Genomic DNA, 532,099 nt, shown 5'->3' with positions numbered 1-532,099 from the left:
TTCGCACCCTCCGCACAATTTGCCCTTCCACCAATCTTGGTGTCATCAGCAAATTTCGTCACCATACACTCGGTTCCCTCCTCCAGATCATCTATATAAATGGTAAATAGCTGAGGCCCCAGCACCGACCCCTGAGGCACTCCACTAGTCACCAACCACCAATCCGAATAGCACCCATTGACCCCCATTCTCTGCCTCCTATTTGACAACCAGTCCTCTATCCACGCTAACACCCTACCCCCAACTCCATGTCCCCTGACCTTCTGCAATAACCTCTTGTGAGGTACCTTGTCAAACGCCTTCTGAAAATCAAGAAAGACCACATCCACCGGCTCTCCTCTATCCACTGCCCTAGACACATCCTCATAGAACTCAAGTAAATTTGTCAGACATGACTTCCCCTTAACGAAACCGTGCTGCGTCTGCTCTATCAAGCAATTCCCCTCAAGATGCCTCGCTATTTCCTCCTTGATGACGGATTCTAACATTTTACCTACAACAGACGTTAAACTAACCGGCCTATAATTCCCCGCCTTTTGCCTGGCACCCTTCTTAAACAACGGCGTAACATTAGCCGCTTCCCAATCTTCCGGCACTTCCCCGGAATCCAGCGACGTCTGGAAAATAACCACCAAGGCATCCACTATCACCTCCGCCATTTCTTTCAGAACTCTCGGATGCATTCCATCCGGTCCTGGGGACTTGTCCACAATCAGCCCCTCCAGTCTGTCGAGCTATTAAGATGTGGTAGTATTATCTAGTCTTTTATCCCTGCTCCAAAATGTGGTTTTGTAAAAAGTAGTCCTCATTTATCAAGTCTGCATGCAAATGTTTGAGATGAAATATTTTGCACTGGAGCGGAACACCACCAGATAATGTCACGCTGTTAAGAACTGGAATTTCTCCTAGTAATGAAACTGATGCTTTAGGAAATTTGACTGCCACTGCCCTGTTTCTGAATTAACCTTGGACCCATTTTTCTTGTCATCTTTCCTGGAAATGCTGACTCATGATCAGACATACTGCTGCCAGCTGCCCTTCCTTATTTCAAAGTGATCATTGTGCACGTATCAGTTGGTTATGAATCACACCAAAGTTCAATTTTGACTTCCAGATCCATATAATTTTTTAACAGGGGTCACAATTTAATGGTAAGAAACTCTAAGTAATATATGTATAATCTCTCACCCAGTGAGATTGAAGCCAGCTGTAGTACCTCCTTTTGCTACTCTCACATCCCAGATCAGGTGCTAGCCTCATGGATTTCATGTTCTGAAAGGTTAACACACCTTGTAATCTCATTGCAAAACAATTACTATAAGAATGCAATTGAAATAAATCATATTGGATATTATAAATTATCATATAAATAGTTTTGCAGCTTCATTGGAGACTGTCTTGGCGAACAGAACTAAAGCTAGATGAACAGATAATTGACATGAAAGACTGATATATTACATTTAAACCTTTAAGTGAAAATCTGATTAATCTAATCACTGAAATATCATTGACAAAACAGTCAAAGAAGTCAAAACAACTGAATGGATAATTAAGTGCATGGTTTCTTTGAGAGGTTGAAATGTGAGGACTGAGAGAGACAATTCCAGTCCAGCCAGAGTTCAAAAGCTGAATAAACAGTTCACCACTGTCTTACAGGAATTCAAAACACAGGCTAAACTATTATTTACCGTTGTCTTCACCAATTCTTGGTAATCCCTGAAAAGTCTTTCTGATTGCCTGAATGATACATGTCCTCAGTACACTAGGATACAGATATTCATCCCAGCAGATCTACTAGGTGAATGCAAACATACGAATTGGGAACAAGAGTAGACCACTCAGCCCATCGAGCCTGCCCCAGCCTTCATTAAGATTATGGCCAATCGAATGGTAATCTCAACTCCACATTCTCACCTATCCCCAATAACCTTTCACCCCCTTGTTAATCAAACTCTGCCTTAAAACTATTCAAAGATTCTGCTTCCACTGCCTTTTGAGGAAGAGAGTTCCAGAGGCTCACGACTCTCTGAGAGAAGAAAGTTCCCCTCATCTCATTCTTAAATGAGCAATCCCTTTTTTTAAACAGTGATGCCTTCGCTCCAACAAGAGGAAACCTCCTGTCCACATCCACCCTGTCAATACCCCTCAGAATTTTAAAGGCTTTAATCAAGTTGCCTCTAACTCTTCTAAACTCTTGTGGATACAATCCTAACCCTTCCAGCCTTTCCTGCAGTAGGTCATTTGGTGGGCAGGGGAGGATTTTGTTTTTGTTTTGTATGCATTCAAGGGATGTGGGCTTTAGTGGCTAGGCCAACAGTAATTGTCAATCCCTAATTGCCCTTGAGAAGGTGGCGGTGAGCTGCATTTGAACTGCTCAGTCCATGTGGTGTAGGTACACACACAGTGCTGTTAGGGAGAGAATTCCAGGATGAACCAGCAACAGTAAGAAACAATGGCATTGTTCCAAGCTGAGATGGTGAGTGACTTGGAGGGAAAGTTGCAGGTGGAGATGTTCCCAGGTACCTGCTGCCTTTGTCCTTCTAGATGATAGTGGTCAGGGTTTGGAAGGTGCCATCTAGGAGCCTTAGTATGATGATACTGTGCCTTTGGGAATGCATTTATATATGTTTCTTGTAAGGGGTATATTTAAAATTCAGCTTTGTTTAAAACGTGCCAATCTGTCAGGGCAACAAGAAGCTCAAATGTTGAGAATGCAGGATAACAACTGATTTTAACTAATGGTGTGTTTGTCTAAATATAGTTAATGTATTTGTGTTTACTTCGGTTCCCCTTGGGGTCAGAATAGGGTTTTAATTAGATTGATTGACAGACAAAGTCATGTATTAATGGGCAGAGCTAAGTTCACAGGACAGCCGGTGTTGAAAACAATCCATTTTTGGCTGGTTCTGAAAGAAGCAAGACATGTCTCTCTCTTTCCAGAAGTGCTCTGAGAACTCCAGGACTGACAGTCTGAGTACAAGCATGTAGGCCTTTGTTTTCTAACTGATTTTGAAGATGGTTTTTAAGTCTGTAAGAGGAATATTGGTTGAATTAGAACTCATAGGGATAAGTTAGAAGAATTGTATGTTGTTTTGTTTAAGTATTGTTCAATTGTTAAAAGTTAAGCTAATCCATGTGTTATAATTAAACAGTGTTGTTAAATGAAGTTTGTTTTGATAAAAGCTTTTTAGTGTGTCAGTAGAATTGCACATCAGATCCTCACGTTAATGCCAAATTAGCAAATAGTTGGGCTCCAGCCTGACTTCACAATATACCATTGTGTTTCTGATCCATATACTAACATTAGTGAGTTCCTGCAGTGCTTAATGGTGGAGATGTTGATTCCAACTCACCTTCAGTTCAGTACAAATGATCACAGGTCTTCATAGAATGTGTGAGGAGGAGATTACTTGACATTATCCATCTGCAACAGTGGAGGCAATGGTGTAGTGGGATTGTCACTGGACTAGTACTGTAGTTGTTCTAGCAGATGTTCAAATTTGAACTCAATAAAAAAATCTGGAATTTAAAGTCTATTGATGACCAAGTCAATTGAAAAACCTTGCCAGGAAGGTAATCCATTTTGTTCAGCATAAGATGCACTAAAATGTTAGACAGTTAATCTAAATGTAAATTTCTTAATAAGAATGATGTTCAAATGTATTCAATACTGCTATGACACCATCTGAGGGACGTACTAAATTTCTTGAACAGCTGACTACTGTGGAAGTAGTTCAGAAATGCAAAAAAAGTGGGAAAATTACAAGCAACATGATCTCTCAACCAAAGTATTACAAGGAATGGTTTCATATAAGTAACATACCCTTATTAACAATTTAAATATAATTCTCTTATACATCTGTTTCACAAAATACAAGTAATATGAATATTTATTGAGGAAGAAATGCCATATTATTTAGCTGCTTTGCACAAATTCATTCATCCACTTGGGTCAGAGTTATGTGGTCTTACATCACTCAATTAAATATTTAGCCCATTCAGCAGTTTTCAAATTATTTTCACTATGGATTAATATTGCACTTGAGTGAAGAAAAGGATCATTACTGTGTCTGTGTGGTCTGGGTGCTCTGGTTTCCTCCCACAGTCCAAAGACGTGCTGGTTAGGTGCCCTGGCTATGCTAAATTCTCCCTCATTTGTACCCGAACAGGTGCCAGAGTGTGGCGATTAGGGGATTTTCACAGTAACTTCATTACAATGTGAATGTAAGCCTACTTGTACCTAATAAATAAACTTTAACTGATGTTAACAACTGAAAGTGTGAGACTTGTTAGGTATGTTACTGCATGTTTGGTTAAGGTACTTCATGTGTATGCTCTCTACCTGAGCCTGAGTGGGACAGATCTAAATAGTCCTCTCCATTTCATAATGCTCTAAATTCACACACAGATAGAAGCTATTCAGTGCTTTGAGACTTTTTCTCTACTCAATCAAGTGATAGCTGATAATTGCAGTTACAGGGTGGAAGAAACACACAAGAGCCCACGAGGGGTACACTTAGAAGTTCATTTTATGCCTTTGAACCGAATACAGTTTTTGATGAAGTAATAGAAAAGATTGATGAGGGTAACATGATTGAAGTGGTAGTCGTGGACTTCCAAAAGGTATTCGATAAAGTGCCACATAACATCAGCAAAGTTGTAGCCTTGGAATAAAAGAGTCAGTTGCAACATTGATAGGATGTTCGCTGAGTGACTGGAACCAAGGAATAGTGAAAGAAAGGAAGGTACTTGGTGGCTTTCCTAATATATCCAGGATCAGTTTTGGCCCACTACTTATATTGTTCTATATTACTGAGCTGGACACAACTTCACGAGTTGCAGAGAACACAAACTTGCAAGTATTGTGAACTGCAAGGAGGATAGACTTCAGGCATACACAGACAGGCTGATGGAACAGGTTGGCAAATGGCCAATGAAATTAATGGTGATTATTTCAATTTTTGTAGGAAGGATGATGAAAGGCAATTTAAATAAAAGGATGTAATTCTAAAGGAGGTGCAGGACTAGAAAGACTTAAGGATACAAGTGCAAAATGATTGAAGGTGAGAAGGCAGATTGCAAAAGCATAATAAGGCATTTAGTATTCTGGCATGCTAAATAGAAGCAAGTATAAAAGTAAGGAGGTCATGGTGAACCTTTATGAAACATTGGTTCAACCTCAGCTGGAATACTGTGCCCAATTCTGGGTCCCACACTTTAGAAAGAGTGTGAGGTTATTGGAAAGGGTGAAATAGAGATTTACAAGAATGACTGCAGGGGTATGGGAATTCAGTTACGATGATAGATTGACAAGTCTGAGGCTGTTTTCCTTCAGAAAAAGGTTGAAAGGGGTTTTGAGGATCCGGACAAAGTCAAAAGGCAGTAACTGCTCCTATTGGTGGGCAGATCAAGAACCAGAGGATACAGAATTAGCGTGATGGGCAAAAGAACCAAAGGCAAAATGAGAATCTTTTGTTTATGCAGCAATATGTAGGATCTGGAATGCACTGCCTTGGAGTGTAGTGGAGGCAGATTCCATTGTGGCTTTTAAAAGGAGATTGGATACGCACCTTAAGAGAAACAAATTGCAAGATGATGGGAAAAGATAAAGGAGTGGAGCTGGCTGAGTTACTCCCACAAAGGGCAGAGTGGTCTCCTTGTGCCACAACCATTCTAGGACACCAACACATTTCAAGGGTAAAGTTTAGACAGCCTATGTCAAGATTGAGACACTGACAGAAGTGACTGGATGCCATGCAAAGCAGTCCTTTTGAGCCAGTTCATCACATGGTGGCGCAGTGGTTAGCACTGCTGCCTCACAGCGCCAGGGACCCAGATTCAATTCCTGGCTTAGATCACTACCTGTGCAGGCTTCCTCCGCGTGCTCCAGTTTCCTCCCACAGTCCAAAGAGGTGCAGGTTAGGTGGATTGGCTATGCTAAATTGCCCCACTGTGTCAGGGGGATTTAGCTAGAATAAATGCATGGGGTTATAGGGATAGGGCCTGGGTGGGATGGGCTGAATGGCCTCCTTCTACATTGCAGGAATCTATGATTCTAAGAGACTGTTGCCTGAAGAATTGCAAAGCATGAATGAATTTCTGACTTGCTGCCAAGCTGGTTTGTTTACAGATTAGCTAGCATTAGTTCAAGTCCTCATCCTATTTGTGACATTTACAGATGCTTAAAACAGATTGCCTCTTCACCATCTGCCTTGTCAATTGCTGGTCAAAATAATTAGAAAATAAAGTTTCATCAAAAGTCTTGTTGCAAATGGATCAGAGAAGTCCCAAGGTCGATCACTAGTATCTTTGAGTTTGAGGATCTCAGCTGAGCAGGCAATACAATTGCTACAATTACCGTCTGGTTAAATCAACAGGAAACCAAACAGTTCTTCCAGCTCCTGATCCCTTTACAATGGCCCCCATCTGGAAATGTATGTACGGATTTCAGAGGAGGCTACATTAAGGTTAACAAATAGTAATACCAGATACCACAGAAATTATTTTCAGCCAATACAATCAGGAGAGGTGGGGGAAGAAGAAAGTTTTCATTTTAGAATATGTCACTCAAAACATTGTCTTATTGGTACATTTTTAAAAACACTTTTGGGAGAATTCTGTCTTTCTCTGCAACAGATTGGGATTTAGTGGAGACTGCCGGAGTGGCATGAAGGCTGGAAGATCAGGTGGCAGTACCCACTTCTGATCCCCAGCATCTGGAAAATTGATCCCAATTTAGTAGGAGACGGGAAGGGTACACTCGCAGAATTTCAATAAGGTTCACTTATGAGTCACTTTAAGGTTAATTATCCCCAGGTCAACCAGAATTTGCACAGGACCTGCACGGATCTCCTGTGATTCTTGACGTTCCCCCGAAAGTGGGTGGTGTTCCTCCAGTTCGCAGGCACAGTGACTGATTAAGGGACCTTGCATTGGGAAGATAAGGGGGCCAGTGAAAGACACCCCACTCTTGCATTTATACTTGACTTCCTTGCAGTGACTCTCATCCTGTCCACTTATCTATCTCCAGGGACACAGGTTTGGATCAGATCTCCTGAATTTTGGGTGGGGGTGGTGGGAAAAAGGGACAAAATCCTCCACCCATTATCTACTTTATTCTCGTTTCAGAATCATTGAGCACAGAGGAGACTCTTTGGCCCATCAACTCTGCACCAACAAATCAGAAGCACCTGAATTCCCACCTAATCCCATCTGCTAACACTTGGCCCATAGCCTTGAATGTTATGGCATGCCAAGTGCTCATCCAGATACTTCTTAAAAGGGCATGAGGCAACCCACTCCACACTGTCACCACCCTCTGAGTAGAACAGTTTTTCCTCATCCCTCTCAAAACTCCTGCCCCTCACCTTGAAGCTATGTTCCCTTATGATTGACCCTTCGATTAAGCAGAATAGCTGCTTTTTATCCACTCCACATCACTCAATCTTGTATGCCTCAATCAGGTTGTCCCTCAGTCTTCTCTGTTTCAATGAAAACATCCCAAGCCAATGCAATCTCTCTTCATAACTTAAATGTTCCACTTCCGGCAGCATCCTGGTGAATCTCCTCTGCAGCCCCTCCAATGCAAGCACATTCTTCTGAGGTGATAACCAGAATGTTGACCATTTACCTTCCAAGATCATTGGAGCTTACAAAGCCATGTTCAATTAACTATTGTAATACTTCCTGTTCACTACTCTTGAGTCTCCCAATTGTCCTATAGTCTGATGGTATTCTGTTTCAAAACACTTTGCACTTGCCCATCTCCCAATTCCTATCGTTCCCCAGTGGTCAAAGCATTAAATTTAAAATTCTCACGCTGGCTCATCAATTTCTTCATGCACTTGTCCAGCTTATGCTTATAATCTCCTTCAACATTCTTCCTGAAGATTCTCTGCTCCTCTGATGAAGCTCTTCAATGCATTCCCTATTCTTTCACTCAGCTATTGTTAGACCCTTTAATTACATCAATTTTAATCCCTGGAGCTACTTTCCTAAACATTTTCACCTCTGAAATGCATTCTCAAAACGTGTCCCTTTAATCAAGCATTTCATCACTGTGTATCAGCATGCTTGCCTTCGGCTTCATTTTTCCCCCAAAAGGGCATTGGGGTGTTTCTCTACATTGACCCGCGCTATACAAAACACAAAGCGCTATTGTTACAAACTTCAGATAATACAGCATCATTTTCATTTATTTTCTATTGTAATATTGTAAGCCATAGCCAGGGTCTGATCTGTTGAGAGTGACAAACATTATAACCCTTATAAATATTACTGTAGGGAAACACAGTTTACACAATAACTACATTCAACAATATGATTACTACAAGGCAGAAATTGATTTAATTTGTAACAACAGTTTGTAACAAGTTTTCCAACATATACTGAAAAAGATGCACACTCAAAGCTGGCAAATAAATGAATATTTGGATAGCTTGACAGAAATTCAGCATTCTTATGATATCATAGTCATTCATCATTAGTCAATATTAATGGGATACAATATCTCCAAACAGACTACTCATGGATAGAGTGGTGATGCATGGAACATACTGTGCATTAGCTCATTATGTATAATTTGAGATAGTTACATGAACACACTGCTTTCACCTCTGGCATCTACGTTTGAGTTCAATGTAAATTACAGGATAAAGGTCTCTGTCCACTGGCCATTAATTTGGCAACTTTCAGCATTGATTCCTGGTGAGTAGATGTGTATATGAGGGTAAATGAACTGCATTGTCCCTTTGCTGGTTTATGACCAATTTAGTCCTGAATATCCACATTGATATCAATCTATCATGAAGCAATAACTCCCTTTGATGTTGTCTAAGCCAAACCCCTGTGGTTAATTACAGACTAGCTGGAGCTCACACATTCTCAAAACTAACATTACTGGTTAAACACAGAAATGATGCCACCTGCAGGTTAGTGGCAGAAATGTTCTGTTTACCTGGGCAGGTGAAGTGGACATAGCTGTTAAAGTCCAAATACCAGGATCCATTGCAACCATAATGACTGCATTGAAAACCGCAATGAAATATGGAGAGTAGGAGATTTGTTTCAGCAGACTGATTGAAGCTGCTCTGAAGTTAGGAGTTAAAGCTCATCGGTGTCAAGTTTAATTGTTGAAATGGCCATGCAACAACTTCAAAGATGCCTCACCAGGGACCCGAGTTCGATTCCCGGCTTGGATCACTGTCAATGTGGAGTTTGCACGTTCTCCCCGTGTTTGTGTGGGTTTTCTCTGGGTGCTCTGGTTTCCTCCTACATTCCGAAAGACATGCTGGTTAGGTGCATTGACCCGAGCAGGGGCAACTAAGGGAATTTCGTGGTAACTTTCATGGAAATTTCAATGCAGTCATTATGGTAATGTCAACCTGTGACTAATAAATAACTTTTACTTCAACTTTGTCAATGGCAAGTGTCCAGGTGGACGTTCCATTTCTTCAGCTTCCCCTCACATTGCTGGACAGAAGGGAAATGGATTTGGCTTAATAAAGACGTACAGGAAGTGCTGACAAATAAATTAGACAGGTAACAATTAGTTATGAGTGTGTGAGTGCGTACACGTTAGCTTCAAGGGAATTGCACCACCTCCCACCAATGCAATGGATTCAACGCATCACGATCCATCAACTGCAGTTTTGTGTGGGCTCCAGTTTAATGAAGCAATAAACAAGAATACTTCAAGTGCTTACATCATATTATGTACATGATAGGTGGAACAGATCATTTACTTCCTCCTTTGTTAATCCAACTGTTAATCATTATTGATATTATATAGAATGGCATTAGTTAGCCCACTCATTATTTTACAAAGAACAAGTCTTATCAAAAACAAAATTCTGGAAAAAGATACTGTAATGGAGAGTTTTAGGTAAGAATATTACACAAACATTTATGCTGACAAATAACCAACCTGCTGATTATCTTTTTGTTGCAAAAAGGAGAATAATCCATTCCAGATAAAAAAAACTTCACAATTTGATCATAGCTTGGTCCTAAATACTCCAGTGCCCTGCAGTAAGACGTTCAGTAACATGAAAAGGGTAGGTTAGTAATTACAGTGATCATACATGGAGTTATATCAGTTTGAGGGAAGAGTGACTGGTGTGGCATTGACGTGGACAGCCCCAGCTACTGCATCATCCACCGGTTTCCTCCGATGTTCAGCGGGTGGTCGTGGTGGGGGGTTTGAGGGTGGCTGATGAATACTCTTCCCAACGTGCCCTTTTTGAGACAGCTGCATCTGGATGGGTTTCCATTCCTCTTTTCGGAACGCAGCCTGAAATCGAGAAAAAGCAGCTCTCTCATCTTTCAGACAATGGCACTACCATAGGCATTAGATCACCCCTCAACCTCTAAACGGAAGGCGATATAAACTGTGTTTATGCAAACAAACAGTCTTCACAATTTAACCCCTTTAATGTCCCAATATAATTGTGCTGCACCGTATTCTTCCAAAGCCAATTGAGCAGTGCCCAATATTGAATACAGTACGCTAGACAGTGATCTAATTGAGGTATTTAAGAGCACTAAAAAGATTTGATTGCACAGATAACAGGGAAACATAGAATGATACCATTCAGCGACGCAATCAACCAATTTACTGCCCACAGATGCATTTGGCAAAGGATACAGGGATGAGTATCCCAAAAAAATTCGAAGTGTTGAATTTGCATAAAACCTGGAGTAAATCACACTTTTTTTTCAGCAAGTGTTTCAAAATGAATCTTCCACACTCTGTGCACTGCAGAATGCACTAGCGTGATTCACACTGAAATTCAGGGGGCCGATTCCTGCTGGAGAGGCCAATGGCATAGCACTGAGTGGGCCCGCTGATTACATTAGAATGAGAATGCTGCCAAAAATCCAGCTGCCACAGGCGCGCGGAGGCCGTGGCGCCCAGGAGGAGCACCGCGAAAACACCCAAAGCAGCGCAGCTGGCTGGGAGAATCATGCCCGACCTTTTCACAAGAGACATCAAAAGATGCAGCAGCTGAACTGAAATTAAAAAATAAACACTGCAGATGCTGAAATCTTGAAACAAGAAACAGAAAATGCTGGCAAATCTCAGCAGGTCTGATATTGTCTGTGGAGAGAGAATAGAGCCAACGTTTCAAATCAGGATGACTCTTCATCAGAGCTGAACTGAACTTGCACTGAGTGGAAAATTCCTTAGAGTACTAGGAGCTCTGTGGCTATCCTCTGAACCCACATTTTCTGAATCAATCAGGATTATAGATAAGTGCACATAACCAGTGTTGATATTTCAGTGCTTGGTCACTAAAACTGAGCAGAGTATTTGCTCGTTTCAGTTTGCCCTGCTAATGACTGGAACAAGATACAACTAAAGCTGAAGCTAACTAATTTTGTTATTGTGGATGCCTTTCGCTGACAGGTTAAGGCTCTGTTGACAGATACTTGTACCTGCTAAACTGCCAATTCTCCTTTATTGATAAATTTGTTTTTTGTTGTTTTCAGTGTTGAACTTAATTGTATTGTTGTGTAAATTTTGTTGCTATGGCATTAGCCTCCAGGCCAGGTTGTTACTGTAAATGAGAATTGGTTTTCAATTGACTCACATGGAATGCTCTTTTGTTGCAAGTGGCATCTTTTGTTCTGTGTTTATTGCCTTAGTGGGAGGAAGGTTTGGCAGCAGGATGCTCTGTTTAAAGGGGCCCCATGTTAGAGACAGACACGCACCTCTTAGTGGAATGGTGCTGCAACATCTGGCACCATATCTCAATATTATGGCTGCCTAACTCTTTACTCAATGGACGAGCTTGGGTACTTTTGGAAAGGTGACTCCTTATCTACAAAGCTGCTTCACCTGCCCCCTCTCCTCAACGGGCCTTGGCTGGTGTGAACTCATAGGATGGGGAGGGATTTGTGTGGGAACTGATAATAATGTATTCTGAAGAGTGCGAAATCTACCAAACTAGTCTTAAGTACATCTCCCAACAAGACCTCAAAAAAAAAGTTAGATTCCAAGGCACAGTAATCCACAAGAGAAACTGTGGATTGTTTAAGACCCAACACTCAGAGGCTCCCCTTAAGGTCATGGAATTGCTCTTGCACTTAAAACACACTAGAGCATTTGAATTCTTTGTTTTTCCTGAACTATGCGGAATACTGCCTAGGGAGGCATGAAGATTAATCAGACAGTAGTATGTATTTTCTGCGGCTTCCAGCAACAACTCCCAGTTACTAACCTCTGGCTGGTGTGTGCCATGTCCACCAAACATGAATCTCATAAGTAATCATGGAACAAAGCAACATGGGCAGAAATAATGCTGACCCCCATAAAAGAAACAGAAGCACGTCAACAGACATCCAAGACATTTCTAATTACAAAGGCAGAATCAGTTCTTACAATGACGTAACATTCAACTTCTAAAGAAGCCAACATGAAGGGAAGCCTTCATCAAGTACAGCTTTATCAGCACCATCATTAAAGCATAACTCCAGTCTGGACTCAGTCACTGCCTCCAACTGTGTAAACTTTTCTGCCAGAATCAGAAGGTTTTCACATGGATCTTTGGCCAAAGATTCCTATAAACCTCTTGAAGCTAGTGAAAATTGGTGCATTGTAATTCCCAGGGTGACTGGGAAGAGATTATCCTCCATTTCTGCTTGGCTGCTAGTATAATTATAGCCAGTAAACCAATGTCACAGATAGCAGAATCTTCAGTTGATGTTAAACATGTGCTTTACAGCTATTAAGATGATTAGGCCATCATGATATTAACAGCCTGTCTCACAATGACAAGTTGGCTTGATGCCACGATACAACTACAATGAATGCATGCAGTGACTAACTGATCATACTGTTCTAAACATACACAAGACCTCAGGCAGCACTGCACAGTACAATTTGTGGAGCAAGAAAAGCAATATTCTCCCAAAGCCTGGCTTATACAGGTACTTGGATCTGACAGACCTGCTGGGAGCACCTGTGAATGTTAGCTACAAGAACTGTAAATTCAGAGAATGCAATGCGTAGTAAATGAAAAGAACTTCTATTAAGTAGAAGTTGCTCACAAAAGAAAATAGTGTTTCTAGTAACTTAATAGAGTAAATACTCTGAAACAAATGTTTTGATGTACTATTCTTTTAACTATTAACTGAATGATTTTCTCTTTAAAAGGTATGTGCATGTGTAGAGCTGCTATGAGTTATAAGGAGAGGCTGGATAAACTGGGACTTTTTCTTCTCTGGAGGCTGAGGGGTGACCTTATAGAGGTCTACAAAATAACGTGGGGCATTGACAAGGGAGATAGTCAGTTTCTTTTCCCAAAAGGTAGGGGAGTCTAAAACTAGAGGGCATAGGTTTAAGGTGAGAGGGGAGAGATACAAAAGGATCCAGAGGGGCAATTTATTTATTTATTTTTTTTACACAGAGGATGGTGAGTGTCTGGAACAAGGTGCCAGAGGTAGTAGTAGAAGCAGGTACAATTTTGTCTTTAAAAAGCATTTAGATAGTTACATGGGTATGATGGATATAGAGGGATATAGGCCAAATGCGGGCAATTAGAATCAACTTAGGGGTTTAAAAAAAAGGTGGCATGGACAAGTTGGGCTGAAGGTCCTGTTTCCATGCTTATAAACCTCTATAACACTTTTTTCCCCCATATAATTTGTGCCTATTTTTAAAAACTAAGCTCCAGATGTTGACTTGAACTGAAGATAAACAGCATCTTTTCCTACCACCCCAAAATGGCACAATGGTCAGTTCTAATGCCTCAGAGCACCAGGGACCCAGCCTGGGTCATTGTCTGCATGGAGTTTGCACACTCTCCCTGCGTCAGTGCAGGTTTCCTCCCACAGTCCAAAGATATGCAAGTTAGGTGGATTGGCCATACTAAGTTGCCCCTTAGTGTCAGGGGGACCAACGAGGGTAAATGAATGGGGTAGTGGGGATAGAGCCCAGGTGGGATTGTGGTTGGTGCAGACTCAATGGGCTGAATGGCCTCCTTCTGCACTGTAGGATTCTAGGAAAACCTCCAAGCTAATATGCTGTAACGCTCTCTCCCAAGCATCTCTATCCAGCAATTAAATAACACACTTTCTTGTGTTTGCTTTGTAGTAATCATTACATATTTTCATTTTCTCACAATAGCTTCAGAACCTGTGTACAGCACAATGAGTTGCAAAGTAAAGTTCTCTCTACTCTTCCACCATCAATTTGACTCAAATTCAACCTTTAAAAAGGTGTTCACTGGTACATGAAGGTGACATTTTGTTTTGATTTGTTTGTCAAATTCCTATCACAATATATTGCTGAAAAAAGGCAATTCACAAGATGACCAAATTGTTCTGTTTATATATTGATAGTCTTGAGTTGTCCTGATGAATGCAAGACGAAAAGCTTCGACAATGTGTATTTTTCAGCAACTGTCAATTTTTGCACTACTAAATATATATACACATCAATATACAAGAGTCAAACGCATACTTTAATTCATGCATACATTGAAACATTCTTGAAACAGTTAAGCTTCCAGATTGGGAAAGAGTTTGAAAATAACATCGCCTCTGAACTATGAGCTTGCGTAGCAAACTGGAAGTCCCCTTGAAGCCCAAGCAGAGGTCAATCTCTTAAAAGTGTGAACAGCCAAGCAAAAAGAAAAATAGGGCTGCAAACTAAATCATCCATACACTCCAAAAATATACCAAAGAACACATTCATTGGAATTACTATAATTCCAGGAATCAGAAGAGCAAGGGAAATAGAACAATACCTAGGTCATAGTGTGATGGAGATATATAGCATAAGAAGAGGCCCTTCAACCCATCATGTCAACACCAGCCATCAAGCACCTATCAATTCTCATCCCATTTTGAAGCATTTAGTCCATTGCCTTGTGCGCGCTGGTGTTTCACATGCTCATTTAACTGATCCTTAAACGTAAGGGTTCCCACTGCTACCATCCTTTTAGGCAGTGAGTTCCAGATTCCCAGCACCCTCTGGGTGATAAGGGTTCTCCCCTATATCCCCTCAATCTCCTGCTCCCTGATTATTGATCCCTCCACTCAAGGGAAATGTTTCTTCCTATCTACCCTATGACCCTCAATCATCTTGTACACCATATGGACGGAGAGAAGCCCGGAAGATATTACAGTCATAAAAAGAGCCTGCAATAGATGCTGGGGATGGCAAACTGTGGCTAAGAGGAGAGATTAAGATTCTGTGCTATTTCTACTGAAGCAGAGAAGGTGAAGAGAACATTTAATTGTATTTTTTTTTAAATAATGAAGGGTTTTGATAGAGTGATTAGGGAAAGATTGTTGAGGAGCCAATAGTTTAAAGCTATCAGTAAAAGAAAGAACTTTATTCACAGAGGAATGGAACACTGAATACTTTGCGATTGGCAATGATTATATTTTGTAAGGGCTGTTAAATTTAAAAGCAGGAGCTAATAGAGAGCTTCGGCGACAGTCGGGCAGTGGGGTAGTTTTAGATAACTCTAGCACGGAGCTGGCACTCACATGATGACCAAATGCTGTAAATTGCCACAGTTTAGTGCCTTGGCATCAAGTCTGAAGGCAGATGCAATTCTGATTACATCTGTGGCTTGAAGGGAATCTAGCCAGCTGGTCCTCAGCGAGTCCAAGAAACGCATCAAAACATGCGATTGTTTAAATAAAAAAGGGGCTGAATTATGCAATTTTTAAAAAATAATTTACCCTAAATTATACTATGACAATCCTCAACTCGATAATAAGTACAAACAGCGAGAGGCAGTTCACTTTTCATTAGTAAAGTTTTGGCCCCATGATGTTTAACTAATAAGCTGAACTAAAACAACCAAGTATGGATAGATTGCTGTGACCTGACAGTTTTGTTTCTGTCCCAATTTAAGTGAAAAAGATTTCTCTGCACGTCTTGAAGGTTTGTTAAAGTTTAATTATCAGTGTCACAGGAAGGCTTACATTTTTGCAACAAATAGTGATGAAATTAAAGAAACCTTTGGCAGTTTATTTCCCACTAGAAAAAGGCTAGCATTAATGTAGATTCAAGATCTTCTACCATACTCAGTTTACTCAACTCATCTTAGCACACCCTGAAATTTAGATTGCAAAGCCAAGGTCCATCCTCAGCCACTGATAGTCCTGTTTAGAACAACTTTCATTGCCACTTATAACTGTAAGTAGTCTCATAACCCCAGGTTAAAGTCCAACAGGTTTATTTAGAATCATGAGCTTTCAGAGGGTTGCTCCTTCACCAGCTGAGTGGAAGGGTTTGGAACAACATTGTCACTCACCTGAGGACAGAGCAGAGCTTTGAAAGCTCATGCTTCCAAATAAACCAGTTGGACTTCAATCTGGTGCTGTGAGACTTCTTACTGTGTCCGTCCCAATCCAATCCAGCATCTCCACATCACTTATTGTACCAAGGATTGTACTCTGGGCATAACTTTATATCTGTTATTTCTGTTTGTTAGTGAGTTAAAACCAAACCAATATCTTGCATAATATTTTATTTTCCAATATTTTCTTCTCATCTCTCTCATGTTCACTCCAGGGGTACCTGAGGATCTGTGACGTCTAATTCAGGCATTAATATTCACACTTGACCCTTAACAGTAAGCATCATCAGGCTATCTGATTGTGTTCTCAACTGATGTTCACACAAACATCCTTTTGGCAAAGGCTTTCAACCATGGCAGATGTTCACTCTCTAAACTCAACACTGCAAAAGAAAACTGCAGCATACCTACTGCCATGCCAGCTGAAATCAGCCACCTCGGCAAAGACCAAGGATCAAATCAATTATTTTTCTGGTTGATACACTTGTTAATTCAATAAACTGGTGAACTCAGCAAAAGACTCACATTTATTGTAGACACCCGTAAGTATTTTACATACCTTAAGTATAGTTGCTGTTGTAACATGGGAAATACAGCAGCCAATTTGCATAAATTTGCAGTCTCGGACGACTGGGTGCAGTTTGCATTTCTCCCCGTGTCTGTGTGGGTTTCCTCTGGGTTCCTCCCACACTTTCAAGGGTTAGGTGGATTGGCCATTCTAAATTGCCCCTTAGTGTCCCAAGATGTGTAGACCGGGGGGATTAGCAAGGTCAATGTGTGAGAATACAGTGATAGGACAAGGTTGGGCAAGGGAAAGATGGTGTGTTGAAGAGTTGGTGCAGTCTTGACGGGCCAAATAGCTTCCTTGATAAAGGAAACAGTTGCGCAAAGAGCAATGTGATGATGGTAAGTTAATCTGTTTTTGGGATGTTGCTGGAGGGATAAATACTGGTTCAGGACACTAAGGGGAACTCCCCTGTGCTTTTCCAAAATAGTGTCATGGAATGTTTTACATCCAGCTTAGAGAGCAGACATGGCCTCTGTTTAACATCTCATCCAGAAGATCACAACCTGACAGTGCAGCACGCACTCAGTGTCACACTGGAGGGCAAGCTTAGTTTTTGTGCTCTACTCTCTGGATTTAGGCAGTATAATCACCAGTTGGAAGCTTCAGCAAGATATTAAATGATAGGAAGCGTTTGTTATTAATTCATACTAAAAATGTAACAATAACACCTTTATTTTGGTTGGGTGCATTGGCCATGCTAAATTCTCCCTCACCTACCCGAACAGGTGCCAGAGCATGATGGCTAGGGGATTTTCATGGTAACTTCATTTGCAATGTTACTGTAAGCCTATTTATGACACTAATAAACTTTAATGCACTCAAGTATATATCTGATTGTGTCTGGTTGCAGTTGCTTGATGAGAATTATTTTTAATTACTTGACAACCTCAAATCCAAAAATTGATTCCTTTCAGAGTCACATAAGCAAATCAAGTTGATCAGATAAAGCAAGTTCACATTTGTGATTTTATGGAGGAAAAACATAGTGCACTTATTTTCAAAATAAACTACATGTATTAAGTAATTATCCTAACAGTCATACAACAACCTCCACTGAAACGGTTGTAGCGATTAAGAAAAATTATATTCTACATATTATAATTCTATAAGATTAGGAAAATACACTTACAAGTAAATAGATGAGACTGGCAATGCCAAGGTTGACCGTGCCAAGAACTGTGGGTAATATGAAGCCGCCAGGCACTGCAAGGCTGGAGAGAATTAAATAAACAGCGGAATCAGTTAGCCTGTCACTGGGCTGCTGCAACATCACTCTGACATTGTGAATGAATATATACCCCTGGAGGTTGTGTAAAATAAAGATACCCTCTAGATTATCTGATATTTGGCACAAGGCAGATGAACAGACGGAACAATTAGCAGAAAAATGAATAAACTCTAAAGAACAAAGATGTAATAACAAATTCACCCAATATTCCCTTCTATAAAGGCAATTAGGAAATAGTTAACATCTAAAGTTAATGAAGTTAAAGTTAATGCTAAAACCAAGGGACTGAAAAATGCAATTGGGCTGAATTTTTCTTTGTCTGCCTCGCCACGGGAATCGTGGCAGGCAGGACATGGACCACGCAAAGGTCTGTTGACCTCAGGCTGGATTTTCCGATCTTGGGGTGAGTGCAGCCAGAAAATCTCATCCATTGAGTTTAGTTGGAAAAATACAGCAAGCCAAAGACTGGGAAGGCAGAGTGTATTTGCACTGTTTCACTGACGTGATATAGTGTATTATTTAACAGAGATATTCAACTTGAACAGAACCCTGGTTAGACTACACAGGGCAGCATGGTGGCACAGTGGTTAGCATTGCTGCCTCACAGCGCCAGGGACCGGGTTTGATTTCTGGCTTGGGTCACTGTCCGTGCGGAGTTTGCATGTTCTCCTGGTGTCAGCGTGGGTTTCCTCCGGATGCTCTGCTTTCCACCCACAGTCCAAAAGATGTGCTGGTTAGGTGCATCGGCCAGGCTAAATTCTCCCTCAGTGTACCGACTCGGGGATTTTCACAACAACTTCATTAGAGTGTTAATGTAAATCTATTTGTGCCACTAATAAATAAACTTTAAACACTTGGAGCACATGACAAAAGGGTATAGAAGCACCAGAAAAACAAAAAAAAAAATTCATAAGGGTTAAACAGGAATTGAGAGGGTGCAACCATCAGAAGGAGAGAATATTGACAGATGAGCTGATAGAGTTCTTCGATATTATTGAGTAGAGGCCATAAATGTAAGAAAGTGACTACTACATCGAATAAGGAATTCAGGATAAATTTCTTTATGCAGAGTGGGAGTGTGAAATATCCAGTTTTGGAGACAATTAGTAAAGATCTCTTCAAACGGAAGTACAAAAGAGAGAACTGAATAGAAAGGATATGCTCATAGAAGGAGATTAAAGAAAGTAGGAGGAATGTCACGTGGAACAAAGTACAAACAGACATGTTGGGCTGCTGTTCTACACAATCTATACAATTCTAAGCAAGAGTTGGTGGAGATAATATTCCTTTCTGATGGACAGTCTGTGGACTCGCAATGTTAACTCTTTTCCTCTCCTGAAATAATTGCAGACCTGCTGAATTTTTCCAGCATCCTCTGTTAGTGTTCCCTTCTAGTTGATTAAACAGTCTGTAAGTCATTTGATCCATTCATTTCCTCTCTAGATTAGAACTTCAAACCGTTCGTTTCCTCGGCAGATTAACGTCAGACCATTAAATTACTCCTTGTATCTATTCAAGTCTCACAAAGAACCTGTACCTGAAATGTTAACCACATTAACAGGTGCTGGGAAACCCGCTGGATCATACCAACATTTTCTCTGTCAAATTAATTCACCATTACAACTTCTCGACAATTTCATTTGCGGAGGACGGAATTTTAGGGGCCTGTCACAGCAGGGGCGGGGCTGGAAAATGCAACAAGCTGTTCATAACCCCACTGACTTTGGCAGGACTGGAAAATCCCGCCTGTTGAAGGGGCTGTAAAATTCCAACCATAGAATTAGATTATCCCTACCCAATGATGAACTTCAACCCCTACTTAATGCCTATTGATTTTTTTAATAATGAAGTGAATGGGAATGTGCAAAATTAAGAGTGATAGGTTTTTGCATTGACAATATTCAATTATTTGTCTTAAGCAACAGATTATTTCATTGAGACAAAGAATTTAAAAGGCAGAGTGAAATTCAAATCCAAATAGGGGGTAATTCTGATCTGACAAAGACTGAAAAATGATAGACGTGTGTGCCTGCACCAATCAGGGAATGACACATAAAATCAATGGCCCACATGAATTTCAAGTGGCATCTTGCACAATTTTAAAGGAGAAGTGTAAGTTTTTAAAAAATACACAATTTAATCCTACCATGCATGTAGAATAGCACGGATATAGTAATTCCGGGTTAAAGGTCCAAACAATTTCACAACAGCTGCTAGAAAACGCTGACCCCTAGATATAAAAAAGCATGAAATATATTAAAAACAAACATTTTCTATTGAATATATTTTCTTCTTTCAATAGTTTACGTTCCCCTTCCTTCTTTGCACCAATAGTATAATGCACTCAGAGGGAGCAAATCACTTAAGTCTGTGTTAACTTCTTTTTCATACTTAATTCTCTACTTTATAATTTACTTAAATATTCCTGAAAAAATACATTTTTGTCAAAGCTTTTCATCTTGCACTCATCAGGATAACTTGCAAGAATAACAAATGTACAAATAACAACAATTTATACTGTCCGAGAAAAGAGTGCTTGTTGGTTGCCTGACTGAGGTAGAGGCATTGCCATGGAGAACGACCAGTTGATGGCAATGGATGTTTAAACATTGTCTGAAATTATATCAGACAGCTTGACTCTAAATGGCCAAGGCATTGCCCTGAGGAATGAAACAGCAAATGGCTGTCACTTATTTTGTTTTGCCTAAACAGGCGTAATGTGTGTACATGTTCTTTACAGGACGCTGTACATTAATATATGTAGCTTACAGCACATGCAAACATGCTACACTATGAGCCTCACTGACAATCTTAAATTGGGTGGCACAGTGGTTAGCACTTGCCCCACAGCGCCAGAGACGTGGGTTCAATTCTGGCTTCGGGTCACTGTCTGTTTGCATGTTCTCCCGTGTCTGCGTGTGTTTCCTCCAGGTGCTCCAGTTTCCTCCCATAGTCCAAAAGATGCGCAGGTTAGGTTGATTGGCCATGCTAAATTGACAATTAGTGTCAGGGGGATTAGCAGGGTAAATACATGGGATTGTTGTCAGTGCAGGCTTAAGGGGCTGAATGGCCTCCTCCTGCACTATAGGGTTTCAATGTTTAGTTATTAGTGTGATTCTTAACACACAGAGGATTATTTAGCTTTGGCAAAAAAGATCCCCCTTTTCTGCAATATAATTTACTTACGGTCTCTCCATAGTGTTTCCCTTCATTCTCTTCCCTCTGGGATATTCCAATAACATTACAAAAACTCCTGCAGCACTGTGTACCTCAAGTTAAAGAAAAAAAAGAATTCAAAGCCACTATGATTCAGCTTTGGTAATCTTCTTGCAAAGACAGTCCTTCTTTCTCCAATGTCCTAACCTAGTTTCGTCAAAACATATCACCCTGGAAAGGTTACTTGCTCACCACTACAGTCTGAAAAGTTGCCAGATGTCCAGCACCAATGGCCAGTCACAACATTCCTCCTCAAATCTACTGTAATTTCAGATATAATTCTGTGATTTACTGGAAGAAAGGAAAAAACTTCCATCCCAACACAGATCTAAAGAAACTCGTGAGTTGATTCTTGTGATTAGGCTGGTGACAAGGAAGTTACAAGCTGCTTCACATTTTTTCCTTCTAATGTGTTCATCGCCGAACTCTAGTCTCCACTCCCTTCACAAAGCAGTGGAAGCGGATTAAACGTGGAACTAAATACCTGACTCCGAAGCCTCGCTGTAGTCTACAGTTTGAGAGTTTAACATTTAAATTTTCATTCTCATTAAGATGATTGTAATAAAACAGGTACAATTCAGCTATTAGGTGCAGGTCCTATAACACAGATAATAGTGTCCATTGAGTAAGGAGATGCTGACTATGGTCAAGAATTAGCAACAACGAATATGTTCACCCCACATCAAAACGGGTTGTGAAAATGTTCCTCTTCCTGAGCTTAGCCAAATCGGAAACCTTTAATTCCAAAGCCTAAGCAGAGGCTGTGTTGATGGTTTGGTGCAGCATCATCTCTTGAATTAAACATTAAACCTGAGGACTCACAGCTTGGTATGGCTCCTGCTCTGCCCAAGACCACAAGAAACTACGAAAGGTCATGAATGTAGCCCAGTCACACAAACCAGCTGCCCATATATTGACTTCCCGCTGCCTCAGCAAAGCAGCCAGCATAATTAAGGGCCCCCCTGCACATTCTTCTTCCATCAGCTAAAAAATACATAAGTCAGAGGTCACATACCAACTGACTGAAGAATAGCTTCTTTCCTGCTGGTATCAGACTTTTGAATGGACTTACCCTGCATTAAGTTGATCTTTCTCTACACCCGGCTATGACTGTAATATTACATTCTGCATGCTCTCGTTTCCTTCTCTATGAATGGTATGCTTTGCCTGTATAGCATGCAAGAAATAATACTTTTCACTGCATACTAATACACATGACAATAATAAATCAAATCAAAATGAACTTTTAAAAGAGCATGGGAATTAGTATTCTGCTCAGAATTTCTTCCTCAACTAATATCACTATGAACAATTATCAAGCCATTTGTCTTATTACCAATTGTGGGACTGTGACCACAAATTTGCATGCCGCACATCCTACATCACAACGATGTCTCCAAATATAGCTCAGTGGCTGGGTAGTACTTCAAGTCAACTTGAGGTTAGTGAGCGGGGGTTTATATGGATTGGAAACTGGTGCAGAGGCAAGAAAAAGAGGGCAGAGATAAAAGGGTGCAGACTTCAATTGGGATTTATAAGTGATGCTCCCGGATATCTGTAATGGAGCCTCAGCTTTATTACTTTATTTATCAATGACTTGAATGAAGGATTAGAGTTGTACATCCATGTTTGCAGAAAACACCAAGTTGGAAAAAGGTGCAAGTAGTAAAGGTAGGAGCAGGAAGTTACAACCGTGCATAGACAAATGTAGTGAGAGGACAAAACTGTGGAAGAGAGTGTCTAACAGAGAAATTTGAGGTCATCCACTTGCGATCCAAAAAAAAAGCACAACCTGAAGTGCTTTCTGAATGCTAGCAACTGTGGAGAAGCAGAAGATTGCTTAAAGTAAATGTGGAACCAGTCAAAGATAGTTCTACAGCCAGCTGTAGCGGGCAAGGGCCAGGCAGATGGCTGCAACTGGCAAGGGTGAGGTGGGCGAGGATGAGGCAGGCAAGTGCCAGACGGGCAGCTGTAGCGTGGCAAGTCAGTTACAGTAAGTGACAATAATGTGATCAGAAAACCTCAATGGGAATTCTTCATTTGGAAATCAAAAATTCCACTCACGAACCAGCTGAATTATATTGATATCAAAGATAACTGTAGCAATATAAAGCTATGAATTTTTTCAAAGGCTTTTGGAGTCGGACAGTTGGTGACCAACAGAATGCACCGCTGGTGCCCCTCAGTGGGGGAGGGGGGTGTAATCCAATTGTAGGGCCAGTCTTCACTAGCTTATACGTACTGAGCTGCTGACTGTCTCCACACAGCTCAGTGTGCATCAGCACGTGCCCCAACCAATATCTCAAACCCTCAGATCTCTGCACTTGTCCAATTCCAGCCCATTGTGCACTCCCAATTTCCACTGCTGATGACTATGATATCAGCTGCTTAAACCCTAAGTTGTGGAATTCCCTCCCTAAACTTCTCCACCTCTCTCACATCCTTTAAATCTTAAAAGGTGCTCCTTAAAATTTACAGCAAACTTTTGCTCATCTGTTGCAATATTTATATGTGGCTTGGTATTATGTTCGGTAATATTTGCATAAAGCAGCTTGGATTATTTCTCTACATTAAAAGGGCTATAGAAATGCACGCTGCTGTTGCAGACAATTAAAATGGCAATTTATGCATATTATAGGAGCCTCCTTTACATAGATTAGAATCAAAGAATCCCTAAAGTGCAGTAGGCCATTCTCCCATACAGACACAGGGAGCATGTGCAAACTCCACACAGTGACCCAAGGCTGGAATTGAATGCAGGTCCCTGGCGCTGTGAGGCAGCATTGCTAATCACTGTGCCACCGCACTACCCTATTTACTGACATCCCCACCTAATCCAGGTAAACAACCACCCTGTGGGTGACACCAGGGAAAGTACCAGCAGTGTGGAAAAGGGCAGTATGCCCAACACTTCCATTTTCACTGCCCTGCTATTCTGTTTCCACCAAACAGAAGGAAGTCAAGTGCTCGCTCCTTCCCATCCTCAAAGAGGAAAACATCACCATTGTACATTTTGAGGAAGGTTGCCATTTTTTCCCCATCTTCAGCATGCCAGAACGCATAAAAGTCAGCCAGGTATTAATCTATTGAGTACTCTAACAGGGTACCCATCGGGTAACTACAAGAGCAGGTCAGAAGCTGACAATTCTACAAGTAAACTCCTGAGTCCTCAAAGCCTGTTCACTGTTTACAGGTTACAAGTCATGATGTCGGTGTTGGACTGTGGTGGGCACAGTAAGAAGCCTCACAACACCAAGTTAAACCCACTCAACTGATGAAGGAGCAGCACTCCAAAAGCTCGTGATTCCAAATAAATCTGTTAGACTTTAACCTGGTGTTGTGAGACTTCTTACAGGGTACAAGTCAAGAGTGTGATGGAATACTCTCCACTTGCCTGGATGAGTGCAGCTCCAACAATACTCAAGAAACTCAACACCATTCAGGACAAAGCAATCTGCATCCCATCTAGGCTGGGGGATTTGCTGGTGGTATAATCACTGGACTAGTAATCCAGAGACCCCAGGTAATGTACTGGGTTCAAATCCTATGATGGCAAAAAGAATTTGAATTCAATAAATATCTGGAATTTAAAATCTGATGTTAACCATGGAACCACTGTCAATTCTTGTAAAAACTATCTGGTCACTAATATCCTTAAAAGGAAGGAAATCCAGCCTACATGTGACTCCAGACACACTGCAATATAGATGACTCTCAAATGCTCTCTGAAAATGGACCAGCAAGCCACTCAATTGCATCAGATTGTTCTGCACTGTGTCCATCTCCACATCCAACTACACCACAGACTGCAGCAGCTGATGTAGCTGACTCACCACCACCACCATCTCAAGGGACAATAAAATGTTAGCCTAGGCAGTGACAACTACAACCCATGAACAAATTTTTAAAAAATCTATCATTTCAGCATTCAGTCCCCTCCACCAAAATGCACAGTGACAGGCGTGTGTACATTCTAAAAGATACAGTACAACAACTCACCGAGGCACCTTCAACAGCATCTTCCAAAGCTGTAAGGCCAAGGTTAACAAATACATGGGAAGACAACTACCCAAAAAGGTTCCCCTCTGAGTCACACACCATCCTGACTTGGAAATATATCACTGTTCCTTCACTGTCATTGGGCCAAAATCCTGGAACTTCCTAACAGCACTGTGGATGTACCTACACCTCATTGACTGCAGCAGTTCAAGAAGCCAGCTCACCATTGCCTTCTCACGGGTAATTACGGATGGGCAATAAAAGCTGGCCTAATCAACCACACACATATCAAGTAAGCAACTTAAAAGAAATTCTCTGCATCTGGCTAACTGGGCTAATCTACCAGGAATCAAAATGCTGGCATCACTATCTGAAAGCATACCTGATCTCAGCAAAGAGTATTTTGAATGCCTTTAAATACATGCAAAATTTTATATCAAGTGACAATTTTTAGTACAGCAACTTGCTATTTATGTGAGAAAGCACAGAGGCGTGAAACATGCAAATATTGAGGGATTAAAAAGACAGATTGGAAGCGATGACCAAAGGTTTGATCATACAGTTTACAGCAGTAGAAAAAACTCAGACCCTTTGGCCTGAGTGGCCTTAGATGCTTCACACAATCCTCTTCCCACCCTAAAACTGGCTCACAAATATTTGCTAATGAGTTTTTCTTTTAAATATACATTATATTTTATAACACACTATTACTTAGGTTCTTTAAATAAACCAAGTGTAATAGTTTCGGGGCTCTCCACATTGTAAAAAGGATACATGCCATAAGCAGCAAATTCCCAGGATTTGAACTGTCCAGCCACTCCGACCACACCCCCGATAAGCAAAACTAAAAGGAGGAAATAAAAGTGATGAAATCGGAGACGAAAATACAACCAGATTTCCAAATGACCCAAACTGCCAGCCGGTTTCCAGTATATAGAAAGACACAACGTGACATTAATGTACCGGAATCTTTTGTAGCCTTGTTTTTGATTTTAAAAACCCAACAAATTGAGTTTTAGGAGCTGAAAAGACGAACCCCAATATTCCCTGTTGCTCTGAAGTAACACCAGCAGCGAGTCCAGCTGGTGTTTGTTAAAAGTTTCAGGCAGAAAGAAAAGTTACCCCCATCAATTCAGAGACAGAAAGTTAACCCCACCCCCGCGAGTGAAGTTTCTCCAAGAAGTTTCACTCTGTAGAGAGAAACACACTTTTTAGGGGACACGAAGAAGTTTGGGAAAGTTTAGGAGAGTTTGGGGGGGGCTACTCACTGAGTCCGGAAGCTAGTGCCTGTTCATTTGCCCACATAGCCCACTCGATCTGCCCCATGGTGCGTACACTTGTTGATTTCACACTCCACACTCACTCTCAACCTCAGCTCCTACACTCCTGTATATCTTTATTCTCTCTTCAGATTGTGGGCACAGTGACCTCACGTCACTTCCTCTCTTTTCTCTCTCGTTACGTGACCAATGGCACACAGCCTTTGGGTTTTGACACCGTCACTTTGATCTGCCGCACACTAAGAAGAAGTTTCAATCACAAAATGCTGCAAACGCTCAGTAGGGTAGGCGGTGTGTGTGTGTGTGAGGGGCAGAGAGTGAGGCAATGTCTGACATGGGTACAGCAGACTAAAAGCCATTGGGGAAGAGTAACACTGAGGATCTGTGGTGAGGTGGCTGAGAGGAGAGACTAAAAGACAAAAAGGATGGTGGTGTGAAGCAAAGGAGGATGAGGGGAGAGACAAGGAAAGGAATTTAAAAAACAGTCTAGAGGAGATGTATCGGGGTGGGGGGAAGTAGAATCAGAACCAATAGCTGCTATTGGGAAATAATGGGAATATTGGTTATGATTTGAGATTGTTAAACACAAATTGACCAAGTCCAGAAGGCTTTGAATTGTGCAATTGAAAGATTTGACTTATTATTGTCACATGTATTAGTAAACAGTGAAAAGTATTGTTTCTTGTGCACTATACAGACAAAGCATACTGTACATAGGGAAGGAAAGAGAGTGAGAATGTAGTGAATTAAAGCATTGTTAGAGAGTTTAAGAGAGTTTTAATAAAGTTTGAGAAGCATACAACCAGCATAAAGGATAGAATTAGAAGGTATGCTGGGCACTGCTTGCAAGAAGTCACTTCGCTCTGATGCCATCTTGATACTGTTCCTTGAGCTTATGTTCACCAAGATTTCCACTTTCTGGAGGGTCGCACCCCAGAGATAGAGCAGATGTGCTCAGGGACGCTGAAAGTTGGAAGTCCCCATACAAGCGCAACATACAAGGGAGTTGCCTGGGAAGTTTCAACTTCTGTTGGGCAAGTACCCTGAGCCACAAACACTCCCAAACACCAATTCAAGAGACATTGGCTGTGATTTTCTGGCTGCATTGTGCCTGGTGCAGAATGTGTTAGAGTGGAATGGGACCAGTGAATCACGGGCGACTGGTTTAGCAAATTCTGCGCCAGCACGAAATCTTGTTGGTATCCCCCCAGCCATCATTCCCATATGTAATTCCTTCACTGGGTGGAAAATAGAGGAGTCTATTTAAATGAGCATTTAAATACGCTTGATTCTGTTTGAGTCTGGATCTGCCCTGCTTCTGGCATTTTCTGACCCATGGGCACATTGGGAGCCCAGCAAGAATTACGACTGGTCTCCACAAATGGAGGGCAGGCATGATGGCCACACCAGGCCTGGGGGTGGGGTGGGGTGGTGGGGGAAGGCCTTGGAGGCCATTGAAGCCGCTGGTGGTTGGAACATGACTGGGTGTTGTCAATTTGGCAATGCTAGCCTGGGACTGCCAGGTGGCACCTCAGCATTACCAGGGTGGTGAGCAGTGCCAAAAGTGCTGGGGCCTGAGGAGGCTGGATCATGAGGAAGGAATGCCCTGATGTTGTTGATCTTTGTTGGGGAGGGGGTGTGGTAAATGTCCCTTCATTGAGGGGAGGTGGGGGGGGATCCCCAATGTCCATTGGGGGGAAGGAGGGGTTTCTCAATTTCAATTTAGAAATGGTGCCCAATCTCTGTGAAGTTAGGCTTACTGACGTGCTTAGACCTCGCTGCTGTCAGAATTGGTGCAAAACTCACCACTCTTCCAAAAAAATGAGTAAGTGTGCTGATACAAATCACACCAGTTTTCTTGCCTGAAATTACACTTAGGGAAGGACTTTTCTGGTCGTTCATGCCTGCGGGATTTTCCTGTTGCAGTGAATGGATATTTGGCTGATTGCCAAATTCTGCATCCTCATTTGCGGCAGCAGCGGAACGGGAATTCCAGCCTTAGTCATTTTTTTGGGAAAATTCTGCCTGTTGGATGGTTCTGGCTCTCTTAGCAGAATAGTGACTCAGGGAAAGTTAGAAGGATTAGAACCATTTCTAACTGCTGGGTAACTGTTGTGTTGACCTCTCTGACTTCCAAACGGACCTTACACCTGCCACCCCCTGACCAACTCCACATTTGGGAAAATCCTCAGTTGAGGAAAAAGGAAGTCACATTGGAAGCACTGGTCTGGGAGGTGGCATCATTGAAACAAATGCAACAGAGGTTTGAGAAGCTGGGAAAGTGGAATAGGGTGCAAACAGGAAGCAGGGTCAGGTGACACAGGCTAGAGAGGCCAAATGGCCTACTCCTATTCCTGAGTTGTTTCTAGGAAGTGTAGGCAAGATAGCTATGGGACTCAGTGGGCTTATAGTGCATATTAATCCATAAATGGTGGCAGAGAATTTGAGGAAGTAAAGGTAAGACACAGAGATGGACTATTTGAAGGAAGGGTGAAAATTGGAATCAAAGTTGACGACATTTTCCGGTTCAGGAAGAGAGCAGGAAATAATACCAAACGGTTATCAATGTACTGAAAAAAAGATGAGGGTGAGGACCTGAGAAGAATGGGATCAAATGCTGCATCTAAAAGGCAGACATAGCTAGGACCCAATGGACTTACATTTTTATTTGGAAGAAGTGATTGAAGTCAAAGGGGGAAGTTGCTCAACGTGAGAATAAATTTAGCTATAAGCAAAACTTTCCAGTTTTGCAACCAGACACAGACCACATCAATTCCAGAAACAACCCAACATTTTATTAAGTGAGCTTCTGTGTCATACATTTGGCCATGTCAGGAAGAACATTATGTATATAATTGCTTCCTTGTTCTGCCTCTCATACATCCATTTGTGGCTTATAAGAAAAAACATGCATCGCTTGCTTTGGCCATTATGGAAACAAAGTGGAATCTCCCAGATTGCAAAAGAAGATATAGGCTGGTTAGTTTAACGTCTGTTGTAGGTAAAATGTTAGAATCCGTGATCAAGGAGAAAATAGCGAGGCATCTTGAGGAGAATTGTTTGATAGAGCAGACGCAGCATGGTTTCGTTAAGGGGAAGTCGTGTCTGATGAATTTATTGGAGTTCTATGAGGATGTGTCTAGGGCGGTGGATAGAGGAGAGCCGGTGGATGTGGTGTCTCTTGATTTGCAGAAGGCGTTTGATAAGGTGCCTCAGAAGAGGTTATTACAGAAGGTCAGGGGGCATGGAGTTGGGGGTAGGGTGTTAGCGTGGATAGAGGATTGACTGTCAAATAGGAGGCAGAGAGTGGGGGTCAATGGGTGCTATTCGGATTGGCAGTTGGTGACTAGTGGAGTGCCCCAGGGGTCGGTGCTGGGGCCTCAGCTATTTACCATTTATATAGATGATGTGGAGGAGGGAACCGAGTGTATGGTGTCGAAATTTGCTGATGACACCAAGATTGGTGGAACGGCAAATTGTGCGGAGGGTGTGGAGAGTCTGCAGAAGGATCTAGATAGGCTGGGCGAATGGGCCAGGAACTGGCAAATGGAATTTAATGTTGGCAAATCATAGCGAGGGGGATTGAATATAAAAGTAGGGAGGTCTTGCTGCAGCTGTATAGGGCATTGGTGAGGCTGCAGCTGGAGTACTGTGTGCAGTTTTGGTCGCCGCACTTACGCAAGGATATTTTGGCCTTGGAGGGAGTGCAGAGGAGGTTTTCTAGGCTGATACCGGAGTTGAGGGGGTTGAGCTATGAGGAGAGGCTGAATAAACTAGGCTTGTACTCGTTAGAGTTTAGAAGAATGAGGGGAGATCTCATTGAGACGTAAAAGATGATGAATGGGATGGATAGGATAGAGGTGGAGAGGCTCTTCCCGCTCAGAAAGGACAGTAGGACTTGGGGCACAGCCTCAAGATAAAGGGGGGGCAGTTTAGAATGGAGTTGAGGAGGAACTTCTTCACTCAAAGGGTGGTGAATCTCTGAAATTCTCTGCCCGTTGAAGTGGTGGAGGCTGCCTCGCTAAATATTTTTAAGACGCGGGTTGATGGGTTTTTGATAAGCGAGGGGATTAAGGGTTATGGAGAGAGGGCGGGAATGTGGAACTGAGCCACGACAGATCAGCCATGATCTTATTGAATGATGGGGCAGGCTCGAAGGGCTAGATGGCCTACTCCTGCTCCTATTTCTTATGTTCTTATGTTCTTAAATGTGAGGTTGTCCACTTTGGTAGGAATAATGGTAGGAAGGACTATTACTTACATGGCGAAAAACTGCAGCATGCGACGGTGCAGAGGGACCTCGGGGTCCTTGTGCATGAGTTGCAAAAACCCAGCCTACAGGTGCAGCAGGTGGTCAGGAAGGCAAATGGGATGCTGGCCTTCATAGCGAGGGGGATTGAATATAAAAGTAGGAAGGTCTTGCTGCAGCTGTATAGGGCACTGGTGAGGCCGCAGCTGGAGTACTGTGTGCAGTTTTGGTCGCCGCACTTACGCAAGGATATTTTGGCCTTGGAGGGAGTGCAGAGGAGGTTTACTAGGCTGATACCGGAGTTGAGGGAGTTGAACTATGAGGAGAGGCTGAATAAACTAGACTTGTACTCGTTAGAGTTTAGAAGAATGAGGGGAGATCTCATTGAGACATATAAGATGATGAATGGGATGGATAGGATAGAGGTGGAGAGGCTCTTCCTGCTCAGAAAGGACAGTAGGACTAGAGGGCACAGCCTCAAGATAAAGGGGGGGCGGTTTAGAATGGAGTTGAGGAGGAACTTCTTCACTCAAAGGGTGGTGAATCTCTGGAATTCTCTGCCCGTTGAAGTGGTGGAGGCTGCCTTGCTAAATATTTTTAAGACGCGGGTTGATGGGTTTTTGATAAGCGAGGGGATTAAGGGTTATGGGGAGAGGGCGGGAATGTGGAACTGAGCCACGACAGATCAGCCATGATCTTATTGAATGGCGGGGCAGGCTCAAGGGGCTAGATGGCCTACTCCTGCTCCTATTTCTTATGTTCTTATGTAGATTGTGTGGTTTGATTTTCAGTTGGTTTCCAGGGCAATAAATCACCCAACATTTTCCTGTCCTGAGAGGCACCATGATAAAATTCCTGCTGCTCAATTATATTCTGTGTAATAGAAAAAGTTTAGCTCACTGAAATGAGTTATCCATTTGCAGGGGTCTCTCATTCTACAGAATGAGGCAATAGCAGTGTGGATACAAAATTAGCCAAGGGACAGAAAGCAAAAAGTTGATCTTCAGACTAGTGAGAAATAAACTGATGTTCTCATGGATCACAACACGATTTGATTTTTATTAATAAGCTGAAATTGGCATAAGTTCAAAATTTATAGATGGCACAAATCTCAGAAATGTAAGGGGGGATTTTATGAGTGGGAAACATGGTATAGGAGATGGGTGACTTAATAAGACAATGCAAAACCTTAACTTCCTAATGGTGGGCTGAGATGCAGGGATAAAATCAGCAGCACTTTTGTGGCGTCAAGCTGTGTCAGATTTATTAATGTTCATTCGCACAAAACATTTTTAAATTATGTTTTGCCTTCATGATAAAATCAGCAGCACCCAATTCACATTTGTTTATAGGTAGCTTATCATAGTTGTGCAGTTTTCCCTGTTGACCTCTATGGCACAAGAGAGGGGATTGGCAGCTCATTATGGAGACTCGGGACCTGGGAAGATGAGTCAGTTGTAAGGGGATGGAGGATGGTTGCTTGGAGTGGAGTCTAGAAGGGAGATCAAGGGGAGGACAGAGGGTGGGGAAGAGGATATGGAGGAGTGGAGTGGGAGGGCTCCTGGTGGGAATAGGCAGTCAAGATAAAAAGGGGCCTAAAGGGCACTATCAGTACTGTCCATAGCTGTTGTCATCTCAGGGCGTGGGCTGGCAGAGTGCTCCGAGGGTTTTTAGTTCACTTACAATATTTCAATTAGTCCTGCTGAGGGTGATATCAGACACTCACCTTTACAATGCTTGGAAAAAGGGCCCAGCTGAGACTGCAAATTCAACCATATCCCACAGAGCGGTGACTACAAAACTGGACACTAACATGAACATTCAATGAAGAGTGAGTGCTAAAGCACAACATTATTTCACCCACAAAAACATGTCCCTAACTGTCCTGTAAGCGTTAATGTATGAGGCATGTCAGTACTTAAACCTCTGACCAAGTTAGTCTGAACACAATGATGCAAACACAATAAACCAAACAAATGTGAAATATTTAAAAATGAAATTTAATTTTGAAAACACCATGTCACCTTGTGCTTTCAAGTATGGCCTTTAGAACAATGGAATTGGGCAGGAAAGCTGTGACCATGTTGTAGGTCCTCCCTCTGTAACCATAGGATTGTCAGCTGATGGCTGGATTTACTACTGAAAATCCCCTCCACTGTGTGATTGATGTGTACTATGTAATTGCATGGGAAACGGGAGAAAGCAGGAGGGGAGGGTGGCACACACTTCTGGTTACCTCATCAAGAAAGGCAAATTATTGATGAAATCCCTCTTCATAGTAATGTGCCCCATGCTCAAGGACATAGGGACCTCCTCCCCATTGACACTCCCCCCACCAATTGCTCACTAGCAAAGCTCTCTCCCTCCCACCCCAATCACCACCCCTTGTGCCGAGTACCCTTCCCTCCCTCCCCGATTGCCCCCATCCCTCCCCTGGCAGATTTCCCCCCTTCCCTCCCACCATGGCAATTACCCACTCCCTCCCACTCTGGCAGAGATCCCCCACCTTCCCACCCCTATGGAGCTCTCCTCCCCTCCTCCATCATAGCTCCACCCCCACTCAAGCCCCAGCCCCTTGGCACTGCCCTGGCACAGTTATGGGTGCCAGGTGGGCACTGCCCAGCCCTGGCTCTGAGCATCCAGGGGCTTCCATGGTCTCCGATACCCCCGTTGAGATCATTATGTTTGTTCTTTGCTGATAGAGATCAGCTGTGATTCTCGCCGGTGTGAAGCTTGACCAGCAAGGTGATTAAATGAGCCCAAACGATAGCACATGGAACTTGTTAATGACATGATAAGTCCCTGAAAACTGATCATTAACTGAAGTTGAAGCTCATGAAACTGAAGGCAAACTTTTGATCTAATTAGAACATTGGCTAGCAGCAACAGAGAGGAAGGTTCATGGGCAGACACACAATAGAAGGATGAGTGCTGTCCTGCAAGGATCTGTGTTAGGGCATCAACTGTTCACTATTTATTATTGATGGGAGTGAAGGCCAAGTTTTATGATGACACAAAGATAGGCGGCATTGTAAGCAGTGTGATAAAAAGCATAAAATGATGCAGACATGATAAATTAAGTAAATGGATAACATTGTGGTAAATGGATTTCAACGTAAGCCAATTCAGGTTATCCACTTTGCACCTAAAAGTATAGAACAGAAAACTTTCCTTAATATTAAAGATGTAGAAATAATGGTGGGCTAAAGAAATGTTATGATCCATGTACACAGATAAGGACATGAGAATTAGGGGCAGCAATTCAGCCCCTCGAGCCTGCACCACCATTCAATAGGATTATGGCTGATCTCACCTGAGCCTCAACTCCACTTTCTTGTCCATTCTCCATAAGCCTTCAACCCATTACGAATCAAAAATCTGGCTATCTCCTCAAATTTACTCAACGTTCTTTAATCCACTGCACTGCAGTGAATTTTTTGCTCCCGTGAGAGAAGTAGGGCAGAGATCCTTTGACAGAAGTCGTGTCAAACAGGCAAGAAAACAGGAGATTTTCTTGCCTGTTTTCTCAGCAGGGTAGGTAATAGTAATTTACTGCACTCTGTGTAATACAGAGGCCATTATGTGAAACATACCAGTAGTGGGGAGTCTCAGCTCACCTGAAAATCCAGCTGCTGAGCTATAGGGATACTATTACCCAGGCACTCCAATCTCCCAGTATATTGTGTACACTGTTTCCCCGGCAAACCAGTGCCGATAAGATCAGGGGAGGCAAAAAACTGACAAACCTAATTTTCGCCTCCTGCCTGATCTTACTACCTTGTCTCACCGAAAGTTGGGCAGGATGAGGTTGTAAGATTGCGCCCTCAATCTCTTAAGGAAAAGTTGGAGGAAATGGCGGGAGGGAGAGTTTACAAAGGAATAATTCTATGGGTTGTCTTCCCAGGATGAAACTCTAGCTGCACAACAAAACTTATAAAGCAGAATTCCTTTACTTTTGAAACTGAACATAAAACAACAAGGGTTCTAGATTGCTCTTTTCTTCATCATTTTCCTCACACCTTCGCCAAGTTCAACATAACATCTCCACAGTATGGCTACAACCAGAATGACAGTAAAATAAGTATTCAGATTATGCAACAGATAAATGTTGACTGGACATGAAGTCCTGCCCAGCTTAACCAATGAGCATTGTACATCACAAAGGAACATGAACATTCATTTGAACAAAACTGCTTTTGGAGTTAGAAGTAGGTGCAACATTACTGTCTAGCTTTAATTTGGTAGCTGCCCCTTCAGTCTTTTAAAGTATAAAAACAAACAATTATGAGGGGTGTAATTCACCTTTGGCACAATGGTGCAAAATGGGTATTAATGAATCAACAATCCGTCTTACATCCTTCCCTTTGATTTCAATGGAAACAAAAATTGGGTAGCATGTGAGGCAAACAACTGCCAGCAAGAAGACGACAAATTAGAATCCATAAAATATTACTGCATGCACGTGCATACAGAATGGTCTGAGTTCTACCACTGTGGCCATGTTTACTGCTACATGAACAATGGTCAAGCATATGTTAATTCACTCTGGCTGACATTCTTTGGCTTTCACTTGCTTTTACTGAAACCCTCAAGCTGTGCTGGTTCCATTTTAGAAAAACACTTCCATATCCACATTCTTTTTTGATACAGCATCTGTTGAGGAATTTGATCATATAGTGATGGTGGTAGACATACTGTAGGATTCTGAAGATATTTAAAGTTTATTCAATAGTGTCAAAAGTAGGCTTACATTAACACTGTAATTAAATTACTGTGAAAATCTCCTAGTCGCCACACGTTGGCCCCTGTTCAGGTACACTGAGGCAGAATTTAGTATGGCCATTGCACCTAACGAGCACATCTTTCAGACTGTGGGAGGAAACCAGAGCAGACACTGGGAGAATATGCAAACTCCGCACAGATAGTGACTCAAGCCAGGATTCGAACCTGGGTCTCTGGCGCTGTGAGGACACAGTGCTAACCACTGTGCCAGTATGTGAGAAAATTGAAAATCTGTGCGGTACAGACATATACTTAGGGTGATAGTAACATGAAGCCATTTAAAAAATAAATTTATGCTGGATTTATTATAAGTAAACAATTTATTTTCTGAACAAGCTCACAGAAAGCATTGTTTCAACACTTAGAGAATATTGGACGTACATCTTATGAAACACACTTCCCCAACAAAATTAATGAGTTGCATGAGATTAGAACATTGCCTTTATTGCGGTTGCCAAACTTTGAATCCATCCCAAACTGATGGAACAGCAATCTCCTCTTTCTGCTGCCTGTAAGACTATGTAAAATGAAATCACAACCTCATGCCTACTGACTGTGAGCATAAAACTGCCCATAAAACTGCCAAACAGATACCAAGTGTGAAGGAAGTGAAAAATGATATTCTTCCGAGGTTGGCATGAAAGTACATTTTCAACAATAAAGAAGCTTTTCTCTGCATCAAGGTTGTGCTACATTTGGCCTGGAAGTACCTGAAGTTAGAACTGGGTTTTGGAATTAGGATGTTCTTTGCTTAGTAACTGACAACACTCCCCTCACCTGATGTTTTACTTTGATTTCGGTATAGAAATACATCAGGAAAAATGTAAGTTGAATTAATTCTAAGAATAAATATAAACGAAAACCAGGCATAATCATAAATATATATCGATCAAGCACTGTGGTAATCTGGAAAAGATTATTCAATCAATGCTGCTACACAATGTCCGCAGCTTCTGTATTGTATCAAATAAATTGAAATTCTGTTTGGTTTATACAATTGAAGTTAGTAAAGCAGTGTTGGAATTAGGAGAAAATCAGAGAAACACTGGAGGAATCAATGCGAGGTGCCTCAGTGGCACCGTGTGCAATTAACGTGCACCAACTGAAGGTAGAACATAGATTCACTATCATAAATCCCCAGTTCTAAATCTGAAATGAGTCCAATATTAAGTCAAAAAGTGGAGGCAAGGGATTTACCGCAAATGGTACTGAAGGCACAGGGAATTCAGATGATGAATGAACCCAAATTCTCAAACCCCAACACTGCCCCCATTCCCTAACCACAAGCATACTCTCCCAAAAATAAGTGTCAAAGCTCTGAGATCAGGTTGATTGATACACAGTGATGGTTGGTTGGTGAGAGGAGGGTACTTGTAAAATACTCTAATTAGAAAAGAGGTAAGATAAAATGCAGATAAGCTTTAAATCACTAGTAACAGATGAAAAATGAGTAGAGATATATCTAAGTCCCAATTTAGTCACTAAAACATGCAAATGTACTCCAACACCACCCACCCTGCCCCCTCGCAAACTCCCCAACTGCAATGATGTGCTGACATCTAAGATACAGCTTTTCTTCCATTGGCATTATTAGATTTCATTCCGGACCAGTCACATCTCAATCTTTTCATATTCAGTTAGTTTTGAAAAGGGTTTCAAGTTCTTGGAGTTTCTGATGAGTTTAAGGCCCAGCTTTCTGTAGCTGTTGTGTCAAGCCACACGTTTCTGAGGTTGATTTGGTTTGCAATGAATCCCAAATTTGGGTAAATGTAGTGCATTGATTCAATAATTACAGCAGGTTTAAGGGACAATGGTCAAAAAATAATAGGTAGGATTTTACAGCTTTACTTGTCCCAAAACTGTAAAATCTCGAATGAGGTCAATGATGGTGGGGGTGGTGGGGACGCGCCGTTAAATTCCAGCCAATTTACATCTATGGCATTTATAATTCTAAGATGCAAATCTCACCTGGATTTAGCTTTCAGCATTTTTAAAATTCATTAGTGGAGCACGGGCTTTGCTGACTGGCCAGCATTTATTGCCCGTTCCTAGTCACCCTTGAACTGAGTGACTTGCTAGCCCATTTCAGAGGGCAGCTGAGAGTCAACCACATTGCTGTGGCTCTGGAGTCACATGTCGGCCAGACTAGGTAAGGACGGTGGATTTCCTTCCCTAAAAGGACATTTGTGAACCAGATGGGTTTCTCCTGACAATCAACAATGGTTTCATGGTCCTCAGCAGTTTTTAATTCCCGATATTTTTCAAATTCAACCCTCTGCCATGGCTGGATTCGAACCCACTATTGATAACAATGACATGAATTCAAATATACAATGAGGCTATGGAATATTTTACATACATTATTTCATTAAAACTGGCAAGAAAACATCTACACATACTGCTAACCAATTTTGTTAATCAGTGCTTTACATCTGAATGAAGCATTTGTCATCAATGTTATCTATTCGACATTCAAATCTGAATGGAAACTAAATGATCAGCTTTTGAAATGAAGATTTAAATGGATTTTATCAGAAATCAAATTACATTAAACTATATTGGATAAAAGATAACACTTCACAAACACAGTAACCTTTATTACTGCAGAGTCAGAGACAAAAAATGTACTATTAATTGAACCAAGATCCAGGTAATGGGAATTTTAAATCCTATTACTAGGCCAGGTACATTGGTATATAGGCAGAGTCCAAACCACACCTCAAATTTCTGCCAAAACCTGATTTTAGTACTTTACTCAGAAATCAGGCATCTCACGTGCCAAAAATTGTACAGAAGAACTGTTTGTACTTTGTTGATACAAACTGAAGCCAGAGATGATCTGCATGTGCAATATAATGCACAGAAGCAAATGCAATCAGTATAAAGATCTTACAGCTCTCCATTCAATTGCAGAAGAGCATCTTTCAGGCACTATTGCTTGGGAAGTCCATCCTCTCCAAGTAGGTGAAGGTTGGTGTCTTCTATCAACTGTGGACCTGGTCCTACCTTTGGAAAGAAAACCCAGAATGTCAAGACAAATGCTAAATTCAGAAAAGAGCAAAGCATGAAATGTTTTGCATAGAAACATTTGGCCATCAAGCTTTCTCCACCCAGCAAAGCAATTTTGATCGCATTTTCAAGGATTCATTCCAATTTATCTAACTGGGAGTAACAGAAGTGGGGTAAATAACCTCATGTCACCTATTCAAGAACAGAAACCAATGAATTCCTTCCAATTCAACAACAAAGTGGAACTAACTAACATTGTTCAACCTAATTGACTGCATTCTGTTCAAAGGATTCTTTTACCAAGAACAGGGATGAATGTATGTTAACAAAGAGACAGTTCATAGAATTGATAAAACATGTTTAACATCGGGGATGAAATGTTTTGAATGCAGTAGGTTAATGAGGAAGCAATAAAGGCATTAAACACAATTTTTCTGATGTGTAACAGGACCTGTGGAGGGTAACTGATGGTACACCACTCCTCAAAGTGGGGTTGGGGGAGGAAGCAGTATTGATCCATCAGCCTGACCACAAAGTAACTGAATACTTAGAAAACATAAACCAATTAGGGAAAGATGGTGCCGCAGAGGTAGTCCTGGAAAATGCGCACTCAACATCAGAATTATAACAAAGTAAAAGTCTGAGTTATAGGGAAAAAATAAAGCAACTGGATTTTGTGCCCTCTGCCAATGGCGTTTAAAGGCTGAGGGGGTGGGGGGGATGCTTGGTAAGTGCAGTGGCTAGTCTGCCCACTGCTTACATACCACCTTGCCACCAATGCAATTATACCAGTCATGAGAGTGGCACTGATCTACCTGCCAACTGGTGGGCCAAGTAATTCGCAATTAAGGGTCTCATGGAGATTTAACTGGCAGTGGGAGAAGCTTATGTCCAGTGGTCAGCCTGGCAGTTTTCCTTGTGTTGGTTGATGTTGAGCTGGGAGATGTCCCTTCTTAATAGGCTGTCTGAATGAGAGGGGAGACTTACTGTTCCTAAGGGGTGGAAATCTTGCCGCCAGCCTTTTATTGGTGGAGTGGCTGTTGAATGGCTGCAGGGCAGCTGGTGGCCAGTTTGGTGGGCTGCCCCCTCCCACCCACGACCTTTTAGCTGGGGGAGGAGTGGGGTATCCAAGCCTCACAAAATTCAGGCCTGTGTTGTAGCCTACTGAAAATTGTTCAAAGTGACAAAAGGAATAGACAAGACAAACATTCTGATCGGGAGGTATCAAAGACAAGAGGTCACAATATCTAGATAAACATTTGCTCCATGAAAGAAGGAGATTAGACAAAACCTTTCACGTAAAGAACGGCATCCTTAAACCAACCAGCAAAACAGCAATGAAGATATTGCATTAAGCATTTACCCGGGTGTTGATGACATATTGAATTCCAGCCTTAACTGGTTCCATCTGGATGCTGGACTTCAGTTGCTCTGGCACAGATACCGAATTTACTGGCAAGCCTTTAAGGAATCTAGAAAAAGATCAAACTCTTACAAAAGAGAAATAAAACACAATTCCTCAAAATGTCTCAGTTCCCTCTTTCACATTGATTCAGACTCCACCCGTCATCTGCACATTTTCATCAAAATCAGTCAGTCATTCAGCTAAAATGAAATATTTAAGAAAAGGAATCAAAAGGCTGGAAGTGTGGTCCAGGAACGCAATTTCACACTGACTGGCTAATTAATTATAAGAAAACAAACCAACTGAAAAGTCTACCTCTTTAACATGGGCCTGGTTTTATTGTGCAGTCTGTATCCCGTAACATTGCCTGGATTGTGCAATGTTTTGTATTTCCTCATAGTTTTTAATAAAGCTTTCTGCTGCAGTTTTTATTGTAAACCTCTGCTTTTCCTTTGAAATAGCAGCAATCAAACTCACTAACAGCCCCAGTGCCACTGCTGTTTTATTAGCTCCAGCATTGCTGGATTGCTTTTAATAAAATAATCTGTTTTGCAGTTTGTATCTTCCAGTAACTCCATTTGTTTTTCTTTCTTGGTTATTTTTAAGTCTCATTGTGCAATGACAAAGTCTCTTTGCATTTAAAACAATCCTCATTTCTTTGGTCATTATATTTTAGTACATTTTTTGTCACAATGCTATTTCCTCTTTTTTAGGGATTTTACTTTCCTTTTTGTTCAACTTGGGATTTCTTTTTCCGTGGCCCCTCCCTCCATCACCACCACCACCACATCATTGCACCATCTCCTATGGACCCACAAACCCAAACTCCAAGTATAGCCTTTTGTAAACTCTGGGGGTGAGGGAATTCATTTTCAGGCATGGGGTCCCATACCTGTTGAGGCCCCATTGGGACTGGCCGCACAACAAGCTTTTGTTGCAGGTCCAAGGGGCTAAATGGCCTGCTCCTGCTCCATATACAATCCCATGACAGCAGTTGCAAGCCCCCCTGTGATGCATGACCTGGAAGCCAATGTTTTCTTTCCCATTGCAATATCTGAGTGCTCCAGAGGAACTCAGCCTTTGATCCTGAGATCCATGCTTGCTGCCATACAGGCTCAGATTAGTGCCATCTGGACCTCAGAGCTCAAAAGGGCACACAGGGGTCTCACAGCTGGCCAACAATTTGTTTTCCATCAGATAATGAGAGCTGCTGAGACACTTCTCCAGGGAACGCCAGTGGATCCGTGGTGCACGAACCTGCCCTCACTGCTGCCAGTCTGCCAGCAACCTTACTAGTGCCCCTTAGCCAGCCGGCCTTTTAAAAAGCCCTGATTGCCCTTGAGAAAGTAGTGGTGAGCTGCCTTCTTGAGCCACTGTAGTCCCTGTAAGGTAAATACATCCAACTGCTGTTAGGGAGGGAGTTCCATGATTTTGATCCAGTGACAGAGACGGAACGCTGATGTATTTCCAAGATCAGGATGGTGAGTGGCTTGGAGGGAAACCTCCAGGTTGTGCAGTTCTCATGTGTCTGCTGTTGTGTCCTTCCAGATGGTAGTGGTTGTAGGTTTGCAAAGTGCTGCCTAAGGACCTTTGGTGAGTTGCTGCAATGCATCTTGTGCAGTGCTGCTACTGTGCGTTGGTGGTGGAGGCAGTGAATTGCTGTGGAAGGGGTAGCAGTTCAAATGGGCTGCTTTACCCTGGCTGGTATTGAGTGTTGTTGGAGCTGCACTCATCCACGCAAGTGAAGGGTATTCCATCACTCTTCTGAATTGTGCCTGCTGTGCATAAAGTTGTGAACCAGATGGGGTTTCGCGACAATCAATGACTTCATAGGCATCATTAGACTTCTAATTCCAGGTTTTTACTGAATTCAATTCTGCCATGATGAGATTTGAACCCAGGACGCACAGCATTACCCTGGCTCTCTGGATTACTAGTCTGCATCAACACCACTGTGCCACTGCTTCCCCCACAACACTTTTCTAATCACACTTTGTTGAATCGAAAGAACAGAATGCCTTATTCATTTATCATCTATTACACTATGTTTGCAACCCTGACATCCTTACTGGAATTTGACTGCTGAATGCCAAGAACCTTACGATTATTATATACTGTAATGTAATAAATACTTTGCAGATAAAGGGGACTGAGTCACGTAGAGCAGTACAGCTTCCCAATTGTTCATTTGAGAAAGGAATTTAGTATGCAAAGAGAGAAAACCACCTGGACTTTCAAAATCTGACAAGCAGTCATCGGCAGATGGATAAATAAAAGGGTTCTGTTTCCCGGCAAGTATCCAAACAAATCCCTTTATTTATATCAACATAGCTTGAAGTGAGGGGGAGAATTAAAAGACTGATACGCCCACTTAATAATTTCCATAAACCATCTGTTTGGGGAAGATATTTTTCAAGCTTCAGAATTGGAAATATGGATGTATTTCATTGATCAAAATTTACCTTGAGATGGTGCAGAGGGGGAAAACAGCACAGTTCTGGGGACAAGGCATTTTAGCTAGCGGTTAGGATGGAGAAGCTGAGGTTGTTTTCTCTGCAGCAAAGAAGACTGAGGAGAGAGTTGATGGGGGTGTAAAAGATTATGACAAGTTTAGATAAAATAGGTTAAGAAAATCTGTTCCCATTAACTGTTGGCACAAGGACTACAGGATATGGATGAAAGGTCGAAAGGGAGGGGATTCAAAGGGGCTATGAAGAAGAATTTCTTTAGGCAGCGAGTCATAATTACCTGAAACTTGCTGCCTACAAGGATGGTGAAAGCAAACAATCAATGATTTCAAAAGGAAATAGGATAGGTGCTTGAAGGAAATAAACTTGCTAGTCTATGGGGGATAGAGTAGGGATGGGGCTGAGTGGATTTCTCTGCAGAGAGCTGACATTGAGTCGATGGGCTGAATGTGCTGCCATCAATCTATAACCCATATAGTCACACGATTAGTGATTTACAACTGAGTTTTGGAGTTTCAAATATACATTGTGATGATACTGTGCCTTTCAGAAATGTATTTTAATCATGTTTCTCTGCAGGATGTTTTGAGCTGTCCCTGGCATTTTATTGGAGCTGTTCTATCCATAATTGGTATCCTCTATTGTTACTGAAGCAGTACAATTGGTACAATGTTTGTTTTAATTGGAACTAATGCAGTGTTCTATTGTATTAATGTTTCCCCGGGATTGCAGAGTAGAGCTTGATTGGGATGATTGACATGTCAGGTTATCTGACTGGAAGCTACTAAAGACTAGATTTACTTCTCTGTTTTGGTGCCTTGAGGATATATCCTTCTCTGAAAACTGTTTAGATTTCTGTCCATAGGTATTTAAAAACTGGAAATCTAGAATCATGTGAGCTGGCTAAATCTGAAGACGGGTGTATGTCTATGGGGGTAATGCTTTTAAATTGGAACAACAGAGATATCTGGCTGTTAAAAATTATACTGTGTCATGTTTAAGTCTTGTAATTGGTTAGAGTTATGCTAATTCTTTTAGTTATATTCTAACTGCATCCTTAAATAAACTCTGTTTGATAAAAGCTTCCAGTGGGTCACTGGAATCATACCTGGAGTGAAACACCTTATGCTCACCAATGCCAAAATCAAACGTAAAACTTAGGATCTAGGCTAACTTCACAAAACACCTTGAAGTCTTTGGCCTGGGCCTTAACTATATATAGACTGGGATTTTCCAGCTATACCCTGCTGCTGTTTTTCCAACAACGGAGGCAGTTCACTATTGGTAGAAGGTCCTACCTAAGTCAATGGCCACTTGCATTGCTCGCCACTGGGGAAGCCATCACAGGACGACTTCCTACTGGTGGGAAGGGCTGGAAAATCCCACCTGTAGAATGCTGTGTCACGTCAACTTCCTCCTGCGCCACAGCAATATTTGTATTTAATCACTCTGCAATTTTCTTAAAGCGGAAGGAGCTTGCGCAAACCTGAGCTAGTACTGTCAGCCACGTGCTCAAAACCAGTCATGACATTTGGTATTTGAGGTTGAGGAAATTTCAGGAACCAGACAGCTAGAAATTTGTAATGGAATGTTGAAGCTGTAGGCTCGAGAAACATTTTCTCCTCCTTCTATACGATTTTAACAACGGCTGCTAAAATCAAAGTTTCCCTCAACAGATACAGGAGACAAAAGAACAGATTTTCACCATGTGCAACAGTGCAGAACTTTACATTAAGAACACATAACTCACTGTTCTCCATTTTCTTCAGGAGGAAAATAATGTTTCACAACTTCCACAAACTCATCCACATGCTGCTTTCGTGTATAAATGACTGCATTGGGACCCGCATCAAATGTGTATGCTACCTAATGTAAACAAAAGCAGATGAAAAACAAACATGCTCCACATTTCATCACAAAGCAATGAAAAACCCATCTAAATAGAGGCAGTAGGGGGCGTGAGTGTGGTTGGTGGCGTTACGGCAAATAGGGTCCAGGTGAAGGCTGGGATGAAAGCGCTTTATCTGAATGCAAGAAGCATTCGGAATAAAGTGGATGAGCTGGTGGCACAGATCGACACAAATGGATACGATCTGGTGGCCATTACAGAGACGTGGCTGCAAGGTGACAGGGACTGGGAGCTGAATGTACAGGGCTATCAAGTGTTTAGGAAGGATAGGCAGGAGGGAAAAGGAGGGGGGCGTAGCTCTGCTGATTAAGGATAGCATCAAGGTGGTAGCAAGGGATGATATTGGAGCCAAGGAGCAGAAAGTGGAATTGTTGTGGGTGGAGATTAGGAACAGCAAAGGGAGGAAGACGCTGGTGGGTGTCGTCTATAGGCCCCCGAATAATGATCTGGAGGTGGGGCGGGCTGTTAACGCACAAATAAGTGCGGCGTGCAGGAATGGGACGGCCGTAGTTATGGGGGATTTCAATCTGCATATTGATTGGTCGACCCATGTTGGACGTGGTGGGCTCGAAGAGGAGTTCTTGGAATGCTGCCGGGATAGTTTCCTGGAACAGTGCGTGTTGGAGCCGACGAGGGAGAGAGCTATCTTGGATCTCGTGCTATGTAATGAGGCGGGTAGAATTAGGGGCCTTGCGGTGAAGGATTCTCTTGGGGAGAGTGATCATTGTATGGTGGAGTTTCTGGTGCAGATGGAGGAGGAGAAATTGGGTTCCCGGACACGCGTACTTTGTTTGAATAGAGGGGAGTACGGTAGGATGAGAGAAGAATTGGCGAATGTTGACTGGGGGAGCGCGTTGGAGGGAGGGTCTGCTGAGGAGCAGTGGAGGATCTTTAAGGAGATCTTTCTTGGTGCTCAGCGGAAATTTATTCCGATGGTCAAAAAGGACCGTAGGAGGAGAGGTTATAAGCCGTGGATAACGAAGGAGGTGAAGGAAAGTGTTAAATTAAAAGCGGAGGAATTAGAGTAGCTAAGAGTAGTGGGCGAGAAGAGAATTGGGAGAGGTTTAAATGTCAACAAAGATTGACAAAGAAGTTGATAAAGAAGGGTAGGAGAAACTATGAAGCTGGGCTAGCGCTTAATATAAAAAAGGATAGCAAGAGTTTTTATAAATATATAAAAAGGAAGAGGCTGGCTAGGGTGAACGTTGGTCCTTTAGAGGATGAGAAAGGGGACTTAGTGGTAGGGGATGGGGATATGGCTAAGGTATTGAATAACTTTTTTGTTTCTGTCTTCACGGAGGAGGACGTGAATAATTTGCCGGGTGTTAGCGATGGAAAGGTGGTAGGACTGGAGGGTCTTAATGACATTACTGTTACTAGAGAGGCGGTGCTCGACAGACTGGAGGGGCTGATTGTGGACAAGTCCCCAGGACCGGATGGAATGCATCCGAGGGTTCTGAAAGAAATGGCGGAGGTGATAGTGGATGCCTTGGTGGTTATTTTCCAGACGTCGCTGGATTCCGGGGAAGTGCCGGAAGATTGGAAAACGGCTAATGTTACGCCGTTGTTTAAGAAGGGTGCCAGGCAAAAGGCGGGGAATTATAGGCCGGTTAGTTTAACGTCTGTTGTAGGTAAAATGTTAGAATCCGTGATCAAGGAGAAAATAGCGAGGCATCTTGAGGAGAATTGTTTGGTAGAGCAGACGCAGCACGGTTTCGTTAAGGGGAAGTCGTGTCTGACAAATTTACTGGAGTTCTATGAGGATGTGTCTAGGGCGGTGGATAGAGGAGAGCCGGTGGATGTGGTCTTTCTGGATTTTCAGAAGGCGTTTGACAAAGTACCTCACAAGAGGTTATTGCAGAAGGTCGAGGGACATGGAGTTGGGGGTAGGGTGTTAGCGTGGATAGAGGATTGGTTGTCAAATAGGAGGCAGAGAGTGGGGGTCAACGGGTGCTATTTGGATTGGCGGATGGTGACTAGTGGAGTGCCCCAGGGGTCGGTGCTGGGGCCTCAGCTTTTTACCATTTATATAGATGATCTGGAGGAGGGAACCGAATGTAGGGTGTCGAAATTTGCTGATGACACCAAGATTGGGGGAATGGCAAATTGTGCAGAGGGTGTGGAGAGTCTGCAGAAGGATCTAGATAGGCTGGGCGAATGGGCCAGGAAATGGCAAATGGAATTTAATGTTGGCAAGTGTGAGGTGGTCCACTTTGGTAGGAAGAATGGTAGGAAGGACTATTACTTACGGGGCGAAAAACTGCAGCAGGCGACGGTGCAGAGGGACCTCGGGGTCCTTGTGCATGAGTCGCAAAAACCCAGCTTGCAGGTGCAGCAGGTGGTCAGGAAGGCGAATGGGATGCTGGCCTTCATAGCGAGGGGGATTGAATATAAAAGTAGGGAGGTCTTGCTGCAGCTGTATAAGGCATTGGTGAGGCCGCAGCTGGAGTACTGTGTGCAGTTTTGGGCGCCGCACCTGCGCAAAGATATTTTGGCCTTGGAGGGAGTGCAGAGGCTGATACCGGAGTTGAGGGGGTTGAGCTATGAGGAGAGGCTGAATAAACTAGGCTTGTACTCATTGGAGTTTAGAAGAATGAGGGGAGATCTCATTGAGACGTATAAGATGATGAATGGGATGGATAGGATAGAGGTGGAGAGACTCTTCCCGCTCAAAAAAGACAGTAGGACTAGGGGGCACAGCCTCAAGATAAAGGGGGGGCGGTTTAGAACGGAGTTGAGGAGGAACTTCTTCACTCAAAGGGTGGTGAATCTCTGGAATTCTCTGCCCGTTGAAGTGGTGGAGGCTGCCTTGCTAAATATTTTTAAGACGCGGGTTGATGGGTTTTTGATAAGAGAGGGGATTAAGGGTTATGGGGAGAGGGCGGGAAGGTGGAACTGAGCCACGACAGATCAGCCATGATCTTATTGAATGGCGGGGCAGGCTCGAAAGGCTAGATGGCCTACTCCTGCTCCTATTTCTTATGTTCTTATATTTTTGGGATATTATTAATTACTCCTTTTATGGCAAGGTTGCAGTTCATTCCTCAGTTTCTACTGCACACAGAAGTTTATTTCAATGTTCTTCATGAACTAGAGGGAGAAATAATTGTGTTTATAATTGGTGAGCAGTTACAGTGGATTGCATCATGTAAGTTGACCTTGTTTTTAAAATGACCCAATTATTTTGGCACTAAAATGCATGTTTGGGCCTATTGTTAGCATATAGTCAACTCCCCATTTTTCTGATAATTTAGGGCTATACTGTCTTTAGGAGTTGGTCTCAATATTTTAGCTGAGATACATGTTCAGGGTTATATTCACCTTTTAATTGATACACGGGATCAAGCAGGCAACACGGACTGTGCTGCCAAGAGGGTGAGCCGAATCTTCGGGGCTCACCAGCTGCAGGATCGGGGCTGCGCAGTAACACAGCAGATAGCACTGCTGCCTCACAGTGCCAAGGACTTGGGTTCAATCCCTGGGTTGGGTCACTATCTGTGTGGAGTTCGCACATACTCCGTGTCTGTGTGGGTTTTGTCCGGGTGGTCTGGTTTCCTCCCACGGTCCAAAGGTGTGTGGGTTATGTGGATTGGCCATGCTAAATTGCCCCTTTGTGTCAGGGGGACTAGCTAGAGTGAATGCATGGGATTATGGGGATAGGGCCTGGGTGGGATTGTGATCGGTGCAGACTCGATGGGCTGAATGGCCTCCTTCTGCACTGTAGGATTCTAGGATCAGAAAATCCTGCCCGATGTGTGGGAGATTAAGATACGTCCAGGCAGAGCAGACTATATATGGTGACCAATTAACAGAAATGGGTCCTTCTGAGGCACCACTGGCAGTTCACATCTTTTGCTCGCATGTAAGTTGACACCTTGTTTTTGGAAAGATTTTTGAAAACTTCAAACGTCAACTTCTATGTTATGATCGATGGTATTTTAATGTAAGAGAAAAATTGTTCCATTAGGTTCCAAATAGATTAATTAAATGCTCATAACCAGTTGAATTCCTATTATACTGAAATCCACGGACTATCAGCTGGATTACTGTCAGTGTATTTCTTAGCTGGCAGGACAGGCAATTCTTTCGAGTTATATAAAACTTGCATTTTAAAATATAAGCTTTTTGAAGGAGTTATTTGGTGCAATTTCTCCACCGTAAAGTAAGGTAATGTACAACTGAATCTACATGAGATAACATGAATTTGTAAATTACTTTGTATTTTAGGAACACTTAGCTCCAATAATCAGAGCCTATGAACGTAGGCCACAATGCACAGAGTACAGGTATAATTTATACTTGCGTAAACGATAAGCTGTTCACACCCTTTATTTTGTTGTTTCCTGCTGTGGCTAGGACATACTGTGTGTTTGTCCTCTGGTGAAATACTGTATGAAGTTCCTTCAGAACATCACAAGTTACAACTGACAAGTGCAATACGCCACCTAGAGTCAAGCACAATAAAATTCCAGCCACATAATTGCAAGCGAAGACAGGAATTGGGAGCTAAAAAGCCTTCTGTATTGTCACATTCTTTGACCCTCATCCTTGGTACAGAACAATGTGTTTTGACTCTACACCTTCTTAAAAGTTATCTCGCTGACAGCGTTTTGTTCTATACTGTTCCTACGAAGGTTCTATAAAGTTGTAGTTTAGAGAGGGGGTTGGAATGGAAAAGGAAACAAACCCCAGAAGTGTCTTGTATGTAATGTGTTTGGTGATTTTATACATATGAATCAACTCTTCCTTCTTGCTAACAAATAGGATATGAATGCTTAAAATGAATAGAAATTACAGAACATAAAAAATGCAGAACATTTATATTAATCAATACAATTTGGCACCAATTATTATTATTTGCTATTTCTATTCAGATTATCAGTTTTGACTTTAAGGATATGCTAATTTGAGCCACAGAGTAGTCACAAAGAAATTAAATTCTGTAAGTGCTACGGGCTGTTTTCCTTTGTCCAATTGAATATTCAGTCTTTTACAAAAAAGTTTTTTACATTATTTTTCAAGATCAAACAAATTGCCCAATGTCTGTGGAGTTTAGCACATGCTCAAAATAATCATTATTTTCAGAGCTGGTGTCAAGAAACATAGACATTGTCCCTGGGATTTAGCTAGGGAGAGGGATTTTTTTTAAAAGCCTTTGCTGAATGCATTCATGTCCATTAGGGTCTCACATTTTTCTTGGAGTCAGACAGGACTTTTATCCCTATTAGATTTCAATTCAGGCTCAAAATTGAAAGGATATTACAACACTTTGGAATAATGTGAAATGTCCTAGAAGCTAGCTGATTAGAACCAGTAAAAAGCTAGAAAAAGGCAGCTTTCTCAATTCTCCAACAAGTGTTCATGTATTACCCTGAGTTTGGGAAATGAGTGGAGTTTAGAATAGCTGCATATACAGGGTTTTAAGTTGGACACAGCTACTGGTATGGAAAACTGTCCATGTCTTACCCGTGTCTCTTCAAAGTGGGAGTTGTATCTATGTACCAGGTTAATGATGCGTTTGGAAATATCATTGAGATAGAAGATTGGAGGGAAGGTGTCAAGGCATGTTGCATGAAACTGATTACTGTCCTTCATTGTCAACTGTCCAAAGATTTCAAAATCTTGCCGTTTGATCGCTTCAATCATTTCATTCATTCGTTTTGGAACAATTTCAGTACGGTACTGAAAAACAAAAGGTGCAAAATCCCTTTCAGTAATGAACTGCTTTCCTCTACTTATCCTTCCAGACACTCACTCATGACCTTCCATCCTCCTCTTCCAATTGAGAAGCAAAACAATTCCAGACCTGATCCATAACCTGCGCCACCAATCATCTCTGAAAAGTCACAGATTATTTTCTTTACTTCGTTCAAGGGACATGGAAATCACTTGCTGGGCCAGCATTTATTACCCATCCCTAATTGGCCTTGAGAAGGTAATGGTGAGCTACATTCTTGAACCATTGCAATCCATGTGCTTGGTATAGGTACGCCTACAGTGCTGTTAGGGAGGGAATTCCAGGTTCTCAGACAGTGAGGCAATGACGATATATTTCCAAGTCAGGATGATGAGTGGCTTGGAAGGGAACTTCCAGGTGGTGGAGTTCCCAGATACCTGCTGCCCTTGTCCTTCGAGATCGTAGTGGTTGTCGTAGCATTTTTTTAAGGAACAAGTTTACTTGTGTCCTTACAGCATAATAAAATAATTAATTTCACAATGAGGAATCAATGGTTGACTCCAGACCAGAAAAAAGGCTTGAAAATCTCCCTCTGTAAGTATAAAGTCCTAAGTGGTGCAGGCCTAAGGGAGATTTCTTGAATTCAATTTCACAACATTCACATGGTGAAATCTGAACTCAGTTGCCGGTGCCGTAGCATAGCTGTGAGAATAACATAATTAACCATTATTGCCATAACCATTAGTCATTTTGGGCTCCTATTCAACTTCTTACCACCAATTCGTGTTATGTTTGGGGCCCTTTTTAAATAGCCCCTTCTTTTACTAGGCCATTTATACTGAATCCCTTTTCAATTTTCTTTTAATACAGAGGGCTGTGAGCATTTGGAATCCGTCCACATTTGAAGACTAAGTTAGATAAGTGGTTGAAAAAAAGGGAAATAAAAACAAATGGAATAGGGTGAGCGTGTGGGATTAAGACTACAGCTGAGGCGGAGGACTAGTATTGAAATGGAGTGACTGAGCAGAACAAGATTACTAATACTCCAGCTCAAATGAATGAATTTCCCACCTTCAACAATGGACTGGTCTTGACACTGGTTTGCATCCCAGCAGTACTACCTACAGGCTTTTTTTCCGCACTGACCTAGAAAAGAAGCAAAAAGGAGCTGAGCTTCCAGACACTTTCATTACCACAGGAGTTTGGTACACTTGAAAGCAGGCCATTTAGAACATGTTAGAATCAGAAGATTTTAGATGAATCTAGGTTGGCCAGAGCATGACAGCAGATGGTTATTTTCTTAAAACTGAGTTTAGTATAACTGTAGTCTCTAAAGTAAGATTGTAATGAAGGCAAAGAAAGCAAGTCCATGGAGAGAAAGAGCTACATAAATAATTTTCTAATGTATAGGTATAGGGTGATCTTTACATGGCAACATGTATTTGTCCACTGGAGGGCTATAACAACATTTATATTTCAACAACAAAACAACTAATGTACTGATGACACTAACAGTCACAAAGCTGAAATACATACCTACTGAGAGTAGTAGCTACTTAGGGCCAACATTAGGACTGTTGGGAGAGAGGGAAAAATGAGGCAAATTGTAAAGTGCAAAAATTCAGATAGGCTTTAGCACCTCAGATATAGATCTGTTGAGTTGATGTTTGAAATTGTTGCTTTTCATCTTTCTTTAAGACGATAAATAAACTACGATATATTAAAAAAATTACTTCAGATTGAATAATAATTGATTATTTAAAAGCCACCAAAATAAAAAATGCTGGAAAATCTCAGCAGGTCTGGCAGCATCTGTAAAGAGAGAAAAGAGCTGGTGTCCAGACGATCTTTTGTCAAAGCTAAAAGGCATAGAAAGTGGAAGATATTGATACTGCAGGATGGGGGAAATGAAAGATGAGTCACAGCCACAAAAACAAGCGGAAAGGCTGATAATGACAGCACATAGAGAGGACTGACTGATAACTGATTGTTGTATGCAACAGAGGTATATGATGTTTGAAAACTAGACTCAGTGAAGTTATTGATTGAATCACTTGTAAGCTGATTCACATTTTTTGGGTTGCTAGGATGAAATATCCAGTAACATTAAACAATTGTAATAAGGTATACTGGTCAATTCTCTAAAGAGTTGAGATGGCGGTGAAGCAATTTCTTTCATGCTTCAAGGAAATAGCAACTAGTTACCCTTGAGAATCTTGGCATAATACAAAGTTCTCTGTTAGTAATGTGCCATGTTTAAGGGTCCTTTATTAACAAACGAGTATACAGGTGCAGCCTTTGCTCCCTTCTCAAGATATGACCAGTCCTATTGTATCTCTTCTATCCTGTGATGAATATTTACAGCAAAATAACATTAAAAAAGCACTGATGCTTTCTTACACCAAACACTGAGACAAGCATTCTGCATATTACAACAACAAAATGTGGAAGGAATTCCATATTCTTCTATTAATTACAAAATTACCAAAGCAATCTGTTCATTCACTCACTTTCACACATGAATTACTGCATGCTAAGAAAATGGTGACTAGTGCAGTTTGTAATGCAATTGTTTCTCCCAGTCATCACTACTCACTGATCAGCAACCATTTGATAATCCACCCCTCCAGCTATATCTTTCATTTCTATGATTTGTATGAATATTGCTGCTTTTTTAAAAATCATCATTCCCTGCTCCTATTATCTAGTCATCCGTTTGCCACCTAAATCACAGACCATGACTTATTATATTCCAGTCACCTCTACCAGTGGGCGGCACATTGGTTAGCACTGTTGCTTCACAGTGCTAGGGACCTGGATTTAATTCTTGGCTTGGGACACTGTCTGTGGAGTGTGTACATTTTCCCTGTGTCTGCATGGGTTTTTTCCAGGTGCTCTGGGTTTCTTCCAACAGTCCAAAAGACATGCTCCTTAGGTGCACTGACCATGCTGAGTTCTCCCTCGGTGTACCTGTACAGGTGCCAGAGTATGGCAACTGGGGGATTTTCACAGTAACTTCATTTGTGGTGTTAATGTAAACCTACTTGTGACTAATAAATAAATAATAAACAAACAAACCCAGCTCTATTCCTCCTTCTACATTTTTGTTCATTGCTCAGGCCTGGCAAAAGTTTATATATCTGCAGTGTTAACTCTACCCTTTCTCCACACGTTGCCTGACCTGCTGAATCTCCCTAGCATTTTCTAATTCTTTTTCAGTGCCTTCTATGCTCATTTCAAACAGGGTGGCTAGAATGTTTTACATTTTCACAGAACACCCAATTTTCCACAACCTACTCGAAGCTATTAAAACATTCTCCAGCTAATCATGTGTTTGAAGTGAAAAAGAATGTAGGCAAGTGTAATTGTTAAAAGGACAGTCTCCTGTACGCATGCAAAACTAAGACACGTACCAACTCTATAGAATGACTTCGTTCAGGTTGCCACAGACTCACCACTAGTATAAGAATTCGGAGCTCTGGCCAGTGAGTTTCTGGTTCAATCTGCTGGGCAATGCTATCGCTCCCATCCTCTTTCACTCCCATTATCCACTGCACAAACCCTCCGTACATGCTTCTACAGGCACTGCCTGATCCCTGGCGAGCAATCTCTGACAGCTCTCCTTCCAAGCCATACAGCTTAGCAAGTGCGTAGACTGCAAAGGAGGAACATCAGTTGGTAAAATATCAAAACATAGGAAGAAAGGCTTACATTAATATAGCGCCTTTCATGACAATTTGATGTCCCAAAGTGCTTTACAGCTAACAAAGTACTTTTGTAATGTTGGAAATGGGGCGATCAATTTGCGCACTGGAAGTTCCCATGAACAGCAAAAGGATAATGCCAGATAATCCACTTTGTTCAAATAATGTACATTCAGGGATAAATATTAGCCAAGACACCATGATGATTCCCCTGTTCTTCTTCAAAATATTGCCATGGGTTCTTTTACATTCACCTAAGTAGGCAGAGGGGACACCTTGGTTTAATGTTTTATCACAAAGACAGCACCTCTGATAGTGCAGCTCAATACTGCACTGGTATCTCAGGCTTAATTTTTGTGCTCAAGTTCTGGAGTGCTAATACTTTAGTGCAGTACTAGGGGAGTGCTGCATTATTGGAGGTGCCTTAGCATCAATTTTGGAAAAGTATGTATCAAAGGATTAAAAGGAAAACAAAATTGAATCATATCAACTGTTTGAACTTAAATTGTTGTCAACTGCTTGTGAGGCTGTAAAGATGTAAACGAGGTCCAAAATCTAATTTCTGGACAGCCTGGGACCTCTCTATTCTGCTGCAGACTAATTCCCACCCCCATTTTACCTGGAATGCATGTTACAAAGGTCTATGTTTTGTCTCCCAACTTGCTTACCCAAACAAGCATAACCTGCTGCAGAGGATGCAAGACCTGCAGCTGTAGGAAAGTTATTTACAGAGCAGATATGAATTTTATGGTGGAGTGTTAATGTGTTAGAATTCCCATCACCACTGCTTCTTCTTTTTCTTGCCAGACGACGGACTGAGGGAAGGAACAAAGAAAATTCCAAATTCATGAATATTTGCAGATCCAAGTACTTCTGTAATTACAAATCACATTTTAATTATTTTAGAAATATGTCCAGAACCAACCCATGTTAAGTTACATATTCTGTAAACACTGCCAGAAACAGTTGTGATGCAAACAAAGAGCACCACATATTCAATATTACCACTGAATCGCTTCTGTTTAATTACCATTTTTGGGCTGAGGTTGTGTATTTTTCCCTTACATGTCTAAGAAAAAATATGATTGTTAGCAGCCTCAAAATATGTTACGGACATACGAACTGCTGAAAACGTATTTTTAAATGGATTTTTAACTGGTGTATGATTATAACCCAAGGATTGCCAATTGACTCCAGGGAAATTCTAAATTGATACAAGATCTCAATAGGGTCATCTATGCAACGGCGGAGGTCTAATAAAGTACAATAACACACCAGTTTCAGCACATTTTTTGAGCTATTGATTGTGATAAACTTGTAAATATTGCTTGAGACTCAATGAGTGGAATTCTCCCAACCCACCCACAGTGGGTTTCGTGGGGGCAGGAGCAGAGAATCCAGAAAAGTTGGAAAATTGCCAGTGTTAGAACATGGGCCGGAATTCTCTGACCCCACTTGTGGCTGAGATTCTCTGGTCCCACTGCAATGAACAGAGGTTTGACCAAGCGCCTGTTCTCACTGGCAGCCGTGGTGGGATATCCCACACCGCAGAATTCCGGTCAGGTTGCAAATGTCCCTGTGGCAGGTTGGTTTTCCCACTGTCTGTGGCATGAACGCTATTTGCATTCACTCTCATCTCATGATGCTCCTTAAAACAGCTGCTGGCCAGAATTTCCTCACACTTTCCAATTTGTGTCACACTAGCGGGAGCGAGAAATGATGTCAGCCTCAAACCCATTTGAAAAAGACTGGCATGCACAAGGTGAACCTCAGTTCACTTGAGACTTCGAGCTGAATCTAACATACATAACCTACTCGGCACAACACCTTGTTGCTCCTGTTGTGCTGAATGCCTCTCTGCTGCAGCAGACTGGTTTGTGCCATTCAGCTCCAGCCGAGCTGATCTTGAAGGACAGCATGGTGCTGCGGGTCTCATGGACCCTACCCTTAGATCAACAAAAGTTCGGTCGTGGGAATGATGCAAGGCGAGGGTGGGGCTAGCATGCACAAGGAGGGAAAATGGGGAAAGAGGGCTTTGCAGAAGTCACAAGGTGCAGAGATTCCTCCTGTGAAGTGGAAAGGAGTCGCAGATGACAGGCAGTCCAGGTGATATGTAGACCTCACAGACAGAAGCCAGAGAGAGACGGTGCAGAAGAACAACAGGAATGCAACAGGAGTAATCATTGGAAGCATGGTGTACCTCAGCTGCAGCAGGGGCAAAGGATGTGTGCTCCACAGGAAAAAAAACACAACTGGGTATGCAGGACCGTCCTAAAGTCAATGACCCTGGACTTGGCAGGATCTGTACTGAGCTGCAGAGGGAACTGTGATGGTCACTGGGGGTATCTGCAGCCTATAAGAGGGAACAGGTAGGCATTTTTGGGGGTGGGGGGGTGGAGTGGCGCAGGTGAACCTTTCATGGAGGTTTCAACTCAGTACCTTACTTTGCACACCGCCTCCAGTTGAGGCAGGTAGAGTCCACATGGGTCATGGGCGCTTTGCAGGTGATAGGCTTGGGGTATGGGGGAAAAAGTTTAAATGTGCATCGCTGGACCATGGGGTCCACAATTTATGGGGTAAGCTGGAAAATGGCTGGGTGGGGCGGGGGGGGTGTTCTATCTGCACATAGTGGAGCCTCCAGGTAAATGGTAAATCAGAGGCAGGTGGATAGTGAAGAAGGAAAGATCAAACTGGGTCCTGAAGTACAGGTGTAGCAACACAACTGTGAGGTCGAAAATAATTGCCCTGTGCAAAAACAAAAAGTAAGATCAGTTCATCTGGGAAGGATATGAGGCAGTGTGGAAGAGTCAGTACACCGAGATATGGAGCTCCTTCTTGAGATGCATACTCACATTTTGGTACCATTACAGTGGACAGGATCCAAGTCAGTTATAAAGAAAGGAACTGAAAGCCAATTATTTCAATTGGCGCTGTTAAAGGGATAGACAGAACTCACTAGCCTCACATCAAAGTCTCAACACTGACAGGTCATATGGTTGGAATGCAGCGTTGGAGAGTAAAAGCAATAGTGAACGGAGCAGAGGCACATCATATCAGCCACCCCATTAGTAAAGGACAGGTATGGATTAACTAACCAAATGGATTCCACTCATTGGCCACAAGCAACTGAAAGGTCATTGGTATGCCACTTCAAAGAATGGAGGAGTGCAGAGCTACTTTGGTTTAATCATTTCATTCACACATTATCACTCCTCAGAAAGCTTCAGATGTCACATCTCTGGAATGAAATATTGTGTGCTAATATCTCAGGAGTAAGGCTGTATCAGACACAAAGTCAAGGCTCCCAGGTTGTGCAGCCCCACATCTCCCACTGATCTCTCAGTCACTTTCTGCACCTTTTAACCATTGTTCTCATCAGTGTTTACTTTCAGAGAGAAGGCAAAAGCACTAATGGATCCAGGGCTCAATGCTACATTTTTCAGAGTCCTCATTAAAGGAAGACAATAAAGGTGCTGGTGCACTCAGCTCCAGCTGGAGGCACCTCTTGGGAGACATCGCCAAGGGGTACCTAGACATGAACAGGAGGCCAAGGAAGAGTGACCCAGCAAGTGGAGGCAACTCGCCACACTGAAGGTTTATCGTCAGGCAATCCTGCGATTATCCAGAGACCTTGTATATCACATATATCGTATTCTTTGTGAAGATCTGACGTCATGTGAGGTTGGAGGCTTCCCCCCCTCCTAGTGACCTTGAAGGCGACAGCAGCATTTAATTTCTTTGTGTTTGGATGTGTACAGGGATCAACAGGGGAACTGTGCGGCATCTCTGTCTGTTATCCATAACCCCCTTCCTCAAAAATCCCTTGTTTTGGCTTGCTATTTGTACCAACACATAGCTGACTTGTACTAAAGCAGAAAGTGTGCATTGACATATGGTTAACATAGAAAAATCAACACCTTATAGTACAGGTCAGGCATGAACAGAAGATTTTCTACTGCTATAGTGCGATTTTCAGAAACCTTGTTTTGATTGCACAATGGATACACACTTTCTCTTAAGCAAGACTGCAGCCTTGGGTGGTTGATGTTTTCCTCTTTTCCATTTAGCCATATTCTATCCTCATTAAAATCTCGACTTGCAGCAACTGAGGTTGTACTTTTTAACTAAAATCACAAAAAAAGGAAGAATAGGTGAAGTGAAATTAGGAAAATTTGTCACAAGGATGCCATTGGATTGCATAACCATTCACATAAGTTTATGTAATTTCATAGTCAACACTGGGAAAAATTTTAAATCATAAGTTTTGAATCAACTTTTCTTGAAATACTTGCAGCCCTGTTATAGTTGTACGCTTTACAAGGGATATTCATTAAAATACTGTACTTTGGTACTAGTGCCAAGGCTTAAACATATTTCAATCTAACAGGGTGTACATTAAATTTCTGATGGTATTCTTAATATCAATATATCTGACCAACCTTTGTAGGAAAGGTCATATTTGATAACTAACTAATCTACAAACTAGTATGTGCAAAGATCGAGTAATCAAAGCACATTAGTCAATTAACCCAATATGATAACTATAAAGCAACAGGTGTGAAGTCAGTCAAGATTGAGCAGAGACAAGTATGCATAGAATTAACAATTATCAGAGCAAGTCAGAGGCTGGGAATCCTGTCTCACCTCCTGACTTCTCAAAACCTGTGCCCATCTACAAGGCACAAGATAGAAGTGTAATAGAAAACTCTCCACTTCCTTGAATGAGTGCAGCCCCAACACTCAAGAAGGTCGAAACCATCCAGGACAAGGCTGCCCGCTTGAATCATACCCCATTCACTCCATCCACTGCCAATGCAGGTGGCAGCCATGTGTACCATCTACAAGATGCACTGCAGGAACACACCAAGATTCCTTAGACAACATCTTCTAAACCCACGACTACTTTCATCAAGAAGTACAAGTATAACAGGTGCATGGGGACACCACCACCTGCAAGTTTCCTCAAAACCATTCACCATCCTGACTTGGAAATATATCGTTGTTCCTTCGCTGTCACTGGGTCAGAATTATGGACTCTCTCCCTAACAGCATTGTGGGCGCATCTACACCAAATGACTGCAGCAGTTCAAGAAAGCAGCTCAGGGAAAGGTGGGGGGGGGGTGTGAAATCAGGATATTGAATTTGATGATCAGCCATGATTAAAATGATCTAGTCCTGCTTCATGTTTCTTACCACCACCTTCTCAAGGACAATTAGTAATGGGTAATGAATGCTGGCTGAGCCAGCAATGCCCACATGCCACGAATAAACAATAAAAAAAACACATTTTGTAAATAGACCAGTCTGCAGCTAGTCTCAAAGGATCCAGAACTGAAACTTACATCTGAATGCTGCTCTTATTCATTAAAAGCCCACTACAGCAAAGTAATACAACAAGTACTAATCCCAGGTACTAAGGACAGATTTTATTCCTTCACAAAAATATGGAATCTTCAAAGGAAGAGCATCACCATCACCAAAACATTTAACTTTATACATTCTCAGGTGAGGAACCTTCATTAAAGAAACCAAACTGAATTTCTTCAGAGATGAGTACCAGGTAAGCTACAGAACTACATTTGGTACCACTCCATTCAATGTCTTTTTTTGAAATCTAAAAAAATTTCTCCTCCTCAAGCACTGAGGCTTGCTGTAAAACTATCAATTTTTCAATCATGTGGCCATTCTGTTGGTGTAAGGTTAAAACTAGGAGCAAAGGTATGACTGCTACTGTCATGACTGAGTCCGGACCGGTCCTCACACACACCTACACGGTTCCCAGCAGGTGTCACTACGTAACTACCCGAAGGCAAACCCTGTTCAAACTTGTCTCTTGTCTTGCTCAGGGGCAGAGGCCAGTAACGTTCATTTGTTGCCCTGGATGTAGACAGTTAACCCAACAGAGGCCAAGGATCATTGTTCCTTCGTGAGATGGGGGCATGGCTGGCTAGGTCAGCATTTATTACTCACCCCTAACTGCCCTTGAGCTTTGTGTATGATTTAGAAACACTATAGAAGGCATCTTTGGCCATTAGGCCATTTGTGGATTTCAGTGGATCTCTTTAGCTGGAAGTTAAAGCAAAGCGCTGATGTTAAACAAGAACCGGGTTCAGATTTGAAACATAGAAAATAGGTGCAAGAGTGATTCAAGCCTGCACCAGCACTCAGTATGAATCATGGTTGATCATGCATTCAGTATCCAACTCCCGCTTTCTCTCCATACCCCTTGATTCCTTTAGCCACAAGGGCCATGTCCAGCTTCCTCTTGAACATATCTAACAAACTGGCTCCAACAGCTTTCTGTGGTAGAGAATTCCATGGGTTCACAACTCTGAGTGAAGAAGTTCTTCCTCAGCTCAATCCTGAATGGCTTACCCTTTATTCTCAGGCAGTGACCCCTAAAGCTGCACTTCCCCAACATTCTTCCTGCATCCAGCCTGTCCAGTTCCATCAGGATTTTAAATGTTTCTACGAGATCCCCATGCAAATGCTCTGGCACCCACCCAACTCTACCTTGATCTGTTAAAATCTTACAGTCTCAAACCTTACCTGATCTTGGTGTAGAGTTACACTTAGTGAGGAGTTAATTGGCAAAATCAGCTCTTCATCTCGTTTTCCCCCTATATGCAAGAAGTAAAATAGCTTTAGATTCTCAGCAGATCTTTCCTGGTATCTACTATAAATTTGTTTTTGCACCAATTTCTATTTATGTCCAATAGTCTGACTCTCTTGCTTTACTTTGAATGAAACAGATATAGATTATCATTATAAACTCACTGACACCCTGTGCAGGATCTTCCAACCTCGCTCACCCCAAGGCCGGAAAATCCCACCCGAGGTCAACAGGCCTTTGCACAATTCTGTCTGGCCACTACAATTCCCATGGTGGGCGGGATAGGAAAATTCCATTCCCTTTGTGCCTTTCTTGAAATCTTCTGAACCCATTGTGGCATTACTTATAGATAGAACCCCAAATGCTCCATTAATATTGGCCTCTGGGGGCTCACCTCATCAACATTCTTCAGGTCCCAATCACATCCCCTATAGCTGACCCTCCAGTGCTCTAACAGAAGGGCAGTAAACATCCCTCCAGAATGTCCATTTACTTGTGAGTGAGACCCATCCCATCTGCAACATTATTAGGGATGACTGCATTGCATTCTGAACTTGAGATGTTCAATTGTAACTCTAATCACTGTCACACATTAGCCTCTTCTCCCAACTTCTCTGCTAACTCTCCTGCTTTAACACTCTCACCGTCTTCCATACTTCCTCAAAATTCCTTTAAAGTCCTCATTTTCTACCACTACACCTCAGGTTTTCACTGACCCTTCTGCCATAACCTTTACACTTAGTGACCCTGTCCCATCTCCTCTGAATTAATTCACTTCTCTCCCTCCATAAATACTTTCTTACCATATTCACAGCCAGCCCTTTGATCATGCCATCTCACTGGATCTATCAATTCCCATGATCTTGATTGCAGAGAAGGCCATTTATAATCAATTCACTGTTTCCTTCACCACACACATCATCTCTCTTTCAAATCTGTTTCTTCCCATGTCTACTGGAAAAAATCTTTTCCTTGCCTCATGTACAACTGCACTTTCAAACTCCCATCCACTTATTCTTTCACAATCCAATCACCATGATACTGTGTCCATTCATCAGCTTCTCCACCCTTACCTGCACTGCTGATACCTGTCATGTCAAAATGTTTCCATTCTTGAACTATCTCATTCTTCACTTCCTCATGTACAAATGTGCAGCCTTAAACATATCTAGTGGACAACTGGCTCAACCACCCATCATCAGATCTGGTTGGTCCACAGAAAATGCCATCAAGCCTTATGAAACTAATTCAAAATCATCTTGAAAAGCAACAATAACCTACAGTTTCTTTTCTCCACTACCAGGTGTCTCCTTAAAACTTCTCACCATCCCTTTATCCTTGCAAAGTACCATTCCATCTTCAATCTCCCATTCCAGAGAATGATGACAATTCAATACAAACAATGAAAAAAAACAACTGATCAACAAATCACTTCTGATTCTAAACATCCCATCAAGATCATGTAGTCACCCTGTTTTGAGCATAAAAGAAACTGTCTGCAATCCACACCAGAAAGCCATCTGCATTGCTGAAGTAACAATTTGGTATTTGGCAAAGCCATGTCCTTGACATGTACTTGGAATGTGGGTGAAATTTTAAATATTAATTTGTGAGTCAATTGCCACCAACAATCTGTCCTGGTCCCTCCACATTGACCTAGAGTTAAGAAGGCTAAGGGAATTTGGCATGAGTGCAAGATGCTACAAAGGATTGTGGACATAGCCTAGTTCATCACGCAAACCAGCCTCCCATCCACTGAGTCCATCAACACTTCCCATTGCCTTGGAAAAGCAGCCAGCATAATCAAGGATCCCAAGCACCCCGGACATACTCTCTTCCACCTTCTTCCATCAGGAAAAAGATCAAAAGTCTGAGATCACATGTCAATCATCTCATGAGCAGCTCCTTCCCTGCTGCCACAGACCTTTTGAATGGACCTATTATATATTAAGCTGATCTTTCTCTTCACCCTTTCTGTAACCGTAACACTATAGTCTGCATTCTCTCTTTTCTTTCTCCTTTATGTATTCTTGGAATTTTTTGTCTGACTAGCACTCAAGAAACAATACTTTTCACTACATCCCCATACATATGGCAATAATAAATCAAATCAAATTAAGCAGATCCCACCAGGCAACCTGGCCGGGGGGGGGGGGGGGGGGCGGGCGCTGATATTTTGAAATGATGAACTTCATTTTACCCCAGTTCAAGTTAGGTTAGGTTACAGCCACTGTTTACCCTTTACAGCTACTGTTAACCCCTTACAGCTACTGTTAACGCAAAGCGACTGGACAGGTCCCACAGTGCAGAAAACCCAAATTCAGCAGTTAGGTCAGAGAGCACTGCACACTTTACAGTTTAGAAAAGACATAACTGCAGGCAAGCAGCAAATAAAGCATCATAGAAGTTTAAAGCACGGCTATTCGGCCCGCTGTGTCTGTGCCAGCTCTTTGGAAGAGATTGTCCAGTACTGAGGAGGGTAAGGACCCAAAAGCCGGGCTCAATGTGGAATACTCACAGTATTTAATGACAGCAATGTTGACAGGAGCTGCGCAACTCACCAGCACCATTCTCTTATCCTCAGCCATAAGAGATACAGCACCAACCACTACCAACACCTCTCCCGCCAGCCCCCCCACCCCACGCGCCTGCCCACTACCGCTCCACGCTGATTGGCTGAGGGGCTCGCGGCAGGTGAACGCTCCGCCAATCAGTGAAAGCGCTCGCCCTCGGCAGTCACCGAGGTAACCGGGATGGACCAATCAAAACCGTGGTGCCATTAGCACGTGGTGGTGTCGTCACCGGTAGGTTTTGGGGGCGGGGCGAGGCGGTGATGGGACCATGCCCGGACCTTTTTAATGTGGGCGAGGGGGGAAGCGAATCCATGTAACACAGTACAATAACAATATAGTGGCCAGCCGCCCGTCCGCCATGTTGGTCTAGGAGAAGATGGTCGCTGCTGGGTGGCCGCTGGAGTTCGCTGTTGGACAAGTTGTTTGTTGACTGTAACGTAAAGTTAAAAATTATTATAAGCAACTTTCTCTATAATTAAACTGTTCTGTGCCGCATCCACGGTGCGACATTTCGGCTGACTTTTTGATGGTTGCTCACCGTGGTTTCTGTTGTAGGATGGATGTGTGGAAGAACCTATTCTGAAGTGTTGATGCTCAGAATTTATTTCCCTACTTGTAAAGTTACAGAGGTTCAGCTTGGGTAACTCGGGTTTAATTTTAATCTTAAAGCCAAAGCAAAACTCTGCAGATCCTGAAATTGAAAAAAAAATAAAAATGCTGGAAATGGTCAGAAACGTGACGAAGGCTTAGTGGAGAGAATTCTCTCCAGGGTGTGGCACACTGGAGAGGGCTAAGATTGTTTTTTTAAGATGATGTTGGATGCCATGAGAGAAATGCGCTCTTCCCTAGAGGTGGAAGGAGTGCACACTCTGTGCAGAGGGAACCCATGTTCAAAATCATCTCATTCTGCCTCTTTTTCTCCTCTTTCACTGAAGATAAAGGCAAAATACTACAGACGCTGGAAAATTACAGCAGGTCTGACAAAATCTGTGGAGAGAGAGTAGAGCCAATGTTTTGAGTCTGGATGACCCTTTGTTGAGCTCTAATGAAAGGTCATCCTAACTCAATGTTGTCTGTATGCTCTCACAGATGCCATCAGACCTGTTGTGCTATTCCAGCATTTTCGGTTTTTGTTCCCTTCTTCCCCGATGAGCAATGTTTCAGGTGAGGCCCATGTCACAGAGAGCATAGCAGATCACTATAATGACTGAGATACATGAAGGCAGTGTGCATTAATGACTATCATACGGTGACTCTGACATCCATCATTATGAAGTGCTTCAGTAGGTTAGTCATGGCACAGATTAATTTCAGCCTTCTAGAATGCCTGGATCCACTACAGTTTGCCTACTACTGTAACAGGTCCTCAGCAGATGCCATCTCCCTGGCTCATACTCAACCCTGGAACACCTAGATAACAAAGACACCTATGTCAGACTCCTATTTATTGACTATGGCTCAGCCTTCAACACCATTATTTAAAACTCTGTGGCTTGGGCCTCACCTCTTCCCTTTGCAACTGGATCCTGAACTTCCAAACGCACAAACCAATCAGTAAGGACAGGTAGCAATATCTCCTCTGTGATCATCCTTAACATCGGTGCCCCACGAGCATGTGTCCTCAGCTCCCTACTATATTACTTATACACCAATGACTGTATGGTCAAATTCCCCATGAACTCGATTTTTTGATTTGCTGATGACACCACCATGATAGGTAGAATCTCAAACAATGACGAGACGGAGTACAGGAATGAGAGAGAATCTGGTGAATTCGTGCAATGACAATCATCTTTCCCTCAATGTCAACAAAACAAAGGAGATAGTCATTGACTTCAGAAAGCATAGTGGAGGACATTAATGGGGATGAAGTAGAAATGGTTGAGATCTTCAAGTTTTTAGGTGTCCAGATCACCAACAACCTGTCCTGGCCCCTCCTTACTGACACTATAGTTAAGAAAGCCTACCAATACCTCTACTTTCTCAGAAGACTAAAGAAATTTGGCATGTCAGCTACAACTCTCACCAACTTTTACAGATGCTCCATGGGAAACATTCTTTTTGGTTATATCACAGTTTGGTATGGCTCCTGTTATGCCCAAGACCGCAAGAAACTATTGACTCTGTCTACACTTCCTGCTGCCTTGGAAAAGCAGCCAACATAATTAAGGACTCCATGCATCCCCATGCATTTCCATTGGGAAGAAGATGCAAAAGTCTCAGATCACGTACCAACGACTCATGTACAGCTTATTCCTGCTGCCATCAGACTTCTGAGTGGATCTACCTTGCATTAAGTTGATCTTTCTCTACATCCAACTATGACTGTAACACTACATGCTACACTTTCTCGTTTCCTTCTGTATGAACAGCATGCAAGAAACAATACTTTTTCACTGTTTACTAATACGTAGAATCATTGAACCCTACAGTGCAGAAAGAGGCCCTTCGGCCCATCAAGTCTGCACTGAACACAATCCCACCCTGGCCCTACCCCCATATCCTTACAATATTATACCCACTAATCCCTCTAACCTCCACTACCCTGGACACTAAGGGGCAATTTCTCAGTGTGGCCAATCAACCTAACCTGCACATGTTTGGACTGTGGGAGTAAACCGGAGTACCCGGAAGAAATCCATGCAGACATGAGGAGAATGCGCAAACTCCATGCAGACTGTGACCCAAGCTGAGGATCGAACCCAGGACCCTGGAGCTGTGCAGAGTGCTAACCGTTGTGCTACCATGCTGCCCATATGACAATAATAAATCAAATCAGAGGATGTTTATTGGAAGGCACTACTTAACTGATCCAGGTAGCAGAATCACATCTTTTAAAGCCAAATGCCCTCCTCAATGTTTATCCTATTGAGAATATGATATTGGTTATATCACCTCTATACCCCTCTCAAACTCTTACAGAGGGCTGAGTAGCCATGTCTTCAAGGAATGTTCCTTGTATCCTAGGAATCCAACGACTTATTTTGGAGTTTGGAGTGAAGATCTTGGACATCTTGCACTGCCAGAATTAGGAGGAGTCATGAAAGTGACTAGAAAAGCGAGGTCACAGATAGAGGAAGGTCTTGTGATTATAAAACAATTGAAAAGTGGATTGGAAGCCCTTGTTGATAAATCTGAGTGGGCATTCTTTGGGTACATCGTCCTATGGGTGCAAACAAAGATACCCTGGACTTGGGGCAATCTGGTGAATGAAGGAAAGCCCAATGCCACTGACCCTATGATTCAGATCTGTTGTGAAATGAAGTGGATGACTTAACATTCAGGTGAACAAGGACATGAAATGCATTGATCCAGTGAACTTTTAGCTAGGCATCAAAGGCATAATCAGTACAATGACACTGTTTCACTCGCAATAACATTTTCCTCAGAACCCACCACACTAAGCAGTCAGCTTACAGGTATGTGCAACAAATGGCAATGTAGCGTGTAGCCAACTCCATCCATTGAATTGAGGAAATGTTTATGCAACTTAACATCTAACAGTATAAAAATGTGCCAAATCTAACAGAAAATTCAAATCTATGAATGCAAATAATGTCACCATGATGTCACCTGTTGTGCTTAAGGTGCTTTAAACTAATGTCTGCTGGCACTGTGTATTGGTTTCCACCCCCTGCCCAAATCTCTGGCTGTGGTATTGGATGCAGCCTGCTGACTTTGCTGTCATGATGTCTGTGATGATCTTGGCGGGGATCTTGCAACCAGTGCCTGAGTTGGCTTCAGGTGGGAAGGAGCATCCGGCCCCATTGCTGGGCACCCATGAGGTGTGCAGTTTTGTTGAACGCAGCGACCACTAGCAGAGGGATAGAAAAACTGTTGCTGTCATCTGGATTGCCCTGAGAGAAGTCCTCAGATGATAGATAGCTTGTCTGCCAGCGTGAGGTGTGTTCATACCTCTCCTGCTCACTGCTGATAGGCAGCTGGCAGGGAGACGAGTTGCCTCATCCATCTCTCTCATTGGTAGTAACCTCCAGTGATTACAGCTGGTCTGCTGGCTTGTAGGTCCAAGTGCGACCTCTGGACCATCTGAGGGTGTTCCTGAAGCAGCTTCTCCACAAAAGTCTCCATTCTTTAAACAGAAGAGGATGTGCATTCAGTGCTCAGGATCAATACAATGCTCGTGTTCAGCACAGACTCCTCAATGATGGAAGCCATGGCATATAGACCCTCAGGGAGTTTCACCAGATCTCTTCACTCATCTCACTGGACATAAAACATCTGTCTTTTGTACAGTGCCTCTGACTCAGCATGGTACTGCTCCCCTATTGGCACCCTGGGACCACTCTGCCTCTGCCACTTCTCATGTGAAGGCGATGTGGAGACACAGATAGGTTCAAGATAGGGTCAGGAATGAGGATCCCAAAATCGCCATTTCAGGGAGAGGGGTCTGAAGGACACCCTTCATGTTGAGGCACCCTTTGCTTTAAAGGGGCTGCAAAAGCAAACAGTGCTTCCCACATCAATCTTCCTGGGTTCCTGCCCATGTTGCAGCTAAGGGATTGCCCTTCTTTAGTAGGGGCTGGCAGTGGGGTCTGAGGGACACAGCACTGCCATTCTCACACTCCACAGGGCTGAGTTGCTGAGAGAACAAGGTGACACACTCAAGCTTGGTGGCATGAACAGATGGGGCGGAGACTCTGTGGGTGGACAAAGTGACATTTCTTCAAATTAAAATCTGACCCATCTAGACTAGTGCCTATTTTCACCTGTGCCCACAAAGTACCTATGGTTTTTTAATCTTCCTCACCCTCCCTCTACATCTAAATGTTTTCCCAGAATGTACAGCTGAGATTGCAGCTGCCTGCTGACCTTCCATGCCCTTTTGCTCGAGGTGACTTTAGTGGGTGTCCCTTGGTGATGGGACCCTGAGGATCCAGGCCTGCTTTCAGACAGCATGGATATTTGACTGTTGTCTTCCCCGGTGTCAGGAGCCGGAGGTGTGTCGCTCATAGGGCAGGCAATGTTCAGGGTCCCCTAGCTGGAGGGCTCAAGCTTGTACACCTGCCAAACCTCTTCCCTGTGCTACTCCCCTGGAATGGAAAGGCAGCAGGAGTGAGATCCAGAAGCTCTGCTGTCCTCTGGTACTGATACTCATGGATTTCCACCGGTGCCTGCACCATGCAGTTATAGCCTGCACTGTGGAGTTCGTGCCCGTGGTCATGAGGTGAACCATGGTGCGGACATCCCCAGCCAACCATAAGAACATAAGAAATAGGAGCAGGAGTAGGCCATCTAGCCCTTCGAGCCTGCCCCGCCATTCAATAAGATCATGGCTGATCTGTCACTGCTCAGTTCCACTTTCCCGCCCTCTCCCCATAACCCTTAATCCCCTCTCTTATCAAAAACCCATCAACCCGCGTCTTAAAAATAAAAAAATCCCATTCGCCTTCCTGACCACCTGCTGCACCTGCAAGCTGGGTTTTTGCGACTCATGCACAAGGACCCCGAGGTCCCTCTGCACCGTCGCCTGCTGCAGTTTTTCGCCCCGTAAGTAATAGTCCTTCCTACCATTCTTCCTACCAAAGTGGACCACCTCACACTTGCCAACATTAAATTCCATTTGCCATTTCCTGGCCCATTCGCCCAGCCTATCTAGATCCTTCTGTAGACTCTCCACACCCTCCGCACAATTTGCTGTTCCCCCAATCTTGGTGTCATCAGCAAATTTCGACACCCTACACTCGGTTCCCTCCTCCAGATCATCTATATAAATGGTAAAAAGCTGAGGCCCCAGCACCGACCCCCGGGGCACTCCACTAGTCACCATCCGCCAATCCAAATAGCACCCATTGACCCCCACTCTCTGCCTCCTATTTGACAACCAATCCTCTATCCACGCTAACACCCTACCCCTAACTCCATGTCCCTCGACCTTCTGCAATAACCTCTTGTGAGGTACTTTGTCAAACGCCTTCTGAAAATCTAGAAAGACCACATCCACCGGCTCTCCTCTATCCACCGCCCTAGACACATTCTCATAGAACTCCAGTAAATTTGTCAGACACGACCAAGGTCTCAACTGCAGACGCCAGTCTTGCAGTGTTGTGCTGCAGTGATGGTACCATCTCCTCGGATAGAAGATGATGGGACTCCTCCAGTCGGCCTTGCACTCTGAGGAGAGATGCTGTCATCACTTCCTGATACTCATGGGTTCTGTCTTTACAGCTTCAGCAGCTGTGAGACAACCAGGCTCAGGGACACATCATTGGGCCAAGGCTCAGCATAGTTCTAGGCTCTACAATCTGAGTGTTGGCTCCTTGTGATGTCTTTGCCTCAACCTGCTGTAGATCGTCACCAGTGAGTGACCCAGAAGCTTGCCTGCTTACTCACACCTTGGTGTGTCCAATATCTGTGCTGATGCCAGGTGTGGATGACAGCTGTGATGCATCTTCCACAGTGGGACCAGAGAAGTCTCCTTTTGAACCAGGGGAGTCCCTGGTTCCGGGGATGAGAGGATGTTCCAGTGATCGACTTGCAAGAGAAGGCAGATGGCATTGGTGCTTTAAACAGGATACAGAGGGAATATTGTTCACTCACTTGTGGCTTGAGGAATGACATCAAACGTGTTGAGAATTCTTATGTTTCTCTGCTGCCCCCACTTCACCAGCAGCACAGGCACAGTCCTCCTCCTCCCCAGCCAGCTTGATGGCTCACTCCTTGAAGCAAGTAAGCAGCTCACACATCATTCCAGCTGGCTGCACCTGCTGATGTCTGTTCTGCTCAAGTTTATTGTGCAATGACACAGGGGAGCTTTACAGTAACTTCTTTGTGGTGTAAATGTGAGCCTAATAAAGTATAACTTCTAACTTAACGTGGAGATGGAAGGGAGAGGGAATCTGGTGCCTGGTGTTGGCAAAGGCCAAGGCTGAGTGAGAGAAAGGGTAGGGTGTGCAAGGGGTTCCAGTGGGAGGCTGGTTAACTTACCCTGGCTGAGTGAAGAAAATCATTCAGCTTCTTTTGATACTGCTGTCCCATTCTCTTCTGCAGTACACTGGCAATTCGGCCTCTGACCTTCAGGTAAGTGTTCTCTAAGACAGCCTTCACGACACACGACAGTGCAGAGTCTCTGAGCAGAAACTGACAGCCAAGTTTCGCACACATGAGGACGGTCTCAACCGGGATCTTGGGTTCATGTCGACCATCTGTAACTCCCATGACTTGCCTCGGTTTGCAAAGCCTCACTTACTGTACTGTCTGGAGACACATCTCTTTAACCTACGCCTAATGCTCCTTCCACTCACATTGTCTGCATCTTTAAGACTTGAATAGTAGATTAGTTGTAAAGACTCGCATTCTAATCAGTAATCTGTAAACTGTGTGTGCTGTTATGTGCTCTGTCCGAGGCCAGAACTCTCCATTCACCTGACAAAGGGGCAAACCCCGAAAGCTTGTGAGTTTACTATCAAATAAATTGGTTGGACTTTAACTTGGTATTGTCAGACTTCTTACTGTGTACTCTGGCACAGCCAGAGCTGCCACTACATCCCAGGCAGGGGTGGTCACCCTGCTGGAATGGCTGTCACCTGGAGGGTGGATATAGGGTTTCTGCCTCTGCGCCACTCCATTGAGCAGGCTGGTGAGGGCCCCCTCTGTGAAACGTGATGCTGGCTTCTGTGTCGCCATCCCCTCCAATCATTATGGAACAAATTTCTTGGGAGCTGTTTTTATAGAGCTCCCCAACTGCTTGCAGCAGTAAGTCATTACATGGCAAGTGTATCAGAGGAAAGCACCACTGGAGCAGCTGTATAGGGCATTGGTGAGGCCGCAGCTGGAGTACTATGTGCAGTTTTGGGCGCCGCACCTGCGCAAGGATATTTTGGCCCTGGAGGGAGTGCAGAGGAGGTTTACTAGGCTGATACCGGAGTTGAGGGGATTGAGCTATGAGGAGAGGCTGAATAAACTAGGCTTGTACTCGTTAGAGTTTAGAAGAATGAGGGGAGATCTCATTGAGACGTATAAGATGATGAATGGGATGGATAGGATAGAGGTGGAGAGACTCTTCCCGCTCAAAAAAGACAGTAGGACTAGGGGGCACAGCCTCAAGATAAAGGGGAGGCGGTTTAGAACGGAGTTGAGGAGGAACTTCTTCACTCAAAGGGTGGTGAATCTCTGGAATTCTCTGCCCGTTGAAGTGGTGGAGGCTGCCTCGCTAAATATTTTTAAGAAGCGGGTTGATGGGTTCTTGATAAGAGAGGGGATTAAGGGTTATGGGGAGAGGGCGGGAAAGTGGAACTGAGCCACAACAGATCAGCCATGATCTTATTGAATGGCGGGGCAGGCTCGAAGGGCTAGATGGCCTACTCCTGCTCCTATTTCTTATGTTCTTTTGTTCTTATGTTCTTAGAATGGGAATAAAAATTAATACTCCTGAGTCTTACAATTCGGACCAAAAACACATTGATGCCATCAGCAACCAACACTCTGTTTTTCTTGGCAGAACCAACACTGCCATTTTTAACATTTTGCCTTACAAAATGAATGAGTGAATTATCAAAGATAAAACCTGGAGCTTTTTTGGTCAGCATAACCTATACGTGGGTACATTTAAACACTAAATCATATTGTCCCTAATTTGTATCCATTACACTTGAGGCAGTCCTTTGCTTTCCCCCACTCCTTTTCTGTCAGTGTTATTTTGGAACTTTACTGTCCTTTCTATGTAATCTGTGCAATCTAGAACCCTTTGTATTTTCACATGACATTGAGGCTCCTATACCAATAAGGTCATTCTGAGTAAATAAAACCCAAACTGATTGCTGTGCACATTCTCTCTCCTTGGACACTCATTGATTAGAAAGATTAGTTTAGGCATGAAAAATGTTTGTTGCAAACATTTGTCCCAAGATCCATCATGCTTTTAAGGAGAAACATCATCACAGCTGAACCCAGCTGGTAAATTATAATCTCCTTCACGTTTCATAAAACAAAATGCAGTATAAATTCTGTCATTTAAATTATACTGTATAGATTCACAGAAATGTGTGGCACAGAGAGACCATTCAGCCCATCACAGAGAAACTCTGAGAGCCCTTCTGGCCTATGAGTGGGCGGGATATGTTCCTCATTGTTTCTCCAGACGGCAGGATCATTGTCGTAACCTTTATTTTCACTAGAAAATTGGATTATGCAACTATGTGATATCCAGTACATGCTTGAAATAATGGGACACACCAAATTCTCTCTCATCGACTCAGTCAAAGCAATTATAATTAGCTGCTAGCAGCAAACAACAGAATAAAAGATTCTAACATATCTGCAAGTTAGTGAATAAATCAGCTTGTCGATCTCAAAGGATCAGCGAATATGGTGGCTTCAAACTTCTTGATGATTAACTATAGGAAATTGTGGCTTATCCAAGACAAGGGGGCCAATTTTAACCCTGTAAACAAATAAGTTTTGAGTGAGCTAAAATCTCACCCCAGAAATCAGGAAGCAATCTGACAACACAGAGGCAATGGAAGTGCTGAGTGAGATTGTGGAGAGCTAAGAGTAATGGGTTGCATGTGGAAGTGGATCCCTGTGTCTGGGTAGTAGAATATGGCAGGAAAGATTTAGGGAGGATAGGGTGAATGAGTTGAAGATTGTAAGCACTGAAGGATCACAGCTGTGCAACATGGAGGGACAAAAACAAGAGAAAATAGGAGAAATTTGGAATGTGACTTGACATGGTAGAAAACCTAAAGATTCCCTCTGGCATTCTCAAAAATCACAACATATGTATGGAGTTTTTATCACTGTACAATTATTGTGCCACTTTTGCCTCAATGCAAAGTGTTTTCAGCTACATATTCCAAACGATGCTGTGAAGATCACACTATTAACATTTTGCAGCAAGTTTTCTTGGAAGACTCATTGTAATGACTTTAATGAGGTCCTTAGTGTGGCCATCTTAGAATATAAGATCCCAGATTAAACCAGGTCTTGTCCAATTGGGGAGTCCTGCATCTGTACACAATGTGGAGTTGTCAGGGTTACTGGGACTCAGGGTTTATTCTCTGTACAAGGAAGTACCTGTCTGAGTGTTGCTTACTATGTAAATAAACCTAAATTTGGACAAAGAGACAAATTGTATGATTGCTAAATTTGCTGATGACACAAAGATGGGTAGAAAAGTAAGTCATCAAGAAGACATATGGGGGAGGGGTACAAAGTGGCATAGATTAAGTGAATAAGCAAAGATCTGGCAAATGGAATATAATGTGGGCAATCCGCTTTGGGGATCAAAGGTTACAGCGACAAGACAGGAGAATGGGGTTGAGAAACTTATCAACCATAATTGAGTGGCAGAGTAGACTTGAATGACCTAATTCTGCTCCTATATCTTATGCTGTTATAGATCCACAGTTCCTTGCCCTGTTCACACAGGTCCTAGATGTCCTGTAGAAGCAACATTGTTGCGTAAAAGCCCATTGAAAGTATGTGAGCGAGTGCAAGTCTAAAGAATGGCTCATGCTGCTTCTTGCTAATTACAATACGTAACGCAAAATTTTCCCGAATCCTGATTAATAGAAAATTTATAAAAAGCACCTTCTATTAAGCAAAGTGAGCTGTTAAGATCTCTGTGCCAAGCAGTTCAGGGACTTAAATAGTAAATGCTGTGCTGTTGGTGTTAGTGTTTTGCTTTGCAGTAAATGACCATAAGCAACTGGTTATCAATAAACAAGTTGCCCTAATCTAAAACTTGAGCAAATAAATCTATATCAAATTTAACAAGGAGCTAACTCAATATTTTTTTAATTAATTTATGAGATGTGGGCACCACTGGCTTGGCCAGCATTTGTTGCCCATCCATGGTTGTCCGTGAGAAGGTGGTGGTGAGCTGCCTCCTTAAATTGATTTACCCACATTCTATTAGGGAGGAAGTTCCAGGATTTTTACCCGTCAACAGTGGTAGTGGTCATGGGTTTGCGGTGTACCTTGTAGATGGTACACAAGGCTGCCACTTTTTGTCGGAAGGATTGAATGTTTGTGGAAGAGGTAGCAATCAAGAGGTTGCTTTATCCTGGATGGTGTCATAGAATTATAGAGTCTACAGTGCAGAAAGAGGCCATTGAGCCCTACCAAGTCTGCACCAAACCACAATCCCACCCAGACCGTATCTCCATAACCCCATACATTCACCCTACTTAATCCCTCTGACACTAAAGGGCAATTTAGCATGGCCAATCCACCTAACTTGCACACCTTTGTGGGAGGAAACCAGAGGGAGAATGTGCAAAATTTGTCAGGAAAGGCTCAAAGTCTGAAACCAGCAACCATTCTGGTTATAATTTGCTGAAGCATCCCACATGCTAACAAGCTACTTGCACGTATTTGAATTTTAGGGAATGCACAAAATTTAGCAGGAAATAACACAATGGCAGCAATTTCACTGGATGATAAGCACTGAAGGAACACAAGCTGTCTTCAAACAATGTCATAAATAAAAGATGAGTAATCTCCAGTAACGTCAAATGAAGCCAGTTCAACTTGATTTGCATACTTGAAGCTGTTTACCTCTCAGTGGTTCGATGGTCTCTGTGCACGAAAGGCATTGCGAAGACTCCACTTCTCAAGTCACCTCCATGCTCAGCTGTAAGGTTTTCAAACAATGGTTGCCAGGATGAAGAGCATTTTACCTTGCACTGGAAAGCTATAATTTCAAATTAAGTTTTGCACACAAACAGTATTAGAAAATATGTAAACACAATACTTCAGATACTAGAAATCTGAAGTAGTTCCACTCTGGCACACCTCCAGTAAAGGCCTTGCTAGTTAAGTTTAAAGCTTATCTTTCTAGGACCCAGAAAAAGAAGAGTTCTCACCTGGGCTCTGCCAAAAAGTGTGGGTCTCTGCCATTTCAGTTCCCCACAATCCATCAACCTGTGAAACTTAACTGTACTTGACTTAACTTGACTTCATGTACCAATTTTACTCTATTATGAAAAATATTACAACTTTCACACAGCTGAGAAGAACTGAAATTTATTTTATTTATTCTTTCAAGAATGTGAGCATTGCTGGATAGGCCTGCACCTATTGCCTTTGAAGGTGGTGGTGAGCTGGCATCTTGAACCACTGCAGTCCATGTGGTGTAAGTACACCAGCAGAGCTGCGAGGAAGTGATTGCCAGGACCTTGACCCAGCAACACTAAAGGAATGGCAATATAATTCCAAATCAGGAAGGTGTGTGGCTTCGAAGGGAACTTGCAGGTGCTGGTGTTCCCATGCATCTGCTGCACTTGTCCTTTAGGCTGTGGAGGTTGCAGGTTTGGAATGCATGAGTTGATAGTGACTGACTGTTAACTCCCAAGCATTGTTTGAAATTTAAACCAGATAGCTTGACTGTGATAGGTCAAGACATTGCCCTGTGGAATGAACCAGTGAATGGCTGTCACTTATTTTATTTAGTTGAAATTGGTGCAATGTGTATACACGTTCTTTCTCTCTGCAAGTAACAGGGCCCTGTATATTAATTTCTGTAGTCTCCAGTATATGCAAATATGCCACACTGTGACCCCTATTGGCAATCTTAACTTGGTTGTCAGTGCAATAATTAGAACACTAAGGAATATCTAGTAAATGTTGCCCAATTGCAGAAATGCATCTAATGTTGGACAATGTGTTTTGTGGTTTGCAAGAATGGACTTGTTGGGTACAGTCAGTACATCTGCCCTTTGCAAACAGTGGGAGGGATGTGCTGTTTGATACAATCTACATGTCTTTGGGACGTCTAGCCTATATGCCAAGCATCACAAATGCAATGATTACTTGTGTGATAGGCAGAATGGCTTGATGGCAGCATCCTATTAATGACAAATACTGCATAGTAGCAACACCTGTTGGTCAGATTTCTCCCAGGGTAATCCAAGGTAGACTGGGGACTTTTCAGGGCAGAGAGTGATGGCCTTAGGCCTGTTTCTGAGTTTGCATAATATACAGCATGAAATGATCTGATTAGGGTAGCAATTATGCTGCCGCATACCTTTGTTGCTCCCTATTCAACACCAACATCCCATGAATAAAAAGAGCACCACAATCCTGAAAGTGTGGAATCCCTTTATTTTTAGTTTAAATTTTCAAATCATGAAATGAATTTGACCATACAAGCTAAAGTAAAGATAAATGGACCTATGGAAAAATCTACGGCATAATATAGAAGTATCTTTTCAGTGCTGGTGTGGGTGTTTAGCTCTAATTTAGTACGTGGTTTGAAACTCTGTCACACCTCATTAACATTCCTGTTAGTTTCATTGAAGTAATGATAGCAACATTGATAGGCGGTGATCTCACAACCTGATTGCACTTGTTTTTCAGCAAGGTGAGGTCACAAAATTAGGAGTGAGTTGATGAACGGGAATGGTGCTCATTCCTAACTTACCAAAAAAAATCGGGCGCGATGTGGAGCTTGCCTAAAATGGGTGAGATGTCAATTTGCATGCTTTTGCATATATCTCAAAGTAATTAAGGCAGTTCACTCCCAATGGTGTGAACAACCTCTTTCATGGCCTTAACAACCTCTTTCGTGGCAGCTCAAACCGGCAGGTAAAACACCTGCTTTATAAAAGTCTGCTGCAGGTGCAGCAGTACCAAGGTTGAACGAGGAGGAAGATAGCTCTGACCACAGGGCTTTGTGCTGCCAGGGAGGGAGTGCAGGGGACACGGAGAGGGCCTGCTTGTGTGCGGGGGTCAGGGGGGGGGGGGGGGGGGGCGGGATGGTGGTGGGAAGGTGCCACTCTTGGGATCCGACATTGGGTCTTAGCGCTGTCCCAAGATCCAAGCGCTGCCACCAGCCAGCAATGGTGGGAGTGGGAATGTGGGGAAGCAGCACCATGGCGGCAGCTCAGGACCTCAAGGCAGCATTGACTAGGGCCAGTACTGTTGAGGTTCTGTGAGAGAGCTGGGGAGGTGGGTGGTTGGAGACTCTGAGTGATCTCTCTATTCCTTCCCCAACTCCGAACCCTCCAGGGTAGAGATGAACTTTGTCATGCAGCCAGTTGATGTAGCAGTCATTCTTGTGGCTACGGAAAAGGAGGAGGAGGAATTGCAAGGACTTCAAGGGCAGCCCTGACCACAGGCTGCAGCAGGAAGAGGGGGAGGTGTCTGCCAGAGGAAGGGCTAGGCGCATGAGGATACAGAGATCCCGGCAGGTCAGGACATGTCCTTTGAACAGCTTTCAGACAGCATATGCCGCCGCACACTCAAGTTCTGCAAGGAGACAGTGCAACACCTGCAGGACTTGGCACCTCGGGGCACAGGGGGACATGCAGTCCTGTTGGTAGTGAAGATCATGACGTCCCTCAATGTTTATGCCACCAGGTCCTTCCATTTGCGGGATTTTCCATCCACAAATGTGTCCGAGAGGGCCCTGTATGTCTGGACTAGTCAGTACATCAATTTTGACCTGGGCCAGACCCAGGCCCAGCAGGAAGCCCGGGCTTCAGGATTTGTCACCCTTGCAGGAATGCCTAATGTGTAGGGGGCAATTGACTGCACACACGTCACCCTGACCTCTCCTGACTGGAACTCCCAACGGTTTGTGAACAGGAAGATTTAATCATTGCTTATACGTTATGCATTTTATAAAGCATCCATTCCAGTTTAGTTACAAGAAGGTGAGAACTGAAAATCACAATGCTTTTTGTAAAGAATGTAGTTTCCCGTCATCCATGCTGAAATTACAATCTCAAACTCGGCTAACAATCCGAAGTTACGAATTATCAGAAAACAATCAATTTAAGAATTGCAACATGCTGCTCCCTCTGTTCTACAAATCAATCAGTAATGCTTAATCAACTGCTTCCTTATTCTGACTCTAATATAAAATCACCCTTTGTCAAACAAGTTTTCTTAAGGAAAGATATGAAAATTAGTTATTCAGACTGATGTTTAATTTACAATTAAGGTTTATAGTTACTCTGCATTTGATTTTTAAAAATTTATTTGCAAATTTCTCTCTTTTCCTCTTTTATGTATGATTGTAAAGAAAAAACAAGATTTTTAAAATAGTAAATCTGAGTGTACTGTGAGTACTGAGGCAAACTTTAAAACTGCTCTTATCATGTCCACAATGTCTATACCAAAAGCAGCCTAGGGTCATCAGAGAATCAGGTCACAGGGTAACTTCTTTGGAAATAGATCAGAGTAAGACATTATTTACCGCAACTTGTCAAAGGAAGTGTAACTGTGCTAAACATCTCAAAAATGAATGGGTTTTATTCTTAATCTTGTTTTATCTCCTGTTACTTTGCATATTTTTTCTCATTAATCTACAGAAAGTTCTCAATGAATCAATGAATAAAAAACATTTTTCGAATAAACTTTGAACTCCAACTTAGGCGATCTCTGGCAAAAAATGGTAACACACACTGGTGTAAAATGCAATAAAAACCTGTTTGTTTACAGTTAGATTTCCTCTTCTCATTTGTAATTTAGTTAGAGTTAAACACCCTGGGATAGTCCTGTGGAATATAGAATGATCCTTTGTGGCTGTAATTATAAGGGTCCTTTTCCCTGCCCTGCTCTGTCTCCACATCCCTGCCTTTGTCAAAATTAGCATAACCTCAGAACCTTTCAGTGTTTAGGCCTGAAAAGCTCCCAGCAGCAATGCATTGATGGTGCATAATGGGCACAAAATGGCTGGATTTCTGGATGAAATAAAACAGGTTGTACAAAAGAATCTCAATAGAAAGTGAATTGAAAAACATTGATGGGCGTCTTCCCTTCTTTAAAGTGGAAATGGGGCGAAGGTTATATTTTAGCCTTCAAAACCACAATGGCAAAAAATCTGGAACTTCATTTTCATTTTATTCTGATGCTGCTTTTCTCTGTATCATTTTTTTGCATGTGTTGAAACATTAAGACCATGAGCATCCCAACTAAGATACCAAAGTTCAGTCAATGCCTCAATTGGCATTTGCAATTGGCCATCCCCTAGAAGATAAAATATGTCAATCTGAGGCCATCCAAATACTGACAGAAAATGTTCATTGCAAACTGATTATTGCAGGGATGATGGGGTGGGGCAAAAGGAAAACTTAGTTGAGTGACAAAAAAGCAAAGTTGTAAATGTGACCTTCTCTCCCTAACTCAAATTAGAATGTTAGTACAGATAAAATAGGGACTAATATAATAGACTAAAATATGGCACAAATGGAAAACAAAAAATAATTCTGAATGATAGTCAGGTATCTTCAGACTAAACCTCATCTGATGTAGAGAAAAGGCTGGAGTTCAGATAAGAAAAGTGTCTGTAGTTGAGAGTAAAGTGATAATGTTGTGATTCTGATATATATAAATGAACATGAGCCATGCAGAGTGAAAACAATTTACGCTGAACTGCAATGCAAAAATATTCTGTTTAAATGAAGATTTCCAGTGCATCAGATTATTTAGCACATCATCAAATGTTTATATAGCACCATCACCCAAATTGGAACTTCTGGAGAAACACTGCTTGATAATCACTTAATCTGTAGATTACTCGTAATGGAACCAATATCATACCATGAAATGTGAAACTGGATAATGATCTCAGCATTTATAAGAATTGAAATATATAATCGATTGAACATTACAAGCTATTTTAACAACATCTTTAATTTTCACTGTGTGAACAACCTCTTTCATGGTAGCTCAAACCGGCAGGTAAAACACCTGCTTTTAAAAGACTGCTGCAGGCACAGCAGTACCAAGGGTGAGCAAGGAGGTAGATAGCCCTGACTACAGGGCTTTGTGCTGCTGGGGAGGGGGTGCAGGGGACAAGGAAGTGGCCATGTTCCGTTTCACGCTGGGGGGGGCTTGCGGGGGTCGGGGTTGTGATACCTACTTTTACTAAATCAGTATCTCTATTCAATAAGGCAATGGAAGATTCACACATAGAAAACATATTACTTTTGTAATTTCAGATGTCCTTGACATTGTATTCTGTTTTCCATTCTGCTGGATTACTTTGCTGCCATTTACAAATCTTCCTGTATTTGAGGTGCATGTGCTGGTACAATGCTATTTTCATGCAGTGTGCCTGGAATGCCTGTTCTGATAGGCCTTTCCTTTTCAAAGACATGGGGCATGTAATTCTGTTGTGGAACACCACTTTTGTGGGGTGTCCTGTGCCGGCTGCTTGCCAAGTATTCCGTACAGTAGTCGATGAGAAGAGCACATGTGGGGACATGATGCCAGGATAGCAAATTTGGACCATGCATCTTCCTAGATCACTCTGCAGACATGTGTTCTGCTGGAGGATGACCCTGCACTATTTAAAGGGCCAGGCACCCTGAAAGCAGGTAAGGTAATTTATAAGAAATGTTCATTATAAAGTATCTGGCAGTACTCTGGATTGTTTTCAGAGTATTAAGTGGTTGTTTGGTTATACTGAACTTGAATATTGCCTGGAAAAGATACATGCTATCAAAGCTTTTTGTTTTGTATTCATCAGAATAGATTCACAAGAATACCAAATCTAAAGGGAACAACAATTTATACTGGCAAGAAGGTACTGATTGGTAGAAATATTGCCATGGAGAATGCACCAGGGAACAGTTAATCACCAAACCCTTGTTTAAATTCACACAAGACGAGTCAACACTAATTGGGCATGGCATTGCAATGGGAAATGATCCAAGGAATGACATTGTGGATTTGCTTTGATAAGTGCCTTCTTTCAGCATCAAGCTTGCACAGTGAGCTCAGGGCTCAGGCCCTGTTTACAAGCCGAACAATAAACGCATGGAACTGTAGGAATCCCTGTGTGTATATTGGTCAGTGAAAGTGGGTTTCTGGTAGACAGTAGTGGAGAACCCTCTGGCAGATTTGTCAACCAGCACATCAAGGAAAGGAAGCTCACTTGACTGCTGCATTTTAAAGGTGAATTTGAGTGCAGGTTGGAGACCATTAAGGTGTGTAAGGAAATCATTACATACAGCTGCAGATTTAAATTTAGCAAATGTATCATCTACATATTGGAACCATGCAAGGGATAGGAAGTTAGGTATCACTCCATTGAAGATGCGTTTCTCATGGAAACCGACAGAGATGTTAGTGGGAGCTGGACCTATAGGATCTCATGGTAACACCATCTATTTGGGCATATATGGTGTCATTAAAACTGAACTCAACTCCATGAGTTACTGACTTCCAAAGTTCAAACAATACTGCTTCAGTCTATGGCATTCTTATGAATCTGTCCTGATGGGTGCAAAACAAAAAGCTTTGATAGCAAGTCTCTTTTTTCAGAACTCTTGGATTTGCCAGAGAGTGTTGCTGTATCCCTATAGATATGGTAAGGCAGTAGGTGACCTGTCCTTCCCTAAAAGAGACACATGGGGCTTAGCTCCCCTGCAGCAGCCAAGACACACACTCAGTGCACCCCATCCCCCCACCCCATGATTCCGCCCGATATTTCAGTGATATGTGTACCATAGCAGAATAGCTGGAGGTAAGCAGGAGATAGATGTGAGCCTGACAGCATTCAAAGGCGAGGGCAAGATAGAGTATCTGGATATTAGGCCTGAGTCCTGAGTGCATGGACTGCTGCTGAGCAAATGGTATAGTGCATTGAGCAATGTGAGAGGTTGATGGAGTGGTGGGTAGGAGGTGTCATGTGAAGATCCATTCCCTAACCTTAAGGACCCACATGAGATCATTAGACCTCTTGTGGCAGTGCTTCCTGTTCCTCACCTCCAGATTCCAGGCATTGATCTCTCAGGTGTCTGCTCTTATTCCCTAACTGAGGGCCTACTGGTGGAGCCATGTTGTCTCTCCTCCTGTCCACCTTCACCATTAACACCCATTAGCACCATATCCATCATCTTGTAACCCTCTCTGCCCTGGCATTCACTTTACCATAATTTAAATTGCAGCAATATTTTTCAGCATAGCTTTCCTTAAAGGAGAGACAGCTTGTCTTTGAGAAGAGTTGGTTGTGGTTTCTGAGCAACTCCATTGAGCTCCCCAACTGGCAGCATTAAGAAGGCGGTAGTGCCACACTCCATTGCTCAAATGCTGCAGTCAGATGAAGTGGGTGTAACAAATTTGTGTATTGTCCATTGTTATCTCAGCAAGTGCAAGTAGGTCACAAATTGTGACCCCTATACCCAAAAAAGAGATAATTAAATGGTTAATTTATATTTTTTATAAAGTCTAAGTATGCTTGCAGCTATTTTTTTGGAATGAGGAAGAGCATTGCAAGATTGTCTTTACTCAGTTTTACTGCACTTTAGGTTTCACATAATCTCATATTATTTTTCTATTTTATCTTAGATACACTTTATATGCTACGGAAGCATGATGGTTTCTCACCATTGCACTTGGTGTCATAATTGATAATTGATGTATCGTTTACTGCTCTTTATCCAACAATAGAACTGTACAAAACAATTAAAATATGTCAATGGACACAAATTCCAAAGTGGTGAAAGTATAATGAGGTTGTGTGGATAACTTGATAGTAAGGAAGTGTTCTTAATCAAAGGTTAGAAGCATTGGTGCTAAGAGAAACTGAACTGAGGCCATGATGCAGTATGGGACTCTTCCAAGGACAGATTTTTAGTGCAGTGTAGAAGGAGCTCTGTAATATTGTAGTTTTTCACTATCAAATTTTAACATTCATTCCCAGCACAATACTTGACAGTAATGTAATATGATGACACAGAATCATTAGACAGGTTGAGCCCTTATCCATTGGTGTTTAGAAGAATGAAAGGTTATCTTATTGATCTTAGGGGACTCCAGTATGGATGTTGAGGGGATGTTTCCCCTTGTGAGAGAGATCAAGATGCACAGTTTAAAAATAAGGGATCTCCTGTTTAAGATAGAAATGTTTTCCCTCGTTAGTATGTGGCATTCTCTTCCACGGAGAACAGTGTAGACTAGGACATGGGATATTTTCTGGCCTGGGTTAGGTAGATTCCTGGGGCTGCATTTTATGTGCCTCAGCCAGGCACATTTTTGCTGGGATGGACATAAAATAGGGTAGGAGCACAAAACAGGATGTGTGCACATAAAATAGGGTGGATGCCCAACCCAACACCTTCCCATCTACTCCAGAGTTTACCCCCATAATACAGGGTGGACGAGCACCAAAGTCAGCAGCCTGCCCATCATACTTAAATAGATAATCCCAGGTAATTTAGGCTTGTTACCCTAATAATATGCTGCTTATGTCATAAGAACATAAGAACATAAGAAATAGGAGCAGGAGTAGGCCAACTAGCCCTTCGAGCCTGCCCCGCCATTCAATAAGATCATGGCTGATCTGTCGTGGCTCAGTTCCACATTCCCGCCCTCTCCCCATAACCCTTAATCCCCTCTCTTATCAAAAACCCATCAACCCACGTCTTAAAAATATTTAGCGAGGTAGCCTCCACCACTTCAACGGGCAGAGAATTCCAGAGATTCACCACCCTTTGAGTGAAGAAGTTCCTCCTCAACTCCGTTCTAAACCGCCCCCCCTTTATCTTGAGGCTGTGCCCCCTAGTCCTACTATCCTTTCTGAGCGGGAAGAGTCTCTCCACCTCTATCCTATCCATCCCATTCATCATCTTATACGTCTCAATGAGATCTCCCCTCATTCTTCTAAACTCTAACGAGTACAAGCTTAACTTATTCAGCCTCTCCTCATAGCTCAACCCCCTCAACTTCGGCATCAGCCTAGTAAACCTCCTCTGCACTCCCTCCAAGGCCAAAATATCCTTGTGTAAGTACGGCGCCCAAAACTGCACACAGTACTCCAGCTGCGGCCTCACCAATGCCCTATACAGCTGCAGCAAGACCTCCCTACTTTTATATTCAATCCCCCTTGCGATGAAGGCCAGCATCCCATTTGCCTTCCTGACCACCTGCTGCACCTGCAAGCTGGGTTTTTGCGACTCATGCACAAGGACCCCGAGGTCCCTCTGCACCGTCGCCTGCTGCAGTTTTTCTCCACGTAAGTAATAATCCTTCCTACCATTATTCCTACCAAAGTGGACCACCTCGCACTTGCCAACATTAAATTCCATTTGCCATTTCCTGGCCCATTCGCCCAGCCTATCTAGATTCTTCTGTAGACTCTCACCACCCTCCGCACAATTTGCCTTTCCACCAATTTTTGTGTCATCAGCAAATTTCGACACCCTACACTCGGTTCCCTCCTCCAGATCATCTATATAAATGGTAAATAGCTGAGGCCGCAGCACCGACCCCTGGGGCACTCCACTAGTCACCATCCGCCAATCCGAATAGCACCCATTGACCCCCACTCTCTGCCTCTTATTTGACAACCAGTCCTCTATCCACGCTAACACCCTACCCCCAACTCCATGCCCCTTACCTTCTGCAATAACCTCTTGTGAGGTACCTTGTCAAACGCCTTCTGAAAATCAAGAAAGACCACATCCACCGGCTCTCCTCTATCCACCGCCCTAGACACATCCTCAAAGAACTCCAGTAAATTTGTCAGACACGACTTCCCTTTAACGAAACCGTGCTGCGTCTGCTCTATCAAGCAGTTCCCCTCAAGGTGCCTCGCTATTTCCTCCTTGATGACGGATTCTAACATTTTACCTACAACAGACGTTAAACTAACAGGCCTATAATTCCCCGCCTTTTGCCTGGCACCCTTCTTAAACAACGGCGTAACATTAGCCGTTTTCCAATCTTCCAGCACTTCCCCGGAATCCAGCGACGTCTGGAAAATAACCACCAAGGCATCCACTATCACCTCCACCATTTCTTTCAGGACCCTCGGATGCATTCCATCCGGTCCTGGGGACTTTTCCACAATCAGCCCCTCCAGTCTGCTGAGCACCACCTCTCTAGTAACAGTAATGTCATCGAGACCCTCCAGTCCTACCCAGTCTGGTGGTACTGGGCAGTCTGATTTTTAAACTGATCAATTTGAAGGGCAGAAAGTAAAGGAAGGTGGGTTCTATCTTTGGGGGCTGCCCTTCGCCAATCTGGGTGCAGCAGCCACCTTAAGATTCTATGTCCCCTTTCATTCTACCTGCCCAAAGTCTTAAACCCATAACTCCTCCGCCCCTCTCCCTGACTTGCCCAAATGCTCAATGCCCTAGACCCTGGAGATCTATGGGCCTTCTTCCTCCTCCTCTTGCAGTCCCGGCAGTGGCCATTAATCCAGCATCCACTCCAAGGGCATGACTTCCTCCCCACTGAGGGATTGAAGTCCCATTTGTCCCTTGTTTAGCTGGTCCACAGTGTGATATGGCTACTGGTAGGCAGGCAAGGAGCAGGTCAGCTCCACGCCAACTTTGTTTCCAGGGCAGATGGAGAGGGGACTGTGAACATTTGCCCCCCTCATAATATTTAGCCCTTGATTAACCAGGAAATTAAAAGGTGTAGGGGAAGACAGGAAAATGGAGTTGAGACTACAGTCAGATCAGTCACGGTCTCATCAAACGTTGGAGTAGGCTTGAGGAGCCAAATGACCTAATCCTATTCCTAATTTGCATGTTCATGTGTTCATATGTCAATAACACAAAAGTAATACAACTAAATATGTGAACTATTGACCAAACTTTTTAATTTCAAAATTCTGTCTTCATTTGAGATCACACTGTGGTGTCTTTCTTACAATCAATGGGGGTGAAATTGGTTTCACTGGATGTTGAAAAATGTTGGGTAATGTGCAAAAATGAGTGGCCAATTCACTGTCATCTTTTTGGGCTGCTGCCCAATTGAGGGATTTCACCAGCAATTTGTTGGCATTTTTACTTGGGAGTTTTTTTTTAATTTAACACTTGCATTATTAAGTAAGTGAACTGTTATGAATACAAATACATGCGCAATGGTATGGAACTTGACATTGCTTTTTCTTCAATATAATCATTAAAAAGTAAAATTTTTACAACATTATATCATACTTTGCAGAAATCAATACATTTTTTGAATTCAAATCTCAACGGCGTTCAATAACATTGGAAAAGAAAATTGAAAGAAAATTCATGACCACAAATATTTTAAGAATTGGTCACCATATCTTTACTTACAAAACTAATGAATGAAAAATTGTAGTTGTAACAATTTTAAGTATAATAGGGAATGCTGTATATATCTTGGTACAGGATATAATGAGAAAGTGAAGGTGTTAAAACATAAATGTAAAACAAGGAGATACCAATATAAAGCATCAGAGATTTAGAACAGAAAGCAGGAAGAATGTATCTTATGTCGATTTGTTTGTGGTTAAGAATTGGTGAATAAAATAGAGATCATGTAAACGTGGGTTGTTGAAGGGATCTAGGAACAGGTCAAACACATGTGGAATCAGGACTGCTGCTGAAGTAGAAGGTAAACAACAGCGTAGACTATTGGGCCAAATGACCTGTTTCTGTGTTGTAATTTCCATGTAATTCTGTGTTTGTAAGAGAATGAATGCGCGAAAGAAAGGTGGGAAAGAAGTGGCGTAGAAAGAAAGAAACAACATCATAGATAAAAGAAGAGGTTCAATGAGGTTTCAAAAAAGTGAGACAAATTATGAAGGGAGAATGTTTACATAGAGTTTCATAATAAATAAGATGACAAGCTGAGGAACGCTGTAAGAAATTCTGCACATGGGAACCAGCACTTTGATGAAAGGGGTGAGTACAAAGCTACATTCTTTCAAAATTGGGCTTTATTTAATAGTGCCCTTGAGTTTCCCTTAAAGACTTTAGCATATCAACAACTTTTACTTCATTAAGCATTACAGGACTATTGTGTAAGTGATGGGGAGTTGGGGACAGCCAATCATTTGCGTTGTACAGCTTAATTATCTGCAGTGAATAGGCTCTGAGAGACTGTAGGAACCTCCATTCTTTCCCATTCTACTCAGAGGGAGCCACAGCAGTGCAACCTTGGCCAAAGAACATAAACAAATAGCTGTTGCCATGGAAATGGTTCTCTTTAAAACTCTTTTTTGGTAGCTGTGTCTATACACACTGAAAACACATAATGCCATAGAGATAGAGGGGGATGTGAAAGCATCCACAGTCACAGCTATGGAGCACCTGCAAACAGGGACATTCTAAAGTTGTACTGTCTTTGGAGTGACTAAGGTGAGAAGGAATAATGTCAAAGACAAATTAAATCTGATTTGAAAAGAGTATAGACTTAGATAGATAACATAAAGCTTTGATCTAAAGCAAATTAATTTGAATATCCCATTTTTAAAACTATTCCATTTTAGAGTGCCCAAAAATCTAAAGAAGAGACATTTTTAAAAAATTACATTTGACAAAACCAGCATTTACTGCTCATCCCTAATTGCCATTAAGAAGATGATGACAAGCCAACTTCTTGAATCACTGCAGTCCATGATGTGTAGGTGCACAAACAGCACTGTTAGCAAAGGATCTCCAGGATTTGGACACAGTAATAACAAAGGAACAGCAATAAATTTCCAAATCGGGATGGTGTGGGACTTGGAGGGGAAATTTTAGGAATTGTAGTTCCCGTACATCTGTGGTAAATGTTCTTGTAGGTGATGAAGGTTTTGTGGGCTTGGAAGGTGTCATTGAGTGATCCTTGACAAATGACCACTGTGCATCTTGAAGATGGCACACGCTGCTGCCACTGTGTGTCTGTGATGGACAAAGTGAATGTTGATGGTGGTGCATGGAGTGCCAATCAAGCATACTGCTTTGTCTTGGATGCTGTCAAGCTTTCTGAGTGTTAGAACTGTACTCATCTAGGCAAGTAGTTTGTGGATTGGCTTTGGGGAGTCAGGCAATGAGTTACTTGCTGCAGAATGTCCAGCCTTTGACTGCTCTCATAGCCACAGTGTTTACATGACTGGTCCAATTCAGTTTCTAGTCAATGGTAACCCCCACCCCCGGGATGTTGATGGTGGGAATTCAAAGATAATAATACTGGTGAATAGCAAGGGGGGAATGATTAAAATCTCCATGGATGATTAAAATCTCCATGGCTCGTGGTGGTCGTTGGCTGGCACTTGTTATTTGCCACTTCTTAGCCTACCTGAACATTGTTCAGATCTTGCTGCATGCAGGCATGGGCTACTTCTGTATATTTGAAGAGTTCCGAATGATATTGAACATTGTAATCCTCAACAAACATCCCCACTTCTAATATTATATTTGAGGGAAGGTCATCCTCTGATGAAGCAGCAGAAAATGATTGGGTCTAGGACACTACCCTGCGACACTCTTGCTCTGTGTCTGTGATGAGTGACCTTCAATAACCGCAGCAACCTCCCTTTGTGTTAGATATGTGTCCAGCCAGTGAAGAGTTTTCCCGTGACTCCTATTGACTTCAATTTTGCTCAGATTCCTTGATGCCATACTTGATCAAATGCTGCGTTAATATCAAGGGCAGTCACTCTCACCTGATTCAGCTCTTTTGTACATATTTGAACCAATGTTGTAATGAGGTCAGGAACTGAGTGGCCCTGGTGGAACCCAAATTGAGCATCAATGAGCAGGTTATTGCTAAATGTCATTTGACATTTTTATCAGCAACATCTCCGTCACTTTACTGAAGATTGAAAGTAGACCCGTGGGGCAGTAAATGGACAGATTGGTTTTGTCCAATTTTTTTGTGGATGGTACATATCTAGGCAATTTTCCTCATTGTCAGGTAGATGCCAGTTTTGTATTAGGACTTAGCTAAGGTTGCAACTAGTACTAGAACACAACACAAGCCTTCAGTACAACAGTTGGGATGCTGTCAGGTCCCATTGTCTTTGCTGTTTTCCCCATTTTTGCTTCTGGGCAACAGGCCCAGTCTGACAGATATGTCTGTCAGGACACAGACAGCACAGTCAATAATGTGCTACCGAGACATTCTCAGTGATTTGATGTTGTAATCTTCCATCCAATGCCTTCAGCTGTTTCTTCATGTCATGTGGAGTGATTTAAATTCTGAAGATTAGCTACTCTGATGGTGGCAGCATCAGGAGGAAGCAGTGATAGGCCAAATACATGGCATTTCTGGCTAAGATGGTTGCAAGTTTTTTAGCCTTGTTTTTTGCACTGACATGCTGGGCTCCCTACCATTGAAGATGGGGACGTTTTTGGAGCTTCTCCCTCCTGTTAGTTGTTTAATTGTCCAACACCATTCACAGCTGGATGCAACAGTATGGTAACTTTCACCTGATTCATCGGAATCTCTTTGCTGTGTTTATAGCATATGTAGACCTGTGTCATAGTGCCACCAGGTTGGTACATCAATTTTACATAAGCCAGGTGCTGCTCTCCCACATTCCTCATTGAACCAGGGTTGATGGTAATGGTGGAGTGAAGGAAATGCCAGACCATGAGGTTTCAGATCATGGTTGATTATAATTTTGATGTTGCTAATGCCCCTCAACACTTCATAGATGCCCCATTTTGAATTGCAAGTCTGTTCTGAGATTATCCCACTTAGTATAGTGATAATGCCAGCTTTAAGATGGAACTTTATCTACATAAGGATTGTGTGGTGGACACTGTCATTGTCAGATGTATTTGTGACAGGTGGATTGGTGAGGACAAGGTCAAGTTGGGTTTTCCCCCTTTTTGCTTCTGGGCAACAGGCCCAGTCCGGCAGACATGTACGTCAGGACACAGACAGCACAGTCAATAATGTGCTACTGAGACGCTCTCGGTGTTGTAATCCCCATCCAGCGAAATGACGTTCATTGCAATTAGCTGAACTCTATTTTATTATTCTGGCTGCTCGTTCAAAGCATAGGTTATATTCCCTTGTTGGACGTTGCTGTGAAAATCCGATATTAGATTGAACTACTAAGCCCGGAATGCTGTATTTTGTGAAAAATTAAAACACTGACAAATGGGACGGGAGGGAGGACAGTGATCGGGGCCTGGAGGGGGAGTGTGGTCAGCTGTGGGGTTGGTGTGGTCTACAAGGGTGTCTGCACTGCAGACTAATTGTTGAATTCGTGGAAAAACTGGAGTAATTCATGCTGGATTTTCAGTGGGAGTTCACACTAGAATCTTTCACGTTCTGTGCAATGTAGAGGCCACCTGCATGATTCTCATTAGATTGTAGGGCAGGGCACATTCCCACCCAGGAGGCTGAAACCAGCGTGCCTCTGCAAATGTGCAGAGGCCCCGAACTGTCAGCCTCATGTTTGCTAGCCAGGTCAATTACCAGCCCAGGAACCCCACAATGCTGCCTCCCCAACACCCCCATGGCCTGATTGTGCTCCTTTGTGTCCTGGACTGCCCTGATCTCCAGCGCCGGCTCCCCCCCCCCGCAACCCCCACAGTACCAATCCCCCACATCACCCCCCACAGTGTGGATATCCTCCCAGCCTGCCCAGATCGCTGGCCTCCCTCCTGCTCCCAATGATCCCAATGGAGAGTGGCAGTAGCATTGCCCACCCCTACTGATCGCCCCCTTGGCACTGTCTTGGGCATGGGCAGTTTTCCCCTATGGCAGCGCCAGGGGGCCCATGCTTGCACTGCCGGAGTGCCTATGCTCAGGGGGGACTACCCCTGCTGCCTGTGGCAGGGGTGGTGCCGAAAGTGGGGAGCTACTCTAAACCCTGATGAAATGAACCACTCTGGAGGGGTAGGAGAGGTTAGAGGGCCCAGAGACTTCAGTCCTGGGCCCACTAATAGCATTTAAATGATATTTGAAATATAATTTAAATGCTAGCCCCGCCTCTCCACCAATTTCCAGCATGGAGAAGACGGTGCTGGAAATCCAGTGCTGGGAGATGCGTGTGATTCTCCCAGCCCGCTGAATTAAGAAATTAGCACCCATGTATGATATCCGACAGACAAGGGGGCAGGACAGAAACAATCTCGAGCATAATTCACCAGTAAAATCTTTGAATCTTTCTTTTTTAGTTCAATTTGTCTCTTTTCCAATTATCAGATTTTCTCCTTGTTGATTTCTATTCTGTGTATTCATGGGTCCAGATCATACCCGGCAGGTTTTAAAATAGGATCCAGATACCAAAATAGCAAGTGGATATCAGCAACTTGATGACACCAGCAAGCAGCTTTAATGGTTTAGCACTTACATTTAGGGCTGATGTTGCCTAATGAGACTATGAACGATGAGGGCTTTGCCCTACCCTTGCACACACACTTAAACACACATACAGACAGTATCTGATTCCTTTCTAACAAGTGCATACATACTCTTCATTCATGCCATGCCTGTCAGACCAAGCTGCAGTATTTTTATACACAAACACACACAATGGAAACTATTCAGCAAGTGTGAGTGGAAGGCGCAACCAAGCTCGTAAATAAATATATCCTAGCAGGTTTCACCAAGTTCTGGGTATTTATAACACCATATTCCTCCTGTCGAGATTGGGATCAGGTTTACCCATCTCAACATTACAATCAGACTTTCCAATCTGATGTTATAGGTTACATTTACCACTTTCAAAAAAACAAAATATCAGTTACTCTATTCTGAGGATGTCACAAAGTCTCACATCACATACGACTGGCAATGTCATCTGCTTTTTATATTTCATGAGTGTCAAGAATACAGCTTTTTGATGCCAAATATTTTCTTCTAAAAATGCAAGCTAAATTCTAACATGAACAGACATGACACACCTGTTTTGTTAACTCTGTCTTTCGCTCCATAAGCTGTCTCATCTGTTGGGAATTTCCAGCATTTTCTGTTTTTATTTCCAACATGGATAGTTATACTTTTCTCTATTTTGGCAAATTAACCATCAAGGAGCAATCCGGCAATTCAGAGTAAAAAAAGTTAGTGGGGAGAAGCAAAACTTCAGTGGGTGAGAATGGATCTGGCTGTTCTCTGAACTAGAATGGAATGTGGTTCAGGTAAAGTTCATGTATATTCTCATGAAGGGGAAAGAAATGACAAACAAAGCCAGAGCAGCTTGGATATAGAAAGAGATAGAGAGTAAGGAGAAACAGAAATAGGATGTCTATGGCAGATGCCAGACTAATGATACAAAGTGAGAGCCAAAATGAATATAGAAAGTTTGAGGGGAAGTGAAAAAGGAAATGAAAGAGACAAAGAGAGAGACTAAGAAGAGACTGGCAACGAAAAGGTTTCTAAAAATTTTAATATCAGTAATTAGTATTTTAATTCATACGTTTGATATTTGGCATTTATAATGTAGTGATTAAAACACCTTGTTGTTTCTGTTGGTTGCCCTAAGGTGCATGTACTGGTATTTGTGCTTAGTGCCGTCCCGAGATGGTTAGAATACATCAATAGAAATTGTGAAATGAGTTTCCACAGAAAGGGTTTGTTAGTTATTTTTGTAATGTAATCATTTCATTTAAAATCATTTTTAAGGGATGCTCTACATCTGTGGAAAGTTATTTATGATTTGTTTTCCTATTATTGGGATAGTTCTAGTTACAATCAAGTACGAGCAGTATAGACGTTTTTTTTAAGTTTATTTATTAGTCACAAATAAGGCTTACATTAACACTGCAATGAAGTTACTGTGAAAATCCCCTGGTTGCCATACTCCAGCACCTGTTCGAGTCAGTGCACCTAACCAGCATGTCTTTTGGGCTGTAGGAGGAAACCGGAGCACCCAGAGGAAATCCTCACAGACACAGGGAAAACATACAAACTCCACACAGTGATCCAAGCCGAGAATCGAACCTGGGTCCCTGGCACTGTGAGGCAGCAGTGCTAACCACTGTGCCACCATGCAGCCCACCACCAAGATTACTCAATAGATAAAAGTCTTTGTTCATTTTGGAATATGGCTTATAGTTTCTGAGTGGACTGGATTTTACAACATCCAGCAGTGTGGTTGAAATTGGGGTCATAAAAAATTCAGCACATGACCTGTTCGCTGCTTTCTGCTCACCTCCAACCTGTCTCCCATTTTGAGGTGGGGTGGTCGAGACATCAGGTAGCCTGGTACACCTTGGTCTATTGAGGCCCTTAAGTGGATAATTAATGGACACTTAAGTGTGTTTCACTCAGCACCCACTGCAATTTTACCCAGGAGGAGGCCCAAAGCAGATAGCCTGGCAGATTTTATTGGATGAATTTGTGTTGAGCAAGAAAGGAACCTAGTTTGGGGTTCCCCTCTGCCAATCAGAGGCATTCCACCTCCCCCCACAAAATCCTCATCAGGTCACAACCCTCTTTAACCCTATGGCTTCAAGTCTGGCCCCTATCCCTTCTTGCAGGAGCCTGCGAGATATTGATTGCTGATACCCTGGACTTAACTGGTCTGGTTTCCACAATTATTTCTTTGGGTTCTGGCCGTCTCTAATGTGGGCCGTCTCAATGTGGGGTGCAAGGTGAAACTTGCACCCCACATTGTGTGGAAGTCTGGCCTTCGACTGACTTCTTAGTTTCAAGGGTGGGGTTGGAGGAAGGTGGAGAACATGGAACCCTGTAAAATACAGTCAAAGATTTTGAGCATTGCAATTTGGCCACTTTTTTATCTGTTTGGTTACAAGTTTTATTGGTAATACCTTGAGACATTGTTGGGATTTATATTGGTTTCATGTGATTCAAACATTGAAGGTAAACAATTTTTACAATGTGTAAGATGACGTCTCATTTAATTTAGTATGGTTCTGTCACAGAATATCTGTGGGTCCTTTCATTTCAGCATGTAACATGGATATAAGCCAGAGACCATCAATAACAGGTTGTGAGAGTAAGGGCCAAGTACTTAGTTGCCTAGTGATATCTTATAACGATTAATTTGAAACAGTTCATTTTGCATCTTTTCTGGTCTGGTTTGACCTTATTTCTCCCAATTCTCTAACATACAACAAGTGGATAGTTATTTTCTTATAGCTGACTGTATGTATTAATAAAATTATGCCTTGCTAGAAATTGGTCACACACGCACTGGGACAAGGGTAAAGTTATATTTGCTCAATGGGGAATTCACTCCTAGGCCAGCATGCTTCTGGTAAAAGATAAATAGTCAGAGCTGGGTTTTATTCGCCTGAGGAAAGTATCAGTTGGAATGAAACTGATTTCTGAAGTTGGGCAAGTGTAACTTATAGAGCACAAGCATTTATATTGTTCACTGCTGGGTAATACATTTTTGTGCACACGAGGATGGTTGTTATAGTTTTCTCAAAGGATCTTCAAATTTTTGAATGTGGTTCTGCCTCAGACTAATATGTGAAATATATATACTTAAATATTCATTACCTCTACCACCAATACACAATAACAACAGTGTGTATCATCTACAAGATGCACTGCAGCGTTTCATCAAAGCTCCTTCAAAAGCAGTTTGCAAACACATGATCTCTACCACTTGGAAGGATAAGAGTAGCAGATACATGGGAACACTACCAGCTGCAAGTTCCTGGTCAAGCCGTACACCATCCTGAACTGAAACTATATTGTCATTCCTTCACTGTCACTGGGTCAAAATCCTGGAACTTCCTTCCTCACAGCACTGTGGGTGTACACGCACCACATGGACTGCAGTGGTTCAAGAAGGCAGCTCATCACCTTCTTAAGGGCAATTAAGAAGGGCAATGAATGCTGGCTTAACTTGTGAAGGAAAAAATCTATAAACCAATGGGTACACAGCCTCTCTACAGGACCATAAGAAAACTTCAAGGAGTCTGTCTATATGTCAGCAAAAGTAATACTTTTCTTGATTATGGTGATGTGGACCCTATAAAGAGGAGATCCTTTGAGGGCCATAGGAGCAGACCATACCCAATGGGGAGGCCATGTTGGAAGCCAAGCCAAGAAGGAGCAAGGGTGCATGTCCTGGGACAGGAGTAACCCCAATTGGAGCCACAGAGGAGAAGAGAATAGACCATTACAGTTCTGTCAGACTCTTATTTGTGTGTATATATGTTTTATGCATTGCAATCGGACACTTCTATTATCTGTTTGATTACAAGTTTTTTTAGTAATATTTCTGGACATTGTTGGGATTTATATTCGTTTTGTGTGCTTCGAACATTGTAAAAATTGTTTGCCTTCAGTGTCAATATGTAAGATGATGTCTTGTATAATTTGGTACGATTCTGTCACAGAACATCTAAGAAAACAAAAGGTGATACTACTCACAGATTGTGGCCTGCAAACTTACAGCCTAGTGAAGAGTCTAACATCACCTGATGCGCCAGACACAAAAGATGGAATTTTACTGGCATGCCCGCCCAAGACTCGTATGATCCCACCTGAGGCCGAATGGACAACATCGTTCTGTGAGCCTTGGGCAGGTAAAATTCCGGCCAAAGCCTTTTGAATAGATAGTTGAAATGGTCAAGGATCATTTTAACCCTGGCCCTCAATCATTATGCTGAGGTATAAATTTTATTCTGCAGTCTGGGAGCCAAGGGGGAATGTATCCGGATAAATGCAAAATACTGTAGGTGCTTGAATCTGAAACAAAAACAGAAAAATGCTGGAAAATCTCATTGGGTCTGACAGCATCTGTGGAGAGAGAACAGAGCTAACATTTCGAATCGAAACAAAATGTTGGCTCGACTCTCTCCACAGATGCTGTCAGTCCTTTTCAGAGAATGTATCCAATTTTGTGGCCCAATTGAGAGGGTTACTGAATTTGACCCAGCTTTAAGGAAGATGTTAAGAGACTGTCTGGCCTGTGGAATCAACTGCATCACAATAAAGAAAAAAAACTGCTGACTGAGACCATAAAGTGTTTAGAAAAAGCTATGGAGATGGCCCAAGTGACCGATTTCACTTAACAGGCTGTAAATGAACCACAAGACTTATCCAAAGAAATGAACCATTTGTGGTGTGAAACATGTGCTGCAAAGACAAGCTCGAGTTAGGGCACAGCAGAACCTGAGAAGGGTAGTACAGCACCAGGTATGGAAGCTTGTTTGTGATGTGGAGGAGAGCACTCCCAAGAAACTTGCCAGTGCAGAAATTGCATATGTTTCCATTGTGAAAGAAAGGATCATTCACAAGCTTGGTGCAGGATGAAGCAGGCAGGATGGAATGCACAAAATATAATAGTTTAAAAAATCTGGATGAGAAGCCCAACAGGGATCTGAATTGTGTACTTTAAAACAGGTCCAACTCAATAAGGTGCCTCCTCTAGAAATAGCACAAAGGGAGAAGTGCCAATGAGATGTTTGCAAAAGTAAAGCAAGCTTTACAGTTATCAGCACTACGTGTACATTTTAATCCAACCAAACTACTGATAGTCACCATATGGATTGAGATCTGTAATGTCCCACAAGATGTCCGATGGTGTGGAAAGGTCAATTGCATTTGTGTTAAGAACCTTATCAGATACTGAGTAAAAGTATTCTCAGATAGACAAAGGCAGCCTGGTGGTAATTATATGGTAAAGAAATTTCAACTCTATATGGTAGATATCTCACCGAAGTGTCAGATCACAAGCCATTGTTAGTTTATTCCAGGAGGATAAATCATGCCACCAATTGCCTTTGCGAGGGTGCAGAGATGGGCTGTATTACTAGCTGAGCACAGCTACCCTTTCAGCATAGGCCAGGGACGCAAATATTGAAAGCTGATGCACTCAGCCACTTCCCTCTGCCAGACAATACCATCACTACCTGTACAACAAGAAATAGTGTTGATGCTGCACTAGATAGAGACTTTGCCAGTCTCAGCTACTCATATAAAAACTTGGACCAAAAGGGACCCAATGTTGTCATACGTTAAGAGGATACAAGGATGGAAGTATGATAAGTCAGAACAAATTAAACCTTACAGCAGCGTAGGATGGAGATAACATGCTGAGGGCGGTATGGTATTGTGGGTGGGGAGGGGGTTCATGTTATAGTTCCACCCCAGGGATGGTGACTTTTATTGAAGGAATTGCATGATGCCCACCACAGATAAAGTAGGATGAAAGTTCTGGCCGGAATTTATGTTTATTGACTGGGCATCGACAAAGGAATCAAAAGAATGGTCAGCCAGCAACTGTCTTGTTAAATCCAGCAGCCATTGCTGCCACTGGCAGATACATATCCATGGGAGTGGCCGGCTCGGCCAAGGTCAAGACTGCAGACAGACTTTGCAGGACCGTTTATGGGACATATGTTCCTCATCTTGGTTGATGTGCATTTTAAATGGCTGGATGTCCGATTGATGAAGTCTACAATGACCACAGGGACCATTGACAAGTTGCAGCAGATATTTGCCATCCATGACATCCCAGCAATCTTAGTGTCAAACAAGGGCACAGCATTAACAGTGGAGGAATTTTGAATTTTTTAAAGTGAAACTGTATTCATCACATTCAGTCAGCCCTGTCCCACCCAGCTTCCAATGGCTTAGCAGAACAGGCTATACAAAGATTCCAATCACCATGAAAATGCAAGTTCACAGAACACTGCCTTTAGGTTTGGCAAGTTTCTTGTCATAAAATACCATGCCAAATTTGACCACAAGGGTTACGCCAGCTGAATCACTATTGGATTTGTATCTGAACCCATTTGGATTTGGTATTGCCAGATTTGAATGGAGGATGGATGCTAGCATCCCAGAAAGAAAACCATGACTCAAAAGTTTTCCAAGTTGATGATTTAATTCTGGTTAGAAACTTTGCAGCTGGATTGACTTGGTAAAATTGTGGAAGGAATGGGACCTGTCTCCTACGTTGTAGAAGTAAAAAAAGCATGTGGATCATTTGAGGAAGAAAGTTGGGCTTGATACAGAGGGCCAACATATGTGTCCAGTGGTGGACTTGGTGTTCATCAGTTGCTGATCCAGGGATAGCTGTTGTTAATGTGGAGCCGAGGTAACCAGTAGGTTCCGAAGCTGAGCAGGCAATAGTTACTGAAGAGGATGTTGATCCTGGATTGATGGGTTTACCTTTTTCATCTACCTGCCCTGATTCTTTACTCACTGACGGACCCATTACTGAGTTGAGATGTCCCTCCAGATTTGAAAGTTTCAGACTGACTGACTTTCTATTGAGTTTTTCCCTCAAGTCTCCCTGAATTGTTGTTGTGCCACACATGCCTTATTTTTACTGATGTTCCTTTTGTTACACTTGTAGATGGACTCAGGAGTTTGGGGGGAAGGAATGTGATAACATGGCTCCTTTAAAGAGGTAATCCTTGGAAGGCCACATGATTGGGCTGGACCCAATGGGGAGGCTGCCCGGAAAACCGAGCCAATCAGGAGCAAAGGAGAAGAGGATAAGTGTGTATTGCAGTTCTGTCAGAGATTTCTCATAATGAAATATGGTGATACTCTATCACCGAAGAAACCACCTGAAGGCATTGAGACCATCCTGACAACTCACCTAGACTCAATAAGGTTTGACTTACAGTTAAATCCAAGTTTCACTCTGGATAGGGGTTGAAGAGCATTGTGACGTTGAAAGTTAATTGGATGAGTTACACTCTGACCTTTCTCCTCACTCATCTCCAAACACCTTGTGGATCCTGCTTTTGCCTCACATTGACTCCTGTCTAGTCCCCGCAGTGTTCCGGTCACAAGGTCAGGAATTTCCAGTCAAAATTCCTGCCCAAAGTCAATGGACATTTGGCTGCCTCTCCAAATTTCCTGCAAAGGGTCCCAACATGAGCGGGAGCAGAAAAATAACCTTGGCTATTTGCAGGCAGCTGCTTTAATAACCTGAGAGGTCAGGCTGTGCTCTCTGTGAATTGCCTCACTAGAATTAAAAATTAATGTGGTAGAGTTTAGAATTTAACTCATCAAAAATTTTCCCTTTATAAGGAGGTACAAAATAAATGACTGCTTTTAGGCTACGCACATTGGAAAACAGTACCTCAGTTCACATCTGCAGAAAAGGATTACTTTTTATGCGTTGCTTATCCATGTGGGTATCTAATGATATGATTACCCATCTTATATTGGAGTATCATGTTTTACTCTCCATTCAGATGAGGGTTGGGTTTTTAACAAAATATATTTTGATTGCTTTAATGTCAGCAAGACTGGACTGGCATTTGTGCTGCCAGAAGAGGTGATGGAAGCAGGCAGATTAGCAACATTTAAGAGGCATCTGAATGGTTTCATGAAGAGTGGGGGAATAGAGGGATATGGACCGAGTAAGGGTGGAAGGTTGTTTTTTTTAGTTTAGTTCAGGCATCATGATTGGCACAGGCTTGGAGTGCTGAAAGGCCTTTTCCTGTGCTGTATTCTTCTTTGTTCTTTATTTATGCCTATCTTAATTAATGCTTGTTTATTACATGCTGAAAATGCAGAAATTAACATGTTCTTAGGTTAGGTAGTGCACTCTTACCTAACATGGTAGCTGGATAAAGCACTTGTGGCAAATGGGATTAAAGGTTATAGGGAAAAAGCAGAATTAGGCTATTGAGTTGGATGATCAGCCATGGTCATAATGAATGGTGGAGCAGTCTTGATGGGCCAAATGGCCTCTTCCTGCTCCTATTTTCTATGTAGACCAGAGTTGTTGAAGGAGAATGGTGTGGTCAACCATGCTAAAGGATGCAAAAATGTCAAGAAAGATGGAGAGGTTTAATGCACCATGGTCACAGTCAGAGACTAAGTCATTTTTAACTTTGAATAAAGGTAGATAGAAGTCTGCACCACCAATTTTACAGAGAGAGGAGTGTCAGCTTTTCAGGCACCAACTGGTTCCTGGTGTAATTCAATCAGTTCTCAAAGAGCTGAACAAGTAAAGAAGACAAATATCTTTCCACTGGTCTGTGCCAAATCATAAGCATCAAATGTATCATCAACCCCAGTGATATTAAGAAAGGGTCAATCTCCTGATGTTTCTGTACAGCCTTATTTATGAAGGCAACATTTTGATTGGAGCAAGCTCTTTAGATGGATTTATTCCCTTGGACTGGAGAGTGTTGAAATCTGCTGCTCTTCAACACAGGTGCTGTCCCTAGAATTCAGTTCATCCGGACAATCTGCTTTTGGAGCATTGGAAACATGTGTGGTTCCACTCAAGGCTCTCAGCATTTTATTCATAGATAAAGAAGCCTGCATTGGTTATGGTATAATTAGCAACTGTGGAACTATTTTCAAACCTTCGACTCTAATAACTGCAGGGTTACATTTCTCTCGATCCAAAAGCAGGTTATTTTTAGCAGCTAGTAAAGGCTATTCATTAAATACAGGCCTTAGTGTTGACTAAATACTGGCTGTGCCCCAGTATTTGCCACACAGCTGGTTACTACCCATTGCCAACCTGCAAACATCAGGGTCAAGAGATATTATTAATAGCATTTTTCCATAGTAAATTATATGTGAACTGTTTGTTGCACAGAAATTGCTATCTATTTTTGTTTAAATGTCATGAAAATGTGTTATTGCGGCAAGAATGCACAAGACATTTCACAAACTCAAAGTTCAGATTTAAATTGTAATTTGTTTTAAATAAACTGTGAATATTAGATTGTCAAAATTATAATCGACACAAATTATTGAAAAAAACTTTGATGCTATTGTTTCAAATACAATTATTATCCCGTGGCTTAAGAACATGAGAGGAAGTCAAAGAATAGGAAAGACTTTGACTGATATAGTGCTGATATGATGACCAGACGTAACAAAATGTTTTATAGCCAACTAAATACTTTTGAAGTTTTGTGACTGTTGCATTGCAGCACAAACAGCAATATGGTAATGACCAGGTAATATGTTTTTAAAGTTAAAGTTTTTATTTATTTATTTATTAGTCACAAGTAAGGCCTATATTAACACTACAATGAAGTTACTGTGAAATTCCCCTAGTTGTCACATTTTGGTACCTATTCGGGTTAATGCATTTAACCATTGAGGGATAAATATGGGCCAGGTCTCTAGGGATAAGCCCCCAGTTCTTCTTTGAAATAGTACCAAGGGATCTTTTACATCTGCCCAAGGAGGCTGATAGGGCCTCATGTAACATTTAATTCAAAAGACAGCACCACTGACAGCTCAGTGCTCACTGTATACTGCAAGCAAGCGTCAGCCTTAATTTTTGTGTTCAAGCCCTGGAGTAAGACTCGAACCCAGATCAACGTGACTGTGAGGTAAGAGAGCTACCAATTGAACTGCAGCTGACACAAAGATAGGAAAAGGCCTTTCAGTTCATTTCCTGACCCTTGTATTCTTAGTCACTCATCTTAGCATCCAAACATATTTTGCTATCTAGCTTTAACTTCATTAGCTTCCCTAGTAGATTATTAACAATCACCTTTGTAAGGTCTGTGTTACATTTATACCCTGATTACTTATGAACAAATGCTAATCAAAAGAAAAACAGGAAAAATATCAATCTAATATATGGAAGAAAGCTGGGACTGGACTGGCTCTTTCCAGTTGTCAGAAATTATAGAAGTGAGATTCTGTTTCATGGATTTTGTCTTGGTTTATATATTTGAACATGCTTTTTGTAAGGATATTGTGTGATATATAGCTTATAATGTTCATCCTATTGGAATCAACTCCATGGTTACGTAACCATCTTGCTCAACATTGTCAGCACAAGGCAACATTTGGCTTTAATACACTAGCAAAATACCGAGGATGTTGGGAATATAAAAACAAAAAAAAATACAGCACAGGAATAGGCCGTTCAGTCCTCTAAGCCTGTGCCGATCATCACGCCCTAACTGAAAAACCTCTTCTGCCCTTACTTGGTCCGTATCCCTCTATTTCCATACCTATTCATATACCCATCCAGATGCCTCTTCAATGTTGCTAATGTGCCTGGTTCTACCTCTGGTAGTGCATTCCAGGCACCTACCACTTTGTGTGAAAAACTTCCCCCGCACATCTCTCTTAAACTTTCCCCCTCTCACTTTGAACCTATGCCCTTTGTAATTGAAATTTCCACTCTGGACAAAAGCCTCTAAATAACCACTCTGTCTATACCTCATAATTTTGTAGACCTCTATCAGGTCTCCCCTCAGCCTCCAGCTTTCCAGTGAAAGCAATCCTAGTTTATTCAACTTCTCCTCATTGCCAACACCCTTGAGACCAGGCAACATCCTGGTGGAACTTCTTTGTGCACTCTCCAAAGCTTCCATGTCCTTCTAAACTGCATGCGGTACTCCAAATGCAGCCTACCTCAGGTTTTATATAGCTGCAACATGATTTCCCAACTCTTGTACTGAATGTTCAGCTGATGAATACCAGCATGCCATATGCCTTCTTAATCACCTTGTCTCCTGTGTTGCCACTTTAGGGAACTGTGGACCTGCACACCCAGATCCCTCTGTATGTTAATGTTCCTAAGGTTCTGCCATTTACAGTATAATTCACACCTCAATTTGATCCTCCAAAATGCATCATCTCTCATTTGTCCGGATTAAACTTAATCTGCCATTTTTGTGCCCAAGTCTCCATTCTACCTATAGCCTGACAATCCTCGGCACTATCAGCAACTCCACCAACATTCGTATCATCCACAAATTTACTAATCAGACCATCTACATTTTCCCCCAGATCATTTATATATACTACAAACAACGGAGGTCCCAGCACTGATCCCTGTGGAACACCACTAGCTACAGATCTCCATTCTAAAAAACACCTTCCACCGCTACTCTTTGTCTTCTATAACCAAGCCAGTTCTGCATCCACCTAGCCAGCCCAACCGGAATCCCATGTGATTTTAATTTTTGTACCAGTCTGCCATGTGGGATCTTGTCAATTGCCTTATTAAAGTCCATATAAACTATATCCACAGGCCTTCCCTCATCACTTTTCTTGGTCATGTCTTCAAAACACTCAATCAAGTTGGTGAGACATGACCTTCCCTGTACAAAATTATGCTGCCTGTTACTAATTTGTCCATTTTCCTCCAAACGTACAACAGAAAATTCTAAAGATACTCAGCAGGTAAGCATTGCACAGTTTCTCCGGCTACCCGACCTGCTGTGTATTTTCTGTTTTTATTGCAGCAATAAACTCAATGTTAATCTTGCAAACAGAATCCAGTGTGGTATCAGGTGCTGAACTCTGACATCAGAATGCAGCAGCAGCCAGGATCTTTATAACGTTATTAAGGTAAATCACCTACTCTGTTTTTATTCTGTAATTACTCTGACCATATCATAATTGCAGATGCTGTTGAACATGGATTGAAGCAATATCAACTTTGCATCTGTGTTAAAATGATAGTATAAATTTGGAGTCAGAGCTTCTAGTGCAACAGAGGCAGACTTCTTGGAGAGTGAAATAGTCCACACTATGGTTTTCACCTCATGGAGGATAAATCCATTCGCCACCTTGGGATATTTTGTGCATCTATGTGAAAATTTAAACATTTAGAGAGAGGAGATATTCTCCAATCACCGTCTCTCAACGTTTCCATTTATATATATTCAAAGAGAGATATGTCTATGTGTGTATCCAGGCACGTGCATGTGTGGATACAACTCCTAAACAGGACAATTAAGAGTTCTAGAAGGGAGCCAAGCCATGTAAATAAGGTCCCTCCTGGCTGGAACCTGAACTGTAAATAACATTTTCACAATGGAGCTATAATGTTAATTACAGACTAAATTTCAGAGTAAATTGCTCAACAACAATTTATATTTATTTAGCTCCTTTAACATAATGAAATGTCAGATGATCAAAAGTTTGTTGGAGGGTTTTTGAAGGAGTTTCAAAAGAAGAAAAGCAAGGCAGAGAGAAATACTCACTGAATATAATTCCCAGCTATATTACTGCTTAATTAACATCTTCACTGATTTTCACAGTTACAACACTGACTAATCCTTAATTTGGTTAATGTCTACATTGAATAATTAAAACTCATTACATTCAATAATTTACTTATAATCAGCGTTTGATCATTAATTCTAATGATCTAGACATTATTACTGTTGAGAATATATAGTTTATGGTTCGGGTTAATGGTTGAGATAGTTCTGGGAAGATGAAAGTTGTAATGGTAAGGTTGACTGGCAGAAAGCAGAGAGAGGGGATAAAGGGGTCATTCTCAGGATGGCAGCCAGTGACTAGTGTCGTGCCTCAGGGGTCAGTGCTGGGACCACAACTTTTCACAATATATGTTAACAATTTGGAGGAAGGAACTGAAGGCACTGTTGCTAAGTTTGCAGATGATACAAAGATATATAGAGGGACTGGTAGTATTGAGGAAGCAGGGAAGCTGCAGAAGAACTTAGGCAGGTTAGGAGAATGGGCAAAGAAATGGCAGATGGAATACAATGTGGAAAAGTGAGGTTGTGCACTTTGGAAGGAAGAATGGAGGCACAGATTATTTGCTAAATGGGAAAATACTTAGGAAATCAGAAACACAAAGGGATTTGGAAGTTATTGTTCAAGATTCTCTGAAGGTTAACGTGCAGGTTCAGTCGGCAGTTAGGAAGGCAAATACAATGTTAGCATTCATGACGAGAGGGCTAGAATACAACAGCAGGGATCTACTTCTGAGGTTGTATAAGGCTCTGATGGGACTCCATGTGGAGTATTGTGAACAGTTTTGGACCCCATATCCAAGGAATGATGTGCTTGCCTCGGAAAGGGTCCAGAGGAGGTTCACAAGAATGATCCCTGGAATGAAGAGCTTGTCATTATGAGGAACGGTTGAGGACTCTGGGTCTGCACTTGGAGTTTAGAAGGATGACAGGGGATCTTATTGAAACTTACAGGATACTGTGAAGCCTGCATAGATTGCATATGGAGAGAATGTTTTCATTAGTAGGATAAACTAGAACCAAAGGGCACAACCTCAGGCTAAAGGGACGATCCTTTAAAAGAGAGATGAGGAGGAATTTCTTCAGCCAGAGTGGTGAATCTTTGGAACTCTTTACCATAGAAGACTGTGGGGGCCAGGTTTTTAAAACAGACAGAGATAGATAAGTTCTTGATTGATAAGGGGATCAGGAATTAGAGGGAAAAGGCAGGAGAATGGGGAAGAGAAAAAAAAACAGCCATAATTGAATGGCAGAGCAGACTTAATGGGCCTAGTGGCCTAATTCTGCTCCTATGGCTTATGGTAACACCTCAAGAAATGACAGTTCAAAAGGTGACAGATGTTTATTTCATGAAGTCAGAATAGAAAAGATATGAAATTGCGAGTGGATTTACTTAGCTAAAGAGAGAGAGATGTGATGTCTGCAATGCTTGCAGGAAGTGCAGTCCAGAAAGCTGCTTTTGTTTTGCGAGTTACAGCTAAATTAATTCAAAAGCATTTGGTAAACCCTGAAAGTTTGCAAACCCCATTTACTTCATCTGACCTAAGAAAATATTGGAAATAAGGGATAATTCACCTAAGGACATCCACAAACTGACTGTGTCATAGAACAAGAACAGAGGATGCTGTAAAAATACTCAGCAAGTCTGGCAACAGCTGAAGGAAGAGAAAGCAGAATTAATATTTGGGGTCCATTTGAGTCTTCATTAGAACTAAAGAGAGGGAAAATATTTTGGATATTAAACTGTAGTTGGGTGAAATTGCAACCAGACATAGAGATAAAAGAAAGTTTTATCCTTAAGAATAGCTGGAACTGAGGAGAATTAAAGATAATCTCCAGAAGACTGTGGTACATTTATGTTTTTGGTTCTGATAGAAATAAATAACTTTGAGATTAATGTGTCTTATAAGAGAATTCTTGGGGTTACTAAGTAAACCTGATTTCATAGCATACATAATTATAAAGCATTTTAAGTTAATAGTGCCTGTTTGAGCATTGTTGAATAAAGACATTTTGTTGAAGCTTTTTATCTCATACTCATCATATCAAACAACATATCCTTCCACTGCTTGCAAAGGACAAGGTACCTGCTTGTAAAACTCAAACAGCTATTGAATTAATTTAGCTGTAACATTAGATGGGATTTTGCGATTGGACAGCATTTGCTAGAAAAAAAACTTATTGTACTAAAACCTATGCTGATAACCTATTTAAGATTGTCAGCTGGCCTTGCAATGAGGATATCTGCATGTACTGGAAGCTACATATATTAATACTAAGGATCCTGTTCTTTGCAGACAGTAAGAACAGATAAGCACAATGCGCCTGTTTCAGCTAAACAAAATGAATAATAGCCATTGACTGGTTTATTCCTGAGGGCAATGCCTTGGCCAGTCAAGCTGGCAGGTTTAAATTTTCAAACAATACTTTGTAGTCACAATTAATTGGTGCTTTCTCCATGGCAACACTCTACCAATCAGAGTCTACTTGCCAGCTAATCAGCATTCTCTTATACAATGTAAAGTTATTGGTTCCTGACATTGGTATTCTTGCAGTTGTCCTGCTGAGTGCAAGATGAAAAGCTTCAAATGTATCTTTACAGCAATATTTAATTCTGTATTACCAAAGGACTAGGTGTTTTGGTTTGTTTAAAGGCTTTTATACGCTGTCATGCCCAGTGTAGGCATGAAAATATTGCAATTTTTATTTAAAACAGACACAGCAGTTTTAAGATGGCTGGCAATATATCATGTGACTGACAATATTGACTCCAGACAGACCTGAAACTTGGTCAGATACCTAATTACATATGGACAATAACAGCCACTTGTGAAATACACACATCCCTTTTGCTAAGAATGAACTGTCAACAAACAAGACAATGATATACCAGTTGAGTCTGTCTTTCTACTTCACTCTGGGCTGTAGAGACATTGAAACTCTTTTTTCTAAAAATAATTCAAAGGAGTAGGTTCAATGGAACGGGCCATTCAATTGCAAAAAAAACACAGGCTGTCCCTAACCTTTTGCAATGTATCAACCCGACAGAGTATTTCTTTGCAAGAAAGACTTTGGACCGGTCACAGGTTACATGGTGAACCTGTTATGTTTGTTACCTGTTCTTTTAAAAAAAAACAGAAGCTATTCTGATCTGAAAGACAATGATAGATACCATCCAAGGAGCCACTGAATCAGCTGCCTGGCTATGTGGTTACCTCATTCATAAAGCTAACCAAGTTTTTAACCTCGAGATGTTTGAAACTGTTATATTTGAATATTTGTTTACAAATGATCAGGATTTACAAGATTTCAATAAATGTGCACTGATGAGAAGGCTATGCCTGAAATTTATAACTTTTTAAATATAATCATGAAAGAGTAAAAAAGTAGAAGTAATGGTTATCATATAAACAGTTCTGGCTTGTTATTTGGACATTTGTTACATAGATTGCAACAGTTCAAGGCAGCAGTCACTACTACCTTCTAAAGGGTAATTGAAGTTGGGCAATAAATGTTGGCCTTGCCAGTGATGCCCACATCTGTGAATGAATATTAAATAAAATGTACTTGTCTATCAAAGAACAAAGAAAAGTACAGCATGGAACAGGCCCTATGGCCCTCCAAGCCTGTGCCAATCATGATGCCCTAATTAAACTACAAAGAAAACCTGCTTTTAATCAGTCTGTATCCCTCTATTCCCTCCCTGTTCATGTGCCTCTTAAATGTTGCTAATGTGCCTGCTTTCACCATCTCCTCTGGCACTGCATTCCAGGCACCCACCAGTGAAAAGCTTCCTCTTAAACTTCCACACCTCGAACCTGTGACCCCTTATAATTGGCACTTCACCCTGGGAAAAAGCCTCTGATTATCCAACCTGTCTATGCCTCTCAAAACTTTGTAGATCTGTATCAGATCTCCCCTCAGCCTCCAACTTTCCAGTGAAACAATCCTAGTTTATTCAACCTCTCTTCATAGTCAACACCCTCAAGACCAGGCAACATCCTGGTGAACATTCTTTGCACTCTCTCCAAAGCTTCCACATCCTTCTGATAGTATGGCGGACAGAACTGCACACAATAGTCCAAACGTGGCCTAACCAAGGTTTTATACAGCTGAACTCTTTCCCAACTCTTGTACTCAATATCCCAGCTGATGAAGGCAAAAGTCCCAAGACTCATTATTTTTTGGGCTCTTTGATTATGCCCCTGAATTTGACAGTCAACTTTATTAATTGAATATTCAAAGTTTTACTTGATTCAGAAGAACAAGCCTAGGTTTGGAAGTCAGTGCAATAAGAATCTTTACAATGTAGATATATTATGTTAATAAACAACCATACTCCTGCTTAATCTTAAAGTCTTTTACACCAAATTTCTATTAATTTGTTGATGTTACAGGAGTCCCAGCCTTTGGCCACAATATTTTATCTTAACTACACAAACATCTTTCTTATGTCTCAAATGGATTGTATTTATTTATTACCCAGTAATATTATGTTATTTGGTGATTGACGTCCATTCATTAGTAAAATGAACATCTGGACAAAGTAATTGTGCAAGATGCAGATTGTAATCAGAGTGTGACATTGCTTGAGCAGTAGATAATGTATTTGAATAAGCTCCATAGTGAAACCAGAAATTGTATGTCATAGCTTATTGTTGCTGGATTTACTTATCTGATTTATTAAATTAAAATGTCTTGAACATATCTGGTGCATTTCTTAATTTGCAATACCAGTGAAGCATACCATACCACAGCCCTTTCAATGGCCAAAGATTGACACTATCTTATCCACAATGCTTTCACAATATTAGTGCTGGTGAATTTTCCTGCAGTCAGTAGAGACACAAATACTGGTGTTAATCAACTTCAGCAACAGCTTTCAGTAAACAAGTTGTATTTAATTAAATGATGCTACAGATTTCACACATTTAGTCTTTTAAAAAGACCAGGTTTAACTTTTTTTTCCCCATTTTAAGTTTCTGTCCTCCTGACCTCACTTAGCCAGAAGTGATGTTTTTGGTTCTATAATCACTTAATACTTAAGGTGCCAATTGGGTAAAATAACTGGGTACCTGGTTCCTGTAGCATTCTACATGACAAACGAAATAAATTACTTTACAGAACAGAATTGTAGTGAGAAAAATCTACGTTTTTCTCTTATTCAGGATTTTGCTCTTCTCTGTCTTCTACATGACATGTTATATGTATAAAATTACTTCCCCCCCCCCCCCCCCCCCACCCCACCCCACACACAAACATTTTGGGGCTGTATTACTAAACCAGCAACTTCCTGCTGTAACCCCAGCAGTAGTCTGTAGAAAGAGCCTGGATCTAAGCCAGGACCTGGATGTGCCAGTTCTCTTCCTTTACAGAGAGATCCCCCTTGGCCTTGTGTTCACCTCTAACAAACTAAGTAACAAAAGGGAGCAGAGCCAGGGACTCCCTGTACTGGGAATCCTGCTTTCCTCAGCTTAATGAAACCTGGCCTAATTTGAAACCTAGCACATCTAGTGAGATAAGATACATCAGCTTCCAGAAGGGGCTCCAGCAGACGAGAGGGCATCACAGCCAAGGCAGTAAGCCTGCAACTCAAATAGCAGAGCTATCTTACTTTAATGGTCTGAGGGAACCATAGACACAAAAGTCATTCCTCCAGGGTAAAGGGAAGGGCTTGGATCATTGACATTTGGCTGCCAACCTGCTAGCCCATGGAAATAATATTCCCTCTCTCTGCCCTCACTAATGCCAACAGGGTCAGAAGCAGGAGCACTCAGGAGGCATAATTCCAGCATTATTGCTACGATCACAGCCAAGAATTTTCAGGCCCTCCAGCACTGAACCCAACAGAATACAAATATTTAGTAGGAAGGCAACTCATCTGCATGGACAAATGGATATCTGACGCAGGATAAAAAGAGGAATAATGCCTTTGAACTCAGCATATCTAAATTCAGCAGGCTTACCACCTCCAACCTTACATCAGCTGCCATTGAGGCTAGGCAATGAGAAAATCCCATATATGTCACACAAAGGCAACTGAAAACGCACATTGAGAGACAGGATGCAGTGTATCTGGCTGCTTGCATACTGACTGTGCCAACAGGACAGCCATATTAATTCAGTCCCCTTTTGTGCAGGTTCACAAAGGTAAGCCAGTTATGGTCATGTTAAAAAGAGGTATTCAAGACTCCTCCAGTTCAAGCAGGCATCTTACTAACTCACTATCATGCTGATGTTTCCAGGTTATTAGCATATATTAAAAATACATTATAGGTTAACCAGGAAAATGTAATAATTCAAATCTGACAACTACAGTACGTAAGAAAAAAAATCACAGCACCAATCACATTACATTGTACAATATTTGCATTTTTTAAAAAACTCATTAATGAAGCTCAAAACATTTACAATTTTCATAAACCTGAAGTTATGGTTTCTGAAACACAACAGGCTTCATTTCTCCCCCCCCCCTTTCTGTTCTCTTAGAAATTGTGGTGGTTGTAGGATTAATTTAGATTTGTAGTAAAAATGAAAAAAAGGTTCCTCAACTGGTTTCCAGTACAGACTGCAAAGCTGGAACTGATACCATTTCATGAGCTATAAGTAACCAAGTCCATCATTGGTCTTTTGATACCAATCGTAGTTTTCGCTCCTTCTCTCCAAAGCTTGCGGAATGATGCTGTTATATAAAACTGAAGACCAGAAATCACTTTCTCTCAGGAAAGATTTATTGCTTGTGGCATTGGGGCTGGACAATGGAACCCCTCTCCCTGGTTGTGCTGAGGCTATTGTTTAAAATAAATCTTTGAATGTGGATCTTCAAGTGATTAAAGGGTGAATTAAACCGTAGATTGCAATCCCACAACTGCAGTGCAGCATGAACAATTTATGCTAACACAAAATCATTGTATACTGAGTTATAAACAGTTGAGTGCAGAGACAAAAAAAAGTATTGAAAGCAAATTTGATAACCGCTCCATGCAAGTTGAACAAAAATCTAATAATCAAACATTGAATCTGCCTGCTAGTTTCCACCAAATTTCCACCCTGAATAAACAGCTACATTTCATTTTTTATGGAGAAATCCTCAAATCAGTGGCACAGCTATCTGAATTTGGGTGGGAGTAAAGAATCTCCTGTTTTATTTGTGGGCAGCCATGAGAGGAAGTTTGCTTCGGGACACCCCTATGTTTGAGTGTGTAATACCCTTCACCCTCCAGTCTGGGCCACATGTTGCTTTTTGTAGTATTCCATTTCTAACTGATCGCACTCGCTTTAATTTCAGGTATATCAGAGATCAAATCTGCCTTCTCAGTTTTGCAAAGCAGCACAAGAATCTTTTATTGAAAGTGGGGAAAATCAGGTCCTAATTTGCACATGTATTTTAATATTGTTTTCCTGTGGACATTTCAGAGTTTATATTCTAGCTGGTTGACAATCGATGTTTTGTCACAGATAAGTTAGTCCAAATTGATACAACCTTACTAGTGCAAGATGCCAACTGCAAATCTTCATTGTCATAAAAATACTTGAGACTGGATATAAGTAAGAAATGCACACCCATTTTCATGCTTGCAACACTAAAAAGGCCACCGCATTGTGGTCACACCTTCAGCTGGTTACAAAATGGTAGTCTTTTTGATCAAGTGTTTGAAAATGTGTGTCAAGACATAGGGCAGCAGCTGGCCTCCTCGTGTTTGGAAAGAAGGGACATTCTGGAGAAGGTCTTTGAGCAGCTCTTGCACTGATATCGCTTCACATCCGAGTGTGTCTGCAGGTGTGCCCGAAGGTTTGAGCGATCTGCAAAAGCCCTGCTACAGTGAGGACAGGCAAAAGGTTTCTCCCCTGCAAACAGTAAGAATACAAAATCAGCTACGAAGGCACCGCAATCTTCCACAGCAAGCAGGATGCACGATTTTTTATTTTAAATAAGAGCAGGCAGGATAAATGAGAAATTAACTTTTTAACTTAATCTGTATTATATATGATACTGATTTTCCCTGATTCCCAAAGAGAAATGAAAGAAAAGCAACTTCCATCCAGATCTCTGCCAATTCCAGTTCACAACCAGCCTTCAGGAAGAAGTGTGGCCTTCTTAAATTTCCTTCCTCTTTGCTACCACTGCTTACCTCCCAGCTTCAAATTTAAAATAGGGAAATATTTGTACCCTTTTATAGAGTCATAGAGGTTTACAGCATGGAAACAAGCCCTTTGGCCCAACTTGTCCATGCCACCCTTTTTTTAAAACCCCTAAACTAATCCCAATTGCCCACATTTGGCCCATATCCATCATACCCATGTAACTATCTAAATGCTTTTTAAAAGCTAAAATTGTACTGGCTCCACTACTACCTCTAGCAGCTTGTTCCAAACACTCACACCCTGTGTGTGAAAACATTGCCCCTCTGACACTTTTGTATATCCCCCCTCTCATCTTAAACCTATGCCCTCTAGTTTTAGACTCCCCTACCTTCAGGAAAAGATATTGACTATCTACCTTGTTTATGACCCTCATTATTTTATAGACCTCTATAGAGATCATCCCTCAGCCTCCTACGCTCCAGAGAAAAAAGTCCCAGTCTATCCGGCCTCTCCTTATAACTCAATCCATCAAGTCTCGGTAGCATCCTATTAAATCTTTTCTGCACTCTTTCTAGTTTAGTAATATCCTTTCTATAATAGGGTGACCAGAATTGCACACAGTATTCCAAGTGTGGTCTTATCAATGTCTTGTACAACTTCAACAAGACATCCCAATTCCTGTATTCAACTCTTCCTGTGACACACTTCGTTAGTACATCGCAAACCTGGCATAATGAATCATTTAAAGCACATGAACGGGAATAAAACTGAGAAAGTAATTCACTGCCAGACAGTTTAACTATGTTTATATAGTTCACTTTTTAAACAATTTGCTATTTATAGATATATTAGCATGCCATTTTGTTCATTTCATGCAGTGCATTTTGGGGTTCACATACACAGAAGAAATTTTCACTTGGTGCTTAATTGTAACCTTGAGAATTAATGTTTAAAAGGTCACTAATGATGGAGGACTTCTCTGTCTTTAGGGTTTAGCCAATTGCTGAGTGCAAATAAATTATTTTAATGAGCACAGGAACTGGGCCGTTTTTTAATTTCATAGAATCCCTACAGTGCAAGGGAGGCCATTTGGCCCATCAAGTCTGCACCAACCACAATTCCACCCAGGCCCTATTCCCATAACCCCACATAAACCCCTGACACTAAGGGGCAACTTAGCATGGCCAATCAAGCTTACCTGCACACCTTTGGACTGTGGGAGGAACCCAGAGCACCCCAGAGGAAACCCACGCAGACATGGGGAAAATGTGCAAACTCTGCACAGACAGTGCCCCATGCTGGGATTTGAACCCGGATCCTTGGCGCTGTGAGGCAGCAGTGCTAACCACTCTGGCACTGGGCAATTTGTGTTGACGTGCTAGACAGTTCTTTTACTGTCACTTTTGTGATGCTAACAGAGATACTGCTTGTGGATTAAGCAATATTTACTCTGGTTACTTAAGGAACTGCCAGATTCCCAGACAAGCCCTAAACTAGGATGTTTGAGCTTTTCCTTGGAACATCTAAATATAGTAAACAATATAGGGATCTGGGTGAGGGCTAGAACACCACCTGGGTGAAATTCATGGCAAGACCAATTTTCATCAGAATTGCTACTGGACACGTTGCTATACAACAATACCAAATTATTAAAGAAAGATCCACACTCTCTCCCATATACAATATCAGCAAAATCCACAGGTTGTAGTTCTAAAAATTGATAAAGACAAACATAGCCATGCTGCCTGTTGCTTTATCCCTGGAATATTTTGCAACAATAATGAAATGACTTCTTGGGTTTCTCAGGGAAATCAACCATTGTATGTCAGCCAGAGGCTACATTCTGCTTCATCTCACACTGGGAAATGCAACAGACAGATCAATACACCTTCCTTTTGAGGTGCAAAGTCTACACTCCAACTATATTCATCTGGTAACACATCTAAAATGAGGAAATTTGTTTACATTACTGTAAAATTCTTCAAGTACCAAAAGTTTGAAGGCAGTAACAATCATGGTAGAACTTTCACTTTGTCATATTAGGAAAAATATACAAATGTTTTAGGACCAGCATAATTTCTCCCTATTGTGTATCATCCACCTTCAATCCCTGCCAAATTGGCACTTCTACGTTGTGAAAAGAATTCCAGCATCCGCAGTAATTTGCTTCTATTTTACATAGAACTGCCTGTCATTCAGTGTGATAGGGAGGGGAGAAAAAAAGAGCAACATCATCGCAGAGTCCAATCCCATTCTCACTAACATACATGAACTCTCCATAAGAGGATGCTGAATTGGAAGCTGATTTTCTCTGCCCCCTCCAAATAAAACAGGAGTGTTTTATTTGTACTTACCTGTATGTGTTCTGATGTGCCCCTGTAAGAGCCATGGTCTGGAGAAGGCTTTGCCACAGATTTTGCAGACACAGGGCAGTGTGTGTGTCCTTATGTGCATTTTCAATGCACCCAAGCTCACGTATTCCTTGTCACAATACTTGCAGTTAAAGTATTTTCTAGTCTGTGATTCACAGTGAAGCTGTCTGTGTTTAGAGAGCCCAGACAGAGTGTTGTATGCCTTATGACACTGAAAGCACTCAAACTTCTCTTGGGTTGCTTCAGCAGTGCTTTCGACCTCGAGGATTGTTTCCTCAGCGTTGCTGTCTCCTTTAGACGTGCCATTGTTTGTGTCTCTTCTTTTGGCTTTTTTGGAAAGGGACAGGTTAAGGTCATTCACTGTATCTCTTAGTGGGGTGCTGCTGCCTCTGACAGCCGCACATTCCTTAACACTGATCTCCAGGGTTGGTTGGCTGCTGAATGGTGTTTCTGTTCCAATGTCAGCATCCGGAGGAGGGGGCAGACACACTCTGAGACTGATAGGAGCCCTGTCCCACAGTCTTGGCGGGTCACAAATGATTGGAGTGAGCACTTCAGGCTGTGGAAATGTCAAACCCTTATATAAATAGGGTGAAACGGCTGTTGCTGAAAAGAAAGCAAAAAATATCAATCATGCGAGTTATTTCTTAAATCTATTTAGTGAAGATTCACATCCACATTACCTTGTTTCATTTGCATGACTAACAATAACAAAGACAATATTCCAACTTTGCAGCACACAATCAAATTCAAGCTATATAAAAGCAACAGATTGTTCAAATTTCAGAAAAATAAGACTTCACATCCAGTCCCACAAGTCAATCTTTATGTTAATTGTGTTAAAATTAAATTTACTATTATTTTTGATAGAAACATGTTTTTATTTTAACTCACTCAGGTTAATGCAAATGTTTTTTTTTTGCTGAGATTACGCGTCAATAGTTCAGATTGCACACAGCCACCTGTTGTGTGACATCTCTAATTTCAACAATTCAGCAAGGCACATTGTTAAACGCAAACACGGCACAAGGTACTTTACATTAGAGATGATCTGTTGTTGCTTTTGTGGCTAAGCAAGATGAGTTTTGAAATAAAAAGAAAAACAACTTTGGGGGAAAAAGAGGTTATGTCATTAATAGGAACTGACACCTGCTAAAGGTGCATCTCAGATTACAGTGATTCACAAGTCACAGCACAAAAAGGGAGTCTTTTTTGAATTATGTAAGGCCACACAAGTCTCATAACAAACTGATACAGGGCAATAATGGATATTGTACACAGGTCTGCATTCTGCAAATCTAAGAGGTGAAGTTATTATGGTGACATCCAAATTCACCAGCCAACAGTCTACATTTTCTAAGGAAAAATTAGTACTAAAATGGAGAGAAAATGAAATACTTGGGAGTATGCTCTTTGTAAAAGAGTCCTTAGAAAAATAAATTATCACAATGTGCAAAAGAAAATTTGGGATAATTAGTTTATTTATTAGCATCACATTAACACTGCAATGAAGTTATTGTGAAAATCCCCTAGTCACCACACTCCAGCACCTGTTCGGGAACACAGGAGAGAATTTAGCATGGCTCATGCACCTAACCAGCATGTCCTTTGGTTTCCTCCAGGTTCTCCGGTTTCCAACGCAGGCACAGAGAACGTGCCAACTCCGCACAGTGACCTGAGTCAGGAATCAAACCCAGATCCCTGGTGCTGTGAGGCAGCAATGCTAACCATTGTGCCACAATTGGGGAACAGTGAATATAACCAAACCAAAAAACCTATTGATAGCAAATTATTCCATCCTTCAAAAATCAAAAGATATTTGTTCTTTTAAGTGCAAATTTTTATAAAACAAAACTAAATGATAGATTTAAATGATAAATGTCATAGTGAAAAATCAAAGTTAGAGAATACAGAAGCAAAATAATTTACTTTATTCCTCAAGTAAAAAGTTACAGTTTATAAATTGTTAAGGAAGTGCATTATCATAAAACTTCCGAATTAAATGCTGCACTAATCCTGAATTTCATTCATGCAAAGGAACGGATCTGTAGATTACAAGCCCAGGTCACCTTCCTACAAAATACACTTGAGTATATTAATAATGCATATCGCACAACCAATTTATTTCTATGCCACTCACATTTTCTCCCTCAATTGCACTTAAAAGTTACCTAAATACATTTTGAAGAAACGCCTCCCTGGCAACGAGAAGTGACCCAGTTAGCAACGTTTTACAGCAGGTTATTCGCTTACAATAACTTGCACTCAGTGATCAATGCCACTCCTGGTGGTTTCCCCACAAGTTAAAAGGGAAGTCTGGTATACAGCATGAAACAAGCATTTTAAAAATAAACTACAGAGGGGATTTCTGAAGAAACTGCAGTTTGATTTAAAAAAAAATCATCCCAGCGCAACAGTGAGGAGGACAACCGAACACTGGACACAGCCCAAACAAACTCGTTGCCTATTTAAGACAATACAAGTCCTGAGCTGGGAGAGCGAGCATGTGAATAAGAATACGAACCCTCGTGTGAGGCTATGCACCTGCTGAGATTCTTTTTATTTTACAAGGCGCGGTGCTACAAACTCTTACTTGTTGAACAGTTTCACTCAACACAAACCCTTTTCTCAGTTTTAACTGGGGAAAGAGAGAAAAAAAGTACAAACTTGTCATTCTCATGGTCACACCGTGCCGGTTTATACAAATACTAGGCAGTGCAAATGTTAACTTTTGTTTTAAAAATAAAAGCAGTTACGAAACGAAATTACAACAGTTTTCAAAACAAGTAACCGCAGTCAATGAATTACAAGTAAATTACACGTTTTAAAAAAAAACTTTTTAAAAGTGTATTTAAATAACTAAAAAAAAGTTTCAAAAGTTTTATTACCATTCTGTATTTCCAGTTGGCTGTAGTTGGGTTTCTTGGTGCTGCAGTGTTTCTTAATGAGGAAAGAACGGGGCATGACTGCTGCTTCTCTTACCCCCACACTGTGAGCATTCAGTCTCCAGTCTCTTCAAATCTGCAACCCGTTAGCTGAGACCCCCAGATGGGGGAGGGGGGGGGGGGGTGTAGGAGAAGAGTGACTTGGAATGATGACCAAGGGAAGAACAAGTGCAATGGTGGAATCCAACCCCAGCCTATTCCTCATTTGTGGAAAAATATCTGAGCGTCAGGTGCGGGGGCGGGGCGGGGAGAGTGAGACTTCATTAGCATAGACCTCCATGCAAGCCAATCTTACAGAGGCTGTGTAGAGAGGGGGAGCCTGGCGCTGTCTATTCTGCTGCCCACTAGAACAGGTGCATCCCAGAACTGGAGGCTGAGCTCCACAGACCAAGCGCAGGCTTTCACACCGCAGGGATCAGAGCGTGTTATTGACCCCTTCAATCACATTTTGGTTTGACGTTTTAAGGTTCCCTTATGACTTTTTTTTTCCCTGTTTCGGGTGGTTCCCGAAGGGGCTGCCCATTTTACTTTGTGCCTCAGTGCGTTTCATTTAGTTTTAATTGCTTTGCCTAAAAGGCTTCACAATGCACTGACACAAGATTGTCATTACAATACAGTTTTAACGCCTTTAAATCTGTGATTAAGTTCCTCTCCAAAGAAAATGCAGGCCAGTGACTGTTGTCAATTGTTCTTTCAATGCTATTAAAATATATTTTAAAATTCCCACAGATCTTTAGTTTCTTTTTTGGTGTAGTATCATCTTGTAAATAATTTTTCAACGAAAAGAACGAAATCGAACAGAGCTGCAGTCACATAAAGTACCAGAGGGTGGCACAATGGTTAGCAATGCTGTCTCACAGCACCAGGGATCCGGATTTGATTCCTGGCTTGGGTCACTGTCTGTGTGGGGTTTGCACATTTTTCCCATGTCTGCATGGGTTTCCTCCACAGTCCAAAGATGTGGAGGTTAGGTTGATTGGTTATGCTAAATTGCCCCTTAGTGTCAAGAGGATAGCAGGGTAAATAAGTCAACTTATGGGGATAGGGTCTGGGTGGGATTGTGGTTGGTGCAGACTCGATGGACCAAATGGCCTCCTTCTGCACTGAGGGATTCTATGATTCATAGGATCCCATTGGAAATGACAATTTTACAGTTGCAGCAGTATGTTGTGGAGATATTTGCAACTGAATTTTCCACTTCTGTATGTTTGTTGCAAGTATTATTGTTAGAAAAAAAATCACAAGCTGTGTGCAAAATTTCCTCATAGTACTTTCAGTATGTCAGGACTGTTGAAGTGGAACATTGTCACTCACAATTACAATGTGGGCTTGTTCTAATAGTCATTTTGTACTCACTGCCAACAAGGCAGTTTCCAGAGTCAGATCTAGATGAATTTGAACACCTCACACAGAGAAAATGTGTTAATATGCTGCAGGATTAACAAGTTGTGGTGAAAGGCAGAAAAGCACAATAATGATCGACCATATAGAAACTATGTCGAATTCATTTGCATGATGGAAATTTACGCAGAACCAAATTCAATCAAAGAAGGAGCAACTTGTAATATTTAACCTACTGCTGCTTTCAATGATTTTCCAGACTCAGAATAATGGACACGCACCAACTTTCTGAAATTGACTGGATAATTGAATGGATGTGACAGGGAAGTATAGCTCCATGAAATTCTGTCCCCATTTTCCATAGCAAGGTGGCACAGTGGTTAGCACTGCTGCCTCACAGCACCAGGGACCCAGGTTGGGTTCCTGGCTTGGGTCACTGTCTGGGCGGAGTCTGCACATTCTGTGTCTGCGTGAGTTTCCTCCGCAGGTATGGGGAGAACATGTAAACTCCATCCAGTCACAGTCACCTAAAGCCGGAATTGAACTGGGATGCCTGGTGCTGCAAGGTAGCTATGCTAACCACTGGTCTGCCCCCCAATGTGGCTAATGTTGTACTGGCAGCAGCCACCACCTCTTGGTGTCAGTAGCTCTCAACAGGAGGGTCGTCTGCCCCCAGGGTCCTTGAATGACACTTAATATGGTAGACTTTCCTTAAAAGAGGCGACGTAAGGCTTTCACTTTCTCTTCAGCCAATGGGCAAGGATCCTGTTGCCGCTATTAAGTACCACCCATTAGTTTTGCTTTTCTCTCCACAGATGCTACCTGACTCGCTGAGTATTTCCAGACTTTTGGGTTTTCATATGATCATATTTGTTTTCAAATCCCCCATGCCCTTGGCCAAGCAAATGTCAGATAAGAATAGAACCAGATGGACTGACCAGCATTGCTCTCAGCTCCAAATGAAGTATCCCTTGCCCAGCTAACCTTGCAAAGTCCTGCTCACTGACATCTGGGGAAGAGCTGTCCATTGACTAGTAAAACATCAGTCTGACATAGTCATACTCAGTGAATCACACAATAAAATCCAATGTCCCAGACTTCTCCATCACTGTAGAAGATGCTAGCCAGCAGTGATACAGTCAAGAGGAACGGGTTCTGTGATCCTCAACATGGACTCTGGACACCAAGAAGTCTCATGGCACCAGGTCAAACATGGGGTAAGAAACTTTCTTAAACAAAAGGCAAAATACTGCAGATGCTGGAATCTGAAATAAAAACAGAAAATGCTGGAATATCTCAGCAGATCTGATAGCACCTGTGCAGAGAGAATAGAGCCAACATTTCCAGTCTGGTTAACCCTTCATCAGAGCTCTTCCTTGCTGATTACTACCTACTATCATCTCTCAGCTAAAAACTTTTCCAACACACTCCAAGCTGGTCTCCCATATTCTACATTTAATGTCGTCCAAAATTCTGCTGCCTGTGATTTAACTTGCAGCAAGACCCTTCCCCTATCACCCCTGTGCTTGCTGCCCTACACTGGCCCTTGATCAAGCAAAGTCTTGACTATAAAATTCTCATCGTTGTTTTCAAATCCCTCCATCGCTTTGCCCCTCATCTCTGTAATCTTCTCCAGCCCCACAATGTTCCAAGATATCTGTGCTCCTCTAAATCTGGTTTCTGCTGCATCCTCAATTTCAATTGCTCCAATAGTGGTGGCTGTACCTTCTGTTGCCTAGACCTCAAGCTCTGGAATATCCCTCCAACACATCTCCAACTTACTCTCCTTCTTTATGACAGTCCATTAAATCTACCTCTGATTAAGCTCCAGGTCATATATCCCAATGAGGCTGTCATATTTTGTTTTATAATATTCCCGTGAAGCTCATTGGGATGTTTCATTACATTAAATGTGTTAAATAAATAGAAGCTGCTGTCGAATCAGTGTTCCTCCTTGTTGAATACTGCTTGGAAGATGGACTGAAGCTAACAAGGGCAAGGTATGTACTCCAGGGATTGCAATATCGAATAAAGTCAATGTCAATTGTAATTAGAATAAAAACATCAGCAAATACTTTGAAAGAAACCAGAATCAGCAGATCAAATAAAAAAAGACTAAGTCCATTCTGTGTGGAATTACTCATTGTTTTCTGTCATTGAACGACACAAAATAGACTTAAAATCTTACCATTCGAGATCAGTCAGGGGTGGTAAGAACATAAGAAATAGGAGCAGGAGTAGGCCATCTGGCCCTTCGAGCCTGCCCCGCCATTCAATAAGATCATGGCTGATCTGTCATGGCTCAGTTCCACTTTCCGGCCCTCTCCCCATAACCCTTAATCTCCTCTCTTATCAAAAACCCATCAACCCGCTTCTTGAAAATATTTAGCGAGGCAGCCTCCACCACTTCAACGGGTAGAAAATTCCAGAGATTCACCACCCTTTGCGTGAAGAAGTTCCTCCTCAACTCCGTTCTAAAACGCCCCCCCTTTATCTTGAGGCTGTGCCCCCTAGTCCTACTGTCTTTTTTGAGCGGGAAGAGTCTCTCCACCTCTATCCTATCCATCCCATTCATCATCTTATACGTCTCAATGAGATTTCCCCTCATTCTTCTAAACTCCAACGAGTACAAGCCTAGTTTATTCAGCCTCTCCTCATAGCTCAACCCCCTCAACTCCGGTATCAGCCTAGTAAACCTCCTCTGCACTCCCTCCAAGGCCAAAATATCTTTGCGCAGGTGCGGCGCCCAAAACTGCACACAGTACTCCAGCTGCGGCCTCACCAATGCCCTATGCAGCTGCAGCAAGACCTCCCTACTTTTATATTCAATCCCCTTCGCTATGAAGGCCAGCATCCCATTCGCCTTCCTGACCACCTGCTGCACCTGCAAGCTGGGTTTTTGCGACTCATGCACAAGGACCCCGAGGTCCCTCTGCATCATCGCCTGCTGCAGTTTTTCGCCACGTAAGTAATAGTCCTTCCTACTATTCTTCCTACCAAAGTGGACCACCTCACACTAGCCAACATTAAATTCCATTTGCCATTTCCTGGCCCATTCACCCAGCCTATCTAGATCCTTCTGCAGACTCTCCACACCCTCCGCACAATTTGCCGTTCCCCCAATCTTGGTGTCATCCGCAAATTTCGACACCCTACACTCGGTTCCCTCCTCCAGATCATCTATATAAATGGTAAAAAGCTGAGGCCCCAGCACCGACCCCTGGGGCACTCCACTAGTCACCATCCGCCAATCTGAATAGCACCCGTTGACCCCCACTCTCTGCCTCCTATTTGACAACCAATCCTCTGTCCACGCTAACACCTTACCCCCAACTCCAAGTCCCCTGACCTTCTGCAATAACCTCTTATGAGGTACTTTGTCAAACGCTTTAATTCAGTTACTTTGTAACTGAATTAAAAGATGCAATTGCGGCTGTGCAAACTTGCACTCACATCCTCAGTCAAGTAAAGGGAGTGGCAGTCTTTAGAGCCACATCTTTTACTTCAGATTTGGAACTTATACAGATATATCACAGATATATTTCAGTATGTTTGGCTTTAAAAGGTAAATACAAATGTCAGGATTTCTTTCTCGAATTGGTTATCCAATGCTGATGACTAGAATGTCATCTTTTGGATTATACATACCACCTTGAACAGCAATGTCTTTTCCTCCCCCTTCTATACTGTTACCTCTGGAGTCCCTTTCCTTGGTCCATGTATTTTTAATTGACGATTTCATTCAGAAGGTTCCACTCATCCAAAGCCCGTATCATTTAACTTGCACTAAATCCTGTTCATCCATGAATTCCTGTGCTCAATGACCTACGTTGGCTCCCTGTTGATTTTAAAATGTCATTCAGCTTTTCAAATCCCTCTGTGGTCTCACTCCTTCTTACCTCTGCAACTCTGCGGGTTCTAGATCCCTCTGAGATATCTGGCCTTCATTTCATCGTTTGAGGTGCCTTCAACTGCAGAGTCCCTAGACTCTGGAACTCCATTCCTAAACCTCTCTCAGAATCACAGAGGTTTACAGCATGGAAATAGGCCCTTCAGCCCAACTTGTCCATGCTGCCCTTTTTTTTTTTAAAAACCCCTAAGCCAGCAGTCTCAAAACTCCGATCCGGATGCGGCCCGGATGTGGCCCATGGGTCATAGTTTGGAGACCCCTGCCCTAAGCTAATCCCAATTGACTGCATTTGGCCCATATCCCTCTATAACCATCGTACCCATGTAACCGTCTACTCTCTAAAACATACCTCTTTGATCAAACCTTTGGCAATCTTCTCCAATACTTCCCTGTGTGTTTCAGTATCAAATGTTGTTTGATACCACTCCTATGAAGCACTTTGTGATGTGCTAAATAAATGCACGCCGTTGCTAAATATACTCAGAACATTTTTGACTTAATTAGTCCCCTCATTGGAGGATACAATGCTAATTAATAAGTGACAATGGATTCAAAATATCTGAGATTCTCCATTAGTGAAACGCTTACTTAACTGTGACACACATTGTGGTCAAATGATCTTGGAATTAAGAAATATGAAACAAATAGCTTCTGGTTGCTGAACAAGCAAGATTTTATTTACAAAATATCCAAATGTACACACTAACTTCACACAGCAACAAACAATTTCTAAAAAACTAGTTTGAAAATGTGCACTGTAGTACATTAAAAATATTAGAAAATTAGACAAGGTTTGTATTATAGCATAAGTTTTCTATAGTCATTTTTTTTTGCAGCTTGATGGAAGAATGTGGAATCTGTATCTCTCGCCTCTGTGGCCGCAGGGTTGTAACTGAACTGGAATGACAAGTGAAGAAATCACACCAAAACTAGCTCAGTGGCCTTGCCGCAATGAAATCCGGCAAATTTGATTTCATCATTGGCTAATCCCACTTGACGTTTTTAATGTTCATGTAGCATAACTGTTAGATGCAAAGGTATTATAAATTTAAAATAATGTATCAATAGAAGCCAATTTAAAATTCAGAATTGCATGTCTAATTGCATGACTGTAACAATGGGAAAGTTGTTTTACCTACATTACGATTCCTATGCAGATACAATATCATACAGTGTTCAAAATAAAGACTAGCAGCTAGCAAAGTTACTGGTAACTAATATTCTATATTTTGTTTTGCTAATGAGCTAAAAGCATAAAAAGTAATTTTGCGAGAAAATTAAATAAGAATTTACATTTAAGTAAAATAATAAATTAAGAGATTTAGAAGAAAAATAACTTATCTTGTATGCCTTTATATTTGCAAATATAAATTGCAAGTCACCAGAAAATTCTACTAGTTGTCCAAACAATTTCAAACACTGATCTCACACATTTATTAATTAAATCTCGTTCACACAGTTATATCATGTTTGCTACATCAAAATCACTTTTATAAAATAATGAAGTGGAAGTTTTCTCTCTGTGCTCAGTAAGGTGGAGGATGTAATATCGAAGGAGAATTTAATGGCTTTCTTTCTAACCCAATGGCAGTACAACTGATGTTACATTTTTCCTTCTGTCATTCTATTGCAAACCAAAATCCAACTTTTCAATTAAAATTTGGATATTAAATGCTTAAGGACATAAATAGAATTTTGGCTTCTACTATCCAAGTGCATACTTCGTGTTTATGGAGATTGATGGAAACGGCCAAGTATTATTTAACCTCTTCCTAAAATGTACTGCCCTAAAACACTGTAAAAAAAAATCTTTCCGAGATTTGTAGCAACTGGAGTTTCCATTCTGTTCGTTTTCCACCCAGGCCTATCCAAAGTCGAGCTCTTTGTCACATTTTTTGTTAGCCCCTCTTCATGTTGATGTGCTGAAAGTGACTGACCTCAGCTGATTAGCGGCTAACTATAACCGTCAAAGGATGGACCTTCGCTTCCTTTCAGTCATTTCTATCTGTACCTCTGAGATAAAGTGGAGTGAAAATGTCTGAAATTAAAGCAAATCACACTCAATGGTTTTTGTCATGTGTTTTAGCTGCGCTTCCAGTTACTACCCTGTACAAATAGCTCGACAAGTGTGTTGCTTTAAAAAGGTATTAATTCAGCACACAAGCTTCAGTTTTTTTTGGTTCAGCCAGTTGCTAAAGTGAAGGATCTACCTTTATGATTTATCTGACTCATGTTTATCTAAGTAACCATTTGTGCTCCCTCTTGAACATATGAGAATCGTATTATTTCAAGACAGTTTGGAGGTATGCACAGATCACTACACAGCATGGGTTACAAGGAATGGCTCAGGATGATATCACACATTTACAAAATGTAAAATAAACGTACAAGGAAATACAAAATAGAGTCATGTTTTCAGAGCTCGAGTTTAATTTCATGAGGTACTCTTGTCAGCCTGTTTTTGTCTGATTAGTGGTGAAGAGTTGGGATCCAAACTATGTAAATGCAGAATATGAAATTTCCAGCATCGTGATTGAGCATGCAAAATATAAAACACAGGACAGGAGTAAGCCATTCATCCCTTCGAGCCTGTTCAGCCAATTAGATCATGCATCGTAACCCCATTTATCCACTTAGTAATTTTAAAGAGTATGAAATCAACCTGTGCAATGAATGTACCAAGTCTCAATAAAGCAACTGCCCACATCATAATTACTTTCTGCTACATTTAGAATAGAGCTTGAGACGTGTTAACTCTCCTGGATTTTCTATGAATGACAAGGACTTAAGGTGAATCTCAACTTCACACTAACTTCACAGAAACGTTTTTCTGCACTCTGGTGGTTATAAACAGTTACTGCGTTTGGGGCAGGTTAAAGGTAGTTTCCAGAGTGAAGGACTCCCAAGAATGTATGCTGCATTTATACTTATAATGCTGAGGAGAGTGATGAATCACAGCTCAATAGCAAGGCTGTGAAGTGGGAAGAAATTCACATGCTTAAAAAAAAGGAGCATAATATAGCAAACATAAAGCAATGCCTTATCCAGATATGTTAGACTTGATAGGTCCTATCAGATAGGACACAGGCAATAAAAAACAGTGGATTACAATTGAAGGAGATATTGGCTTATGAAATTGAAGGTACATATCAAAGGTACATATTAACAGTGACTCATTCATTCCACAAAGAGGCAGAATGTCATCAAGAAGTCTTTAAAGAATGCAGGGATTTTACTAGTACAAGACCAAATTTAACAAAGAATGGACATGACCATTTATTTCTGATGTCCCTGAAATCCCATGATGTTTGGTTCAATGTTTGTGCATAGGCATTAAAAACTGTTCGTCAGGAAGCTGCTAATTCATGTTCAGTTGCAAGCTGAAGCAGCTGTTATCCAACCAGATGTTCCTCTGTCGATAATACAAAGCTGTAATATACTCAAACTATCTGAAACTGTTACAAAAATTGTTTTATTACCTCCTTCTTCTGAATCCATGTGAAAAGAACCTAACTTATAAATTTACAATCAGTAAATAGAAAATTTAAGAGAACTGGAAGTTACCAATGTTCCTTTTGCCCTAACTCATCAACTGCTCACTCATCAAATCAACATTTACTCTTCACGAATAGCAACAGGACATGTAGATAACTGAAACGGCGAGCGTCAGCGCGCACCGTGAAAGGGCGAGCGTCAGCGCGCACCGTGAAAGGGCGAGCGTCAGCGCGCACCGTGAAAGGGCGAGCGTCAGCGCGCACCGTGAAAGGGCGAGCGTCAGCGCGCACCGTGAAAGGGCGAGCGTCAGCGCGCACCGTGAAAGGGCGAGCGTCAGCGCGCACCGTGAAAGGGCGAGCGTCAGCGCGCACCGTGAAAGGGCGAGCGTCAGCGCGCACCGTGAAAGGGCGAGCGTCAGCGCGCACCGTGAAAGGGCGAGCGTCAGCGCGCACCGTGAAAGGGCGAGCGTCAGCGCGCACCGTGAAAGGGCGAGCGTCAGCGCGCACCGTGAAACGGCGAGCGTCAGCGCGCACCGTGAAACGGCGAGCGTCAGCGCGCACTGAAAAAACTACAAGCGTCAGCGCGCACTGATAAAACTACAAGCGTCAACGCGCACTGAAAAACTACAAGCGTCAACGTGCACTGAAAAACTACAAGCGTCAACGTGCACTGAAAAACTACAACCAATGTGCACTGTAAAACATGCATCAATGTGTGCTGTGGAACTACAACATTGATGGGCACTGTAAAACTACAAGCAATGACTCCTGTAAAATTACAAGCATCAATATGCACTGTAAAGTTATTAATAGTAATGACCACTGTAAAACGACAAGCATCAATGTGCAGTATGCAACGACAAGCATCAATGTGCAGTATGCAACGACAAGCATCAATGTGCAGTACGCAACGACAAGCATCAATGTGCAGTACGCAACGACAAGCATCAATGTGCAGTACGCAACGACAAGCATCAATGTGCAGTACGCAACGACAAGCATCAATGTGCAGTACGCAACGACAAGCATCAATGTGCAGTACGCAACGACAAGCATCAATGTGCAGTACGCAACGACAAGCATCAATGTGCAGTATGCAACGACAAGCATCAATGTGCAGTATGCAACGACAAGCATCAATGTGCAGTATGCAACGACAAGCATCAATGTGCAGTATGCAACGACAAGCATCAATGTGCAGTATGCAACGACAAGCAATGTGCACTGTAAAACTACAAGCATCAATGTGCACTGTGAAACTACAAGCATCAATGTGCACTGTGAAACTACAAGCATCAATGTGCACTGTAAAACTACAAGCATCAATGTGCACTGTAAAACTACAAGCAATGTGCGCTGTACAACTACAAGCATCAATGTGTGCTGTAAAACTACAAGCATCAATGTGCACTGTAAAACTACAAGCAATGTGCACTGTAAAACTACAAGCAATGTGCGCTGTACAACTACAAGCATCAATGTGTGCTGTAAAACTACAAGCAATGTGCGCTGTAAAACTACAAGCATCAATGTGCACTGTAAAACTACAAGCATCAATGTGCGCTGTAAAACTACAAGCAATGTGCACTGTAAAACTACAAGCATCAACGTGCACTGTAAAACTACAAGCATCAACGTGCACTGTAAAACTACAAGCATCAACGTGCACTGTAAAACTACAAGCATCAACGTGCACTGTAAAACTACAAGCATCAACGTGCACTGTAAAACTACAAGCATCAACGTGCACTGTAAAACTACAAGCATCAACGTGCACTGTAAAACTACAAGCATCAACGTGCACTGTAAAACTACAAGCATCAACGTGCACTGTAAAACTACAAGCATCAACGTGCAGCTGTAAAACTACAAGCATCAACGTGCAGCTGTAAAACTACAAGCATCAACGTGCAGCTGTAAAACTACAAGCAATGTGCAGCTGTAAAACTACAAGCAATGTACAGTATGAAACTACAAGCATTGTTGTGCACTGTAAAACACAAGCATTAATGATGCACAGTAAAACTACAAGCATTAATGTGCACTGTAAAACTACAAGCAATGTGCACTATAAAACTACAAGCAATGTGCACTATAAAACTACAAGCAATGTGCACTATAAAACTACAAGCATTAATGTGTACTGTAAAACTAAAAGCATCATGCCGCACTGTAAAACTACAACCATTAATGATGCACTGCAAAACTACAAGCATCACTGTGCACTGTAAAACTACAAGTATTAATGTATATTCTAAAGCTACAAGCATTAACGTGCACTGTAAAAGTGCAAGCATCAATCTACACTGTAAAATTACAAATATCAATGTGCAGTGTTAAACCTTAAACATCAATGTGCACTACAAAACTACATATATTAATATGAACTGTAAAGCTACCAGCAGTAATGTGCACTGTAAAGCTACAAGCATCAATGTGCAGTGTAAAACGACAAGCAATGTGCATCTGTAAAACTACAAGCATCAATGTGCATCTGTAAAACTACAAGCATCAATGTGCATCTGTAAAACTACAGGTATTAATGACCATTATAAAGCTACAAACATTAATGTGCTGTGTAAAACTACATGCATAAATGTCCACTGTAAAACTACAGGCATCAACGTGCACTGATAAAACTTTTGACATGAAAATGGAACCTTGTTCACTTGCAATTGATGGGCTCAATACTAGAGAATTAATGAATAGAAATTAATTGTGAATTTTCACTTCTGATGGAAGACTCAATGTGATCAACTCGGCTTTTGGACACTTGCAATTCTGTAGCATTACCAGCTGGTCCCTCAGTCAGGAAAATGGTTAAAATCGTTCATCAGGACAGCACAGGCTGGGATAATATCTCTGTAAATTTTAATAGCAAAACTCAATCTTGATGAGGCTAACAAAATAACCAGCTGTTTTCTTTTGGCTGTTCATATTACAATGAAGTTGGTGATATGTGTTCTGGTGCAATGGATTTTGATGTTGAAGCTGTTTGTGATGGTATATAATACTAGTTGAACAATTCAACCAAGAGTAAGCAGGGATAAAACAAAAAATGTTGGATAAACTCAGCAGATCTGGCAACACCTGTGGAGAGAAACTGACTTAACCATAACCTTTCAAATCTAAATGATCCTTCTATAGAAGAGTAAGCAGGGGCTTTGGAAGAATAAGAACATTTCAGACAGACTTATGTGCAGATGTATCAAACGTGTACACATTGCTGGCTCACTCTGGAAACTGCAGTGACCATAATTTTGCAGATAATCTCAAAAGCTAATCCCTCAGTGACAATGATGGCAATACAAATTCCTTTTCCAACAGTCCAAGATGCAATGACTGATGAGAGCCTAGTGATCTATCAAGCAGTGTTACTACAGTTTATGAATATGAGCAAGTTGATGTAGCTGGGGAAGCCATTAATCTTAGGCAGAATGCTGTCTAGCTTAGGCTGATAAGTGGCAAGTAACATTCAGGCCATAAAAATGATGCAATGACCATATCCGACAATTGAGAAACTAACCAGCTCCCCTAAATATTCAATGGGATTGTCATTGCTGAATCCCCAACCATCAACATCCAAGGAGAGGTTACCATTGACCAGAAACTGAACTGGACCAGCCATACAAATACTGCAGCTACAAAAACAGATCAGAGGATAGGAATTCTGCAGCGAGTAACTCATCCTGATTCCCCAAACTCTGCCCACCATCTACATGGCACAAGTCAGGAGTGTGATAGCATACTCTCCACCTTCCTCAGTGAGTGCACCTTCAACAATGCTCAAGAAGCTCAATACCCTCCAGGAAGAGGAAGCCTGCTTGAGTGAGGCCTCATCCATCGCCTTAAGCATTCACTGCCTCCAGCACTGGTGCACAGTGGCAGGATCATTTATCATCTACAAGATGCACTGCAGTAACTTACTAAGCCTCCTGTGACAGGCAACCTGCAATCTCTCACACCTAGGACAAGAACAGCAGGCGCAAGAAACACCGTACCGGCAAGTTCCACTACAGACATACCATCCTGACTTGGAAATGTATCATTGTGCTTTCACCGTTGCTGGGTCAAAATCCTAGAACTCTCTTTCTAACAGCATTGTCACTGTACTTACACCACATGGACTCAAGAAGGCAGCTCACCACCAACTTCTCAAGGGCTATTTCAGATGGGCGACAAATCTTTCCAGTGATGCCCACACCCCATGAGATTTTTTTTAATCCTCAGGTGGACATGATGCCATGCATGATTTCTTAAGGAACCTCTACTGCTGGGTCCTAAATGCCATGGCAGTAACCACAAGCACGAGATGGCCAATAAATTAAAAAAAATTACAGTTTTATCTTAGAAGAAAAGCCTTTTTTTGCACCTGCAAGTGCTTAAGAACTAAGACAGTTTGCCACCCAGGATTCCATTAGGCTGTGCCCCATGTCACCACTGCAGCCTACATGAAGAGGGAATGATCAAAATGTTATGAATCTGCTACATATATTACTAGAAGCATAAATTCTCAACCGCTGGGAATTGACTTGAAAAGTATTCTATTAGAAATCACTAATGACAGACAAAAGAGACTAGAATAGATAGAAAGGCAACTTTCAAAGCCAGAAGAAATAAAAGTTCTCAATGTTCAGCTTGCAGTATGAACAAATAATTCCATAACATAAATGATCAAATGGTAAAGAATTTGCACATTCCAGTGAGTTGATGTAGTGAAAGCTATGCTTCTGAATCTAATCAAATGTTGTCCATGCAGATATCACATCGAAGATGATGGAAGCACAGATATTGCTGTTAACAAGATGCTTATGATTAAGCTGAGAAATGCAACATCAGCAGTGCATATAGTGTCTGGTTGAATTATTAATTGATCTGCCTGTAATGAGCAAGCTATTACACATGCTATCAAAGATTTTTACACTAGGTAAGCTGGACATGATGAAAATGGCGATAGTCATTTCAGATAGTGCCTCTGTCGTGCTAGGGAAAAACAATGGTGTTGCCACACACTCAAGCATACATGCCACATTTAATAGAACAACATTGCGTGCCTCATCTGAGGTTAATTGGAACCAAGTACAGTGATGTGGGAACTAGAGAAACCTCTGAAGATCAGGTATAGTCTTCTGCAGTGCTTCATCTGAAGAGGAAATTTGAAAAGCAAATATCACAGGAATTGAGACTGCTGCATGAAGTATGGCCACTATCTAGACATTGTGCTTTTGGTGTTTTGATGCACAATTCTGAGATGCTTCTTAGATATTTTGGGCACAAAATCACAGAAAGTAATGATTTAATAGCAAATTACTGCCCAAAGAAGCCCTCTGACACTGACTACCATAGCACTAACTGCATTAAATGTCTTACAGCAGAAATGACCAATTACTTTCAGAAGAGCTCGTTAACAAGTTAGCAAGGACCATAATCCTCAAGGTGAGAGAACAGTATCTCAGTGGAATAGTTCCCTGGAGTAACAATGTGAAAAATCTAATTGCATTAAGCAAAGAGATGAACTACTTACCAGCGAATCTAAGTTTCATATCCCTATTGCGTGGCTGTCTGATTAAAGCTTTCCAGAAAAGGAACTAAACGAACAGGCTTTTGATTTTGCTTCACTTTGATCATGGCAAATCAGTTACAAAATGGTATGAAAACCTTTAGCAAGCTAGCTGACAAATACAGAAAAAGTTAGTCGAGTGAACTCATCTGTTCAAAATAGCAAGGACAGAGAGTTCACTGTATTGTTTCATAATGATTACACATACAAAATTGCAGAGAATGACGAAGCAAAATTGGTGACAAATTTCCAGGAAATGGTGACTTTCAGTCTACAAAAATGCAGAAAAAGACTTTGTAGGTTCACAATTGGTGGGTATATGTGCAGCCTTTCAAGCTTCTAATACCGATTGTGGGTGAGGCACCAGGCTTATGAATAATATCAAAACTAAGCCATGAAAGGGAGTGAAAGAAAATTGCCTCGGCATGCTAATGAAGGTCAAATTTTATACTCTTCATGGTGAAGAAGTAAACCTTGACATAGCTTATAATCACTGGAAGAGTAAACGCAGAAGAGGAAAGATTTGAGGCTAGAGACAAGCATCTGCCCCATCTATCCTGGAAACACTGGCTTGCGCTCTCACTCCAGTGACAGTGATTAATGGTCCCCTAGATCAAGAAAATAAATTCTTACTTCCATATGTCAAAACAAAAGAATGATTATTTAATTTTATGTGCCACAACAAAAGGGAATGTATATACATATATATTTTGCATACTTAAGACGAGATAAAAAAAAATTTCCCTTGTCGAGAGATATAATCTTTAATTTGAATCATAAAGAAAGTAGAATTTATTTTATTTCATGCATCAATACCAATCATAAAATACTGTTTCCCATGTCAAGAAAATAGTTTAGTTGGAAGTCTCAGAGGAACAATTTTGCTGTGTTACATTTATTTTTAGTTGATTTTAAATAAACATCTTAAATACTGCAACTTGTTTATTATTACTTCTTTTAAATATTCTTTCTTTCATAGCTATGGAAATTTTTAAAAAATATAAATTAAATACTTTTGCTTTGTTTCTACCGGTGATACATTTCTGCACATTACTTGGTATTGTTTTCATTTCGCATGCGGATAATAAAAATTCAGAGGGAACGGTTGAATACCGATGAGGGGATATTTGCAACATCTCCCAGTTTGCCATTCATTGTTGCATAGGAGAAGTGAGCAGAATTTCAAGACAGGTGATTACATTCATTCTTCTATTGCCAGAGAGTAGCAGGCAAAGTAAGCTTTGTGAGAATTGCAGGCTTTGCCATGGTATAGGGTGCCATTCACTGCACACATGTGGTGGCTGAGAAGCTTACATGTCAATTCTGAGATGGACTGTAACTGAAAGTACACACCTTCAATGCTCAGCTGGTGTGTATCCGTATGCAACATATCATCCGGGTCAATCCCTGGTATCCTGATGCAGTCATGATGTCTTCATTCTGCAGCAGTCCACTCTGCCCATTTGTATGTGAGCTATCACAACCAAAGGGTGGAAAGACAAGAGTTATCCATTGTCGACATGGCTCAGGATTTCAATGCACAACCCAAGCACGTAGGAGCCCCATGCATACAATAAAGCCACAATGCTGGATGAAATATCATACAGCATACCATTGTTGTGCTGAAACAATGAGTTGGGATTTTCCCCACGGGCTTTGGGACCCTGATGTTAAGACCACTTGGGGGCAACAGCCTGCACATACTGGAAAAGAACCGATGACACATTCTTCTTGGAGTAGTCTCCTAAATGGCCACACCTCCGTGCTTGCCATCATATTAGGGACAGTGGGTGCAGTCCTAATCTGCCTGATGCCTGTTGGTTAGATATGGTTTTGATTATGTGCCACCTAGTCCTGCAGGAGAGAAGGAAGTGCGTCAGTGAGTGTTGTGCAATGGTTTTAGGGGCTGTTGTTATTATGGTCGAATAGCTGGAAGGTATGAAAGCTATGAGATTTGGACGTGAAGCTTGCAACAATGCTAAGTGTGGGGGGATGAGGGGAAGCTACGAGACTCCTGACTGATAGAGATTATTGGTAGGTCTGACGGTAGTGTCATGGATTGAGCAGTATGTGAAGTACTGCAGCTGGTGGGATTCTTCAGTGTGATAGCTTTTGAAGGTATCCAAAGGGCAAAGTAATTGCATTTTTTTCGCACAGATCCTTGGGTTTGGTCCCTGGCATTTACCTCCACAGCTATCTGGTCCCACTGCCTTTGCAAAGTTTGTCTGTAGGGTTTTTCAGCCCCACCACCACCCCCCACCACCCCACAGGAAAGATCACATCTCCTCTTCTCAATCATGGTCACCCATGCAGCAACTGAGTGTCTTTGAATCTGCATTCTGCAATATTGTGCCATTATTGAGTGTTCCCCACATAAAAAGCACTTTTCAAATGACTTCCAGTACCTGGTCCAGCCACAGTGCACCTCACCTCAAAGGAGTGTAGGCTGCCTTTAAGTACAGTAGGTTAGTTTTAACTCATGCACGATCTTGCATCCTCTGCTTAGACATGTAGCTATGCAACAGTGCGTGTAGCATTGACTGCACTCTGCAATTATTTAACTTAGCAGGCAGCACGGAGTTGAGTGCAGCCTACATCAGAAGTAACAGGCACAAGGTAACCTGACATTGGAATCCCCGTGTCCATTTTTAGGCACTGCCCAATATTGCCCTGACATCTTCTCATTGATATTGCCAGTCTACAAAATTAAGATCCTTTGGTATTGAGAGGTTCCAGACGTGTTGAAGGTCTTAACAATGTGTGCAGTGCATGCAGCGTTTTTTTGAAGTGTACAACACAGTTGACTTACTCTAAATTTGCTAATCAGCCATACTGTGATATCTAGTAGAACAGCTCATGTAATCATGTATGCATCTTTGGTGTGTGACTTCAAAGAGCCCAAGAGTTTTACACCAAAAATTTTCTCAGAATTGGCAACATGTCTATGAACAGGAGCAATTATCCTTAAATATCACAGCAAGGCTACAATGGACTCCGATAGTCAGTAGACCTGCACCATCCCAAGGCGACCGAATGAAAAGATATGTTATTTATCGTGCATTTTTAATTTATTTGTTCAAGGGATGTAGGTGTTGCCAGCAAGACCAGCAGTTATTACCCAACCTGAATGTATCCAGCACTTACATGATTGCCAGTACCTGGGCAGTCCCATTTTAAAGGGAATTTTATTAGAATACACAGCCTGCATTCTCTCTGTCAGGATGAGCAATTAAAGTATTGGAATGTGCAGATTTCTTCAGAGTAAGATAATTAATGGTAATGATGTGTTACCGCAAAGAATCAGATGAACCTTTTAAGAAATGAACAATTTGTTCGAGCAGAAAAGCTCAAGGTCTAGTTCCTTGCACATCACACGCAAGACAATAAAGATGAGAGTTAAGCGATCAATTTCTGTCTCACCCCACCCCCCAATTATTCACCAGGATTTTCAATGGGATTACATTTGGCAGGCTAAATGCAAAACTGAAAATGCATTAGCCTCTGCAGATAGCTAATATAGCCAGATGCACATGCATGAACATACACATTGGCCCAGCTGGCAAGGAAATGACAGCACTTGCTGTGGATTTCAAAGGAAGCTGCCCACACGATCTATCAATCTACGTGGTATACACCTCACCTTTCCTGATATTACTTACCTTCTGTTGTCAGCCCAAAGATATCTCTGACCTTCAGAAACGGTGATCCCACCAAGCAAGCTATCACACTGAAGAATTCTCATAGACAGCAAACCAGAAAGTAGCAACTATTGACTGATCTTCACTTTTCAATCATTTTACCAACAATTAAATAAAGACTGGGATTTACATATAGGATCAAGATGGAAGCTGAAATATAACCACACTTTAAAAAGTAACTCTTATTTTAAATATTTGAAATTTTTCAAAATGGAATAATTTGACAATCCACAAATACAAGTTTAGTTTTTTGCTGGCCAGAGAGGTTGTTCAGCAATAACTAAGTATGCTATTAAACACCTAGTTACACCTCATTCAACAAGGTATATCATTACCAAGGCTTTTCACAGCAAGACCAATAGCACAAAAGTGGAAGTTCACATCAACTCGAGTGAGTCCTAAAGATTCCTCTCTGTGGTGACTTTAAAGCGTACCTTGTGGCAGACCTGGGAACCATTAACAGTAACTCCTTGATTTTTGTGTTTTATTGTACACATGCTAGTATCAATACTTGCTGCCAGTTTCACAGTTATGACAGTGAATATTGACAGCTTTGCTGTCATTGCAACCGCAAAATCCAAACCACCACATCACCTCTTTGTTGACAATGTATTTCACTAAATTTTCCATCTGCCAACGGTTAAATTCGAGCTCTGATTAGCAACATGATAAATGATACATAGTACTGATGAAAGGTTTCTTACTCAATTCAAGTTTTCTATTCTTTCCTGTACCATTTTTAAAAGTGTGCTTTCATTTCTTTGAAGGCAAAAAACCCTAAACGTCAAAACACAAACTTTAAACCAAACATCCCTCTCACACAAGCTTCACCACAAAAATACAACAATTTGTAATGTAGAAAAATGTAGGAACAAATTTAAAACCAAATAGGTGTAGGCACGCACTAGTGATTTAAAAACAAACTTGTTACAAAATCGGTTACTTGACTGGCTGAGCTACCAGAACTCTACAGAATGCTGGGAAGTATGTATGATCTGTGCCCAAGTGTGAGAAGTTAACTTATATAGAGATTGATAGCACCCTATTGAATACTAAGAAGTGAGCACTATCTATCCCCAGGTGGGAGAAGGTGGTCTGTGCAAAAAAATGACAGTATCTATCAGAATGCTAAGAAATTGGCACTCTCTTTGCACAGGTGAGAAAAATGATCTGTTCAAGAGATGACAGCACCTTACTGAATGCTGGGACAAAGACACTGATTTTGCCCAGATGAGAGAAGGTGACTTGTGCAGAGAATGATAGTACCCTACAGAATGCTGGGAAATTGGCACTCTCTTTGCCCAGGTGAGAGAAGGTGACCTGTGCAAAGGATATCTGCTTCGACCTCTGTGCAGGCAGTTGCTTCATTTCTCTGTGAGTGAAAGTGCTATTGCTGCATGTAACGCCGCATCTTCATCAATATTGTAATCCTGAAATCAAAAATAGAACATTTTAAAAATGCAGATTATTCCAGCCCTGTAAGGTGTAAGCTTTCCTGAATAATAAAATATTTCCAAATCATGTGCTTGCATGCTTAGGTTAACTCTTAGCTGCCTTTATATGTTGGAAATTGTTGCATTTTAAAGCTAGGTACCATAGATCGACTTTCGACACCAGAATTCTGTGTCGTGTTCACAACTCCCAATGTTTGATCTCATCAACGTTAAGTGAAAAATTGAATTATACCAAAATAAAATATTGCAAGAATAAGATCAATAAATGACCATTGCTTCATTTTCAAAACATGGGAGTCCATAGAATCATTTTGTACTGGTGGCATTGTTATGTTTGCATTTACTTTGTTCTGAAGAAAAGTCGCACGTGGTGGGGGGGAAAGTCATGTCAGAATGGATAGTTGGGTGGTAAGGAGTTGTCGAGTCAGAGAACAAAAATAAGCCCTTCAGCCCATTGTATCTGCAACAAACACCAAGCCCTTTCTATTTTAATGCCATTTTCCAGCACTTGGTCTGTAGCCACGTTTGCTATAGCTTCATAAATGTTATTAGGGTTCCTGCCTCCACCACCCTTTTAGGCAGAAGTTCCAGATTTCCACCACCCTCTGGATGAAAGAAAGTTCCCTCAAATCTCCTCTACATCTCCTGCCTATTACCTTGAAGCTAAGGCCCCTGATTACTGACCCCTCTACTAAGGGGAAATAGATCATTCAGCATTTTATGAAGAGAGAAATGAAGTTAACATTTCAGTGAAAGTAACGTTTATTTATTAGTCACAAGTAGACTTACATTAACATGGCAATGAAATTATTGTGAAAAGCCTCTAGTCACCACACACTGGCACCTGTTCAGGTACACTGAGGGAGAATTTAGCATGGCCAATCCATCTAACCTGCACATCTTTCGATGTGGAAGGAATGGAGCACCCGGAAGAAACCCACGCAGACTCCACACAGATAGCGACCAAGCTGGGAACTGAACCTGATCCCTGGTGCTGAGACGCAGCAGTGCTAACCACTGGTTAATTCAGGTTAATGCCTTTGAATTTAAAGCTTGATTTAAGGTCATTGACTTGAAATGTTTATTTGCTTCTCTCTGCACCAATGAATATAAGAAATCAAGCCTTCAAGCCTATTCTGCTATTCAACAAGATCATGGCTGACCGATCTTAACTCCACCTTCCCACATTATAACTATAATTCCCCGAGTACCCAAAAATCTGTCCATCCCTATTTACGCCTCCTGACATAAGAATATAAGAACATAAGAAATAGGAGCAGGAGTAGGCCATCTAATCCTTCAAGCCTGCCCCGCCATTCAATAAGATCATGGCTGATCTGAAGTGGAACAGTTCCACTTTCCCGCTTTCTCCCCATAACCCTTAATTCCCTTGTCTGTCAAAAACCTATCTACCTGTGACTTAAATATATTTAGCGAGGTAGCCTCCACCACTTCAACTGGCAGAGAATTCCAGAGATTCACCACCCTTTGAGTGAAGAAGTTCCTCCTCAACTCCGTTCTAAACCGCCCCCCCCTTTATCTTGAGGCTGTGCCCTCTGGTCCTATTGTCCTTTGAGCTGGAAGAATCTCTTTACCTCTACCCTATCCATCCCTATCATTATCTTGTACGTCTCTATAAGATCCCCCCTCATCCTTCTAAACTCCAACGAGTACGGATCCAGTCTATTTAGTCTCTCTTCATAGTCCAACCCCCTCATCTCCAGTATCAGTCTAGTGAACCTCCTCTGCACTCCCTTCAAGGCCAAAATATCCTTGCGCAAGTGCGGTGACCAAAACTGCACACAGTACTCTAGCTGAGGCCTCACCAGTACCCTGTACAGTTGCAGCAAGGCCTCCCTGCTTTTATATTCTATCCCCCTCGCTATAAAGGCCAGCATCCCATTCGCCTTCTTGATCACCTGCTGCACCTGCAGACTGGGTTTTTGCGACTCATGCACAAGGACTGCCAGGTCCCTCTGCACCATAGCATGCTGCAGCTTTTCTCCCTTTAAATAGTAATTCCTCCTACTATTATTTCTGCCAAAGTGGATAACCTCACACTTACTAACATTGTACTCCATCTGCCAGATCCCTCTGCAGACTTTCCACACCCTCCACACAATTTGCTTTTCCACTCATCTTTGTGTCATCAGCAAATTTTGTCACCCTACACTCAGCCCCCTCCTCCAGATCATCTATATAAATGGTAAGTAGCTGAGGGCCCAGCACTGATCCCTGCGGCACTCCACTACTCACCAACCACCAATCAGAATAGCACCCACTGATACCAACTCTCTGCCTCTTATTAGACATTACCATTACTTGGGCAGCACAACAGCACAGTGGTTAGCACTGCTGCCTCACAACACCAGGGATCTGGGTTTAATTCCCCGCTTGGGTCACTGTCTGTGTGGAGCTTGCACATACTCCCTGTGTCTGCGTGGGTTTCTTCTGGGTGCTCTGGTTTCCTTCCACAGTCTGAGAGTCATGCTGGTTAGGTGCATTAGCCATGCTAAATTCTCCTTCAGTGTGCCTGAACAGGCGCCGGAGTGTGGCGACTAGGGGATTTTCACAGTAACTTCATTGCAGTGTAAATGTAAGCCTACATGTGACACCAATAAATAAACTAAAAAACTTTAAAATCATCTCCATCATGTGCCACTCTGAAAAGTCTGATTTACTTCATTGCAAATACCATTGAGCAGTCAAATTCAGATTAATTGCAAATACTTACCCTGAAGATTTCAGCTGTTTTATTACAATGAAAAAAGAATTGTTGTTTGCACATTTACAATTTTTTCTACATTGTAAATCCTAAACCACAGAAATTTTCCTCTATTTTCATTATATACAGCTAATGGCAATGTTTGACCATTCTACAAATGCAAATATATTGAACTATTCATCATGACCAATGTTTCCAAAGCGTGTTTTATAATAGGTCACTTGCACTATATTATAATTCAAGGTGTTACACTGCGTTATTCTGTGTATTGCACTGGTAGTTGCATATTATTGAGCTTATTTTTTTGTTTAATTGTATTAGCCAAGCAGAGTACAAGTGAGACTTTTCTTCAGAACAAAATAAACTCAGTCAGAACAATGCTACCAGTACAAAATGACATTTATTCTCTGGACCCTGACCACCTCTAATACTTATCCCCTTGCTGAAACCTCGTGGTAGAAAATGAGTAACAGAAACCAAACATGCTGGAAATACTCAGCAGGTCTGGCAACCATATTCAATGAAGTTTAAAAGAACGAGAGGTGATCTAACTAAAATTTTAGGGGCTTGACAGGTGGCTGTTGAGAAAATGTTTCCCTGGCTGGAGAATTTAGAACATGGGGTCAGAGTCTCAGAATAAGAGGTTGGTCATTTAGGACAGAGAAGTTTCTTCACTCAATGCGTTGTGAATCTTTGTAATTGTCTGCCTCAGAGACTTATGGCTATTCCATTGTTGAGTAGATGCAAAACGGGACTGGGCAGGCTTTTGGATATTTAGGGGATCAAGAGTTATAATGTGGGAAGGTGGAGTTAAGGTAGATCACCCATGATCTTGTTGAACAGCAGAACAGGCTTGAAGGGGCAGCCACCATTTCTTATATTCATTGATGCATAGAGAAGCAAATAAACACTTCAAGTCAATGATCTTTTATCAAGTTTTAAGCTCGAGGGCACTAACCTGAAATGTTAACTCAGTTTCTCTCTCCACAAAATGCTGGATGATCTATTTCCAGCATATTCAGTTTTTATTTCAGACTTGCAGCATTTGCAGTATTTTGCTTCATATTCAAATATGAATATTATACAAGTATGATTTGCTCTCCCACAACAGAAGCAAAGGAATCACCCTATCACACTAATTAGATATATAAATTTTAAGTGAATGTGCATACGAGGAGAGGGAGAGCTGTAGAAAATCACCCTGTTGTATTGAGGAAGGTACCATCAGAGCAGCATGTGTAGCAAAGTTACAAATCTTTTCATAAAGGTCACATTTACTACTTTTGTTGCAATGCATTCAGAGGAATTGTGCCTCCCATCTCAAATTAGGAGCATGATTCACAAAATCTCTCAAAAAAGTGAACAGAAGATTGAAAGCAGGAATCACAGAAATTCACAAAAAACACCCGTGTATAGGTTCAAACTGTACCATACCTTTAAAGGTTAAAACCAGCAGAAAAATAACCAAAACATAACCACAGTTGAAACATTTTGATCAGTAGTAAATGACAACACAACCAAAGAAATGCTTAGACAATTTGCCTTGTTCATATATCATGACATAACAGATGTACAGTTCATAGCCTGGTCTTTATTTCACAGGCTACTCATAGAACTAATGGAATAAGCAAGTCATCATTTAATTAAGTAAACAGACAAATAAATGTCCTTTTGCCTCCCACTTTGCAGTTGTGTTTAATAACTAAACCTCCGACTGAATCAGGTCGCTGGACGTTTCTCCATCCCGTAGATGGCCTTGATCCTACATTTTCCTTCTGCTGTTTTGGTTTTGGTCCAGCATGCCACTTCTTTAGCAGCTACTTGATTCAATTCGAAGGAAGCAGGTTAAAACCAGTCGGCCAAATCCATATTAGTGGCAGACTGTGAAATGTTACATTTTAAAAATAGCTGACAGAAATGTATAACCTACATGACCCGAAACACTGAGCATTCTGAAGGTGTGAGATGGGAAGTCACAGCTAAATCCAATCCGGTCTTCCTAACCTGACATTTACACACCTGTGCACTTTCCAGAAATTAATCAGGAGTAGGGCAGCTAAATTTTCATATTGCAACTTCTATTTTCTTTCCTATTGCCTACCCCAGTCCAACGCTGGCAACTCCACATCATAACTTCAATCTTGGCATCAATCAACTAACTGGGCAGGGACTGTGAATCAAACATGTTGCATTCTGATCTCTCTGGTTCGATGAATTTACATATATAGTGCCATTATAAACTGAGCCATTGCAGTGTTCCAAATGATATTTTTCCATGTTAAAGAACTCATACTCACCACAAATGTATCATAGGAGAACTTGTGCCTGTGAAGCAAGTGCTGAAGGAAGTTGGCACTCTTGTAGCTTGGATCTCCCCATGGCATTGCCACACAAATTGGACATACCTACTCACATAAGTGATCAAAAACAAAATCAAGGAGTTAGATGATAAAAGAATAAGTACCATTCTATTCTTCTTGCTGTTTCTAGTAGTTTGTTAGTCTTTTACGCTGGGTTTGCTGACTAGACAGAGACATGCCCAAAGCACTATCAGTGCAAGATGCATTCTCTCAACCAACTTACCCTGCTTTCAGTAACAGGCCATGAACAGATACATCATCCCCTCTCACTCTCCTCTTCATAACTTCCCTTTTGAAATAGGGGAAGTTTTTGCAAATATTACCCAAATAAACTAAGATGTGTATGAGATGGTTTAGCTTTTGGTTCACTTTTTATTTATAATGTTTTATAAAATTTGTGGCCATTTTTCTGATATAAATTCATGACAGAGGAAGCTAACTTTGTAGAATTAGTCTCCAGATACTGTGGCATCATCTAAAGTCAGTTAATGAATATATATCTTTTTAATATACAAGACAGCAACCGAGTTAAGAAACTGTAGAAATCGATTCCACAGAGCCATCTAGGGTTCAGTACTTGTAACCAAATCATAGAGCAAAATTAAATGGAAATAATGACCTAGTAGCTAGTAACAGTGAGTTAGCATAACTAAAATTGCAACACAAGATGTAAGGCTTGAAAAGTACATGCCTTGCCCTGCACAGGATTTTTAATTGTAGATGCATCATAAAACTTCAACTTTTAATTATCCTGGTTTGGGTATGAAATGAGAAACTAAGAACTTACCACTTTGTTGGGATCACTGCGATGATTTTCCATGCAATGTTTGACTAATTCCTGCTGGTCAAGGTTTCGTGCCCCACAATATGGGCAGACGAACGTGGAACGGTTTGGAATATTACTGGAGGAGAACAAAATTTGCTTTAGTAAACAAACCTTTACTAAAGTGACCCAACAAGCTAGGTCAAGAATAATGATTGGCTCTGTCTTGTACTTGACAGGAAAGGAGGAAAATAAAAGATCTCTAGTGGGGAATAGCTAACTGTGTTCTGTTTCAAGCACATCTGATTTCACTGATCCCAAAACAGGCACAATATAAACATATGGCAACATCTATCCCATTGCAAATGAATTGCTGTATTAAAAATACTGTTATGTTTTCTAGCAGATCTCTGGCATGCTCCCTTTATATTTCTTCCATTTGATATTGCGCACCTGACCCATTAAAGGTTTCTCAAAATTTACCACCACCTTTATTTTCAATTACTTTTCCTAGAAGTTTTCTCATCATTATTTAAAGCTAGTTGTCATGTCTGCTAGGTTCTTTGGGACATTTTGCTATGTTAAAGATGCTATAAAAAACGCACTTTTTATAGATAGTAACAATTTTCGGGTAAGATTAAACCATCAGTCCACCTACTCTACCTATTCAATTTCTCACAACATTATCTTGATAGATTTCTAAACCCAATTATCTTGAATTCTACTTGTTGAGATTAACTTATCAAGTACAGCTTAGTTTTCTTTTTCACCACACTTGCTAGTTATGTGATATATACGTTTATCATCCAATTACTGAAAAATGTCCAAATTTCTTAATTTTGAACTACTTACTTTGTTTTTGAATATACAACCGAAAATCTGGCTTGAGTCTGCATTCTCCACTCCCTTCATTATCTTAAATACATCTCTCAAAGTGACATATTACTTTGGGAGAACAGGAACATTATATCACATAACACACAGCATATCATTTGAAGATGGACCTAAAACACAAACTCAAAAGGTCATTCAGAACTTCACTCTTGCTTGGGAAACATCTGGAATTCAGTGGAGAGTTTTATGTTGCAGTTAGAACACAGCATTTTAAGATTGTTTTGTTTCTGTTAAAAGTTTGGCATCAGCAATCAAAAATCATAGTGTATGTGTCACAAATGTGGTAATTGATATTACAGATTTTTTAAGAACAGCGTTTTTCAAGGTACATTTCTGTTTACAAACCTTTACATTGAGCTTAAAAGCCTTGTACAGAATGGAAGTATGGACAGGCAACGTGGCACCTTTCTGCATTTGTTAAAACTTGGTCAGCTTTGTACCTCTACAGCTGGCTATGAAGAATCGTTAAATTGCAATGATCCCGCCAGGGATGTCCACTGAATCTTCTATAGGTGCAAAAAGTCCTTTTGCCACTGAGGGAACAGGAGACTGGAAGCGACTTCAGAGGACAACAACATAATTAACTTCTTTGAACAATGACTCTTTGAAAATTAGCACAGCAACCATGTATAGAAGAGGCTAAGAAGCCATTTTGAGTAACAGGACGCAGAACCCCAAGATAAACTCAGAGACAACATCAGAGAGGATTCTTGGCCAAGGGAGGACAAAGAAGAAATCAATTGCTGCTCTGCTGAAAGCATCCAGACAATCTGCAAGTGCTGCAACTGCAGAATTAGTGAGGAATAGGAAAAACACTCTCTCCCAAAAACCTGCTGAGTCCACCTGAAAATCTCCGAATACTCCACTCAGAAACCATGACAGCTGCTAAAAGCAAACCTCAGGGTTGCTCTTTGGAAAGAAGGCATTCATGTAACAGACCAACAACCATGTCACAGTGACTAATCTGAAATCACATGGTTTTTCCCCATTATCTGCATTTTTAATGAGTTAAATTACAGCACTTTTTTTTTGTAATAAACTAAAGTTTATCATGCTTAAGGGTAAAAGTTTTGTTGTTTTTTTTAATTGCATCATCACCTAATTAAATGGGACACAGACATGAACATGGACACATGCGCACGCACACAGATACACGCGCATGCACATGGACACACCCACCCCCACAGATCATTTATGTGGTCATGACAGTATATCAGCCACACATACAAACTTGGATAGATTACTCTTGCCTTGAAATTGCTTTTGCAAATCCAGGAATATATGCTTTATCAGAGATTCATTGTGAAATAAGACAGTTATTTGCTTTTCTTAAGATTTTCTTAAGAATACTCATATTTACATTGCGCTGCATGCAAGCATCTCATAGGTTATTTTTAATCATCTCTGAAGATCCAACAGCTTTTAAAAATGTTTTCCAAAAAGTGAATTGTGCACACGAGAATAGTTTAGTAGACTTCTGAAAAACACTAAAGTAATGTTGCGACTGAAAATTAATGCACCTATAGTGTAAATGAGTTTCAGTGATCATTTAAATACAGTGATTTTAAATTGATCTGGGGTATCATGACAGTTTGCAAACTCTAAGAGCGGCTTATCTTCAAAGATTTTCTTGCAGAACTTACATTGCAGGTTCCTTACCTGGGAATGGGCTGCGTGGTAGGAACAACAGGTACAAACTTTGGACAGTTGTCCATCTGCTCCTGAACTTTATTGCAGGAGGAAATATGTGTCCGCATTTTCACCAGGGTCACCTAGTGCAACAAACATTGGATTTTATATATCTGACAGACATTTTGAATAATCCAGTATTTCTTCAGAAATTCATAAGTGACATGAAATGTACAGTGGCTCATAACTGAAATCAAAATCAGGCATAGTATGTCCCTCCATTATAAAACTTGTTGGTTAATTTAAATTACTGGAAAGTCTGAATTATCAATGGGTAAAATGGATCCCAGTTAAGAACATAAAACATAAGAACATAAGAAATAGGAGCAGGAGTAGGCCATCTAGCCCTTCGAGCCTGCCCCGCCATTCAACAAGATCATGGCTGATCTGTTGTGGCTCAGTTCCACTTTCCCGCCCTCTCCCCATAACCCTTAATCCCCTCTCTTATCAAGAACCCATCAACCCGCTTCTTAAAAATATTTAGCGAGGCAGCCTCCACCACTTCAACGGGCAGAGAATTCCAGAGATTCACCACCCTTTGAGTGAAGAAGTTCCTCCTCAACTCCGTTCTAAACCGCCTCCCCTTTATCTTGAGGCTGTGCCCCCTAGTCCTACTGTCTTTTTTGAGCGGGAAGAGTCTCTCCACCTCTATCCTATCCATCCCATTCATCATCTTATACGTCTCAATGAGATCTCCCCTCATTCTTCTAAACTCTAACGAGTACAAGCCTAGTTTATTCAGCCTCTCCTCATAGCTCAATCCCCTCAACTCCGGTATCAGCCTAGTAAACCTCCTCTGCACTCCCTCCAGGGCCAAAATATCCTTGCGCAGGTGCGGCGCCCAAAACTGCACACAGTACTCCAGCTGCGGCCTCACCAATGCCCTATACAGCTGCAGCAAGACCTCCCTACTTTTATATTCAATCCCCCCTCGCTATGAAGGCCATCTGCTGCTTCGTAGAAATTGAACCTCTTGATGAACGCCAGGAACCTCAGGTGGAGATGGTGCTCCATCTCCACCTAAGTGTAGGCAGCAAAAGCAGTTTCAAAACATGAGTGAGCAGAAGTACAAGATTCCTGCAAAATCCTTGGAAATTTAACAAAAACCATGAAACAGCCGATGAAAGAATCTAGAAGTTTTGTAAATAATTGTCTCGCCTTTCAGTTATCTAAAAAATTAATGAGTGAATCCCTATGCATTATTGTCTGGTGTATTTTTTAAAGCAAGTTATGAATATTAATTGTTATCTGAGATAGTTTCTTCTAAGTGTTATAGTTAACCATTATCCACTTCTACATCCACTTCCAATACACAAAGTTAATGGCACAGGTTTTATGAAGTTTGAAGTAAGATACAGCAAACACATGCAGCGGTGTATAGGCAAATTGGTTTTTACAACAATCAACAATGGTTTCATGGTCATTGCTAGACTGCTAATTCCAGATTTTTTTTGATTTAAAAAAATTCTACCATGGTGGGATTTGAACCTGGGTCCCCAAAGCATTAACCTGGATCTCTGGATTGTTAATCAAGCAACAATACTTGTTGGCCCTGAACACCCTGTGCCTCTGCTTTAACGTGATGTCTACAATTACCTGGGCTCATCTCTGTCTCTGTCCCATTCTCCTCCTCAGATGAAGATCTTCCTGCTGAGTAGGCTATACTCATCTGCAGTGATGCAAATGGGGCTGACCCGTGCACGAAGGGTGCCAGAGGGATGCAAATCTCCAATGTGATTTCAGACTGTGGGGGCGATTCTCCCAGAAAAACTCTGAGTGACGAATTGGCATAAAAACTGGAGTAAATCACGCTTTTTCCCTCAGAAGTTTCAAAACGAATCTCCCACACACTGTACATAACAGTGAGTCTCAGCGTGAATCATGCTGAAAATCAGTGGGTGGGATCTACTCCAGCTGGAAGCACAGTGCAAAGCAGGCCATTGCACATGCACCACTCTGTCAGCGCCGAGATTGGAGGATGTGCACTGCAGGCATCCTGATCGCTGGCCAGCTCCATGACCCCTGCATCACTGGCAGGTGGGGACTCCCCCCACATTCTGATCGCAGGCCCCCCAAACATGCCTGGGCTAGCCTCAACAACACCCCCCTCCCAACCCCAGCTGCCCCGATCCATCGCCCCTAAACCAGCAGTCCTGACCCCCCAATCCCCTCACCCCCCCCAACCTCAATGGCCAGTCCCAATCTCTGGCCATCCTCACTCTGTCATTCAGCTCGAGTGCAGATCGGCAGCTGAACTCCCCACCTCCACCAATCACCCTCCAGAGGCCCCACTCCCCATGGCACTGCCTTATATTGGTGGGCAGTGCCAAGGTGGCCCCTGGGCATTGACACTTTGCCCCATGCGCAATGGGGGCCGAGGTGGACTGTGCCAGTGGTCCAGGCTGGCACTGCCAAGGTGGCAATGCCCATGGGGCACTTTCCCAGCACTCCTCAGTGGGGCCTCGATGGCCCCCCCACCTTCATTCCAGTTGTGCTGCCAGCTTCCCGCAAGTGGGGAGCCATACTAAACCCTGCTGAAGTGAAACACTCCTGTGTGGGGGCGGGGGAAGAGAGAGAGAGAGAGAGAGAGAGAGAGAGAGAGAGACTTCAATCCTGGGCCAGCTAAAAGTGATGTAAATTATTATTACCATTTCTGATGTGGAGCTGAATGCAGAGAATTGTAGAGGTTGTGGTACCCAGCGGGGAGCCCGTGAAACGGCCTCCACTTGAGTCTCCTGGCCCCCTGTGCTACAAAAGCAGTGCAGGGGGATGGTAGAATTGCCCCTCCCTCCCCACATATGCTGAACCTTCAAAGAATACAGAGAAAATGCTCAAAATGCTCCAAACAACACTCATTGAACCATCTAAAACTCCTAACTTTCGGTTAAAAGTTTATTTATTAGTGTCTCAAGTAGGCTTACAATAACATTGCAATGAGGCTACTGTGAAAATTCTCCCTTTACCCCACCCTTGGATGTGAAAACTGCAAAAGCGAATTGGCTGCCTGCTTGTGTGCCGACATAAGAATCACACAGGCAACATAATATTCCTGTTAACTGCAGAATTAATCCTAAGTGGCTCCCTAATTGTTGATGGGTGTGCTACTGATCCATGTCTGTGCTCGCCAACCAAAATAATCAAGAGCACATGATGGTGTTGGGACATGCATCTGATGTCATCATGAGCTTCCAGGTCAGGTGCACAGCCACCAGGGCCGAGTAAAATTTCACCCCAAATTGCAAAAACACAGTTGAGGGCAGTTGTTTCAAGTTTCCCTTCTGGGACTTGAACAGCTTGGCATTTACCATCAGCCATGTCCTTAACAGCTGTTAGTATGACTCCTCAACACCCAAGTCATTAAACTGTTGTCCTGGCAATGCGAGGGCTTCAATTTCCCAGCCCCTGCCTGCAAAGTAAGATTTAATCTAAGTTTCTGAACTGCAGGATTTACAGGAGCTACAGCAAAGAGTTTGTAAGTAGCTAGAAATCACAACTAAAAACTGAATGGAGAATCTAATGAAGGGTAAATGCCCAACATTAAAATCTTTGAGTAGCAAAAGGTTTATAATATCACAAAGTCATGCAATAAAATGCAACATTAGACTAGGGCAGACACCATTTATTCCACTAGTTGTACAAAACAAAGCAACAAAATCACATTGTCTGCCTGTCTCCAACATTTCTTCTTCAGAAACATAGGAGATAGGAACAGGGGGAGGCCATTTGACCCTTTGAGCCTGCTCTGCCATTCATTATGATCATGGCTGATTCTTCAACTTAATAGCCTAATTTTGCTTTCTCCCCATAACCTTTGATCCCATTCGCCTCAAATGCTATGTCCAGCCACCCCTTGAATACATTCAACGTTTTGGCATCAATTATTTCCTTGGGTGAAGAAATGTCTCCTCTCCTCTGTCCTAAATGGTCTACCCTGAATCCTCAGAGTGTGACCAATGGTAAAGAAGGAATGGAAGGAAGAAGGAATGTAGGAGAAGGAATAACCAGTCGTGGTTATCGAAGGAAATAAAGGAGACTATTAAAAGCTGACGTGTTTAGAGTGGCTAAAAGTAGTGCGCGAGTAGAAGATTGGGAGAGGTTTAAAAATCAACAAAGAACGACTAAGAAGTTGATAAAGAAAGGAAGGATAGACTATGAAGCTAAACTAGCACTAAATATAAAAAAGGACAGTAAGAGTTTTTACAAATATATAAAGAAGAGGCTGGCTGGCTAGAGTGGACCCTTAGAGGACGAGAGGGGGGATTTAGTGGTGGGAGATGAGGAAATGGCGGAGGCCTTAAATAAGTTTTTTGCCTCGGTCTTCACGGACGAGGACGCGAATAGTTTGCCGGATATTAAAGATAGAAGGATGGTAGGAGTTGAGAGCCTGAATGCGATTACTGTCACCAGAGAGGTAGTGCTTGATAGACTAATGGGACTGATGGTGGACAAGTCCCCAGGACTGGATGGAATGCATCCCAGGGTTCTGAAGGAAATGGCAGAGGTGATAGTAGATGCCTTAGTGATTATTTACCAAACTTCGCTGGATTCCGGGGAAGTGCTGGAAGATTGGAAAATGGCTAATGTTACGCTGCTGTTTAAAAAAGGTAGCAGGCAAAAGGCAGGGAATTATAGGCCAGTTAGTTTAACGTCTGTTGTTGGAAAAATGCTTGAATCCGTCATCAAAGAAGAAATAGCGAGGCACCTAGAAAAGAATTGTTTGACAGAGCAGACGCAGCACAGATTCGTTAAGCGGAAGTCGTGTTTGACGAATTTATTGGATTTCTATGAGGATGTGACTAGTGAAGTAGACAAAGGGGAACTGGTGGATGTGGTGTTTCTCGATTTTCAAAAGGTGTTTGATAAGGTGCCCGCACAAAAGTTTGCTTCAGAAGGTTAGGGGGCATGGAGTTGGGGGTAAGATGCTAGTGTGGATAGAGGATTGGTTGTCTAATAGGAGGCAGAGAGTTGGTATCAATGGGTGCTATTCCGATTGGCGGTTGGTGACTAGTGGAGTGCCGCAGGGATCGGTGCTGGGGCCTCAGCTATTTACCATTTATACAGATGATCTAGAGGAGGGGGCTGAGTGTAGGGTGACAAAATTTGCTGATGACACAAAGATGAGTGGAAATGCAAATTGTGCGGAGGGTGTGGAAAGTCTGCAGAGGGATCTGGATAGGCTGAGCGAGTGGGCGAGGACCTGGCAGATGGAGTACGATGTTAGCAAGTGTGAGATTATCCACTTTGGTAGAAATAATAGGAGGGATTACTATTTAAAGGGAGAAAAGCTGCAGCATGCTATGGTGCAGAGGGACCTGGGGGTCCTTGTGCATGAGTCGCAAAAACCAGTCTGCAGGTGCAGCAGGTGATCAAGGCGGCGAATGGGATGCTGGCCTTTATAGTGAGGAGGATAGAATATAAAAGCAGGGAGGTCTTGCTGCAATGTACAGGGCACTGGTGAGGCCGCAGCTGGAGTACTGTGTGCAGTTTTGGTCGCCGCACTTGTGCAAGGATATTTTGGCCTTGGAGGGAGTGCAGAGGAGGTTCACTAGGCTGATACGGGAGATGAGGGGGTTAGGCTATGAAGAGAGATTAAATAGACTGAGTCTGTACTCGTTGGAGTTTAGAAGGATGAGGGGGGATCTTATAGAGACGCATAAGATAATGAAAGGGATGGATAGGGTAGAGGTAGAAAGATTCTTCCCGCTCAGAAAGGACAGCAGGACTAGAGGGCACAGCCTCAAGGTAAGGGGGGGGCGGGGTGCAGCTACCTCGCTAAATATATTTAAGTCACGGGTAGATAGATTTTTGACAGACAAAGGAATTAAGGGTTATGGGGAGAAAGCGGGAAAGTGGAACTGATCCACTTCAGATCAGCCATGATCTTATTGAATGGCGGGGCAGGCTCGAAGGGCTAGATGGCCTACTCCTTCTCCTATTTCTTGTGTTCTTATGGTTCTGGACTCTCCCACCATTGGGAATGTCCTCCCTGCATCTACCCTGTTTAGTCCTGTTAGAATTTTATAAATCTCTATGAGATTCCCCCCCTCATTCGTCTGAAAATATCAAGTAATTTTGTTATCAACATTTTGCTAAAGACATGGGAAATAGCGGATGATTCCAAACCCATAAGTAGATCACTGACTGCAGCACAGGATAACAAACTATTTTAGAATTTCAACCTTAATTGCATAAATATGGATATAATTTTAGAAATCAATTTTTTAAATAAAGAAATGTAATTCCAAAATATACTAAATTAATTAGTTTGCTTTTGCTTACCTTTTTATTGCATCCTCGGCAGGGAGCCTTATAAGAAGAAAGTTGCTTCTCCACATTAGAGGCCTTTTCCACCTTTTTTGGGTCAAATGGCATACGACAAAGTGGACACAGGGGTGACACAACTTGGAGGCAGGGTTGCAAACATTCCCCGCAAAACCTGAGAGACAGTGGATCATTGTTAGCAAGTAGTTTGCAGGGTAATCTTTCTCAAAAAATACTCTCCTGACTCATGAAGAATTAAGTTACCAAAATCTATGAAGAACTTAATTATCAAGCCAATAAATTATCATTAATGAATGAACTTGTAATTTAAGAGTCATACAGGTTTATAGCATGAAAACAGCTCCTTCAGTCTAACTTGTCCTTGCCGCCCCTTTGTTTTTAACACTAAGCTAGTCCCAATTGCCCACATTTGACCTATATCTCTCTATAGCCACCTTACCTATAGAACTGTTTAAATGCTGTTTAAAAGACAAAATTGTACCCGCCTCTAGTACTATCTCAGGTTGCTTGTTCCAGGCACTCACCACCCTGTGTGTGAAAAAATTACCCCACTGGAGCCTTCTGTATTTCTCCCCTCTCACCATAAACCTATGCCCTCTGGTTTTATTAAACCTAGGCCCTCTATTCTCCAGCTCTCAATAAGCCCTTAAAAGCATGCCATTCTTATTCATTCATCACGTTTGCTTCATTGGGAAAGTCAGTATCTATTGCCCATCTCTATTTGCCCTCGAGAAGGATCAAGTATGGCCAAGTGGCATGCTAGACAGGCCCTTTTCAGAGCACAGTTAAGTATCAACCACATTTCTCTGGGTCTGGATTCATATATAGGTCAGGTTGGGTAAACAGGGCAGATCTGCTTCCCTATAGGACATTTGTGAACCAGATCAGGTTTTACAACAATTCAGTATTTTCATGGTCACTGTCACGAAGACTATTTTTTTAGTTCAGATGTATTTAATTAATTGAATTTAAATTTCCCATCTTCTCAATGGATCATCCTTGTTTACAAGTAAATGCCAATAACTTAAAATAAGATAGTTATACATAATCTACTTAATTATGTGAAATTGTATAAATAAAAGAACTTGCATCTATATAGCACTTCCCATGATCAAAAAACTTTCCAATGTGCTTTATAATTAATGAAGTACTTTTGAATTGTAATCCCTGTTGTAATGTAGGAATGTAGCAACCAATTTTCATACAGAAAACACCCACAAACAGCAATGAGGTATTGACAGATCATCTGCCTAGTAATCTAGGTTCAGGGATAAACATCGAACAGGGTACCAGGGAGAACTCCCCAGTTTTTCTTTGAAATAGTGTCATGGGATCTTTTATGCTCAGTTGAGAGCAGACAGAGTCAGACAGTTCACCTGAAAGATGGCACCGCTGACAGTGCAGTGCTCCTACAGGATTGCACTGATGTGTCAACATAGACTTTTGTGCTCAAGTATCTGAGTGGATCTTAAACCCAAATTTTTTTTGAGTCAAAGGTGATAGAGCTAAGGTCATTTCTGTACATTGAATATGGTCATGATTCAGTCAGGAGAAGATTCTGATGTTAAGGTAAATGTATTTCAATGTAGTTACTTCATTTCCTTTAGTTCTTGCATGCTGTAATTTTAGGTTAGTTTGTTTTTAAGGGGATTGGGAGTGGGCAAGAGAAACAGGCTGTACAGCAGGTGGTCTGTGCCTCAGTCACTTGGATTCTCACATCCATATCTGCGGACAGATGGCCAAGACCACGAATTTCCAAATAATTAATGCATGCAGAAGCTCCCATTCTTGAGGGAGACCATCATAGCAGACCCAAAAACCACCATCAAGATAAGCTGGATGCCTTGTTAAATGTAATGCTGGATGTGACCTCAGGAACAAGCCTATCATAGCATATAATGCTTCCAGCAGCACTACATGACAAAAGACACTGCAGAACAATCAACAGCAAGTGTATCCTCATCAGCATTAGTTGTTAAGACATCACAAAGTATTGTTAAATTACCAGGCAATGACTGTGTTCACAGGGACAATCAAAAACAAATGAACTGTACTATCCATTGCATGGACATCTTCAATTACTATCCAAAATAAAGTTGGCACAACACATCAAAGATCAACTGAAGCCTGAAACTTGTATTCATATGCAAATTTCCAGCTATGAGTAAGGTCCTATATAATAGCGGAGAAGGTTACTCTCCTTGCAACCATTTTTGCATCTAGGCATTCACAAAAGCTACTAACATGAATACAAAACACTGCAGATGCTGAAAATCTGAGAAGGGAAAGGGCAAATGTTGGAAATACTCAGCGTGTCATGCTGCATCTACAGAGAGAGAAACAGAATTAATGTTTTAGGTCAATGACTTTTCATTGGAATTTCTGATGAAAGGCCCTTGACCTGAAATATTAACTCTGTTTCTCTCTCCACAGATGCTGCCAGGCTTCGAGTATTTCCAGCATTTTCTGTTTTCATATTGATATGAAGGCACGCCTTGAAAAAAACATAAACTCAAAGTCTGATCCCATTCATCCAGTTGAGCCGGCAGTTAGCGTTCACTGGCAGGAGGATAGAAACATATTGCTGATGTGAGTTTTCTCTGGGCTTTAGACAACAGAAGCTTATTGCATCCCAAACTTACAGGACTCAGCTGTACAAAAGCAAAAATGATTAGTCATTGAAGTCAATAACTGCAATGTAGTAGTTTCCAGAACAATGCTTCTGAAACAACAGGGCAAAGTCACAGCTCTCTTTCAGAGAACTTAAAAACACAAAACAATAATAAATTCAACAAAATGTCAATAATAATTTGCATTTATACAACAGCTTTAATGTAGGAAAAAAAATCTCAAGGTACATCACATAAAGAAAAGAGCAGACACCAAACCTTTGTGGGAGAGCAAAAGAGGTGGTCAAAAGCTTAGTCAGATATATATGGGTTTTGGAAAGACTTCTAAAAGGCAAAGATGGTAAGTTTGATTCCTAGTCTCCAATGAATCAGCCAACCCTCCTGTTCCTCACAGCTATTCAGTGATCCCTGCTGAAAAAGCATTTATGGATATCCGGTCAGGATAGAACACAGCTTAGTCTGGAGGTTAACCCCAATCAAATATTCTTTCAACACTCACGTTAAAAAGAAATATTAGTAAGGCTGAAAGACACATTCTTAATGTCCCCCACAGCATGATGCCCAAAGCATTATACATCCAGGGTACTTTTTAAGTGTAGTCACGCGGTAATATAGGAAATATGGCAGAAAATTTGAACACAACATGGTCCCATAATCAACAATGCATTAATGTGTAGATAATCTGTTTTAATGACATTGGTTAAACGATAAATATTGACCAAGGCACCATGTGAATGCCTCTGCTTTTCATTAAACAGTGCCATGGATCTTTTATGTCCGAGGACAAAAATGGTTTTGGTTTACATAAGAACATAAGAAATAGGAGCAGGAGTAGGCCATCTAGCCCTTCGAGCCTGCCCCGCTATTCAATAAGATCATGGCTGATCTGTCGTGGCTCAGTTCCACTTTCCCGCCCTCTCCCCATAACCCTTAATCCCCTCTCTTATCAAGAACCCATCAACCCGCTTCTTAAAAATATTTAGCGAGGCAGCCTCCACCACTTCAACGGGCAGAGAATTCCAGAGATTCACCACCCTTTGAGTGAAGAAGTTCCTCCTCAACTCCGTTCTAAACCGCCTCCCCCTTATCTTGAGGCTGTGCCCCCTAGTCCTACTGTCTTTTTTGAGCGGGAAGAGTCTCTCCACCTCTATCCTATCCATCCCATTCATCATCTTATACGTCTCAATGAGATCTCCCCTCATTCTTCTAAACTCTAACGAGTACAAGCCTAGTTTATTCAGCCTCTCCTCATAGCTCAATCCCCTCAACTCCAGTATCAGCCTAGTAAACCTCCTCTGCACTCCCTCCAGGGCCAAAATATCCTTGCGCAGGTGATGGCACCGTGGACAGCACAGTGCTGCCTAGTACTGCACTTGAGTATTAGCCGGGATTTTTTGTTTAACTCTTGGAAGCACAGCTTTTTAACTTAGAAGCAAGAGTGCTATCAATTGAGTCACATTTGACATAAAAGTTTTGCTTACAGCACATTATCAAACTGGTACAGGTAGCATCTTCTATTGTGATGCTATAGAAGATGTGCATCAACTGTTAAGTACTTCACCAAGTCAGATATTGCTGCACTTATTATCTTTCCCCTCACCAGCTCCTGTTCTCTCTGACACACTGATTCCTTATCAGAGTAGACAGTGCCCCGCAGTACTTTGCTAAAATAACCATTTTTCACGTTTCAGCCTTGACTGTAAGTTATTCAGCTACAGGGAATGTCACAAAAATGCCATCCTATTCTCATCTGGCGCCCACAGTCGTAAATTGCATTTAACATAAGAAAATTACCCATAGAGCTTCACAGGAGCAGAATCAGACAAGCTTGACACTGATAAATGAATGGTCTCTGTGACAAAGCTATCTGTGAGCTCCTTGCACTTATTGGAGATGAGGGTGGAATGGGCAAGGGGTTGAAGAAGCGATTTAAGGACATGGTTGGTAGTGGAATAAAGCATGGATTTTTTTTTGCATTGCAGAATGATTCTGGCATAGGACCTCTTTTGGAAGAGGGAAACAGGGTCTGATGATGATTGGTATGGTCCAATGAGATCAGGCAACAAGTGATTAAACTAGCTGTGCAACACAAACCTTCAGGCTGTGCGTCTTAGACAAGAAGCTGCACCAGAGAGTGTAACCAGATGGAAGAGAGCAAGAGCTTTATTGGGGTCAACAGCATTAAAGGTAGAGGTGTAGAAGTGATTGAACAGATTCACAGCTGAATTATTGTGGTGAACAGGGGGCTAAAGGTTAGACAGCTGGGAGTTTGAAAAAGCCACTAAGTTCCTTCAAGGATTGTTATTAGTGGAACAAAACAAGGGGCCCCATTTTATCATTTTGATTTCAAGTGCTGGGTGGACTTGAAACTGGGAGTGTTTTAGATTCGACTTTCAGACCCGTTCTGAGGCACACTCTGCCTGAAAAAATATCAGCGATTCTGAATCACGCTGCACAAGCCTGAGGGCAGGGCTTAACATGCCCAAAACCCTGCAGCTCCTATCAGCACCTCCAACTATACACACACACAGAGAAAACAAAATGATAGAATGCTCCCCTGCCACATTCCTCCCGGGCAGGATAATGTCTCCCCCTGGCCCCCACAGACATTGCCCCAGCCCCACAACATTAGTGACCCTCTTATCCCCCCACCCAGACCAATCGCAAGCCCTTCCTCCACCAACAAACCGATCTCAGGCAGTGGCCACGAAGGCCCTTTCCCTCCACTGATCTCAGGAAGAGTGGCAGTGGGCCCCCTTTCCCTCCACTGATCTCATGCAGAGTAGCAACAGAGCTCCCTTCCCCTCCAATGATCGCAGGCAGAGTGACAGCAGACCTTCTTTCCCTCCACTGATCTCAGGAACAGTGGCAGCAGACCCCCTTTCCCTCCACTGATCACAGGCAGAGTAGCAGCAGATCCCCTTTCCCTCCACTGATCTCACGAAGAGTGGCAGTGGACCCCCTTTCTCTCCACTGATTTCAGGCAAAGCGGCAGCGGACCCCCCCCAACCGATCTCAAGCAGAGTGGCAGCAGACCCATCTTCCCCCCCACCAATCTCAAGCAGAGAGCCATCGGATGCTAGGCACCTACCTCCTCACTAACTGGAGCCCTGAATCGGACGTCTGCACCAATTCTGGATGGGCAAACACAGTGGTAAAGGGGGAAGTGCCAGTAAAGTTGGGTGTGCAGCCCATTAAGTCATGCCCATTACGGGTATGATTCCGAATGTGGCCATTTTTGGGCCTTAGTAAAGGGGGAACCGGCGCGGATTGTGCTACTCGCCTGAAATGATCCCAAGCAATGGTAAAATCGGGCCCAAGATGTTTAGAAGAGGTGCCGGAGGACTTGGGGTGAGACCAAGGTAAGATTTGCTGACATACGCCTCACCACTATCATTTTTTAAAAGTGCTTTTATTCATTAGTGTCATATGGTGGCTTACATCAAAACTGCAATGAAGTTACTGTGAAAATATCCTAGTTGCCACACTCCAGCGCCTGTTCAGGTACATTGAAGGAGAACTTAGCATGGTTGATGCACCTAACCAGCAAGTCTTTCAGACTGTGGGAGGAAACCGGAGCACTCGGAGGAAATGCTCGTAGACATGGGGAGAATGTGCAGACTCAGCACAGGCAGTGATGCAAACTGGGAATCGAACCTGAGTCCCTGGCGCTGTGAGGCAACAGTGCTAACCACTGTGCCACCCCATGGCAGTATGATTCAGTTTAATGATGAATTGATAGACAGAAGTGAAAGTTTCAGTAAGAAACAAGCTGTCATTGCTGTGATCAAAAGTTTCCATGAATGCCATAATGCCTGTCCACAAAATGGATGACTAGGGTCTTGCTTGCAATGGAACTGAAATTCTGGAAGGAGATGCATTGAAGGGTGGAGATTCTGGCTCCTCTAGCAGAATTCCATATCTGTGGTGGGAGAGATGAGGAAGACAAGGAGGTTGACAAGAGTAGCCTGCATTGAGTAAGCTGGGTGGAAACATCAGCACGAGATGATGGACAAGTGGGCTGTTGTCTGTCAAGAGGCCATTCCTCTTCACAGAATTACAAAAGAGATAGAGGCAAACTATTGGCTTACTTAAGAGAAAATCAGGTATAGAATAAAGTGGCCAAATATCAGAGAAGGAAGGAATGAAAAGATATATAAATGTGTAGCAGGAAGGGGAACAGACAGGGTATGATAGCCTGAAAATACTAAGGAGAATGGCAAGAGAAAGGGAAGCGGGATTAATGGGTTGGGTCTGGAACAGCAACTAAAATACACATGCAAATTGAGACGGAGGAAATTCAGGTTACACAGACTTGGTAATGATAAGAATAGCTACAAAAACATAAGATGTTGGAAAATCTCAGCAGGTCTGACAGCATCTGTGGAGAGAGAGGAGATCAGAACGTTGGTTCTGTTCTCTCTCCACAGATGCTGTCGGCCCTGCTGAGCTTTTCCAGCATCTTCTGTTTTTGTTTCAGATTCCAGCAGCCACAGTAAATTGCTTTTCTTAGAACAGATACATTCTTGTTGTAAAAAAAAGATAGCATACGTAGAATAAGAATTGCAGTCTTGAACAGCACTGATGTAATGTCCCTGAGCTACTACAAGACATCTGGATGAGAGAGAAAACAGGATCAGAAACTCAGGTGTGGAGGAAACTGAACAGCAATGGTTCGATCTGGGTCTTGGCTAACTGAGTACATGGAAAAAATGAAACCCATCTACCCTAAGTTGCTCATCACTGACTTGGGCATGCAAGGCATGTCAATATTTTAATATATTCTTCCAAGAACAAAACCTGATTGCATTCTCTTAGTACTGATAAAATTAAATCCCTGATGGGCTACCTGTTATTTGATTTTCACAGACACAAACTAAAATTGAACTTTAAGTGAAAGGTGACATTTTAATCTTAGCAAGAACTTATTAAAAAGGATTGAAAACCTTTTAAGCCTAGCTGAATTTTCCAGCTCAAAAACCTAAAGCTTCAATAATACCAGGGTTAAGGCATCTTTGAAGTAAGATATGTTGCCTGGGGCCTTTACAGCTGGATTTGGTGAAAGAGAGAGAGAGAGAGAGAGAGAGAGAGTGTAGGGGCACTGCAGCAGCTCATCAAGGCTCCTTTGACAGAACCTCCCAAGTCTGCAAGATTTAGAAGGCCAGGGGCATCAGATGCATCAGACAAGTTTCCATCCAAGCCACACACCATCTTGATTACGAAATATAATCGCCATTCCTTCACTGTCGCTGGATCAAAATCCTAGAACTGCCTTCCTAACAGCACGGTGGGTGTACCTACAAGACATGGCTGGAGGGGTTCAAGAAGATGGCTCATGACTGGCCACCTTCTTGAACGCAATTAGGGATGGACAATAATTGCTAGCCTTCCACTGACACCCAAATCCTGTGAAAGAATGTTTTTAAAAATTGAGGAGAACAGGAGTACAAAGAAGGCAGCAGCAACAGCCATGACTGCAAACTAAGCTCAGGAGGTTTAGATACCTTCTAATCAAGTGCAAGGCTGTGAAGCCTAGGCATAATCAAACCAGCATGCCATAAATGGAACTGTAAATTGGTGCATCAGTCCAAATGCCATTTCCTTTCCCCCTAGGAAAGAATGATAATCCAGAATGTGTGCCTAGGTGAGGAGGATCATGGTGGCTTTATCATGGAGATTTTTAAAACTGTTTTAATGTAAGTGAAGAGATCTTAAAATTATTTCTGAAGCAATGAGATTGTTAAGAGATTCTCTGATTGCCAAACAGTCAATCTGAAAGAAAATGACTAAATGACAAACCAGAGACAAGCACATTTAGAGGAAAAAGGAAATTAACCAATTGTTCTACAGTCACCGCACATGCATTGACAAATTAAATTTTATTAGAAATAGAAGAAAGCAAAATCAGAACACACATGCACTGAACACAGACATATCACAATTACATTTTGAGTGATAATAGCTGATTACAGAGAGTTCAGTTGATGGACTTTCAACAGCCTGATATTAACTACCAGCACCACCACATTTCATAGCTTTGGTCTTCCCAATGGTTCAAGTAAGAGCAATGAACTAAGAAATTGTTTTCCCACATAAAATATTACCAAAATGCAAAAACGTTTGGGCTGACGTACAACATGAACAACCCACACATAAATCTTCCTGGTATGCAGTCCCTTTGACTCAAGAATTCCACTGTTGGGCTTCTATCCATGCCTGGCTTCTGAACAGGTCAGGCTGTTGTGGAATACAGCTAGATATGTATTGAAGTAAATTCCATTTGCATGGAAGTGGGTGGAAGACAGTCTGTGGTAAGCATTAAAATTTAACCCTTGCAGAATATCTTATAAAATTAGAAACAAAAGGGAGAAAAGTTGTGTATTCTAACTAAATTATAATTTTCATCAAATGAAAAAGATTTAAAAACAACAGTTTTCACTAATTTCTACCATAATTTAGTCTGCTCCAATTGCTTAAAGAATTTATCCAGTACATATTAGGTAGCTGAATCATATAGAGATATTTGGTGACAGGCAGGGCAAAAGTACACGCAAAACAGTCAAGCTGCAACTGAACTCTCTGACCCTGGATTAGGAACTAAAAATTGTTCAGGGTTCAGGATTCATGATTGCTATTCAGCACCCCATGCCTGGGGCCTCAGAACTATACCTCAAATGAAAAAAATGATCAACTAATTATGCAAATGTGGCTTTTATTCACATTTGGATTTATTTTTATACAAATAGGTTTTTCTAAAAAACAGCCCAAAGCTTTCTAAATTTATTATTTCCTGAAAGATTGACACCAGGCACAAACCTGATGAATGAACCAATAGGAAATTTAATTGAAAATGTGCAGCAAGTGGTCATTACTATTAACGCAAATATCTGGTGTCCTGAAAAGCCAAATCTACTCCAGTGCCAGCAGGAGTTTCAACATTATGCTACGGTTTGCGGCAGTCATCTCCAGCTTGGGCAATGTTAAAGCAACATAGCCAATGTAAGCAGGGCTATGCTGCAATTTGCTGGTAGATTGAAGTGAATATATCAACATAAAATGACCATCCTGGCCACATCCATCACAAAATTAGACAACAAAATGACAGTAACAATTAAACATTGATTCCATTTTCACCCAAATACAGATGCTGTGGAGTCAAATTTAGTCATGCTCTCCAGATCATGATGCAAGACTGGGAAACTGCCCCATTTAGAAGGAAGGAGGGCTGCACTCGTGGAAGGGGATACAGGGATAAGGAGGACAAGGCCACAGAGGCATTTGGAAATGAGGATAAGAATTTTGACTTGGAGACACTGTACATTGGGTGCTAATGTAGTATAGCCAAAACGGGACAATTGGTGGGTGGCATCTGATGTAGGATAAGGTACAGCAGAAGACTACTATGGGAGTTGCATTTTACAGTGGATGAAGAATGGGAAGCTAGCCAGATGAGCATCAAAATAGTTGAGCGTTAAGATTACAGAGACATGGGTGAGGAATTCAGTGGCAGATTAGCTGACACGGGTTGAAGCAAGCGATGTAACAGATGGTCTTTTGGGTAGAGATGGGGTCTGTAGCTCATTTCAATGTCAAACATTCTGACTGCGAACCATCCAGTTCAGCATGAAACAACAATTGGGTAGGATAATGAAATCAGTCACAAGGGCTAAAGGTGACAGTTTCAGTATTCCAATTATTTAATTATAGGAACTTACAGTGCATCAGAAATTGGATACAAGACAAGCTGACAATAGAGGCAACGGACAGGCTGACAACAGGGGCAACGGACAGACTGAGCTGTAGAGCTGAGTTATTGTGTAAGCTCACCCTATGACTGCTGGTCATATCACTAAGGGGAAATGGGAAGAGGAAGGGACCAAGAACAAAACCTTGGGGAACTCTGAAAATAATGGTGTGAGGGCGGGATGACCAGTACCAAGGCAGGATGAAAAACTAATGTTGAACTGAGATAATTCCCTTGCTGGACAATGGGACAATGGTGCATCAAGAGAAGGGTGCAAAAGGCTGCAGAGAAGTTGAAGAAGGATAATGCATCATGGTTCCAGTCAGGGAGGATGTGATTTATTTAGGGCCATTTTAATAGCATGGCAGGGATGGAAATCTCCTGGAGAGACGCAAACACTGCGGATGGAGGTAATGAAAGGTGATGCAAGTGATAGATAATACTTGAAAATACTTGGAATTATTTAGAATATTAGCCAGTTTAGGAGTCAGGAATGGGAATTGTATGGTCAGTGGTTAATGGGAATTGGGTGAAGCGATCGGTAAATGGATCTTATACACGAGATGGGATCAGCTGGGGGGAAAGAGGTAGAAGTGAAGCGGAGAAAGAGAGGAGCTGAAGTTCGATATGGATACAGGAATCGGAAAAAGATAAGCTGGAGGTAGGTTTGGTTTAGTGGATAAGGCAAAATGGAGGAAGCAGCAGAGGCAGGCAAACAGATGGTCTCAATCTTATTGATGAAAATATTTTGGAGGTGAGTTGAGGGGTGGGAGAAGGGTTTAAATGGAGATAGTGGAGAAAAAAGGCAGGGTCATCCTTGGTCTCCAGGATGACCTTGAAGTAGTTGGTAGTTTTGGCAGAGAACACAGTGGTTCAATAGTGGTTGATGCAATCCACTTAGATCTGCTGATGAATGGGGAACACAGATGTACACCAGATATGCTCAAGTCTGCACTTTTTGGCTGGAGGGAGTGAAGATGGGAACTATGCTGGGGGAATTGATCAGAAAGGGTGAGTAAAGATTTGTCAGATATAAGAACGTTAAAGGTGGACTTGGAGTGCAGGTTAATGGTTACAAAAGTACTGTGGCTTATGGAGGGGTCAATAGTTCAATATTTGAGATTTATGAATTTGCAAATAATGAAGGCACAGATAATAATTTCATTTTTACAGTTTCCAACACATGACTGGAATTTTACCGCCTTGCTCGGCACAGGAATCGGAGCAAATGAGGGGCGAACAATGGGAAAGTCCTTGGGTGGGAATTTCAGGGCGAGCAAGGCCGTAAAATCCCGCCTATAGTTCTCTCCAGTCCATCATTAATATATTACCAATGTTCTCAATCATTAAACAAAATGAAACCATGAAGGTTGCATCACAGTTGTCATTTAACTCAATTATAAGTATAATGACTGGAGAGTACACATAACAACAGATGGATAACAGTTTGTCATAGTTAATCATTAGACTTCACTGAAAATGAAATAGATTAATATTATGCACTGAAGCTAAAACGCAAGAGGCCAGATTTTCTGATCCCGCTGCATGAGGAGATTTGGCTGAGTGACAATTTCTCCGTTCTCGCTGGCAGTGGCGGGAGTGTGACCAGCCAAGCTATCTACGTCAATCAGTTGAACATGTTCATATCAAAGTATCAGGGCTGCTTTAAAGTGATGGGCCATAACTTTTTGGCTCCCCAGTGTTGCATTTGGGGGGTACTCCAAAGATGTACTTGGAAATTCCTCTTGGCTAATTTACCTGCACAACTGTGCTGGGCTTAGAATAATACACCAAAGTGATTTAAATTACCAACTTCAGAAGGTTCTGTCAGTTTTACACCCATAGCTACTCTAAAAGAGTTATAAGGAAAAAAACACCAGTCTGAGCCCTGCACATTATACCCCCATACCCCAGGGGATCTCCCCCATGGTATTCCCTGCACAGGATTTCACATCCCCCTCTCCCAAAGATCTGATCACTACCGACACATCTGACAGCGCACTGGCTTGACTCTCCCCGACCTGAACAACACCACCCCATGACCTGGCACCTCCCTAACCTTCAATATCCAAATCCCCATCTTGCCAATGTCCAGACATGTCCACCCATCAATGCCTTGATGTCGCTCCTTCACAATGTCGATTCCCCCCACCGATGACTGCTCCCTGACTCCACATCCCATTCACTTACCATTGAAATCTACCTTCTCCCTTTCAATGAGACCTTTAAGCTCATGTGCCTTCTGACAGCATTACTATAAAAAGGGGGCATGGCCTGCTTCAGTCTGCTCCTTTCACACTCCATCACTGGAGTTGGAGACTGCTTCACTCCTGGAGTCTCACTCAGCTTCAGTCAGGAAAGTTGGGTGAGACAGGTGTTTTCCATTTCAAACGCAGTCTCTATGGAGTGGCAATCCACTGCTGAGGAAGTTATGGAGTGATATTGATCTCAGTTAAAATTTTCTGCTTAAAAAGTTTCCGTGATTTACGCCATCGTTAACTTGAAACTTCACTTATCATAATAAGTGTCTGAAGGCAACTCAAATACTATAAAATCATGCGGATAGCAACTTCAAAAGATAGGACTGAAGTTTTGAGTTGCATTACCATAGAAGTAAAATAATGCAACATCTACGGAGCGGGATTTTCCAGCCACACTCGCCACAAGACTGGAAAATCCTGCCTGAGATCAATGGACCTTTACACAGTTTGCCTCCGCCCGCTACGATTCTCTTTGCATGCAGGACAGGGAAATTCAGCTCAAGATCTCTCAAGCCGTCTTTGCCATTTAGTAAGATCATGACTGCTTTTTGACCATAACCTCACTTTTCTGCCCCATTCTAATTTTCCTTACCTATCTCAGTCTTCAGGAGTTTTTTTATTCATTCATGGAATGTGGGCCAGGCCTGCATTTCTTACCTAATTGCCCTTGAACTGAGTGGGTTGTTACAGCATTTTCAGAGTCAACCACATTGTTCTGGGTCTGGAGGCCAGAGTGGGCAAGGACAGGAGATTTCTTTCCTAGAGGGGATTACTGAACCAGAAGAGATTTTTTACAACAATCGATAATAGTTTCTTGGTTATCATTAGACTTTTAATTCCATATTTTTCCATATTCAAATTTCACCATCTGCCATGGCGAGTTTCAAACCCAGCTCCCCACAGAATTACTCTGGGTCTCTGATTATTTGTCCAGTGATAGTATCACTGTGCCACTACCTCCCCATAACTTTCAATACATAGAATCATAGAATTGCTACAGTGCAGAAAAGTTTCAAGTTTATTTATTAGTGTCACAAGTTGGTTTACATTAACACTGCAATGAAATTACTGTTAAAATCCCCTAGTTGCCACACTCTGGTGCCTGTTCGGGTATACTGAGGGAGAAATTAGCATGGCCAATGCACCTAATCCGCACATCTTTCGGACTGTGGGCAGAAACTGGAGCACCCAGAGGAAACTCACGCAAACATGGGGAGAACGTGCAGAAACAGTGTAGACAGTAACCCAAGCTGGGAATTAAACCCAGGTCCTTGGTGCTGTGAGACAGCAGTGCTAAACACTGCCACCATGCCACCCCAAGACCTCCATGAAGGAGGCCATTTGGCCCATCGTGCCTGCACCGACAATACACCCAGACCCTCTCCCTATCACCCCACATATTTGCTCTGCGAATCTGCCTGACACTAAGGGGCAATTTTAGCATGGCCAACCCACCTAACCCGTACAATACAAGTATACAATAATATGACAAGCAGTAACAACATTTTAAGTCATGAAAACAAACAGGCCAGAGCTTTATTTTGTTCTTATTAACTTCACAATAACAGGAAATAGCAAAAAAAAAGCTCAATGACAAATTTACAAAATCTGTATTGTAACACATATCCTATGTTGTGTAATATACATCGCAGAAAGGTTTGTGACATTCAGGAAACCAAGCAAAATGATGAAATGAACTAAATTTTAATCATATTCCATTGTAATCATCTGAATGGAAGCACTGGATGACCAGGCAGACTACTTCAAAAAGGAACCTACTTTCACTTCTCACTGATCCTGACAACAGCAAGAACACCATATTGCTACTCTTGCATACCTTTTTGCAGTTATTGACTACACTCTGATCGCATTGTTTTCCTATCATTCCCATCACCAAGCAGATGGTGGATAGTGGTGTGTCATTGGCCCAAGCCAATACCCTGGGGACATGGGTTAAAATCTCACCACAGCAGCTGGTAGAGTTTGGATTCAATTAATAACAAAATAAAAATCTGGAAATGAAAGCTAGTCTCATGGCATGAAACTATTATTGATGGTTGTAAAAACTCATCTTATTTACTTTATGGAAAGAAATTTGCCATTCTTATCTGATCTACATGCGACTCCGAACCCAAAATAAGGTGGCTGACTCTTAAAATGCCCTCTGAAATAGCCCAGCAAGCCATGCAGTTCCAGGAGAATTAGGGATGGGAAACAAATGTTGACCTAATGATTCCTAAATCCCATGAAAGAAAAAATATCCCCACAAAGGCCTCGAATGAATTACCTTAATTGCAGTAAAGTTCACTTTTAAATGTCACATATTGATGTCCATCTTTGCTAAAAACTAAAGCGCAACAGAATCATCACAAAATATTACTTCAATGTGTACAATGTTACCTCCATTATGTCTATCATATATTTCCTATTAAATTGTAAAACAATTCTAAAGTCCTCGATGCTAACATTCATAGACTGATTTTAAACTTAACCACTAAAATTTCTCCGGTATTGAGAAAAGACTCAAATACTCAATGATTCTGAGCCCACAGCACCCCTGGGCTTGAGAATTTTCAAAAAGTCACAACTCTGAGTGAAGAAACGTCTCAACTCTGTCCAAAATGGCTGTTCTCTATTTCTGAGACTATGGGCCCTATTTTACCATTTTGCTTCTAAGTGCTGGGCGGACTTGAAAGTGGGAGTGTTTCAGATCCGACTTTTAGGTCCATTCTGAGGCACCCCTATATGCACTCTGCCTGCAAAAACATCAGCGATTCTGAATCGTGCTGCAGAAGTTGTGGGGTGGGGGCGCACTTAATATGCTCGAAACCCTGCAGCTCCGATCAGCGCCTCCAATTGCACATGTACAGAAAAAAAATAATAGAATGCTGCTCCCCTGCCACATCCCTCTCGGGCTGGATAATGCCTCCCCCGACTCCCATAGTCATTGCCCCATCCCCACAACATTATTAACTCCTTATCCCACCACCCAGATTGATTGCGGGGCCTTTCCTCCTCTTTCCCCCCCACTGATCTCAGGCAGAGTGGCGGTGACCCACTTCCCTCCACCCCCCCCCAACATTCTCAAGCAGAGAGCAGTCAGACGCTAGGCACCTACTAACTGGACTTCTACAGAGCATGTCCACTTCGTGTTGATTCTCGATGGGTGAACGCAGTGGTAAAGAGGTAAGTGCCAGTAAAGTTGGGTGTGCAGTCCGTTACGTTGATTTAAATGTATGCAAATACATTTAAATGGCCACCACGCCCATTTTGGTCGTGGTCAAGATCGCGGCCATTTTCAGGCCTTGGCAAAGGAGAACCAGCACAGAGACAGGCACAGATCACACTATTCGCCTCACACTCCACTTTACCAAGTTTTTGCACCCAAAAACGGTGCAACGCGATGGTAAAATCGGGCCCTATGCTTTCTATCTCAGGATTCTCGGGGTAGAGGAAACTGCCTCCACATGTCTACCCTGTCAAGCCTTCTCAGAAATATTTCATTTAGATCAACATTTGTTCTTCCAAACGCCACAGGATACATACCCCTTCTATACTCAATCTCTCCTCATATGAAGTGCTTTCATTCCAGGATTCAATCTAATGAACTTCTGTTGCACTGCCTCTAAGGCTAGTATATCCTCCATTAGACATAGAAACCAAAACTGTACACAGCACTCGACTTGCAGTCTCGTCAAAGCCCTGCACAATGGCAGCAAGACTTTCATACTCTTGTACTCCACCTTCCTTGCAATAAAGGTCAAAATACATTTGCCTTCTGAAAATGTTAATTTTCTGTGATTCGAATGCTACAATATCCAATCCTTCTGAATGCCAAAACTTTATATAAAAAACAAAGTGCACAAAATACTCAGTAGGTCTGCAACTATCTGCAGAGAAAGAAACCAAGTTATTGTTATGCGTCGAATACGACTCTTCAACAGAACATATTCAGTCATATTTTTCCAAGCAGAGTGAATAATCTCATATTTTCCTATGCTATATTCCATTTGTTATTCCTAATCCTTTGTACTCTCTTTGTGCCCTCCTCGCAGCTCAGTAGCCCACCTAACCTCGTAACATCAGCAAACTTAGATATATTACTCTCCACTCCATCATCTATTTTAAGACAGATTGTAAATGCTGAGGCTCGAGCACTGATACTTGCCGCATCCCACTAGTAAAGAGCAATCAACTCCGATTTGTCCTTTCACCAATCCTCTGTCCATGCTGTTATATTACCTCATGAGCCCTTATCTTGTGCAACCATCTTCTGTGCTGTATCTTACTGAATGCCTTTTGAAAATCCAAATATTCAACATCCATTAGTTCCCCTTTATCAAACCTGATAGTTTCAAAGATTTGTCATACGCGATTTCTCTTAAAAAAAAATGTTGATTCTGCCCAAATGTATTGCTACTGTCTAAATGTCCCTGGCCACTCCTTTAATAATGGACTCCAGCACTTTTTCAATGACTAATGACAGGCTAACTGGCCTGAGGTTCTGCTTTCTTTCTCCCTCCATTTTTGAAAGCAATGTTAAATTTGCTACCTTCCAGAATCTAGGGAATTTTGGAAATCAATACCATTGCAGGTACTATCAGCTATATGTGCAATTCCCTCTTTCAAAACTCTACAATCTAGGCCACCTGATCCAGGGGATGTCAGTTTTTAGTCCTACTAATTTCTCCAGTCCTTTTCCTTTATTAATATTATTTAAAGTTCAAGTTCCTCACTCATGAAATCATTGGTTCCTCATTTTTTCTGGCATGCTGTGTGTATTCTATTGTGAAAAAATATTTGTTTAACATCACTGTCAATTCCTTATTTCCAACTACAATGTCTTATGTTTGGGCCTTTAAGGGATCAATGTTTACTTTGATTACTCTTTTGTTACACATACTGGTTCAAGTTCTTAAAATTCTGTTTTTATATTTCTTGCTTGTTTATTCTCTGTATCAAATTTTTTGTCATTCTTTTCTGGTTTCTAATACTGCTAAGCCTCAGGCTTGCTACTCTCTTTGGCAATAAACCGCTCATTTTAATCTAATATTATCCTTAACCATTTTAGTTAATTAGGGAAGGATCATTTTTCCCACAGAGTTTTTAAATTTCTCAAGGGAATGTATGTTTATTGACAATTATGATTAGTTCTTTAAATATTCACCAATGCTTATCTACAATCATACCTTTTTAATCCATTTTCCCCAATCAACCTTTGTATGTAAATTTAATGCTCTAGTTTCAGACTGACGTACGCTATTCTCAAACTCAGTGTGAAATTCTATCATATTATGATCACATTTCCTCAGAGGATCCCTTATGAGATTACGAATTAACCTTGTGTCATTACACAAGTGAAGATCTTCCTTCGTTTGTTCTAGGACACTGTCACAAATGCATTCTATAAACTCAGCCTCCAAACTACTTTTGCTGATTTGACTTGTCCAGTCTCACGATTATTACATTGTTTTTGCTATACGTTCCTCTTAGTCCTTAATTAATAATCTAACACTGTAACTATTAATAAGAGGCCTATTAACCATTTTCACCTGTATTTCCTGACCCTTGCTATTTCTTATCACCACTCAAACTGATTGTACTTTGTACAATAGCAAAATTCTACAGATGCTGGAATGTGAAATGAAAACAGAGAAAGCTGGGAAAACTCAGCAGGCCGGGCAGCATCTTAGAGAGAGAAAATCTTTGGGATTCTACTTTTGATTCTACTTCTTGTTCCTCAGAGCCAAGATCTTTCCTCACGTTTGTCCTTGTATCATCCTTTATTCTCAGGATTCCCCCAAACCATTCCCATTTTATTTGTCTTTTCAAACTGTCAAGAAATCTGGAATATTTGTTTCCTAAACTTGGTCACCATGAAGCTGCGACTCTACAGGCGAATAGATCAAACGCAACTATCTCTAATTGTGTCATTAATCCACCTGTCTTGTAAATGTTTCACGCAGTCAGATAAAGTGCCAATAACTTTGATTTTCACTGTAAAAAACTTTTACTATTTCCTGCTGATTTGACCTCATTCCCTGATATATTAGTACTGTTAAATTCTTTGTCCCTTCATGTCAGTGTTCATCTTTATCCAAATTATTACACTACTCTACAGCCTTGGCTTTTCTCTTCAGATTTATACTTTTTTCTCAACTGAGCCTATCCTCTTGCCTTTTTTTTGGTTTTAAGCCCCATTAACAATCCTAGTTATTTGAGGGCACTCGTCCTAGACCAACTTAAGTGGAGCCACAGAACTGCTCCCTCTCTCCCTCAAAGCGATGTCAATAACCAAGAATCAAAAACCCCTGTCTCCCATGCCACTCTTTGAACCACATATTTGACTGACTGATCTGTTTGACCGTATACCAATGTGCATGCGGCTCAAGTAGAAATCCAGAAATTATGACCTTCAAGGTTCCGTTTATTAATCTGAAGCCTAGCCCCTCAAAACTTCTACAGCAGAAACACAATCCTCATTCAACCCATGCAGTTTGTTCCAAAATGGACTACACCAATAGAAGCCAACCTTTCCCATCCCAAGTTTTTTCCCAGCACAAGATGCCCTTAACCCTAGTTCTGTACAAGCAACAGAGTCTTCAGAGGTCCTGGTCATGGCTGAAGTAAGCAGTATCTATTCCTCTGTCAGTACTGTCACCTACCACTCCATACTCCTTTCCACTCAAAGAACAAAGAGCAAAGAAGAAAGAAGAACAAAATCAGCCCGGGAAACAGGCCCTTCGGCCCAACGAGCCCGCACCGCTACCTCAACACCACCAGTCCACCTCTCTACCCACGACCCCTGTCTAATGTTTTATGGCCATCCAGATTGAGGGAAACTGATTTAGGGACAATTTTTTTCCTGCCAATCAGCCTAACAGCACATCTTTGGGGTGTGGGAGGAAACCGGAGCACCCGGAGAAAACCCACGCAAGCACAGGGAGAATGTGCAAACTCCCACAGACACTGGCCCAAATCCAAGCGTCTGCACAGCAATCAGCAATAGTCACTGAGCTGTCATCTTGCCGAGTATCTTGTCCAGTTTAGGCACACACTAATGACATGAAGCACTAGGCCAATCTCAAACAACCAAGAGCAGCCCCAGTACGACCCATCGTGTGTATGTCCCTCGTTGGACACGAGGTGGACCGACTTAAAACCTGTGAATGAAAAGAGAAAAAACATCATCATACTATACCCATTTACATTACCAGGGACGCCCCAATGCTAATGACCCTTATTTAAAAGGATCTCCTATATCCACCCATCTCCAACTCAGTCATGTGTCTAAGTTACTCTTAAAGGACTCTAGCGTGTTTGCCTCCACCACCTTACATGGCAGAGCATTCCATACCCCCACTACCCTCTGTGTGAAAAACATCCCTCTAATATCTGTGTTGTACCTCTCCCCCCTCACCTTAAGTCCATGGCCCCTTGTCCTACATGTCTCTATCATAGGAAATAGCTTACCTCTGTTTACTCTATCTATACCCTTCATAATCTTATATACCTCTATTAGATCCCCCCTCAGTCAGCGTCTTTCAAGAGAAAAGAGCCCCAATTTCTTCAATCTCTTCATACCCCAGTCCTTCCATACCAGGCAACATCGTGGTTGAATGGCCTCCTATACTACAGCAACAAGAATCCTGTACCGGTTGGAAAAAAGAGGCCAAAGCTGCTCTTAAAATGCACACACTCTACTTGCTTGACTTGTGGTTACACTCTCCAGCCCGTGACTGCTAACCACAGCTATACAACTTCCCTAATCCAATGGGTCTGATTGCCTCCTGGATCAAACTTCTTCCATATCAACAACATTCCCCCACCTCCACATTTCACAATGCCTGCATCTCGGACACTAGCTCAATAACTCTAAGCTGACATTTCTCACAATACAGATGCTGACTGCTTTTGATGTCTGGGATTGCTATAATCGCCACAAACACTCAACTTATTGCATTTGCAGCACACCACTTATCCTGCAATCCCTTTACATCCTTGTCTATATTTTCCACTGCCTCGGCAAAGCAGCCAGCATAATTAAAGACACCATGCACCCTGGACATTCTCTCTTCTAACTTCTTCTGTCGGGAAAAAGATACAAAAGTCTGAGGTCATGTACCAACTGACTCAAGAACAGCTTCTTCCCCGCTGCCGTAAGGTTTTTGAATTAAGTTGATCTTTCTCTACACCCTAGCTATGACTGCTACACTACATTCTGCACTCTCTCATTTCCTTCTCTATGAACAGTATGCTTTGTCTGTATAGCACCTAAGAAGCAATACTTTTCACTGTATGCTAATACATAGGATAACAATAAATGAAATAAAAATCATCTAATTAAAAACAAATTACTTGGTCTAATTTAAGTAATATATAACATATATTAAGTTAAATTAAATATTTAACATGTAGCACTATTTCAACTCTCACCAAATTGACAACTTTTACCATTGATTCATGGTGGCCATTTTATGAGGCCACTCAGATTTCTCAACTCCATTGAAGCAATTATTTAACATGATTCTGAAATGTATTAGAGAGTGTCAACCTTGGTTTTGAATCAGAGAATCATGGGTTCATATTTCACTTCAAACATTTTACACATAATCTGGGCTGACAATTCAATGCAGTACTCAAAGAGTTTTGTACTGTTGGATGTGTAATTTTTTGACTGAGATATTAGACCACTGTCCAATCTGCCATCATAAATTACAAGGCACAATTCAAAGAAGAACTAGAGAGTTCTCCCAGTGTCCTGGTCAATATTTATCCCTCAATTAACCTACCAGGAAAGTTTAATTGGCCATTCATATCACTGCTCTGAAGGACACTGCTTAATTCTAGTTGCTGCACCTCCTGAACAAGTTTAGGTGTCCTGAGTCCTGTGTAAATACCAATTCTTTTCATATGCACTAAATTTGCTAATATAAGGTAAAACTCTGCAATGTCAGCACACTTTTCAAAATGGGCCCAACACATGTTGTTCGAACACAGCAAAGAAAGCCTTTACTGCAGCAGGCCTGTAGCTTGAATTAGGAACATATTCCAATCCTCGGAAACTCTGGCCCTTGAGCAGAAATACTTAGTGGAGTAAGTTAACATAGTCTTTATTTACTTCAAGAACACGTTCTGTTGTTTAGGTAATGACAATCATGTACATGATATTCAAGTTTGATTACAATACTTTGCAGAAAGATACCATTTTGTTGCAAATCCTGTTACACAAGTTCCTGTTGCTAAAAAATGAATCACATCAATTAATGTATCTGTAAATTTGACAGGATTCTGGATCTGCAACTCTGAAATAATAATATTTCAAATGGGCTAATAACAGATTCTACCTACATTTTTCAATAACATGTCCCTAATAGCATGCTTCCTGAAGTATAAGGGGAGGGAATGACTGAGTGGTGTTATCGCTAGACTATTAATCCAGAAACTCAGCTAATATTCTGGGGATGCAGGGTTGAATCCTGCCACTGAGGATGCTGGAATTTGAATTAAATTTGGAATTAAGAATCTACTGATGAAGCATAGAAAAACTACAGCACAAACAGGCCCTTCGGCCCACAAGTTGCACCGAACGCGTCCCTACCTACTAGGCTTACCTATAACCCTCTATTGTCATACCATTGTCGACCGTCGGAAAAACCCATTTGGTTCACTAATGTCCCTTTAGGGAAGGAAATCTGCCTAAGATGGAGATGTTGAGATATTTCTTCTCTCAAAGACACATTAATCTTTGACATTCACTTCTCCAGAAAGCAGTGAAGGCAGGGTCATTAAATATATCAGTTCTGAGCTAGACATATTTTTGATTGACAAAGGAATCCAAAGTTAGAGAGGCTGGCAGGAAAATGGAGTCGTGGCCACTGTCAGATCAGCCATGATCTTATTGAGTGCCAGAGCAGGCTAAGAGGCTGAAAAGCCTACTCCTGCTCCTATTTGTCATGTTTTTATGTTCAATCTATGCACTCTTATTATCTAATATCAACAATAATTTAGTGGTAATAAATTAATCAGTGCAAACAAGATCCAGGTCCTTATGTGGTCTGGCCTATATGTGACTCCAAAGCCACAGCAATGTGGTTGACTCTCACCTGTCTTCTAAGGGCAACTAGGGATAGGCAATAAATGCTGGTCAGCCAGCGATGCCCATGTCCCATGAATGAATAAAATATACTTGCATTCCTGCTTTCCTGGTTAGCTTAACAACTGAAAAAACTTAAGGAAGATTATTTGAAAAAAAAGGACCCACTTGACTTGCGACTGCGCAAGTATTAAAAAAAGTAACGGAGAAACTACTACAAGGTTGACAAGTCATCGGAATCTGGTGGCCTGCATCCAATGGTCTTAAAAAAAATAGCTGCAGGGATAATGGATGCATTCAAAAATTCTAAATGTTAGAAGGGTCCCAGTGGATTTGAAAACTATAAATGTAAAACCTCTATTCATGAAAAGAGGGAGAAAGAAAGCAGTAAACTATAAGCCAGTAAGCTTAATATCTGTCTTTGGGCAAATGCTAGAGTCCATTATTAAAGAGATAGCAAGGCATTTAGAAAATACAATACTGTGAGTAAACACAATTTTGTGAAAGGTAAATAGTGTTTGACAAATTTATTAGAGTTCTTCGAAAATATAACAGGCATTATGGATAAAATGAATGGGCAAAAGTTTGGCAGAAGTGTAATGTGGGAAAATGTGAGGTTGTCCACTTTGGTAGGAATAATTGAAAAGCAGATCATCTAAATGGAGACGACATAATGCAGAAGTATGGAGGAATCTGGGTGGGCATATACAAATCACAAAAAAGTCAGCATGCAGTCCAGTGAGTAATTAGGAAGGCAAATTGAATGCAGGCCTTTATTTCAGGGGGTGTAGTATAAAAGTAGGGAAGTCTTTTTACAAAGACTTTTTACAGAGGGCATTGGTAAGACTACAGCTAGAGTATTGTGTACAGTTTTGGTCTCCTGACTTAAGGAATACAACACTTGCACTGGCAGCAGTTAGTGAAGGTTCACTAGGCCGATTCCTGGGATGAGGGATTTGTCTTATGAGGAAAGGTTGAGCAGGTTAGGCCTATATTCACTGGAGTTTAGCCGAATAAGAGATGGTCTCACTGAAACTGACAAGATTCTGAGGGAGCGTGACAAAGTGGATGCAGAGAGAATGCTTCCTTCCACAAGGGATTCTTGAAGCAAGAGGCACAATTTAAACAATAAGGTCTTCCATCTAAGATGGAGATGAGGAGGTATTCTCTCAAAGGCACATTAGTCTTTGACTTATCCAGAAAGCAATGAAGGCAGAGTCATTAAATATATCAGCTCTGAGCTACACATTTTTGATTGACAAGGGAATCAGAGGTTAGGGAGGCTGGCAGGAAAATTGAGTTACGGCTACTGTCAGATCAGCCATGATCTTATTGAGTGTCAGAGCAGGCTAAGAGGCCGAATAGCCTACTCCTGCTCCTGTTTGTCATGTTTTTATGTTCAATCTATGCACTTTTATTCAATATCAATAGTAGCTTAGTGGTAATAAATTAATCACTGCAAACAAGATTGATAAGTAATCAATATTCTTGAGTCGTATCAGTGAGGTTATATTTTGCACTGCATTGATTGAGACATGATGATAGCATCAATTCTCTGAGATTTCTAAAGCTTACTAATAGATAAACTTTGCTCCCATGTTACAGTTGACGGTGAAAATATTACAGTTTCTATAATATTTACAAACATGCAAATTAGGAGCAGAAGGAGGCAATGTAGTTCTTTGGAGCCTGCTCTGCCATTTAGTAAGATCATGGTTGATCAGATTGTAACCTCAACTCCATGTTCCCACCAATCCATATAACTGTGCACCCTTTTTAAAACAGTAACCTCTAGTTCTCGATTCTCGCACAACCGGAAACATGCTCTTCACATCGTCCCTGCAAAGGCCCCTCAGGATCTTGTATGTTTCAATCAAGTCACCTCTTCCTCTTCTAAACTCCAATGGATACAAGTCTAACCTGTCTAAGCTTTCCTGTTAAGATAACCTGCCCATTCCAGATATTAGTCTGGTAAACCATATCTGAACTGGTTCCAATGCATTTACATCCTTTCTTAAATAAGGAGATATGATACATAGAACTCCAGATGTGGTCTCGCATCTGGAGTTCAGTTATACACAAATTTGTTGTGTGTAACTGAAGCATAACATCCCTACTTTCGTATTCCATTCCTCTCATGATAAATGATAACAATCTTTTAGCTTTCCTAATAACTTGCTGTACCTGCATACTAACCTTTTGTGATTCATGCACAAAGCCAATCAGATCTCAGAGCTCAGCAATCTATCACCATGTGGATAATATGTTAATTTTTAAAATTATTCTTGCCAAAATGGATAATTTCACATTTTCCCACATTACACTCCATTAGCAAGACCTTTCTCCAGTAACTTTACATATCCAAATCTCTTTGTAGCCTCTTTACGTCCACCTCACATCTTGCAACTCTATCTTTTGTGTTTTCAGCAAATTTAGCAACCATGCCTTCAGTCCCTTCATTCAAGTCTTTTATACAAATAACAAAAGGTTGAGGTCCCAGCACTGATCCCTGTGGCACACCATTCATTACATCTTGCCACCAGAAAAGGATCCATTTATGGCTTTCCTCTGGCTAGCTAACAGGAAACAATCTTATTTCCATGCCAATATATTACCCTTTACATCATGGGCCTTCATATTGCACAAAAACCTTTGATGTGGCACCTTATCGAATACCTTCTGGAAATCTAAGTATGGTACACCTACCAGTTCCCCATTATCCACAACACCTGTTACTTCTTCAAATAACTCCAATAATTTGATTAAATATGATCTCCTTTTCACAAAATAAAGCCTGACTTTCCAAGTGCCCTGCCATAATGTCTTTAACAATAAGTTCTAAAATTTTCCCTATTTCCTGACCTTCAGTTTGCTGCTTTCTGTCTCCCACCCTTTTTGAATAAAGGAGTTACAATTTGCTAGCTTCTAATCTAATGAACCATCTCTGAATCTAGAGAATTTTGTCAAATTAAAACCACTTCTTTTAAGACCCCAGAATGAAACCCACCAGGACCCAGGGGATTGTAACTTTCTTGAGTTCCGTTCTGCTTCCCTTCTATTTCCTGATTTAAAACTGTTTCTGAAATCTTACTAGTGTCCTCTGTGGTGAACACTGCCGCAAAATGCTTGTTCAATTCATCTGCCATCTCCTTATTTTCTATTATTAATTCCACAGACTCACTTTGTAAAGGACAAACACTCACTTTGTTAACTCTTTTCTTTTTCACTTATCTACAGAAATTCTCATTTTATATTTTTCTTTACATCTCTAGCTAGCTTTCTCTCAAATTCAATTTCCTTCCTAACTAATTTTTAGTCATTCTTTGCTTTTTAAAAAAATATTCTGTCCAATCCTCTGACTTGCCATTCATCTTTGTGTAATTCTATGCTTTTTCTTTAAGTCTGATACTATCTTTAACTTTTTTAGTTATTAACCACGGATGGTGGGTCCACCCGCTTGGAATTTCTCATTGGAATGTATGTATTCAGTGTATTCTGAAATATCCCCTTAAATGTCTGCCACTGCATCTCTATAGGTGTATTCCTGATGTAATTTGCCAATTCATTTTAGTTAGCTCTGCTTTCATGCCCTCATTGTTGCCCTTATGTTTAAAATACTAGTTTTAGGTCTACTCTTCTCTCCCTCAAACTGAATATAAAACTCAATCACATTATAATCGCTGCTACCTTTGTGGGGGACTTCGTAATGAGGTCATTAATTAAACCTACCTTGTTGTACAATATCAGGTCAAGTATAGCCTTGCTTTCTGATTGACTCCAATACATGCTATTCTAAGGAAATTCCTCATCTGGACCAATTTTACCCAGCTGATTTTTTCAGTCTATCACTGTGCCTTCCTGACAAGCTCCCATTATTTAATAAATAGCATTGTTGGACAGAAAATAATGCTGCAAGTATTTGTAAAAACAACTGAGACAGCTCTCTGAAATAGCTAAATGTAACCATAGACAGCATCAATCCATACTGTACCTTTAATGTAGAAAAAGATCATAGTAGTCTAATTGGACAAAATGGTGCCCAAGTCAAAGAAGAAAATGTTAGGAAAAGGTGGATGTGGTTTGACCATGGAAACTACTGACACTCTAACACTATTCTCCTATGATAACATACAGAAACAAATTTCCAACATAGATTATAAAATCAGATTTTACCTAAACCCAATAATCGATGCCAACTATAATACTTCATTTCCTAGCCTGAAATCAAATAACTTAGCAGAGGCTTGGAATTTCCTAATCCATACTGTCATCACTTCGCCATGGGTATCCACAAAGCCATCATTATATAAAACAAATGCATAAGATAATGCTTTTGCAGTCAGATGTATAATTTTACAGAATAAATATAGAAAACATATAAACACATTCCCATCCAGAAATGTACACACATCACTGGAAAGTATAAGATCAATCCCAGCTTCAACTAGGAGAAACAACCCTATTTTTTTATTATTCCAAGTATGGAGATATGTTTGCTCCAATTCTCAACATCTTATGTCATGCTTGGCTTCTCTGCATGAAGAATCTAATGGTAGCCAAATCATCAGATAACGGAAAAGATCCTTTTCTTGATATTATTTTATTGACATGTGACATATGAGTATATTAAAATATGGCCTTACAATACATGGTGAAGTAGCAACCAATGAATATTTCTGCATAAAATACTGTAAACAACTGGAGTTCATGTAATTGGGAACAGAAATTCAATCTTGATCAGTTTTAGCTTAATAATGCAAAGCATATTTAAACCACAACCACGATTAATCAGGTCTCTTCTGGTAAGGTTCTTTAAAATATTTAAGAAATAATGGGCAAATTACAACCTACAGATTTCTAAATTATCTTGTTTGTCTCCATTCAGGTATAAAAATACACAATTACAGCTTCACACAATGGTTTTCAAGTTTAATTCTTTTTTTTAAATATAAAAACTTTTCTCCATATCCTCAAGGTACATTTTTAATATATTAAATTTTTAATATATTAAATGATAATTTCAATTTTTTCCACTCTCAACTTATGTTTTTACATGTCCTATCTTTAATGAAGTGAATTTGAAAATACTGCATACTTTCTAATTTACAGTACTCTCAGCCATAGGCACAGGAAAATGTGCAAATTAACTCTTTGCTCCACATATGCAGAAATGTACATTTCCCTATTCAGCCTCATGTTCTTCTGCTTTTCATCATCTTAGAAAACAAAATAGCCAAGTGAAGTCTGGACTAGGAAAGATAGATGATTGTTTTGAAGATTTTGACGATATCTCCGTGGGTGAAACAATGTTAAGAATTTCACCTGAGAACATGTCATTAATGTTCACTAGGTCTTCACGTTCTAAAACATCACAAAGTAATGAAGAATTGCTGATAATTTTATGGTCAATTTTTCTGCCCACTTTCAGTTAGCATTCAAAATGCCACTAGTGATATGCAAGAACAATCTAGTTTGACCTGTCCGTCCTTTGTACATGATATGACAAACATTTCATTTTCCAGTCCAACTCAGGCTCCCTCATGCCATGCCCTGAATTGGAAAACTTCAACTTTGCTTCCAATTTCCACTCTTCTCCTGCCTTCACATCATAGATTCCTACAGTACAGGAGTCCATTTGGCCCATCAAGTCTGTACCAACCATAATCCCACCCAGGCCCAATCCCCACAACTCCATGCATTTACCCTAGCTAGTCCTCCGGATACTAAGGGGCAATTTAACATGGCCAATCTACCTAACCCGCACACCTTTGGACTCGTCTGACTCTTCCATTCCCTCCCTCTGGCTATAAGCTATCAACTAATATTCATTATAAGCCCACTGACCCCTACTTCCTTGCATCATACACCCTGTAAGGATTCTATTCCATTCTCCCAATTCCTTTGTCTCCATCACATCTCTTCTGGCAATTCAACCATCCACAACAGTACTTCTGAGATGTCTTTTTTTCCTCAACTGAGGATTCTCCCATCTTGACTGTGGTTGAACACGTCCACCACATTTCCCATGCTTCTATTCTCATCCCCTCCCCTTCTTCTCAGAATCATGATAGGGTTCTCCTTGTCCTCACCCTACCATAGAGTCATAGAGGTTTACAGCATGGAAACAGGCCCTTCAGCCCAACTTGTCCATGCCGCACTTTTTTTTAAACCCCTAAGCTAATCCCAATTGCCTGCGTTTGGCCCATATCCCTCTTTACCCATCATACCCACGTAACTAAATGCTTTTTAAAAGACCAAATTGTACCTGCTTCTACTACTACCTCTGGCAGTTTGTTCCAGACACTCACCATCTTGTGTGTGAAAAAAATTGCCCCTCTGGACACTTTTGTATTTCTCCCCTCTCACCTTAAACCTATGCCCTCTAGTTTTAGACTCCCCCACTTTTGGGAAAAGATATTGATTATCCAGCTGATCTGTGCCCCTCACTATTTTGTAGACCTCTATAAGATCACCCCTCAACCTCCTTCGCTCCAGGGAAAAAAATCTGTCTATCCAGTCTCTTCTAACTCAAACCAAGTCCCGGTAGCATCCTAGTAAATCTTTTCTGCACTCTTTCTAGTTTAACAATATCCTTTCTATAATAGGGTGACCCGAACTGCACACAGTATCCCAAGTGTGGCCTTATCAATGTCTTGTACAACTTCAACAAGATGTCCCAACTCCTGTATTCAATGTTCTGACCAATGAAACCAAGCATGCTAAATGCCTTCTTCACCACTCTACCAACCTGTGACTCCATTTTCAAGCAGCTATGAACATGTACCCCTCGACTTCGTTCTGTAACTCTCCCCAATACCCTATCGTTAACTGAGTAAGTCCTGCCCTGGTTCAATCTACCAAAATGCATCACCTCGCATTTGTCTAAATTAAACTCCATCTGCCATTCGTCAGCCCACAGGCCCAATTAATCAAGATCCTGTTACAATTGGAGGTGACTTTCTTCACTGTCCACTATGCCACCAATCTTAATGTCATCTGCAAACTTACTAACCATGCCTCCTATATTCTCATCCAAATCATTAATATAAATGACAAATAACATGGACCCTGAGGCACACTGCTGGTCACAGCCTCCAGTTTGAAAACAACTCTCTACAACCATCCTCTGACTTCTGTCAAGAAACCAATTTTGTATCCATTTAGATACCGCACCCTGGATACCATGAGATTTAACCTTATGTAACAACCTACCATGTGGTTGATACCTTGTCAAAGGCCTTCCTAAAGTCCATATAAACAACATCAACTGCACTGCCCTCACCAACCTTCTTGGTTACCCCTTCAAAAAACTCAAATTTGTGAGACATGATCTTCTGTTCACAAAGCCATGCTGACTGTCCCAAATCAGTCCTTGTGTTTCTAAATGTCTGTAGGTCCTGTCTTTCAAAATACCTTCCAACAATTTACCCACCACAGACGTGAGGCTCACTGGCCTGTAGTTCCCAGGCTTTGCCCTGCAGCCCTTTTTAACAAAGGCACAACATTTGCCTCTCTCCAATCTTCAGGCACCTCACCCGTGACTATCAATGATTCAAATATCTCAGCTAGGGGACCCGCAATTTCCTCCCTAGCCTCCCACAATGTCCTGGGATACACTTCATCAGGTCCCAGGGATTTAACTACCTTGATACACTTTAACATTTCCAGCACCTCCTTCTCTGTAATATGTACTCCGCAAGACATCACTATTTATTTTCCCAGGTTCCCTAACATCCATGTTTAAGAACATAAGAACATAAGAAATAGGAGCAGGAGTAGGCCATCTGGCCCTTCGAGCCTGCCCCGCCATTCAATAAGATCATGGCTGATCTGTCGTGGCTCAGTTCCACTTTCCGGCCCTCTCCCCATAACCCTTAATCCCCTCTCTTATCAAAAACCCATCAACCCGCTTCTTGAAAATATTTAGCGAGGCAGCCTCCACCACTTCAACGGGCAGAGAATTCCAGAGATTCACCACCCTTTGAGTGAAGAAGTTCCTCCTCAACTCCGTTCTAAAACGCCCCCCCTTTATCTTGAGGCTGTGCCCCCTAGTCCTACTGTCTTTTTTGAGTGGGAAGAGTCTCTCCACCTCTATCCTATCCATCCCATTCATCATCTTATACGTCTCAATGAGATCTCCCCTCATTCTTCTAAACTCCAACGAGTACAAGCCTAGTTTATTCAGCCTCTCCTCATAGCTCAACCCCCTCAACTCCGGTATCAGCCTAGTAAACCTCCTCTGCACTCCCTCCAAGGCCAAAATATCTTTGCGCAGGTGCGGCGCCCAAAACTGCACACAGTACTCCAGCTGCGGCCTCACCAATGCCCTATACAGCGGCAGCAAGACCTCCCTACTTTTATATTCAATCCCCTTCGCTATGAAGGCCAGCATCCCATTCGCCTTCCTGACCACCTGCTGCACCTGCAAGCTGGGTTTTTGCGACTCATGCACAAGGACCCCGAGGTCCCTCTGCACCGTCGCCTGCTGCAGTTTTTCGCCACGTAAGTAAGAGTCCTTCCTACCAAAGTGGACCACCTCACACTTGCCAACATTAAATTCCATTTGCCATTTCCTGGCCCATTCGCCCAGCCTATCTAGATCCTTCTGCAGACTCTCCACACCCTCCGCACAATTTGCCGTTCCCCCAATCTTGGTGTCATCCGCAAATTTCGACACCCTACACTCGGTTCCCTCCTCCAGATCATCTATATAAATGGTAAAAAGCTGAGGCCCCAGCACCGACCCCTGGGGCACTCCACTAGTCACCATCCGCCAATCCGAATAGCACCCGTTGACCCCCACTCTCTGCCTCCTATTTGACAACCAATCCTCTATCCACGCTAACACCCTACCCCCAACTCCAAGTCCCCTGACCTTCTGCAATAACCTCTTATGAGGTGCTTTGTCAAACGCCTTCTGAAAATCCAGAAAGACCACATCCACCGGCTCTCCTCTATCCACCGCCCTAGACACATCCTCATAGACCTCCAGTAAATTTGTCAGACACGACTTCCCTTTAATGAAACCGTGCTGCGTCTGCTCTATCAAGCAATTCCCTTCAAGATGCCTCGCAATTTCCTCCTTAATGACGGATTCTAACATTTTACCTACCACAGATGTTAAACTAACCGGCCTATAATTCCCTGCCTTTTGCCTGGCACCCTGAATAGCAAATACTGATGAGAAATATTCACTTAGGATCTCACCCATCTCTTATGAATCCACACACAGATGACCTTGTTGATCCTTAAGAGGCCCTACTCTCTCCCTTGTTACTCTTTCGCCCATTATGTAGAAGCTCTTTGGATTCTCCTTTGCCTTATCTGCCAAACAATCTCGTGTCTCCTTTTTGCCCTCCTGATTTCTCTCTTAACTCTACTCCTACACCCCCTATATTCTTCAAGGGAATCACTTGATCCCAGCTGCTTATGCATGTCATATGCCTCTTTCTTCTTGACCAGGCTCATCCGAGTCATCCAGGGTTCCCTAGTTCTGCCAGCCATGCCCTTCACTCTAAGAGGAATGGGTTTATCCTGAACCCTGGTCAACACACTTCTGAAAGCGTGCCACTTACCAGGTGTCCCTTTGTCTTCCCACAGACTCCCCCAATTAGCTTTTGAAAGTTCCTGCTGGACACCATCAAAATTGGACTTGCCACAATTTAGAATTTTAACTTTTGGACCAGATCTATCATTCTCCATAGCTATCTTAAAACTAATGGAATTATGGTCACTGGTGCCAAAGTGATCCCTCACTAACACTGCTGTCACCTGCCCTTCCTTATTTCCCAAGAGGAGGTCAAGTTTTGCCCCTTCTCTGGTCAGGCTATCCAAATTCCTCCTGAATACATCAAAAAATTTCTCTCCATCCAACCCTCTAATATGCAATCTCCATACTCAATGGATCATTCTCTGCTATTTGTGCCATCCCCAGCATGATGCCACCAGCAAACACATCTTCCCCTTTTAATATTCCAAAGGGAATCCTCACTTCTTGATACCCTGGTCCACTCTTCATTCACCCAGAACAACCAGTCCCCTCCCACATCACCTTTCTATTCAAATACTGGAGATGTAATATGTAACAGGAGATGCAATATTATCTCCTCTCTCCTTAGTGTGCAAGATTCTAAACACTTCTTCTAGGTGAAGTAGTGACTTACAAGGACTTCTTTCAATCTCATGTATGCATTTGCGGCACTTGTTAATTTCCTCCTACTTCCATCATTTATAACTTTTCTTTACTCAGTTTACAAAAATGCACTTGTTCACAAATGAGCATCAGAATACAATGAAGCAAAGGGGAATGTTTTAATTTTATTACTTGTTTCATAAATGTGGACATTAGATGACAGGCAGTATCTCTAGAGTGGAGAGATCTTATTAATGTAACAGAGAACAAAGCAGGTAACATTTGAGCAAAGCAAAACTACAGCATCATGGAGGGAAACAGGTCTGCACTGGGGAGACCAAATGCAGATGCTTTGCAGAACGCCTATGTTCAGTCAGCAAGGATGATCTCTAGCTTCTGGAAGCCTGTCAACTCCCTACCTTGCTCTCACACGTTCCTCAACCTATTGGACTGTTCCAGTGAAACTCAATGTAAGCTTGAGGATAGCACCCCATCTTTCAAATAGGCACTTTTCAACTTTCCAAACACACCACCGAGTTCAACAATTTCATAACACAGTTGATGTTCCATGCTGTTTCCTTTCCTTATCCTCTGTTAGGCGGCAGCAGCAGCACACATACCCTAGGCACATCCTCTGTTTCTTCGTCTCTTTGTTTGCCCTATCACCATTCTCTTTGACCCCGGACGACTTCCACAATTGAAACTTTCTTGATTTCCACTCTACCATGGAACTTTCTTTAGTCCTTATCCCACCCATCCTCATTCAAAACCTATTACATCTCTAACTGTTCCCAGTTCTGATAAAAGATTGCAGACCTGAATCATTAACTTTGTTTCTTTCCACAGGTTCTGCCATAACTTGCTTGGTATTTCCAACATTTTCTGCTTTTACTTCAGATTTCCTGCATCTGCAGTATTCCACTTTGACCTGCCCTGTGATCTTCCTTTGCCTAAATATTATTCACTTTGCTCCTGTTATCTGATTAAAATCCTCCTCTAGATATACTGCCAATCGTTGTATGCCCTGATTTATGAAAGAGAATAAAATTGAAACATCCTCTTTACTTCATTGTATTCTAATATCCATTTGAGAACAAGTGCATTTTTGTGAACTGAATAAAGAAGGTGATAAATGATTAAGTTGGAGGAACTTAACAAGTGTACATGTTTAAGAGAAGTGATTTAGTAACTACGTGTATAAAATCACTGAAGAAAACCAGCATTTTAAGAATGTTTATTAGCTTGGCAAGAACAGAAGAAAGGAAACTTAGGTATGAATCCCCACAATGCAGAAGGAGACTATTTGGCCCATCGAGTCTGCAACGATTCTTCAGAAGAGCACCCAGGCCCACCTCCCTCACCCCATGTATTTACCCCACTCATCCCCCTGGCCTACACATCTTTGGACACTAAGGGCAATTTAGTATGGCCAATCCAATCCATTTAACCTGCATATCTTGTCACTGTGGGAGGAAACTGGAGTACATGGAGAAAACCTATGCAGACATGGGGAGAATGTGCAAACTCCACACAGACATGCACCTGAGGCTAGAAATAAACCCGGGTCCCTGGCACTGAGTGGCAGTAGTGCTAACCACTGAGCCACCTGATAATCTGATTTGAAGTTACTCTCTTGCAAAGAACAATGATGGGGCCACGAAGAAATACTTTACGCAATTTTTTTTAAACGTTGCAGAAACTTCGTTAGGGAGATTAAATACATTGGGTAAACTTATGGGTAAATATTGTAAATATTCATTGTGCCAGCATTTTGGGGTACGGTTCTGTTTGGAAATACATGCTTTGTGACTCAATAGGTCTACAGAATCTTCTCTATAACCAAACCTGACAATCAAAACACCTGGAAATTCTTCGCCAGTGGGTACACATTCTCTTCCCATGTACATTGAAAAAAAAACACAGCCAAATTGTTTCAGAAATGATTAGTGAATTCAGTTTACCACCAGGATACAAAAACAAACACAACTTTAAAGCAATGTCAGTATGAAAGCTCTCAGCTCTGGGGATTTTTTTAAACAATGGTCTTGAGCCAAAGGGGATACAATATATTATTTCAAATGTGTTTCAATAAACATTTTCCCTCACAATGATACATAAAAGTAAACATAAAAATTCCTCCCCTTTCCCCATTCACAGAAATAGATACATAGAAACAAGGTAGTAGGGCATTCGGCCCTGCTCCACCAATCATTTTGATCATTGCATTAATATCCTGATTTCCACCTGTTCCCCACATCTCTTGATCCTTTTAGCCCCAAGAGATACATCTAATTTCTTCTTGAAATCAGACATTTTTGACTCAACATCTGGAGTACTGTGGGCAGTTTAGAACATAGAACACTACAGCACAAACAGGCCCTTCGGCCCACAAGTTGCGCCGATCACATCAATACCTACCAATCCATAGGCCTATCTATAACCCCCAATCCCATATACTCATCCAGAAGTCTTTTAAAAGACCCCAGCGAGTTCGCCTCCACCACCACTGACGGCAGCCGATTCCATTCACTCACCACCCTCTGAGTGAAAAACTTACCCCTAACATCACCTCTGTACTTGCTTCCCTGCACCTTAAATCTGTGTCCTCTCGTAGTGACCATTTCAACCCGGGGAAATAGCCTCTGAGAATCCACCCTATCTATTCCTCTCAACATTTCACAAACCTCTATCAGGTCACCTCTCAACCTTCGTCTCTCCAGGGAGAAGAGTCCCAGCTCCCTCAACCTATCTTCATAAGGCATGCCTCCCAATCCAGGCAACATCCTTGTAAATCTCCTCTGTACCCTTTCAATAGCTTCTACGTCCTTCCTATAGTGAGGCGACCAGAACTGTGCACAGTACTCCAAGTGGGGCCTGACAAGGGACTTTTAAAGTTGCAGCATTATCTCCCGACTCCTAAACTCAATCCTTCGATTAATGAAGGCCAGTACACCATACGCCTTCTTGACCACATCCTCCACCTGCGAGGCCGATTTAAGAGTCCTGTGGACCTGGACCCCAAGATCCCTTGTTAAGGAGATATCTTATTTAATTGATAGCAGTTCAGAGAAGGTTCACTAGGATGATCCCCAATATGGAGGGATTGTCATAAAAGGAAAGATTAAACAGATTGGGACTCTACTCATAGAAACACAGAAAACAGAAGCAGGAGTAGGCCATTTGGCTCTTTGAGCCTGCACTGCCATTCATTTTGATCATGGTTGATCATCAAATTCATTATCCTAATCCTGCCTTCCCCCTGTATCCCTTGATCTCTTTAGTCCCTACAGCAATATTTAACACCTTCTTTAAATCACAAAACGTTTTGGCCTCAACTACTTTCTCTGGTAATGAATTCCACATATTCATCACCCACTGAATAAGGAGATTGCTCCTTACCTCAGTTCTAAAAGGTTTACCCCTTATCCTCAAACTATGAACTAACAGAATAGAGGATGATTTGACAAAAGGCTTGGCCAAATATACAGGAACTAAGCATGTTACTGAAAACAAAAATCAACAGAACTTCATTAAGTCAGGAGACACAACACCTGATGATGAACTAGCCAATGGAGTGCAGAAATGACCAAAACTTGATTCAACAAAAAAATAGTGATTTTGTTCTGATTTGATCAAATACCAACAAATGATGATTTTGGAATTAAGAATATTATACTCTCTAGTGCCACAGTTCTGGTCGAGTATTTGCTTTATCTTGCTGGTACACAACATTCCTAAAGGACTGATGGTAACTTATTTTGCGAACTTAACCCTCTGACTCCTAGAGTTCACCAACGGGTCAATCTGTATACGTCTGCCCTAGCAAGCGGGGAAAACGATGACAGTTCGTTGGAATATATCATAAACATATATGTTGTTCCTTCTGATGGTACAGACCCGAGAATGCACAAAAAGTCTGATTAAACTGAGAAACTTTAATACAAATTAAATCTGCTGAGTTTGCAGCATAGCTAAAAATAGAAAACAAGCGAGCATACAAGACTGTATTAATATGTGGAGTTCACAAATCCGATTTTGTCGATCATTTGTTCCGAATCAATCGCATAGATTTTGCAGTAACTTATATTAACATCGTGCGTATTCTATTTATAATCACCGTTCTGTCCACTACGAAGTCAGTTAAGTTGACATTTCAGCTTTAGAATTGCGAGATATTGTTTACCTTGGTGTATTTAATTGTGTCAAAGTTTGTCGATTGGGCAGAATGTATTCGAGGGCGGAGGAAAGGGGTTTTTAAAAATAAAAGCATACTCGTTTAAAGGTACATATGAAAAAAACAACCATGCACTTGGAAATCTTTCGTCACACTGGTCGGTTTTGGGGCTGATCAGTCACAGTCAAAATTGTTTTGTTTTGAAGTGGGGAGACATTTGAATCCAAACGGAAGGAACCTCCAAATCTTCCGTGTCAGCATTATTTCTCCCCCTCCCAAAAAAAACATAAACACGACCAGCCTAACAGCTACTGGTGGCATCTCGGTGTTGACCCAACAAAGTCAGCCGTGGAGAAGAGGCCATGGAAGGAGCTTTGGAAGAACTTCACAACAGCCTGTGTCTGCAGAGCGCGCTTTAAACCACCTCCTCCCCCCACCCCCCCACCCCCCGCTCCAAAACAGCCTCAAGTTTCTGCTCCAGGCCGATCCTCCCCTCACTCTCCCCTGGTCAGCTTTCCCCAGCGCAGCTTCTTCCCCTGAACTTGCTCTTTGGGCTGCCGCACAGCCATTGTGTGGGACTCTCTAATCCCCGGAGGCAGCAGACACTCCATCCATCCATCCATCCATCAAATCATTCAGCTCCCCCCACAACCCCAACTCACGCGTGTCCGCAGTTGGTTATGGACACCGGCTTGTGATAGACCTCCAGGCAGATGGGGCAGCTGTACGAATCCGCCAGGTTCTCCCCCGGCGCCGAGGGCGCTTGTTTCGCCTGAGCGCCGGAGACCAAACTCCGAAACATCGCCATGATCTTACCCCCCCACCCCTCCCCCACTAAACCTAAACAGCCGTCATCTCCCCGCGACCGCCAGCGGGACGGGGGAAGGGAGGTAGGTGGAGCCCGGTTGGCATCATCATTCCCGCGACTGCCGGCTGACGTCAGCGGCAGCTGGTTCCCAGGGAAACGCCGCCATTTGCCCTCTTGTCTGCAGAGCCGCGGGTGCCTGTGAAACAAAGGCCGCGCTTTCCTGAAGGCGGGGGATGGTGCTGAGGAGCGAAAAATAAACAAAAACACATAGCGGAGTGGGGGAGGGAAAAAAAAATCTGACAAACAGCACCAGCGCTGTCGGTTAAAAAAAAACAAGAGGGAACTGTATTCAGTCGGATTTTGCGGGTCGATGTTGGTCGAGCCAGGGAACAGGTGCCGCGTGTGAGCCGGGATCACCGGCGCACGTTGGCAGCCGCCTGTCGCACACAGTCCGCCCACACCCCCCTCACTGAATCGAGAGCGGAGCCCGGAGAGCGGCAATGTGCGAGGCCGAGGAGGATTACAGCCAACAGCCGCTGCACAGGGCGGCGGCCGCCGCAAGGTTAGACAGCAAACCCATTCATTTTTATAGAAACGCTTTGTTGTCGGGAGAGGTACCTGGTATACATATATACATCATATATATGTAATATGTTGTACCTGCGTGTTATACACGCTATATTCTGTGCCTATATGTTACACATGCCATATGCTATGTTTTATACATGCACATGTCATTTATATATACACGATCGTGTGTGTATAATATGATTTGATTTATTATTGTTACATGTATTGGGATACAGTGAAAAATATTGTTTCTTGCGCGCTATATATATACATAAATAAAACTTGTCGTTCATAGAGTAAGTACATAGGGGAGAAGAAATGCGTGTGGTGTTGGGAACCTGGCCACTACTGCAGCATGACATTCCTAGCTGCGGACAACTGCTGAAACGCGTCTTGGAAACACCACGAATTAGTAGTCCCCCTCCCTCACTTTTCTGAAGGGGGTCCCTCATGTAAATAGGATTGAAAGATTGAATTTTTTGCCCTCCCGCCCCACGGCAAGAAGAACGCGCAATTTTTTTTTGCCAAGGCAATAGAGAAGGGACTGCAATGAGAGTAGATCGACAGAAGGAACGCTCATGAAAGAAGGGGTCGCTTTCGTGACATTGTAAACAAAAGCTATCTTGCTGCTCGATTTGTGGCCCTTACTACTCCAAGTGACTGTAGTATGCCAGTTATCCAGCTCAAAAGATTCAAATTTACTACCGGTATTTGGTTAGTAACCAGAACTGTCTTGCTAATGTGACACTTTTAGTTCTTGATATTTCTTCACGTTATTCATTTTTGTTTGGTGAAAAAGCAGCTTTGTGTTATAGGACAAAAGGGTGGGGTTGCATGTTATTGTCAAACACCTTAAAATGGGGAAGGAAAGGATGAGAGCTTTATGGGAAAATAAGACACTAACTGGACACTTTATTCCCAACCTGACAGAAATGTATTTCCAATAGTTTACATAATAGGTTTGGATGAAGACATTACTTTGATCTTTTTGATGAATAGGCAGCTAGGACTTCAGCTTTACTTGAAGGATACAGATTCTGACATTGCAGCATTTCCTTGGTATTACATTAGATTACTAGCCTGGATCATACATCTTAATGTGGAGATGCCAGCGTTGGACTGAGGTAACCACAGTAAAAAGTCTCTCAACACCAGGTTGGACTTTAACATGGTGTTGAGACTTCTTACTGTGTCATACACCTTAATCTATAGGGGCCAAAACTCTTAACAGAGGGGTCTGTTCTGCATTCAACAAAATCGTGGCTGATCAGTATCTGTTCCATTTATCCACTATTACTTAGTTACATATTCTTAAATGACCTAACAAAAAAAAATCTGTCTTGAAGATTTCAATTGATCCAGCATCCACAAACTTTTTTAAACTTCTTTGTGTGGAAAACCCACTGTTTAGTAATTATTCCGGAGACACATTTGATTTTGTTTGTGTAGAAATAATTGTAATTAAGGTTTTTTAAATCAAATATGTGGTTACTTTTTTCAGTTGTAAAGTGTTTAGTATATGAAGTCCATTTCTTCAGTTACCAATCATTCTGCCTGTGTCGCGCTAACTGCTTGCGGTGTTAATATTAATGGTTCATCCAGATTTGAATGGGTTCAGAAAAAGCTGAAGGAATCTCTGTAAATGCTTAAGTTTATATTAAAAAAATTACAATGTGAATTCTTTTTAGTATTGCACAGAAATGTATGAAATGCAAGGACAATTCTGCCGTGTTGGTCATTCGAGTTGGAGATGCGTTTTGTAAGTAAGTACCAAAGTATTCAATTACAAATTTCTATAAATAAAATTTATAGAATTTTAAAACAAGGATTTTTCCACACATTGGTGAATAGGCCATTCATCCCATGTGGCCTTTTGCAACATTTAATTATATCATGGCTAATATATGCCTTAAATTTAGATTAAATACATTACAACTGAGGGTAAAGGGGTGTTGTCAAAAGTATAAATAAAGATTGGAATGAAAATAATTTAAATTAAGGAAGACGAGGGAGGTAAATCAGGGAATTGTAATAGTTAATCTCGCATTCATTGTTGGGAAATTACTAGAGTCTATAATTTAGGGTGATTGAAGACTTTAAATTTTCTGCTATCAGAGAGTGTGCAGATTTTGAAAGGGTAGTCATGTTTGGGAAAGCTGATTGAATTTTGTGAAGAGTTGATGGAAGAAGTCGACAGAGCAATGCCCATATGTGTTATTGATAAAGGCTTTCAGAAAGCATTTGATAAGGTTCTTTAGAAGAAGCTGTTAGCTAAAGTTAAAGCTCATGGAATTGAAGGCAAATTTTTGACCCAGATCGGAAATTGGAAGGAGATGGATGAGAATAAGAGAAGTGTGATATGACTGGTGGTACTTCAACAAAAATCCATGTTGGGGCCTCAACTAGTTACAGTTTTCATTAACAGTATTGGGATAGACAGCTGCATTTCCAAATTTCTCCAATGATCCAAAGATAGGCAGCATTGCATACAGTGTGGAAGGAAGCATAAAGTTACAAAGTGATATTGATTAAGTGAGTGGGCAAAACTGTGGCAATTGAGGGGTTATCTACTTCAGACCTAAAAAGCATAGAACTAGATACTTTGCAAATGGTGAAAAGCTAGAAACTCAGGAAGTCTAAAGAAACTTGGTCATCCAGGTAAATAGATTATTAAAATAGTGCAGAAAATGCAGGCCTTTACGTTTAGCAAAATAGTGTGCAAGATTACACAAGTTGTTTTAGCAATGAGCACACCTGGATGGAATACGGTGAGCGGCCCTGGGCACCACACTGTAGGAAGATTATTTTGACCTTAGAGAATACAGTGTAGACTTATTAGGACAATCCTTGGATTCCCAGGGTTAATTTATGAGGAGAGATTAGACAGTCTAACTACTTGGAATTTTGGTGGTTAAGTAGTGATTTGAATGAGACTTTCAGGAGATTAAGGGAATCCAGACATCGGAGCCCTGACAAAAGGAAGTTCAAGGATTTTGACTGAATGACTGTGAAGGAATAGTGATATAGTTCCAAGTCAGATTGGTGTGTGACTTGACGGGGACTGTGAAGGTGGTGGTGTTCCCATGGTTCTGCTGCCCATATCCTTCTCGGGGTAGTAGAGGTGGCAGGTTTGGAAGGCGCTATCAAAGGAGCATTAGTGTGTTCCTGCAATGTATTTTGTATAATGTTTGTCATTGCTGCCACTGGGGGTCAGTGGTAGAGAGAATGAATGTTTAATATGATTGTAGCTAAACTTTTATATCACTCCACTATCCCTTCATTTCCATAGCACCAAAAATCTACCAATTTCAGAACAGAATTGCAAGTGTTTCTACAATCATTGGACTGCAGCAGTTCAAGAAGGTGGTTCGCCTCACCTTTTCATAGGCGATTAGGGATGAGCACAAATGCTAGTAATCCATGAAAGAATAAAAAAATTGGCAAAGCAGGGTTGCAGGGACATCATAGAAGCTACTCTTAGACCGTAAGAAATAGGAACAGAAGTAGGCTGTTCAGCCTTTTGAGTCTGTTCCATCATTCAGTAGGATCATGGCCGATCTGACAGTCCTTGTGTCCACTTTTCTGCCTTTTCTTGTAACCCTTGATTGCTTTTTTTCCTGTTTCTCGTATTCTTATGAATATGGGTTTTAGACATAGCATTGAATTCAAAAAAATAAGGAAATTATGTTGAGTTTGTATAGAATTATGGTTAGATCACAATTTGAGTTCATTGCACTGTTCTAGATAATAATACTGAATTATAAGGACACTGGAATAAAAAAAAAGCCATGAAAATTAACAAGAATTAAACCAAGATTTCGGAAGAAAGGTTTGAAAATTGTGACTTTTCCTGAAACTGAAAATTAGGACTATCAGACTTATAGTTTTAAGAGGATACCTACTGTAAATTTTCATTGTTAAACCCCTTGTTTTTGATTAGCAAAGTGTGGGTGTGACTAAGTAGGGTAGCATACTGGTTATGATAATGGCCTAGCAATTCAGAGTCTGGACTAATTATTTGGGGACTTGAGTTTAAATCACACCATAGCAGCTGGTGAACTTAAAATTAGAAATGTCTTTAGCTGCCTCAGCTCACCACCTCTTCTCAATAACAACTAGGGATGGGGTAGAATAAATGCTGGCCTTACCAAAACACTCTCATTGTATGAATGGATACAAATATGGATTTTACATCTTTATATTACTTCATTTAGACTAATTGTAATTGTTGATTAATGGCATCAACAATGTACGTGAAAATTGAAAATGCTTCAAATTTCCACCAGTAATATTTATGTATTTTCTTATTCAGATCCTGCTTCAAAGAATACTTTGTACACAAATTCCGTGCCATGCTAGGGAAGACCCGCTTAATTTTTCCTGGTGAACAGGTAATGCAGAGACATTTTTGTATCAGAAAATATCCTAGTTCTGGATTTAAAATCAACTTTATTACACAGTCTCGGTTGAGGACTTGATAAGTTGTTACATATGGAACAGTTATTGCTCCTCAGTTGCAGTTACTGGATTGTAATAAAAAATAGTGGAAATATTCAGGTTTGGCAGCATCTGTGGAGAGAGAAACAGAGTTAATGTTTCAGATTTGTGACCTTTTATCAGAACTGAGACAAGTTGGAAAAGTAATAGCTTACTGGATTGGTATTGAGAACTGAGTCTCTTTTTTCTCCAGCAAAGGAGTACTAGGGAGGATTGTAATATCCCTGCTGTGACCTTTGCTAAAGTCAAGTAGCTTGGATTAGACTAGGGATTGAACCTGAGACTCACTTGGTCTATAACAGGCTGAATAGGCAGTGAATTTCCACACTAACCTATCAGGGGAGCTCCATTAGTGAACTTTGATGTCACCAATGCATTTTTATTTATTTGGCAAAAATAAGGACAAAGGAAGTGGGCTGAATGGTACCTTTGTGTCATGAATGCCTGTGGTTTTATCTGAAATTGCTTTTAGATTTCTCAGAAATCCAGTTTTATCAAAAAGTATCTACGATCCTGAAATTGTTAAGCTAAGGCTAATTTAATTTGCCTGTAGCTATTCTGCATTTGCTAAACTGCTAATTGGCAGAACTTGTAAGTATAACTGGAAATCTGTGTTTTTTTTCCCTTCATCTTTTTTGCTATTTTCTGTACAGGTTTTGCTGGCATTATCAGGTGGTCCCACATCTAGTGCAATGCTCTGCCAGGTTCAAGAGGTACTGTATTACAATTAATATCAAGCTTAGCCTCCTTTCTCAACAGTGCTCCCAATGTGCAAAATAAACTCTTAACAATCATAATGTCTAGGGTACTGCATTTCTTTGGTGAGATGCATGAATATGAATTACATTATTTTGTAAGTGTTATTTGTTGATTTTAATCCCAACAAAAACAAACATTTTACATTTTTCTGCCAGTTTAGTAGTACTTTGTTACTCTTGCAATATCATTGGTTACAGCTAGAATATGGCTATTTGGTTTGTTGAATCCATGCCTTCTCTCTACAAGAGCAATTTAGCAAGTCCCACTCCCCTGCCTTTTCTCTGAAACCCTGTAATTTCATTCCTTTCAGCTGCTTATCCAGTTATCTTTTGAAAGCCACAATTGAATCTACCTCCAACACCCCCTCAAACAGTGCTCTTCAGATTACAACCACTGACTATGTAAAAGAGTTTTTTCTCATGTTACTGTTTGGTATTATTTGCCAGTCACCTTAACATTAAGTGCTTTGGTTCTGAACTGAACTGCCAATGGAAACCATTTCCTCCATGCACTATTTATAGACATGATTTTTGAACACCTCTATCAAATGTCCTGTCAAACCTGTCATTTCTAAGTCCCTCATTTTTGCAACCATTCTCATAAATTTTTTTACAGCTTCTCTGAAACCTTGCCTAGTGTGGTGCTAAGAATGGGACACAGTTATCCAGTTGACGCCTAGCCAGTGTTTTATACTGGTTCACCAGAACATCCTTGCTTTAGGATTCAGGATCCTGTATGTTTTTTTAACCACTTTCTCAACCTACCCAACTGCCTTGGAAACTTTTGTACACACACAGCCCCTCCATTGCTTTGATCTTGAACTCCCTTTAGAATTGATTTATGTTGTATGACTGTCATTCATATTTGTCTGCATTAAATTTCATCTGCATTAAATTTCATCTGCATTTCACCCCTTTTCCATCAGCTTATCTATCCTTTTGAAGCCTATCACTACTCTCCCCACAATCCATAATACCACATTTTCTGCCATCTTCAAATTTTGAAATTGTGCCCTGTACACTGTAATCTAAACCATAGCTTTATTGAGAAAGGGAACAGAGTTATTACCGACCCTTGGGATCACCACTCTTTATGGTCCTCCAGGTTGAAAAACAATCATTTGCCATCACTCTGTTTCCTGTTAGTGCTTTTAAGATTGGTTTGTGCATTGGAAGGCAGCATTTTGAATATAGTTGGTTAATTTAGAAATTAGAGCTGGTGGCATCGTCCGATGATTGGCAGCAAGCAAGAGGCTACAGGAGAAAAAGGGAGGAGGACTGAGGTTGTATGAGACATTTAACAGAATGCATGATGGAGAAAATATTTCTGAATTTTAGACTTTTGAGATCTTAGGTATTGGAACTAAAGAAATAAGTGAGCAGAGCTACACTAGAATTAAAACTAAAATAATTCAGAGAAATACTTTAAAGTGTCAGAGTATTTTTGAGCAGGAAATAAAATTACTTAATCTTATTTAATTACATTGCTAAAGGAACATTTTGCTGAAATATTTCAAAGTAAAAATTCATGATGTGGAATATTTCTTATTGTGAAGTTTTGAAAAAAATTGTATTTTGATTTTTAAGTGGCACAGTGGTTAGCACTGCTGCTGCACAGTGCCAGGGATCTGGGTTTGATTCCCAGCTTGGGTCACTGTGGAGTTTGCACATTCTCCCCATGTGTGTGTGGGTTTCATTCAGGTGCTCCAGTTTCCTCCCACACTGTAAAGATGTATGGGTTAGATGGATTGGCTATGTTAAATTGCTCCTTAGTGTCAGGGATCTAGCTAGGTAAATACATGGGGATGGGATTGTGGTCAGTGCAGACTCAATGGGCCGAATTGCCACCTCCTGCACTGAGAATTCTGTGATTTTCAGAGGAAAATGCCACCTAAGGCAATATATATGTTCAACAGACCCTGGTGGGTACATTTAAATGTAAAAGTGAGGAAATGGGGGATTATCAGTCAATTAGAATGGCAATAAATGAAGAAGCTGACCCCCAGCATCATCCACAGGGAGAAAACACTGACACTTTTACACCTACATGTGAGCCGCCACCACCACAAAGAGAGGAGACAAGTGAAACTGCATTGCTGGTTAATCAAACTGAGACTTGATTAGCAAATCTGGCTTGAGGCGTGGCATGATGAGAATAGGGAGCGCAGTGAGATTGATTAGCTGCATGGGAATTTCTATAAGATTAGTTCAGGCTTTTATTCCAATATTAAGTTTTATTTTCATGATATCCATGAAATTAAGTGTTTTGGAGTATAGATGGGAAGGGGCCCACATGACTGTACCTGTAAGAAATTGAAGTTACTTTTACCTCTGGTGATATGTATTAATGATTTGAATATAAATGTACATCAAGAAGATTGCAGTCAACACAAAAATTGGTCACGTGGTTGATAGGAGGACTTCTGTAGTCTGCAGGAAGATGTCAGATGGGCAGAAAAGTGGCAAATGGAATTTAACCCCGAGAAATGTCAAATGATGTATTTGGAGAGGTCAAACAAGGGAATAGACAATAAATGGAAGGTTACTGAGTGGTGAAGAGGAAGTGAGGGACAGAGCGAGTGTCCACAGATCCCTGAAGGTAGCAGGACAGGGTAATCAGTTGATTAAGAAGGCATACAGAATTGTTTCATTTATTAGCCAAGACTTAGAACATAAGAGCAGGGACATTGTGCTGGAATTATATAAAGCATTAGTCCACAAATTGAGTCCTGTGTGCAGTTACGATTATCTCATTACAGAAAGGACCTAATTGCTTGGGGTGGGCACAGAGGAGATTTGAGGGTGGTGCCAGGGCTGAAAAATTGAAGCTTTGAGGAAAGATTGGATAGGTGCACTTGTTCTTCTTAGAATGCAGGATGCTGGAATGTGAAACAAAACAGAAGATGCTGGAAAATCTTAGCAGGCTTGACAGTATCTATGGAGAGAAAATAGCTAACGTTTCAAACTTTGTCAGAGCTCCTCTTAAAATACAAAAGAGAACATACGGCATCAGAGGAATCACAGATGTAGGTGGGAAAGAACTGGACAAGACGAGAGAGACTGGAGTCAAGATAGGGAGAAATGAGTTCAGTGGGGCAAGAACAGGCTGACGTGATAGGTCTACTAGGACAGTCCTGTTTGTGGATTTTGTGAAGGAGGTAGAAGCTGTCTGGGGTTGGGAGACTGAAGTTGGAAGCTTTGGAGGGAAGGTCACCAAAGGCGGTGAGGTCAGTGACTGTCCTGGAAACAATGGCTTGATACTTGGTGGTGGGGTCATGGTCCAAGGAGAGGTAGGAGGAAGCATCTGAGTGTTCAGCCTCTGTGAGATCATGGTCAGTATGCCAGATGATAATAGCACACCCTTGTTAGCAGGTTTGATAACAAAGTCACGGTTGAACCTGAGAAATGAGTGTAGCAGTTTGGAAGGACATAGGCTAGAGTGGGTGAAAGGAGCAAAGAAATTGAGACGTTGATATCTTGTTGATAGTTCTCAATGAAAAGATTAGGAGGAATTTGAAGGGAGAGGTCCAGTTGAAGGGAGAATGATGGAGGGAGGTGAAAGGATCCATTGAATAGGAGGAGGATTCCTGCCCAAAGAACTGAGCATGGAAACGAAGAAGGCAGAAAAGACTTCAGCATTGAGGTGGAGGCATAAGGGTATGAAGCAGTGTTCGTTGCTGAGTGCAGCACGTTCAGCCTCGGAGAGGGGAACGTCAGAGGATGTGGTGAATACGTGGCAAGGGCTGTGGTTAGGAGGGATAAAGTTTGAAGGATGGGAAGGGGAGGAAGATTCTGGGTGGACATTGGTATTGTTGAGTTGTTCGAGCATCTCTTCCTTAACACCTGAAAGGATGAGAGGTTTATTGCTAAGGCATCAGGTGAGATGAAGAATGAAATGAAACTGGAGGTAAAGACAACTTTGAGATTGGGTGAGTTGGTGTTGTTGGAGAGATTGTGTGCATATGGCAACACATGGCACTGAGTGTGGACCTTAAGATGTGGTGAGAACAGCAATCTGAGGAGCATTGCATGTCCTGCAGATACCTGTAATCCTGGGTAGGTTTGAAATTTGAGGAATGGAACTTCATGCAGAATCCAATGGGATAAGTTGAAGATGGAGGCAATTGCGGAGGAAGGAAATGTGGCTGTGAAAGCAAATTGTGGTAAGCATGCATGGTAGCACAGTGGTTAGCACTGCTGATTCACAGCGCCAGGGACCTGGGGTTCGATTCCTGGCTTGGGTCAATGTCTGTGTGGAGTTTGCATGTTCTCCCTATGTCTGTGTGGGTTTCCTCTGGGTGCTCCGGTTTCCTCCCACATTCTGAAAGATGTGCTGGTTAGATGTATTGACCTGAACAGGTGCTGGACTGTGGCGACTAGGGGAGTTTCACAGTAACTTCATTGCAGTGTTAATGTAAATCTTTCTTGTGACTAATAAATAAACTTTACTTTAACCTTACCCTATTGAACACCAGATGGGAAATGGAAAGCAATGAAGGTGGATAGGGTGAACGAGACAAACAGAAATCCTGTCAGAGCGAAGAGCTGTACTTCTTCAGGGTAACCGTGATATGGAGATAAGTGTCGGACTGGGGTAAATACAGCAAGAAGTCTCACAACACCAGATTAAAGTCCAACAGGTTTATTTGATAGTAAATGCCACTAGCTTTCGTCAGGTGAGTGGAGAGTTCTGACTGCAAATAGGGCATATAAGGGCACACAGAGTTTACAGAATACTGATTAGAATGCGAGTCTTTGCAGCTAATCTGCTAATCAAGCCTTAAAGGTGCAGACAATCTGAGTGGAGATAGCATTAAGCATAGGTTAAAGAGATGTGTATTGTCTCCAGACAGGACAGGAAGATGTTGCAAGTTCAGGCAAGTCATGGGGATAACAGAGTGTGACATGAACCCAAGATCCTGGTTGAGGCCGTCCTTGTGTGTGGAACTTGGCTATCAGTTTCCGCTCAGCGACTGCACTGTCGTATGTCATGAAGGTCGCCTTGGAGAACATTTACCCAAAGATCAGAGGCCGAATGCCCATGACTGCTGAAGTGTTCAACAACAGGAAGGGAACAGTCTTGCCTGGTGATTGTCAAGTGGTGTTCATTCATACATTATCGTAGCGTCTGCATGGTCTCCCCAATGTACCATGCCTCAGGACATCCTTTCCTGCAGCGTATCAGGTAGACAGCGTTGACCGAGTTGCAAGAGTATATGCCGTGTACCTGGTGGATGGTGTTCTCACGTGAGATGATGGCATCCGTGTTGATGATCCGGCATCTCTTGCAGGGGTTGCTCTTGCAGAGTTGTGTAGTGTTGTGGTCACTGTTCTCTTGAAGGCTGGGTAGTTTGCTACGGACAATGATCTGTTTATGGTTGTGCAGTTGTTTGAAGGCAAGAAGTGGGGGTGTGGGGATGGCCCTGGCTAGATGTTCGTCTTCATCAATGACATGTTGAAGACTCCGGAGAAGATATCATAGCTTCTCCGCTCCAGGGAAGTACTGGACAACAAAGGGTACTTTGGTCATCGTGTCCTATGTTTGTCTTCTGAGGACATGCCTATCAACTCAACATTCTGATCAAGACCTTTGATCCGGACCTTCAGAGCACCTTCCGTGCTCTCATCACACATACTCCCGGCATTGGAGATCTCTACTGCTTCCCAAAGATACACAAGGTAAACGCACCCAGCCGTCCCATTGTATTGGGCAGTGGGATCCTGTGCAATAACGTCTCTGACTACATCGAGGGCATCCTGAAACCCATTGTACAAAGAACACCCAGCTTTTGTCGTGACACTACGGACTTCCTTACAGAAACTCAGCAAACGGAGCAGTTGAACCAGGGGCACTCCTCATCACGATGGATGTCTCGGCGCTCTACACCAGCATCCCCCACAACGATGGCATTGCTGCAACTGCCTCAGTACTCAACGCCAACAACTGCCAGTTTCCAGATGCATTTTACAACTCATCTGCTTCTTCCTGGACCTCAATGCCTTCACCTTCAACAACCAGTTTTTCATCCAGACACACGGAACAGCCATAAGGACCAAACTTGCACCTCAATATGCCAGCATCTTCATGCACAGGCTCGAACAAGACTTCTTCACTGCACAAGACCTTCAACCGACGCTATACATTAGATACATCGATGACATTTTCATCCTTTGGACTCATGGTGAACAATCACTGAAACAACTATATGATGACATCAAGTTCCATCTCAATATCAGACTCACCATGGACTATTCTCCAGAATCGGTTACATTTTTGGACACACACATCTCTGTTTAAGGACGGTCACCTCAGCACCTCACTGTACTGCAAGCCCACAGATAATCTCATGATGTTCCACTTCTCCAGCTTCCACCCTAAACACATTAAAGGAGTCATCCCCTTGAGACAAGTCCTCTGTATGCACAGGACCTGCTCAGATGAGAAGGATCGCAACATACACCTCCAGAAAGATGCCCTCATAAGAACAGGATATGGCGCTCAACTCATCGATTGACAGTTCTGACGCGCCACAGCAAAAAACTGCACGGACCTCCTCAGAAGACAAACACGGGGCACATTGGACAGAGTACCCTTTTGTTGTCCAATACTTTCCCCAGAGCAGAGAAGCTACGACATCTTCTCCGGAGTCTTCAACATGTCATTGAAGACAAACATCTTGCCAGGGCCATCCCCACACTGCCACTTCTTGTCTTCAAACAACTGCACAACCTCAAACAGACCATTATCTGCAGCAAACTACCCAGCCACACAAGGATACCCAGAAACACACCACAGCAAGACATGCCGGATCATGGACATGGATGCCATCATCTCACGCGAGAGTGCCATCCACCAGGTACACGGCATGTACTCTTGCAACTTGGCCAACGTTGTCGATGTGATACACTGCAAGAAAGGTTGTCCCGAGGCGTGGTACATTGGGAGACCATGCAGCCGCTACGACAACAGACGAATGAACACTGCTCGACAATCACCAGGCAAGACTGTTCTCTTTCTGCTGGCGAACACTTCAGCAGTCACAGGCATTTGGCCTCTGATCTTCGGGTAAACGTTCTCCAAAGCGGCCTTTGCAACATACGACAGTGCAGAGCCGCTGAGCAGAAACTGAGAGCCAAGTTCCACACACGTGAGGACAGCCTCAACTAGGATCTTGTGTTCATACTACACTATCTGTAACCTCCATGACTTGCCTGAACTTGCAGCATCTCTCTTACTGTCCTGTCTGGTGACAATACACATCTCTTTAACCTATGCTTAATGCTGTCTCCACTCGCATTGTCTGCACCTTTTAAGACTTGAATAGCAGGTCAGCTGCAAAGACTCGCATCTAATCAGTATTCTGTGAACTGTGTGTGACTTTATATGCCCTATTTGCGATCAGAACTCTCTACTCACTTGACGAAGGAACAGCGTTCTGAAAGCTAGTGACGTTTACTACCAAATAAACCTGTTGGACTTTAACCTGGTGTTATGAGACTTCTTACTACCTTCTTCAGGGTAGGCATTCCTGGAAAAGAAGTGGCAGTGAATTAAAGAGGAAGATGAAAGCAAATTTAGGATGCTGGAAACCGAAACAAAAACAGAAAAAGTTGGAAAATCTCAACAGGTCTGATGGTATCTGTGGAGAGAACAGAGCTAATGTTTTGAGTAGGGATGACTCTATCAGTTGTGAGGGGTTTGGATGGAGTGGATGGGGAGGGCCTCTACTTCAGCAGTGAGGTCAGTTACTAGAGACCATATTTAAACTGGTAGAAGGGAGATGAGGGTTGGTTGTAGGGGGCCTAGAACTCTGAAAGAATAGTAGAGGCAGAAACCTTCAGTTTGTTTAAAAGGTGACTGGCTATGAACCTGAAATGCCAGAATCTGTAGGGCTACAGACCAAATGCTGGAAAGTGAATTTGGGCTGTATGGCTTGTTTTTCGGCAGTGCAGACACAACGGGCTAAGTGCCAAGTCCTGTGCTGTAGCTGCTTTATGATAGTATCCTTGTCAGAAACACTCATCTGGTTTACTAATGCCCTTTAGGGAAGAAATCTGCTGTCCTTACCTGGACTGGTCTATATGTGACTCTAGAGCCACAGCAATGTGGTTGATTCTCAACTGCCCTCCAAAAGCAATAGGGATGGGCAATTAATGCTGGCCAGCCAGCAACGCCCATGTCCCATAAATAAAAAGAATAAAAAATTCTTTAATTACTTTGAAACCTTGGTTGAATAAAGATGAAATTACCATTAATTGGTACAATTATTTTTAAACTGAAGCAGAAATTGTTTTGAAGAAATATATTTTTTCCTGTTAAGCAAATCGTTTTGAATTAGCAAAGTATAATAAATTGTTTCTCTCTTAGGGTTTGTGTAGAGAAGCTCCAAAGAAGTTGCGTTTTTCTCCTGGGATAGTCCATATAGATGGTATAGTATTAAATATTTTCTAATTTTTGAAGTAATTGGACATGTGGGTAGTTTTAGTTTCTTTCCATGTTTTCAATTGAAATTGATGTATACTGCATTTTAAGAAAAATTGCTGATTATTGATAAAATCTTTGAATGCTTCTGTGTGAAGCATCTGATTTTGCAGGGATAAGAAAGGGACAATGACAGGTGGTTGTTGGCCCCTTGGATTGTGTTATGTGTATTAGAACAGTTAATATAATAAAACATTGAAGAACCACAGCAGAATCTCTGGTGAGAAAAACATTCAAATTTTATTAAAAGACACGAACAAAAGTGAACTTTCAAGGGGGTTTGAAGGACTAGGGAGAGGTGGCAATACAGTAGAGAGTTGGAGGGAGCATTTCAGAATGTAGAGTTTGGCTGGATGAAGCTGCACTGATGAAAGTGGAGAGACAGAAGATGAATATAAAATCAAGACCAACAGGGCTGACTCATAGGCCTGGATTTAACACCCCAGTGGTGGCCAACTCAGTAGCTGGAATGTTGGGTTTGCCATTCACCTTGGCCAGCTCTGGAGACCTGACACTATTTTGCTTGCTGCAGGCAATGAGTTGACTGCGGGCATAACTTCTGCTGCGTTGACCCCATCAAGGTAGGATGTCCACTCCCAAAACCTGCCTCCCAGTCAGACAGCTGACAGTTCTTCAACAGCAGCAGTGTCACAAGAGCCAGTGGCCATTGCTAGAATTGCAACCATTCTCAGACCCTGGATCTCTGTTGTCTCCTCCTTAATTTCAGAGTGTGCTGATGTAATCCATCTGGTTTTATCTTTAAGTTTCATTAATTAATCAATTATCTCTTTATCTTCTACGTCCTTATATCTTTTTGGATGTTTTCAAATTGTTGGTCTCCCTGGTAAATACTGAGATAGTAACTTTGATATTTTCACCATTTTATTATTGAGTTTATTTAGTGTATTGTCTGGCAACCTTTTCTTCATTCCTTATTTATGTGTTTGTAGAATACTTTATTTTAAACTCCTTGATTGAAATTTGTCTTTGTGGTATTTTTTAACTTAGCCTTTTTATATTTCCTTTTGTCATCCTCTCTCGTCTACATTGTGCTTTGAGAATACTTGAATCTAGTGAATTGAGGCAAGCATTATTGCAGAACTGAAAATAGACAAGGGAAAACTGTTTGTAATTGTGTATACATCAAAACCTCCTTTGCGTTAAAGGGAAATTGTTAATGGCTTTTTATTGCTTCTATAGAGGGAGCTGTATGTGGACGGAGTCTGGAAGAAAGACAGGCAACTTTATTACAGCTGGAAGGCATGTTCCAAGCTTCAGGATTCCCATACCATATAGTTTATTTAGAAGAGGTAATTTTTAAAAACATCTTCCTGTGCAAGTTTTAAGAATGGAGCCTGTTAGGTTTTTATCTTATTTTAATCATAAGTGAAATTGATGTCTTTTACTTAGAAGTTTTCATTCAACCTTGAGTGCTTTTGTTTTATAGGTGTTCAAATTACCTAATTCCATGCTGCAGAGCGTTTCCTCCAGTCCAGCAAGTCATCACGGTGAGAATTACAAAGAGGCAGTGGATGGTTTTCTACAGAAGCAGCGAGAGACACTTACTCATGCTGAACAAAGACCTATAGCTGTGGAACAGTTGAATGTCACACATTCAGAAGAACAGGTTCAAACAAAACTTGCTCAACTCAATATCTGTGATCTTTTTAGTAAAGAGAATACTGGGAGCACCTCAGAAATTTCCACCTGTGGAAAATGGCCGTTTAACTTGACACAAACAGAGGCAGTAAAGGAACTGTTTAGTTCAATAAAGACACTGACTGCTAAAGAGGAATTGCTGCAAACATTACGGTAAAAAGTAATCTCTGTTCCTTCATCGTAGATCTTAATATTGTGCCTTTAAAATGAGGTCATAATTTACCTCAATAATCCCCAAACTGAGATTTGTATTTGCATTGAACTTTCAGATCCTATTTTATTTACCTTACCAAAAATGAATATTTTTTTTTCTGTATTCAAAGTCTTAGTTAGCAATAATGTTCAGTACCTTAACGGTTAGGAACAGTAAAATGTGTGTCATTAATTCAGTTAGAATAAGTAGCAGTCTCTATTTACTAGCAATCTTTTATTTTCTCTTTGTGTCTGATTTTCATAGAACTGTAGAAATTGACAGCATATAAAGTGGATATTTAGCCTATCATACTGCGTTGGCTCTTTAAAAGAGATGTCATGCTTACTTCCTGATTTTTGACTATCATTTTGGAAATTGCACAACCTCGGGAACCTGTCCAACTCCTTTTTAAAATTATTTATGTAATCAGCCTTCCAGATCCTGACAACCAAGTGAAAAAAGATCTCATTTTCCCGCTAGATCTTTGCCTGTGATTTTAAATTTGATCTCTGGTTATTGACTTATTTGCCAGATGGGCTTGTTTCTCTGCTTATACCAGGTCACCTGTTAACCCAAGCAGAACTTTTTCAACCTATACTTATAAGTCATCCAAGGAAACATGCTGGTAAATCTCCTGTGCACCCATAAGAGGCTTTCTCTTCCCTCTTATTGTCTCTCCTAAAACTGCTGACATTTGGATAGGGGTTGTTGCATGGATGTAGATTGCCTTCTGATACGCTGCTAAAGAGGCCAATGTTTTTATGTCTGGACAGTTGAGAATTGTTAAGCTGATCATCCATGGGGGCATTACAGCTGAGCCAAATCTATTCCTAATTCAGTGTTCATTCCCAGGTGCTTTCAGACAGGATTGTTAGACAGTGATAATCCAATTTAAGGGTCAAATTGCTTGTTCAAGTATCTTGTTGAACTATTCCTAGAAGACAACCCAAAATAGAAAAAGATCTTGCATTGATATGGTGCCTTTCACATCATTACGACATGATGTGAAAGGCACAAAAACAATTCACAATCTGTGAAGTGCTTTTATAAGTGGTAGCCATTTCTGTAGTGTCAGAAAATAGTAATATCAAGCCTTTGTAATGTAGATAGGAATCATCTGTTTCATTCTGGTTTTACATTTTTAAATATCTGGATAGCTAAGAAACCAACATGTAATATTATATACCCTGACTGCATTGAAGCCAAAGTCTAACGTGACTAAAGCATTGCAAACTTTGTTCAAATATTTTATTTTTATCCAGTTCGTTTTGACCAAGCTCTTAAAATTTCTCAACAGACATCATCTGTTATTGTATACTGCGAGGATGAAAGGTTACACAAAAATAATGATGGGAGACAGCTGTACCCGACTGGCAGTAAAACTTCTGACTAATATTTCATTGGGACGTGGAGCCTCACTTGCTATTGATACAGTAAGGAGTGAAGTAAACTATCTGGGTAAAGTTTAAAAAGTAATTCGACAGTGATAAATCTGTGCTGTGATAATTGCAAAATTTGTCTTAAAATTACATTTGAAGATAGGTTGTTCAGCTATTTAATCAATACCACCATTTCCTGTTTCCTAAAAAAAGACATTGAAAAATCTGTTGTGTAGTGTGAAGGTGTGGTCATAACTATGACCTTGGTTACATTTTTATTTGTGTGGGACATTCCTGAGCGATGTGACAGAGAGTATTATTTGAGCTGTAAGCTTGTTTAGAACAAACCATGTTTGATGCCCCAAAATAATCTAATGCATATCTTGAAGAAAAACAGTGTACGGGTTACTTTTGTTTCCTGGCATGTCCGTTAGAGAATTTCTGGGTGCACTGCTGTCACTATCTTGTTCAATTGTAGCAACTGTTAAAGAGGTGGCTAGAAGAAAAAGCTAATGAATGAATATAGGTAATCATTCAAAAGTGTTTATTGACCTGAGGAGATCATGAAAAATCCTAACATTTGTCTCTAGATGACAAAATATCACCTAATAATAATATAAATGAGTGCCACACATGTATCCCAGTAGAATTTAAAGGTTACATTTCTTTTGCAAGCTGCATTTCTGTAATTAAAAGAAGCTCCCGACAACTGGATGTTGTACATATTGATGGGGTTGTATGTCTGCAGAATATTATGTACTTCATTTAGCATGTGGACATCAAATTTTAACCATGATGTTGGAGATTGTTTCCAGATATTATTTTCTCTCTGAACACAGGGATTCTCAGATAATCGTTATGGAGATATCATGATAGTTCGCCCAATGAGGGAATATTCATCTAAAGAAATTGCTTTCTACAATAAACTTTTTGATGTTCCTAATATTTTCACTCCAGCGTTAGATACAAAGGTAAGGAAACTGATTACACTTATTGCTACAATGCTCAGCCTGTTAGATTTGTTTAAAGTTTAGTCTAGCAAAGCGCATGTAGGAAATAAGAGCTGCACAGTAATATATTCTCCTCCCCCCATATTCTTGATGGTAATCCATTATTTCAAATTGATTGCCACTTCTAGTAAAGCAGCAGAGCAATGTGGTTTGTGTCCATGCTAGCTCTCTCTAGAACAAGCAACTCGGTCACATTTGCCAGCTCTTTCTGCAGCTGTGTAAGTTTATTTCCTTCGAGTGCAGTCCAATTTCCTTTTGAAATTATTGGCTGTTTGCTTCCACGACTCTCTTGTGGTTCAGGGTCATTACCATCTATTGCTTTAAAAAAAAATTCTTCCTCACAACACCATCCATCTCCTTCCAAAATCCTATTCCTTGTAGCTGTTGGGAACTGTGGTCCTCTATCATCGTTTTATACACCTCTATAAATCTCTCTATGGTGTACTTTGCTCTGAGGTGAATAATCCCAGATTCCTAAACCTAACCTTGCAGTTAAAATCCCTCATCTCTGGAACCATTCTGATAAATCTCCACCCACTCAAGACTTTCATATTCTTCCTCAAGTGAGTTGACGAGAACAGGGTGCAATATTCTAGATGTGGCCTAACCAAAGCTATTAAGGTTCAGCATAACGTCCCTGCTTTTGTACTCATCAACTGTTTCTGAAACCCAAAATCCCACATGCTTTGCTAATTGCTCTCTCAATATGTCGCCTCTCTTATCAAAGATCAGGACACGTGAACTCCAAGGTCCCTCTGTCCCTGCACAGTTTTCAGAATTCTGCGATTAAGCCTGAATTATTATAAAGAATTGCACCCCGCTAGTAAGAAAATAAGAATTTGAACAAAAGATTACTTCTCTAATCCACGTTATAAAATCTGTTATTCTCTTGCCCAGGCCACTGATAAAGCTAGCATCCATCGACTGACTGAGAGCTTTGTGAACAAATTGCAGACTGATTTCCCATCTACTGTAAGCACCGTTTACAGGTAAGAATCATTTGTTTTCTGATTTGGATAAATGTATCCATAATAAATGTCTTCGGAAACATTGAGTATGTTCACTAAATTGTGGGAAGTGGAACAAAAGGCAATAGTGTGCTTTTTGACATGTTTCTGAACAATCTAAACTTTTTTGCAATAGGCTGCCATTTTTCTCGCCCCAAAATCTTCTCTCCTTGTTACTTTTCAAAAGTTGTGCACCCCCTGCATCAAAACAAGAGAGGTAGCCAGCTCCCACATCACTTTTTTTTTCATGGGATGTGGGTGTCATTGACAAAATAACATTTAGTGCCCATCCGTAATTACCCTTTAAGGTGATGCAGTTCATTTGCTTTGGATCCACCCACGGTACTGTTAGACTTTCCATCAAATGATGATAAAGGAATAGTGATATACTTTCAAGTCATGACAGTGTGTGGCTTGGGAGGGGAATGTGCAGGTGGTGGGATTGCTTTGCACTTGCTGCCCTTGTTTGTCTAGGTGGTGGAGATAACAGGTTTGGAAGGTATTGTTGAAGAAGTTGTTGCAGTGCATTCTGTAGATGATGAATACCACAGCCATTGTGCTTAAGAAGGTAGATTGGATGCCAGTCAAGTAGGCTGCTTTATCCTGGATAGTGTCAAGCTTTTTGAATGGTGGTGGAACTATACTGATTCAGGTAGTTGGAGAATGTTGCATCACGCCATTGACTTGTGCCTTGTAGATTGAGGATTTGTTTTGTTGAGGGTCAGGAGGTGAGTACTTGCTGCAGAAAACCTAGCCTTTGACCTGGTCTTATACCATGGTATTCATATGGTGCAGTTAAGTTTCTGATTAGTGGGAATTTCCAGGAGGATGATTGGGAATTCATGGACAGTAATGTTGAACATCAAGAGGAGCTGGTTCAATTCTCTATTGTTGGAGGTGATTATTGCTGGCTACTTGAGTGGCATGAATGTCACTTATCAGCCCAAACACGAATTTTGTTCAGGTCTTGCTGCATGCATTATGTAATGCTGAGAAGTTACAAATGGAGCTGAACATTGTACAGTCATTGGGGAACATCCCCAATTCTGACCTGAGGAAAAGTCATTGAAACAGCCAAAGATGCTTGGACGCTACCCTGAGGAATTCCTGCACTGCTGTCCTGGTGTTGAAATGATTGGCCTCCAGCAACTACAGCAGCCTTCCATTGTGCTATGTATGGTCCCAGTCAGTGTAGAGTTTTCCCTCTGATTCCCATTTCAGAACAAACTGAGCATTGGAGTAGGTTATTGATGAGTAATTACCACTTGAAAGCACAGTCAATTACACTTTTTAATCACTTTGTTAATGATTAAAATTAGGCTAATAGGATGGTAATTGGCTGGATTGGATTTGTCCTGCTTTTTGTGGACATGATCCTGGTTATCCTGGTTAATGCCTTCTGTCTCTGCACTGCAGGGACTGGGGTGTATTATTGACCCCTTAAATCACATTTTAATTTGACATTTTAAGTCTCCTTTCCGCTTTCTTTTGTTTTGGGCGGTTCCCCTTCTTTTGGGAGCTGCCCCTTTTGACTTGTCCCTTCATTAATGTGGTTTAGTTTATTTGGTTGAGCAAAAAGATTGATATACTCTTGGTTAATTTTCCATAATGTTGGTTAAGTGCCAGTGTTATACTGGAGTAGTTTGGCTAAGTATGTTCTAGTTTTGGAGCTGCCAGTTCTAATGTCAACTGAATGCCAGTCATGCACAAGAGCAGTCCACTGGAGATACCCCAACCAATTCTTCTCAGATGACTTCAGCCTTCATTTTCACCCAAGATTTAGTACCATGGTTGAGATCAGGAATATGATGTAATAAGTGGGAGCTCCAATGTAATTCATCACACTGTTAAAGCATGTGTACCTCATTTATATTTCTTTACCAAGTTAGTATCAGATTATAGACCACAGAAATATGAATATGCTAAAAAATTAAATATGTATGATGTATGCAAATGTAATTGGATTGATATGAACAAGGTTTCTGTGAAAAGGTAGGTGAGTAGGACTAGGTAGAATGCTCTTTGAGAGCCAGTGTAGACTTGATGGGCCAAATGGTTTCCTTCTGCACTGTAAAGATTCTGTGAATGTATAACACAATAATTTACTGTAATCTCAGTTGTAAGTTTTTCTTGTAGGACCAGTGAGAAGCTAAATACAGCTTGCTCTGACTTGAATTGTGGTGCAGAACAAATGGAGAAATGTCTGCTGTGTCTCTGTGCTATGGACACTAAAGTAGGTATGTCATAAATATTAAAGACTATCTTTATGATTCTAATAATTTCTAACATTTCTATATTCAATTCATTTCTCTTTCATTATTTAGTTGTTTAAAATGTAAACCGGTACTGACCTAGAAAGAGGTTTTATGGACAGACATAGACTACTGACTTAGCAGCAGGTAGAAATTAGTTCATAATTAAGGAATGCAGGAGCTGGATTAATTGTTGAAATTACCTATGTGGGTTGTGAAATGTCATGTGAGACACTAAATTTTAAAATTGGATCTTTAAAAATAATTGAATTTATTTTCTCAAGAGGAAGCCTCGGCATTCCATGCTACCCTAATATCAGAAAAACTATCACTGAAGCAGTCTCCTGACCAGGTGCCAGTCAAAGAGGTTATTGAGCAATCCTGTTGTGGTGGTGATGGTGGTGAAAAAGAGAAAGGGAAATGCTGTGGCGCACACTCAGAAACGTGCCATTCATCAGACAGGTAGGTTCTTACAAACAGTGAAGTGCCTTTAGAAAGAAAGGTTGCAGAGGATTCTATCATTCTTGTCTGATTCTCATCCTCCTATTAACAAAGTGGAAAAAGTGAGATCAGTGTGAAAGCCTAAAGCTGCTTGTTTTATTTATTTAAGTGCTGTTTCCATCTAAAGATAATGGCTAATGTGAATGTGATACAGTTCAGCTGTAGTTATAATTTAAGAGATTTAAGATTTCTGTGTATCAAAAACCTGCAAATCCTGAAAAAAGAAATGGCAAATAAAACAACAGTGAGCAGAAATTTCCTCCAATTAATTGTCTTTGGTCTTTGCCACAAACTGAGTTCCCTTTCCACTAATTCCAGCTGCTCCCCTGCCTCAGTCTTGGACTAATCTAGACTGCTTGCAACCTCAATGTCTTATTTGATCTGAGCTTCAGTCCTAAATCCTTTTCATCACCGAGACCACCTCCATAATATTGCATTCCTAAACCCACCTGCTGCTGAAACTCTAATCCGTGTCTTTGCTATCTCCAGACTCAACCATCCCAGTACACTGCTGACTGGTGTCCTTCCTAACATGCCATAAACTTGACCTCATTTGAAGCTTTTATTCAGACATAAGTCCTGGTCAACACGGTAAGAAGTCTCACAACACCAGGTTAAACCCACTAATTTACTATCAAATAAACTTGTTTGACTTTAACCTGGTGTTGAGAGACTTCTTACTGTGTTTACCCCAGTCCAACACCAACATCTCCACATCATAAGTCCTGGCCAACCAAGGCCACTGTACTTATCTATATTAGCTGTTGGTCCATCAACGCCTCAAAATTAAAATTCTTTCTAGTGTTCAGTTCCATCCATGGCCTCAACTATCATTATCTCTAACATCTACCATGTTCAACCCTTCGAAAACTGTGTGTTCCTCCATTTCAGCTCTCTTGCATGAGTCAGATATCTTTGCTGATGGTTGCCCTGTTTTTCACTGGGGTTGAATCTTCAAATTTCATCGAACTTTTGCATGCCTATCCTATTATCTTCTCCTTTGGTTTGATAACATTTTCTGACTTACTTTTCAAAAAACACTTTGGGACATTTTACGCCATAACAACATCTTATGAATCAAGATATTCTTGCAAACAAGTTTATCCTGCAGCAATACAGGAGATCCACAAGTCTACTGTAAGTTGGTGCATAGAATTTTCTAAAACGATGTAAACCATTAACATTGTAGCAGAGTTTAACCAGGTACAAATACTCATAAAATTTGTACTGAACCAAATTACTCAAAGTATTTTACATAGGAACTGATCTGATTGAATTCTCCAGCCTTTTCTGCACTTTTCTGATGCGTAATCTTCATCTCAATTATTACAACAATCTTTTTTGTTAATATTTCACTCCTTCCTTAGATGAGGTTACTACATCTTGATCAAAATGGGGGTCAAGCATTTTCTAAAAGGATTCTGCCAGCACTGCTCAGATGTGGGCAGTGGCCTTAAAATTGCCTTTGTTACTGGCCTGCATTCTGATTTTCAAAACATTGACATGACCCAAAATTTGGAATTCATTTGAGGGAGCCATAAACCCAAACTGCATCGTATCTGTTACACTGCAATCTCATGCATGTACAGTTTATAGATACTGATGACAAAAATTAGAATACTACTTGTTTACTTCAATAAGCTGCCAAGAAAGGATTAGAGTATCTTGAATTGCAGGACACACTCTTTCTTATGAAGTAAATTTTTGATATGTTACTGGTGTCAAAAGTGAATTTCATGAAGTGTATGCTCTCCCAATGTTACTTACAATTAAATTTTGTTTGCTGTTTCAGTAGTAATAGAACCACAGATCTTCTCTCACTGCTATGCTACAGCTGTAGACTGACTGTCAAAGATATGGTGAGTCAAATTGTAAAATACAAATTTTATTCTCATTTCTGCATTGGTTATAAGGACCCCTTTCATAATGTTCCTTAAGATTGGAAAACTTGAGACAAATTACATTTAAATTTTTTTAGTGCTGCATATCCAATCAAAAATTTCCAATAAACAGTTTATTGCATCCTTTACTGGGTTAAATGGTTGCAATGCAAAATTTGTTTTTTGAAAGCTACATATGGCATTGTCCTAATTAATTTATTATATCCGTCAACATATGTAGCACACATCAATTGTACATTGTGCATGCAAAGTATCTGCTGCACCTTTACATTCTCTCTCACTACCCACAATATTACCTAATTAGGTGAGACCAGAGATGTAAAACCTCCAAACAGCAAGCAGTAGTAACTGCAAACCAGTTACATTTACTAACTGATATGAATGTGAAAACTAGCCACTTGAATAGCTTGAGATTGTGTTTATTTTCAGCTACAAGCTGGAACACTAACTCTACAAAATCTACTGTTATAGAAACAAAAAAATTAATCTTGGAGGGGTAAAGTATCACCATACCTCACTGTACTGTTAGTTATTGTATCTCAGAAATGCCAAGGACTAGATCTCATCTATCCTTTTTGTCTCCTGGAAATACTCATAAATGTCAGTCTTACACTGAACCGTGCATGTGCTAAATAAAACTTCAATTTTGTTTTGTTAATTTTGAAGGTGTCGCTGGACCTGCTACCACAATATGTTCTGTCTGAAGCTGAACGCAGAAAGCGCAGGTGAATTTACACAGACTAAATTCAGATGCTGAAGGATACACTTAATTGATTTCCAGATGGGTTTATCAATAATCAGTTATGTAATTAGATTTTCATAGAGTTTTAATTCAGTAGAGATTTCAAACTTTTGTATGCGAATTAGAATTTAGGTAGTTTTAGTGCAAAGTATCTTTGTTGGTATTAATATATATCTGGCCCCTCAGAAATAGTCTTGTAATCTTGGGCAGCACAGTGGTTGGCATTGCTGCCTCAGTGCCAGGGACTCCCTGGGTTCAGTTCCTGGCTTGGGTCATTGTCTGTGTGGAGTTTGCTTGTCTGTGTGGGTTTTCTCCAAATGCTCTGGTTTCTTCCTATGGTTTGAAAGACATGCTAGTTTGGTGCATTGGCCATGCTAAATTCTCCCTCAGCATATCCAAACAGGTACCAGAGCATGGCCACTAGGGGATTTTCACAGTAACTTCATTGCAGTGTTAATGAAAGTCTACTTGAAACACTAATAAATTTTTAATCTTATTCTAGTTAACATTCAATATGCTTGCTTTATACACATGCTGTGTGTCTATTCTGCAAGAATCTGAACATGATCATAATTTCTGCTGGGTTGCACAGGGATGAGAAAGTTCTACCATCTGGGAAAATTCTAACTTGGACAATGGAATTCCATCCTTAATATTGTTTTCTGTTTTCGGCCTCCTCTTATGCAGCCAAAGACAGGAGGAGAGAGAACCAGAAAGCTTAGAAAACCTATACTGTAACTGATGCTTGGAATAGGCTTGGTGGAGCTGTCACTCATCCAGCTGGAAAGGCATACACTGCTACTGGCAAGTGGGTGGAGCAGTTGGGGTTTGGCAGGCCCAGCGAGGGGGAGCAGCAGAACCCAAGTCTCTACAGGTTTTGGCAGGGCATGTTGTAGGGAGCAGCAAGATTTGTGTCTAAGGCTTTTGGCTGGCTGGGAGGGGAGGGGAAGCGGTAGTGCCTGAGTCTCCATGATTGCAGGAGAGGAGGAGGGAGATATGGAGCGAGAGTTTTGGGAAGGTTTAGCAGGATGGAGTGGAGGAGCAGCAGAGCCTGAGTTGATGCAGGAGGAGGAAAAAGGGATGGTGAGTGAGTGGAAGAGGAGCATGTGCAGTGGGAAAGGAGCTGATTACAATGTGTATGATTTCTATGCAAATCCACAGTATTGACAGTAAAAGAAAGAAAGTAAACTTCTATCCAATTGAAGCCTAATAATTCCATCAATATGAAATGGCCTAGAAACTATAATTACAGTTAATCAAAAAAAATTTCAGGCCTTTTTATCTTTGACCAGTCATGGAATAACCAGGATAAGGTCTCACAAACAGTTGCTGAAAGATGTGAGCTTGTACCCTTCCATAACTTCAATTACATTGAAACTTTTCAGTAACACTGAAATTGTTCCGCTGGAAGCTGCAAGACCTCTGTCCCAGCAGAGCTACATCTGTGAAAAGAAATTAATATTTTCCCAAGTGCAGCCTCAAAGTTTAGATGAGCTCTTCATAAGTAAGCCTTTGCTCCCTCCAAACCAATATATAATGTAGCATTGCCCAGGAGCAAACCATGTTACCTGAAACTGCTCACTGTAAAAGAGACAAGCTGTCTCACCCTTCTAGTTCATCAGATAACAAGAATATTACTTTCAAACAATGACCATCAGTCTACAAATCAGATTAATTAAAAGTATAAATAAAGAAGCATTAGCAGAGCAGGTTTCACTTGTTAACTCAATAATATGAGCTCACTTCCAATGACATGAAAACCAGATTAGCACAATAACAGAATTTTAACCTGAGGTGTTGGCTACCCTGGATCATCCACATGTTCATTTCAGTGGAAGAAATGAAAAACAGGCTGCTGCGTATGTTTCTCTGCCTAGGCATAAGGTAGTAAATCAACCTTGCTGTGTGATTTGGATTACTTTAGTTGATGCCAAGTATGACAACAAAGGTTGTTACATGGGGATGAATTTTGGTGGTCAATTCAACATCTTTACAGTTGGAGGTTGTACCCTGCCTGCCGCCTTAGATGAGAATTCAGAATTTAATGTGACAAATTACATAATTTGGATTTAATGATTTGGCATTCTCAATCTTGTGCACCATATGAGAGATATCAATTACTGTTTCCATGAAATGTGATTTATTTTAGAGCCCAAGTGAGGGAACAAATCCAGGAGTTCCTGTTGGCCCCTGAGGAAGGAACAAATCATACTAGCTCCTGACCAGTCTGCCTGAATTCAACAACAAAGTTCATAAAGACATCTTGCAGTCTTTCCGATTTATACATACAATTATGCATTTAGCTTGGAAATGAATAAGCTATGAACTTATCACAAATTGTAACTCACCCAGTTGTCATTCTGGCACAAGGTGAAGTTCAGATCATCATAAACCTATGGCTTCCTTGTTGTTTAATTGCTCGTGGTAGCAGTTCCCAGCAGCCATTCCAATGCAGATTTACCCTTGTATATTCAAGTTGTTATGGTGACAGTTTAGGCCGATTTATAATTGTTGTTTTGTATTATTTACCTGGTGCTGCTCTTAAAAGTTCGACTTAACTTTAAATGTAATGTCTGTAAATATCAATTGAAATATTGAATTCAAAATTGTTCACAAATTTGTTTTGACATGAGGCTTTCTGATGCATTTCTGAGGACGGATAATGCATAGAGGCATCCCAGATGAGAAATGTGAAGCAGATTGAGAGAACAGATCCTTTTAGTTTACCCTAGAAGTATGCTTTAACCCTAATCTCAGAGGAGCACTCCGGTGTTCCACATTTTGCCCAACTAAATTCTCTCAATTGTCAAATCTAGATAAATGATCTTACAAATATTGCTGTTACATTTGCTATTCAAAGTCACAGGAAAAGGAAACTGACAATTTCAGAAGTTGTATTTATAGTGCTCCTACATGACCTAAATTAACGTCATTTTTGTGAAGCTTGAATAAACTCAAATCTACAAACACAATCTATCGTTCTATAGCCAAACTACCACTTGTAAGTATTTCTATTTGTATAATGGGGGAGGGGTGGATGTGGCTATTGTATGTACAAGAGTCTTTGAGAAGAACTGAATTTGTAGCATCCTTAAAAATCACTGAAAATCTGATCCAGAGGGGCTGAACTTACTTCTGCTTATCAATTATTGTATCAATTAAATAAATTCACAGTCCTAATATGTGTACTATGACAACAGGGTAATTTTTAAAAAGCTTCTGAAATTCAGTGTTTAAACTTTAATTCAGTAGGTGAAGTAAATCTTAGTTGGGTCTGTAATAGTTATCTATACTACTGCAAGCATGATAGTCTAAAGCTGGAGTGAATGATTAGGAATCGGAATGCAGGTTTGTACGCACAGCAAATTCTTGATGTTATTTGAGAGAATGGTAAATGATTTATCTGCTTCCTAACAAAATACAAGCCACTATGCTGTTCTTGTATTCCAAGCGGCTGGATATGAGCTGTATGCCAGCATTAAATAAATTACAATATGCACTTCAGCCAACATCTGGATCATTTAAATTGCATGCCTAATTCAATTGACCAATCATAAATATTTTGAAGAAAATGCTTGCAAAAAGCTACTGAATAGTATAATTCCTTGAAATGAGTGAAGTTGCTGAAAAATTGAATGTTGATGTTACAGTAGTTGTAGCAGCCTCTTGGGGGCAGCATTGAGTTGTGAAACATATCAATTCTGCAATAAAATTTGACCACTAGCAGTAATGCCATTTAACAGGACGTGGATATATTTCTTTTCATCAGTTCATAATATTGGCTTGCAACATTTCCTACAGCACTTCTTTGAAAAAGGCAAGAGCTTTTTAAATTGTGTGCCTACTTACATGGTGTTGACCTATGATAGGCATGCCTTATTTTTCCAGTGGATTGCACAGATGATGTAGTTAAATTTACACATCAATTCACCTTGGATGGAAGTGCAAAGTGAGCAATAACCAATGGGCAGCACATTTTAACATCCTTATGATTTTGTCTGCAATGAAAAAAATAATGTGAACCCACCTGATGATTCACACTCACCCATTTTGTGTACCTGTGCTGGACATTTTTACCCATTATATCTTGGGAGACAGGAGTAACTTGACTTCCTTGGCATGTGTTCTGGTTTAGGGAAAACGTGCAAAATTTAAATACAACGGTTGTTCTACTGCAAACACTTTTTTTTATAGATCCTCATGAATAAAGCTATTTCTGCTGAAAAAAATCAAATGTGAAAATATTGGTTGATTATATAAATGCTTTTCATATAAATAAATTAAATGTTTTTATTTGCGTGCCATCTGTATTTTTTTAAAAAAACTTTAATGCTGACAATGAACACATACTTGTGACTGAAATGCTGAGTTGCTTTTAACAAGATCTGCAAAGAACATATGACTAAGAGTAACAGTTTATAAATTCACAAATAGCAATCCATCTTGTTAACTGTAGATTACATTCCAACCATTTCTCAGTGTATCACTTTTATTGCAGTTATTTGACGTTAAGTGTTCCTCCTTAACATCCATTAAATTGTAACATTTTCATGAGTTACAGATTTTAGAGTTACATGATCTATTTTGCAATGTGTTGTTTTGGGGAAAATGTGCTAAATATCTTAAATAAAACTTTAACAGAATTCCATAGAACTCCAAACATTTTTCTGTAATTCCTAATGCAAGTAGTAGATTCCTTCCTACTGAATATAATTTATCTAATGTCGGAGGCATAGTTAGAATTCCATGATTATTCTGTTTTGTAATATTTGATTGCACAGTCAGGAGTTTGGCTCTGTGTCCTGTAGGCATAAGATACTGTTGAAATCAGTTAAGATAATGGTCAACTACAACATGTAGAAGAGAGATTCTCTTTGCATGAGGGAAGTTTTCAGGCCGGCAAAGGTCCTGGAACATGGCCATCTTGGAAAACATCACTGATACGGTAATGAAGCAAACCTGCATTAAGACACTAACTGCAGCAGTGAATGTGAAGTTCCTTTTTTAAATTTTTGTATTTAGTTTTGAAATTGCAAAATATATAGCTGCAGCTATGCACATAAGAAATGCACTTGTTAATTGAGTACAGAATTGTGCATTGAATTTATAAAACAAGTTAGATATCTTGCAAGACTGTTTTCAAGGGGCAAAGCTTCTTGCATAAATTTAAGACATTATATGTTCAGTTCATCCCATGAAAGTCATCAACTACTGTGTCCACATGCTATCTGTGAACATTTGAGTCGAAGTAGGATTTATAGTGAAGACCTTCAAGTGGCACACATCAATTTAAAGCATCAGATTCATATTTTAAAAAGGAGTACCAACACGTTGATCTTGTAGTGGTCGAACTGTGTTTGTGTATAGAAAAATACTGCATTAGTAATCAGTCCTTCATGCTTACCTAACAACATTTGATTCCCATGAAATTCTAGCCTTCAGGTGCTGCACAAAGCAGCATAGAGAACATCTTTTGTAGAGCCTATGCAAAAGCTCTAGAAAATTCAGACAGAACAGCATTATATATGCAGTAGTTTCCTTGATTTTTGTGCACCCTCACTAAAACATTTGTCCCAATTTGAAAACATCCAGCCAAATTAATGTGTGAGATATGGTCTTGAATTGGGCTTACATTAAATATTTATAGACTTGCATGCATTTGGCAGGATTTTATATGGATACAGTTAGTACAAGAGTAAAATAATTGTGTTCATTTGTCACTGACTAATGAAACACATTGAAATCATACTGCTTTGGTTTTGTGTTTCTAATGATTTTGCATTCTTAAATTCGTATTGCTATATGGTAATTTCTTGCAAAGTCAAAACAAATATTTCAGGTTTATATTGCACGAGTCTCCTTTAATGGAAAGTTAGAGCAATTAAACATGCTTTCAAACGAAAATGGAAGAATGTTCCAAAACCCTATTTAGTACCTGTGGACGGGAAATATAGGTTGTCTTTTTGGGTGTGGGTCTTCAATCACATGTATTTTATCAAATATTTGAGAAGTTAATTCTATACTTTATGATAAGCTATATAAAACATTGGTTAACCCATATTTGGAGTATTGCAGGCAGTTCTGGTTGCTATACTAACAAAAAGAATGTGGAAGCTTTGGAGAGAGTGGAACGAAGGTTCACCAGTACGTTGCCTGGTCTCAAGAGTGTTGACTGAGGAGAGGTTAAATAAACTAGGTTTGCTTTTGCTGGAAAGACAGTGGCTGAGGGGAGACCTGATGAGAGGTCTACAACATTGAGAGGCGTAGACAGGATGGATAGTTAAAGGCTTTTTCCCAGGGTGGAAGTGTCAACCACAAGGGGACATAGATTCAAAAGGAAAGTTTAAGGGAGATGTGCAGGGGAAGTTTTCATGTAGAGAATGATGGGTGCCTGGATCATGCTGCCAGAGGAAGTAGTGGAAGCAGGCACAATGGCAACATGTACCCATCTAGATGCCTCTTACGAGTGGGAAGGGAATAGCGAGATATGGAATGTTTTTTAGTTAGGGCATCATGATCAGAACAGGCTTGGAGGGCTGAAGGGCCTGTTCCTACGCTGTACTTTTTTAAAATTCTTTTCATCATTGTAAGTTTTCCAGTTTTTTTTCAATACAGGAAAAGTCTAAGATGGGAGCACCAGATTATATTCTTTAACTAAATAATTATAGGTTGAATCAGAATCAAATTAGATCTTGCATTTTGTAGCATTGACTATCAGGAAAAACAACAGCCATCAACACGGTCAGGTGATTTTCACTGCAATTCAGTTTCAATTCTATTTTTTAAAAAAAGCTTGTTCATTTGCACTCTGTTCCATTTTGATGCATCTTTCTTTAATCTGGACTTGGCAAATTAATGCAGCCTCATTGCCAACATGCCTATATACTTACTTTAAAACATAAGCAATTGTACAAAGACACCATGTTTTAGATATTAAAACTGGTATTGAGAATTTGTTTCCTGTTACCTGTATGCAATCCAATTTCCAATTCCTCAAAAATCAGTGAGAATCTTTATAAAAATCTGAATAGTAATTTACTGATTCAGAAAATAAAGCATTGAATGGATCTTTGGATTTAAGTACAGGTCTCAAACTTTTGTATATACGTTCTGCCCTTGTGGATGACCAGGTTCTGTTTTACTTCCACTAACACACAGTATAATATATGAACTAGGAACTGGAGTAGGCCATCTGGTTCCCTTGAGCCTGCTCTGCCATTCAGTAAGATGATATTTTTGTGGACTCAGCTCCACTTACCTGCTCACTCACCATAACCATTAATTCCTTTACTGTTCAAAAATTTATCTATCCTTGCCTTAAAAACATTCAATGAGGTAGCCTCAACTGCTATACTGGGCAGGGAATTCCACAGGTCCACAACTCTTTGGGTGAAGAAGTTCCTCCTCAACTCAGTCCTAAATCTGCATCCCCTTAATTTGAGGCCACGTCCCCTGGTTCTAGTTTCATCTGCCAATGGAAGCAATCTCCCTGCTTCTATCTTATCTATTCCCTTCATAATATCTTTAAGATCTCCCCTCATTCTTCTGAAGTCCAATAAGTATAGCCCCAATCTACTTAGTCTCACCTCATAAGCCAACCCTCTCAACTCTGGAATCAACCTAGTGAATCTCCTCAGTACCCCCTCCAGTGCCAATATATCCTTTCTCAAGTAAGGAGACCAAAACTGTACATAGTACTCCACTTGTGGCCTCACTAGCAGTCTATGCAGCTGTAACATAACCTCGCAGTTTTTAAACTCCATCCCTCTAGCAATGAAGGACAAAATTTCATTTGCTGCCTTAATTATCTGCTGCATTTGCAGACCAACTTTGTGATTCAGTAATTGAATCAGGTAGTGCAAAATCCTTTCATGATCTTTATGCAATCACAGTTAAACACCTGTATGGTAAAATAAGATAATATCTCTATCACTTGATATAATGGGATATTTGTACTGTATGCAAAATGGAATCAGGTCTAGCTGACTATATCCAAGTAGCACAGAGGTTTAAGAACAGGAGAGTAGATTTCTGGGTATTAATAACTTTGGGTTTTATTCAGAATCTTTAGTAACCAGGTCATCCAAGGGAGCAATGAACTAGTAACAATTAGGCCATGTATTGTATAAGTAGGGATAAATTATAGCACTGTGAGCAGACTCTTGAACCTACTGCATTTTCAACTTGACCATGTTCCCTTTGACACATTTGGGATTATAAATGAGGGTCTTAAATGTATTTTCAATTTCAAACCACTTGCAGGTGGTGTGCAGAAAGGAGTTAAAACTCAGTAACTGAACTGAAAATCACTGCACAATATAATTCTGAACAAGATTTGATTAAAAGACATTAAAAATGGCGTATAATTTAACTTTTTTAAACAGAACAGTACAGGTCCTTCAGCCCTCAACGTTGTGCCAAGCAATTCCGAACCCAAGATCAAGCTTATCCCGCTCCCTATCATTCTGGTGTGTTCCACGTGCCTATCCAATAACTGCTTGAAAGTTCCTAAAGTGTCTGACTCCACTATTACAGCAAGCAGCGTACTCCACACCTCAACCACTCTCTGAGAAGTTGTCACAAATTCTTTACTCAGCGTGCTAGTTTAGTACAATACGTGCTAGTTTAGTACAACACATCCCATTTCTGTACTGTTTGAAATGAACTGGAAAGGGCAGAACTTCTTAAAACAGATTGGAAGCAACTTGTTTTTAAAGTTGCTATTCCATCCAGTCACAAACAAAATACTTTGCTCAAGTGTACAAGAAATGTACAACATTAGATCAGAGTTGAGGAGGAACTTCTTCAAAGGGTGGTAAATCTCTGGAATTCTCTGCCCGTTGAAGTGGTGGATGCTACCTCGCTAAAAATATTTAAGTCACGGGTAGATAGGTTTTTGATAGACAGGGGAATTAAGGGTTATGGGGAGAAAGCAGGAAAGTGGAACTGATCCACTTCAGATCAGCCATGATCTTATTGAATGGCAGAGCAGGCTCGAAGGGCTAGTTGGCTTACTCCTGCTCCTATTTCTTATGTTCTTATTTCCTAACAATTGTTAGCTCAAGCACCAAAAGCTTGTTTTTAAATTGCTTCCCAGCCTAGGAAGCAGATTTTATTATCACAATGAAGAAAACATATACAATATTGCCATTCAAAGGACATTCTTAACTTAGAAAAAAAATAAGCGTCAGACTTTACCATTTCCATTCACCCTTATCAATATTTTTTGTACACATTTAAAAAAAATCAGATTAGTGCACCTTGATATTCTATAATTACAATCAACTGCAATGTGATATTTAGCAGAAAGTAGTTGACTGACTTGTTGCACAAAAGCCCCATTATCAAGTGCAGTGAAAGATAGTCATTACAAAATAGTAATTTTCCATTTACTACAGTCAGATTGCTGAAGGAATCAGAGGCACTTACAAAATGATATTAGGCTGCAAATTCACCAAAGTTCTGAAACTGTAAACTAAACATATAAAAGAAAATAGCAAATATATACTCCTCTGATGTTGCAGTGTCCATATTGCTAATGTAACATTATTGAATCAATCCTGCTCGTGATGGGACAACTTTTCTTCATAGCATTGGAAAAGGTTTTTGTAAGAGTTCCCACAGGATTCTGTATCCAAGCAAGTGTTGCAAACAATGTTTCTGAATAAATGGCCTCCTGGCAAACATTCTTTTCCCAAAATAGAAATAGTCAACATCTTCTTTAAAAATATAAAAATGTGTTAATAGTGTTTTCAGTTCTCAAGTTCATTATACTTCCATTGCAGAACTATGAACAGTTTGGCATTCCGTTGGACAGGAAGCAGTAGAGTATTGTCAATCCTCCTCGAGTTTCCCCAAGTCCGATAACTGCAGACAATAGGTTTAGCTTTAGTTGTGGTGGGTGAATAGTCTGTACTGTAGCTCCAATTCATGACTAGTCAAAGTGAGTTTTTAGGAAAAAAACATGAACCTTGGTAGAAGCAGATAGTGGAAACAAAAGACAGGCTTGGCTTCTCCCCTGTTTGATGTGCAGTCTTCAGCAATGTGACATTGCCAAAAATTCATTTCAGGTTCTTTAAGTCAAACTCATCAAGTAGTGTTTGTGTTTTAAGACATTAAGTCCATTTCATTAAGACCCATGTAGGCAAGTAACTCCCACATGAACAAGAGGAGATAAAGCAGGTAAGTAGACCGTTGACAAGCTGAGGTAATTCTTCTATCAATCAGAATGTGCATATTCAACTTGGCTCAGCCAAGAGAAAAAGGGAGAAACAGATACAGAGAGGGAGAAAGACCACAAAAAAGATGGACAGAAAGAAACAATTGAAGAGATAGAGAGAAAAGGAGAAGCAGACGTGTTAGTCCTTCTCTCTAGTCCATTTAATCATTGTTTCAGGTGACCGATATAGGAATATTAGTTTGGCATATAGCTCTTCCTCCACCTCCAACTCTCCATTCTCTCTCACGAGAAAGATATCATGGCACAGCTTCAAGATACGGTCCACACACGGCAGCTCCTCAAACATGATAGAGTATGAGATTTCACTGAAGAAGCCTCGCACAAACTTCCCAACCACCAACACAATTGAGACGTAAAGACCCATTATTCTGAAAAATAAGAAAATCAAGGTTAAGAAAAGGCCAAATAGCTTGTCAATCCTGCACCATCCTTGGACCATGCATCATTAATCCTATGATAGACTCTCCTCCATCCACCCTTATTTCAAAAGAAAATTGATTCTTTCCCCCAATCTCCCCTGAGAACATCAAAGCAACAATGTTGTTATTTCCCTTGCCCTCAATCACACTTTAGAGCAAATATCTGTTTAAGTCAGAAGGTTATGGGTTCCAGCCCCAATTCAGAGATGAGCCCACAATCCAGGGTGATATTCCAGTGTTATTCCCAGAGTGCTGCAAGATATTTTCCTACATCACAACAATGACTAAGCTTCAAATAGGCTGTGAAGTGCTTTGGGACGTACAGTGACAAAAAGACTCTGGGTTGGATTAGTGGGGAAGCAAAGGCCTTGATGAAAACTGTCTACAAAGCTCCCTGTAGCATATTTTCATTTTCCTAATATCAGTTTAAATCTGTCAGCAAGGCAAGGGGATCTCCAGATTTCCAGGAGCAATGTTCTCATCAAGCAGGTTAAGGTTTTCTTTAAATTGGTTGATTGGTTAAAAATTGGGTGGGATGCTGGGTGGCACAGTGGTTAGCATTGTTGCCTCACAATGCCAAGAACCCAGGTTTGATTCCCATCTTGGGTCACTGTCTGTGTGGAGTCTGCATGTTTTCCCTGTGTCTGCGTGGGTTTCCCCCGCTTTCCTCCCACAGTCTGAAAGACTTACTGGTTAGGTGCATTGGGCCATGCTAAATTGTCCCTCAGTGTACCTGAACAGGCACCAGGGTGTGGCAACTAGGGGACTTTCACCGTAATTTCATTGCCTTCATTGTTAATGTAACCCTACTTGTGACACGAATAAATAAACTTAAAATGATAACACTGGTTACAGCAAAGACAAAAGATCTGGACAATAACTTGACTGAAGTGTTAATGATATGCTCCCGTTCCGTTCCCACTCATGGGTCAAACTGTTCCAGTATAGTCACAACATCAGCATCACCTGGACAAAGTGAAAATAGTTCACAAAATACAGGATGTATCCAATCCAGCCAATTTTTTATTATTCTTAGATGGGACGTGAGCATCGCTGGCAAGAATGGCATCTGTTGCCCATCCCTAACTGACCTTGAACTGAGGGGCTTGATAGGCTTCTCAGAGGACACTAGAGTCAACCTCATTTTTATGGGTCTGGAGTCCCATGTAGACCAGACCACATATGGATGACACATTTATTTCCCTAAAGTATAATTGTAAATCAGATGGGTTTTTATAAAAATCAATGGTAGTTTCATAATCATGGTTATTAAATTTATGTTTCACCAACTGGCTTAGTGGGATTCAAACCCATGCCCCCAGAGTATCAACCTGAGTTTCTGGATTAGTAGTCTCACCAATACACTATCATCTCCCCATTACCATCATCAGTGTACTGCCAATGATCAGCTTAAAGTGAAGGAAGGAGTCACCAATAATGCTATCAAGCAGCACTAATTCACAATAACCTGGACACCAATATTCAGTTTGGGTTCTACAGGATCATTCAACTCAAGACCTCATTCCAACCATGATCCACACATGGAAAGAAGTCCTGAATTTCAGAGATGAAATGAGAATGAAAGATCTTGACATTATTAGGGGAAATGAATAGATATAATAAAACCTGACCTACAGTAAAATCACATGTTAACCAAATGCTTATAGCTCAGGTTAGAAGGACAGATATTGAGTCAGGAGCAGACAGTCAAGCTCTGGGTGAAGGTTTAATAATATACCTATGTAGACAAGATTGGATGTTCTGTGCACTGATTAACAGTGTATCTGTGATTTGGTGTGAGTGCTGTATTCAGAGAGGCCTACATTAGAGGAGAGTGCTGCTTCAGAGGTTTACCTGGGGTGGCATTCTCCATGCTAGATCATGAATAAATGTACCTGTACCCAAGTCCCTTGTGGTTATTGAGTACAAGTACACCACAGCAACATCAAGACGGTATATGATCAAATATGGGGGCATCAAATAGCCATAGGAAGTCAGTGGGAATTATGGGAAAACTCTGCAATGGTTTGAGTCATACCTAGTTCAAAGGAAGTTGGTTGAAGATCAATCATTTTAGCTCAAGGATACAACCATCTAATACCTGGGCTTATGACAGGTGTCAGGTAGAGAATACAAGTGAGAGCCAAGAGGAATACCAAGAGGTTCAGAGGGGAGATAAAATAACATATTAGAGAAATGAAGAGGGACTATGAGAAAATCCAGCCATTTTCTTTCCATTAGCACCACTGGAGACTCTAAAGAAGTTATTGATCTCCACCGGGATTATAATAAATATAACACTTTAATCTCTGGAATTCTCTGCCCGTTGAAGTGGTGGAGGCTGCCTCGCTAAATATATTTAAGACGCGGGTGGATAGGTTTTTGATAGGCAAGGGGATTAAGGGTTATGGGGAGAGGGCGGGAAAGTGGAACTGAGCCACGACAGATCAGCCATGATCTTATTGAATGGCAGGGCAAGCTCGAAGGGCCAGATGGCCTACTCCTGCTCCTATTTCTTATGTTCTTATGAAAGGACTCAGAGGCAGCTTCAGTTGTGTCAGGGTCCTGTTGACACTATAGGAACCTGATTTACACAGACTTATGAGGCTCCCACTGAGTCAGGCAGATGCCTTCACTATACAAAAAAGTGACATTAAATGGCCATGGAATGAGTAAACAACAGCAAGTCCATTGCTTGGATTAGTTTCTGCTGATTTGATTAAAAATTTTGTGAAATATATTAAAATCAACTTAAAGACATTTTAATATTTAATTATTTCTAGTTCCAACTGCTGAATTCAATAAGATGCAGAATATTTTATTTAAGCTTTGTTACGTAAAGAAAACAATGGCCACCGTTACATGTTTGAAAGAAACATACCCATGTCCAGCAAGGAAGCCCAGGCTTGGCGGGCTGACCTTGTCACTGAAGATGATCATCTGCAGTTCTTTGCATTCATTGTGCTTACATTCGTCAGTCCTGGCCTGTATCACCCACCATTCCAAGATACTGTCGGAATCATTTACATCCTTTCCAGTGTGCCTTTGTAGTTCCATTGTCACATTCAGGTAGCTATCTTCTTGCTCTGTCAATCAATGGTGAAAAGTTTTTAATGCAATAGTCTAGAAGAAGTAAATCTGATTACTGGACAATGTTGATTTGTACCAATGTGTTTGCTTAATGAACAACATCCCAATCAATACACGTGTTACAAGGCCATTCACAATAGCTTTGTCATAATTCTGTCGGTTATTGTGCTGCAATCATCTCCAGTGATGCTACAGTGCGTGACCCACGCATCCAACCTATTTACAACAAAAGTAATATTGCCACACAGAATATGATACGCAGACCACTGGCTGAACACAATGATTCCATTGTATGGACAATCTTGCAAAGGCCAACAGCCTCAGGATTCATGGTGCTCTACTACATATTGTACAACCTCAACATGATCAGTGGACAATCATGACTACCAGTTACAGAAAAGTAGTTTAGGAGCAGCCGGAGCATGAGGAGAAGGATAAGGAATGGAAGGGGAAATCCAGGCCTCTTTTGACTGGCTTTCCATGAGGAACTCATTAGAGTATGATTCCAGTAATCACAACTCCAATTCTCCATTCACCAGAAGTCCTGCATTGCAGGATAAGGTCTGGGTAAGATGCTCTGTCAGAGAGTCGGTGCAGACTCAATGGCCTCCTTCACACTGTAGGGACCACCATGTAACCTTTCCTGTCATTGACAATTGCGGTGCCTGTTTGGCCAAAATACATAACTAAAAGGCACCATAAAATAAAACATCCTCTAACAAATTGATAAATAAAATCATGCCATCTTGAATATAAATGTATAATCATCCTTGTACATTCCCTTAGTGCCTGCCTTCCACGTGCCTTTTTCTGTCCTAGTGCTCCTGTTTGCTATCATAGTGGCTGCAGCATGGATGAAGGAAGGCTGCAGACTTTGAGTGAAGGAGATTACAGATGGTCTTGGAGGACAATGCTGATCAGCTCTGGGTTTCAAAGGCCCAGTTTCGGACTGAACCACTTCAACATAGCCACAATCTCTCAGATAGGAAACAGCAAGGGCACAGGCAAAGTGGCAGGGGTGGAACGATGAATACTATCATCCTGAAGGAGAACAGCAGGTTTGTTCTCCATAAAATCTCAACTGCTTCCCCAGGTGACAGAGTGCTGGGCTGCTGTGACACCCTGCAAGCTCCTTTGCACACTAATCCACAGCCATAAGGGCAGCAGTACGAGTTTTCATTGCAGCATGCAGACATTTGGGTGGTTGCTGCCTGTGCTACAAGAAAAGCTGAGAGATCAGCTGTCATACGCCACGTCATGGTTGGTTCCACAATTGCGTGAACAAAGTTAGCTACCATTCTCATGCTGGAAAGGATGGGCTCCAAGCTCTGTGCAAAGCCTTCTTCCTTAACATGGCTTTTTGACAGGCTTGCCAATGCACTGAGCATTTTCTCCTGCTTCCTTATGAACCTTCCTCTATGGGCTTCCCCAGTAAGGTTCTCCATCTACACTACACCTCATGTAGTGCCTTACCAACCCCCCAGCGAGCTGGCACTAATGATCTCCTTTCCCTTGCCTTTGCTGCAGACCACTCATTCACAATGTCCCTCCATGTGCAACTCTACATTATCCTCTAGGTTGTGCCGGTTGTCAGTATCTAGGCTGGTAGCTGAGAGTGAAAGTGAGTGATGGTGCACCTTCACTGTCTTTCTACTGCTCCTCCTACTGCTCAGACTGGGTATCTCAAATAAGAAAGGCGCATGAGGGAAAATTGAATTGCAGGGAGCAAGGGAAAATAACAGACGCATACTTGCACCATTTGTAGTTGTAAATCAAAAGAGATTGACCCTGGTGTCAGGACGATTAACAGGATAACTATATGGGGTTACAGGAATAGGGCCTGTGTGGGATTATGGTCAGTGGGCTGAATAGCCTCCTTCTGTACTGTAGAGATTCTATAACTCTATGATTTAGTTGTTGAACATGGAGGAAGTAGGGATAGAGGAGGAGGATTAGTGATGTCTTCAACCCCACTGCTAGCTCAGGTTTCAGCAAAAACTCTTCAATAATGGCAACAATGTGTTCTCCATGGGGATCAGGGTTATGGTATGCAAATGTGCCTGTCCCCCTTTGGTTAGCCAGTTGGAGGCCACCTAACACTGCAACAGAAAGTGTGAGGCACCAGTGCTCACCACTGTATCACTGTGCTGCTAAGTGCCATTAGTAAGTGTTATATAATTGGTTTGGCTGAAGTAGTTGCCATTGTTGAATTGGTAGTGTGTGCAAACAGTGTAGCTGAAGCAGTGCTAAATGTGCGAGTATATGAATGTCGGGTATGAACCCTATTTGATAGAGATTGTCGCTAGATGAGCGAGTGACTGTGGTGGATGGACCACTATCTGAAGCTATGGTGCAGTTGGTAGTCTATATCATTTGAAGATGCAGTCAATGACCTTGATCAAACATATGATCAAACAAGGGGCAGCATGGTGGCACAGTGTTTAGCACAGCTGCCTCACAGTGTCAGGGACCTGGGTTCAATTCCCGGCTTGGATCACTGTCTATGTGGAGTTTGCACGTTCTCCCAGTGTCTGTGTGGATTTCCTCCGGGTGCTCCGGTTTCCTCGCACAGTCTGAAAGACGTGCTGGCTAGGTGCATTTACCCGAGTAGGCGCTGGAGCGTGGTGACTAGGGGAATTTCACTGTAACTTCATTACAATGTTAAACAAGCCTTACTTTTGACTAATGAGTAATAAACAAATAAATGAAGTCATTCAACTTCCTGCGGCACTGCATCTAGGCCCTCAGGGCTTGATTCCAACAATTGGCTTCCACAGTTATCTGTTCCCATTGCCTTCTAAGTGTGGAGCTGAGAGACCTCAAGGTCCCCTGTAGATGCAAGATGTCTCTCCTCCTTCCCAACTTTTCCAGCAAGGCTTCCAGTTTACCATTACAAAATCTTGGAGCCCACTCACTCCTGTATTTTGCCATTATTCAATGTTCCACAGGTTCAATTCACTTGCCGAACTGCCGTTCAGATCTCGGACAAAATTTTGAAGCTGCCCAGTAGCAGGGTTAAAAAATAAATTAAAGAGTTAGGGATTGAATAAATGTGCTCAACCTTTTGTTCTGTAATGGCAACAACTTCCCATAAGATTTTGTTTAATCTTTCAAGGGATCAAAACTATTGAAAATTAATACAGCAACTGCAGAGGATAAGACAAGATTATCAAGGCTGCGTTATAACAAAGAGAAACTGAGATTTTTCCAAAGAAAAAAATCTAAATACTCCAAGGCGTCTTTCCTCATAAAATCCTTATTGTCAGTAAATACTGTGGTTTATCACTTTAAATAAAGGTAAGGTTTCCCACTAGGTCAATAAGCAATTTTACCTGGATACATCTGTTCGACCGGTTTAGCATCCAGCCCATTCGGAGCTCGAATGTACTTTGGCAACATGTGTGAAATCAATCTGTAAATAAAAGTCACAAAAAATATAAAATCAACACATTCTGTTTGACATACAGGGACAATTCTGCAATCCCATATTTTTAGTGAGGAGTAGTACAAATAGTGAGCATCTCTTGGAAAATCCTGGGTTTGCACACTATAATTTCCTACCCACTAAACTCATGAATGGAAAGTCACATAACGTACATCCACAATGCACACTCCCTGTGAGTACATCGAACAAATAGTAATGCCAGAACTCATAACCATATTTCCAGCATTTTCTATTGCCAAAATCACTACTATATGTTAAGGTTTAATATCCAATGCTAATTCTAGCGGCAAAGAATGTTTAGTCACACCCCTTCAATTCTTTTAGTGTGGTTTTCAAGCTCCACGCCCAATTCAACGTTCTCTATTTTGCCAATTGTAGGACACAAGTTCAGTGATATTATTAGTAAAAGGATTGCAACATAGAGCACTGAATTTGTTTTTATTTGCCATATGCCAGTGTCTTGAGTGATTTATTATTTTGAAGACCTGGGTACAAATTGTGGAATGAAATAAAAATAACTTCATTTTATGTGAACTTTGTGTCCCTGTAAAAGATTTTTAAAAAGTCATGATCTCTGCAGCTCTCACAATCAGTGTTTCTCAGCTCATATCTAAGGTGGGAGGAGAAAAAAAACTGTGTGTCGTTTATGTTACAAGATTGTTTTCAGTTTTGTTTTGGCTGCAATGTTAGAAGCATAGCTGAAAGAAGCTTCTCACTTCATTTCTGTTTTGAAAGTTTTACTAATTAGCTGAAAGCACATCTTAATTGACATCTTGCAGTGAAGAATCTGTATTTTGGGGAGCTGATGACTACAAGCTGTTCTGAGTTTTCAAGATCATTTGAAATCAACTCAGGGAACAGGATTCCAGTATTACGTGAGCTTTAGCCTGTGCAGTGATAAATCTGTTGAAAGGGTTTTGTTTATTGGATGTTGGTTTTTAATTGGAACATCTGATGTATATATAGGTTAAGGGTTATACATTATTGTGATTGTTTTGTTCTCTCTTGTAATTGATAGAAGTTCTTGCTAATTTTCTATATATTTTGACTATATTCTTAAATAAACTTTGTTTGATAAAAGCTCCCTGGTGGGTCACTTAAATCACACCTGAAGTGAAACATCTCATGTTTATCCTAGTCAAATTCAAGATGCAAAACTTGTGGTTCAGGCAGGCTTCATAAAACACTTTGGAGTTTCTAACCTAAACTATAACATATATACCTGAGTCCAAAGATACTACAAAATAGTGATGGTGCATTGATCTATATAACCCTAATCTATACTACTGCAATGCTTTGTACCAAAATAATAGTTTGGTAGTACAGAAGTTGACTACTGCTGAAAAAAGAGACATGCTGTCAAAGCTTTTCATCTTGCACTCATCAGGACAGAATTTGTAAGAATTGTAAAGGGCAACAATATCTCCCACATGAAAAGAGAGTGCTGATTGGCTGGCAAGTGAATTCTGATTGGCAAAGGCATTGCCATAAAGAATGCACCAGGGAGCAGGTCTTGCCTTTGTTTAAATTCAAACCAGGTAGGTTGGTCAAGGAATCGTCTAGGGAATGAACTAGGTAGGGAATGGCTGCTCTCAAAGCACTTCTTAAGTTGAAAAGGGCACAACGCATGGACATGTCTGCAAAGGACAGGTATTAGTGCAAAGGTTTGTATTAGTGATATTATTACTCCAACTATCAGTGAGCTGGATTTCACACTTGCACTTGTGCAACATTGGTTCCTTTTAACAATATTTTCAACTATATCGTAGCTTTCACTTTGAACGAGATGATGGCTGTCCAGTTGGTTGGTGAATGCTTGAAATATTTCATTTGAAGGAGTTTGGATGATCATATTTGAGATTCAGTCAATGTTTTCTCAGATTATTTATGTACAACTTACACTTGATCAGTTTCAGTTGCAAAGCAGGCGAGATCTTTTGGATCATTTCAAATGAGACACGTTAGGCCACACATGTAAAAACCTTAGTAAATGTATGAAACTGTTCCTTCATAGATTTAGAAATCTTCTTCAAAGGACCTTTCTGTGTGAGAAGCCAATATTTCTTTCACGTCGACGAGCACTAAGACCAATTTAATTCTGAGGTAACAATGGCATTACCGGTACTCATCATCAAAATAAACAAAAACATACACTGGCTCCTTTCGAGTCCCCAGAAGAAGATCTGCTAATTGTTTCCGCACAGGGTTATTTGGTTCCAAATCGATGGTGTGCTTCTCTGATGCATGTTCGTGCACTCCACCGAGACTTAGATCCCTGCAGACAAAGTTATTAAATGTTATCCGAATTGAATAATGAAAATATACAGGATGAATCACAGGAATCCATCCATTCATTTATTATTAATATTAATCTCCAATCTGAATTGAACAACCTCCAAAACAAGACAAAAATACAAACATTTTAACTTGTTTTATACAGAATCATACAGCATAAAACAAGGCCATTTGGCCCATCGAGTCGCACCGGCCACAATCCCACCTAGGCCCTATCCCCACAATCCCATGTATTTACCCTAGCTAGTCCCCCTGTCACTAAGTGTCAATTTAGCATGGCCAATCCACCTAACGTGCACATCTTTGGACCGTGGGAAGAAACCAGAGGAAACCCACACACACACAGGGAGAATGTGCAAACTCCACACAGATAGTGCCCCAAGCCGGGATTTGAACACGAGTCCGTGGAGCTGTGAGACAGCAGTGCTAACCACTGTGCTATCCGATAGGGTAATAATTGTTGGGAACTTCAACTGCCCTAATATCAATTGGGATATGAATGGTGTGAATGACACAAAATTCTTGAACTATATTCAACAGAGCTTTTTTAGCCAGCATGTAATGAGCTCATCGTGACGGGATAAGAACATAAGAACATAAGAAATAGGAGCAGGAGTAGGCCATCTGGCCCTTCGAGCCTGCCCCGCCATTCAATAAGATCATGGCTGATCTGTCGTGGCTCAGTTCCACATTCCCACCCTCTCCCCATAACCCTTAATCCCCTCTCTTATCAAAAACCCATCAACCCGCTTCTTAAAAATATTTAGCGAGGCAGCCTCCACCACTTCAACGGGCAGAGAATTCCAGATATTCACCACCCTTTGAGTGAAGAAGTTCCTCCTCAACTCCGTTCTAAACCGCCCCCCCTTTATCTTGAGGCTGTGCCCCCTAGTCCTACTGTCTTTTTTGAGTGGGAAGAGTCTCTCCACCTCTATCCTATCCATCCCATTCATCATCTTATACGTCTCAATGAGATCTCCCCTCATTCTTCTAAACTCTAACGAGTACAAGCCTAGTTTATTCAGCCTCTCCTCATAGCTCAACCCCCTCAACTCCGGTATCAGCCTAGTAAACCTCCTCTGCACTCCCTCCAAGGCCAAAATATCCTTGCGCAGGTGCGGCACCCAAAACTGCACACAGTACTCCAGCTGCGGCCTCACCAATGCCCTATACAGCTGCAGCAAGACCTCCCTACTTTTATATTCAATCCCCCTCGCTATGAAGGCCAGCATCCCATTCGCCTTCCTGACCACCTGCTGCACCTGCAGGCTGGGTTTTTGCGACTCATGCACAAGGACCCCGAGGTCCCTCTGCACCGTCGCCTGCTGCAGTTTTTCGCCACGTAAGTAATAGTCCTTCCTACCATTCTTCCTACCAAAGTGGACCACCTCACACTTGCCAACATTAAATTCCATTTGCCATTTCCTGGCCCATTCGCCCAGCCTATCTAGATCCTTCTGCAGACTCTCCACACCCTCCGCACAATTTGCCTTTCCCCCAATCTTGGTGTCATCAGCAAATTTCGACACCCTACACTCGGTTCCCTCCTCCAGATCATCTATATGAATGGTAAATAGCTGAGGCCCCAGCACCGACCCCTGGGGCACCCCACTAGTCACCAACCGCCAATCCGAATAGCACCCACTGACCCCCACTCTCTGCCTCCTATTTGACAACCAATCCTCTATCCACGCTAACACCCTACCCCCAACTCCATGTCCTCTGACCTTCTGCAGTAACCTTTTGTGAGGTACCTTATCAAACGCCTTCTGAAAATCCAGAAAGACCACATCCACCGGCTCTCCTCTATCCACTGCCCTAGACACATCCTCATAGAACTCCAGTAAATTTGTCAGACACGACTTCCCTTTAATGAAACCGTGTTGCGTCTGCCCTATCAAGCAATTCCCTTCAAGATGCCTCGCAATTTCCTCCTTAATGACGGATTCTAACATTTTACCTACCACAGACGTTAAACTAACCGGCCTATAATTCCCCGCCTTTTGCCTGGCACCCTTCTTAAACAACGGCGTAACATTAGCCGTTTTCCAATCTTCCGGCACTTCCCCGGAATCCAGCGACGTCTGGAAAATAACCACCAAGGCATCCACTGTAACCTCCGCCATTTCTTTCAGAACCCTCGGATGCATTCCATCCGGTCCTGGGGACTTGTCCACAATCAGCCCCTCCAGTCTGTCGCGCACCACCTCTCTAGTAACAGTAATGTCATTAAGACCCTCCAGTCCTACCACCTTTCCATCGCTAACACCCGGCAAATTATTCACGTCCTCCTCCGTGAAGACAGAAACAAAAAAGTTATTCAAGACCTTAGCCATATCCCCATCCCCTACCACTAGGTCCCCTTTCTCATCCTCTAAGGGACCAACGTTCACCCTAGCCAGCCTCTTCCTTTTTATATATTTATAAAAACTCTTGCTATCCTTTTTTATATTAAGCGCTAGCCCAGCTTCATAGCTTCTATGCAATTCTAGATTTAGTTTGAGGGAATTAAACTGGGCAAGTGAATGAAATAGCAGCGGGGGGACCAATTTGGAGATGGTGACCATAATATAGTTAGATTTAACATCATAATGGAAAAGGGCAAAATCAAACCAGGAGCAGAAGCTTTAAACTGGGGGGAGGCAAATGTCACGAAGCTGAGAGATGAGCTGGCAAGAGTGGATTGGATACAACTATTAGAAGGAGGCATTCAAAGGCAAAACTCTATGAGCGCAGAGTAGACATATCTTGTCAACGTTTAGAATTAAATGGGTTTATTGATATTTTTAATTTTGCAATTTTTCTGTCACTTTGTTTTCTGTATCAAGTTGAAGTTTCAATGAAAATGCAAAAAAAAACTAACTGAATGTAATGCATGTTTACTTTAAAAATTATATTTTCAGGCTTAACATTTCCTCTTTGCACTACATGTAGCAAAATAATAAACGCATTCTTCTCAACTTTTATGATTTCACAGAAAATCTCCATTGTTCATCTTAAAAGTGTAGAATTTTGTTCCAACTATTTGATACCAGTGATAGATATTGAGTACATTTCTTACCTTTGAAACGTCCATATAAGGCGAAGTGTCATCACGGAGTTATGGCTATTTAATTCAGTAATCATTGCCTGGCGGCTAGGTGGGCTGACACTCCATAGTGATCCTGAGCTTCCCTCTATATGCGCAGTCATGATATCCTCATAACCATAGAGTGAGATAAACTGCATAGCAGCCTTCAAGAGAGAACAGGAACCATTTCAGAGGTTAAAGTTTAACGTTTACTTATTAGCATCACAAGTATGCTCACATTAACACTGCAATGAAGTTACTGTGAAAATCTCCTATTTGCCACACTCTGGCACCCGTTCGGGTGCACTGAGGGAGAATTTAGCATAGCCGATGCACCTAACCAACATGTTTTTTGGACTGTGGGAGGAAACTGGAGCACCTGGAGGAAACTCACGCAGACACAGGAAGAACATGCAAACTCCACACAGACAGTGACTCTAGCCAGGAATTGAACCCGGGTCCCTGACACTATGAGACAGCAGTGCTAACCACTGTGCCAACATGCAGCTGCTGATTACAACAAAGCAGCGATCTCATTGAAAATATACCAGTCAAAGGACTTTGAAAGCACGCACAAATGAGAAAATTAGTGATTGCTAATTAGCACCTTTAACAAAGCTAACACAAACTGGTTGGGTAAATAGCCTGTTTCCATTTCATAATTTCCGTATAAAATAACAGACATGTCAAAAAAATCCTTAATATTTCCTTCTGCTATGTAGTTACACTTGAAGAGGCAATAAGGCATGAATTTGTCATAAACTGCAAGCATACTCAACATTCCATCGCTTACTCAAGAGAAAGATTTCTGCAGCATGTCTCCATGAGTCTGAAGTTTTAACTATCCAAGTAAAAACAGGCTACAGGAATAGATAATTAATCTCAAACCATTAATTATTCAGCATCTCACAAACAGGCAGATCTTTACAAACTCAAGAAAAGAAGAAGCACATTCAATCCCTCGGGCCAATTCTGACATTCAATAAGATCATGGCTGATCCGTATCTTAATTCCATCTGATTGCTTTGGCTCTTTATGTCCACCTCGTGCAAAAGCGTATGGATCTTAGGTTGACAGGGATAGGGCCCAGGTAGGATTGTTGTCGGTGCAGCTTCGATGGGCCAAATGGCCTCCTTCTACACAGTAGAGATTCTGTGATTCTAAACAAGACACTAAAACCTCCTCATATATCCAATGACACTGTCTGACCTCATTCAAACAAATAATCTTAACTTGCTAATGAGTAGGACCAGATTGAGTCAAGCATCTCTCCTAATAAGGGAAACAACGTAAAAATGTCCTACTTGGGGAGAGACCAGGCCAGCCAAGAGGGCTAAAGAGTAGACCAGATTCAGTCAAGTATATCTCCTAATAAGGGAAACAATGTAAAAATGTCTTACTTGGGGAGAGACCAGGCCAGCCAAGAGGGCCACAGTCAATTAAGAAATCATATTTATATTCCAATTTCTTTTTCTCATTTGCTTTTGTACTTGATTGGCGGGTGGTTAATGGAGTTTATTGAATGTTATTTTCCTGATGTTAACATCAGGATTGCAGAAAAATTATTAATTGAGCTTTTTTGCAGCATTGAGGTTCACATTTTTATCATCTTTTATGCGAAGGAATGTTTCCTAGCTTCTCTCCTGAATATCCTGGCTTTGATTTTAAGATCATGTCCTTTTGTTTTAGACTTCCCTATCAAGGGAAAACATTCCTCTCCAGCTACCCTATCAATTCCTTGATCAAACCACCCATTATCCTTCTAGATTCTACAGAATTCAGTCTAATTTATGTACTGATTTCATATTAAAATGTATACACAGGCCAAATTACAAGTTGTTTCCGCCCATTTGTTTTCCTCTCCCACCCACAAGTTGTTGGGTTCCTCTCTGAGACGTGGCTTTGTGGATGTGACTGCTCATGAAAGTCAAATGATTACAATGTTTTCAAATCTCTGAGGGTAAATAATTGGTAATTGCCTCTAAACAATGGTGGCACAGTGATTAGCACTGCTGCCTTACACTACCAGGGACCCAGGTTCAATTCCAGCCTTGGGTGACTGTGTGGAATTTGCACATTCTCCTTGTGTCTGTGTGGGTTTCCTTTGGGTGTTCTGGTTTCCTCCCACAGTCCAAAGATGAACAGGTTAGACAAATTGGCCAAGGTAAATTACCCTTTAGTGTCAGAAGGATTAGAAAGGTAAATATGAGGGGTTACTGGGTGGGATTGTTGTTGGTGCAGGGTTGAATGGCCTCCTTCTACACTGTAGGGATTCTATGATTCTAATCAGGATGCTAAAACCTATTGTTATATCCAATTTAAAGTTTATTTATTAGTGTCACAAGTAGGCCTACATTAACACTGCAATGAAGTTATTGCAAAAATCTCCTTGTCATCACAATGCAGCGTCCATTTGGATACATAGAACATAGAGCCCTACAGTGCAGAAACAGGCCCTTCGGCCCATCGAGTCTGCACCGAACACAATCCCACCCAGGCCCTATCCCCATGTCCCTACACATTTACCTGCTAATCCCTCTAACCTACACACCCCAGGACACTAAGGGGCAATTTTAGCATGGCCAATCAACCTAACCTGCACATCTTTGGACTGTGGGAGGAAACCCACGCAGACATGGGGAGAACCTGCAGACTCCACACAGATAGTGATCCAAGCCGAGAACCAAACCCAGGTCCCTGGTACTGTGAGGCAGCAGTGCTAACCACTCTGCCACCGTGCTACCCTTTTGGAGACACTGTTTGCCCTCATTCAAACCAACAATCTTAACATTCTAAAAAGTAGGACTAGATTCAGTTGAGCATCTCTCCTAATAAGGAAACAATGTTAAAATTTCCTATTTTGGGAGAGACCAGGTCAGCCAACAGGGCCACAATCAAGTAAGCAATCACATTTTATGTCCCAATTTATTTTTCTGGTTTGTTTTTGTATTTGATTTGCTGGTGGTTTATGGAGCTTACTGAATGTTATTTTCATGTTATTAACACTAAGTGCACTGTGTCAGAGAACTTACAAATACAACAGCACAGAGGAAATAAAACACCACGGATTTTTCTTTAACTAACTTACTGGATTGCGTTCAAATGTTGAACAAAGGTCATCATAATCCTTTTGACTGAATGGTTTCAGAGAATGTTGCTGTGCACTCATTGTAAACAGGGGCTGCAAAGAAAATTAATGAAACATTTATTATAATTAATTACATTTCACGGAAGACACAGTTTTAAGACCATGCATTGTTACCGTATTAACGATCATAATCTATACAATCTGAAGCAATGATTTATTCAAAACAATCGGGATTGAATCTCACAGTAACAGGGTAATGCCTGGAATAGCAATTAGCCCTTAGGCAACAGTAGTGGTGCGCATCTTTCCTCCGTTGTGGATTACCAAAGGAAACACATCGTGCCCTGGACTTAAACCAAAAGAGAAAATGCTGGAAAATCCAGCAGGTCTGACAGCATCTGTAGAGAGAGAAAAGAGTCAAAGGATCATCTGGACTGGAAACGTCAGCTCTTTTCTCTCCTTACTGATGCTGTTAGATCTGCTGAGATTTTCCAGCATTTTGGTTTTCAGATTCCAGCATCTGCAGTAGTTTGCTTTTATGCCCTGGACTTAAACCTTTTGGAATGCGCTGATAAATTTCTGAGGCTCAGCCAACTCAGAATAATCTTTTATTATCACCGACGGACTCATAAAATGCCTTGCAGCTGCTACTTGCAATTAGCTTTTGGGGGGGAGGCAGGGAAGGAGAGAGCAGAAAGGGAAGAGAAATCTGTTGTGGATAGAGCTTTTGTATGGCTGCAGCAGTGCAAAAGGTCGTGGCAGCCATTTTGTGTCGAAAAGAATCTCTACAAAGTGTAAGTCTTGTGGTCGTTCAGGGCACCGTATACTACTGGCCTAAAACACCCAAAGCAACTATTAGATGCTTCACCCTCTTCTTCCTGAGCAAGTGTTACTTTCCTCACAGCATGTAAGGAAGCAGTGAAAAGAAAGATATCTAATTGCTTGATTCCTATACCTGCTATCACTCTATAAGGGAATGCTTTGGTTGTATTTCACATGATTGCAAAAAAAGAATAATCTTACATTTTATTGTTTTATTCACTCGGGATGTGGGTGTTGCTGGCTGGGCCAGTATTTATTGCCCCTCCCTAGTTGCCCTTGAATCAAACGACGTGGTAGGCCATTTTCAGAGGGTACTTAAGAGTCAACCACATTGCAGTGAGTCTGGAGTCACATGTAGACCAGACCAGGTAAGGGTGGCAGATTTGATTCCCTAAAGGACACTGCTGGCCCTGATGGGTTTTTAACCAAAATTGACAAAGGTTTCGTGGTCACCATTTGACTTTTAATTCCAGATTTTTATTGAATTTGAAGTTCGTCATCTGCCATGGTGGGATTTGAACCTGAGTCCCCAGAACATTAGCCTGAGTCTCTAATCCAGTGACAATACCATTCTGCCACTGCCTCCCCTTAAAAGGGGAAAGGTGGCCAATTAGCAATATAAATGAACTACCTTCTCAGCTCTTTAAAGGAAGCCCTGAACAAACTGGAAGTAAATGTTGCCAATTAATTCAGTAGGAAAGCACACAACTTCTTTCACACGGAATGATTTGGAACGAGGTGAAGGATTATCCATGATAAACAGTAGCAAAATGTTTTCCAACTGGGAGACTTGGGGCTGGATTTTCAAAATTGGGCTGACCCTGGGGGTTCTTAAAAATAGAGGGATGGGCCTGGATGTGGAATTCCCAACCTGTTTTTCCAGTAGGGAAAAGAGGCAGACTGTGAATCACACAAGCAGGAAACCAAGATCAGCAGGGCCAATTGGAATTAACGCTGAGTTCAAACAGATCCCATTTCCGCTATTCCAAATGTATAAATACTTGTGAACAGTGCATAAGATCTGATTAAATGTCATGATCTGAAATTATTTAAATCTCTAGCCTTTTAAAAATGAAAAATAAAAGATTATAACTGATAAGAGTGAAAAAAAAGCACATAGCCACTGCTGGAGTGTATTGACAGTGTAGTTTAGAGAAAAAAAACGTGAGCCATTTATTCCTGCAGTTTCAATAGACTTCATTGTTGACATTTTCCAAGGGCTATTATCACAGCTGAGTCCATTATGAATGTTTGTCTGAGTTTCAAAAGTTAAAATGAAATCTCAGCAGTGGGGCTGAGTTCACATTTTTATTGACAGTTTTAGGAGGTATTAAACGATTAACTATCTTTGACGTGGTTATTAAGTAGCAGCTTGTTTATTTTACAACAGATTGACCACTTGAGGGGATTTAAAATATTTGAATGACTTTCAATATCAAGTATGTCTCAATAAAAGCTCTTTTTGATTGTTAGAAGTTTATTTTTCCATCTTCACATGGCTCCTGATGTCTGCCCATAGTGGATACTGGGTGAGTAGCTGTGAAGGTGGCATGGGGATGGGCTGGAGCTATGAGATGGCATGGTGGTATGAGGGGGCTAGGTAGTATGAGAGAGCTGTCTTACATCTTAATGGCCATAATGGCACCAGTAATGAATTAGCAATAGATTTACAGCGTGTACTATCAGCTGGAAGATATAAGAATATTTGCAAACATAACTTTATTGGGAGTCATGCTTATTTCTGTTTTGAGTTCTTTTTCTATTTCCAGCCTAACTAACAGTGTCAACATCATTGTCAGTGCTGAGTTTTTTAAAATTGGCTTATGGAGAATATATTATCTCTGACAGCACTGGCTCATAATGCTGATTCACTTTACTACTATCTCTGCTTAATGCAGATGTGAAGGTTTACCAGGCTGCCTCTTGAGACGGCAGGTCTGTCATATGAGGAGAGACTAAGTCTGTCAGGATTATATTCACTGGAGTTTAGAAGAATGAGAGTGTATCTCAGAAACTTATAAAACGTTAACATGATTAGGCAGGGGTAGATTAGAAAGAATGTGCCCAATGGGGGAGGAGTCCAGAACAAGGTGTCATAGTTTGAAGATGAGGTGAATCTTCAGGACTGAGGTGAGGAGAAATTTCTTCACGTAGAGAGGGGTGAATGTGTGGAATTCACTACCACAGAAAGTAGTTGGGGCCAAGATGTGAGATTTCAAGAAGAAATTAGATACAGCTCTTGTGGCTAAAGGGATCAAAGGATATGGGGGGATAGGAGGGATCAAGATTGAATTTGATGGTCGGCCATGATCAAAATGAATGGTGCAGCAGGCTCGAAGGGCTGAATGGCCTACTCCTGCTCCTATTTTCTATTTCTATGATGAGGTTCATAGTGTTATCTGCACTGTGACTGAACAGCCCTGACTGAAGGGCCTTCTCAGTTTAAACCTCAGGATTCATCTCCACTATCATCAGGGGAAATAATAAAATATCATAATAAAAGTATCAGTGGATGTGTTGCTAACATGGAAAATGTAACCCATCTGAACATACTATTGAAAACTTAGAATTGACTTTTCTTACATGCTGAGTCCAGATATGAAGCGCTCTCACAGCTTCCAGCGGTAAACAATTACCTGATAGCCACCAAGTTTGACCGTGACCGTCACATCAATTGGATGATTCACCACGCCGACTACTGATCTGACCAATGACATGAAAAGAAGGGGGAACCAGATGATGCAGATGAGGAAGAGGATGATGAGGCCTCCCATTCCATACTTCACTATCTTCTTTTTCTTCTGACCCTTAGGCTGTGGATATCTCTACAAAAACACAATCACAACTGCCCATCAGGAATACTCCGCAGGGTTCGGAGTGGTAAAACACAGCAGCAGAATCCCTTCCCACCTTGAACCGATATTTTAGGCCTTTCATGAAGCAAAAATAATGCCCAAAACGTGCTGTTGAATTAGCACTGAGTTTATTTGCAATCAACATTGTTTAGGCACAAACAGTGAACAAACGGGGAAGTTAAATATTGCCGCTGGGGAATCTCCAGCCCTCCACCTTCAGGAAAATAACTTCTCCTGTAGCCCCCCCAGACCAATGTATTGAGCTGTGTGAAGTCTCTGTTCTGGCACTGCAGATACAAAGTACGCCTGCCGCAGAAAGTTGAGTCACATCATCTCAAAAGCGACAACTTGTTTTATATAGTACCTTTACTCTGGTGAAAAATTTCAACATGCTTCAATGGAGTATCAGCAAACAAAATATTCAAGCTCGAATAGCCTTGTAACAATACAGTGTGAGTCTTTACAAATTATTCAAAGGTGTAGGCACAAGTTATTCTACAGGAATAGATTTTGAGATTGGAATCCATGGGAAATGATTTTACTGAGAGGATTAAACTTGGGTGTCAGCGCATTGGAGCAGTCTGACACCAAAGGCAGAATTTTCCCATCCCGCCCACCACAGGAATCGTAGCTGGTGGGACACGGATAATGCAAAGGTTTGATTCGGGCATAATTTCCCTGTCATGGGAAGAGGCGGCTGGAAAATCCCACTCAAAGCCTTCAACACACTCGGTCTGGACTGGACCATCACTGCAGAGAAGGGTGAGACCTGCATTTCAGGAGTAGGTGAGGACGTCAACAGTTGTACTACCCCTGGGCTGTTCATATATGTATCTTAAAGGAAGGTTACTGAACTCTACTGTCAGAATAAAATATTTGGCCACCAGCAGCGGACTGAAAGAAAGACTTGAGTTTATTTAATGTCTTTCATGACTACTGGATGTCAAAAGTACTTTACGGCCAATGAAGTACTTTCCGTTTTAGCAGTGTGATCACAATTGTAGCTGATTTGGACAAGCTCCCACAAACAGCAAGGTTAACCCCGCTTCTGCATTGATGGATAAATACAGGTCAAGATACCAGGGATAACCTCCCTGTTGGTCATCTAGGTCGCATCAAGCAATCTGAAAGTTTATTTATTTGTGTCACTGATAGGCTTACATTAACACTGCAATGAAGTTACTGTGAAAAGCCCCTAGTTGTCACACTCTAGCACTTGTTTGGGCACACTGAGGGAGAATTATAGCATGGCCAGTACACCAAACCAGCAGGTCTTTCAGGCCATGGGAGGAAAATAGAGCACCCAGAGGAAACCCACGCAGACACGGGGACAACATGCAGACTCCATACAGACAGTGACCCAAGCCAGAAATTGAACCTGGGTCTCTGGCGCTGTGAGGGCAGCAGTGTTAACCATTGTGCCACCATGCCACCCCACCCTGAGATGTCTAATGAAATAACATTACAGTCGCTTGTTAAAATATCAACATTATTCTAAGGACTTGCTGCAGCTGTATCGGGCATTGGTGAGGCCGCAGCTGGAGTACTGTGTGCAGTTTTGGGCGCCGCACCTGCGCAAGGATATTTTGGCCTTGGAGGGAGTGCAGAGGAGGTTTACTAGGCTGATACCGGAGTTGAGGGGGTTGAGCTATGAGGAGAGGCTGAATAAACTAGGCTTGTACTCGTTAGAGTTTAGAAGAATGAGGGGAGATCTCATTGAGACTTATAAGATGATGAATGGGATGGATAGGATAGAGGTGGAAAGACTCTTCCCGCTCAAAAAAGACAGTAGGACTAGGGGGCACAGCCTCAAGATAAAGGGGGGGCGGTTCAGAACGGAGTTGAGGAGGAACTTCTTCACTCAAAGGGTGGTGAATCTCTGGAATTCTCTGCCCGTTGAAGTGGTGGAGGCTGCCTCGCTAAATATTTTTAAGAAGCGGGTTGATGGGTTTTTGATAAGAGAAGGGATTAAGGGTTATGGGGAGAGGGCGGGAAAGTGGAACTGAGCCACGACAGATCAGCCATGATCTTATTGAATGGCGGGGCAGGCTCGAGGGGCCAGATGGCCTACTTCTGCTCCCATTTCTTATGTTCTTATGTTCTTATGACTCAGGGCATTGATTCAATATCTTTTTGGAAAGACAGCACCTCTGACAGTGTAGCTCTCCCTCAGTATTTAAAAATACCTTCTGCTCATTTCAGGATATTGCATAGCCAGGCAGAATAAGGTCTCGGGCTGAAATTAAACAGTATTTTGCTTCCCATACGACTGACTTTCCTGATACTGAGCAAATATCATCAGAGCAAATACCTTTTCCGTCTCACGGCTGCACTTGATGATAAATATGTTGGCGTAGATATCTTCGACACACATCCAGCTTGAGAGCGAAAGGGTGGTGTCAGTGCAAACCCAGTCCATCACAGCACGAAGCTCCACCAAAAATGGTACAAGGCGGAAACTAAAATATAAAAACAAGGAGCTGTCCTGAGAGATAACATAGCCTGAACAAACACATGGCTCATGAAATAACATTACAGTTAAAATATCAACATTATTCCTAGGAATTGCTTGTTGCCTTAATCGACAATGGTTCCTCCGACACACCCCAATGGACCTGGAAAGGTTGGAATATATCAAAAGTAATACAAAAAAATGTACAATAATTTGCAGGGTTCTCAAACTGTGTAGCACAATTCGATGAGATTTTGGGGTCCTGAGCTCCGAGGCAGCGATGGTGGCTGTGTAGCTCAGACTGAGATTTGATACTTGGGGGGCAAATTTCCCCTCCTGTCCAGCATGGAAATCATAGTGGGCAGGGGCGGACCATGCAAAGATCTGTTGACCTTATGTGGGATTTTCAAGTTTTGGGGAGAGTGCGGCTGGAAAATCCTGCCCTTGAAGTTTTTTTAAATGCTAATTTTTTTCATTGTTGATGGGTGCAATGACCTCAACAAGGTCCATGAGGTTGGCCTCTTGGAGTATGAGCTCCCTGATTGAGGTAATGGTGCCTGCCCTATCAGAGACTCTTATATATATTGAGGAGTATCAGGGCCACTGGTGCTCCTGATTCTAACTTTGTAGCTGAAGCACTCTTAGGAATGGAATCTGGTGAAGGGACACCCGTTACTCCAGCAGGCATTGCTTAATTATCTGTTCTCTGAGGCCCTATTGGATTGTGTTGTGTGGCACTACCACCGTGTTCAATGAGATAGACTTCAAACAGATCCAACAGTTTAAAACTGAGCATCTATGAGGAGCTGTGGGCCATCATTAGCAGCAGAATGAAACTCAGCCACAATCTGTAACCTCTTGGCTCGGCATATACCTCAGTCTACCATTCCCACTACGTCAAGGGATCAACCCTGAATAGCGCAGGACTGCATATCAGGAGCAACACCAGGCATCCCTAAAAATGAGGTGTCAACCTGGTGAAGGTACAAGACAGGATTATTTGTGTGCCAAACATCATAAAAAGGAAGTAATAGAGCTAAGTGATCCAATCAACAAAACAAACCTAAGTTCTGCTGTCCTCCCACATCCAGTCATGAATTGTGGTGGACAATTAATCAACTCGCTAGAGAAAGCGGCACACCAAAATTCCCTATCCTCAATGATGGAGGAGCCCAGCGCATCAATGCAAAAGATAAATCTGAAGCATTTGCAATAATCTTCAACCAGAAGTGCTGAGTGGGTGATCCATCTTGGCCTTCTCTAAAGTTCCCCACAAAAGTCAGTCTTCAGCCAATTCAATTCACTCCATGTAATATCAAGAAATGGCTGAAGGCACTGGATAGAAGGCTATCTTTGACAATAGGCTAGCAAATAGGACTGAAAACTTGTGCTGCAGAATTTGCCATGCCCCTAGGCAAGCTGTTCCAATACAGTTCCAACACTGGCATCTACCCGGCAACGTGGAAAATTGCCCAGGTATGTCCTGTACAAAAAAATCAGGACAAATCTACTCGATCAATTACTGCCCCATCTGTCTACTCTCGATCATCAGTAAAGAGATTGAAGGGGAATGCTATTATGCAGCACTTACTCATCAATAATCTGCTCATAGACTCTCAGTTTGAGTTCTGCCAGGGTCACTCAGTCCTGATCTCATTGCAGCCTTGGTTTAAACAAGGACAAAAGAGCTGAACTCCAGAGGTGTGAGTGACTGCCCCTGACATTAAGGCAGCATTTGACCGAATATGGCATGTCACCTGAGCCTGGGATTGAACCCAGATCCCGGCATTGTGCGACTGCAGTGCTAACCACTGTGCCATTGTGCCACCCATGCCAAAAGAGGCGCTGCAGGAACTCACCAAGGTTCCTTAGGCAGCGCCTTCCAAACCCATAACCATTACTATCTAGGAGAACAAGAACAGCAAATACATGGGAACACCCCTACCTGGAGGTTCCCCTCCAAGTCACTCAGTTGGAAACACATCGCTGTTCCTTCATTGTTGCTGGAATTCCCTCCATAACAGAACGCCAGATTATCCCATAGCTCAGGGACTGCAGCTGTACAAGAAAGCAGCTCACCACCACCTTCTTAAAAGCAACCTGGGATGGGCAAAAACTGTTGGCTTATCCCGCAAAAAAATGAATTAGAAAAAAATGACCGTTACAGCCACAATCTGTAAAAAGATGCATCTTCCCTTTTATCAGGGCAAGCCCAGTGGCTTGAAACTCTTCCACTCCATGACCCCCACTCAACAACTCTTAAAAACCAGACCCCCAGCATCAATTATCAATCTGAGGTCACACAAAGCCTGAAGCATTAAAATAAAAAGTTCCATTGGGAAAAGGTTTGGAAAATGCTGATTTACAGGCTGGAAAACTAGTTATTCCTACTTACCCCTGGAAGAGAAAAAGATTGAGATGATTGTACTTCTTTGTGAGGAAATTGCCAAGGATGCGAGTTGGGTAGCCACAGCGGATCTGGTACGCAGATAGAGCAAAGTAGATGCATTTCACAAAATACCAGAGCTGTGCCACTGTGTTCTGGTTAAACATTCTGTTTAAAAAAACACAATGAACATGAAAGTTGGTGCACGACCACAGCACTTAATAACTAACTGAACAAATAATACAGCTACAGATTGTGACATTACAGCTTTTTCTCACAGTGTGTCAGCAACACAGATCGTGTGGAATTTAACCACTTTGATAAAATACTTCAGCAATTATTTGGTATCATAAAATACTCACCAACATAACCATCATGCCCACCGATCTATTCCTCTGATTCTTTAATATTTTCAAATAATTGCCTCTTATTTCCAAATCACCGATTGGTTGCAGCACAGACCTGGTTTGACCCATTGAGTGGGATTTTCAGCCTTGCTCTGTCACAGAACTGCAAAATCCCACCCGAGGTCACCCCTTGCCCACTCCAATGCCCGTTGTGGATGGGACAGTAAAATTCAAGCCATTGTGTCTGAGCTGGCTCTCTGAAGGGGCAATTCACCTACAGCCACTCTCTCTGCCTTCTCCCTGCACATTTTTCCTTTTGGATAATAGAACATAAGAATATAAGAAATAGGAGCAGGAGTAGGCCAACTAGCCCTTCGAGCCTGCCCCGCCATTCAATAAGATCATGGCTGATCTGTCGTGGCTCAGTTCCACATTCCCGCCCTCTCCCCATAACCCTTAATCCCCTCTCTTATCAAAAACCCATCAACCCGCGTCTTAAAAATATTTAGCGAGGCAGCCTCCACCACTTCAACGGGCAGAGAATTCCAGAGATTCACCACCCTTTGAGTGAAGAAGTTCCTCCTCAACTCCGTTCTAAACCGCCCCCCCTTTATCTTGAGGCTGTGCCCCCTAGTCCTACTATCCTTTCTGAGTGGGAAGAGTCTCTCCACCTCTATCCTATCCATCCCATTCATCATCTTATACGTCTCAATGAGATCTCCCCTCATTCTTCTAAACTCTAATGAGTACAAGCCTAATCTATTCAGCCTCTCCTCATAGCTCAACCCCCTCAACTCCGGCATCAGCCTAGTAAACCTCCTCTGCACTCCCTCCAAGGCTAAAATATCCTTGCGTAAGTACGGCGCCCAAAACTGCACACAGTACTCCAGCTGTGGCCTCACCAACGCCCTATACAGCCGCAGCAAGACCTCCCTACTTTTATATTCAATCCCCCTCGCGATGAAGGCCAGCATCCCATTCGCCTTCCTGACCACCTGCTGCACCTGCAAGCTGGGTTTTTGCGACTCATGCACAAGGACCCCGAGGTCCCTCTGCACCGTCGCATGCTGCAGTTTTTCTCCACGTAAGTAATAATCCTTCCTACCATTATTCCTACCAAAGTGGACCACCTCGCACTTGCCAACATTAAATTCCATTTGCCATTTCCTGGCCCATTCGCCCAGCCTATCTAGATCCTTCTGCAGACTCTCCACACCCTCCGCACAATTTGCCTTTCCACCAATTTTGGTGTCATCAGCAAATTTCGACACCCTGCACTCGGTTCCCTCCTCCAGATCATCTATACAAATGGTAAATAGCTGAGGCCCCAGCACTGACCCCTGGGGCACTCCACTAGTCACCATCCGCCAATCCGAATAGCACCCATTGACCCCCACTCTCTGCCTCCTATTTGACAACCAGTCCTCTATCCACGCTAACACCCTACCCCCAACTCCATGCCCCCTGACCTTCTGTAATAACCTCTTGTGAGGTACCTTGTCAAACGCCTTCTGAAAATCCAGAAAGACCACATCCACCGGCTCTCCTCTATCGACCGCCCTAGACACATCCTCATAGAACTCCAGTAAATTTGTCAGACACGACTTCCCTTTAATGAAACCGTGCTGCGTCTGCTCTATCAAGCAGTTCCCCTCAAGATGCCTCGCTATTTCCTCCTTGATGACGGATTCTAACATCTTACCTACAACAGACGTTAAACTAACAGGCCTATAATTCCCTGCCTTTTGCCTGGCACCCTTCTTAAACAACGGCGTAACATCAGCCGTTTTCCAATCTTCCGGCACTTCCCCGGAATCCAGCGATGTCTGGAAAATAACCACCAAGGCATCCACTATCACCTCCGCCATTTCTTTCAGGACCCTCGGATGCATTCCATCCGGTCCTGGGGACTTGTCCACAATCAGCCCCTCCAGTCTGTCGAGCACCACCTCTCTAGTAACAGTAATGTCATCGAGACCCTCCAGTCCTACCATCTTTCCATCTCTAACATGCGGCAAATTATTCACGTCCTCCTCCGTGAAGACCGAAACAAAAAATAGTCCCATTCTCTTTTGAATGCCTCCATTCACCTGCCCTCCACCACACTCTCAGGCAGTATTCCAGGCCCTAATCACTTGCTGTGTGAAAATACTTTCCCTCGGGTCACCATTGCTTTTTTTGCCAATGCTGTTGCGAAATACAGTAATTTTACATTACAATTATATTGTACAAAAACAGCAAGCAAACATGTTTCAATCTTGTGAAGGAAAATGATCCATTTTTTTTCATGCAGCTTACTAAGTGTAGCCCTAAATATTTGATTCTTTGGTTAGAAAGTACCATTCACTCTAACAAGCCTGATGCATCAAACTCATGCACCATAGATTGTGTCCAATATCCATACTGCATGATGTCTCGAGCACTCACAACAAGGAACCTTCTTAATGCTACATTGTGTAGATAGCACAGTTAGATATAATTCTGACCAACAGGACGAGAGAGGTGGTATCATCATGGAGTTAGCAATTCTGAGACCAGGGTTAGGCTGTAAGGCCCCCGGGCTCAAAACCTACCTGGGCAGGTGTTGAAACTTGAATTCAATAAAAATAAAATCTGGAACTGAAGGGAAAGTGGACATCATGAAACCATTGGTGTGTGTCGCAAGAACCCATCTGGTTCACTAATGTCCTTCAAGGAAGGAAATCTTCATTACCTGGTCTGACCTATATGCGACTTCAGATCCATAACAAAGTGGTTGACATTGCAGTGGCCTTAGGGCAATAAATGCTGGCCCAGCCACTGATGCCCACATCCCATAAATTAATTTTAAAAATAATGAATTTGTGTTAAACTATCAGAATTTTCCATGCACTGTTTGGGTTGTGAGATTATCCTAAATAATAATGAATATTTGTTGCCGCATAATGATGGTGGTAATTTGGATTAATGCTGTTCCCGCACATAAATGTGTCAAAATAAAAATAAATAATCCACAGCGTTGGTCTTAATTTTGCTCATTTTAATTCCTTTATAGCCCTCTCAATCGCGAATAAATATTTTAGTTACCGTTCTGTGACTGCAGGTAATATGAAGAACATCCAGAAATGTATTCCAAAGACAAGGATTATCTGGAAAATGAGCTTTCCCAGGACAGTTTTGCGCAGATACAGTGCCCGGTCTATCACCATAGTGGAGAATTGAATCAGCACCATCACCAGAAACGCCTCAGGAACCTGATCATCAGACAGAGTCGACGCAATGTCAGCAGCCGCTGAATGTTTCTATTAGAGAAAAGAAGAAACATCAGTGTATATAAAAATCAGAACATGACTGTTAAAGATAATGAGCAGGATTCTCTGGCTCCACGTGCCCCAAGCCTGAAAATTCCCACCCAAGCTCAACTGACCTTTGAACGTCTGCCAAATTTTCGATCTAGCCTGCAACAATTCCCGCAGCAGTTGAGATGGAAGAATTTTGGCCAATGTCTAATTATTATGAGAAGTGTTTGAGGATTGTGGCTCTGTACTGAATGGAGTTTACAAGGATGAGGAGGTATCTCATCGAAACTGACGGAATAGCGAAAGGCCTGGATAAAGTGGACGTGGGGAGAGCTGTTTCCGTTAGTGGGAGAGACTAGGGTCCGAGGACACAGCCTCAGAATAAAGAGATAACCCTTTAGAATTGAGATGAGGAGGAATTTCTTCGGCTAAAAGGCGGTGAATCTTGGAATTCAATACAGAAGGCTGTGGAGTTCTGGTCATTGTGGATTTAAGGCAGAGTTAGATAGGTTCTTGATTGGTAAGGGGATCAAAGGTTACGGAAAAAGGCAGGAGAATGGGGTTGAGAAAATTATCAGTCATGATTGAATGGCGGAGCAAACACGATGGGCCGAATGGCCTAATTCTGCTCCTATATCTTATGGTCTTGTTATGTTAGCAAACTAAAAACTAAAGTGGACAGTTCAAACAACACAGAATCCTAAAAATTGATCCAATATCTAGTCCTTCTATTTGAAGAGCACATGCTGCTTAGTGTTATAAAGTCAATGGAGACAAAAACAAAAACATCAATTTTAAAACTCTTTGATATAGCCAACCCTCATTCCCACAATCTTTCAGCTAGGACCTGCCCGTAAGAAATGAAAGTAACACAATATCTTCATGTAAATATGCCTTGAATGAAAACTAGTTCATATTAGGAAAATGACACGAGTGAAATTGTAAAAATTTATAAACTTCTATTTCAAAAGTTATTTTCTTGGTAACAAAAATCATAATCAAGCTGAAACTTGGTCTTATGTCACTGACACTATTTTAACATTTTGCAGCTCAGTGAATTTAATGAGCAACTTGCTGAACCCAGTTTCAATGCTCAGTTTGCTGACAATTTGTGGGGATTCAGAAGAGAGCCACAATTGGACAGGACAAAATAAGAAGGAATTTTTTAAAAAACTCAGGTTTCCTGATTCCAATCTAAAAAAAAACACACTGCAAACACAAGTCTTGACATTGTTAGATTAGAGCTATCTACAATACCTCCATTACTCAAGTATTCCAATGACACTCTGATTTTATAATGGTCCACACACACAAACAATGACCACTAGGATGAGTTACAGATAGAAGTCAATGGGAAAAAAACTATCAATTAGCATATTAACAACTAAAAGGTCAGATACTTACTCCAAATGCCCAGAATCCAAAGATGATAATCACAAAATCTATTACGTCTGCTAGAAACATGAGAGCGTAGACATCAGTTGCTGCGTGATATTTGGTGTTGACAATGTCATCGAAATACTTGTGCAGAGGCCGGTAGATGCTCTGAACCCTGAGAACATCAAAATGAAGCATTAAGTCACAACAGTAAGAAGGTAACAACATCGTAAAGGATTCTATTTAGACAAGTAAAAGGCATTCCATTACAGAAATCATATAGGATCGTAGAATGGTTACAACACAGAAGGCTGCCATTCAGCCCATCATGTCTGCTGGCCCTTTGCAGGAGTAACTCAGCTAGTCCCACAGCCTTTTCCCTGTGGATCTGTAAATGTTTTCTCTTCTGATAATTATTCAGGTTAAGAAATGGGGAACTACAAGCTCCCCAAGCACCTGGGCAATTCAAAAAAAGGCCAAAATGGTTCTGCGTTACCAAGTGACTATTTGACAAATGTTTCCCTTCCCTCCTCTCCATACAAGCCATTCCAGACACTCACGTCACTCTGTTTTCTCTCTTGGTGAGAGGCAGAGACATGGGGCTGAGTATGGAGAGGGTGACACACACTCTGTGAAGGAGCAGTTTCTGACCTGGCCATGGCTGGAGCTCTTCACTTTCATTGATCAAAGGCTTCACAGCCTGTCAATTGCACTGAAGATGTTCTCCCCCCGTTGTGAACTCATCTTGGTAATCCTGGCAATTTGCTGACAGGTCAAGAAGCAGGTGTGATGGTTGTTCAATCCAGAATTGTGGGTTAAAACAGCACTTGATGAGCTATTTGACTACTTCAATCACTTATCTGGCAGTTGCATGCTTGGGGGTTCGCTGCTTGCTTCCAGTCTTGCCCCAGTGAAACTTTTAGGAGATTTAACTCCCTGTGCGCACCCTCTTGCATGTGAAAATTCCACCCCTACCTAGCTCCACAATGTCTGTGGCTGTATGCACATATCTGCATGAAGAATGTCCCTGGGCACTACAAATATTTGGGGCTTAGCCACACCCACTGAAACCCCCACCGCCCCTTCCATAACTGCATTAAAGCACAAGTATGAATTATAATGTGTAAAGAAAGTTTGCAGACTGCATTGACAATATTGGTTGTACGTATTAGAACTTTTACCAGAGAGCTCCACCCTTGCCCAGAGTCCTGGCACTTGGGTCCCTCAAGCTGCAGCATACACAAGGACAGGATCTTGCTCAAGTTGAATAAATTTATGTTACGAGTAATAGTTAAACTAGCGATTAACCATCCATCCTGCAACAGCTCCTATTGCAACTATCCTTGTTTGATGCTCAAACTTAAACTCTAACTTAAACCAATCTTAAATAGTGCAGATTCCATTAGTCAAATTTAAATGAGAAAACACGTTGATGGTTTAATTACAGCTTGATTCATTTAAAATTAATTTAATGTTTGGCACCCTAAATTTAAAAATCGCCTTTTTGAATATCCCTGGTATCAGAAACAGTGTGTACTTACTTCTTCAAGAGAAAACTCTTTACTTTCATCCAAAATTCTTTCAGTTTCTTGCCCGCCTTTTCCTTCTTGTTGCGTTTCTTTTTGGGCTTCGAAGAAGAATTTTCCTTCCCTGCAAGGATATTTTCCAACAAGCATTTTTTATCTTTTCCCACAATTTACAAAAATCTTCAGTTAGCACACATACCTTAATTGGGAATTATTGAGCAGGCTGGAAAGTGTTATTTTTCATTACAGAGGGTTTAGTTTTATTTCTGTGACAAGTTTCCCTGTTTCTTTATGTAGTCTGCAGGTGCTAAATCTGAATAAACCAGCGCTGACCTGATGTGCTGTGTGGCTTATAGCAAAACAAAAATAATGCCCTCCCCCAGTTTCCTGAGAAATCATTATAAGCTGCTTAAAAGAGCTTGTTATGCCCATTACTCCAGTGGGCAGTGGTGTGATACATTTTTTAGTACTAAAAAATAACATTATAAAGGAAGAAAGACTTATATCTGGGGAGAATATTTCTTTAAGGACATCCCAATGCACTTTGCAGTCACGGAAACAATTTATCTGTGACTACAATAGTGGATGTGACCTTATGATTGTGCAATCTTCCACTCTTTTCTTGCAAGATCTCTCAATTAAACTGATAATGTTTTCATCCCCCATTTTTCCTCCTCTCAGTCATTTTCCAAAATCCAAAATATCTGTTTAATAAAACTTTAAAAATTACAGGCACAAAAACAGAAAAAGCTGGAAAATCTCAGCAGGTCTGACAGCATCTGTGGGGAGAGAATAGAGCTGACATTTCGAGTTTAGATGACCCTTCATCAGGTTCCACATGACACTTACTCACTGAGTGGCCTTGTGCATGGATCAGAAAGTTAACACACTAGGTACAGCAAGCGATTAGGTAGGCAAATGATCTGGTAGCTTTTGTTACAAAGTATTTGAAATGTAAAGGCGGCTACAGAGCCACACCAGGAATACTATACGAAGCTTTGCACTTCATACCCTAGGACGGATGTACTTGATCTGGGGAGAGAGGCTGGGGGGAGTGGGGGAGTGCAAAGATGCAATGAAGTTCGCTAGATTGTTCTGGGCTGAGGGGCTTGTCCGACAAGATGAGGATTAGTGGACTAGCCTTACATTCTCTGGAGTTTAGAAGAAGTGGAAACCCAATTAAAATATGTAGAAATTCTTAAGAAACTTGACAAGTTTGATGCTGAGAATCTGATTGTCCTGACTGGAGAATCTACAACACAGGATCACAGCTCAGGATAAAGGACATTTAGGACTGAGACAAATACATTTCTTCACTCCGAGGATTGAGAATCTTGCAGTTCTCTATCCCAGAGAATTGTGGATACTCAGTTGCTGAGTGTATTCGAGACTGAAGTCAGGTGTGTGGTTACTCCAGGAATTAGGAGAGAATGGGGCAATTGTAGGGAAGTGGATTAACCCCAGTAATCTTGTTGAATTGTGGAGCAGGCTCATGGGACCAAATATCCTGTCCGGCTCCTGCTTCTTATGTTCTTAAATTGGCTGAGAATTTGTTAATGCCTTCATTTCACTAAAATGCCAAACTTCCTCACAAGCATCTTGATTTGCCCCGTAATTAGAAGGTTCACATTTTCCTCCAGCTGAGAAAGAGAGGCTTGAGTTTTCCAGTCCCGCCCAGAGCAGATCCCCCAGCGGTGCCCTCTTGACCCTGTGGGTGTAGAGCCTCATCCTGTCAGCAGAATCAAGAGCTCACACTTCTGCCCTCAATTAGGAGCCCACCTCTGGGAAGATAGTGCTGCAGTGTAAGTTGCCAGTAAGTTAGGGCTTTGAGGACCCCTTTGATTCTCATACCAGGTTCCCAAAACTGGCAGTAAAATGCAATCCGTTAACCCTACCTTCCTCTCGTCACAGAGGTTGCTGTCATTTTCTGTATTCATTTCAGAATTCTAGTAACTGCAGTACCTTGTTTTTGGCATTTTCTAAGTGGCTGCTCCTAGTTACTTGGGATCCAATTGTGTTGGTACGACCTGCACCCTGTGTTAGGGGCAGCGGGTGAGTAAGTGCTTCCCTGTTTACAATTTACTACAGAGCGAAGACAGTGCCACCTGCTGGTTAGCAGCTGGAATGTGTGGACCATCTCTCTGCTGGTTACAAATACAATCACTGTCATGATTGATCTTCAAAACACAAGCAAGATTATTTATTCTTCCTCCATAGCTTTGCACCATCCTCTGCTCCAAGTAGTTGTCCACTTTTTTCCTTAAAACAGGTCTGTGGAGACTTGCTGGGCGTAAGTTGCCTACTCCAACTACACTGCAGAAGTATTTCTGTAGAAGCGATCTTACCTGCCATGCACGCCACACTCCCGCTGCAGTGGGATTGGAGAATTTGGTGGCCAGCCAAATCACCGTTCACTGCAGTGGGAAGGGAAAATCCTACCAGCGTGAATGGTGATAAAATTCCGGCCTCTGCCTTAGGAATATCATAAAGACTTGCAAGGCTTTGTATTTCCACCTGTATGAACTATCCTGCAGGTACAGCAGATAGTAAAGACAGGGAATGGAATATTGGCATTTGTAGCTAAAGGAATAGAAGATGAAGGTAAGGAAGTATTGTTGCAACTATACAAGGCATTGGTGAGACCGCACCTGGAGTATTGTACACAGTTCTGGTCCCCTTATTTGAGGAAAGATGTTCAGAGGAGGTTCACTAGATTGATTCCAGAGCTGAGGGGCTTATCGTATGAAGAGAAATTGAATAGTTTAGGCCTGTACTCTCTAGGATTTCGAAGAATGAGATCAAATTGAGGTAAAAGAGATGATAAAAGATATGGATAAAGTAGACACAGAGCAGATGCTTCCTCTTGTGGAACATTCAGGATGAGAGGTTATTGTCTTAGGATAAAGAGCAGCAAATTTCAAACACAGTTGAGGAGAAACGACTTCTCTCAAAGGGTTGTGAATCTGTGGAATTTGCTACCCCAAAGTGTGGTGATGCTGGGACAGTGAGTAAATTTAAGGAGGAGTTAGACAGATTTTTAATTGGTAATGGGTTGAAGGGTTATGGGGAGAAGGCAAGAAAATGGAGCATTTCAGCCATGATTGAATGGCGGAGCAGATTTGATGGGCTGAATGGCCTAATTCAGCTCCTACGTTTTATGAACTTATAAGTTATCTGCATGTGTTTTCCATTTCTATTCTTATATTTTGAAATTTAATATTTTTAACTATTTTTTATGCCTCTTCTTTGCTGCCACATGCCTCATAGCCTCAAATAGTGGATCGTTCTAGACACTGCTCCATCATGCTCTCATTAAGTAGCAGTGACGTACGTACAAGTTTCTTTACACAGCGAGAGATTCAGATCTAGAATATCCTTCATGAGTGTGTGGTCGAGGCAATTTCAATCGAGCTTTGCAAAAGAGAATCGGATCATTATCTCCAGAGAGAAATTTACGGAGCTCTGGGGAAAAGGCAGGGAAGTGAGACAAACTCAGTCACTCTTACAGAGAACAGGCACAGGCACTGTAAGCCACATGGCCACCTCCTGTACTGTACTCATTCCATCGTTCTGTGATTCTGAATGATGATGAAGAATTTTCTAAATTAGATTGCTGGGAAAATAACAAATAAAAATGAGAAGGCAGGTACTGGAAGCAAGGAGAATGCTTGGGTTCTTCAATGCAGTCCGTCACACAGAGTCGACACACAAACACAGGCCATTTGACCCAAGCTGTCAACGCTGATGTTAATGTTCCACACAAGCCTCCTGTAACCCCACCAACATATTCTCTTCTTTACCACATGTCCTCATCTAACTTCCTCTTAAGTGTGTCAACACTATTCACGTCCTGGCACAGTGGTTAGCACTGCTGCCTCGCAGCACCAGGGATTAGGGTTCAATTCCTGGCTTGGGTCACTGGCTGTATGGAGTCTGCACATTCTCCCCGTGTCTGTGTGGGTTTCCTCCGGGTGGTCTGGTTTTCTCCCACATTCTGAAAGGCGTGCTGGTTAGGTGCGTTGACCCGGCCAGGCGCCGGAGTGTGGCGGCTAGGGGAATTTCACAGTAACTTCATTCCAGTGTTAATGCAAGCCTTACTTGTGACTAATAAATAAACTTTAAAACCATTCATCACAGATGCTCCTCATGGTAGCAAATTCTGCATTCTAGCCATTCTTTGGGTAAAGATGTTTTTCCTGCTCTTTGCCCACTCCAGCTCTGCCTGCTAATTGATTTTTACGCCATGCTTGGACATCCTCTTTCACTTTTATCCCCACTTCCCTTTTCTTGCAATCTCAAGCCTCCAACCATCTGCATCCTTTCAGCCTGCTTCCATCCAGCGGCGAGGTTTCCTGTTTGAGACAGTGCTGTTGCGTTTCCAGCTGCATCCTTCCAGCCTGCAGACCAGCCCAATTTAACGGAAATATTCTTCTTCCTCCTGTGCTTTACCGAAAACAGTCATGATGTGGGTATGCCGGCGTTGGACTGGCGTAAACACAGTAAAAAGTCTGACAACACCAGGTTTTAGTCCAACCTATTTGTCCTGAGCCAGAACTCTCCATTCACCTGACGAAGAGGGTGTCCCTCGAAAGCTTGTGAGTATATTATCAAATAAATAGGTTGGACTAAAACCTGGTGTTGTCAGACTTTTTACTGTCTTTACCGAAAACAACAGCACTCGATTCTCTCCAATTCCCATACACTGTCTTCCTTTCCCTCTGCTGCTATCAATGATAAAACATCCTTCACTTTGTCGTTCCCAGTTTTCAGTAAAGCTTATTTTTGAAAGCTTCCCATTTTGACTTTGACTCTGGCCCGATCTAACCATTCTCCTTGCTTCCGGTATCAGCTTTTTATTTTTACCTCAGGCAAGATATTCCAGATCCTAATCCCTCGCTGTGTAAAGAAACTTTTACTCACGTCGCTGTTGCTTCTTTTGCCAAGCACGTAAAATTGGTTTCTTCTGGTTCTTGACTCTTTGGTCAATGGGAAAACTTTCTCCCTATGGGCCGAATGGCCTTTTCTACGCCATATGACAACCTACTCCGTCCATAACCCTCCATCAAATCTCCTTTTAATCTTCTCTTCACTGAGGAAAACAGTCCCAATTTCACCAATCTATCCTCACAAATTAAGTCACATATCCCCTGAAACACCCTAATAAATCAATACTGTACTCTATTCAATGCCTTCACAACCTCCCTAAAGTGTGGGCTTTAAAGAATTGCACACAACACTCGGATGGAATTCCTCCCATTCTGCACACCAACAGTTATTACCTCCCCGTCCCACCACACCCTGGCACCTACCTCCTTTGCCCCCACCCCACACGCGGTGACACCTACCCCCCACCCCACATCCTGACACCTACCCCCTCATCCCAGGGAAATCTCGGGTACGCTCTCAGATTGCAGTGCTGCAGACCAACACCCCCCTCCAGAACAGTGTTGCAGCCAGAGATAGAAAGATTTCTTGTCAAGAAGTATTGTATCTTTGAACCATCAATTGTTGCAGAGGTTTTGAAACTAACAACATGAGATCTGGTCATTGTTTGAAAAAAAGGACAGAAGGGAAAAGATTGGACCAAATTCATCCAAAGGTTTAAGAAGCCAAAAAATAATGAAAGTTTAATGAAAGTTCAGAGAACCAATATGTCATAAACTATTGTAGCGAAATTCACTCTTTTGACCTGGGGGTTAAACTGTTCCAACCTAAGTATCTGGTTTAAAGGCTGGAATTTTACTGCCCTGCCCACCATGGGAATTGGAGCGGGCGAAGGGCGGACAATGGGAAGATCCGTTGACCTTGGGTGGGATTTTACGGTTTTGAAATGAGCGAGGCTGTAAAATCCCACCCAACGTGTTTACCAGATTTGAGTGGCTGCAAAAGCTCACTAAACACAGGATTAAATTTGTAGTAAATATCGTTAACGTGTCTTATAGCATTCGTAACAGACTCTAACCTTTGGTTTGCTTTCTCCTCCTGAAGTGGAATCTGCTCTTTTTTACTTCCTGCGCTGGTTCTAAGACCGAGATATCTTCATCCGTGGCTGTGTCTGCCATCGCATCCTGTGATTTTTTTACATCCTCTTTTTCTTTCATAAGATCCTTTTTCTTTTGACTTTCCTGATCCTCCCAGAGTCCATACCGCTGGAAATTGTAGAACGGGGAGAATTACATCCTTGACAAGTGGGGGAAAGAACTCAGCGCTGTCATTGTGTTCCTATTTATTTAGGCAGTAGTAATGTAAAGCAATCCACAAGCACTTCTGAGTGAACTTTTACTGCATCCCAATGAACTGCAATAAAAATCAGTTTGTGTTGACCTGTGGGCATTGGGCCAAAGGCACACTAGATACCAAGCCTGAGGCTTCGTATACATGAGGTTGGTGAGGTGTAAACACCTGCCAGGCACCCCCCAGGTGCAGAAGGAGACCATTCAGCCCATCAAGTCTACACCGACCATAATCCCACCCAGGCCCTATCCCCATATATATACACATATACCCTAACTAGTCCCCCTGACACTAAGGGGCAATTTAGCATGGCCAATCCACCTAATCCGCACATTTTTGGACTGTGGGAGGAAACCGGAACATCCGGGGGAAACCCGCACAGACAAGGGGAGTATGTGCAGACTCCACACAGACAGTGGTCCAAGCCAGGAATCGAACCTGGGTCCTTGGCGCTGTGAGGCAGCAGTGTTAACCACTGTGCTGTGAGGGCTGTGGACAAGTCAGCATTTGTTTCCTATCTCTAACTGCCCTTGAAAAGGTGCTTGGCTTTTGTGAATGGTTGCAGTCTGCGTGGCAAGGGGCACCCCCCGTGATTTTAGTTGGGGATTTTCAACTTTGAGCGGCTGTATCACCAGCAGCGACATTTGTACAAGTCCTGGGACAGCTGGGGCAGTTTGGAGGGGGGTAACTGGGAGTGGCGATCTGGAGGGAGTAGATGGTTAAGTTGGGAATGGGGTGAGGAGGTGATGTTGGGGAAATAGTGGTGGGTGTGATTGAAAGAGCCACCTTGCGAATTCAGCAAAGGAAACCCAAACTCTAATTTTGCTTTTGGTCAGTTCTGAGCAATGTAGGTCTTACAGAGAGGCTTCTGGGGAATCCCTGTTCACTCCGCACACCCAATAAGCTCTCCAAGTGACAACTAGGGCTCCTGCAGTTTCTATTCCAATGACAACTCAAATTCGACCCACCAGCTTCTGTGTTCAGCTTATTGTAAACAGCCTCAAATCACTCGTTTGCTGTTGACAAACACAACTTCTTAGCTCTCACTTTCCACCACAAACAAGGACCAGTAAGCCAGAATAACATATTTTCAAAGCATATCTATGTACAACATTACTTATTGTTACTGTCCAACCTTTAGCAATGACTGGTGGAACAGAAGTGCCAGGAGTTGAATCAGATCATATTTAACGTAACCATCTGTCTTCTCCAATCCCAGAATTCGTGGTGGGAAGAACGGCTTATCTTCGTTAAGTGAAGTGATGTAGTAGCTGTTCCAAGGGAAGAATCCAAATTGGAATAAGTACTTAACGACCACCATCACCTGTAAAGTCAAATGAATGCAGGTCACAACTGAACAAAAATATTCACAGTTGCATGAGTGGGTGAATACTGGAGATGATGTAGGAAAGGAGTGAAATATCACAGGGGTTATGATCACTAAAACCCACAGTGATCTTCATGGGAAGTGTGTTCCACAATGATAAACAGGGAAACGCAACACTAGAGCACAAATAGCTCAGGAATTTGAAATAAAACGCAAGCGCACTTTACGGCCCACTAATTACCTCGGAATTCTGGTCACTGTTGCAATTGTAGGAAATTGTAGTGTCAATTTGCACACAGCAAGACCCTACAAATAACAACGATATAAACATTGGGGGGGTGGTCTCTGGCCTCCCACTGGTGTGTTTCATGTGGCAGAAGGTAGTGTGCTGTTCGCAAGCGGCAGGATCTCCTGGTCAATGAGGTTTTCCATCCACTGGAAAACTTGCTGCCGTCGACAGCACCTGAAGATCTCGCCATTCTGAACAACCGAAAAATTACAGCCATTATCTATTTTTCAGAGCCAGCTGAGGGAGAAATGTTGGCCAGAATACCAGGCAAACACCCTGCTCTTCTTCAGATGGTGTCACTGGATCTTCAATAGCCACCAGAGAGAACAGTTGGAGCTGTGGTTGGAAGCATCATCTTAAAGGTGGCATCTCCGGCAGTTCAGCACTCCCTCTGTACTGTTCTGAAATGTCAATATAGGCTATCTACTCAAGGGAATGGAACTTGAATTTACAACTTCCTAACTCAGGTGCGTGCTGCCAGAGACAAAACTAGCCCCTATTATCCGTCCATCCATCCATTGCCACTGTCTACGCTTCCCACTGCCTTGGAAAAGGAGCCAGCATAATCAAGGCCCCCAAACACTGCCTTCTTCCAACGGGAAAAAGTTACAAAAGTCTGTGGTCACGTACCAACTGACTCAGGAAAAGCTTCTTCCCTGCTGCTGTCAACACTTGAATGGACCTACCTTATATTAAGTAGATCTTTCTCTACACCTTAGCTATGACTGTAACACTGTATTCTGTATCCTCTCGTTTCCTTCTCTATGTACGGTATGCTTTTTCTGTATGGCGCGCAAGAAACAACACTTTTCACTGTATACTAATACATGTGACAATTTTAAATCAGATCAAAATAGTACGTGAATTACAGTATTAGGATGAAGGTTTTTATCAAAATACGGTCCCATTTTGCATAACTCCATACATCACACATGCAAGTATTACTTATTTTAACACACAGGGAAACACTCAAATCATTTTGATGCACAATAATTTTTCCACTACCCAACAGTCAGTGTAAAGCTTCACAACAGCTACATTAGTAACATGAACAATATACAATGTTCCTCCAGCTCACCTCAGTGTAGATGATTGCCGTCATCCAAAATCGTTTGCTGGGCCTTGGAATTGAAAGCATAGCCCAGAGGAACATAAGAATGGGGAGGAAGAGGGTGATTACAGAGGCAGAGATCATATTGTTCAAGATAATGATGAAGTAGCAAGTCAGCTCAGAGTAAGCAGCAATGACGTTGTACACAGCAAACATCAGTTTCAAAAACCGGTTCTGGGATTGGTAAAACCTCTTCGATTCTTCCAACTCTTCGATGGAAAACCGGCTGATAAAAAAAAATACTAGTGTTAAATGTGACACTCGATGAGTGATACTTTTTAGTCTTCTCAAGGGAAATTAGGGAGGGGCAATGAATACTGGTCTAGCATGCGACACCTATGTCCTGTGAAAGATTAAGGGAGAATCCATGCGTCATATACATCCATTGAACTGATTGGGCAAGCTGCCACAACCTGTTTCTAGTCCCAGTACAATGTCATAGAAGCATAGAAACCCTACGGTGCAGAAAGAGGCCATTTGGCCCATCGAGTCTGCATTGACTACAATCCCACCCAGGCCCTACACCCATATCCCTGCATATCTACCTGCTAATCCCTCTAACCTACCCATCGCAGGACTCTGAGGGGCAATTTTTAGCATGGCTAATCAACCTAAACCACACATCTTTGGACTGTGGGAGGAAACCGGAGCACCCGGAGGAAACCCACGCAGACATGAGGACAATGTGCAAACTCCACATTGACAGTGACCCAAGCCGGGAAGCGAACCCAGGTCCCTGCAGCTGTGAAGCAGCAGTGCTAACCACTGTGGTACCATGCTGCCCATTCTGTACTGTACTGTGTCATGTTCTGTTAGTGTTATACAGTAATCTTTGAATGCCATTCTGTGGAGCACTATATCAATTGTTACACATATAGAAATAGAACTATCCCATTTTGAGCTAAATATTCTTCATATGAGCATTCCTTTTCTATTGCATTGTGCTGAACATTGAAGACAATTCTTGATAATAACACGTGATTGGGAAAAGAACCCAAAACTCATTTTCACTGAATTCCTATGACCAGAACAAAAACAACATCAACAACCACATCTTGCGCTTAAAGAGACGAGAATCGTTTAGCTTCCAATCTGTAATTTATTTAAGAGCACAGTAAGAAGTCTCAGAACAGCAGGTTAAAGTCCAACAGGTTTATTTGGAATCATGAGCTTTCACAGCACTGCTCCTTCACTGAGTGGAGTGCTCCAAAAGCTTGTGATTCCAAGTAAACCTGTTGGACTTTAACCTGGTGTTATAAGACTTCTTACTGTGCCCACGCCAGTCCAACGCTGGCTTCTCCACATCTTATTTAACTGCAACTTTCATTTCAAGTATTGGTTAAGGTAGAGCAAAATATGCAAGCCATTTGGACTTCAGTTAAGTTGCATTACTGAGAGGGAAATTTGTCAATCTCTGAGTCAGGGTAGTGGTCCGAGCTGAAGTAAGGCATCCGACAACTTATTGAACTTGGCTCTGTTTTGGCCACATGTACACGTGGGTGGAATTTTTATAATTGGCTCCTATTCAGTTCCATACCTGCTTGCAAGCAGCTCACTGGCTGTTCTGGTGCGGGTAATAGGCTGATCTGCTGTCTCCTCTGAGGCTGGTTCCGGTGAATCCACAACCAAGTTTTCTTCCTCGATGTTGGAAGTTGTACTGCAGACAGTAGCTGGCTCCGGAAGATCTCCATCCTCATGAATCGTCAAGAATACTTCCTGCTCTTCAGAACTGCTGAAATTCAAAACAAAAATGATGTCATGAAATGGTACTGTGAAATCCTTCTCTACACCTGATTTGATTTATTGTCGCATGTATCGGGAGACAGTGAAAAGTATTGTTTCTTGTGCTCTGCAGACAAAGCATACTGTACATAGAGAAGGAAAGGAGACAGTGGAGAATGTAATGTTACAGTCACACCTAGGATGTAGAGAAAGATCAACTTAAAGGTAAGTCCATTTAAAAGTCTGATGGCAGCAGAGAAGCTGTTCTTGATCCACAGCACCAGTTTGAATTCTCTCCTTTTCAGCAGGTATCCAGGCCCTTCACCTCCCCCCACCTCCCTCAACCCACTGGGGATAGGGTGACCGCTTCTTGAGTAAAGGTCAAACTTATCACCATCCGCCATCCTCCTCCTCTGCCCGAACTTTGTTCTAATGTTGAACAATGTCTACCCTGATTCCACTCACTTCCATCAAACAAATGGTGTTGCTTTGGGAACCCACGGGCCCTGCCTATGCCAGCCTTTTCTGTGGGAGATGTGCGCCGTTCTTTGTCCCAGACGCTGGAAGGTTGAAGTAGAGACAGTAAATGTGGAAGTGGTGAGCAGGTCTGGCAGCAAGCGTGGAGGGAGAAATGGAGACAATTCCGTTCATATAAGCAATATCTTTAAAAGGACAACTGGTGGCCAGGCCAAAAATGGTCCCAAGAATTTTGTAACATTCACAGGAGTGGAACTGCTTCCCTTTGCTCCACAAAATTAGGCAGTGGTCGCTACCGGCTCTCGCTCCATCCTTCATAGAAATCCACCCCACTCCCCACCCCTTCTTTACCTCTGGGCTGACTGGCATCAGAAATAGCCTGAAATTCTCACGCCCAAAGCCCCCAAGCGACATCAAGCTGCCATTTAGTGCCAGTTATATTTAGAAGAGGCACAGGTTTTTAAAAGAGCTCTGACCTCTTCACTGTAGAAGCAGGAGGGCAGCCATCATGCTTTGCGGCTCCATCGTGCAAAATTGAAGATCAACCGGTCAAGGTTCAAAGTGTACCTAACACTTTGAAGAGGTGGTACAGATTTGATGGGCCAAATGGCCTCTTTCTGCACTGTTGGGATTCAATGAAGAGATTCAAAATGGTGGGCTTTTTTGTTTGCTCCTTGTGAATCAAGAGAAGCAGGAAATCCTCAAAGACTTACCTCAGGGCTAACCTCCCACCGTCCATTCCTGTCTGCAGGTCATACAGTCTTCTCCCTTGAATTTTGGGCAGGAGGCTTGCCCCGATTCAAGTAGATGAAACCAGGGAGAAAAAATCTCCCAGGCTACACACTGCCAGGGGCTGGAAGTGTTTCCATTTGCCTGAGACCCCGGCCAGACCAATCCCACTTGTTAAAGTTATCCCATTCATCACCTGAGTAGAAACAAGATGCCAAAATCCATGCCTATGAATATGTATTTATGCACCTGCCTTGAAGTGCTGATGAGCTGGGAACTTTCCCCATTTGCTGATTCTTCAGGCTCACTGTTTTGCATCTGTGTTTGATTACTGCTGTCTGGGGTCGAGTAAAGGTTATCCAGAGCTCCTTGTACTTCCTCACCCTGGGAAGATGATAGAAACTGACAGTCAATTAAGAAGCATTGTGTGTTAAGAAAGTTTGAAACTTTGCAAACAGTCTGAAATGTATATAATTTATGTATAGGAAGGAAGAAAGTCTTGGACAAGTGCAAAAAGAAATCAACATTTACCAAGCTATCAAATAGTTAGTAGGTTATTCAGTTAAGTAAATGTTCATCACTTTAAGAATAGGACAGATTAAGGGGATTTGAAGATGATCATTTCAGTTACTTACACGTGAAAGTTTCTGAGTCAACAGGTAGCGTTCCACCCACAGAACAGTAGATGTATCAAAATACTGGCGAGCAAGGGTGTTCAACCATTGTGTCAGCCCATCCACCATGGCTAAGAATAGGACCCAGAGAAACCTCAGGATATCCATTATACGCTGGACGACGTTGCTTTTAGCTGAAAGACAACGGCGCAAATTGTCATTAGACTCAATGAGCCACCTCTGCATGCCTTCCAGAATGAATCATAAAACGATCAAAGGTAAAGTCGCCACAGTCCCAGGTGACCAAAGGCTGCTCTCCCCTTTGACTGGTACTGATTTAACCTGAGGGGCAAGGTTGAGAAAGTGGGGCCTTCATGGATAACCTCACCTGATATGGGAACTGAACCCACGCTATTGGCCTCATTCTGCATCATGTACCAGCCATCCGACCAACTGAGCTAACCAACCCCCTATAGAATGGGAATTATAGAATGATAGAGCACAGAATTCTGCCATTTAGCCCTTTTGATTGATCTATCCGATTACTCCCCACTGCACTGTTCATTCTCCAGAGCCTAACAATTTTTTTAAAGTGTTTGTCTAACTCCCCTTTGAAAAGGTTGCTGCTGAATCTTGCACCATCTTACAAGGCAGCGCATTTTAGATTATAACAATATGCTACATAATGTTTCCTCACATCCCATTTGATTCTTTTATCAATTATCATAAATCTGTGCCCTCTGATCACCGATCTTTCTGCAACTGGAAACACATTCTCCATATTTACTTGATTAAAACTGTTCTTGATTTTAAGCCCCTCCATCACATTTCCTCAATCTTTTTTCCTCCAAAGAGAATCACTCCAGCTTCTCCATCTAACTGAAATCCCTCACCCTGGCACCATTCTAATTCATCTCTTCTGTACCCTCCATCACCGTGACATCCCTCGGAAAGGGTAGCGTCTAGTATTGAATACGTAGAATCCCTATAGTGTAATAAGGCCCATCAAACCTGCACCGACTCTCCACAACAGCATCCCAACTAGGCCCACTCATCCCTTCACTCCCATCCCTGTAACTCCATGCCACGACCAATCCACCCAACCCACGCATCTTTGGAGTGTGGGAGGAAACCACCGGAGAGACAAGGAGAATGTGCAAACTCCATACACAGTCACCCAAGGCTGGAATTGAACATGGGTCCCTGGCACTGTGAGACAGCGGTGCTAACCACTGTGCCACAGTGCTGCCCATAAAGCTCACAAAGAGGTCTAATTAGAGTTTTATTTGAGTTACATAACTTCCTTGCCTCAGTACTTTGCTCCTCTATTAGTAAAGCCAAGGATCCCCAGATGCTTTATTTTAATAGCCTGCATATTTGACAATATAGAGAATCATGCCACATGGAGCTTCTGGACACATTGTACCCAGAGTATTGAATTCTGATCCAAATTCTTTGATACTGTATAAACCTTTGTGAAGTTTCTGCTTACAGGGCATTTCTTCTTCTTCCTCCTCCTTGGCATCTTCTGGAAAAGATGCTTCTGGTCCTTCCGTTACTCCTGAAAGGTGCGAGTGAACATTGACATAATTAATGGATTTTTTCCAACTGAGACACATGCAGCATTGTCTAGTTACTGCTAATAACACTCATCAAAGGTTATGCAATGTTGATGAAGTTATCGAGTGTAATAACAGAACCTATTGACCTTCTTATCTCAACTTGGAGATATTTTGTCAGGATTATATCCCAGCATCAAAAGTAGTAAAATTTATAATAATACAATTTGCATTTGGCAACATTCTCATTACAATGAAGCTTCCTGTGCCCTCGCCTCACTAACACTGGTCGACAATTCCCCTTCTCTTTGTATCTGGGAGGGTTTTATACATTGAATGGGGGAACCAAGTTCGATTGGGAACTTTCGGAAACACCAAGCTAAACATTATTTTGTGAAAATAAATGGAGAATCCCGGGATAGCACAGTTCTGAAGAGATGTGTTCCCATGAGTTCATAGACCCATTGTGTAGTTTATTCCTAACTATTTATTTAATTGTGCCACAAATAAGGCTGTATTAAATTAACACTGTAATGAAGTTACTGTGAAAATCCCCTAGTCACCACTCTCCAGCACCTGTTCGAGGGAGGGAGAATTTAGCATGGCCAATGCACCTAACCAGCACCTCTTTTGAACTTTGGGATGAAACTGGAGCACCCACAAAGGGGAAAGATTTGGCAGTCAGATTTGGCAGCAAGGGAAAAGCAAAAATGTATATCTAAAAATATCCAGTGTTTTGGGGGTATTTCACCCATTTATCATTAGGAAATACACAGCCCAATTTTATTCTAAATATTTGCACACTGATTATCCTGATTGCAATAAGTTGTATTGTGAATATTTACTCAAATATAACAATGCTTACATAAACCAATAAAATAAATAAAAGCCTAGCACACGTCTATCCTTTGGAAAATATAAATTTAGGTACACAAACAGTTCAATGCTCACAGCTTATTTGAGACAGCTTTTCTGAAGTTTTATAGAGAAAAAATACAGATTTATACTGAATAAACAGATCACCTCAATAAACCGAAGGACTCGATGGCCACAATACATTGTAAATCAGAAATCATGGTAGCTTTAATGGTTATATTATTACGAACAGATGGCCAAAATTCTCAGGTGAACAAATACAGAGCTAATCATTGACAAACTATTGGTCTTGGTGTAAATAATGCAATCTGTCAGCCTGGAACCTTTATAACCGGGTGGCAGAGTGGTTGGCACTACCTCACAGTGCCAGGGACCTGGGTTTGATTCCTGGCTTGGGTCAGTGTGTGGAGGCTGCATGTTCTCCCCATGGGTTTCCTCCAGGTGCTCTGGTTTCCTCCCACAGTCTGAAAGATGTGCTGTTTGGGTGCATTGGCCATGCTAAATTCTCCCTTAGTGTATCCAAACAGGCGCCGGAGTGTGGTGACTAAGGGATTATCACAGTATCTTCATTGCAGTGTTAATGTAAGCTTACTTGTGACACTAATAAACTTTTTGAAAAACTTTAAAACAGTGTCAGAGCGTGAGGGGTGATGGTAGGTTGCTTCATCTGAATGGCACTGGCTGGGCACCCGTGCTATGTTGCACAATTCTCAGCTGCCTCCTACATCATGGGAGCCTGGAGAAGCGGCACTGACCAGCTAGCCGTTCTCATTTCCGGGTCACCATCTTCAAAACACAGTTCCAATGAGCTCATCTGCCCAGGTGCACATACGATAACCTACGGTTTGAAGTCAATTTTTAATAATTTAGCTAAAGGCATCAGCTGGGAGGAAAGTTTACTTTCATTTACCCACTGGATCAATCACCCAGTGGATCCTAGGCAGGGATCCAGACAGCTCCAAGTGTATGGGACACCTGCCCTGACTATATCCCATGTATAAGCTTTTTTGGATAGAATAAAGTTTTGTCTGAAGCACGGCCTTGAGGAAACTGGCGATGAGGGCAGGAATCCTGTGTATTCAGGGGCCAGTACATTCAGCTCTTAAGGTGGAATTTTCCTCTCCTGCCACAGGAATTGTAGCAGGCAGGAGTGGACTATGCAAAGGTCCATTGATCTCGGGCAGGATTTTCTGGTCTTGTGGCGAGTACTACCGGAAAATCCTGCGCTTAGTCTATTTCCAGGACATTATTTCATCCTCCCATGGTTGGGAAGGTATGGGAAAACATATGGAAACCTGAGACCCATAAACTGGACAATCAACATATGGGGCAGGGTTTTACTGGCTCGCTCGGGCAAGACCAGAAATTCCCGCCCAAAGTTAACCGAAATTTCCGTTGTCGCACCCTCGCTCGCTCTGATTCTGTGGCGGGCGAGGTGGTGGAGTTTCAGTCATGATGTTCACACATCTAAATTGAAATTAAGCTCTTCATTTTTGATAGTAGGAGGAAGAATGCCACAAATTAATTTTTAGACAGCAAGATTTTGGTCTGGTGTTAAAGGATCGTTCATTTCCATATATTTTACAAATACATTTCTGCTTTTGGCCTGATATAGTATCTGAGCTCAGAAACTGCTCTGTACACAGCCTCTTTTTTAAAATCTACTTGGACAACTGAGATTGTAATATGGTGAAGATGAAGCACATGCATATTTCCAGCTAAACGTCTGCCAAATGTTGTATGGGATAAAGACAAAAAGTGTCCCCTTAGTGATGCCTGTAACAGTTGTTGTGCCCTTTTGTAAATGTTCCTCATGTCTGTTTGAGGTCCCCAATTCAAAATGAATCTGCTCTGACGCAGTGTTGACAGCTCTCAGGAAAACCAAAGCAATAAGTCACCTGAGAAGCCCAAGTAGGAAGAAAGGTAATTTCACTGAGTAAGCGTGCTCCTCTCCTGGGGCACATTGTGGCTGCTCACCGACCCTCACGGTTCCTCACTTCCAGACGTGACTCCCAATCTCCTGGCCTCCAATTACCAATTCCAATATCCCTCTCTCCCACTTGATCCCGGACACATCTCACAAACTCTTACTTACTGAAAAGTTGCTGTAATACTAACAATGGCCTGATTTGGCATTACCGTTCACCAGTGCGATCTGATCCACCATGGAAACTCCACCAAGACCCAAGGGCAAACTCAGCTTTCTGATGTACAGAATGAATGTTGGAAATGTCCCCACCAACCAAAAGGTGAGCATATCTGAATTTCTGAGCTATGGTCTGTTACACCGAGGGTAAATACTAAAATTATTTCTACACAACTAACATTGTTAAATATAACTACTAGCGCAAACAGGACTCAGAATGTGTTACGTTACCTGCTTCCTGCTGTCCCTTACACATCTCACGACTCTGCTGAAACTTCTGAAGTTGCCTTTTCTTTACAGCCAGTTTTGCGTTTGTTACCCAGGCTTGGTATGCCAACTAAACAAATCACAAAGACATAACGAACACAGTCATTATTGTTGTTGCTCACTCGATATTGCAGAGTGCAGATGGAAAGCCTGCATTTATGTAGCACCATTCACGTAGAAAGCTCCCCACAGTGGTTCACAGAGCAGAAGAAACTAAAGAAGTAAACAAGCTGAGATGGGAGACTTATCCGAGGAGACCTAAATCATGAATAAACTGAAGGTCTTTTACAAAGGGTTTTAATCAGGGCGAAGTGGGAATTTCAGAGGGAGTTATCAAGAATGCAATCATGATAATTCATGGCTCCTTTTCAATAGTGAGGGAAAGAGAAGGGGGAACCACCAGAAGCATGGAAGATGATAGAACAGTCAAGGAGACTGCAGGAATAGGGTGGTTGAGGCCATGAAGCATTTGAAGATGAGAATGAAGATTTTAAATTGAGGTACACAATAGATTCACAAAGAGAATGGTGGTAACAACAGAGGTGCAGTAAAAAACCCAGGACTGGGATTTTCCAGCCCCTGGGATCTTCCAGTTTCCCAGAAACTCAATGGGCTGTTGCCTGGCCTACAGCAACCACTGTAGCAGATCCCACCATGGCGGGATCGATAAGTCCCAGCCCATGTGAGTGAGTTTTGAACAGTTTGATGTTTATGGACCATGGAAGGTGTGAAGTCAGGTAGGTGATTTAAGCTGATTTTAAAAGAGAAAAAAAAAACTGTCTTGTCAACGTCTGCTATGTGCAGAGAGTTGTGCACACACTCTCCCAGGTATTATTTGCATGCACCTTATTTGCAGGTGCACTATCTTCGTTGAACTCACTGTCGTACTCTGCTTGCCTCGACACTCTGTCTGGGTTCAGACATAAAGGGGGCGATCTTACAGTCGATGGGCAGGGTGAGCCAGTAAGATGGCGAAAAATTGGGTTTGCGTTGATCGTCTGGGCCAGGCTGGGCTGGGGGTGGTGATGGTGAGGGGGAGAGAAACAACCAAAACAACTAGGATGGAATGGGGGGGGTGCGGAGTGGAGCAATTGGCTAACCCATGCTGGGGGTGATTGGTTGGGCTGGAGATGGGGAGCAGAGGGGAGAGTGGCAGAGGGTAGAGGTAGCTTTTGCATGGTGGGGGCAGGTGGACCAGCTTTAACAGGGGGGTGGGGGAAGGCCAGTGATATCCAGTCAGCCAATTATGCCTGACAGATCTTTCTCTGTGCTGTTGCACAGAACAGAGAGATCTGCGCATGTGCAATGGTGCCCTCTGGTGTAAGCTGCTGGCTTTTATGTGATCTTAGGCCCCGATCCTTCCCCCTGCTGGCAGGAAACAAATCATGCTTCATTTTTTGCTCAGAGTGAGATAAGGTTGGATATTTAACTCACCAAATAATTCAGTGCGATCCTTTCCCGTTTTCACGCTCATTCAGCACTTAGAATCCCTCAGGTTAGTGATGTCTTTACTCACAGATGGTCATAGCTCATAGATCATAGAACTCTACAGTGCAGAAGGAGGCCCTTCGGCCCATTGAGTCTGCACCGATCACAATCCCACCCAAGCTCTACCCCCATATCCCTATATATTTTACCCGCTAATCCCTCTAACCTAAGCATCCCAGGACACTAAGATGCAAGTTTTAGCATGGCCAATCAACCTAACCTGCACATCTTTGGACTGTAGGAGGAAACCGGAGCACCCGGAGGAAACCCACGCAGACACGAGGAGAATGTGCAGACTCCACACAGGCAGTGACCCGAGCCCAGAATTGAACCCGGGTCCCTGGAGCTGTGAAGCAGCAGTGCTAACCACTGTGCTACCGTGCCGGCAAACATTGGTCACCAATGTTTTTATTCAGACTATAAGGGGATGTGGAGAGTGACTCAAGTTCAATCCAAGGTTTTCCTTCTCTCTCTGTGAAGCAGCTCCTTACTATTCATTTAGTAACTCCTCAAAACAAACAATCCATGATCCAAACATTGCCAATGTGACTTTTACCCTGGCTCCTCCCATCCAACGGCAACCAAAACCCTGTGCAATTATCTTTTTGAAAATTTGTATTCGCTATTAGTTCGCCAGTACCTGGAATGCACTCTGCTTAGGGGGTTGTTCTTCTTCCTGCACACTTTCTTCATCTTCTTCACTGTCCGACTCAAACAAGTAATAATCTCCTGACTGAAGCACTGCTCAAATACATGACAGAGAAAGTCACATCATTAGCTTCCAAGGCAAGCGCTAAAAATACAGCAAATACTGAATTAAGTTATTGAAGAAACCAGAATTGAAAATGGCAATGACAATAAATCAGTTATCATACAAAATAACAATCATTATAACATCGGGCTTTTCATGGGAACAGAAGATTTAGAAGCAAGATTAGGCCATTCAGCCCTTTGAACCTGCTTGAACATTGATGTATCAATTATAGAATGTCTTCTCTTTCATCTTGCCCCTTTTAAATATTAGTGGCACATTGCAAACTGATATCCATGCATAAAACTCAGGATATCTTAGCGATCAATATCGCAAAGGCCGCTTGATGCACTCCTTATTAACTGGTTAATTCAGCCAGGTATTTCACACCTTTGCAGAGTAAATTACACACAGGCACTGTAAGACCATAGGTGTCTTTATTCTGATGGCATTGGTGATAGGCCATCATCTTGAAACGTTGGGCAGGACTTTGGAAGGCCTAGGAAAGCGGCTCTGTAGGTGGTGGTGTGGGGCGGGGGGGCCAGGAGATGGTTGAGAATTCTCATTGGATCAGCTCATGACCACATTAGTATCTGCAACAATTCTGCAGGATACAGGGTAACAGTGGGATTGGTTACCCAACTCTTTGCAATGGGCAGGCTATTAAGCCTCTTGACAGTCAAAGTAAGGGCAGTCTCCCAATCCCATTTGGATCTTCCAGTCAAGATAAGAGATACCCATTGGATCAGGGGGTCTCCTATAAAACACTGGTGGCCTCTCAGTGGCAGGCCACATTGCCATTGGAGGCACAGGCTCCTATTCAACAGGGAAAGCCATTATTGCCAGTGTCAGATACTGTGAGGGCTTTCTCCATTCTGGCCAATGATCCTAACCCCCTTTGGTCCTTATTTTCCCCATTTGTTGCTGTCAACTGGGGATGGCGATGCTGCCATCTGCTCCAGCATTGTCAGCCTATGATGGTGGGACTGCTGGCCTTTCAGTGCTGGAGGATATCCTATCAGTCCTTTAGTCTCAGGAGCCCCTCAACTCCCTTCCTTTGATTGAACAGGACTCCCAGAGGAAGCCTCTCAATTGGCCTGATGCCTTAAAAATCCTTCCAGGGTCCTAGCTCCGAGTTCCTCATTAGCTTGCTTCATCTCTCCTCAGATTCTGCCTTCTGTTGAGCACTGCCATCTTTCTGAAATCTTATTTCAAATTTGTGCCATTTTGTATTGATGAGTGACAATGCCGAGACATGCACTGAAGCTGCACTTCATGCTGGAGGACATGAATTGGACAACCTTCGCCTGTAGATTGGTGTTGATCAATAATAGGCTGGATGTGTGCATGATTCTGTCAAACTGCTCAAAATACTCTGAAAAATAGATTATCACTGCTCATGTCAACACGTCATGTGTTTAGATACAGGCATCATGAGTTCCAGAGGAAAACTGAACAACTGCTATTTGTGGAAAGAGTATATCAGTCAATACAAGTAGGAGTGTGGTTCCAAATAGTCTACATACAACAAGGGCTTAAAACAGTAGCTAAGTGAGAAGAATTCAACTTGTAGCCAGGCTGTTATGTTTGGTTATAAGAGATAATGCACACTGACACACACATATATGTGTATATAATATTTACACACATACATATATTATATACATGTATATAGTAGATAAACATATATATATATAAGTATAACACACACACATACATATATATCGTGTCTGTATATAGTAGATACACACGTCTACATATAAGTACAACACACACACACAAACATATATATGTAGTGCATATATATAGTACATGTATATATGGTAGACACACATATGCAAGAGAAGCAGTGGTGCACTGATAAAAGTAACTAAATGGTCCATAATGGCCTACATTCACAAAATTTGTTTAAAGTATACAATCTGATCTCAGTTTAAAAATAATATGTTTTATTCGGTGGTTCTTGTGGTCCTTTTTCCACATCACAGAAGATTGGGCTGGTTGTCTGGCTGATATCAGTGACACGATGGCTTCAATTAGGTCAGATTTGCTACATTATTGTTCATGGTTATAGATCCATTTGTTCACATCAGTGAGCTCGAATAGAGAGAAAGTGCACCACAGAAAGATAGACAGAGTAGGAAAACGATGGAGATCATCAGAAAGAAAACGCGGAAGGAATATGAAGCAGCAGACAAAATGAAAAGGAAATATCTCTAACAACTGGCCCATGTGGTTAGATCAAATACAGCAGAATTGCTAAATATCTTAAATGACCCAAGAGGGGAACAAATGGGGAAAATAATCCATTCAGTAAAAACCATATACAAGGTATGAATGTAAAATACACTTCCAAACATTACACAAGGTCAAGAGTTCCAATGACTAAATTTAAAGCAATTATGCTGCCATGTGCTCATCAAATGTGCCACAATATATTCCTGGTTTAAAAGAAACACAGCTGTTGAGGATTTGAGGCAAAGGACAAAGCAAAATGTTCTAGACCAAAAAAAAGGACACAAAACAGTGGACACTCATTAAATACCTGTGGCATGGTTTACCCAGGGACTCCACCATTTCTTTCTGTCTTGTGACTTCTCTTTCGTTGCACCTTGCTCTGTCACGTGCAGGAGACAAGCATGTTGGTTCCACATCAGGATCTCCATAAAATTACAGCTTTCAATATTACTTACTCGGGTGGATTTGCTGTGCCAATTCCACCACAGCAACATTGCAAAAAGGAGCGACAAGATAAGCAAATTTACTACTAGTGCAGACACGGGAAGATTCTGTTGCGGCAGCATAAATCCCAACTGAAGGTGATTCATGTAGTTTCAAGTAGTTGACAGAAGCACTGCATGAAGTATTTAATGCCATCAATGCACTTTGTCAATTTTAGTTGCAGTTATCAGGGATCTCAGCACGTAGACATCCATGCATGCAACGCCAATAAAAATTGTACAAACAGATCTAATCTATACTACATCATCAGCCTTTGGTTTTAATATATTCAGCAGCTATACAATGCCAAACAACACAGCTCACACCAGAAGGTTAGCAATTGGCAACAAACACACGATAATTTATGATCAAAATTGTCACTCTTTCCACACAGCAGAAATACCAAGCACGACACAAAGCAACACATTCTCCTCCTTGCACAAGGAGGGATGCATCTGGAACTATTGTCACCGGCTAGATGTTAGCACTGACATTTAGGACATTATTATGTTCATTGTTGTGAGTAACATAAATGTCAGAACTGTTACTCTTAATGACTGTTACCTGGCAAATTCTCCACACCTCTTACCTCTCTCCATGTTTATCATAGAATCCCTATGGTGCACAAGGAGGTCATTCAGCCCATCGAGTCTGCACAGCCCACAATCCTACCCTGGCCTTATTCCCGTAAACCTCGTTTACCCTGCTAATCCCCCTGACACTGGGGTCAATACAGTATGGCCAATCAACCTAACCAGCACATCATTGGGCTGTGGGAGGAAACTGGAGCACCCAGAGGAAAACCCACACAGACATGGGAAGAAAGTGCAAACTCCACACTGACAGTGATCCAAAGTCGGAATTGAACCCGGATCCCTGGTGCTGTGAGGCAGCAGTGCTAATCATTGTGCCACCATGCCGGAATATAAATTGTGTATTGTTACCACGTAACAATGAAAGCTGGGCATTAATCTGCAACAAGCCTTTTATCTACATTGTTCTGAATGGGTGGTTTTCTTCATTTTCTTCGGAGAAGTGGGTCACTTCCTCATCCACCGGACAGCTCAACTAAGATTCAAAGTTCAGCTGGTGGGAAGGAATTTTAAACTTCGGGGTGTTGGATGGGATTTTGTGCTTCTGCCCTCCCCATTCTGTGATATATGAGTGGAGATAAGGCATTGTCTCGAAGTGACAGAGTGTGTGAGCTTACACAAGGAACGCTGTGTGGTTCTGGGCTCCATGTTACAAAAGGGCTAGTGAAGCATTGGATAAATTATATATTTCTAAGGAAAAAAAAACAAGGATTTTACCAGAATTGAGAGCATGCAACGATCAGGAAAGTTGGGTAGGCTGGGGCTCTTTTCATTGAGAATGAGCTGCAACTGTAAAGAAACTTATTCTTGGTCTAAAATGACGGATTTTGCAGAGTGCGGGGTGAGGGGATTGTTCCAGCTTGTGGGCTAGTCCAGAACAAAGAAGCATATAATCAAAACAGCAACCAAAGGGTCAACTAATAAACTTGGGAAGAATTTCTTTACAGAAAATAGAACTTTCTGCCACATGGAATGGTTGAAGCAAATAGCATTAAAGGAAGAGGCCTGTTGCATACACAGGGATAAAGAACTATTGAGATCTGGGACCTGGGTGCAAAGAGGTGAATAGAGTGAGGAGGAAGTTCATGCAGAAACAAAACACTGACATAGACCAATTGGACTTATAGTAAAAGAACTTTTACTATAAGTTCTTCGTAAGTAATTCTGTGCAAGTGGATCTCTACAGAGAACAAATTATTTTATATTTCTCAAGCATGACAATAACTAGGAGTTCCATTCATTTTGCAGTTTACATAAATACGTTTAAGTTATTTAAGTTTATTTATTAGTGTCACAAATAAGCTTATATTAACACTGCAATGAAGCTACTGTGAAAATCTCCTAGTCGCCACACTCTGGCACCTGTCTGGGTACAGCGAGGGAGAATCTAGCATGGTCTATGCACCTAACCAGCATGTCTTTCGGACTGTGGGAGGAAATCAGAGCACCCAGAGGAAACCCATGCAGATATCAGGAGAACGTGCAAACTCTGCACAGACAGTGGCCCAAGTCAGGAATTGAACTCGGGTTCCTGGCGCTGTGAGGCAGCAGTGCTAACTACTGTGCCACCGTGCCACCCTGGACTTTCCACCAGTGACTTTCAGTTCAGTTTGGTGTAGTTTACGAAGCTGGTATATATTAAGAAGAATCCCTATTTTCACTGCTCAGATTCACGTATTAAAAATAGCAACTTGAGTCAGGTGCCAGAGAGCCACAGGCATCTATGTAACCATCACCCTCAAGACAGAAGAGGATTAAAACAAGAGAAAATTAGGGGCAGGAAAATCTGTTCATTGTCTGCTCTCTTTTGTATGCCTATGGCTCTGACACTTCTGTACAAACAATGGCAGAGTTAAAAGGAAAATAGAAGCAGTGTATAAAAATGCAAGGGAACAGAAACAAAACTATTAAGGAACAGAAAAGGTACAAAAGAATAGAAGCTGAGGTTGCACATGAGGATAGATTGAAGAGGTTGGAATGTTTCTTCACGGATAGAAGAAGACTAAGAGGAAATTTGATAGACATGTTCAAAATCACGAGGGGTTTGAATAGAAATGGAGAAATTCTTCCCGCTCATAAAAGGGCCAAGAACAAGGAAGCACAGATTGAAAGTTATTTGCAAAAATGTGATGTGAGAAAACTTTTTCACACAGTGGTTTGGGTCTGCAATGTTCTTCCTGGAAGTGTGGCAGAGGCAGGTTCAATTGAGGCACTCAAGAGGCATTAGATGATTACTTGATTAGAAACAGTGTGCAGGGTATGGGGAAAAGGCAGGGGAATGGCACTAAGTCATGATGCTCATTTGGAGAGCTGATGCAGACAAGATGGGCAGAATGGCCTCCTTCTGCACTGTAACAATTGTGTGTAGGCATCGTGGACTGATGACAGATTCGATTCCATTCTTAGTCTCAATAAAGTTAACAATCAGTGATGGTTGCTCTCTCATGGGTCTCTGTGCAGCCAATACTACGCAAAGGACTGGGGACATTCTACCCACCTTCTCTGCCACAGCTAAAGAATTCAAGTATTAATTGGAAAGAATATACAATCTATATTTCCTGTAGTTTAGCAAGTCACTAACAGAAGGCCTGAGTTCACAAACAATGAGAAAGCTCAAATTAAAATGGGTCACACTCAGGAAAAAAAGGTTTTGTTTATCTGTGCTCCTAATAAAGAATACAGAATTCAGGTGAAAAGTGCATCAGGTACTGTACTTATTCAAAATGCGATGAAATAACGTAACTATCTCTGCAGGGACGGCCCTTGTAAAACATTCTGTGTTCCAATAATCTCCCCCTTCATCTTTCCGATGGTCACCATGAGCTAAAGACCGCCCTGTACCACCTGCATTAATAACTATATTAATAAATATTAATGTCATCATCGTGTTAGCTCAAATTAAAAGGCACAGTTCAAGCATTATCAGATCACACAAAGGTACAAACAAGCAGAACAGAAGCCAATAGATTTGACTGGAAACATGTAAAAAATATTGGGATTATGGAAACTATAATAGTTACACCACTGTGAAAAAAAGAAGAAATGAATAGGTGAACAAATCAAGTTCAACAAACTAACAGCCGATTTTTACCTGTTAACATGTCCAGAAAATAATGAAACGCCAAAGCAATGGTATGTGTTTTAGATTATTTTGCAAGGAGAATAATTTAGACAATTAAACTGCAAAACGGCCTGACAAAATAGGTTATTTCGATGCAAAATGCATTCGCAGCCCTCTGGTAAACTGTGAGACTTCAGGGACTGTTCTTGTTTTGCTACCCATGACCTGATTATTGGTTTGCTTAGGAACTACACTCAATACCAACCAGTATTTACACAGTATTTTCATTTTAAAACAGAGTGTTTTATAAGTAGACAAACAGAAGATGGTGCCAAATCAGAAATGGAGAGATAGGAAGAGACAATACAAAACCTATCTCTCATAAATTGTTCAGATAACATCTTGCTCAAATCAGCTACTTTGTCTCAACCTTGAAATAACTTATTACTCTTTACTCAATGTTACAGACAACCAATATCAACTAAAAACACTGAGAAAGATTAAATCATCTGACAGTGTAAATTTACAATACAGTTCAAAGTACAGTATACAAATCCTCCACCTTGCATGTGAAAAAACATTGAAGGTTAATTTTGAAACCATTCCTAGATAATTGTGAGAAAGATATGGCTATGGGGACAAGTTGAACTGCTCGATTACCTTCCTGTCCTGAGCAGTTACCTCATAACTCCTGCCTTGCCACTTTGCTGGAAGGATACTGTGAAAGATACATAGAAATGTAGAAAATAGGAGCAGGAGGTGGCCATTTGGCCCTTTGAGTCTACATGGCCATCCATTATAATCATGGTTGATCAGCCAACTCAGTATTCTGATCCTGCTTTCCCCCAATATCCTTTGATCCCTTTCATCTCCAGTGCTCTGTCTAATTGCTTGTTGAAATAATGTTTTGATCTCAACTACTTTCTGAATTCCATAGGTGAACCACTCTCTGGGTAAAGAAATTTCTCCTCATCTCTGTCCTAAACGGTCTGCCTGTATCATCAGACTCTAACCCCTGGTCCTGAATACCCCCACCATTGGGAACATCCTTCTGACATTTATCCTATTTAATTCTGTTAGAATTTTATATGTTTCTATGAGATCTCCCTCATTCTTCTGAACTCCAGCAAGTACAATCCTAACTGACTCAATCTCTCCTCATACAGCAATCCTGCCATCCCAGAAATCAGTCTGGTAAACCTTCTCTGCACTCCTCCTAGAGAAAGTACATCCATCCTCAGATAAGGAGACCAAAACTGCTCATAATATTCACCAAGGCCTGTATAATTGCAGCAAGACATCCCTGCTCCTGTACTCAAATCCTCTTGCTATGAAAGCTACTTGCAATCATGTAAATCTAAATCAGGAACATCATTGCTCTGTTTTTATGTAAAGAGATTGATGAGACTTGGCACCAGATGCCTCAAGAACTAGGGGCACCATTCTACTGGGCCATGTATCGGTGATCCTTCACATTCCAAGTTCTGAACACGTCCAAGTGTCTTTTATACACCTTTTATCAGCAGATTCAGATGGGTACAGCAGAAAGGGCAAAAGGGCACTCACCTAATCCCCTACACCTCAGGTATTTCATGATATTCTGCAGTTTGGGAATAGAACAAGTATTTCTCCTATTTAGTTACAATTGATGGAAATAGAATTTAAAATATTTTAAATGGCCCTGATGTTAAATACTGAAGTTATAAGTAAAAAAGAACAGCTAAATCTGAACCATTTTTTATTTTAATCTAAATACTCTCTTCATAATTACAAGACATCCATTAAGTTGGTTCAAAATGTTTCTGTTGCCCAATGATTTTAAATTCATGACACGCCTCCATTTCTACTTTAAAAAACAAGAGTCCACAAAGTTCCTATTGTAGCTCACACAGTCAGGCGGTGTCCAATTAGACTGCTGTGGGTTGAATTTTGGAGATAATAAAAACAGGCTTTTGGCCTGACAGATTAAGCAGACATCAGCTTCATAAATATCCAAAATATAGCCTGGAAATTTGGCAAGTCATCCTTCTACTGTTTCACATCTCAAATATGCATAAAGCAATTGTGTAAAGTATGACGATGGAGATTGCTGTTGGCAACAACTAGAGTAAAATTTGCAAAATGATAGGAATGTCAATGCTACAGTGGAACTTCTATTACTGACTGGGTCAGTATCTGCATAAGAATACAACACATCTTAATTCATTTTTGTTTTAATTTGTTCTCGGATATGGGCAATATTGGCATAGCCATATTTTCATTGCAAGTCTTGAGAAGGCTGTGGGAATGGGTGGTGGTGGGTGGGGGTAGGGGCTTCTCTTTGAATCACTGCAGGTCTTGTGATGATATAGTTTCCAGCATATTATTGGGTAGGGACTTTCCAGGATTTTGATGCAATAATAATGAAGGAATGGTGATATAATTCCAAGTCAGGATGATGTGCGGTTAACATAGTTTCTGCACTATTCAGTATCAGGTGACACATCTTTATGCAGAGGAGGATATTAATGCCAACTTTTAGATTGGGACCTACGTACAGCACATGGACAACTTTGTCTTATCACAAATTACTACTGAAAAGTTCCCTTAATTGTCATGGTCAATTTAAGAGACTTTGGAATGACTATGGAAGCAAAAAAAAATTCTTTACAATATCAAGCACAACATCAGTAAATTGATGATCTGCTAATATTCATCAAGGTTGAACAATATCTGCACAAGAGGTTAACAACTAATTGGACCACAGACACATTCAGTTAGAAAGGTATTTTTTTCTTCAGCATGATGCCAATATTCAACAAAGATGGGCACATTTCCAGGGTCTCTTGTTTCAATATTACATTACAGACATGAGATGACCCTGATTAGTAAATTTCATTCAATTCAACTGCACTTTATTGTCTATGCAACAATGTATTGACTTTATTGTTCGTTCATAAAAAGTGCACATATAACTGAATGATAATGATAAATGAAAGATAACTACCCATCATAGGGATCTCATTTTAATTGTGTCCTAAAGACTGTTCCAATACATTAAAATAGTCACTCAGTCCTAATTGCATAGCCCCATCCATTTATCAAACTCCTGTTACAAGGTTCTTATTAAAGTAGTGCACAAATGAGTTCAGTAACATATTTGCCCTGCAGCTGAGAGAATGCAGACATTTCCCTGAACTTATCTGATCACAATACTGAAAGGGGCAATTGTTTATGATGCTGTACTTTTATCAAGATTCATCAAGAAAAATCTGCTTATCAGATCCCCTTCCTGTTTTTTTTCAATGATCTCTGTACCCTTAAAGAGACTGCTTTCCTGAGACAATAATACTATGCAGGATGTTTAAAAAAGATAATATTCTCCACTACAGTCACATTACAGGAGTTTCATGATTATAGTATCTTATAATTATCTATGACCCCTGACTACCACATCTATGCATTGCTCCTTCCAATTCAACTTATCTTCTTTGACACCAAGATATTTGTAGTTAGGAACTATTTCAACATTCACATCATGAATCTCCATAGTAACAACATTATCATTTTTCCCTAAAATCAACATAATTTGTTATTGTGTCTTGTTTCATTCAGTTTAAAAGACTTGTCATCACACCATTTTATAAACTTCACTAAGTTTGCACTCCAAGTCTTCAAGCACAAACTGCAACTTTTTAGTCATAATCACCATCAACATATTTAGCGAAGAGAGCCTTCACTCTTACCACTGAATATATGTGCTGAGAACAGTCTTCAATGCACTCAAAGTACAATGCAAGATACCAGTAGTGGATTATGCAACATGGAACACATTATACCCACCATCCAGTTATGTCAGAATAGCATAAAAGATAGTTGGACCTAGATCTATAGATATTGCTGATACAGGAAATTTTTCCTCTGCCCTATTTAATGAGTAAACTTTCATTGAATCATTGAATGGTTACAGGGCAGGAGGTAGCCATTTGGCCCATCATGTCTAAGCCAGCTCTCTATATTCCTATCCCCTTAGCCCTGCAAATGTTTTCTCTTCAGACAATTATCTGATTTTCTTTTCAAAACTAAAATTCAATCTGCCTCCACTGCACTCTTGGGCAGTCCATTCCAGGTCCTAACAACAAAATGAGTAATGATGCTTTTCCTCATGTTGCCATTGGTTCTTTAGCCATTCTCCTTAAATTGGTTTACGGTCTTCCCACTAATGGGAACAGTTTCTCCCGATCTAATGCATACAGGCCTCTCATCATTTCTTTAACCTTTTGGTGCACGTTTATTTTGTTTAACATTCTACATCTTATATCATACCTGTGTCTTCTACCTCCTTTTCACTGGGGTCTTTGGGATTCCTTCCACTCCTATGCTTCTCCTGTTTTGCCCGAATTCTCTCCATCCTGCCAGACAGAAATGTTTGCAGCAACTTTGAAGCAGTCAGGAGAACACAACGTCCCTTGTTAAAATGTGCAAAAGCACAACAAACTTCAGAACATATGAATTGTCCAAAATCTATTGTGTAAGATATGGAAATTTCCATTCTGTTTAAAGCTGTGGTCACACTGCAAGTGTTGGTCTCAAAGACTTTATGCTGGACAAAAAATGCTTGTGCTCTTAACAGCTAAGTCTTTAAGTTTATTTACTAGTGTCACAAGTAGGCTTATATTAACACTGCACTGAAGTTACTGTGAAAATCCCCCAGTTGCCACACTTCAGCTTCTGTTTGGGTACACTGGGGGAGAATTTAGCATGGCCAATGCACCTAACCTGCACATCATTCGGATTGTGGGAGGAAACCAGAGCAGCCAGAGGAAACCCACGTAGACACAGGAAGAATGTGCAGACTTAGCACAGACAGTGACCCAAGTTGGGAATCGAACCCAGGTCCCTGGCACCGTGAGGCAACAGTGCTAACCAGTATGCCACCATTCTGCCATATACTATAGATGAAATACCTTCACTCATGAAACTAACTTACTGTCTTTTTAACTGTGCTATCGACTTCCTTTCAGTCTCCCGGTGGAAATTCATGTTCTTGATGATGCTCGCGTTGAACAGCTGGAAGCCTCTGTCAAAAAACAAAACCATTCATCCAAATGATTCTTAGCATTTTAATATTCTTGTTAGGCAAAGGAAACTCTGACAGTAAGGCAGTGGAAGGAAGAGCCAAAGTTTGTAGAAAATTATCTCAACATTGCAATTATCCCCTAAATAACAATATTTCATCACAGATTAAAGATAAAAAAACTTGCATTTATATAGCATCTTTCACGATCTCAAAGTGTTTCACACCCAACTCAGTCACTTGGGGAACAGCGGTAGCCAATTTGCACACAGGAAGTAGCCAAAAACTGCCTGTTATAACCACCAGATAATCTGTTTTTTTTGACAATGTTGATTGAGGGCGATGTATTGGTCAGGACTCCTGGGATAATTCTCTTGCTTTTCTACAAAACAGTGTCAAGGGATTATTTTTGCATCCACCTTAGAAAGCAGACCAAGCCTTGGTTTATCACCTTATCCACAATGTGGCATCTCCAACAATGCAGCACTCTCAGGACAGCATTGGTGTGTCAGCCTAGACTTTGTGCTCAAGTCCTGAAGCAAGACACTATTTCAATCAAAGCAGAAAGGATATAACACATCCTAAATTGAGTTAATGGGTGGGATTATCCACCCCATGGCATGTTTTGTGGTGGCTGAGATGGCCTGCCATTGGCTGGCGATGGGATTTTCTGACTCCACCCCTGGCAATGGGGTTTCCCACTCAATGCAAATCCTACCACTGGGAAATCTGTGGTGCGGGTTCGCCTTCAACGGGACCATAAGATCCCACATGCCAGCCAGAATGTCCTTAAACTAGACTGCTAATTAATACCCATCTCACCATCAGCCATCCAAGAGTTACATTTTTACTAATTATACCTAGTAATTGGTTGAACATGCAAGTACAGGATTGTCTGGATTTATTGTACAATGAATGTTGTCTAAAGTTAAAGTTTATTTATTAGTCACAAGTAAGGCTTATACTAACACTGCAATGAAGTTACTGTGAAATTCCTCTAGTCGCCACATTCTGGTCAATGCACCTAACCAACTTGTCTTTCAGAGTGTAGGAGGAAACCAGAGCACCCGAAGGGAACCCACACAGACACTGGGAGAATGTGCAAACTCCACATAGACAGAGACCCAAGCCTGGAATCGAACCTGAGTCCCTGGCACTGTGAGGCAGCAGCGCTAATCACTGAGCCACCGTGCTGCCTGGTGGTCTAATTGATGTAGGGTAATTGATGTTTAATAATTAGTTTTGCTTTAGGTTACACACAAAGTATATTAATTGATTAACTTAATAGAATATTGTTGGGTTTGGACTGTAACTATTGGTGGACTTTTGGTATTTTAATATCATGTGACGACTTTGCTTCACTTGACAGCAAAGAGCACCATGGGGTTTTGGACAGAATAACAGTGACACATTAATAAGTTAGTCTGACAACAACTGCCCAAGAGGTCCCTGTTGTATTTATTTCTATTCCGCAGAGCCACATTACAAGTAGCCTTCAAGGTTGTTAGGGCAAGCTTACATCCTGTCACATCATTAAATCCTTATTAAAGTCTGGCGCTATCAGCAAAGGAAAGTTAGAAAGAATGTATTGTGTGGGAAGGAGGAAAGGATAACAGCTGCGTTCAACATTAAGTTCAGTTTAATTTTAGTGTTTCAGAAGAAAAGCAATCACATTTGGCTTAATGCATTACTTGTATTTGTTAACTTTGTATCAGTGCATGATTAGTTTTGTACCATATAGTTCTTTCAAACTTTTCTCACTCAAGACTATGGGAGTGATTTTACCATCGCGTTGCAGTGGTAAAGTTGGACATAAAGCGCTTAGCGTGATTGCAGCCAGTTCACACGACTGGTGCCATTTTACGAGCACCGGATTTCCAGCACGGTCAGCCTCTCGCTGGAAGTGGGTGACAGGCAGGTTAATGTACAGAAATTTATTATAATGCTGATTTACATCTGCTTAGGGAGCCTGGTGCTCAATCATCTGGGCCCATCTCCCTTTATAACCTTACCAGGAAAGGCTCTCGCTAGTGAGGAATAGACGTGCTCCCCACGAATGGGGAGCAGTCGACCTGGCCTTGCCAGTGTGATGGGGAGATAACAGAGACTGAATGTTGCCTCACACCCTAAGCTGAACCAGGTACTATAGCATGCCAGAGAAATTGCTGCCCTGCTTTGTTAAGTATTACTTTATAACTTAAGTTTCCTGAGTTACTTCACCAGGCTTCTGTTGCCTGTATGGTTAAAGACTGAGATTCTCTGATCTCATTCTCCCTGCCACCACTGCCAGCGAGAACGGAGAATTTGGCATTCAGCCAAATCTCCATTCACTGCAGCGGGACTGGAGAATTTGCTGCTCAGCCAAATCTCCATTCACTGCAGTGGGACCAGAGAATTTGGCACTCAGCCAAGTCTCTACTCACTACAGCGAAACCAGAAAATTTGGCACTTAGCCAAATCTCCACTGACTGCAGCAGGACTGGAGAATCCCAGTCGCAAGTGAGATGGGAGAATTCCGGCCAAAATCTCAAATGGACAAATAGATAGAGCAATTTAAGTTCAGATAGGACCTAAATGTTACATGCACACATTTTGGCCTAATGTCTCAAAATTTTTACTGCAGGCTTCCTGAAAAGAACAACATTCCCCTGCTACTCAGTCATGCCATTAGCTGTGCTAGAAACCCTGTTAAAATTAATGTTGATATTGCTATAATATGTCAACGAGGGGTGCTAGACTTATCCCCAACTGAACAATGCTGATTCTGTTATGATCTTTGAAATTATAAAAGTAGTTAATTTATTAGTCACAAGTAGGCTTACATTAACACTGCAATGAAGTTACTATGAAATTCCCCTAGTTACCACACTCCTGTTTGAGCCAATGCACCTAACCAGCATGTCTTTCAGAATGTGGGAGGAAACCGGAGTACCCAGAGGAAACCCACGCAGACACGGGGAGAATGTGCAGACTCTGCACAAACAGTGACCCAAGGCAGGAATTGAACCTGGGTCCCTGGTGCTGTGAGGCAGCCATGCTAACCACTGTGCAGCCCATTTAAGGAAGTGACCATGTTACTGATAGGGTGGCATATTCATTCTCTTTGCAATGAAGCAAAAGCTTTTCATACTGAAAAATTAAGAATGCATTAACTCTTCAATCACAGCTGTGTGGCTACTTGCCTTCGAATTTAAGGTAGGTCACTGATGTAGAAAGATAGAAAAGAAAATGGCTACTATAAGACTGGCAGACTCTACTAAGGTTTTTGTTTAATCAACTCAGATGCAGAATTCATTTTACCAATGGGCAGCAAGTTTGCTAGTAATTGCAATGAGGTGTTTTAAATACTTTGTAGTTTTAAAGGTACATGTAATACCTTTAATTAGTCCATACATATAAATATATCTTCTATGCATTTTAGAAATTAAACAAAGAAATGTTGATGCAGAGTTACAGAGTGCCCCTTTGATACCAAACACATGTTAGATACATTCCTTTAAAGCACCCAACTGTTGGAATCACAAGGTCATAAAGGAGACTGAATTGCCTCATCAGACACCTTATCAGAAACAACTGATACAAGAGTGAGCTTAATGAAGCCGCCCTCACAGTTTCGAATCAAAACAGAGTCAGAAAGATATTAATGACTTAGCCAACGAAAGAGTTATGGTAGGGGACTCAGTGGGAACTGACAAGAATTAATGGTAACATAATGATACCCCTGGAAACTGTAGGTAGTGATAAAAAGCTCAGTCATTGCATTGATAAGCAACATATACATGTGCTTCATTATGTTGGCAATAAACAAAACTTATCAGGGCTATAATTGGGAAATATCCTGAAGGCAAGATGAGTTGACCACATCCCTTAGAGATTTAGTTAACTTCACTGACAAGGCCATAAAATACTAATGGCTTTTGTAGGCCCCCTTTATCAATTAAAGGATGCCCATGTGAGACTGTTTTCGTGAAGGTGCTTTGTGAGGCTGCTATCGAAAATAGAAACATGATGTCTAAGAGACTAGAGGACTGGGATGGTATATTGGGGTATCCCACAAGATATTGTAATCTCATAGATCATTGTGGTTCAGTATTTTTTCTATTGGATCAATACGTAAAGTATGTCATTTGTAACACTTTTGATTGGATTGGGTCCACTGACTGTGAGCTGCAGAATAATATAAACCAGGATGATTTTCTTAGTCGTTGGAGTGGTATCTCTGATACATTGTGTCAAGAGACTACCCCCCACTTGCTAGCAAGTAAAATAAAGACATCTGTCGGTTAAGTATCTTGTGTTAATATGTGTTTGTGTTCATTTTGACTTCTGAGTTTGACACTGAGAGTAACAGACCATGCTTCCAGCTTTTAACAGCACCAGGTCAAAGACCAACAGGTTTATTTGGTAGCAAACGCCACCAGCTTTTGGAGTGTTGCTCCTTATGTAGCAATAAACAAAACTTATCAGGGCTATAATGGGGAAATATCCTGAAGGCAAGATGAGTTAACCACATCCCTTAGAGATTCAGTTAACTTCACTGACAAGGCCATAAAATACTAATAGCATTTGTTTCGAAGCAGCTAGTGGCGTTTGCTACAAATAAACCTGTTGGACTTTAACCTGGTGTTGTGAGACTTCTTACTGTATTTACCCCAGTCCAATGCTGGCATCTCCACATCCAGCTTTTAACAACAAGGAAACAGACGATGACATAACAGAATAACATGTTTAAATCTTAAACAGTCTAGGTGATTCTTTAAAAAAGAAATATTCATAGGATGTGGGTGTCACTGGTAAGTTCCCTTACATACAAGAAAAATGTTGTCACTTGGTCCACAGATATTCTGGTATGATTAGAGTATAGGGATAGGGATATCTTACTGCAATTGTATAGGGCGTTGGTGAGGCTATACCCAGAGCATTGTGTGCTGTTTTCATATTCTTATCTAAGGAAGGATGTCCCTGCTATAGAAGGAGTATAGGGAAGCTTTACCAGGCTGATTCCTGGGATGGCAGGTCTGTCAAATGAGGAAAGACTAAGGATCATAGTCACTGGAGTTTAGAAGAGCGTGAGGGGATCTCATAGAAACTTATAAAATTCTAACAGGATCAGACAGGGTAGATTCAAAAAGAATGTGCCTGATGGTGGGGGAGTCCAGGACGAGGGGTCATAGTTTGAGGATAAGGGGTAAACCCTTCAGAACTGAGGTGAGGAGAAATTTCTTCACCCAGAAGGTGGTGAATGTATGGAATTCACTACCACAGAATGTAGCTGAGGCCAAAATATTGTCTGATTTCAAGATGAAATTAGATATAGCTCTTGGAGCTAAAGGGATCAAGGGATTGGGGGGGGGGGGGGGAGAGGAATCAGGATATTGAAATTGGCGATCAGCCTTGATCATAATGAATGGTGCAGCAGGTTCAAAGGGCTGAATGGCCTACTTCTGCTTCTAGTTTTAATGATGCAAATTGTTTATGACTATTGGAATCGCGGTTACAAATATGTTCCTTGAATGGATCTGATTTCCTGCCTTGAATTGAGGGATTAAGATGTGCATTTGTCAATCTACTCTCCTAAATTTCTCTCTGCGGATCTGGCTGTTGGTGAACTTAGGCCCCAGTACCTTATTCAAATATGTTTTTCTAATGTGTGATATTTGAGGATAAGGGCAGGATTATTCCACTACAGCAGTTTTATGGCAGTTTCAGACTGCTACCTGTCTCTCAAGAAGACACTAAATCGGAACTGGAAAGAAGGCCGAGAGGAAAGGTTGTTACAAAGCAGCCTTCTTTCTGTTACAGAACCCAGCTTCAGTATGACTGCTTCCTGGTGGGAAGAGAACTCCTAGAATCCTTGCTGTGCAGGAGGCTGATCGGCCCATCGAATCTGCACCAACTCTCTGAAAGAGCATCTTACCCAGGCTTAGCTCTTGTCCCACCCCATTTAGCATGGCTAATCCATCTAGACTGCACATCTTTGGAGTGTGAGAGGAAGCCGGAGCACCTGGACGAAACCCATGCAGACATGGGGAGAACGTGCAACTCCACACAAACAATCATCTCAGGCCGGAATTATACCCGGATCCCTGGCACTATGATGCAGCAGTGCTAACCACCGTGCCAGTTATCTTACTATATGCCCAAGGAAGCAGCAGTCGTTAGAGGAGATGGGAAATAAGTTCGGAAGGGAGTTAAGGCCCACCATCTTTTCCATAAGGAGAACATACAGCCAAGCAGGAGTAGTGGTAGGTACAGAGAAAGGGAAATTCTGGTTGGAGTGGTGAAACTCCGGTAGGTCTTGTTTCCATCATTCTGCAGCTTGGGTTTAAGGTGGGATTGCAAAGAAAAGATCTGGCTCTGCATTCAGGATATTCCAGCACAGTGTTAGGGGAAGAGTTTGGATTATATCTGAGCCTCCCTCTGTTCTTCCCCATTGTTTACATACACTTTCCCACAGGATTAGGAAGCTGACCAAATTTGTTTCCTCTCCAGCTCTGAAGCACTGAAAGCAATTTCTTCTCCAGACCCTGTAACCTCATCAAAGTTCACAATATGAACTAGACCAGGAAATACTTGCTCTTATTCAACAACTGGCCATGACATCAAAACTTTTAAAAGATGCTTCACTCTGTAAATGACTTGATTTGTGAATAGAGTACAGAGGGATCTTTAATCAGGAATCTGTTCATACCAGATTAAGGAAGCCCCCTCTATGTGATGTTACAATACCTGGAAGCTTGTAGTTTGGAGGCTCTCATATCAGTTGTGATATGGATGAAATAATAACTGAGGAAGACTCTGCGCTGCAGCAAAAGGAAAAAGAAGCAAATGCTATCCCAGATTATGCCAGCTTCTCCAATCGGCAAAATACATTCTGGATCCTTCAGCTCATTTTCTGAAAAAGAATTTGAGAAGGTACAATAAAGGTATCAACAATTATCTGAAATAATAAGAATTTGCTCTATAACTGAAAATATGAACATTATCTTCAATGCAATATCCACAACTAACTTCTTTTATTCATTCATGGGACATGGGCATCGCTGGCTGGCCAGAATTTATTGCCCATCCGTAGATGCCTTTACGGGGCAGTTGAGAGTCAACCACATTGCTGTGGCTCTGGAGTCACGTGTAGGCCAGACAAGGTAAGAGCGGCAGATTTCCTGTCCCAATGGACATTAGTGAACCAGATGGAATTTTTTCAACAATCAACAGTGGTTTCACGGTCATCAGTAGATTTTTAATTCCAGATTTTTTGTTCTTGAATTCAAATTCCACTACCTGCCGAGGTGGGATTCAAACCCAGGTCCCCAGAACGTTATCCGAGTTTCTGGATTAATGGTCTGGCAATAATGTCACTAGGCCATCGCCTCCCCCAAACTAACTAATATAACTTACTTAGCTTGATTATTAATCTTATTTCCCCATCTCATCTGCCTCAATATTTTTTGTTATTTAAAGAGGGCAACAATCTGGAATATGAAATTCTCCAACTGCAGTCATTCCTGGTCTGCAACCACCTGACCGGACTGTTGCCATTAGCTTGAACTTCCCCTTTGGAATTGCTCGGGCCCAGTGAAGCTCACCTACCAACAACTGGCCCCAAACAGTGTGCAATCTAAAATATTCAAGACGGAGATATGGAGAAGCTACTTCTCACAGAGATCTATGGACCTCACTGGCCCAGAGTGCAGTAGATGCAGAATCAATCAATGGATTCAAGAAAGAGATAGATAAGTATTTGATCAAAAGTGGGATCAAGGGCTGTGGGGGAAAAGGCAGGGAAGTGGAGTTAGGATAAGGTGGAGATCAGCCATGATCATATAGGATGGCAGAGTGGGCTCAAAGGCTTGAATTGCCTACTCTCACTCCTAATTTCCTATGTTCCTATTTAAACAAAAAATGCCCTCCATCTTGACCCACTAGTCCCTTTGGTTTGCCCCAATACAATCCCACCCCTCCCCCACAGGGCCACCTGTCACTTGTTCTTCAGTTGTGCTTTCACTGAGCACTGACCTTTGTTCTCCCTTTGACACATTCTGATATCTTACCTCATGCCACTATTAGCACTTCTCCAGTCCTTACTGCCACCATTAACACTCGCTTTGTCTGAAGCCCATGACATCTATATCAATCTCTCCTCAGCTCTGACCTATCCGCCTCTTCAGCCCATATAACTAATTACTTTTCTTCCTTCTTCAGTTCTGGAGAAGTCATATGGACACAAAACATTAACTCTGTCTCTCCCTCTCTCCACAGATGCTGCCAGACCTGCTGAGTTTATCCAGCATTTTCTGTTTATATCTCAGATTTCCAGCATCCACACTATTTTGCTTTTATTAATGTGAATTCTAACATTTATTTTCACTACATGTACCAGGTGAAAGCCAAAAGAAGTACAATTATATTCCGACGTCAGCTAAATGAATGCTGCCAAATCGGCATCTTGTTACACATCCCATCTGAGTTTCTTTCGATTGGAAAAGAAAGTCGAGCAAATTGCAAAGCGTACAGTCAATCGCTAGTTTTGTACTAAGGCAAATTTATACCCCACTACCACTGTTTAATCCACAAACAAATTGACAATAATGTACAAGAGAAACAAGCTCTTACCATCATAGTAACCTTTGATTGTACAGTGCAAGCTGAATAATTGAATCATCCAGCAGAAATTACTTTGGAGTTGCTTCAAGAAAACACAAGCCAGGAGCTGGAGAGAGAAGCAATGCAAGCGTGGTTAAATTCATTTCTCAATATAGAATACCTTCTTTGGTAGAACCCGCGTTTATAATTTCCTCAGGAACTGCACCCCATGTAACAATTATAACAAATGTAGAGATGCCGGCGTTGGACTGGGACAAACACGGTAAAAAGTCTCACAACACCAGGTTAAAGACCAACCAGTTTATTTGATATTAATGTGGGATTACTGTCAAATAAAATGGTTGGATTTTAACCTGGTGTTGTGAGACTTCTTACAATTATAACAATCCATATACAACATACAGTTATAATGTAATAATTTACGAAAATAATCCACTTACTCATGTTAAATAATCCACTTACTCATTTAAAAAAAAACTACACCCAGACTACAATTTTAGAGCTATCCATAGGTCCTTATTTGTAAGAAAGCCAAAACATTTTAATAGAATTGGACATTCTAATAGAATCTGTCACAAGAGTCATAGAGATTTACAGCATGGAAACAGGCCCTTTGGCCCAACTGGTCCATGTCACCCAGTTTTTAACCACTAAGCCAATCCCAACTGCCTGCATTTGGCCCATATTCCTCTATACCCATTTTACCCATGTAACTGTCTAAATGTTTTATAGAGCAAGTTAACTGAGTAAAGAAATTACATTTTGGTTTCAAAACATTTATATACTTGTCCAGAAAATATATGCAAATACCAAGCTCAACACACATTTCTATACATTGGCAAAAAGATTGTGGCAGTATCATTCGTGAAAGTAAAAACTTGCAGAAGTTACTGAGTTTGTTTTTGGGCTTTGAGGAAAGGGCAAAGAATGAAGAATGAGGTATACGGTTGTGTTTTTCAATTGATTTGAACTATCCTTCATTCCATACTGAAGTAGAAAGAACAAAGAAAAGTACAGCATAGGAACAGGCCCTCTGAGCCCGTGCCAGTCATGATGCCCTAACTAAACTACAAAATAAAACCTCTCCCCTTGCTCTGTCCATATCCCTCTATTCACTCCCTATCCACGTATCCATCCGGATGCCTCTTAAATGTTGCTATCTTATGTACATGTTGAGCCTTTCAATTTTAAAGAATCTTTTGATAGATGGAGTCAAATTGTTGCACTAAAACAGCACTGGTTTCAGCTTAAACTGGGACAAATGGAGCTCTGAAGGTTGCCAGTTTATCCAGCAGGGAAATTATCCATGATGTATAGGAGGCTTTCTCGATCTGGTAGGAATGGATAGCTGAACAGCGATTAAACTTTCCTTCTGTTCGTAATGACAATCTTGGGCAAACGTTCACCTTCACCACCTAATCTGAGACACCAGGTCAGCCACCTATTTTAGAATTAAACCAATAACATTTAAAAAGAAAAGCCTACTGTTATTGAAAATGTAAAACAAAATCAGTTGGAAACACCAAGTGTGTCAGGCAGCAAGTTAATGGCCTGGAGTTTGTGGCCAGTGGTGAATTAAGAGAGCTGGCTGCTGACCTTGAGGTAAGTCATGTTGAGAAATCTAGTAATTACTCACAGTGGCACAGTGGTTAATATTGCTGCCTCAGAGTGCCCAGGTTCACTTCTGGCCTTGGGTGACTGTATGGAGTTTGCACATTTTCCCAATGTCTATGAGGGTTTCCTCCCACAGTCCAAAGATGTGCAAGTTAGGTGATTGGCCATGTTAAATTGTTCCTTAGTGTCTGAGATGTATAGGTCAGGGGAATTGGCAGAGTAAATGCGCAGGGTTACGGGGATAGGGCAAGTGGTAGGCCTCTGTTGGAGAGTCAGTGCACACTGGATGGGCTGGTTGGAGGAAGGAAATGAAGAAATATTCTTAGAACCACTATTCATTTCCAAATCTATTTTTAAAGTCTAGGTTTCCGGACAAAAGTGTCAGCAGCGAGCAACCTAAATCAAGAAACTCACTAGTAAAATTTTTAAAAGCTGCTAATCCTACACTGCTCTTTATTTACTGGAACTTTTGCTCCCTGCATATTTTTAATGTTGTGATACCGGAGAGACTCACTGAGAGCATATTCTTTGCAATAACGACCGTGACATTGTACATAATTAGGCAATCCCAAAAGTTCAGCCGACTCGTTGCAGGCTTCAGTAAGAGTCTTCTGCCAAACAGGAGTAAGTAGAACGAGGCAAGCAGGTAACCAAGGCCAAACACACTTATCCGACTGGAGCCGGTGGCAAAAATAACAGCCGCCACCAGCCAGAAGAGGTACTGAAAGACTGCGACTTTTATCATGTCCAGGTAACATCTGCAGGACAGAAAGAATTCTATGTTAGTTGGTCTCTGCGCATTAGACAATTACTGACTGCACTACCCGCAGCACTGACAATACTAATAACATTTTTAATCTTGTTTCCAATCAATCTGGAAGAGAAGTATTTTGATATTATTGGTGCATTGGCCATAGTAAATTCTCCCTCAGTGTACCCAAACAGGTGCCAGAGTGTGGCAACTTGGGGATTTTCACAGGAACTTCATTGCAGCGTTAATGTAAGCCTATTTATGATTTAAAAACGTAACACGTATTGTTGCAAATTGGCCAGTGATCATTTTGTTCTATAAGGATATTCTTGATAACGGGCTGTATGGTGGCACAGTGCCAGGGACCCGGGTTCAATTCTGTCCTTGGGTCACTGTCTGTGTAGAGTTGGCACGTTCTCCCCATGTCTGTGTGTGTTTCCTCCGGGTGCTGTGGTTTCCTCCCACAACCCAAAGATGTGCGGGTTAGGTTGATTGGCCATGCTAATTTGAATCTAGTGTCAGGGGATTAGTGGGGTAAACATGTAGGGTTTATGGGAGTGATGCCTGGGTGAAATTGTGGTCAGTGCAGACTTGATACACTGTTGGGATTCTATGTATTTTATAACATTCCATAGCCCCTCAAAAGAACAAAAATTCTTTCTAAAATCATAAGAGTTGTTCTGTCTTTAGTTTATATCTTCCTTCTTAAAGGTCAACATTTTTCTACGTGCTAATCAGAGTAAGTGACTAGAAACAAAACACACATTGGAAATATCTCCGTGTGAAAGTTCCCATCAGCATTATTTCACCATTGTAAAAAACTCAATGGCGGCATCAATTTCTTATATCTATAAAACCCATGATCACACCGTGACATCCCTTTCAAATGCCAAGCAACCTCTTTCAGGCTTACCTACAGTATACATAGTTTGGCACAGGATTGAAGTCCTTGCCAACCACGGGATCAGGGTCATCTGTGTTTGCTCCACCGATGGAACTAACCTCCTCCTTTTTCTCATCAGTAAATACCTGCCACTGGTGGGATACACACATCAGTAATAGGAAGTCATCTGTAATAAAAAAACACCATTGGAACAGTCTCAATTTGGCCTAATGGGCAGAAAGAAACAATGACTCTTTATTAGGTACATCGTTTAAACAGATGATAAGATATTGCCAATATAAAAGCCCTGCTTTTAGCCTATTCTGCCACACATCGAGTTACTTCAAATAGGCAACCACCAGGTGCTGTTTTCTTCTGTCTTGCCACAAGAAATTTTTAGGCACCTCCCAATCAAACGTCGTCACCCAAGTCTGAAGTTCACAGGTTCAGGACTCACTTTGGAACTTGAACACATCTAGGCTGATGCATAAGTGCCGAGGTAATATTCCACTAGTGAAAGTTCAGTTGGTTAAATTAAACATTAAGCTCAATGCCTCATTAAAAATCCTTCAGTACAATTTCAAAGTTTCAGAAATCCTTCTGGGTGCTAGCCAGTGTTCCTTCTTTAACCAACAGAATCAAGTGAGAATTACAGCTTGTTCATTTCATCGCAGTTTGTGAAATCTCGCTGTGCACAAAATGGCTGCTATGTTTTCATCCACAATAATGTATTACCGTTAATACTATTGATTTCTTCAACCAAATCAACATGTTATATGGATCAATAATAGAGTTATGTACAGAATAGGGCTGTCCTATGATGTCAGCAGGACTAAGGTAGGAAAGGTCCTCTGATCGGAACACCTGAAGATGTCACAGAAATGGGTGGCACGGTGGCACAGTGGTTAGCACTGCTGCCTCACAGCTCCAGGGACCTGGGTTCGATTCCCAGCTTAGGTAAGTGCATGTGTGGAGTTTGCACATTCTCCCCGTGTCTGCATGGGTTTCTTCCAGGTGTTCTGGTTTCATCCCACAGTCCAAAGATGTGGCGGTTAGGTGCATTGGCCATGCTAAATTGTCCTTAGTGTCCTGGGATGTGCAGGTTAGAGAATTAGCAAATATATGCAGTGACAGGGATAAGGCCTGGGGGGGATTCTTACTGGTGCAGACTCAGTGGGCCGAATAGCCTCCTTCTGCACTGTAGAGTTTCTATGATTCTATGAACAGCGACTATGCTTCAAAGCAATTCATGAGGCACTTTGACAAACTATAAACTTCCCTCGCCAATGGCTAACCTGCAACTGATCTGAGGACATGTCTGTTTATTATTGGAGCTTGGTAATATGCTGGTAATATACTGGTGAAGTTACACACAGCTGCAAAATAATCCATAGTACAATATTTCTGCCACAAACAAGAACATATCATCCAAATAGCATAAAAGGGAATCCATTGGTTTTCTATAGGAACATTCATACTAAACAATGAGGTTGCTGCTAGGATATAGGATGAACTATCAATCAAAAGAGGAGGTATTGGAAAGACTGGCAGGGGATGTGACCCGTTAAGGGTGAGGTGCATGCTAGGTTGCTGAAGGAAGTAAAGATAGGAATCGCTGAGGTGCTGGTGACCATCTCAACAATCGTCCTTAGATACAGGGCTAATGCACCTAGAGGGTTGCAAACGTTACACTATTGTTCAAATAGGAATGGAGGCAGGAAAAGATGGCAACTACAGTGAAGGGCAAATCATCTTTGACTAATCTGATTCAGTTCCTTGATGAGGTAACAGATATTAATTGTATATTAATTGGGTGTTTGATTGAGGATTACTTCCTTAATAATGGATTCTAACAATTTCCAATAACCGGTTGGTAAATCAACCAATCTATAGTTTCTTACTTTCTGTCTCCCTTTTTGTGTAAGGCATGGCATTTGCATTTTTCCAATCCACTGGAACCTTTCCCACATCCAGGAATTATGGAACATTATAGCCAGTGAATCCACTATCTCTGCTCCTGCTTCCTTTAATACCCTAGAATTTAGGCCATCAGTCCCTGGGGACTTCTCTGCCTCCAATCCCAATAGATCGTTGAGTACTATTTCCCTATTAACCATGGTTGTTCTAAGTTCCTCCCTTCCTACTTCCTGTGTATTATCTGTCACTATGGTACTGGTACTATTGGGATGGTACTGGTGTCCTCCACTGTAAGAACTGAGGCAAATTATTGATTGAGCATCTCTGCCATTTCTATGCTCTCGATTATTAATACCCTGGCCTTGTTCTCCAAGGGTCTTGCAGTCACTTTAACTACATTCTTCCCTTTTGTATACTTGTAGAAGTTTTGCTAGCCTTTTTATATTTTGTGCTAGTTTCCTTTCATGATTGACCTTTGCTCTTTTTATTACTTTTTCCATAACCAAACAAAAATAAGTTTCCCAATCTTCCAGCCTGCTCCTGTCCTTTGCAATAATGATATGCTTTAGTTCTGGTCTTTATGTTATCTTGAACTTCCTTGCTTAGCCATGGATGTTGTTTCCCCTCTTACAACCCTTCTTCCTGTCTGGGATATATTTTAGCTGGGAGAAATTGATTACCTCCTAAAACACTGCCACTGCTCAACAACTATCCTGCCTTTTTAGTCTTCCTGCCCAGTCCACTAGGACCAAGTCTGTCCTCTATTCTACATAATTATCTTTGTTTAACTCCAGAAGGCGAGTGTGGGACTCCAGTTTCTCACTTTTGAATTCTGTCATATTATGATCATTCTTCCCTGGAGGATCCTAACAGTGAGGTCATTACCAAATCCAGAATAGCCTGCTCTCTGATTGGTTCAACAACGCATTACTCCAAGAGACAATCTCTAATACATTCAACAAACTCTCCCCCGAGGCTACCCTTGCCTGTCAAGGAGACACGTGGTCCTCCACATCATAACAACAGTAAGCCTGTTGTGGCACAATGATTGTGGGCACAGCAGGAGTGGCATAAGTTGTCACACTTGCTCCTTGCCAACATCTTAAGTAGCACCTAGCATGGTTCCGGAAAATTGACTCAGCTCAAACAGACCGACGGCGGCTAAAGTTCAGCAATCTGTAGCTGGACCCTGTCAGACTCCAGCAGCAGCCGGCCACAGTAAACTTAAAGATTCCCATAAGAATAACAGCACCAGCTCTGCTGAAACAAGTGGCCGAGCACCTCAGAAGGGGAATAAAATGCGGGACTGTGAAATAATGCATGATGAGTTGAGCACTTGGTTATCATAAATTTTATTTCAATCCTCCCTTTGTAAATAAACTCTCACATTTTTATATTTGAAAGTTTGGTAAAAGGCCCCTTTTCATCCTAACTCGTTTATCATCATTGTAAGGATTTCACCGGTTGGTTGGCTGAATGGTTGGACTGTACTTTTTGTGCAGAACGTAAGGGGTGGTGAACAGAATAACAAAGACCATTAATAGTGAAGAACTTCCATCAGAGTTCCAGCCAAATTGTACATGGAGGGGAGTGTTGGAGGTCAAGGGGATGTCAGTGGTCAGATGGGGTGGGGGGGGAGGGCGGGGGAGTGTCAGTGCTGCAGTTACCCAGATGTAGAAGTGGTTTTAATTCTTCTAACTTCTTCTGGGTGACTTTTGCTGTAACAGTCGGGACCATCTGAAGCTTACGATTGAAGTCACATTTCCAGGTGGTTCCTAGTACAGACCAATTGCCCATCGGATGGTTCAAACTGCCCAGCAATTGCCATGCAAACCTTACCAGGGAACTTCCAGAGGTGGTTCCCCAACATGCCTTTGGGATATACACCACACCCCTCCCTCCCCAGAAAGACTACCCTGGAACACGGAGTTTACAGCCTATTATCAATGTATATCTTTGGTTGACATCGGATCTGGGTTCGATTCCTAGCTTGGGTCACTGCCTGTGTGGAGTTTGCATGTCTGAGTGGGTTTCCTCCAGGTGCTCCGCTTTCATCCCACAGTCCAAAGATGTGGTGGTTTATTGGCCATGCTAAGTTGTCCCTCAGTGTCCTGGGATGCATAGGTTAGAGGGATTAGTGGGGTAAATATACAGGGTGACGGGAATAGGATGGGATTGTTGTTGGTGCAGATTCGATGGGCCGAATGGCCTCCTTCTGCATTGTCGGGTTTCTATGAATCTCTGACATTTAATTTCAAAACCAGGATAAGAAATCCTTGCAAAACGTGAAGGAAAGTTTCCTCGTTTATGTGTTTAAGAACTGATTTAGTTTCTGGGCAATGCTGCGAAAGTGAGTACACAGCCACAAGGGGACACAGGCGTCTCAGCGGTTTAACACTCGCATGCGACAGATCCCAGACTTCCTTCATTAGAAGGAACAATATGATTTCGGGAGGCGAACACTGCGGGATTAGAAACAATGAAACAGTCAGACTTTAGAGAGAAGGGAAGAGAAAAATATAAAATGTTGGCAAACTAAGCCTATCCTGAGTCACTCTCACAAATTCCAGTGCACTGGCTCGGTGCCAGGGCCTGGCAAAGACTGGAAATCAATCACCTGCCCCCTCACCCGGGCAAAGCTGTGTGGAACTGAGAGCGGAGAAGAGGGGGAACTGGAAAAAACTGAGGAAAATACTTTTTAAATTGACTTTCCCCACACCCAAGTCACTAAAATATGACTTGTTGGCTAATCTAATATTACTCACTGGTCTCCCTAAACATCTTAAAGGCAAATTTATGAGATAAATATGAAATTGGTTATGTGCTCTTAAACAGCTCCTCGAGCTGCTTTTAATGAGGGAGATCTGGCTTCCATCAGATCTACAAAACATTAAACAAGGTCTGAGGGAGTACTGAGCAGCTGAATGATAATGTTTACTATCAAAGGAAGATCTAAAAGCCGAATGTTATGGTGAATTGACACGGAGAAAATATCACAGCCAATTGGCTGTCTGCAGCCAATTCTTAGCATTAAGACACAATAGTAAGCAGACTTAACCAGCCATGAACTAAGGTGTACGCTGCCTGCCCAGCATTAACTCTGGAAATTAGATTGAACAGAAATGTTTAGAGATAACAGTTTGAAAAATTACCAGGGGCTTTGTTGGAGTTAAAGCAGAGAAACTGCTTGCGCTGGAAGAAGGGTCAGTAACTAGAGATATAACGATGCTATAGTTAAGAAAGCCCACCAACGCCTCTACTTTCTCAAGAGATTAAGGAAATTCAGCATGTCTGCTATGACTCTCACCTTTTACAGATGCACCATAGAAAGCATTCTTTCTGGTTGTATCACAGCCTGGTATGGCTCCTGCTCTGTCCAAGAGCGCAAGAACCTACAAATGGTCATGAGCGAAGCCCAGTCCATCACTCAAACCAGCCTCCGATCCACTGATACTGTCTATACTTCCTGCTGCCTCGGAAAAGCAGCTAGTGTAATCAAGGACCCCACGCATCCCAGGCATATTCTCTTCCACTCTCTTGCGTTGGGAAAATAATACATAAGTCTGAGAACATGTACCAGCCGACTCAAGAACAGCTTTCTTCCCTTCTTCCCATCGAGCTTACATCAACAACAATCCCCATCCAGACCGTAACCCCCATCCTGCACCAACCACAATCCCTATTCCTGTAACTTGTGAATGGACTGACCTTATGTTAAGTTGAACTTTCTCTATATCCTAGCTATGACTGTAACACTACATTCTGTACCCGCTTCTTTCCTTCTCTATGAACAGTATGCTTTATCTGTACAGCATGCAAGAAATAATACTATTCACTGTATACTAATATATGTGACAAAAATAAAACAAATCAAAAAAAAAAGAAACAACTTTAGGAACACTGGCAAAGTAACCAGAGTTAATAAGAGGCATTATTTTACACTGCAATTTATGATGATCTGGAATGCGGGTGGTGGAAAGGGACACCTTTAGTGGACTTTTGCGAAGAATTGCAAAACCACGGGTCTGATTTTACCATTGCATCACGCCTGTTTTCGGGCGCAAAGATGTGGTAAAGTCGCACACAAGGCCATTAACACAATCCATGCCCACGTCTGCACAGACGCCCACTTTACTGAGGCCTGGGAATGGCCACGATCCAATTCGCACCTGAAATAGGCGCAACAGCGATTTAAACATATTTGCATACATTTAAATTGAATTAATGAACTGCCCGCCCAACTTTATCAGCATTTCCCCCTTTACCGCCACGTTCACCTGTCCAGATTCGGCACGAAACAGACCTGCTCGGTAAAGGTGTGTTTCGGGCACTCCAGCTCCTGAAGAGGTAAGTTCAGAGCTTCCAACGGCTCTCTGATCAGGTCGGTGGTGGAGGGGGGAGGGGGGAGGGAGGCAGGCCTCATCATTCTCTGGTCAGGGGGCAGGGGGGGATGGTTTTCTGATATGGGGCGGCAGTGGTAGGGAGGCCCGATCATTTTCTGGTATGGGGGAGGGGAGTGAGATATTTCTTTGGTGGATTGGGGGAGGGAGGAGGGAGGCCAGATCACTCTGTGGATGGGGGGGTGTGGGGAGGGGGGTGAGAACAGAGTTGTCTAGTGGGAGGGGAGCCAGATCATTTTCTGATGGGATGAGGAGGCAGGTCAGATGTATCCCTGGTGGACTGGGGGGAGGGAGGACGGAGGCCTGATCATTGTCTGGTGATGGTGGTGATGGGGGGGCGGGGGGAGTGTGGCCCGACCTTTCTCTGTTTGGGGGGGGGGGGAGGAGGAGGGAGGAGGCGGGGAGGGAGGCTAGGTGGATCTCTGATGGGGAAGGGCGCAGGGGCATGGGGGACCGCGATCAGTGGAGGGGAAAGGGGTCAGGGGGTCATGATCGGTCTGGGTAGCAGTGTGGATGGATAAGGGGGAAAGTTATGTTGTAGGGGTGGGGGGATCATCGCTTCTAGGCCGCTTTATCCGCTTTCTGCAGCCCGGGAGCGATGTGACAGGGACGCAATTTTCAATTTTTTCTCTAACTGTGCATGCACAGTTCAGAGCTCTGATCATTTCAGGCGTGATAAGTCTCGCCCACAGCATGATTCAGACTTGCGATTTTTATTCGGGCTGAGTGCGTATGGTGGCGCCTGAAAGCAGATTTGCAAGTCAGATCTGAATTGCACCCTGATTCAGCACTTAGAATGAAAATGGTAAAATCGGGCCCCATGTGGAAAGAATAGGGGAGCAGAACCAATTGGCTATCTCACTCAAAGAGTTGGCCTATGCACACCGGGCTGAACGGCCTCCTCTATGCTGTGGCGTTATGTGAATTCAGGGAAAGTCAGATTTATTTATAAATTTGATAGTAGACAGGAACTGTAAACTGCAGCGGGATAGGTACGGATGGCATATAAGCTGAAAGCAGTACAAAGACAGAATCAGCCTACACGGGATCAATGCTGGGAATACACAGTGGACGGGATCTTCCGACCACACTCACCCCAAAACCGCAAAGTCCTGTCCGAGGTCGACGGACCTTTGCATAGCCCACCCACCCATTACGATTCCTGTGAAGGGCGAGATGGGAAAACTCCCCGCAGTGTGTCAGTTGGCATCGACAGAGTGTGCAGGGAAGATAGTTCTTCCAGATGTCGATTTTCTTCAGAATGGTCAGCTCTAACCTCCAGACCTTATGTTAGTTGCTAAATAAAGTTGGAGCTAAAACTTTTCTTTAAAAGCATTGAGCAATCAATGCATGACCAATGCTTACATTGAACGTTTTGGAATTGTATATCGGCAGTTACTTACAGATAAGGTGGGTGGCATTGGGTAGAGCCACAAAATCAGGCAGGTAAAACCACTTAATGAGATTCGAGTGAATGGTGATGGGTGATGCCCACCTCCACGGGTAATCTGTGAAGTAATAAAGTAGAAAAAAATCTGTTTATTTCAATAGAAGTAATTTAGTGCACAGATCTGCCAAATACACAACCACAGAAACCAGGAACAGGAATGTCAGCATTCCAGGCAGGTGGTTCAGATTGATTTGGGGGATGGGGAAAGCAGGAGAATGCTCACCCCATGGTCCCCATGTGATCCCAGGCCTCAGCATCACAACCTGTCTCAGAACAGGCAGCCAGGGACAGGGGGGCTTACTCCACACAGAAAGGTCAGTCAATCAGATTGTTGCTACTAAGATGATATTTTCACTCTGCCACAGGAGGATGACTTCAGACCGCTCTATCATGCACGTTCAATCATAGAATCCCTACAGCGCTGAAGGAGGCCATTCAGCTCATCAAATCTGCACTGACTGTCCGAACAAACATCTTACCCAGGCCCACACCACCCCACCCTATCCCTGTAACCTCATGCATTTATTGTGGCTAATCCCCCTACCCTGTACATCTTCGAACACTAAGCAGCAATTTAGCATGGCCAATCCACCTAGCCTGCACATCTTTGGACTGTGGGAGGAAACCAGAAAGAACACCCAGAGGAAACCCACACAGACACAGGGAGAATGTTACCCAAGGCTGAAATGAACTAGGCCCCTGCGCTGTGAGGTAGCAGTGCTAAGTCCTGTGCCACTGTCGATCTGAAGAGGCCAGAACAAGCTTTAAGAAGAAAACTTTCACATGTAATCTGTGATGAATCATAAAATTCCTACAGTGCAGAAGGAGGCCATTTGGCCCATCGAACCTACACCAACAACAATTCGCATCCCCATAACCCCATGTATTTACCTTACTAATCTCCCTGACGCTAAGAGTCAATTTAGCATGGCCGATTCACCTAATCTACACATCTTTCGGTCGGTGGGAAGAAACCGGAGCACCCAGAGGAAACCCATGCAGACACGGGAAGGACATGCGAACAGACAGTCACCCTAGGCCGGAATTTAACCCCGAGTCCCTGGCATTGCGAGGCAGCAATGTAAACCACCATGCCACCGTGTGGGCCAGGAGGAGAAAGACTGCTCCCCCAAGACACCGCAAAGAGTTCTTGGGTCTTTCAAATCCTCGAGTTGTCTCTTCCTACCAGTGCTTGGAACCTTAAACCAGGGACAATCAGGCAAGACACTCATAATGTGTATTAGTCGCTTGCTGATGGAGTAAAATCAACAAGAAAAAGGAAGAGCATTTTCCTCTATATACAAAACACACACAAATTTAAAAGCAACTAAGACCAGATCCGTTTACAGTGCCTCATGAAGATGAAATTCGGAATACCTAGACACAGAACTGGTGGAATTCCCACACACAGCAGGTACTGGTACAGCAGGAAGAGAGACTGGAAGAGGCAGTACTTAGGCCAAAGTTTGGCAATGGCCTGTCTTTTTCGTCTGGTCACGATAACAACCAACCAGCAGCTGTGAATTATCACAAGGAAGTTCATCCGCTGGCCAATCACGTTGACTGTCATCAGGAGGCAAACCTACAAAATGAAGGGGACACAAAAAACAGAACAATTGAGAGCAGGAGCTGCAAGGGTACAGCGAGCTGATATTCATAGAATCATAGACACTCCATAATGCAGAAGGAGCTATTCGGCCCATCAATTTTGCACCGGCAGCAATCCCACCTAGGCCCTATCCCCTCTTAGTTACCCTGCTATTCCCTCTCATCTATCAAATCCCGGGACACTAAGGAACAATTTAGCAGGCCAATGCACCTGACCTGCACATCTTTGGACTGTGGGAAGAAACTGGAGCACCCGAAGGAAAGCCATGCAGGCACGGGGAGAATGTGCAAACTCCGCACAGTGACCCCAAGGCTAGAATCAAACCCAGACCTCTGGTGCTGTGAGGTAGCAGTGCTAATCACTGAGCCACTCTGCTGCGCCTGCAATGAAAAAATATCCAGAGCAAGTGTAGGCAAGCCCTTTTGTCTTTATAAGCAAGGGCTATAGGTACATATAATGACTACTTAAAGATCCCAGATAATCTTTAAATCCATATTTCCATTAACTTAGGTTGAGCTCAGTTTACATATATGAGCAGATTCTGATATGCTCAGGTCTTCTCTTGTCCATATTCTATTTAGACCAGTTAACAATAACATTGCCTCTGGTAAGACTGAACCCTCGCTTTGACTTTGAGGCTTACACTTTGCTATATTGTGGTGTAAATACACTGCTGGGTCAGTACTCATCAAAAGTGACAGTTAAGTAAAGTGCAGAGTTACTAAATACAGCAGGGATCTTTTTAAAGAGAAAATTAACAAGAATAATGTTACAGCGTCTAGCCTTAAACAAAAAAAAACACGGCATTTATGTAACTGCGGTATCTGAGAAATCTATCTTATTTCTTTGTCTCACCAAATTACCACATGCGTGCAGTTGTTAATGTAACTTTTGACCAAAGAGACCTGTAGTCCGGTGTTTTACCACCTTGCCCGCCCCAGAATTGGGTGGACGAGGCTCGCAGAATGGCATCCTCTGTTAGCCTCGAGTGGGATCTTACAGGCCTTGGGCAGGCCAGGCGGTAAGATTCTGGCAGTATATTTATTTGCTCCCAGTAGGTGAAGGGCGCACTATTTACTTGTGGTCTTGGCCTGCAGCATTTCACCTACCTCCAATCCAAACTTGTAGAAGAAGTAATTGGCGAAATACTTTGCACAACCGATGACGTTTTGGTCCAGGTGTTGCCGAGTGATTTCCTGAAAGATTGTACCAGTGCTCGGTGGAGACAGTTGGTTGTACTTGCGGAAATGCTCTTGGTGCCGGTACACGGTTACTTCAAACACCAGTAACATTAGCAGAAGAAGATGATTCTACATTGAGTGCATAAATAAAGTATGTGTGAATTAGTTTAAAAAACTCAGTCTGTCTCTGGGTGATGAGGAAAATAAAATGCTAAAAACCTTGAATGCTCAAAAGGCTGCTTTGTCTTCTCGGCATTTATCTGACATTACAAAATTACGAGTCACATCATTACAGAACATCCACGGAGCTTGCTGTTGACATACTAGTCCCAAGGATTTTCAATTGTTTTATCAATTACCTCAAGGCTAAAATGTGGCTGTACATTGATGATTGGGCAGTGTTCAGCCCCATTTGGCACAGAGGAAGTGATGGCCTAGTGGTATTATCATGAGACTATTGATCCAGGAACTTCGCTAATGTTTTAGGGTCCTGGGTTCGAATCCCGCCATGACAGATGGTGGCATTCGAAATCAATAAAAAAGAAATCAGGAATTAAGAATCTACTGATGACCATGATTGTGGAGGAAAAAGACCCTCTGGTTCACTAATGTCCTTTAGGGAAGGAAATCTGCCATCCTTACCTAAACTGGCCTACTCTCAGCTGCTGTCCAAGGGCAACTAGGGATGAGCAATAAATGCTGGCCAGCCACTGATGGCCATGTTCCACAAATGATTAATAAAAAAAATTCAGAAATCCTCTGTTAATGCAGCAGTCCCTGCCCACATACAGTAACACTGAGACATCATCAGACTTGGGCACATAGGTGGCAAATAACATTTGTGTCACACAAGTACCAGGCAATGAACATCTACAACAAAGAGGAGCCTAACCATCTCCCTTTTGGTATTCAATCACATTACCGTTGCTGAATTTCCTACCATTAACAGCTTAGACAAATTAGTTAGATGAATTTTTAATGGGTTGTAGAGTACTGGGGAGAAGGCAGGAAAATGGAAATGAGAGGCATATCAGCCATGATCAAATGGTGGAGCAGACCCAATAGGCCAAGTGGCCTAAGTCTGCTCCTATATCTTATGAACTAGACATCACCATTCACCAGCCACATTAATCTTATGGCTACTGGAACATTCAGAGGCTGGCCATACTGCAGCCAGTGGCTCATCTTCAGAATGACGAAGCCTTCCTCATTTGCAGGGCACAAATCAGAATGTGAAGGAATATTCTCAGCTTACCTGAATGGGTCTCATTACAGCAACACTCAGGAACAATGACACCACTCAGGTTAAAGCAGTCTGTTTGAAGAACAACTAATTTAATAACCTTTCATCAACCTTTTCCACCATTGCGCTATGCCTGAAGTGTGCATTACTTAGCAGGGCGCAATGCAGCAACTCACCAAGGCTATTCACAGAATCATGGAATCCCTACAGTGCAGAAGGAGACCATTCAGCCCATTGTGTCTGCATCTTGGGGACACTAAGGGGCAATGCAGCATGGCCAATCCATCTAACCTGCACATCTGTGGGAGGAAACTGGAACACCCAAAGTAAACCCATGCAGACACAGAGAGAATGTGCAAATTCTACAGTCACCAGAGGCCGGAATTGAACCCGGGTCCCTGGTGATGTGAGGCAGCAATGCTAACCACTGTGCTACCATGTTGCCCTATCAACAGCAAACTCAAGCGCTCTCCCCACTGTGAAGAAGAGTTGCAGGTGCTTGAGAATGCCATAACCTCAAGACTTGCAGCCCCAGCTCCACCCACTGCCAAGTCAGAGACTATCTTTGATTTCGTAGCATCCTGATAGTGCAAAAGAAGGCCATTCATCCCATCGAGTCTGTACTGACAACAATCCCACCCAGACCAAATACGCGTGACACCACATATTTACCCCACTAATCCCTCTAACCTATGCAATTGCCCCTAAGGGGCAATTTAGCATGGCCAATCAACCTAACCTGCACACCTATGGGCGAAAACCGAAGCACTTGGATAAAACCCAAGCAGACACAGGGAGAACGTGCAAACTCCACATAGTCAGTGATCCAAGGCTGGAACTGAAGCCAGGTCCCTGGCGCTGTGAAGCAGCAGTGCTAACCACTGTGCCACCGTGCCGCCCATTTGTATATATTTATATATATTTTGCTGTTCTTTCCATCACTGCAGGGTCAAAATCCTGGAGCATCCACATTGTAGGATCACCTTCATCGTCCAGGCTAAAGGGGACCCACGATCTCCTTCTCAAGGGAGGGCAATAAATGCAGCTTATGTCAGCAAGGCCCATGTGCTGAGAATCAATACAAGAAAATGGAAAGGAACATCCAACAGGCTTTATAACCGGTAGCTCAGGTACTACCATTGAAAGTTAATGTTCCCCCAGGCATGTTACTTGGTGTACAAAATAAATACAAAATAAACTGTGCTACGATTCAGGTTCAAATCTTTGATCACTCACCTGGATATAAGCAAGAATGAGAGATTCCTTTCTGAATCCAAACCAGTTGGCTGGGTCCACGGGTTCCCTGTATAGTGTGGATTGTAGGATCTCATCTGGTTTGAGGTTAGTCTCATTTGGAGAATGCTGCAGAGAAAATATTTCAATCAATCAATCTATAAACACCGTGTACAATCAAAAAATCAGGTCCTTAATAGCAATGCCTTGTACTTTTAGAGCAACAAAACATCTCAACAACCTTTAGGAAAGGCAAGCAAGTCAAGAGGGAATTAAAGAAGCTGCCAAGGCAAAGAGGTGGATTTTGAGGAGGCCTTTGAAGATGTGAAGAAATTATAAAATCCCTATAGTGCAGGAGGCCATTTGGCCAATTGAGTCTGCACCCACTCTCTGACAGAGCATCTTATCCAGGTTGTATCTCCATAACCCCATGCTTTATCCCACTAATCCCCCCACACATATTGGGACACTAAGGGGCAATTTACCACAGCCAATCAACCTATCCCACACATCTTTGGACTGTGGGAGGAAACCAGAACACCTGGAAGAAACCCAGGCAGGCACAGGGAGAATGTACAAACTCCACACAGAGTGATCCAAAGCCGGAATCGAACCAGGGTCCTTGGCGCTGTGAAGCAGCAGTGTTAGCCACTCTGCCACTATGGAATACAGCAAGGCAGAGGGATATTGTCAGACCAAGCCATGCAGCCATTACTGATATGCCTGTAATTGGAAGCCATTATTCCATCACCCTGCCCGATCTACAATGTGCCGCAAGTACATTTTCAACCAGCCTCATTCAAAACAATTGGTCAGCCCGCCTGTAATCCACCGTGAGCCTAAGTTCTTTCTTTTAACAACGCGATTATAGACTAACACAGCCATTTCCGTTTCTTGTGCCGATTCACAAAGAGAATTGTTACTCTTCCTCTGTGACTCAGAATAAGTGTCGCCATCAATACAGATCAAACATATCGCAGGAGATATTTCGTACCACCGTGCAGTTGCTGGAGTATTCTGCCGGATTTACAATCTTCAGCTGATACAGCATTTTACAGACGATGATGATGCAAACCCACAGAGTGGAAATGCAGGAAGCCATTGGACGGAACTTGGTGTACGGCATAGCAAACGCCCAGAGGACAATAAGGAGAAAATTCATGACAGACGGCTGGAAAACAAATTTGGAAAAAAATAAGGAACATATAGATTCTTTTCTGAGGTTTCAGAACAATATATTTGCTGAGGAAAAACAACTTTAATAAACTGCTGAACTTACTGTTGAACGACAAGATTATGAGGGGCATGGCCAGCATGGATAAGGGGCAACTGTTCCCATTAGGTTAAGGGTCAGTCACAAAGGGACACAAGTTCAAGGTGAGGGGCAAAGGTTTTAGGCAGGAAAAAACCTCTTCACCCAGAGGGTGGTGACGGTTTGGAATGTGTTGTCTGGGAGGGAGGTTGAGGCAGGTTGCCTCCCATCCTTTAAAAAGTATCTGAATGAGCATCTGGCCCATCTTAACATTCAAGGCCATGGGCCACGTGCTAGTAAATGGGATTAGGTGGAAGCTTGGGGCCAGTATTTTACTACCTCGCTCGGGCGAGGCTCATAAAATCCTGCCCGAGGCCAATTGAGAATTCCATTCTGCGAGCTGCGCCCACCCTGGTAAAATTCCGGCCCAGGTGTTTCCCGCGTGCCGGTGCAAACCCGATGGGCTGAATGGCCTCTTCCACACTCTATGATTCTATGACTCATCTTTATTTATCAATATCACAGCACAGAAAATATGTCAAAGCACTTTGTTTAGAATACAGTTTTATGAGGTCAAATTTATTACAAGATCATCAAATTTATCACCATTTCCCTGCCATTCTGATCAGGTGCCTAAAGTATTTTGAAGCACAACATTTTTTTCTTTCAGTTTACATACTTTAAATCAGCAATTTTGGACTTAACTGCAAGAACAAGATGCAAGAGAAGGTTCCCTGCTTAGTAACTTAAATCACCAGTGTACAAAATCTTTCGAGTGGATAACATTGCTTAGGGGTTCATACCTCTTTCACTGCCACCCACACACTGAACAGAGCCACTAGCTTCATTACATGCAGTTCGAGGAGCCTCCAGATAATCACTTGAATGCAATTGAGGATCTTGGAGAATTTCAAGCAAAGCACAAGAAGGCGGTCGACCACTAAACCCCACTTACTGCAAGCAACTGAAACCAGAAAAAGGACATTAGAGACTGACTGGCAGGCTTTCTCCTTCTGAATAGTGTAAATAAGGAAGGTGACGGTAATCTCGCTGGACTGATAATCCCAAGGCTCAGGCCAACACATTTGGAGACATGGGTTCAAATCCCTCTGTGGCTAGAGGAATTTAAATTGAATTAATCTGGCGTTGAAAGTCAGGCTCAGTAAATGGAGACCATGAGACTATAGGCGACTTGTCATTAAAACCCCATCAGATCCACAAATGTTCTTTCAGGAGGGAAATCTGCCGCCTTTACCTGGTCTGACCAAACGTGAGTCCAGAGCCACAGCAATGTGGGATTGACTCACCTTGAAAAATGGCCCAGCAAGCCATTCAGTCGCAAGGGTAATTAGGGATGGACAACAAGTTCTGGCCACATCAACATCCCATAAAATCATAATTAAACAATGAAGCAGAAATAATCTTAACAGATTCATCATGTAACACCCAAATAAACAATTTATTCTCAATTAATATTGTACGTTTAAAAAGGAACAGAAGTCAGGACACTAAATCTTGCAGCCCATAACATTTAAAAGCTTTATATTCACACTAATTGTTACTTAAAAGCAATAGTGCAAATTGCAGGAATTGGGGCCTGATATTTAATACAGAGGTAATCGGTAGGGATGCAAATGATTTGCCTTATTGAATTGAAACATAGGAACAAGAAGGAGGAGTAGGCCATTCAGCCCTTCGAGCCTGTTCCACCATTCAGTATCATCATGGCTGATCATCAAATTCAATATCCTGATACCCCCTCCCCCCCATATCCCTTGATCCCTTCAGCCCCAAGAGCTATATCTCATTTCCTTTCAAAATCACACAGCATTTGGGCCTCAGCTACATTCTGAGACAGTGAATTCCACACATTCACCACCGTCTGGGTGTAGAAATTTCTCCTCACCTCAGTTCTAAAAGATTTACCCTTTATCCTCAACCCCTAGTTCTGGATTCGCCCACCATCAGGAACATTCTTTCTGAGCGTATCCTGTCTGACCCTGTTAGAATTTTATGAGTTTTCATGAGATTCCCTCTCACTTTCTAAACTCCAGTGAATATAATCCTGACTGATTTAGAAGGTGCATCTCCTTACTTGCTGGCCAGTGGCCAGTTTGAGAGGCAGGGAGCCTCGTGGACAGGAAAGCACATGGTGAAAGGTCATACCATTACCATCGCTGACAGCCTCCAGCAATCAGAAAGGCACAGAGCGTGGTTGAGGGAAGGGGGTTTGGTGTGGTTAGAGTGTAGCAATGAGGAGGAAGAGAGAGAAACACAGAAAGGCAATGAAGGGGGAGAGTGAGGGAATAAAGAAGAAGCACCAAGTTCAAACAGAATAACAAGAGTACTGGTCTTCTTTGAACAAGATCTGAATACCAGTCCAGAAGGCAGCATGTCCAACAGTGCCGCCATCAGCAAGGAGGACTGAGGGGGTGCAGAGGATAGGATAAGTGATATACCGTTGTGTTATTTAACAATGTGGATTCTTTACTCTGCCAGCCTCTGTGACTTCATTCACTATTTAATTCATTACACATGACGAACTCAAGACAATTTCTCAGAGACATGACTAGACACAATCCAGACTTAAGTCTTTATTTAAGTCTTCAGTTTGCTGATGATTCAAAGCTGTGAGGTGGACATACAGAGGCTGCAGAGATATAGACAGGTTAAGTCAGTGGGCAACAAGATAGCAGATGGGGGGAAGTGTGAAGTTACTCATTTTAAGCGTAAGAAGAGAAAAGCAGAATGTTTTTCAAAATGTGTGAAACCTCAAGTGCTGATGTTCAAAGAGACCCAGGTATGCTCATGGAAGAGACACACATGGGGCATGGTGGCACAGCGGTTAGCGCTGCTGCCTCACAGTGCCAGGGATCTGGGTTCCATTCTGGCCTTGGGTGACTGTTGCTGTGGAGTCTTCACATTCTCCCCGTGACTGCGTGGGTTTCCTCCGGGTGCTCCGGTTTCCTCCCACATTCTGAAAGATGTACTGGTCAGGAGCATTGGCCATAGTAAATTCTCCCTCAGTGTACCCGAACAGGCGCCAGAGTGTGACAACTAAGGGATTTTTACAGCAACTTCATCGCAGTGTTAACGTAAGCTTATTTGTGACACTAATAAAATTTTAAACTTTAAACAAAGTCATCATGCAGCCGCAACAAGCAATCAAGAAGGCAAATTGATTGTTGGTCTTTATTACAAAGGGGTTTGGAATACAGGATTAAAGGTGCCTTGCTGCAGTTGTTCAGGGTTTTGCTGAGATTACATCTGGGATAGTGTGTGCAGTTTTGCTTTCCACATTTAAGAAAAAAATGTACTCACCTTGGAGGAAGCACAATGAAGCTTCACTAAGCTGGTCATTAGATTGAGCAGTGATGAGAAGCTGAGTAAATTTCGTTCACATTCTCTGGAGTTTAGAAGAATAGGACGCAATCTCATCGAAACTTACAAAACTTTGAAGGGGCTGGTTAGGGTAGATGTTGAAAGATTATTTGCACTGGCTGGGGAATCTAAAACACTGTCTCAAGATAAGGGATCAATCATTTAGGACTGAGATGATGAAAAATTTCTTGACTCAAAGGGTTGTTAAACTTTGGAATTCTCTCTTGGTATGGCTCCTGCTCTGCCCAAGACCGCAAGAAACTACAAAAGATCATGAATGTAGCCCAATCCATCATGCAAACCAACCTCTCATCCATTGACTCTGTCTACACTTCCCACTGTCTTGTCAAAGAAGCCAGCATAATTAAGGACCCTATGAACCCAGACATTCTCTCTTCCACCTTCTTCCGTCAGGAAAAAGATACAAAAGTCTGAGGTCACGTACCAACCGACTCAAGAACAGCTTCTTCCCTGCTGCTGTCAGGGAATGGACTTACCTTGCATTAAGTTGATCTTTCTCTACACCCTAGCTATGACTGTAACACTACATTCTGCACTCTCTTGTTTCTTTCTCTATGAACAGCATGCTTTGTACAGTGCGCAGGAAATAATGCTTTTCATTGTATGTTAATATATGTGACAATAATAAATCAAATCAAATTGGAAGGTTGTGGATTCTCCATCACTGAATATATTTAAGGAGGGATACAGAAATTTTTGGTCTCTGAGGGAATTTAGGGAGATAGGGAGCAGGCAGGAAAATGGAGTTGGAGCCTGAGATCTATCATGATCATATTGAATAGCAGAACAGGCTGGTCAGGCTGTATGGTCTACTCCTGCACCTATTTCTTGTGTTTTCTTTTAGAAAACAAACATTCTTCCTTAAATGACACTGAAAATATTTAATCTTCAACTACTGATTCCCTCATCCTGTCACAGAGATTATCAAATATTATCAGGGATTCAAAAGGAGAAGAACAGTCTGTGCAAATAGAAAAACATACTTTCCCCTTCTGATCTGCTGTCCTCTGGCGCAGGCTGGTCAGTTTCCTCACACACCAGATCCTCAGCAGCCCCATTCTGGAGGGGCGCAGTGATCAGTCTTCTGTTATTGTGGAAACAGAGTGAGAAGGTAAGTCAGGTTTTATATAATGAAACTGATCGCTCAGTCAGCTCAGCTAAACAGTTCCTTACCTCCATCAGAAAACTTATTAAACAGCAAATCAACCTCTGAACCTGTCCTTTTGTTTCAGGCATCCTGCACATGTGGATATGTGACCTTAACACAGCCCCAGAACAGCAACACGGGGTACAACATCTGTGTTGCTTACCAACATACAATTCATTTGCTTCACTTTCTGTGCCCATCAACATTAATACAGTGTATATCAGTTATATACAGCTCATATCAAACGGGAAGGAGCAATAGACATCTAACATGACCTAAATTAGACTTAGTCTCAGTGGAAACACAAATTAAAATAGATCAAATCCAACAGTAATACTCTCTGTAGGTTGTTACTGTTATACGATCTCATTAGTACCTGGTTACTACAGATAACAGAGAACACTCTATGCATCCGAACGACTAAAGTTTAAAGTTTATTTACTAGTCTCACAAGTCAGCTTACATTAACACTGCAATGAAGTTATGGTGAAAATCCTCTCTCTTTCTTCATTGTTAAATCAAGCCCCACAGTTAATACCTGATCATTGGCTGGTCAGAAGTTTTTTTTCCAGGGAGGAAGAGTCAATTACTAAGGGGCATAGGTTTAAGGTGCAAGCAACAATGTTTAAAGGAGATGTACGAGGCAAGTTTTTTATACACAGAAGGTGGTAGGTGCCTGGAATTTGATGTTGGGGGAGGTAATGAAAGCAGATACAATAGTCACTTTTGAGGGATGTCTGGACAAATACATGAATAGGATGGGAATAGAGGGATATGATTCCCGGAAGAGCAGGGGGTTTTAGTTCAGATGGGTAGCATGGTCAGCGCAGCCTTGGATGGCCAAAGGGCCAGTTACTGTGCTGTAATTTTGTTTGTTCTTTGTATCTCTTCAAAGATATTATCATCATTTTATTGCACTACATTTAATTTGATAACAATTATTGTTCTATTCTACGTGATTTCTTCACTCAGCCATGAGGAGATCCTGTAAAGGTTCAATAGCTTCACACAATGAGCAGCGGCTCTATACATTTTAGAAAAGCCTTGGATTTATTTCCTCATCTGCACCAAATTTACTCCTCTCCATATGGGCTGTGGCATTTGACCTCAGCGCTCTGGGTTATGTAAATGGAAAATCAGACAGGACACTTGCTTAAAAATGCTTTCCTGCAACTCTGCTGGAAATACTCAACTGTAGAGATTGGCTGAGGACAGAACAGGGCTCAACTGCAGTGCTCAGTACTCTACAATAGCCAAACATTATCAAGGATCAAGCATAAATGTTTGAGGAAGACCAGTGTCTCTGGAACTGCACCACAGCCAGATCGTCAGGAAAAATGGAAAAACTTATACGGAGAGTGAAAGAAAGAATTCTAGAGCACCAGAAACGGTTTATTCCTCCTCACATGTTATTTCCAACTTTCTACTTGCTCCGACGCCTCCAATGGCTCACATGATGGTATTGTTCACGAGGGCCAGAGGCCTCTGTGTCTCTGAAGCTATTCTTCAGTGATATATCTGGATAACGAATGTCATTGGTCAACATGGGTAAGCTTAGTCATAGCTGATCATTCTCTATCATATGCTGTGGCAGTCAAAGTGTTCTATCAGAGAGTTGGTACAGATTCGAGGGCCAAATGGCCTCCTTCTACACTATAGGGGTTCTATAATAATCTATGTTACAGTTAGTGTCATTGAAAATGCTCAATGCTAATCCTTTGTGTTACGAAATATAAAATTGTACTGTGTCTCAGTGGAAACAGAAATTAAAATAGTTAAAATCTAACCTCTATTTCTATAAGAATATGAATTGATGAGAATAATAGCGAAGCGATACTCTCAGTAGGTTGTTGCTGTTATTCGACCTGGTTACCACTGATAACAGAGAATACCTATGCACCTGAGCCACTAACATTACATGGTATGTCTCCATGACAGAGATGGTTTTGTGAGATATACAAAAGCATTACAATGAAGAGGTTTTACTTAATTGATTTTCTAGTGAGAGACACATAGAGGTTATAGTGCATTCCAGTATTACACAGTATCTATTTCGTAAGGGTTGCCATTTACAAGTCAACAAGCATAACAGAAGGTTAGTTCACAAGACACCAAATATCCTCCTCCTAATAGCTTTCTGGCAGTGGCTACTCAAAACTAGGATTCTCTGGAAGAATTTGCAATGCAACAAATCCATTTTCATGTCATGGTTGCCTTTTATCCAAATTTACTTAAACCAACTCTGACATTCAGTACACGGACATTTGAGTGGACCAATTTAAAAATGTTGTTAGAGGGTGGCAGTGGTGCAGGTATTTTGCGGTGAGGTACGGATGAGGCCCCCCTGGGTCATGAAGCTCAGCTGTATTGCAATGAAATGTTGCCACATTGAGGTTTGGGAGCAGGAGGAAGAATGATGGGCTTGGATCAACTCACAGAATTTGTGTCATCCCATGAAAGTTGAAAATAAGATAGTAGGAAGAGAACAACATGAAAAAGCAGAGGATGGGGCACACACACTGTGGGGTGTTAATTGTCAAGTTAAAACATAACACTAATGAAAAAAGAGCATGCCAAATTTGATGTGTAAATAATAACACCTACTCCTCAGAACGCTCTGCTAAACTTTCTTTCAGCCTGTTAATGGAAAGAAAGCAAAAATAACATTACTTAAACAATGAAACTTGAAGGCAATTAAAAAGAAACCAAGTACATTTGAATACATATACAAAAGGGACATAATTTAATCCTAAATGCCCTGACGATCAGGAATTAGCAAAGTAATACATGTTCAAATTACCGCCTTTTCTGAAATTGCGATACTATTACCAGCACGCAGGCAACCTTTGCGCTCTGTGTAACCCAGCCGCACGCATAGCTGATCTACTTATCAATGCAACAATCCTGAAAGCACAGTCAAACGAGTGAGAGAACCGTAAACCCACCTTTCCTGTTCAAACCATGCAGGAGGATTAAAAATCACCATTTATCCACATTTAAGTTTCTGATATCACCATGCAACATTTAAAATCTGATTTTCCATCCAGGCCAACTGTAAGTGACAGGATATCACACAGCCTCTGAGGCTGTCTGTTGACAGCAGGTAATGGCTGACGGGCTGTGCTGTGTGGTTCTGGAGGTCAGTCAAGCATACGTAGTTCTATGCTATGTTTCAGCTCCAACACTAGCACAATTTGTAAAGTCCACAACACCAGTGACTATATAACAGGACTAAAGATGCTTCACCCTAAAAATAATATCATACATAATAATAATTAGGGGCTACAAAGTGGTTAACACTGCTGCCTCTCTGTGCCAGGGACACGGGCTCAAGTCCCGTCCTCAGGTCACTATCTGTGTGGAGTTTTCACATTCTCCCTGTATCTGTGTGGGTTTCCTCCAGGATCTCCGGTTTCTCCCTACAGTCCAAAGATGTACATGTTAGATGGATCGGCCATGCTAAATTGCCCCTTAGCGTCGGGGAGGCTAGCTAGGATAAATGATGGGGTTACGGGGATAGGGCCTGGATGGAATTGTGATCAGTGCAGACTCAATGGGCTGAATAGTCTCCTTCTGCACTATAGGATTCTATGATTCTATCTTACGTTTTTAACAGTCACAACTGATTATTTGTCTGATATGAAATGCTTGGAAATCATTTGTTCTTTGCGGCTGGCAGTTGTTCTATCTTTAAGTTTCCAAATCAAGACTTCAATATTACCACAAGACTGGAAAGAACTACAACAGGTCACGAATGTAGCCCAATCCATCATGCAAACCAGCCTCCCAACAACTGACTCTGTCTATATTTCCTGCTGCATCGGAAAAGCAGCCGGCATAATCAAGGATCCCACGCACCCCGGACATTCTCTTGTCCACCTTCTTCCGTCAGGGAAAAGTTGCAAAAGTCTGAGGTCATGTACCAACTGACTCAAGAACCACTTCTTCCCTGCTGCTGTCAGACTTTTGAATGGACCTACTTTAAATTAAGTTGATCTTTCTCTACAACCTAGCTATGATTGTAACATTACATTCTGCACTCCCTCATTTCTTTCTCTATGAACGGTATGTTTTGTCTGTAGAGCGCGCATGAAACAATACTTTTCACTGTACGTTAATATATGTGACAATAATAAATCAAATCAAATCACATGCAAGTTTCATGCACATTGTCAGAGTCAGTTAATGTAAAATGTGTACCCAGTACATTCAGCCAAACCTACAATAATTATACACTAAAGATTAAGATCTACACTTCACCTGAACGCAGCAGAATTGCTGCTGATGTACTCCTCTGACCTGGCACAGGCTAGAAAAGTGATGAATACGCCTTTGAAAATGTACACTCTTTACTTTAGAAGTTTAATTTGGAATCAATGATGGGAAAATGGGGTAGCAGTCCAACACCAACATGACTGATCCAAATCAAATTCATTCCAACATTAGTCTCCTACATTTATAGCGTGTTTCTATTGCTAAGGTGCAGCTGTCAGATTTTCAGTGAACTTAATCAAGCAGCTATGGATGAAGCTTAATTTGACTTTTCCAAGCCCTGACGTTTGTTGGTCCCAGATTGCTCCATAAAGTGAAATGTGGATATGTTATATGGTGCAGTAACGACCCACCATCCCTGGTGTAGCCGTTATTACATCTGTTCTGAATATGGGAAACTTGGGAATCAAGATCAATGTAGCATAGCATTAAGGCTCTCCTGGACTGCAAGATCCATGCATATCCTTCATTTATAACATACATGTGGAGTGGGAGAGGATAGGAATTCCACTGTCAACTACAAGGTTCAGCTACATGCCTCTCTAGAGTAAACAGTGTAAATCTAACTACACAATAACCTTCAAGAGCCTTGTTAAAATTGTTCTTAAAAACAGAGTTAATAAAAAAAAACATATTTGCAGAGATTATGGAACGGTTACATTGAAATCAATATCCAAATAAAACATCTAAATTTATCATTCAACTTCACTTTTTTTCTCTCTATTCATTCATGGGATGTGGGCATCACTGACATTTAAAATTTATTTATTAGTCACAATTAAGGCTTACATTAACACTGCAACGAAGTTAGTGTGAAATTCCCCTAGTTGCCACAGTCCGGTGCCTGTTCGGTTCAATGCATCTAACCAGCATGGCTTTCAGAATGTGAGAGGAAACCACAGCATGCAGGGGAAACCCACACAGACACAGGGAGAATGTGCAAACTCCACACAGACAGTGATCCAAGCAGGGAATTAAACCCAGGTCCCCGGCACTATGAAGCAGCAGTGCTAACCACTATGCTACATCTATTGTCCCATTTATTGTCCATCCCATCCTAGTGTCTTCTTGAATTGCTGCAGTCCACATGCTGTGGGTTGACCCACAATGCCGGTAGGAAGGGAATTCCAGGATTTTGACCCAGCGACTGTGAAGAAACGGCGATGTATTTCCAAGTTGGAATGGTTATCATCAGAAGTTCTAGGGACAAAGCATTTCAGTCACGTGGATAGATTGGAAATTCTGGGGCTCCTCTCCTTGGAGAGAAGAAGATTAAGAGGAGATTTGGTAGAAGGTCTCAGAAGGCATTTACGAGCCAACCATATCCATCTCTCCTCCCTTTCTCCTGGTAATCAGCCCCTTCTACTGCCTCCCTCCTTCTGCCTCCAATCTTTGGTCCTTTCTCTCCCTTCCCACTTCCAATCACTGTCCCCACCCCCACAGTCTGAGCCAGCCCAACTCTCCATATCCCCCAGAGCAGCCATCACCAGCTTCCCCAGATCCTCTGTCTGTATCTGGCCACTACCAAATGAATCCCCCTACTCCCCATAAGACTTCCACTGAAGCCTGCCCCTTGGCACAGGTTGGCACTGCCAGACTGGCACCATGTCAACCTGGCAGTGCCAACCTGAGACAAGGAGCAGTGCTAGGGGGCATTGCGAGGCCACTATTCCTTCTCCCTTGGGGGCTATATTTACCTTTGTGCCCCTGGGGAGAAGCCCACGACAGGTTCATGTCTGTGTGAACCTATTGTAAATATGTCGGTGCAGTATCAATATACTGCAGCAGGGTCAATGTCGGGTGAGGGGGAAGGTTAATAATAGCTAAACACATTCAAATTAATGCAAAGCAATTTCATGCTCATTATGGGCTCCAGATCGCCCCTCCCAAAGGCTTGGAGGCTGTGAAGATTAGAGGAAACTATTCTCTGAGTCTGGCAGTGGGGTGGGGTGATACTGGGAGGGGGTGTGGGGGCGGAGGTGGGGGCAAGAGCTGGGGTATAGGAGGCCCAAAAGGTTCCTCACATTCCCGCTTTTCCATGACCACAAATATCTTTTCCAAGTGTAAACATGCACTATTTCTTCGGGTTTCCTCCGGCTGCCAGTATTGGTTTAGAAAAATTTCCTCAGGTTTTTCCACATTAAAACTGAGGTTAGCCACAACCACTGGAAACTCGATAATAGGGCACAAGAAGTCGGAGTTCAGTGGAAATAAAAAATATCAACAGTTTCTACAGTGGGCGGCAAAACTTCAAACCTAGGTTTAAACCCAGGTTGCAAGTTAAAAATCTACCTCACTGTCTGAGTAAGTTTGGGGATTCTCCATATTCCCCAACTGCAATCAATTGCCAGAGAACTCTCTCCATTGTGGTCACAATCAAGGTTAGCCTATCTATAACAGGGTACACTGGGAGAAAAATAATCTTGGGCTTTGACTTTCCTTTCAGCTGGAGCTAACAGGGCAAAATCCAACCCTAGTAATTTAGTGTCTGTTGATTTCTTTTGTTACAAACTTTATTGGGATAGCTTGTGTTTTTATTCATTCGTGGGACATGGGCATTGCTGGCTGGCCAGCATTTATTGCCCATCTCTACTTGCCCTTGCGAAGGTGGTAGTGAGCTGCCTTCTTGATTTGCTGCAGTCTACATGCTGTGGGTTGACACACAATGCCATTAGGGAGGGAGTTCCAGGATTTTGACCCAGCGACTGTGAAGGAACGGCAATATATTTCCAAGTCAGGATGGTTACCATCAAATGTTCCAAGGACAAAGCATTTCAGTCATGTGGATAGATTGGAGAAGCTGGGGCTCTTCTCCTTGGAAAGAAGATTAAGAGGAGATTTGGTAGAGGGACTCACATCCATGAGAGTTCTGGACAAAGTGGATCAGGAGAAAATGTTCCCTTGGGGAAAAGACCCAGAACCAGAGCTCACCGATTCAAGATGATTGGGAGACAAAGTAACGGCAACATGAGGGAAAAGACTTTTACGCAGGGGGTGGTTCAGATCTGGATTGCAGAGTGTGGTGGAGGCAAATTCAATTAACTTCTTCATAAGAGAATTTGATAATTAAGTGAAGAGAAAGAAATTGCAAATCTAAAGGAGAAAAGCAGTGATGTGGGTCTAGTTGTTCTTGCAGCCAGTATAAACAGAATGGGCAGAGTGGCCTGGCTGTAACCATTCTATGATTCTATTAAACTTCCATCCATATTAGAAGCCAGAAAAGTCTTACCGGTGTAATGGTCCTTTTCCCTTTGTCGGAACGTGCTCCAGGTCAGTGATCTGCATGAAGCAGCGGTGGAAGTAGTGTAGTTGTAGGATACAGGCCAGCAGGAAAAAGGCAGGGATCAGAATACTGGAGAAGAGCTCACCGACACTGAACTGCTCCAGTCCCATGTCAGCTAACCTGCGTTATCAAAAAGAACAACACTGAACTGTGAAGGAGATTGACAAAAACCTTAATAACGAGGACATCATTTTTGATTTGGTCAGCTTGGCATTTATTATGTATGGGAACCCTTTGACCTTTCCACTCCCCTGGCAGGAACATAGCCCACATACCCAAGCCCCAATCACTACAGTCCTCCTCAAAGATCATCAACTTGTTCGAGAATTGACTTGAGGATTTTCAGGCGCTGACAAGACTCACCCACTATCTTCAACAAAAAGTAAAATTAGGTTGACTGATCAATCATCACAACCGCATTGGAAGTGCTTATCTTATTATACTTCACTGAGTCTGCCGTTCAGTTCCATTGCAATCATCTTGCCCAGAACTCTAACCTACCCACCAAGGAAACTAGTTTTGTTTTACTCACTGACAGGATGTGGGCATCACTTTCTGGGTCAGCATTTACTGCCCATCGCTAATTACCAAGTGGTTTACTCGGCCATTTCAGAGGGAAGAATCAACCATATTACTGTAGCTGTGGAGTCATGTGTAAGCCAGACTAGGTAAGGACGGAAGATTTCCTTTGCTAAGGGACATTAGTGAACCAGATGGGTCACCATTATACTTTTAATTCCAGATTTTCATTGAATTCAAATTCCACCATCTGCCGTTGTGGGATTTAAACCCAGGTCCCCAGGGCATTACCCCCATGGGATTACTGGTCCAGTGGTAAAACCACTCCACCATCGCCCTTACACTGGCCATGTCCTATGAAGAATCATTTCATTTAACTTTATTTATGAATTTTGCTCAATAGAGCACACAGATTTGAAGAAGATTTTGTATGAGTCAAATTTCCTCAATATTCATTGTTAAAATGTAACCGGTGATAACACTGGATTTGTTGTAATGTGACCATTGGTAACAAGCTGTAAGGGTCAGCTGACCCAGTAAACCCTTAACCAATGACAGAATGATGTGATAATCAGCTGACTCAATATAAATTAGAATGTTGGGAATTGTGGGGAACTTGGAATGGCTCTGGATAAAGCCTCAAGTTTGGCAAAATAAAATTTTTTTATTAAACCTTTTCTTTGATTGATAAGTTGGAGTAAGTTTTGTTACATTTTTATTGTCTGCGCTGGAAGAGTTCTTTCTGGATCAACATTCATGCATAATTACTACACCAGATACAAAACTAAGTTTGCAAATAATTCAATATAACTTGACACTTGTTATGACAATTATCTGACTACTGCACAATGAAGCCAAGACACGGAAAAGAAACACATTTATCAGAAGGTAAAAAGTACACATACTGTTCATCTGTTAATCCTGTAAAGTTCTTCCAGTACTGTGGGAATTCATCAAATTGAAACGTGTAAACCGAAATGAGGACCAGCATAGTGTAAGCAACGACCAACCACCAGAATACTTTCAGCAGCTTGCGCCATAGAAAATAACAGACCTGATAAAAGGAACGGCAAGAGTAAGACATTAGCAAAGGCAGAAGGAATTCAACACTCCCCTTACACAATGTATTTGGAACAGGGTGTTGTTACAAATGACCAGACCATAGAAAGATCCCATTTATATAGAATCCCTACACTGAAGAAGGAGGTCATTTGCCCATCGAGTCTGCACCAACCACAATCCCATCCACGCCCTATTCCCATAACCCCTCATATTTAGCCTGGTCGCCCCCCCCGATGCTAGGAGCACTTTAGCATGGCCAATCAACATAACCCACACATCTTTGTACTGTAGGAGGAGCCGGAGCACCCAGAGGAAACGCACACACACACAGGGAGAATACTCAAACTCCATACAGACAGTGACCCGAGGCCTGAACTGAACCCGGGCTCCTGGTGCTGTGAGGGAGCAGTGCTAACCACTGTGCCACCATGCCTCCCCATGTCCCTTTACACATCCTAATTCCAGTCAAAGTTGAGCGTATCCAGTTGCTTCACAATCTTTGTTTCTATTTTGACACGTCAGGCAATACATGTTTTTTTTAATTCATTTGTCAGACATGGGTGGCATTTATTGCCCATCCCTTGCTGCCCGAGAGCAGCTGAGAGTCGATCACATTGCTGTGCCTTTGGAGTCACACGTATGCTAGACCAGGAAGGATGGCAGATTTCCTTCCTTAAAGGACATTAACGAACAAGATGGGTTTTTCCAACAATCGACAATGATTTCATGGTCATCAGCAGATTCTTAATTCCAGATTTTTTTCACTGAATTCAAATTCCACCATCTGCTGTGGCGGGATTCAGACCTGGGCCCCCAGAACATTAGCTGAGTTTCTGGATTAATTGTCTGGCAAGGAAAACAATAGGCCATTTCCTCTCCCAAATAGTATTGCACAGCTATGTACTTCCTTCACTGTCTCCCCTTCTCTACTAAACATGGTAACTATTACTGAATTAAATCTTTTCCTTTACTACTGACCAGTGTTTGACCGCTGGCTTCTCACCTGGTAGAATGAGAGGCAAAGGAGGAACAGGAACATATAAACTATTTTATATACAACAATTCTTCCAGTAAAACTGACAATGAAGAACATCCCTCCACAAACGTAGATCCAGTATTTGGCATAGAAACTCATCACAAGCTCTCCAAATGCTTTCAATACTTCATTCTTCTCTTGACCTGTAACATTAACAAAAGTGAACAATAAAATGTGAAAATTGCAAAATTCAATGATTAAATATCAAACATTCTGCAAGTCAGGGTTCAAAGGGCAGCACAGTGATTAGCACTACTGCCTCACAGCGCCAAGGACCTGGGTTCAATTCTGGCCTTGGGTCACTGTCTGTGAGGAGTCTGCACATTCTCCCCATGTCTGCGTGGGTTTCCTCTGGGTGCTCTAGTTTTCTCCCACAGTCCGAACGACATGCTGGTTAGGGGCATTGACCATGCTAAATTGCTCTTGAGTGTCGGGGGGGCTAGCAGGGTAAATACATGGGATTACAGGGATAGGGCCTGGGTGTCGGTGCAGGCTCGATGGGCCAAATGGCTTCTTCTGTGCTGTGGGGATTCTGTGAAACTGAAAGCAGTTCAAAAGACAAAATGTAGTTGTAAGATTAGATCAATCAACACTTGGGCTGGCCCCATCAAACAATGGCTGATCTTCTTGTATATATCACCCGATTCCCAAAGTATCCAAACACCTTTTAAGCTCAGACTTGAATATACTCAACAACTGTGCAACTACAGCTGAGGTAGATCATTCCAAAGGTTTACAAACCTAATTTAAAGGTTCCTACGGGCTGGGGTGGAATATTGTCAATGTTAATCCTGACGGCTGAATTTTCTACTGATTTGCCACTCTCTAAAACAGGGAAGTACTTCCTGGAATTTTGTGAATCACTTCCCACATAGGGGATAGTGAGAAGGCAGGACCAGGCGCTGGAAAGAACAGTGACCATTACTGGCTTGGCGATTTCATGTGCTTCACTCCAGCGGGATTTAGTATTGCTCCCCACTTATGGGTAGCAATGGCCCAGCCATGCTGGAGTGAAGGAAGGCCCCATCAAGGCCCCCCCGCCCCCCAGAGGATCGGGGACCAGGGGGCACCCTCTGGGCATTAGCAGTACCAACCTGGCCCTCCAACACTGCCCAAGGGGCAAAATGCCAATGCCCAGGGGGCACCTTGGCATTGCCCACTAGGCAGTGCCCAGAGGGCAGGGGGATCCCGCTGCCACTCTGCACTTGGGATCGTGAGTAGAGGGAGGGAGGCCAGTGATCGGGGCTGTGCATCGGGGTTGGGGGAGTGAGGTTAGCCTGCCGGTGGGGAGGGGAGGGTTATTGAGGCAGACCAGGAGAGAAGTTGAGACTGGCTCAGATATATTCAGGGGCTAGTGATCAGGCCATGGAGGGTAGGAGGAGTTGCCAGCGATCAGGGGGCTAGGAGTGCGGGGCCACGGAGCATGAACTGATCTGTCAACACTGAAATCAGAGCAAGAGTGAGTGGGCCACTTGAACTATGCTGCTGGCCTCTCCAGCGGGGAAAAAATCTGTTCACCCATATTCATGATTTGTTCATTGGTAGAAGATAACTACACACGTAAACATTTAAAAATCAACAGGCTGTTTGTTTTGTCTCAGGATCAGGAGCCAAAAATTGTGTTATTGTGAGAGTGCACAGCTCTCCAGCACAGTCAGGTAAAGGCTGGGAATTGGACCCTTGATCTTTTGAGAACAGATTGAAGCATATTAGAATCGTAGAATCCTGCTGATACAGGAGGAGGCCATTTGGCCCACTGTGCCTGCACTGACAACAATCTCACCCAGCTTCTATCCCTGTAACCCCATACATTTACCCAGCTAGTTTCCCTGACCCTCAGGGGCAATTAAGCATGGCCAATCAACCTAACCCGCACATCTTTGGAGTGTGGGAATACATTGGAGTACCCAGAGGAAACTCAGGGAGAATCTGCAAACGTGCAGACATGGGCAGAATGTGCAAACTCCACTGGCGCTGTGAGGCAGCGGTGCTAACCACTGTGCCACCCTCAATGTTAACATTTTATTACTTTATCAAAGAAACCCATTGAACCCACAAATTGGAAGCAGCCAGATTGCAAACGATCACGACTGCCTCACAGCAACGCGCCTCAGAACTTCAGAAACTTGTTCCAAATTTTATCCGGTAGACAGTAGCTTCTCTGGAGCCAGATTTGTGGTTGTTTCTAATTACAACACCTCTTCCGCTGCCAGGTTTTTTTTCCCCTGAAGCCTTTGCCTTTTGCCAGTTGAACAGTGTTCTCATTTTTGTGGCTGCGCAGAGCAGCTTGAGCAAACTCAGGAAGGGGAGGCAGTTCCCAATTTCAGCTGTAAAGAGCAGAGAAAACAAGTGCCAAACAGCCTCGCTTGGTCATAAATAGTCATTTTCACAATTCGGCTGTAGGGCTGGAAGAAATCTAGCTGAATAGTTGAAATAAATTCGTAGAAATGAATCAGTTACAATCACATAGCTACTGCCAATGGAAACCAAAGAATTATTCACATAACTTCCTAATATTTGTAACATACTACTGCACCCAAATCTGAAACTTCTGACAATCAAAGTCTGAACAAATGCACATCTACATCTACGGTGATGAAGAGGGGTTGGTTGAAAGCTTCAGGTTTCTAGGTGTCCAGATCACCGACGACCTGTCCTGGTCCCTCCATGCTAACACTATAGTTAAGAAAGCCCACCAAAGCCTCTACGTTCTCAGAAGACTAAGGAAATTTTCATGTCCATTATGACTCTCACCAGTTTTTTACAGATACACCATAGAAAACATCCTTTGAGGATGGTATGGCTCCTGCTCTTCCCAAGACCACAGGAAACCACAAAGGATCGTGAATGTAGCCCAATCCATCATGCAAACCAGTCTCCCATCCATTGATTCGGTATACACTTCCCACTGCCTCGGGAAACAGCCAGCATAATTAAGGACACCACACACTCCAGACATACTCTCTTCCACCTTCTTCCATTGGGAAAAACACATACCATGAGACTAAAAAACAGCTTCTTCCCTGCTATCAGCAGGTTTTTGAATGGACCTATCATATCATAGAATCCCTACAGTTCAAAAAGAGGCCATTTGGCCCATCAAGCCTTCACCGACAACAATCCCACCCAGGCCCTAGCCATGTAATCCCATGTAATTACCCTGCTCATCCCCCTTAGACGAAGGGGCATTTAACATGGACAATCAACCTAACTTGCACATCTCTGGAGTGTGGGAGGAAACTGGAGCATCCGGAGGAATCCCACGCAGATATGGGGAGAACATGCCAATTCCACACAGTCACCCGAGGCCGGAATTGAACCCAAGTCCCTGGCGTTATGAGGCAGCAGTGCTAACAACTGGGCCACCGTGCTGCCCTATATATTAATCTGATCTTTCTCTACACCCTACCTGAACTGCAACACTGCACTCTATCCTTTCCTTCTATGCTACATACTCTATGAACGATATGTTCTGACTATATAGCATGCAAGAAACAATATTTTTTACTGTATCCCAATACAGGTGAAAATAACAAATCAAATCCAAAAATGTGTAAATTTACATTTCTTTTTCCACCCTTCCCCACTTAACAGTTGATCGCAATACTTGAATTAATAGTTTTGCTCATCTGAGAAGATAGCTCAAAATGATTCTGATAAGAATTGTGATCACATAGCTAAATAAGTAGCTTTTGGTTGATGAAATGTCCATCACTTACCTGCCTCGGCCACAGTCACTTCTTTCAGTGGGACATCTTTCTGTTTCATGCGTTTCTCTTTTACAAATTGGCGCAATAAAAGCCAAAAGGTGAGTGTGTACAGCAACTGGTGGTAAAAAAAAAGATGGAAAATGATGGAGTGTTTTACAGGAGATGACCATTCTTAGAACAAATTGAACTATTTTTGCACAAGCTAATCAAAGCTCACAGTTTTAGAAATTACTAGAGTTTTGTTCACTGATTATGTCCAAATTCTGCCCATTTGCTGCGCAGATTATCCTGAAGAAGATATTGCATTTTGTACAATTCAAATTGAAATGTTTAAGGATATCGCCAAGTAGAATTTTCAAGTTTTAAATAGTCTACATCTCGCAAAAACACACTAGAAAGCCCAAGTCAGCAAATGCAGCCTGTTTTCCCAGGAAGGACCAACAAGGTTTAGGGAGGGGAGAGGAGAGAGAATGAGGACCAGATGGATAAAAACACATCACTGGCTGTGGGGTGGGCAGAAAGGGCTGGAGGACATACAAACACCCAGACTCAAGAATGAAATTCTGGGAGAAAGGGGCTGTCAGCTTGGAGGATGTTGTAGAGATAGGGAGGGTGAGATCATAAAGAAATTTAAACAGAGATATGAGATTTTAGATATGAGGCATTGAAGGCTGGAAAGGATGGCAGGGGTGGGCAAGGATGGCGGGGGTGGGCGAGTATGATTTGATGCAAAGTGGGACAGAGGCAGCAGAGTTTTGAACGAGTTGAACTTTACGAAGGGTTGAGTTTGAAATACTGGCCAGGAAAGCAGGGCAAAGTCTGGAGAAGGCAAAACTGGTCTTGAAGGTTTCATTAGCAGATGAGTAGAGAAGGTTTAAAGGCAGGAAACAGTAGGTACTCACTGGAGATGATATGGAGCCTAAAGCTCAGCCCATGGGCGAATGGAGGCTGAGGTTGTGAATGGGCTGGTTCAGCCTAAGACACTGGATAATGAGGAGGTTAGAATCAGTGACAAAGTCATGGAGGTTGTGGTGGTGACCAAACATGACAGCAGCCTTGGTCTAAGCTAAAGGAAGTTGCAGCTTATCACATACTGGGTGTTGTTCAATGATTGAGAAGGCTGAAGCAATGGAACAAAGGGAGTGAGTGGCAAGTTCCAGTTGGGTATTGTTGACATACTGTTGGAAACTGGTCCCAACTCTGAGTAGTATGTCATCAAGAAACAGCACATTGTGAAGGAGGATGAGGACGAGAAGGGGAAAGATAGATCCTGAGGGAACACCAGAGGCCATGACTCAGAGGCTATTTTAACTGTAGGAGTTGTTAAGATAGAGGGTGACTGAGACGATGGGTGACACATCTTATTAGGAGAGGAGAGTTAAATGGGAGAAGAGATTTACTTTGATTTGATTTCTTGTTGTCACATTATTTGTATGCAATGAAACATATTGTTTCTTGCATGCTGTACAGACAGATCATACCATTCATAGAGAAGAGGTTTAAGGAGAACAGGAGGGCAATGATTTCAGTGCAGAGGGGACAGGGGGAGCTGAAATGGAAACACATCACCGAGGATGAGTGGGCACTCAGTGATGCAGCTAAAGGAGGAAGACGCCTGGGAGAAACTCGGTGAGATTTGTCCGAATCGCTAATAGAGAGTTACTGATCAGCTAAATTTCAGTCAGGGTATCAATATCATCGACTGGAATGACTGATTAATGAACTGAGAGGGAAACATGAAGAGTTGTTGATTGGTATGCTGACAGAGTCCAGGGGCTGGTGTTAGGCAGTGAAAAGAAGATGAGGTCCCTGCAGATGTTCTGAATGGAACAATGGGCAAAACAGGAGGATTAGAGCAGTTGCAGTTGCTGTCTATAAAGATGCAGCAATGGGTACCTTGATGCCAAGAGAGATTCAAGGGGATTCAGATATAGATTGGTAAGTGTTCCTTCTGCATGCATATCATCACTACATTCACTAAAATAAAATGGATTGCATTTGAAACTGACCGCGACACCCAGCCGGAGACAGTGATTCTCCATGCGAGCCAAACCAAGCTGCTTCAGAGCCATAAACCCAATCTTGGTGGGCAGTTCCTCCGTCAGGTCCATTCCCCACACATACTGCAAGCTGCACAGCAAGATCCCATACAGCAGAATGAATGGAGAGCATAACATGGCCAGGTGCCGGCGGCTCCGTACGATCCAGATAAGGCAGGCCCAGATCAGGAGGACAAAGGTTAACCAGCTGTGGAATGTAATACTCCAAACCTGCAAGGGGAAGATATTCAAAATTAAAAGAAGAACAACTCAAATACCGCAATAAAATTAGGAATCCTAATTCAAAACTACTTTTAGAATAGTCTCAAAAATTAATTTGCCTCATTTATACCTTGGGCTGGATTTTATGCTCTCCCCGGGTGAGTTTGAAGCAGGGGGGGCTTATAACGTCCAGTAGGCTGCCCATTGTCCGCCTGATCAAAACACAACTGCCAAAATTTTACTGCCTCGCCTGCATGAGGCACATAAGACCCCGCCCGAGGCCAACGGAGAATGCCGTTCTGCGAGCCTTGCCTGCCCCAATTCTGAGGCGAGCGAGGTGATAAAATTCCTGCCAACCTCTCTGAAATTTTCTGAAGGGAAGGGAAGGGCGGGTGGGCGACCCACCCGCCCTGGGCCTATTGAGGATCTCAAATGGCCGATTAATGGACACTAAAGGGCCTCATTCTGCCCCTACTGGTATTGGTGGGTCTAACTGCATGGGCTGTTGATGGGCAAGACAGAGCGGGGAGGGGAGGTAGTGGGCGTCAGCATCTTTTGAAGACTCCCTGACCCACCGAATAGATACCACCCCCCCCAACCCCAGCTTGTCTCTTGAATGTGACCCTCCGCCCTGCTCACTGAGATCCCCTCTCCCACACCCCGACACTGGATGTACCCGGGATCCTCAGTGTGCTGAGACCACCTGTAATCCCAGCCGTGACCACCAACCACATGTGGCACTACAGAGTTGCTGACCATCTGATTGGCTGGCAGCTCTGTAGGTGGGGCTTCCCCCCCACCCAAAAGATCAGAGTGAAATCTCACCTTAAAGTTATTAACACTGCTCCCAGCATCAGATTGCAATTATAGCTAGTGGAGCAGTGAGGATTCTGCTTCAGCCCACATTTCCTCCTCTTAAAAAACACAACTAAGATTCATCATCTTAGAAATTCAATAGGCATTAGGGGGACCCTGCAAACACGTGTTAGTGTTTTCACAGGCAGCAGATAACATTCATGCTGGCTGCTCAAACTGTGTCGATAGGATCACCCACCTCATTCATTACCTACATGCCTCTTTTAAGATATTGGGCACAGTTGGTGCCTCTTACAGGCAACCAATGTCTCTGAAAAGGAGACAGAAATGTACAAAGAAGTGGCTGCAGCAACTACAGAGACGTCACTAAGATTCTGGTGCTGGCGGAGGATAGGAGGAGGGTGACCCTCTGCCCACCCTTGGGGTAAAAAGCCCTTCAGATAACACCTCTGCAGTCAATGGGAAAACAATACAGAAGAGGTCAATGCCATCTGAGCTCCCAGTACATGGCTGCAATGCTGAACAAAGTTCAATGATTTCACCAGGGTTGACAAGGTAAGACCATAGCTGATTTACTCTCAGTTCACTTCGCTATCCAGCTTCACGACTCTCCAGCCAGCATAATTAAGGACCGCATGCACCCGGACGTTCTCTCTTCCACCTTCTTCCATCGGGAAAAAGATGCAAAAGTCTGAGGTCATGAGCCAACCAACTCAAGAACAGCTTCTTCCCTGCTGCCATCAGACTTTTGAATGGACCTACCTCACATTAAGTTGAACTTTCTCTACACCCTAGCTATGATTGTAACAGATTGTAACAATACATTCTGCACTCTCTTGTTTCCTTCTCTATGTACAGTATGCTTTGTCTGTAGAGCGTGCAAGAAGCAATAATTTTTTTACTGTTTACTATTACATGTGACAGTAATAAATCAAATCAAATCAAAAAATTGCCCAAAATGACACCCTTCCTTCACCACACCTCACATCTGTCAAACCATTCCACCATTACAGGCCCATTCCCTGAACACCTCACAAGCCAAGTTCAACCATGACCTTACAGAATGGGAAAGCAGGCTCTATGGGCTGAATGGTCTACTGCTGCTCCTATTTCCGATGATCTTAAGACTGTCACTAACACACTCCCCTCTTTGCTGCTGGAGAAGGTCTTCACAACTGATAACATGATAGCTCAGGAGGAAGGTGAGCTTTCCTACACGCCACCTTGATGGCAGAGGCACCATCATCGCCATAGTGACTGACAATGATGGAGGGGACACAGTGCAGGGTTTCTTCAAACTTTTCCTCATTTTCCCTCATTAAATCTGCCTCACACACCCCACTTTAAACAATAGACGCTATAATCAGGCTTTAGGCTTTGCCTTTACACGGAAAACTAACCTGTATCCTTACCTTTCATTTCAGGTGCTGAGTGTATGGACATATCTCTATCATTTGAAAAAAAGAAAGTCAGCTTTCCTGTTGGCTCAGCGTTATCACGAACTCTCACCAGCGACAGCTTAGATACAAGTGTCACATACGGACCTCGTGAATAAGTTCCTTCTACATGACATCCGCCATATTGGAGACTCTGGCAGCTTTCACTGCAGCTCACACTGCTGCCATGGGAACTCAGACTACCTCGACCCTGGAGGCCAATATTGTCAGGGAATTCCAGACGGGTGTGTTAGCAGCTAAAGCTTGGTTCCGTAATCCATTCAATCCCTACTATGCAGAAGGAGGCCATTTGGCCCATCATGTCTGCACTGACTCTCCAACAGAGCATTCTATCCCACACATTTACCCCCTAATCACCTTAATCAACATATCTTGGGAGAATTTAGCATGATCAATCCACTTAACCTGCACATCTTTGGATTGTGGGAGGAAACCAGAGCACCCAGAGGAAACCCACATAGATATGGGAAGAATGTGCAAACTCCACACAATCACCCAAGGCCGGAATTGAACCCGGGTCTCTGTCGCTGTGAGGCAGCAGTGCTAACCACTGTGCCACCATGCCACCCTTAATGTCTTCGTAGTGACCCATATGTGCAGGTGAGAGGGAATGGGGAGGGGTGGGGGTGGGGGTGATAAAGGGATAATCTAAAAGTGCCCAAGAGGGGAGACATGAGAAACCACATGCCAGTGTGACAGGAAGAGGAATTTGACAATATTACGCTCAGGATAGCAGAAAGGACCATGCTGCGCTTACCATCATGACAATGAGTGCACAGATATAGCTTTGTTGCATAACCAAATGTCCCAGGTCATGTAGCGGTGATTGAGATTTTTTCGGTTTAGATGCGTAGCTGTGATTTACTGTAGGGGAAACAAAAGAAACAATTCAGTGAGTTTCCAGTTTTTTTTAAAATTAGAATTGAATTAAACCATTTCACCACAGACAAATTCAGACAAATTATTGTTAAAAATGGTGGAAATGAATTTCAAACCAAAAGTCAGTCCCCATTTCTAAACATATGGAGAACAATTCTACGGTCTCACTTGTCCTGAAACCATATGGGTATGCTGATTAACATGCAAATGGGCTTGATACATTGGCAGGCCTGCCAGAGACCTGTTGTCATCATCCAGGAGCAGAGAATCATGGAATCATAGTCCTTTGGGCTAATGATGTCTGTTCTGGTTGTCAGTGAGAGCAACTAGGCCAGTGCCGCTCCAGCGCCCTTCCTGCAAATCTTTTCTCTTCAGGTGTCATAGAAGAATCATAGAACCCTACAGCGCAGAAAGAGGCCCTTCGGCCCATCAAGTCTGCACTGAACACAATCCCACCCAGGCCCTACCCCCATATCCCTACATATTATACCCACTAATCCCTCTAACCTACGCATCCCTGGACACTAAGGGGCATTTTCGTAGCATGACCAATCAACCTAACCCGCACATCTTTGGACAGTGGGAGGAAACCAGAGTATCCGGAGGAAACCCACGAGGAGAATGTGCAAACTCCATACAGACAGTGACCCGAGCTGGGAATCGAACCCGGAGCTGTGAAGCAGCAGTGCTAACCACCCTAAGTGCTTATCGACTTGCCTTTGGAAAGCCACAACTGTATCTGCCTCCACCACACTGGCAGGCAGTGCACTCCAGCTTCTAATCACTTACTAGATGGACATTTTTTCCTCATATCGCCATTTGTCCTTTTGCTGATCACTAAGACCATATCAACTGCACCCTTAGTTATTTACACCACATTCAAGGGGCAGAAGAATCACCTAATTTCCTTCTTCCGTGTAGTAGTGAATACTTATATCTAAAATCAAAAAGTACAACCAAAATATGTTTGTATGGCTGAAAACAAAGCACCCATGACTGTTGCTAAATATTTTGCTATGAAAATGCTAACTGGCCACAACTGTCGTGTCACCATTTTATGTTGTTGTTTTATATAAATTCTAACTTACATGATTCAACTGCGTCTGGTTGGGCTGATCCACTAATTATGTGTAACGTGTAATCATCTCCTTCGTCATGTTCACCATTGGCAGGTTGCAGCATTGGCTAGAAAAAACACCACATGTTGGGCAGGTTGAGAATCAATGGAGTCTGGTAGCATTGTACTGTGGCAAGCCAGAGTATGCACATAATATAGCAAGATCTAACAAAATGTACACCAGTGACCATGTTCCTCAAGTATGAAGCTCTGGGCTTCAGTCATGGAGTCAGAGGAGGTGTTAAATACAGATGTGCCACATTTCCTCACAGTGCAGGAAAAATAAAACTAAATAAATCAGAGATAATAAACAGAAAATGTTGGACGTGTGGAGAGAAACATTGGCCAGAATTTTACCACCCCGCCCACCATGGGAATTGGAGCAGGCGAGGGGTGGACAATGGAAATGTCCATTGATCTCAGGTGGGATTTTACGGTTTCTGGACAAAGCGAGCCCATAAATCGCACCCATAGATAGTGTTTCAGGTCCATGGCTTTTCATTAGTTTTAAAGTTTATTTATTAATGTCACAACTAGGCTTACATTAACACTGCAATGAAGTTACTGTGAAAATCCCCGACTTGCCCCACTCTGGCACCTGTTCGGGTACACTGAGGGAGAATTGACATTGGGCAATGTATCTAACCACACGTCTTTCAGAATGTGGGAGGAAACCAGAGCATCCAGAGGAAAATGAAGCAGACACGGGGAGAACGTGTAGACTCTGCACAGTGACCCAAGCCAGGTCCCTGACATTGAGAGGCAGCAGTGCTGACCGCTGTGCCACTGAACATCTGCCGTGTTTTGATTTAACAAAAATAGATCAGACGATGCTCCCAGCTACCTTCAAGTGACCAAAATGGGGCATCAGTAGCATCTGGAAGCAAGGCGTTTACCCACATCTCAACTGTGCCTGTGTTACCAAGAGTTAAAGCAGAGCTGATTTCAAAATCCAGCTCTCGTGGGCAGGGGATCACGTGGTGTGAACACAAGATTAGTTGTGTTTTCATGAGCTCTGACGTGACTCATTTTTAATCCCTTCATTTATCCTGCTGTCTACAGGTACCCAACCCTGGAGTGAAAACTCTGTACTCCATCCCTGGAAGATTCCTGGTTAAACTTCCCTGATGGAAAGTCGAGTAAAGTCAGGAAACTGCTCGGGTAAAAGAAGCAGTTGGAGGTAGCTGGGGTGGGGCTGAGGTCTCCTTCCACCGGGGCACAGCGAAGCCAGTGGAATGCAGTATGCCCTACATTCCAATTCAGGCTCTGCATCAGTGCACTCACTCCTTCAAAGTTCTCCATAAGTTCTGAAGCTCAGTCTCTGTTATCCTACGAGTGATGGTGTGCACCACTGAGCCATATAGTTTGATTTGATTGGATTTATTATTGTCACATTCGCTGGGATACAGAGAAAAGTATTGTTTCTTGTGTGCTTTGCAGGCAAAACATACCATTCATAGAGCACATAGGGGAGTAGGAAAGGAGAGGATGCAGAATGTAATGTTACAGTCATAGCTAGGGTGTAATGAAAGATCAACTTAACGTATGGTAGGTGTATTCAAAAGTCTGATGGCAGCAGGGAGGAAGCTGTTCTTGAGTCAGTTGGTATGTGACCTCAAACCTTTGCATCTTTGTCCCAACAGAAAAAGGTAGAAGAGAGTATCCAGGTTTCATGGGGTCCTTGATTTTGCTGGCTGCTTTTCCGAGTCGGCAGGAAGAGTAAACAGAACCAATGGATGGGAGGTTGGTGATGGACTGGGCTATGTTCACAACCCTTTGTAGTTTCTTGTGGTCTTAGAGCAGAAGCCATACCAAGCTATGATACGTCCAGGAAGAATGCTTTCTATATGGCTTTATTCCTGTGATCCTGGGTATCCCCTTCTCTCTGAAATATCCATTCATTATCTGTGTAGTGGGAGGCGCTGTTTACAATGTCCAGTGAATAATTTGAACCAATTGTTTTGACGTTTTCCTGTCTTTTTCTGTATATGTGCTGTTTGTTGGGTTGCTTGTTAAAATGAAAAATCTTCAATAAAAATATATTAAATTTTAAAAATCCAACTCTTGAAAGATATTATTGATGATTCTAATTTATTTTGTCACAATAAATATTTCTACTTTTGGTTAAAATGCAGGCATCAGATTTTCATTGAACAGGCCATGGTCAATGCAGCAACTACAGGATCTTGTATTCAGCTAAAGCTTCAAAAGTCCTAAATCATTTTGTAGAAGTGAATGGATTGGGCCTCCTCAAATTACAACAACTGAGTCACTCCACTGGCTACAGACCCAGAACAGGTCAGCAAAATAAAAATCAGAAAATTCGAATGAACGACCTTTCACCTTCTAGGAGTGGCCATCAACATCTGAAGGTAGCCACTGGCTGGCATTGTAAGCAATCTAATCTATTTGTGATGGTCATTTGATGATATTTTAATCAGGTATTTGCTTAGTATTACTCACTTTAGCTTCATCTTCACATTCATCCTGCTTCGGTGACCAAGATTCCAGGTTGGTCAGTTCAACTTCTTCCCCATTTGTCAGTGCTCCATCCTTCTGAAAAGGTGAAAAGTACAGACGCTGATATAAACAGATAATCGCCATATTATTTATCAGACTCCATGCTGAAGGTAGACTACTGGCTGAGTGTGGGAGGCTAATGTGTAGAAAATGCCTCCATTTTCATTCAATGGAGTTTACATGGCTGATTTTAATTGGCTGGTACAGTGTAGGCAGGTGGTTAAGGTACCTGGGGTTATGGGCAGTTTAGAGGGGAAGCAATAACAAGCCTCTCCTCCCTCATTTTTGCTTGCCTGAATTCAGGCACAGAAAGGATGACCAGCACCGAGGAGCAGGGCCTAATTTATTTGATAGTGTTGTGACCGGGCAGTGGAGTTAGCTATTTCCACTTTTAACCACAGACATCTGGGTCCTTGCAACATTTCCTGTCCTTCCACGCTTCCTGTTCAGATTAGAGATACAAGGTGGCCTTTGAACTGGAAGGAATTTTTCTCTAAATGACCCTCTTTTCCTCCCCCCAGACAAAACCTCCCATCACTCAGACGAGATCACACATCCCCCCCAGACTCCCTGCCTCCCCAGACAAGATCTCCCCACCCCCCAGAGACAAGATCTCCCCACCCCCCCAGAGTCAAGATCTCCCCACCCCCCCAGAGACAAGATCTCCCCACCCCCCCAGAGACAAGATCTCCCCACCCCCCAGATAAGATCACCTTGCCACCTCCCCCAGACAAGATCACCTCGCCACCTCCCCCAGACAAGATCATCTCGCCCCCCCCACCACCACCGAGATCTCCCCGCCCCTCCAGACAAGATCTCCCTGCCTCCCCCCGCAGACAAGATCTCCCGCCCCCCCCCTCCCCCCAGACAAGATCTCCCCACCCCCTGCAGACAAGATGTCTCATCCCCCAGGGGCAGCATGGTGGCACAGTTGTTAGTACTGCTGCCTCACGGCGCCAGGGACCCGGGTTCAATTCCAGCCTCGGGTCACTGGCTGTGTGGAGTTTGCGTGGGTTTCCTCCAGGTGCTCTGGTTTCCTCCCACAGTCCAAAGATTGCGAGTTAGATGGATTGGCCATGCTATAGCAGAGCAAATATATGGAGTTATAGAGATAGGGTCTGTTCGGGACTGCTGTTGGTGCAGGCTCAATGGGCCGAATGGCTTCCTTCTGCACTGTAGGGATTCCATGATTTTATGATTTTCATTGGGACCTCCGATCCTCCAGACAAGATCATCCATCCCCAAAAAAGATCAGCCATCCCCTAGACAGGGTCCCCCGGGCAAGATCCCCCGTCCCCCGGGTAAGATCCCCCGTCCCCCGGGCAAGTTCTTTATATCAGCATTACTGACCTGTCCTTCAGTTACTCTTCCCTTCCTCCCTTCATTCACTTGCTCAAAATTTATCACATTTATAACTTTTCCCAGTTCTGACTGGGCTTAGAGCCCCTACAGTGCAGAAGCAGGCCATTTGACTCACCAAGTTTGCACTGACTCTCTAAAGGAGCATCTAACCAAACCCAACCACCCCTCTCCCCACCGACCTATCTCCGTAAACCTGCACATAATCCATCTAACCTTAATTATTGGCACAAGTCGACTTACGTTAACACTGCAATGAAGTTAATGTGAAAATTCCTTAGTTGCCACACTCTGCCACCTCTTCAGGTACACTGAGGGAGAACTGAGCATGGCCAATGCACCTAACCAGCACTTCACTTGGACTGTACGAGGAAACCGGAGCACCCAGAGGAAACCCACACTGATATGGGGAGGATGTGCAGACTCTGCACAGACAGTGACCCAAGCCGGGAATCAAACTCAGGTCCCTGGTGCTGTGAGGCAGCAGTGTGAACCACTGTGCCCCGTGCTGCCTAACATACAGTGACAAAAGGTCACAGCTCTGAAACGTTAACTGTTTCTCTCTGCACAGACGCTGCCTGCCTCGTGGAACATTTCCAGCATTCTCTGCTTTTATTTCAGATTTCCAGCGTTCAAACTATTTTGCTTCTGTTTAAACTGAGCGTGCATCTCTAACCTTTGAACCGATCTTTGACATCAGACTTAAAAATATCATACTGAACTCTATTTGACCCAAGATTTGACTGAACGGAAGCCAGACACAATGGAATCTAAAGAACACAGTGGGAGGAACAAAGAAACAGCAGCCACACTACTATTGTCTGTGTGGGTCCAGCAATGACATGATGAACGCTTTGAGATTCTTATCCAACATTCCTTCACCCTTTCCTCTTTGAATAGGAATGCATTGCCCTGCATCACAGAATGATAGGTGAAAGAAATTGCTCTTTTTATCTTTAAGAACAATAAGGTTGTTGGTTCGAACGACCTTATCTTGTCCTTGGCATATCTTTTCATGAAACTTGTGAGAATAATCTTTTTTACAGGTTACGGAGAGCTGGGTGGGGGGAAAGGGCAGCAGTTCAAAGGAGAATTTTCTTTGGATATTTTGTGCCTCTCCCAATCCACTCACTGCTGTGCGTTCAAAAAAAAAAGGTCCACAGCTTTTTCTACAAGAACAAATTGTCACAAGAAAAGGGCAGCACGGTAGCACAATGGTTAGCACTACTGATTCACAATTCCAGGGACCTGGGTTCGATCCCTGGCTAGGGTCACTGTCTGTGTGGAGTTTGCACATTCTCCCCGTGTCTGTGTGGGATTCCTCCAAGTGCTCCAGTTTCCTCCCACAATCCAAAGATGTGCAGGCTAAGGTGATTGGCCATGCTAAATTGCCCCTTAGTGTCCTGAGATGCATAGGTTAGGGGGATTAGTGGGTAAATGTATGGGAGTAGGGCCTGGATGGGATTGTGGTTGATGGGCCAAATGGTCTTGTTCTGCACTGTAGGGTTATTTATTTTATAACTGATTGGCCAACACCCACAAACAAAATCTGCTTCTTCAGGATGTGGTTCAGCAATATAAAGAGACCATTAAAAAAGACCATAGATCCCATCCACGTGAGAGGAAAATGAAGGAGGAAAGAGTGAGGCATTCCAGTATTATTAGTCACTAGAAACAAAATGTCCATGCCCTCAATACATTGCAGCACAAGAGGCAGGAATATTGTCATCAATGAGTGTTGCTTCCAGACAAACAGAGAGGAACTTCAGAGCCAGTCCATCATGCACACCAGCCTCCCATCCATTGACTCTGTCTACTCTTCCTGTTGCTTTGGCAAAGCAGCCAGCATATGGACATTCTCTCTTCCACCTTCTTCCATCAGGAAAAAGGTACAAAAGCCTGAGATCACTTAGCAACCAACTCAAGAACACCTTCTTCCCTGCTGCTGTCAAAATAGACATACCTTGCATTAAGCTGATCTTTCTCTACACCCTAGCTTTGACTGCAACACTACATTCTGCACTGTCTCATTTCCTTCTCTGTGAATGGTATGCTTGTCTGTATAGCATGCAAGAAACAATACTTTTCACTGTATGTTAATACCTGTGACTATAATAAATCAAATCAAATCAAAAAGGTGGGTTACTCAGGGCTCTTGGAGCACAGTTACGGAGGAAAAAAAATAAAAGTTTGCCTGCAAATCTGCCAATGACTTTGTTTCCTCATCACTGACCTGCAACCTTTCCTCACTAATAAAAGCAACACTGTAAACAGAGGCTCAAGTCCAGGGCCTGTGTATAGCACTGCCAGCAATGAAGCATTACTTTTCAGTCTTATATGGGATTGATTTCACTGGCAAGGCTGGCATCCTTAATTGCCCTCAAGAAGATAGAGTTCAACCACCTCCTTCAACCATGAAGGGCAGCATGGCAGCACAGTGGTTCGCACTGCTGCCTCACTGCACCAGGGACCTGTGTTTGATTCCTGGCTTGGGTCAGTGTCTGTGTGGAGTTTGCATATTCTTCCCGTCTGTGTGAGTTTTCTCCGGATGTTCCAATTTCCTCCCACAGTCCAAAGATATGCGGGTTAGGCTAACTTGCCCCTTAGTGTCAGGGGGACAAATACATGGGGTAATTGGGATAGGACCCCAGGTGGGTCTGTGGTCAGTGCAGACTCAATGGACCGAATGGCCTCCTTCTGCCCTGTAGGATTCTATGATCTACAAAGTCCATAAAGTAGAGGCACAGCCACAGCGCTTTTAAGGAGGGAGTTTTAGGATTTTCACCCAGCCGACAGGGAGGGAATAGCATTATGTTTCCATGCCAGGATGGTGGGTAGCTTGGAGGGGGATTTGCAGCCAGTGTTGTTCCCATGTATCTGCTGCTCCTGTCCTTCTGGGAGGTAGAAGCCGTGGGTTTGAAAGGAATAGAGTTGCTGCAGTGCATCTTGTATATAACACACTGTTGCTAGCCTGTGCTGGTGCTGGAGGGAGTGACTATTTAAGATGATGGATGGGATGCTGATCAAGCTGACAGCTTTGTCTTGGACATTGTTGAGCTTCCTGAACGTTGTTGGAGCTGCACTCATTCAGGCAGGTGACTCCTGACCTGAGGCTTTGGGGTGCCAGGCAGTGGGTTCATTGCCGCAGGATTCCCAGCCTCTGACCTGTTCATAAGCTCACAGTATTTATGTGGCTAATGGTGGGGAATGATAAACCCAGGATGGTGATAATTAAGGATTCAGCAATGGTAATGCCACTGAATGTCAAGGGGAGATGATTGGATTCTCTCTTGTTAGAGATGGTAATTGCCCGGCACTTGTGTGGAATGAATTTTACTTTCCACTTATCAGTGTGATTGTCAGATCTTGCTGCATGGGATCATGGTCTGTATCCGAGGAGTCGCGAATGATTCTGCAACCAGCAGTGAACATCTCCACTTCTGACCTTATGCTGGAAGGTCGGTCATTGATGAAGCAGCTGAGGATGGGCAGGACTTGGACACTCCCCTGAGGAACTCCTGCTGTCCTGGGACTGAGCTTCTTTTGTGCTAGGTATGATCATAACCAATGGAGAGTTTGCCAGCCAATTCTCATCGAGTTGAATTTTGTCAGAGCTCCTTGATGCCACACTCAAATACTGCCATGATATTAAAGGCAATCACTCTCACTTCCCCTCTTGAGTTGAGGTTTCTTCTCCATATTGTGACCATGGCTACATTGAGGTCAGGAGCCTCAATGGAACCCAAACTGAGCGTCAATGGAGCAGGATATTGTGGTGTAAGTGCTGTTTGATAGAGACTGTCAAATATACTTTCCATCGCTTTGCTGATAAGGTGCTCCTCCCAATAACAGCACAGCAGGAGTATGGCTGTTTCTGACTAGTGTACACAAGGTGTAAGATTACTGCGTCAAAATGTCTCTCCAGGAATGCCAGCTCCATTAAATTTCATCCAACTCTGCTGCCTGCTCAGCATAACTTCATATCCCCTAGAGAGCTGCAGTTCACTGTGAACTATCACTACCCCACCCCTGCAATACAAACACCCAACCCACTATTCCACAGTCACCAACCCAACCCCACAATGCAACCCTCTCCGCAAGCCCCCACTATCCCACAGTCACTACCCCACCCTGCAATATAACCCCTCCCACTCCCCCACTATCCCACAGTCACTACCCCACCCTGCAATATAACCCCTCCCACTCCCCCACTATCCCACAGTCACTACCCCACCCTGCAATATAACCCCTCCCACTCCCCCACTATCCCACAGTCACTACCCCACTTGTGCAACACAACCACCCTTGCCACCCCTTCCACTATCCCACAGTCACTATCCCTCCCCTGCAACACCACCACCGCCCCCCTACGCTGACCCACAGTCACTACCCACCCCCGCAACACAACCCTCCTCACACAACCCTCCCCACACTAACTCACAGTCACGACCCACACCCGCAACACAACCACCCCCACCCCCTGCCACTGTCCCTCACTCACTCCCTCACCCCTGCAACACACCTCCCCACCTCCTGCCTCTATCCCACAATCACTACACCAACACAACACAACATAACCACCCCCTACTATTCCACAGCACCCTGCTAACTCAGCACAGATAGGCAAACACGTGGAATCTTCCTGTCTGCTCCTCAAGAAACTGTTGCCTTTCAAGACACCAATCACACTCAGTCGTTCCACAAATAAAAAGTGAGAAGTTAGGCACTGAAACCTCGAAAAGCAGCAATTCTCCTGTGTTTATCAGAGTGAACTGCTCCCCGTATCAGGGCTGTTATAAACCATAAATCCCTACAGTGCAGAAATACGACCCATTGAGTTTGCACTGACTGTCAAACAGAGCATCTGACCCAGGCCCACCCACCGCACCTCTCCCATTTACCATGGCTAATCCCCCTAACCTACACATTCCTAGCCACTAAGAGGCAATTTAGCGTGGCTAATCCACCTAACTTGCACACCTTTGGAGTGTGGGAGGAAACCGGAGCACCGGGAGAAAACCCATGCAGACACGGGGAGAATGTGCAAACTCCATACAGACAGCAACCCAAGGCCGGAACTGAACCCAGGTCCCTGGCAGTGTGGAGCAGCAATGCCAACCACTGTGCCACCGTGCTGAATTACTGAAAATCCTGCAAGAGCAGCTTCAAACTAGCAAAGGGTGGAGAATGTTCAGATTCAGCTGTTATTATTTAACTGCCAACGCATGACACTAATGCACCACCAATCAAGTTACACTCACCGTCTGTCCAGGTGCTTTCTTCTTCAGCTTCAGGAGTGACACTATCATGTAATAAAGCAGTAATAGGATTGCAGGGTTTGCATAGGCAGGCCAATCATGGTTCACATTGAGAACAAGCTCAAGAGGATTGCTACAGTTTGAATGAATAATATCCTTCAGGCCAAATAATCTGAAAGCAAAAGGATATGAATGAGAATGTAACATAACTGTTCAGGTTCCAGAAATTAAAAAGCAGACAATCTGGAGATACATTTCATTGCAAAGAATGTATTTGCAAAAGCTTAAAAGACATCTCAACCTCATAATAACTTGTATTTATATAGTATCTTTAATATGATAAAATGTCCCAAGCATTAACAGGAGCATTATAATGTAAAATTATACACTGTGTCATACTAGGTGATGTTAGGACAGTTACCATTGTGGAGCATCCTGGAGGAGGAAAAGGAGGTGGTGAGGTTTAGGGAGTTGAAGGCCTCGATAGCTGAAGGCATGGGCACCATTGACTGGCAGAACCTGGCAGCGCCAGCAGTGCATTAGTCACATCTAAAGGTGACAAAGGCATGGGTGAGATTTGCAGCTGCAGGTGTGCTGAGACAAAGGGTGAAGATAGGTGATCTTACAGAAGTGGATGTAAGTGGTCTTGGGGATGGGGGGAGGGGTGCATTTGCAGTTGGAAGCTCATCTCAAAGTCAAATATAACAGTGAGGTTGCAACAGGCTGGTTCATCCTAAAACTTGTCAGGGAGAGAGGTGAAGTCAACGGTTCGGGAAAAGATTTTATGAAAAGGACTGCATTAGTGGCTTCAGTCGGCAGTAATTTGCCCTTGTGTTTGTATGTATTAAATACCAGAATCTGAGAGAATGAATAACAAACTTAGACATGTTAAATAACTACAGAAGTAAAAATGTTGTACCCTGCCACTCCATACAACAGTGTGCTTCAACTGAGCAAAATACTTCAAAAGATTACGATGACCCATGTATTCTTGGAGAATACAACTTATATTTTATCCTGGGGTAATGGTCTCTTTAAGAACTGGGTTTCTCTTGAATCTGATTTCCGATAAAAGTAGCTGGCTTCCACTAGCTGATCAAGTGACCAGGTTGCCTGGGAGATAAAGGGGCGAATTTTCCAGTCTCGCCCGCCATCATAATGGGTGGGCAAGCGAGGGGGGTGGGTGCGAATCATGCAAAAGCCCGTTGACCGCGGGCAGGATTTTCCTGATTTGGGGCGAGTGCGGCCAAAAAGTCCCACCCAAACAATACAGAAAACAAAGTTAAGAGATAGTGGGAGAGGAAGAGAGTGTACATTTTGACCCAAGGTGTCTAAGCTTAAGAGATATTGGTGTTGAATGGGGAGTCAGTAACCACAGCACATCTGAAAGGGGTACCTGGCCAGAAATAAACAGAAGACTTAAGAAATCTCAGCCCGTAAATGAATCTTTGAAACAGTATTCAGAATAAGTTTCTGATTTGAGTCTATTGGAGTACAAGTCTAATTGGTGCAGAAGGAAATGTGATTAAGGAATTTGGTTTAGGTTATAAATAAATGAGTTAACTGTCCTTTTAATACCTTGAATGCAACTGGCTATTTCAGACAGGGCGTTGTTACAGATATTCATTTTCTTTGGTTCTGACACAGTACAATTCTTTTCATTTAAACCATGAACCGTAAAGATTCATTGTTTCAGTAAATACCTGGGTTTTCAGATTCTAGACTAAATTAAAAACACTGCTTCGCTCTCCTGAGGCCATTTCAACTGGGGGCTCATCCAGAATTGCAAATTCATAGACAGTGGCAGATGCTCTGGAATATTGGCTGAGGTTTAGGCTAAAAGGAATCCACAGTGAATTTCACTGGACAAAGTGCAGGATTTCTGTGCAAGTTGCAAAGACTTTTCTCAAGAGGAAAGGCTCATCCCTGATTCATTTGCAACAATTAGGCAAGGTTAGGTTAATAGAATTAGCAGGAGAGTTGCAGTTAGGGTAAAAATAGGGGCCAAAAAAGTAGTGACACTGAATCCAACAGTAAAGCATTTGGAATTCTAAGAACCACCTCAAGCTAACCCCAACCCAATGCAGATTGAGTTGGCCAGGATTCAGCTGCAATTGATGGAGCTTGAAATATGAAAAGACAACTGGGCAAATTCACACAACAAAGAGCAAAAAATGAAAGAGAAATGAAATAAAAATTAATACGTGAAAGAGCACTGCAAATGGAACTTAAAACACTTAAATTAGAGACGCCTTGCTAGCTCACCTCTGATCCCACGCAATTTCACTTTCTGCACCAGTCTGCCATGAGGGATCTTGTCAAAGGCCTTACTGAAGTCCATGTAGACAACATCCACTGCCCTACCCTCATCAATAATCTTTGATCTTCCTTGAAAAACTCAATCAGGTTAGTGAGACACGATCTCCCCTAACTTGCCCCTTGCAACCAGAGATGGGCAATAAATGCTGGACAACCAGCAATGCCCCAATCCCATGAATAAATTAAAAATCGGGACACTTAGTAGTTTGTTTTGAGTTAAAGAGACGTGTATTTAGACTTCCTATTCCCTGATCATTTAAAAAAAAATTTACTTTTTAGTCTGTCTGATAAAATGGATCTGTTTGAAATAATCAGGGAACACTCAATGCACAAAAAGCAAAAAAAAAGGCAGCATGTAAAGGTTCACACATCAGAACCCTGTTCCCAGACCAGTTTACAATCAAGGAGAGATAATTAGAAGTGCAAGATTGCTAAATGAAAATGACAATCAGGTCAATCTAGTTTGTCTTTAGCATCAGTGGTTGGATGATGTAATGATAATGGAGATGTTTTGAATAACGGCAATCAAAGAACAAAGAACAGTACAGCACAGGAAGAGGCCCTTCAAGCCTGCGCCGGCACATGACACCTTCCTAAAGACCTTCTGCCTGTATGCGGTCCGTATCCCACTTTTTCCTGCCTATTTCTATCATTCTGTATCAATTCACCCACAACAGTCCCAGGCATAAGGTGAGGAAACTTTCTGTAATGGAAAGCTTTGAGAACTATAAACCCAAAGTTATGTGCTTCTCCCCAATCAGGCTACACTCCCTATTTGAAATGGATAGTCTGCATCTATTGTAAACATGTCACTTCTAATGGTTTACTTATCCATTTCCCTGTTTAATAACTAATTTTGGTAGTTTTAGCCTAAATCGTATTCCAATGAAAAGCTTTTCAGGCTGCTTCCTAATGTCAAACAAGTTGATAAAGAGGTTTCACAATTTAAGCAGTACATAAAATGAATTAAAATTGGTTTCTCATTTATACCCAGGCTCATGACAAATTACCTAAACATTGTTCAGGAACACAGTCTTATCACAGGGAGTGAGGGCCTGTTTTAGTAAAGCATTTTATGAATTGGGTGTGGATCTATGAAGTTTTGCAGCATTGTGCACAACTGAAATTTTTTCAAAGCAAGCCTGTGTCACAATTTCAATTTGTTTAGCGCATTGTAAGAAGATGAAAGTGTAAACGTACAGAAAAATCACTGGCATTTTCTAAAACAGGAATAGTCGTTTTACAGACCTCATAATATATAATTTGCTAATTAGTACCTATTGACCACCATTCACCAACTTCCCACAATATTTAATTACAGTGTGGAACGTGCATCAGTTATGGAGAATGTACTAACCATGGATATTTATGTAACATGAACCCCGACATACACAAAAACAAAACTAAAATGGGATAAGCCCCCCCTTTAAACTCCTCTCTTAATACATATAATATATAATAAATTCAGCTATAAGAACATAAGAAATAGGAGCAGGAGTAGGCCATCCAGCCCTTCGAGCCTGCCCCGCCATTCAGTAAGATCATGGCTGATCTGTCGTGGCTCAGTTCCACTTTCCCGCCCTCTCCCTATAACCCTTAATCCCCTCTCCTATCAAAAACCCATCAACCCGCGTCTTAAAAATATTTAGCGAGGCAGCCTCCACCACTTCAACGGGCAGAGAATTCCAGAGATTCACCACCCTTTGAGTGAAGAAGTTCCTCCTCAACTCCGTTCTAAACCGCCCCCCTTTTATCTTGAGGCTGTGCCCCCTAGTCCTACTGTATTTTTTGAGCGGGAAGAGTCTCTCCACCTCTATCCTATCCATCCCATTCATCATCTTATACGTCTCAATGAGATCTCCCCTCATTCTTCTAAACTCTGAGTACAAGCCCAGTTTATTTAGCCTCTCCTCGTAGCTCAATAGCTCTCAATAGCCTCTCCTCATAGCTATATCTATACATAAGACTACGAGGCAATAAAGGACACAAGGATATTAAATCAAGACTATAATATCTTTCATAAAATACATCACAATTATAAATTTCTTAAGATTCACTCATGATCTAAATGCTTCTAATACTTTACGCTATTATAACTTACACCATTTAGCAATTTTTCTATACAAAGTTGTTCTGAAGAAAAGGGCAAGCAAAGTGGATCTGGATCCAAATATTTTAAGTAAAAAGTCTGACAACACCAGGTTTTAGTCCAACCTATTTATTTGATAATATTCTCACAAGCTTTCGAGGGGTTACCCTCTTCGTCAGGTGAATGGAGAGTTCTGGCCTCAGACAGAGCATATAAAGCACAGACAGATTAGAGATTACTAATCTCTAAACTGTCTGTGCTTTATATGCTCTGTCTGAGGCCAGAACTCTCCATTCACCTGACGAAGAGGGTAACCCCTCGAAAGCTTGTGAGAATATTATCAAATAAATAGGTTGGACTAAAACCTGGTGTTGTCAGACTTTTTACTGTGTTTACGCCAGTCCAACGCCGGCATACCCACATCCAAATATTTTCACAGGGAGTTAATGATGTAGTGGTAATGTCATTGATTAGTAATCCAGAAGCCCAAACTAATGTTCTGGGAGCATAGCCTCAAATCCCAACATGGCAGCTGGAGAATTTAAATTTGATTAATAAATCTGGAATGTAAAGCTAATCTCATTTAAGGTGAGAGGGGAGAGATACAAAAGTGTCTAGAGGGGCAATTTTTTCACACAGAGGGTGGTGAGCATCTGGAACAACCTGCCAGAGGTAGTAGTAGAGGTGGGTACAATCTTGTCTCTTAAAAAGTATTTAGTATAGGGCATTGGTGAGGCCGCAGCTGGAGTACTGTGTGCAGTTTTGGGCGCCGCACCTGCGCAAGGATATTTTGGCCCTGGAGGGAGTGCAGAGGAGGTTTACTAGGCTGATACCAGAGTTGAGGGGATTGAGCTATGAGGAGAGGCTGAATAAACTAGGCTTGTACTCGTTAGAGTTTAGAAGAATGAGGGGAGATCTCATTGAGATGTATAAGATGATGAATGGGATGGATAGGATAGAGGTGGAGAGACTCTTCCCGCTCAAAAAAGACAGTAGGACTAGGGGGCACAGCCTCAAGATAAAAGGGGGGGCGGTTTAGAACGGAGTTGAGGAGGAACTTCTTCACTCAAAGGGTGGTGAATCTCTGGAATTCTCTGCCCGTTGAAGTGGTGGAGGCTGCCTCGCTAAATATTTTTAAGAAGCGGATTGATGGGTTCTTGATAAGAGAGGGGATTAAGGGTTATGGGGAGAGGGCGGGAAAGTGGAACTGAGCCACGACAGATCAGCCATGATCTTATTGAATTGCGGGGCAGGCTCGAAGGGCTAGATGGCCTACTCCTGCTCCTATTTCTTATGTTCTTATGTTCTTATAATTACATGGATAAAAGGGTATAGAGGGATACGGGCCAAATGAGGGCAATTGGGATTAGCTTAGGGGTTTAAAAAAATTTGGGCCGAAGGGCCTGTTGCCATGCTGTAAACCTCTATGACTCTATTAATGGTGACCATATAACTATCATCAATTGTTGTAAAGACCCATCTATTTCACTAATGTTCTTTTGGGGTCTGACCTATATGTAAAAAGTTAAAGTTTATTAGTCACAAGTAAGGTTTACATTAATACGGCAATAAAGTTACTGTGAAATTCCCCTAGTTGCCACAGTCTGACGCCTGTTCGGGTCAATGCACGTAACCAATACATCTTTCAGAACGTGGGAGGAAACCAGAGCACCTAGAGGAAACCCATGCAGACATGGGAAGAACATGCAGATTCCACACAGGCAGTGACCCAAGCCGGGAATCAAAACTGGGACCCTGGTGCTACGAAGCAGCAGTGCTAACCACTGTGCCACCATACTGCCCCAGTCTCTAGCAATGTGATTCACTCTAGACTGCCCTCAGTTGAAGGGCAATTAAGGATGGACAACAAATGCAAGCTTTGTCAGTGACACCCATATTCGACAGAAGAATAAAGGAAAAGAAGATATCAGCGATTACGTTAAGAGTGAGGCACTAGATGGCACTATCAAAAAGCAAACATTCCTTTTGAAAGTTAGACAACTATGTTTTGTCCGCACATCCATTTTGATCATAGATACATAGAAATATGCACAATTTAGCATATAAAGTCAATGCATCCTTGTCCTAGATGTCAGCCAGCTAAGTCCACACATCCTTATGGACATCACTAAATCACAGGAAATCTTATGTTCACAGAACCATACAACTTATGGCATTGTGGGTTCACGCTGTCCAAGTTTTAACTTTGAATAAAGCATGCTGCAGACAGCAGGAAGCTGACATGTTGCATCAAGCATGAAAATGAACCAAAAACAACTTCTTCCCCATTGATCAAAAGATCTTTTAATTAAGAAATTGGAGGGAAAAGTAACTGTCTCACCAGTGAAGAAAATACTTGTCCATTTTAAAGAGAGTAAGGAGTCTCACAACTCCAGGTCAAAGTCCAACAGGTTTATTTGGAATCACAAACTTTCAGAGCAAAGTTGGACTTTAACCTGGTGTTGTGAGACTTCTTACTGTGCCCACCTCAGTCCAAAGTCAGCATTTCCACTTCATTTTAAGAGAATGACAGGAGATCATTATCAGAGTTTGTGTGCAAACAAAGCTTCTAGAATTCTCTGCAGGAGCTCAGTTGCGAAGTTATAAAATGCTGTTTTATAACTTGCAAACAAGGCAGTTTCGCCTCCCCCTCCAAGCCACACATTATCCTGATTTGGAAATATATTGCCGTTCCTTCACTGTCGCTGGGTCAAAATCCTGGAACTTTCTCCTTAACAGCATTGTGGGTGTACCTACGCCATGTGGAACACAGTGCTTCGGGAAGGCAATTCACCACCGCCTGCTCAAGGGCAATTAGGGGTGAGCAATAAGTGCTGGTTTAGCCAGTGACACGCACACACTGTGAAAGTAACTGCTCAAATGATGGTGTCTAACTCACTGAACGACGTTGTTCCTTCAACAAAATGATGGCAGCGACAACGTAACATTTGCAGATGTTGAAGATGCAAGATAGAAGGGTGCCTCAAAGTGCTAACAGATATTGTGCACTCCTCAATAAACTTACTCCAATGGGGCAATAGAAAAATCAAAAGCAATGAATGACATTCAGGAATCCAATGCAGCGACTGACAGGGGCCAATGAATCAGCATTTATAGAACGATGGTTAGTGAGTACTCTTTCCATATGGAATTGGTAAAACACTCCCAAAGCACGTCCTATGCAGCAATTGGCAGCCAGAAAGACAAAACAGGCGCTTTGTTCCCATGATCTGTTCATACCACTCCATAACTAGGCCCGGGAGGTGCTTAAGAGCAGCCAAGAGTGACTCACTCTTTAATTATGTCTCTCCCTGCATGGAAACACTTCACCTCAACTAGGTGCCAACTGCCCAGCTGAAATTAAAGATTTCCATCTGAGGAACTGTGGATGCAAAAAGTAGGTACTAATCCTTCACAGAAATGCACTAAGTTACACATTCAAATAATCCAGACTTAACTTTTCTTGTGGGCTCTGAACCCATCTTAGCTGGACAGCTGTTGAGATGCTACTATTGGACTCAGTGCTTCTGTGTTAAGAAATGTTGAGAATCAAAGACAGAAGCTTTGATTTTTACAGTACTGAGGCGATGGTAGGGCATCATTTAAACAAAACTTCCCACAATGTCACCAGACATCCAGCCTGATTCGCTAACACTGTACTAACCCCTGGACTACCTCCTTGTTGGCCTCTAATTAAACCATCTCAAATACACTGACCAGCACTCCAGCAACTGAACTCAAAGTGTTTTCCTCAGCTACAAAGCTAGCTCCTCCCATTTCTAGTATTAGATGTGTGATAATACTGTGCCTTTAAGAAATATATTTTAGTTATGTTTCTTGTGCAGGATCTGTTCTCTGCACTCAGAGCCATTCTTTGTGTATAACCAGCATCCTCTATTGTCAGTGCAACAACATGATTGATCTTAATTGCTGCAATGTTGGTTTTAATTGAACTCATGCAGGGTTTTGTCATTTTGTGTTTTCCCCTGGGATATTGCAGAGTAGGGTTAGAATTAGGTTGATTGACAGGTAAAATCAGGTGCCTGGGTAGGACTAGGCTTTCACAGAGAACTCAAGGCAGAATGCTTTTAGGGCTCTTTAGGAAGAGGTCGCTTTCTCTGTACCTCTTGGTCTCTCTGAGGTCTAGAGTCTGAAATCTGTTGGGGAATAAATCTCTTTCTCTGAGATTCTACTGTTTGGGGGTGGTGCTTTCACTGGAAGTTGCTGTATGAGAATTAAAAGACAAGTGTCTATCTGGATCACTCTGCAGAAGTGTCAAAAGGCTAGACATCTGGCACCATTTAAACATATTTGGTTTTCTAAGCTAACTGGTTCTAAACAAAGGATATATACCAATGTGGGGATACTACTAAACTGGAACAATAAAGATAGTTAGCTGTTAAGAATTATACTTTGTCATGTTTAAGTGTTTTAATTGGTAAACGTTATGCCAGTTCTTTTGTTATATTCTAACTGTGTACATAAAGTTTGTTTTGAAAAAGGCTTCCTAGTGGGTCACTTGAATCATACTTGGAGTGAAACAGATTATGTTTACCCTAATGCCAAAATCAAATGTAAAAGTTAGACTTTAGGCTAACTTCATAAACTACCTTGGAGTTTCTGATCTGGTCCTCAACGCACGACTTTATAACCCTAAATATCTAATTTATCTTCCATTATTTCAATCAAGGAAACACCCCAAAAGATTTTTTTCTTTGGCAAACAAAAGCTCATTAAGCTTTCTGCTAAATAAACACTTACATGGCTAAAATGAATGATTATCCTGCTTTCCAGCATCTGCTGTATTTCCTCCCAGACAAATTGACTGCTTGTAATAAAACACTGAATCTTAAAGTGGCAAAGGGATCTGGAGTTGGGGCAGAAGCTAACTCCTTTATTGCTTTGACTTGTCGCTGTTCAAGCCAATTTCCAAGTGAGTAGATATGGGCATCATGAACATAAAATATATTAATAGCACAGTATCATTGCAGCCAAAATGAAGAGGAATTTCTTCACTCAGAGGGTGGTCCACCTTTAGAAAGCCTACCCCAGAGGACTGTGGGGGGGCTCACTGAGTATATTCATGGCAGAGATTAATAGATTTCTAGATATTAAAGATGTCAAGGTAAATAATGCCATCCCTGAGGTAGAAGATCAGCCATGATCTTGATGAATGGCAGAGGAGAACAATGGGGCTAAATGGACTATTCCTGCTCCAATCTCCTATCTTCTTGTAAGAATGGAAATTGTCAACTCCTAGCTTTCCCATTGGCTGGAGTCACCAATGCAGTGTCGGGGAAGGGTAGAAAATTCTGCAACTTCTGGCTTTCCCCGCTGCCCTGCACACGCGGACTCCAGAATTGTGGCAGCTTCAATAGAGTAATGAAGGTAAAAGCTAACAGTTTCACTCTTGCTACCATTTCAAAACCCAGGCCAGTGCTTACTGGAGAGAAAACGGTCAGGGGTAAAAAAAAACCTGGCAAATGCCAGCAAGTATTTATTCGAAGACCAAAGTTCAAATGGCTCACTGTGTAACACTGAACTTACTGAAATGTTGTGCGCTTCAGTAGTAAGATGCTTAAGGCGTCAAATTTCTGCTTGAGTGTGAGTTTCTTTTGCAGATAGTTCACATTCCAGTGGCAGCTTATAAACATCATTTACTTGGGGTGTAATTCGATGAATGGGTTTTCAGCCAGTTGCTTCTGTACATCAACAGCATTCCCACTCAACAAAGAAAGGTTGGAAAATCTACCACAACAATAAGCCTCTCATTTATACGATTGCATGATAATAAAACTGGTGAAAACGTCAAGGATAGAATTGTTCAGGGATGGACAATAATATTTCCATCATGTAGCTGTGCAAAAAAAACTTCAACTGTATACACTTGTTGAAATTTTATATCTATTCAAAATGTGTTGTTTTTCCAGAAAATGCTTTCTACTTAACTTATACCTCAATTACAATTAAACTCAGGAAAAATGTTTTACACATATTCTGCTGTTGCTACCTTCCACAACTGTGCTTCAGACATTGAATCATCGAATCCCTACAATGCAGAAGGAGGCCTATCGAGTCTGCACCGACCACAATCCCATGCAGGCCTTATTCCTGTAACTCCACACATTTACCCTGCTAATCCCCTGAAACTAATAGGCAATTTAGCATGGCCAATCAACCTAACCCGCACATCTTTGGACTGTGGGAGGAAACTGGAGCATCCAGTGGAAACCCACGCAGACATGGGGAGAATGTGCAAACTCCACACAGACAGTGACCTGAGGCTGGAATTGAACCTGGGTCCCTGGCGCGGTGAGGCAGCAATGCTAAGCTCTGTACCACTGTGCCACCACTTTTCCTTATCTTGTCTTTCCTTGCGTTACCATGACTTCCCTTTTCTTTATCCCAGGATATCCCACCCACCCCCCACCATGATTATTGACAGAACCTTCAACTGTGGCTGACACATTACCCACAATTCTGCCCTCATCCCCATCTCTTCTTCCCTGAACCATAACACTGTCCACCCCCACCACACCAACCTCCCCCCCCAAAAAGGTCTAAGGTCACGTACCTACCAACTCAAGAACAGCTTTGTCCCTGCTGCCATCAGGCAAAATTCCATTCATTGCAGCGTGACTGGAGAATCTCAGTCCCTGCGAGCTTGGGGAATTTTTCCAAAAAATGCTTTTGAATGGACCTACCTCACATTAAGTTGATCTTTCTCTACATCCTAGCAATGACTGTAACACTACATTCTGCACTCTCTCCTTTCCTTCTCTATGTATAGAACGCTTTATCAGTATAGTGCACAAGAAACAATACTTTTCACTGTATACTAATACAACTGACAATAATAAATCAAATCAAAAAATTCACAGTGTTGACTTTTATTCTGTGATTCACACTTACTCTAGACCAAAACTTTAATCTTTAACCCTATCATTCCCATTCCTTTTGTCACGTGTTCCATGATATCTTTATCATTTAATTTTGCCTGCCTTCTAACTTATCCCTGACTTCTATTTTGCTCCAGCTGCCTCTCCCTCTTTGTATAAAACCCATCACACTTCCACCTCTCTTCAGTTCCAAACTGAAGATTGGAGATTATGAGATTTGAGATGGTTAACTTTGCTTCTCTCTTCACAGATGCCGTTTAGCTTTTGCAGCATTTTCTTGCCGGAATTCTCCAAGCTCGCCGGTGGCTGAGTTTCTCCAGTTCCTGCTGCAGTGAACAGAGTTTTGCTTGAGCGCCAAATTCTCCGTTCTTCCTGGTGGCAGCAGCGGGCCGAGAAGGGAATCAGAGAAGCTCGGCCTTTGTCCTTATTTCAGATTTCCAACAACTGCAGTACTTTGCTTTGAAATGTTTTACATTCGAATTTAAAGCAGGTGAAATATTAACAAATCAAAGTTGCACTGTGGCTTGACTGTGTTCATTTTGAATGCATTGACTTTTGACAGAACGTGCCAGGCAGTAACAGCCGTTCCTTAATATGTGCAGTTCCCTGTTATTTCATCGATCTACTTTGCCCCTTGTGGTGCCCCAAGGTTTTACCGATCATCCTATTTTCTCCTTCAGTTATTCAAGTAAATTGGTCTCTGTGACAGTTATCACAATAGTGATGTATTTATAGATTCATATTTATAGATTCAGCACCTGGGTTTTTATCAGCTGTGGCTGTTCATGAGAACTGTATCGTTCTGCATTCACACAGTTAAGCTGAGAGATGGTCACTGTGGTACAGCTTGCTACTGGTAAAACTGTCCTTGTGCTCTAAAAACTGTTTAGCGTGTTTCAAGAAGTTACCTAAGCTTAACTAGTTCAATCATCTCTGGTTTGGTACAGCAAATCTGAAGTTGACTTTACCGTCCTGCGCTTCCTCACTATCTTCGCCAAAAGAAAATAAATAATCCACGAGCGTATCTGTGGCGTCAAGCAATGAAATTACATTTGCGGCAAAGGGATCAGGATTTGGAGCAGAAGCTAGCTCCTTTATTGCTTTGACTTGCCACTGGTTGAGCCAATTTCCAAGTGAGTAGATATGGGCACTTCTTCCACCCTCCTCAGATGCCACTGGACATAAGACATAGGAGCAGAATTAGGCCACTCGACCCATCGGGTCTGCTCCATCATTCAATCATGGCTGATATAATACATATTTTGGGACCATTCTGATCAATACCAGTAAACTGCAAAAACAGGTGCTGTTCTAGGCTGTATCTGCGACAAATACAAACAGCAATTGATCTCAATTTAAAAGTTTATTTATTAGTGTCGCGTATTATATTAACACTGCAATGAAGTTACTGTGAAAATCCCCTAGTCACCACACTCCTGCACTTGTTCGGGTACACTGAGGGAGAATTTAGCATGGGGCAACGCATCTAATCAGCACGTCTTTCAGACTGTGGGAGGAAACCGGAGCATTCGGAGGAAACCTACACAGGCCAGGGGAGAACATACAAACTCCACACAGACAGTGATCCAAGCCAGGGATTGAATCCGGGTCCCTGGCACTGTGAGGCAGGAGTGCTAACCACTGAGCCTCTCAGGAACCAGCTGCTGTTGGAATATGTGGCACATTATAACGGCGGCAAAGCTTTGAAAAATGAATGTGCCTCATGCACCTTCAGTCTGACTGGCTTGTTGGTCACCCTCTAGTGAGACCAGGATTCTGTGTAGCCTGCCAGGTAAGTACCTATTTTGTTTCCCTATCAACTGCAATTACACATTCCCATTGTAGCACTGGGCTGTCCAAAGGACCGGGAAACAGTTATAAGGAGGCCAGATGTCAGGTGGTAGTTCCCCAATGGGACTGTCAAAATGTTTCCTCCAGTCCCTACTTGTGCTCTAAGTACAGTCGTCCCAAATAATTTTCAGCAAGTTAAAATCTCACATTCAAACTGGAATGCCTTCAATGAGGTTAGCGTATTGGAATATGAACTCCTTGATTCAGGAGTCAATTGATGCATTGAACCGGGCGTGTCAGTTCCTTTGGCACTCCCGAAGGTAGGCTGCTGAATGACGACACTCTGTGTACTGCTATTGGAATTGTAAATGAAGGGATTTTATTGAAGGACTTCTGCCTCTGAAGGCTTATTACACAAACACGTATTCTGCACAGTTCAGAATCTCTAGTGTCATTCCAACTTGGTAATCTTGAACAGATATTCATAATTAGCTTCACTTGTTATTCATTATCCCAATCCATTACACTGCAAATGTCATCTGCATTAAATTTAGGTTGAATTATTTCCTGCAGCTTCATAACTTTTCTTGTATAAAATACAGGAGTACTTGAATACCCTCTCTATTCTTTCCTATTTCTGACAGTCATTTTCACATTCTGAAAACACTTGGCAGGTTAACAATGCAGCTCAGTGACCCTTCATAGATGACGGGTCAAAGTCATGGAGCAGAAACCTGACCTTCCTCTCTTCACAAATGCTGCCTGACCTGGCGCAGGCATTTTCTGTTGCTGTTTTTCCTGTAATGTTGTCCCAAAGCACAAAATGCAGAGGTGGCTGATGAGGGCGGGTCTGCTGCCTTTTCTCCGCTCTTTCACCATCTGAATAACTCACATGCTCTCCTTCCTCTTTTAATGCCTTTTCATTGTGTGGTGATTGTCCCTTTTCAGGGCAACACAGCAGATGAGGGCCATCTGGCTTGAGGGACCAACTGGGATTGAGAGTGGGTAATCACCCCAGGGGATGGAGTCCTCTCTTGGGCAGGCGATAGTCTGAAGACACGTAGGGCCTGGAGCAGCCAGTGAGCCAGGGTCTGCCGGTCTCTATACGGTTTTCCTTGTAAATACATACCATGTGTGTTCCTGACAGTGTGTGAGTGGCATCAGAACACTTCACCCTCCGCACAGTAATCTTTCACACATTCAATGATTCCTACTTTCTTTTTAAACAATTCAAATGTGATTTATAAATGACTGGACTATCTGTTGGTCCCTGTCACCATCACCTTCCTTCAGAGTGACAGACAGAGAGGTTTAATTATTTTTCAGCTTTTAATTCTGAAGGATCATGCACCAAAAATATGACCTCTTTTCTCAGCGTAGATGAAGACTACTCTGGTGTATCGTTGCAGAACTTTGGTTTTTATCATAGAACCATAGAATCCCTACAGTGCAGAAGGAGGCCATTTGGCCCAGCGAGTCTGCACCAACTCTCTGAAGATCATCTTACCCAGGCCCACCACTCAGCTCCTAGACCTATCCCTCATAACCATGTGCATTTAGAATGGCCAATCCACCTAATCTGCACTCCTTTGGAGTGTGGGAGGAAACAGGAGCATGCAGAGGAAACCCACCCAGACACGGGGAGAACGTGCAGACTCTGCACAGTGACCTGAGGCCACAATCAAACCCGGGTCACAGGCACTGTGAGGCAGTAATTCTAAACACTGTGTCGCCCAGTTTTCATTTCAGATTTCCACCTTTTGCACACAACACTCTAGATGTGGCCTCACTAAGGCCCTGCATAACTCCAACAACACATCCCTGCTCCTGTACTCGAAACCTCTCGCTATGAAGGCTAACATGCCATTTGCTTTCTTTACTGCCTGCTGTACCTGCATGCTTACACAACCATGTCTCTTGTCCAGTGATGGGGACAGTGGGTCTGCCACTAACTATGATGGACCTGCCCATTTACCTTTTTACACTGGAGCTTTGGCACCTTTGAGTGCTGGTTCTCGCTCCCACTTACCCTCCAACGTGCTCTCTCTCCCCCTCACCCTTCAGAGTGTAGTGCTCACCTCCACCCCCTCACCCTTCACAGTGCTGACCCCACCACCCCCTCACCCTCCACGGTGCTCACCCAGACCCCCCCCTCCTCACCGTCCACAGTGCTCAGTCCACCACCCCCTCACCCTCCACGGTGCTCACCCAGACCCCCCCCTCCTCACCGTCCACAGTGCTCAGTCCACCACCCCCTCACCATCCACAGTGCTCACCCTGACCCCTCTCACTCTCCACAGTGCTCATTCTTGGAAGTGCTCGCCTTCCCTCACCCTGTTTAGTGCTCATCTTCCCTCATCCTTGCCAGTGCTCACCCTGCACTCCCAGACAATGCTGACTCTTTCAACCTTCTGCAAGGTTATTCACGAAGGGGGAGTTCACTATCAAGAAGGTCGAGGGATGAGACTGAGCCAGGAAGTGGGGGTGGAAATTGCAAGGAGCCAGGATGTTGGAGGAGAGCGAACATTATCAGGACATGTTGCTGTGGTTGGGGAGGGGGTGGGGGATCATTACCAGGATGGGGGAGGAGGCATTGACTGATTATTACTGGGATTGGAGGCTGGGGTGTGGCTATATTCACATTGTCATGATGGAGGGAAGGAGTAAAGGTTGCTGGGATGGGAGGGGATGGGATGAACATTGCTGGAGATGGAGAGACTGTTGTGGAGTGGTGGGGGGGTGGGGGGGGGGGGCGGTGGTGGTGAAGGATGAGCCATGGTGGGGCTAAAATTGCCAGGTCCGGGGTAAATACTGCCAGATCATGTTGAGAAGTGTTGGGATGGGGGTGAACATTGTTCTTAGTGCTACTCCGCAGACTTTACACCTTGTGAAAAGCTTTAATTAAATCCTTATAAACATAAACATAGAAGATAGGAGGCTATTTGTCCCTTCGAGCCTGCTCTGCCATTCATCGCGATCATGGCAGATCATCCAACTCAATAGCCTGATGTGTTTGACAAAGTCCCGCACAAGAGATTATTGTGCAAGATTAAAGCACTTGGGATTGGGGGAAGTGTATTGAGATGGATAGGAAACTGCTTGGCAGAGAGGAAAAAAAGAGTAGGAATTAATGGCTGCTTTTCAAATTAGCAGGCAGTGGGGTGTCACAGGGATCGGCGCTGGGACACTAGCGATTCACAATATATATTAATGATTTGGATGAGGGTACAAAATGTACCATCTCAAAGTTTGCAGATGATACCAAGTTGGGTGGGAGGGTCCACTGTGACAAAGATGCAGAGATCCTTCAGAATGATCTGGACAGGTTGGGTGAATGAGCATATCAATGGCAGATGGAGTATAATTTGAATAAGTGTGAGGTTATTCACTTTGGCAGAAAAGAAGGCAGATCACTACCTGAATGGCTGTAAATCGGGAGAGGGGAATGTGCAGCTGGACTTGGGTGTCCTTGTGCACCAGTCACTGAAGGTAAGCATGCAGGTGTAGCAGTAAAGAGGGCAAATGGCATGTTGGCCTTCACAGCAAGAGGTTTCGAGTACAGCAGCAGAGATGTGCTGTTGCAATTATACAGGGCCTTGGTGAGACCACACCTAAAGTATTGTGTGTTGTAAGGAGTACAGCAAAGGTTTAACAGGCTGATTCCAGGGATGCGGGACTGATGTACAAGAAGAGACTGATTAGGTTCGGAGTCCAGAACCACGAGTCACAGTCTGAGCATTCACCTCAAGTGCTATACCCAGCCAACTCTTGAATACCATTTAGGACAGAGGTGAGGAGACATTTCTTCACCCAAAGAGTGGTGAGTCTGTGGAAGTCAGTACCACAGGAAGCAGTTGATGCCAAAACATTAATGTATTCAAGAGACAGCTGGATACAGCATTGGGGTGAATGGGATCAAACTTATGGGGAGAAAGCAGGATTGGGCTATTGAGTTGGAGAACCAGCTATGATCGTAATGGATGGCGGAGCAGGATCGAAGGGCTAAATAGTATCCCCCTGCTCCTATCTCCTTTGCTTCTATATTTCTAATCCTGCTTTCTCCCCATAACCTTTGATCCCATTCGCCCCAAGTGCTATATTTAGTCGCCTCTTGAATACAATCCAAGTCTGTGGGCCCCTGCTCAACTCATCGTACTATCATTAGGAATCGCACAGCAATGCAGGCAAAGTGAAACCAGTTTAAATTTCCTGTGTGAATACTACGGATTGAAATCACTGGGACTTCCTCAGGGCCACGAGAGGCACCAGCAACTTGAGTCATTCACCCATCCCATTTTTATTCTGTTGCTTTTTTGTTGACGTGCATTTTGCAACTAAAATTTCATATAAGAAATGATGGACTTCTGTAGCCAAAGGCCAAAAGGCCATTATATTTCAAACAACTAACAACACGCAAAAAATCCTCTGTCAATTATCGCTGGTATGTAAATGAATTATTTAAAAAGCACAGTATTCACTTAACCCTCACATCAGAGCAATAATGTTGTTACTCAAGTAATGAATATTATCATTTTACTAATGCTAGTGAAGATGTTGATTGTATCTGAGACCAAAACAAATTATTCAGAGCAGCATGGTAATAAGAACACTGCTCTCCCCACAAAACATATCCCACCAACAGCAAACTGGAGCAATGAGATACCATGGGCCATAACACCGATTGAAAATTCTTACCAAAAATCCAGCCAGGGGGTGTGGTGGTGGTCTAGGGTCAAGTTAGGCTGGGTCTTGTTGGTCATGCCCTGAAGTGGGGTAGGGTCTGGTAGGGTTGAGCCTTAGGGTTCCAGGAAAGTGTTGGACTGGGTGCCAGGCCTTGGAGAAGGGGGTGATTGGATCAGGTTAAGCCTGGGGGAGAAGGCTGAGTTTAGGGGAAGACCCATTGCGGAGGGGGTAGTGCACAGGGCTTCCCATGGTAGGGGGTGTGGGGAATGCCATGCCGGTTTGGGAATATAGAATTGGGAGGGTTGGTGTGGTTCAGCACAATAGTTACACAGAAGCAAGAAGTGATTTAAATTCTAACTTTGTCTGGGTGGCTACTGCTATAAGACAGTTGGCACCAATGGGAGTTTGCGACTGAAATCAAAAGTTTAAATGGGTTCCCAGTGCAGGGTCATTAATGCTCAGGGGAAGTTTAAACTACCTGGGCAATCCTTATCTGGGAACCTCTGGGGAGGGAGATTCCCCAGTCCATTTTCAGGGTACCCCTCGCAGAGACAATGCCTCAGAGCTCGGAGGTTACAGCCCTGTGAGTGTTAAAGAGTAATTGACTTTCATAACCCCAAACAATGCTGAGTTGAAAATATTAACCACGCCACCACGAGGAAATACTGCACTCTGGTCAGATCCTGCTCACGAAAGAAGGAAACGGGTGGAGAAAATCACAGGGGTGCTATCAGAGACTTCCTAAAGACACACTCAAATCAATGTTTACAGAGGTACAAAGAACCCACACCTCAGAAGATGGGAAGTTTGCTAACTCCTGTCATGATGAATTAAGTTATTCATTTCAATATTGAATCACTAAAACATAAATTTTAAGGAATTAATTACTGAGCAACTTTGACTAATTTGTAATGAACACACTGTTAATAACATATGGTCACAAATGACTGGGAGAAAATCTCAATGATTCCTCAATAAAATTTAAGTATTAAAACTTGATATCTTTCCTTCATTAAGATGCTTTTACATATTTAAAAAAGTCAGCAGAAGCAGTTAGGTTGTGGTCTGGAACTCTTTCTCTACATCCTAGCTATGACTGTAACACTACGTTCTGCCATCTCTCCTTTCCTTCTCTATATATGGTACGCTTTGGTTGTATAGTGCACAAGGAACAATACTTTTTACTGTCTTCTAACACGTGACAATGATAAATCAAATCTTGCTCATTCTATTGGATTAGAAATAATTCAAACATTCAGGGAGAGTAATGTGAACTATACTAATTAAAACAGTTACGAATGGGTTTCACATTTCCTGAAAGTGTTGATGTATGGTTAGTTACAATTCCTCCTGTACCCAGTTGATAGTTCCCGCAGGTTTGAGCCTATACTGTGAGTGTTAGCAGGTTATTTGGTTACTGGGACTTGCCACAGCCAAGTCCAACATTATCCTCAACTCAACACAGACATCCAAGCCTGAACAGTAAACAAAGATAATGATAACAACCTGCTTTTTCTTTCCTTGTCTGAGCACCAAGAGCAACTGTAGAATTCTTATCCCCCGACACATGAGCAGGTTGATTTTTTACAACCCCCAATCAGCCTTCTGACGATACGTGCCAACCAGCTGCCTGATCCATTACAAGGGCATGGCCTTGTTACCATGCCACAAGCAAGCTGTTGGTGCCAAGGCTCTGGGCCGCTGCAATATCAAATGGCCCAGACAGACTTTGCCAGCAGGAAGGTCTGTTCGGGAAGGAGAAGCAGCCCAAAAGCTGCAGGAACACACATTACTCAAGCGAAGCCCAGAAGGGCTCCCATGGGTCCTGCCAAAAATGTTAACACTTGCTCTTTCAAATTCATCTGCTGTTTCACCATTATATCATCACTGAGCGTGGAGTCTGTTCCGTTCCTGTAACCTCTACCGTAAATATGCACAGTTAGATAACTAATTAATACAAGAGTCTGAATTTGGCTTCATTGTGCCTGGAGCAAGGTCCTTTACAGTCACAGTAAAAGCATTCTTCAATTATCAAATGTTAATGGCTTTTCCTTTTGCTCTTCTCTACAACTGAAAAACTTTGGCTATCCAAATTTTAAAGACCTCCATCTGGTCTATTTGTATATTTGTACTCCATTTGGATCTTGTTTTCCAAATAAGTGTTTAGTTTAGTTTAGTTTATTGATTAGTTTATTGATTAAGTGGTCTCCTTATTTTTCATACCTTGAATTTATTGGTGTTGAAATTCTACAAACTGTGTCTTTTTTTTTACACTCCTCTCCAGTATTGACAACACCCCAATCGGTGTCATTCACAAATCTGGACACTTGGGGGCAATTCTCCCTGCCTTAATTTTTTAGTGCAGTGGGCTGGGAGAATCCTCTGGCAGGCGATCCGCGAGGTTTATGCACGTGCTCGCACCCCTTTAGCTTCTCCCTGCGCCGGAATTCCGGTGACATCTGCTCCTCACTGGAAATCGATGGGGAGGTGCACCATTTAAATGGTCATTTGAATATAATTTAGATCAACAGGCCTGGGACTGAAGTCTCTGGGTCCACTAGCACCTCCATTCCCCCCAGCCCATCAGAGTGGTTTATTCCAGCGCAATTTAGAGTAGCTCCCCACTAATGGGGAACTAATGGCCTGACTCCGCTGGAGGGACAGATGGCAGGGGAGGTATTCTTTGGGCTTTGGCACCCTAGCAGTGCCAGCCCGTGCCCTCTGGCTTTGCCCAAGTGTCAAAGTGCCAGCGGCCAGGGAGCATCTTGACAGTGCCCATCGGGCATAAGGCAGTGCCAAGGGATGTGGCATATGGGGGCGAGGCTAAGGGGGCAGGGCCTAAAGAGCAATTGGCGGGTGTGAGGGGGGTTCTCGCTGTCATTTTGCAGTCAGGATCGGTGGGGGAAGGAGGGAGGCCAGTGATTGGGGGAATGGGGGATCGGCTTGCTGGAGGATGGGCACTATGGAGGGATGGGAAAATCATTGGGGGTGGTGGAGACCACGGTGAGCTGGGAGTGGTCGGGTGGGAGAGGGGTTCGGGGCTGGGGTAGGGAATGGTTGGAAGTGCCAGCGATTGGGCCATGGAGGGTAGAAAGCTGGTGTTGTGGGGCGGAGGGGCTGGCCAGTGATTGAACTGACCAGCGATAGGGAGGCTGGCAGTGGGGGGGCACTGCGAATGCGCCATCTTGGCACTGACGGAGTATGCACAGTGACCCGCTCAGTATGCTGATTTCAGCTTCTCCAGTGGGAATAGGTTCTGCCTCCTAAAATTTAATGATATTCACGCTGGTGGCCTCCGCAATACACAAGAATTTGGGAGATTCTCCTCTGAATTCCCACTAAAATGTAACCATTGACAAGTTTGTATTGGATGTAATATGACCAATGGGATCAAGATGCAAGGTTCAGCTGACCCAGTAAACCATATAACCAATCACAGAGTGATGTAATAGCAGCTGACCAGCTGATTCTCTAGCAGCTGACCAGCTGATTCTCTATAAATAGGGAACTATGTAGAAGGGTGGGGAGTGGCTCAGGGTGAGGCCCCAAGTTTGGAGTAATGATGTTTCTTTATAAACCCTTCCTTTGATTTATAATTTGGAATAAGTTCTGCTATATTTTTATTAGCTGCATTTTGAAGACCTCCTTCTGAAGAAACATGAATTACTCCAGTTTTCACGCAAATTCGACACTTCAAATTTTTTTGGGGGAATTCTGCCTTTTAATTCGTATTCTAAAGTCCAAATCATTGATATAAATTGTGAGCAATTATATTCCCAGCACTGATCCTTATGGGACCTCACTTTCTTCCATTCTGAATAATAATCCTTTCCCCTTATGCTCTGTTTTCTGTCTGACATCAGCTCACTATCCATTCTGCTACTTATCCCCCCAGTCTGCATGATCAGGCCTTATTCAAGAGGCATTTTAATAAAGGCGCTTTTGGAAATGAAGTTAAATTACATCAACTGCATACATTACTTTTGTTTATTCTCCCTGTTACCACTTCAAAAAATTCATTGCAGTTGGTCAAGCAAGACTTTCCCTTTTGAAATTCATGCTGATCATTCATTATATTTTTGGTTTCTAGATTTTTTTTTGAAAAAATTCTCCTTTAATCGTGGTTCTGTTGTTTTTACCACCATAGATGTGAAGCTGCCAAGTCTCGTTTTACCTGGACATTGTACCAATTTCAAGCTTTTGCCACTTCCCTATTTATCCTTCCTGCTAGGACATTGATCTCATTCTGTTCTGGGTGAAGACCAACACACTGGTACACTTCCTTCCTAATGTCATTATCCTGTGGAAAGAAACTCCTCTTTCTCGCACCAATCCTTTCGCCACATATTAACTTACTTGACCTCTGGTTTCATTACAATCTGCACTTGCTTTGGCAGTAATACTGGGGTTATTTCCCTGGAGGCCCTGTCTTTTGTTAAATTCAGCTCCTATCTCCTGATACAGTCACAGCCAGATATCCTCCCTGTTCCCACCAAAATTGTTTGTTCTGACGTGGACTATGATAATTGAGTTTTCACCCTTTCTTTTCAAATTCCACTCTAGCTGCCTTGTTCTTTCTTGTCACCTTTAATGAAAGCTGCATCATCATATTGTGCTATTAAAACTGGAGCATGCTCCACACACTTTTGACTTGAAAATTGCCATACCAGCCTGATTTGCATATATAACCGCCAGATTCTCACTGACAGGAACACCAGCAAATCATCAGGCAGGTTCTGGCCATCCAAGAGATGCTTTATCATAATGTTCAATTGACAGATGCAATGTAAACATGCTGTTAAAAATTATCCATAATAATGATGGGTATTGAATTATATTCCCTAGAATACAATTAGATGATAATGGACACCACTGGAGCAGAGCAGTGAAGGAGCAGAGAGAGAGAGATAAGAATTTACCTGTTAAAAACCTGTTTAAATTTAAGTTTAAAGCACTTTGTTCCTTGTAGAACTGTTTAAATCATTTAAAAGCATTTTTGCGGGCTTTTTGTATTTACCTCTTTAAGAATTCTGAGGGAGTGGTTAAAAGGGAGTTGTGGGGGAGCAAGCTTTAAATCAGCGCCAGGTTTAAAAAGAGGCCTGGTGTAGACAGCGGGCAGCGTCGGAGCGGGCAGCGGAGTGAGTGGGAAGCAGAGTGAGCTATTAGGGCTTAGGAGCAAAGGGCTGGGGAGAAAGAGGGCCAGGTAAGTTAGTGTTGAAATTTTCAATACTACTACAGTGAATAATGGAGGGGCATGTGATGTGTTGTTTCTGTATGATGTGGGAACTGGTGGACCCCAGGGTCCTTCCCAGTGACCATGTTTGCAGTAAGTGCTGGTTGCTGGAGGAGCTCCAGCTCAGGGTAAATGAGCTGACCTCTGAGCTACAGACACTGAGGCTCATCAGGGGGAGAGAGGGTGCCATTGTCAATGGGGTGCAAGTGACATCCACCCCCCCTAGACTGGCTAACTCTAAGGGTCATGAACAAGAGGGGGGCGGGGAGAGGAGGAAGGGGGGGGCGGGGAGAGGAGGAAGGGGGGGGCGGGGAGAGGAGGAAGGGGGGGGCGGGGAGAGGAGGAAGGGGGGGGCGGGGAGAGGAGGAAGGGGGGGGCGGGGAGAGGAGGAAGGGGGGGGCGGGGAGAGGAGGAAGGGGGGGGCGGGGAGAGGAGGAAGGGGGGGGCGGGGAGAGGAGGAAGGGGGGGGCGGGGAGAGGAGGAAGGGGGGGGCGGGGAGAGGAGGAAGGGGGGGGCGGGGAGAGGAGGAAGGGGGGGGCGGGGAGAGGAGGAAGGGGGGGGCGGGGAGAGGAGGAAGGGGGGGGCGGGGAGAGGAGGAAGGGGGGGGCGGGGAGAGGAGGAAGGGGGGGGCGGGGAGAGGAGGAAGGGGGGGGCGGGGAGAGGAGGAAGGGGGGGGCGGGGAGAGGAGGAAGGGGGGGGCGGGGAGAGGAGGAAGGGGGGGGCGGGGAGAGGAGGAAGGGGGGGGCGGGGAGAGGAGGAAGGGGGGGGCGGGGAGAGGAGGAAGGGGGGGGCGGGGAGAGGAGGAAGGGGGGGGCGGGGAGAGGAGGAAGGGGGGGGGCGGGGAGAGGAGGAAGGGGGGGGGCGGGGAGAGGAGGAAGGGGGGGGGCGGGGAGAGGAGGAAGGGGGGGGCGGGGAGAGGAGGAAGGGGGGGGGCGGGGAGAGGAGGAAGGGGGGGGCGGGGAGAGGAGGAAGGGGGGGGCGGGGAGAGGAGGAAGGGGGGGGCGGGGAGAGGAGGAAGGGGGGGGCGGGGAGAGGAGGAAGGGGGGGGCGGGGAGAGGAGGAAGGGGGGGGCGGGGAGAGGAGGAAGGGGGGGGCGGGGAGAGGAGGAAGGGGGGGGCGGGGAGAGGAGGAAGGGGGGGGCGGGGAGAGGAGGAAGGGGGGGGCGGGGAGAGGAGGAAGGGGGGGGCGGGGAGAGGAGGAAGGGGGGGGCGGGGAGAGGAGGAAGGGGGGGGCGGGGAGAGGAGGAAGGGGGGGGCGGGGAGAGGAGGAAGGGGGGGGCGGGGAGAGGAGGAAGGGGGGGGCGGGGAGAGGAGGAAGGGGGGGGCGGGGAGAGGAGGAAGGGGGGGGCGGGGAGAGGAGGAAGGGGGGGGCGGGGAGAGGAGGAAGGGGGGGGCGGGGAGAGGAGGAAGGGGGGGGCGGGGAGAGGAGGAAGGGGGGGGCGGGGAGAGGAGGAAGGGGGGGGCGGGGAGAGGAGGAAGGGGGGGGCGGGGAGAGGAGGAAGGGGGTGGCGGGGAGAGGAGGAAGGGGGGGGCGGGGAGAGGAGGAAGGGGGGGGCGGGGAGAGGAGGAAGGGGGGGGCGGGGAGAGGAGGAAGGGGGGGGCGGGGAGAGGAGGAAGGGGGGGGCGGGGAGAGGAGGAAGGGGGGGGCGGGGAGAGGAGGAAGGGGGGGGCGGGGAGAGGAGGAAGGGGGGGGCGGGGAGAGGAGGAAGGGGGGGGCGGGGAGAGGAGGAAGGGGGGGGCGGGGAGAGGAGGAAGGGGGGGGCGGGGAGAGGAGGAAGGGGGGGGCGGGGAGAGGAGGAAGGGGGGGGCGGGGAGAGGAGGAAGGGGGGGGCGGGGAGAGGAGGAAGGGGGGGGCGGGGAGAGGAGGAAGGGGGGGGCGGGGAGAGGAGGAAGGGGGGGCGGGGAGAGGAGGAAGGGGGGGGCGGGGAGAGGAGGAAGGGGGGGCGGGGAGAGGAGGAAGGGGGGGCGGGGAGAGGAGGAAGGGGGGGCGGGGAGAGGAGGAAGGGGGGGCGGGGAGAGGAGGAAGGGGGGGCGGGGAGAGGAGGAAGGGGGGCGGGGAGAGGAGGAAGGGGGGGGGGAGAGGAGGAAGGGGGGCGGGGAGAGGAGGAAGGGGGGCGGGGAGAGGAGGAAGGAGGGTGGGGAGAGGAGGCCTCAGCCTCTCAATCTGCATAACAGGTTTGAGGCTCTTGCTTCCAGTCTGGACGAGGACGAGGGAGGTGAGGTTGGTGAGCAAACTGCACACGGTACAGTGATGCAGCAGGACATAGGCAAAGAGAAGGGGAAAAGGAACGTAGTAGTTATTGGGGATAGTGGGGTGAAGGGTATTGACACTGTCCTTTGTCACAATGACAAAGTGCACAGAAGGGTGTGTTGTCTGCCTGGTGCTCGGGTACAGGATGTCACATCTGGGCTGCAGAGGAACCTGGAGTGGGAGGGTGAGAATCCGGTCGTTCTGGTACATGTGGGTGCCGGCGACGTAGGCAAAATGGGAACTGAGGATCTGGGGAGGGAGTATGAGAAGCTGGGAATGGAATTAAAGAGTAGAACCGACAAGGTGGTCATCTCTGGGCTACTGCCTGAACCGAGTGCAGACGGGCGTAGGGTAGATAGGATTAAGGAAGTGAATGGGTGGCTCAGGGATTGGTGTGGGAGGAATGAGTTTGAATTTATGGGGCATTGGCACCAGTATTGGGGTAGGTGGGACCTGTCTGGGTGGGATGGGGTTGGTCTGAACTGTGCTGGGACCAGAGTCCTGGCAAATAGAGTAAAGAGGACTGTAGACAGGGCTTTAAACTAATTGGGGGGGCGGGGGGGGAGGGTGCGAGGGTAGGTGACGTTACGGGGGCTAAAGTTGAGGAGAGGGTACAGGTAAGGGAAGAGGCCGAGGATGTCCCAATAATAAAGGGAGTAGGGGGCGTGAGTATGGTTGGTGGCGTTCCAGCAAATAGGGTCCAGGTGAAGGCTGGAATGAAGGCACTTTACCTGAATGCACGAAGCATTCGGAATAAAGTGGATGAGCTGGTGGCGCAGATCAGCACAAATGGATATGATCTGGTGGCCATTACAGAGACGTGGCTGCAAGGTGACAGGGACTGGGAGCTGAATGTCCAGGGGTATCAAGTGTTTAGGAAGGATAGGCAGGAGGAAAGAGGGGGGGGGGGGGGGCGTAGCTCTGCTGATTAAGGACAGCATCAGGGTGGTAGCAAGGGATGATATTGGAGCCAAGGAGCAGAATGTGGAATCGTTGTGGGTGGAGATTAGGAACAGCAAAGGGAGGAAGACGCTGGTGGGTGTCGTCTATAGGCCCCCGAATAATGATCTGGAGTAGCCAAGAAAACAATGTATGACAAGGAAGGAAAGCCAAGGTAGAAAAGAGAAACCAAGCTCCCTGAAGACTTGGAGAATGTTGAAGAGGGATAGTGCATTTAGAAACACAAAGCTCAGAAAACAGGACCAGGAGGAGGCTTTTTGGCCCTTTCAGCCTGCTTTGCCATTCATTATGATCATGACTGATCACACAAACAATATTCTGATCCCACCTTCTTCCATATCCTCTGATCCCCTTTGTCTCAAGTGCCAAATTCTTGAAAACATTCAATGATTTGACCTCAACTATTTTCTGCGGTGGTGAATTCCACTGGCTCACCACTCTCTGGGTGAAGAAATTTCTCCTAATCTCTGTCATAAACAGTCTACCCTGTATCTTCAATCTTTCATCTCTGGTTCTGGGCACCCCCACCATCAGAACATCCTTCTCACATCTATCCTGTCTGGTCCTGTTACAATTTTCAATCAATGTCACTGAGGATGTCAACACAACTTTGGTTCAGGCCATGATTTGGAAAGGTAGCAAGCTGAATGGGCAGATTCAGAATGGATAGGCATGGATCTGGGAGATCAAAGAACTTTAAGGGCACAAAGAAGTTGATACTCGTGTGGGTGTTTGCTCAGACAAAGTGATTGAGGGTGGGCTTTTCAAGGAGGCAAGGGATGATAAAAAGAGAGGGAGCAATTTACAATCTCAGCTGGCATGAAGAAAATAAGTTAGGTGGTTAACAGGCTAACGGGGTGAAGGGAGTGAGAAGTGACTTGTGAATGAGTTGAGATTGGAGAGGGGATGGGCTGAGATAGGTTCAAGACGAAGTCATTGGAGGCTTGAGTGACTTAATCTTGGTGAAGCTGCTGACTAATTAATCTTGGAGGCACCAAAATAAATAAGTGTTTGACATTGATTGCTGGTTGCAGCTGTGGAAGTGGCTGGGATGAGGGGTTTTATGGTTTTTTTTGGTCCAACCAAGTCCATATCCTCCCTGTGGACAAATAGCCCAAATCATACTAATTTGCCTCGTTCACACACCCCTCATTTTAATTGGTGCCATAATTTCTGCATCAACCCCAGAACTTGAAAGTGAATTCCACAGCTACACTCACATGAACCCAGCATAAGAATGAGCCATAGAAAAGTCTGATCTCTTCATGTAACATAAGAACATAACATAAGAACATAAGAAATAGGAGCAGGAGTAGGCCATCTAGCCCTTCAAGCCTGCCCCGCCATTCAATAACCCTTTGGACTGTGGGAGGAAACCTATGCAGACACGGGAGGCATGTGGAAACTCCACACAGACAGAACCCGGGTCCTTGGCATTGTGAGGCAGCAGTGCTAACCGCTGTGCCACCCTTCCTCCGTAAGTTGGTCGCATTTTTCCAGCACAAGAAACCCTGCCAACAGGAACATCCAAGAACTATACCAAAGGCATGGCTTGAAAAACAAAATCGTTGTCTTAGAACAGAAGACGGTGGAGTTCAGGTGTATTTTTTTGTAAATAGCCCATCCACATAAATAGGTCTTAAAAGAGATTTGCATTGATTTTTTTGCCCACATGGTACATGTAGTGAACTTATACGTATATCATTCAATAAATACATTTCCCTACCTGGACCAAAGCTCACTGGGAGGAAATAGCTCCTGGATAAATGCTGTCTGATAGATGTATAGGCAGATAACATGGCCTGCAGTATAAAACGCCACCATAACGCAGATTGTATTAAATCCAACATGGCTCATTGGGAAGTGACAGGCCCACCATGTGCTAATTCCAATGAAAAGCAGATAATAAACCCCTGAAAAAGCAGATGGAACTGTAATTCCTGCAAGAGGAAAACAATATGGTCAGTAATACATTAACCAATATAAATATGCAGCAACATATTTGTACACATTTATACCTTTAACACATTTCTTAAGTTTTATTGCCTTGTTCCCATTGAGTAGCTAACAATCACTACACCATTTTCCTTTAGCTGATGGAACAAGCATGTATATTTCAAAGATCTTAACAGTTTAAAACATCTACACTTATAGATCAGTGGAGTTTGCAGGACAAAAACGCAGAGTGGCATGGTGGCACAGAAGTTAGTACTGCTGCCTCATAGCACTAGGGACGCGTGGGTTCAATTCCGGCTTCAGGTCACTGCCTGTGTGGAGTTTGCATGTTCTTCCAATGTCTGCATAGGTTTCCTCCGGGTGCTCTGATTTCCTCCCACAGTCTAAAAGATGTGCAGGTTAGGTGGATTGGCCATGCTAAATGTGCAGGGTTATGGGGGGATGTTGGGCCTCTTCAGAGAGTCAGTGTTGACTTGATGGGCCAAATGGCCTGTTTCTGCACTGTAGGATTTTATGGCTTTATTAATTAGCTTCTGTCATGACACGCTCAACATTTGAACAGGACCAAAATTTCTGGAACCAATTATGCAAATTGGAAAATAGATTGAAATGTTGTAACTGATTCTGTGCAAATGTTTCTCACAGAACAATTTCAAAATGAATATTTGCTCATGAGATGTGGTTGTTACTGTAATTTACTGCTGACCCCTAACTACTCTTGAGAATATACGAACCTAAGAACTAGGAGCAGGAGTAGGCCATCTGGTCCCTCGAGCCTGCTCCACCATTCAATAAGACCATGGCTGATCTTTGTGTGGACTCAGCTGCGCTGACCCGCCCACTCACCATGACCCATAATTCCATTATTGTTCAAAAATTGATCTCTCCTTGCCTTAAAAACATTCAATGAGGTAGCCTCAACTGCTTCACTGAGTAGGAAATTCCAGATTCACAACCCTTTGTGTGAAGAAGTTCCTCCTCAACTCAGTCCTAAATCTGCTTTCCCTTATTTTGAGACCTAGTTCTAGTTCTAGTTTCACCCGCCAGTGGAAACAAGTTCCCTGCTTCTGTCTTAAAAAATTCCCTTAATAATCTTACATGTTTCTACAATATCTCTCCTCATTCTTCTGAATTCCAATGAGTATAGCCCCAGTCTGCTCAGCTCCGGAATCAACCTAATGAATCTTCTCTGCACCCCCTCCAATGCCAGTATATCCTTTCTCAAGTAAGGAGACCAAAACTATACACAGTACTCCAGGTGTGGCTTCATAGTTGTTTTTAAACTCCATCCATCTAGCAATGAAGGACAAAATTCCATTTGCCTTCTTAATTACCTGCTGCACCTGCAAACCAACTCCTTGGGATTCCTGCACAAGGACACCCAGGTCCCTCTGCAGAGATGCATGCTGCAATTTTTACCATTTAAATAATAGTCTATTTCGCTGTTATTCCTACCAAAATGGATGATGTCACATTTACCAACATGGTACTTCATCAGCTAGACTCTCCCACTCACTTAGACTATCTATACCCCTTTACAAACTTCCAGAGTCCTTTGCATACTTTGCTCTGCCACTCATCTTAGTGTCATCTGCAAATTTTGACATGCTACACTTGGCCCCCAACTCCAAATCGTCTATGTAAATCATAAATAATTACAGTCCCAACACTGATCCCGGAGGCACACCGCTAATCACTGATCGCCAACCAGAAGAATACTCATTTACCCCAACTCTTTGCTTCCTGTTAGTTAACTATTCCTCTATCCATGCTAATGCGTTACCTGTAACACCATTCACCTTTATCTTATGTAGCAATCTTTGGTGCGGCACCTTGTCAAATGCCTTCTGAAAATTCAGATACACCGCATCCACAGGTTCCCCATTGTTCACTGCACATGTAATATTCTCAAAGAATTCCACCAAATTAGACAAACATGACCTTCCCTTCATGAACCTATGCTGTGTCTTACCAATGGGACAATACAAGTTAAACTAATCAGAATAGTTACCAGCCTTTTGTCTACCCCCTTTTTTAAACACTGGCATACATTTGGAATATGAGAAGATGGCAATGAGCAGCCTTCTTGAACCGCTGGACCCTGTTGGTGGTAGGAATGCCACAGTGCTGGTAAGATAGAGCATTCCAGGATATTGACCCAGCTACAGTGAATATAGTTCCAAGTTAAGATATTGTGTGTGACTTGGAGGGAAACTTGTGACTGGTCGTGTTGCCAAACATCTGCTGCTTTTCTAAGTAGTGGAGGTTGTATGTTTGGAAGGTGCTGTTGACGGAACCCTGAAGTTTTGCTGTGGTGCACCTTATAAATGGTACACACTGCTGCCACTGTGCTTTGGTGGTGGAGGGAATTAACGTTTAAAGTGGTGGATGACAACCAAATGGCTGCTTTGTTCTGGGTGATATAAGTTTCTTATGTGTTGTCAGAGCTCCACTCGTTCAGGCAAGTGGTGTGCATTCCATTATATTGTTAACTTGCGCCAGTTGTCGTAATATCTTGCTGTTTGCTGACAACGTTTGTTCTATAATGGGTTTTTTATATGTGTCAATGAGAAGTTCTTGAAATCTGTGCATTTAAATATGAACTATTTATTGTTAGTCGTTAATTATTCACAGATCTCAGATATTGTCAAGCATAGCGCTGTCTCCAGGCTGCTTACTCACAGAGAATTGCTCTAGGCTGTTCTCTCTCAGAGCCGCTTACCATGTGACTCTCTACATCATGCCATGGAAGGTGCTATCTGCCAGTCCCACATTAACCCTTGCTCTGCCAAGCCTCTTCAAATTACAATGGCATGCAGAAAACATCACAGCGCTATGTGCCTTGTGGCTGTGAAAATGCTTTGTGGAGTCTGAAGGTGAGTGATAAATACAAATACTGTGTAGCCACAGCACTTAAATAGCTGGTCCAGTTACATTTATGGATAATGGTGACAACCCCCACCCCTGACACACACTCAAATATTAACAGTGGGAGAATTCAATAATGTGAATCCTATTAAATGTCATGGGGAGACGCACATCCTTAGGATGATGGTCATTGGCTCACACTTGCATGATGCAAAAACTGTTGTCAAGACCAATACAGTAATTCTTAAAAACTTACCAGCTAAAGCCAAAAACAGAATGGCCACAGCTTTCCCCGTAGCTTCAAGAAGTCTCTGTGCTGTCGCTCGCAGCCGAAGAAGCGCAGCTGTACGGACTTTCCTCCGTCTTTCTTGTTCAGCTGTGTCTTCTTCATCCTCTGTTGCATCTTCCGCCTCCAGACCTTCCTCATCTTCATCCTGTTAACATGCAAGCACACAGGCTCAACTGGGATAGAAGAATTCAATGTAATTTCTGACAAGCCAATGGCCAGCTCAGCAAAGTCTATCACGTATCACAAGACAAAATGCACCAAATAATTATTGCTGTCATTATTAACTTTGACGCTATTGAGAAGGTGGTATAACAATAATATTCATATACATTAGAGAGATTTCTCACTGAATGCCCACAATAAATTAGATAAGGTTGTTTGACGATGTCAGGAGATGTTCATTGTATAATGTGCAACAAATTATTTTGTGGTTAAAATGGAACTTTGTAAATTTAATTCCAGAAAGTTTATTTGCTGTCAGAGTTTACAGTTTTAAACCAGTTTATAGCTTGTTTAATATTATTCCTACGAATTTCTTTTCCTTCCTTCTCAGATATAAGGATAATATACAAATTATGGAATTATACAAGTTTTTAATTGTTTTCAAAAGGCTTTCAAAAAGAAATCTTAAGCTACAATATATGATTGATAGAATGCCCCATATGTATAGGGTGGCAATTTCTTAGTAAGTCAATCTGTTGTCGATCATAAGAAAACATGTTCCCGGGAGTTAGGCACCAACACACACTGAAAGTTATAGCCAACTACATGTTTGACCCTCTTCAGAAGAAAACAATGATTCTGAAAAGCCTGCTAACTATCTTAAACACCAAAAATCCAACTGGTTAGAAAGATACAACCACCTTGTTGTACCTGTTTTTTTCCATCTTTCCTACATTATGTACTTTACCCTTGGTTTGTTATGACACTAAAAGTTCAAGATGATACCCTCCACACACACATATACTTTCTCTTGAATGTTAGAATCCTCACAGTGAAGCAGGAGATCATTTGACCCACTGAGTCTGCACCAACTCTCCGAAAGAGCACCTTACCCAGACCTACTTCATCGCCCTATCCCCGTAACCCCAAGCATTTAACATGGCTAATCCACCTAACCTACACATCTTTGAAATTTGGGAGGAAACCGAAGGAAACCCCTGCAGATACAGGGAAAATCTACAAAATCCACACAGTTACCCAAGGCCAGAATCGAACCTGAGTCCCTGGTACTATGAAGTAACAGTGCTCACCACCCCTTATATCCTTATAATCTTCCAGTGAGATGCAATGCCATTGGCATATATTTTATTTCCACACCATACTGATGAATGATATTGAAAAAGTTAAAAAAGCAGTGGATACTCTTGTACTAGTTCCAAAGAATAAATTAATTTTATATTCCCTATTAACAACTGCAGCTAGCAAATGAAAATTTCCATTCGATTATTACATTTATGTCAATAAATCTCTGCAAATAACATGGGGAACAACACTTCCATCTTTACTGTTCATCTGTTTATCATATTTGTTTTACAGAGACATCAAGAAATACTTAAAAATTAAGTAATTTATCTCTTTAATGCATTAATATCTTTTCAACAGCACTTATTGTTACCAAAATACTTCGCTTAAAGAAACAATGAAATTCAATTTCATTCAGAATCTTCCTTCAAACGTCAGTGATGTGGCTATCTTTCTGGAAATGTGCTATTCATGCAAACAAACACTATATATGCATTTACATATATGTATGTGTGTTTGTAATTGCAAATAACTGCAGCCTGTTGTGAGTTTTACACAGCTACCAATATTGTAAAATTCGCACAGCTAGATCACAACATGGCTTTTGAAAAACAATCTCCTCAGCTTTCTAGCACTGAATTTTTTCCTATTAATCTATCATATGTTCTGCTACTTTGTGTTAGCCGCAGATGTATTGGCCATGAGTCAACAATCCTCTCTCTCATTTGTTATTTATATCAAATCCATGTTTTCTATTTTATCGTCAATGCGGAAATCCACACGGGTGGATTTTACCCAATGGCTCCTGATCCATCACTGACTCGCTATAGGCCAGTTGCATGGATGCACTTTTATGAGCAATTAGAAATACATTTAATGCTCACAAAACTGCAATGCAATCAGATACCAAGCTTATGTGACAGCTTTGGGAATGCAACTTGTTGGGCAGTGGTTGCATATTCCATGAGTAAGGCCCTAGAAAGAAATGGTTTTAGTTGTTTTTTTGAATGCATTCTATAGATGTTTACTGTTGCAAAATACCAAAATTGTAAAAAAAACCACATAAGAAATAACTCAGCTGATTTGACCTTTTTTTAGGCCACTTGCTGTACACATCTGGTGTCATATGACAGATCAATGCTCACTCTCTCAAGCAATCTAACACATGATTTGATTAAGTCATTGACAGAAGTTAAATACAATTGTTTCTTTGCCTTCTGTCTTCATTATATCTGTTTCCCAGTTAAACTACAGTTTCATCAACTTCATAAGCTGTCAACTGAACTCAAGGAGCCACTTATTTCTTCCACCAGATAAATCCTGCACACAAAGAAATTATTTTCCTTTTGGTCAAAGGTTTGTTTTTGTTTTGACACACTTCAGTAAATCTTTTTCTGTGGCTGGGTCAAAATCCTGAAATCCTTCCCAAACAACGGGGGGTCCACCATTGCAGCACTTCAAGATGGCAGCTCACCATCACCTTTTCAACTGTGAGGAAGGATGGGCAATAAACATCAGTCTGGCAGATTTACATCCACATTCTGTGAATGAATAAAAAAGTCAGAGTCACAGGAATTGTGCACTAATATCAGCTCAGTGTACAACTGATCCATACAAACTGGAAGTCCTCAGTCAATCCGTAGTTTGTGTTGACCTATTTGATCTTAACTGGCATAGTAGCTGGCCTCAGTATCCCTGGAGTAAGGACTCACTCCCAATCTACTCGAGCAGCACAGCAGGCCAGGAAAATCGCGCCCAATACTTTTCATTCTATCCCAGTACACGTTACAATAATAAATTAAATCAAAATTTTAATTCAGCCCCATAATGTGTCTCAAATTGTGGCTACCATATAAAGGTTTGCTCTCTCTCTTCCCAACAGAGCCATTTTAGGAAGTTCTGGCATCCATGGATTACCTCACCTTTGTGTGAAATTTGTTTTGGAAGAACAATGGCCTTAAGACCTGCACCATATCAACTTCCCAAGGAGGAAGTATCAGTTAAGACTCATTTCTCCTTCGGAGCACACGTTGCATTGTTTGATGGGGGAACAGTGATGGCAGCAATGGAGATGGCCAATATATTCCACCAAGAGCTGCAGCATAGCAGAGAGGGTAACGGTAATGAAAGGGGATTAAAGTGGTGAATAAATGCATGGATAGTGAGAAAAGGACAGAAAGTACAATTGAATTCCTGGGTGGTTAACTTTTACTGATTAAATGTTGGCAAGTTTACATTGGCGGCCATTCATGTGCACCAGGCAATTTTTCAGAAAGATCTCACTTTGAGGTTCACCACCTTGAGTGAATCCAGTGAGGTTGTGGAGCCTATAGTGGAACAACTGGACCACACAGAGCAGAATCTACAGCGAGCGAGAAAGGGAAATCTAACAGTCACCCTTTTGGAAGAGAAACTTCTTTCCTGTAAACATGGCTATTTAATAAACAAGCTAATAGTTTTTCAGTTTTCCTTGGTGCCTTTGCTTCAAGGAAAATTCTTTTCTAAACTAGACAAGGGACCTTTGACTTTCTTTGAAAAACAACTTATTTTTAGCAACGTAACTTTTCCATTTGCATTTTTTCATCCAACTTGCCCAAAGGCAGTCATTCATTTCTCATAGATTTTTTGTAAATCTAAAGTTTTGTTAATAATTAGTTTATTATTGTTAATTATTAAGTTCTTTAACTTGAGCGCGGCAATAGTTACACTGAGTTAAATGTTACATGAACGGGCCCACATAAATCAACTGCTCAAAGCTCACCAAGGGCTCCCAAGGCTCTCTCCTTGGGTTATGGGAACAGACAGAAAAATACAGTTGAGATCACACCTGAGGTCAAGGTAATCCATGATCTTATCAAATGGCGGAGCAGTCTTGAAGGACCAATGACCTATACTATATACGAAATCAAGATCTATTTTTCTCTCCACAGATGCTGTCAGGCATTCAGTTTATTCAGCTTTGTCTGTATTTATTTCAGATTTGCAGCATCTGCAGTATTTCACTTTTATGTGGGCCAACAGCATGCCCATTACAGAAGCATCTTCCCACTCCTCTTCATCTACATATTCTTCTATTCCTTTCCTCTCTGTGAATTTATCTAGTTTCCCCTTAACTCCATCTGTACAATTTGCCTCAACTTGCCAACTTGTAATTGCAAGTTCCATATTTTGACCAGTCTCTCGGTAAAAGGATTTCTCTAGAATTCCCCATCAGATTAACTGGTGACCATCTTATCTTTGTGGTTCTTCAAGTGAAACATCTCTACAGCTACCTTAACAAATCCTTTCATAATCTTAAAACATTGATTAGTCTTGTCTTTCCTAGAGAACAGAGGCCCAGACTGATCAAGCTTTCCTAAGAGGAATAACAGCTCAGATCTGCTCTGATTCTAGTAAATCTTTCTCCACATTCCCTGTCCTTCTGTGTCCCTTTTGATAATATGGTGAGTAGAACGGTTCACACTCCAAGTGTGGCCTAAACAAGATTCTACACAAGTTTATTATAATTTCAACTCTATCCAACTAAAAGTGAACCCTAATTCTTTGTTTGCTGTTTTAATGACATATTATTAACCTGCTTTGCTTCTTTCAGTGAGTTGTGTATCTGTATTCAGAAATTCGTCTACCCCAATTGGATACTTATTTTCCAAGGAATACGTGATCCCATTTTTCCTACCATAACATACCTCCTTACATTGATCCCTATTCAAGTTTATTCTGCAAGTTTAAGATTCCAAAATCAGAATAATATATAATTATAATGATGGGGAATCAAACTTTGGCTAACTGAAATACATCAGCTATGCACATGTTGCTGACTCTTGCAGTAAAATTGCATCTGCAACCATACCTCAGATATACAAGTCTTAGGTTCATCAGATTTATTATTTACAATAAAAGTTGGTTGATAGTACAGTATTGCTGTAAAAAAGAGACATGCTGTCAAAGTTTTTTGTTTTGTACTCATCATCACAGATTTGTTAGAATACCAAATCTCAGAGGGAACAACAACTTATCCTGCATGAGAAGAGAGTGCTGATTGGTTGGCAAGTTGGCTCTAATTGGTAAAGATTGCAATGGAGAATGCACCAAGACCAACCTTTTTGTTTAAATTCAAACCAAGCAAGTTAACTCTGATTGGTCAAGGCATTGGCATGGTGAATGAATCAGGAAATGGCAGCCCCACAACCATTCTTGAGGAGACAGCACGTCTCCTTTATCAGCAATATTTACGATAAACTCCTTTTCATCATTTGAGTAGCGACCTATTCAGGTAATTGCAGAGAAAGTGGGATCTCAGGTTATTTATGCCAACATACAAAATATGACTTTAACACCATCAGCTTAGTAAAACACTAATCATATCTGCAATCTGAATTTATACATTGCCTTGACCCTGTTTTCTTATTTGAATCAAATTTACACGCAAGCTTGATTTCTTATTGTACTCACAAAAATGACGTGAATAAATTAAGAGTTGATTATTTTGTTTATAAAGAATTTCAAATGCAAATTGTCTTTAAAATAGGAATTGAATTATATCTATGTTGCCTATTGAACAATCTGAGATTTGCTTCCATTGAGTGCTGTAACAGAAAACTATTCTTCTTTTAGTAATAAACACTCTAATCGAAACTTAGACATTAAGATACTGGTTACAGAGGAATGGGATTTCAGTTGCAGTATTCATTAAAACAAACCTCTGGTTGTTTACTCGTATCTATAGATATATTTCAAAGACTGAATAGAATCAACAGTTTCCTTAGACTCTAGTTTCAACTTACTGGGCCACTTCTGCTCCAGTGTAATCAGCAAAATTTGATATGAATTATAGAGTCATAGAATTTTACAGCATTATTCAACCAGAGAATTATTCAGTCAATATATATGAGGCTGAGCAATAAAAAAATCAAATCAAGGCAACATCAACTGGAAACTGCAGTTTCTTCATCTAGAGATTAAAGTGAAAACCAGGGCAGCATGGTGGTACAGTGGTTAGCACTGCTGCCTCACAGCGCCAGGGACCCGGGTTCAATTCTAGCCCCGGGTCACTGTCTGTGTGGAGTTTGCACATTCTTCCGTTTGTGTGGGTTTCCTCCGGGTGCTCTGGTTTCCTCCCAAAGTCCAAAAATGTGCAGGTTAGGTAAATTGACCTTAGTGTCAGGGGTTAGTAGTATAAATACGTGGGACTACAGGAATAGGGCCTGAGTGGGATTGTGGTCGGTGCAGACTCAATGGATCGAATGGCCTCCTTCTGCAAGGTAGGGATTCTATGATTCAAAAGTGGTCAGTCACTGTAAGGAAAGCATAGACGAAAGCACCCTGAGGCAATGAGAGAATGAGAGTTGTATTACACATGCCAAAGGTTATATAATTTCATAACATGAGCTGGGAATACTGCCTGAAAGTTGCACGCCTAACATGTTGAAGGCACCAGCTGGATTCACATAAATAATCCATAAAAATTCTATATATTGAGGTGTTGCCCTGTTAATTTGAAAGGGTCAAATTGTTTATATTAGGCAAATCTCATTCTATAAGCACATTAAGTGTAGTCACAACAGTGCAGTTAAGATTTTGACTTGTGCAACAATTCTCAACTAAAAATATCTGAGTTACAGGGGGGACACCTCTTCATGTTTTTTGGAAAAAAGGTTCCTGTAGTTGCTGCCTAAGATCTTTTAATTCAACGTGCAATTGCTAAACGAGAAAGTGCTAAATGTTTCGTGATCGAATGTCAAGTGGTATTTTGAAAATGAAGTAGCTTGTGGAATTATAAGGTATATAAATAGAATTGGAGCGAACTGTGAAAACAGTTTTTTTAATTTAACCATCACTTGATCTCAATGCCAAGAGCTACCTTTAGGTGAAACAAGGATAAGGTGCACGGAACAAGGATAGGGTGCAGGGCGGTACTGTGGCACAGTGGTTAACACCGTTTCCCTCTCAGTGCCAGGGACCCAATTCGGGTTCGGATCACTGTCTGTGTGGAATTTGCATGTTCTCCCCATGTCTGCATGGGTTTTCTCCAGGTACTTCAGTTTCTTTCCACAGTCCAAAGATGTGTGGGTTAGGTTGATTCAGCTGTGCAAAACTGACCCTGGTGTCAGGGGGGTTAGCAGGGTAAATACGTGGGACTAAGGCTTGGGTGGGATTGTGGTTGGTGCAGACTCGATGGGCTGAATAACCTCCTTCTGCATTGTAGGGATTCTATGTTTCTAAATGGACAACACTATACAGACATAATCTAGTCCATTTGTTAAAGTCCCACTTTCTATTCATAACGCTTTGATTTCATAATGTTTCATATACTTAACTAAATAGCTAAACTTATCACTATCACCTTCTCAAGAACAATTGGGCATGGGCAATAAACGCTAGCCTAGATAGTGACACGCTCATCTTACGAAAGAATAAAAATGGAAAATAAGAATAAAAACAGGAAATGAGCAGAACAGTACGCAGTTTCTCTGTAGAATGGACAAAAGAACTGGAAGCCACAAAGCATTGTAAAACAAAGTCCAACAGATAGTTAAATCATACTGTGAATGACTGTTTTCACTATACATGTGGATATACAATTTATAATGAGAAAAATTGACACAAAAGGGTGTTAATTGTACATCAATTGGATGGTAATTGTATTCAGGTCATGGGTATTAATTGGAGATTCATATATACATATAGCATGCCAAGAAGGTACGAAGAAAAATATATGTCCAAATCATCCTGACTACTTTACAAAATTATTTATTTATATATATATATTTATTATATAGGTATGTTTATATATGGACAAATGCTTTACACAGATAAAACCATGACTGGCCATGGCTCACACAAAAGGAATTTCAAGCTTTCAGTAAACCACAGCATCCTCATTATGTCCAAAGATTCACCAATGCCCCCAGTTACTGCAGAAATCAACTTCCAAGGAAATGCACAGAGGCCCTTTCACATTTCTGAGGCCAGCCCTGGACAACAAAGACAATCTGTCTGCAAGAACAAAAGGACCCTGAAACATCTGGTAAACTTATTAATGGATGAAACATTAACCATCTCAAAAATCTGGACCAAGAATGTACATCCTTTGTCCAAATCAAGAGGAAGAGGTAAGAGGTAAGAGTTATGTCACATGGATCCCCTTCCACAAGATGCTGGAACCAGTAACATTGCCTTGTGAAGCTTACAGAATCAGTCTGACATATTCCATCGGCAAAACCAGAGTCCCTCAAACGGGGTGTTGTGAACCTTTTATTGTTTGTGTGTAAAATAAATTAAACCTCTGATTTTAGCCCATCTCGGGTTTGCTGTGGGGTTATTATTGGAGGCTTGAGTCGCTCCAAAACTGAAGGGTTGGAGAAAATATGCTACCACTTATAAAGGGGAAAATCAAAATTAAAAAATAAAAAACACCTTTCTGCTTACAGACAGGTGGTGAGAGGAGAATTCAGGGCTCTTTTAAATTAAACTCCCTGCTCTCTGTAACATATGTACGATCAGTCTGAAAGAGGCATTAATGTTTGTATGTCTGTCAGACTGTGTTTCCAGTAATAAAATCCTGTAAATATATAAAGACACCTTCCATCTTTCACTGCCTGGATACCCAAATTCTAACAAGAGGAAGGAAACTCAGTCCCTGAAAAGCCTGAGTAGGTTTTATTGGGGTATTTGGAGGGGAGGTGAGATTAAAGTGTTCCAGACTGAATCCCGATCTCAGTCTGCCACCTTCCGGTTTTAATGGAGGTGGGATGAGAGAGGATGGCTGATCAGCCCACTTAAAGGAGGTGGGGTGGCACATTAAACATTATAATGAAGCTGTGAGCTGCCTTTGTTTTCACCATTGGAAAATTAACTCTGATAATCCAGTTTCTCAGGTCTCAGGAAACTTGCAGAAAAACTGAGATAAAAGGCCGCAGGAACAAGAGGTAAGTGACTTTCCACTACCCTGCCCGATTCATGGTATATATCTAACTGTGACTGGACACACTGACCTCTCCCATGAGGACTGCCCTGTGAGGTTATGGAAGGTTTAATAAGATAGATGTAGACAGGATGTTTCCAATTGCCGTGAGACTAGAATTAGGGCCATGTATGTAAGAGAGCCACAAATAAATCCAACATGGAATTCAAGAAAAAAATCCTTTCCAATAGAGTGATTAGATGTGGAAATGCATCTCAAGAAACTGATAGCATAAATGTACTTGCTTCAAGTAACAGAGAGATATACTTGCTTCAAGTAATGAATAATTTGAATTGAGGGGGAACAAGACAAACATGAGGGCAAAAGAAAGAGTTGAATAAATTGGCGAGGTTTGAGGAACAGTGCGGAAGACGCTCACACGGAGCATGAACTCAGCAGGAGTCTAACGGGCCGAATGGCCTTTTTCTGTGTTTTACATGACATGCAATACTTTTTTAGACAGTTTTATCCGGTTTGCAGAAGGAGAAACTGTATCAACAAGTTAATCACAATTGTTGCTATGCGACACAATCACTAACTAAACATCAGAGTAGTTTGCGAAGAATAATATTGGTAATTTAAACTGGCAGCATGATTTGAGCAAGTATGGGTGCAGGGGTGATATTAATACCAGGCCTTATCTGGGTGTCACAGGTCAGCTGCCCACAGCCAGCAGCACCAGCTGGCATAAATGGAAGTTCAAAGAGAAAAAGGACACTGGCCAGTAACAAAAGATTCATTGGTTTAAAAAAGTAATTTGTGGGGAGGGGAAGGTTCCTGTTCTCTTGAACTTACGAGGAAAATAAAAAAACTTTAAATTCCTCTTCAGGTCCTTGGCTCCCATTTTACTGGCTTCACCCTGCAATAACTTTCTAGCATATGGCAGGTTTAAAACTGCAGTTAGAGCTAATATAATCACATTTCAATATTCATACTTCAAGAACCATCCCGTCAGCTTCAGACGGATGCTTTTGCCACAAGCTCAGAAAAACGTGTTAAGACAGAAGATGGCATATTCCAGGTTGCTAAGTTACCCTGTCAACATTTTTACTGCACGTTAATATCGTTTCTGTGGGCAGGATGTTACAACCTCACTCAGGCGAGATCGTAAAATCCCGCCCGAGGCCAACAGAGATTTCCGTTCTGGGAACGTCACCTGCCTTGATTCCGGGGAGGGCAAGGTGGCAGAGTTTCAGCCGATGTTTTAAACACACAGCATTCTGGTCAGGAATGAAGCATATCATCACTCCAGTACTCAGAGCCAACTTACAGGTAGTTATCAAACAAGCAATAGATACTTCCCACAGACAAAGTTGGGTATTCCTTATGATTTTGTCCATGAGTTTGCCTTTGGTACAATTAAGTAAAGAAATTGCTAGCTCTTAAATGTTTAGTTGTGTACATATTCAAGATAAAAGTTACAGCAAAACCTGGTCAGATGATACAGCCATATTCAAATATACCGAATCAGGGATTTGAATATTCCACATTTAAAACAAACATTTCCCGATTGCAGTTGGGTCCATCTAACCTGGTACTAAATGAAAGTGAGATACTTAGAGTCATAGAGGTTTACAGCATGGAAACAGGCCCTTCGGCCCAACTTGTCCATGCTGCCCTTTTTTCTCTACCCCTAAACTAATCCCAACTGTCTGCATTTGGCCCATATCCCTCTAAACCCATTTTACCCAAGTAACTGTCTAAATGCTTTTTAAAAGACAAAATTGTAGCTGCCTCTACTATTATCTCCGGCAGCTTGTTCCAGACAATTAGAACATAGAACATAATTCTCACCAATGAGAGTCACAAAACCAGATAGAAAGTTGGCTCTCCTGTTAACCTTACTTTTGTCTTCTAGTAGTCGGTTCAGAGCATGATAGAGCATTTAAGAACCGGTTATATATTTGCCCCTTCTTTGCTCGGAGTGAAGAGAAAAATACTTTGTTAATAGAAGACGAGGGGATAAAAATGCACATAAGGTACAAAACGTATAAATTGAAAGGAGTTCTGATAAGATTGCCTTTAATATTAAGTACTGACATTAATATGAAATACAAGACCAGGAACGATGTTCTACAAAAACATACTTTGCCAATTCTAAAGCATTGGTTCTCACCTCCTCATTAGCGTCGGTGCTCTCTGTTTCTTTGTTTGGTGTTGTCTTCTTCTTTGTCAAGCGATTACAAAAGACTAATGTAAAGCAGCTAATGAGAAATATTCCCAAATCTGGAGCAACTAGTCGAATGCAATTTGGAATATCATTCAGATCAAGCCTAGAACAGAAAGAGAAATAAAAGATGCATGATGACCAATCATGTAGATTGTTTTAGCAATCATTTAAATTGTAAGTTGGCAGAGAAAACTGGGTGGCAAGCTGGATTTGACCTGTGTGGGGGGGGGGGGGGGGGCACAGTGGTTTGCACTGCTGCCTCACAGTATCAGGAATCCAGGTTTGATTCCTGGCTTGGGCAACTGTCTGTTCGGAGTCTGCACATTATCCCCGTGTCCGTGAGGGTTTTCTCCGGGTGCTCCAGTTTCCTCCCAGAGGCTAGTTAGGTGCACTGGCCATGCTAAATTTTCCCTCAGTGTAACCCAAAAAAGTGCCAGCACATGGCAATTAGGGGATTTTCACAATAACTTCACTGCAGTGTTAATGTAAGCCTACCTGTGGCAATAATAAATAAACTTTAAACAAATAACTTGAATCCAATCCAAGATTGTGGAATCAAATTTCTTCATCAAAAGACTCCTTCATGAAAGGGGTCTGGGGAGTCACTGATAGTCAGCATTAAACCAGCCACAAGTCTCACCTCTGGGATGCAGAATGGATGTGCAAAATGGAAATGTTATCACTGATGTCCCACATCAATGTCTCTAACATTTCTTGAAATTTAATTAGCACCATGATTGGTCAAGGATTTCAGAAATGAGGGGGCTTTTGAAACATTGACAGATTTTTGGGGTGAACTGATTCAATTATCGCCGAGGTATTTGGTGTATTCAGCAGGAAAGTTCCAAACAGTAAAATAGTGTGTGGTAGAGCTGACAGTCCTTGCAGCAACAAGAAATTTACGTTCCACATTCATCTGCAATGGTGTTATAAAAGAAGTGAGTTGTGGGGAATGTCAAGCTGCTCAGAATGCAGTAACATAAAAATATATGCCAATAAAAATGTAAATAATAAGAAACGTGTATAGCTAGTTCAGCAAATCTGCAGGGAATGGCTGGAAACCAGTCACTGGCAGTGTGAACAGTGTTAGCAACTTTTAGCAAATGGCTAAAGTATTCCAAATATCAACACTCAGTAGATCTGTTAATGTATTAATGTATGAGTCCATGATTCTTCTTTCTTAAAGGTGGAATTTTACAGCCTCACACGAGTGAGACTGGAAAATCCCACCCAAGGTCAATGTACATTTCTGTTCCGTGCTTGCTCCAACTCTGTGGCGGGCAGGGCAGTAGAATTCCGGCGTATATCAATGGCCATAAAATATCCAATTTTACATGAAGGTTAGCCATTGTCTATTGTAAATTAATCCAAAAAATACTGTTTTCTTATGAGACAACAGGTTTCTCTCTCCACAAAAGCTGCCAGACCTGCTTAGTTTTTCCAGCATTTTCTGTTTTTATTTTAAAATTCGTTTGACAGTATGCTATGACCAGGTGAGGAGGAGTGAAGTGGCTTCCTTATTATACCACTCCAAACTGCAAGAGGGTTTTTACTGACTTTAGAGAAAATATGCTTCGCCGATTCTGTAAGAATCCCACTATTAATGCTTTGAGATTATTCAGACAATTTTTTTTTGGTTAAATAAAGTGCACATTTATTGAAACTATTTCTGGAACTAAAAAAAATACAAAGTAAATCGCAACCAGCATTCCACATGGCCACTTGCATTTGTCTGGACCTACATTCACACACTGGTATAGATGGACAGAGTAAGAGGATAGGCTTATAGGATTATTTACAGTTCAGGAAAAATTTTAAAAAGAGGATATGGTTCCATGTTCCTTGGATGGTCTCCTTGCGGTTGTGTCATGCTGCAGTCCTTTGGTTCAGTTGTCTTCTTGGGTATAGTTGTATCAAACAGACTTCCATTTACTTTTTCAGAAAAGGTCTTTGTTCACAATTAGTTTCTCTTCTCAGGATTGTTATTTTGTAAATTGAGCACAGCACTTTTGACAGAGGGAGACAGAGAGACAGAGACAGAGACAGAATATGAGAGAGAGAGAGAAAGGGAGACAGACAGAGAGAGGTACACAGCTTTGACAGCCTGTGTTCAGTATATATTGTCTTCTGTTCTCTCTCCTGTTTAGTCCTTGAAGCTGGGGGCATACTCCAGATAAATTCTATTAGTGCATGTCTGCTGCAGTTATTGTTTCAGAGCAAGCAATTGCATTTTACTGTCTCATCTCAGAAACACATGCTTCTCAGGGGGTTGAATCTTCATCCTTTGATGATACTGTGTGTTTAAGAAATGTATTTCTTAAAGACACACATTTCTTGTGCAGGATTTTTTTTTAGGAGTCAGTTCTATTTACTGGTGATGAGAGATAGACCTTTCACTGGATACTGCTGTTGGGGAGTCAGAAGACAGATGTCTTTCTGTATCACTGTCCAGAGGGGTTAAAAGGCAGGAAGCCTAGCTCCTATATAGGCCTGTTTTTTGTGCTAACTGATTCTGAAGAAGGACGTATGTCTGTGGATATATTGCCTAAATTGGAACTATAGAGATAGTTAGCTGTTAAAAATTATATCTAATCATGTTTAAGTATTTAACTTGATAAAAGTTGTGCTCATTCTTTTTGTTATATTTTAACTGTATTATGAAATAAAATTTGTTTTAATAAAAGCTTCCTAGTGGGTCAATTGAATCACACCTGGAGTGAAACACCTTATCCTCACATTAATGCCAAAATCAAAATAGCTGAGGTCTCAGCTAATTTCATAATGTACCTTGAAGTTTTGGATCCGGTCCTTAACAATCCCACATGGTGGAATGCAAAATTGTGTGTCCTGCCACAGTCTGGGAAGTTTTCCCACTGTGTGTAGAGGGATCCCAGTTTTTTTTTTAAATCCAGCCAGGAAAAGAAAAATTAGAAATTCTAACCTTGAAAAGCACATCCTCGTAACATCCTACCACTGCATTTTATCTTTCAGTTGTCAAGCAAAAAAGTACCATGGGGAGCTGGTTTGTAACCTTGCCTGTTTCAACAAATAATACTTTCTCCACTGGCGTGCAGGAGTTCAATATTTAAAATCAAAAATGGTAAAACGTCATTCATCGCAATAACACTGCAGTTGAAACGAAACCCTCAGAATGTTTGAACACACTTTTCTGCTACAGATCCATGCATCCAACTGTACTCTCAGTTTTGGGTATACTAATTGCAATTTAATAGTGGTGTTTCTGATGATATGATGTTGCAGAAATGGAAAATGTATATTAGTCAGCTGGAAATGAGCCATAAGTTATGAATAATGACAATACAATATGGAGCACTGACTGACTGCAAAATGTCTATCTACCCTGGTCAGTTTCCTCTCCTCAGACCTATGTGCAATGTCAACCCCTACTATTATCAAAGAAGGCGATGGCTTAGTGTATTATTGCTAAGCTATTAATGCAGAAACTCAGCTAATGTTCTGGGGACTCGGGTTCGAATCCCACCATGGCAGCTGGTGGAATTTGAATTCAATAAAGAAATATCTGACCATGAAACTATTATTGATTGTTGGAAAAACCCATTTGGTTCACTAATGTCCTTTTGGGAAGGAAATCTGCCGTCCTTACCCAGTCTGGCCTACATGTGGCAATGTGGTTGATTCTCAACTGCTCTCAGGGATGGGCAATAAATGCTGGCCAGCCAGTGACGCCCATGTCCCATGAATAAATGTTAAAAAACACCGCTTCTGGTCTAACAGATCGAATAAATGGTAAAAATATTGAATTTTTTTCTTACCTGATGGAAAACAATTTGATAAATACAAATCTACAGACAACATTGGTAAATAAACCTTTATATGTTCCTATGGCTTTCTGATCTCCTGATGCAGGCATTTGCCTGATCCCGCTGCAGTGAATGGAGATTTGACCAAGTGCTAAATTCTCTGTCCTCACTTGCAGCAGCGGTGGGGTATGAATGGCCGGAGAATTCCAGCCATTAGGTTAGATGACCACAGGTTTGGTCACAGAAGTGGCAGCTTCACCCCCAATATTTCATCCCCACTTCAACATTCATCTCCCACTCACACCTAAACCTTCCTCTCTTAGTAACACCTAAATCTTCTTCCATACCCCCTTTGCCTTATCCTGATCAGCCTTTGGTGAACACCCTGAAGTCGGTTTGAGACATCAGTGAACACCATGGAAGTTGCCATGAACCCACAGTCAGCCATTAATTCCCATTTAAGGGCCTCATCCTGTTGTTGTGTGGGAATTAACCAGCAAGTGTCAATTCCATGCCAAGTGGCCAGCCTGGCAGCTTTCCCTGCACAGGGTGGTGGCAGACAAGAGGCTCCCTCTTTACTGTGCCCTTTGAACCCATTGGAGGACCTCCAGAGATTTGACCCCCCCTCTGTCGCCATTCATCTCTCAAACCCCATTCTTGCCCTCTTCATTGTAGCCTGCTGGCTGGGCATCCAGAAAGACCGCCACCATTTACTCATCCAAATCCCAATTCTATGTTGTCCCAGAGTTCTGGAGAGCTGCCTGCCCCCAATTGGCTGACACCTCTCTGAGGCAGGATTGGCCGTTCCTCAGGGTGGAAATCCCACCTCCAGCCAATAGCTGCAGGGCAGCCAGTGTTCCCTTCAGTGGGCTCAGCATCCTTCTTCTTCCCCCACTGGCCCACACACCTCACCACCACCAACCCACCTTTAGCTGGGAGGAGACACAGGGAATGTACCATCTCGTGAAATTCTGCTCCATGTGTTGTCCCAGTCACAGAATTTGTACAGTACAGGAGGCCGCTCTTTGGCCCATCGAGTCTGTACTGATCACAATCCCACCCAGACCATATACCTGTAACCAAACACACTTACTCTGCTAATTCTCCTGACACTAGGGTCAACTTAGCACAGCCAATCTACCTAATCTGCACATCCTTGGACTGTGGGAGGAAAGCGGAGCACTGGACGGAAACACACGCAGGCACGGGGAGAATGTGCAAACTCCCCCAAGACAGTTACCCGAGGCCGGAATTGAACCTAGGTCCCTGGCTGCTCTGCTAACCACTGTATTCTAACCACCGTGCCACCCTAATAGTGTTGTTAGAGCCACTGTAATGTGCTCAATTGCATTGGCCTGCTCGGTGCACAATGCCAGATATGGCCAAAAGTCCACGCAGACAGTGAGCCGATGCTGGAATTGAGCCCGAGTCCCTGGCACTCTGAGACAGCAGTGCTAACCACTGTGCCATCTTTTTAAATTCCAGCTGCTATGCAGGGATTTGAACCTGTATCCCCAGAGTCTTCGCCTGGGCTGCCAGATTACCTCTCCGGTGATATTGCCGCGTGCCACCATCTCCCCCTTAAACCCTGAAAATATCAACGCCATTGTTCCCATACTGAAGCATAAAGCTCCACCATTTCAATGAGCGAATCCTTCCAAATAAGCAGACCTGTTTAGCCAAACGGTACTGATGAAGCAGTCAACCACAAATCCCATCATTCAAACGAGTTGGATGACTGCTGAGAAACTGTGGCTGAAGCATCCGATTTACTGGGCAATAGGCAGCAGCTGTGTCTTGTCACTAAAGCTGCTCTTTGGCACAATCATGCAGGGGGAAAAGATGATTGAACACCACACGCTGCTGCCCACACACTGTGGAAATATGACTGTGCCTGCAGACAATTAAACAAAGCACAGTCCCCCTGTACAAAGTGAACTTAATCCCAATAAAACTTTACGCCAGTGTTGAACACTGCCCAGTTCTGGATTTAACTCCAATAAAATATAACACTTAGGGATTTATCTTCTCCTTAACCCAGATTTTCCAATAAACCATTAGAATTATGGACAAACTGCAAAGCTGGATCTCACTTCTGGCCTGGCGTAAGCATGAGAAACGCACCATTCTTCTGCTTGTTTTTCCACATTCTGTTAAATCAACAGCGTTTTGCACAAGCTAGATTGGATCCTCACTACATTTCTTCATGCAGCGAGGTATGGAGCCTTAATGTGCTATAAACAACAACGTGAATCTAAATGGCATCATTAAAATAGTAAACTATTCTGAGATATTTTACAGCAATGTTATCACATCTAAGTTGAAAGCAACTGGTAGAGGTGAAAGATTTTTTTATGAGCGTCTTAAAGGAGGAGTAGGAGGTAAAGAGTCAATGAGTTTACAAAAGGAATTCCAGAGCTTAAGAGCTCAAGTGGCTGAAGGCACTGTTGCCAATTGTAGAGCAGTGAAAATCAGGAGTATGCAGGAGGTGCGCAGAGACCTTACAGGGTTGCAAGTCTGGAAGAGGAAACCAAGATAAGGGGTGGGATTTTCTGGCTGTGCTCGCCCCTTAACCGGAAAATCCCACCTGAGGTCAACGGACCTTTGCATGGTGTGCCCCCCCCCACCCCGCCTGCTACCATTCTCGTGGCAGGTGGGAGAGGAAAATTCCCCCCCTCCAAGGGGCATGGGGGCAATGGCAAGGTTAAGGTGCGATTTGAAAACAGCAGTTGAAAGCGTTGAGATTATATCATTGCCAGGCTGGGAGCCAACTCAGTGGGCATGCGTGAAATGTGAATGGGACTTGGTGCAAGGTAGGATACACCCAATTGAGTTCTGGGTGAGCTTAAGCATAGGACACAAACATTACAGCTATGGCTTTAAGCCTTTGGGTACCTGCTATAAAAATATATTAAAACAATAGTAACCCGCCTGCTACAGTTATTCAGAATTTTAAAAAAATTTGTACCCTTTAAGAAAATGCATAACATCAAAATATCACAGTTATAGATCAAATGTAGTCGGTCTCTTTTCTAATTAATTGATTATCAAAAAACCTACACATTTTTTGTGAATGATTGAATATATTACATTACATTTAATATATAGGTTGGGTGGATTGGTCATGCTAAATTGCCCCTTACTGTCCCAAGATGTATAGGTTCGAGGGAATAGTGAGGTGAATACTTGGGGTTATGGGGAATAGGTTTGGGTGGGATTGCCCCTTAGTGTCAAGGGGGATTATGTGGGGTGGGGCCTGAATGGGATTATTGTCGGTCAGACTCGATGGGATGAATGGCCTCCTTCTATACTGTAGGGATTCTATGATTCTGTGATGTACAGATCTATATGGTCATAGAGCACCAGACAAAGAATTGCTGTTTACTTTGAGATTCATTCGTAACAATATCTACATTGAAAACTGTAAAAGTATAATGAAATATATTTTAAATTATCTTGTTATTTCTTATACAGATTGTTGTACCTGGTAACTCCAATGTGCCTGGATAGGGTTTCCCATGTGCTGCCTGCAACAGAAAAGGTAAGGTTGTTACAATCAGAAGCCTAGCACATCCATCATTTTAGACCATATCTACAGGATATATTCACAATGATATCATCATTGACCTTTGTGCCACTTCTGGAGACTTCTTAGAGGCAGATGTTCATTTGCTCAATGACAAATAGATAGGGCAGGATTTCTAGCCCTATCTGTTTGCCTGTGATGTGTTTTCTGGTGGTGGTGTGGAAGTTATAATGCTCAGATTGAAGTTTCATAGTTTGGAAGCTAAAGTGTTCACATTAAAATTTTATGCCTTTGCTGCCCAGTTTTTAAAATGCTTATCAGCTTGCAGACATTCAAAGGAATCAGTGTCTGCTATTCAGCACGAACAAACTAATCTTCAGCTGCGTAGGCCCCATAACATTCTGCTTTTTGGCCTTCACTGGAGGGTGGGCAAGGCCAGATTTTTCCATAATAAATACCAAAGGCAAGATATGGGGATATGCTAGGCAAATGAAAGATTTGCAGAAGTCAGTTTTTCTCAAAATAAGGAAGGGCGAAAAGCCAGGATTTAACTGGCAAACATGTATGCAAATAAAGGATAAAAAAACTGCTTGTTTCTGATTTACTGTAATTGACTCTAATTGCTAAGTTGTTTTTCTGCAACTGACACTTGTGGGAAGCTGCAGGGCAGTTCTCCTTGTGCACAAATCATTAAGGGCCTCAGATCAGATTTTGCATGATACCACGCATGTACTCAAGTCGACTAAGAGTGCCTCAAGTTGCTGGTACCTAGGATCTCTGATAATGGAAGTAACCCGCCATTGGCCACCAGTGGGATCTTCCTGATCCCCCGATATTTACAGCATTTTGTGTGGCTTTCCTGTCCTGCCGCTGGGGAATCCACCATGGTAGGGTGCGGGGGGGGGAGTGGTCACCTTCAATGGGACCGATAAATCCCAGTGGCCGGAAGAGCTGGAAAATCCCACTTTAGTTTCTTTGTTAAATTTGCATTCTTGTTGGCATTAGCTCACTGTTTCAGTGTTCAGTAAGGACAGGAGCTTTGGTTATTTAATAGGCTGGATGTTACTCTCTGTACTTGATGCTTTTGTTAGGTAGAAAACTCCAGCACTAAGTTATCTACAAATTGGTTCTGCTTTCTGTTAACTTATAAATGAATACGTGTCTGGGAAGCTGTTACAGATACTCACGCCATTTATTATACACAGCCAAGAGTGGACTGTGAAATCCTGGTAAACATCTTCCAAGTTAGTGAGAGTTTTCTAAACATTGTCATTATATAAATTGAGAGCATAAATGGCAATGCACATTTTACATTTCCTCTGCCTACCTAAATATTTTTGAATAATTGCTGTAATAATCTAATTAACAATTTATAAAAGAATATCAGCTCTTTTCAGATAACCAAGGATTCAAATACCCGAATAAAACAATTCATCCCTTACTCATTTGAACTTGGAAACAGACGTATAATTTCTATTCCAGTCTTCACTAATTCAAATGATGCTTTCAGGCTTGACTCATTTTCAGTTGCTGTTATATCGTACTTCAGATTTAGGTTCCAGAAGCTAGTGTTTATGAAGTTAATTCAATTTTCTATAACTCCGTGACAAAATGTTGGCCATTTCCCTCTCATTGTCTAGCCTTATTCGTGAAGAACAGTCACTTGGACCAAGTGTCAGATTGGTGATATTGTCCATCTTGTCTCATCCCAGCCATGCCTAGGAATGTTCATTCTTTCAGGGATGTGAGTATCACTGGCTGGGCCAGCACTTATTGTCCATCTCTAACTGGCCTTGAACTGAAAGCCTTGCAAGGCCGTTTCAAAGAGCATTTGAGAGTCATTGCTGTGGGTTTGGAGCCAGCTAAGGAAAGCAGGGCATTAGTAAATCAAGTTGGTTTTTACGACAATTGACTGTTAATTCCAGATATTATTTTTATTGAATTCATATTTCACCATCTGCCGTGGTGGGATTTGAACCCGGATCACCAGCGGATCACACTGGCTCTCTGGATTACCGGTCCTGTGACAACACCACTACACCACCGCTTTGTCCTAAGATGAGCTCAGGGAGGACAGAAACCTCCCGTGGAGCCAAAGAGCAAAAGCTCGCTTGGTCCTGATTTCCAGCAAACAACAGAGTGTGAAAGCAGAAAATCATCATCTTTCTGACCTTTAAGCAGGCATCAGAAAAGTTACCACAGGAACTTAAGGATAGAAGAAAAGGTGAAGAGAGAAAATAAGGTAAAGGAGCAAACAGGATCACCGCAATAATGAGATGGGGGTCAGTTGGATAAAGCGAGCACAGACTGAATGTCTAAATTCCGGATAAATTCTACCACGTAATTACAGCAGTGCATCTTGGGAACTCGTGTTTACACAAAATGACACTTCATATTTTGGAAGTTTGGTGCACAAATGTGTACACGTACCGTGTACAAATGAGGCAACATTACTCAAAGCAGCTTCATTTACCTGATGCTGCTTCTCCCAAGATAATTTCTGCTCTCTTTCTCTTGAAGGCATCAATATTTTGCTCATTAACAGCTATATGTGCCCTGGTGGCCCTTATTTGTATATGAACTGAACGATTTCACCATGTGTAATACCTGCATTCATATGCAGACCTGCAATGCAAGTCATTGAGTAGTGATTAAGTGCAGGAACCGTGAACATTCAACCCTATTTCAAACACAGAGTTGTCAGGTTCAGTTGTAGTAACGTGATTGCCCTCCCCGCTCAGATCGACTGACTCAGCACACACACCAAGGTGACAAAAACAGGTGATGACACAACTTGAAGCACAGCGCCGAAAAAAACATTCAAAAGTGAGAAATCCTTCAATGTAGCAATTCTAAATAGCTGCAGAAAAATCAGGCTGGAAAGATGTGGACTGCCTCAAAATAAAAAGACACGTGCAAAACAACATTGATCCGCAGAGAGATTTCCAAAAAGAAATAGGCTACAGATGAGGTAATTGAGGTGAGCTACAGGGCATGCGAGCGATGGAAACTTGTTGACTTTAAACTGTGACTTGCAATAAAGATTTAGTATTATTCTGATCCCAGCACATTTTGTTTCTTGCCATATATTAAACTTGACTTTCTTTTCATCTATCTTGGTGTTAGATTTCATAAACAGGGAACTGGGGTGGCCGGGGAGGCAGTACGTGGGGAGGGGTGGTAAAATTGCATAATTTTCGAAAGCAGCTGCAGCGCTGTGTACATAAACACCCTACAATGTTAATGATAAAACCTTGTTACAATGATGGTGGGATCGCTCCTGTCTGTCAGTCTGTCAAACGGGCGGCCTGCCAAATAGGTGGCAAATAGACAGCAGGATGGGGGGAGAAGGGTCAGGGTGGGGAAGATAAACTACTGGTAGCAGAAACTGCATCTAGGAACTCAAGTGGATTGTCCCCAGCATTAGAAAGGGAGCATCAGATCCAGCCTTACATCCAGGAAGAGCAGGGCTGGAGCTCAGAGCTGGAGGTAGATGAGTGACTGGAGGGGAATGGGTTTGGGGGGAGGTGAATTGGGTTTGGGGGAGGGGAAGAGGAGAGGAGAGGGAGGAACGATTGGAGCTGGGGAGGGATATTTTCACAATTGCAGGAAGGGGTTAGTCAGATCCATGGGAGGCCTAAAGCTTCCTTTGGAATCCTGGAGACCATTTCTGCCCCACAAGAAAACCTGAGAAATATTGTTTAGCGTTTACCTGCTGGGCCTCTTTCTGGTCCAGGATCCAGCTCCTGGGAAGCCAACTATGACCTCCCCAGCTCAACCTGTCCCCTACCCTCACCCACATCCCATCCTCGCCCTCATTCACATCCAGACCCTCACCCACATGACCCTTCTGGTTGATATTGCAGATCCTGACACCATCAGAGCCAATCAGCATTTTTAAAATTGGGACTCAGCTTCCTTCCTGTTGGTGGTCAAATGAGCAACTTAACGAGGCACCTATACAAAATGGCTCAATATTAAAGACAAAGAAGGACATCCTAATCATCGCAAGTTACTGGTAGTTATAGTCTGTTGACAGTGATTTATTGCAGGTGGATTAAGTCCTGACGCTGACTTTGTCAAATCAAATCCCTTGTGATCACTCAATGACTATCCTGATTTTGTGAATATCGTTTCTATTCAGCGAAATGGAAACTACAACACAAAATAACTTACGGTTCAGCAGTTTCAATGACACTTGGCCAAATGTGCTGAGAACTGAACCGTCATCTGGTGGATCAAAACATGTTTTATTCATGAGAAAACATTGCAAGAGTATATTCAGGGGAATTGGTCACTGCTGTTATCCCACACTAGAACTCACCACCTCAGGCTTAACATTTTCTTCTGCATCTGACTCAGCGTCCAATCACTTTTTCCAACATTTGCAACAAACAAGACATTTTCCTTCTCTCAATCAACAGTCTAATTTCTAGACCAAGGAAAATATTGAATTGGCTTTAGATTGAGTGAAGTCCACACCTAGGAATATGCTGTCACTATCAAACTCTGTGTGCTTAGAGACAGGAATGAAAACATCCTGAAATGAAGGTGACATGAGTAAGAAAACAAGACTGATTGATTCTGGAATTAGTTTTTTTATTCATTCATGGAACATGGGTATTGGTGGCTGGCCAGCATTTATTGGTCATCCCTAGTTGCCCAGACCAGGCAAGGACAGCAGATTTCCTTTCCTTAAGGACATTAGTAAACCAGGTGGATTTACCTGACAATGGTTTCATGGTCATCAGTAGATTCCCAATTCCAGATACCTTTTGTAATTGCATTTAAATTCCACCATCTGCCAAGGCAGGATTCGAACTCAGGTCCCCAGAACATTAGCTGAGCTTCTGGATTAATAGTCCACGGATAAGACCACTAGGCCATTGCTTCCCCATTAGTGCTGTGCAATATCTGGGTCTCCATAAGACAAAAATACATAGGAGCAGAATTAGGCCACTCAGTCCATTGAGTCTGCTCCGCCATTCAATCATGACTAATATTTTTCTCATTCCCCATTCTCCTGCCTTTTCCCCATAACCCCTAATCCCCTTATTAATCAAGAATCTATCTCTGTCTTCAAGACACTCAATGACCTGGCCTCCACAGCCTTCTGTGGCAAAGAGTTCCACAGATCCACCACTCTTTGGCTGAAGAAATTCTTCCTCATCTCTGTTTTAATGGATTGTCCCTTTAGCCTGAGGTTGTGCCCTCTGGTTCTAGTTTTACCTAATAGTGGAAACATCCTCTCCATGTCCACTTTATCCAGGCCTCACAGTATCCTGCAAGTTTCAATAAGATCCCCCTCTCGTCCTTCTAAACTCCAACGAGCACAGACCCAGAGTCCTCAACCTCATACGACAAGCTCTTCATTCCAGGGATCATTCTTGTGAACTTCCTCTGGACCCTTTCCAAGGCCAGCACATCCTTCCTTAGATTTGGGGCCAAAACTGCTCACAATATACCAAATGTGGTCTTACAGAGCCTCAGAAGTACATTTCTGTCTTCACTGTTTCTGAGTAAGAAATTGGCCTAAATTAGCAGTTATCTCTTCACCCAATTTATATGAAAAAGGAAACTTGTGTAACATGGATTCTGTGAAGAAAAAGATTGTAGAAGAACACGTTATTGAAAACTTACCTTAAAGTCAAAATCTAATTTTAGCAAATCTTATATTTGTGCATGTGACTTATTTTAGTCTTTATGTACTTGGGAGTATGACAGAAAATCAACAAATTTCAAATCATTACTTTTAACTTAATCACCTTCATTTCCGCTTCCAATTTGGTCGTATTTTTCGATTCCTTGTTCTCCTCTCCTGAAAGTGGTGACTCTCCTGGATACAGTGAAAAGATTCTGAAGCTCTTTGGATTTTACCCAAGTAATTACCCCAAAGTTCAACCTTGGGTCACTGCATATTGATTGCATTTGGCCTCTCATTGGCTAAAAGACACTGAGACTAAAGTTGGACCTGATTGGATGCGTTCCATAATCATAAAACAGACTCATTAAGGACTAATTCCAAGGACCAATAACCCACACAAGGAAGCAGGTTTCCGGCTCCCTTCATGAGTAAACGAATGGACTGACTCCTGTTTTAGAACCACGACGGGTGACTACGCCATCTTCGAGTCGGCATTGGGTGTGTTGTACTCAGCTTTTCTCAGCGCCGGCCCATTGCAGCTACATATAGCTAAGTTTAATTTAAAAGCTTGACGTGCAATCAGCTCCACAGCACCCCCAAAGGCCATTCCCATACCACGATCGTTCTGTTTCAGTTCTCAAATTCCCAAACATTGAGCCATACCATTGCTTCTGAAAAGGCAAACAGTCGCATATCCATCTGGGCTCAGTGGTTAGCATTGCTGCCTCACAGCACCAGGGACCCAGGTTCGATTCCCAGCTTGGGACACTGTCTGTGTGGAGTTTGCACGTTCTACCTGTGTCTGTGTGGGTTTCCTCCAGGTGCTCCGCTTTTCTCCCACAGTCTGAAAGATGCGCTGGTTAGCTGCATTGGCCAAGCTAACTTCTCCCTAGGGGTGTGCAGTGGTGGGGGGTGGGGGGTGGGGCTTCCTACATACCCATTTCAGTTCCAAAAACATGCTTAAAGGAATTTCCCCTCATTGAGGGCAGTTGTGTATGTTGACAAGATTAGATAAGTAGTAATTCAGCAAATGGTTACATTCTTTCTATCAATGTTTCTGTTTGTCACTCCTGTAATTCCCAGAATTCTCTAGGGTTCTGCCACTCATGATCCGCGAGATTTTTGGATGCTAAAATTCCCAGCTGTAGCAGTGTCCCCACTCACTTCATGGAGCCACCGCAGAGAGGTAACAAGGTAAATGTCACGCCATTCTGTTTCAGATGGTACTAATTTGGATAAGTGTTGGCTAAGACATTTGGAAAGCCTTCCCCGCCTTGCTTCAAATAGTGCCATGGGATACTTTGCATTCACCTGAGTGAGGGGAGGGGGGGTGTTTAGTTTAATGCTTCATCAGAATAACTGCACCTCTGCATCTTATTTCACTATTAGTCAACCTGGCTTACATGCTCAAGTCTCTGAGATGAGGCTTGGATCCCTGATCTTTTGCCTCAGAAGTGAAAGTATCACTTAGCTGAAATGAATATATTTGAAGGCAAGAGGCCTTAAGTATCAAGCATCAATTGACAGCACTTTTGGCCATATCTGGCATTTTACATCTGTGCACCGAGCAGGCCTATGCAATTCAGAACAGTACAGTGGCTCTATGAACACTGCAAAGGCAGTATGGTGGTTAGAGTACAGTGGTTAGCACTGCTGCCAGCGACCCAATTCCACTTCCTGTTCAATTCCGGCCTGGAGTAACTGTGTGGAGTTTGCACGTTCTCCCTGTGGCTGCATTCCACTGGATGCTCCGGTTTCCACCCACACTCCAAAGATGTGCAGGTTAGATTAATTGGCCATACTAAATTGCCCCTTAGTGTCAGGGGAATTAGCAGGGTAATTGAGTAGGGTTAGAGGGGATAGGGCTTGGGTGGGAATGTTGACGGTGCTGGCTCGATGGGCTGAACGGCCTCTGTCTGCATCGGGATTTTATGATTCTATTCCATGTGAAAAATGTGCTCATGTCAAATGGTTATGCACATATATAGTAACACCAGCACAATTTCAAGAAAAATAGATTGACTAAGAATGCAATGATCACTGCTTTTCACCATCTTTTGTCTTCAGCAGTTAGGAGGGAGTGGCAGCCTAAGATGTTGTCTTCCCTCCTATAAATGTCAATGATATCCTATAATGTTTGATGATGTTATGTTTTGACAGTGGGAGTCACATTTGAGTTTCAGAAATTCAGAAAGTTTCAGAAATTCTCACCGTAGCCTCTCCTGCAACTATTGAGAAATTGTTCATGAAAGGATGGCAACTGAATTGGACAATAATGGTGGTTTTTAATTCTAATAATACAACACTCACCCTTGTATGGCCTCTTATTCAAAAGCTTAGCATTTCTTTCTGTTTTATAAACAATGTGCTGGCTCATCCCCTTGTGTTATCTTTCTACTCTTTAGATGTGTTTCTTTTTGGAGAAAATATATAACATGAAAGCCCTGACAACACGCAAATCCTTGTTTGGAACATCTGAAACCGCTTCACACATTGAATACTTTTGAAATGTACTGACCTTTGTATATTCATCACATTTATGGTTGTGATTTGAACGAAGGATTTGGGTATTGTCAGGGCATTTTGTGTTATATATTGTTTCCGAAAAGAAACATATCTAAAGATTAGAAAGCTAACACGATGGGATGGCCCAGCAAATTCATTGTAAAACAGAAAGAAAGGCTAAGCTTTTGGATGTTACTCTTTGTGAGAACTGGAGGGGAGAATGTGATACTTCGTGAGAACTTCAAGGCTATATTGATGGACTGTCCTGTTAGCACGGCAGTGTTTGATCATTCTTTCCAAAAGGAACAGAATTGTCAATGTTGCTTGGAGACATTCCTGCGTGTTTACTGACCAGATGGCATCTTTGGTGAACTGTATGCTGTGTACAAGTTTGCTGCTTCCTCCTCATTGCAATAAGACTACTTTCAAAAGTACTCCATTGTTTGCTAAACACTCTGGGACATTCTGAGGTCAGGAAAGATGCTAATATAAATGCAAACTCACCTTTATTTCCTCTTTCACCATCTCTTATGTTCATGGGGAATACGGAGGAGGAACTAAGTATCATCATTAGAGAAGTAGTATTAGACCAACTAATGGGGCTAAAGGCAGAAAAGTCCCCTAGCTCTGATGGCTTACATTCTAGGATCATAAAAGAAGTAGCTACAGAGATAGTGGATGCATTGGTTGTAATTTTCCCAAAAATCCTTGGATTCTCGAGAAATACTGGAGGATTGGAAAACTGCCAATGTCACACCCCTATTTAAAAAGAGGCGGGGGGGGGTGGTTCGGCAAAAAGCGGATAATTATAAGCCAATTATTTTCCAACATATTGTTGGAAAAATGTTGGAATCAATTGTTAAGGAAGTGATAGCAACACATTTGGAAAATCATAATCTAATCAGAATCAGCCTAGTTTCATGAAAGGCAAATTGTGTCTGACTAATTTATTAGAGTTTTTCGAGGAAGTCTCAACCAGAGTGGATAGAGGGGAACTTGTAGATGTAGTGTATTTGGATTTCCAGAAAGTATTTGATAAGGTACCTCATACAGTTTATAAAGCAATATGGATAGGTTAAGTAAATGGGCAAAAAGTTGGCAAATGGAGTATAAAGTGGACAGATGTGAAGTTATTCTTTTTGGAAGGAGAACAAAAGAACAGAATAATTAAAAGGAGAAAAACTGCAGAAAATTGTAACACAAAGGGACTTAGGGATACGTGCGCACAAAAGACAGAAAGCGCGTACAGAGATGCAGCAGGTAATCAGGAAGGCTAATGGGATGTTGGCCTTTATTTCAAGGGGGTTGGAGTATAAGAATAGGGAAGTCTTGCTGCAACTGTGCAAGGTATTAGTGAGATCACATCTGGAGTACTGTGAGCAGTTTGGGTCCCCCTTTTTAAAGAAAGATATTATTCAATTGGAAGCAGTTTAGAGAAGGTTTACTAGAATGATCCTCGATACGGAGGGATCAGGGTCTTATGAAGAAAGATTAAACAGGTTGGGACTCTACTCATAGAAACATAGAAAACAGAAGCAGGAGTAGGCCATTTGGCCCTTTGAGCCTGCTCTGCCATTCATTTTGATCATGGTTGATCATCAAATTCAATATCCTGATCCTGCCTTCCCCCCATATCCCTTGATCCCTTAGCCCCTACAAGCAGATCTAACACCTTCTTAAAATCACAAAACATTTTGGCCTCAACTACTTGCTGTGGTAGTGAATTCCATGCATTCACCATCCCTTGGGTGAAGAAATTTCTCCTCACATCAGTTCTAAAAGGTTTAACCCTTATCCTCAAACCATGACCCCCAGTTCTGGACTCCCCCCACCATTGGGGACATTCTTTCTGAATCTACTCTGTCTAATCCTGTTAGAATTTTATAAGTTTCTAAGATATCCCCTCTCATTCTTCTCAATTCCAGTGGATATAATCCTCATCTGACAGACCTGCCTTTCCGGGAATCAGCCTGGTAAACCTTCACTGTACCCCCTCTATAGCAAGAACATCCTTTCTCAGATAAGGACACCAGAAATACACTCAATACATTCAAGCTTCACCTTTCACATGCACTCTCTCAGATTTCAGCCAGGCTAAGCAGCACACCACTGCTCCAAAAGCCCACAGTAAGCAGTCACCAGACTTCAGCTGTCCCCTCGAATCCTCTGGCTTCTCGAGCCCATTTTGTTTTAAGTCTGCTTCCTGCAGCTCTGTCTCTTTGATTCAGAGTCCTTTCTTCTGATCCTTACTTTTAGCTCATTTAACAGGAGCTGTAACAGAGTCCTGTCCTCGATTCTTGCCCAGACTGTCTTCCTGGGGCCATCTCCTGGGACCGCTTTCCATCCCACTCTTTGGTTTTGGAACTTCCTAGCTTTCTTTGAGATCTGCTCCCTGCAGCTCCCTTCCCGCTACTTCTGGCGCTTGCTGCAGAATGGCATTCTGCTGTGGGCATGCAGAAGATCACGGGACTTTCTATCCGGGTTGTTTTCCTTTCTTTCTTGTTTTACTTTTGCTGCTCTTTCTGTGCAGGTATAGAGCTGGCTCCCAACCTGAGAAAAGATCAGAAAATAAACTATGCACGTGCGCAGCCCTGTTTCCCAAGCTGAAGACCAGAACATGCCCTAATCGTGGACACGTGGCCATTCTCCAGCCAGCACACACGCAGAGCCGGAGGGAAAAGGAACCAACTGTGGAGGTGGATAATTATTTGATAGATCAAAGAATAAAGGGCAATGGGGAAAAAAGCTGAGGCCAGCATAGACTGTTGGCAGCATAGTGGCACAGTGGTTAACACTGCTGCCTTACAGCACCAGGATCTGGGTTTGATACCCGGCTTGGGTCACTGTTTGTGCGAAGTTTGCACATTCTCCCCATGTCGACATGGGTTTCCTTCGGTTGCTCCGGCTTCCTCAGACAGTCTGAAGATGTGCAGGTTAGGTTGATTGGCCATGCTAAATTGTCCCTGAGAGTCAGGGAGATTAGCAGGGTAAATACGTGGGGTTACAGGGATAGGGATAGGGGTGGAACCGTTGTTGGTGCTGACTTGATAGGTGAAATAGCCTCCACCTGTGTTGTAGGGATTCTATGTAAAGATCGGCCATGATCATGTTCAATGGTGGGGTAGGCTTGAAGGGCCCAGTGGCCAATCCATGCTTTTATTTCTTGTGTTCTTGTTAACTGTGCATGGCCATTCTAAGACAGGTGTGTGCGCAGAGACCCCCAGGATCTTTCGGGAACTATAGTCCTTGAACTCCAAGGGCCCAATCTCCAACTTACCTTTTAAGACTTGATGTCCCTTTTTTCACGCCACCATTGAGAAAAAATAAGTAAAGAAGTCAACAATTCCATCACCACAACTCAAATAAAAACATCCTCTTTCTATATTAACCTGAATTTTCCACTCAGTAAAGGGTGAATACTGAAAGCAAAATTGTTTCCTTAAGTTTCAGTCGTGAATCAGCTTGAACGAACACCATCTTCACAGGGGTTGTTTGATAAATCTTTGCTTACTAGCTTACAGGCATACAATGAAAAATTATTACCCATTGTTCTATCACTCACACATTAGGATCACAAATAAACAAATGTAACTACATTTTTGTATACACTATGCAGTGCTAATCATGAAACTTGGACATGGTTGGAATTGTGGTAAAATTCATATCTAACTTCAATGGAAATTGAGGCTTTCATTGGATGACAAATTAGCGGTGTTTTCTGAGTTCTCAAAATGGGGAAAATAAGTTCCAAATTAAATCCCAGCTGGGATTTGGCCTCAGTCAGTATCATGGCATCCATTCAGAATCTGATTACTCAAACATGTTTTTACTGGATTCTATGAATGACAAAGAAAATATTGTTTCATAAGCTAAACAGCTGATTGGAGAATAAATTATGGATAAAGAAAGGAATTCTGAAATTAAGGCAAAGGTGACAACAATCAGATCAAAGTTTTCAGCCTCTGGAGCATGACTACTTTTAGATGATAAATAACCACAGGTCAAACTCATTTGGAGTCCAGATTTCCAATTCCTAAGCCAATTTCTTCACATTTTACCCAAATGTCATAATTTCCAATCTAACTAAGCAAAATGACATCTTTACTTGGTAAAAAAAATCTGTAACAGATGATATCTTCATCTCTCACAGTTTACCCTCTGATTTCAGCTTCTCTGCCGTTGGCCATTCACACCTTCTATTCTCTCTGTGGACTGCCATTAGCAGAGTTTCCCCTTGTTTCTGTGGCTATGACTCATCTTTCATTCCCTCACCCTGCAGCATAAATATCTTCCACTCTCTATGCCATTAAGCTTTGATAAAGGGTCATGTGGACTCGAAACATCTGCTCTTTTCTCTCCTTACGTTACTTACCTTCTCCCTGGCATGTCAACAACCTATATACTTGGCCGGGCCTTTAAACTTATCTGGTTTGCAGCAGCTAGCGGGGTAAAAAATAGAGGGGGCAAGGCTTACTTTCCTGTAACTGAGCTGTCTGATCGCAGGCTCCAGGGGTTCACAGATCTCACCCAGCCTGCATTGAAAGCTTGGGCCAGACAGGATCACCTGGATTTCCAGGTATGTGGCTTGGAGTAAGAAGGCAATGCGACTCAACCGCCGTTCCATCAGAAGCTACGGCATATTTGTGCAGCAAATTACCAAAGATAGAGTAAAATACAAATTATAGAACCAATTCTCAAAACAGCAAAAAACACTTGGGCATAGCCAGATATGGCGATTTTGGTTAAAATGGGCCAAAACAGTTCCACACATCTGGATAGGTGGCACGGTTTAATCTTCCAAAGTAATAAAGTACAGATAAGTTGTGTAAATAAAGTACACATGACTTAAAAGCAGCAGCATTGTTTTGTGAAACAGACATGGAATAGAGTAAAGGCAATTATTACTCAACCAGTCGAAACATCCATTGACTTCATCAATTGGAACACCATCACCTCCAGGTTGCCTCTACATCCCATCCCATCTTAGATATACACAGCCATCGTTGCTGGGTCAAAATCTCCTAACTATTTACTTCCCCGAACCTTTCCAGCACTTCACCACTTAGGCTGCAGTGATTTATTAAGTGGCCTATTAAGAAGGCTGTGGATGGACAATAAATGTCATTGGAGGGGCATCCAGGCTCAAAACGTTGGTCTATCCTCTCTCCACAGATGCTGTCAGACCTGCTGCGATTTTCCAGCATTTTCTGTTTTTGTTTCAGATTCCAGCATCCGCAGTATTTTGCCTTTATTAATAAGTGCTGTCCTTGCCAGCAATGCCCACATCTCAAAGAATTCTCTTTCAAGTCACATGATATCGTGATTTATGAACGAAACTTAACAAACCTAAACCAGCCCATTACAAAAAGCTCAAATAATACAAAGTTTTCAGAGTTGTCAACACAACCATACTTCCAAAGAGAGCAGGTTGTCTGACATCCTTTCGAGAGTTGAGCTTGTCTGAAAACCTCAGCTGATGCTGCTGACAGATCAAACCTCGCACATTGCGCACACTTCCTGCAAGTGTCACACTACAGGTTCCCTCACAGTGATCGCCCTCGAGTTCACCCCTGGTGAATCAGAAAAGTACGGTCAGGAACGTGTTAAAGGAAATATGTATGGCACTTACAGGAAGTGCACACAATGCACCAGATTTATGACAGTTCAGCATTATTAACGGAGATTTTGTGCGTCCAAAAAAAGGAACTCTCCAAGCAACCCAACTTGTTATCTGGGGGGCATGGGGGGAGCATCACTATGTGGACAATAGGGGAAAATCTACAGAAAATAAAAAGCCAATGCCTTCTTACAAAACTTTTGCACCCCCTAGATCCTGCATTTCTCATCTGAACAAACAGCATTTCAGGCAATGTCACACTCTTTCAGTAAGAGCTGCGCTGACAGCCTAAATTGTGTGCTCAAGTCTGTAGAATGGGATGGCATGACCTCATGATCTGTTGATTCAGAGGAAAGAGTGCTGCCACTGAGTCACACTGATGTACAGATCCTTAATTGATGACAGAGCTGCTCTGCATGCACAAATCATGCTAAATGTACAGTTGTCCAAGTGTGCGCACAGTGGATCTACTGCACAGGGAATCTATAGCACAGGATAAATAAGATCGTTTCAACATTACAGAATTTAAATGGTGCAACTGAAGCATAACGTTAGAAAGGAATTTTTGACCAAGTCAGCATAGTTTATTGCTGTACAATGTTCTTGTGTAAATAGGCTTATTATGTGGGACAGCACGTGAATATGCCAGATGCAGAGGAAAAACAGGAAGTGTCTTTTGCAGATCATAATTTCCATAAAGATCTTTACCAAAGTAATTACGTATGATTTATGATTAGATAGGATTCATTCGTTAGCTTTTAATTTCTCCCATTCCGAGGGCATTAAATTATTGTTGGAAAGCATTCCTGGGTGACAGGCAACCCCAGTTTGTTTTTCACCTCTGAAGGATAATAGCATAGAGCAGCACGGTGGTTAGCACTGCTGCCTCACAACACCCGAGTTCGATTCCCGGCTCGGGTCACTTCTGTGTGGTGTTTGCACATTCTCCCCATGTCTGCGAGAGTTTCATCTGAGTGCCCTGGTTTCCTCCCAAGTCCAAAGATTTGCAGGTTAGGTGGATTGGCCACACTAAATTGCCCCTTTGTGCCAGGGGGACTAGCAAGCATAAATGCATGGGGGAGTGGGGAGAGGGCCTGGGAGGGATTGATGCAGACTCGATGGGCCAGATGGCCTCCTTCTGCACTGTAGGGTTTTATGACTTCAGTAAGCTATTTGACCGCAGAAGCCATTGCCATCTATCTACAGATATGTAAGTAGAAGGAGTCACCCTCACCGTCTCAGTTAAGACCAAAAATTTGGAGACAAACCTCCGGGAGCAAATGGTTCAAGCTAATCACTTACTGAAACTTTTATTATAACACAATATAGGTTTGACAAATTTAAAAGTTTTGTGTTATAATAATTAATCATGATTAATCTCTGGGTTAAAAAGAAATTTGAGTTAATCTTGGTTTTAATTGCACCGTTAATTTGAACTGCATTGTTGTAAGCATTGATAGTCACAAGGAAAATAAAATGGATGCATTGAAGAGCACTGGTGGTTGTACAATGTTAGTATAAAGAGTGTTATACCAAGACAATCAAGAGGCACTCAAACATCTGAACAAAATCTTACCTGGAAATTAAAGAAATAATAAATGCAATATTCAAATCATTCTTGGGTATTCCCTTGGGAAAGGGAATGAGCTCCTGTGGGTGTAATGGGCGACACGGTAGCACAGTGGTTAGCACTACTGCTTCACAGTTCCAGGGACCTGGGTTCTATTCCCAGCTTGAGTCACTGTCTCTGTGGAGTTTGCACATTCTCCTTGCTTCTGCGAGGGTTTCCTCCGGGTACTCCGGTTTTCTCCCACAGTCCAAAGACGTGTGGGTTAGGTTGATTGGCCATGCTAAATTGCCCTTAGTGTCGTGAGATGCGTGGGTTAGAGGGATTAGTGGGTAAATATGTAGGGAGATGGTGATAGGGCCTGAGTGGGATTGTGCTCAGTGCAGACTTGATGGGCCAACTGACCTCTTTCTGTACTGTAGGGATTCTATGAATTGAATGGAAGGTATCCCGTTTGACTCCGAAATCTGCTTCAAAATGGTCCAAGCTTTCCCATTTTCTCCCTCCTCTTGCTGCCTCCTCTCTCAGGTTTGGCCTCACATATCCCCATTCCTTCTTCCTTCTTTCTACATTGCTTCCAAGGTCAGTATGCATTAAACTAACGGCTGCAAAGATTTGCATATTAAATCACAAGATTTAGTTTAGAACATAAGAACATAAGAAATAGGAGCAGGAGTAGGCCATCTAGCCCTTCGAGCCTGCCCCGCCATTCAATAAGATCATGGCTGATCTGTCGCTGCTCAGTTCCACTTTCCCGCCCTCTCCCCATAACCCTTAATCCCCTCTCCTATCAAAAACCCATCAACCCGCTTCTTAAAAATATTTAGCGAGGCAGCCTCCACCACTTCAACGGGCAGAGAATTCCAGAGATTCACCACCCTTTGAGTGAAGAAGTTCCTCCTCAACTCTGTTCTAAACCGCCCCCCTTTTATCTTGAGGCAGTGCCCCCTAGTCCTATTGTCTTTTTTGAGCGGGAAGAGTCTTTCCACCTCTATCCTATCCATCCCATTCATCATCTTATACGTCTCAATGAGATCTCCTCTCATTCTTCTAAACTCTAACGAGTACAAGCCCAGTTTATTCAGCCTCTCCTCATAGCTCAACCCCCTCAACTCCGGTATCAGCCTAGTAAACCTCCTCTGCACTCCCTCCAAGGCCAAAATATCTTTGCGCAGGTGCGGCGCCCAAAAATGCACACAGTACTCCAGTTGCGGCCTCACCAATGCCCTATACAGCCGCAGCAAGACCTCCCTACTTTTATATTCAATCCCCCTCGCTATGAAGGCCAGCATCCCATTCGCCTTCCTGACCACCTGCTGCACCTGCAAGCTGGGTTTTTGCGACTCATGCACAAGGACCCCGAGGTCCCTCTGCACCATCGCCTGCTGCAGTTTTTCGCCTTGTAAGTAATAGTCCTTCCTACCATTTTTCCTACCAAAGTGGACCACCTCACACTTGCCAACATTAAATTCCATTTGCCATTTCCTGGCCCATTCGCCCAGCCTATCTAGATCCTTCTGCAGACTCTCCACACCCTCCGCACAATTTGCCGTTCCCCCAATCTTGGTGTCATCAGCAAATTTCGACACCATACACTCGGTTCCCTCCTCCAGATCATCTATATAAATGGTAAATAGCTGAGGCCCCAGCACCGACCCCTGGGGCACTCCACTAGTCACCATCCGCCAATCCGAATAGCACCCGTTGACCCCCACTCTCTGCCTCCTATTTGACAACCAATCCTCTATCCACGCTAACACCCTACCCCCAACTCCATGTCCCTCGACCTTCTGCAATAACCTTTAGTTAGCGGATGTCCCTAATTTCATTACAAAACTTAGTCCAAAAGAAACTTTAGCCAACAATTGGCCGCATTATTTCCATAATTCATTATTTCAAAATAATCCCAATTTATTAATAGCAAATTGTCAGCAGCAGCTGCAAGAAGTGGGAAGGAAGAAATAGCATATGACCTTCTCTGGCAGACTCTATTGTTTACAAGCGTCTGTACTTCACAACATCATCCTCGGTCTGTGTGCCAATTTAATTAAAATGGGCAACACCAAGTGCCACAGGGAAGTCTAATAAATAAAATTAAAGAAAAGTACTTTGACTTCCCTGATAGGTAACAAATCCACCAGGTATTGTATTACAGTGCAAGAGGAGAGGATGGCAGATTTGAATGGGTGAAGTTAGGGCAGCACGGTGATTAACACTGCTGCCTCAGTGCCAGGGACCTGGGTTCAATTCCGCTCTCGGGTCACTGTCTATGCAGAGTTTGCACATTCTCCCCATGTCTGCATGGGTTTCTCCCAGGCTCTCCGGATTTCTTCCACACTCCAAAGACGTTCTGGTTAGGTTGACTGGCCATGCTAAATTTCCCCTTAGGGTCAGGGGGATTAAGGGGTTATGGGGATGGAGCGCTGTATGGGATTGCTGTCAGAGCAGGCTCGATGGGCCGAATGACCTCCTTCTGCACTGTAGGGCTTCTATGATTCTCTATTGTTACCTGATCCTCAGCCTGCACATTAATCAGGGTGACACCAGCCACAGGGCTCTTCAGCTAGAGAAATGAGGGAGCAATTACCTGGGTTTGCGCTTCCCAGTCACTGTGGCTCAGCGGTGATGATCTCCGTGGTAAAAGGCCTACCCACAATGCTGTTTTGGCTCACAATGATGAATGGTTACTTGGACACAACACTGGATAGCAAACTCTACTCCAGACAGAGCCAGGATCAAATCAAGTTGCTTTAAAAGCCTATTGTGGGCCAAAAGGCCGCTGTTTTTTCAATTTAGAAAACTACCAGGAGAAAAAGAGAGCTGAAAATTCTCCAAACACTTTTTAAAGGTACGCCTGGCGCGCCACAACAAGAATTTCTTTTTTTAAAAAGAGTCACACAGAAGCATCAGTCTATCAGTATCTAAAGCACACACCATTGTTGATGGGAAAAAAAATGAATATTCATTTGTACTTACAGTTATTGCCCAACAAATCTTCATCTGCCAAAACATATAGAGCAACCTGAAAGCCTCCATGTGCACAGAGAAAGAGAATACTGGTTCCCAGCAGCGCTTTGATTAAACGACCCGTGTGGCCTGATGGAAGAAAATATAATTATAATAGAATCATAGAATCCTAGAAACCCTGCAGTGCAGAAGGAGGCCATTCAGCCCATTGAGTCTGCACCAGCAACAATCCCAATCAGGCCCTATCCCCATAACCTTACATATTTACTCTTCTAATCCCCCTCAATAATCAACACAGTTAGGTGATGGCTTGAAGCAATCTCCAAAAAAAAAAGCAGCAGACGTTTTAGATCATACTCTCAATCACTAAATCTGATTTGGCAACTTCACATCTTGAATGAATATTTCCCCCATTCCTTTGTATTCCTGCATCCTCTTTAAGGTTCCAAATGCCATTTCCAATTTCCTGTTGGAGGCTTGGGTTAGCCCAGTGCCTATGATGCGCCTACTGACTGGAAAAATGCACTGAGCCATCAGAGGAATCTATATTCTTGGGGGCAAATGCAGAATCACTTTCTGGAGTACATTACCAGCTGCATTTCAGAGTGTTGGAAAACACAGCATAATGGGAGCAAAATGTTATCTGTCCAACAGGAACTCGCTTTGTCGAGTTGATTTTTTTATCCAGGAGAGGCAGCAAATGGAAATTTTTAACTGGGGACGGTCCCTCCCGGCCTGGAGGGCACACAATTGATTCCAGGTGGAAAGTACTGGGCAACTGGTCGGGAGTGGGTTTTGGGCAGAGTCTTACTGGAGGGAATAGGGGACAGGAAATCCCTAACTCTCATAGTGGGGCCCAAAGGAGGCGCACTCCAGGCCCTAAAGTGTCTTCAGATCAGCTGCCAACATGCAGCAGGAAAGACACAGCGGCTTCTTCATGCGGCCCTGGTTAAAATTGCAACCTTATTGACGTACTAGATCCCCATGTGACAAGAATGTATGAGGCTGCAGGTTTAACATACAACAATCCAAAATGGTCGTGGTTTGAGCAGATATCTTGTTTCTACCTACCCACCAGATGAGTAAGATTAAAATCAACCTCAACATTTATACTGTGGTGTTGTTTCTATAGCAACCAGACTGACATTAAAAACAACTGCTTATTTACAAGCTTTTATACACAAAGCCCATATAGGCGTCTCAGACATCCCACTTCCTAAGGTCTGCAGCCCCGTGCTTATGTCAGTTAGCTCCTTGTTGTCTGGAGGATGCAACCTATCTCCACTCTGTCACCAATAAACTAGTCACACAATACATTCACAGAGCGCTGTGACCAGAGGTAACAGTACAGTTGCAATTTCAAAGTATAAATGAGTGAATAGTGAAGGCAGGGATATTCAAAATGTGAAACAGTACATGTCCTGCCATCTCAGCTTTTGCTCATGCTCGACCCTGCCAGAAAATCAGCCTTTTTCTAGGCCTCATCGTGTGTAGTCAACTTTTAACTGAGCCTGTACCATCTCTTGGATTGTGTCCATTGCATTATCTGGCCTGCCTCTGTGGATTAGCTTTCTATTCCCCAGCTGGGACCACATTGGATGAGCTCTAGTCTGCTCTTGCACTGCTGAATGATCTCGTCTTTGGTCTTCCCTCAGCCCAAGTATCAGTGGCTCATCCCAGGTAATGAGGTTCTCCATCCCAGTCTGCACTCTCCTATCCTCACCGAACTGCTCCCCTCTATATAAACTCTGCTATCCATATTCACTGCCGCCTGCTTTACCTCAGCATGGTGTCTGCAGTCCCAATCACAAGCAAGCAACGACATCTCCAATCATGTGCTTGAAATTTTCACCACCCATAACCCACTTCCCCCATCGAACCCCAACTTCTTTCAGCGTCTGTCCCCGAGATAAACCCTCCTCCTACTTATAACTCCACTTTCAAACTCCAAAGCTCCCTAAGTTTCTGGCCTTCAATTCACACTGATACCTCAGCAGCTGTGAACCTTTGGTGCTATTGCCCTGACAAATATCTTATGTCTCTGATCCCCTTGCTATAGCTCCCATCTTGGCTCCCCCAGTTTCAAAGGGTGTAAACACAAATACATATGGAACATAGATGGCTTAGTTTTCTGTTCCACCACATCAGGCTCCACTGACCTCCAGTTTCCTTTTTCCAAAGCATCCTCTACTCGAGGTTCATCCTGGAGAGAATAGTATCCAGCTTCTTTTCTCAATTACCACCTCCTTAAATTTCCATTCCCTGATCCCTTCACCTCCACAGTGAACAACTATGAGTAGCTCATGGATTTCTTCATTACCAAGACATGGAAAATTTCCGTCCTCTTGTTTCTCCTCTTCACTTCACCGAAATCAAAAGCTTCTCTGCGCCCTATCCCACTGCTGACTTCCCCTTTCCCTCGCTCCATATCTATGTCTTTCTCTAGATTATTTCCCCCAACCCCCCTCTTATAGGTTGAGATTTTCCAACTCTGTCATGACGGGACCCGCCGCAGGCAAGCCGAAAGATCCCATTGGCGGGCAAGTCTGAAAAATCCCGCCCAATGTCTCCAAGCTGATCTCATCCATAAAATCCATCTCTTCGCCCCTCAACTCCTGACCTCCCAACTTCCCTTACTGGCCCACTTGATAAAAAGATTAATAAGGAGGGAAAAATTAGAGTATGAGAGGAAGTTAGCCAGATACAGAAAACAGATAATAAGAGTTTCTACATATATTTCAAAAGGAAAAGCATAATGAAATTGAGAGATAGTCATTTGGTGGCACAGAATCTGAGTAATGTTGAAGAAAGAGGCATGCTGTTGAAGCTTTTCAACTTGCACTCATCAGGATAGTTCACAAGAATACCAATAGTAAAGAGAATAACAACTTATACTGCATGAGAAGAGTTAGGTTAGATGCATTGACCCAAACAGGTGCTGGAGTGTGGCGACTAGGAAAATTTCACATTAATTTCATTGCAGTGTTAATGTCAGCCTTACTTGTGACTAATAAATTATCTTTAACTTTAAAAGAGAGTGCTAATTGGTTGGCAGTCTGATTGGTAGAAGTGTTGTTAATGAGGACGCACCAGGGAAGATTAACTGCCAAGCTTTTGTTCAAATACAAATGAATCAGATCGACTCGGATTGGTCAAGCCATTGCCATGGGAAATGAAGCAGAGAATGATCATCTCCTAGACTTTTGTTTAACTGATAAAGGCACAATGTGTGGCCATGCTCTTTCTGTCTGCAAAGGACAGGCCCTTATGTGTAAATATCTGTAGCCTCTAGCACACGTAAGTGAGCCACACTGTGGGCCCGGCTGATCATCTTAAACTTGCCGTCAGTGTCATTCTTAGCACAATCAGGATTGTTTAGCAAGTTCTGTCCAATTGTGGAGTCACATCTAATATTGGACACTACGCTTTGCCTTTTTCAAGCGCAGTTTGGTTGGGTATAGCCAATACTTTGCCTGTTGCAAACAGCCATAGGGAGGCAACGTTTGATATGATCTGTAGTCATTGCGATGTGCAGCCTAGGTACCTAGAATCACACCAGCACTAAAATCCACACACACCACATTAGGAGTGCCATGGTGACACAGTGGTTAACACTGCTGCCTCACAGTTCCAGGGACCCAGGTTTGATTCCCGGCTTGGGTGACTGTGCGGAGTTTGCACGTTCTCCCCATGAATACGTGGGTTTCCTCTGGATGCTCTGGTTTCCTCCCATAGTCCATGCTGGTTAGATGGATTAGACATGCTAAATTCTCCCCCAGGGTACCTGAAGTGTGGCGACTAGGGGATTTTCACAGTAATTTCATTGCAGTGTTAATGTAAGTCTACTTGTGACACTAATAAACAGATTATAAATTCATTTGTGTGATTGGCGGAACATCGTTTTGGTTTGACGGCAGCATCCTGTTAGTGGAAAATACTACTCACGTTGCTACTGCACAGTAACAGTGTGAAAAGGCTGGCTTTACACATTGCTCACGAATCACAACAATCACTTGTAATGTGAATGCCTGATAGAGTTGTGAGGCCTCAAGACCCACCCCAAACATACATGTCTGATAACCCAACAAAGGGACTGGAATAGTCATCCTTAATAATGGCTACCCTGGCCATGCTAAGCGTGACCAGACAGTCCTCATCGAAAACAAGTTACAAAAACGCTTGATGAACTTCTTTCAGGAGTGGAAGATATGATAGAATGAGCCAAGAGGATGAATTCTATCTGTGTATGCATAGGCAGCCCAAGACACACAAATTTGATGTCCCCTTTCTTATTTGAACGGTTCTGCACAATATGAATTGGTTAAATAGTTGTGCAAGTTGCCACAATCAGTTCTGAGCAAGTTTTCCAGATATTTGGTGAAGGATTACATCAGCTCTGCAAAGACCATACAGGACTTGCATTTGGATAGCAACATCACGTCCATGTGCTCACTCGGCATTGTTATCCTACTCACTAATTTACCAGTTAAGAAAGTCATAGACATTTCACTGTGTCATTATATCATGAGGATCTAGAGCCACCACTATTGTCTGAATCCACCAAATTTAGGAACTCAGTAATTCACGCAACTGGGTTCAATTTTAATGACAACATATCAACTCATATAGATAGTGTTACCATGGGATCTCCTATAGGTCCAGTTCCCACTAACATCTTTGTCAGTTTCCATGAGAAACACATCTTCAATGAAATGATATTTCATTTTTGCATATTTCCAATGTGTAAGTGATACGTTTGCTAAAATTAAATCTGCAGCTGCATGTAAGAATTTGCTTTCACACCTTAATGGGCTCCATCCTGCACTCAAATTCATCTTTAAAATGGAGCAGTCAAATGAGCTCTTTTCCTTGACGTGCTGGTTAAGAGATCTGCCAATGGGTTCTCCAACATGGTCTGCTATAAGCCTACTTTCACTGGTCTATGTATGTGTAAAGATCCCTACAGTTCCACAAAATACAGTCCCTGTAAATCAGGACCAAGCCATTTGCTCACCATGCAAGCTTAGTACCAAAATCGGGCACATCAAAGCCAGCCAGCAGGATAATGGCTACCCTGATCAGATCATTGCTTGCTGTACCTCATGCAAACTGATCAATAGGCCTAAGGCCAACACTTGCAGTCTTGAAAAGTATCCAGTCTACCTCAGATTCTCCTAAAGAGGTGTTTCAGAAACTCAAAGGTGAAACCAGCTGTTCTACACAGTTACTATGCAGTAGCAACTCAAGTGGAAAATTAAAACCAACGCATCTGTTATCTCAGCAGCAACTTCTTTTAAGACCCTGTTACTATGCAGCAGCAACATGAGTTGTATTCATCACTAACAGGATGCTGCTGTCAAGCCAAAATGACATTCTGCCTATCACATAAATGAAGAAAGTACTACATAAATTTCAGTTCCACAGTGATGCCAGATATGTAGACCATATGTTTGAACGACTGGTGGATCGTATCAAAGAATACGTCCCTTCAGCTGGTCACAACAAGAAAATCCTGACCATATCCACCAGCTCGTGCTTGCAAAACTCAAAGCATAATGTCCAACATTAGATATGATTCTGCGATTGCACAATACTTGCTAAACAATCCTGATTGTGCTGAGAATTGCACTGGCAATGTGCTCAAAATTGTCAGGCTTGCACTGTGGTTCACTTTCACATGTTAGAAGCTGTGTGTGGTTATACGTAGAAGCGACGTATATTGTTGTTAGCTTCTACATATAACCACAGACACGGCCCTGTCTTTTGCAGACAGAAAGAGCACGTCCACACATTGTGCCTCTTTCAACTAAAAAAAATTTCCCTCATTTATTCCCCATGTCAATGCCTTGATCAGAGTCAACTTGCCTCATTTGAATTTGAACAAAAGCTTGGAAGTTAATCGTTCCCTGGTGCACTCTCGATTGCAATGAACAGAAAGGCAAATGAAATGTTCATCACCAATGAACTGTAGCGGCAGTGTATACTATCTATAAGATGCATTACGGGAACCCACCAAGTCTCCTCAGGCAGCATCTTCTAAACTAATGACCATTGCCATCTCGAAGGACAAGGGGAGCAGAAACATTGGAACACCATCACCTGGACATTCCCCTCCAAGTCACTCACCATTCTGATTTGGATTCTGATTTGTTTCTTCACTGTCACTGGATCAAAATCCTGGAACTCCCTTCCTAACAGCACTGTGGGTGCATCTACATCACATGGACTGCAGCAGCTCACCACCACCTTCTTAAAGGCAATTGGTGATGGGCAATAAAGACTGGCCTTGCTAACAATCCCCATATCTCAGAAACAAATTTTTAAAAGTATCTTTGCTTGATAAAAATGTAATATATTCATATACAAGGACATATTCACTGCAAACAAAAGGACCATCTTCAAGAGTTTCACTTTGCTTAAATTACGCAGGAGTCCAGGGAATCTATCATTCCTCATTGCCTACGCCTTGCATAGCGAATGCAAATAGTGTCAATTTGCCATCCAATCAGGACCCATTTCTCCCGTAGAATAAGAACATAAGAACATAAGAACATAAGAAATAGGAGCAGGAGTAGGCCATCCAGCCCTTCGAGCCTGCCCCGCCATTCAATAAGATCATGGCTGATCTGTCGTGGCTCAGTTCCACTTTCCCGCCCTCTCCCCATAACCCTTAATCCCTTCTCTTATCAAAAACCCATCAACCCGCTTCTTAAAAATATTTAGCGAGGCAGCCTCCACCACTTCAACGGGCAGAGAATTCCAGAGATTCACCACCCTTTGAGTGAAGAAGTTCCTCCTCAACTCCGTTCTAAACCGAATTCTCCTATAGTTTGAAATTTGGAATTTTCACTTCATCCTGATGAGTGCAATAAAATAAACTTTGGCAACATTACTCTTTTCAGCAATATTCAAGCTCTAGATTCCCAAGGGTCAGTCATTTGCTAACTTTGCATCGTCAAAATTTAAACCAAACTGTGAATCTAACATAACAACCGTTAGTTGCTTTTAAAAGAGTAAAACTGATTTCTGCTTCAGGAAATTTAGCTTGTGCAGAAAACTAGAGATAAAAAAAAAACTGTAAATTTTTAAAAACGCATTTCCAGGTTCCCAGCACTAACTCAGGCAAAAGTGAAAACCTAAACTGAGAACAAACCCTCTTGTGATGGTTTACATACCCATAAAAATAACTCAAACATTTGAGTAAAATACCCTCAAATATTGTAAACAGCTCAAAATCTCATTGCCTTCAAAACCTGGAAGCACTTATCTGAAAACGGATACAACTAAAAGAACAAAAGCAGCAGCTAATTTATTTCATTTCTGTAATTTTCCATAAGAAAGTACCTTACAAAATGCATTTCCAGGAACTCTCCGCCAGGATCTTGTGTTATGCTAAATTCAGAAAACAAGCTGAGTGTTTATTGCTGAATATTACATCAGATAAGTAACGATCCTCATCTATGATTCTGTGATTGTGCTGTTTAAGCTATTGATAAGGGGCTTTTTATTTTAAATCCTGGGATATGGGCAATGCTGGCAAGGCCACATTTATTGACTATGCCCTGAAGCCTCACAAATGTGCTGACAGGCCATCTACTTGAATGACAGCAGCACTTGTGGCATAATAGATTTGACATTGGTTATCACTTCTGGGACTGGTGTTTCAACTAGACCCACACTAATGAGATAAGATTTTCCTCTGTTCACCGCAAGGGTTATTAACAGGGGATTAATTTTGGGTGCAATGTAGTGTCAGCACTGATATTTTCATGTTATTAAAGGCACAATTAAATGTAAAACAGAGCTGCTTTCACACCTTGTTTTAATTTGTATTCCAGGAGAGCAGCCAGCTCGCAGCACTTACACAACTAAGGCTAATTTTATAACAGCTTTGGAAATGTCCGTGCCATTGAGCAGAACCAGGCAGCTGGCCACAACCCAGAATAAAGCTGTTGACTTGTCATGCCTTGTCACTACAATCATCTCATTTCTAGCTTGTTTAATTCACAAACACTTGTAAAACTGAGTCTACAAATCCATCTCCAAACATGTTTACACCACTCAACATCAGGAGCTGCCCCAAATACAATGCCAGAAAATCTGTTTTAACGAGATTGATTGAGGGACAGACATTGGCCAGACCATTTGAGAACTTCATTTGTCAGGTAGTGCTTTGTGACCTTTTAGAACTACTAGGTGAAACTTTGTTTCATACAAATAATATCACCTTCAACAGTACCGCACACCCTCAGTACTGCACTGAATTTTCAGCTAAGTTAATGCCCATCAGCTAGTTTACTTTATTTATATAATTTTCCATTAAAATACCTTACAAAGCACATTTGCAGGAGCTCACTGCCAGAATCCTATATGTTATGCTAAATTCAGGAAAAAACCTGAGTGTTTATTGCTGAATATTACATCAGATAAGTAATAATCCTTGTGCTTAACTGAGTTTTAAGCTCACAATCCTTGGAGACAGAAGCAAGGGTCTAATGATACAAATGACTGTGATATAAATTCATCACTCAATTTTCACGTCTCATCTCCCCTCTGTAATCCTGTCTGACTTCATCATGATTGGCCTTAAGCAGGGTTTTACCAAGCAAGGATTTTTGGGCTGATTTTTAAAAATCACTAATTCAAATAGGAGCAACACTAAGAGTGACTGCCTGATGCACGATGTAAAGCAGCAAGTTGGATTTTGATTTGATTTATTATTGTCGCACGTATTAACATACAGTGAAAAGTATTGCTTCTTGCGCGCTACACAGACAAAGCCTAGCATTCAGAGAGAAGGAAACAAGAGAGTGCAGAATGTAGTATTACAGTCACAGCTAGGGTGTAACATAAGAAATAGGAGCAGGAGTAGGCCATCTAGCCCATCGAGAAAGATCAGCTTAATGTGAGATAAGTCCATTCAAAAGCCTGATGGCAGCAGGGAAGATGATGTTTTTGAGTCAATTGGCACTTGTCCTCAGACTTTTGCATCTTTGCCCCGATGGAAGGAAGTGGAAAAGAGTACGTCTGGGGTGTGTGGCACCCTTGATTATGCTGGCTGCTTTTCCGAGGCAGCAGGAAATGTAGACAGAGTCAATGAGTAGGAGGCTGGTTTGAGTGATGGATTAGGCTTCATTCAAGACCCCTTGTAGTTCCTTGCAGTCTTAAGCAGAGCAGGAGCCATACCAAGCTGTGATACAACCAGAAAGAATGCTTTCTATGGGGCATATGTAAAAATTGGTGAGAGTCATAGCGGACATATCACATTTCCTTAATTTTCTGAGAAAGTTGGTGGGCTTTCTTAACTATAGTGTCGCCATGGTGGGGAGACCAGGACAGGTTGTTGGTGGTCTGGACACCCAAAAACTTGAAGCTGTTGACCATTTTTACTTCGTCCCCATTGATGTAGACAGGGGCACGTACTCCATTATACTTCCTGATGTCAATGACAATCTTCTTCATTTTGTTGACATTGAGGGAGAGATTATCATCGTCGCACCAATTCACCAGATGTTCGCACAATATTCAGTCCCGAACAAAGTCAGTAAACATCAGTCGCTTCATTAACTCCATTACTGGAGGTGGACGATGGTCATGATTCCATTTGGTTGTCAGTCTGTACCTCAAAAACAAATGTACAGATTTCAACAACATTTGGTACACAGAGAGGTATGAAGAATTGACCAAATTTTGGCAAAGACATGGATGTGGATCCTGGAAAATTTTTTTTACCGGATCCATTAACATTGGGAAATGGAACGAATTGACATTTTTAAAGAACTTTGTGGATTATTTTGTTTAGAATGTTGTGTATCGTCTCAGCTCCTGTGATGGAATTCGTCATAGGTGTCAAAATATGAGCAGAATTTTCAGAGAGGGTTATAGGATGTTGATGGGCCGAAAGCCTCCTCGGTGAGATAGAAGCTTTTAATTTTTTTTCAGTTTTGTGGTTTGCAAGTATTAAGCAGGCAGGGAAAAGCATCTAAGGACAAGTTAATTAATGGCCAAGTACGTTTAATTGTATTTTTGTTACCTCCACCACAGAAGGTGGGAGAAGGTTATGTTTTCATCCCGCTTTTTTTTTAGCCTGTAAATGATACAGCTCAAAAGTGAATGGATAGATTTCAATAAAAATTAGCACACAGATAAGATATTATCCAAGATTTTGGCAAAGGTTCTGGAATTTTATGGAAGCATAGAATCCGGAAGTACAGAAGGAGGCCCATAGAGTCTGCACCGACTCTCCGGGATGTTACAGACTTTTAAATCCCAACTGGTAACCTCACCCACATGGTGGGAATGGGGCGGGTTCAAGTGAGACACTTGTTTACCACTCTGCCTGATTTTACAATCAGTTTATCAGATACATTCAGAAATAGCTCAAAATTGATGGCAAGGTGAAAATCTCCACAGATCAATTCAACAGCTATGAGTGTCTGATGAAATCTCACAGGAACAATTCCACAGATTTCTTCTTGGCTTCATCACATGAAGGATGTAGTGTAAAATAGTGAACTAAAAACTGCAGTGGGAACAGTGTGTCTTATACGGTTTTCTGGGTTTTTGAAGAGAGGTTTCACCAGGCGAGCTCATATCTTTTCAACGATCAGGCAAGTTAAGATATCAACTTCTTCTAAACAGTAAGTACATTTTTATTATCTATTCATTTCAGAAGGTGCTGAGCTGCGCACTTCTGGATTGGCAATCATCTGTTATGGCCTTAGAGGCTGATTTCTGAGGGGCAGTCTCTTCCACCGCTGGCATATCTGAATGGCACTGGTCTGAAGTTGACTGATATTTCCTTCCAGAGCACTCCCTTTTCCATCATCTGGTCATTTCTTTCCGTCCTCTGATTTTTCCATGCCTTTCTGATATGTTGCTTTCCAGCCATTCTAATCAGCAATGAGGATTTCCTATCCATCAACCCCAATCTCCATCAACCTGATATCTCATTTACAGACATCCACATATTGCAGATGGGACTTATTGTTTTTGTGCCAATAGCAAGCTCACCACAGGACATATCTTTGAGGATGCCAACATCCATTCGGCACACATGACCCAGCCAATGAATTCGGTGGCACAGTGGTTAGTACTGCTACCTCACAGTGCCAGGGACACAGTTCAATTGCCAGCTTGGGTGACTGTCTGTGCGGAGTCAGCACATTCTCCCCATGTCTGTGTGCGCTTCCTCCAGGTGCTCCAGTTTCCTCCCACAGTCCAAAAGTAGTGCTGGTTAGGTGCCAAATTCTCTCTCAGTGTACCAAACAGGTGCCAGAGTGTGACAACTAGGGGGTTTTCACAGTAACTTCATTGCAGTATTAGCCTATTAGTGATACTAATAAATAAACTTTAAACTTAAAAGTTAACTCAAGAGGGCAAACATACTGAGGATCTGTGCATGTTGGCGTCACTGTACAATGGTCTCTTGACCACCTGAGGACTTTTTTTGCTTTTGAAAGCAATCTCCATAGAAACCAGGCCTCATGTCCGAGAGGAATCTACACAGAAAATCTCACCTTTGTTCTGAGGCAACTAATTCAACAAGCTGCGTGAAAGAAGTTATTGTATTCTCGATAAGTAGATAAATAAATGTGTTGTTGACGTAGATAAAAGGTCCATTCCTTTCCTTTCGTTATTTGAAAAACTGCACTTGTTCTGTGTAGCTTCACTCATTTCAATTGCACACAAACACTAAAGGTCCAACTTCCATTGAACATAGTCATTGCATGTTGTATACCCATGCATAAACCACATAGAAAACATCAAACACATTAACATTAAAGGAAAACCTGGGAATGTAAATAACCAAACATTCATCTCCCATTCAAAAAGGTTTCTCTGACCAATTGTCCTTCTTCTCTCTAAACTGTGAATAATTTAGAAAATAAAAAACATTTTAAACTTCAAAAAGTTATTGAACAATTGATGCTTCATAATAAGACATAATAAAAGACAATCTAAAACATAGACTTTTCCCAAAAAAGACACGCAGAGACCAGGGCACATGCTATACAGAGTTACTGCTAATGCAGGTACATGCAACATCCATACATGAATTGTACTTACAGCAGGAAACCAGTGCCTATCAGGATCGGCTGTATTGAGTGTCCAAGACTCCACATAGGCAGCCAATACCTCTTAAAGAGGAAACGCACTCTGGCTGCACTGATAATGTAATATTTTTAGGAAGACATGACTGAAGGAAATGTTTTAACGAGAGCTGTCAAGGGTAAAATGACTGCTCTAATACTTTCTGGCCAAAGCTGCAGCAATCACAGCCTCATTTACTACAACACTGCACTCCACATCTACTCTGCAATCATTGCACCACACTAATTAAACATCCTTCACATCAGGGTCACACACTCACCACTGCACAACCTTCACTCACATCTGGCATACGTGCGCACACACACACGCACACAAAGACACACACAAAATATTCAATCATGACAATTACATTTTTCAAAGTCCTCATAAGGTTCTCACTAGTACACTTCCCTTTACCTTGCTTGTCACTCATACCAGACATAACAAGCTATCACCAGAGGAGGAAGAGCCCTCTGTCAGCTGGAAGAAGGGGCTTTGATTAGAATGGAAGGGGCAGAGTGCAGTTACAGGTGACACTGGACAGAGATACATGCAGGATCCCTTCAATCCTCTCTGACACTCAGAGTTCTCCTCTGCTAACACACCCTGTTTAACAAACTGCAGATGTTTTAACATTTTTCTCTCCACTTTCCCTCACATTGCAAATGTATCCTTGCCCCTTTCTTTAATTTCAGCTACTGAGAATGTTGGTAACAGCTCCCAAATGGAGAAAGAGGGGCAGAGTGTCCCTGAAGGTGCATCCTCTCTGAATGTGACTGTGGTAAGCACCACATCAGTTATGGAGAAAAATTGGATTTGGGTGTTGTGATTTGTCTGGCACAAGTGTGCAGGAGCTGGAATGGTTCATGTTCCATTCCTGAGAAGATCGTAATAGATCTGCATACAGGACACAGAGGTTGATTCTGAGGAGCCAGGTTGCCAAAAAACAATTATCATTGAATCCTACAGTCCAGAAAGAGGCCATTTAGCCTATCGGGTCCACACCAGCCACAATTTCACCCAGGCCCGATCCCCACAACCCCATGCACTTACCCTAGCTAGACTCCCTGACACTAAGCAGCAATTTAGTAAAGCCAATCCACCTAACCTGCACATCTTAGGAGTGTGGAAGGAAACCCACACAGACATGGGGAGAATGTACAAACTCCACACAGACAGTGACCCAAGCTGGGAATCAAATTTGGCCCTGGCACTGTGAGGCATCAGTGCTAACCATTGTGCCACTGTGTCACCCGATTCATGGACATACACTGGGAAATGCTTGGTGCATTAGATAGCCCAGCACAGGGAGATGACAGACAATGTCACAGAAATGCAAATTGTGAAGCAAATACAAAATTATGCAGTTGAATCAATCCTGTTTACAGGATAATCCAAAGTCAAATCTCAACTCTCTCCCAACCTCTGTCAGCAGCCTCTCGTTTCTTCATTTAACTCACTTATCAATCCATCATCACTTCCTTACATGTTGGATTGGGCGGGCACAGTAAGAACAGGTTTACTTGGAATCACGAGCTTTCAGAGCGCTGCTCCTTCATCAGGTGAGTGGAGGTTGGTGCGAGTCTTTACAGGTATATTCCTGTAAAGACTTGATTACCTATAAAGACTCACATTCCAACCATTCTTCACATTCTAATCTGTAATTATCTTGCAATTGTGTCCTTGCCTATATATGCCATTCGTGAAGCTACCTCCACATACCCCTGATGAAGAAGCAGTGCTCTGAAAGCTTGTGATTCCAAATAAACTACTTCCTTACATGGTATCTCTAGAAAGTGCTTCAATAAATTTGAACATTGCTGCTTCTCAATCTATGTCGATTATTCTTTGCATTTTTATTCACCTCAAATCAGCAGTAATGGCATCCAATAAAATGTTATCACTGAACACCTAAGTCATTGGAATTTTGGAAAACTATTAAGAGAGTGAAGTGTGGATGATTCCAGAGGCATTTTCCAAATCATTTTGCAGATAGGACAAATCAATAGGCTAAAAAAAACACACTACTGGATTAATCAAATAAGTAAGTTCTTCAGGAACTTCTGCTGTAGAGCGCATACCTATGTGTGTAATATAATGATCATTAATAAATAATTACCCTGGGGTATAAACATTTGTGAGCACAATTACACCTGTTCTGCCTTGGGCACATTTCAGATGTCAATAGGGACTGAAAGTGGGCAGATGTCAAGTTGGCAAAGTCAGTACAAAGTGAATGGAAACATAATTCTTCTGACAAATATCACGTATTGGAATTCAGTGCAGATTTGCTGAGATTGGAGACTCCTCGTTAAGATCTCTCTAATGGTACCAAAATAGCTTTGGGATCGTGTTTACCCAGTTCCTGCAAATAAAGCTCAACAGCACAGAAATAATAAGCTGCGACGGGAGTGGGTGGAAATGCTCAGAATGGCGTGGCAACGTTGAAACTGAGGTAAAACAAGTGGGTGTCTTACAGCAGTCAAGAAAGGCTGGTTAGTTTAAATTCTTGTATTTACTCAATTGCTTCCTTCATTACAGATTTCAATGCTTTTCTGGTTATGGAGAGTAACTGAAAAGACTCAATAAACCCACGTGATCTTTATTGGCTGTAATTGAACGATTGGCATAGAAACTGCTTGCATTTGCTTGGTACTATCTCCACTTTTCGCACATTTCACCCTGGACGATCCATATTTGTCTGACAGTTCAGGCCACCCATGTTTAACATTTACAATGGGTTTCTCTGTTTGCAAACCTGTTCTGCGTTTTAAAGTGACCTCATGACATAATCTGTAATGTCTCCTTGGAACAGCAGGAGTAAAAATGTGTTACAAAGTCTCATAGAAACACAGAAATTGAAACATTCGCTCCTGTGAAGAAAACATCATATCCTCCCTGCACCAAGCTACAGTTTTCCATATTACAACAAAGAGAATAATCTATGGGAAATCATCACAGTGGCACAGTGGTGAGCACTGCTGCCTCACAGCGCCAGGGACCCGGGTTCAATCCCGGACTCGGGTCACTAGCTGTGTGGAGTTTGCACATTCTCCTCATGTCTGCGTGGGTTTCCTCCAGGTGCTCCAGTTTCCTCCCATTGTCCAAAGAAGTGCTGGTTAGGTTGAATTGGTCATGCTAAATTGCCTCTTAGTGTCAGGGGGATCAGCAGGGTAAATATGTGGGATTACAGGGATAGGAGCTGGGTAAGATTGTTGTTGGTGAAGACTCGATGGGCTGAATGGCCTCCTTCCGCATTGTAGGTATGCTATGATTCTATTCTATGATCATCAGTTGTTTAAAACATTGGAACCTCTAGTAAAGGTTCCAATATTAGTACTTGCAGTTTAAAGTTTAGTTATCAGTGTCACGAGTAGGCTTACATTAACATTGCAATGAAGGTACTGTGAAAATCCCCTGGTCGCCACACTCCGGCGTCTGTTCGGATACACTGAGGGAGAATTTAGCATGGCCAATGCACATAACCAGCTCATCTTTCAGACTGTGGTTGGGAACTGGAGCACCCAGAGGAAACCCACACAGACACAGGGCGAATCTGCAGATTTCACACAGACAATAACCTAATGATTCTGGCACTGTGAGACAGCAGCGCTAAGCACTGTGCCACCAAGTAACCCAAGTGGAAAACGCAACAGAATGGAGACTTTTCAGAACACATTTTTGCCCTTTGCAACAGCTACTCTGGAATGGAGGGCCTTTAGTTCGTGAAAGCTTCCAGAATGTACCAATGCCCCAGTGACTAATCCTCATTGTCTTTTGACTTAAAGGTGTTCAAATTTCCAACTTGAACAAGTAGCTTTATAAAGAATGAGAAATATTGTTTTTGTTTCAATCTTCCTTTCTTAAGGAAATAAGATATTCTTCACCAGCTAATTAGCTAGAATGCAGCAATCCACGCAGCTATAACCAACCATCTGTAAAGCTTGCCATTTGTGTTTATAATTTCCACAATTTAACACGCTCAAAATCTTTCCAAACAGGCTTCCAGACATTCTGTACAGTTCATACCCCGAGCCACAAAACCCTTGGAGCTTCTCAATGTTTGTAACCCGTGGAGTTCTGACATGAGACTTACTCAGGCAGTTTCTTTGATCATAATAATAGTCACATGCTCTTTTCAGGCACCCAGGGGTTGTATAACATTTGACAACAGCAGTAAAATATCTGTGCCAAACACGATGCTTTTTAAAATTTACAATAGAAAAATTCTTTAGTCCAAAATTTGAGCATCTAATTAATTGGGACTACATGGTATCTGGATTGCTCAAGTTCATAGAATCATAGAACCCTACAGTGCAGAAAGAGGCCCTTCAAGTCTGCACCGAACACAACCCCACCCAGGCCCTACCCCCAAATCACACCCATTAATCCCTCTAACCAATGCATCCCTGGACACTAAGGGGCAATTTCTTAACATGGCCAATCAACCTAACCTGCACATCTTTGGACTGTGGGAGGAAACCGGAGAAAACCCACGCCGACACGAGGAGAATGTGCAAACTCCACACAGACAGTGACCTGAGCCAGGAATCGAACCCAGGACCTTGGAGCTGTGAATCAGCAGTGCTAACCACTGTGCTACCGTCCTGCCCAAGTTGGGTAAGGCCAGCCACCCTTCCCCTTTCCGAGTAGTCTTCCTGCGTAGAAAGGCATGTGCAGAGAACCTCAACAGGACCACAGCTGGACAAGGATCCATTCAGGCAGTGGCTCTTAAAAGGGGGTTGCTTGCCCTTGGTTAATCTTTGGCACAAATAAAAATATTTTCACCAAAAGGAAAATGCAGTGAAAATGGTCTTTTTTTTTAAGCATGATAATGATTTGGAGATCGTGCCGTAAAAGCTTTCTTCAGAGAAAGGCCACCAGGCTATTAAAACTGAGGTGCAACATGCGTAAACTAAAGCAGCTTACTAAGTAAAGGTGTTCATTTAGAGGTTTTAGTGTCTGAATGCAAAGAGAGCTTTTCAGGCATCGCACAGAAGCCAATTAACCGTACCCACCTTCCTGTACAGTTTTATTGGGGATGGCACACGAGTCAGAATGAACTGCACTGTTCTTGGAGCAACCCTTTCCTTTTTTAAAGCATGCTTTCTTACTGGTGAAAAGATACGTTTTTAGTGGCTGGGAATAAATACTGGCATTGTCACACCCGTTGGGTCCACTCATTCGTTTGAAGGGACAAGAGGACAGCACTGGTATGAGCTTTAAAATGGTTTTCTTTTATTGAGAAGGACTGAAAGAATTAACATGACATTAGCAAAAAAAGCGAACTTGGAGACTGGCTTCTCGGCCAGGCCTGCTACAAATAAGACATGTACTGAAATGAACGGAATCAAAGAACTGAACTGAACATACACTCTAAAATAAAAATATATTTCAACCCTTATCTCATTATTGGAAGTGTTTTTCGCATGCTGTCTCTGTCTACATATACAATCCTCACAGTTGCTGTTATGGGAAACTGTTGTTTGCCTGCATCGTGTACCATTCAGGAATGAAATCAATTTTTAGCTAACCCATCATGCCTTCTGATTTGACATGTAGTCAAGTTAGCTACAACTGTTCAGCTTAGCACAGTTAGTTAACCCCTACAGTCTAGCATTTAAATGTAATTGTGCATTGGCAGAAATATCTCAAAATGAAGTATTTGCATAGACTGAACAAACAAGGTTACACATACACAGGATCCCTCACACCTAAAAGCAGAATGGTGTGCCCTGTCAAAGAAATCAAAACATACACCGTTTACAGTGCATCCACAAAGGCACCAATAGAGGTTTTCTAAGTGATTGGTTAACTAGTCCAGGACTGCGCATCTCACACTATGCCTGATAAGGAACAACGGCAGTTAAAGGAACAGGAATAAGCTGTTCAGGCTTCTGCTTGGGCTGTAGCTCTGTTGTACAGAGCTGGGATTAGAAGCTGCCTACAGACAAGCAAAGTAAGGAAGATTTCAACGGCTGGATTGTCACCTGGACTGAACTAGCTGAGCTAACAATGGGGACCTAGTGATTCCCGACACAAGTTAAGAGGTCGCATGGCACCAGGTGAAGTTGAAAGCTTGTGATTTCAAATCAACCCGTGTCGTCCTGTAACCTCTCATCCTGTCCACACCAGTCCAACACCGGCATCTCCATAGCATGGCCACACAAGTTAAGAAGAAGGGGAAAATAAAACAGGTAAGGCTTCCATCTCTGACCATTACTCATCAACCATTCCAGGCTTATAGACTGGACCAGCTACGTCTGGCACTGCTTCCTGCTTCCATTCAGAAATATAACTTGTTAACACTCACGGTCTAGACTCACATTGAATTGAACTCTTATATCATTTAGACAAGGAGCCAGAGGTCAGTTGGTCTCCATGGTTTCATACTCTGACAGAAAGTAAATGCTTTCAGGAGGAGAGAACATTGGCTGGAAAAGATGAGAGGAGTGGAGGAAATAAATTCAAAAGAAACCTGAGAATGTTATTCTATAAATAAAATATAACTTTATTATCAGCGCCAGTGAAGAGAATATAGTATTTAATCCATCAAACACCATGTATCCTATCTCAATTCTTTTCCATTCTCTTAATGAATGATCCGGCTTATGCTGGGGTTAGAATTCTGAGAAGTTTGGGCCGAAATTTTAACTGGTTTGAGCAATTGAGCAGACAGTGCATGAAAGTACACAGTGCACACCCTGACACAATGGTGCAATAATCCACTTGGTGGACAGCGGGGAGTCAGCAGTCTGCCCACCAACAATTAAATGGGTAATTAAACCCAACAAGGAGTCAAATTAAATCAATCTGAAGTGGTCCGCCCACTTTGATTGTTGGCAGTTGGGTCAATCGGCTTGGCAACCATTACACTTTCACTTCAACCTCAATCCAGAAGCAGTGAAATATCTGGGATGCAATTGGATAAACAATGTCTGGGGACTGAATGCTGCAGTCAGGTGTTTGACTGCATAGACAGTGTTTGCTGCATTTGGTTCATCTCTAGTAATTTGTCAAGGCCTGCAGGTCCCTGAGACAGCACCTCAGCTACTGTCCCGCTTGAGCAAGTCCAACAGACATGTCAGCCTCCTGTTTCTCAGTGCCTGCCCTCTTCTCACCCTCCCCAGCAGTGTCTGTCTTCTTCCCAGATGGTGGTATTTCCAGGTATTTGCTGTTCTTGTCCTTCCAGAAGACAGCGGATCGTGGGTTCGGAAGTCTCTGCCTAAGGAACCTTGGTGAGTTTCTGCAGTGCATCTTGTAGATGGCACACACGGTTACTACTGTTTGTTGGTGGTGGAGGGACTGAATGTTTGTGGAATCAAGTGGGCTCCTGGATGATGTAGAGCTTCTTGAGTGTTGTTGGAGCAGAACTCATCCAGGCAAATGGAGAGTATTCCATCACACTCCTGGCTTGCACCTTGCAGAGTCAGGAGGTGAGCTATTCACTGCACCATTCCTAACTTTAACTGCTCTTAACCTCCAGGATGTTGATAGTGGAAGATTCAGATATGGTAATGCCATTTGAAAGTAAAGTGGTGATGGTTAGATTATGAAAGGCATTGACAGAGTGGATAGTCAGAAGCTTTTTCCCAGGGTGGAAGAGTCAATTATTAGGGGGCATAGGTTTAAGTTGTGAGGGGCAAGGTTTAAAGGAGGTGTACGAGGCAAGCTTTTTTTTTTACACAAAGGGTGTTGGGTACCTGGAACTCACTGCCAGGGGAGGTAGTGGAAGCAGATATGATAGTGACTTTTAAGAGGCCTCTGGACAAAGACATGGATAGGATGGGATGGAGGGATATGGTCCCCGGAAAGGTAGGGGGTTTTAGTTCAGATGGGCAGCATGGTCAGTGCAGGCTTGGAGGGCTGAAGGGCCTTTTCCTGTGCTGTAAATTCTCCTTGTTCTTTGAATATGGTGGCCAGACTGGTCTCTGTAGAGGCTGACATGATCATTCGTGATGATTCTTGATTGGTGGACTCTCGAGCAGGAAATCTGGTCTGACGGTGCTCTGATAAAAGCAAACTCCATCCATTATCTGGTTAACAGCCTCAAATTGTTTTTTTCTCAAACTTGCAGGCTGGTTTCCTGACTGTTGTGCACCAACTTTTTTCTGGCAGCTTCCTGTTCCAATACCTATTGGTCAGTCACCCAGACAGAACTGTCTTTTCAGCTGCTCTTTGAGGAATCTTGCGTACTGGAGTGCAGTTCACTATAAAGCACTGCATTGGGCATTCAGAATCCTACATACATGAGGCATATCCTGCCCAGTGAGTATGGCCTAGGAGAATGGATTCAATGCTGGACAGATTGACTTTTGAGAATTTCATAGTTCATCACGTAGGCGTGCCATCAGATGTTCACAATGGATCAAAGACAACTTTGATGGAAGTACTCCAGCAGTTGTGTTCACTTCCTGTACAGAATATATGACTGTAACACATACAAGAGGCACTTTGAAAGGTGGCCAAAGAAACTGTTGATCCTGGACAGTTGACTGTCTAGATGCTTGTTGACGCTGGCATCAAATAAAATAATGCTACTTAAGACAGATTAGCCATTCTACTGCATTGAGGTTGCTGCTGTCAATATTCCCCTGTATTGGATTATAATTTCCTTGGCACTCTGTCTGGTGCAGCACTTCTGTTTCCTTTAGGTTAATGCTAATGCTATCTCAGGGAAACAGTTTACAGGGAACTGCATTGCATCCCTGTGTGTGTACCAGAAGGGAGCACCAGCAGCTAACAGAAGCTCCATGCCGTACGGTAAGTAAAGCATTGTGAAAGTCCTGTGTCGTATATTTTTTTAAAAAAATATTTACATCATGCCTCATTTTGTTTTGTAACTCTTTAAGCCAAATATGCAAACTGAGTTTAAAAAGTAAGAGAAAACTGGGGAACCCACTGGATGAATAGGAAAGTGGAACATGATTTGTCTTTTGGCCCTGAAGAATTCAGCTGTCTGAATGTTTTATCCTTGAGCCTCCTTCAGAGTTTGATCCCAACAATGGTGTACTTTACAAAACTGACCTAGCTCATTGAAACATGTGTAGGAGTTAATAATTGTGCCTTCAATCCCTGAAATCTTCCACCACCAAGTGAGCATTAACTACACTGAATTTCAAAAAATGAAATTCATAAACCACTTGTTTCATACGTCCTAAGCCTCTAATAAAATTTAAGTTCCGTTTTATTTTAAATAAATACAAAGTAAAAAAATGGAATATTTGAGCCCAAAGCAATATTTTACAGCATTGTTAAAAAAAAAGTTACTGCTTAACTTTAAAGTTGTAAAAAAAAATCCGTGTTAAAGAGCAAGGGGATATAATAGTGTCATTCAAGATGTTTATTCGATTTACATTGTTATTCACAATTGTTTTGTGTTATTAGATTGAACCACTGAGAAGGGTCATAGCACAATGGGATGAAGTTTATTTATTATTTAGCGTGTCTTTCGGACTGTGGGGGGAAAACGGAGCATCCAGAGAAAATCCACGCAGACATAGGGAGAATGTGCAGACTCAGCACATAAGGGAATCAAGCCTGGGTCTCTGAAGCAGTGAGACAGCGTGCTAACCACAGTGCCACCCAAAAAAGTTCCACCCAAAATTAAAAATCATTTTAAAAAATGCACTTCAAGGGCATTTACCATTTTCAAAGTTCTGAATCTGGGCACAAGTCAGATCCGACTTGCAAATCTGCTTTCAGGCACCCTGATACACACAGCCTGAAAAAGAATTGCGAATGTGTATCGTGCTGTGGGCGGGGCTTATTGCACCCGAAACACTGCAGCTCTGATCTGAGCTTTGAACTGCACGTGCGCACTGAAAAAATTTGAAAAAATGCGCCTTGAAACATCACTCCCGGGCTGCAAAAAGCGGATAAAATGGCCCGGGAATGAAAAGTGGGAGCAATGGTCCCCACAGACATCACCCCACTCTCACAACATAACTGTCCCCCTCATCCATCCACCCACACCACTACCCAAATCGACCATGACCCTCTGCAACGCTCTCTCCCCACTGGTCGCCCACAGAGTGACAGCAGTGCCCCCTTCCCCCCCAAACCCCCTACCAGAGAACGATCGGGCCTCCCCCTCCCCCATCAGGGAACAATAGGGCCTCCTTCCTCCCCCCCCCCATCAGAGTGTGATCTGGCCCTTCCTCTTCGCTCCCCTCCATGAGAGAATGATCTGACCCACCTCCCTTCCCCCCACCATCAATCTGAGTCAGAGAGCCTTTGGAAGCTCTGAACTTACCTCTTCAGAAGCTGGAGTGCCCGACACAGGCCTTTGCCGAGCAGGTCTGTTTTGCACCGAATCTGGATGGGTGAACACAATCGTAAAGGGGAAGTGCAAGTAAAGTTGGGCAGAAAGCTCATTAATTCAATTTAAATGCATGCAAATACATTTAAATCACCATTGTGCCAATTTCGGTCATGGTTCGGATCACACCCATTTTCGGGCCTTGATAAAGTGGGCATCCGCATGGACATGGGTGCGGATCAAGCTAATCGCCTCACGCCTGACTTTAGCAAGTTTTTGCACCCGAAAATGGGCGTGAGGCAATGGTAAAATCGGGCCTCAAATCTTAATGCTTTTGAGATATAGATCCTTTGAACCAGAAACCTGCCACAGCAGGAAAAGCTTGAACACAAAGGGGGATTTGCCCAGGCTGTTCTAATAACTCCCACATCTGGGGAGTTTAGATTCTTGCTCCATGTCACAAATTCAAGTCTTTCCTTACATACTTTCTTCAGTTCAGCAATGGCAGTCAACTCCATAATTGGAGCTCCATGCTTTATACGTCAGAGAAAATTCACGCTAACCAGTATCTCAATATGAGATGGCCTAATCCAGTAGCAATCACTCCCAAGCCATTTGAAGATGCACTGGAGAAACATCTGGTAAGGTAAGGCCAGCTACAAATCGCTACATTATTTTATTTTGCAGAAAGTGAACCACGCAGAGGTCTGATTGAAATGATTTAATTCAAATCAGTTCATCTTGTCTTCATGCAAGAACACAGAATAACTTCTCCAAATGAGACGGCCATCTGGTTTGATTTTAATATTAAACCAATCCTCCTGCAACAAATGTCTGTCATAGCAGCTGTCTGTTTTAGAATCGAATCAATCTGACAGCCTTTGTTGCATGCCAACGGTCAGCCAATCTTTGTTTTCTCTCCTCCATTTTCACAGTTGGATAATCCCTGCCAAGCCCAGACACTTCCCAACATTCCTGGTGCCATCTCACCAATCCTGTGGGGCCTCTCCCTCTCACCCACTATAAGTTCAGCAGAATCCCCAACGAATTTGTGTTAATAATGTTTTTATAGTTTTCCGTGGCAACCAGGTTACATGGATTTGTCCCTGGTAGATTTCATCATGTTACATCCCTCTCTCCAAGCTGTGCCATTTAATCTTGAATTAAAGGAGACAGTTTAAAATACAACCATTTTGTAAAATCCAGTGATAATAACACTCTTCATTTAATGAATTTCTCTTTGAATTCCCTGTGCATCTGATAGCACCTAAACATCCCCAGGCAGATCATACCTTCAGGAAGTAAACTGTATAAATATTGCATTACATTAACAAGATCTCTTCTAGTTTTTCTGTATTTCTGTACTAGATGGGAAGAGAAAAGGGAAATGTGATGGGCGATAAGAGAATGAGAATAAACAGGCAGCTAATATAAAAAGGAATGCAAATGTTTTCTCCAAGTATATGGACACAGGGAGGGGCAATGTAAGGCCAAAACAGAAATCTATGTGTTGGAGCACAGAGAATGATTGAGGTACAAAAGCATTTGCTTTACCCAGGAAGAAGATAGTGCCAAAGGTACAGTGTAGATGGGAGTATTATAGATACTGGATGGGCAAAGATTGAGCAAAAGTTGTTCTGGAAAAGTTGACTGTACTTAGAGCAGATAAGTCACCAGGTCTAGATGGGATACTGCGAAAGGTAGAGGTGGAAATTACAAAGATGTTGGTCATAACCTCTTATTCCTCCTGCAATAAGGATGATACCTGAGGATGCCACACTATTGAAAGGAAGTGAACATATTGGGGAGAGTGCAGAAGAGGTTTATAAGAGCGGTATTTATGAAGATAGATTGGAGAGGTTGGGACTGATCTCCTTGGAGAGAAGGTGGTTAAGAGCAGATTTGATAGTGATGTTCAAAATCAATGCAGGGGCAGTAGAAGTAGATAGGGAGAAACTGTTCCCACTTGTAAAAGGATCATGAATGAGAGAGCACAGGTTTAAAGTTATTTAGAAAAGAAGTTTATGTGATGTGAGAATGTTCTTTTCACATTGTTAGTGGTTTGGGTCTGGAATGCACCATTTGGAAGTGTGGTGGAGAGAGGCTCAATTGGGGCATTCAAGAGGGGATTCGGTGATTAGTTGAATATAAGCAATTTGCAAGGGTATGGGAAAAAGCAGGAGAATGGCACAAAGTCATAATGCTCATCTGGAGAGCAGGTGCAGATACGATGGGCTGAATGACCTCCTTTTGCACAGTCACAATTCTGTGGTTCTATGACTGAAGAATGACAAATATCTTACCTTTGTTCAAAAAGTGAGTATAAAGATAAACCCACAACAATGTCAGCTTAACCTTGGGGGTGGGAAACCCATTAGAAATTATAGTTCAGGACAAAATTAACCATCCTTTAAACAAATGTGGATTAACTAAGGGAAGCTCACATAGAATTGTTAAAGCCAAATCATGTTTAACTAATTCGATTGAAATTTTTGATGTAGGAACAGAAGCTGTTGATGTGGTTTATATGAAGTTCCAAAAAGTGTTTGATAAAGTCCCATTCATGAGGTTAGTCAGCAGATATGAAGCCAGGAAGATAAAAGGGCCAGTGACAGCACATGAAACAAAGTGCAGTGGTTCTCTCAGACTGGAGGAAGATATACAATGGGTTTCCCAGGGGTCATTACGAGGACCACTGCTGATATGCATTAATGATTTTGCTTTAGTGTAAGATGCTAAATTTCCAAATTTATAGATGATACAAAGCTTGGAAGTATGGTGAACAGTGAGGAGCACAGGTGATAGAGGGCCTCGACAGGCTGGTACTATGGGCAGAAATATAGCAGATTAAATTTGATGCAGAGATTTGCGAAGCAATACATTCTGGGGGGAAGGGGAGAGGCAACATTAAAAAAAGGCAAAATTCTAAAGTGGTTCAGGAACCGAGACACCTCAGAATTTGGGTGCACAAATTGTTAAAGGTGGCAAAATAAGTTTAGAAAATGGTCAGAGAATAGAGGATCTTGGGCTTCATAAATCGAGGCAGAAAGTGCCAAGCAAGGAGGTTACTGATGAACCTATACAAAACACCTTTTCAGTCACAACTGGAGTATTTTGTCCAACTCTGGGCACTGCACTTTAGGAAAGAGGGTGCAGAAGAATACTGCTGGAATTGTTGCAGGGATGAGGGACATCAGTTATGTGGATAGATTGGAGATGTTGCTGTTGTTCTGCTTTGAGCAGAGAAGATTTAATTGACGTGTCCAAAATCATAAAGGATGCAGGAGGAGAGAAACTGTTCTCATTAGTGGAAAGATCAAGAACCAGAGGATCTAGATTTATGATAATTGGCCGAAGGTGATATAAGGAAAGTTTTTTTGCAGCGAGTGGTTATGATCCAAATGCATCGCCAGGAAGGGTAGTGGATGCAGGTTGTGTTGAAGCTTTCAAAAGTAAATTAGATAAGAGCCTAAAGCAAATGGATAGCTACAGGGAAAGGGCAGAGAGAGTCTAGCTGGACTGCTATTGCAAAGAGCTGTCATGGACTTGATGGGCTGAATGGCTTCCTTATGTGATGTAACGTAGTATTCAAAGTGATGTTTCTCACATTAACATCACATTCAAATTATTGTGTTCAACACATTGTCAATCTTCACAGAGACAATGGACGCTAATGATTAACTGCTTCTTTGACACTACCTAACTTTGAATTGGCTTCAATGGAGAGGACAATCAGGTGTGAAACGGCAGCCAACCTGCTATTGTCAGCTTTGCTACAAATGTGAAAATTAGTCCAAATGATAACAATATTCAGTCACATGTCATCCTGGCTTAGAAAGGTATCACCGTTCCTTCAATGTCGCTGTGATAAAATCCTGGAAGTTCCTTCCTAACGGCACTGTAGGTGTTCCTAGAATATGTCGACTACAACCATTCTAAATATTAGCTCATCACAACCTTCACAGTAACCGTGAAGCTGCACAAAAATTCAGTCCTCCTACCCATCCAGACTGGCAGGCTGCTTCCATTAGCTAGCCTTTAACCTCCCGGTCATTTTGAAAGTGATGTTTGAGCCAATTACTTTAGGAAATCCTAACTTTCTTTCTGATGGGCAGGATTTCACAGAACAAATAGATTTATAGCTCAGCACAAATTTCTGTGAAGGTCACACTCACACTAAAAGAGGATAGAGTTCAGAAATATGAAAATTAACATCTGGGGAGGAAGAAAATGGGAGGAAAATGCGACAGAGAATGTGGTGAAGATCCTTTCCTGGACAGCGTAAACACATTGATGTCCTGCGTCAGATCTGAGAGTGCTGAATGCTGAGAGTGAGTGTCAAAGCTGAGAAAGTGTGTGATATGACAGCCCTGAGATGAGAACGTCAGCTCTTGTTTCTGTGGCTGTACTGGAATTTGACAAAGAAGCTCGCAGACAGGTATTGCATTTGGCACTTCAGCACTACCACAATTTTATAATTAAAAAATTGTAAAGCCACGCAGCCTTCTGCAACTCGTTGGCGCCTTGTCAAAACTGTCACTGTGCAACCCGGATGAAAGGGTTTCATCCACAACAATCTTATTCAAGTTGGCTCTGATTCAGAAACCTTGACATGCCATTAAGCAATTATTCATCAAGATTCTCCGCTGCACTAATAAAGCCTCTGACAGCTAATGGATATAATAACTCCAACTGAAATGATGATATACTTTAAAGACTCTAAATAAACCAAATGATACAATAGCCCAGCAATTGCCAATATAAATCACTGGATCTCAAAGGAAACACTGTAACTACACACATTAATCTCAACTCATTCAAGTACTCGCAATAATTTAATGGGTTAAGTGTGATTCAAATAATAGTTACTTAGAAGAGAAAATGATGACTTTAATGTTTACATAGTAACTTTTGTCTACATCCTTTACAACCATTGCAATATTATGTCCAACTCAGATATTAGTTTGCTTCAATGTGCACGCCAATTAGTTAAACTCATAAATTATAAAGAAAACTTTGGCATACTAGGGTCCATTTGAGATATCACTAATTCCACAACCCTGTCATTAGTTATTACTGGGCACTTTAATCCAACTGTGAGTCAATTCAGACTAGCTTGAATCAAAATACTGTCCAAACCTGAATTTTATGGTCTGAAACATAAACAGATTGTGAAAGTTACTACTGGACAGGAAGATCGCAAAAGGGAACCTTGACTCAGAAGACCGTAACTTTTACATTTTCTAGAAAACATGGAAGAACAGAATTACCAATTAGCTCTTAACAACAAAAAAAATTATTAAACATGAAAAGTTTGACCATGATACAATACTTCTTCACTCCTCCCTTATCTTCACAAATACACATGAATTTCAAGAATAACCCTGGCTACATGATAATATCTTATGCTATAATGTTCTCAATAAACGCACGGTCCCTGTAACACAACAGGCTAACTATGGTAAGGCAACACCCTGTTCTGAAACACAGTGACAGATGCCACTCAATCAATTTTCTGTGGATCTCTCCTCAAGTTCCCTTCATATTGTCACATTTCACTCTAAAAAATTTACACTCTAAAAAAACACGTTAAAACCTACTTTCACACAAGGCTTTCCCTCAACTGTTTAGTAAGGATCCAATTCCAGGCTGTCCAACTACTTTTTCAAACAAGGCTTTCTCTCAGCTGTTTTAGCAAGGATCTTCCTCCAGGTTTTCCAACTCTCCTTTCAGTATTCCTTTGTCTTGAATTGCCACATGTATCTAAACTTCTACACAAAAACTCGTGTACTCAGTCCCCAAAAGAATACTATTGTTTTCAAAGACTGAAAATAAGGGCATAAAACCTTATAATTGCTTCCAGTCTCTGGCTGTTCTGCAGCCAATTTCATCCAATCTGCCCTTTCTGAGTCTGCCTTTAACTTTAGTGAACAGTACCCTGTTCTAATTCTAGTTCCTCTTTGTTTCTTGAACTTCAAACTTCCAGGAAGCTTTTCTTCATCCTGTACTTTCCAAAGCTAACTCTCCTTTAGTTCCTCTGGAACTTGCTTTTGTGCCCATCCCTCAATTGTATGGCTTTTCTTCTAGCAAAGCTGTGGAAGATGTTACCTCTCTTACTACAAATCTCCTTCTGGTTAAGTTAAGTTAATAACACAACAAGGTCGCTTCCCCTAAAAGTGGCCCCTAGTTACAAAGCAACATCTCATTCTTTCTCCAAGCTCTTATTTACTTTACTCTTCGTAAATTCTCTCAGCACAATGCAGTCACAGTTTGAACTGAAACCAAACCACCATACATGCAAACACCTTTCTTTAAGATTAATCTACCTACTGGTTTATCCTTCTTTACACAGAAATACAAAATTAAACTCACTTAAAGCTATGTCTTATTTCTAACATCCAACAATACAAGCATACTTTACTGATAACTACCACTCCTTCCTGACAGTAAGGGGGTAGCGGGGAGGGGGTGCAGTGGGTTATGTGGTATTTGAGGTTAGTTGTGCGATTGGTGGGAAATGGCATTTGGCAATGCAGTCACTGACCTTGACATTCTTGGAGCGCTGTGCTCCTGGCATTGACTTCCCTGCCTATGTGCTCCTGCTGCATTGTGAACCCCTGGTCCCCTGTGAATACAGCACAACTCTTGTACATATACTGCACCTTCTTGACCAAGGTCTCCAGCACGGCGTCAAAAACCTTTGGAGTCGGTTCTTTCTTTATGTTGTGTCATGTTTCTGCCTTCACATGTCAGAAAGGTTGTAGGATAACATTCAGCCACTGCACCTTTCCTTTAAGAGGCACAGGTTGGCTTTAATTGTTTCAGGCTAACTTTAACTGCTGCTGGCATCTCATAATTTTGGGGCCCCTGCTGAGGTTGGCAGCCACTCAGCAATGGGCTAGGAGCTGACCGCACATTGCAATCATTTTAATTAGCAGGCAGCACAAAGCTAGCATGTTGCCTGAATCAAAAGCAAAGGGTTGGTTCATCGTGCATTACCATCCCCATGCCCGTTTGCCGAGGCTAAGCTCCCTACCTCATCCCCATCACCCCCCATCCTCTCCCTTTGCTTGTGGTAAATGAGAACTCACCTTTGTCCTTCTCAGTGACAGTCCAGACGTGAGCACATAAGCAATTAAACCTCGATTTAATAAATCACTTAGCTGATGTTGGAGTTTTTATTAATGTTAATGTACGATTAATAAAAGAATTATTTCAGCTTACCTCGTACAGTGCGCTCATTGGGTCCAAAGAAGAGTGGAAGCAGCAACAAATACAACAGGTAGATCAGGGATAAGGCATTGTATCGAAAGAGGCAGGCTGTGAAGAAAAAATGTCAGATCTTAGACAAATATTTTAACATGGTTAAGTTTAAAGCTCATTTATTAGTGTTACAAGTAGGCTTACATTAACATTGCAATGTGAAAATCTCCTAGTCGCCACATTCTGGCAGCTGTTCTGGTACACTGAGGAATAATTTAATGTGGCCAATGCACCTAACCAGCACGCCTTTCGGACTGTGGGAGGAAAGCGTAGCACCCAGAGGAAATCCAGCACACATGGGAAGAATGTGCAGACTCTGCACAGACAGTGACCCAAGCCTCTGACCCTGTGAAGCAGTAATACGAGCCACTGTGCCTTCTGCATGTCTCTCAATATGGCTTTTGCAAATATAATATGTTTCATTACTGTTGGCCCTGAATACAGTAGTCATAATGTTGAATGATTATAAACACTGAAGACAGCAGTTTCATTTCACTGTATTGCTGACCAGTGCTGCTCCCTCCTTCTCTGGCCCACACAGTTAGCATACAAATAAGCATTTACTCAGAGCGTCTATTTTGGTTCCTCTAGAAAGCAATTAATATAATGCACTCAAGACATATGGCTTTCTCGCTTCATTTCCTTCATTAGTCAGCTTGCATCAGGCTTTGATGTCATTTAGTAATTCCACACACAAATTAACCAACCTCAGTAACGATCAAACTGGAAACAAATCCGCCTAGCACAAAACAGTCATGGAGCAACAAGGTTAATTATGCAATGTTGCTGGCTGTCACCATGTTGTTAAAGTTGAACTGTCACATGCATTTTACAAGAACAGTAAGTGAGCTTGTTTGAATTTTGCATTCTGGCCTCCGGTGCAGAGTTCAGAAGCAGCAGCCTGTTGTACTAGATTGTTTTTCTGATTCTATTTATGAAAGGAAGAAAAGGGAAAAAAGTAACTGCACAGAACCTAATCTAAGAAGCTGGAACAATCGGGTAAAATGTTGCTTGCTGATATCAGATTTTTACATCCAGATTTTATGGGAGTTTGTTTTTCCAAAATCAAATTAAAATTTGCAAATAGCTGGACTGGGATTTGAATTCATGCTCTCTGGATTATTTGTTCAGGCATTTGCGTTATTAGTCCCATAACAATCACCGTGGCGCTGTACCAATGTAAAAAAATACAAATCTTCCTTTAAAGCCTTATACATTAAACTTAACCTTTTTAGCTATTTGTTGAAGCCACCAGAAATATTCTACACAGGACCAAGATAGGATGCAGAAGAAAATCAAAGCCCAAAACTTAGAAAACAGCGTTAGTTTACAAACTAATAATAAGTATTTATATATATCCATCAACATTGCAAAATGTTCCAAGGAACTTCGCAGAAACTTTCACAAAATTTGAGAACAAGCTCTATTCACATAGTGCATTTAATGCAATGTAATGTCCCAAGAGACTTCATAGGAACATTATAAATCTCAATGTAACACCGAGTTGAATAAGTACATATTAGGTAGATGACCAAAAAGCTTGGTCAAAGAAATCATTTTTAAAGAATGTCTTAAAGAAGGACTATAAGACTCAGGGGCAGATGTTGGCTATTTCGTCCATCGAGTCTGCTCCACCAGTAAGATAATGACTGATGCGATATGATAATCATAGAACATTACAGTACATAACAGCACAGTACAGGCCCTTCAGCCCTCAATGTTGTGCCGAGATACGTCCAATCCCAAGATCAAGTTATTCCCCCCCCATCAGTTCTACTTTCCAACTTTATCCACATAATTCTCAATTCCCCTACTGATTAAAAGTCTGTCTGTCTCAGCCTTTGAACATATCTAATGGCCCAGCCTCTACAACTCTCTGTGCTGAAGAATTCCACAGATTAACTATCCACCGCCCGCCACTGCACCCCCCCCCCACCCCCAACACCCCGCCAAACCCCAAGGGAAGAAATCCCTCCTCATCTCTGTCTTAAACCAGTTAACCCTTGCTGCAAGACTATGCCCTCTGGTCCCAGAATCTCTCTCAAGAGGAAACAACCTCTCAGCATCTACCCTGTCAAGCCCCCTGAGAATCCAGTTATGTCTCAATAGGATCGCCTCTTGTTCTTCTAAACTCCAATGAGTACAGGCCCAGGAAAGTGAGATCAAGGTGTTTACAAAACGTACTCCAGCGGTTACAGCATGGACCAATTACCTCATATAACTTTTCTTGGGCAGTCCTGATGACATCTGGAATGTTGGGAGAAAATGACAAGCCCAGACTTGCATTTTTATGGGAATATTTGTGGCTAGACCAATGCATTGTAGCACCAAGCTCTTTACAATAAAACAAAATGTTTCTTGAGTAGGATTTGCAACTGGGGTATAAAGTTCTACCAAAAGTCACTCATTATGTTTGACAATTCCTTACTTTGGTTTTGAAATGTCACCATGCTGATGTGGTACGGAGACAAAGTAGTCCAAGTTCAACTCCTGATTTTCAGTAATTCAGACAAAACATTACACAGACGTAGCAATTAACTGCAAAATCTCAGCCTATGAAAGGGGAATAGAATTGATTTAGGCATGTTGCCATTCAGTGGCTCTCGGGAGCACGTGGATATCAGGCAAAGGAAAGATATGACTTGAGATGAAGCCTCAGCAGCTGAATAGTCAGTCTAGATTCACAGTGAAAACTAACCACTTTAATGAGGTTTTGATTTTAATTTGATTTGATTTATTATTGTCACATGTATTAACATACAGTGAAAAGTATTGTTTCTTGCGTGCTATACAGACAAAGCATACTGTTCATAGAGGGGGAAACGAGAGAGTGCAGAATGTAGCGTTATAGTCATAGCTAGGGTGTAAAGAAAGATCAACTAATGCAAGGTAAGTCCTTTCAAACGTTTAATAGCAGCAGGGAAGAAGCTGTTCGAGTCAGTTGGTACCTGACCTCAGACTTTTGTATCTTTTTTCCGATGGAAGAAGGTGGAAGAGAGAATGTCCAGAAAGTGTGAGGTCCTTAATTATAAGAACATAAGAAATAGGAGCAGGAGTAGGCCATCTAGCCCTTCGAGCCTGCCCCGCCATTCAATAAGATCATGGCTGATCTGTCGCGGCTCAGTTCCACATTCCCACCCTCTCCCCATAACCCTTAATCCCCTCGCTTATCAAAAACCCATCAACCCGCGTCTTAAAAATATTTAGCGAGGCAGCCTCCACTACTTCAACGGGCAGAGAATTCCAGAGATTCACCACCCTTTGAGTGAAGAAGTTCCTCCTCAACTCCGTTCTAAACCGCCCCCCCTTTATCTTGAGGCTGTGCCCCCTAGTCCTACTGTCCTTTCTGAGCGGGAAGAGTCTCTCCACCTCTATCCTATCCATCCCATTCATCATCTTATACGTCTCAATGAGATCTCCCCTCATTCTTCTAAACTCTAACGAGTACAAGCCTAGTTTATTCAGCCTCTCCTCATAGTTCAACCCCCTCAGCTCCGGTATCAGCCTAGTAAACCTCCTCTGCACTCCCTCCAAGGCCAAAGTATCCTTGTGTAAGTGTGGCGACCAAAACTGCACACAGTACTCCAGCTGCGGCCTCACCAGTGCCCTATACAGCTGGCTATATGCTGGCTGCTTTCCCGAGGCAGCGGGAAGTGTAGACAGAGTCAATGGATGGGAGGCTAGTTTGCATGATGGATTGGGCTACATTCACAACCTTTTGTAGTTTCTTGCAGTCTTGGGCAGAGAAGGAGCCATACCAAGCTGTGATACAACCAGAAAGAATGCTTTCTATGGTGTATCTGTAAAGGTTGGTGAGAGCCGCAGCTGATTTGCCAAATTTCCTTCATCTTCTGACAAAGTATAGGTATTGGTGGGCTTTCCTAACTATAGTGTTGGCATGGGGAGATCAGGACAGGTGACACAGTTCACAAAGGTTCATATAGATAACATGGGCCAACTGGAATATAAACAAAAAGTGCTGGAAAAATTCAGCAGGCCTGACAGCATCTGGAGCGAGAAACAGACTTAATGTTTGGAGTCTGGATGACTCCTCTTCAGAGCTGGAAATCATATAAAAATTCAGATGGAATCTCCTAACAGAGTTTTAGAAGGGGAGGAGGGGGACCCAAAAATGTTTACTGGACAGTGCAGGTTCTATGAGAAGTGCTTTGTGGTTATCTGTTGATACTGATGTCTGTAGGGGAAGAGTACATAGTTCGAATCAAACTTCATGGTACAACAAGAGATGGTCAACACCTAAAGAGTCTTCCTCCCAAGGATGTCTCTGATCAATAGTCCTAACAAACAGGGAAGCTCAGAGTCAACAATAATTCTACAGATACCTGTACAAACAATTTTATTACTGATAAGTGTCAAGAAGCCTGGATAAAATAAGGATTAAAGAATTGGATAAAAGGGAACTGATCAGGGTTCAGTTACACGGAGGATTTTGGTGATGCTGATTTGCCTAGCAGTAGGGTGAACAGATGTTTACTTAAGTGAAATAGAGGATAAATAGAGCGTAGAATTGTAGGAGTTAAAGATCCAGAGGATAGGAGTTCAAACAGAGAGATAAGAACGCATGTTGCACTTCCAGGCATGACTTCCAAGATTAGTTGTTTAGCTAGGATAAGATCAAAAGGGATAAACGGTACATCAGTGGCAGGGTTAAACTTGTACTCAGGAGAGCAGCTGACAAGTTCTCTCAAAAGCAAGTTTTTGTGCCGAAAGCTGCCGCTTAAAACCTCAGGAGATTCTATGCTGAACTAGAAGAATTTCCCAAAATATACATACAGGTCCTGTGTGGTAATTATTTGCTGGGTGTAGCTCATTGGGCGGGATTTTATGGCCAAGCTCGCCCAAAGCCAGAAAATCCTGCCTGAGATCAACGAACTTTTGCATGGTCTGTGTCCCGTCCGCTACAATTTCCACGGCAGGCGGGACGGTAAAATTCCACAAATAGTGTTAAAACTGGGAAAAGGACATTCTCAGAGTTTAGGAAAATTTGGAATGGAGTTAATTCAAATGCATTGTACGAGTAGCAATTATTGTAGTTAGTGTAAATTTTGTTCTCTATTGTTGTCTTTCTTTTGTGTTTTACAGTTCAACAGACATTCTTTTACTTAAATGAGCACAACAAGACTCAACCTTTCCCCACTGGCTTGCATATCTTTCCTCACATCATATCAAATTGCAAAATGAACAGCTAAAGGTCCAGTGTTCCAAGTCACCCTTCTGGGTTTTGGGATACTTCTGCATCTAACTGGGGCTCTTAACATAAGTTATAAAATAATTCAGCAGAAGACTCCTGAATTTCTCTTATCACTGTAATCTCAAGTGAGAATGGCTGAGCCTCTTGGAAATTCAGGGCCACAGTTATGTTGTTCAGGCTCCTGAAGTATACAACATAACTGAAACATTTTTTAAAAAAGTACTTTTACCTGATGACAAAAAACTCGACAGACATGAGTATCAATAGATAACCACAGGGCACTTTACATAGAACTTACACTGTCCAGTGGCAGTCGAAGATGGCTGGTGTTCTTCAGTCCTGTCCAAATGTGCAAAAGCAGCATCAACCTAATACTGATGAAGAGTTATCCTGATTCAAAACATTTGGGGTGATCTTAAGCCCTTATTCACTATCCATACAAATACTGGCAGGGACTCAAGAAAGTAAGAAGTCTGACAACGCCAGGTTTAAGACTTAAACCTGGTGTTGTCAGACTTCTTATTGTGTTTACCCCAGTCCAATGCCGGCATCTCCACATCAGGGACTCAAGATCCAGAAGTTGCAGTCTTCACTGGTGAAAACTGACCAATTTCTCTGGAGAGAAACACTCCAGTGTGTTTAGCCCCCACTCCCTTGTATAATGATGTGAATCATACCCCCTTAATTTTTTTTTGGCAAAGTGTTGTAAGATCTGGAGGGAAAACCAATCGGTTTTTGTGCAGAGAAACACGCCGGTTTTCCCACCAGGAACAACACTGCCGTTTTCTAAGGTAAGAGTTAGCCTATCAATTCTGTTCTCTCTCCACAGAAGCCACCTGGCCTGCTGAGATTTTCCAGCATTTTCTGTTTTTGTCCCAACATAAACCAGGCCAGGCCAGAATCATCAAAGCATGTACAACCTGTGTGATGCATATGCTGAAATTATTAAGTTTTGTCATTCCATGTCTCAAAACTGAGGATTTCTCATCTTGCAGCTGATGTAGGAACCACAGCAGGGTTGAGTAAGATGACCGATTAGGTGCACGATATGTTTTAGTGCATCCATAAGAACATAAGAAATAGGAGGAGTAGGCCAGCTAGCCCCTCGAGCCTGCCCCGCCATTCAATAAGATCATGGCTGATCTGTCGTGTCTCAGTTCCACATTCCCGCCCTCTCCCCATAACCCTTAATCCCCTTGCCTATCAAAAACCTATCAACCCGCGTCTTAAAAACATTTAGCGAGGCAGCCTCCACCACTTCAACGGGCAGAGAATTCCAGAGATTCACCACCCTTTGAGTGAAGAAGTTCCTCCTCAACTCCACTCTAAACCGCCCCCCCTTTATCTTGAGGCTGTGCCCTCTAGTCCTACTGTCCTTTCTGAGCGGGAAGAGCCTCTCCACCTCAATCCTATCCATCCCATTCATCATCTTATATGTCTCAATGAGATCTCCCCTCATTCTTCTAAAACACATCCAAACACATCCCAAAAAATCTTCAGATTTTTCACATATGGAAAACAATAATTTCTGGCAAGTTAACAAAGGATCTATTGGAATGGGCACCTGAATTTGAAATAATCAAGGCAGAAGCCTGCTCAAAGTTTTGAAGACGCTTTTCAAAAGCATCCTTTAAAGTTTATTCATTAGTCATAAGTAAGGCTTACATTAACACTGCCATTAAGTTATTGTGGAATTCCCCTAGTCGCCACACTCTGGCACCTGTTCAGGCCAATACACCTAACCAGCGCATTTTCACACTATGGGAGGCAATCGAAGCAACTGGAGGAAACCCACGCAGTCATGGGGAGAACGTGCAAACTCCACACAGAGAGTGACCCTAGCCAGGAATTGACCCCTGGTCCCTGGCGCTGTGAGGCATTGTGCCACTGTGCAGCCTGGTGAAGACACCCAGGAGTCTTCAAAATTTTGAGAAGGCTTCTGCCTTGATTATTCCGAATTCGGGTGCGCCTGTTCCAATTAGATCCCCTCCAGAGTTTTAATGGTTATTAGTTCTATCAAGGCTTTCAACATTTCTACATAATTCAGGCACATCAACGTATTTTAATAAGAAAACTGGCAGAGGCAAATAAAACACAAACCCAAGAATTAAAGGGTCTTTCATATAGACCTGAGAGGTGGAAAATTCCCCTCTGCCCTTCTGGCTGCAGCAGACAGCCTGCCATGAATGACAAAATGAATCAGGAAGCAAGGCTTCCAGAGTGCCGGCTTTTTCATGGAAAATGTGAGTGAATAGTAAGGCATTTCTTTGTTTGGTTCACCCTTACCTCTCTCCCACTCTCCAACCAAATTTAATTCCACCCACAGGTCTCGCCCACTTCCAATTAAGGCAGAAGTTCAGGAAGTCACACTGTTCCCTGGAAATCTTTTAATTATCCAGAACATCAGTTGCTGGTTCAGCCAAAAAAAATAGGATATAAGTAGCTTTTTTTTGTAAAAGAAAAGTTGCAACTTCAACGTTGAAAACATTAGTAGATACAACCACAAGGCACAGGGTTTACGGGTAAAGTTCATTTAATCCCATTGAAAATTGGGAAACGGTTTTCAATTCATTACAAGTTACAAAATGAGCAGGCGGTCGGGAAAATTGAGTTTTTGAAGGCTGCCCAAATGAGTCAGACTTTCGTCAAGCCAGTCACTACGAAGGGCCTACCAGTCACAGAGAAGTAAGGAAGTGTTTGCAAACCGCAGTTTTAAAAAAAAACTCATCAAATAAAGAAGTTAAAATCCCAAGTACAGTGCCAGTCAGAAAATGATACAACTGGTCAACTACAACAGATGTTCAATTCCCAAAACCCCAGTCTCATTATAAAAACTCTGAATTTGCCCTCACTTTCCTGATGGGAAAAGAGTAGGTTTGGATCAGACACTATTTTATATTCTGCTCAGTTCTCCTCTGCAATGAATCAACAGTATCATACAATCGGGCAGAGGCTGTAAAGAGGCAAATGACCCGAATCCCTGTTCCTGCTGGCAGCCTCAGTTAACATCAGGGTATTGAGATTCACTCAGTCATTTGCACACACATCAGGCATAGATATTTCTACAATCTTGCCTTTTAAGCAACTTATCTTAACTGTCGGCTGCTTATTTTGAAATAGAAAACAACCAACTTGCTGTGATTTAGTTCCCACACATATTCAGAACTTTTGTTCCGTTAAATTTGAGCGAGGAATCGAAAGCTAAAACTGAATCCAAACAAAAACTGAAGCTGGAGAATCCATCAAAGTGAGTTGTGCAATGTTGGTCTGAGGAACCGGATGATCTCCTACGGGGCTGCTTGGAGTCAGTGGACTGGTCAGTATTTAAAAACTCTGCGAACAGCCTGAATGAGCATGCCACCACAGTAACTGACTTCACTAGTAAAGACCGTGTACCAAAAAAAGCAAATCCGTGTGTTCCTCAATCGGAAACTATGGATGAACAGGGATATCCACTGCTTGCTGAAGTCTAGGTCTGAGGCAGGTGACATTGACCTGGACAAGAAAGCCAGATACAATCTAAGGAAATCCATCAAAGATGCCAAAAGATGGTACCAAACCAAGCTGCGCCCCAGGCTAGTCACACTGACCCGCACCAACTACGGCAAAGTCTGCAAGACATAACAAGCTACAAGATGAAGGCATGTAAAATCACCAGCTCCAACACACCCTCCCTGATGAGCTTTATGCATTCTGTGCCCATTTTGAGCAAGTGGTCAGCGAGAAGATGCCCTCCACCCTGGAAGCCTTGGATGAACCTGTATCTGGGGTCATCATTGCAGTTGTCAGAGCAGCTGAAGGTAAACCCACGGAAAGCAACTGGCCCGGATGTGGTACTCGGATGTGCTCTCAGATCCTGCGCGGATCAGCTGGTAGGGATATTCGCAGACATCGTCAACCTCTCTTTACAACAATCTGAGGTCCCCATTTACTTCAAGACGACAACCATCATCCCAGTATCTAAGAAAAACCAAGCAGCGTGCCCTAATGACTATCGGCTGGAGGCTCTGACATCCATCATTATGAAGTGCTTCGAAAGGTTAGTCATGGAACAAATCAATTCCAGCCTCCCGGACTGCCTGGATCCATTACAGTTTGCCTACCACTGCAACACGTCCACAGCAGATGCCATCTCCGCGGCCCTGCACTCAACCCTGGAACACCTAGATAACAAGGACACCTATGTCAGACTCCTATTATCGACTACAGCTCAGCCTTCAACACAATTATTCCAATGAAACTCATCTTCAAACTCCATGGCCTGGGCCTCGGCACCTCCTTCTGTGACTAAATCCTGAACTTCCTAACCCACAGACCACAATCAGTAAGGACAGGCAACAACGCCTCCTCCACAGTCATCTTCAACACTGGAGCCCTGCAAGGCTGTATTCTCAGTCTCCCACTATACTCGTTATACGCCTATGAGTATGTTCCAAATTTCCCTCCAAATTCAACTTTCAAGTTTGTTGATGATGGCACCATAGTGGGTCAGATCTCAAACAATGACGAGACAGAGTACAGGAATGAGATAGAGAATCTGGTGAACTGGTACGGCAACAATAATCTCTCCCTCAACGTCAACAAAACAAAGGAGATTGTCATCAACTTCAGGAAGCATAAAGAAGAACATGCCCCTGTCTACATCAATGGGGCCGAAGTAGGAACGGTTGAGAGCTTCAAGTATTTAGATGCCCAGATCACCAACAACCTGTCCTGGTCTCCCCATGCCAACACTATAGTTAAGAAAGCCCACCAACGCCTCTACTTTCTCAGAAGACTAAGGAAATTTGGCATGTCAGCTACGACTTTCACCAACTTTTACAGATGCCCCATAGAAAGCATTCTTTCTGGTTGTATCACAACTTGGTATGGATCCTACTTTGCTCAAAACCGCAAGAAACTACAAAAGGTTGTGAATGTAGCCCAATCCATCACTTAAACCAGCCTCCCATCCATTCACTCTGTCTACACTTCCCGCTGCCTCAGCAAAACAGCCATCATAATTAAGGACCCCACACACCCTCTTTGCCACCTTCTTCCATTGGGAAAAAGATACAAAAATCTGAGGTCATGTACCAACCAACTCAAGAACAGCTTCTTCCCTGCTGCAAAGTCTTTAGATATAATTTTTTTAAATTCAAGCTAATACCAAACAATCATTATATTTTATGTATAGTCATTCCTGGGACCATTAACCGCATTCATCTGCGGTTTAAAATCTAGATTCGTAGCAGGAGGCCATTCGGCCCAACAAGTCTGCACTGACCATAATCCCACCCAGGCACTATTCTTTTAACCCCACATATTTACTCTGCTAATCTCCCTGACACTAGCATCAATTTAGCATGGCCATTCAACCTAACTCGCACATCTTTGGACTGTGGGAGGAAACCGGAGCACCTGGAGGAAGCCCATGAAGACATGGGGAGAATGTACAAACTCCACACAGTCACCCAAGGTTGGAATTGAACCTGGTCCCTAGCGCTATGAGGTAGCAGTGATAACCACAATGCCACCGTGCCACCACATGAATGCATATAACGGTATTTTGATTTGATTTATTATTATCATATGTATTAACATACAGTGAAAAGTATTGTTTCTTGCGTGCTATACAAAATATACTGTTCATAGAGAAGGAAACGAGAGAGTGCAGAGTGTAGTGTTACAGTCATAGCTAGGTTGTAGAGAAAGATCAACTTAATGCAAGGTAAATCCATTCAAAAATCTGACAGCAGCAGGGAAGAAGCTATTCTTAAGTCATTGGTACGTGACCTCAGACTTTTGTATTTTTTTCCTGACGGAAGAAGGTGGAAAAGAGAATATCCGGGGTGCGTGGGGTCCTTAATTATGCTGGCTGCTTTGCCGAAGTTGCGGGAAGTGTAGGCAGAGTCAATGGATGGGAGACTGGTTTGAGTGATGGATTGGGCTACATTCATGCCCTTTTGTAGTTCCTTGCAGTCTTGGGCAGAGCAGGAGCCATACCAGGCTGTGATACAACCAGAAAGAATCTGTAAAAAATTGGAGAGTTGTAGCTGGCATGCCAAATTCCTTTAGTCTTCTGAAGAAGTAGAGGTGTTGGTGGGCTTTCCTAACTATAGCGTCAGCATGGGGAGATCAGAAAAGGTTGTTGGTGATCTGGACATCTAGAAACTTGAAGCTCTTGATCCTTCCTACTTCGTCCTCATTGATGAAGACAGGGGCATGTTATCCTTTATGCTGTAATTCAGTATATAATTCAGGATAATGCATTTTGCAATAGAAGCTTGCAAATCATTTCAGATATCAGCCGGGAATCTTGACATCATGTTAGTACATCTCTAACATATACAAAAACTAACTGCCACTTTTCAAACCTAGTTTTAGTTCAGAGATTACATCCAGCCTCGCTTAAAAATGTTAAGGGGCATTCTCAAGCCCTTTTGGACATTGTACCAACTTTGCCAAATTTATTGTAATATTTTGGCAGAGTGGTACTCTACGACATTCCCAATATATCTAAAATCGGCCAGATGCACAAAACTGATAGTCAGAGTCAGATTTACAGCCAGACAGTTTAAATCAGTACATTAACAAGAGTGCCAAGATGACGAAACACAGTACAACACAAATATATCTCCCACAGCTAACTAAAATTACTTGATTACATAAACATTTTATAGGTTAAAAATGAGGAAAGATATTGTAAGTTATAAAAAGACAGAAAACCCTATTAGGAATTGGATGCCTTTGTTTGGAGTGAACATCTGCGCAAAAAAAACCCACAGATTTGGTAGGATACTTCTTTTCACAATTTGTTTTTTTTTAAAAGCTGCACATATTTTCCTATTGTTTGGTCCAAATTCCAGTGAAAGCTGAATACTGGAATCGTTGACAGATCAGGACTAAAAAAGCAATGTTCCAGAACTCTGTTCCCCCCAAAGGGATATTTGATTTGATTTATTATTGTCACATGCATTAGTATACAGTGAAAAGTATTGCAAAGGGGGTATTTTTGAACAGTGTTTGTTGCAGAGAGAAACAAACCTGTTCAATCTGGAAAGGTCATTTTTGCACAGAAGGATCCAAGTTATTCCCGATAACAGTCAGGAATACTGGAACCCGATTTCACAACCAATTCAACACATGGGAAAACTATCTGTTTGAGAACTGCTGAGAAATGCGGCTGTTTGAGCAGGAATAACTGTAAAGTGAATTCACCTGAGACACCAACTTGTAAAGATGGACAAAGGCTTGTACAAGTTACACTCTAAACTTACTGGGTGAATTAGAAACACAATGTTAGTACAAACTATAATAAAATAATTATTATTAGGGGATTTTCACAGTAACTTCATTGCAGTGTGAATGTAAGCCTACTTGTGACTAATAAATAATTTTTATTATCTGTTGTTTCAATTTTATGAATATGCTATGGAACTCAATCAACAAATGAACAGGAATCGTGGCACTTGTCGAACACACACGTTTGAGGAAGATGGTTACAAATTACAAAAGGTTGAGTTTCTGGTTCTTTCTGTTGGACATTTTCTAAATGTGCAAAACCCACTGATACTTAAATTCTGTGGCCACAATTAATGTTGTGCAAACTCCAATAAACATGTAATAGATTTAATTTCTCCCTAACAGAGGTGGCACAGTGGTTCGCACTGTTGTTCACAATGCCAGGACCCTGGGTTCGATTCTGGTCCTGGGGGGTAACTGTCTGTATGGAGTTTGCACATTCTCCCCATGTCAATGTGGGTTTCCTCTGGGTGTTCTGACTTCCTCCCACAATCCAAAGATGTGCAGGTTAGATGAATTAGTCATGACAAATTGCCCCTTAGTGTTCAATGATGTGTAGGTTAGGTGGATTGGCTATGGTAAATGCCTGGGGTTACAGGGAAAACAGCGTGGGGAAGTGGGCCTGGATAAGATGTTCTTCTGGAGAGTCAGTGCTGACACAGCGACTGAATGGGCTCTTCATCACTGTAGAGATTCTATGGTTCTAACTAGTCACAATCTAATTCTTGAGTTACAAGGTTCAGAGGATACAGCTGTCCATTGCCACCTCATTGGATCACCATTTTGCACCAAATGATTCAGTGGACTGGTATTTCACAGGGCTGAGCTAGTGATCAGGAGATGAGTTCAAATCCCACTGTGGCAGTTGAATAATTCAAATTCAGTTAATGAAATAAATGTGGAATAAAAAAACCAGCACCAATAATGGTTACCATTAAACTACTGGTTTGTTATATCACTGCAACTGGTTCTCTAACATCCATTAGGGAAGAAAATGTTTACTCAGTCTGGCCTATGTGTGACGCCAGGTCCAATAAAGAACAAAGAAAATTACAGCACAGGATCAGGCCCTTCGTCCTTGCAAGCCTGCACTGACTATGCTGCCCGACTGAACTAAAACCCCCTACCTTTCCAGGAACCACATCCCTTCATTCCTATCTTATTCACGTATTTGTCCTGGTGGCCCTTAAAAGTCACTATCGTATCTGCTTTTATTACCTTCCCCGGCAGTGAGTTCTAGGCACCCACCACCTTCTGTGTCAAAAAAAACTTGCCTTGTACATCTCCTTTAAATCTTGCCCCTTGCACCTTAAACCTATGCCCCCTAGTAATTGATTCTTCTGCCCTGGGAAAAGGCTTCTGACTATCCACTCTGTCCATGCCCCTCAAAATCTTGTAGACTTCTATCAGGTTGCCCCTCAACCTTCATCGTTCCAGTGAGAACAAACCGAGTTTCTCCAACTTCTCCTCATAGCTAAAGCCCTCCATGTCAGGCAACATTCTGGTAAATCTTTTCTGTACCCTCTGCAAAGCCTCCATATCCTTCTCGTAATGTGGCGATCAGAATTGAACACTATATTCCATGTGCAGCCTAACTAAGGTTCTATAAAGCTGCAATGTGAGTTGCCAATTTTTGAACTCAATGCCTCGGCTGTTGAAGACAACAAACATCTTGACTCCTTCTCCTTCAGCATTGCCACTTTGTGACCTGTGTACACCCAGATCCCTCTGCCTATCTATACTCTTAAGAATTCTGCCATTTACTGTACACTTCCTATCTGTATTAGATCTTCCAAAACGCATTACCTCCATCTACTACCACTCCACCCAAGCCTCCAACCGACTTATATCCTGCTGTATCCTCCGATCGTCCTCATTGCAATCCCACAACCTTTGTATTGTCCACAAACTTACTAATCAAACCATATATAGTTATATTTTCTTCCAAATCATATATATACACACATATATATTACAAACAGTAAAGATTCCAGCACTGATCCCTGAGGAATGCCACTTATCACAGCCCTCCATTCAGAAATGCACCCTTCCTCTGCTACCCTCTGTCTTCTATGACCGAGCCAGTTCTATATCCATCTTCCCAGCTCACCTCTGATCCTGTGCAACTTCACCTTCTGCATGAGGGACCTTGTCAAAGGTCTTATTGAAGTTCATGTAGACAACATCCACTGTCCAGCCCTCATCAATCATCTATCACTTCCTCGAAAAACTCGATCAAGTTAGTGAGACACGACCTCCCCTTCACAAAACCATGTTGCCTCTTGCTAATATGTCCACTTATTTCCAAGTGGGAGTAAATCCTGTCTCCAAGAATCCTCTCCAATAATTTCCCCCACCACTGATGTAAGGCTCAATATTGTTGACTCGTCAGTGACCTAACAGGTCACCCAGTTGTCAGAGGCAGCTCAGCACCACGTTTTCAGGGGCAATTAGGGATGGACAATAAATACTGGCCTTGACAACCATGCCTACATCTGGGAATTAATAAAGAAAATTAAGAATTCCCAAAAGTCTGCAGTTACTGACTATCAGTCATGAAAAGGCCTATTCTATTGCTGCATAAACCACATCACAACTTTTGATGCTTTGCTGTTGGAGAACTGCTACCAAATATTTGTTAAGAGTTACTTCACATGACATTGATCATTTGCTATAAATAACCCATTCCCAGTTACTGTGGAGACTCCATTTCCGTCTCCAAAGATTTCTGAACAATTAAAACTATCACGACAAAGATAGGATATGTGGAAAGGAACACTGAATTTACAGATAAAGACAATCTTATTCCTTGGTCCACACCAGAGTAGCCAATTCCAGACAGAATGTTGATTGTGCCACTATAGTTAATCTACGCACTCAGACAGCTAAAGACAGAGGAAAGTGTTTGAATCCACTGAGCTGCACAACAAATGATTGTAATCTTATTGCAACAAGTTTGCAGCGCCTCGTAATTCACGCACATTTCTGACCTTCCCTTCCTAAACTTAGTTCACCTTGGCTCACTGACATTTTCTCAGTTCTGACTAAAGGCCCCTCCCAGAAACATGAGCCCGTCTTTCCAGCGATCAACGTACTTGTGCTGCAATTTCAGCATTTTTCTTTCTTCACTTGAAACGTTCAACATTTGCACTGATTTGGTTTTCCAAACTGTTGTTTGTGGAAATGACAGATCTGGATTCATGCCCACAATTTCCTCCGTGGTGATGTTTGAACATTGAACCTGCTGCTCAGGGGTTGCAGAATAAAGGACAGATGATAAACCACCACCCTGGGATTTATAGGCATCCATGGACTTGGTCAAATCATGAACTTCCCACACACATTGATGTGCACATGAGCTGTACAGGCATCTTGAAATGTGCATCAAATCAGTCTGGTTAAAAGTAATGGATTATTGAAGATCAATAGAAAATAATGCATGGAAGTAGCCAGAAAAATATTTAATGGTTTCAACATATTTATCAGATTTCCCCGCATTTGATTCATCACCTGAGGTCTCACAAAGAGCAATAATTGCCTATTAATTTGTTCTGATGGTATCAGTTGACGGACAAGCAGCTTGGAGAAATCGTTTGTTCTTCAATCATAGAATCAGCTGAATAGGATGGAAATAGAAGGATATGGTCCCTGGAGGGGAAGAAGGTTTTAGTTCAGGTGGGCAGCATGGTCGGTGCAGGTTTGGAGGGCCAAAGGGCCTGTTCCTGTGCTGTAATTTTTTTGTTCTTTGCTCAAATGCTGCAGTGGGATCTTTGGCACCAGGACATGCAGCTTAACGTATCTTCTGGATATTGACACCTCTTAGTCTGCAGCAATCCCATAGTATTACAGTGCGTTGATTGTTACTGAGTAGATGCATCAGATGGTGCAGTACTGACTTGCCACGTCCAATCTTAATGCCAGGACCATGCCAAGATAGCCAATTTTAGACAGATTGATAGTCACGGCACTATTGTTAATCTAATCTTTCTTAAACTTAGGCTGAGGCATGAATAATAAAACTGAAGCATTGCCATCTGCTACAGTGAGATGAAGGCAAGTGGAAGGAAAATCACAATGAAATAATACATTGCCTGAGTCAAAAGAAGAACGTCATACATTTTCATAGAGTTTATGAATATTTAGCTGTTCTTGACCTTTTGTACTTTCATGTTTTGCTCTTTAACTTGTACTACAGGTTACTGGGGAACAACGGTCTCTGGTGCAGCTTTCATCATTTTTTCCCTCCAGTTGTCCCCTCTCCTGAAAAGTTGGATAAAGTTATAGTTGCCTACAGCTAGTCTGCTCCAACAGGAATTATCTCAACATCCCAAATCATCCCAGGTTCATCTCCCTCCTCCACACCTATCCCCCACTTTGGCCATGATCTCAGTCCAACATCACCAGGCAACACAGATCCAAACTCGATCCTATAACATCAGGGTTCTAAACCAGGCAGTCAAATAGGAAAATGTAGAGACAATCAATATTATTGTAGTGCTAGCCACAGACAATAAAAAAGGGTGAAACCTTTGGCAGTCGCGGATCAAATATGCAGGTGGAAAGCAACATTGTGAAGAAAAGTAGTTTGAACAGCTGAATTGCCTATTATAAAATTGATTTTTCCTCAGAATAAAACCCAAACTGACAATTACTGTAACTTATGCTGGACACTAACACTCATTGCTGGCACCAAAATAATTAACATTTATGCCAAGAATGCTATACCATTTAAATGAATCACTTCCTTTGGAAAAGAAACACCCAATACATGAAATTTAATTAAAATATAAAGGCGCTGCTATCCATTACATGCAATATTCATTCTTATCGTAAAACCAATCATATTGGGTCAGATAAAATTGTGATGCACTTTGATTTTAAATAAATATATCCAATTACTATAAGCAAGAAAATAGGGCAACCTCCTTCACTGGGGGGGATTTCACTTTAATTTTCATTCTCTACACAAGTTCCCGCTGGTTAGAAGAACACACCACTATTGATTGAAACATACATAAAAATAACCAGAATGGAAGTAAAATCAGAACCATCCTGTTTCCAAGGCACAATACATTTTGTCTTGATCAGCATGATATTTGGGGCGGGGTACACTCAAAGCTTTCAGAAGGAAGAGAGGAGACGCGGGTTGATGGGTTTTTGATAAGAGAGGCGATTAAGGGTTATGGGGAGAGGGCGGGAATGTGGAACTGAGCCAAGACAGATCAGCCACGATCTTATTGAATGGCGGGGCAGGCTCGAAGGGCTAGATGGCCTACTCCTGCTCCTATTTCTTATGTTCTTATATTCTCGTAGCAAGTATTACTTAACCAACCCTGTATTAATACTGGGTTAACTAAGCATTGCTAGGAGCAAATTGGCTGCAGTGTTTACCTACATAAGATAGCACAGCAGTAGGTAGCATAGTGATTAGCACTGCTACCTCACAGTGCCAGGGACTCAGGTTCAATTCCAGCCTCAGGTCACATTCTCTCCGTGTCTGCGAAGGTTTGCTCCCACACTCCAAAGATATGCAGGTTAAGTTCATTGGCCATGCTAAATTGCCCCTAGTGTTGGGGGATCAACGGGGAAATATGTGGGGTTAGAGCAATAGGGCCTGGGTAAGATTGTTGTTGGTGCAGACTTGATGGGCTAAATGGTCTTCTTCTGTACTGGAGGGATTCTATGTTCCATAACAACAGTAACCAAAAGGAATTCAATAGTTGCAAAATACATTGGCACATTCTGCGAGCATGTAACCTAACCTCCGACTTAAACTCAACTCTTCTTACCAAAGGAGAAATGGACATGTTAGATTAATAGCACAAAGTACACCGCCCAAATTTCCTGCTTGTCCCCTTTAGGGTGGTGAATCTCTGGAATTCTCTGCCCATTGAAGTGGTGGAGGCTGCCTCGCTAAATATTTTTAAGAAGCGGGTTGATGGGTTTTTGATAAGAGAGGGGATTAAGGGTTATGGGGAGAGGGCGGGAAAGTGGAACTGAGCCACAACAGATCAGCCATGATCTTATTGAATGGCGGGGCAAGCTCGAAGGGCTAGATGGCCTACTCCTGCTCCTATTTCTTATGTTCTTAATGTTCTTAATCCGCACTGTCTATTAAGTAACTGATTCCAAACACAAGTAGTGTTCTACAAGCAGCAAGGGGTGAAGTAAATTGCTCTATTTTTTGTATTTAAAATCTAAAATGAAAATTTTTTTTTAATCCTTGCATATTTTGTCCTATCTCTATTATAGCTAAACAGTTATGGCAATCTTTAGGGATGAAATCTGTCTCTCTTACCTGGTTTGGCCTACATGAGTCCAGGTCCACAGCACTGTGGTTGACTCTTAAATGCCTGTAGGAATGGGCAATAAGAGCTGGCCCAGTCAGCGACACCCACATCCTCATGAACAATTTTTTTAAAAGTAGCTCTGCACAACACCAGCAGGGATAGATGGATAAATGAGCAAAAAACAGACTTTTGATTTGATTTATTATTGCCACATGTATTAACATACAGTGAAAAGTATTGTTTATTGCATGCTATGCAGACAAAGCATACCGTTCATAGAGAAGGAAAGGAGAGAGTGTAGAATGTAGTGTTACAGTCATAGCGAGGGTGTAGAGAAAGATTAACTTAATGCAAGATAAGCCCATTCAAAAGTCTGACAGCAGTAGGGAAGAAGGTGTTCTTGAGTCGTTTGGTATGTGACCTCAATCATTTGTATCTTTTTCCCTGAAGGAAGAAGGTGGAAGAGAGAACGTTCAGGGTGCGTGGGATCCTTAATTATGCTGGCTGCTTTGCTGAGGCAGCAGGAAGTGTAGACAGAGTCAATGGATGGGAGGTTGGTTTGCGTGATGGGATGGGCTACATTAATGACCTTTTGTAGTTTCTTGCGGTCTTGGATAGAGCAGGAGCCATACCAAGCTGTGATACAACCAGAATGAATGTTTTCTATGGTGCATCTGCACGCTACAAAGTAACACTCGGCAAGCACTCATTGAAAAAAACTTGGCAACTATCCGTTATACGATATTCTATCCTCCAGTTGAAACATAATTTAAATATGCTACAATGTAAGGTCGTATTAAAGCAACAAAATTATGAATTGTATAAATGCCAATGAGTTTGCTTCAAATCCATGAAATTAGGCTTCAGCTGTACTCTTGTAATTAGTTAGTAATTTTTGATTAATTAAATTCTACATTTCCAACAAATAGCACTACCTTATCTCTCTTCACCCAGCCAGGTACCTGTACCTCTACAGCCAAGAAACCTCTACTGAAGTTACTCCATCTAAGGTTGGAAGTTCAGAAGAATGGGACATTAAATCCACATCCCTCCACTCAGCACTGCACTCGATCATACATTCCTTTGTTAAGTGAATATTTCAGTTCAAAGGAAAGCTAATTAGAAGCATTCTCTACACCAAAAAAGAAAGATCATCCATCCTGAATTCGAGATGTGAAAGGCACAATAAAATGGATGTCTTTTTTAAATGTAGTGACAAGTATTCGTATACAAAGGTGGAAGCCAATTTATGTAAATTTTGAGGTGCTGGTTGATGAATGTTGGTTGGAATATTGGGAAATCACTCCACTTTTTTTTTGCAATATGGTCATGCTGTAGGACATTTTAAGTGTACTTGAATGAAAAAGGCACCTCCGACCACTCTGCATTCTTCAGTTTTTGCACAGAAGTGTCAGTCTAAATGCGTCTAAGTCCATTTTTCATTTGTGACCAGTTCCCTCAGCATTTCATGCTTGAGGACGATAAAGTGTAGGTGCTCTGCTATTGGTGCAGTTGAGACAATCTAACTCATTGCAGATCAGACATAGAACGTGAAGCACTCTTCATCTGTGTGACGCACCATTGCACTAGGCAATCCATCTACCACTAAATGTCCAGAAGGAATCCTTCAGCATGCTTAGATTTGCTATTTCTTTCCTAGGATTTTAGAAAATCTAAGTTGTAGTGTAGCCATCATGGTTTCCAATACTTTTATAAACTCCAAAGCTCTGAAAAGCTGCTTACAGTTTTTTTAGCAGTAGACCGAAAGCGGGATTGGCAGTGACCTCTGACCTGTCCTCTTTTGAGGATCATGCTGAAATCGATTGCAGCCTTTATAAAAAGAAAATGTTGCTATCTTTTGTGTAGATTATGTACTTTAAAATCATTAAGTACAAATATTACAAGTTTTTGTAAAAGTTATTTTTCATTCTCAAGCAATTTATTTCAATCAAAAACTTCTTCAGCTTAGAAAAGAAATACAAATGTCACTTGCAGTCAACTATAAGGGCTAATAAATTGAAGTGATGTCCAGGTAGATTGTGAGTGAAAGACAGAGTTATTCAGTTATCCAGTTTATGCAGTTACTTCCAGGTACAATTATGATGGATGGTGGGTTTGATATACATCAATAAACTTTTGAACTTGAAATTATTTCCACATCCGGATGGAAACTAAATTAAAAATTGTGAGGTTCTAATGAGAACAAGAACTTTATTTTTGAAAGTTTATTTATTAGTGTCACAAGTAGGCTTACATTAACACCGCAATGAAGTTACTGTGAAAATCCCCTAGTCGTCACACTCCAGCACCTGAGGGAGAATTTAGCATGGCCAATGCACCTAACCAGCACATCTTTCAGACTGTGGGAGGAAACTGGATCACCTGGAGGAAACCCACACTGACATGGGGGGAATGTGCAGACTCCGCACATTTCCAAACTGGGAATCGAACACGGATCCCCGGCACTGTGAGGCAGCAGTGCTAACCACTGTACCACCGTGCCGCCCACCTTATTACGTTGTTCATATTATTCATCTAATTCTATTAAAAAAAACACTACAACTTTAAACTTAACGTTTCTACAAAACAAACTTTGCCTTTGAGAAACAAAGAAAGAATGAAGGTGGGATTTTATGGCCTCGCTCAAACCGAGACTAGAAGATCCCACCTGAGGTCAATGGACATTTCCATTGCCCGTCCCTCACCCACTCTGTGGCGGGCGGCGGTAGAATTCTAGCACCTATCTCTGCACTTCCAGGTGAATCAAAAAGATTCCATAGAATTATAAGAATAATACAATTACTATTCCAAAGAAAACGGAATTACTTCATCAGGCTAACATTTATCTCTCAATCAATATTGAAAAATAATGGACTGTCTGATCATTCATTTAATTGCGCTGGCTGTCACTTTCTGCAAAGTCCCAACAGAGATTACACTTCAAATTACTTTATTAGCTTTATTATTTTATTAGGGCGGCACAGTGGTTAGCACTGCTGCCTCACAGCACCAGAGACCTGGGTTTGATTCCCGGTTTCCCGCCTGCGTGGAGTTTGCACGTTCTCCCTGTGTCTGCATCGGTTTCCTCCGGGCGCTCATGTCTCCTCCCAAAGTCTAAAAGGCATGCTGGTTAGGTGTGTTGATCCGAAAAAGGGGCTGGAGTGTGGCGACTAGGGGAATTTCACAGTAACTTCATTGCAGTGTTAATGTAAGCCTTACTTATGACTAATAAATAAATAAACTAGCTGAGAGTCGCTTTGGGCTGCCTATGTCATGTAAGACACCATATACAAGTAATATCTTCCATTGTTTATTTTATTATTTCGGTGTATATTATCTTCAGAGAGAAAGAGCTTGGTTTTAAGAAAGTAGTACTCACAGTGCCTGGAGAATTGGTTACAGCATGTTAATTTAGCAGCATACAGAACAACTCTGCATATAGGACATACCAAAAAGTGTTTATTAACAAGAAGTGCTTTTCAATGAATTTATTTTTGGCATCGACTTCTCCCTTTCCTGCTCTCCCTAAAGCACATGCACCTTCTCAAACAGAGGGGGAGAAATTCAAGCCATCAATGCCGAGTCAGCTCTTAACCTACTGACAGATATTCCAAAAGTGACTTGCTGGAGGTTCCATTAGGAGCAGGGCAAAGATCCAGCACTCTGAAGAATGGAAGGAAGCTGAATCTGCGTTTTGCCAATCATACTAATCCCTCATTGCCAACTGTTACTTTGACAACTTTATCCAGGATCAAACAGTCAATTTCCAATGCCTTTCTCAACAAAGTAGAAAATGCTGGAAAATTGCAGCTGGTGCCCTGATCAAGTTCTTTTTGGTTGCACAGAAGATTGTCCTTCTGCGGTTCAACTTCCGGGTCCTCGATGGAGTTTCTGAGGCAATCTCAAGCTGTGCATTCTGGATCTTCAAGTTACGTGCACTTCCTTCTGATCAGACTGCAGTTCTTTAACTTCTTCATTCTTAGGGATTTTGGAGTAATTTGCCTGGTTGTCACCATTTTGTACAGTTGCAGGCTGTCTCTGAAGGAGTCAAGAGCCATCCCGCATTAACCCTTCCAGTTCTGAACACCCAAATACTACTTGTCTAGAACAATAAATACGAGCTACAGGCTTAAGTGGAAAAGAAAGTAGAAACTCAACGACAGAGCAATGTCAGCCTGTTGAAGTTGCTTCCATTGTTTACAGTTCAGTCAGAGCAGGATTTTCCAGTCGCACCTGCCCCAAGATCAGAAATTCCCACCCGAGGTGAAATGGACTTTCAAATGGTCGGTCAAATTTTCCATTCCAGCCGTGACGATCCCTACGGTGGGCAGGTCTAGACAAGTTACCACTATATTAACATTTGAGATTAGATTCATATCTGGATGTATCATAGAATCCCTGCAGTGTATAAAGAAGCCATTTGGCCCATCGAGACTACACTGACAACAATCCAGGCAAGCCCTACCCCCTCAAACCCATGTCTTTACCCTGCTAGTCCCCCTGACACTAAGGGACAATTTAGCATGGCCCATCAACCTAACCCGCACATCTTTGGACTGTGGAAGGAAACTGGAGCACCCGAAGGAAACCCACGCAGCCATAGGGATAATGTGCTGGAGTTGAATTGGGCAGTCTGCTGGCATAGTGCTTAGCATTGCTGCCTCACAGGGACCCGTATCTGTGTGGGTTTCCTCCGGATGCTCCGGTTTCCTTCCACACTGCAAAGATGTATGGATTAGGTTGATTGGCCATGCTAATTTGCCTATTAGTGTCAGGGGGATCAGCAGGGTAAATACGTGGGGTTATGGGGATAGGGCCTGAGTGGGATTGTTGTCAGTGCAGACTTGATGGGCTGAATGGCCTCCTTCTGCACTGTGGAATTCTATGATTCCATGAACACAGGTCCCTGACACTGCAGTACTAACTACTGTGGTTGAAGGAACATTTACAGACAGGTTGGGTCAAATGGCTTATTTCTAGGTTGCAGTTCTATGTATATCTATGAAAGTAAATCAATGTTTTATTATTTCAATATTTTACCAGTGATTTTATTCGTTAAATTTCAGGGACATTCATTTCCAGTGACTATGGAGTGCAGTTCATTTTAACATGGTGTGTGTTACAATGATCAAACAATGATTTGGCATTGGGTATTAATAAAAAAAATCCTTTCCTGAGTGGTGATCTCTGCAATTGGCAAAGTCAATGGAATAATACAAACACAAAAGGGGCAAGAATTTATCTTGGGTCATAGCAAATCAGCAGCCTGTTTTGCTCATTCCTGATTTTTCCCACTAATATCATTTATTCTATAAACAACTCTTCCCCTTTGAATTTTTTAAACTTGCAGTGGGTGCACAGTTGAAAATAAAGCACGACTAATACGGACATGTTATGGATTCCTTCTGTCCTTTCAGTTAGTGAGCACTCCTTTATAGGGGTTTCAGGGAATGCTTATACTGACTGCAGGCATGAGTTGTCATTATTTTCTTGGAACTTGTGGATCAGTAAAGATGTGGGCTTAATTTTCAACAAACAAGTGCATTGCAATTGAGTTCTTCAATTCGTTATCTTGCTGGATCTGGAAGGTGATTCTTCCAAGTTGGGTGTAAGCCATCACATTTTGGATCTGCTGTAAACTGCAATTGCTCCATGCACAGTGACGCAGTGGTTAGCATTGCTACCTCACAGCGCCAGGGACTTGGGTTCGATTCCCGGTTTGTGTCTGTGTGGAGTCTGCACGTTCTCCCCTGGGTGCTCCGATTTTCTCCCACAGTCTGAAAGGTTAGGTGCATTGGCCTTGCTAAATTCTCCCTCAGGATACCTGAACAGGCGTGGAGTGTGGCGCCTAGGGGAATTTCACAGTAACCTCATTGCATTGTTAATGTAAGCCTACTTGTGATAAATAAACTTTAAAAACTTCAAAAAAAAATCTGATGAATTTTTAAGTGACAGTTTGGATCAGGTGGCCACACTGTTAGCTCTGAGTCAAATATAATTAAGTAATCTAAATAGGCCAGTGGCTAAAAATCCACAGTCAGCAAAATTAAACTGTCAATTAATCAGCATTTTATATCATCCACAGAAAGAAGAAATTAGTCCTATATGGCAAATCGTTTCAGTTACATTGTATAACGAAGGTATAATGGAAGATAGATATCTGACTGGATCATATCATTTTTAATAAACTGTAATTAATTTTGGCTTAGTTGGGTTTTACTTAGCCAGATGAATAGTTCTTTCTGGCAAAGAGCGAGCAAAGAAGTAGAAGTAGAAGTAGAGGTAGACAGATAAGCAAAGCCAAGCCATTATCTGACTCTGAAGGTGGCATTCACCATCTCCTAATGTTAGATCGCTGAAATCTCATTACATCCTTTCTTCTAAGTAAACAGCATCAAGTTGGTGGTTTTGCTTATTCTGAATTCTACAAATCATTATATTCATAGCAGCAAATAAGAACTGCGTCTTCTCTTCAGAGAAGTTTTGTCTTGACAAACTAGAAGTAACACATCAGATGAAAGATCATGCATGCATGTTTCATACCATTTTATCCATACACTGCAACCAAAGAATTAGAGCAAACTAAAGAAACATTTGATCGTGGATCATCGATTGGTCAGATGCGCCCAGAGAAGGCTGTGATCAGACTGGAAAGTAGCAAATATGACCCCTCTATCCAAGAGGGAATGGAGGAAGAAAACAGGAAATTATAGGCCAGTTGGATTGATATCTGTCTTGGGTAACATGTTAGAATTGATCATTTAGGGGGTTGTAGCTGGGCTCTTAGAAAAACTCGAGGTAATTGGGAAAAAGTCAGTATGGTTTTGTGAAAAACTGTTTAACCAATTTATTGGAATTCTTTGATGGATCAACATGCGTTGTGGATAGAGGGAAGCCTGTAGACAGTCTGTCATTGGATTTTTAGGAGACGCTTAATAAGGTGTCATATCAAAGGTTATAGTGGAAAATAAAAGTGCATGGAGTAGGGGCAACATATTAGCCTGGATAGGAGATTGGCTGGCTGTCAAAAAACAGAGAGTACGCAAAAATAGGACTTCTTCTGATTGGCAGGCTGTGACGAGTAGAATCCCACAAGGATCTGTGCCGACACCTTAACTTCTTATAACTTACATCAATAACTTAGATGAAGGGAGCAAAGGCATAGTACCTAAATTTGCAGAGGACAAAAATAGGTAGGAAAATATATTGTGAAGCAGACATAAGAACCTTGCAGATGGATACAGATGGGTTGAGTGGGCAAAACTTTGTCAGATGGAGTATAATGTGAGAAAATGTGGAATTGTTCACTCTGGCAGGAAGAATAAAAAAGCAGGGTATTGCTTAAACGGAGAACAGATGCAGAATTTCGAGGTACAGAGGTGATCTAGGCATGAGTCAGAAAAAGATAGTGTGCTTGCACAGAAAGTAATTAAGAAACATAGAAAATAGGTGGAGTGGGCCATTCAGCCCTTTGAGTCTGCACCACTATTCAATATGATCATGGCTAGTCATGCACTTTGAGTAGCCCACTTCCACTTTGTCTCCATATTCCTTGATCCCTTCATCTGCAAGGGCCACATCCAGCAGCCCTTGAACATATCTAACGAACTGGCTCCAACAGCTTTCTGTGGTAGAGAATTCCACAGGTTAAGAAGGCTGATGGAATGTTATCCTTTATCACAAGAGGAATTGAACATAAAAGTATGATGTTATGCTGCTGTCATACAGAGCATTGGTGAGACGACATCTTGAATATTGTGTCCAGGTTTGGTCTCGTCAAGGAAGGATGTAAATGCATTGCAGGCAGTTTATTAGATTGATGCCTGGAATCAGCATGTTCTCTTATGAGATAAGGTGGAACAGACTCGGCTTGTTTCCTCTGCAGTTTAGAAGAATGGGGCAGCTGGGGGGGGTGTTGACTTGATTGAAATATATAAGATTCTGAATGATTTAGAAAATGTGGACAACAGAAGATGAGTCAAGAACTCAAAGCACCATTTTAAAATTAGGAATCATCCTTTTGGGGGGGAAGCGATGGTCTGGTGGTATTATCACTAGACTACTAATCCAGTTAATGTTCTGGGGGCCAGGATTCGAATCCCACCACAGCAGATGGTAGAATTTGAATTCAATAAAAAATATCTGGAATTAAGAATCTACTGATGACCATGAAATCATTGTTGATTGTTGGAAAAACCCATCTGGTTCATGAATGTCCTTTAGGGAAGGAAATCTGCTGTCCTTACCCAGTCTGGCAACATGTGACTCCAGCGCTATAGCAATGTGGTTGACTCTCAACTGCCTTCCAAGGGCATCTAGTGATGGATAATAAATGCTGGCCAACCAGTGATGCCCATGTTCCATAAATGAATGAAAAAAACCAGAGATGAGGAAAAATTGTTTCTCTTGGAGGGTTGTGTGACTGTGAAACTCTCTGCCTCAGAAGGCAGTGGAGTTGGGGGTCACTGGGGGTATTTTTAAGGTAGAGAAGAGAGATTCTTGAGGGAATCAAAGATTACTGAGGGTAGATGGGAATGTGGAATTCGAAACACAAACAGATTAACTTTGATCTTGTCGAATGGCTTGTGGGATCAAATGTCCTACTCCTGCTCCTAATGTGTATGTTCACTTGTAATCAACCTAAAATAACGTAAACAGAACTAAACACATATGTGAAAAAAGCAGCAAAAAAGATTTATAATACAAATAGGTAAATGATGCAAAATTGCATCCAAATTGATTCTTTTCAAAATCATAGAAAGAAAACGCCTAGATTTTTAAGAAGCAAGAACTGGATGGCACAACACTGATTTTCCCCACAACCTCTAACAGTGATAGAAGTGCAGTGACAAATGGAATACGCTGCCTATGAAGGGTCTTTGGTTCATGGGCAAGTTTATTCATGCACGTGCTGTAACTGGTTAGTCTCATACTCCACACAGCTACTTTCTGATCTCATTTGCACTGTCAAAGGAGGAGTCCACCTTCCCATGGTGGGGTGTGGGACTAACATAGAAATGCTAGTCATCCTTATACACATTCTAGTGGCTAAACCTGGAACAAGGTAGAGAGGAATCAACAAGTAATTGAACTGCCTTGTCCAGCAATAAGCAGTCAGTGAACTGTTTTATTTCTTGATGCATTAATGTAACAGTAGGAAAACTTTTATTCAAGATGGACAAATAGACTGGAATTATTGAGAGAAGGAGGTTAATCAAGAAAAGGGAAGAAAATGTTTCATAACAGAAAATCAACAAAGAGCATTTAAATTGTCATTTGTCCATGCAGAACTTGAATACTGTGGAAAAAACATTTTGTCAAATCTTTTTATCTTGCACTCATCACGACAATTGCAAGTTTACTAATGTCAGGGGAAATAACAACTTTATACTATATGTGAAGAAGGTACTGATTGGTTGACAAGTCAATTCTGATTGATAGAATTGTTGCCATGGAGAACTCCCGAGCTGATGGTAACTGACAGTTAACTGCCAAGCACTGTTTGAAATTTAAAGTGAACAACTTGACTCTGATTGATCAAGGCATTGCTTACGAAATGAACCAGTGAATGGCTATCACTTATTTTGTTTAACTGAAACAGGTGCAATGTGTATACGTGTTCTGTCTGTCTGCAGATTACACTAGAAATTTGAGCATCAGGTAAAGTTAGATATTTCATGCTGCTGCTATGCATTAGCAATGTGCGTGATGTTCATCACTCACAGGATGCTGCTGTCAAGCCAAAAAACACCCTGCCTATTAGATAAATGAATAGTGTAATATGTGAATTTCAGTGTCAGTGTGATGCTCATTGCATGAGGCACATGTCCCAAAGTCTCGTTTCATATAGCATGTCTCTTTTGCTGTTCACAATGGGTAAAGTACAGGTCATACCCAACCAGCACACGCTTTCAAAACTCATAAACACTGTGTCCAATATTAGATGTCAATCTGTGATGGGGCAACATTTGCTAAATAATCCTGAGTGTGCTAAAAATTATGCTGACAACCAATTTAAGATTGTCAATCAGGCTCGCAACGTGGGGAATTTACGTGTACTGGAAGCTATGTATATTAATACACAGGGCCCTGTTCGTTGCAGTGAAAGCCTCAACTTCTGACTAATTTATCTATCAAATTCCTCAAAACCAATTTGAAACCCTGGTAGTTGCCTGCATAGTGACATTAAGTACCCCAGTTTTGTGATAGAGAGCCTGCTACACCTACCTAGCATGAACTTGGGAGGTGACTAGTTGATATGCACTATTTATAAAGCTTATTAAAAGTCTGTAGCTTTTGTTTTGCTAATAGAAAATACTTTTGGCATCACCTTATGATAGATGTAATAAGAAGTAATTAAATCTTATTTAAAAAAATGTAGGAACTGTGATTCTCCAAGGAGGAATTTAACAGCCTGAAGGAAAAACGACTGCAGTCAGTTCACATTGTACCTGATGTACTTTCAAAGTCAGGTCAGTACTTTGAGGGGCTTTGCCTTCCCACAAATTGGACCACCCTATTTATGGCATAGAAATATTTAAATAGGAGGAGTGGGAAACAAATCACAGACAAGAAATATATCTTCTGTTAACCAGGCTGGTCAAAGCCTACTAGCTGCATTTGAACTTACACATGCAATATATAATATGGGGGTGAAACATTGGCACAGTGGTTAGTACTGCTGCCCAACAGCTCCAGGGACCTGGTTCGATTCCCAGCTTGGGACACTGTCTGTGTGGAGTTTGCAAATTCTCCCCGTGTCTGAGTGGGTTTCCTCCAGGTGCTCCACTTTCCTCCCAGTCCAATGATGTGTGGGTTAGGCTGATTGGCCATGCTAAATTGGCCTTTAGTGTCTCAGGATGTGTAAATTAGAGGGATTAGTGGGGTAAATGAGTGGGATTGTGCGGATAGAGCCTGGGATTAGATTTTTGTCAGTGCAAACTCGATAGTGCAGAAGGAGGCAGTTCGACCCATCGGGTTTCTATCTCCTGAAGGTGTGTTAAAATTTTTCTCTTTAATGTGCATGTGGGCTATTATACTTAGCTGGAAAAAATAATTAATTAAAAGGACATATTACTACAAAGTTTGCGATTACAATTTATACCACACAGTAAGAACTGCGAACTTCACGTATGTTCATTTTACAACCACAGGATAAAATACAGATGTTATATTGAAGCTTTCTCTGTGGACTTTGAGTGCAGAGTATCTTAATGGCTATGATTTACAGCCTTGTACTTGCTATTCTTTACTACCACACTACTGTATTGAGATTAAACAAAATAAATGAAATACATATTTCTGAGGAAGAGAAAAGGAATTCAGAATTGCTGTTGTTTGCCCTTCATGGTGGTACATTGTGACACAAGGTACAGTGATGCAATCCGATTACTGTACCAATACAGAGTTTTTCAATCGAAATTAACTGAGCTAAAGATATGAGTTTGCAGGCATTTTAGGTGAAACAAAAAACCTGAAATATAATCTTGGGTTTGGATTTTCTTTTGCTACTGAATTGGGTGGCATGGTAGCACCGGCCTCGGGTGACTGTGTGGAGTTTGCACATTCTCCCCATGTCTGTGTGGGCTTCCTCCAGGTGTTCTGGTTTTCTCCCACAGTCCAAAGATGTGCGGGTTACGTTGATTGGCCATGCTAAATTGCCCGTAGTGTCAGCGGGGATTAGCAGGATAAATACATGGAGTTATGGCGATAGGGCCTGGGTAGGATTGTCATTGGTGCAGGCTTGATGGGCCAAATGGCCTCTTTCAGCACTGAAGGGATTCTATGATTACTCACCTCTTGAAGGGAAAGAGTAACGTGCTCTAAAAATCTGAAGTACTCAAGAATTAATGAGTGTAACCCCCACTCGAATGTTAGTTTTATCAACACAGTTTAATCATTTTGAAGCTCTTAGTCAAGATTCTCCAACACAAAATTTTTAGGCTTTTACACTACTTTTTTTTTAAATTCTCTTGTAGAATTTTGCAGACGATCAGTTTACAAAGGTTAGACGTAAGATTGGCATTTTTGGAAAAAGTGAATTTTTTTTAGCATTCAACCAGCAGCTGATAAATGCGATCATTTAATTTTCAGCTGACAACAGAGTAACAGCACACTTCAGATATGTTCATTCTTGCTTCTCAGATGAATCCAGACATAATACTGCATTATCCAAGAAAGAAACAAAACCACAGATAACAAAACCAATCCAAAGATGTGTAGCTGGCACAAGTGAAACACAACAAAAATTTTGAGTGGAATGCAATTAATTTCTTGAAACCCAGAGACACTTTCCATTAACATTTTTCCAATTCTTCTCCAGAAGACCCACTACAGTCCGACTAACAAAAGTCAAGGTGGCTAGCTACAGCATTGGATTAATGACCTAATCCAACAAATATCCAATTGACTTTGCCAAGATGTAGAGTTTATAACTGCGGGAATAAAACTGAAAATACCTTTTCGTAAAGCTGTCAAGAGAAGGGCAAAGCAAGATTTCCTTTTAGCACTCAGCATTGAGGCAATATTTCTAATCTTGCTATTTTAATTGAGAAGATAAGGCTTTTGTGCCTTTGATTACGATCGTGTAAACTCAGTAAGGCAGTGCCTGATTATGACTTTAAGGCAGGTACCAGCAACTGAGAATTAACATTGTAATCAGTAATTTTAATTTTTTGAAGAGGTGGAGAGCACGAAAAGTTCTAAAAGCTCTGACAATCAGATATCATCAATAATTACTCTGATGCGTTCCTTCTGCATTGGATTTAACAAAATTCCAATGAAAATCTGAGATGCACTGCAGATCACTGTCTTTCAGTATTACTGACACCATATCTGTTGATTTTATATCATTTCCTATGTAATTTTTCAAATGGCCTTCAAGACCCCAGGTGGAGCTCACATTTATCTCTCAAGGACACAGATTCCAGACTTATCCCGGGCTATTAGAGAGGAAAGAGCCAAAGGAACTCTTACACATGGGAACTCCCTCTCCCCAAGCCTTTTCCTATCCAACGTTATTAGCCATTTTTCTGGGAGAGATAGAGGTTCTCCCAAAAACCAAACCGCAACAGAAACTTATGCCCTGGCCTGATTTAATTACTCCCTATTACATCAATCATAAGACGATAACGTCCCAGGCTCACTAACAAGATGGAAATTGAGATTTCCACACTGTAATCAGCCTCACACTGATTTCCGGCACAAGGCCGATTACGTTGTAAAAGTGGGTCTGGGAAAGTCGCTGCTACTCGAGCAGTGCAGCGGGTCAGGGAAATAGTGCCATAAATGTACAATCTGGGTTGCAAGATCAAGCAGCTGGATGTGGCAGCAAGAGACAAGAGCAAGGATAACAACTTAATTCCTTTCAGATTGTAAACAATGTACTGGTGTGCAACACAATTAAATGATCTTCATTATAAATTTGCCATTAAATACAGAAGACTTCAAGCTTCAAAAAGGATCTGGATGACAGCCAAAGTTATGTTGAAAAATTCAAGACAATATTTCCTGCTGGAAACAGTGGCACTGTGGTTAGCACTGCTGCCTCATAGCACTAGGGAACAGGGTTCAATTCCAGCCTCGGGTGGGTCTGTGTGGAGTTTGCACATTCTCCCCATGTTTACGTGGGTTTCCTCCGGGTGTTCTGGTTTCCTCCCACAGTCCAAAAATGTGCAGGTTATGTTGATTGGCCATGCTAAATTGTCCTTAGTGTCAGGGGGACTGATAGGGTAAATACGTGGGATTATGGGGATAGGGTCTGGGTGGGATTGTTGTCGGTGCAGGTTCAACGGGCCAAACGGCCTCCTTCTGCACGGTAGGGATTCTATGATTCAAATCAAATCTGTTGGGTAATGGAACAAATAAAGAGGAATTAATTAGGATAGGGATTAATCAGCACTGGTGATATCTATTTGAGGGTATTTGCTTGTTCAAATATATAATTTGTTAGAACCATATTTCAGCTGTGGGAAATTGTAATCTCTTAGCTGAGGAACATAATTTAGCTTTAAGTTACAATATTTTGAATTCACTAATCAATCCTCATTAATACAAAGTTACTGCTGTGTATGTTGAAGCATGCAAAATAAGCGATGGGGTGAAATCTCTGAGAACTGACAAAACAAAGTACAAATATCCTCACGTAAGGGTACTGAGAGACAGAGATAAACGGGTTTGTCTTTTTAAACTCAGCACAATGAGGTAAACAATTAATATAGTATTGGGCGAATGCATTGTAATGTAGGCCAAAAGGTGAAACTGGAATACAAAAAGACTGAATTGGAGAAATGTGCAGAATTGAAAATATAGCAAGACACAGAATTCAAGACAGACCTGAGAAATAACAGGTTCCAATGTTGAATAGCAATCAGAAATAGAAGAATGTACCGGATGATTATGTATTTGGCTTTTACTGATGCCAAATGCAAAGATACCAGGATGTTAATTCAACAAAAGGGTGCCATCTGCTGAGGTAAATGTAATAAGGTTCATACAGAGAGAAAGGAGAGGTCCCGAGCTGTCACTGAATGCTGGTAAGAAAGAGTGTCTGTAGCCAGACATAGTGCTACCTTGAATCATCCACAAGTTTGCCATGCCCCCATATCTACTATCCCAATAGATCAGTCTGCCCTTTGCTGCTGTCTGGACACAATAGTTTAGTGATCATGTTACTGGATTACTAATAGAGTGGTTGGACTATTAACCTGGAGAGGAGTTCAGTTCCTGCCATGGCAGCTGGGGGAGTTTCAATGGAATCAATGAAACCAAATCTGGAACAAATAGCTAGTCTCAGTGATAGCAACCATGAAACTATTGGATTGTCATAACAAAACACATCTAGTTTACTATTGTCCTTGTGGGCAGGGAATCTGACACCCTTACCTGGTCTGACCTACACTACCCTCTGAACTGTTGTCAAAGTGGCTCAAAGAGCATTAGGGACGGGTAATAAATGCTGTTTTTACCAGCAATGCCCACAGCCCATGAATGAATAAAAAGCTGAAGATCATAGATATATGGATGTGTGTATTGTATCTGATTTGAAGTGCCTGAACCCAAATTATATGTTAAAGTACAAAACATGAACCTTTCAATTGCAAATCAAACGTCTAGTAACTTAAGGTGTATACTAGTTCCTTCATGAAGGTAGACAGTGTTGTTTAATTTCTTACATAGCAACACTTGAAAGGTCTCAAGTAAGAACAAGTTATAGTCATTTTCATCCAAGACTTAACACAGTGAGACACATACTTAATATGCAACCTTTGCTTAAATTCAGCAGTCTGCACAATGTGTGTGAGAGAAATGGGATTTATTGATTTAAGCGAGCTCTGACATGATTATGAATGAGTTTGCCCTTAAAGTTCTTTGCAGCTAGTTCTACATTTATAGGGGACCTCTATGGAACACATTAAAGTTTGTTTAATCTATCAGTCCTAGATAATAGCTGAATGCTATTGAAAGCAACAGATGGTGGATTCAATCCTTACTCTCCTGATCCCAGCCATAAGGATACTAACAACTGGCCTAGTGTTACTGTTGAGAAGTTGCCATATTCCAATGCAATCCAACAACTGTGGAGCCCGGCAAGAATGAATTGTCTTCAGGAAACAAAAAAAGAAATGGAGAAAATTGCACCAAAAACAGATGGAAGTTGTTTTTATTTTTGGCTATACCTGCATTGAGTATTGAATTTTTAAACACATATTTTATCCTGGCACTGTGTAGTTTTGGCAAAGCACAGATGTATCATCTCACACAAGGGGACAGTTTCCACCACACTCACTCTTTACATCATTACACAGCTGTTTGGAGGCAGCCACTGTTTAAAATCCAATGAAGCTATTAAATGATTGACCTCAAAGAGTTGAGGGTGTCTCGAGTTAAATGTTCAAACAATACAAGAATTGGAGGCCTGGATGGAAATAGAAGCTTTCTCATAAAGGTTCTGCTTACAGACAGGCACACCTTGCTCTTTTGCTAGCTAACTAGTGAGAGTCTCAGAGATGTTGGCAACTGTCTGCTCATCCCCTCAGTCCAAGCCCATTTTCTGCGGCTCAGCAGGATATCAGGATAGCAAAATAAATAAAAATTAAGTATTCCAAACAATAGAAGCAAAAAATCCACAACTTTGATTTGATTTATCACTGTCACATATATTAGTGAAAAGTATTGTTTCTTGCGTGCTATACAGGCAAAGCATACCGTAGGTAGAGAAGGAAAGGAGAGAGTGCAGAATGTTACCGTCATAGCTAAGGTGTAGGGAAAGATCAACTTGATGCAAGGTAGGTCCATTCAGAAATCCAATGGCAGCAGGGAAGAAGCTGTTTTTGAGTCGGTTGGCAAAAGTCTGACCTCAGACTTTTGTATCTTTTTCCCAACGGAAGAAGATGGAAGAGAGAATGTCTGGAGTATGTGGGGTCCTTAATTACGCTGGCTGCTTTTCCAAGGCAGTGGGAAGTGTAGGCAGAGTCAATGGATGGGAGGCTGGTTTGCACAATGGACTGGGCTTCATTCACAGCCCTTTGTAGTTTCTTGCAGTCTTGGGCAGAACAGGAGCCATACCAAGCTGTGATACAACCAGAAAGAATGCTTTCTATGGTGCACCTGTAAAAGTTGGTGAGAGTCGTAGCTGGCATGCCAAATTTCCTCAGTCTTCTGAGAAAGTAGAGGCATTGGTGGGCTTTCTTAGCTATAGTGCCGGCATTGGGGGAGGGGGAAACCAGGAAAGTATGTTAGTGATCTGGACACCTAAAAACTTGAACAGGATTTTATCCATATATGTGTGCACACATTCACATGATCATTCCCTGGAAGCACAAGGCAGCACAAAAATACTGCTTGAGAAGAACAGAACGAAGGTAAGAGGGAAGAAATGTACACAGAAAAATTATAAAGGCTTGTGAAATGCTTAGAGAAAAAGCAGAAGTGAAGTTGACATCGAAACAATGGGAGGCATTATGAGAAATCAAAGAAAGAAAATACATATACAAGAGGAGTTAGCCTAAGGGATGGAATAGATAGAGAAACACATTAATCTGGTAAAGTGGGCAAGAAGCCTGAAAATTAAAAAAAAAAGTTTGATAGCAGGATGCAGATTTTCTCACCAGCACAGTGTTTGGCAGGGTGCCCACCAGAAGCAAGTACCTCCCCCTGTCATCCATAAAAACTGGCTCAGCCTTCAACATTGTTTTAAAATAAGCAAAATACTGCGGGTGCTTGGATCTGAAACAAGGACAGAGGATGCTGGAAAAGACTCAGCAGGTCTGGCAGCCTCTGTAAGGAGAAAGAAAGGAGGGTTAACATTTTGAGTCCATTTGACTGGCAAAAAGGCCTCAAAGCATCATCTCTGCGTTCTCTCCTTCCAGATGCTGCCAGACCTGCTGAGTCTTTTCCAGTATCCTCTGACATTATTTTAAAACTGCTTTTACGCAGGTGTGTTGTCAGTTTGGATGATTTGCAGCGCGACAAGTTAAAGGATAAAGGAGTGGGATTTAACCCTGTAAATGCAAAGATCCAGTGTGCAAGTAACGGCTGTCAGACTCTGAAAAGGAAGTGCCTTCTCTAGATACCTTCAAACACCTGTACACACAAGTTTGTGATGGTATATCTGCACCTGTTTCCTGCAGCCAATACATCCCATGACTGGATAAGATTGGATCAAAGAACAATAGCTTGTATTTATACAGAATCTTTAATGCATTAAATTGCCTCAAGCCATGTCACAGAATCATTAAGGAAACTTGAAATCAGATCACATGAAGAGATGTTATGACTTGTTCAACTGTTCAAAGAGGTAGGTTTTAGGGAGCATTTTAAAGAAGGTAAGAGAGTTAGAGAGGCAGAGGAACCAATGTAAGTTAGCGTGCATAAGTACAGTGGGCGGCCAGGGGTTTCCATACAAATACAGAGGTGGACAGCGGAGTCTTGGATCAGAGGGTAGAATGTGGGGGATTAAGCAGGAGTGCAGTGGGATTGTCAAGATCAGAGTTAACACGGGTGAGCCTTTCAGTAGGAGTTGAGCAAAGGGAGGAGTGGAGTTAGTTAGCCCATAGCAGGCATTTGGCTGGAAGTAGAATAACCTCTGGAAGTCTGAGGGGAACTCAGCCCACATAATATGATAGGACTTGGCTGAGGCTGAGCCTTCTTTCACTCCGAATATTTCTCAGTGACTTGCATGGGGCAGGTCCAAAGAGGGCAAATTTCCTTATATCAAACATACAGCACAGAAACAAGCCATTTGGCCAAACTGATCTTTCTCCCTCCAAACTTATCAGCAGAATCTTCCACACCTCATTTTTCGCATGTTTATCTAGGTTTTCCTAAAATGCATTTTGCTATTCGCCACAAATACCCTGTGTAGATTCACATCAAAACTGGTCATTAGAACATGATATTGGAATACAATCACAGACTATAGAACCACATTGATAGTTAATCATAGAGGAGGTAGTGATGGAATAACGCACTTAGTCTCACTACCTTGAGACAGAGAAGGTAAAGGTAACTGGGTTTAAAATAGGAGTTCCCAGCTGGTGATCCACAGTCCCCTAAGCATCTGAGAGGGATTGGAGAGTGGTTTGTCATAATTATAGCATGTTGTGGGAAGTTATTCAATAATGTTAATGTGAAAAACATGTCATAATGTGATATAAAACTTAAACAAACTAATCAAAATGATTGTTTTTGACTCTGTGCTTGCATTAGATAGTCAAAGAGTTAGATTTATCTATAATTTCTCTATTAAAATTAATTTAGTCAAATAAAATTTTGTAGATTTATCAGATAAGATGATGGAAGTAGACAGTCCTAAAAATGTCTTTCTATTTTACTGAAGCTAACTGTGTTTATGTACAAAACCTTCATTGGCGTAGTAAATACTAGCACTAAAGAATTACACTGTCGCAGGGAGAGACATTGAAATATTAACCATCGAAGAAAACTCTGACCTTATTGGCGTAATTACGGGCAGCACCGTGGCACAGTGGTTAGCACTGTGGCCTCACAGCGCCAGGGACCTGGGTTCAATTCCAGCCTTGGTTACTGCTCGTGTGAAATCTGCACATTCTCCACATGGGTTTCCTCTGGGTGCTCGGGTTTCCTCCCACACGCCAAAGGTGTGTGGGTTAGGTTGATTGGTTATGCTAAATTGACATTTCCTGTCAGGGGGGCTAGCAGGGTAAATACGTGGAGTCAAGGCGAAAGGGCCTGGGTGGAATTGTGGTTGGTGTATGCCTTTTGGGCTGATTGGCCTCCTTCTACACTGTAGGGATTCTATAATTCACACCATCAGCAATGATTTTTTTTTAATACTGACAGGATTTATATACCTTTATATTTTGACCTTGAGGGTTTTATTATTTAAATTATGTATGATGTGTAAACAGGATTGAGATATTAAGCCTGGCAGTGTAAGGGAGTTAATACGAGACAAGCAGCAGGGTGGCTCAATAACTAATCATTTCAATTATATACGTAATTAATTTGCTTCCCAGTTCAGTACCCAGTTCCTGGCTAATTACCCAAATATCATTAGTTGTTTCTGGATAAAAGTGATGAGGTAAAATGTTCCTTTAATAACACCACTTGCATTTATATTCTACACTTGAGTCTCAATAGTCACAGCCAAGAAGGAAAATAATGCTTGGTGCTATCTCGGGTAAACACACTCACTGTGCAAGCTCCTGTGCTGGAAACAACACAGAAAACCATTGATTGAGTTGTTGTTGGTACGGATGCAGCATTACTACCTCATTATACTTAGAACAGTGATAGCAGCAACATTGTGAGGCTAGTGCACCACATATGGCACATTTTAATGTGTCTCTGCCCATAGAGACATAGAAATTAGATGCAGGAGTCAGCCATTCAGCCCTTCGAGCCTGCACCACCATTCAATATGATCATGGTTGTTCATGCACTTTCAGTATCCCACTCCTGCTTTCTCTCCGTACCGCTTGATCCCTTTAGCCACAGGGCCATGTCCAGCTCCCTCTTGAACATATTTAATGAACTGGCCCCAACAGCTTTCTGTGGTAGAGAATTTCACAGTGTTCACAACTCTTTGAATGAAGGAGTTCTTCCCTCGTCTCAGTCCTGAATGGTTCTTAGATGGTTCTGCATTTCCCCAACACCAGGAACATTCTTCCCACACCGAGCCTGTCCAGTCCCACCAGGATTTTATATCTTTCTATGAGATCCCCTCTCATTCTTCTAAATTCCAGTGAGTAGAAACTCAGTTGATTCAGTCTCTCTTCAAATGTCAATCCTGCCATTCTAGGAGTCAGTCTGGTGAATCTTCGCTGGACTCCCTCAATAGCAAGAGTGCCTTTCCTCTGACCAGGAGGCCAAAACTGCACCCAGCACTTAAGGTGTGGCCCTATATAACTGAAGCAAGACACCTTTACTCCTATACTCAAATCCTCAAACCATATGTTGTGGCTTTGCATCATTTCATATTTCTAAATATAGTGGTAGTGTCAGTGTCTCAAAAGAGTCCTTCAAATTTCTGGAAACTGGAGTGCAAGGGGAATGGGGGTTAGAGCAGTTCTCAGACAGAATGCTAAATGGACAGGTACAAAGCCATGTTGTATGACATCTCAGAAAGAGAAGAATAACTAATGATGCCTTATTAATCTTACCACTTGTGTTTCTTTTTATTTATTCATTCATAGGATGTGGGCATCACTGGCCAGGCCAGCATTTATTGTCCTTTCCTCATTACCAACGAGAAAGTGATGGTGAGCTTAAACTGCAGCGGTCTGTGTAGTGTAGGTACACCCACTGTGCTGTTAGGAAAGGAATTCCAGGATCCAAACGACAGCGATATGGTTCCAAGTCAGGATGGTGTGTGTCTGGGAGGGGAACTTGCAGGTGTTGGTGTTCCCAAGTATCTGCTGCCCTTGTCCTTCTAGGTGGTAGAGATCATGTGTTTGGCAGGTGCCATTGAAGGAGCATTAGTTAGTTGCTGCTCTGGATCTTGTAGATGGTGCACGCTGCTGCCACTGTGTATCGGTGTGGAGAAAGTGAATGGGCTTCCAATCAAATGGGCTGTTCGACCTGACTGGTGATGAGCTTCTTAATTATTGTTGGAGGTGCACTCATTCAGGAAGGTGAAGATTCCATCACACTCCTGACTTGTGCCTTGTAGATGGTGGCCTGGTGAAACACAGACGGTCAAGTAAGCAAGTTACAGCTGAGTCAGTACCACTTGATAGGACCACTTGATGATTGACAGAGCAGTAATTGGCCAGGCTGGATTTGTCCTGCTTTTTCTGTACAGGACATATCTTGGCAATTTTCCACATTGTCAGGTAGATGCCAGTATTACAACTGTGCTGGAACAGCGTGGCTATGAGCATGGCATGTTCTGGAACACAAGTCTTCGATACTATTGCCAGAATATTGTCAGGCTCTTTGCAGTATCCAGTGCCTTCAGCCTTTTCTTGATATCACGCAGGGTAAGTCGAGTTGGCTGAAGTCTGATATTTGTGATGCTGTAGACTGCTGGATGAAGGCAAGATCTTTCAGCAGCTGCAACAATAACAGAATCTAAAGCCCTGGCTGTTTACATCTCCAAAAAAAAAGCTTCCAACAAAGTAGAAAGGTCAGAGAGAAAAATAGGATGTACGAACTCAAGATCCCTTTATGGAGAACTCATTAGTACAAATTGCACTTGGAATTGATTATTTTTTGCCCAACTTGCAAACCCTTTTCTCTGCTTTCATTTTAATGCAATATACAAGTTGAAAGATGTAACTGAGTTAAGGGCTTTTTAGGGAGCAACTCACTTACAGAGAGATCACAACAGTCAGTGACGTTTACCCTTGATACATGTCTCAATATGAATACATTCCATAATGATGTGACTCACATTGCTTATTAAATCCTAGCTGTGTAAGTTTTCTTGACATCCAATAATATCAGTCTGCAGACTAATGCAAACCATGATTTCAGTAAACTCTTTGGTTTTGGCTTACTGAGTAGTGCATAGAACAATGAAAGAAACCACAATTACAATGGGTGTTCAAGAAAAAAAGTACTTTGCTTGCACTTAGATGAAGATGGTTGCAGCTACCCGAGACTATAGTGGTGGCAAATTCAAATCAGGACTCTGAACAGGAAATTAGTTAAGCAGCTGCAGAGAAAATAATTGCGGGAACAGGAAGGGAAGGGCTAGTGGATGAGTTGCTGAGGAGGTGGTGATGTAGTGGTTCTGTTTCTGAAATGCTGAATACAGGGACCAAGGGTAATGCTCTGTGGATCAGGGTTCAAATCCCACCACAGAAGATGGTGAAATTTGAAATCAATTTGGACCGCCCAGTGCCACAATGGTTAGCACAGCTGCCTCCCAGTGCTAGGAACCTGGGTTCAATTCCAGTCTCGGATCTGTGTGGAGTTTGCACATTCTCCCTGTACCTGGATGACTTCCTCCGTGCGCTCCAGTTTCTTCCCACACTCCAAAGATGTGCAGGTTAGGTGCCTTGGCCGTGGTAAATTGCCCCTTTTTGTCAGGGGGACTAGCTAGGGTAAATACGCAGGGTTAAGGGGATAGGGCCTGGTGGGATTGTTGTCGATGCAGACTCAATGGGCTGGATGGCCTCCTTTTGCACTGAAGGGAGCCTTTGATTCTATAGTTGCTCTAACAGAGAGGGTGGGCATGGATACAATGGACCGAATGGCTTCCTTCAGTGCTGTAAACATTCTGGCCGAAATTCTCTGGCCATTCACCTCCAGCTGCCACTGCAAGCAAGGATGGAGAATTTGGTGCTCAGCCAAATCTCCATTCACTGCAGCGGGAAAATCCTGCTGGTGTGAACAGCCAGAAAATTCCGCCCAATATAATTCTTTAGAACAGAGAATGTTAAATTTCAGTGTAACTTGTGAACTGTGGTGGTGTTCTTAAAGTTGTATCCCTAATTTTAAAAACAATATCAAATTCAAATACTGCAGAACTTGTCTGATCACCTTAAATGGAACACAACATTTTATAGTAAAATAAGAAACAACAATGAAGCAAAAGGATTTTACACGATATATGAGATAAAATTCATTGCTCTCATCTGACCCACTCCTTCCTGAGCTTCTGAATAATACACATCATTACCAATTTGACCCAGTTCACCTGATGGTGATAGCAATATTCCCAAGATGAGGAAACTCTGAAGTTTTACTCTGAGCCCTGGAGTTAAATTCTCAAGATACCAACAACTCCACAATCTATGGTGCCAATTTTAATTGAGGGATGGCAAGGAAGAATAAATTTCATCCTAGCTTGCTGTCGTAAGACCAGAGACATTTTAAGCCCACCTTCAGCATACTAAGATAAAGACTTTCCTGAATCTGGGATCAATAATACCATGCCCAGCCGTGGGAATCAGGCATCCGAGACAGATGACATCAACCAGATACCTGCTAAAACAGCATCCAGCAGTTGGGTGGGATTGGAGAGGTAACTGCTTTTGGGGATACGAAAGCCCAGAATCCTGAACGTCCTAGTGCAACCAGAATCAATACTTCTCCTCTTGGTCCACAAGAAAATTATTTACTTTTTTTGTTTGTCTTCTGGTCCTATCAGTTCCTGATAAGGTCTGAAGCAGGCAGCTGTCCATGATGAAAGCAGAGTCAGGGTGAGGCCTCGACTCTTGAATTTTAATGAGCCAGAAGTACGAGGGTCTTTCTGGCAAGAAGTGAGGCCATTTGGGTGAGGAGGTCACAATAAGGATTTTAACCACTGAACACCTTATTTTCATTGGCATGGAACAACGCCACACTTTTGGAGGTGGTGACATCCCAAATTAATGCGAGAAAGCTTTATGGCACGTTCTATCTTTCCCTGTCTCAGTCATGCTCCGAAGGGCAGATCCCAGCAGTGTGCAACAGAATAAGGACCATGAGGAACGCACTAAAGCTTCAGGCAGCTGCTGCTAAAATCAATGGAGTAAGATCACAGTCTAAGGCCCTCCTGCATTAGTATACCAAGGGGTTGGAAACAACGTCAAATAACTGGAGTTTTTAAAGTTTATTCATTTGTGTCGCTAGTAGGCTTACATTAACACTGCATTGAAGTTACTGTGAAAATCCCCTAGTTGGCACACTCCGGCGCCTGTTCCGGTACACTGAAGGAGGATTTAGCACAGTCATTGCACCTAACCAGCACATTTTTCAGACTGTGGAAGGAAACCAGAACAGCCAGAGGAAACCCTAGCAGACACTGCACAGTCACCCAAGGCTGGAATTGAACCTGAGTCCCTGGTACCTTAAGACAGCAGTACTAACCACTGTGCCCCCGTGGCACTCCAGAGAATATGTGACGTGAAATATAAAACGTACACTCAACATTTTTTTCTTACAATTACAGTTGACTAATTAGGCAGTCAGCATGTCTCCAGGTCTCTATCAAATCCAGTTTTTACATGCTGTACGGGGATGCAATACCTTTTCTTCCAGATGAAGGAACGCCCATGCCCAGAGCCACTAACTGTGACATGTGTTAGGTCAACAGTTCATTCCTTCATGCCTTAAATACTCGGAATCAAAGAGGCTGAATAGTAGCAAAACCTACCGCAAGCCACTAACTAGTCATTTATATTTCCAATTTTTAGAGACCTATTCTCTAGCTGCAATTCCTATCACGTATGGAAAAATACCTGCAGCCTCATTAAATACTAAAACCATGTCTAAACTATAACTAAATATTTTAGGATGCCTTGACCAAAGATGGAGAATTTAGAACCAGATCATAATTTGGAACTTTTGCCTGGTAGCTGGTGCACCTTGACTGAGTTCCCATATGTTTTGCAATTGGTGTTAAATCTCCATTATTCTGAAATACAACACCAGAGGTACATTTTCCAACAAGGGTGGGTCGCTCACCCATATAGCAAAACACTAATTAAAGTCTCGTTTTTCAAACAGTTTTCTTGACCTGCCAGTTATACTAGTTTCTGCACAGAGGCTAATCAGCCCCTCAAAGAAATTCAAACATAAATTAAAATAATGTAAGCAAGAGTACAACTTTATTTTAAGTTACAAAAGTAGTGTCCACCATTATTCTCAGTCAGAGAATAGTGTGCAAGGAGGGAGCAGTCAATGTTATAAATACAAATAAAACAGAACAGGTACAACATGTTTGGCCCAAATAACTTGCAATTTTTAAGACCACCACTGGAGAACTAGAAGTTATTCTCAAGGAGAACATTTGAAAGAACCAAATTAGTAATGCATATTTGCTTTTCTATGTAACACCACTGAACATTGCATCCACAATTCATCTCTTCACCCATTTCCAGAGTTGGTTCAACAACATACTCAGAAGTGCACTGTCCTGTCAGATGTTAAGGAAACCGAGACCACAGGTAAATCATAGCGCCTATCGAATCTTAGAATCTCTACAGAGCAGAAGGAGGTCATTTGGCCCATCTCAAGTCTGCAATGACAACAGCCCACCCAGGCCCTATTCCTGTAATCCCTATTTACCCTTGCTAGTCTTCCTGACACTAAGGGGGAATTTAGCATGGCCAGTCAATCTAACCCACGCAGCTTTGGAGGGTAGGAGGAAACCAGAGAGCCTAGAAGAAACCAAAGCAGACACTGAGAGAACGTGCAAACTTCACACAGACAGACAGTCACCCAAGAATCAAACCCAGGTCCCGCTTGCTGAGGCAGCAACGCTAACTGCTGTGCCGCCCTCATATTTGCCAAATTTCTAGCTCACTTTCCTCATGAACATGAATTCAAAACTTTCACATCTGGCTGAATTGAACATGCAGAAAAAAACAGCTGTCATGTTAAGGCCATACTTTAAAATGGAAAATGACTGGATGTAATGCAAGTACAAACAGGCTGCAAGCTGAAGATGCAGCTGGTTACAGTTTAGCAGGAATTTACATCCTTAATGTCAGCCTCCCAGAAGCAAGCATTTAGATTACAAGGTGATCTTTAAAAAAACAGATATGGCCTCTGAAATCTAAAGGTTTGGAATTTAAGGAGTCATTGTTCCCATTCTTCATTCCTTTCCCCCATTTTTCCCAGGGCCTACATTAACTGTAGCCAAGAATGTAAGTAAGGCAACATATTCCATAGAACTCTTCCCTCTTTCCCGAGTCCCCATCCACTGCTGTTCTGAACTGAAGACCATAACACGTAGGAGCAGAAGTAGGCCATTCGGCCCATCAAGACTGCTCCGCCATTCAATGAGATTATGATTGATCTGATATGATAATCCTCAACTCCACTTTCTCATCTTATCCCCACAACCCCCCATTTCCTTGCTGATTAAAAATGTATCTCTGCCTTAAACATAGCCTCCACAGCCTCTGCGGTAAAGAATTCCATAGATTCACTACTCCTGAGAGAAGAAATTCCTCCTCATCTCTGTCTTAAATGGATGACTCCTTACTCTGAGATGATGGTCTCTGGTCTGAGACGCTCCCACAAGGGGAAACAATGGGGGTGATTTTCCGACCTCAGCACGCCTGGTGCAGACCGCACCAATCCCAGAAACGAGCTCGCCCATCTCAAAATCTGCTTTGTGCCTGGTGCCAAACAGTTTGTGATCATCCCAGTCCATTTCTAATGGCACACACCAGGTCACGCCCTGGAAGGATATGAGGGCAATTAGCATATTTAAAGTAGCACTTAAATATGCAGAGCCTGTTTGGCTCCCAGTGCGTAGGACCTTCCGGCCTTCAGGCACGGTGTGACAACGGCAAGAATCAGAACTGGTCTCCACCCGCGGAGACCTGGTGTAACGGCCATATCGCAGGCTCGAAGGCCAGTGTAGTCCACGGGTAGTCAGGCGCTTGGCTGGGTAGTGGCCATCAGGCCCCCCAGCAGTGTCCACTAAGCACCCCAGTAGCGGCCACCAGGCACCCAGGCAGTACCAGTTGGGCACTGCCAGTGTGCCGGGGTGGTGCCAAGAGGGTGGGGACAGAGTGGGGATTATGCCGGGGGCTGTAGAGGAGGGGATCATGATGGGGGGGAGCATGTCAGAGTTCAAGCAGAGAGATCCATCAGGGGGGCCGCAGTGTGGGAGATGGTGGGGAGCTTGCCGCCGATGGGAAGTGGGGGGGCAGTCCAATGTCTGTGGGAGGAGAGAGGGAGTCTCCCAGTGCACTGTAAGATGGGGGCACCCTTGTGAAATGGCACCCGAGTGTTCCAAAACCAGGCTCACCAGAGTGTTTAGGCCTCACCCATCCCCCAACCCCCAATACCAGTACACAACTCACCACCCTCCAAAAAACTGACTGAGCGTGGGGTGATTGTGGTCCGCAGCGTGCCTGAGAGACCAGCATGGATCATTCCAGTATCCCCATCGTTATAACACCATTTTTTAGGGGGAAAAGTTCTACCCATCCTCTCAGCATCTACCCTGTCAAATGCCCTGAAAATCCTTTCTGACTCATTCACGTCTCATTCTTCTGAACTCCAGTGAGCACAGGCCCAACCTACTTAACCTCTCCTCATGAGAAAATCCCTTCATACCTAGTGAACCTTCCCTGGACTGCCCCCAATGCCAGTAGATCTTTCCTTCGATAAGGTGGCTAAAATTGTTCACAGTATTCCAGATGTAAATCGAAAGTGAAGTTGAGTCTCCCAGAGGACCAATGCAACTGCCAAGTAATGTCTCCCTTTATTTAGGGAAGCTGTGTTGATATTCGATGGTCCAGCAGATACATTTGTTCCAATGCATTCCATTTGCTAATTATAAATTGTCACTGTAAGCAGGAGGCAATCAAATTCACTCGAAGGAAAGTACAGATTTGAAAAGTGGTGTAGTACTTTCCAAATCAACACTTTTTCCAACGTGTCTCAACAAATCCCTCTTTGCTCAAATCAGCTTAAACTTTCTTAGCAGAATGTAAGAGTTTCCAAACAGTTATACTTTTGTAAAACTGCTTAGTTTTTCCAAGCTGGTGTCTGGATTTAAAAATATATGGAAAAGAAATGATCATTTTTTGTATATATGTATAAATAAACATTAAAACACTCACTCAGTAAGGACTACTTGCTGTTAGAAAACAGACTAAGAAATGTCTGCACTGAGCATTTCCTCCAGTTCATTGCATCGCAGAATTGCAGAAACCCCACAATGCAGAAGGAGGCCATTCGGTTCATCAAGCCTGCACTAACAACAATCCTACTCAGCACTTATCCCTGTAACCGCACATATTTACCCTGCTAACCCTTCTAACGCACCTTACCTATGCTCCTCATTATTATATAGACCTCTATAAGATCACCCCTAAGGCTCCTATGCTCCAGGGAGAAAGGTCCCAGGCTATCCAACTTCTCCGTGAAGTCCAGTAACATCCTAGTAAACCTTTTCTGCACTCTTTCTAGTTTAATAATACGCTTTCTATAAAAGGCTGACTAGAATTGTACACAGTATTCCAAGTGTGGCCCTTACTAACGTCTTGTACAACTTCAACAAGACGTCCCAACTCCTGTATTCAATGTTCTGACTAATGAAACCAAACATGCCAAATGCCATCTTCACCACTCTGTCCACCTGTACCTCCACTTTCAAGGAACTTTGAACCTGTATACCTAGATCACTTTGTTTTGTAACTCTCCCCAAAAACCCTACCATTAACTGAGTATGTCCTGTCCTAATTCGATCTATCAAAATGCATCACTTCAAATTTATCTAAGTTAAACTCCAGCTGCCATTCATCAGCCCACTGGCCCAATTGATTGAGATCCCATTGCAATCCTAGGTAAACTCCTTCACTGTCCACTATGCCACCAGTTTGGCGTCATCCGCAAGCTTACTAACCGTGTTGCTAAATTCTCATCCAAATCATGAATATAAAGAACAAATAACAGTGGACCCAGCACAGATCCCTGAGGCACACTGCTGGTCACAGACCTCCAGTTTGAAAAACAACTCTCTACCACCATCCTCTCTTCTGTGATCAAGCCAATTTTGTATTCAACTGGCTACCTCACCCAGGATCTTTATGCAACAATCTACCATGCGATACCCTGTCAAAGGCCTTGAAAAGTCCATGTAGACAACATCAACTGCACTGCCCTCATCTACCTTCTTGGTTACCCCTTCAAAAACTCAATCAAATTCATGTGAAATAATTTTCCACTCACAAAACCATGCTGATTCACCCTAATCAGCCCTTCTTCTCTAATGCCTGTAGATCTGTCTCTCAGAATATCTTCTAACTACTTACCCACTACAGATATTAAGCTCACCAGCCTGTAGTTCCCAGGCTTTTCCCTGCAGCCCATTTTAAAAAAAGACACATTTGCCACTCTCCAATCTTCAGGCGACTCACCTGTGACCAGCGATGATTCAAATATCTTGGCTAGGGGACCCGCAATTTCCTCTCTAGCCTCTCACAACATTCTGTGAATTTATCTACTTTGATGCGTTTAATACCTCCAGCACCTCCTTCTCTATAATATGTACACTCCTTAAGACATCACTATTTATTTTCCCAAGTTCCCCAACATCCATGCCTTTCTCAACAGCAAATACTGATGAGAAATATTCATTTAGGATCTCACCCATCTCTTGTAGATCCAACCACAGATGACCTTGTGGATCCTTAAGTGGCCCTATTCTCTCCCTAGTTACTCTTTTGCCCTTTATTTATTTGGATTCTGCTTTGCCTTATCTGCCAAAGCAATCTTGTGTCCCTTTTGCCCTCCTGATTTCTTTCTTAACTCTACTCCGACACCCTCCATATTCATCAAGGGATCCATTTGATCCTAGCTACCTATGCACGTTATATACCTCCTTCCTCGTCTTGACCAGAGCCTCAATATCCCAAGTCATCCAGGATTCCCTACTTCTACCAGCCTTGCCTTTCACCCTAAAAGGAATGTGCGTACCCCGAACACTGGTTAACACTCTTTGAAAGCTTCAAACTTACCAGCCATCCCTTTGCCTACAACAGACTCCCCCAATCAACTTTTAAAAGTTCCCGTCTAATACCATCAAAATTGGCTTTGCCCCAATTTAGAATTTTGGGCCAGACCTATCATTCTCCATAGCTATCTTAAAACTATTGAATTACGGTGACTGGTTCCAAAGTGATCCCTCATGAACATTTCTGTCACCTGCCCTTCCTTATTTCCCAAGAGGAGGTCAAGTTTTGCCCCCTCTCTAGTCAGGCCATCCACATACTGAATGAGAAATTCCTCCTGAATACATTCAAATTTCTCTCAATCCAAGTTCCTGACACTATGGCTGCCTCAGTCAATGTTGGGAACGTTAAAATGTCTTACCACTACCACCCTATTTTTCTTGGAGCTATCTTGTCTCCAAAGTATTTTACCCAACTTATTGGACAAAAAAACTGAATTACTATTTCACCTAGTGTATCACCTTTGCTTCCTGTTTTTCTGGAAAATGACTGCAATAACAATGATTCGCAATGTGGCCTGTGCTAGTGCTCTCTGGTGCACATATAAAACGCAATCAATACTTCCTATCACGATGACAGGAATTGTATCCACCCTCCCTAGATGCTGTGCTCAAAAGAAAATTCACTGAAATTTTGTCATTTTTAGTGTTGCCATTTTCAATATTTACCTAAGCAGCAGTTTTATTTTCCCCCGATCTTCACTCTGTCTAAATTCACATCCCTACCCACGGAAAGACAGATTTGTTGTCTGTTTTCAGACCTCTGCCCAAGCCCATTTTGGCCTGTTGCTTGGAAGCTCCACCTATCACTCTATCCAACGTTCACTTCCATTCTTCCTTTACGGGATGTCCCATTTTCTACACAATAGCCACTACCTGGCACAAGTAAATGGAACCAAGCCTGCATCCTCTGACACTGACCATCATTTTCAATGCTCAGTTGTTTTTGCAATAAAGCAGTAATTTCACTCCCCACCCATCCCCCCTCCTCACCTTCACTCTTGAAAGTGCTGACTTGGAATCCCTACAGTGCAGCAGGAAGCCATTTGGCCCATCAAGCTTGCACTAACAACAATCACACCCAGGCCATATCCCTGTAACCCCACGTATCTACTTCGCCAAACCCCCGACACTAAGGGACAACTTTAGCATGGTCAATCCACCTAACCCATACATCTTAGACTGTGGGAGAGCACCCTGTGGAAACCAACACAGACACGGGGAGAACGTGCAAACTCCACAAAGCCAGTGGCCCAAGCCGGGAATCGAACCCAGCACCTGGCACTGTGAGGCAGCAATGCTCACCACTGTGTCACCTGGTTCCAAGCTTCTTCTAGAATATTGTCCCTTAGACGCTGGTAATCATCCAGTATTTGACCCAAATGGCATTAGTGTGTGTGAATATGGACAGTGGGGGTAATTTTCACTTTTGTACAATGACATAACACAGAGGGTGACCATTTTACATCTCTTCCCTCAGACTCAATGATGATTTAATGAGCGAATGCATCAAGTTTTGCAGCAGTGAGCCTTACAGAACAGGAAAATCCTGGGGTCACTAGCTGTTTAGTGTTGAATTAGTTGGTATCAAGTGATATTGCAATGGTCTCAGTGAGCTTTGGCTACTTTTGAGTGTGTGAACCAAGAGTGCCTGCTCCTGATGACTAATCAGTGATCCCCTACTGTAAAGTCCACATGTGAATGTGGGGTAAGGGAAGGATTGGACTTGACTGGGTTGGACGCCCCTGTACTGTTATGGCAAACTGCCTGCCAAAACTCACAGTATAGACTTGCACATAAATACTGGTCACCTGGGCAAAGTACCAGAACATGAGTCACTGTCTTTACTAGTATTTTCCCCTGCTCTTCTAAAGAGTTATTCACAAGAGTCCCTCTCCAAAAGGAAGCTGAAAGAAGGTTCTGGAAAACAGTTCTTTAACCATCGTAAGAAATTAAGTACAACATTCGAATGTCATCGTAATGGGGAATTAATTAACACGGTCCACCACAGCTTTTAAAACAAACCCATTCTGATTTGAAGTCATGCATGGAAGTCTGGAGAAAGATGCAATTAGGGTACTGAGGTGGGACGGTTATGGTTACAGAGCATACACAACAAATTCTTTACTTTAACCAGATGGAATGAAATGAAAATAATCTTCCCAGGATTGCTGAACAATTGACGTAATGATTCATATATAAATCTATATTGAAAGAAATCACAAGTTTATTACTTTCCGTGGTGGAAATCTCCACATAAATGACATCCAAGGGAATTTTATGGAAAACTACAGAATTTACGCTTTACATATTTTTCTGCCTGTCTATCCATATATGACATCACCTTGAAGCATACTTGGCCTGCCAGCATTCATTCTGCTATTCCAAACATCTCACTACCCGAACCAAACTGGCCGACAGCCTGGTCTTGTTCCCAATTCATACAGAGAAGGAAAGGTAAAAGCCAGTGATAAGTATCCTTACATATCAGACTTGTTCTGGGGACTATCTTGTGGAGAGAGATTGGGGCAAACCAGGCCTGTACTCTTGAAGAATGAGAGATGATTACAAAATACCCAAAGGAATAGACAAGGTACAGGCAGGTAAATTGTTTCCCTTGGTGGGAAAACCAGGGGGCACAATTTTAAAACAAAGGGAAAGCCACTTAGGACCAAGATGAGGAGAAAGTTCTTTACACAGAGGGTTGTGAATCTTTGGAATCCCCTGCCCCAGAGGGCTGTGGAAGCTCAGTCAATTTGTACGCTTAAAGCAGAAATTGGTAGATTTCTGATTAACCTGTAAAGGGTTATGGGGATAGTGTGGGTAGAACTTTCCCATCAGTCATGACCGTATTGAATGATGGAGCGGGATGGAAGGGCTGAATGGCCTACTCCTGTTCCTATGTCCCTACAATATTTTGGTCCTCCTGCTAAATCTAAGGGATTGGCAAAACAGCTATAGGAACCATCTTTTTTCTACAAATATGCAACTGTTTCTAAAACAAAAGTCATGTTAAACAAAAGCCACAGCGAAAAACTGCATCGACCTCCTCAGAAGACAAACACGGGAACGGCAGACAGAGTACCCTTCATCGTCCAGTACTTCCCCGGAGCGGAGAGGCTACAATATCTTCTCTGGAGTCTTCAACATATCATTGATGAAGACGAACATCTCGCCAAGGCCGTCCCCACACCCCACTTCTTGCCTTCAAACAACCGCACAACTTCAAACAGACCATCGCCTGCAGCAAACTACCCAACCTTCAGGAGAACAGTGACCACAGCACCACACAACCCTGCCACAGCAATCTCTGCAAAACATGCCGGATCGTCGACATGGATGCCATCATCTCACATGAGAACACCATCCGCCTTGTACACGGTACATACTCTTGCAACTGGGCCAACATTGTCTAGCTGGTAGGCTGCAGGAAAGGATGTCCCGAGGCATGGTACATTGGGGAGATCATGCAGACGCTATGACAACGGATGAATGAACACCACTCAACAATCATCAGGCAAGACTGTTCTCTTCCTGTTGGTGAACAAATCAGCGGTCACAGGCATTCAGCCTCTGATGTTCGGGTAAGCGTTCTCCAAGGCGGCCTTCATGACACACGACAGCGCAGAGTCGCTGAGCAGAGACTGATAGCCAAGTTCCACACACGTGAGGACGGCCTCAACCGGGATCTTGGGTTCATGTCACACTATCTGTAACCCCCACAACTTGCCTGTACTTGCAAATTCTCACTAACTTTCCTGTCTGGAGACAATACACATCTTTTTAACCTGTGCTTAATGCTCTCTCCACTCATATTGTCTGTACCTTTAAGACTTGATTAGCTGTAAAGACTCGCATTCCAATCATTATTCACGTAAATTGAGTTTGTGTCTTTATATGCCCTGTTTGTGATCAGAACTCCCACCCACCTGACGAAGGAACAGCCAGTTCTGAAAGCTCGTGGCATTTGCTATAATTAAACCTGTTGGATTTTAACCTGGTGTTGTGAGACATTGACATGCTTTGCACTGGGGTCACTTGGCAACAATGAGAAAGAGGAAGTCTGGGCAGTTTTCAATTCTTAGCCTATAACTGCTGAAAACATTTCTGCTGCCTTTATACCTTAGTCAAAATCAGATAACTCGGCACAGCACACACAAGTTGACATCGTGGTTCTGGGTGACTCATTTCCACAGAGGACAGAGGTTTACTCAAATGTGAATCACCGAAGAAATGATTCTTTAGAGACAGAAATGAAATTCAAACAGAACATATTTAAGCTTATTTTGTCATTGAAGTAGTGCAAAGGTCAAGTTCTCCTTATACACTTAACAGTATCGTATATAAGCACGTTACGCAAAATAAGAATGTGCAGCTTTAACTTTAGCACTGTGAGAGGTTCACGTTCCAGATCTGTTGGTTTCCTCAGAAATTTTTTCTAAGCAACAGAACAGAGAGAAACAATTTGAGCCTCCCACCCGTGCATTTCCACACCAAGTAGCATTCGCTCAGATAAGGCACCCCCTTTGCAACTTCCTCTGAAGAGGGTAGTAAATGGCATGACAGACAGCAATACCCTTTAACAGGAAGCTGGAAATCCAGCTGATACATCTGTTGCAGCAAAACAGAAGGCAACCAGATACTGTTAACAAAATTACTTTCAGGAGCATACAGCTCAATACAGTTAACTGGTAAACCATAAGCAGAAACTTTACCAATAAGGCTATTTCAGGAATTTTAAAGGTTTCCCACATGATTACTGTTAAAAAGAAATGGACTTGTTCTGACTTATTAAACATGGCAAGAACCCTTTCGACAACATTGTTCTGCCACCTTATATGGAAAGTTCAAATTCATTATAGTTCTTTGACTTGTTGAGAAACAAAGTTGTGTCATGCCCATCGAATGTATATTACAATGTATAATAATAACTCCAGGAGTCAGCTATAAAGGAACAGTGCTTTATTTCTTTAAATAAAGCAAAGCAAAAACCGCAAGTCTGTGGTGAACACAAACAGGTTCCAACCAGGGCAATACAATAATGAACCCACTCAGGGGCCTGCTTTATACAGGGCTTGGTAGACAAACTCCATTTGGTAAGTTAAATACCAACCCTAGGGAGCTCGAATTCAACAAGTCTTACAGGGGGCTCAATCAATGATTCCCCATGCAAGTGCTGGGGTTATCAAACAACGCTTTGTCAAAGGGTAACAAACTATTGGGAAGCTCGTGGACAAGAGCTGTCCATCCAGGCAGCTTTGGCTTCATAGAGAGACATTTAATCTACTAGTAACATCAAACATGTCACAGATCGCCTGACTGCATCATGCCTAAAAGTAGCTCCAGTGTAGGGATTAAATCTCTAAAATTATGATGGATAAAGGTGCAAACTTATCATATCCTATAAATGTAATCCAAGTGAGGAGTACAACATTAATACAAGTTACTGCTGTCACTTGCAGGATTTTGATCAGATGAGCTTTTGTAGGCTCGGGAACAAAGACACAAAGTTTAACTAATAACAAGGAAGTTTTTAAAAAACGTTATGTATGTTGGGGCGTAGCCCCTTTAAGGGTCAGGTGACCCAAGGTATGGGGTGATCTGTCTGGAGACAGTCCCAAGTGGGCAGTTGTCTTTGGGAGTGTGGAGCAAGTGAAACTGCAGTAAAGGTACAGAGGTCTGTATAATAATGAGGGGCATAGCTAAGGTAGATAGTCAATATCTTCTCCCAAAGGTAGGGAAGTCTAAAACTAGAGGGTTAATGGTGAGAGGGAAGAAATACAAAAGTGTCCAGAGGAGTAATTTTTTCACACAGAGGGTGGTGAGTTTCTGGAACAAGCTGCCAGAGGTAGTAGTAAAGGCAGGTACAATTATGTCTTTTAAAAAACATTTAGATAGTTACATGGATAAGATGGGTATAGAAGGATATGGGCCAAACGCAGGCAATTGGGATTAGCTTCGAGGTTTAAAAATAAGGGTTGCATGGGCAAGTTGAGCTGAAGGGCTTGTTTCAATGCTGTAAATCTCTATGACTCTATAAGATCTGTGTTCCCTGATACCTGTCTGTGGAGTGAGTCCTTGAAAATACTCCTAGGGACTAAAGAATTTAACAAAATCACCAAATGACATCCAGATTGATCAGAAAAGGAAACAACATTCCAAATCCATCGGCAAAATTATAATTTAAAGTCTAGCTTTGCTGTTGGTTCACTCAATACATTTGCATATTTATACCCATGTGATAAAACATCCATTTTAAAGAAAAATCACAAACTATTCCAAACAGTTTCTGCCAAATTTATATTGAACTTGATCAACCAGGAAAAGCAAATCAGCTCAAATTGCAACAATTTAGCTCTGCATCAGACTATTGGTTCCATGGAAAAAGCTTGACAGGGCATTGGTTCTTAAACAAGTGATTTTGTACAGAGAGTACAACCCATCAGTGGACCTTCAGGTTTAATTCCTTAAGGAATCAAATAGACTGTCAAAAGCAGAAGGTTTATCCAGTAAGGGTTAATAAAGGATAAAAGGAAATCACTGTGGATGCCGGAATCTGCAGCCAAAAGAGAAAATGTTGGAAAATCTCAGCAGATCTGGCAGCGTTAGTAAGGAGAGAAAAGAGCTGACATTTTGTCAGCTGGGACCTGTTTGTGTTCACGAGCTGAACCTTTAACAAATGGTCATCTGGACTCAAAATGTTAGCTTTGACCAAGGGTCACCTGGACTCGAAATGTCAGCTCTTTTCACTCCTTACAGATGCTGCCAGACCAGCTGAGATTATCCTGCATTTTCTCTTTGCGTCACAAAAGAAATATATATTTATCACAATATTTAATTGTGAATGGTTCTTCCAGTAACAGAATTCCAACAAATAGCAAATGCAAGGGGATAAACCTTCATGTCAAGCAACTCATATGCTGCATCGCTGCAGTGTTCAGTTGGGGAGCACTACCTCTACCTGGTCTGGATATTGATGGACAGCACAGTGGTTAACACTGCTGTCTCACAGTGCCAGCAACCCAGGTTCGATTCCCAGCTCAGGTCATTGTCTGTGTGGAGTTTGCACATTCATCCCCCCCGTGTCTGCATGGGCTTCCTCCGGATGCACCGATTTCCTCCCACAGTCTGAAAGACGTGCTGGTTAGGTGCATTGGCCGTGCTAAACTCTCCCTCAGTGTACCCGAACAAATGCCGGAGTGTGGTGACTAGGGGATTTTCACAGTAACTTCATTGCAGTGTTAATGTAAGTCTACTTGTGACACTAATAAATAAAAAAACCTCTCCCCTCCATCGTACTAACGATGATAAGCCTGTCCTCTTGAATCTGAGAAAATTGTCCAGCAGGTCCGTTCAGACCTTTGCTGCCTCATGTGTTAAAACTTTGTCTTCATATTATAAATGATATTTTGTGTATTTGATTCTAGTATAGGTAAGCATCACTGTGTTCTAAAGAGAAAATACTGGAACATCTCAGCTGGTCTGGCAACATCTGTAAGGAGAGAAAAGAGCTGACATTTCGAGCCCAGATGATCCCTGGACAAACCTTTCAGTGCATGGTTTCAGTTTATGATTTTCTTATTGCAAACTAAAATGGCCAATTTAAAGTAATTTGATAACTACATTACTCTTTCAGTAATGAAGCAAGTTCTTTCTGCAACCCAAGCTCTTTTGGAAACTCTATTGACTTCTGCTTACTTAGGAAAACCCCAAAACCTGCTAAAAAAAAGCAGAAATGTTTCAGAGTGTGGTCTCATCTGGCACAACATACACAATGCACCAGATAAACTAGGCTGCACAGATTGTGTTAGAATTGAAGACTTGGAGAAGGTGGAGGAGAAATATGGCCCCTGAGGAGAAAGACCACCATTACACCCAAAATATACCTGAAAAGGAATGTAAACTTTTGCTTTATCTTGATGGATTTGGATAGGATTCCCAAAAACTTCCAGTATTATAAAATGCAAAATGGGATTTTCATTGCAGTGCAATTCTCCTCAACATCCATCTGCTAAATCTCGTCTTCCGGAATATCACTGATCAAGGATGTCAATAATTTTCTGTAGCCCACTAGTAAAAGACAAGTAAGGGAACTTCGTGACTCATCCACCAATCTTCCCTCGTTAAAGAGAATGAAGTGGAGATGCCAGCGTTGGACTGGGGTGGGCCCACTAAGAAATCTCATACACCAGGTTAAAGTCCGACAGGTTTATTTGGAATCACGAACTTTCGGAGCACTGCTCCTTCATCACTCACCTGATGAAGGAGCAGCGGTCCAAAAGCTTATGATTCCAAATAAACCTGTTTTACTCTAACCTGGTGTTGTGAGGCTTCTTACTGTGTTCAATTCATGATGGAGCAAAGACCAGGAATTCACTGCATAAGGAATTATGCATTTAAATCCACATCTTACCATTCCCCTCCAGATCATTGTGCAATATGGTGCACACATTTAAAAAGAATGAACACTCTCTCCTATGCAATAATCCATTCCTAACATATAGAAATCCTTTAACAGGAACATATTGGTTACAAGTAAAATCATTATTTTATCCGGCCAATAACCTGAATTGAATAGAGCCAATCAGCATTATTTCCAAAAAGACCCTTTCAGCAGAGTTCTCCATTACAGCAGACCAGATTTTTAAAATAGCATTAAATATTCTCTCAATACAACAAGGGTTATATTTGGTTACACTGAAGTTTCTCTATTAAATTCTACTTTTAACATCAATTAAGGCACTTTTATTGAAGTAAATGCAACCAAACATCAGCTTCTATAAAATTAAAGTGATGCAATCAGACTTGGGAAAAATAAGTAATCAAATTGTTACAAATAGTATGAAATATAATTGAGCATACTGTCTGGATTAGCTCATTAACCAGGCAGTTCACATTGAGAGGCAGCTGAAGATTTCAACTGATAATTAGCAATTTAATGCAAAGCGAAGTTGACCTTCTTAATTCTGTTTAAGCCAAGTCTCTTCAGGGAAATAAAAAAAAATGCATACACTGTAACAGAGCAGATCTCTTCAGTTCGAGCTAAATGTCTTTCTCCATACACTTAAAATCAGAATAAAGAAAACCAACTGAAAGTGATATTAGTACTACAGGTAATGGACAGAATATAGATATTTGCACTCAGGCTGAGAGTAGAATATATGCATTACAAAGAAGTCTATTGTTCCATTTTGGATCGTGTTGTGTTTCTATTACATGGCTTAGTCCATAAAGTTTACATTTACACTTGCATTATAATACAACATTTGTTTTGAAATATACAATAGATTTCCAAGAGCTTTCATATGTTTTGCATAATTCCATGAATAAATAAACTTGTTACAATGTTACTGTCCAATAGACATACACGGACATTTATATCTGTGTAAATATCTTATTGTCTGCTATTCCCGTACTGCTATTGTTGATTCGACATACAGCAGATTCACATAACATCCCATTACAATCTTGTGGCTTACAGTTATGATAATTATCGGGTTATGTCTAATAGTCTCCTCAGAAGTTCAAATGTTTCCATTCCTTAACTGACTTGTTTGGGCATTGCTTACCTTTCACAAGTAGAAAAAAGTACAGTTTAGAATATTTGCAAGCAGAGCATGGTGGCACTGTGGTTAGCATGGTTGCCTCGCAGCGCCAGGGACCCGGGTTCAATTCCTGGCTTGGCTCACTGTCTGTGCAGAGTCTGCACGTTCTCCCAGCGTCTGCATGATTTTCCTCTGGGTGCTCTGGTTTCCTCCCACAGACCAAAAGACATGTTGGCTGGATGCATTGGCCATGTACAGTCTTCCTCGGTATGCCCAAACAGGTGCTGGAGTATGGTGGCTAGGAGATTTTCACTTCATTGCAGTTTTAATGTAAGCCTATTTGTGACACTTATATAATTTAGGCAGCTCGGTGTAGAAAATGTTGAATTATACTTTTTAGGAGAAAGAAGAAGCTCATTAAAGTGGATTAATTCAAAGAACAAAGAAAAGTATAGCACAGGAACAGGCCCTTCAGCCCTCCAAGCCTGTGCCGTTCATGAAAAAAACTTCTGCCTTTACTTGGTCCATATCCTTCTATTCCCTCTCTATTCATGTACCCATCCAGATGCCTCTTAAATGTTGCTAAGGTGTCTGCTTCCACCACCTCCTCTGGCAGAGGGTTCCAGGCACCCACCACTCTCTGCATGAAAAACTTCCCCCGCACATCTCCCTTAAGCTTTCCCCCTTCATCTTGAACTTGTGCCCCCTTGTAATTGACACATCCACCCTGGGAAAAAGCCTCTGACTTTCCATCCAGCTTATGCCTCCCATAATTTTGTAGACCTCTATCAGGTCTCCCCTCAGCCTTTGTCTTTCCAGTGAAAACAGTCCAAGTTTATTCAACCTCTCCTCATAGCCAACACACTTGAGACCAGACAACATCCTAGTGAACATTCTTTGCACTCTCTTCGAAGCTCCCACGTCCTCCTGATAGTGTGGTGACCAGAACTGCATGCAATATTCCAAATGCAGCGTAACAAAGGTTTCATATAGCTGCAACATGATTTCCCAATTCTTGTGCTCAATGCCCCAGCTGATGAAGGCAAGCACGCCACATGCCTTCTTAATCACCTTGGCCACCGGTGTTGCCAATTTTAAGGAACTGGGGACCTGCACATCCAGACCCCTTTGTATGTTAATGTTCCTAAGGGAACAAAGAAGATTTTGACATAAACTGGGGCACATTGTCAGAAGCAGAACACTTCAGTTAACAGAGTGTCACCACCATTTGAGAGTGGATACACAGACTTGCTGTCTGGAACAGTTGGATTGCATAGGCCTCTTGAAGCTGTTCTTCTGCCTCTGGTAATAGACATTGAGTGTGTCAGCTTTGATTGTAGACAGTTTGAAACCTCAAATCTATTTTCGAGATAGTGAGCTTGTTTTACCAAAATTGCACACATCTTGTAGCATGTGGTGACCTGATCGCTACCAGTTCGGCAAGCATCAAGATCCTTTCGGCCAACACTATTTGAGTGTTCCCACAAGTTTTACCCACTCTGCATCAATTCTCCAATTAAAAGGATAAAATTAAAAGGAGGGGCAGCACAGTGGTACAGTGGTCAGCACTACAGCCTCACAGTGCCAGGGACCCAGGTTCTTGCGGTGAAAGATCCTCTTGGAGAGAGTGATCATTGTATGGTGGAGTTTCTGGTGCAGATGGAGGAGGAGAAAGTGGGTTCCCGGACACGCGTCCTTTGTTTGAATAGAGGGGAGTACGGTAGGATGAGAGAAGAATTGGCGAATGTGGACTGGGGGAGTGCATTGGAGGGAGGGTCTGCTGAGGGGCAGTGGAGGATCTTTAAGGAGATCTTTCTTGGTGCTCAGCAGAAATTTATTCTGATGGTCAAAAAGGACAGTAGGAGGAGAGGTAATAAGCCGTGGATAACGAAGGAGGTGAAGGAAAGTGTTAAATTAAAAGCGGAGGAATTTAGAGTAGCTAAGGGTAGTGGGCGAGAAGAGGATTGGGAGAGGTTTAAATGTCAACAAAGATTGACAAAGAAGTTGATAAAGGAGGGTAGGAGAAACTATGAAGCTGGGCTAGCGCTTAATATAAAAAAGGATAGCAAGAGTTTTTATAAATATATAAAAAGGAAGAGGCTGGCTAGGGTGAACGTTGGTCCTTTAGAGGATGAGAAAGGGGACCTAGTGGTAGGGGATGGGGATATGGCTAAGGTATCGAATAACTTTTTTGTTTCTGTCTTCACGGAGGAGGACGTGAATAATTTGCCGGGTGTTAGCGATGGAAAGGTGGTAGGACTGGAGGGTCTTAATGACATTACTGTTACTAGAGAGGCGGTGCTCGACAGACTGGAGGGGCTGATTGTGGACAAGTCCCCAGGACCGGATGGAATGCATCCGAGGGTTCTGAAAGAAATGGCGGAGGTTATAGTGGATGCCTTGGTGGTTATTTTCCAGACGTCGCTGGATTCCGGGGAAGTGCCGGAAGATTGGAAAACGGCTAATGTTACGCCGTTGTTTAAGAAGGGTGCCAGGCAAAAGGCAGGGAATTATAGGCCGGTTAGTTTAACGTCTGTGGTAGGTAAAACGTTAGAATCCGTCATTAAGGAGGAAATTGCGAGGCATCTTGAAGGCAATTGCTTGATAGAGCAGACGCAGCACGGTTTCATTAAAGGGAAGTCGTGTCTGACAAATTTACTGGAGTTCTATGAGGATGTGTCTAGGGCGGTCGATAGAGGAGAGCCGGTGGATGTGGTCTTTCTGGATTTTCAGAAGGCGTTTGACAAGGTACCTCATAAGAGGTTATTGCAGAAGGTCAGGGAACTTGGAGTTGGGGGTAGGGTGTTAGCGTGGATAGAGGATTGGTTGTCAAATAGGAGGCAGAGAGTGGGGGTCAACGGGTGCTATTCGGATTGGCGGATGGTGACTAGTGGAGTGCCCCAGGGGTCGGTACTGGGGCCTCAGCTTTTTACCATTTATATAGATGATCTGGAGGAGGGAACCGAGTGTAGGGTGTTGAAATTTGCGGATGACACCAAGATTGGGGGAACGGCAAATTGTGCGGAGGGTGTGGAGAGTCTGCAGAAGGATCTAGATAGGCTGGGCGAATGGGCCAGGAAATGGCAAATGGAATTTAATGTTGGCAAGTGTGAGGTGGTCCACTTTGGTAGGAAGAATGGTAGGAAGGACTATTACTTACGGGGCGAAAAACTGCAGCAGGCGACGGTGCAGAGGGACCTCGGGGTCCTTGTGCATGAGTCGCAAAAACCCAGCTTGCAGGTGCAGCAGGTGGTCAGGAAGGCGAATGGGATGCTGGCCTTCATAGCGAAGGGGATTGAATATAAAAGTAGGGAGGTCTTGCTGCAGCTGTATAGGGCATTGGTGAGGCCGCAGCTGGAGTACTGTGTGCAGTTTCGGGCGCCGCACCTGCGCAAAGATATTTTGGCCTTGGAGGGAGTGCAGAGGAGGTTTACTAGGCTGATACCGGAGTTGAGGGGGTTGAACTATGAGGAGAGGCTGAATAAACTAGGCTTGTACTCATTGGAGTTTAGAAGAATGAGGGGAGATCTCATTGAGACGTATAAGATGGTGAATGGGATGGATAGGATAGAGGTGGAGAGACTCTTCCCACTGAAAAAAGACAGTAGGACTGGGGGCACAGCCTCAAGATAAAGGGGGGGCGTTTTAAAACGGAGTTGAGGAGGAACTTCTTCACTCAAAGGGTGGTGAATCTCTGGAATTCTCTACCCATTGAAGTGGTGGAGGCTGCCTCGCTAAATATTTTCAAGAAGCGGGTTGATGGGTTTTTGATAAGAGAGGGGATTAAGGGTTATGGGGAGAGGGCGGGAAAGTGGAACTGAGCCACGACAGATCAGCCATGATCTTATTGAATGGCGGGGCAGGCTCGAAGGGCTAGATGGCCTACTCCTGCTCCTATTTCTTATGTTCAATTCCCGGCTTGGGTCACTGTCTGTGCGGAGTCTGCACATTGCACGTGTCTGCGTGGGTTTCCTCTGGTGCTCTGGTTTCTTCCCACAGTCCAAAAGATGAACTGATTAGGTGCACTGGCCTTCAATTCTCTCAATGTATCTGAACAGGCACTGGAGCATGGCAACTTGGGGATTTTTACAGTAACTTCATTGCAGTGTGAATGTAAGCCAAATTGTGACCAATAAATAAACTTTAAACTTTATAACTAGAAAAGTAACTCCTCTTTTAAGAGGCTCATTACCAGGAGGAGTCAACTATACCTTCATAAAATCCCTACAGTGCAGAAGGAGGCTATTTAGCCCATCGAGACTGCACCAACAACAATCCTACCCAGGCCCTATCTCTGCAACCTTATGTATTTACCCTGCTAAAATCCCTGACACTACTGGATAATTTAGCGTGGCCAATCAACTTAACCTGCACATCTTGCTTTCTTGCACATCTTACTCTTGCTTTCTCATCACCGCACTTGAAGTGTGGGAGGAAACCTGAGTACCCGGAGAAAGCCCACTCAGCCATGGGGAGAATGTGCAAACTCCATACAGACAGCAACCCAAGGCCGGAATCGAACCTAGGACCCTGGCGCTGTGAGGCAGTAGTGCTAACCATTGTGCCACTGTGCCACCCTGATATGATTTACCTTTGACATAACTCAAACATCCTACTGATAGCATTTCTGACACTGAAAATTCCAGAACCGTGCCCTAATGCTCTTGGCTGCAATTACATGCTTTTAAAAAAACAAAAGCATGTTTTTCCTCTCATAAAACATGATTTAACAGAACTTTGACAGTTGGAATATTTACTGATGTCAGTTCAGACCATGATTGTTACATTAGTTTACACTGTTTGATTCATTTAATCACAGAGGTAGGATGAATTTTGCGGTTTGCTGGAGTTACAGCAAGATTATTTATTTCTTTTTGTCCAGTTTCAACTCTTACAAGCCGGTAACTTTATAGTTCTGCAGTCTGAAGGAGTCAAGGCCACAGTTGCTAAAAGCAGAAAACTCTTTCTCAATAAATATTACAAAGCTGGAAAACAGCAGTACACTTAGTGTGATTTAACAGTGATCTTGAAAGCCCGACTTAATACCGTGTAGGATTTGCTTTGATCACTGAAGCGAAACACAGACAAAATTCTACCATTGGGTGCCAAGTAGCACTAACAGCATGAGATGCGAATGTTCTCCAGCAAAGAATATGTATTCACTGCAGTAATTTGCCAAACCTACAGCCTGATTTTTCAGGAAGGTTGTGGGGGGGGGGGGGTGGGGGGGAGGAGAGGAGGTGAGGAGGGTAGGGAATAGTAACACCAAGTATTGTAGAAATAAGGCACTTTACTCTTGCTTTCTCATCACCACTTTAATTATGCAAAGCTGACCAACTGTTAACTATATTGAATCAGTCCTTGCAGCAAAGTATAAGGCTTCATTAGTGGACAGAACAAGGGAGTATCGGAGGGTGTCATTTTAACCTATCCTGCCCAACAGGAGCAGGGTGGGTTTAGTCCAGAACTCCATTTTACCACCTTACTTTACTCTCCACTGAAGTTGATAAAGACTAAAATCAGGCAGGGGTAAGATTTTTCAGAAACACCATATAAGAAACACAAAACGTTAACATGCAGGTACAGCAAGCAATTAAGAAAGTAAATGACGTGGGCCTTTAGAGACTGGGGAGTAGGAAGCCTTGCTACAGTAAGGTCACACCTGGACTATCGTGGACAATTTTGGTCTCCAAATCTAAGGACGGATGGACTTGCTGTGAAAGCAGTACAGGAGTAAAATGAATCCTGAGAAGAGAGGGTCATTGCTCTGAAGAAGAGCCATATGGACTCAAAACATTACATCTGTTTCTCTCACCACAGTTGCTGCCAAACATTATATGTTTTTATTATACCTGGGAAGAGAGGCCTATGATGAGAGGCTGACTAAATTGGGCCTGTACTCTCTGGAGTTTGGAAGAATGGGAGAATTCTGCAGAGAGTTGTCCATGACAAAGGATTGAGGACGGGCACAATCTAAGGTCCTGGAGAAGTTCTGAGAGACACAATAAAGCTTAGTCCATTTGCCACAAGATACAACGGGAAAAAGTCACTGTTCAAGGCCCTTCAGCCAGGAGGACTATAAATTGTGAAAACCACCTTGTTCTGCATGTTTGATATGGTATGAACATCGCAAATATAGTGTGAATGTCGTGAGTAACATACAGTATTGGAAGAAATCGATTTGCATTAACTGTTCAAAGTTGACTTCAATTAAAGTATAAATTATAATTTATAAATGCTATGAATTACGAATACTTTAGCGGAAAAAGAGAAGAATTTTGTGTGACTATCATGGCAGATACTCACAAATAGGAAACATACAAGACTCCGAAGGGACTGTACAGGTAGGCATCAAGAGGTTGGGCAGGATTTTCCATCACCACCACTCCCCCCGCCCCACTACCTCCAAGTGATTTGTGGCAGCACCACTATTGGCCAACAACATAATCATCCAGTTCCACCGCTGTCATAGAATCATAGTGCAGAAGGAGGCCATTTGGCACATCAAGTCTGCACTGACCACAATCCCACCCAGGCCCTATCCCCATAACTCCATGCATTTACCCTAGCTGGTCCCCCTGACACTAAGGGACAATTCTAGCATGGCCAATCAACCTAACCTTTCGGACTGTGGGAGGAAACCGAATCACCCAGAGGAAACCCATGCAGACACAGGAAGAACACTGCAAACTCCACACAGACAGTGACCCAAGCCGGGAATCGAACCCGGGTCCCTGGCAGTAATATCCACTGTGCTGCCCTCAGCTGTCAATGGGATTTCCCAATGTTCACACCCTCTGCCTCTGGAGAACTCACAATGTTTGGGGCTGGGGAGGGGGGTTTGTTGCTACCGGCTGAACCAAAAGATCCCTCCCATTATTTCCCCTCATCCTACATGACAGGTACAGATAAGGTGTAATCATTCTGGACTAAAATGAGGAAACTCAGAGGGTTGTGAATCATTGGAATCCTGTACCTCAGAGGATTTTGGTACCCCATCATTGAACATATTCATGGCTGGAATAAAAAGATATTTGATCTCTCAAAAAAATCAGGGTACACGGGGAGAGAGCAGGAAAGCGCAATCGAGAGAGATGGTTGGTCATGATGGTATCGATGGAATTGGTTCAAGGGGCTGGATGGTCAGTCTTCCTCCTTTTACTTACATTCTTGTGCTCATCTGATTTGCCCAAAACTGGAGCCTATTCCCACCAGACAGGTTAGACTAAGATGACTCCCTTCTTCTGCTCTGCTCACTTATAGAACCGTGGATCTCTCAAAACTACTTGCATGACCTTGTGGAGCGAAAGGAGATAAACATTCTAATGGACTCTAATTAAGGGGGAATTTTACCATCCCGCCCGCCACGGGAATTGCAAGGGTCCGTTGTTCTTGGGTGGGATTTTCCGGTTTTGGGGTGAGGTGGCTGGAAAATCCCGTCCTAAATTAGAATACAACAGCTTGGTTCTCCAGGTCAGGAATCTGCAAAACCCAATTGTGTCCCTGAAGAGAATGGGTTATGTGGGGCAGTGGTTTAAAACAGGCACAGGAGGATATTTACCTCTCCATCCCTGCCAGATGCTATACGGCTATTTCAACATTGCATTCTCCAGAAAACGTGATCTCAGCCAGGTAGAATTCTTCTTTAAACATTTAATTTGTGAACCAGGATGGACCAGGGATTCTCTTCCAAAATCCAGAAGGAAATTTTTCATCACTGCTGCTCCACTTCAGCTTCAAGCACCATGATGATTAAAACATTAGATTGAATCGGAATTAAACCGTATGCCAGCAGATGTCATTCACTGATCACAATGACAGCCCAGGACATAAAGCTACAGCTCAGTAAACATAGGAAGCCAGGGTCGTTAAAGTTTGCAGCCTTAGACAACACAGTGGAAAATTAACCAGGACATGACGCCTTTATCATTGAAGCAAGTTATACAATAATCAACCAAAGTTCAGCTTCAACAAGAATTAGACAATTGAAACTAATTTTTGAAATAGTATAATGGAACTATACAGCTTCACATTTTGGAGACATTAGCTACTCTCGAGATGAGATATTGTGAACGGCTTTGGATAAGCAACAATTAAGTTCTTTAGACACAAGTTCCAAGATGCAGGACTGCATTTACTGTTCTAAATGCAATTCCACAGTAATTTTTTGAAACAATAATAAATATAGTTGATAGTCAGAGGTATTATTGGTTCTAGTTTTTTTTCCAATTTGTTATTAAAACGGATTTATCCTCCTAACACTGGTGACATTGCCTCAGATCCTAGCGGGTGACCTCCTGCCACCCTATTCTCATTTCCCAGCTTCCTCATCATCCCCGTTGGTAATGAGCAAGAATCTGTCCTGCAACATAATGCAGTGGCCCCAAGGTTAAGATAGCCTGGGCTGGCAGCACCAGCTTGTTACTTACCCCACCTCCCCCAGCACTGTATTATCACACCATACCAAAATCCTGGCTTAAGACAACCAAGGTGAAATGCAAATGACCAAATCATTTTTTAAAATAAATTGTCCATTGTGGATCTGTTAAAGAAACTACAACTGAAAGTGGAAGACAAGTTTCTGAACACAGTGACAGGAAACACACCAGGGGTGATTTGGAGCCCACACTCTCCACCTGCACAAACTGCGACACGTGTTCAAAAACCAGAGCACGATTCGTGCCGGCAAGTTTCCCAAGTTCTGATCTTACCGGCCCCCGGCCAGTGGAGTGGTGTGAAACACACCGCGGGAGAACAGAAAGCTCATTTTAATATGTTAGCATTTAATTAGTGAGCACTCTCTCCGGGACATCCGCCCTCACCAGATCTTCAGCAGGTGCCTGCGTGACATCAAACCGTGCCATATACAACAAGTTCACCTGGACATGAACCTGTCATGGGGGTCTCCCCGGGGGTGTAAAGGTCCCAGGGTAGAGAAACCTAGCCAGGAGGCAGCCTGGCACTGCTCCTTGGCACAGATTGGCACTGCTGTCACCCTTGGAGTACTAATCTGTGCCAAGGAGTGGGTCGCATCAGGGCAGGGGGAATTCATCGAGATGTGGTGGTGGCCGGGATCGGACAGAGGAGCCGAGGCTGTCAGTGATGGGGATGTCGGCAATGGACGTTTGGGTGGGCAGGGGGAAATAAGGTGCCGATGATCGCGGAGGGGGGTAGAAGGGGCTGATGATCAGGGTTGGGAGGAGCAAGGGCTGATTATCAGGGGAGGAGGGGATGGCTGGGGGCAAAAAGGAGAAGGTACCAATATTCGGGAGGGGGTTAGTGAAGGGGCCAATGATCCAGTGAAGAGGGAGTGGAAAGTGCCGACTCCTATTGAGGATGGGTAGTGGGGGGGGACACTGAGACCTCCATGGTGGATTAGATGGAGGGGGGGTGGTTTACTCGGGTTCTGATCAGGGTGCCCTGTAAAAACGATGACCAGATCTCTGAGCAATGGGTTTTTGTTGGCATGTTGAGTCCCTGCGCCCCCCCCATTCCTCCCATATTGACAGCATGATTCATGCCCCCTCAGTTTTTTTTTTGCAGAATGTCATGAGATCTGTATAGAAAATTGACTAGTTTTTCTGAAGAGAAACTCGCTGGAAACAATGCACTGCCACTTTTTGTTAATATTTTACCCTAAGAATATTTTATTGGAAATTTGAAAATAATAAGCAAATAGAACATGCTACTGGCCACATTTCCAATGCAATGCAACACTCCCAAATTAAATTCCATAATTCTTGGATATATTCAGATATATATCTTAGAATCAGTCTATCACTCTTCCTTTCATATTCAAATTATTACTGACATATGATTGGTAAGTCAATATTGCTTAGCAAAGTACTATTTTCTTCTTTACATTAAGTAATAGAACTTCTATTCATTAGTGTTAGACCAGATTATCTAATTGCTCTTGAAACCATCAGTGCATTGCTGACTTGTCCGTTACAGCGTGTGATAATGGAACTAATTCATCCTTAAAAAATCATGCGTACACTTCACTGGAAAATGTATTATTTATGGACTGCAAGTCTCTAAATACAAGAATACATCAATGTAAAAATATTTTTATTGCATGGAATTTCCTGCCTACACATTGAAATACAAATATCTGCTTTAGCACACTGCTAGATCAACAGATATCTGTCTCAAATACACTCAATATCTTCCTTAAAGCTGTACACTACTGTTGCAAATATCAAAGAATCCTACACTCAGGGTGAAGATGGATGGTTTTATTTTGTTAGAAAAACAAAAGATAGTTTTAAAGAATTTATATTTGTATTGGTAAACATTGGCTACAGTTTTAAATATGCTTAAATTAACGTTTGTGCCTGGAAGGGTAAAACCTATAATTAGGTTCATGCTGGACAAAGATGTTCGTATGCGTGGAGGTTGGTTCGGTTCCAACTGTATTTCTGTTAGGAATCTGCCTAGCAAAAGCAGAAACAAGAACTTTAAAAGGCCTAATAGAATGCAATATGTTCAGCAACAGATAGAAATCTGCCAGCAACAGCAGTAGCTAGCATTCTAAAGGCATGATGAGGAGCAAGTGGTCCAGTAACAAGAATAGCAGGTATCTAGATAAGATCAAGTGTAAATTGCCCTGACAGTAGCAACAACTTACCTATACGACTGAGAGATCAGTAGAGGTATATAGATGCTAATTTCTAAAGTCAAGGAGTTTGAGAGATGCAGACAGCAAAATTCACAGAATGGAATATCAAAGAGGCTAAAGGATATAATTGCCAGTGCCCTCAGACGGAACAAGGCCAGTACATCTAACAGCCCAAGAAGCTAGGTTTCCATCTCCAGCACAAGAGGCTAGACCCAAACAACAGCCAGAGAGGTTAGAGAGAGTCCAATTTTTCAACTGAGATTCAGAGACGACATATTACAGAGGTTCTTCCTGTTCATACTTTTGCTGAACCAAGAAGAGACAGTTTCCCAGGCTTGATCATCTAAACAGTATTATATGATAATTATGAGCTAGAGTTACAAAATTGGATGTGACATTGTAATGTGTTAATCTGAAAATTTGCTAAGTTAAGGGGGATGTAAAGGTGTATTTTTCATGTTGAATAAATGTTTTTTTCTTTTCGTTAAAATTAATTAGTGGTCCTGTGTCTCTGTTTCTCCACGTTTCATAAAATAAACTAAAAGTTACAGTCTTTTGAGCCATGGTTCAATTCTGGAATCTTCGCATCCAGTTATAACATTAACTGGGATCATAACAATTGTAAGATATCATGTCCTGTAAACCACACAATTGTTCTTAAAAAATGACAACACCCCCCCTTAAATAACTGCATAAAATTTCTAAATTTCAAGAGAAGCATTTGAAAAAGTATGTATCCATTTAGGTTGGCATTGATACACACGTTATCCAGAATGTTTCTGTTATTTTCACATTCCTGGGGCTTTGCAATGTGCCAAACAAGTAGACAAAAGGCAATATCATCATTGCACTTCTAACATTCAGCCAGCTGCCGCCATCATGAGATAGAATCATATCCAAAAAAGCCAGGGGAAACACTGGCAACTGGATAAAGCCGACTGAACGCAAGAAGCAAAGGAGGAAGTATTTTTTAGCCTTGGTTTGCAAACAATGGGATAAATTAAGAAACACACTAGTGAGCATCACCAAATGGGTACAATACAACAAGAAATGTACAATAAGCCATGGACAGTTTGGCTGTTAAATGGTTAACGTGATAAGCACAATCAGCAGAAGGAAAATATTTTCATGTTGAATTTCCCACAGCTTCAAATAAACAAGATAAAAACCATAACTCTTTTTTCTCTTCATCAAAATGCTCAGCTTCACTTAAGGGATGTCAATGAGCCTTTTCTTGGCCAGCTATTATCTGATACAAGAGTAGATACAGACACCAAATTGCTTGAGACTTTGCCAGGAAGTACAATGTGAAAAAAAGTACACCACAATTAAATCAGAACAAGGAGGTCTCAGGTTTGAATGCTGATCTGTACAAAATTAGTTGAACTAATTCAACTGGAAAGTGCAAATGCCTCAGTGCATTTGAACTATGCAGCAAGAAACATAAGAACATAAGAAATAGGAGCAGGAGTAGGCCATCTAGCCCTTCGAGCCTGCCCCGCCATTCAATAAGATCATGGCTGATCTGTCGTGGCTCAGTTCCACTTTCCCGCCCTCTCCCCATAACCCTTAATCCCCTCTCTTATCAAAAAGCCATCAACCCGCGTCTTAAAAATATTTAGTGAGGTAGCCTCCACCACTTCAACGGGCAGAGAATTCCAGAGATTCACCACCCTTTGAGTGAAGAAGTTCCTCCTCAACTCCGTTCTAAACCGCCCCCCCTTTATCTTGAGGCTGTGCCCCCTAGTCCTATTATCCTTTCTGAGCGGGAAGAGTCTCTCCACCTCTATCCTATCCATCCCATTCATCATCTTATACGTCTCAATGAGATCTCCCCTCATTCTTCTAAACTCTAACGAGTACAAGCCTAGTTTATTCAGCCTCTCCTCATAGCTCAACACCCTCAACTCCAGCATCAGCCTAGTAAACCTCCTCTGCACTCCCTCCAAGGCCAAAATATCCTTGCGTAAGTATGGTGCCCAAAACTGCACACAGTACTCCAGCTGCGGCCTCACCAATGCCCTATACAGCCGCAGCAAGACCTCCCTACTTTTATATTCAATCCCCCTCGCTATGAAGGCCAGCATCCCATTCGCCTTCCTGATCACCTGCTGCACCTGCAAGCTGGGTTTTTGCGACTCACGCACAAGGACCCCAAGGTCCCTCTGCATCGTCGCCTGCTGCAGTTTTTCGCCACGTAAGTGATAATCCTTCCTACCATTATTCCTGATTACCGCCTGCTGAATTCTACCAAAAAGTACACAGCAGGACAGGATAAGGCTCCTGTGGGGTGGCACGATGGCACAGTGGTTTGCATTGCTGCCTCACAGGGTCAGGGACCTGGGTTCAATTCCGACCTTGGGTCACTGTCTGTGTGGAGCTTGCACATTCTCCAAGCGTCTGTGTGGGTTTCCTTGGGTGCTCCAGTTTCTTCCCACACTCCAAATTTGTGCGGGTTAGGTTGATTGGTTGTGTTAAATTGACCCTAATGTCAGGGGATTCGCAAAGTAAATATGTGAGGTCATGGGATCTGGGTGGAATTGTTATCGGTGCAGGCTCAATAGGCCAAATGGCTTTCTTCTGCACTGTAGGAATTCTATGAAGGCTCCAATATGGTGTCCCGCAAGTTCCTGCCACACAACATTTTGATTTGGAAATACGTCTCCATTCCTTCATCATTCTGGGGCGAAGTCCCCACCTAATGGCAGTGTGGATATACCTACACCGCATGGACAACAGTGGTTCAAGGTGGTGGCTCACCACCAGCTTCTCTAAGACAGTTAGAGCTGGGCAATAAATGTTGGCCTTGCCAATGATGTCCACATCCTGTGAACCAATTAAAAAAAAGCATGGGCTGTTCCTAGAATCTTCCAGAGTACCGACTTAACTAAACATTCTCTGAACCAGAGCCATTTGCACAGCACGTCAGGTAAACTTTGTGAACATTTAAAGAAAAATGTATGTACTAATACATGTGACAATAACAAATCAAATCATGGATATCATGCAAATATTTCCATTTAACTATTTTGGCCCCAAAACATTCTTCAATGTATGTAAACATACAAAATTCTCTGAACAAATAGAACTTTAATTGATAAAAATAATGTCTGTTAGCATTCAAACTCTCAGAAAATACGAAGTGTAGAATTGGGTGACAGAAGTAATCACAAATATTCAAAATAACAAATCCAACATAACTGAATATAATTTTCCCTGTTTGAAATTTTTTTTCAACTACATGGCCAGCCACTGCCTTAGTTATCCTGGTGAATGTCATATTGCTACAATAATCAGATAATAGAATCAACATTTTAAAGCTAACATGTATATAACAAAGCATTCTTTTTACTCATTGCACTTACTCTTTGATCAAAGAATGACTAATGATAAGTTACAGAATTCAATCACAGCACACAATGTAAAGCAACCACAAGTGCCATTGTGGAGTATACAAGCAGAAAGGGTTGGGTTTGGCAAAGTATTACTACAGCAAGACTTCTGAGCAATCTTTCAAAAAACTCAGTCTTGATAAAAGCAAACTATATGCTAATTGCATCTTCCTACTTTACCTATGAAACGAAAAGAAATCTACTCATTGCAATTTACCCATGGTACAGTTACAGCTTGTTATGGCTCCTGCTCTGTCCAAGACCATAAGAAATTACAAAGGGTTGTGAACGAAGTCCAGCCCATCACACAAACCAGCCTCCCCCCCCATTGACTCTGTCTACACTTCCCGCTGGCTTGGAAAAGCAGCCAGCATAATTAAGGATCCCACACACCTTGGAGATTCTCTCTTCCACCTTTTCCCATTGGGAAAAAGATACAAAAGTCTGAGGACACGTACCAACCGATTCAAGAATAGCTTCTTCTCTGCTGCTGTCAGACCTATACCCTAGCTATGACTGTAACACTACATTCTGCACTCTCCCCTTTCCTTCTCTATGTACGGTATGCTTTATCTGTATACAGCACAAGAAACAATACTTTTCCCTGTAAATGTGACAATAACAAATCAAATCATGGATATCATGCAAATATTTCCATTTAACTATTTTGGCCCCAAAACATTCTTCGTAGTAATAAAATTTTCTGCATTAGCACTTAATGTGATTATGTTATATTGTGACAAATACCAAGTGTTTAAACTATCTCGTTTAAAGAAACATTCTGGTTAAATGATTGCTAACAAATTAATTTAAGGCAAATAAAATTTTTGTAGTGGAGCAAAGGATTTGAGAGAAACAATTCATAACTCAGAGACTCCACATTGTTTCAAAGGGGAAATTAATCATTGCCCAAAGCACAGTAATCCACAATAAAGTTTGGCTATGTACCCCATCTCTGAAGCTCTCCACTGGCACAGGTTTAACTTGTCTAACACAAGGCCCACCAGCGAAATTATTCAAATAAAAGCAAAATCTGTGTGCGGAAGCTGCAAATCTGAAATTAAAACTGAAAATGCTGGATAATCCCAGCAGGTTTGGCAGTATCTGTGAAGAGAGAAACAGAGTTAACGTTTCGGATCAAAATAATTCTTCTACAGAAGATCTGCCATCTCTAGACCCACAGCAATGTGATCGACTGTTCAATGCCCTTTGAAATTGCAAGCCACTTAATTCAAAGGCAATTAGGGATGGGTAATAAATTCTGGCCAATGTTCCTGAATTAGAAAAGGAACTAGGTTGCCAACTCCTTGTCAAAAGTCAACAAATCAAGCTGGAAAGTTTATGTGCAAATGTTACACAAGGATGGCATGAAACACAATTGTGCTTTCTTTCTCAGCTAACTTCCCAACATTCATATGGTGAACGGCCAATTGGGCAAGACACCAAAGGCTGCTGAGCAAAACAAGTTAGCTAAGATCAGCTTCCTTTCTAAAGCTCCAAAGAACAAACAGTAAACATGAAAGCCTGCGCAGAACCCATAAAATGTGGTTGACATTAGATATGAGTTATCTTACTGCACTGGAGGTGAGGAATGCGTTGATGGTTAAAAGGCATTGCTCCAGTTTAGAAATGTGTGCTTTTCACAACTGGGAAGTATTACACCTAACCTAAAAGTCCTGGAAGCTGACATCAAATGCCAAAAATGGATCAGAATTTCACTGCCCCATACTAACATCCTTACTTTAAGGAAAAACAAAGTACTAACAAATGCTAAACATTTGTTCCAGAATATATAGTGTGTGGTTAACTTTATTACAGAATTTCACAAGCAGATAAGTGTAAAAAGAGTAAATATGTTAAGAATGACAGATAACAAGAATGATTTTGTCTTGATTTCATATATTATGCTAGCCCCAATGCTTAAAGGGTGTGTTACGTCTGTTCACATATTACTCAACTGAAACAATTTAGGTAATGGTGATCTAAACTTATTAGTCGAGTGTAAAGTTAGCTTTCATTTCCTGAGGATGTGCTATAAAAGTAGAACAGTTGCATGTGCACTTCCGGTGCTGCTCAATAATAAAATGCATTTTACATATTTTGCATAAAATTAACAGTCACTTCTGTTTGGTTATGTAATTTTATGTAGACAGCTTATTACCTGGAATATTCACCATAAGGCCCTTTCAAAACATACAGTTACAAAACTCAGAATTAGCATTTTCTTAGGTGCTCTGTTCATCTTTGTATTTCCTTTTAAATGGGGAATGCTGATGGTCTTCTTGGAACTAAAGACTTAAAGCAAGTCATGAGGAGTTGAACTACCATTCATTGAGATACAATCATAAACTCAAGGATGATTCAGCAACAAATGTACATGTTACTTCAGCTTCCACACATGGCCAATAGGTTCAGTAACCTATTCCAGCTCACACAAACACATTCAAGTATTGAAAAAGGTGGAAAAGCAAAATGGGTAGAATAAAAGAAAAAGGATGAAATATAACCATTTTAAATAAGATTTTAATGGTGAGTCCTCTCCTCTCAATTAAATCATTTATGATTTGCTACTCCCCTGATTTAGAACATCATAGCCCTTCTGTGTTATTTATGCTGGTGAGCTGTTCACTAGTCAATAATAACTGATCAACAAGAAGTTCACACTGATCATATGTAACTACAATGCGACACTTGAATATCCAAAGAGAAACAACTATGAATCTGGGCAGGCCAAGAGCACGTAGGAGACTTTGCTATTAGAATCGTAGGAGAATCATAGAATTCCCGCAGTGCAGAAGGAAACCATTTGGCCCACTGAGCCTGCATCGACAACAATCCCACCCAGGCCCTATCCCTGAACACACATATTTACCCTGCTAACCCCGTGACACTAAGGGACAGTTTAGCATGACCAATTTAACTCGCACATCTTCATTCAACCACAATTGTCAAATGGTACCAGTATCAAAGTTGGCGGGATAGCGAAGGAGCATGGAACAGCCTCAGATGAATTGCTATCACGTACAGCATAGAGATTTCATTTTTAAGAGTTGCTTCATGGAATATGAACATTATTGTCAAGGTCAGCATTTACTGCCCATCCAGGTTCTGGTGAGCCACCTTCTTGACCACTGCAGCCCGTCTGGTGTAGATACACCTGAACTTTGACCCAGCAACAATGAAGGAAGGCAAAATAGTCTCAAGTCCCGGATCGCATGTGGCTTGCAGGGGAACTCGAGTCTGCTGCCGTTTTCTTCTAGGTGGGTTTGGAAGGTGCTGTTGGAGAAGCATCAACTGTAGTGCATCTTATAGCAGCCACTGTGCGCCAGCAGTGGAAGAAGTGATTGTTTAAAGTGGTACATGGGGTGCTGATCAAGTGGACTGCTTTGTCACTCATTTCAGATTTGTAGTTTTAGGAGCATTGGAACTTAAATTCAGTTCAATGTCACATGCAGTGTAGCAATGCCCCTCCAGCTAATTATTTTTGTCACTATACTGTTTCATATCATATCTTTGCATTTCTTTGCAAACATACCAACAGGTCATTCAGCACAAGTCAATCTTTGTGACTAACCAAATAAGCTAAATCAAAATAATTGAGGGACAAATTAAAAGGAGCAACCCCCAAAGAGAAGGGAACTGCCCGAAACAAAAACCAAAGTAGAAAGGAAACTTAAAAACATCAAAATAAATTGATTAAAGGGGTCGCTAATATGGGCCAGACCCTGCGATTCAACACAAGTCTATGTTTACACTCTGCACAAACCTCCCTTTACCTTACAACAAGAATGATCATTTATATAGCGCCTTTAATGTAATAAAACATTTCAAAGACACTTCATCAGAGTGTGATTCAACAAAATGGGACAAAAAGAGACATCAGATCAGATCACTTGAAGCTTGACCAAAGAGGTGGGCACTAAGCAGTGTGTTGAAATGAGAAAACATGAGGTAGAGATGATTTGGGGATGCCGGTGTTGGACTGGGGTGGGCACAGTAAAAAGTTTCACAACACCAGGCTAAATTTTAAAATTAAAATTAAAATTAAATTAAATTTAAATTTGGGGTGCTAAATTTTAAATTAAATTTAACCTGGTGTTGTGAGACTTCTTACTGTGAGGTAGAGAGGCAGAGGGTGGGAATTGCAGAGCTTAGGGCCTTGGGTAACTTCACTGGCTATCAGTGTCATATCTGATATCAAACCAGTAGGTCTGTGTGACCTCAGTGAAAAATGAAACCACAAATGCCAATGAAATGATTATATTACCCCCCACATTAATATGGTGAATCATTTCAATTGTAAAGTTAATGTCCAGTTATTTTGGTGAAATGTAATCGAAAGAAACTTTCTCCTGACAAGTTGCATTCTGCGGCTTAAACCAAGTTTGGAATTCGGTGGGCATTTTTGTCGCCATGGGAAGTTACCTATAATTCAGTAAAACACACTCTAAGATCTGGTTTCATTATCTTAACACAAAAAATTATGACAAGCGAGTTCCTATTTCATAGTTGAGAAAATAGTTCAGAGTTGTTGTGGCGGGTGTATGGGAAAGAAAGGGGGAAACTCCAACTTATTCCATTTTAAAAAAGTCATTTACATTCCCGAGAGGAGGCACTTCGTGGCATCAATGGGGAGGGTGAGTTACTGCCCGATACAACTTAAAAATTCGATGATATTCAGCATGCTAATCCCCGCCCCATGTCCTCGGGGCAACACTCACCAGCCAGCAGCGACAGGGGTAACAGAAGCCAGTAGAAAAAACCGGACAACATCTGTACTTCCATCCCAAAGGGGTAATCTCCACTCCAGCCCCAACTGGCGACAAGTCTCCCAGCGGCAGCCCAGGTACAGCCCACCTTCCCCCAGTTCAATACTGAGGGAGTCAGGAAGCCGCAGTGAAAACCATCCTTCTACACTGACTCATTCCTCTGAGCAACGCGGACACATGTCTGCTGTGAACACACACACACACACAGCCGGCAACTCACACTGGCTTCCACCAGTGCTCAAATTCCACCACCAAACTCTCTCTCTCATTCACAACAGTTAGGAGTCAGTAGACACTCCCACTTTTTTCAGCTCTTCTTCCATTCTCGAGGAGGGGAGGGATTCACAGTAAGACAACTCTGAGTGTGACTGGAGGCTGACTTCCCTCTACCGGCTGTCAGTGGCCCGCAGAGACACAGAATGCTTCTCCTTCCACTCTGGGGTGCTGCTCCTTCCCCCACCCAGTGTGCTTTTCCTTCCATCCCCCACCCTGGGGTGCTGCTCCTTCCCCCACCCTGGGGTGCTGCTCCTTCCCCCACCCAGGGAGCTTTTCCTTCCATCCCCCACCCTGGGGTGCTGCTCCTTCCCCCACCCTGAGGTGCTGCTCCTTCCCCCCCACCCTGAGGTGCTGCTCCTTCCCCCCCACCCTGAGGTGCTGCTCCTTCCCCCCCCACACTGGGTGCTGCTCCTCCTCCCCACCCAGGGGTGCTGCCTCTTCCCTCCCACCCTGGGTGCTGCTGGTGCTGCTCCTGTTGACCTGGTGCCAGCCCTCCTGTTATCACTCGCCTGGGTTGCCACTGTACACGCTGCTTTCTGTTTCTGCTTTTATGCCCACGAACCAGCCAAATAACACCAACTCCAAAGTGCCGACCTCAGGCTGGTTATTTCATATTTTTGTTCCCATTGCCCCGAGTTGTATTCAGTCAAGATTTTGTTCTTTCGCTTCAATACACTGGCTGCTGTCTCTGTGTGAGTAACGGGATTTACCTCAAATTTTGAGCCTGGCAGCTGTCTCATTCATTCCTCCCTCGCCAGACAAAGCCAACAGATGTTAGAGTGAGCTCCCACTTTGAAATGATATCGCCACCTACTGAGAGTTGACATGTTCTCCTAGACTGCAATTCACAGAAAACCGTTCTAAACAGAACCAGTGGTAACTGCTACCTCACAGGGCCTGGGACACTGGTTCAATTCCTGATTTGGATCACTGGTCTGTGCAGAACATAGAACTCTACAGCGCAGAAAGAGGCCCTTCAGCCCATCGAGTCTGCACTGAACACAATTCCACCCAGACCCTACCCCCATATTATACCCACTAATCCATGCATCCCTGGACACTAAGGGGCAATTTCTTAGCATGGCCAATCAACCTAACCCACACATCTTTAGATTGTGGGAGGAAACCGAGTACCGGGAGGAAACCCACACAGACACGTGGAGAATGTGCAAACTCCACACAGACAGTGAACAGAGCTGGGAATCGAACCCAGGACCCTGGAGCTGTGAAGCAGCAGTGCTAACTGCTGTGCTACCATGCCGCCCTTATGTCTGCATGTACTCCCCATGTCTGCATGGGCTTCCTCTGGGTGCTCCGGTTTCCTCCCACAGTCTGAAAGACGTGCTGGTTAGGTGCATTGGCTGTGTTAAATTCTCCCTCAGTGTACAGGCGGCGGCAGAGTGTGACAATTAGAGGATTTGCACAGTAATTTCATTACAGTGTTAATTACTTGCGACACCAATAAAAAAATAAACTTTCCTGTATTTTTAGATTGTTCTCAAAGCACAACCAGAAACATGAATGTGGGAATTCAAAAACAAAGAGGTAAAAGATGAGATTGCATAGCTGGTGGACATTGCTATATTCAAGGATCTTGGGTAGGACGGGTGAGTAGAATGAACATGAATGCCAGTTTGTAAATAATTTGGAGTTGTCCTCATGTTTGAGAGTATCAGGATATCAATTGCAAGAGAGCACTCCTCAGGAGGATTAAGTCAGATCTGCCAGAGAACAACCAAGCAAGTCACTCACCCGACACACACTCATCTGCAGTCCTGGATATGAGTCTATCTGGTCTAGAAGAGGAATTGGTAAATTGTCTGCAATCTGGTAGGGAGGAGTGCATCAAACATTGAAGAAAGACATTTACTGACCAGCTGTCATCACCAAAGAAGAAATTAGAGGAGACAGTACTGAGAGAATAAAGAATATAGATGTGAATGGATTTGACAGTGGGAAAGGGGGTGAGTATTTTGATCTAACTTACGCATTCATTAAAAATAATCCCATTGGTAAATGTAACCTTGGAGGTGGAAAAGATAGTAGGGTGCCATGGATATCGATGGAAATGTTTGTGAAGAGATATTAAGAGAAAAGAATAAAGAAATTGGAAAATAGATTACAGTCATTTGATGCATATGCTGATTGAGAAGAGAATACAATAAATTTTGTCAAGGAAGCCTTGTGTGATAGGTGGAGGGAAGTAGGTGAAGAGGGAGGGATGGTAGGAGAGTGCCAGAAGAATATGAGGACAGCCCACAATGGAGGTGAGTGACACACTGCCTCCTTGATACTTTATGTGACATAGAGGGATGAGGAGGGAACCGAGTGTAGGGTGTCGAAATTTGCTGATGACACCAAGATTGGGGGAACGGCAAATTGTGCGGAGGGTGTGGAGAGTCTGCAGAAGGATCTAGATAGGCTGGGCGAATGGGCCAGGAAATGGCAAATGGAATTTAATGTTGGCAAGTGTGAGGTGGTCCACTTTGGTAGGAAGAATGGTAGGAAGGATTATTACTTACGGGGCGAAAAATTGCAGCAGGCGACGGTGCAGAGGGACCTCGGGGTCCTTGTGCATGAGTCGCAAAAACCCAGCTTGCAGGTGCAGCAGGTGGTCAGGAAGGCGAATGGGATGCTGGCCTTCATAGCGAGGGGGATTGAATACAAAAGTAGGGAGGTCTTGCTGCAGCTGTATAGGGCATTGGTGAGGCCGCAGCTGGAGTACTGTGTGCAGTTTTGGTCGCCGCACCTGCGCAAAGATATTTTGGCCTTGGAGGGAGTGCAGAGGAGGTTTACTAGGCTGATACCGGAGTTGAGGGGGTTGAGCTATGAGGAGAGGCTGAATAAACGAGGCTTGTACTCGTTAGAGTTTAGAAGAATGAGGGGAGATCTCATTGAGACGTATAAGATGATGAATGGGATGGATAGGATAGAGGTGGAGAGACTCTTCCCGCTCAAAAAAGACAGTAGGACTAGGGGGCACAGCCTCAAGATAAAAGGGGGGCGGTTTAGAACGGAGTTGAGGAGGAACTTCTTCACTCAAAGGGTGGTGAATCTCTGGAATTCTCTGCCCGTTGAAGTGGTGGAGGCTGCCTCGCTAAATATTTTTAAGACGCGGGTTGATGGGTTTTTGATAAGAGAGGGGATTAAGGGTTATGGGGAGAGGGCGGGAAAGTGGAACTGAGCAGCGACAGATCAGCCATGATCTTATTGAATGGCGGGGCAGGCTCGAAGGGCTAGATGGCCTACTCCTGCTCCTATTTCTTACGTTCTTTATGTTCTTATGATAGACATGTCGAAGAAAATAACCACAAAAATATGGAAAAAGTTACTGTTGATCAAATATATATCTCTGGCCCCGAATGCAAACTTTCTTTTCAGATTAAAATCCTAATTTGTTTGTGAAAGAGCAGGTATGTTACAGGGCTGATGAAAAATAAGAACCTGGAGACATGATGGGATAAATTGAGTTGGAGTAGGCTGGTGGGGAGGCTGATATGGAAACACCACTAAAAGTTCAGTCTCAGGAGAACTGAATGAAACAACTTGAGTGGTTGTTTAGAGTCATAAAGGTTTACAGCATGGAAACAGACCCTTTGACCCAACTTGTCCATGCAGCCCAGTTTTTACCATGAAGCTAGTCCCAATTGTTTGTGTTTGGCATATCCTTCTACATCCATCTTATCCATGTAGCTGTCTAAACACTTTTTATAAGATAAAATTGTACCTGCCTCTACTACTGCCTCTGGCAGCTTTTTCCAGAAACTCTCCCCCTCTGTGTGGAAAAGTTGCTCCTCTGAACCCTTTTGTATCCCTCCCCTCTCATCTTAAAGTTATACACTCTAGTTTTAGATTCCCCTACCTTTGGGAAAAGATGTTGACTATCTTGCTGATTTATACCCCTCATTATTTTACAAAATAAATATTTTGGACTTTAATAATTCTTTGCTATACAACAGCACTGCTCTGTACTGGATTATACAGCACCTGCATTTGATGAACCTGTTTAAAGAGGCCTCTGCTAGGACAAAGTCTGTGGGCGAGGCAGCCTGTTTAAAGTCATTGCTCTGTACTGTATTTTAGATTGTATTTCAATTTTTACATTGATTTTTCCAGGCAAAAGTTGTCCTCAGGAGCCTAATTCAGGCTTTAACATTTGATTTCTATTGGAAACCATGCTTCATTTGAAGGGCTCTAACTTAAAAGTAGCGATTTTCAGGGATGCAACCACCACTTCAAATGAGGACTCCTTGTGTTGAGGTATGTGGACTTTATCAGTAATACAGGAACTGGTGCACTGGTGCCCTCTGCTGTTGCAGTGTCAAAAATGCAGCTTTTTCTATACACATGGCTGGATTCAGAGTCAGCAGGAACCTTGACTGATTTAATCCCCCTATTCGGGGAAAGAAAGAGGACATTAAATGTTATCACTGCAGCCCAGCTAAGGGATTGGTTAGTGGCTGGATTGAAATCAAACACAGTGTCCTTTCAGCCTGCAAAACCCTGTGCCACATACTGTCCAAGGTCTCAGGAGAGCTGACAAAGATATTGTAAAAGTGCTGGTTTCAATGACAGGTGGGCAAAGACAGTTTACGAAGTATTCTGAGAAGCTCTTATATGCCCTAACTCTGTCTACACTGCGAGGAGAACTCACACATTTCCTACATGTGACTCATTGTGGCATCACATGACCACTTGGTCTACATCTTCCCTGTTTAAGTTGGGACAACTGTCAGCATGCAAATGTGACAGTGTGTGCAAACTGTAACTGTGTGTAAACCATTTATAACATGCAAATTGAACAAGCTAACAACACATGTTACGTTGCGTAAAACAGATTCAGCTGCAACTGGTGCAGAGCTGGTCATCTCTCTCTCTCCCCTGCCCTCCCCCACCCCATTTTATTATTTAAAAGATGAAGACCAGTTGTAGACTGATCTGTTAAGTAGTCCTGGAACATGGTGTTTGGTCATATACTGTGTGTGATTGTACCAGTTCACTGTGCAGGAAATGTTCTTGTGTCCTCAGTATGGAGGACCTGGGCGGTTCCTTCAATGTACCAGTGGGTGAAGGGCTTGCTGTCTGTGGATAACCTCCATTTCCACTGGTGTAGGGGGCCTATATGTACACTGGGATGGCTGGGGTACTGTGATGTTGCTGATGGTTGTTCCAATATCTGCAATGGGTGATGCCAGCTTCATATGTAGAAAGACCTGAACTCCCACCTAACCCCATCTAGCAGCACTTGGCCCATTGTCCTGAATGTAATGACGTGCCAAGTGCTCAACCAGATATTTTTTAAAGAATGTGAGGCAACCCTGCTCCACTACCTTCCCAGGCAGTGCATTCCAAAGCGTTACCAACCTCTGAGTAAAAATGGTTTTCTTCACATCCCACCTAAACCTTTTGCCCCTCACCTTGAACCTATGTCCCCTCATGACTGACCCTTCAACTAAGGGGAACAGCTGCTCCCTATCCACTCTGTCAACACCCTTATAATTTTGTATACCTCCATCAGGTCGCTCCTCAGTCTTCTCTGCTCCAACAAAAACAACCCAAGTCTATCCAACCTCTATTCATAACTTAAATGTTGCGTCCCAGGCAACATCCTGGTGAATCTTCTCTGCACCCCTTCCATTTCATTCACATCCTTCCTATAATGTGGCAATCAGAACAGCACACAGAACTCCGAACGTAGCCTCATCAAAGTTCTATACAACTCCAACATGACATCGCAGGCATTTGCAATCTATGTCTCGACTGATGAAGGCAAGTGCCCCATCTGCATTTTCCACTGCCCTACTAACCTGCCCTTCCGCCTTCAGAGATCTGTGGACAACCTGCCAGGGTCCTTTAGTTCCACAGAACTTCCTAGTGTCCGACCATTCTTCGAGTATTTCGCTGTCAAAATACTTCTTCCAAAGTGTATCATCTCACACTTAAGTTCCATCTGTCACTTATCTGCCCATTTGACCATTCCGTATATATCTTCCTGTAGCCCAAAGTACTCCACCACACTGTCTTTGTGTCATCCACAAACTTAGTAATCCTACCCTCACATAGCCATCTATGTCATTTATATAAATGATGAATAATAGGAGGCCCAACACAGATCCCTGTGATACGCCACTGGACTCTGGCTTCCAGTCACTGAAGTAACCTTCTATCATCACCCTCTGTCTCTTATAACTAAATCAATTTTGAATCCACTTTATCAAATTACCCTGTATCCCATGTGAATTTATCTTCTTTACAAGTCTCCCAAGTGGGACTTTGTCAAAGGTTTTGCTGAAATCCATTTAAATACATCGACTGCACTAGCCCCGTCTATACACCTGGTCACCTCCTCAAAAAATTCAATCAAATTTGTTAGTCATGACCTCCCTCTGCCAAAGCCATGCTGACTATCCCTGATCAAACTTTGCCTCTCCAAGTGGAGAAAGATACTCTCCTTCAGAAGTTTCTCCAATAGTTTCCCTACCACCACCAACTTGAGGTCACATGTGATCTGAATCATTTGACCAGGTTTTAAAGGGTCGAATCTGTGGGCAGATTCTGTGATCAATCATAGTATCTTTTCCCTCTTAAACTGGCATTCCATGAGGGCACCATCCACATTGGTTTCAATGTTTCAAGGCTACAAGAGAGCCATGGCAGCGAGGATTGTAGTCCTGGTGAGCCTGGCAAAGTCGCTCTGCTGACATGGGCAGACCTCGTCTTGACCTGTTTCACAGGCAAAAAAAAGTCCAGCATAGTAAATCGGTGTGATGCCAGGCATATTTCTCCAGTAGCTGCTTGGCTGAGCGTACTGCCTGTTCTACCACATGTCATGATATACTCAAATTCTCAAGAGTATGCAAAGTTTCTAAACTCACTGGAGACAAACTGGTGAATGTTGTCAGTCATTATCCTCTGATGGAAGCTACGTGTGGCGAAGTATCTCTTGAGATTGATGGTGACTGTGTTACTCTTCATGGCTGGCAAGTCATAGAGTTCAATTCATCCAGAATACCAGTCACATAAGAACAAGCGCTGTTTACCATTCCATTCAAAGATGTCCTTTGCTGTGAGCGGTCATGGATGGTCTGGGATCTCATGTAGGTGCACTGGCTCTTTGGGGCTTGATGCATTGCATGATGCACATCTGGATACTTCCCTCTCCATTTCAGCCTGAAGGGCCAGTAGTGTTTCTTTTGCCCTGTATCTGGTTGCTTCCAACCCGGGGGTCCCCGGTGAAGTTGCTGGGCGTAGTACTTCTGCAGAGAGGTAGGGATGATGAATCCCTGGCAGTATCAGTTCATCCTGTATGGTTAGTTCATCTCTGATGGTGAAGATGTGCAGAGCTCATGGCAAATGTCAAAAGGCTCAGAGTCCTTGAGGACTTGGGCCAGTCTTTCATGATGACATTGTGAAGTTGTGATATCCTCCTGTAGGACATCTTTTGAATTCCTGGATTCAATGAGAGGACAGCACCTCCACAGTCATAATGTCCACGTCTTCCTAATAATCTGCGAGGTCTGTAGTGTCTAGAAAGGGCATCAGCCAGTTGCAGCTCCTTAAATTTGCAGATGACACTGATGTTGTAGCATTGTAGTTTTAGCATTGTGAGTTCCAGCCGTGCAGACACAATGCGCAGAGACTTTTTAAGATGATTAAGAGTGGCTGATGATCAATTTCAACACTTGCAGGTTGACCAGAGATAAAGTTGTGATATTTCCAATAGGTGAAAACTGGAGCAAGAAGTCCCTTTTTTGACCTGACCATAACAAGTCTCAGTGTCAGTGAGAGCACAGGATACAAAAGCTATTGTTTGGCCATCCTAAATTGTCCCTTGGTGTCAGGGGGACTAGCTAGGGTAAATGCATGGGGTTATGGGGATAGGGCCTGGTTGGGATTGTGATCAGTGCGGACTCGTTCAATCAATGGAGTCCTTCTGCACTATAGGATTCTATGATTCTAGTGTTAAACTGGCAAGCAAATCTTTCGGGTGGCACAGTGGTAAGTGATTAGATTAGCACTGTTGCCTCAGTGCGAGAGACCTGGATTCAATTTCTTGTTTGGGTCACTGTGTAAAGTTTGCACATTCTCCCCATATCTGCGTGGGTTTCCTCCAGATGGGTTTCCACCAACAGTCCAAAGATGTGCGGGTTAGGTTGATTGGCCATGCTAAATTGTCCCTTAGTGTCAGGGGATTAGCAGGGTAAATATGTGGGGTTATAGGAATAGGGCCTGGATGGGATTGTGGTTGGTGCACGCTTGATGGGCCAATGCCCCCCTTCTGCACTGTAGAGATTCTATGATACTTTCTGCTTCATAGCTCTTTGCAGAACAGATGCTGGTGGTGCTGAGTCATCTAGCCTCATGTGCTATATTAAAGATAGCTTCCCAACGACATCGCAGTTGTAGAGACCTTTGTGCTCTATCATTTCAGGAGCCTGGTGGTGTAGGGTGTATACATCTGGACCAAGGTGGATGAGCCCCACTGTGATGCTGTCCTGAAGACCCAACAGATGACTATGTGAACCTGGACATTGCCCTTTGTGAGACTGGCCATACTGTGGATGGTTTAACTGCCTGGGCCATGAGACCCACCTGAGTGTTGGGATCCAATGCTGCATATGGGTCTAGTTCCTGCAGCATTTGGCTGGCCAATATCTTGCACTTTGCTCCAGTGTCAATCTTTACTTTTAGTTTTGCATTGCTGCAAAACAGTGTTGAGGGTGATGCAGATCTCGTCCTTCTCTGTGACGGGGTCAACACCCTCACAGGGGTGTTGTTGAAGGCTCAGTGGTTTGGTTGTTCTGGCTGAGCTCCAGTTCGTTTACCTTGTTTGTACTCCGACCCTTGGAGGACTGACCGGCTGCAATGTGATTGGTGGTAGAGGGAGGCTGTAGCAGTTTTGCTCCGCAGCATTTCACAAAATGGCTTAGTTTGCCACATTTATCGCAACTTTTACCAAAGGCTAAACATGCAGTTCTGTTGAGACGCTGATGGCTACTGCAGTTGGGGCAGGGTGTGCCCTGTAGTCAGATGCCAGATAAAATGACCCAAGGAAAGGAAATGTAGACCTGCGAACACCTGGTAACACCAGAGGAAATAAAGAATCACCACACTAGTGTAGCACTAAAATCAAAAATCAAATGTGACCAACGCAATGTAGTGTATGCCATCCAATGTAAAACATGCAAGATAATATACATAGGGGAAACGGGCAATACACTAAGGGGAAGACTCTCCAAACACCTCAGTGGGATTAGGACGGAGAAGGAAAACAAGGTCATAAACAGACATTTCATGCAACGTGTCATGGAAGCCTGAACTATTATGGAACTAGACACAAATGTTCTTTGGACCACAGCAGAAAGAAAATGAGCAGAGAAAGGGTGGAGCTATAGAATGAAAACCTTATTCCCTAATGGCCTAAACCTAAGATACAGAAGCACATAATCCACACAAGAATAGGGATCGATGAGGACCTAACAGGACAACCACCCAGAACACTTGAGCGATAATTAATGAATATGAAGCAACAACACGTCCATGCAGACAACACGGGAAGGAACAGAGAAACAAACACAACTGGGAAACCATAACAAACACAAGACACATGCCAAGAGACAAACACAAGTCACATGCCAAGAGGCAACCACAGATGAATGGATCACTAATTGCTAGGTCCCCTGAACACAAACAACGATGAAGGTCAGACAATAAAAACCCCAAACAGTCCCAAAGATCATTCAACTATCCCTAAGACAAACCTCCCCCCACTCATATCCCAGACTTATTCCCAAACAAATGCTAATGACAGAGTAGGACAAGGAGGATGCAAGGGAACCACAATGAGGAGGAGAAAGTATGGAACAAGGAGGTGGCACAAAAGATCAACCCTGACGACAGAAGGCAAACAAATAAGGGAGGACCATGAAAGACAGCAAGAAAGCCAGCATTGTAAGAAGACAGACATGTAAGCTATTTATCTATGGGCAGCACAGTGGTTAGCACTGTTGCCAGGGATGCAGGGCACAGGGCCAGGGATGCAGGCTGGGATCTCTACCTGTGTGGAGTTTGCATGTTCTCCCCATGCTTGCATGGATTTCCTCGGTTGCTTCGGTTACCTCTCACACTCCAAAGATGTGCTAGAATTGGCCATACTAAATTCCCCATTTTAAAAATGGCCCAGTTTGTCAGATTTATTGCAACTTTTACCAAATGCTAAACATACAGTTCTGTTCAGAGGCTGATGCCCTGTACTGCAAAAAATTCTGTTTCCCGCCTTAACTCCTTGCTATTTTCTGATTTCCAGTTTAGCATGTGGATGCGGATTTCAAAGTTAAACCTTTCTCATACAGCATCGCAACCCAGAGACTGTGCAATCCCTGACTAACTCATTGGTAAGGATGCCAAACGCACATTTTTTGGGTAAGATTTTTAAAGTTGCAGTATAGGACTGTATCAATTTATCAAATCTTTGATTTGCAGTGTTAGACTGGCAATTAAATGCTTCCAATTTTTTTTTATGCAGTATATCAAGGTTCTTCTTTTCCCCCATTTAGAAGACAAAAGATTCAAACTTCTCAACGGCCTCAGGGCTGGCCACATTTAGTAAAGAGTACACTTGTACCTGTTTGGATTTGTCTGACAAACCAGCACAGCAGTAGAGGTGTCATTCTTTTTCACACTTTACCAAGTTATCCGCAATGTTTCAAAGACAAGCCAGTCGATGTGGCAAAGTCCTGGTGCCATGTTGTCAGTTCCTAGCAGCATGTAGAAGTGCTGGGTTCCAATGACAGGCAACCAAGGACTTAGAATAACAACGTTATATTTAGTACTCTGAATGGCTCTTACATGCTTCCGCTCTGCCTATGCTCTGGGAGAACTCCTGACACATGGCCACTTAAGTAACTGCATCATGATGTGCCTCAAGATATATCTAATTGGAACATTTTAACACTGACAGTGTGCATCCAACAGCAATTATAATTCAAACAAAATAGGTTTTAAAGTAACAGAAGCAAATGGACAAAACATTCAAATTTAAGCAAAACCAGTTAAAAGTCTCTAAGGA

The 532,099-nt window shown here is 42.3% G+C and overlaps 6 protein-coding genes across 14 annotated transcripts; 1 reads left to right on the top strand and 5 right to left on the bottom strand.

The window, feature by feature from the left end:
- Positions 1-8,168: 8,168 nt before the first annotated feature.
- Positions 8,169-26,753, bottom strand: cyba (cytochrome b-245, alpha polypeptide). The gene is made up of 6 exons (XM_080186841.1): positions 26,599-26,753; positions 26,105-26,174; positions 21,302-21,376; positions 20,262-20,345; positions 18,017-18,098; positions 8,169-10,291 (listed from the first exon to the last, which is right to left on the bottom strand). The coding sequence occupies exons 1-6, from the start codon at positions 26,654-26,656 to the stop codon at positions 10,094-10,096; spliced, it is 567 nt and encodes a 188-aa protein (XP_080042967.1). The 5' UTR covers positions 26,657-26,753; the 3' UTR covers positions 8,169-10,093.
- Positions 26,754-35,944: 9,191 nt separating this feature from the next.
- mvda (mevalonate (diphospho) decarboxylase a) lies at positions 35,945-63,050 on the bottom strand. Of its 4 annotated transcripts, XM_080186839.1 has the most exons (10): positions 62,945-63,050; positions 60,363-60,433; positions 57,823-57,937; positions 54,482-54,628; positions 53,565-53,764; positions 51,181-51,255; positions 49,899-50,114; positions 44,274-44,389; positions 40,014-40,122; positions 35,945-38,647 (listed from the first exon to the last, which is right to left on the bottom strand). In XM_080186839.1, the coding sequence occupies exons 1-10, from the start codon at positions 63,012-63,014 to the stop codon at positions 38,573-38,575; spliced, it is 1,194 nt and encodes a 397-aa protein (XP_080042965.1). In that variant the 5' UTR covers positions 63,015-63,050; the 3' UTR covers positions 35,945-38,572. The 4 variants fall into 4 exon arrangements, 2 of the variants coding, with proteins under 2 accessions (XP_080042965.1, XP_080042966.1); XM_080186840.1 differs by lacking the exon at positions 35,945-38,647 and having other exon boundaries at positions 44,274-44,385; XR_013886454.1 differs by lacking the exons at positions 35,945-38,647; positions 40,014-40,122 and having other exon boundaries at positions 44,284-44,389; positions 48,758-50,114.
- Positions 63,051-108,773: 45,723 nt separating this feature from the next.
- Positions 108,774-117,016, bottom strand: snai3 (snail family zinc finger 3). The gene is made up of 3 exons (XM_080186838.1): positions 116,847-117,016; positions 113,941-114,564; positions 108,774-111,349 (listed from the first exon to the last, which is right to left on the bottom strand). Exons 1-3 carry the CDS (start codon positions 116,920-116,922, stop codon positions 111,168-111,170), a joined length of 882 nt encoding a protein of 293 aa, XP_080042964.1. The 5' UTR covers positions 116,923-117,016; the 3' UTR covers positions 108,774-111,167.
- Positions 117,017-122,809: 5,793 nt separating this feature from the next.
- Positions 122,810-188,927, bottom strand: rnf166 (ring finger protein 166). 3 transcript variants are annotated; one of them, XM_080186837.1, is made up of 7 exons: positions 188,773-188,927; positions 151,071-151,227; positions 144,762-144,874; positions 142,233-142,347; positions 141,383-141,490; positions 132,562-132,682; positions 122,940-123,051 (listed from the first exon to the last, which is right to left on the bottom strand). In XM_080186837.1, exons 1-6 carry the CDS (start codon positions 188,916-188,918, stop codon positions 132,644-132,646), a joined length of 678 nt encoding a protein of 225 aa, XP_080042963.1. In that variant the 5' UTR covers positions 188,919-188,927; the 3' UTR covers positions 122,940-123,051; positions 132,562-132,643. The 3 variants fall into 3 exon arrangements, with proteins under 3 accessions (XP_080042960.1, XP_080042963.1, XP_080042962.1); XM_080186836.1 differs by lacking the exon at positions 122,940-123,051 and adding an exon at positions 127,104-130,791 and having other exon boundaries at positions 132,562-136,336; XM_080186834.1 differs by lacking the exon at positions 132,562-132,682 and having other exon boundaries at positions 122,810-123,051.
- A 158-nt stretch (positions 188,928-189,085) lies between these two features.
- Positions 189,086-218,733, top strand: ctu2 (cytosolic thiouridylase subunit 2 homolog (S. pombe)). 3 transcript variants are annotated; one of them, XM_080186832.1, is made up of 15 exons: positions 189,086-189,480; positions 191,177-191,251; positions 193,801-193,879; positions 194,639-194,698; positions 203,112-203,172; positions 204,426-204,535; positions 204,673-205,037; positions 206,375-206,510; positions 207,296-207,427; positions 208,364-208,455; positions 210,610-210,710; positions 211,010-211,187; positions 213,022-213,085; positions 213,794-213,852; positions 216,019-218,733. In XM_080186832.1, the coding sequence occupies exons 1-15, from the start codon at positions 189,419-189,421 to the stop codon at positions 216,089-216,091; spliced, it is 1,647 nt and encodes a 548-aa protein (XP_080042958.1). In that variant the 5' UTR covers positions 189,086-189,418; the 3' UTR covers positions 216,092-218,733. The 3 variants fall into 3 exon arrangements, with proteins under 3 accessions (XP_080042958.1, XP_080042959.1, XP_080042957.1); XM_080186833.1 differs by having other exon boundaries at positions 191,177-191,247; positions 213,019-213,085; positions 216,019-218,732; XM_080186831.1 differs by having other exon boundaries at positions 213,019-213,085; positions 216,019-218,732.
- Positions 218,734-222,944: 4,211 nt separating this feature from the next.
- On the bottom strand, positions 222,945-521,023 carry piezo1 (piezo type mechanosensitive ion channel component 1 (Er blood group)). 2 transcript variants are annotated; one of them, XM_080186829.1, is made up of 52 exons: positions 520,708-521,023; positions 443,717-443,812; positions 414,148-414,267; positions 395,797-395,839; positions 388,477-388,633; positions 377,120-377,297; positions 373,766-373,979; positions 345,819-345,987; positions 339,142-339,234; positions 336,650-336,746; positions 335,440-335,546; positions 332,158-332,418; positions 330,158-330,263; positions 326,406-326,581; positions 325,246-325,394; positions 323,768-323,941; positions 318,871-318,903; positions 316,103-316,203; positions 312,521-312,681; positions 311,460-311,636; positions 310,469-310,594; positions 307,918-308,118; positions 306,577-306,781; positions 305,153-305,257; positions 297,463-297,619; positions 296,313-296,556; positions 294,194-294,290; positions 292,310-292,475; positions 285,494-285,583; positions 284,830-284,915; positions 276,695-276,766; positions 274,039-274,139; positions 271,875-271,980; positions 268,555-268,623; positions 267,084-267,256; positions 266,702-266,832; positions 265,058-265,249; positions 263,488-263,746; positions 261,929-262,117; positions 260,522-260,708; positions 254,575-254,683; positions 253,061-253,208; positions 251,445-251,659; positions 248,041-248,199; positions 245,505-245,652; positions 242,975-243,163; positions 239,517-239,609; positions 236,420-236,592; positions 233,216-233,338; positions 230,951-231,030; positions 227,410-227,614; positions 222,945-224,477 (listed from the first exon to the last, which is right to left on the bottom strand). In XM_080186829.1, the coding sequence occupies exons 1-52, from the start codon at positions 520,769-520,771 to the stop codon at positions 224,228-224,230; spliced, it is 7,524 nt and encodes a 2,507-aa protein (XP_080042955.1). In that variant the 5' UTR covers positions 520,772-521,023; the 3' UTR covers positions 222,945-224,227. The 2 variants fall into 2 exon arrangements, with proteins under 2 accessions (XP_080042955.1, XP_080042956.1); XM_080186830.1 differs by lacking the exon at positions 276,695-276,766 and having other exon boundaries at positions 520,708-521,022.
- Between the last annotated feature and the right edge of the window lie 11,076 nt (positions 521,024-532,099).

This window comes from Carcharhinus amblyrhynchos, chromosome 4 (genome assembly GCF_965287045.1).
Source record: "Carcharhinus amblyrhynchos chromosome 4, sCarAmb.v2.hapA, whole genome shotgun sequence".
Lineage (NCBI taxonomy): Eukaryota > Metazoa > Chordata > Chondrichthyes > Carcharhiniformes > Carcharhinidae > Carcharhinus > Carcharhinus amblyrhynchos.
This window is presented reverse-complemented; position numbering and strand designations above follow the sequence as displayed.

What these genes read in the sequence shown, in the direction of transcription:
- rnf166 (XM_080186834.1), bottom strand. Translation starts at nt 188,918, where the DNA reads ATGGCGATGTTTCGGAGTTTGGTCTCCGGCGCTCAGGCGAAACAAGCG. An exon ending in ATAACCAACTGCGGACACGC is followed by an intron (nt 151,228 to 188,772) that starts GTGAGTTGGGGT and finishes ACTGTCTCTCAG; the next exon opens with GTTTTGCGGGGAATGTTTGC. An exon ending in GCAGTGATCCCAACAAAGTG is followed by an intron (nt 141,491 to 142,232) that starts GTAAGTTCTTAG and finishes TTATGTGAGTAG; the next exon opens with GTATGTCCAATTTGTGTGGC.
- cyba (XM_080186841.1), bottom strand. Translation starts at nt 26,656, where the DNA reads ATGGGGCAGATCGAGTGGGCTATGTGGGCAAATGAACAGGCACTAGCT. An exon ending in GGAAACACTATGGAGAGACC is followed by an intron (nt 20,346 to 21,301) that starts GTAAGTAAATTA and finishes TTTTATATCTAG; the next exon opens with GGGTCAGCGTTTTCTAGCAG. An exon ending in CCAGTCTCATCTATTTACTT is followed by an intron (nt 10,292 to 18,016) that starts GTAAGTGTATTT and finishes TCTCGATTTCAG; the next exon opens with GCTGCGTTCCGAAAAGAGGA.
- piezo1 (XM_080186829.1), bottom strand. Translation starts at nt 520,771, where the DNA reads ATGGAAGTACAGATGTTGTCCGGTTTTTTCTACTGGCTTCTGTTACCC. An exon ending in ACTCCAGCAACTGCACGGTG is followed by an intron (nt 310,595 to 311,459) that starts GTACGAAATATC and finishes TTTTCTCTGCAG; the next exon opens with CATTCTCCAAATGAGACTAA. An exon ending in CAGCTCATCAGCACTTCAAG is followed by an intron (nt 265,250 to 266,701) that starts GCAGGTGCATAA and finishes GAATTTCAGCAG; the next exon opens with TTCTGAAGAGCAGGAAGTAT.
- mvda (XM_080186839.1), bottom strand. Translation starts at nt 63,014, where the DNA reads ATGGCTGAGGATAAGAGAATGGTGCTGGTGAGTTGCGCAGCTCCTGTC. An exon ending in CATTGCTGTCATTAAATACT is followed by an intron (nt 60,434 to 62,944) that starts GTGAGTATTCCA and finishes TCTTGCATATAG; the next exon opens with GGGGAAAACGAGATGAAGAG. An exon ending in AGACCAGTCCATTGTTGAAG is followed by an intron (nt 50,115 to 51,180) that starts GTGGGAAATTCA and finishes TTTGTTTTTCAG; the next exon opens with TACCGTACTGAAATTGTTCC.
- snai3 (XM_080186838.1), bottom strand. Translation starts at nt 116,922, where the DNA reads ATGCCCCGTTCTTTCCTCATTAAGAAACACTGCAGCACCAAGAAACCC. An exon ending in CCAACTGGAAATACAGAATG is followed by an intron (nt 114,565 to 116,846) that starts GTAATAAAACTT and finishes CTTTCTTTTCAG; the next exon opens with CAACAGCCGTTTCACCCTAT. An exon ending in GCACATCAGAACACATACAG is followed by an intron (nt 111,350 to 113,940) that starts GTAAGTACAAAT and finishes TACTGTTTGCAG; the next exon opens with GGGAGAAACCTTTTGCCTGT.
- ctu2 (XM_080186831.1), top strand. Translation starts at nt 189,419, where the DNA reads ATGTGCGAGGCCGAGGAGGATTACAGCCAACAGCCGCTGCACAGGGCG. An exon ending in TGGGATAGTCCATATAGATG is followed by an intron (nt 203,173 to 204,425) that starts GTATAGTATTAA and finishes TTGCTTCTATAG; the next exon opens with AGGGAGCTGTATGTGGACGG. An exon ending in GAATTGCTGCAAACATTACG is followed by an intron (nt 205,038 to 206,374) that starts GTAAAAAGTAAT and finishes ATTTCTCAACAG; the next exon opens with ACATCATCTGTTATTGTATA.